The sequence below is a fragment of the Microtus pennsylvanicus genome, chromosome 4, assembly GCF_037038515.1.
Source record: "Microtus pennsylvanicus isolate mMicPen1 chromosome 4, mMicPen1.hap1, whole genome shotgun sequence".
Lineage (NCBI taxonomy): Eukaryota > Metazoa > Chordata > Mammalia > Rodentia > Cricetidae > Microtus > Microtus pennsylvanicus.
Window position 1 is genome coordinate 38,485,410 of NC_134582.1, and position 576,716 is coordinate 39,062,125.

Here is a 576,716-nt window from a genome sequence, read left to right on the forward strand (position 1 = left end):
ATAGAGACACCCTTTAGAAAGATGCTGCTTTTTGTGACGATCGTGATAGAGTCTCCTTACCTACACAGTTTGATCTGAGTGCGAACTAACACTAGACTGTGGGAGCCGCTGAGATTGTTGGGAGTGTTTGTTTATAACACCGCAGTTGTTGCATGAATTACTCCTGATGAATCACACTTCCTTGTGCTCGTATCTTTCTATATTTATACTGACTCTGTTCTTAGACTCTGAACTTACCTTTCACCAGCATGACATCAGTGAACAGAGGTTTGAATGATACTTAGGATTTCGTATTTACCCTCCTTGACTGTGAGGCTTTCTGCTTCCACCAGGTAAAGGAGCCGAGGCTAGCCCACAAAGGCTTACAGACACACCATTAGTCAGCACCAATGACTAGATATGTGGAAGAGAACATATTAGAAAAATAGAGCCTCCAACAAGTTGCAGAGAGGGGAGGAGTCAATGCAGCCACATGTATAATTCAAGGTAAGATCAAAAGGCTCTCCTGGCCACACATCCCAAGTTTTTTTTTTCTCACAGAATACACTGGCAAATAAAATGCATATTACACTGAGTTTAGGTTGGATTCGTTGCATATCAACATGCGATAGCAGAGAACTCTAAAAGTTGGTTCTCTTCTGTCTATGAAATTATCCTGTTAGAGTTAAACTCTTAGGATAGAACCACACTGCTTTTGTTATTTCTGTCACTGTTAGCGTCCTCACATCAGATCACCCCACAAAACAAAGACCACCATCGCCTATGCAACTGGCAAGAACATTGTTTCTTCCAGCATGCAGGGGTCAGCCACACAACAGAATGCTGGCGACCCCAATGGAGCATGCAGGCTTCTTTTATAGGTATCCATGATTGGATTAGTTCATCCTGAACATGATTGGCTGGGGCTCCTCTTCCTGTTTTAACACAGTACAGAAATCAAACTGAGACAGAAACTGAGACCTATCGGTACAGAAACAGAAACTGAAACTTTACTAAAACTCAGGCCTAGTAAGGCTGGGACCAGAAGAAGCCTAGCCGTGGAGCTACTCTCATTACAGATATTTTCTTCCATGCTATGTCCCCTTACCACCCACTTTTTTTTTAAACCCCTCCAACCCCTTCTTGTTTAGGTAGATCATTTGGGGTCTTTTATTTCAAGGATTTGTGTCTTAGGTTGGTGTTGGCTCTCTAAAACTTGAAGGAGAAAAGTCACAAAATAATGGGCAAGTGAGTCACTAAAAAGCACCCTGATCTAGAGTCCCATTAGGAAAAGCAGCAACAAAAATTTTGGAGGGCTCGGGAGGCCAAAAACCAATGTAGAAACTCAGAAGGACTTGCTGCTGTTAGGATTTGGGTGTGTGTCATCACCACTAGAACTCATGATGGAGTTTCATCTTCATTACAAGGTATTAAGACAACAGAAACAAAGTCCAACTGTAACGTTCAGAGGTTGGGCCTTTACAAGTGACTAGGATTTAATAGACGGCCAAGGTTGACTACTGCTGGCTTTAGAAGGGTCGGGAAATGGACATGCTTTAGTTATTTTATTTTTCTGTTGCTGAGATAAAAGTACCACAATCACAAGCAACTCAAGGAAGAGTTTATTTTGCTTTGGAATTCCAGAGGGCTAGATAGCCATAATGGCAGGAGCAGAAAATGGGAGGAGAGAGAGAGAGAGAGAGAGAGAGAGAGAGAGAGAGAGAGAGAGAGAGAAACAGAGTAGGTAGTGAGGCCAATGCTATAAACCCTCAAAGACCACCCTGAATGATACACTTCCTCCAGCAAAGCTGCACCTCATAAAGGGTTGGTAACTTCCCAAGCAACCTGGGGACCAAATGTTCAAATGCGTGAACCTGTGGAGGACATTTTTCATTCTAACCACAACAAGGCAGGAGGAGGATTAAGCATACATGTAGACTCCCTCTTTCTTTCTTTTTTCCTTTTTAGTTTTCTTTTTATTTATTCTTTGTATATTTCACATTCATGCATCTCAATCCCTTTCATTTCCCCATCCCTTCATATCCTCCCTTTGCCCTTACAACTTCCCCCACAAAATAAAATAAAATTTAAGAAAGGAAAAGAAGAAAAGATGTCATAATGAAAGCTGCAGTGTGACACACTGAGTCACACAGTAAGCCCTTTTCTCTGTTTTGCTTTGCTTGCAAATGCTGCAAAGAGACATTGGTCTGGTTCAAGCCTCTGGTTTCTGCTACTTTTTTTTAACCCCTGTTTTTCAAGACAGGGTTTCTCTCTTGCTTTGAAGCCCCTCCTAGAACCAGCTCTTGAAAACCAGGCTGGCCTCGAGCTCACAGAGATCCCCTGCCTCTCTCTCCCAAGTGCTGGGATTAAAGGTGTGCACCACCACCACCCCCCTCGCTTCTGCTATGTTATTGATGCTGAGCCCTCACTGGGAATCCTCTTGGATATCCTTTGTTGCCCTGTGTCATGAAGATCCTGCAGCTTTGGGTCTGCAGGACCAGTCTCTTCATGTGCACCCACAGATCATAGGTGGGGTGGATGCTGGAGTGGGCCAACTCACAACCCAGGTTCTGAACCTGGGTAGTTGCAGGTTGGTTAGCTCGCCAGTTCTCCCCCATCCTCACCACCAGGGTGAGCTCTCCAGCATTTCAAGTTCAGCCCTTGCAGCAATGAGCAAGGGGTGGGGCCGGTTCTCCTGCTTTCAAACCTTCTGGGTTGACTGTCCCAGACTTACACCACAGGGTCAGCTGTACTGTGCTGCCCAGGCAAGGTGCGGGGGCCACTCTTCCAAGTGCAGCCGCTGGTGAGGGGCAGGGGCAGCGCTCCTACTCTTATGACCTCAGGCTAGTTCCCTGACCTGCCTCAGGCCGGGAGGGCCGGACTCCTGTTTCTTGTCATGTGATTCTCTGCATTGCTTTCAGTCATCCACAATCCTATGTAATTTGGCCCCTTGGCTGGAGACCACAACTTTGAGCCGAAAGGAACCTCTTTTCATTATAATGGACCCGGTTTTTCAGTCTTATATTATGAAGAGAAAATGAGCTAAAACAGATGCTGTCCACACTCCTGGAGTAATCACCGCCCCCCAGGAAAGAATAATGGTGGGATATGTGTAGGCAGGTGGGACTCACTGTGATAAGCATCAGTAGAGGGGTCTAGCATTGGCAAAGGCAGATACCAGGGCCTGAAGAAATCTTGTAGTTGGGAATAAGCAATGAGTGACTTGGCACTGATCTGTATAGACAGCAAAGGATCAGACACGCACTGTTTCTGATATGTAACAACTCCTTTAGATGTTAGAGGCAAATCTAAGTATGAACTGAAGGACCCTGAAATACTCTCAGAGAAATTAAGCCCTGCCCTATTTAAATCTGATGCAAATTTTCTTATTTCCCTAGGCTTAAGTAATTGTAAAATCACCTCTAACTCTTTCACGTGATGTATATATAATGATGGACACACCAAAATGTATATGCTGTTGGTTTGCACGAATATTTACAAACTCTTCTATCTTTATAGCAAGTAACCTAAAAATAGGCATTTATAGGTCTACCACAAGGTGGTAGTAGAAAACTATCTTTTGCACTTTGTGTTTCTTTTGCTGGGAAGATGGCCATGGCAACTCTTATAAAGGAAAACATTTAATTGAGGTGGCTCACTCGCAGTTCAGAGGTGTAGTCCATTATCATCATGGTACAACATGGTGGCATCAGCAGACACGGTGCTGGAGCAGTAGCCAAGTGTCCTACATCTTGACTTGCAGGCTGTCTGAGCCCGCTCCTACAAAGTCAGCTAGGGTTCCTGGACAGGAGATCCTCCAGGCCAAAGAAAAGTCAGAAGATACGGAAGACAGGATAGAACCAGGAGGTCTGTCTGGTCATGCCGAAGCAGCCAAACAGCCCCGTGTTTATTTCAGAACTTGCTTATATACAAAAGCAGAACAAAGCATAGCACAGACGGTCAGTATTCCTACCATTCCTACCTAAGTTGCTAATAGCTTTCTGTGTGCATTGCTAGAATAGGGGTGTTGGTTCATAGTACATGAAGGTGATGTTCTAAGGTTTTCAAATGCATTGTTAAAAGGAGGGTGTGTGTATAGCCTGAGCCGAGGGAGTTCTGGTTGCTAAACTATTCCTACCATCCACAGACCATTCCTGTCCTTGAGTGAGCAGCCTCCTCTCCAGCAGGTGCTTACTGCTTGGAAGCAGCCTTACTTTATATCTTGATGTTCCTGAGGTTTGTGTCAGCAGTATACTGTCTACTGGATAGAGTGTTCTTTTCTCTCCGGCTAAATCAGAAGTTTCTCACAGCCCTCAAGGTTATAAGAAAAAGTAGAGCAGGCAAGCTTGAATTCAAATGACTTCTTTAAGTCAGAAATTACTCCAGATAGAAACTGAGTCACACATGGGCTCCCACAGCAGGCAATAGGAAGTAGTCTGAGTGTCACACTGAGCAAAATTTGAACAAATAAGTTCTCAAGGTCCACTTCCCCATGTTGACACACTTCCTCCAACAATGCCACACCAACTCCAGCAAAGTCAAACCTCCTATAGTATCACTCCCTTTAAAGGGCATTTTCTTTCAAACCACCACATAAGACATAATATTTGGCTAGGAATGACTTGAATTTGACTAACATAAACTACCTGCCACAAAGTTCATGGCTGGCCCACCAAACTAGAGAGAGGTGGAGAGGGTTGGAAACCCCATTATCACAGGAGTACGAAGAAAGTGGTAGTGACACATAGCCATGTGCACTCAGTCCAGTCTACCTGTCCCCTGTGCTATTTGCTACAGAAGAAGAAACCACTTTCCTACTTCTGAGCCTAGGAATAAGACGAGAAACCATCAGTGTGGAGACACAGCTCAGCAATTTTCAACGCACTTGTTGCTCTGGCAGAGGACCTGAGTTTGGCTCCCAGCACCCGCATAATGGCTAACAATCATCTGTAACGCCATTCATTTATTTTTGTTAATTTTCTATTGCTTTTATAAAACACCATGAGCAAGGAAACTTACAGAAGAAAGGGTTTATTTGGGCTTATGGTTCCAGAGAGTTAGAGTCCGTGATAGCAGAACAAAGGCACGGTGGGAGGAGCAGGAAGCTGAGGGCTCACAGCTGGTTCTGCAAGGATGAAGCAGACAGTACACACTGGAAATAGTGCTCGGCTTGGAAACCTCAAAGCCTGCCATAATAACACACTTTACAGCAAGGCCACGTCCCTTAAACTTACCCAAATAGTACTACTAATTGGGAACCAAGTGTTTAAATGCTTGAGACTATGGGAACATCTCATTCAAACCACAAAACGCCAGGTCCAGGAAGCACCCTCTTCTGACCTCTAAAGGCATGGCATGCAATGGTGCATAGGCAGACAAACAGGCAAAACACTACACGTGCTAAATTTTAAAAGGATAGAAAATATTTTAAAAGAGAGCACTGATGACAGCTGATTTCAAACAATAAAAGTCATGAAAATGTGACATACAAGCTGATCTAGTTTCAAATAAAACTCATGATATATAAATTCCACTGGGCTCTTTCTAGTGATGCAATGTGGTTTATATGAATAATTTACAAACCCCTTTGAAATAAATGATATTGTAATCTCTGTTTTACAGACATGTACACCAAACCAGTCTAGGCCAGATGTATTTTGAAATATATTTGAATAGAAATTGTCCACCAAGGGGCATTTTTGATGATTATCTCCGGGAAAAGAAACATATTCCATTGTTTGATGTTGAACATACATGCAGCTCAATTTTGTGTGTGGAGTCTTGATTGCTAATAGCTTTCTGTGTGCATTGCTAGAATAGGGGTGTTGGTTCATAGTACATGAAGGTGATGTTCTAAGGTTTTCAAATGCATTGTTAAAAGGAGGGTGTGTGTATAGCCTAAGCCAAGGGAGTTCTGGTTGCTAAAATATTCCCTGTATTTTCCTGCCTTGATACGTGGTGAAGATAAATTATCTTGCAGGACACAGACCATACCACGAACCAAAATCCTTATCTCATGCTATGCTCTCAAAATGAAGCTTGCACTGGTCTGTGATCCAGAAGTTAGAAACAGGAATGGTCACTTTTATCTTAAATTCCCTCTATTCATTTGATAAACTTATGGCTCCTATCACTGAAACTCTGGGTTCAGGATTTGATGCCCTGAGGTCCAAATTACTCACATTCCAGCAAGGAAGGATACAGCAAGAGTTACAGATACTACAGATACCCCTCGAGTGCTTCAGGTTCCTCCATCCAGAAGTCATCAATCGCCTGGTCATGAAGAAGAACAGAGCTACAGGCAAGGGCAAATAGAGTCAAGGAGGACCACATCTAGAGCCCAGGTGATTGATGTGGGTAACTCTTGGTACTCTCTCGTCCAGTTCTCAGAGGAGACGCGCATGTGTGGCAATCCCAGCCTCAGCAGAGATGAACATCTGGGTTGTGCCAATTGTCAAGTAGCCCGAACCAGCTTTCTGAAAGTGAGGTTTGTCAAGACTCACCAATGCTGAAGGAAAACAGTGAGTATCAGTTGGGTCCCCAGTATCTGAAGCAATGACAAAGATATATGAATAATTTGCAAACCCTGTGAAATAAGTGATATTATAGAAGAATATATATTCTTCTCTTACTAAACGTTCTCTTTGAAGATTTTCCAAGAAGGGTGTGGAGTGTGTAGCGTCATGTTAGGTTGAGTACATGCTTAGCATTTATAGAGTCTTGGGTTCACAATTCATTATTTTTTAAAAGTCCTAGGAGCTGGGGAAATGGATCTGTGGTTAAGAGCACTTGTGATTTTTACAGAGAACCTGAATTCGGTTCTCAGAACCCATGTGTCAGCTCACAACTATCTGCAACTTCCGTTTGAGGGGATGTGATTCTCTCTTCTGGTCTCCCTGGAAACCAGGTATGCAGATAGTGCACATACATATGTGGAGATATGCATATACATGAAATAAAAATAAAATTTAAAAATGTTGATAAAAAACATCTCCCCCAGAAAAAAAGTAAGCTCCACAAAAATCTAGGAATAGTTCTGTCCCCGTTTAAGTGGACTGACATGGCTTTGGAGTTGTCATAACTAGGGTTTCTACTTCTGTGAAGAGACACCATGTCCACAGCAGCTCATATAAGGAAACATTTGATTGGAGCTGGCTTAAGGTTTCAGAGGTTTAGTCCATTATCATCATGATGGGAAGCATGGCAACGCACAGCAGTCGTGGTGCTGGAGAAGGGACTGAGAGTTCTACATCTTGACCCTCCAGCAGCAGAAAGAGACTGTGTGCCACACTGGGCATAACTTGAGCATATAACATCTCAAAGTTCACCCCTACTGTGATACACTTCCTCCAAAAAGGCCCTATCCACTCTTAACAAACCACACCTCCTAGTAGTGCTACTTCCTGTGAGCCAAGCATTCAAACACTTGAGTCTATGGGACCATTCTTATTCAAACCACCACAAAATTATATTATGGCAAGATGTACTATTTAGTGCTCTGTGGTGTTATTTTGTTTATGATCTAACAAATAAAGCTTGCCTGAAGATCAGAGTGTGGAGCTAACCACTCTAGTTAGCCATAGAGGCCAGGCAGTGGTGGCACACACCTTTAATCCCAGCACTAGGTGGAGATGGGAAGTGATATGGCTGGGCAGAGAGAGGAATATAAGGCAGGAGGAGACCAGAGCTCAGGACTAAGTCTGAAGATTCTTAGAGACAGAATTGCCCTTTGGTCTGAGGATTTGGTAAAGGTAAGAACTAGTGGCTGGCTGCTCTGCTTCTCTATTCTTTCAGCCTTTACCCTCTAATATCTGACTCTGGGTTTTTTACTATTAAGACCAACTAGAATTTGCGCTACAGCTCTCCCTTCAGGAAAGGACTTGTGCCACAGCTGCTAGGGATGCTGTTAGAAGATCCCTCAGCTGTTAACCCCTTGGGAACCCTGCTTCACCCTCCCCACACTGTAGATCTAGTGTCTCAGGGATCTCTGCCCCGTGATCACTTGATATATACATGTAAAAGCCTAGCCATTCCATGTCAGTGAAGGACAGTTTAGTAGGTTAGGCAGATTGGTGCAGTCTCTGGCATCTCCATCCTAAATCCTGGAATCTATAAGAATAACTATATGGCAAAACTGCAGATAACATTGAAGTTGCTAGTCAGCTGGCCTTAAAGTATACACAATCTCGTTGATTTGGGTGAGAACAGAATTCATGGGGCCCTTTAAGAGGAAGAAAAGTGAATCACATTGAAAAGTCAGTTGTCTTTGAAGATAATAGGCGTCAAGGAAACAAACAGCCTTTAACAGCTGGAAAAGAAAATGGCTGTCTGTGTCAGCTTCCAGAAGGAACATGTCCTGTCAACACTGTGATTTTAGCTCAGTAACACACATTTCAGACTTTTGGCCTCCAGAATTGGAAAACAAGAAACACGCCCATTAAAAAATGATAAAATTTTCTCTGGAAATTTGTTGTGACAGCCATAGAAAACTAATCCAGACTGTCTTGGAATTCTCTCAAAGAGATGGAGAGATGTCTCAGTGGTTAAGAGCCCTTGCTACTCAGTAAAGGCCCAGGCTTTAATTCCTAGCACTCACATGGCGGCTCATAACCATCTGTAATTATAATTCCAGGGGATCCAAAACCCTCTTCTGCCCACTGTGGGAACCACACATAATGTAGAGCACTGTGTGTGTGTGTGTGTGTGTGTGCGAGCGAGCGAGAGAGAGAGAGAGAGAGAGAGGACACCCATACACATAAAATAAGGTAAGTTAATCTAAAATACAGAAGACAATTCTCTGTCGTATCAGATATGGGTGCTCTGAGGTTCAGATCACAGTGCGGCTCCTCCCTTACTCTCATCCCTCTTTCTGTGCCTTGGTTTTGACTGGTGATTATGAGCTCCTCTCCAGATGTGCCTTAACTTGGGCATCTTATTTAGCCTGTTTGGATGGTTTTGCCATTCGGCCACCTCCCACACAACAAGATGGCCAAAGCCTGCATCCACTAGATAGCATTAAGGAAGCTTCAAAGGTTATCAGTAACTGTGATAAGAACTCCATAAAGGTGGATTTAGCTTCCTTAACTTTACTTTAGTGTTTTCTCTCAGAAATTTGCAGCCTCATTTAATAATTGACCCCAAGGGGCAAGAGAGGTGGCGGGGACAACTTAAAATTTCACCATAGGATCCTTCCTTACAAGCTGTGTGCTTAAGCTAAGAAAGCCCTGGAAGAATTAGGTGACTTCTCAAAGGACATGGGGATTTAGTGGGGTTTGTAAGATACACTCTTGAGAGAAGGTGGGTAGACGGCTCCAGGGAGCCCTACTCCAACATTTGCATGTAGTTTTGGTTCATTTAGTTCAGAAGCATAAACAGGAGATAATTAGGTTTGCGAAGTGTTTTGTTTGCTTCCTTTAGCGGGGAACTTTAGATAAATGAGTCACTGTATCTTGCAGTGTGTATAGCAAAACACATTAAAGTGTGCTACATAAATATGAAAGGAAATTATAACCTAGAAGAATCTGAGAAGAAGAACAGGACTAGTGAAGGAAAGGGAAGTTGAGCTATGCACCCATTTCAGATAATACATAGAACCTTTGAAATTATGACATAAACAGCACTGTTAGATTTATGACCGTGGCTATTGCTTTCGTTCCAAGTTTCTACCTGATATTTATCATCTTTATATTCATATGACATCTCTATTTTCAGTATCTTGCAAATATCACCCTCTCTCATAACCTTTTCAGCATAAATTTTGCATGCTTTGTGTCAACTCAAAATGAGCTCTCTGAAAAGTTGAACCTATTTGTTTAACCATTTCTAAGTTATTCAAGCGTGGGAAAATGGTGTTTAGGAAATTTGTCAAACTACTCTTTTAGAGTATTCAGGTTTAATCCAAAATTATTTAGATGTAAACCTCAAGAGCTATTTGTCTAACAAGAAAAGCATTATTTTCTTAGAAATATTGTCATCTTGGAGATATCATATTTTAGAAATAAAGTTGAAACTTAAACGTCCACTCTTTGTAGACATGAAGTTATAGAAACATCCACTCAGATTTTTGGAAAATCCCTGGGTTTCCAGGTTCCTTTGTACATTTTATACATAGGAAGAATGTTTTTAAATCTCAAGTCACAACGTCAAGGTGGATATGAGGGTAAACAACTCCTGTTTTGCTAACAAAGGTTTTATCCCAAGGAAGTGGAAACCTAAAACGTTTAAATTTTATATAATATAAGAATGGACTTGCCATAAGAATATTTATGATGTTGGTAGCACCTTTTAAGCATATTGGGTATATTTGCAAACTTTTTCAGAAGGGATAGTCCATTTGTGGGGAATATTAATCAAATATGTTATTTTTTTTTTAATCAAAGGGCTAAATGAGACACCTTTAAAGATGTCTGTAAAGATGCTATTTGGCAAAAGTCCTCTTCTAGCCAGCATTTCCTAAGATCGAAATATGTGTTCAAGGCTGCCTCCTAGTCTCAAAAATTGTGCTTCAGTTATCAGCTGTGCCAATGTATGAGGCTAAGGTCTGACCACTCACAGTGGTGCAGGACCCCTTTGCAATAAGAATAGAAACCCAGAGGGACCCCTGCTGAGTGCGCCCATATCCTTTTGCAGAGGTAAAACCTTTTAAAAAGGCGTATTTGTTTGTTTCATGTGTTTGAGTATTTGGCTTGTGTGTTATCAATGTGTGCTATGCCATGACTGGTACCCACTGAGGCCAGGAGAGGATGCTAGATTCCCTGGAACTGGAGTCAAGGATGGTTGTAAGCTACCATGTGGGTGCTACTAACCAAACCTGGGTCCTCCAGAACAACAGCACATGTTCTCAACTGCTGATCCATCTCTGCAGTCCAGAAGGAAAACTTTTTCCCTTGCTGAAGGAGTTGGAATTATGTGGTTACTCTCTGAGACCCCAGACCCATTTCTAACACACCCAGTGTCTGATTATAAATTCCGACCCAAACTCTCGAAGTGCTAGGAATTTGTCTAGTTAAAGAGAACCTAAGTAGAACTAGGTAGGTGGGATGGAAAAGAAAGGAAAGTGAGCAGAGACCCTTCCGGCTGACCCTGTAGAAAGTCCCAACATAGACAAACTTGCTCCAGCTACCTACTGCTGAATAAACACATCACCCTAAAATTCAGTGATTTAGCATAATGGTCCTTTTATGGTTATCATAGCTCTGGAGTGTTGGCTGAGTTCTGATGGGCTCTGGTTTTGCTTATGGATTAGCAATCTCTAGAGAAAGCATCATATCTCACTCGTGTCTGGCCCCAGGCCTGAGAAGGCTCAAACATCTGGAGGCCGTTTGACATCTCTTTTGTTTTTACATGGTCTCTTTGCATGGATTCTCCCATACAGCAGCTTATGTGCAGCCAAAATTCTTTCAGAGCAGATTGCAGCATCCGAAAAGAGAGCCAGGTAGAATCTACTGCCATTTCAAAGCTGGCTTCAGAAGTCAAGGCAGTTACTTTGAACCAGACAAGCTCAAGTGACCACATACTCCACCTTCTGATGGGAAGTGCACCAAAGAATCTTTGGGCATGTGTTTAAACCACCACAGGACTTCACAGAACTCTGACAGAAAGCCTGGAACATAATAATGAGTCATTCCCTAAACCACAAATTGTTTCGTTGTGGTTCCTTTGCCTTTTGCTATGATGGGTTAGTCTGTTGTTTGAGGCTCCAGATCTGGAGTTAAGATTGCCTAGGCTTGCTTCTGCTCTGACACAAGGCTTGGAACTTGGAGCAAGCCTTAATACCTCAGCAGTCCTATCTGCAGATAGGATTAGTATCCATTGAGCACGTGGTTGAAGCTAAGTATTGCCCTATTATGCCATATCTCCTTTACCCATAAGATAACCCCATAACCCATGGAGTCCTTACCTACTTCTCCAGCCATAGGAATGGTGAAAAAAAGAGGAATTGTCTAGATCTGTAGAGTGGATCAAGTGCAAGCATCTATTGTGTTCAGTGTTGATATGATTAAAGTGGTGAGGATAAAGGCAAGTGCAGCCAGCCAGCAGAGTACAGCTATTAAAAACCGACCGAAAGAGCAAAAGGTCCTACTGAAAAAGGCAGACTGCCCCAGTGGAACACAAATATGGGCTGAGTCAGGCTGCTTGTCAGGTGTAAAACATAAAAATGCCAGCCTGTCTGGGTCTCATTCCGGTGATGGAGTCAGGAATCCAGCACGTTCTGGAAAGTGGGATCGCACGCAGTTTTGATCCTGCAACAAGAGTCGCGCCCCACCCCACTCCCCAAAAAGGAATCCTCTACTTTCTCTGTTGTGCACTAGTTCCAGGAGAACACCCGGCTTCTGCCTGAACCGTCTCCAAGTATCAGGAGCCGCGGAGCCTTCTCTGACGTCCAGGTAGGCACCCTGGGCTCCCAGATTCCCAGAGCCACCCTCGTTCCGCAGGTGCCAATTGGGTGATTCTGGGGCACCCATCTTCCCAACCCGGGCAAAACCCGGAGAGGTGGAATCGGTCGCCGGGAGCGCCAGGGCGGCCACTGGGCATGCTCTGTCGTCGGGCAGGTTCGGGGCTGCCAGCGGCGGTGCGTTGTGCCGGTCCTACTCTTCCTCCCGAGGGCGGGTGCGCGATGGCGGCTGCGAGCGCCTGCGACAGCAGCGGTGGCAGCAGCGACACGTCCAGCACTGGCGAGGAGGAGCGGATGCGGCGACTCTTCCAGACCTGCGACGGCGACCGCGATGGGTACATCAGCAGGTAGGCGACCCTTGGCCAAATCCTGCTAGTTGTTGGTGAACTCGCAAGGAAAGTTAGTAGGGTTCCGGGAGCTAGTCTCCCGCTGGGCCCCAGGGACCAGGAGCAGCTCTGGCTATTTTCCGGAGATACCTGTAGGAGGCGCTGCTGTCCCGGGACTGCTGAATTATTTCGCGGGCGCCCATTCGCTGTGGTAGTTAGGCAGAGGATTGAGACGGGTGTTATCTGACAGACACCTACGGAAAACAGTTCAGGAAAAGTGTATGAAGTCCAGGGAGAGGGCAGATTTTGTCTCCCAGCATCGATCTAGACACACTACTCTGGAGCACAGGACGCCCCCAGGTGCAAACTGGGTTTTGAATATAAAAACAATAATAATAGTAAAAACATAGTGGGTCTGAACCATCTATTTAAAAATGGTGTGCCTGATATTTTTATTTGTAAGTTCTTTATATTAAAGGGCTAATTAAAATCTGAGCCTGGGGCTGGAGAGATGGCTCAGAGGTTAAGAGCATTGCTTGTCTTCCTAATGGTCCTGAGTTCAATTCCCAGCAACCACATGGTGGCTCACAACCATCTGTAATGGAGTCTGGTGCCCTCTTACATGTGTGTGGTGCAGGCATACACACAGAATATTGTATACATAATAAATAAGTATTTAAAAAAATCCGAGCCTGTAAATGGTCGTTTAAAAAAAGCCAATTAAAGTGATACATATGGGTGGGGAGAAAAGAAAATGAATCTAGAATGTAGACAGTGCTCCCCGGGGCTCCGAGGTGTGTCGCTGCAGGAGCCTGGCACCTCCATTTATCCTTCTGGTGTCTGCTTCCAGATCCCTGTCTGGTGATGTGGCTTTAGCCCATAGCACTGGGCCAAATGATGAGTACTGGCCAAATTTGTGAGCCTGAGAAGCTGAGAATTAAATATGGACACAAAAGTTGCAGGGTGCTTTTATGAAAGGTTGACATCTGCCGAATTTTGAATTGCCTTCAACAAAACCAGCAGCCTAACTTTTGTATACTCTGCTTCCTTAGACTTCGTCTCGGGAATATTCAGTATCCATTCTGAAAAATTGAGGTTGTCTAAGGTTGTCTGCTTGCTGTTTGTCTTTGACTACTTAAAGGAAACAGGAATCGAGGAATATTTTCCCTAAGTTGTTCAAAGGAATCAAGGAATATTTTCCCTAAGTTGTTCAAGAGCTTTCTGTAATAGATCTTTAGCTTGTAACAATTTGGCAGGTTAAAAAAAAATCACCATTTATTTGAGACTTATTTAATTATCAATATTGAGTGAATTTTTATTATATCTCCAAAGTTTCATTGAGAAATACTAGAAAGACCAAAAAAATTATGGAATAATTCTATTCCAAAACGAAAACAGTATGTAATTCTGATAGTTCCCACATAGATTTTTTTTTTAACTTTGAAGTCAATGTTGTGATTTCTAAAAGTGAATTATATAGTTTGCAGTTTAGGGGTTTGTCTAGATGGAAGGCTGTCCTCTCATTGTAATAATAATAAAAGCAATCTATAATTCAAATTGGAATGCAAAAGGAGCTTAATTTCATACAAGCAAGAATGCATATCGGAAATTAACAACATGCTTATCTTTCCCTTCCTAGTTTGGTCATTTAATATGTGGCTTTATCTGAACTACACTGAACTGTATAAATGCTCGTTTTCATTTCACCCTGGAGAGTAATGACTTCACTAAGCAAACTTGAGGACTTTGGGAGACTGAAAGTTTCTCCTTTTATGAAACAAGAGAGTTGGAGTGTCTATATCGAAACTTTAACACTCTCAGGTTTTTCAAAAGACATTAACTTTATGCTCATGCTAGATAGCTGTGTCTCCTAGAAAGCTACACACAGCCAAAAAAAAGGATGGCCTTATCACATTGCAGATGTGTGGTGATGGGCTAGCCAGGCCTGTGTGGCAGTTCCACGGGACCATCAGTGCCCAGCTTCTTTTTTCTCTTCTGCAGCAGAAGACTGCATGTAGATACCCACAATTATCTCACAACACAAGGGTAATTGCCCTAGCCCCCACTTCACCCCCAGGTTCTAGGAGAAGTAAAAGAGAGTTGATTTATGTGGGGCCTGTATCATTATAACAAGATGTACCAAAAGGCCTTATTGTTCAAATTACAGCCTTTTTCACCTCTATTTGCAACAGAGTGTGAGGAAAATTGTAATTCAACTAGGTGTTGTGCTCCCTAAACGATATCTGAGTTCTGCTGCTAAGAGTAAACAACAGCTTTTGGATGAAAAGGTAGCAATCAGTCTACATAAGGAAGTCCCCTCCTCCCCACTCCCTGTGATAATCTTCATTTGACTATATTGGCTCTAGTCCTCTACCTAGCGCTATCTTAAACTGGAGTGAGCTGACAACCTAATGTCTGGAGGAAAGAAAAGCAAGAGTGAAGGAGTTGTGGTGAATGCCAGAGAGATACAAAATGGAACTTCATGCCTCCAGTATTCTCTTGGCTTAGTCTTCCCCTCCAGGAAAAGGATTTGGCTAACCGAAGATTCCTGGATTTGATGATTTTTAACAGAAACCTCTAAACTGTCAAAGGGATGTGAACCATCCCCATTCAGTAACTGAGATGATCCACAAAACTATCATCAAGTTTCCTATCCTTGGACACGGTAGAGTTTGGATTGTGCAATGACACCACAGGAGGCTTTTCTTGTACATTTCATTAACCTTATAATGACTGAACCCCAGATTTCACAATAGTCAATTCTGGACCCATAGATTATATTATAGGAAGTAGTAGGGTTTTTTCACTTCAGTGATAAGCATTGTGAAGCTGCTTCTTTGTGTGTGTGTGTGTGTGTGTGTGTGTCATTTGTAGGTGTTTATGTCATAGTGTGCATATGTGTGTTTGCACATACATGGAAACCAGAGCTTTACATCAGGTATCTTCCTTGATCTCTCTCCACTTATTTTTAAAGCTTTATTATTATTATTATTATTATTATTATTATTATTATTATTGTGTGTGTGTGTGATGTGCACATGAGCTCAGTAGGTATTAGAGCCCTACTGGAGCTGGAGTTACATAATTGTGAGAGCCACCTAACATGGGTGCTGAGAATTGAACTCCAGTCCTTTGGAGCAATATGTGCTCTTAACTACTGAACCTTTCCTCTTTCAGGCCCCTCCTGAGTGTGCGCGTGTGTGTGTGTGTTTGTGTGTGTGTGCGCGCTCGTGCATGCATTTGAAACAGGATCTTTCACTGATTCTGGAGCTCACTGGTTTACTAAAACTGGCAGGACAGTGAGATACAGGGATCCCAGTTTCTCCATCTCCTCCAATCTGGGATTATATATATACTTCTATGACGAGCTATTTAAGTGGGTGCTGTAGACCCAAGCGCAGGCCCTTGTGCTTGCATCATGAACACTCTCCCAACTAAGCCATCTCTACAGCTCATGAAGGTGTGTACTTTGAGTATATCTTTGACAAATATCTAAACCCTAACACTGGCATTTTAGCCTTCACTTTAAATCTCAGCTCAAACTTTGGTGCATTAAAAGCTGGACAAACCAAAACCTGTTCTCTTTGCCTCTCATTTCCCCATGATCCAAAACTTAGCAGCCACTAATCAATTGTGTCTCCATTTGGGATATTTTGTGTAATGGAATTCTATATGGTCTTTTGTGTTTGTACTGCTCCCTTCAGTTAGTTAATGCTTTCAAGGTTCCGCCTATTTTAGTATATACCAACGCTTCCTTCCTTCTTGTGGCGAATCATAGTCTGTTGAAAGGATACAACATATGCTGTTTGTTCATCAGATATGGAACATTTATATGTTTATATCCTTTGCTTACTGTGAGTAATACTGTCCTGAATATTTATGTACAAATTCTTGTGTGCATGTATTCTCTTTTATTCCTAGGTGTATTCCTAGTAGAATTCCTGAGTGTCATGGAAGTTCTATGTTTAAGGCTTTAGAGAACTGTCAGGCTGCTTTTCACGCAGCTGCAGCATCTCACATCACTATAAGCCACTCTGACTCCTCTGCAACTTTACAGATGAATTTTGTCTGCTTTGAACCTGTGGCGGTCTTGTGTGTGCTTCTCAGACTCTGTGAATTCATATGCATGCCAGTCTTGCTGTGTCTGGAAGACCCTGTTTCCTTGGCATCGTCCACTACATCTGCCACTTCATCTGCCTTCACTTCTGCAGAGACCCTGCGCCTTGAAAGGAGGGTTTCGAAAAACACATACTGCTTAGGGCTGAGTGCTCCAAAATCTCTCTGTGTGTGTGCATTTTCCAGTTGTGGGTCTCTGTGTTGTTTTTCATCTACTGCAATTAGAAACTTCTCTAATGAGGGTTGAGTGATGCCCTGATCTATGGCTATCACAATGTCGCTAGGAGTGAGTGACATTGTCACAATTTTATTGCTGTGCTCCTGTAGCAGAATAATAATAGTAAGTTTTCCTCTCGGGCCCATAATTCCTCTAATTTTCAGGCTAAATCCAGTCAGAAAGTGGTTGGGTAGTGTCTGTGTCTTCCCTGCAGCAGAAATTAATCTCTCCTTTTTGAACTGAGCTGCAAAGATAGCTTAAGCTTTTTGAGGGTCTTTTCTATCACACATACTACTACCCAGCGGATAAAAGTGGACTTGTTTTCTTCTAAAACTTTCAAGATCTTTACATTTTAATTACTAACCACCTATGGTAAGGTTGACTCTCAGGTCTAACTGGCTTCTTGGCATCAGCAGGAATGCTATTCACAATCTCGATGCCGGCATTTGCATTCTAAATAAAATTACATAGGGATCTCAGCTGGAGAGAGTCTCTGTTATTTAGGAAATCAAAAATTTCTTCCCAAAGCAGAAGCCATGCCGAGGGGGAAAGGGCATTTCCTTGGAGAACAGTTAATAGAAAGCTTCTCATTGTCATTTCAAAATGTCAGTTTAAATATGTAAATGAGCCAGGCGGTGGTGGCGCACCCCTTTAATCCCAGCACTCGGGAGGCAGAGGCAGGCGGATCTCTGTGAGTTCGAGGCCAGCCTGGTCTACAAGAGCTAGTGCCAGGACAGGCTCCAAAGCCACAGAGAAACCCTGTCTCGAAAAACCAAAATAAATAAATAAATAAATAAGTAAGTAAGTAAGTAAGTAAATGATCCATTACCAAACTCATGCCATTGATTATTGATGACTCTTACTGATGGGAGAAACAGAAAGACAGGTATCTCAACGTGAATTTATTTCATGGCAGATGAAAATTGCTGTAGGAACATTTTTGGTGGGACATTCACTCTTATAAACAATGTGTTGGCGGATCTATAAGCATTATAGGCAAGAGGTAGAAACGATGGGCTTCATCCACATAGTCACGTCCTGGTTTCTTAAACTTTGTCTCTCTAAACAGAACTAAGTGTGCTGCTGTTCTAACCTCCTACTTGCCCCTCCCAGGCCACTCCACTGACACTGGTGTCGTTTTCCTGTAACGTACAACTGAACAGGCATCTCTGAAAATCCTTTAGCCTTTGCCTGTTCTTTGCAGGTAGGTTCAGGCTCCTTGGGGCATTTCATTTAAGTTCTTTGCCTATTGCACAGTGAGTGACTTATCTCCACGCACGTTCCTCTCACACTCCAGCCAGGCTGCTCCAAGCTCCCTGCTCAGCACAGGAGGCCCCTCTGGGAGTGCCCTTCTCCCCACCTGTCTACTCGAGGAGCACTTTCTCATTTTTTCTGGTATATATTGAAATCACAGTATGTTTTAATTCGTTTATTTTTATTTTGTGTACATTGGTATTTTGCCTGTGGGTGTGTATGCATGAGGGCATCAGATCCCCTAGAACAGGAGTTACAGACAGTTGTGAGCTGCCACAAGGGTGCTAGGATTCGAACCCAGGTCCTCTGGAAGAGCAGCGCTGCTCTTAAGCACTGAGCCATCTCTCCAGCCCCTCACAGTACATTTTAAAGTAGCAAGTTAATGTAATTATAGAATAAAGGAACTTGTCCAATATAAATTTGTAGGGTCTCAATCTCTATTTAGCTTTCTTCCCCTACTAGAGTGTATATTCATCAATATAGGAATATAGCAATAGTGTCTTGGTAATTGTCACACCACCTGATGCCATCCCTGTGTATATAGAGATGTTAAGTCAACATTGAATGGACTTACGCTTCAGTTTCTGGAATCTCGGGTGTCCCTACATGGTTGCCGATGACAGGAGAAGCTGGAGTTCTAGTCTGATAATAAAATATTTCAGGATGCACTTAAATCCAAGCTCAAAGGTAATTTTATTAGAGTTTAAAACAAAACAAGAAACACAGGTTGGACTATCTGCGAATCTCAGCAGCTGCTTGCAGGAGGCAAATGGTGGGAAGAAAAAGCTTTGCCATTTGAGTTATTGGTATCAAGGCCCACCCCATAGTGTGTGGGGGGGGTGTTAAAGAATAATACAGCCCAAAGTACTAGAAAAAGCACATTTAGGTTCAGGGCAGTCTCTGAAACAAAGAGATAGAAAGAAAGGAAGGGAGAAAGGTGTACCTTTCTGAAGGGCGAACCGATCCAGTTGCTGTGTGCACTCATGTGCTTTGAAGTCATTGGAGGATGTTATTAGTCTGCAGAGGGTGATTCTGCAGCTTGGGTGTGAGAGCCGGTTCTAGCCCCAGAGCTTTCCTTTTTGTTGAAACTGCTGTCTACAAACTACATGTTTGTATAAATATATACAGGTAAATAAAATAGAAGATAGCAAGCTGCACTTGTCCCAGGAGTTCTGTTGGGATTTGTGGGATCTGACAAGCTCTATAGAAGTTGGGTTTTAATATGACCCACTCCTGTGCAGCCCTGTTGATGCAGTACCAGTGGGGGTGATGAGCATTCTGCAGGCTCACACAGTCCTCCTAACGCTGTAAGTGCAGAGGGGAGGTACTTAGATTTTAGTTCTCTGGTCAGCCTGAGGTGCCTGTGTGTGGTATGAGTGATGGGGCCGCAGTGGGGAGTGGGGAGAACGCTGATAAGAGAAGTCACGGAAAAAGAGATATCAATCCCATTAACCCCAATGTTAGTTAATAAAAGTCATGGCCTTACTTCTGTACATTGTCAGAATTTCCAAAGGCAAGAAAATCTTTTCTTGTAAGATTTTTCCTAAACCACAATGATAGTAAGAAAAAAAGCTAAGTTACAAACACCTGGGGAGTTTTGTTTCCTGAAAACCCAATAATAGTTTGGAGATAGACACTTCGGGTATTTAGGACTCTTCTAAGCAGCTGCTTAGCCTATTGCTTCAGTTACTTCTGTCTTTAGCTTTCCTTGAATATTGTGGGAACAGAGCAAAATACTCCAACTCAGTTTCTTGTGCTAGGCTATGTATTTCTCTTTCCTTCCTTCTCCCTCTCCACCACTCTGTATGTAGGTGTATGTGTGTGTGTTCCATTGTGACTGGGACTCCTTGTAATGGAATATCTGAGTTATCTAGTTTCCTCTAAAGTATTTGTCTGCTTTTTGATTCTCTGACCACCTTGGGGTGGCTAAGGGTAAAATACTTGAGCAGTGATAGATTTCTTAGGTGACGTGTGATTGCCAGGTGCTTCTGTATGGGTTCCTCAGATTAAGATTGCTGTGGCCCCAGCAGCCTGAGTGAAACTATTTTTAGGTCAAATAGAGCCAGTAAACACAGAATTACTTTTCAAAAGATTTATTTTTCCAAGCATTTTTCATATCAGTCATGTTCACTCACATGGGGGGAGGGAGAAAAAGAGGGAGAGGGAGAGGGAGAGAGAGAGAGAGAGAGAGAGAGAGAGAGAGAGAGATCCTGCTCCCCAAAGCCTTCTGAGTTTCCACTGCATACTCAGCCCCAGCCATCATCCTCCTTGGATCTCTCCTCTTGCCCATCTCCTCTCAAGCAAACTGTCTGAGAGAGGCCACTCTGGTAAGCTTGAGGGGGTATCTGATTTCAGGATGAGGGACCATCAATCAGTAACTCTGACACACAACCAGTTGCCCTTTGTTGTGGGAAAACTCTTTCATCTCCCAAGTCTCATCTGGGTGAGTTGAAGACACCTCTGGTCAGTTGGAGACCCCTGGAAGCGAGGTCTTCTTAAACAGGGCAGACGGCTTTGGGTTGTGTCCTTGTAAACATGAAGTTGTCTATAACTTTCCTACCCAGAGTCCTCTGCCCTTTATGTAATCCTTCAAGTTCACATCTGTAATTGTGGCTTGTAACTGGCCCAGTATATCAGCAGCCCTATGCTCCTGTTATACCAGCTTGTACCAGAAGGTACCCCAGTCCAGTCCACCCTTAGACACCATTACACTTTCAGTGGAGTGCCCTCACTTAGAAATCACATCATTTTTCCATCTGGGGCATATAGACCATCATACCTTATCCCATCACTCATCCCTTGATATTATTTAAGGACTTAACTTCCTCTATTTATGGATGAGTTGTGTCGTAACGGTGTGATTTCCTGAGCCTTCTACCAGGAGTCAACCTACAAGACAGGTGTGGTGGCACCCTCTGTCTACAAACCCAGCAATGGGGAAGTTGAAGCAGGAAGATTTTGAATTTGAGGTCAGGTAGATATGTATGTATTGTTTTCTTTCTCTGATAAATATTTTCTAGTATATAACAGTAAAAGAGACACAATGTTTAAGTAACTCCCAAAGCATATGTTTCCATAGATTCTCCCCCACATGCATACTCTGATTTTCATATCTTGTAAAGCAAATATTAAGCGCCCCAGCTTCCGGGTGATGCAAGAACATTTTTGGGATTTCCATGCCCTTCTAATTTTTGCTCTCAGTTTTCCTTTCGAGGTAGGTTCACATGATGAAGCCTTTAAAATTGCTACTTAAGGCTATTTTGGTGAGAATTACGTTGTGATTGTCGTTTAACTGAAAGAGCAGTCTTATCAAGGAAACTACCTCTCTGCCTTAATGTGAAAGCAAAATAAGCAAAGATATTTGTTTTTTAAAAAGTGTTTTTCAGCAGGCAGTGGTGGCACACACCTTTGATCCCAGCACTCGGGAGGCAGGGGCAGAGGCTAGGTGGATCTCTGTGAGTTCAAGGCCAGTATGGGCTGCAGAGAGAAACACTGTTTCAAAACATCACCAAAAAGTGGCTTCTAGATTTACATATTTTATTTGATGTCTACCAGTATTTTGCCTGCATGTATCTGTACATGTGTATCACAAGTGTCAGTCCCGTGGCAGCCAGGAGAGGACATCACATGCTCTGGAACTGTAATTATGGATGTGGGTGCTGCAAACAGAACCTGGGTCCTCAGCAAGAGCAGCAGTGCCCTTCATCACTGAGCCATCTCTTCAGCCCCAGAAATGGGATTTTAATAAGGAGGAATATGGGTGATTTAGCAGTGCTTTAAAATTTTTTAATATATATATGTTTAATATATAAACATATATATATATATATATATATATATATGTATGTTTGGTAATTTTTAAGTTAGATTATTAACAATCATTCAAGTAACCCAGCAAAAAAATCAGTATTTACTTCTAAATAACAAACTGGTCCTAGCCCCTGCTAAGTGCCTCTGAAGTTACTATACCCTCCCTCCAAGGATCTTCTCAGGGACTTTCTTCTGTCATCCAATCAATCTGAACTGGAGAGTGAACACATGGAACAGTGGAAAGGCAGCTGGAAAACCTCTTAAGGCAGGCCTGCTTTCGCTGAGAAGTTAAATGCTTTCCTAGGGGCTGCAAAGCCAGAAGGAATGCTTTTGCTGACCAAGGTCAAAGAGCCCCAGCCACTGCTGTGCACTCCCTGCTGTGAAGTCACAGTGATGACAGCCTGGGCCCAAAGTCCCTTTGTCACGAGAAATGTGTAAAAGAAAAAAAAGTCTCAAATAATTTTCACTTATCAAAATAGCTCTTTTGCAACAATGTTTAATAGCAGAAGTCATGTGTGTACGTGTGTATGCACATGAACATGTGGGGTGTGTGTGTGTGTGTGTGTGTGTGTGTGTGTGTGCTTAGAGGAGTCCTACATACACAAAGTGTCTATATCAAAACTATTAAACTAAGAGTCTCAGTTGTAACAGTGTGTCTGTCTAAAGAGAAAATTTAATTGGGTGCCCACTCAATGTGCCTGCAAGCTGGAAGACTCAATAAAGCTGAGTCAATTTCGTAAACCTTCCTGCGCTTTCTCTGCCAAGTGGCTCCTTGCCATCCGCAGTCATCTAGTAGCCACGTTCAGCCAGCTGTCATTTGCCACACTCCTTGGGGTACACTTTGTCACCTCACACTCTTGTCTTTACTGAGATCATTAGCATTAGGCAGATTATTATGTTAAATTAACAGGTTATACTCACACCCAGCTTTATTGTTGCCTTCCAAATAGAGGACATATAAAGGCAAAGTTGGCAATGAAGATATCGCCTAAGACCTGCAACTGTGTATGCATCTGTAGTGAAGCCACAATTATGGACTTAAAGAATTAGTGACATTGTCCCCCACACAGTCTCAGCTGCGTGATGTGGTGGGTTATCTGCAAATATACTGTCTCCTTCATTTGGTCACTGTTACAAAACGCTATAAACAAGGTGGTTCAAAACAGCAGAAATTGGGCTGGAGCGGTGGTTCAGAGCTTAAGAGCACATATTGCATCTCCAGGGAACACAAGTTCAGTTCATAGCAACCACGTTGAATCTCAAGCTGTAGGGGATCCTGTGCTCTCCTCTGGTTCCCATGGACACCTCCCCACATGCATACATAAATAAAAATCATAAGGAACAGCAGTGCTGGTTACAGGTATACATAGCCATGTCTGGCTTTTAACACGGGTGCTAGGGATTTGAACTCAGGTCTACATGCTTGTAAAATAGACACTCTTACATAAGGACCCATATTCCCAACATTTGAAATTATTTCTCTTGGTTTTTCTCCATCCTCTTTCAACCTTCCTTTTTCCCCGTCAACTTGATATATGGTGTGTATATAACACATAAACATGTATTTGTTTATTTGCAAATATAGAAGTGTTTCACTGTTTCAAAGTGTCTCCTCTAAATTGCTCAATGAAAATCATATAAATAATAACAGGATTTGACAAGGAGTGTGGACTGTTGTTTGTTTTTCACTGCAGATCTCAAAGCTGTGACTGTAAAGCACACAGAATAGTGTGTGGGACACAGTAGTGCAAGTTCTTACTATGATAATACCTCAGTCGTGCCCGCATGTCCTATCTCCCATGTCACCTGAGCTCTCTGCAGAGTCTACTCAGGTACCGCCTGTGAGTTCCCAGGCTTCCAAATGCAATGGGCCTCACCTGAGGGGGCTGAGAAGGGATAAAGGGTAAAACACCCCATCAAGCACGCTTAAAACTATGCCACTGGGCAAGAATTCTTGTTTTTGTTCATGCACTCCTCTTAAGAGGAGCAAGCTGTGATTGCACCTGCCCGCCTATGAATAGGAAAGGGAAATAAACAATCATGGGGAAGGAAGGATTCATGAAAATAAAAGAAGCAGAAAGGATGTGTGGTAAAGAGGACTCCCGAAGGGTGAATGAAGTCGGAAAAGCCCTCTGTTAATGTATTTTGGCAATGAAAGGAGCATCAAGTGTCCTCAGCTGCAGCAATTACACTACGGCATTTTCTGGGGCCCTCAGTGCATGCACACTCTGGAAGAGGCAGCTTGAGAGGAGCGTGTTTTAAAATGCACTCGGGAAGGGATCCTGACTGGGTTCTCGATGGGGCCTGGAAATGCTGAGCTACCTCACCAGCGCTTCCTAGCACAGCATGTGCTGTGCAAACATCTGTGAAACTGCTTCAGAGCCTTCGGGTCCCAGAAGGGTCATGATGAACAAATGGTCCTTGCAAACATGTTTTATCTCCTGGGGTCCTCTTACATTTCCACTCGTGATGCTGCCAGGTTTGTGCGCACCGTATCAGTTGTTGATGGCTCTTTGCAAAAAGAACCATTGGGGTCTACCAGGTCCAAGCCTGAGGCAAAATCCGTAACAGCTGTTGGACTCATCTTTGTCATTTCCCAGGAATCCTCTGCACCCCAAGTCTTTCTGTGGCCTCTTGGGTTGTTAAAGGCAGCTCTTAGGCTCCTATCTATAAGTCAGTTCTCAGTAAGTAGCTTTCAGCAGGGTAGCTTTAGTGTTATTCCGCCTCAACTTCACATTTAATTTTAACTGTGGATTTTGCTGACTCTGGGAAATAATCAACAGGAATTTTGTTCTTAATAACCTAGGGGAGGATGTCCATGTGGATGGACCCTCCACTGTCCATTAAATGTCTCCAGTGTGAGGCAGGGGCTCATTATATAGCCCAGGTTCACCTTGAACTTCCCATCTTCCTCCTGTTGCCTCCCCAGTCCTAAGAGCAAGGTATGCCACTGTGCCTGGCCTTATGAAAAAAATGGCTTTAAAAACCCATAATAATATTGACAGTATATTTTGAAAACTGTGCACGATACAGACATACAAGGGAAAGTAAACTTTTTAGAATACAAAATGTCAAACTTTAAATGGAAACATATATTCTTCTACCTGTATAAGACACTAACTAGTCCTCCCCACCCAAGGAAAATTGCTCTTGTTTTTTTTTTTTCTTCATTCCATAGGACTACAAATTTGACCAAAAAAAAAGGGAAGGATTTTTGATCTGGTATTATACTGTTTTAAAGTCATCTTTTTGCTGTGGTTTGAAGACACTGCAAGGATGAAATTTAGACGCCAGTATCCACAGAAATAAAAATTGTCCCTCTATTTCATTTCCCTTACCTTGGAAACCCATATGTACACTATTCTGGGCTTAGCAACCATAGCACATAAGCAGCCTTACCACAGAGGCTGCTCCATCACTGCTTTCAGTTTAAATACAGCTCTCTGGTTCCACACTGTCCTGTCAAAAAGAGAAGGAAGGATGGATTTCTGATAAGCTGACTTTCTGTGGGTCCTGCTGTCTTTGGAGAAGATCCAACACAAGTCACTCTGGGGAGGTACTTGGCCTCTGCTGAGCGTATACTCTTCGTCTGTATGTTAACGGAGTGAGAGAGCCCCTTTCAGCTCCCCAATACATGCTTGAACCCTTTGTATTACTATGTTTGTCTCATCTTATTATAGTTCTTTTTTCCATGTCCCATTCCTGTTTTTCAAAAACACAGAAATACCATTGTAAGGATATCCTTCAGATTTATTTAGTAATTTCTTCTCAGGCATGGAGCTACTTTCATTGCTAATATTTTGTCAATAGTAGAACCATTGATTAAACATATTTTATTATCTATCAAATGGTCTTTATTCATATTCTGGTTTAGAAATCAAAATTACTTCTCTAGATATTTCCTACAAATTTGACTCCTCTTTAAAATTTGAACTTATGTACCTAAAATTTAATTTTGAGACTTTTGGTATATGAGGAGTTTGAATCCCCAGAGTCCATATCAAAACCCAGATACAGGAACTTGTGCCTGCAATTCTAGCACTGAGAAGTAAAGACAGGAGGATCTTAGGGCTTAGGGCTCATTGGCCAGTCGGTTCAAATGCATCCAACTGATGAACTCCAGGTTTTAGGAAAGACCCTGCCTCAAAAATAAGGCAGAAACTGAGGAGGAAGATACCCAACCGGCCTCCACATTTGCAAACATGGGAGCACATACATGCACACACATTCATGAAATTCCCCAGATAAACACAAAATAAGGTGTCTGAGTGTTCAGTTTATAGACTTGAATGACAGTAAACCAACCTATATATCTATCTCATCCCCTTGCTAAGAAATTTGCAGCTCTTCACTTTGCTCTAAGGAGCTTAACTTCTTTTGCTGTCACTGAGACAGCATGAAAATGGGTTTTGTTACACTATTATCTCACATTTCACAAATATTCCAGTCGTTCAACATCCTACTCTCACTCCCAACTAATACACGTCCATGCTGTGTGTGTGCCTGCCTGTGTGTGTGTGTGCGTGTGTGTGTGTGTGCCTGCGTGTGTGTGTATCCCAATGAGTCCAGTGAATTTCATTAGGGTTATGTATTGGAGCATAAACACCTTACCTATGACTGATCACTAAAGGAAATATCCTCCCCATCAACCACTAGCTGCATATAAACCCTCAGAGAGGGGAAGGATGCATGGCGCCCTTCAACAACTGTTCCCCAGCTTTCAAAATGGGCTGTTCTTCATTTACTTGACTCCTTGATGTTGAAGAATGTTAAATTGGCTTTCAGTTAAGATCTGCCCTGACCTAGGAGTAGTTATGCAATTGATTAGTTTATGGGTCATGTGAGAAATTTCTTTCTCAGTCAGAGGCAAGCTGGTCTTCCTTGCACTTCTGTAGTGAGCAGCTGAAAGTTCATTATAAATCAGACCACAGGACAAACAGGGTTTGCTTATAACTGTTACATCTGCACTCTCTTCATGTCTGTATATAGTACAGCGTAGATTGATTAGACATTGGATATAGGTTACAAGTTTCCACTGAGAGTAACCAATTAAATACAAGGTTGATAAGAGCAGAATCAAATATGCCCTCCTTTGTGAAATTGCTCTGGAGATATCTTGAAGGATCTCTTGATCTTTGGTACTTTCTTTCCCATTGCCATCAAAATCTGAGTGCTTTATAGTACCTGTCTTTTAGGAGGATTATTTTTAGTGCTAGAAAAGAAATCGTGGAGGAGACTATATGGGTGAACAAAACAGGCTGTCTATTCCTACCATCAACACAAGAGCTAAGGCTTAGCTCTAAGAGCAATGACTGAGGTCTGTAAGCATCCCAACCAGGATCAGAGCATCAACTCTGAAGAGTGGAAGACTGCAGGGGTCTTCAGGGCACAGCTGTCTGTCTGTGTCAGGAGGGTCTGTCCGTCTGGGGAAGCATTAACTCGTTCCCTTTCACTTGAGAACATTGCCGCTTTTCTTTGCAATGTTGCCTGAGATCCTGCTGTCTGGTTTTGCTTAAGTTTAATATTTAAACAAAATGTTTACCCTGGAAAGGTTTTTCTGATGTGAAGCCAGTTGTGTCTGCAACCATGATCTTTGTAGAATTTATGTATCCTTCCCAGACTCATAGCTCTTCCCCATATGTTCTCCCTTCAGAGGTTGTGCCCCAGAAGGAGAAGAAAGGAGAAACAACTGACCCCACTGACAGTGTGGCTCCCGCCCACCCCGTGGGCACTCATCTCCTAAAAGGGGACTCAGAGGCTCTTCATAATTAAAAACATTTGGAATCTAGACACATGGCAGAAAAATTCTACTGTGAGATATGTGTGCTGGATTTCGTTTACAGTGACAGTGAACCTGCGCCTCATACTATTGTTCCCACGATAGCTTTCATTCACCTTCCTGTTCTTATTCCTCCTTTTCCAGTCTTTTTCTGTATTACTGTTGGCAGAGGTTTCTGTCCTGCTCGGTCCCACAATAATCACTCAGAAACTATATTATTTGCAATACTGTTTGACCAATAGCTTAAGCATATTGCTAGCTAGCTCTTATATCTTAAATTAACCCCTTTCTATTATTTTATATTTTACCACGAGGCTTGTGGCCTACTGACAAGGTTCTGACTAGCAGTTTGCATCTTTCTCCTCTAGCAGCTAATGGTGTCTCATGACTCCACTTACTTTCTCTCTATATCTTTTCCAGCCTGGCTATATTCTATTAAGTCATTGGCCAAAAGCAGCTTTTTTGTTCATTTAAGGCACCACATATACAGAAGGACTTCCCACACCATTTCACCTCTAATAACGACCATATTCAAGGTTGGTGAACTCCTTTAGGTTGGCAAGAACACAGCTGTTTGTTGCCTTGTTGCTGTTGTTTGGAGGAGTCTTGTTTGTATTATACAGGTTTGTCTCAAACTCCTAGGTCTAAGTGATGCTCCAGTTTCAGCTTCCCAAGTAGATGAGAGTATTAGTCCATAGCTCTCTTCCAGTGACTGCCTAGGGATGGGGCATCTGGCCCCCTAGCTCAAAATGTTCTTCTTCAGCATCAGGCATGAGTAGAGAGGGCTCCTTCTAGAAGGCAGAAGTTACTAAACAAAAGTTCCAGGGCCAGATGCAAGATACCCCCCTTTGAGTTGTTGCTTAGGGCATCCTCAGAGGGTACCAGAACAACCAGGCTTTTGCCATCATGCTTGGGTAGCCCCTGAACTAGATGGGGAGAATGTACTGCTGAAAACCATATCCGCTGGTTGAAAGAAAGAGAGACCAAGAATAGAGCTAGAAGGATCCTCCCTATTGGCAAGTTTTCATAGTACTGGAAGATTTTATTCATCTGAACACAGCCAGTAAGCACTGTTCCTTCACGGTTTCTGCTCCAAGCTCTTGCCTTGAGTTCCTGCCTCAGCTTCTCTTGAGGATGGACTGTGACTTGTGAGTAGAAATGAACTCTTCCCAGCCCAAGCTGTTCTTGGCGATGGTGTTTATCCCAGCAGTAGGGAGCAAAGTAGGGCGTTTGTGGATAGTGGAAGGGCTGATACCCCTTTCTGAGGGACTATTATCCATTAACGATTGCTGGGAGAAGGCTTAGCACTTTGTGCAATGGCGAATCCACTTGTTAATTGTTCGTGCTCCAGAAAACACCCCCCGAATCCTGCTCATTCAAGCAACCCTAATAAACTCAGTGGAAGCTGTCTCCAATTGGTAGCCACTTACAAGTGAAGAGTTAGTTTTCTCCAAGGGAGTCTCTCTAGGGAAAAAAAAACGCACTCTTAAGGATAAGTTCTATGCCTAACGGCAGATGGCTAACAGGAAAGGAACTCAATGGCATTTTTGGAGGGTCTTTGTCTCAGAATGTTGTCATTTTTTTTTTCTTTAACCTTGCAGGTCCTTTGAGTATACATTATGGCTCCTGATTTTACGTTTTTATCAAATTCTTAAATGTGTAAATGTGTCTCTGCATCTATATGTTTTTCTTGTATATTTTCTTTGCCCATTTTTCTTGTTTTGTTGGTTTTTTTATTTATCTTCTTTATTATTTCTTAGATGCCTTTTTTGGTTTTTATTTATTTTTTGTTTTTTAAAAAGTATTTGATCTGTTTATTCTGAAAGCATAGTGTTGTTAAATAAAATCCAAGAGGTATTGGGTTGGTCTTTGGTCTCTTGTGCTTTAGGGGAGCCAGACTGGCCTAGAGGAACATGTGTATGATCTCCCAGATCTAGAAGGTACTGTTCGAAGGCATATTTCCCAAGTGTGGTGGGGCACAGCTCCAGCTCTTTCAGAGAAATGAAAGTTAAATTGTTTTGAGAAGGCAACTGAGCAAGAGGGACAGACATCAGAATGGTAGAAGAACATAGAGGAGGGGAAGGGCAAAAATCTTCTTCCCTTTCTGTGACAATCTACGAGCAGAGACTAGTGACCCCAGCAAGGGACCAGAGTAGACATCTATGCGGCATGTGCTCACGGGGTGGAATACTCTTTGTGAGAATGGAGACAAACTGTTCCAATTTCTGTGTGGCTGCTTTCCCAGCCTCTAAGTCTTCCTTGTGATTGGCCTTCTCCAGGTTTGCCTAATCCATGACGACCTTGTTACTAATGAGTGAGAAACAAAAGACTTGAAGCCCACAATGGCGTGCAACGATAACTTCTGAGACTGCACCTATGCCAACAGCATTTGCTCCCAACATCCCTAGCAGGCAACTCTCTGACAGTCTCAAAGTTGGGGCCTGCCAGCATCACATAGGTGCCTTCCTTTAATTCCCGTTGCTCCCCATTTGTTTCCCGGCACTTAAAGCTTTCTGCCTCATATTCCAGTCAAAAGCGTCAGACATGGCAGGGAAACAAACCCTATACCTTTCATCGTTGGGTTTTTCAGAGAGTGTTTTACCAATGAAGCAGGTAGGTTGCTGTGATCACAGATCATCATGATATCTCCAACTGCAAAACTGGGGTTGAGCCCTGCAATTGCATTGGTGACTACCAAAGTGTCCACACCAAGAAAATGGAAAACCCTCACTGGGAATATCACCTTCGACAGTGAGTAACCTTCATATGTATGGAATTTGCTCTGTATTATCACACAGGCTCTGCCATTCAGGAATCTAAACACTGGGCAGCGAGCATAACCTTACACTGTGCTTTTGGAAAAGTTGGGTATCCTCACTGTACTCAAAGACCTGGACCTGAGTTAATTTAGCAGTCAGACCTCCTAAACCAGAACCACAGATCACTGCCCTTTGAGGTCGCTGCATAGTGTGAGACCCAAGCCACTCAGTGGTGCTCTGATAATCTTCATATGTAAATGTGTTGTTCTCCATGGTGTCACCAACAACTATGCCAAAATCCTGCCCTTTCAGCTCTGCGGGTGACTCGTCTGAGTCTGCTCAACACTGTTCAGATGCCTGTTTTCTAAATAAAGACAGAAAAGGCCTGAATCCAGATGAGAGGGGAGGTGGGGAGAAACTGGGAGAAGTAAGGGGATGGGAAACTGTAATCAGAATATATTGTATGAAAAAGAGATCTATTTTCAATAAAAGAAAAAAGGGAAATTAAAATAGTAGGGACTTGTTGGGAAGAAGAACTTTAGTGGGAGAGGGAGAAAGAGGAGGGGGCAATTGGAGTGAAAAATGACCAAAAGTTTATAAAAGTGTATATATGAAATATATATATTCCACCAAGCGTGTGTGTGTGTGTGTGTGTGTGTGTGTGTGTGTGTGTAATAGTCAAAGAATAAAAATAAACTTAAAACTTTTCTCCTTCAGTGGACCACCATGTGGCCAGACACTGCTGGGTTTCGTATGCTGAGTCTTCTCAGAGACAGAGATATCTGCATCAGTCCCCAGAGTCAGAGCAGATGCAGAAAAACAGGACAGGGAGGATGTGTTTATTTGAATTCTAGCCAATTTAATATTCTCTCTGATTTTTAAAAAAGATACATTTCTTTTAAATTCCTTGTGGAATGAGCCAACTGTAAGAGAATGTCAAGATGTATCCAAACGGAACATGTGGACTTCCTCATCTGTCAAAGGAAGTCATGGTACTGGGTGATTTCTAAGCCTTCTAATTCTAAATTCAACTGTAGAGAATCACAGTGAGATTGTGATACATAGGTACCTTCAAGCCCGCAAGGAGGGAGGTGTAATAGAAGCCAAGACAAAGAGAAGTAGGGAAGGACTGACCCACGTACTAGAAAGTTTATTAAGCTCCCAATCCTTCCTTGGGGCCCCAAAACTCACCATAGGACTCAAACAAGGTTATCTTGGCCTTGGGCATGGAAAAGGGGAGACTATGAGCCTAGGACCACATTCAGTGCTGGAGGGATTTGAAGTAACTGACTATATTTAAGTTACTGGGTTGTGGTCGTGGTGAGATTGTCTTTCAGAGGATGTATTTTGTCATACTTAAGTGAATAGCTCTGCCCTTTGCTAGCTCTGTCCTTGCTAGGTTACTTAAATTGACTTGCAAATTCCCCATTTGTAGGAGTACTTCCTTGGTAGGGTTATTGCACGAGGTAGTTACAAAAAGCAGTGCAAAAGCCACTTTGATTTGTTATTATTATTATTGTTTTTAGGTCATTGGCTCAGGAATTGGCTGAAGGGCTTCAGTGTAGAGAATTACAATACTAAATGAACAGCAATCTATCTATCTATCTATCTATCTATCTATCTATCTATCTATCTATCTATCTATCATCTATCTATCTATCTATGAATGTATTATGAGTTAAGGTGTACCACATGCATACAGAAGCCAGAAAAGGGTATAAGATCCCCTAGAACTGGAGTTACAGGTAGTTGTGAACCACCATGTCGATTCTGGGAACTAAAAATCCTACTCCTCTGCAGGAGTAGCAAGTGCTCTAACCATTGAGAAATCTCTCTAGCTTCCTTCTTCTTCTTTTGATAATCCCTCCCATTTCTAGGGATGGAATTTCATGATCTGTCAGGCAAATTTTGTCTGTAACCAAACTATGCATAGTTTTTATATTTTACTATAGTTTGGGCTTTTTACAAAGAAATGTCTTCCACTATCTTTCCCACATTACAGTTACATCTTGTTCTTTTCCCTCAAATCTGTGCCTTTCTTGGTTTATTATGTTTATCGGCTTTCTATTATTGTAGAGAATAGCTGAGAAAAATATAAAGAGGAAAAGTTTAATTTGAAAACGATATTGGAGGTTTTGGTCCGTGGCCAGTGGGTCTGTTCCTTTTGGGTCTGTGCAGGTGGAACATCATGGGCAGAGTTCTGGGCAGGGGAGGCTGCTCAATTCATGCAGGTGGGAAGCAAAGAGGAAGAGGATTGGGTCTTCATGTCCCACTCAATGGACATCCCATGACCTATCTTCCTCCTACCAGGCCCCACTCTCTAAAGACTTTAGCTTTCAAAAGCACCACAGGCTGGTGACCAAGCCTTCTTTTCAAGCCTTGGGGGGCACTTGCACAAACCACAGCACCTAGGAACACAACCTGACAATATACCCTGATGATAGAGGATAGTAAAGGAAGAGAAAAGCATTCATGTATTAGTAGTGTTTTCTCAAGTTCAGGTAGTATAAGCATTTTTCATTATCAACCATGGTCATCACAATTATTTGCATTGTTAAATCTCTGAACTCATTCTTAGTTTTTTTCTTCTGACCTCTCTTTCCTCTTCCCCCCTTTTCTTTTTTCATTGACCAATCATCCAGTAGACCCCCTGTCTTTTTCTCCCTTGCTCCATCACTCCCCTTTGTTCCCTCTTCACATCTTTCCCTCTGTTTCCTCCTTCCTTGCTTTTCTTACTTACTGTAGGCCCCACTTCTTTTCTTCAAATAAATATTTACTGAGTATCTGCAAAGATTTGTACAGTGACAATTCAGGGGCAAATAATGTGGAAAGAGAGAAGTAAATGAACGACAACACAGAGTAAAATATTGACTAGGGTAAAAGTGAGATCAGGGTGCCATGGTTCCAATGAGGGATGGAATGAGGAGGGAAGCCGGGAGGTTGAAATGAAGACAGGGCCAAGCAGAAAGTGGGGGAAGGCAAGAACAGCAACACATAAAAGGCTCAGGGGTAAGAGTAGTGAGAAGTATAATCAAGATGTCATACTAACAGAGAAAGTACAGGAGAGATTAGCAGGGGCCAAACGCTCCGGGTTCTTAGAGCCTGCAGGAATCCACATTTTTTTAAGAAGTACGGGGATCTCTTTGGAATTTGAAGCATTGGGAAAAGTATCTCGATTTAGCTTTAATGAAGAATACCAAAGCTGCAATGAGGAGGAATACCAGACTGGAAACAGAATCGCAAGGCTTGTCCTAAGAATCAGGGGAGAAAAGGTAAGGGTTTACGCTGAGGTGGCATTGGTGTAAGATGTAAGAGAAAAGGCGTGAGGAAGAGTATGTAGCACTTGGCTAGGAGCTGTAGCATGCTGACTTCTTACTATGCTCTAGCCATAGTGATGCTAGGCTGCCATTGTTTCTTACTTAGCGTTGGAAAAGAAACTACCAAGTACCTTGGAAAGCCCGAAGAGTCACACAAACTCTCTCACTCTCAGGAGGGGAACAGGAAGAGGCAGCCAAATTCTAATCACAACTTTACATGGATCCAAAAAAGGGGGAATCTTGGATTGTCCTGATGGCTCCCGTCATCTGTAGGTGTGTGAGTTCTCCCGCAGACACCGAAATAAACGTGCTAACAATCGTATTCCTGAGCTTCTGAAGAAACAAAGTGGATCGGTAGTGGGGCTTTGGTGTTACAGCCCCACAGGATTACCTCACAGGATAGAGTACTTCGTAGGTTTCTAATTCACTCTCTATCAGTCCTTGGTTCATTTATTTGAAAATATGTTTGCTAATTTAGCTCCCAACCATGTTATCTCCAACTCCTGTGTGTCTCTCACTGTGTGGATCTCTCTCAGAATTTCTCTGGAAAGACTTTAGACACAGCATACTGCGGTTCTGAACAGAATATCCTCTGTAGTCCTATAAGGCATGACAAATAAGTACATATATTACTCTCTGATTAAGAGCATTCCCAAACGAAATAAGAAAAAAAAAAGAAGGAAGAGGAGAAGGACTCAGGAGGTTGAGGGAAAGGAAAGGTGCAGAATTAAAAAGGAAAGCAAGAGATCCGTTTGTGAGTACCATTATGTTTGGGTTACCTCTGTGTTAGTGAGCTCAGGCTACCATGACAAAAGACTGCAGGCTGAGTGCTTTAAACAACAGAAGGTTGGTTTTTTTTCAGAGTGCTGGAGACTGAAGTCCCCCAACAAGGTGCTAGGTGATGTGGTTTCTTGTGAGAGCTCTTTCTTGCTAGCAGGAAGCCAGATCCTTGCCTTGTCCTCACATCACAAAGGAGTGGGGTTTGGGGAAGACAGACAGACAGAGAGCGGGGAGAATGCATCAATCACCTTTCTCACTTCTTTTTTTTAAAAAAAATATAATTTATGTTTTTATTTTATGTTCACTGGTGTTTTGCTTGCATGTATCTTTCTGTGAGGGTGTCAGATTTTAGAGATACAGACAGTTGTGAGCTACCAGATGGGTGCTGGGAATTGAACCGGAATCCTCTGAATGACCAACCAGTTCTCTTATTCACTGAGCCATCTCTCTAGCCCCAGCCTTTATCACTTCTTACAAGATTGCAGTAGTATTTGATTAGGCTTGGTATCTCATTGATCTTAGAAACATCCTAAAGACCCTGTCTCCAGAAACAGGCACACTGGGAACTAAGACTTTAACATATAAATGGGGAGCATAATTCAGTCTGAGACATTTTACTCTCATCTAAATAAAAAAAAAGACCCAAAATTTCCTTTGTTTCCAGTAAGCTTCACTACCCCCAATTGCTTCAATTAAAAAGGGGGGGGCAGTGGAAAAGAGATATCTAGATACAGGTATGTGATTAGAAATAGCACAAGTTCAACTCAGCAGAATTTCCTTAGTATGTCTGAGTTATTATTAGCTAGACTGGGAAGCAGTGTAGCCCAAAACTGTTCGAGGCATCAAAGACAGTTCTTTTTCGGAAGCCTATACTTTATTTGATAATCTATTTTGAACTGAACTGTGAAGAATTGAACCCTAAATTTAGAATGTTCACCTGTGTCTGGTTGGCATTAACTTACTTTTTAAGTAGGACATGAGACAATGCAATGGGGTTCCCCTTAGGTTCCTCCTTAAGACTGGATGCTTCAGCTGAGAGTGTCCTAAAACTGTACTCTCCACATATCTGAATCATGATTGCTTGATAAACCGAGGGGCTGACTCCTATGGTACAGTGTCTGCCGTGCAGGCCAAAGGACCTAAATTCCTCAGAATCCAGGTAAAACTGTGGGAGAGTGAGGTCCTGTGATATCAGCAATGGGGAGGCAGAGACAGACAGATTCCTGAGCCTTGTTTGTTGCCAGCCTAGGCAATTGATGAACTACATGTTCAGTGGGAGACCCTTTCTCAAAAAAAAAAAAAATGAAAGTGGGGAGCAATCAATGGAGACTCTTGATGTAAACCTTGGGCCTCCAGGTACATGTACACCCAAGTGCAGGTGTACCCAAATGTTTTCGTGCACACACCCACACTATCGAGTTCAACAAATGCACACTCACAGGGGTTGGGAGTTCTGTTGAGGAGCACTCTTGGGATGATACCTGTGAAGGAAGTTATAATAGCTCCATGGTGGTGTTGTACTGCAATATGTACACAAACAATATCTCAGCTGATTTTGTAGGAAGCTTTGTGAGAAAGATGGCTCTTCTGCACAACCAGACTTTTGGCAAGAGAGTCGGGTGTTTGTAGCCTAATATCCTCCAGACATTTAATATAGACTACCTCTAGGGATCTTTCCTAATGCCCTAACTTGAAATTATTTAATTTTTATATTTTATATAATTCAAATTTATTTCCCTAATGTCCTAATATGACATTAGGCAAGATGCCTTCCTTATCCCAGCAGTGATACCTAGAAATGAACTCAGTCCTTAAACCTTTGAAGTCAAAGGTTTTTACTATTTGTAAGCGAATAGTCCTGGACTCCGGTACTGCACAACAGTCTCCACTGTAGATGACAGCGTAGGGGCCACAGAGATGCCAGTTCTGCTACAACCTATTGGCATCTTTCCCTTAGGATTGGTTCTTTCAACTGACCCTGGACCTGCTCTGGTTAAAAGGATATCCTGCACTATGAGCCGAGAGGTCCTCAAAGATGTTGCGCTAGCTAAGACTAGTTGTTTCCAGTAAGACTTAAATGCAGGATGGTTCCAGTCATGCCATTACAGGCATAAGGAGAGGAGCTGCTCACAGCAGTTGCAAACCTAATAGAAAATTATCGACAGACGATCTGATGAGGATGGAGGTTTAGACAAGCCTAGGCATTTCTTTTTGAGGGACCTGTTTCCACAGAGGTAAGTGTGGTTTCCATAGCCTTCCTGGATTTTTACCCCTGAGGTTTGGGTTCACTTGGTAGAGTTAGCAGACAGGTGAGGAAGATGAAATGCCCACTATCATACAAGTACTCCTTGATAGTTAGCTGTTAATTGGCGTGGTTAGGTTTAATGAACTCATTTAATAACAATATTCCTGCTGAGGGTTTTATTGAGTGTAAATTCTTCAATTTAATAATGTAAAATGTATCTGTGGAGTGTTAATAATACTTTCAGAGAGTAAAATCCTGGAAGGTTATGTGTAATGGATTAATTAAATAAGAAAGCCCCCAAATACTTTTCAAACTGATTTTGACAGTGATCTCTGCTTCATGTGAATGAATTAAGTAGACTATTCCAAACGGCATTTGTGTATGCTCATTTAAAAGCACCATCTAAAGTTAACAAAATTAGATCCGATGAAGCACAAACACAGCAAAATATTCTGCCTGGCAGGCGAGAGTTTTGTTTTCTGTACTGATCCATTAAGTTGAATAACTTGATTTTCTTACAAGATGTCGACAATATGTTTCCTCCATGTAGAGAAGTCAGCGGGAACTTTCCAATCCACTCCAGACTGCAGCAGCTTGGATCAGCAGTGGTCTTGTATAAGCGTTTGGGAAATGTTTTTAATTGTTTTAATTGCATATTAGCAAAATGACACAAACTTCTTATAGCTTTTTCAAAGTAAGCAATTCATTTAACTTAGCTAAGAATCTTTGAGCTGATTGTGAATGTCCTGTATATGATATATTCAAGAATTTTTTAAAGCACATTTGCAAAAGGTGGTTTATAATTCTTCATCCTGACTAGTTGTCCCAGGGGATGGATAGCCCCCCAATTTTCATGTTTGCACAATAGGGCTAGAAAAAATGCAAATTAGGATGTGGTAAAATGATATGTACTTAAGTATGTAGACTTGAGTTCTCCAGAGTCCTCAAAGGCAGTTTCATCTGAGGCTGAGTTTTGTGATTTTGTTTCCAGAGACATAATTATTCCAAACAGAAGTCCTGAGGGACAGTATTGAGCTCATTTTGCATTCCCTTCGGACTACAGAAGAGTGAGTGTTGAACTTTCTAAATACCACAAAGATTAAAAGTTATAATTTCCAGTGAAGTCCATTTTTATCACAATGAGAAATGTGCTTATTGTATTTGAAGCATCAATAATTCCGGTTGCATTGACATAATACCTAAGCCTGCAGTCCCACAGACTTGGAGGCTAAAGGTGAGGTAGGTGTATCAGGGGCAGTGAGCAGGGATAGGGGATCGAGCATCCCCTTAATAAATCATTTTCCTTCATTTTGTTTTGCAGTGTGGGGAGTCCCTCTCATATCAGACAAACACTCCAGAAAACACTTCAGATCTCCTCCCCTTTCCTGTCTTGAGTCATCCTGAGAATGTCATTCTTGCCCTGTGCTTGTTTCAGTCTGCCTATATGGTACCTTACGACAGGCAGGACATAGTTTCTTAGGGGCCTTGAAGATTTGTTTCATTGTAAATGCACCACCAGTTAACTAGCCCTGAGGATAGATTTTTTTGGGGCTCTATGTCTGGCACCCAGAGAGACCTAACATTTTGAAGGGAACGAATGACCTGGGGCTCTTGGATACAATCCCCACTGCTGACTTGGTATTTGTCAAGCCTCCAGGTTTTCAGTTTGGGTTCCTCTATGGTCCTCATCTGCTAGGTTCAGCCTGGTGCTGATTCTTAGCTCAAGGGGAGTGTAAACAATGAACGTTCTGCCTTCTGGGCCTCAGTGTCAGCTTGTGTTGGCTGCCACACAGGCTCTGACCTCATTTCTGATACCAAGTCCCCCATGGCCTTGTTTCCTGGTCCTAAGTCCCTTCCTTAGAAACCCATTCAGCTCCTCGAGGACTGGCTTGCCTAGTTCTCATTTGCCCTCCTCCCCGAGGCTAACACATGCTGGCTTGGTTTCAGAGTATCACCAACTCTGTGATAGGTGACCTCTGACCTCTAGCTACTCACCTTTCTCCTGTTCCACACCTATATAATATCGAAATTCATAATGAAAACAACACTCTTCTATTCATCCATCCTATGTCTTCATTTCTGTATAATATTAAGCACACTTTTAAGCTGTGCTGTCTCATGTTGGCTCTGATAATCTGTAACATCCTTATATTACTTTCTCTTCTACTTTCCATTAATTATAGGTCAATTGTGTTGGTTTCTACTAAAAAAGGAAATTGAGCATCTTCCTTGAAATATGTACCCTCTTTCTGTTTCTGCATCCTAATCATATCTGTGTGTTATTAGATCAACACTCAGGCTTCTTGTTACATAAGAGAAAACCAGCTGCAGCAAATGCTGAGTAAGTGGCAAACAAGCCATTACTACTGGAGGAGACAGAGGTTCCTGTGAGCTCCTAGTCAAGACATAACTCCTGTTCTATGAATGTCTGTTTAAAGATAGTTTATTTAGTGTATGTTACTGATTTATTGGCATTACACTCATGTCTAATAGCACTACAATTCACTCCTGAAGGATAACTATCTAAGCACACAGCTCTGTAAGCTCAGGAAACCAGACAGTGCTTACGCATGGGGGCTGCTTTAAACTGTGCCATCAACAACAAAATGTATGAAGACGTAAAGACATGCACTCAGTAGACTGTGAAAAGGACGCGGGCTTCCAGGTTAGCAACTGGTCTAGTTTGATTCCTGTTGGTGTGATGAAATACACTTTGGGGAAAGAGGGTTTTTTTTGGCTTACAGGTTATACAGTCCATTATCATGGGAAGCCAAACTAGGAATTCAAAGTAGAAATTGAATTCAAGACTATAAAGGAACATTGTTTACTGCCCTGCTTCCCCTGGTTTGTTCAGATACCTTTCTTATATAGCCCAGGCCCACATTTTCAGGAATGGTACTGCTCACGTGGGCTGAACCCTCCTATAACAAAGAGCAATTGAGAAAATGCCACATGGACATACCCACAGCCTATCTGATAGAAACAATTTTTCAGTTGAGGGGCCCTCTGTCCAGGTGTCTCTGGATTATATAAAGTTGACAGAAACTGACTGTCATATTCAGTGTTGGTGTAAATATGAGATAAAAGAAAGGCTCATATCATCTATAATTGCTAACAGTCAAATCGACTAAGTCTTTCTGTAAGGTGGCTTAGTAGGTGGAAATTCCCAATTTTGATACTTTGGATCACATTAGTTCCATCCCCAGGAAGTTACCCTAAGGGAATTAATCAGAAAAGTTCTTAATGATACCTATCAGAACATTTTCACAAGAGAAAAGTGTTGTAAACAATCAGATGGGTTTCAAATTGTATTGTTATATTTATATAATTTTTGCGACTACAATGATTTAAAACCCAATACAACTATACTTAGTATCTTAAAAAGATGTTTACAATTTTTGCTTCATGGGATGCATGGTCTATAAGACAGTCTTTCAGTATTATTTAATGTAGGGGAATGCTATGTAGGAATAGACACAGAGCTGTATCGTTAGAGAAATAAACACCTGCACATATGCAAATACACACTTAAATGTAAACTTATGTCTATAACTCTCAGTGCATAGATATCTACCCAGAACAACCACTATAAGAATGCATTCATTTTAAAGATGTATCTATTTATTGATTTAGTGTTTGTGTGCGCCTGTATGAGTTTATATGTTTCCAGTGTATGCAGTGCCCATAGAAGCCAGAAGAAAGTGTCTAGTTCCCTGGAACTAGATTTATAGGTGATTCTGAGCCACTGTGTGGGTGCTGGAACCTGAGCCCGTGCCTTCTGCTAGGAAAGCAAGCTGAGCATGACATGGAACGCAAAACCATTAAGCAATGTTCCTGCATGTTTCTTTCATCTCTCCTCCAGCTCCATGCCCCAGGCTCCCACCCCACTTCCCTGATGACAGGCTGTCTTGTAACCTGTAAGGTGAAATAAACCTTTTCCTTTCCATGATGTTTTGATCATGGTATTTTGTCCCAGCAATGGAGAGCAAACTAAGGAATGATTTTGCAGACAGAGTCACAGGGACCCAGAGAGATTCCAAAAAAAAAAAAAAAGGCAACATCTAGAAAGTGTCAGAGGAGGAATTCGTCCTTTCTCAGAACACAGAGAATACTTTCTGCCTGACCCACAGTCATAAGAGTTTCACCTTCCGGCTCCTTGAGCTGAGTTCCTGTTTTAACATTTGCTGTGAGTCCTTGGAGATCTGGTCTGTTCTGGACTAAATCGCAGATGTTTTGTAGCTGACAAGTTGCCCAAACTCCATAATCCTTAATTCCTTTACCAGCAGAAGGGAGGTAATGATAGTCTCCACACATTTATTATAGACATTGTATAAAGTGGCAAACACAAAGTATGTGCTGAATAAATAATAATTATGTTGACTTATTCTGCAGTTTAAATCATGGTATATATAATTTCCAATTCTGCTTTTGCTCTTAAGCAGTTTATTGCAAACATTTATTATGTTGCCCTGGTTCTTCACATTCATGTTTTAGGGTTGTATCTGGTTTCACTGAGTAGATAGTTATTTACCATCTACTGTATGGGTAATATTTAAGCTTTATTACCTATTTTATTACTGTGTGAAAGAGCAGTGATCTTGGGTTAGTTGTTTGAGGTTTCTGTAAATAACAATACTGCTTTTGCAGAGCTGAGCTGAAGGTTAATGAAGACAAACAACAGAACAGTTATAAATCTCCTAACGCTTTGCCAGCTTCTTCATGCATTGTTAAAATGGGTTAGTTCTTTCCCCTCTGCACCAGAAAGGTAACTAACACTCAGTGAAAGGGACTTGACTTTAAGCAGACTTAAAAAGCCTTGCTTCCAAGGCTCCCAAGGCTCCCAAGATCTGGGGAATAAAGGTTTGGTGGTGCCTTTAATCCCAGCAATTGGAAGGCAGAGGCAGGAAGATCTTTATGAGTTCGAGGCCAGCCCGGTCTACAGAGTGAGTTCCAGGACATCCAGAGCTATATAGAGACACCCTGTCTCGAAAAACTAAAAATAAACAAACAAAAGGCCTTGTTCCCACTTTTGAAAGTTCTTGTTGTTTCAAGCATACTTCTCTGAGATTTTCTTGTACATCTTCTGCTTGAGCCTCCTGGAACCCCATCTCAGTGACTCTCACTTAGGAGTCATTCGATGGAGATCTGCTTGTGCCCGCTGGAGCACCACCCTCTCAGTGGCTCTCGCTGAGGAGTCAGTCGATGGAGATCTGCTTGTGCCCCCTGGAGCACCACCTTCTCAGTGGCTCTCGGATAAGAGCCAGTTGTTCCAACAAAAAGCCTTCGACTTTAGTCTTTCCTGTTTTTAAACATTACTCTGAGTGGTCACTTAGCTATATTTACATTGATTTGAAAACACTCCATTACGCTTTCACTTGTGGGACCAATGTCGAGGACAAATAGTGCTATAATGAATTCTTCCTACTGCTAAGTACGTGAGAGGGTAGAACTCTAAAAAGGAGTTTGAGCTGGAGCAATCTACACTGTATTTACACGACTCGATTACGCTGCAATATAATGTGTGTGATTTGGGTCATTTAAGAAAACTTCAAAGGACCTGAATAGGCACTCTGTGGCATAAATGAGCTTGTGATTGCCTGGATTTTTTTTTCAGTTAAAATCAAATCTTCACATTCAGTTGTAAGCTCACAACTCCTAAAGCTGAAAAGAAACGAAAGAGCCTAGAGCTGGGTTCTAAGATGAGAATTGTGGGAAAGATTTGTTTGTAATTAACTGGGAAAGCACTTTTATGTTGAACATCACCATAATCCTTCAGGTGCACAAATTGCACATTAGATCGCATAGAGAAGAAGCAGGGCTTTTAACATGTGGGATGCACCCCCCAACCATCCCCACCACACACACAGACTGTAGTAATTTTGAAGATGAACTTGTGAACTTTTAATTTATACAGTGCTTTGGTGTAATTAGTCCTTGAATTCTCTGGCTGTTGAGGTGTAATTATTTACAAAAGGGATGGAGCCTGGAGAGCATCCTGACTTCCAGGGGGAAAGGATACTGTGCATCCATCATCATCATCATGCTCAGAAAGTGTGGCTGTGTGGACAGACACTAAAGACTTGAAATAACACCAATAAACAGCCTCATCTTGCAAAACCATATTATTTTTTATGAATCTTCCCCTTATCCACCAATCATTTTGCCTAGTAGATTTTGAACACTTTCTGTCTTTACTACATTTAGGAAGTGAAAAACATTCAAATTCTCCCAACCACCAGGTAATTCATGAGATTTTATTTAAATATCATGTAGTGGTAGCTTTATTACATAACTACGTCACCTGTAAAGATTCATTGAAAGTTTTGGATAGTTGTGCACTAGTCTCACGGCAAAGTGTGCATTGCAAGCCACTGAACATTCTGGAAGGAAAAGAACCAGAATAACCGCCTCTGACCATCTTTCCAGAGTCTGCATCTGGGCTTCATCTTGGCAAGACTGGCTGCCAAAACTAATCTCCTGGAATCAGTGTCTCTACCATTGCTCGTTGGTTACCAGGATTCTGACTCTCATTATAGAAATGGCATATAGTGGCTTTTAAAAGTGATGTATGCTTTTGATTGACAGAACACACACACAGACAGAGAGATAGAGAGAGATGCTCAAACTGTATCCTCAAAAGTAGATGGTCAGGGACCAGTGAGATGGCTGGTTCACCAGGGAAAGGTGCTCATATAACAGAAGAAGAGGGTGACCTCCAGAAGCTGGCCTCTGATTGGCACACATGCATGTGTCACATTTGCCCACCCCCACACAGGGACAAACACACACACACATGCACACACGTATGCGCATGCTCATGCACACACACACGGACAAACACACACACATGCACACACGCACACACATGGACAAACACACACACATGCACATGCACACACACATACATGGACAAACACACACACATGCACACACACATGCACACACATGGAAAACACACATGCATGGACACACGCATGCACATGCACACAAACACACACACATGCACACACGCATGCACATGCACATGCACACACACACATGGACAAACACACACGCACATGGACAAACACACACACACACATGCACACACGCATGCACATGCACACACACACATGGACAAACACACACATGCACACACATGGACAAACACACACACATGCACACACACATGCGCACACACACATGGACAAACACACATGCACACACACATGCACACACAGAGACACACACATGCACACATACACACATGGGCAAACACACACACATGCACACACACGGACACACACACATGGACACGCACATGCACACACACACATGCACACACACATGCACACACGCACGCACATGCACCCATACATACACAATGGAAATGTAATAATTTTTGTTGAAAAGGTAGATTGATGAGCAAATTTCTGCTCTGTCCCTATCCCATCGTCAGAGGCAAGCCTCTACTTCCTAGGTACTGCCATTGCCTTATGCCCCAACTGCAGCTTCCTCTTTTAAAACATAACCATTTTTGAAGGCTCTGTTACCATTCTACACTCTGCCGCATTCTGTTAAAGCTTATTCCTTATTCACTGCACCATATGGCTGTGCCGTCTTTTATTTTAGCCCCTTCCCCACTTGTGGAAATTTAGCTGATGTCTAATATTTTGCTTCATTTTGTAGCTGCCCATTTCATTGTTGTGTATATATCAACATCTTAATAGGACACACATTTATAAATGAAATCGATAAATCAAACAAAAGTAGCATGCATTTTTTTATTTCAACAAATGCCACAAACTTTAATTAGTATAATGAGTTGTACTGCCAGCAGCATGGATTGGAGGGGTGTGTGCTCTTCAGGTGCTGAGCTGGCCTTGGACATAACAGGTGTTGGGTGGTGGTGTTTGCTCTCTCTCTCTCTCTCTCTCTCTCTCTCTCTCTCTCTCTCTTTTATCACAGTTGCAGTCCAGAATCGGTGGGCTCTCTTATATAACACTAGTAACGGCTTTATCTGCAACGAGGCCTCATTTTCCAACATCGTATTTGTTTTCAACAATTTGAGGACATTGCTTATGGGAAATAAGCTTACCTCAACTGTGTCGACTCATAGAAGAGGGGATTAAAGGAAGTGCTGATATTTCAGAACCCTGCTTTTTAGCTAATGTCTAATAATAGCTAATATCCATCAATGGGTGGGGGTCAGGGGAGCTAAGGTAAATGATGGCCCAGACACACGATGCAGTGTTTTGACATTTTATGGGCCTAGTTAGTTTTCCTTAGTTAAAAAAATTGTAAGGAGGGTTCCTTCTGTCCTCAAATAAAGATGCGCACTGACAGTTTGGCTTTTAATGATCAAGTGTCCGTGGTAGCCGCCAACACTTCACCTCTGAGCCTTGCTAAGCTGCATCATGTTCTCACCGTGGGCGTGAGCTCCTGGCAGTGATTGATTCCCTGTCTTCCCCTTGCACCACATCTGCTCTTCCTCTCCTTCCTCTCCAAGTGGTCTGACTACTCCTGCTGGAACCTAACCATCTCTGCCTCGGCCCCTGGCCCAGCAGTACAGTTCAGCTATAAGAACCACGGCCCAGCATTCGACTTTTCTATCTGTGGCTCCCCTTCTCCGCCCTTGGTGTCTTATGATCTGTGATAGTGTCTTCATTTCAAATTCCAAAATGAAAAGAACCCTTTTATTCAACCGTACAGTCCTCACTATGTATATGACGTTGTATTTGTTGGGGGATATGGTGCTTTGATAAAGATTTGGACTTTAAGTTTATATGTATTCATACGTAAGGAACGTTGGTGGCATTTTTGTGGGGGTTTGTCCTCTATAAGGGTTTATACACTAGGGTGTCATTGGAGTGTATTCCTACTTTCCTTGGAGAGATAGGTCAAGGTAAACAGAGATGACATGTTACCTTCAATACTGGCATCATGGGTTCCTTAGATTTCTGTTCCTCCCCATGTTTGATACTGGTGTCTGAGATCTGTGGAGGAAGAGATTGTTCTGGCCTGTCTCATGTCATCTAGAATAATGTTACTCAGAGTGGCTCCATCCTAATGCTCTTCTTGCCTGTCTATAACAAGGTAAATACATGAACTGAAAGCCTTTGGAAACTGTTACTGCACTCTGAAAGCATTGAGTCCAGTATTAAAATCTGAATCTGGGGGCTGGAGAAGTGGCTCAGCAGTTAAGGATTACTGGCTAGAGAACCTGGCTGGAGGACCTGTGTTCTATCCCAGCACCCACACAGTGGCTAACAACAGTCTATGACTCTGGTTCCTAAGGATCCAGTGCTCTTCTCTGGTCTCTGCATACACTGGCCTGCACATGGTGCACAAACAGACATATGTAAGCAATATGCCCATACACATAAAAATAAATTAATAAAAAGAGTATATGCATATATATATATATATATATATGGTTTCTCTGTGTGTAGCCCTGACTGTCTTGGAACTTCCTCTGTAGATAAGCTGGCCTCAAACTCACAGAGATCCACCTGCCTCTGCCTCCCAAGTGCTGGAATTAAAAGTATGTACCACCACCATCTGGCCCAAAGTATTTATGTTTTCTATGCATTATAAAATCCTTTTTTTCCTAATAACTTACTTTATTCAACAAAATATCAATTGATCCCAGATTCAGTCTTTGGAATAATTTCAAATTTTTCTTCAAATTTCTGTGATTCCCAAGCTTGTAAGGAAGCTTCGCGGCTGAGTAGAAGCCATTGTCTTTGTTTGCTTTGGCCATCTGACAGGAGTTTCTCCCAGTAACTAGGAAAGGAGGAACAGTGGTTGTCTCTTGCCTGAGGCTGTTGCCTGCCTAGCATTAGCTCGCCTCATTTCTGTCACCAAACTACAGGGTCTCCTCAGCTTTTCATGTTGGGATATTTTAATTATGTTTCTGAGAGATTGAGTGTAACGAGAGAGAAAATTAGGCCCGGTAAGATGAGCGGCCTTCCCCTGCATTACTTTTGCCCTAACGTCATTTTCCCCCCAACAACCAATTATATATTATTTTCCCAAATGTTGATGCTTTAAGTTGATTTACCGAAAATCTAGGGTAGCCTAATGTCATTTTCTAAACCTGGAGCATACCCTGAAGATATCGAGGAAAATTTAATGAACACACACACACACACACACACACACACACACACACAAGCCCAAACCAAAACAAACACACAGACCCAAAGCCCATGTCCTTTCTGTGTGCTGAATGCCTTTTAAAAGTTTTTAAGAGTTTGTGGGTGACACATAATAGGAAATATTAAGGGAGAAATAGGAAAATCTGGGGACATTGACAAGTGTCACAGAGCCAGCAATGGGGAGAAGAGTGTTTCTGTCCAGGCTGTGGTGTGATTGCAGGCACCAACATAATCCAGGGATCATCTATCCATTTAGAACAGAGCTGATAGAGGGAAGGTCAATTACACAGCTCCAAATAGTTTTTGAATTAAGGAAAACACACACACACACACACACACAGAGAGAGAGAGAGAGAGAGAGAGAGAGAGAGAGAGAGAGAGAGAGAGAGAGAGAAGAAATTTAAAAAGTAAGAGAGAAGCTGAGAGCCCCAAGGCTCTGTGGGTGAATCAACTTTCATCTTAAAAAGCCAGGACACCAAGAATGTAGGTCTGTGGTAGGGTGCTTGCCTCGCATTTGCATAGAATCCTGGCCTCCATCCCCAGTGCTGAAGAAACCAAATAAGAATAGGGAGCCAGGGATCCATTGTGTATTTGGAAATGCGCATTAAAATAATGTCTTTGCCTCATCCATTAGATAAAGAGCATTTATAAAAGGCTTCTTTTATTTTGCTGTTCTTCAATATTTTACATTTTTATTCATCATTATTAGTATTAGAGGGAGGGGGCAGTATGTGTTCCGTGGCAAGCGGACAGCTTTCAAGAGTGGGTTCTCTCCTTCCACCATGGGTCCTAGGACCAAACTCAGGTCCTCGGACCAAACTCAGGTCCTCAGGCTTTCCTGGTAAGCCTTTTTACCCACCTTGCTAGCCTTTACCTTATTTAGCTTTTGCCTATCTACAAAAAAAAGTAAATATAATTTCAAGTTTATAATTCCTAGTGGGTTGTAATATTTTGCAGTTTAATAACACATTGTAATTTAAATAAGTTCTTGAAATAAAAAAATAAAAATGACTTCCTGCCTGGATGAAAAAATGAGGGTGTAACTATCTTTTTCATAAAAGATGTGATGTCTGTCTTTTTCCCAGGAAAACAGGACCTAGAATGACCTGAAGGGATAACAAGGTTGGGAGTGTTATTTTAACAGTTCTTAGAAATAAATTTCAAACGTGGGAAGTTTCCAGACACTGAGAGTGACTTACCCATTTGTCATTGACTCCTGTTGCTCATGAATTTAGTGAGTTATTATGTACTGAATGCTCTCTGCAAGGTCTCCATCTGTCACCAGCGTTACCAGATTGATGCCTTTTGTCCATCCTTGCATGCATCAACCCAGTAGACTACTAGAATCTCAAGCATGGTTCCAGGAACTTCCCCAGGTTCCATTTGTAAGCACTAATTGACCCAGAGAAATGCAAATACCACCTAGATCACCGGGAGAAATAGGTGAACTAATATATCTAAAACACCTTTGAAATGCAGGTGTCCCAAGTGAGTGCAACTTCCACCCCACGCACCAGGAAGGTAGAGACTGCTTCTGAGATGGCTTCGCGAGTTATTCATAAAGAGAAGCTGAGTCTTGCTTAACATAGAGTTCCACTTCAGTGATTTAAAGAAATAGTCCAAAGGGGAAACACATTAAAATATTTTCTTCCCCGGGAAGAAATACAACAGGAAATGCCAAATCAAGAGATGCTCAGAGAATGAAGTCAGGGTATTCGAAAACAGGCACAAGAAATAGAATAAATGTGTTTTTAAAAATATGTGAGCATGATTCTTACTTACAGGCTGTCTTCTTGAATCTTGGTTTTACTCCTCCTTGACCTTTCACCTTGAAAGGGGACCCATCATGTCCATGATTGATCTCAGCAGTTCATGACTTTCTGAACTTTCAGAAAGTTCAGGCTAGACATTAAGAGGGATTTGTGTTGCAACAACTCAAATCTATGAAGATAAAGCTGGCGCTTCCTGTAGGAAGTGCACATATTCCCTCCCCCACGTGCCCCCAAGTCGGATAAATCTTTCAGCCTGAGGTTTCTCATCAACAAATGGTGATTTGGAAGTGAATGAATTTAATCCGATAAGATTTCCTTAACTGAAAAAAAGTGACTACTTTATCGTGGCCTACAAGTAGGAGTGAACCAAAACTTAGAAAATCAGTTGCAATAGAAAAATTATGTTTTTGACATTTTCCCTCTGTATTCCAGAAGAAGAGCAGCTCTAGTTTTGTGATGTGTTGGTAGTGGGGTGTTTTGTGTGTTTGTGTGTTTGCAGGTACACGTGGAAGCCGGGGCAGCAGCAGGTGTCTTTCCATAGAGACCTCCACTTGTCTGAGAGAGCAAATCTGTCACTGGCTCAGAGCTCTCAAGTAAGCTAGACTGACTAGCCTGTCCCAAGGATCCCTGTCCCTTCCTCCCTAATTTTGTGATTACAGCACACTCCACTCTGCCTCAAACTCAGTTTTTCGTGCTTGCATTGCTAGCATTTTACTGACTGAGCTCACAGCCTGTGCAATGCTTACTTTCTTTATCTAGAATAACATGCAATTTTTTTTTTAGACCAGTGGTTCTCAACTATGGGCCATAACCCCTTTGACAAACCTGTCTCCAAAAATATTTATATTACAATTCATAACAGTAATGAAATTAGAGTTATGAAGTCACAACAAAAGTAGTTTTATGGAGGGGGTCAGCACAACATGAGGAACTATATTAAAGGGTCACAGCATTAGGAAGTATGACAACCACTGTTTTGTAGAGTTACTTACCTTGCTTGACTGATCTGATTGCCTGAAGCTATCCAAGAATAATATACTCTTCTTTTATTTTCCCAGTGCTAGTCAATGGAACTTTCTATGATATTAAAATGTCCCATAGTAAGAGCAAGACAAGGTAAATTTCTTTTTGAGCCCTGAGTTTCGAGGCTCTGAGTTTGATCCCCATCACTATGGTCACAGGGCAAGCTCAGGGTGGGGGGGGTGGAGTAGGGGGTTTGGGTGGTTCTCTATCCTCGCACTTGAGAGACTCATGTAAGAGGATCTGGACTTTGAGGCCAGCCTAGGCTACATATCGGAAAGCTATGTAAAAAAGAAAGTGTAATCTATATTGTCCAGTGCAGTATCATACCAGAGCTTTTAAAAGATTGAGCTAGCACATCTAAGGAACAGTATTTTTAATGTGTTTAGGTTTAATTAATTTAAATGTAAACTTAAATAGTCACCTGTTGCTAGTGTCTGCCCTATGCAGCAGTGAGCTGTGACAGATACTAATCCACATGGGTTAAACTATCTGTCAGATTAGACCACGCTAAGGAGGTTGGTAACTAGAATTTAGCCGATGTCTCAATATTCCATTAAGTTTGAAATTTCAAAAAGAAAAGACCATTAGACTATAAATCAGTTGACTTAATGTATTTTTTCTTTCAATTTTGACTTCTTGTTTTGTCTTCCTGAGTTTTCTGTATTTTTTTTCAAGTCCTTAGACGTAGCAAAAATTTAGCACTTTTCAAATGTAAGAATTTGATGGGTTGTATCATTGCTTCTGTTATTTCATGGGGAACAGATGTAGACGGGGAAAACAATGAAGCACAGGCCACCCTGAGACAGGCTCACAGGTTGCTCAGCAGACCTGTAAGTACTTGCAGACTGTCCCAGGGAGTCCCAGGTGCTCATTTATTTCCTTAGGGCGCCTTTCAGGCAGTGTGTGGTTTCTTTGTCTAGGCAACGTTACCAATTAGCTTTGCCTGTCATTTATGGCTATTCATGTTCTCATATCATGCATTTTCAGATTACAACTCAGCTTTTAAAATGAAGACTGGCTTTTTAAATGGGACATGGTCTGTTTAGCCATAGCAGTATCTTTTATTTCCCCTTTTTAAAAACACTATTTTTATTTATTCTTTGAGAATTTCATACAGGTACACAATGTATTTTGATCATTCCTCGTCCCCAGCTCCCTCCAACCACTCCCCAACATGATCCTCTCCCACTTTTATAGCCCATTGTGTTCAATTAGTGCTGTCCTATGTTCCTGGGTGTGTGGCCATCTATTGAAGCGTGAGAAACCTACCAATGGCCATACTCACAAGGAGAAATTATCCTCCTTCCCAGTAGCATCAATGACAGCATCTCCTTGCTGAGGGGTAGAGCCTCATGGACCCCTCCCTATCCATGCTGGAATGTTGACTTGTTTGATCTTGTGCAAGTAACCACACCTGCTGACGTCATAAGTGCAATGGCCAGTTCCTTTATGTTGAGAAGACAGCTTTAGTGTATAATGACACATACCAGCAAGCCTAGCCCTAGGGAGCTTGAGTCAGGAGAATGATGTTTGAGGCCAGCCTGGGCTATATTAAAAGAGTCTGTCTCAAACAATATAGTGTTTGTATACTTAAGTTTGTGTGAGCTAACTAAAACCTACACAAAACAATGTGTCTTCAAGCGTAAAATTTCAGACAAATTGAAATATTTGATACCAATAACTTCTGATTCATCAAAAGCAATTTGTTTGCTGGTCACCTATTTATTATATGCTAGGTACCATTATTGGTATTGAGAAAGCAATAGCAAGGACTCAGACAAAATTCTGTGTTCATAGCACATAAATTCCACGGGAATACTTTTAGTTTCTATATCACTTGTTAATTTTCTCAAAATACCAATTTCTTTATGCTTTGTGAGAACATAAATTAGCACAACTAATGTTTTGTTCGTTTGCTTTAGATCACTAAGATTCTTGAGTTGCCTTGGAGTGCCCATTTCTCTGCTGACATAGAATGGTTCTCAGAATCACTTAAGAAGTCCTGACAAAGCCTCAAGCCCTCCCTACTCCATCCTTTGAGTTTTTTGATCAAAAGTCATAAGCATTAGTGCTGATTCACCTTAGTGAATATGATATGCTGTCAGAATTAACACCACTAATGTAGAAAGTTTAAGTTACTGACTTGAAGATCATGGAGTCCAGCATAGAAACTATGAAATATTTTAAAAATATAATGATAAAAACTTACTTTGTTCTTTGTGGTGATATTTTGTATGTGTTGTAATAAATAAAGCTTGCCTGAAGATCAGAGTTCAGAGCTAGCCACAATAGTTATTCATAGAGGTCAGGCAGTAGTGGTGGTGGCATACACCTTTAACCCCAGCACTCAGGAGAGAGAGACAGACGTCTCTCTAAGTTCAAGGCTAACCTGGGCTACACAACATTGATCCAGTCAAAAAGAGAAACAGAAACAGGCGGTGGTGGTTCACACCTTTAATCCCAGTACATGGGAGCCACACGCCTTTAATTTCAGCACTAGGGAGGTGGAGACAGGAAGGGATAAGGCTGGTTGAGGAGAGGAATAAAGCAAGAGGAGACAGGAGCGCATTGCATTCAGTCTGGGCATTCAGTCTGAGGACTTGTAGAGACAGGATCTTGGCCCCTTCAGTTTGAGGGTTGCATAGAAGTAAGAACTAGTGACTGACTCTTTTACTTCTCTGACCTCTCAGCTTTCACCCCCTAACATCTGACTCTGGATTTTTATTTATTAAGATCAATTAGAAATCACACTACAGTTCCTACTTATGACTGTAAATTGGTGTGTTCAAGAAGTAAAGGAGAAAAGGTATTAAAGGTTCTCAACATTCAGGTTATCTCCCAATATTATTGACCTCAAGTCTAATGATTTATTTACATAATCATTTGCTTAGTTTACTGTGTTAATTTAGAACTTAACATATACCAAGTACTAGGGATCTAAAGATGAACAAATAATGTACCATGTCCTCTAGGAATCTATAGCTAGTACAGGCTTACAGGATTGTTTTCCGAATGGTCATATAGTAAACATTTTTGGTTTTATGGGACCTGTCATCTCTGTCACAACTATTCAGATCTGCTATTATACAGAAAGCTGCCGTAGATAACACATAGATCAAGGAATGCTTAGTTCCATATGCTGCACTGCAATAATTAGGCTTATGAAAACTGACTGTACTTGGATAGAATCTTCATTGTTGGTCTCTGATCTATTGGAAGAGGGAGAAGAAAAATCAATAGCTGTTGTAGAGTGTGGTAAGTGAGCAAACTGGATCTAAGGGTTTTCATAAAATAACAAAAGGACATCAAGTTGGACTGGGAATTACATGAGGAACGCGAAGAGGATTTCTGAAGGAAATGTCCATGTGAGCTGTGGAAGAAGGGCGAGAGTTTGGAGAAAGGGAGAGAAGAGGATGTTCCAAGCAGAGGGACAGACGTGCAAGGTGAACACATCTAAAACAATGACGCCTGTTATGTCATCCAGGAGGAATTCACTGAAGCTGCAGGAAATGAGGCCAGTGAGGAAGGCCAGCCGCACTTTGAGGGGCCACAGCAATGAGGCCAGACATGCTGACAGTATGCTGAAATTCTTTGCATCACACGGGAGCACATAAAATATTCTGAGCAGGAAAACAGTTCAGACTTTGTTGTCTGTCAACTGGGAAGAGCATGCCCCACCACCAAAGTGCTATAGTCATCTATGTAGAAAGTGATGCCAGTGCTAATAATGGCCATTGGGAAGTTAAGAGCATTGGCAACTCTTCCAGATGGACCCAGGTTCAATTCCCAGCACCCACATGGCAGGTTACAACTGTCTGTAACAGTTGATTCCATTTTCTGAACTCCACATACACATAGTACACAGACATACATGCAGGCAAAACATTCATAACATAAAATAATTAAATAATAAGAAAAACTGTTTGGCTGGAGGCTTCACCCCAACTCCTGGCACAAACTCCCTCCCCTGGGAGTTGCCTCAGTCCAAAGTCCACCCCTAAGAAAGCCCACCAAACAGTAACCCCCCCCTCCCCAGGGAGGGTCAAGAAACCCCAGGGAAGGTTGGGACCACTCACACAGGCTATTTAAACTGCTCCCAGAGAATGAACACGTGGTCTCCCCTTTTCCCTCTTCCCCTCTTCATGTTTTCCCTGGTGGAATATTGGCATCCATTGCCATTCATTAAACCTGGGCATCTTTTAATTTAGTCTGATTGGGATGATTTGCATCAGCAGAGAGGTTTGTTGGCCTGAAAATACTTAACATTTGGAGCCTTGCTTGTTTTTATATTAGGTGCTAGCCCCAATTTAAAAGGATTTTTGTAAAAGGCAGTTCAAGGGCATTTGGAAATCAGGCTTTGAATCGTAAGAGCCCAATTTTAGAAGTCTATGCCAAATCTTGGGACTCAAGTCTGTCACAATACGTGCATCGTGAAAGGGCTCCTGAGTCAAAAACAGGGCGTTTGTGAGCAATGAGTGGCAGATGTCTCTATCCACGCAGTCCCACCTTAGTGAGAACCGTTTCGCCACTTGCTTCGGGCACCTGGCTGGGACCATGACTCCCACAGGAAAGCCCGAAAATCAACAAACATAAACAAACATAAATGGGTCCCCAGACCCTAGCGGCCTGTATTTGAAAAAGGGGGACTCGCCGAGGTGACGCCGATCTTAGCCTGGCAGAGAGCACACACGAGAAGGGAGTTTCCATGTGGCCCTGAGCCCAAGGGAAAAACAGCCCCCTCCCCGGTGGGACCTCCAACAAACCTCTCCACCAATGCAAATAATCCCAGTCAGACCAAATCAAAAGATGACCATGTTTAATGGATGGTAATACTCCCAGGTGGCCCTGGGAAAACATGGAAAGGGGAAGAGGGAAAAGGGAAGACCATGAGGAACCCAGAGACCACATGTTCATTCTCTGGGGGCAGTTCATTATTTTTTTTCTCTATTTATTTATTTATTTATTTATTTATTTATTTAAGATTTCTGCCTTCCTCCCCGCCACCGCCTCCCATTTCCCTCCCCCTCCCCTGATCTAGTCCCCCTCCCTCGTCAGCCCAAAGAGCAATCAGGGTTCCCTGCCCTGTGGGAAGTCCAAGGACCACCCACCTCCATCCAGGTCTAGTAAGGTGAGCATCCAAACTGCCTAGGCTCCCACAAAGCCAGTACGTGCAGTAGGATCAAAAACCCATTGCCATTGTTCTTGAGTTCTCAGTAGTCCTCATTGTCCTCTATGTTCAGCGAGTCCGGTTTTACCCCGTGATTTTTCAGACCCAGGCCAGCTGGCCTTGGTGAGTTCCCGATTTAAATAGCCTATGGGAGTGGTCCAGACCTTCCCTGGGGAGGGGTTACTGTTTGGCAGGATTTCTTACCCTTCCTGGGGAGAGGTCACCATTTGGTGGGCTTTCTCCGAGGTGGAGTTTGGACTGAGGCAACTCCCAGAGGAGGGAGTTTGTGCAGGAGTTGTGGTGAAGCCCCCAGTCAAACAATCCAGACTTTCTGTATAAAGGGGTACCAGGGAGTTGAGGTGACACTTCCCAACAAACAAAAATCATATTTTTTAAAAAAAGAATGACCAGTAGGGACAATCAAGACAGAGCAGAAATAATAATTTCAGAAATGGAATGACCAGCTTTTGCTGATTGATTGGGTGTGGGAACTCAGAAGGAAGTTTCTATATTTCGAGGCAAGGTAATGAGATGGTACAGTTCATGTAGATAGAAGGATAAACCTGGGGAAGGTATAGGATGAATGCATTAATGTAAGTCCTTGAATTTAACTTAAATACGTGGTTTTGACATGCAATCACCTCGTAGAAATTAGATTGCTTATAACTTTAATATAACCTTACAAATGTGGGCCAGATATGGTAGTACACACTTGCAATACCAGCACTTTGAGGCGGAGGCAGGAGGATCAGGAGTTCATGGTCATTCTCACTTAAATAGGGAGCTCCAGGTCAGCCTGGGATACATGAGGCACTGTCTTAAAAAATTACAAATGCATATTAAACTCTTTTTGTATCCTTAGTTAATACAAATCTTTTATGGAAGATATTTATGTCTAATGACCTTATTTTATTATTTGTCTCTCTATAAATCCACATCTAATGTGTAGTTGTCTGTATGTGATAGAATGGTGTTATGACAGCGGTCCTGACATTCTTCGACTTCACTACTGTTTGGGAAATTTGTGATGATCAATTATAAATGTGTGTCCTTCAAATCTCTATTTTATGTCAGATGCTATCTCAGTTAAACACACACACACACACACTCACACACTCACACACAGAGTGATAGGCATCTATGTTTAGCACACCTCTATTTCTCAGCTTCTTTGCTTGGAAAATAAAGATAACAACAGTACCAACCTCATAGGGTGATTTTCTGTGCATGTGTGTGTTCATATGCATGTGTGTATACTTTTACATACTTACATGTACATACACATTTACATATATTACTAGCTCAGGCCCTGACACATAATGATCATATAATATACGTAAACTATATTTTCAGTATGATTTTTCGTGTTAGGATTAAGTTGCTCCCAGTTCTCTGTTGTTGTGCTGGTCTCCTCTGAGGACACACATGGAACGGGACGTTGATTTCAGATTAGAGAGTATGTTCGTCCCTCTTGTTTCTGTGGCGAAGATACCTGACAAGAAGCGACTTAAGGGAGGATGGGTTTGCTTGGTTTAGAGTTTGAGAGCCCAGTTCATCATGGTAGGGAAGCCTGTTGGCGGGAGCAGGAGGCGATTGTTCAGGCTGCATCTGGAGTCAGGGAGCCGGGAGAGATGGATTAATGTGTTCACCCCATTGTTTCTCCTTTCTAAATTCGGTCCGATACTCCAGTCCATGGATCAGAATCACCCTAAACGTGGGTGGCTCTTCCTCCCTCAGTTATTATAATCTAGCTAATCACCCTAGAAGTGGCCAGAGATTTGTTTCCACGGTGATTCCAAATTTCCCTCAATTTTACAGTCACTATTAGCCATCTGAGACGGGGTGCACGGACATCACCAAACCCCTCTCCAAAGAGGTGATGACAGGTTTTTTTCCTGCCAATGCCAGGTGCCACTGTGCTCCTTTGCCAGCACTGGCAACTGTGAGGCTGCCACCTGGGGAATGCTATGCATATTGAAACAATGCCTGATGCTTCTAAAATTGGTTTAGTTTGCATTTCCCTTACACCTGTGAGATTGATAATATGGTCACATGTTTATTGACCACTCAACTTTTCTTTTAGCTGGGTACCCGTATTGTTTGACCATTTTTCTTTTCTCATTTTTTCTTGTTTTTCCCTTCTTATACTGTAGGTATTCTTTATATACCCAAATAATATTTTTCTTTCATATTACAAATTGTATCTACACATATTTGGCTTGTTTTTAAATGTGAAGCTATTACTTTCACCAAAACCATTCATATAAATGCCTTTTTTACAAAGCAAAATATGATGCAGAAGAGTTTGTGAAAAGCATAAGCCCCTTGCCTCCCCTTTCTGTCCATGCCCACTGGTACACCTCAGAAATAATATGGTTTTCGAGACAGGGTTTCACTACATAGTTCAGGCCGGCCTAAAATTTACTATGTAGACTAAGCTGAGGTCAAACTCATAAAGATCCCTTCTGAGTGCTGGGATTAAAGGCATGCACAACCACACCAGATTTGGAAGTAATTTTTTAAAACTAAGATCCCCATTTCCTTTTCTCCTATAAAATGCTTATATCCCCGAATTCAAGATTTTGAACGGCATCTCTTTCCTCTAGGCTGTGAATGGGAGGCTAGCATCGCTGTTTTAAGGCCCCACTTCAGCCCTCACTGTTGATCGAAGCAGTTCGAATGCACACCCAGCACATGGTGTTTCCGTCCCTCCTCAGAAGCTCCCAACGCCATAGTCTAAGCATGGACGTTCAGAACCTCCATGGTCTGTCGACATGCTCCCATGGCATCTAAATCTTTCTAAAACCTGTTGAAGGCCCTCCTGCTAATGGCCTCTTCTGACTACATGTTGTTTTCACTGTGGTCTGCTCATCTCCCTTCACGTGCACTTCTGCTGAGAAGCAGTGATGAAAGACAAATGCATTTGCTGCACACAGCATCTGTCTATGAATTCACCAATCACAGTCCAGGAACTAGTTTCATTTTTTTTACATTTTGAGAAATCTGTGGCAACAAAGTTAGAGTGATCTCGGTTACATTTTTCTGTCACTTGAATCAAGCAATTAAGGGCACAGTGAGCTCTTGGGGTATTTTGTATTTATTTCATGCACACCTATTTCTGGCCTCCTGACGAAGTCTAAGGATCTCAGTTACTTGAGAAATTTGAACAGGAGCATGTGACCCATTACTCAAATAATCATTGCCTTGGCATAGCCTGAGTTGCAGCTGGTTCTAGGTTTGCCGTCACTGTGGGAAAGAATTGTGCTTTTCCTTCCCCTGAGCCTGAAAGACCAAAGCTCATCTTCTCCATTACATTTTCCTGATGTTAAGCTATAAATTTCCCCGAATGATAAACAGCTTCATTGAATTTCTACTTCCTCCTCCATTTCTCTGTAACTTAAATGAAGAAAAATAGCCCAGAGAAAAAGGACGCAGACACAGAAAAGTAATAGCTGTGCTTTGTGAAACCATGTGGTTTGGAGCTAGAAGCATCGATCTTCAGTCATACTTCAGTTCTATTGCTTGGTGATTGGTGTTCTCCACAGAACCTCAGACACTATGGCCTGGCCAGGGCCTCTGCTCTAAACTTGAGGCCACTCCTTTCTCACTACTTGAAGGCATTGTCTGACGGCAAGGTTCTTACGCCAGAATGTGAGTACAAGTGCCTCTTGCAGAACTGGTCACGGTGGCAGTTTAGTAGAAAACCACTTCACCTAAATTTTAGGACATGTCAAAATGTTCTCTGTGGTTATTGTAGAGTAGAGAGAGTGTACATAACTCTAGATACTTATTCTTGCGCGCACGTGTGTGTGTGTGTGTGTGTGTGTGTGTGTGTGTGTTGGATGCAGTCGTATAGACTATAACAACAGCTCTGTTGACAGTGAACCCTATAGACTCCACGTGAAGCTGTCTTGCTGTGCATCCATACTGTCTACAGTGTTCACTCAAGGGATAAACCATTTACCTATGCACCTCTCGCCATGTGTCCCTCCTTAGACCATGCATTCACGGTGTGTAAATTTTTCACTTTCTCTTTTTAAAGCAGGTGCCTCGTAAGGCTATAGGGCCCTTTGTTGTGTTATGGGACCTATCAGTCTTTCATAGTCGCTGACCTTCTAAGTCAATTGGAACAACAGAAGCAGAATATCTGGAAAAAATTAAAGGGAGACTGTCTTCAGAAGGGTGATCATTTTTAATTTCTGAGGATTTATGCTTCAGTTCATGAAATCAAACATATTGGAGGTGCGCCCTGTGTTCCTTGGCTGAAATCCATGCATCTCAAAAGATATTGATTTAGGGCCAAGACTGGCTTCAACAGTTTGAGATCGGGCTGGGAACTCAAGTCTTGAATATATTAAAGCAATTTCTTAAAAAGAAAATGTTTACTATAACAATCTAACCGATGTTGTCACAAAACTGCACGTAAGCATTGACCAAAGGGTGCAGGCACTGAATGTTACCAGGAAGATGGAGTGGGCCACTGTGCCACACAGAGGTAGGAGGGAGGTAGAACCTACAATGTGTCTTAAAGTCCATTTTGGCAAAGCTGGGCATAGGGGGATGATGGCAAGAGACCAGGAGTTCAAAGCCAGTCTCAGCTACTAAAAGAGTCTGAGGCCAATCTGAACTACATCATGCCCTGTTTCAATAAACAACAACTAAATGAGGTCATGTTTTCAAAATCCTAGAATGTTACACTTATTCCATTGACCAAAGAACATTCCCAGGCTAGCCCAGGTTAGGGCAGAGACAAGTAACCTGCATTTATTAGGAGGGACGAAAGGGAAGCGTTGCGGAGAGGCTTGGGAATGGGCGGCCACAATCCACTGGGAGCAGTTTTCCCTGCCCAGTTTGTGGCTGTGATCCTGCTGTCTAGGTTTCCACTCCATTTAAAAGGAAACTTTTGCAATTTTTTTTCTTACTTGTAACATTTTTTATTCATCATACTGATGACAAAATAGAACTATATTTCCATGGACATTTATTTTGGGCACGGGGGAAGATTCCAGACATGGTTTCTCTGTGTAGCTTTGGAGCCTGTCCTGGACTACTATTCATTCTGTAGTCCAGGCTGGCCTCAAACTCACAGAGATCCCCCTGACTCTGCCTCCCGAGTGCAGGGATTAAAGGTGTGCACCGCCACCACCCAGTTTCCATGAACATTCAAATAGAAGAGTTACACTTCTATGGATGGAAGTAGACCTTCTAGTCTAATAGAAAATATTGCTAATGAATGGTAGTTGGTGATCCAGCTACCCATCCACCGCTCTGGGTGGTAAAATAGAAGGGCGGGAAATTGAGCCTTGGCTTGACTTAGTTTAAATTCCTAGGCTTGTCCCATATCATTCCTATGACTCTTTCAGCCCTCATACCTTTAAGTAGGTACAGTAGTTCCCTTGCATATTCATAATTCTTGTCAGTTCTGTAACTCTATACCGAAAGAATTTCATCTTTAAATGCAAACACTGCTATCTAAAGATGTTCCACCAAAGGAACATGCTTTGACTTTGAAATTTGGTACCAGCCCCTCACTGGCTCACATGACAATTCAGTGTTATGTATTCTGCAGTGAGATGGCATTTCTAGAAAACGGAACTGCTTTTATTAGCACAGGCCTGCTCAAGTCTGAACAGAGCAGAGCTTCCCAGCGTGTGCCTAGCTTCGTGTAATAAGTGGGCCACAGGCATGGGGGGCGGTGATGAAGGCCTCTGTGGACAGATTGTTCCTCTTAGTGAGAAAGTCCATTCAGTTGAGTAGGCTTTCTTTTCCCTTGAGTGGTTCCTGCTTTGTTATATCTGCCTTGACCATGAAACAGAATCATTGAGAAGATCTGCAATCAATAATTGTGAAAGGATCATAATGATGGTTACTATTTACTGGGAGTTTAATATGTGCCGTAAACCAAGCTAAGAGCTTTGCGTGTATTTTCTTGTTTACCATAGAGCAATGCTATGGCATCGATGCTATTAGTATCCCCACTGTAAAAATCCGACTTGACACACTGCTCTCTGACCACCCTGGTCAACTTTAGAATCTTCCTCCATACCTCTGAAATCTAGAGGCCCTTCCCATATATCACCGAGATTAATTTTTTTAATCATTGCCTTAAAAATCTAAGGAGAAAATCCTTATTCTAGAAAATAAAATATGTACCCTGCAACTTTCTGTTTTCATTCTATTTTTGTATAGACTTGATCATCCCCAAATCTTGGGTGAATCCAGATATATATCAGGCAGGTAGTATAAACGAAAGGACAAAACTAAAGCAGGCATATAAAAATATTTTTTAAACATTATTTAAATACAGAACACACATTCTCAGAAAAATGATTACATTTTGTTGTTGTGAACAATAGAGTTTATTCTTAGCATGTGTCTTAGAACTGTTGTAATGACTTTTCCCAGGGTATAAGTCTTGATGAAGGTCAGCTGGGGTGGCTTATCGGGGGCCAAGATAAATGGTTACTGGCTACTGTGATGTCATCTCAATTCCATGGAGAAAGCATAAGCGCAAACCCCACTGTACAAATACAAACTCACTAACACGGCAGCAGACGCACAAGCTAGGTATCAATCCTGAGTTAAGGAAGGGGAGGAACTCACCTACCAGAAGGGTCCTTGGTCTGAGGCTTCAGCAAGGGTATATATGTATATTCTTTATACCACCCACAAATGGGAAGTTCAGAGTAATAACTTAATCTACTGTACCTATACTCATATACATATTTATTTATCAATCTATATTACAAATACATGTCATATATGCACTGTGGCATGCGTACTATATATAATACATGCATATACATACAAAACAAAGTAAAATGTATAGTTGTATGTAAAAATTATAAAGATGAAAATGAGATGCCATGTGGAAGCAGGACAATCAACTAAAAAGCTAGTTACATAAGCCTGGCATAAACTGCAAGATTTTAAGGACCATCATAGAAAAGCACAGTAAATATTAATATTAAATATTAAAGTATTGTAGGGAAGAGAAAAAGTGGCTATTTCTACTACTTTGAATTAAGTGGAAGTGTGTGTGTGCACATGTGTGCATATGTGCTTGCGTGCTAGTGTGTGTGTTTGTGTGTGTGTGTGAGCGTGTGTGTGCGTGTGTGTGTGTGCACGTGAGTGCAGATACCTGTGGAGACCAGAGGTGTCAGATACCTTGCAGCTGCAGTTTCAGGTTGTTGTGAGTGCCTAATGTGGGCACTGGGAATGGGACTCAGGTCCTCCATAGAGCATCTCATGCTCTTAACCACTGAACCACCTCTCTAACCTCTACCCCATTCTTATTCGAGTTCTTGAACTGGATTTCTAGAAAGCCAGTTTAATACAAGAGCTGCTTAACAAGAGAAAAACATGAAACTTTTACTTTCACATTTATTTGGGGATCTTTGCGGGAGAGTAAAGTGCAAAGAAATTACCAGAGTATGCTGGGTCTATGCCTTTTAGGCAAAACCCAATAAACTTGAGCCTGGATAACTGTAAAGTGTTAATAAGATGTACCAGGCAGGGGTGGGATGGAGTACAGAAGCTAGTGAAGGAAGGGTTACTTTAAAGAAGTATTTATCTTTGTTGTAGCCTATATTACTTGTGGTACAGGATCTTTCCCAAGTGGTATAGGAAGGACGCTCCCCTCAAAAGAATGTGTGTGACTTACTATATGTAGGAAAATATGGGCCAGGGACCATTTCTGAAGTTGCAGTTCCTCGGGGGACTTCAGCTTGAAATAATCAATCTGCTCATGTGGGATATTTTGAAATGACATATCTTTAACTCCTTCAATATCTCAGAGACAAGATCAACTGAAATTTGATGTTGTTTGTAGGCTAGGAACTCGGGGAAGGCGGCAGGGAAAAGGGGAAATAAGAGTGGGGGAGAATGGACTGGAAGAATGTTTAAAATGTACATGAGCCTGTGGGTTAGGGAGTTTGAAGAAGTCTTGCTAGCATTGGCCAGATGATGGAACTTGCAAGGGATGGCTTGGGAGAGAGGAGGTGGCAAGTATCAAACAGTAAACATCAGACTGATCTGGTCGTCAAGACAATTGCACTTTAGAGGAATATCAAGTCAGGACATTTATGTGTTGTTTATTGCCACAGACTGGTTTCTAGTTCTTTAAACTCTTAAATTCGATAATCCTTTGACTTTACTGTGACTTATAGTTGAGGCAGTGTTAACAAAATGTTTCCCAAAAGATACTGGTAGAAATAACAGGTCTCCAGTGTCAAGAACCAAACAGGCATCTACCAGATAAGTGTTCTTGGTAGGCATAGTGTTGTTTCTGTTTTTCCTTTAAAAATTATTTTTCTTTCTTTTTTTTTTAAATGTGAAATACTATAGACTAGTCATCCTTTTCCAGTGACACCCGAACACCTTCCTGTCTTAGGTCCACCCACTTAACTTTCTCCTTACATCTAGTTGTGAAAGTTGCCGAGTCTTTTGATGCCTGCTCTCCGTCTTAGGATGAGTAATTAGTGATGGGAAGTGGGAAATTCTCAAAGTCAGAAAAAGTCAGAGGTAAGTGAAAATGACGTCAACATGATTAAGTGGCACTGGACAGAAATACCAAGATGAGCTGTGGCCCAAGAAACTGAAAAGCAAGATTGTTCAAATGTTTGCTGTTCTTTTACAGCTGGACTAGGTATGAGCCAGCCCATCAATGACAGAAACAGTGTGTTTCCTGCATTCTGAACATTGTCTTACAGAGTCACAATGCTACGCTCTACAGGTGCAAAGAAAGCATGTTTAAGTTCTTCAATTTCAAAAGAAATTAAAAGGGAAAGTTCAGAGAGATGGGAAGAAAAAGAGAACAAAAGAATACAAGTTCGTCACCCTTGCGATGATAGAAAATTCCAATGAAACATATTTTGTTTTGATGGAGACAGGGTCATACTATGTAGCTCCAAATGACCTGGAACTCGATGTGTAGATCAGGCTGACCTTGAATTCACAGAGATCCACCTGCCTCTATTTCCCAAGTGTTGTGATTAAAGGTGTGTCACACACACTCAGCCAGATGATTTTGCACACTACCACTTTTCTTGAAGCAATGAGAAAGTTTAAAATATGCAGTATGCACATTTAGGAAACAACATATATATGTGTGTGTGTGTGTTTAATTACATATTATATATGTATATATAATATAATATATGCTTATATTGTATTTATATTATATAAATATATAAATATGTTATATATTTAAAATATATATTTAAGTTAAGTTTATTATAATGTATTATATCTTTTTTCTTAAAATATTTATTTATTATGTATAATTTATTTATTTATTATGTATACAATATTCTGTCTGTATGCCTGAAGGCCAGAAGAGGGCGCCAGACCTCTTTACAGATGGTTGTGAGCCACCATGTGGTTGCTGGGAATTGAACTCAGGACCTTTGGAAGGGCAGGCAATGCTCTTAACCACTGAGCCATCTCTCCAGCCCATAATATAATGTATTATATCTAATATATACTTATTTAAGTCACTACTCTCTGGCCCTCCTGACATGTTTTCTTCTGTCCACCGGCCCCCACCTCCTGCAGGAATGACTTGCTCATGGTCTGCCGACAGCTGAATATGGAAGAGTCGGTGGCTGAGATCATGACCCAACTGGGCACAGACGAAAACGGGAAGGTGTCCTTCCAGGACTTCACAAGGTGCCACCAGCAGCTGCTTCGAGAAATCAGGAAGGAGGAAATGGACCTTTCCCTGAAGTCAGGCAAGTCCAGCCAAAAGAAGCTGAGGGATAGAATCACATCCTGGCCCACAAGCTGTGACAACAGTTTGGGTAGGTGGGACCATGCTCCTCTGTCCCTGCTATATTATGTCCGAGTGGCCTCCCCATCACCCCACCCCACTCACTTGGCACTTCTGTCCTGGGCACAGTTTCTCTACAATGGCCTCATGCTTCTGACTTTTTCATTTCAGTTCAATTCTCACATTTTCTAACTCTAATGATGCTTTTAAATAGCTCTGGAGAGCCAATTGTGGTACCAAGGGTCTGTAATCCCAGTGCTTGTGAGGCAGAGGCAGAAGGATTGTAAGTTTGAGCCCAACTTGTTTGGGTGATATAGTAAGACCTTGTTTGGAGGCAGGTGAAGAATAGACAGTGTAAAACCTTGGGAAGGACTAACGGCGTTGATAGTCCCAGGAACTGTTGAGGACTTCAGTGCTTACTTTAAAGGTTGTTTAAATCTATTTATGTTTTCTATAAACAATTTTCCCTTTCATGAACATTACAATTTCTTCTGGTACAAGACAAGCAATTAAAAAGAAAGTTCTTAATGATTTTGACAGTTACTGAATGTGGCTGATAAAAATATGATTTCTTATACATATCCTAGAGTACCCGCTATGTGTATTTTTTAAATGTTTGAAATTTTGCACAACTAAAAGGATACATCTGAAAAAGAAGATGGAGAGCCAGGCTATGGTGGTGTACACCTTTATTCACAGCACTCAGGAGGCAGAGGCAGATAAATCTCTGTGAGTTTGAGGCCAGCCTGGTCTACAAGGCAAGTTCTAGGACAGCCAGGACCCTTACACAGGGAAATCTTGTTTTGAAAGAAAGAAAGAGAGAGAGAGAGAGAGAGAGAGAGAGAGAGAGAGAGAGAGAGAGAGAAAAAGAAAGGTAGATGGAACAAAGGGACAGAGAATAACACCTAAATTTTCTACTTATACTTTGTTTTAGACCAGGTTGGCCTTGAACTCACAGAAGTCTGTCTTAATGCTTCAGTTAAAAGTGTGTACGGCCATGTCTGACCCATCAGGAATTTGTTTTTTAACCTAGAAACAGTCTTCTAGATGTTTTCTCAGTTTCTTGCTTTGATCTGTATATTGAGTCACAAGAAAATGCCAATTGGTATTGCTTCCCCATCTTTTGTGGTGCCCTCCCACGCAGAGGGTTGGGAGAAAGAGATCCAGATCAATGTTCCTGACAGTGCATCCTGGGAGTTTTGTTTTAAGCAGCTTGACCCTAGCCAGTTATCTGGGAATAGAAACCTCAATCGAGAAAAATGCCTCCATCAAATTGCCTGTGAACAAGTTTGCGGGGGAATTTTTTTGATTAATGTTTGATATGGGAGAGCCAGCTTGGTGGGGCAGTGCGGCCCTTGGGCAGCTGCGCCTAGACTGTGTGAGAAAGCAGATGAGCAAGCCATGGGGAAACAAGCCAATAAGCAGTGTTCCTCCATTCAGTTCCTGCCTCCGGGTTCCTGCCTTGAGTTCCTGCTGTGGTTTTCTTTCATGATGGACTACATGTAAGCTCTAAGACAAAATAAGACCTTCCTCCCCAAATCGCTCTTGGTCATGGTCTTTATCCCAGCAATGGAAACAAAGTAGGGCACAGCGGGATCATTAGAGCTTATTATCGAGTCACTGAGGCAATAAAAATGTCATAATACTGGTAGATCTTACAACTATAATGGATTCCACTGTAGTGCCAAAGGCGATTTTAGTAATGTGTGTGTTCTTAGCAAACTTTGTGGAAATATTTGATTTTTAAATATTTTTCTTAATATTAAAGTAATATATATTCATTATAGAAAATTAGGTGGCAAAAGTAGAAAGAAGAAAATAAAATCCATCTTAATCTCACCATATAGGAATAATAAACACGGATACATTTGGTGTGCGGGCTTCTGAAATCTTACTCGGTTTCTCTCTTTTCAATCTTTGTCTCTGGTCTTCTGTCTCTCAATTACCATCTCTTGCATTGTCTTCTCTACTTTGTCTCTCTGTGTGTGATTCATTTGTTTATTTTGCTTTCCGTCCTTCCTCCATTTCTTCCTTCTTCCCATTTATTTGATACTGAAGACTGAACCCAGAGCTTTGGTTGGTAACCTAAAGATTTTCCTTTCATTTCATCAGACCTTCATGTAGTATTTGAAGGTACGATTTGCAATGACATAAAAGACATTAAATAAATATTAAGTTAAGAAGCATATTTTAGATTTCTTGTATAAATATATAAACACACACTCTGAATGTGTGTGGGAGGGTGGTGGTTAAGTAAGCCATGAAAAAACCCAATAATCAAATGCTATAGAGTCATTAAAACAATGGACAAATTTGTTTTCAATCTGAATATAGACTGTCGAAAGGTCTTTTGTTTTGTCCTGTTCTGTTTTCTGAGACAGGATCTCACTGTGCAGTCCTGGCTGGCCTGGAACTCACTATGCAGACGAAGCTAGCCTTAAACATTTAGTGCTCCCCTGACTCTGTTTGCCTCATGCTGGGGTTATGTGTGCCAGCACAGGAGACCAACATTTATTCCAACCTGCAGGGAGTAGGAGCTTCTGCAAATCCCGAAAGGGAAACTTGAAAGGATTCCTGGTAACATCACACTGGTTTTATCATCTCACTAGATTGGCTCGACCACAGAAAAGGCTGAAAAATACTTTTCCTTCAGCCTTTTGATATAAATTTATATCCTTGAAAGAGAAGAGGTAACCGAAAAGAGATGAATCATAACACATGGCATGAATTGAGAAGGAGCCAAAAGCTGTGAAACCCCCTACCAGTTCGTTCTGGTCGTTGATGCTTGAGAATCCGAGTGTGAATCTTTCTGTCAGTTGTAGTGCCCACGTGACTCTCTGCATATCATCACCTAAACTCTCTTTGTCTCTACGTTCTCAAGTGTAAAATGTCGGGGACAGGAGACAACACACATGTGCAACCACGTGCAGCAATGCAGGTCATACGAAGAAGTGAAGACAAGCCTATCAGGCCATCGGGCATCACAATTGGTGAAATACTGAGAAATGATAGCCTTAAAAAGAAAAGGAACTTTAGTCAGCTCACAGTTCCGACAGTTCAAGTGCCTGCATCATGTTCTTCCCTAGAGGCTTTCATTTGGTCTCATGGCTCAAATCGTGTATATTTTAGTGCCAGTGATTTGTGTATATGTAACCATGGGGTCCAGGATAAGGTAAAAGTCGTATGTATTCCTGCATCATTCATAGACATCCCAACCTTAGTACAATAAAAACTAACTTGATTTCCTTCTACACACCCTTCCACTCTGACCTTCCTGCTGTTCTTCCAACTTAGCAAATTTAACCAGCCTCCCCTGACCTAAAACCATGCTTTCTGCAACTTTCTTATAGCATAATTGGCTTTTTGCTTTTATTTGGACATCAGCTAACTGATGGGTCACCAAGACTGCCTGTCTCCAGCGAAAGCTGCCGCCTTTCATTCATGTTTTCAGTTCTCATGTCCACTAACTGCATATCACACGGCCTTATCTGACATTAGAGAATGCATCTGCTTGAACATGTTGCCTAATTCAATCCAATAAAGCTTCTATTAGACTGCTAATAAACTTGCCTGTCTTTTCTTCTCCAACACTCCATCTCTGTGACAGTTCATACAGGTTGTCAAGTTAATAGGGTCAAGAATCCTTTAGGAGACAGACCTCTGGGTGTGCCTATGGGAGACTTCTAGAAGACTGAAAGTGGTTAGGACCATTCCATGGTTGGAGTCCTGGATTGAATGAGAACGATAAAGTGAGCGGGGCCCCACGGCATCCATCTTTCCCCGCTTCCCGACTGCAAAGGCAGTGTGACCATCTGCCTTAAGCTCCTGCCACACTTTCCTGCCATGCTGGGCTGCATCCTCAAATTGGGACCCCAAAATAAACTCTGCCCTCTGTAATTTTTTAAGGCACTTTGTCATGACAATAAGAAAGACAGCTAATACAGGCCCTTAGGACAGTTCCAGGCACGTGGGGATTGCCTGATGTGGAGATGTTACAAGAAGGAATGTGTGTGGATTGCACTGTGAGCATGCTCCTTCAGGAGGACACGGAAGTGCAATGTACAACTTCAGACCCTTGCAAATTCACAGTTTAACTGTAGAGAAAAAGAAAAGCACAAGAAATCAAATTATAAGGCTGGAGATTGAACCCAGGACCTTACACATCCTGGACAAGTACCCTACCACTGAGCTACATCAATCCTAGCAGTAATGCTCTGATTACAAAGTGTGAGACACTGCACTTATACAGGCTATAACCATGGCTGAAAAATACCGTGAATATCAATCTCAAGAAAATGTAGGGCTCTTACCTGTGGCTATAAAGATGGAGAAAAATAGAAAGAACGTTGGGCTGTCACAAGAAACACCTAAGAAAAACTCTGGTTTCATGATTAACTACCAGAGAAAGTTTATTGTTGGCCCTGACATTTCGCAGCACATCCACGGCAGGGAGTCGAGTTGGCAGAAAAAGAACTGTCAAAACATTACATGCTCAACTTGGAAGAGGAATTACAATAGATTCATTTATCCCAAGTGTTCTCCATGGAATGGCGATTTCAAGGGATGATCATAAATATTATGAGAAGAAAGAATTCCATTGTCGAGGATTTTGAAAAGTTTGGGTTAAAGCAGATTAATAGTTTTCTTTACTGCAAGGTATTTCAGAGCTTTTAATGTGTTAATGCTTCTTGGGACTCTCCAGGAGAGAAATAAAATATATCACAGTTCCCTAGTTTAATTGACCGTAGATTTTTTTTTTATAAAAAATTCACAGAGCATTCTCTGCTCAAATATACTTTGGTGGAAAATTAAAATACCAGAACAACTAGAAATTAATACATTCTTGTATCCATGTAAAGTCATCTTAAAAATAATATTCTAAACTTTTTGACTAGCAGATATCAGCTGTATGGTTATAGCAATGACAATAACAAATGGTTAAGACAACTAATGTTTACTGTTTGTGGCAGATGACTTTTAGGCGATTGACTCATATTATATACTTTAAAGATTTCAGGTTACTACTGAGTTTCTTTGGGAATCAGAGTGGGTGCCTATTTATTCATATATATATATATATAAAAGGTGCATATATAATATATAGTATATATGTGTATATATGTAATGTAGATATATATTCTGATACCTCTATACATGTATGTGCCCATATATGTATATGTACATATATATGTGTGTGCATATGCATACATATCCAAGTATATATCAGAATATATGTATACATTATATATATGTATATATATCTTCCTTCACTTTGAAGTTAGAGCATCAATATGTATATTGTTGTATATTTGGGAAAATGTAGTAAATTACCACCTGTAAAGATCCTATGCACTGCTTACTTACACTAGGCTTTCAGTGTGGGCTCCTATACGAGCGTCACTTTTCTCTCAAGTCACTAACAGGCTCCTCCTTTTGTCAAGAAGGAAAAGGCTCCAAGCCACAGAGTCAAGGTGTGAAGAACACCAACAAGTTATTTGTTGACATAGATGACTCTTTGGGTCCCTGGCAACTTTAGTTCTTCGATAAGAGTCTCACGTAGACCAGGCTATCCTTGCGCTCACCAAGGAGCCTAGGGTAACCTTTTGATCGTCCTGAGTCTGCCTGTGAGTGTTGGTATAAGTATGTACCACCATGCCCAGTTCTCAGTAATTTCAACAGAAGACTTAAGATAACAAAGAGGCAAGTTAGAATGAGGACTGTTGTCTGGGTCCACTTCAAGAAATTACAGGTACATGGCCCCCAGGTCCCCAGGAATTTGAGGAGAACTCATGCTAGTTCAAGCCCATTTATTCAACCGCAAAGTGATGACTAGTTGGCTATGTGAGAAGGGCTGTGGGTTTCCTGCATACCGCCCAGCTTTCCTGCTCCCCAGCATACAGTTAAAGGTTGTTGATCCCTCTGGAGAAAGATTTTTAAAAAGGCTAACAGTAAAAATCTTAGGTATTTGAGTAAGGCCCCTCAGGGGGAGCCCTTCATTCGGAGTTCTGGGCCTGCGAACTGGCTCACTCAAGTCTGGGAATTGATTCATAGGCTAAGATTCTTATTGCTACAATCCAATGTAGCCTTTAAAAAACCATTTACAAACCTTTGTGCTTACACAAATCAAACCAAAAACTTTAGGAGGCTTGTGCCACGAGCTTCACCATGTTGGGCTGCCATAAATTGTGGTGACTTCTGCTGCAATCCTAGTCATGGTGGGATCGTACATTCCAGGGTAAGGGTGTGAGGATTAGAAATGTTAGGTAGGAGGAGCAGAGACAAGGAGAAAACACAGAGACATAGGATGGTATCGGCAGGGCAGCTTAGTGCCTGCTGCATACTGAGTTCCGAGTTCACCCATGTTTAATTTTCCATACACTTTTATACTCCAATACAGAAGGGAAGGGGAAGGCAAAAGACTGCTTTAATATGACCAGAACAGTTACTTGCTCCAGTACTTGAGATATCAAGCCATTAATTCTTGAGAAAAGCATTTTGCTGTTTAGGCAGTGAACCTGCCCTAGACCAAGTATCCTGAAGGCAGCCACTTCCTAGGTCAAACCTCCTATTTCCAAAAACGGAGCAGAAGTATGCTTGAATTCTCTGACCTTTGGTAGGGTGGAGTGGATCTACCTCTGTGGGTCATCTTAATGTCCAAAAAGCCAGGTAACCACACCCTAGGTCAGGGTGTGTAGCCACAGTTGTTGGCAATAACTTTGAGCAAGCTCAAACTCTGACCTTCAGACAAGGTCAGACATAGGCTCACATTTTTGGGCCTCCACATATTCCTCACCTTTTATTAATTTTAATAAGGCCTGCACTTCTGCTACGGGACATGTAGTAATAAGAGCGGTGGGGCTGCATCCCCGGCACCCGGCCGCCCACATGGCTAGCTTATGCCCTGAAATAATTACATGGAAACTGTATTTTTTAAACACTGCCCGGCCCATTAGTTCCAGCCTCTTATTGGCTAGCTCTTACATATTGATCTGACCCATTTCTAATAATCTGTGTAGCCCACGAGGTGGCTTACCAGGGATGATCTTAACCTGCGTCTGTCTGGAGTGGGAGAATCATGGCAACTGCCTGACTCGGCTTCTTTCTCCCAGCATTCTGTTCTGTTTACTCCTCCTACCTAATTTTCTGTCCTATCAGGCCAAGCAGTTTTCTTTATTAGTTAACCAATGAAAGCAACAGATAAGATACAAGACCCACCTCCATCAGGGACAGATGACTCTGCCTATCTTGGGGTTCGTTTTTCCATTTTTTAGATTTACCCATCATCGGTACATACATTCTATCATGTACATCTTGTCTTAGATTGCCTAGGGGACAAAGATCTTGCCCATCTCTGTAAACAAAAGGTTAAAGGAGAAAGCATCTCTCAAAGGTGCCCTGCGCCTTTGAGCCAACTTTTTATCACGAGAGTTTACCAACAATGAGTCAGTCATGTGCAAGTAGATAATGCTTTGTGCTACATATGCTTTTATGACTACAGTAGCTCCTAATTAAAGGAATGGAGGCTCACCAGGGGCGGGAATGTCCTTTTGACTTCGTCTAGGATGTTTCTTCACAGTTTTCATCTGTTTCAAAATTCAAATTGGCTTATTAAACATACCAAATCTAAGGACTGATTGACGATGCCAAAATTCTCTCAGACAAGCTCTTTTTTATAATCAGTAGCTTCTCATAATGAATTAAAGCAGTTACAAACATTAACAGATCAATATCATAATTCTAGCATAGAAATTAACAATGAACATACAATTTGTCAAATCACAATTCTCTTAAATCCATTCTAATCAAAAGACAAGAAGAGGTTTCCGTGATGGGTGAGAGTCCAACTGCATTGCTGCTTCTAAGTAACTGTCCCAGTCTCTGAGCAGCAGCTCGGAGTCTGGGAATTGATTCACAGGCTAAAATTCTTATTGCTACAATCCAAAGTAGCCTTTAAAAAATTATTTATGACTCTTTATGCTTACACAGATCAAACAAAACCTTAGGAGGCTTGTAGTAGTAGTAAGATGTTTTTTACTCTTTTGGCTCTTTGGGAGGGGGCATGTCACCCAGCTCCCAAATAAATAACACAGAGGCTTATTCTTAGTTATAAACATCCGGCCTTAGCTTGGCTTGATTCTTGCCAGCTTTTCTTATCTTATGTTATCCCATCTACCTTTTGCCCCTGGACTTTTCCCGTTCTCTTACTTCTGTAAATGTTACTCTTACTCTGTGGATTGCTGTGTAACTGGGTGGCTGGCCCCTGATGTCCTCCCTCCTCCTTCTCTGGCTAATTCTCTGAACCTTTTTTCTCCCAAATTTCTCCTCACGTTTATTCTCTTTGCCTGCCAGCCCTGCCTATCCTTTCTCCTGCCTTGCTACTGGCCATTCAGCTGTTTATTAGACTATCAGGTGTTCTAGACAGGCAAAAATCACTTCATAGAGTTAACCAAATGCAACATAAACAAAAGTAACACACCTTAACATAATATTCCCCAACAGAAGCTTCTTATCGATTTTATTCCTATAAATATCATGAGTGATTAGCCAACCAAAGGCCCACACAAGTGATACCATCACAAAAATCACTTTGCCTGTGCTGCCTGTAGTGGTAACTACTCTAGCCTTGCCATTGGCTACGCAGTGCTGCCATCTGGCCCCTGCTATTTTGGGGTCTAATTAAACCCTTTCCTCCCCTCCCCCGAGACAAGGTTTCTCTGTAGCTTTCGAGCCTTCCTGGAACTCGCTCTGCAGGCCTTGAATTCACAGAGATCCACCTGTCTCTGCCTCCCAAGTTCTGGGATTAGAGGCGTGAGCCACCACAGCCCAGCAAACCCATTGAATTGAACACATTCAATTGAACAGCAGCATCTCCAACCCTGAGATCTGGCACAAGGGTAAGAGCAACGGCAAAGCACTTCAAATGTGACAGGGTCCTTCTCACCTTTTTCTGTCTACAGCATTAGCGAAGGGCGTGTCCTCTGGGCTTTCCCATTATGGAGGCTTCAGTTCTGCACAGCATACCCACTCTAGCATTATTGAAGTGTTCCTGAATCGTAAGATTCCTTCATGCACACCAAGCTAAGTAATGCCGGGCATCTCCAGCTCCTTTTCAGTAGGCTGTTTTATGACAAATGCTTCAGACAACCAATCAAAAAAAGTTTGATACTTCTTTTATGTGTGAGATTCCATATTAACCCCAGAATTTTCATTCACTGTGCCAATACCAATAAACTCTGTCTGATTCAGTTTTATGTCCCTTCTCATACCCTTAAAGTATATTCCCACACATGTTACCCAGACTTCTGTCTGAATGAACTAGCAAATCCATTAAGCTCCATAGTGGTATAGCATACCTCCTCATAGACTGCACTGTCTATCTACGCTATAGGAGCCAGGTTTGCCTGGTCTAGAGGCAGCTATTCATAGACACTGGGGACATAAATATCATCCTACATGGCATCTCCTTCAGCAAAAATCACTGCCAGTTTGACAGATAATGAAGGATTGATTCCCTCAGCGAAGGCTGAGAGGGCACTATTACAAGGGATGGGAATGGTGATGTATCCTTTGCTAAGGATGGAGAGATAATTCCTCGGGTTATATTCGTCTTCAGAAGATGAGGGTTCCAAGTCCTGAGCTGCAGTAAAGTCCCTCCACTCCTCTCCACAGGAAGCTACAGGGTCCTGCTCCTTCGGAACCCAGTGCTCTTACCTTACCCACCAACACGCTTTATGACTTGGATACTTTTTTCCCCTGGGGTCAACCAGCCTTATCAGCAGGAGTTTCCACAACTTGAGTTCCATAGGTGCTGGGGAGAAGATATTCTTCCAGGGCACACTCAAAAACCCTTAGACTTCGTGCACTCTGGACCTGGTTAGTATTTTCACTGAGTTCTTACTTTTCCTTTGCCATTTTATCCAGAGCTTCTTGCACAATCAGCTAGCTTGTCATTTTTCTTATTTTTTTTTCACAAATTGCCAAAAGTTTTGTATACTGACTCCCTAAATTCCTTGTTCCCCACAATGAGGCCTTCAAACATTTCTGACCATTGACTGTATGTTGTCTCCATGCTACCAGAGGAATCTTCAGTGGCCTGTAGATGTCATCAAACCACCTGTTCCAGATTTAGGCTGGGGCTTCCCACCTAGAAGGATATAATAAAGAAAATCCCTAGTAGGTGTGCCCAGCTGCTTGGATTGTAGTTGACTCTAGATTTTGTAGTCAAACTGCCAACCCAAATTAGCCATCACCCACTCCCCACAAATACCCATCTAGTCTTGACCGGGTTTTCCAGATGAATGTTACTTTTGCATTCATTCTATTTTTTTCTGGGTTCATGAATTATTTTCTAATTCTTAAAACAGTTTAAGACAAGAAGGCATTTCTCACTCTTACTGGATGGGCCTAGAATGCAAATTTCTGGCTACAGATCAGTGTCAAAAGTGATTTAAGGCCCCTCTGAGCCCTGAGCGAGCAATTAGTACTTAGCAGGGAAGTCTGGCAGCTGGACCCCATGTGGCTGCATCCAGAGTCGCACATGCCTTCAGTCCCTCACATTCCTCTTCCCTCAGAACTGACTTTCTTCTTGGGCTCCTTCTTAAGGCCTCTAGCAAGCTCAAGCTTACACTCATTCTGGGGTAACATGAAAAAAAGTGATTTTTCTCTTCTAAACCATTATCATAATAGTACTGGAAATTTGTTTCCTAGCCCTTCTTAGGCCTACCCATATGCTTGAAAATTTTACTCTAGCGAGAAGAATACAGTAAAGTGATTGGTCAGATCCCATGATCAACCTATCACGTTTTCGTGGGGTGATGTCGTGTTGTCTTATGGGTTGAGAATTGCAGAAAGGTGCAAGAAGTCAAGGTCCTGTCACTGTTGAAGGAGGGCGGATGCTGAGCAGGCAGAAATAACAGATGTCCACCATATGGTCTTGCTTTGTAAATCTTGCCTCCTCTCTCCTCTTTGTGTATGTTCTCCCACGAGCTTCAAAAGGTCATAATACTGATGGATGGTGCTGATGTATATGCATATATAATTGGGAACTGGGAGATACCTGTTTTTCATGTCACACAACCTATCACATTACTAAGTGTTCTAACGTCCAAGCAGACATCCTATGGTTTGTGAGCTTTAGTTCTAGCCTGCATTGTAATCTTGGACTGTGTATGTTCAAGTGTTCATTTCTATTTTTTTTATGAATTTATTACGAATTCTGGGCAAAGAGCAAGGAGCCTTGCACACGACAAGGGATCAGTGAATAACTGACCAAAAAATGAGAATATCAGCAGACAAGACTGATGCTCACAACGCTCAGTCTCAGTGCTGGTTTGAATAGGAATGGGCCCCATATGAATGCGTGTTCGTTAGGGAGTGACACTACCGAGAAGGATCAGGAGGTAAGGCAAGGCTTTATTGGAGAAAGTCTGTCTCTGGCCCTGGGCTTTGGGATTTAAAATGCGCAAGCCAGGTCTAGTAGCTTTCTCTTTTCCTGCTGCCCAAGGATCCAGATATAGAACTCCTGGCTCCTTCTCCAACGCCACATCTGCCTGCATGCCAATATGCTTCCTGCCATGCTGATAATAGACTAAACATCTGAAACTGTAAGCAAGCCCAGATTTAAATGCTTTAATTTATAAGAGTTGCCATTGTCATGGTGTCTCTTCACAGCCATAGAAAACTGACTAAGACAATCACCGTTTGTAATTTACTGTCAGTCATTAGGCATAGATTTCTTTGTGGGTTTGGATTTCTCCTTGGATTGTTTGTTTATTGTTTTGAGACAGGATATTGTAGCCCAGACTGGCCTCAAATTCATGACTTTTGACAGCGGATATTATAGCCATGTGCTATCTATCTGGCTGGGCCTCTTTCTTTGAGGCACAGCTATTCTTTCAAAGTGAAAACCTCTATGTTTGGATCTGGGTAACTTCTATAAGAGAAATGAATCTGGTAACAATTTATAGTTCAGTATTAATTTCTTTTCAACTCTATTCTTGCTCTGAGGCTGTACCCTCAGGCTAGAGGAAATCAAGCGTGACAAGACTGATTTCAGCTACTATCTAATAAGTACCTTCATAATGCTTCTTTCTTCTTAGTTGACAAACGCATACTACAGTGTTAAGTGACTAATTGAAAAAAAACACAACCAAAGCATTTACAGCTGTCCTTCAGGGTGATAATCATTTTTCTCCGTCATTGAACCTGGCTTTGTCATTTACTTTTTTTAGGAGAATGTCACAAGTTGTGGGAAATTCTACAAATGCTAGCACTGAGGGTTCAGAACCCTGGCAGTGCTCTCTTCTATATCTTAAAACACTCCTGACGCCATGAAGATTACGTCTAAACTAGACTAGCAGGTGACAGAATGCCACATAGGAAAAGGCCATGCTGACGAGTTTTATGTCAACTTGATAGAAGCTAGAGTCATCAGGGAGCCTCAACTGAGAAAATGCCTCTGTAAGATCAGGCTGTCAGCAATCCTGTAGGGCATTTTCTTAATTAGAGACTGATGGGGAGGGTGCAGTTCATGTGGACGGTGCCACACGAGGAATGGTGGTCCTGAGTGCTATAAGAACTTAGGCTGAACAAGCCACAAGGAGCAAGCCAGTAAGCAGCACCCCTGCCTGACTGCATCAGCTCCCGATTCTAGGTTGTCACTTGGTCTAAGTTCTTGCCTTGGCTTCCTTCACTGGAATGTGACTTGGGATATGTAAGTTATAAACAAATTGGTTTTGGTCATGGTATTTCATCACAGCAATAGTAACCTTAACTAAGTTAGGGGCCCAGCTAACAGGTAGAGCAGTCTCCTAAGCAGTGAGTGCAGATAATTCAATTTCCCTAGCACCAGCCAAACCATTACATGATGTGAGTCATTTCATCTCAGATGGGACTATCCAAAATACCACCCACAAAAGCCTAGTATATATTGTTGGCCTAGAAAGTACACCAAATGATTAATTGTCCTTTTAGGGCACCGAGTTTTATAGTGGCGTGTCATGGAGCAGTAGACATGGTATGAATGAGAATTATCCTTTGGAAGTCTGTGAAACTGGCAGGAATCAAGATGAAAGGTATGCTTATAACTAATAGAGCATTAAAAACCATCAGGTGGAAGGTGGGTGATGCCAAGAAAATGTACTAAAGGAGAAAAGAAAGAATCACTGTTGGAAGCAATGAAGACAACGGGAAGGCCGAAAGCCAAAGTGAACATTCTGGAAGTAACTACAAAGAAACATAAGGATGTAGAGATGAAGGAACATGCCCAGGTTGAAGCAAAGACACAGAAGAATTTGCTAGAAATGTTAACCAGTCATTAAATTAAGTTTCCTGTGCCTCATAAGGCCATCTAAGGACTCTGGGAAGTAGTTAAGGATGAAGGATTCTAAAAGCCCCAAGGTGAAAATGTTCACTTTCTCAGGCATTGAGCTAACTGATGGTTTGGTGGGAAATTGCACACACTGGTATTTTGCTCTCAAAACTGGATTAAAGCAAATGCTGACATATAGAGAGAATTGAGAATTCAAGCGAATTTTAAAGATGACACATGAGACTTCAAAATAAAATACAGTTTGGAGGTGATTGCATCTGTCTCCTAGACATCTTGACTCTCTTTCTGCTTTTAGTGGACTTTAGTGGAAAAGATTAGGATGCACTGTGTTAAAGGATCCCTGGAAATCACAAAGCTTACATCTCTTCTATTTTGGCATCGCTGGCCTTTTAGGGATCTTGACATTAGAGCTTACCATTGCTTTGATACCAAGCAATGACTTATAAGTCCATCTGAGTCAAGGAGGAAAAATAACTTAAGGCTACCCAAATACTGTTAAGATAGCAGGAAAGGCATTCTTTGAATTAGTTGCTGCAGTGCTCTCAAGTCTCATTTGTGATGTGAGTGTGTGTGTGTGGTGTGCATGCACACGCATGTGTGCCCCAACTCAGCATATACAGGGAAGCAATTCTGAAGTGCAAAGGTATTAATACAGGAGAGTCCAGATTATCCAGGGATAGTTTACATGAGTGGCAAACCTTGCTTTCAAATTATGGGTATAATTAAGGATTTAACAACAATATCCTTAGGAAAGTTTAAGTCTTTTGTAACCTGAAAAATCAGTAGCACCCATTAAAAGTGGATATTTTGATATTCATGGCCAATAGAAAATATGGAGCAGTAGACTAGGAAATAAATTCATTGAGGTTTAGCTTTAGTCGTGTTGTTGGGAGAGACTAAGTCATCTTGTGAGGCGAAGCAGGAGACTGATGCCTCCCCCACTCCTGACCCACTGACCTATCTTCATGGATTATTTGAGGTGTTGTGGGTTCTCAGATACTTGAATCCACATACTCAAATATAAGTGCAAAACATCTAGTGCATGTAAGCTAGAAGATTACTTTGACCTCATCAAAGAACAAATAATCAAGAGTCAGATGAGTATTGCTTATCAGAACTAATGAAAAGCTTGTTTTCAGTATATTCAAAGTCCAGCTGTTTATTTTTGAAGACCTTCTCCTAGTGTAAGCTTAGAGTCTGTGTTTATGATGTACACTTCCATTAATGGTATACTGGATAGCTCTTTATTTTGTATCCACTGCAAAAAAAGAGTTATAGGACAATACAAATTAGAAAGAAAAAAACTATATCTCTTTTTTTAAACTTCTGAGTAGGCACGCTAAGATTACGAAGGTCTCAAATATTCCCTGAGATGTCGAATATCTTGCATTTATCCGGCAGGTTACTTTCCTGTGTGATTTGATGTTCTCTGCAGCAGTCTAAATTCTTTTAAGATGTCTCAAGTAGTACAAACTGCTACTACAACTCGTCCCCTTCTGCCTTTTATCTGCCGGTTTCTCACTGCTTTGTGTTTGCTTGCCTTTTGATTCTGTGACTTTAGCAGCTTCCTAGTGGCGTTTGTTTTAGCCAACAGAAGTGAAAAGGCTCATGAGAATCCAGGTGTGTTTATCTCAGATGTGAATCTGGCATGAAGGGGACTGGTGATTAGCTGTGCTGATGAGATCTCTTGAACCACATGGAACACAATAAAACCATTCACCTATTTTCTCTCTCCATCGCGATTTAACCGAAGCAATTCATTCAGTGGCACTGTCTTTATGGGTTGTTGAAGCCATTCCAATTTCAGTGGCAGTGATACAACTTGGCATAATTTTAGATGCTTTTTTTCATGGAAGAAAACTGATTACTGGCCGAGATAAAAGCTGGGTCTGCTCACAGAAACTGTTTGGTTTGGCTAGACTGCTCCATTGTCCATTGTTCATTCTGGAGAATCTGCCAATCACCATATAATCGCTAAGCCTCAGGAGGGTTTATTTTGCTTCCTTCTTATCTCCCATAAGAGGACTGCAGATTCTTTGGAGAACACAGATGAAAGAACATTAGTAAATAACTGTTTAAGTCAGTTAAATTTACATAGCTGTTTTGGAAGAATTCTGTATGGCTTCCAGCTGGTTCATTTTAGCTTGCTGTATACAAGAAAGATGGTTTTTGCTTGTATTTGAAGTGTCACTGACTCTGGTACCTTATGTGCATGTTAAGGTCTCGTCCCGGAGATGCACATCTGTCAGTTCTAGATCATTTTTCCTGAAAAAGTTAGCATGCCAGGTGTCTTGCTTGATATTTATAGGGCCACCTTTGATGTATATGACTTAGAGTACTTTGCTAAACGTTTGCCCTTGATTGCAAGATTGCATTCCAGAGGCTCTGTTAAATGTCTTTGAGTTTCACTCTCTGTGTAGTGTAGTTCAGAAATCCGGAGGACTGAACATCATCTCTTAGGTTATAGCTGAAGGCAGGGACAGAATAGGAATAGGACTCGGGCTCCTAAAGCAAACGTCTTTTAGCACACTGCTGTGTTGTTTGGCCCCGTGCCTTTTGTTATATGACCAAAACCTGAAACCAAGAACTTTAAAATTACTTGATTTGGGGAAGGGAGGGTTATTGTGTGTGTGTGTGTGCTAGGAATTTCTATGTAGCGATTTGTTTGTAGAAATGTTACCTAAGACTCCTAAAGAGCCAATATAGTCACAAGTTTTACTTATTTGCTTTAATAAGAAAATGAGAGGCAAAATGGCAGCCTACAGAATGGGAAAAGACCTTCACCAACCCCACATCAGACAGAGGACTGATCTTCAAAATATACAAAGAACAAAAGAAATTGGTCATTGAAAGAACAAATAATCCAATAAAAAATTGGGTACAGACCTAAATAGAGAACTCTCAACAGAGGAATCTAAAATGGCTGAAAGACACTTAAGGAAATGCTCAACATCCTTAGGCATCAGAGAAATGCAAATCAAAACAACTCTGAGATTCCATCTTACACCTGTAAGAATGGCCAAGATCAAAAACACTGATGACAACTTATGCTGAGAGGATGTGGGACAAAGGGAACACTCCTACATTGCTGATGGGAGTGCAATTTGTATAGCCCTTTTGGATATCTGTATGGCGATTTCTCAGAAAATTAGGAAACAACCTTCCTTAAGACCCAGCAATACTACTTTTGGGTATATTCCCAAAGGATTCTCAATCATACCACAAGGACATGTACTCAACTATGTTCATAGCAGCTTTGTTTGTCATAGCCAGAACCTGGAAATGTCCCTCGACCAAAGAATGGATAAGGAAAATGTGGTACATTTACACAATGGAGTACCACACAACAGAAAAAAAATAATGACATTTTGAAATTTGCAGACAAATGGATAGATCTAGAAAACGTCATATTGAGTGAGATAACCCAGACACAGAAAGACAAACATAATATATACTCACTCATTTGTGGATTTTTAGACATAAAGTAAAGAAAACTAGCCTACAATTCATAATCCCAAAGAACCTAGACAACAAGGAGGACCCTAAGAGAGACATACATGGGAAGTAGAAAAGACAAGGTCCTCTGAGTAAATTGGGAGCATGAGGACCATAGGAGAGGGTTGAAGGGGAGGGGAGAGGAAGGGAGAGGAGCAGAGAAAATGTACAGCTGAATAAAATAAATAAATAAAATGTATATACGATTTAAACATTTTTTTTATATGGAAGCCCTCTGTAACACATGAACTTAGTTAATGTCTACATATCATCAAATTAACCAGAATTTTTGCCTGGTATGTTTGGACACTAGAAACTCTCTATTTTCTTAATGGAAGTATATGACTCCAGTTATATACCCCACAGTAAATGGTTCCCTGGTACTCTTATGGCTGTGGAATAAGAATATCATTTTGGTTTTATCAGTTTGCAATTGTCTACTATATTTTGAGATTTTGTGTTCGAAAATGAAAGTAAGTAATGGCATCCAATAAGATGAATGACTTGCTGATATGCTTCCAAAGCCAAAATGGTGTAGCTTTATTGTTTCTATGAATTCTGCATATCAGTATCTAGAAAAATGAATGGAAAAGTACCCCAAATGACTTGTTGCACAATTGGCTTAAATATAAAATCTGACAAATTTCATTCATTCATTTAATTAACACTCATTGAGTGGAAATCATTATCAGATATACATAAAATGAATAAAATTTGTTAATAATGAAAGTAAAAACTATTAAAACAAAAAAGAAAAGAAATATTTAAAATATTTGTAGTTTTTGAGCACATTCCACTTTCATTTTATTGTTTTTTATTTTGTATTTTGTCATGGTGTGGACTGATATAAAAATGCTACAGCTTGAGTCATTTAGAAACCATTGAAATTTGATTTTTACTCTTCTGGAGGTTAGGGAAGACCAAAGCCAGGATGTTGCCTCTTTATGCTACAGAAGAGATAGCCGCACATCGGTGCTCATGGCTGTTTTAGTCATAATAGCTAAAAATGGAATAGGCCTAGATGGCTTTCAGATAATGAATGGATGATGAGAATGTAATATGTGTATATGTGTATATAAATACATACATATATACATATATACATACACACATACATACATACATATTTCAGCCCTTAAGAAAAATGAAATTTTAGGAAGGTGGGGGGGCATTCTGAAATACTATAGTGAGTGAGATAGCCAGACCCAGAAAGATACATGCTTATATATTCTCTCTTGTATGTGAATCCTAGCTTCAAATTGTTCAATTTCTGTGTTTAAGCTGTCCTGGATATCTGTAGAAGCCAGGAAAGAAGGAAAGACCATGGTAGGTTGAATAAGGAAGAAGAGGCCTTAGGAAGGGAATAGTCAGCTACATGGGATATGAAGAGAGAGTAGGAAAAACACAAAGGATAGTAAGGAAAGGTAAGTTAAGTAAGTATTATTCTCACATTTCCTTACTCTGTTTTATTTCTTAGAAGTCCTGTGTCCTCATTTTAAAACTCAAATACCAGAGGACGGGGAAAGATGGCTCAGGGGTTAAGAGCTGCTCTTGCAGAGGACCTGAGTTTGGCTCTCAGCTCCCAGACAGTGGCTCCAAATTTTCTGTAACCCCACCTCTAGAGGGTCTGAAGCCTTCTCCTGGGTTCTGCACACCAAGCAGACATATAGCACACTTACATACTTGCAAGCAAAATGCTCATACACACATAAGAAATAAAACCAGAGAACACGTCATCTTTATTGGCTCTTCATTCTGTATGCTCAAAAACCGATTCAGTTTTATCACTTGAACTGATTCAGATGAGGATGAGAAAGAAGGGCAAAGGAAGAATCAGAGCAGTGGAAAGGCCAAGGAAAGACTTATGAAAATCTTTTGTTCCTGTTTGCTTTTAACTGAAAAAGAAAAAAAAAATGCCATTAAGGGGCTAGAGAGATAGCTCAGTAGTTAAGAGCACTGGCTGCTTTTCCAGACATCCTGGGTTCAGTTCTCAGCACCCACATTTCAGTTCACACGTATCTGTAACTCTGACTTCAAGGGATCTGATAGCCTCTTCTGACCACCCTCACACAGAGATACATGCAGGCAAAATACCAATACATATAAAATAAATAATTTTTTTAAAAACTCACATTAATTTCATACAAGATTATTATTTCATAACTGGAGCCATATGGACTACCACAATATTAAGTTTTGCAAACTAACTGGGCATAGTGGCACAGGGCTCTCTACTCAGGAAGCTGAGCACGAGAGTTGCACGTTCAAGGCCAGCCTACAACTTAGTGAGACTCTCTATAAATAGAAAGGTAAAAAGAAGGCTGGGGATATAGTTCAGTTGCTGTTTAATCTCCAGTTCCACGCACACACACATATGTACATGTTCCCACACACACATGCTCACATACACATGTGCACACCTATTATCTTAGAGCTGCTGAATTCTTCTAAGAAAAGAAATCAAATGCAGTAGAAAAGAAAGCATGGAGTTGCCCCGCAAGAATGCACAGAACACCCTGACGTAGTATGCACTGAGCAAAATGGCGTCCACAAGAAGAGCGGTGACAAGCACACCACAGAGTGTTCAGGGAAAGGATGGAAATAAACATAAGAATCTCCTCCAGAAGAGAGGCTGGGGGGGAATCAGCAAAATGGCCCTCGATTTCCTTCAAACGGAAAGGCATCCTTCTTGATACGCAGGAAAGACACTTGCTGCCAAGCCTGACGGGCTAAGTTCCATGCCCAGAATCATACACATGGAGGGAGCGGACAACCAATCCCTGCAAAGTTGTCCTCTGACATCCGCACCTGTGTTATGGCATCCCCCTGCCCAAATAAAATTTTAAAATGCTTTTAAAATTCAAAGAAAGAATCCTAGAGTAAAAGACGGAAGCCTGACCCCTGACTCCTACCACAGCAAAAATTGTTGTGAAATTTCGTAATGCTGAAGATGGGGACAAGTGGGAGAAAAATGAATGACCAGTGCAGAGAATTTAGACTCACAGTGGCCCCAGTTCTCACAGACAGGACCAACACAGAGAGTTTAGACTCACAGTGACCCCAATTCTCACAGACAGGACCAACACAGAGAGTTTAGACTCACAGTGACCCCAATTCTCACAGACAGGACCAACACAGAGAGTTTAGACTCACAGTGGCCCCAGTTTTCCCAGACAGGACCAACACAAGAGTTTAGATTCATAGTTGCCCAGTTCTCATAGACAGCCATGACACATACCAGTGAGCCGCGGCTTCCCAACTGGTGAGAAATTATTTGCAATTTAGAATTCCTTCAGTGATTAAGCAAGTATTTAAGGATGCAATGCACATGGTCCGTATATGCAGTGTCTCAAAATATTTACTTCTTGTGCCTTATTTTTTTTTTCTTTTTTGGTTTTTCAAGACATGGTTTTTCCGTGTAACAGTCCTGGCCATCCTGGAACTAGCAAGTATAGACCAGGCTGGCCTCGAACTCACAGACATCCACCTGCCTCTGCCTTCCGAGTAGTGGGATTAAAGCATGTGCCACCACCGCTCTGCTCATGCTTCCTTTCTTAAGAAGCCCTTTGACTTCCAAAGAGAGAGTTAACTCAGAAAAAAAAGAAAAGTAATACTTGAAAATCTAAGAGAAGGAGAAGGAAGGTGGAATGGTATGGGCAGGATTTCAGGGGAAGGCGGTCCAGAAGGGGGTCTGCAGGGTAAATTTGATTAAATAATCTATATATCGTAAATCATTGAGGAATTCTCATAACTGACTGAGAACCAGCAGCTTGGCTCACAAAAGAGAAAATAAACCAATGAAATTAGCAAAAAAATTATTAATTTGATGGAAAATGGGAAGCTACTTTGAAATAATTAAAAAGTTATGGCCCATCTGTGAATATGTAGTTTCAGCACCATTGTTAATGGACTGTAATTTAAATAGCAAGTTCTCATTTCTAAATAAAGGCTTATGGTTAGATTTCAGCAGCTTAAAAAGTTGAGATAAATAGGTGGGCATGTCATACATTGTCTTCAGAATATTCCAAGTGGAACTGTCCTGGAGGTGAGGAGGTAGTTCTCAAAAAACATCCCCATAGAATCTTCTATGGAATATGAGTAACTTAGTATCTCTAACTAATATATATATATATATATATATATATATATATATATATATATATATATGTAATTTCATACCACAAACAAAAATTAGGATTAAAAATTAGAAATCCATGAAGAGTTTATCATTGGTATTAATGGATGAAGAATATTTGTGTTTTCTATATTCAAAAAGAAAGTCCAAGCCATAGCAGCTGGGGGAACCATTCAGTCAGTAAAAGGCTTACCTTGCAAGCACGAGCTCCTCAGTATGACACCAGAATCCACATAAAAGCAAAAACCAAAAAACCAGTGATAGCACACACTTGAAATCTCAGCAGGGAGGAAGTGAAGACAGGTGAATTCCCAGGGCTCACTGTTTAGCCAGCATGGCCTAATCAGTAAGCCCCAGGTTCCAGTGAGAGAAGGTCTTAGGAAACAAAGTGGGCAGTTCATGAGGAAGGATGCCCATGTCTTCCACGCCTACGTGAACATGCCCATATGAATGTACTCTCATACATAAACACACACAAACATAAAAACGTAAGCTAAAAAAAATTAGATCAGAAAGATTTGAAAGAGAACTAAATGAATATCTGCGGGAACGATATAATGAAATAATAATGAATATACAATGATATAATAATAAATATGTTATAATGAAAACGAACCAAGGGCCTGGAGTGATGGCGCAGCTGTTGAGAGAGCCCTACTTCTCTTTAAAGGACTTGAGCTGAGTTCCCAGCACCCAGGAGGCTATAACTGTAGGTTGTGGGGGGGTCCTGACAGCTCGGGCTTGTAGAGCACTGCAGTGACATTCATGATCCCAAACAGACACAAACATAAAATCATTTAAAACCAGAAGATCTTTTAAAATGAAAATGAACAAACTGGAGGTGAAGAGAGAGTTAGTGACCTGGTAAATATAGAGAACACTGTTTAGAAAGTACAGACTGAAAAAAAGACACAAAATATGAAGAAAAAAAACTGGAGCCAGGAGAGTTTAGCACATCACTAAGATAAATTTCCAGAGAGAAACCAAAGAGAAAAGTGAAACAGAGTAGGAAACCCCAAAGACTGTAGATCCTGTGCCAGGAACAGGAAATAAAATCCAAAAGTGTATCACAAAAGCACTATTAGAAATAGGCTAACTTCAAAATGGTAAAGCCATGCATTTATGATAAAAATGTAACAAGTTGAAATTTGTCTGTACCTCAGAGTCCCATAATATGGCACCTGCAACCTGGAGAACCAGGGAAGAAGTCCTGAGAACCAAGGGGTTGCCAATGCAAGACCTTCACCCCGGAGGCCCTAAGCAGGAGAAGATGGGTGTTCCAACCCTAGAGGAGGAGTTCCATCCCCACTCTATCTGGGTCCTCAACTCAGTGGATTGTGCCCACCCGCATTGGGTGATGGGAGAGCTTCCTCACCCCATCTGCTCACTCAAAGGCTAGTTTATTCTGAGCACTCAGTTAGAGACCTGGTAGATGCCTGGATACATCTTAAATCAATCAAGTTGACATCCAGATTTAACTATCATAAATACTCCTACATAGCACATTGATCATAGATGAGAGATGAAATTTCAGAAATGCTTTGAATTGGAAGATTTTGAAAATGGCCTCTGAAATGCCATATAAGCGTTACTGGGGTAAAGGTCTTTCTATCTGTTAGTGTATGTTAGAAAGGAAAAGGAAGTGTTAGTCAAGTATCCATTGCAAAACACGTTAACAGCAGATTGAACACAAAATAGAGGAAAATATATAATAAAGGTAAGAAAAAGCAAGGCACAAAAAATGTGTAAAGATGGTATTTAAGAAATGGATAGACTTGCTAATGCCCTGGAGAAAACACTAGAATTAAAAAAAGACACAAATTCCTTGCCTGCTAAGAGGGGGAAAAAAAATCTCATTCATTGCTCAGGCTGCTCTCCGACTCCCGAATCCTGCTGCCACCGTTTCCCAGGCAGCCGATACTGTAGTTGTATGCCATGCTGCCTAGCACAAATCACTGTTAAAGGCAGGTGGGGTTGGGAAGAACAACCATTAGAAAGCCAATATAATCTAGGAATGTACTCCAGGTCGAAGTTTGCAGGAGAAAACAGGGATCCCACAGTGGCTGTGTCCTATAATAGAACCACAAAGCTCCTGGACACTGCTGTTGGATGTCCGCTGGCTAGGCTAGCCAGTGGTCATCTGACCCATGATGGCACAGACAGAACACGTAGGGGACATCAACACTCCTGCTTCACACAGGTGCAGTCAAGACTGGGCCAGCTAGCCAAGTGTACAGGGATGTTAGCAGGCCACGTGGCAGAGAGGAGTTTCCCTAGCTAGTGTCAGGAGGCAAGGGGAGACGCTGCTGTGTGTGCTAGAGTCGTGAACCAGAAAGGAGATAATGGGAGCAAATTCATGAAAATATTGTTAAAATTTTAGGAGAAATAGGCATCTTCATCAGAAAAAAAACAGTATAGAAGTGATTCATTAAAATCTTGCCACAGGAGCTCCGGTGGTGGCAAAAACTTTAATCACAGCACTCAGGAGGCAGAGGCAGGCAGATCTCTGTGAGTTCAAGGCCAGGCTTGTCTACAAGAGCTAGTTCCAGGACAGGCTCCAAAGCTACAGAGAAACCTTATCTTGAAAACCCAAAAAATAAAAATAAAATAAAGTAAAGTAAAATAAAATCTTCTCACAGGAAACTCTAGGTCCAGACAACTTCAATTCTGATATCTAACTAAAGCCCAGGAAACAAGTAATTCTACTTTATGTGGACACACACACACACACACACACACACCTTAATATCAAAACTTCAGGGCCAGGTACGGTGGTGCACATCTTTAATCCCAGCACTTGGAGGCAGACCCCAACAGATTTCTGTTCAGTTTGAGGCCAGCCCGGTTTATAGAGTAGTTCCAGGAGAGCCAGAGGTACATGACAAGCAAACAAACAAACAAAAAATCAAACTACAAAAGGATTTTATGAGGAAGAAAAATTATAAACCAACTCTACTCAAGTCAGATATAAAATAAATAGACAAATACTAGTGAATCATAAGCAGTAGTGTATAGACAAGATACCACATATTTCTACTGCCAGAAATGTAAAATGGATTAGCATTTACTTTATCATATACTTAAGGAATACAATCCACCCCAATAAGAAGGCAAATAAAAAAACAATCTTCAGGAATAAAGGATAATAGTTTTTTTTTCTATGAAGCTGGAATCAGAATTGCTTTTTTAATTCTATTTACACATTTTCCTCCCTGGCAGTTCCCATTAGGATTAGGCTGAGTTTCAGCCAAGAAGTAGAGCAGGTCCTCCGGGCATGCCAGCCAGTGCTGTGTGGCATGTTTAACTTCCCAGCGAGCAAGTCTGGGTGAGCAATGTCCCCGTTCATACCCTCCCATCAGTGGCAGTTAAAAGCAATCACACCAAGGCTTAGCGGATATGTGGGCCATTCCTATTCCTTGTAAGAGAAAGAGAAATGAATCTAAAATATATCCAATTTAGAAAAAAGTCAAAATTTTCAAAATAAATGAGAAATCTGGAAGTCAGATGCATGTAATCTCCCGAGCCAGTTCAGAAGACTAAGGAACTAAGCCTTCCGTCCTGTTCAAGCAAAACTCAATGAACATTTCTTTGTACTGAAGGCTCTTTATTTCAACTCTCTTTCCCTGAATTTTCCTCTGAATTCTTTAGCCCTGAGTCAGCCCTCTTGTTTGTTTCCTTCATCTAGTTTAGACAAGCCAAGATAATGAGCTGCCAAGTATTATCTTAATTGTTTTGTAGAAGGTTAAAGATGCTAGCCTCAGCTGTGCCTTCATAACTAAATTATTAACTGGCAAGGGGCGCACACTTTGCCTTTTATATTAAAGTCGGTGTAGAAGAGAACAATAGAAGCTGTAGCCGGAGGAGAATTACAAAGTGTTTATTCCAGCTGCCCCTTCAGTCTCTGAAATCCCTGCCGTTAGCATCCCCCAGCCTGCAGAGAGGCACATCAAGGATTGTTGAGCTTGCTTGTGCACAGCAGGGTGTTTAAAAATACCCACTAATGGTGATGGTGCAATACGCACACTTTGATAAGAAAAATGCACTCCCTTGCCAGTCACCCATTAGCAGTATGAGGGAGGGAGGGAGGGAGGGAGGGAGGGAGGGAGGGAGGGAGGGAGGGAGGGAGGGAGGGGGGAGAGAGAGTTGCAGCTCCTAATGATACATCTCCCACTCTATTTCCACGCTTACGTTGGCACCCAGGACATTGCCCGTAGCAAGAATGCATGAGACACATACATGGTCACCAATAAGTGACTATATAAATCTAGCCTAGGGTAAACAAGACTAGCTTATCACCCAAGAAATGAAACTACTAACGGCCCCTTAGCAAAGCAAGTGCTTTAAATTGGTTTGGGGGAAGGGATATATAAGCAATATTTATCTATCTGTCCCCTTGGCCAGGCACAGATGTTCAGACAATTGGCCTACATTTGTAATCAAATCTGAGGCCAGCGAGGCCTGTGTCCATTGTGGGAATCCGAATCCTGAATTTAGTACTAAGCATTGATTGATGTTAATGCATGAGCCATCTCTGTGTTGATCCCATAGTGAACTGAGCATCTTCCTGCTGCTTCTGTTGACCACGGTACTATCTAGACACAGTAAGCGTGCTGGGACAGAGAAGGCCTGACATCTGGAAGCCAGTTTGTCCATGTTCTCCTGTAATTCTTCCTCTTGTGTTAGCCCTGGATTCTGGGGGGTAGCTGTTTCTGGGACTTTGGACGAGGACCTCCTTTACTGCTCCTGAAGGTATTAAATGAAACAATATTTTTTGAACCATTGAAAGATAAACAACCACTATTATAGTCAGATACTGTTAATGGAGGCATAGGGTTCCTCAGACACTGTGCTGTCTTCTTTCTGTGTTGGGAAGAGAGAAGCTGGCCTTCACACACAGATGGAGAGGAAGGAATGGGAGGTAGAAGCAGAAGGGTCTTGGCCACCACACAAGTCCAATATGTCCACCGTATCTACCTTGCTTCTAAACTGTGACCACCATGGGGCTGGGCATGTTTCTCACTGAGCTAGCTTCCAGTTCAGGAAAAGTGAGCTTCCTCTCCAGTAAGAATTACCCAAGTAAAATATTGAAATGAAGTCTATCTGGCCCAGGACCAAAGACTGATTCTTATTTTTATTTATTTATTTATTTATTTATTTATTTATTTATTTATTTATTTATTTATTTATTTTTGTGGATGAGTCTGTGGGAAAGTGTATGAGTCAAGAGGACAACTTGCAGGAGTCAGTTCTTTCTTTCTACCATTTGGGCCCCAGGGATTGAATTTATGTCGTCAGACAGATGCCTGATAAGATTTCTTTTACTGTTTATTGAAAAACAAAACCCATGCACAATATTAAAGAATAAAAAAGGAGGCAAATCCAAGCATCTGCGAAAACACCCACTACCATTGAGCTTGAAAAGGAAGTGTTACCTTCTCGCCCTGTCTTTCTCCTCCAGTCCCCCTTCTTTTCTCTCGGCCCCCTTTCATCCTGGGTCCTCCAAGGCTCATTGATCAATTCCTGCCAGCTGAATGTAAACTCAGCCTCTAAGACTGAATGCTCCTTCCAACTGGGTGACAGACCAGTAAAATAATCTGAATTTCTGTAACATTTTCCGCTTTGGTCTAGTCAAAAAGGAAAAGTTTTAACTCTATGTAATAAAGCTCTATACAATAAAAGTTATTTCCAAGTATTGTCCAAATAGTAAAGAAAGGTAGTAACCTTATCAAAAGTGAAACTACATACAAGAACAATTATCAAATAAGAAGTACATCTGTGATTGGCAAATTTAGAGAGATTACTCTATTAGGTGTCCTCTTTTGAAGACTCCAGCGTTTTGTACTTAATATATCTCTTATCATGATTCAGGAGAACTGTGACTGTGACTGCCTTGTCTTCAACCCCATCGAAGACCTGAGAATGATAGAATATTACTTGAGTAACCAGGAAGTGCACAGCAAGTGACTTCCAAAATTAAGAGAACTAACAGAAACAGCTGGCTGACTGGACAATCACCCAACACTCCTCTGCAATCTTGGGGCATCCATCTTTGGCAGACTTTTCTGTGAAACAGGAAATTTTGAAGGCCTTTCCTTCCCTGTCTTGGTAAAGTTCAGCAGTTATTTTTCTTTGTGTCCTACTTGTTCTGTTTGGACAGCATACCATCGAGGCAAAGGCAGTTTCTTGCCAAAATAGCTAGTTTTTGCCACGAAGAAAGCAAACTCCATATAAAGTTTCTTCAGTGCTCAACATCATTTTTAGAAAGAGATAGGTGCTACCAGGAGCAGACAGGTCTCATGTCAAGAAAATTCTATGTTATTAAAATGTTTCAAATGCTTTCTCTTTGAAGTTTTTGAAGATTACCTATCTATCTAAAATATATCTTGGTATGATGTTGAAAACATAGCTAACATGACTATAAGTTTGACAGTTATGCATGACTACTGACCTGTATTTCTTAATTATGCTAAATACTTTGTAAAAATAGTTTTCAAAAGCTAGAAATTTACATTAAATTGTTATATAAGCCATAAGACCTTAAACAATAGTAGAAATGTATATACAGTATGATCTAACAAAAGTAGCTTTCAACTTGTATCAATATATAAAAATATCTTAAACAAGAGTAAAAACACATATACAGTATAACGAAAATAACCTTAAATTTGTATCAATATAAAACAATTCATATCAATGTAAAATATTTGACTAGTAGTTGCTATTTTAGTTTAAAGTAGATTCAATAATCTACCCTTTTGTCCTTTGATTTCTATATCTCCCCTTTTTTTTCAGAATGAGATTTCTGAATTTAATCTCTTTTGTTCAGTTTTTTTTCCTGACCATACCCAATAACAACTTGTAACCAATTCCCATAAATGATGATAAATATTGATAAGCCAGTGAAAGGCCAAAAACCACCCACCCCACCCCTTGGGAATGTGTGTATCATGTTCATAAAATTACTTTTTGTTTTCTGGGAGTGACACCATTTCTAGGCAACCCTGAAAAAATAGGAAAATGATCAAATCCTCGGAGGGCTAGCTGTATCATTGCTGTTCAGTCTGTGTCTGTGTAATGGGAAACTGCAGGGATTATCACAAGTCCTGCCTAGAGTAGTCTGTGAGGATGGACCATATTAGCTAGCCACCTTGAAACTGTCTTAAGCAGTTTGGAGTCCAAAGCCGATCTTGTTTATTGGTTTAGTGGCATTACCACAATCCAGGTGGATTTGTCGTTGTATTGGAGACTTCTGAGGTCACCGTTAGGAATGTTTAACGTACACTGTGGAAAACTCCAATTCTGTAATCATCATTCCAAGCCAAAAAAAAAAAAGCAATGTACATAAAATTAAGACTATAGAAAAATGTTTTCTAAAAGTGGAAAAATAATTGCTATTCATAGACTATAGACTATAGAAAGATGATATACGTAAGATGTTTAAGGAGTGTGTGGTTCCTCGTGCACTAGGCTTCACATATAATCAGGATTGTTATTACTGTCTTTAAGGTGAGTTTTAGTTCTTTCCAAGGCTTTGTTCTCAAGGAGGTGTGCTGGAAGGTGGCAGAATGCCCTTGGTGAATAAGCACAGTAATTGCAGGCCTTGGAGCCCAACCTGGGTGGCATTTTGAAGATGAGATTAAAGTACTAGCCCATAGCTGCCAAGCACCAACAGTGCACGGGTCTCAATGCTTGGCATTCTTTCTATTCCAGACTTTTCCAAGAGCAGGTCTTTCCCAGAGATGCATTTTATAAACAAGACAAACGGATGCTTGCTGTATTTGCTACTTTTCCTTTTTGAGGGAATGAGGCTTTGGAGATTGAACCCCAGATTCAATTGCTAAGCTCACACTCTGACACTGAGCTACATATCCATTCTCATGCTCTTCTAATTAATAAGCTGTTTACACTTTCTATTTATTTATAGTTTATTTAGCTTTAACACTAAATATTCAATTTTACTGTTGTTGTAAAGAATACACATAGCACTAACCTCATAGAACCCTGTAGAGTTGCAGTGGCAGATAAGATGGCTTCCTTTGGTTTTGCATACACAAGGATGGCACTGGATCTCAATCTAGGGATACCATTCAGTCAGATTCCTGGTTTGAGAGCAGCCGCTCAGTGATTGTTATTGACTGAACATTTGGGGTGTACCCTCCCACCCCCATTTGTCCAATGAAGCACTGTCCCCACCCTTCCAATGTACTATTAGGAGATGAGATCTTTGCGGGGGGGGGGGGCGGTAAATAGAGTTTAGATGGTGTCATGAATATGGAGTCATTACTTTGGTATAGTGTCCCTCAGAAGAGATTCCAAAAAGCTGGTTCTTGTCCTCTCCCAGCTATGTAAGGACATGACACAAAGGCAGTCATCTGTAAAACAAGACACTCTCATCAGAAGGCAGCCATATTGGCACGAAGTCTAGAACTACGAACCTCTAGAAGAGTGAAGAAATTGATATCCGTTTAAGCTACCCAGGCTATGCTATGTATTTGTCTGTATTTTGATAATGACAACCACACACAATATAGTAGTTATTGCCCCACTGGGTCTATCAACTAATTCTGATAGTTATCACTCCACTGGATAATAACTGGAAATAATAGCCTGGAAAAAAATAAGAACAGCACAGCACAATGGTCCACGTGGCCTCTGCTGATCTCTTACTCCTCTGTCAACCACTTTACTTCTGCAGGAGACAGCGTGGGAAGTATCAAGATAGGAGGAATATTGACTTACAGTTTTATAATATGTACGTATTAAAAAAAATTCTACAAATGAACAAATGACGGTTGCCCCATTTCTGTTTTAACAAACCAAGGATAATGTCTATCAACTAATTCTGGATGTTGACTTGCAATAATATAAGGTTTTTATTATTAGTCTTGATATAATAAAATGTTAAAATAAAAGCAGAAGGAGAACTTGGTGTGCAGTTCAGTGTGAGAGCACTTGTTTAGCAAGTGCAAGGCCCTGGAAGAAAAATAATCAGAATTTTAAGATGCTATCACGCTTGAGAAAATACAGGAAAGCTAACCAATATTAAATGTTGACACTTCGTACTTAAATTCATTAAATATTTTTGGTTCTTCCCTTCTGGGCACATAGTAAAGCTGAATGATATGGATCTCATCAGGGGTGAGTGGGTCCATTTAACTCTATCCGGCTGATGGGCTGTGAATCATTTTATGCAGCATTGCTTGCTTGTCCATGTATCATTCTCTTCCGGAGTAAGACTGTTGACCTGATGTGCACAATCCACATCATATTAAATCACACTCTTTCCCTCCCGTTTAGTGCAAATAGATTCTTTTCCCATACAATATATTTTATTACTGTTTCTCTTCTTTCTACTTCTACCAGTTCCTCCCCACCTCCCTAACATAGGATATCCTTCTATATATGTGTTGCTTCTATTGGTTAATGATAAATCTGCTTTGGCCTATGTCAGGGCAGAATATAGCTAGGCAGGAAGGGATATAGAAAGAGAGTAGGTGGAGAGGTGGAGTCAGGAAGATGCCATGTAGCTGCTGAAGGAGGCAGACACCCCGGAACCTTACCAGTAGGCCACAGCCTCGTGGTGATACACAGATTAATAGAAATGGGTTAATTTAAGATGTAATAGTTAGTTATTAAGAAGCCTGAGGTAATAGGCCAAACAGTGTTGCAATTAATATAGTTTCAATGTGATTATTCAGGTCTGGGCAGCCAGGAAACAAACAAGCAATCTCCGTTTACACCTCACTTCCAACCCAGATCCGTTTCCTCTGTCTCTCATTAGAAAAGAAAAGACTTCTTAGAAATAACAATAAAGTATAACAAAATAAAATATAAAAATATTAAAAAATCACATCAAAGTTGGAGAAGGCAAAACAATAAAAAGAAAGGATTCCAAGAAAAAGCACAAGGATCAGAAACTCACTTGTACTTGGTTGGGAGTCCCATAAAAATACTAATTGAAAGCCATAGTACATATGCATATGACCTGGTGCAGACCTGTGCAGGACCTGGACTTGCTGCTTCAGTCTCTGAAAATTCCCATGAGCTTTGCTTTGTTGATTAGAGGGCCTGTATCCTGGAAGCCCTCCTTCAGCAGCTATCTTCTCTTTCTGCCTCCCCTTCCTTAGAGTTCCAAGGGTAGGGATTTGATGGGGACATCCCATTTAGAGCTGTGTGTTCCGAACTCTCTCTCTCTCTCTCTTTATGTGTGTGTAAGAGAGAGACAGAGACAGAGACAGAGGGAGACACTGGGAGAATAATGCTTGGCTGTGGATCTCTATATATGTTCCTATCCACTGCAGGAGGAAGGTTCTTTGGATGATGGCTCAGTAAGGCACTGCTCTATGAGTGACCAGAATATCAGTAGGAATCATTCTATCATCGCTTTTCTTTCTGGGACCCATAGTGTTTGGTTTTACCCTAGGTACTTTTCTATCTAGTCTCTGGTCCTTGGTCACCCAAGCAGTGTCAAGTATGGGTTCCATCTTGTGGAGTAGGCCTTTAAGTCAAATCAGATGTTGGTTGGATACTTCTACAAGCTTTGTGCCACCATTGCCCTAGTATATTTTGTAGGCAGGACAGCATTGGAGATCAAAACATTTGTAGCTGGGTTGGTGTTTACACTTTTCTTTTGGTTGCCTGCAGAGTACCTTCCCATCCCAAAGACACTAGAACATAGGAATGAAGGTTCTATGTAGTCATCAGCTTGACCTCAATGAGTTGTGTGAGTGTTGCCTTCAGCAATGGGGCCTTACAGTCTGTTTGGAGAGAGCAACCTATTGTCTTGGCAACAGCCTAATTTGTTTGGATATTTCCATGGGACCGATTGGGCCAACAGTTCAATTGGCTGTAACCTAGTCTAAAATCACTGTTAATATTTCTTTAACTTAACAGTTCTGACAAATATTAAAATAGTAAGAGCTTGGAGAGTTGTGACCTGATGGTACATTTACCAAATTCTTTCTCATGAGGAGCAATGTGACTCTTGTGGGGGAAAAGCATTTGTGGCAATGCATGAACACAAATTCTGGAGAGGAGTGATTCTATCTTCACTTGGCACCACAGGATGAATGACAAGGCGATGTGAAATGGTGGACTAACAAACCTCCTTCCTTTATGCTGCTGTGGAGAAAGAAGGGAGTATGCCCAATGCCCTAGACATGCCTTAGAACCCATCCCAGCCTTCCACAAAAATCAAGCTTTTTAAAATGAAGGCTTTTGTTTTGAACTGCATTAGTGTTTTAGCATCTCATATCTGTTAGGGTCAGGCAAGCAGAAAGGATGGGAGGAAGAGAGAATGACCATATGGGGAGGGTGTCTTCAGTCTTTTCTTTCTTGATGCACAGTGTCTTAGTTAGGGTTTCTCAAGGAAAACATTTAATTGGGTTCACTTACAGTTCAGAGGTTTAGTCGATTATGGTCATGGCAGGAAGCAAGGCAGCATCTGGACAGACTTGGTGCTAGAGAAGGAGCTGAAAGTTTTTACATCTTGACTCTTAGGCAACAGGAAGTGGGCTGAGACACTTGCTGTGGCTTGAGCATATATGAGACCTCAAAGCCTGCCTCCACAATGACACACTTCCTCTAGCAAGGCTACACCCACTCCCGCAAAGCCACACCTCCTTATAGTGACACTCTCTTTGGGAGCCATTTTCTTTCAAACCACCACACACAGGAAACAAGAGAAGTTAGAAAGGAGCTGAATGGATGCTGGCAAGGGTCTCAAGTCATCAGGAACCACCATGCATATGCGAAGGTCTAAGAGAGGGTCGCCATATTTCTTCTTTTGAAGTTTTTCAGTGGAATCGGCCCAACTATATGATAGTTTTTGTCTTGAAAATGGTGGTTCTTCCCTAAAAAAAAAGTCTAATATAAAAAGAGGACAGCTGAAAAGAGCGTAATTGGAGTCATCTGCTATATTTCAAGTGAACTTCCTTTTTATGCTGTGTGGATGCATTATGACTGACTTGCTCCTAAGTAGGTCTGAGTTACACAACATCACATCAGCAGCAGTGATTATAGAACAATGATTAAGGTCTTTTGATCTGATGTTGAATATGAAGCATAGTTAGGCAATTAGACCTGCTAGTAACTGGGCTGGGACCTATCAGCATGACATAATTAATGTTTGCTAGCTAGACTGTTGTGGCACATACCTTTAATCCCAGCAATCAGAGGGTAGAGGCAGGGGATCTCTGAGTTCGAGGCCAGCCTGGTCTACAGAGTGAGTTTTGGAACAGACAGGGCTACACAGAGAAACCCTATCACAAAAGAAAAAAAAAACCAAGAAATAAAATAGTTAAAGTTTTCTTTGACCAGCTCATTCTAGTACTACCATATTTTATTGTAAAGTGAGTCTTCTGCAGTTGTCATAAAGAAAAAAAATGTGTGTGTGGTTTATTTTGATATTTTTAAGTAATACACATTTGCTTTTCCTGATTAAATAATGAAACCCTGGGGCAATACAACCATGCATCATTCAGCAATCTGTTCATTAAATGTTTATTAAAAGTCTGATATATCACAGGCTTGTGTACAGTACTAAGGGTAATGTGGATATAAAAGGAAGTCCAGCTCTATGTGTATTGCTGCCTGTGTGAAGACCACCTGAGATTCAGTTGTGTAGAAGAAATCCACTTTTCAACTCTGATTTCTTCCTGCAACTTAATGCTGGAACTGGGGCAAAAACCCTGAGGTAATCAGGCAACTAGCAGAGCACTGAGAAGAACAGGGAAAGACAAAAGGACAGACACTTTGAAGCCTGTATTGAAGCAAAGCCCCCCTTGCAAAGTAACTTAGGGGTGGGGAGCTAGAGAGATAACTCAGTGACTAAGAGCACTGTTACTCTGGCAGAGGAGAAAACTGGAGCTTGGTTCCCAGCACTCCTATCCTGAGGCTTACAACTGCCAGTAACTCTAGCCCCAGGGGATCTGCTGCCTTCTCCTGGCCTCTGCAAGTACCTGCAGGCATGTACACAGGCAAATACACACACCTGAATAACAAAATAAAATCTTTAAAAATAATAAATCATATGCTGTGTATTAAAATAGACACCGAGGGCTGGAGATGTAGCTCAGGGCTGGATTGCTTGCCAAGTACCTGTGAGGCTCTAGGTTCAGTCCCAGCATCATCACCTATAATGTTCCGCTCTGTCCCTTTAAGAGACAAGCCATGCCTATTCCCTCCTACATCTGCAAAGGCAAGCTGATCTTCAGCTTCCAGTTTTAGTCTTTCCTCTTTTCCAGCTCCCTCTCGAAGAGGCAGCTTCTGTCTCTCCCTTCTCCCCACTTCTCCCCTTCCTCCCTTCTGTTTCTCTCTCTCCCCCTCTCTCTCCCTGCTTCTCTCTCTGCTCTCCCCTTTCCCCTTCATAACCAACTAAATAAATATCCAACCTCACTCTGCATGGTGTGCCTATCTGTCTGTCTCTTGCCCACCGTGTAGCTCACTGCCAGAGACCAGCTGCCTTCAGAGACCTGCGGCATGGTCTTGTGGTGTGCCCACCTGTCTGTCTCTCCCAGTGAGACTGGCTGCCCCATCGAGGTCTTTCACCCACTAGGCAGCTCCCTGCCTGGGACTCATGGCCCACTGCAGCCACTGGCTGCAGCCACTGGGGGAACTGCGCCTGCCTGGGACTGGCTGCTCTCGGGATCCACTGCCTGCTGCGGCCACTAGGGGACCTGCAGCATTTTACTTCTAACATAATGCCATCATCTAAATGGCAGGCTAGTTTGTTCAGGCTGTGAACAAACACAGAGACAGTATTGTGAGCTTTGATTCAGAGTGGCTGGTATATCTAGTCACACAGCCCCGCATGAGACTTTTGGATCAAACTGACTTAAGATAAGCAGAGCATAGTAAGTGATAAATCGTAGGAAGATAGTTTTCGAAATCACACTGATTAACTTCACCAATAATCCACAAAAGGCTGATTGTCTACTCATGTCAGAATCCCCGGTACACACTTTGTAGTTTGCTACACATTCTTATACTCAGATTGCAGAACAGTCTGTTTATACTCTCATTTCACAATACAAGTGTGGATCCTTCTTTGTTATGGTTGAAAGCTGCATATTAAAGGTTACAGTACTCCACAATCAGGAGCTACACTTTATCATGCTTCCTACTGAATCCCCAGTACCCAGCACTATGCCTATATCAACCTCTTGCGGGTCCCCTGACCCCAGCTGGCCATTGCACACTGGAGACACAGGATGGGGAGTAGCTGGGGAGCAGGATCTCCTGTTTCCTGTGGGTTGAAATGACCAGGGAGACTGTTTCAGAGGCCAACTTGTATTGAAATGGTAGGGATAGCATATATAGCTCAAGTCAGGGGGAAGGAAGGGGAAGAAAGGGGTCAAGGGAGGAAGTCCTGCAGCGGGGTGAGGGTGGGGGGGTTCCAGTTTATCAGTCAGATTAGCAGACTGTCTGCCGGTCACATGATTTCTGAGAAGCCAGCTCCTTGGGTTGCGGGACAGAAGCTTAACTGACTTTATCATGGCACGGCCTTTGGCTCTATGGGGTTAGTAGGTCCAAGCCTGATTGGGTAGGGAGCAACCCACTCTTTCCATGCTCTCTGAGAGATGCTTGGGGTATGGGCTCCATTCTACTATCCCTCATCTGACTTGGGAATGCACAATCTTTGTCACATGTCTGCCATTCAACCTTTTTGAACACCCCTCCTCTGACTGTTTAAAAATGGCCTACCTCCCTGTAAAATGCCCCCAGCCTTCCTTATAGCTAAGATAGAAGCATGTGACTCAGGCACATGTACCGGAGAGAGACATGAGTTCTGAAGCGGACAATGAAAAAAAGCAGGTTTTCTCCAAGTCTTATTTCCCTAGCAAAGGCAGCAATGGAAGCCTCCAGCTTTATCTCCTCCTCTAGGTCAACTTTTCATTACACTTTTGCATCATATTACCATCGTTAGTACTAACAGATTTTTCTGTCCCCACCCTCAGGAAAATAAGTCTCTCCACCTAGGCTGTAAGTCAGATCAAGCCCAATTGAAAAATGTAATAACATAACAATAGGTATATTAAGCAAAACAACTCTCAGGAGGGTTCTCTGAGGCCAGAGAAGTCACATGCCCAGGCCAGGTCAGGAAAGTTTTATAGATTGTAGGCAAGGGATAATGATGTGTTTGTTCATCACAAGCTGGGTTTATGCCCAAGGATGGTCAAAAGCTGAGCGCTTAGGTGGGGACCTGGGTGGCTGGAAGCGTCAGGGGAGGAAGTTGCAATAATCACCAAGAATGCAGAACTGGGCTTTTTGGCATGTTTTCTTAGTTTGGAGACTCTCTGAGCAGGTGGGATTTGGAGCGAGACAGAGAGATTGGAATAGGGCTTTCTGGACTGTACAGGGGCAAGCTGGAGGCCCCAGCCAAACAAATACCATTAGATTCTACTCTGTTGTAATAGGGTAATACTAACATGTGTGCCACAACTTCTTTGGGTGTCGAACAACCCTTTCACAAGGGTCACCTAAGATCATCAAAAAACATAGATATTTACATTATGATTAAAAACAGTAGCAAAATTACCATTATGAAATAACAACAAAATAATTTTACGGTTTGGGGTCACCATACATGAGGAACTGTATTAAAGAGTCACAGCATTAGGAAGGTTGAGAACCACTGCAAGAGAAGCTCCATTCCTATTCATATAAAGTAAAAACACGGGGCATTTAGGGTAAGCCGACTATTCTTCCATAAGAGGTTATTCTGGGAGCGAGGCATCTTTCATCTTGTGGCTGTGCCATCTGCACTACATGGCTTCCCAAGCGCTGATCCACTTGAACCTTACCAGAAGGCAAAGGGCACGGGGAAGCACACACTGAGGGGCTTGTGAGAAGCCTGGGAAGTGAGGCTGTCACTTTGTCCACAGTCTGTTGCCCTGAACTCAGCTGTGCAGTTTCCTCCAGGTGAGATGCCATGAGCATGAGGAAGTCATGGTTAAATCGACACCATCTGTTGTCTCTCTTGCTTCCTTCTTCCCTAGGATCACCAGCAAGCACTAAGATCAACATAAAAACCAAGTGCAAATCACAGACGGATGCGGCTCCCATCTGAATTGGCTCTCCTGTGCTTGCTTTTCTTCTTCTTCTTCTTCTTCTTCTTCTTCTTCTTCTTCTTCTTCTTCTTCTTCTTCTTCTTCTTCTCCTTCTCCTTCTCCTTCTCCTTCTCCTTCTCCTTCTTCCTGTCCTTCTCCTCCTCCCTCTCTCTCTCCTTCCTCCTACCCCCTCCTTCTTTTGTCATCTCTTCTGCTCTCTGTCTCTCTCTTTCCCCCCCCCCCCGCCAAGTTTTCATGTTGGAGAGGGTGTTCATATTCATTGGACATTATTTCCAAATTCTTTACTTGAAATTGCTTTTATCTCCAAACTTCCTGCATGTCAATTTGAAAGGAAAAGTACTTAGCAGGCAGCCTGGGAGCCACATGTGTTCTGGGGACGCTGGCACGGGGAAGACTCAGAGACTTCGAATCCTTGCTTGCTGACCACCCACAGACTAACGAAAGAAATGTCTTTTATTTTCCTCGCATCTCTTGGACTAGGTGCTTTGTCAGCAGCCAGAGACAACTGGGAGTATGATTCCACTGCCAGGGACCTCCAGAGCCCAGACTTGCAGAGCCGGCTGCCCTTCCAGAAGCTGCTGGAGTGTGGCGGAAGCTCTTTGCCTCAGCCAGCTGTCCTCCACAAGCTTCTCACACAATCCCTGCATGTTGGCACCGCTACAGGCGGAAGCTATCTTGAGCTGGCCCGCACCGTGAGTACCTCTGTTCACAGAACACGTCTTCTGTCTATATTCCAATAACAATATTTTAATTTTGAGCTCCAAAGGGAATATTGATTATTGCCTTTTCTTATTGCACTAAATAGTTTACCATTTCCTTGGGGCCAGTAGGGTGGAGCATTCCAAAGTCGCTAGCACTAAAGGGCTTTGGAACTTCGTTCTCACTGCTAACAATAACGTAGAACTCTAAAGGGTGTTTGACTAACTCTGTAGCCTGTGCAGTCTGATTTACTGAAGTCCACGATAGTTCTTATATAACAAGAACGCTCTCGCAGCACCAGAGTTTACAAAGCTATAGAATACACTTCCTTCTATTTGGACTTCATGCCTTTGAAAAGCAAAGAGAAAAAGATTCACTGAAAGTCTGATTATGTTCTGGTTTATACCTTTGAGATTATTTCTGTGGAAACTATGGGGAAGCTTAGCATTAATCTATGCCCTATTTAGTTTAGCTTTATTATTTTTTTTCTTATTGGTGCTGAGGACTGAACCACAGCCTCACACATGGGCAAATGCTACTTCTGAGCTACCCAGTCACTTAAGCTCCCCTTTTCTGTTCACATGAGCCATGACAGTGACTGTCTGGGGTCAAGAACTATTGGCTTCCTTTAGTCAGAGATGGGACATGAGGGTGTATGAGTGATGGCTGGCTCTTTTCAGTACCTTGCAGTTTACAGACTGAGATTGCTATCTGCACTCTGTGGGAGTTCTTCCCTCCTTTCAGCTCCCCTCCCTCCTTCACTCCCCCTACCTGGCTTCTTGAAATTCAGGTTTGAATGGGGAAATGGCAAGTTTGCAGCCAGGACGTATGATTCATGGTTTGTTTGATAAAGACTGCAGGTTTATAAACACATGTTATGACATATCTTCTATTCATATATTTTGGAGGGAGATGTTTGAAAAAGCTAACAATCATAAATCTCTAGCAATAATTAAAATGCCAAGAAAAATCACCCAAGCCCCAATGACATTCTGTAAGATTCCTGACCAGTTCTTGTCAAAACTGCTAAGCCTATTCAAACCAAGGAAAGTCTGGGAAGAAAAACGCCTGCTTACAACCATCCTAAAATGTAACACCATCCCCTTGGTGGGATCCTAGATAAGAAAAAGCCAAAGAGACCTGGGGAAATGTGGGTTCTAGCTGAATGAACAGTGTTGTTTCATGAACTGTGACAAGGCTCACATAATAATATAACATGTTAATAAATGAGAAATTGGTCATGGAACTCTCTATCCTGTCTTTGTAACTTTTCTGTAAGTCTGAACTGTTATCACTTAAAATGCTTTTAAATTTTAAAATATTAAGAGCACCTATATTGCAATCTCTTCCTGGGTATGATTACATCACCCAAGGCCTGTCCAATCACCCATGGTTATTGCACTGTTCCTTATTGACCACCCTTCAAGGACAACTTTGCACAGCTTGACTAGAATTATAACTATAGTACCTACTTTCTGTATGCTCAGTAGACCAGGAAATTGCCAGTAAATATGTCTGCCACTAGTCTGGATTATATATAACCGTTATGTATGCCTGTTACATATCCTCTCCAGCAGACTGGACCTTCCTTATGCTACACCAGCTGAGCTTTGGAGCTCACCAACAATCTTTGTAGCTCAAGGATCATCCTTTACTTCTTAATCCTCCTGCCTCCACCCCTGAATTCTAAGACTGTTGGCATGGACCACCGTTTCTGGTGTATGCATTGCTGAGAATTGAACCCACTACAGCATGTGGACTAAGCAAGCACTCTGGCGATGGAGCTACAGTCACCAGCCCCTGACCCTGCTTTCGCGATAGTCAGTGCCATAGCAGCACAGGAGCCAGGAAAAACCAGCATTACACATTGATCAATGTTTGGTTGGCATCTTCTCTGAAGGGTTCAAGGTTCATGGCCCCAGATGTCCAGCAGACCCACTGTGGGAAGTTCTAGGAGCTGTCAGCTTCCTACCACTAAGTGAATCTGTGGTCCTGAGTGGAGTCCTGCTGTCCTATCTTTCCTTGGCAGACATAGGTACATTCCCCAGGTTGCATCTGGCTGGGTCCTCTGAGTTGGGGGATCAAAGGGATTAAGGCATAGCGTTCTCATATGTCTCCGTACATATTCCCTCCCTGCTGGTTACTCAAGCACTGGGTGGATGATGCTTGAGATGGCCTTGGCAGATACTAGCTAGATAACAGCTCCCTTAAACACAAGGTTTGTGTGATGCCCTTCCCACATTCCTAGAGACATGTGAACAAATGGTTCATGCTGATAATAGATCAAAGAATGGATGCCACCAAAGGCCAACCCAGTGGATTTAATGTGGGTTACTTATAGGGATATAAGTGAGGGGTTACTTATAAGAGCACAAATGATTCAAAAACAGTTTCATCACCAAAATCCCACACCAGAAACCAGAAACCTCCATTACGCTGTCCAGCCTGCACACAGTTCAGCGGGTTGAAGACTGTTTCTTTCAGGCAGCCCCGACAGCCTGAGTCTCTTCTGGGTCACTCAGCTGATTTCTGCATCTCCCAGGCAGCTCTGCTGGTCTGAGAATGTCTTTCAGCAGTCCTAATAGCTTACATATGCTTGGGGAGAGGAGCCTAGAGAATCTGGTCAGTTTCAGGGACTTCCTGACGCTTTTGCGTTACTTACTTCCTGCGATGTACTAGCTTCCTGGCTAGATAATCTTTCATCTCCTTTAGAAAATTTTGTTTGAATGACCTTTTCTTCAGGGTGGAGGGTTTTACCTCAGAGGAAACTGTTACACAACCCCAGACACGCAGCTCATTTAGCAGTAGTTAGTGCGCTTCAGCTCATAGACTTTTCTGTTTGTCTATGGCTATGAAAACCTATAAAAAATGCCTGTGGTAAGTGATGGCATCTAGTCATTGAAATGCAATGAATAATTAAAAAGGGTTCAAGTCCACAAATGATTAGCAACTACACATGTGACCATATAAATAAACAAAACTGAACATGCTCACATATGGCCTTCCTTCGTGACAACCTGACCATAAATGCAAATATGGGCACTGAAGTCTTAGGATGGCCATATTTTCTCACAGAGTGAAAACCAGAAAATGTTAACTATGGCTTGAATTCAATTATGTGCTTAAACCCTGGGTTAGGGGATTGGGGCTCTCAATTCTCCATTCCCTTCCCATGTCCACACCATTTCTGATGTACCTTTGGAGTCTTCTTGTTACATGAGAAATCATAGTCATTATGTAAACCCTTGTGTTTAGGGAGGTTCATTATAGCCAGCACTGCTTCTGAGTCTCCTCACAGGGATCCGTGATCCCAGCTTGAGAAACAGACCTCGTGTGTGGCCAAAGAAAGCAAACAGTCTCTTGAAATGGCACACTCAGGCAGTCTCTTTATTTACAAAGTCGTATTAAAAGTAATTTATATTCCTTCTAAAACAAAATCTTGAACTAATAAAATTAAGTTCTGTTTAAAAACAAAACAGCTAGAAGCAAAAGCCATTGGTCAACATCCAGCTAGGACACAGAAAGCACATAGTAATTCACACAGGGGAAAGTTAATAGAAGCAATATTAATGAGTAACACAGTATTACCACCAGCGGGTAAAGAAAACTACAGCAAGTTCACACATAACACAGGGAAAGAGCAGCCTCACATCTCAGGCAGAGATGGAGTACCCAGACAAGAAACACATTTAGAAGAGGTATCTTAAATTACCCAGTGCTGATTCTACCTCTGAAGGGGTGATGGTACCCTGCAGGCAACAGAGAAGTTCCTGGTGGTTCTTCATGCCAGGGATGACAAATAGACACCAGCTCCCTAGAGTATTGGCCCAACTGGCTGGATTCCATCAGAAAGACTTGATGAACATCACAAAGAAAGTGACTTCAGAATGCCAGTGAAATTCTCTAGAAAGCCTTCTGCAATGGCAAAACACTAAATCTTTCCAGGAGTGAGCAAGCTGGATGTCCTGCCCTGTCTCTGTCTGGGAGAGCACAGCCAGATTGGGGATTTCTGGCTTCCTTCAGTGTCCCTTAGCTTCCTCTGTTAACAGAGAAACAGTGTTTACAGAGTCCCCTCCATACAATGAAACAGGAGAAAGAAGGGTAGATTGGAGGCAAGAGGAAGAAACCCGTAAGGGACATAGGTCTCCCCTCATCACCCACTGAGAAGCATTTTACTTTCTAAGCCCCTGCCACCACCACCACCACCCTCTCAATATTGTTACAATGGCCATTGAGTTTCAGCAGGAAGTTTGAAGGAGACATTCAAACCAAAGCAGGTGCCAAGTACAGAACAAGATGATGCTGTAAATAAGCAGACACTTGAATGGAAGAGACAGGATGGCACATGTGATTTAGGGCACAAGTGATCAATCAGAAGAGACATATCCTCTCACACACATGTAGGAGCTGTGGCGCAGTCTGTTGACTCTGCAGCTTGGTGTTCAGCTTTAAGCTATTCTGGGGCTTTCAGGTGAACACAGGAGAGCAAGGCCACTCTGCAGTCTCCTTCACACTCTTACTATGACCAGTCTGGGTGCTGCTGGTGACCTGCAGGAGAAGTTAGTTGTGACCCGCAGGAGAAGCTGGCCAAAGATTTGGAAAAGCTGAAGGCAGAGATTTGGTAGGTCTGTAGTGTAAGCCTGGTATACTAAGTTGTTAAGTGGAGGACTAGCAACAGTCCATGTAAATTGCCACTGTGCTTGGTACCTGATTTAGTGTGAATGTTTTCTCCAAAACTCATGCTGAAATTTGATCACCATGATAACCATACTAAGAGGGAGGAGCTTTAAGTGGTAACTGGGCTCCAAGGTTTACACCTTTGTGAGCAGGATCGATGTCATTATAAAGAAAGCATAAGAATGCCAAGCATGGTAGTTTATTCCTTTAATCTCAGAGTGCAGGAAACAGAGGCAGGTGGATATCTAGGATTTTCAGGCCAGTTAGGTCTACATAGCGAGCTCGGGACCAGCCAAGGCTACATTTTGCAACAACAAAAAAAGGAAAATTGATGAGGATGGTGATGATGGTAGTGGCGGTGATGATGGTGATAAAATGAGAGTTTGCCTACCCCTTGCAAATAAAACACCCATTGTCAAATGCTGGCACTTTGGTTTTGGATTTCCCAGCCTTGAAAGCTATGAGTTCCCAAGTGTCTGTTCATATAAGTTGCCAAGCTTGTGATCACAGTACAAAACAGACTAAGACAGTGTCCCACCCTAACTTTCAGAAGGTGTCAAGGGTGACTTCTTCACCTCTAACTTGCTGATTTCACATGGGATATTCCTCATGTACGACCAGGCAGAGCCATACAGGAAAGAAAGCTCCAGGAAGTTGGTTTCAGCTTAGTTGAACTGACTTCATTCTGAGCCACCATGGAACGATGGTAAAACTGCCAGCAAAGCCCAAGCTCTCTTTGTAAAGCAAAGCCACACAAAACAGTGAGAGTTTGGTAGAGAGACTGCAACAAGAAAAATGCCTGTTGTCTGAAAATATTTCTCTGAAGATCCGTATGACTCAGAGAGTAATGTTAGAGCTTCTAAATATTGACACGCTGGAGCACTCTGATGCCTAAAACATAAACACTTTGATTAATAGATACACCACTGATAAATTCTTGAACAAAATATAAATTTTTTGGCACATTCTTTCAACTGTACAATCATTTTAAATGACCTTAGCTTTGGCATTTTTATTAATAATAGAACTAATTGATATAAATCAAATCTGCTCTTTAAAAGAAACCGTGCACACGATATGAGGTGTTCAATGGGAAGTAACAGCCACGATTCGTCTCCTCATCTTTTCTCACTTAAATGGCTTCCCAAATTGTTTATGTCCTTAAATCGTTTCTAACACAGGGGAATTTTCACTTCTCCTTCTGTTATTTTAAGATCTTCTGATCACTAAGGAGTTGCCAACTTTAGGGCTAACATCTGGAAACCTTTGCTCCAAAGGACATACCCCAGCGTTGTGGCCACAGCACCCTCTTCTGGGCACTGTTCAGCGGCAAACAAGAAATTCCTCAGCATAGCTTCAACCAATCCTTCAGAGTTTTAGGGAATCAGGACAATACAAAATGAACAAAGAATAAATATAGAGATTTGTTTTCTTCTGAGAACATGGCCAAGGAACAATCTAGAAGCTTCAAAAATTTTCTTTCATTTAGAAGTTTAGAAAGCTTCTAAATGGCTGTAGGATTTGCTTCCATAACAACAAAGGCTTTTGGCTTTGAGCTGTCATTTATCTGACACAGCAGCTAGCAATGAAGAAGTATTATCACTTTGTGTTTCCCCACCGTTTCAAATCATGGCTCAGAGCGCAGGAAAGCACAGTTGGCCTCTTTTCTTTGCAGATTAAAAAAGCTAAGTTTTACCGAACTGTCCAAGCCTGTCTTCCTCTGTCTTGCACAATTAGGTTTCTATTTTGTCTACTTCCTTTTAATTTTTTCTGCATTTCTACATGTGTTTGCATGTATGAACATGAACATGACAAGGCACACATATAACCTTGAGTAACTTTTGAGTCAGTTCTCTCCTTCCACCATGTGAGTCCCAGGGCTTGAACCTTGGTCCTTCGGCTTGTCAGAAAGCACCTTTAGAGCCATCTCATCAGCGCAAGTTTACTACTTTAGCACTTCATTTTGTACTTTTTAAACAAAAGGCATTTATATTTTCTTAACGAAGACAACAAGGTGGTGCAGATGAAGTTATATAAATGTAAAAGCCAACAGAGGCTGAAGAGCTAGCTCAGCACTTAAGAGAACACACTGCTCTTGCAGAGGACCCAAGTTCAGTTCCCAGCACTCTTATTGAACAGCTCACATTTGCCTATAATTCTAGCTTAAGGGGATCTGACATTCTGTTCCTGCTTCAGAGGGGACTGCACACAAGTGTGTATGCGTGCACACATGTACGTGTGTGCACACACACATACTTAAGAATAAAATAAGCAGGAAAAATGGTTCAGCAGTTAAGAGCACTCATCCAGAGGACCTGGGTTCAATTCCTAGCATCCATAGGGTGACTCACAACTGTCTATAAGTACAGTCCAAGGGGACAGACACCCTCACATAGAAATACATGCAGGCAAAACACCCATGCACATAAAATAAATAAATTATTAAAAAGTGAAAGCATTTTCATAGCATGCTGTACTAAACAAATGAGAGACCTAGTGAGTTTTGATGTTCTGTGACTCCAACAGTCAGAAACCCTATGGAGCCTTTTCTTTTCTGCTGATAATAAAATCAACCATGCTCCAGGGGATAGCCTGACGTCTAGGAGCATATGGGCAAAACAAATTGAGCTTGGAGGGTTATTAAAAACAAAGCAGATACAAAGTTGAGAGGGAGTAGGAACTTGGGGAGTGGATCTGGGTGGAATATGATCAAAATACATTATAGGCATATCTTAAATTCTCAAGTAATATAAAAATCTTATATTTAAAAATAAACAAACGAGACCTGTGTTGTAATAATCTATCACATGCTTCTAAGTACTGATAAGTCGATTATTAGCTGAGCTTTTCTTAATCTAACATCCAGGCTTCTGTCACTTTGGCGAGCACTGTGAATCTTCATACTTCAGAGTGAGAAACACCTTTCCAATGCTTGTGATGAGGCTCTAGTTTTGCCTCGGGCATTTGATGAACTTTATGTGCTTTTTTATTTGTTTTCCCTTTTCTCCCTTTTATCCACTCCACTTGTAGGATAATGAGGGCTTTTCAGTTACCATTCGTTTTTACTATTTTCTCTTTAATTTGAACCTACTACCTAGATGTTCTATAATCAAGGGCTAAACATATTTGAAATAAAATAAATATAACAGGGGGCAGCGCTTTCTAAGTCGTGCTTGAGCTCTGAAGAGTCATCTGATGATAGCTTGGTTTTACCTCGCTGTAGACAGAAGTTTCTGTCCCGAACAGTACCACAGCCATTCAGTCCCAAATAAACACACAGAGGCTTATATTAATTATAAACTGTTTGGCCTACTAGCTCAGGCTTATTATTAACTAGATATCTTACAACTTAAATTAGCCCATAATTCTTATCTATGTTTAGCCACGTGGCTTGGTACCTTTTCTTGGCGCAGCATTTTCATCTTGCTTCCTCTGCATCTGGGTGGTGACTGTACACTCAGCCTTTTCTCTTTCCAGAATTCTCCTAATCTGGTTACCCTGTCTATACTTCCTTCCTGGCTACTGGATAATCAGCATTTTATTAAACCAATACAAGTGACAAACCTTTACAGTGTACAAGAGCATTATCCCACAGCACCTAGTGTTCACTGCTTACAAGGATACAGACTGTGAATTTGCATGTTCATGTGCTTTGTATTGGTATATCATGAATTACTTGGAAATGATTGGGGTGTCAAATAGTTTGTCCTGCAGGAATTTTAAATCCTAATAATCTAGCATCTATTTGATAACCAAGTCTGCAGCCTACAATTTTAACTTTTTAAATTAAGTTTAAGTATATAGTCATTGCCACCTTCCAAAAGCAGCCACATGAGAAATGAAGTTACTTATTTGGATACTTTGTGCCCATTTGTGAATGTACAGGGATGATTTACTAAGGTACATTCAGTTCTTCATTCTGATTGAATTAGTAAAATCTTCAGGGGCACTTTTATGCTCTAAAATGGTCTACAGATCCTCTTACCATCTCTCTGCTCAGATTCATACTCTCTTATCCTTCATACCCCCAGACCTCCAGTGCCAACCCAGCCCTCTTCCTTCACGTCTGATTCAAAGAGCCTGGCTTTCTCTCTTCCTCTTACTCAACTCCCTCTTCCTGGCCGTGGCTTAGATTTATTTACAGCTTCCTGTCCTGTTGGTTTTCTCTCAAACTCCAGTAAAAATGCTCTTAGGTTTAAAAGAAATACATTGCAAGCATAAATTTGACATTTTATGCTCCAACATCCTGTGAACATTGTAATACTCTGAGGGAAGAATATTAAAGTTAGGAAAAAGCATTCTTTTTTCCTTTTTACTTTTTTTTGCTTTTGTTTCTTTTCTTCCTTTTACTGAGGGGGATTTGCAAGGCCTTTCATGGTGCATTTATGATCACAGAGATATTCTTGAAGGATTGGTGCTGTGTATTATTTGCATAAATCTAAAGTCCAGGCACTGACTATTTTTCCTGGACATGTTCTCTATTCCTGCTTAGCCAGTTGAATTTGTTTTGGCCTTATCCCCTTTGCCATGACTCAACTTGTTTCTTCTTTGTAACAAATGAAGGAGTGACTGGGTGACAGGGTGGCCCAAGTCAGGCTGTAAAGAGAACATGGCTGTCCTCGACTGGCAACAAATGCACAGAGGGCAGCCATTCCTTGCTGTCACAGAACACCAGTGTGGCCATTTCCTGCTTCTGGGGAGCAGTGACTCTTAGATATCTTGGGAGTTTGTTCTCTCCTTCCATGTGGACTCAGGGATCAAACTCAGGTTGTTAGGCTTGGCAACAAGAGTCTGAGCTATCTTACTGGCCCTCAAATGTATTCTTCCCTCAGTCCACATGTAATCCCACAAAATATGATCTTGTGGGCCAGTGATATTGTCTCAGTTAGGGTTTCTATTGCTGTAAAGAGACAATATGACTATGGGAATTTTTTTTTCTTTTTTCTTTTCTTTTTTTTTTTTTTTTTTTTGATTTTCGAGACAGGGTTTCTCCGTAGCTTTTTGGTTCCTGTCCTGGAACTAGCTCTTGTAGACCAGGCTGGCCTCGAACTCACAGAGATCCGCCTGCCTCTGCCTCTCAAGTGCTGGGATGAAAGGCGTGCGCCACCACCGCTCGGCTCTATGGGAATTTTTATAAAGGGAAACATTTAGCTGGGACTGGCTTACAGTTCAGAGATTTGGTCCATTATTATTGCCATGGTTGGAAGCAAGGCAGCGCCATGCAGGCAGACATGATGCTACAGAAGGAACTGATCGTTTTTACATCTTAACTTACCGGCAACAGGAAATTGCCTGTCTCACTGGGGGTGGCTTGAGCATATATGAGACCTCAAAGCTCGCCTCCACAGTGACACACTTCCTCCAACAAGGCTACACCTACTCCAAAAAGGCCACACTTCTAAATAGTGCCACTCCTTTGGGGAGACATTTCAAACTTCCACCAACATTTTGAAAAATCGAAATCTTACAACTCTCTCTATGGCCAAGACTCAAGAGCCGATCTCCAAACCTCCCAGTATCACCAGTATTTCATCAAGGGAAGGTACTTGCTAGCACCACAGGTAGGTAACGTACACTACTACTAACCGTGTGTGTGTGTGTGTGTGTGTGTGTGTGTGTGTGTGTGTGTGTGAAGGAAGGAAAAATTAAATTTAATTTCATTGGCAACTCAGCTCTTCTTGCTTTTCACATTTCCTATTAGTTGAAAGAAGAGCTGCCATGAGTAACCAGGAGGTGAGCTTCTATGACATATATTCTACGTTTCCAGCAGACTGCAGAAAATGAATTTTACTTCTTTTGGCTAAACCTTGTGTTCTGAAAATGTAAGAGTGATAATATTTTCCCCATAATCATGAAGAGGATTAAACTGAACAATGCACAGAAAGCGCTCAATATAATCCTTTGTGAAAGAAAGTGCCCAATCAACAATTATGGTTGCTATTGCTGTTTTCCTATCTTATTAGGAAAAAATCATAAAGTTTTTGAGTAGATAACGATGGAGCAACCTTTGAAGACAGAAATCAGGAAGTTACTGAAGTAAGCTGTAAAGATTTTCATAATGCCTACAAGACAGTTTTTTTAGAGGTTGCCATTAAAAATTACACTCAATTGTTTTGTGTGTAAAATTCACTTAGAAATACCAGTCATGAAAGAAGACAATTGCCTTAGCTAATAGAGTCTGCGATACATATTTTGTTGGTAAGTTGTTGTGTGTTGTTTGCACTCACTTAGAAGAAACTGGCCCTGAAAGTGCCATTGCCTCTCCCCCAACTTCAGACCCAAGCATATTTGTCTCAAAGTGTCCTCCAAGTGCCCTCGTTTGGGGACAGGCTGTACCCTCTGACTCTATGACAGGGAAGGAAGAAAATATCCAAACAGTCCAAAAGTAAGGCATTGTGTCTTTGAAGATGGCTAGGAAGTAAGCCATTTTCTAAAGAGGTCACTGTTACTTTTTTCATGACACAGAAGTGTCTACTATGGGGATGAGAATCAGGAAGTTCAGCCATGGGAAGTTCAGTTGTGGAGAGAAAGCTCAATTAGGAACTCCAACTGACTGCCTCAACTTCCCTAATTGGCTTCTGCTGGATGTTGTTATTTGTTCTTTTACTTGGATGCTTCACCCCAGGGGAGCTTGCCCAAGACTCTCTCTATCAAGATCCATCTTCAGTTGACTGCCTCAGTGGGATGTCTGCTGAGGATGCTGGGCACCCAATGTGATGATGTTCTACTCTCTCTCTACTGCTCCTACCTGCCACTCACTAGTTATGCTTTTACTTTGACCTTTATCATATACTCAATAAACTCACTCATTCGGAACTGAAAGTACAACGGCCATAGATCGTTGCCCACCTGGTTCAGAACAGGGGCATTGGGGGTGAGGGTGGGGTTCTGTCTAAGCCTGCCATTTCAATAGCAGGATTATGGGGGCCCAGATTGAACCCCTCACTGAAATTTGCTTAGGCAGTAGAAGAACCTAGACTAGGGCAGGTTTCGTGATGACCACTATCCTGGCACACATTAGTTATGAAATATAGTATTTGTTACCTTTTGCAAATTAGTGTGGGGGAAAAAAGAAGCGTAAAGAGTAAGGGTGCTTGTCACCAAGCCTGACAACCTGAGTTTGATATCTGAACCCATACAGTTGGAGAGAACCAACTCCTACAATTTGTCCTCCCCACACACCATGGGGCACACACTGACAATAACTAAATAAGCAAATAAGTGTTGAGGGTTTTAATTTTAAAGTCCATTTTGAAGACCTCATAGGAGTGTTAGCACCACAGTTAGTGAGGCGGTGGGCAGTCCCCAGATGTCCTTCTTCTTATGATGCTGTGCATTAGTTTTGAAGTCGTCCTGCTGGGCAGCTCAACAGAGCATCATCTTTCCTGTCTTTGGAATAACCATCTCTGACTGAAGGACACTGAGTGTTTGAATACACACTAGAGGGCAGTGGTCCTATGTCTAGACACCGGATAGTTCCCTGGTCTCTTTGCATTTCTCTGTCTTTCATTTTGTGCGGGTCAGAGGAAAAGGAGTTTCCTCCACATAAAACAAATGATGCTTGTTTCTAGAGTGCAGCTTGGCAGCATCCTGGCTCTCATTGCTATGGTGGTTTCTTCTCCATCCTTCTTCCAATAACTTATCCCAGAGGATCTTTAACCATGGGAATAGTATTAGCTCTTTTTTTTTAAAAGCTAAAGTCTATGTAATCCGGGTTAGCCTGAAACTTGATATAGAGACCAGGCTGGGCCTCCAGCTCACAGAGCTCTGTCTACCTTTGACTCCAAAGTGCTGAGATTAAAGGCATGTATCAACAACATTATTAACATTTTAATGGCATATTTTTCTTTAAAAAATATAGAGAGGCGAGAGGATGCATGCGTTCTCAACATTGTAGTGTTTGCTATCTTTGCATTTTGGTATTGAGAATATATTTGTGGATTAAGTATGAGGGGGGAGAAAGCGAGGTCTTCTTGTGTTTCTGTGTTTCTGTGAGCTTCTGAGAGTTGGCAGACCTGTCCCTTCTCCGCGATCACCCAGGAGAGTCACGATTCTGCGCACTACTTCACCACTCCTGTCCTACTGTAAGTAGCAGGGGGTGCAGCTTACTGAGGCAGAACTAGCCTGTTCTGCTGCTACAGAAAAAGGCGGGGAAGGAAGGTGTGGCTAGGGACCGTTAAACTCCCAGCCCACGTGTTTACACAGAGAGAGAGAGTAGTCCCAGGACAAAGGGGTGGTATCACAGAATTCAAGAGCAAAGCAGGGAATGGTAGGACAGCAACGGATTACTTATGAGTCAGCCTCTGCTGGACACGGGAAGCTAAACAAGGATTTCCTTTGTTTTTACTTACGTTTCATTATTGAAGGGTTTCTTTGAAAGGGATAGCCCCCTGAACTTCTATTGTGTCGGCTCCTGGGTTTGTAAAAGTTATATGTAGAATGAACTTAAAGGATTGTGACTTTTTTAATATACAGATGTTTTGATTTCTGTGTGTGTGTTTTTATGCAAACCCATTAATGGGTTTGTTTGCTGTAATTTTATGCATAGTAATATGTTGTAATAAGAGCGGCGGGGCTGTGTCCCCGCCACCCGGCTGCCTGCCCGGCTAGCTTTACCCGAAATAATTACACAGACACTGTATTCTTTTAAACACTGCTTTGGCTCATTTCTACCTAGCATCTTCTAGGCTAACTCTCCCACCTGGACTAGCCTATTTCTTATCATCTGTGTAGCACCGGTCTTACCGGGAAGATTCTAGCCTAAGTCCATCCTGGGTCGGAGCTTCAGAGCTTCATCGCGTGTGTCTGCCCAGGAGCAGGTAGCATGGCATCTCTCTCTGAGGTGTCTGCTCCGGAGAGGAGAGCTGCGGAGTCTGACCTCACTTCCCCTTCCTCCCAGCGTTTTGTTCTGTTTACTCCTCCCACCTATCTCCTAACCAATGAGATGGGCCAAAGCAGTTTCTTTTAATTTAACCAATGACCTTCCTCCATCATTTCCCCTTTTTCGGTTTAAACAAAAAAAGGCTTTAACTTTAACATAGCAAAATTACATATAACAAAACAGTTATCAAGTAAAAGTTACATCAGAAACATTTATACATATAACAAAATTGACCGTAAATCTCTATCAATAAAGCAAAAATCTATACTAATGCAAATTATTCATGTCTATATCATATCCCCCTTTAAATGTAAAAGAACATTTATAAACCATATTTGGGAACATGGGCGCAGTTTTTTCTCTCCAAACTGCTTCCTGCTGAATGGGGGCATCGTTAATTAGGTCTTTCATGGTATAACCTGTGTGCTAGTTTCATCTCAGTTGGCAGTTGAGCGAAGCAATTTTCTGAAGATGTTCACAGCAACCCTTCAGGAGGACGTGGTCCATCATACCAAATCGGGATAGAAGAAATCCAAAGGGTCTGGTCCTCTGTGAAAACAAAAGAAGACCTTCTCCAAAGCATCATATTCTTAGACCCAAATCCTGAAATCATACCCTCATGATATCCGTTCTGGTTCCACTTGGCAGCCCATATAATGAAATGTCTCTCTGTACTTAGCTCCTTCACAGTCAAAAATTTTAAAGAAAACACAATGTACATGATCCAGACTCTCTGTGAATTTTCCATTTTTTACGTGGCTTAGTTTTACTCTATCACTTTACTTTATTCTGTCTCTTTAAAGACTTTACCTTTTTTTTTAAACCATTAACTTTATTCTCTATATTCTTTTTCTTCTCTCTCCCAAGCCAACGTACATTCATCCAACAGTGTGACTCATTTAGTGGTCTGAATCTGTCCTATTGTGAATCTACAATTTTTTACTATTCAGGAGCACTTTTGATTTGTGCCTTTAAATCAGTAGGCGCTTAAGAATCTAAGCTGTGACATTCCTAGGTTAACTTTTTGCTTTTTGAGCGCACGTCTGTAGACCAGGCTGTCTTTGAACTCTCAGAGATCCGCCTGCCTCTGCCTCCCAGGCATTGGGATTAAAGGTGTTTGCTACTACACCTTGAACTCACAGAGATCTGTTGTCTGTGCCTTCTAGGCACTGGGATTAAAGGCGTGTGCTACCACAGAGGTTTACTTTAAGAATTTTAACTTTTAGTCTGCATATATTTTTAACACACTTTAAACCATTCAGAAATCTCTGTCTTTGAATCTCTCTTTACTGTATATCTCTCTTTTTCTGACCACATGAGTCTTTAATTTACCAAGCAATATCAGTAGGACTAAAGCCGTGGCTTTGCCAGCTAGATCCAGTCCATTTCTTAGCTTTCCAGCCTCATGGCGGATATACAGGCTGCAGCCATGTTTATAGCCATACCTCTATGGCGTTTCAAGGTCCCTGCCAGCCAGCAAGCTACAACAGACAACACTCAAGTCCTCTCTCAGTAGCCGGCCCTCCTGCCTCAAACAGTCAGAGTTTGCCCTGGCAGGATGGCCCAGAAAGCCGACATTTTAAAACAACACAGGGTTGTTCCTGCTGCTGAGTCAGGAAAATTTCAAAATGGAGGACGTACCATTTTGTGCTAGCTCTGGGGCCACCAGGTAGGAGAGGCACTCAGCACTTTAATTCTGAGACTGAGCGTGCAGCACAGAAATTCTTTTCATCCAAGTTACATCCAAATCTGACACGCAGAGCACTGCGCAGTCTAAAAACACGTCTCTGTATGGCGGCAGGAATCCGCCATGCTCTTCCGCCTGCCTAAGCCTGATTCTGCCTTCTGCCCAGGAGCAGGCAGGGAGCTCTGAGTCATCGTCAGGGTCTCAGAGCACTCTCCTTCCGATCTCAAGTGGGAACACAAACATAAAGCCAGAGTTTGCACTGGTGGCACAGCCCCAGGAAGCCACGCTTTGAAATGACACAGCGTTTTTTCTGCTGCTGTTGCCGAATCAGGAAATCTCTCTACAGCACGCCACCAACAAACAGCAAAAATCTATGTTAAACTCTCTCTCCATTATTTTTAAGCCTTCTCAGGTTTTTTTAAAGTGGGTTTAGTCCATCACGTGGGCGCCATTTGTTGTAATAAGGAGCAGCGGAGGGGCTGCGTCCACAACATCCAGCCGCCTGCCCGGCTAGCTTTCCCCGAAATAATTACACAGACACTGTATTCTTTTAAACACTGCTTTGGCTCATTTCTACCTAGCATCTTCTAGGCTAACTCTCCCACCTGGACTAGCCCATTTCTTATCATCTGTGTAGCACCGGTCTTACTGGGAAGATTCTAGCCTAAGTCCATCCTGGGTCGGAGCTTCAGAGCTTCATCGCATGTGTCTGCCCAGGAGCAGGTAGCATGGCGTCTCTCTCTGAGGTGTCTGCTCCGGAGAGGAGAGCTGCGGAGTCTGACCTCACTTCCTCTTCCTCCCAGCGTTTTGTTCTGTTTACTCCTCCCACCTATCTCCTAACCAATGAGATGGGCCAAAGCAGTTTCTTTTAATTTAACCAATGACCTTCCTCCATCAGTAATAGCTAGGAGAGAAAACCTTCTTTGGCCTCATCTAACCAGAGGCCTACGTGAGAGGAAGAACATCTGGACCCTTGTAGCAACCTGTGTTCTGTGATGCAGGGATAGGTTTGCCTGCTCTATTTCTTTCTCTTTTTTTATTGATTTTTATTGAGCTCTACATTTTTCTCTGCTCCCCTCCCTGCCTCTCCCCTTTTCTTCAAGCCTCTCCCAAGGTCCCCATGCTCCCAATTTACTTAGGAGATCTTATCTTTTTTCTACTACCCATGTAGATTAGATCTATGTATGTCTCTTTTAGGATCCTCATTGTTGTCTAGGTTCTCTGGGATTGTGATTTGTAGAGTGTTTTTTTTTTGTTTGTTTTTTTCTTTCGCTTTATGTTTAAAAACCACTTATGAGGGAGTACATGTGATAATGGCCTTTCTGTGTCTGGGTTACCTCACTTAAAATGATGTTTCCTAGCTCCATCCATTTGCCTGCCTGCTGTATTTCTTCCCATGTTGTTGATAGCTCATAGACACTTGTTCTATATCATATAATGTGCAAGCTAATTGAGAGCAATACAAACTATCTCACTCAATCCTCACAACCTTATACCATGAATATGTATATATAGTTGATGATCCGTGTACAGATGAGGAACTTGAGGGTTAGAGAGATTACATGGGATGCGATCAACAAAGATGTGAACCCAACTTCATTAGACCCCATGGTTTGATCTTGTAGCCACTCATTTATATAACAGAGGATGCTTCAGCAATACTATGGAAGAAATCACCCTTTCTCCTGACCCGCCCTACAGAACCAGTGCTGTGTCTCTCATATCCTGTATACTCCTTTATAGGAGTACAAATGATGCTCCAACTTTTCTAAAGATAGCCTTGGTTCACAGCCCACAAACATACATATGGACATGTGCGTGGATGCGCGCGTGCACACACACACACACACATACACACACACAAAATACTAACAAGATTTTCATTTTTTTTCTGATTTTGTATAAGACAGTGTTACTACAGCATAATTGAATCCCTTGGTGCTTTTATGCTGGGGCCTCCTGACACAACTGTGTAATTATTTATCCATAGATGATAGTGAGGATTAGCATTAAATGCCAGAAAAAATGTACCTGCAATTTTGATGCACTTAGAGGCATCTATCAAAGATGTATTTGGAACATAGAGGCCTCAGTCTAATTGCCAGCAATGGTAGAGGCTTTCTTAAGTAGCTTTAAAAGCTGAGAGAGAATGGGTCTCTCATGAGAAAGGATGGCCTCATCTTATCTTCTCAGTAGAGTTCTTTTTTAGGCACAGAGAAATAGAGTCCTCTCTCCAGACTTGTCTCCTTATCGTTTATCTTTTAGGTATAGTCTTGTGCTATGGAAAGGGAAAAGGTATTGCTTTTATTTTTGGTTGTGAGCCCACCCTTTAATGGCTGAGTCATCTCTCCATCCTGAAAAAAGTATTTCTAAGAAACAGATTTTAGCAAAAAAACAGGTGCCCCTACTATAATCCCATGAGTAACTGGTCATATTTGTTATGTGTTTGGTACATGTAGGATATTTAATCATTTCATTTAATTGATGCATGACCAGCACCTCTTCAAACCTGTCTCTTCCTATCACTTGCTTGTTGTCACTTGCTCTTCCTGAGGGAGAGAAAATGTGCTATCTTTACATGAGTCCAAGAAGTAAACATATTGGGGCTGAGGAGATGGTTCTGTTAGTAAAGTACTTGCCACATAAGTGTGACTGCTGTGGGACAATGGCCTTGTACCCTGTAAAGATTTGTTACTTGTATTTTAATAAAATGCTGATTGGCCAATAGCCAGGCAGGAAGTATAGGTGGGGCAGCCAGAACAGGAGAATTCTGGGAAGAGGAAGGCTCAATTTACAGCTGTCTCAGAGGAAGCCAGACACAGAGAAAGCAAGATGAGAATGCCTCTCTGATAAAATGTACCAAGCCACGTGGCTAATATAGACGAGAATAATGGGCTAATTTAAGGTGTAAGAATTAGTTAATAAGAAGCCTGAGCTAACAGGCCAACCCGTTTATAGTTAATGTAGATCTTTGTGTGATTCTTTGGGAAAGAATGACTGCAGGACCGGGCAGGACAGAAATCTCTGTCAACACATGAGGACCAGAGATTTATTCCCTAGGACCCATATAAAATAACTAGGCACAGTGGTGTAACCTGTCATCCAGTGTTGGGGAGTTAGGGGCAATGAGATTCCTGGAACTTGTTGGCCAGCCAATCAAGCTAAGTCATCTAGTGTTGGAGACCAGCTTCGACAAAAATATCTCTTACCAGGGTAGGGGCATGGGGATTAGAAGAGTTAGTAAAGGGTACAAAGATATGAGTGAAATAATAATACAGAACATAGAATAATACTGGAAGGGAGTTCCAGTGAATACTGATATCCCCCATGTTTAATTTTCCATACACTTTTATACCCAAATACAACAGGGGGAAGAAGGCAAAAGACAGCTTTAACATGATACAAAGAACAGTTACTTGCTTTAGTACTGAGAGACATCAAGTCATAGCATTCTGTTGTTTGGGCAAGGTACCCACCCTAGACCAAATATCCTGAAGGTAGCTACTCCTAAGGTCAAACCTCCTATTTCAAAAAGAAGTATGCTTGAATATCCTGATCATTGGTCAGGGTGGAGTGAATCCAACTGTATGGACCATCTTAATGTCAAAAGAACCAAGTAACCATACCCTAGGTCAGGATGTGTAGCCCTGGTTTGTTGTCAACAATGCTGAACAACTTCATATCTCTGACCTTCAGACAAGGTGGAAATAGGCCCACATTTTTGGGCCTCCACAATCAATCCTGATTCAGTGAAAAAGCCTGTCTTTAAAAGTAAGATGTATTTCTGGCTCCCTTATCAAAAATCAGGAGTCTATAGGTATGCAGATTAACAATTGGGTCTTCAATTCGATTCCATTGATCCACTGTTTCTATGCTGATACCATACAGTTTTTGTTACTATAGCTCTGTAGTAGAGCTTGAAATCAGGGATAGTGATTTCTCCAGAAGTTCCTTTATTGAACAGGACTGTTTTGGCTATCTTGGGTTTTTTGTTTTCTGTATGAAGTTGAGCATTGTTCTTTCAAGGTAAAAAAATTGTGCTGGGATTTTGATGTAGGTTGCTTTTGGTAAGATTGCCATTTTTACTATGTTAATCCTACCCTTTCATGAGAATGGGAGAACTTTCTGTCTTCTGGTATCTTCAATTTCTTTCTTCAAAGGTTGAAGTGTTTTTTTATACAGTTCTCTCAGTTGCTTGGTTACAGCTTCACCAAGATATTGTATGTTATTTGTCACTATTGTGAGTGTGTTGTTTCCCGATTTCTTTCTCAACCTGTTTGTCATTTGTATATAGGAGGACTACTGATTTTTTGAGCTAATCTTACATCCAACCACTTCACTGAAAGTATCTATCAACTGTAGGAGTTCCCTGGTAGAATTTTTGGGGTCATTTATTTATTCTATTCTATTATCTGCAAATAGCAACAAAGTAAGAGAATTAAAGACCAATTTCCCTCATGAGCATTGATGGAAAAATACTCAATAAAATACTCATAAATTGATTCCAAGAACACATCAAAAAGGTCATCTACCATAATCTAGTAGGTTTCATCCCAAAGATGCAGGGATGGTTCAACATATGAAAATCTATCAATGTAATACACCATCTAAACAAACTGAAAGAAAAACTACATCCCATCTCTGGTATGAAACCTTCTTAATGATGGTGGATGATTTGATGATTTTTTTATGTGTTTTTGGATTCAGTTTTTAAATGTTTTATTAAATGTTTTTACATCAATGTTCATGAAGGCAATTGCTCTGTAATTCTCTTTCTTGGTTGAATCTTTGTGTCAATGGGGACTCATAGACTGAACTAACAACCAGGGAACCTGCATGGGTCTGACCTAGGCCCCCTACATATATATTCTGATTGTGTATCTTGGTCTTCTTGTGGGACCCCTAAGAGTGGGACCAGGAGCTGTCTTTGACTCATAGGCCTGCCTGCTCTTGGGACCCTTTTCCTTCCACTTGGTTGGTTCATCCAATCTTAATTCAAGGATAAGCACCTAATCTTATTGCAACATGGTATGCCATGTTTAGCTGATATCCCTGGGAGGGATTTTGTATTTGTTTTCACTTTTCTGAAGGGAAATGGAGGAGGAATGGATAGGGGAGAGAAAGGTGTGAGGGCAGGAAAGAGAGGAGAGGAGGGACGGTAACTACAGTCAGGATGTAATATAGCAGAGATAAATAAATAGGTAGATAGATAGATAGATAGATAGATAGATAGATAGATAGATAGAGATAGATAGATAGATAGATAGATAGATAGATAGATAGATAGTAAAGAACAATTGAGGAGGATACCCAACATTGACCTCTGGCCTCCACACTAGCATGCGCACATATACATGCACCCCCACATACACGTGTACATACAACAACAGAATGTAAGCCTTGTCAAGTACAAAGGCAGAAAAAAAATGACAATCTTCAAATTCTGGCATCAATCCTTCTTATTTTGGAAAGAGCAGTCACTTGTCAGCTATTAGATTTTATTTCATATTTGTAGATGTCAGTATATGTGTCATATCAAGGAAAATTCTTAAAAAAGTGTCAACAGCCCCTTTGTCTTCCATTTCAGTTTCTGGTAGCCCACCTTTATTATGATAAATGGAATTTGCTGTCCTAGAAACATGGAGAAATCAGATGAGAGCAGGTGAGCGAGGAGAGAAAAGCCTCCAATCTGGGATTTTGGAGTGCCTCCAGAAAGCAAAAGTGTCCAAAATGAGCTCGGGAGTGCCTTGCTTAGAAGGCACTGTAGGTTTGTGTCAGGGGGCGGGAGGCTCAGGTCACATGTAATGTGACTCTTTGTCTATGCCTTAATCTTATTAAAATCTAGTTTGTTCAAACAATTTTTGGTGATCACAGAGTCCAAATCTGGGCTACAATAGGGCAAAAACCAGAAAGGTCTTTCTGAATTTGGAAAACCTAATTCCAAGCCTTTCTGGATTCTAAAGTTTCTGTTGAGCATCTGACGGTACCCTGATGGGCTGGCCTTTATAAGTGTTTTCACATCTTCCCACTCTCAGTAAGAAAGTTGATGTAATAGATGAAAGGGGAATTCAATAAAGAGATAGGAAGACCAGCGGAAACCAAACTGAATTATTGGAAATGAAAAGACAAACCAAGTCAAATCAGAACTCTGTGGAAAATTTCTCAATAGAACAGATCAAAGAAAGTACATAATATCTGAAGCTGAAGACAAAGTAGAGGACAAAAGTAAATTAGTAAGATGTCTGAGCTGTGTTTCAAGATGCTCATGAGACAAAATGTAAAGGCCAAACCTAAGTATCATAAGTATAGTGGAGATGAAGAAAAACCCCATTCTAAAGGCCTAGAAAACTAGACTGAAGAGGTGCCCCGTACACACTGGAGGCCGGACCAAAGGAGCAGAGGCATTCTGTGCGCTCACCAGGTAGGCAGGGCTGAACAGATATTTTGTTATAGTGACATAAACTGAAAAAGTACCCCAAAATAGCACACTAATAATACGAAGTCATTTCTATGCTCTATTTTAACTTTTCTTTTGCTCCATATCCAGAAATAATCTTTAACTGTATTGTCCTGGTGCCTTCTGGGGTTTTCCATGTGCATCATATTTTTCTGTCTTGATTCATGGCATCTGATGTGATAAATTCAAGTATATCACATTCATTCACATGGTATCATATGTATGGCATCAATCTAGACAAAGCAAATAATGTAAAACTAAAAGTATAAATGAAAGTTTCATGTATTTGCGTCTGCCTCTTCATCCTACTTCCCAACCCAAGGGGCATTTCAGGTTATTTTTTGGTTTTGTTTTTTTTTGTTCTTGTTTTTGTTTTTGTTGTTGTTGTTTTGAGACTGGATCTCACTATGCAGTCCTGGATGACCGGGAACTCAGTATGTAAACCAGACAGGCCCCAAAGAGATCTGCCTGACTCTGCCTCCTAGGTGCTGGTATTAAAGATGTAGGCCACTGTGCCAGCTCAAGTTACCTTTTACTAGCATGAATCCAGTTCCTTGCTTGCAGTTTTTCCAGAATTCAGCAGCATTAAGGTTGCGACTGTCTTAGATTTTGCTGGCCAAAAGTAGTTTCCAAAGAATCCAAAAAGGTCAGAGCGATATCAGAAGAGTAAAATATTACCAATGTTGGCTATAAAATAATGATTCAAAATTCCTGTGAAATTCATCTGTGGAGTGATTCCTTTTATAAGAAAAAACTGGCTTATGTTCTTAAAGTTCCGCCTTCAACTAGATTGAACCTGTATTAGAACATGGTCATGTGCTGTAATGTTTTCCATTAAGCAAATGATTTTAATTGTTCAATTACGGTGTTCAAAATTATCTGTAAGATTTGTTGTTGTTATTGTTGTTTCCTGGGCCAGCAACAGTTACAGATTTTGAACTCTTAAAAAAGCCTGGGAGCCATATGTCATTAAGAATGGCTGGTGGCCATGAGAAACATCATTTTTCCCAAGTCAGGTCTAGGTTGGTAGAAACAGAAACTTGGCTGGCTCAAACAAGCAAGATTTTTTTTTAATATCACATTATTTTTTATTTAAGAGAAACATTGCATTTTATGAACATGGTAACAAAAGTCAAACTTCAAGTACAGTCCGGAGTGATGATTTTCTTCCAGGGGCATCACAGATATAATACTTACGTATAGCCACAGAACAGCAACATACTACCGTGGAGGAACACACTACATACCACCTACCAGGACGATCACAGACACAGTACTTAAAGCAAGCAGAATTTAATTCACTTCTCCAGACAGAGCTTGCTTTGATTTTGTAAATTCGACTTGCACATTCTTATTGTATGAATTACTAGAACTTTCTCTATCTCTTCAATTGGTACAACAATGGCAAAGGGCAGTTGTCTGTAAAGATTTTTAACAGAAAAAAACACTCAAAAGTCTCTCCCAGTGTAGTAAAAAAAAACCAGTTCTTTTTCCTTGCTCCTTTAATTTATTTATCTCATTGTGAGATCTAAAAACAGTACCCATGAGCCTGAGGTGTGACTCAGTGTTACTAACTAGCATATACACAGTTCCAGCTACAGCCTATAAAAAGTCAGTAGTCCTCCACACATTGAACAGCCCTCTAGTCTGATTTTCCTGTTCTAATGAAGTGAGGATGTAGGCTGAAATTAAGGAAATGAGCATTTCCAATGTGGCGGTTCAGAGTGACAGCTGTAGGCTTAAATGGATTGCCAGCTGCCTTTCCATGCTCAGAAAGAGATGGAGGTACTGCTATGGCTGCCTTGCATTTGCTTCTTTATGTTTTCTACATACTCAAATTAACTAAAATCAGAATCTATGATTTTGATAACCAAAGAAAGAAAAGAAAAATTTGAAAGACTTAGTTTCAATCAGCACATACTAATTGGGCATAGGAACCCCGGGAATACAATCAACGAAGAAATACGCCCCCATCCCGCCCTGCAGTGTGTGGGCAATTGAGATGTTTTGTACATTTAAATTTCTTATCTTCTTTGCAGTGTATATCACATGCCCAATAAATGACCATTACACAATGCACAGTATCTACATAATAAAATGTTGAAGTTCATATTTTTATAGGTCACATGTACATCAAGGAGGAAATGTTTGTACTATAAATTTATTCTTGTCTCAAATCAGCATTTTAGGTTATGGAAATGGATGACTCCCATCCGCATTTGGAACTGGGTCTGGTGAAGTTCAAAGTTGCCTTGGGACAGGCTCCCGGGGCCTGCATGGGTCCAGAGAAATGTTTGTGGACCTTTCCATTTGTTTCTTCTATCTAAACATTTCAGGCCAGTCCCTAAAATAATAGGCTTACTCGTGATTCTAAGGGCTTCCAGACTTGCCTGGATGTTGCTCTGTGAGCCTCTGAGAAACTGAAGAGTAGGTGGTAGGTCACACACACATCCACGTTCCCTCTCTACACCAAAGCCACGTGAGGTTTGTAACCAGCAAGGCTCACAGTTGTTTGCTGCTAAAGTCTCAGCAAAGGTCCCGACGATTACTTGAAGTCTTTATAGGTGGCCCCACCTAATAGGACTAAGGACACCTCTGTGACTTCATCGTTCCCACTCCCATAAACGGCCATCCTATTTTGTAAGTGAAGTCTGTCCTTTGGAGCCTTGTTTGGGAATGCTCTTCCTATTCCTGCCAGCACTGCCACCACCCTGTAATCCTGAACCCCCTCTATGTCATCTAGTATCAGCTGAAATGTCTCCCTAAAGACACTTTTCCTGACCATAGGTATGCTCTCACCTTCCCCTCCGTATTACTTGGCTAATGCTGCCTGGCTCCTCTTAAATTGTAGTGCCTTCAATTAACACACATCTTATCGACTCATACATATTTTAGATTTATGTGAGTGAGTGTTTTGTCTTCATGTATGGATATGAGCCACATGCATGTCTAGTGGCTGTGGATATCAGAAGAGAGCATCAGAACCATACAACTGAAGTTATAGGTGGATATAAATCACCGTGTGGGTGCTGGGAAGTGAACCCATGTCCTCTGTAAGAATACTAAGTAATCTTAACTACTGAGCCAAATCCACTCCCCTCCAGATCTCTTACATGTTTTAAGGTGGGCACTGATGGCTATAGATTCGGCTCTGAGGACTGCTTTCATTGTATCGCATTGGTTTTTACATGTTATGTTTTCTATTTTCAACCTTTCTTTTAAGTTTTAACTTCTTTCTTATTTCTTCAGTGACCCATTCATCATTCAATAGTGTGCTGTTTAATCTCCATGAATTTATATTTTTCTACAGTTTCTCTTGAGTTCTAACTTTGTTCTACTATTATCAGATAGAACCCAAGAAATTATTTCAATTTTTCTATATTTCTTAAAGCCTTGTTTTGTGTCCAAATATATAACCTGCTATAGAGAAAGGCCTGTGGGTTTCTCAAAAGATGTACAGCGTTCAGTGTCTGGTTAGAATGTTCTGTAGAAGTCTAATAGGTCAATTTGCTCTATGTTGTCAGTCGGCTCTAATTATCTCTCTGTCTTTTTGTGGTGATGACGTGTCTCTTTGTGAGGGCGGAGTTCCGAGGTCACTCACTGTTGTGTCAGGTGTCATCTATGACTTTATATACAGTAGCGTTCCCAGCTATTGAGTACAACTGTATACAGTGTGTACAACTGTCTTCTTGATGGCTTGTTCTCTTCATTGATATAAAATAACCCATTTTTCTCTTGAGACTAGTTTTAGTTTGAAATAATTTTATCAGCTATCAGACTAGGGATATCTGTTTGTTTCCTTGTTTATTTTGTCAGAATATAACTTTTCATCCTTCCACTCTTAGGTAATATCTATCATTGATCGTGAGTTTTGTTTCTTGGAGGCAACAAATAAAGGGACATTGTATACATGCAAGGTATTGTCAAATAATTTTTAAAATAAGAATAAATTCCACTTGTTTATTTGCTTGGCTTTAGCACTTGGGAGGTCAGCCTGGACTGTGTATGCCTAGTGACCGCAGAAACCAGAAGAGACATCCGATTCCCTGGATCTAGAGTTACAGATGAGTGTGAGCCACGATATGAATGCTGGGAATTGAACCCAGGTCCTCTGGGAAAACATCAGCTGATCATAACCATTAAAGCGTCTCTCCAGTTCCAATATGTTCTTTAAAAAATCTTTTGTTGTGCTTAACCGGGTGCACTTAGTCTGTAGGCCTTGGCATTCCGGCCTCCCTGTGGTCCATCCTATTTATGAGGCTTCCCAATGAGCTGCTTTTTTCCTTATTGAAATTACAAAATTTCAGTTTGTTTTTTTTTTCTTAGCCTTTTCATTTCTTTATTGAACTCCACTTTCATGTCCTGTACTGATGTACTTATCTCATTCAGCTGTTTGTTTGCATTCTGCTATTTATTCTGGAGTCTGGGTGCCCTTTGATTTCTTTGAACATATTTTTAATCATTCTTTGTGTTCCTTGTCTAAAATGTCATTTACATCAGTCTCACCGGGGCCATTACTGTGAGCTTGGCAATGGTTTTCTGAGGATATAGGTTGTCCTGTTTTGTGAGTGTGTGATTTGTGTTTTCGTGTTGGCGTTTGTGCATGTGCACGTGGATTGCTGGTCTCATGCTTTGTTTGTTTCCTTTCTTTCATTGGACCTGTCTGCAATGCTTGGTGGGGTCTAAATTATAACAGAGTAAAGGTTTCTGGTGTTCAACTGTTAAGCTGCTGTTTATAGCACCAGCCTCTACGCCAGTCCTCGTTGAGAGTAGAATAATAATCATTACTCAGGGAAGGACCCACTATGAAAGTAGAGCGTTAGTCAATTATGAGACATATACCTTTAGGCACTGATAATTGTAGAAAGCAGAGGGGCAGTTATAGTATTAGGTATAGTGATATATTATTGTGGGTATCGGTAAAAAAGAAAAAAGTAAGACTAATTCATGTTGGGTTGATAGAGTACAAAGTGAGGGGTAAACAGATCACAACTGCTGTATGGGGAAAGTATCTGGGGTGAGATGGAAGGCTTTCTGCTAAAAGTAGACTGAAAAAAAAAGTGACAAATCCCATAAATATTAATCCCAGGATTAGGAGGTGGAAACGGGCAAATTTCCGTGAGTTCTAGGCCAGCCTGGTCTACACAGTGAATTCCGGGACAGCCACGGCTACATTGTGAGAACTTGTCTACCAAAAAACCTAAAAACCAAACCAAAACAAAAACAAACAAAAACTGTCAGATAATGCAGAACAAGAGGTAGGCTGTCTTCACGCACTTTCCTGTCCTCCAGCCCTGTAACAGTCCACCTGCTGGGGCCTCCTCTTCCTCTTCTCTGGCCCCATTCCCAGGGGACTCTGCAGACTTTCTATGCAGATTCCTTCCTCCCTCACCCCGTGACTTTGTATCAGCCACCAACACCAGGTGCTAGCTACACTCTGCCTGGAACCCCACCGACCAGGCCAGGGAACCAGGTAAGCGATCTTCACCATCCCTTCCTGCCTCCAATTCCAGTTCCTCAGTCTCATCTACAGCTCTGTAGCAAACTGTTCTCCCTCTCTGACTACTCCTAGGGGACTCCACTAAGCCTCGGGGAAGACCCAGCTCTCTTCGATCCTGTGAACCTTTGCATCCACCTCCCACCTCCTGCCCTGACCATCTACATTATTCCTTTGTGTCAGTCTCCCACACATAGACATACATTCTACCAGGAACACCCAGTGGCCACATCTGGCAGGGATTCAGAAGCACTCCTTGCCCACCGCAATCATGTTTTTCTAAACTCCAAAGAGGGCAAAAGAAACCAAGGAATGGAATACTTACCCAAACAAAGACCAGATATCAACACCTAGAATCACCATCATCTCAAACCTGAGATGAGACTGAGGAACTGGAATTGGAGGCAGGAAGGGATGGTGAAGATCGCTTACCTGGTTCCCTGGCCTGGTCGGTGGGGTTCCAGGCAGAGAGTGGCTGGCACCTGGTGTTGGTCGTATCCAGATGCCTAGATACCAGTGTGAAAGCACAGTAAAACCCAGAGCAACGTCTCCAGGAGAACCTGCATCTACCACAGTAGTCCCTGAGCTACTATGAGGAATGCAGCAAAGCCGAAACACAAGACCTTCAAATAGCTCTTAGTGATGCTCTCAGGGCCTTAAAGACGAAATCAACACACCCACTAACGAATCTATGAGAACACAATAAATAGTGAAATGCAAAGAAGAAAACAGTTCAAGACATGAAACTAGAAAAGGAATCACTAAGGAAAAGTCAAACCGAGGGAAAACTGGAAAGGAAACATTTACGATGTAAAAGAAAAGCCTCAGACATAAGCCTTAACAACAGAATACAAGAGATGGAAGAGGGGATCTCAGGCACTGAAGTCAAGATAGAAGAAATAGGTACCACAGTTCAAATAGAGAAAGGAAAAAAAACTCAGGTCAATGGCACAGAAAAAATTTTCAACAGACTCATAGAAGCAAGTTTACCTAACCAAAAGAAGGAAGTGTCTGCTAAGGTACAAGAAGCATACAGAACACTAAATAGACCTGAAAAGAAATTCCCCATGACACACAATAATCAAAACATTAAATGTACAGAGCAATGAAAAAATAGTAAAATTCTCAAGGAAAAATAACAAATGATATATAAAAGTAAACCTATTAGAATAATACCTTGTATTTTGATGGTGACTGAAAGCCAGAAGGGGCCAAACAGATATTCTGCCAAGTCTAAAGACCATAGATGCCAGCCCAGACTACTATTCCTAGCAAAACTTTCAATCACAATAGATGAAGAAAGAAAAGCATTCCTTGATAAAACCAAATTTAAATCAGTATTTATTTACAAATCCAAATATCTAAAAAGCGTTAGAAGGAAAAATTCAGCCTGAAAAAGTTAACCACACCAAAAAAAAAAAAAACACAAGGAATAAATTATTTCAGGCCAGCAAATCCAGCAGGGGAGTACACCATAGCACCACAACAAAATAATAGAAATTAACGCCCACTGCTCATTGACAGCACTTAACATCAATGGTTTCAATTCCCCAATAAAAAGACACAGAGTGACTTATTGGATTAAAAAACAGGACCCATTCTTCTACTGTATCCAAGAAACACACCTTAACATCAGTGATAGACATCCCCTCAGGGTAAAAGGATAGGAAAAAAAAGATTTCCCAAGCAAATAGAGCCAAGAAACAAGCCAGTGCAGCTATTTTGATATCAGACAAAATAGACTTCAAACCAAAAGGAGATTAGATACCAATGGCTGAGAAGCACATGAAGAAATATTTAAATCTCCTTAGCCAGCAGGGAAATGAAAATCAAAACTACTTTGGAAATTTCATCTTACACCAGTAGAACTGTCAAAGATCAATAAAACAAATGACAACCCATGCTGACAAGGATGTGGAGTAACACTCATTGGTAGTGAGAATACAAACTTGTACAGCCTCTATGGAAATCAATGAGATGTTTCCTGAGGAAGCTGGGAATCAATCTACCTCAAGATCCAGTTACACCACTCTTAGACATATACCCAAAGGACACTACATCTTACTACAGAGACACTTGCTCAGACATGTTCATTGCTGCTGTATCCATAATAGTCATAATTTGGAAATGGCCTACATGTCCATCAACAGAAGAATGGATAAAGAAAATGTGATACGTTTGCACAATGGGATATTAGCTGCTAAAAAATGAAACCATGATGTTCACAGGTAAATGGATGGAGCTAGAAAACAAATCACCTGGAGAGAAGTAACCCAGATCTGAGAAGTACAAATGTGGTTTTCTATGATTGTTAGTGGTTAAATCTTCAATAAGCAGGCTACAGTTCATTTAATCACAGAGGTTGGGTTTAGAATGAGGAACTAGTGAGGAGGAATGAATCTTCCTAGAAAGGGGAAATAGAATAGTTATTGGATAGATAGCTGGAACAGCAAAATCAAATGGAAAGGGGAAGGGAAAAGGGATAAGTGAGGGAATACTGGGAGCAACAACTAATATTAAGGGCCATTAGAAGGGTCATGTGGAAACCTAATATAGTAGAATTTCTTAAATATATATGTTATATATATTTCACTTTTATACAATTCATATATATATATATATGAAATATTAATGGAATTATAAAATAACAAAGGAGACAAAGTCCCAACTAGACATCTCTCCTCAGCAAATAGAACCTTCAGCACAGGGAGTGGGTTATAAGCTGTTGGCAAAAGAACCTCCATGGATAGCCCCAGACAACACAAGCTATTGCCAAGGCTGTTGGTTGCTCGCCACAAACTTGATGGTAAGGCCTTATTACTGGAGACAACCCCCTGCACAACTCATTGAACACAGAGACGTTGAGCTGGTGTCTACCAAGAGCTTTTACCCCTGTGAGTCAGTGTCCATTGCACCGGAAGGTACTCTGTATGCTACCGGAAGAGAAAGGGAAACAGCCACCCATTGTAAACCCTGAGCTCTACAATAGTGTCCTGCCTGTAAGATACACTTGTGCAATAGTGGCTCAAAGCCTGTGGGAGTAACCAGCCAATATCTAATTGGATTGAAGACCTGCTCAATAAGATAGAACCCATGCCCAATACTGCTTGGGTGGCCAAGAACCTGAGATTTGATAGCCCAGGGACTTAGGGGAAAACCAAATACTACTGTTCTGCTAAAGGAGCATAGCAGTAAGATGACTCCTAACGACATTCTGCTATGCTCATAGGTGAGTGTCCTGCTCAGCCCTCATCAGGTGGGTTTTCTCCTCTAGTAGATGGGAACCAAATGGGGCAATGTACAGCTGAGAAACCTTGGAACCCTCAATCCTAAATGAGATGTCTCCATCAAATTCCCCTTCAGAGTTCAGGGGACCCTGCGAAGGAGAAGCAGAAGGGTTTTAAGAGCCAGATGATAGGGAGGACATCAAGGAATCAAGGTCTTCCAAACTCAGCGGGGCTGATGCAAATATGAAGTCCCAGAGACTGTGGCAGCATGCACAGGGCCTTCAAGGGGCCATGCCAGATGGGCTCCCAGCACTGAGAGGGGAAGTGGATACACACACCCGTCCCTCAGCCAAAAGCTATCTCTAATTGAAAACTGCTCACAAATGAAAACTTAGTTTTCTCCAATGGAGTCTCACTGGGTATACAAACCACTCTTAAGCACAGGTTGCATGCTAGCCATAGAAGTCCAACATAAAATCAACACAATGGCATTTTTGGAGGTCCCTTGTCTGATAAAACTTTGGGTCATTTTTTTTCTTTTCTTTACAGACCTTTAGAAAATAATTTATTTATTTATGTATATGTGTGCTTGCATGTATGCCTGCATGGCAGAAGATCCTGTTATACATGGTTGTATAACATGTGGTTGCTGGGAATTGAACTCATGACCTCTGGAAAAGCAGCCAGGGCTGTTAACTACTGAGCCATCTCTCCAGCCTCTTTACAGACCTTTTATATATATGTTATGGTTTCCAATGTTGCTTTTATGGAATTTATGTGTGTGCAAATGTGTGTATCTCTATGTCTATTTGGGCTTTTTGTCCCTTTTCTTTGACTCTTTTTCTTATTAGCTTGTTTGTTACCTCTTGTTCCAGATTGTTTGATATTATCTTATTTTATTATTGTATCTTAGTTTTTAGATGCTTGTTATATTCTAAGGAGAGAGAGGAAGAGTGTGGATTTGGGCAGGTGGGAGGATCTGGGAGGAGTTGGGGAAGAAGAAGCTATAATCATAATATATTGTATGAAAAAATCTATTTTCAAGGTTTACAAAAGATAATGCAGAACAGCCCCAGCAATCAAGGCCAGTCTGCTTTATTTGGGAGGAGAAAGAAAAAGGAAAGCGTAAGAAGAGGAAGGGAAAGAGAAAAGGGGGAATGGGTCTGAGCTGGCCTGCTCACTGGCACTGGGTATTAAGTAAAGGAGGAATGGATGTAGAAGGAGAAAGAGCTGGTTAGGGATCGAGGGTATGAAACCTGGCTGGCATGATTGCTGGATCCCATCGATTGTCTCTCAGCAACCCTTCATTCACTGAAGAGGCTTCCTCGCCAATGCCTGGTCTACATCCATTTGTTTATTTAATTTTATGTGTGTGGGTGTTTTGCCTGCATACATATTCATGCATGACTTGCTTGCCTGGTGTCCACAGAGTCCAGAAGAGGGCCCCAAGTTCTCTGGAACTGGAGTTAGTGACAGCTGTAAGCCCCCTTGTGGGTGATGGGAATCAAGCCCCCATCCTCAGAAGGAGCAATGGGTGTTTGACCACTGAACCATCTCACTCCAGACTCCCGGGTCTTCACCTTTTATATCACTACCATATACAAGTGAAACCTATTCAGAAATGTTTGGCAAACTCTTAGCAATTGGATTTTTCCTTACCATTTGCCTCTCTAACTCATTTTCTCTGTCTTTTCTACCCAACTAATACCTAATGCCCTGTTGATGCTGAATTAATATTTATGGAACAAAGAAGAAACATTATCTTCTAAGTTAGTCAACTGTTTAATGTAGGAGTTAGGTAAACAGATAGGAAATGAGTGGCTCTGATTGTCTACTTTATTTAGCAAATTTTAATTGAATAATTGAATTGGAGTAAGGGGAATAGATTCCCTCTTGTTTACTGAAATGCTTGCATCTATTTCAGCTACAAAGCCTAAAATTTTTGTTTTCTCATAATTTCTTGACTCATTTTAAAACAAAATTATTCATATTCACCTTAAAAGGATTTTTCTATTGAGTAATTTTATATAATAATGTCTTTCAATAACTTCAAATAAATTTATAAAAGAAGCTTAAATGCAGAAATAATTAAAATGAACTTTATCACTCCCACGCTATCTAGATATTCAGTAGGTAGAAACAATTTGAGAACACACTGTAAAGCTTCCATATTACATATACGGGTTTTTCTTCTGGGTGGTAAAACAAAGGAAGACACAGATTTTTATTTAGTGTGGTCCAAAATGTTGGACTCACCCCAGAGCTAGCTTTCTGATGACTCACAGGCATGGTGCTTAAACCCTGGTTTTACCTTTAAAAACATTTTTAATTGAACTAAAATTTAATTCCATTACTATTCCCCTCTTTGTCCAACCTCTCTCATCCTCCCTTTCAAATTTGCACCCTCTTAGTCCTTATTATTATGGACATTATTACATATATGTTATTAAATATATAAAAGCAAACTGCTGAGCTCATTAGTGTTGTTTGCATATGTATTTTTACATGTATGTTTTAGGGCTGACTTCTTGGGTTGGATAACCATTAAGAGACTCATCTCTGGAGAAGACTAATTCCTCTCCCATCAGGTTTTAATTGCCTATAGCTAGCTCTTCATCCAGTGCTTTGCCTTAGAGGATGCTGTTTGGCCTCCAGAAAAAGGGAACATTGTCCTTCTAGAGCCAAATTCAGATCGAATGACGGTATCTTCTTACAGTGGGTGTGTTTCTGAGGGAGAAAGTGCTGCCATATGTTTTAAATATTGACTATATCTGAACCCCCTCCTTCCTGGGAGTTTCCTTCTGGCTCCCATGCTTGCCTGGTGAGTTCTTTAGAACCCAGAAGTTCCTCCTTCCAAATAGCTCCCCCACCCATCCCCCCAAAATAACAAAGAATTATAGACTCCAAAACGAACTTGTGAAAATTGGGGTCAAATTTTTTAAAATGCTATGATTCGGGGAAGAAAACTTCTCTTAATTTTTTAAAGCATTTTTATTAAAAAAAATTTTAGCTTTGCTACAGAAAATACATCTTTTAAGTCTTATTTCTCAACTTTAAGTAGGAATTCTGTTTTTACAAACTTGAGCAGATTGCATAGAAATGGCTCATGGCTCCGATGTCTGCGTTCTCGGCAGTACCCATTCTGTCACTGTGGGAGTTGTTCTCTCGCTCAGAGCATGCGTCATTCCACGCCTCTGTGTTACCTTTCAAATAAAGTTGTGGCTTTCGGAAACTGGACTAGTTAACTCCTCTAAAGCTATGTATGTACTCCGTCAGTGAGGAAATGCAGGACAGCCTATTGGAAACACTTAGGAAAATGTCAGTAGCGTTAGGTAGACTGTCTCCTAGAAAGACATTCAGGTCAGCTCTGTCCAAGCTGCCAAAATCACCCAAATTATATTTGAGAGCAGCTAATTGATTTTAAATGATATCACCTATACACAGATTTATCCACCGTGTTTTTTGCTCAACAGTGCTTTTTTTTTTTCTTGGCCAGGGAACTCTGGTAGTAATTAAACTGGGTTCTGGTTCCTGAAAATTCTAAAGACTAAGCACTATGCTTTCCTTATTCTAAAATAAACACGTGCTTCCTGAGACACGTAAATATTTTGCAGAAATAGAAGGCTTATAGGTAGACAGACTCCGCTGCCAGTTAAAGGTCTGCTCCACCCAGGGTGACAGTGACATGTTTTGTATACGCTTGTGTCTCTCGCAGTGACTCTGGTGCATTCCCTCTAGCAAAATTGTCTTGTCGAGAGCTCCACCACTGTCTGGAAAGTTTGTTTCTCGGCATGACTAGTTGTATTTCTTTGACTTCCGCAGTATTTCTCACTTACAGTCCGTTTTTCTGTCTGCCAATTTTTACAAGCAGCAGTGTCTGTATGAGCGTCTTTCAGTCATTTGGTGACGCATGCAGTTGGCTTTTCTAGGTTTTTGAGGCGATGATCTTGGTATTTTAATGACTGTGCTTTCAGAAATGAAAGCATACTTTCTTTAAAAGTCAGAAGAAGCCCACAGTGAAATTATGCTGAAAAACAGCTCTCAGATCCTCGAGCGCAAAAAGTCTCTAATGCTTCCTCAGCCCTCAGAGCCTTTCTAAGGTAAGGCAGGAGTCAGGCATGACGGTGGACACTTGTGATCTTCGTTGAGGGGAGGGGAATCCTGATGTCATATGAGGATCGTGAGACTTAGTTTAAAAAGAAACTACAACAAATTTCCGTTAATGATAGATAGCATCATATCAGGACTGGTGAGATGGCTCAGTTGGTAAAGTGCCTGGCCTGTCTCATAAGCGCACAGACCTGAGTTTGGATTCCTAGTACCCATGTAAATATAAGCCTGGTGATGTGGTACACATCTGGAATTCCAGTGCTGGGGGAGTGGGCGACAGACACAGGATGCTCTGGAGATCATAGGCCAGTCAGTCCGGCCAAATCGATGAGCTGTAGATTCAGTGCGAAACCTTAGATCAAAAAGATGGGATGCAGCATTGATGAGAAAGCTCAGGAGGCGAAGCTGCTTTTGCCATTCAAGCTTGGCGATTTGAGTTTGACCCTCAGAACCCACCTGAAGACGTAAGTCACAAACAATGCCATACCAGTTTGGAATTATGATTAATAGGGTGGTATTTATTTAAAGGGGAAAAAACTTACAGATCACCGTCCCAGACAACAGCCCTCTGCGCAACCAGGAAGGAAGTCTAGTGGCAGGAGGTGCAGGAAGTGAAGAGAGAGAAGAGGGAAGTGGCCGCTTTTTTAAAGGGGGAGAGACCACGCCCCAATGGGCTGGTATCTCAGCGGCTATAGGCTGTAGGAGCGGAAGGACCTCCCGCAACACCCACCAAAAGGAAGAAAGACAGAACTTACTCCCTTGAGTAGTTCCGACCTCCACACACCAGGGCCATGACACGAGTCTCTCCCTCACAACATACACACAATAATGCATAAACAAATACAATTTAAAAATAGGATACAGTGAAGAAAAAAAGGGCACGGAGATGAGCTTCTAGTACATATGTGCACACTCATAACACTTAGATGCACACATCAACGATTGTGTTTAAAATGTTTTCCTCTTAAATTGGTATTTTGAAGTATCAACAGATTGTCTTAAGAAATAAGCTTCATGGTTGAGAACAGGCTTTGGACTTAGACGTGAAATTTGCATCTTTGTTAGGCATTTCTCAGCTTTGCGATTTGAGGAAATGTTTCACCTCTCTGGAATTTAGTTGTCTTCATCTGAAAATAAGACTCACGGTGATCCCCGTGTGGAAAGTCTGCAGCACTGTGCTCTAAAAATGGATATGCTCAAACTGAGGCTCCCCGGAGCTTCCAACCCCTTCAAGACTTACTCAAATATAGCTAGCTCCTACAGTGAAATATCAATAATTGAAATCATCTGACCTTCACCTCTTTATAATTGATTTGCTGCTCTTTCTCCTTAGGATTCATACGGCTCTTCAGCCTTCCTAGACGTCTTCTGATATGCAAATTGTGTGAATTCTTCACTTTGGAAGACTGTTAAATATGAAGGCTGTAATTATACATGGATAGTATCTTTCCTTTTGATGTTTAGAAAACGACTATGGACTCTGGGCATTCTGAATGGTGTACCTTTCCTGATTCTGTATCTTCATTAGCTCCCACGCTGGCATTGCTGGACACATGTGGATCGTGTTTGCACATTTCATGGCCATATGCTACAGTCCTATCTATAAATTCTATTTGTGGAATGAAGGTTTTCGTGGGAAACATTGTGCTCTAGAGTTGTGAATGTGCTTAGGGCAATTCACACTAAGCATGGGAACACCTCTGTCCCTGTCCCCACCACATGTCTGTGCCTTGTTTGCAGTGCAGTCTTCAACATCTGGCCATAAACAACCTGGGGTTTTTTAGTATTATTAGTCATGAACACAACTGCTGGTACACCTGTGTGTGTTTGCATCATGGCACATTTGATTAAACAGACATGGCCATTAGAGTGTGAGGTGCTGAAATAAATCTGCCCGTATCTATTTTAATACAATATAATGCAATAAAAGGCATTCTCCCAATGAACTCAGAAATCGCAGCTAAGCCCACGTGGACCCATGAATCTATTCGTTCCACATATGGCCTCTTCCCTGAAGGGACATGTTTGAGTTGAACATTTTTTTTAAGTGTGTTTGCTAAGAGAAAATTTAATTCATATGCTAAAGTTATGTCAGGCATCCAAGTTCCAGCACTCAGCTAATCATTATCTTGAATTGGGCGCTTCATCAAGTTCCTTCATTTAATCTGAGTTATTTCTCTCAAAACTTAGTATCCTTCTTTAAGGAAAACCATCGCCTCATATTTCTGTTGGTTAGTACCTAGTTCTGTTAGATCTGATGGAGATAGTCAGTGAAGTGAATCTAATTTGGGCAGTTGAATAGTAGGAAGAATCAGGAAGACTGCATAGACTGTTGCCTTCATTTACATAGCTTTGTCTAAGAGATATTTTCACTATCCTTTTGCATCTGTTCTGTGTTATTTTCATTTTGCTTTGCTTAAATTAAAAAGGAATGAATGATATTAAATGAAATGAAATTGTGCACGCACATGCACACACACACACACACACACAATCAAATCAGTGCACCACATCGAATGTATTGGACAGATTTTGCATGTCTGTCTGATAGGGGAAGAAAAGTTTCCCATCCTCTCTTGATACAGAGCCAGCACATATAATAGAGTTTATTTGTTCAGAACTGGGCATCAGGTGCAATACAATCATGCATTATGTTTGTTTGACCCTAGCTTTTATAGCCCCATAGTTGCTCATTCATTCTTGTTGCAGATATAAATTAAAAGTGGAGATGGAAGATTAGATTTGCTGGGCTACATGGGATATGAGAAATACAGTTTCTCTCACTATTAGAACTTAGTGAATCATGACAGAAATAGAAATGACCTGTAGCTAAATATTCAACTCTTGTGAAATTTCAGTTCTGTAGTTGACTTTGCTAGCAGAGGAGGCTTGCAAACTGACTTCCCTCTTTTTCTCATTGTCTGTTATTTGTGGGTTTAAATTAGTTAGCAATGCAAAGCTTTCAAAGTAACATTATCAAACAATGTTTATAGTCTTTCACTTGTGAGTATGGCTAATATTAAGTAGATTTTCCTACTTAATATAATAAATATCTCTTAAGGGCTTCTTTTTCCTTTTCTGTCTAAGAGATGATACAAAATTCCATTTTTTCCCTGCCACTGGAGGAAACTGAATAAAAAGCATTTGACTGTCTGGATGCCCCAGAGCTTTGTGATATGGCATAATTCTTGGCGTTCTGAATCTGTTGTGTGCTGCATAATTTAGGTTGAAGCTGAACCATTAAAATTGATCACTATTTTTGTATTCATTCTATTCAAAGTTGAAGTCTCCTATGTCTTAGTTTAATATCCATAATTTGTTAAACACTGGATCCACAGCGGCATTCAGTGCATGAAGGGTATCCAAGCTCTTATAATGAAAGCAGCTGCTGAAGAAAAGCTCATTGGCACGGATGTTGTTAGGAGCTTGGATGTTTCCAGCAAGGATGACAGGTAAAGGCAATTGAGAGCCAGTGGTAAGTTGTGGATTTGTGTTTATCTTCCCAGCATCTTAAAGCTCTTTGATCAATAAGGATCACAAATTTTATTTGCATAGAATATGAATACTGAGAACTTATAGTGTGTTTTATTAGAAGATAGTTCCTTGAGTATTGATAGCAAGCGAAGCTCAATTGCCTGGTTAACGCCACAAACCAAGAGAAGATGAGTGGCTTTGATTGCTTTCTTTGGCTGTGATAAAACACCATGACCAAAAGCAACTTGGGGAGGAAAGGGTTTATTTCATCTTATGGCTTACAATCCATTATGATGGAAAGTCGGGGCAAGAATTCAAGGCAGGAACCTGGAAGCAGAAGCTAATGCAGAAGCTATGGATGAACACTACTTACTGGCTTGCTCGCATGGCCCCTGCTCAGCCTTTTTTCTTATATAACCAGAACCACCTGCCCAGAGTGGCACCGGCCACAATGAACTGGGTCGTCCCTCATCAATCATTAATCAAAAGTGCTCCACAGACCTGCTACAGGCCAATTTCTTGATTGTAATTCCCTCTTCTATATATGTCTACATTTATGTCAAGTTGACAAAAACCAACCAGCACAGTAGGAATTCAAGAAAGATGAGTGAAACTCTTAGATAACACTGTGACCAATCATAGTCCAGGCTGACTTCTCAGAGGGTCTGATCTGGTGTAGCCAAAGGCGGTGAGATACGAGTCCCACTGCAACTCCTCTTCTCCCTTTTGTTTGTGTGTGTGTTGTTTGTGAGCTGGGGGGGTGGTGGCGCACGCCTTTAATCTCAGGACTCAGGAGGCAGAGGCAGTCGGATCTCTGTGAGTTTGAGGTCAGCCTAGTCTTCAGAGCAAGTTTCAGGGAAGCCAGGGCTGTTACACAAAGAAACCCTATCTCAAAACAAAACAAACAAAACCTTTAGTTGGACATAGTGGTACATGCTTTTGATCCCAACATCCAGCATACCACTTAGGAGGCATAGGCAGGTAGATCTCTGTGAGTTCAAAGCCAGCCTAGTCTACTTAGAGAGTTCCAGGACTGCCAAGGCTACATTGTGGGAGCCTGCCTTGAAAAAAAAAACAAAACAACAACAAAATGAAAAAAAATGCTTTCATTAATATATTTTCTTTGTGCATGGTATTGGGTTCCATAACCACATTTTCATGCAAGTATATAATATGCTTTAAGCATAGGCTCTCCCATAATCCCCTCCTCCCCATCTTCCTTCTCCTGCTTCCTGTTTCTCTTTGTTCTTACTAAGTTTTCTATAACACAGTAATAGGTTTCTCCACCGACTCAGTAAGCCCCATGAAACTGAATTGAAAAAGCCAAAGAACAGGTTTATTTGAGCAAAGCAACTCCCAGGTGAGCTCTCCAGTCCCAGAGATGGGGGCCAGAGAAGTCACATGAATGAACTTATATACCCATTCAGGATGAATAATCTATCAAGCAACTTGGACCCTCCACTCTCTGGTTTTCCAGAATGTTCCAATGAGAGACTGGGATGGTCAAGCCTATCTGCTTTTATATCTGGCCCATTCACCTTTGTCTCTTTTGTCTCCTGGACTAAATTTTTCCCCTCAAAACACGTTTTAATCCAAAGCCATACCTTTGCTATGACACCAAGGTGTAAATCTGTTCAGTTGTTTTACATCTTCTTTATCCATCCTTCTGTTGATGAACAGAGTTTGGGTCTTCATAACTTAGCCATGATGTATATTGGTGCAATGAGCTTTGCTCAACAAGTGTCTCTTGGATACTTGGAGGCCTTTGCATCAAAACCCAGGAATGATATAACTGGATCATATGATAGATGTATTTTTTCTTTTAGAGCAATGGTTCTCAACCTTCCTAGTTCTTCAACCCTTTAATACAGTTCTTTGTGTTGTGGTAACTCCCAGCCAGAAAATTATTTCTTTGCTACCTAATAATTGCAATTTTGCTACTGTTAAGATTTATGATGTAGTTGAGTGGTGGTGGCACACACCTTCAATCCTAGCACTTGGGAGACAGAGGCAGGCGGATTTCTGTGAGTTCGAGGCCAGCCTGGTCTACAAGAGCTAGTTCCAGTACAGCTAGGACTGTTAAGCAGAGAAACCCTGTCTCAAACAACAACAACAACAACAAGAGTTATAATAATATGCTGGACATCTTATGTGCAAAGCCCAAGGGGTCTGGATATATAGGCTAAGAACTGCTCTTGTAGAGCTTCATCCCTCCTGTTTCTCATTCTGTCTAGACACGGTTATAGCTCTTTTTGTTCACATCCTTGCCAACACTCACTGCTATTTGGTCTCGTTTTGTTTTGAGACAGGGTCTCTCTCTGTAGCCTTAGTTGTCAGAACTCATTATGCAGATCAGGCTGGCCTCAAACTCAAAGAGACCCATACCAATCTCAGTTGCTACTTATTTGTTAATGACTGACATTCTTATGGGGTGGGATGGAACCTCAGTGTGGTTCTATTTACATTTTGATGATAACTAGTAAAGTTGACTATTTCCACATATGTTTATCAGCCATATGTGCTTCAGCTTTTGAGAATTGTCTTTTCATCTCATTAACCTACTTATTGATTGGATGAGTTGTCTTGTTTCTTTCTTAGTTATTTAAAGCACATCCTTTGTATCTATCTGGGCTAAAAACGAGGTCTCTATTTTCTGTGTTAAGTGATAGGAGTAAACTCCTCCTAGGTTGCAAGCAGGTCAAGAATGGGTGTACTGTCTTTGCTTCTCTCCAGGGTCTACCAGATGGCTCGTCCCAGTCTCATCTAATCGCTCAACCATTTACTTATTCTAATCTGGATCCTCTCAATGAATGTATATTGAATAAATGGGTAGATAACCTTGTTTGGGAGGCTGTGAACATCATGGGAAATTGTCAAGTTATCTAATGAGAAATTCCCTGTGCACCTTACAACAAAATAATCGTGCTTTCATTGTGCGTGGTATAGGGTTCCATAAAGGATGTTTTCATCAAAGTATATAGTGTGGTTTGAGCATATTCTCCCCTATAACTTCCCTCCTACCTTGTCTTCCTCTTTTTGCCTTCTGTTAGCTCTCTTTATGAGAGGAACCATGGTTATGACCCATCTGAAGCCAGCATTTTGCACAGTTCTTCGGATCAAGTCTCAGATCCTTCACGTGGTCTATGAGGCTTTCTGCTTATTTATTGTTGATCATCCCACACATCCCTCAACCCCCATACTGTATGCATGGCCATAGAAACCAGAAGAAAGTGTCAGATCCTTTGAGACTGGAATTACAGATGGATATGAGCCCAGCATGGGCCATCTCTCCAGCCCTATAAGCCTCTTTCTTAAAGGTGTGTTCCTGGTTTTCCTTATCTACCCAGCTAGGTTAACTCTGTGCTTCATGATCTTATTTCTCTGTTACTAATCTTGGGAGGTCACGCTGTCATTGCCATCTAATGTTTATTTTTATGATTAAGTGATGTGTCAGTCATCTCTTGCTACAATAATAGAAGGTGATAAAACACCAATACGAACCTGAGTGACATTCAACAGTAGGTGTTTGCTGCTGACCTTTCTGGGATCAGCTATAGGCTATCAAGGCAACTATTATTCTTGGCTCTCATGGGTGGACTCGCTCACACACCTGAGGATAAACTGGCTGATGGCTGAGTTGGTCTAACAGGGAGAGTGGAGCAACTGCAGCACAAGCCTCATGCTTCAGAAGATTAGATCAGGCATATTCTAACGGCAGAGGCAGTGTGTAAGGAGAAACATGGGAAGCTCTTGAAGGAGGCAAACCATACTTACATTATGCAATGAAGTTAGGTATACTCTGTGTGCTAAGCAAAAAATCTTTACAGGGAATGGAGATTGGGGCCATCCTTGTATATTATTAGACTGCAAGCTCACTTGAAGGCTATGATGGTATATTTCCTTGAAATTGCTATTATATATCTAGTACTCAGGAAAACTGTAGGGGAATGTGGCGCGGTAGTGGTGCTGAGGTATCCTGACTTATCAGGAAGCCAGGGTATACTCAGAGCTGTAATACGACAGCTCTGCAGAGGCTTACATAGGGCTTCTTAGGGTAGCTGTAATCCGACAGCTCTGCAGAGGCTTACATAGGGCTTCTTAGGGTGGCTGTAATCCGACAGCTCTGGAGAGGCTTACATAGGGCTTCTTAGGGTGGCTGTAATCCGACAGCTCTGGAGAGGCTTACATAGGGCTTCTTAGGGTGGCTGTAATCTGACAGCTCTGGAGAGGCTTACATAGGGCTTCTTAGGGTGGCTGTAATCCGACAGCTCTGCAGAGGCTTACATAGGGCTTCTTAGGGTGGCTGTAATCCGACAGCTCTGCAGAGGCTTACATAGGGCTTCTTAGGGTGGCTGTAATCCGACAGCTCTGGAGAGGCTTACATAGGGCTTCTTAGGGTGGCTGTAATCCGACAGCTCTGGAGAGGCTTACATAGGGCTTCTTAGGGTGGCTGTAATACGACAGCTCTGGAGAGGCTTACATAGGGCTTCTTAGGGTGGCGGTTTCCCAGGGAGAAGGTGTAGAAGGGTGCTTAAAAGAAATCCCGCACTAGCCCAGAATTGAGAAATAGACAGTTATTTATTTAGGGGTAGTCTCACAAATCACAATCCTCTGCTGAAACAGAGATCAGAAACGGAATCCTGTAGCTGGAAAAGAGGCCGGATGCATGCTCTATATCGGCATAAATAGTATAAGAGGCCATACCTCAGTGGGCAGGTAACCACTGCAGGTAAGACTTTCAACAGCAAGAAGGCAGATTGGTAAGTTTTTGCTGCTCAGGGATTTGTCAGTTTAGCCGGTCAGGGGCAGAGATGGCTCTGACTTCATGGCCAAACTGTTTCTTTCACTGGTCCTTTTTAGCTTTTTTACTCTATTCTGAGGACCAGGGCATATTTCCTTCACTGGCGCTGATTCTAGGAAGAAAGTGTGATTCTTTGACACTAGTTTCAGAGCCAAGGCACATGTCTTTAGTCCTGGGTTCAGGGATAAAGATGTTTCTCTCCCTGGCCCAGGTCTCAAATACAAGGTGTGTTTCTTTCACTGGCTCGGGGCTCAGAGTCAGGGTACTTAGTGATTGGTTGGCTTTCTGCCCCAGTTGTCACTTTTACACTACAAAGACACTTGACATATAGTGAGTAATAACTATTTCCTGGGCAAATAAGGATATAATATAAAATAACATTAATTTATCCAGGTAGTGGCGGAGCATGCCTTTAATCCCAGCACTCAGGAGGCAGAGGCAAGTGGATCTCTGTGAATACGAGGCCAGCCTGGTCTACAAAGTGAGTTCCAGGACAGCCAGGTGTGGATGGAAGTTTCTGTCCCACCTGCTCCCATAGCTGTTCAGTCCCATAGAAACATACAAAGGTTTATATTAATTCTAAACTGTTTGGCCTATTAGCTCAGGCTTATTATTAGCTAACTCTTACAACTTAAATTAGCACATAATTCTTATCTATGTTTAACCATATGGCTTGATACCTATTCTCAGTACGGCACTCTCCTCTTGCTTCCTCTGTGTCTGGCTGACAACTCTGTCTCTGCCTTTCCTCTTCCCAGAATTTTCCTAGTCTGGTTGCCCCGCCTATCCCCCCACCTGACTACTGGCCAATCAGCATTTTATTAAACTGGTACAAGTGACAAATCTTTACAGTACACAAGAGCATTATCCCACAGCAACCAGGGCTGTTACACAGAGAAACCCTGCCTTAAAGAGAGAGAGAGAGAGAGAGAGAGAGAGAGAGAGAGAGAGAGAGAAAGAAGAAGAAGAAGAAGAAGAAGAAGAAGAAGAAGAAGAAGAAGAAGAAGAAGAAGAAGAAGAAGAAGAAGAAGAAAAAGTTTGTAAAATAACATAAATTTGATACTGTTGTCTCAATCATCTAAAAGAAATGGCCAATTTCAAAGAAGTTTCTTTATTAGGAAGGTAGTTCAGAATTGTCATTTCTCATTTGTTTGATTGCTTTTCTGACTTCTTAAATTTCCCAATTCCTCCAAGTAATACCTGTTTGTGAGTTAGGATTAGGTTTTATTCCCACATGATACAGCTCTGCTGCGGCACCAATCACTTTTGTGTCATGGCAAAAATATCTTTTTTAAAAAGTGATGGATTTATTGTGGCTAATGGGGCTGAGCCTGTGTACAGCAGTTCAGATCACAGCAGAGGGAGCATGTGGCAGAGGCTGCATCAGAGCAGAGTAGGAAGCAGAAAGGAACAAGCCCCAGGGGTTGGCTGTAATCTTCAGTGCCACCAGCCAGGGAAGAGACAATCACGATGTGAGCCAGTAGGGTACACATAAGATCCAAACCAGAATACCCTACTACCACCCGTGCTGGCAATGTGAAAAATAATATAAGATGAGCTGTTTGAGTAAGGGGACAATATTTAATATTTTGGAAGAGAGGAAAAAATAAACAAAGGGAATAAAATAAAAAATAAAGTTTTCAAAAGTTTAGACTGTTGCAGGAGGGGCCTCTTGTTCGTTCCCTTCTGCTCAGCCCTGAAATAATCACATAGAAACTTGTATTAATTAAATCACTGCTTGGCCCATTGGCTCTAGCTTCTTATTGGCTAACTCTTGTATTAATTTAACCCATTTCTATTAATCTGTGTAGTGCCATGTGGCAGTGGCTTACTGGCAAAGTTTTAGCATGTCTGATTCTGGCAGCTCCATGGTATCTCTCTGACTCCACCCTCCTCCTCCCAGCATTCCCCGGCAATCTAAGTTCTGTCCTATCAACAGGCCAAGGCAGTTTCTTTATTTATTAACCAATAAAAGCAATACATAGAAGGACCTCCCACACCATTAGACAAAGTCTATTATAAGGCCCTACCACCATCACTAACACTCATGTGCTGGAGATTTAGTCCCTATAGGGTATATCCAGTCATTGAAAAATGAGCCAACTATGCAGCCCTAGATTAATCCACTGACCAACAGCATGATTGTGAAGTTATAGGAGTGTGCACACGAGCATGTGTCTGTCTGTCTGTCCTTGTTGGAGGACATCAGTCACGTCACTGGGAGCATGCCTTTGAATGGAATAACTGGCCTGGGAACTCACTCTTCCTTTCTCTCAGCTTCTTGGTTGCAATAGTATGAGCAGTCCCTGCAATGCTGTCTGTTGCCATGGTTTTCTTGACCATGAGCCCGATACCTGGAATCACTATACTTGTACTAGACCATGGAGACCAGGAACCAAAGCAAGTCTCCCCTCCTCTGGATTCTTCCTCTGGCATCTTTCACAGCAATGGTAATCTAACCTGCACACAAATCCCTGCAGGCCTTCCCCTGTGCTGAAGGTGCTGTCTTTAGATGTTTGCACTGCCGCCACAGAACGCCACAGATGGGGAAACTCTTAAAGAACAGACATTTACTTCTCAGAATTCCGAAGACTTGGAAGTACAAGACCAAGGCGCCAGTAGGAGTGGTGCCTGGTGAAGATCACCATGTTAGCACATCCTCTGAAAAGGAGGAGTGCTGTATCCACAGAACGGAAAAGCACACAAACAGACAGAGAGTTTCCCTTTAATTCCAAGCTCTCTCGTATAGGAAATAATCCCCCTCTGTTATGAGGGCAGAGCTCTCCCGAAGCCATCCTGTTTAATACTGTTGCACAGGGGATTAAGTTTCCCCATGAGCTTTTGAGGGAACTCCATCACGCACACCGTGGCGACCTCCATCTAGGAGGACTGAAAGGAGACTGGGGGGGTTTCTAAAGAGTTCTTTGTCTCTTAATCGAGGAAATACGTTAAGTATTTTAGAACATTGCTAATTTCTGGATCATGAGTGCCTAAAGGTCAATAAGAATATGAAACATAACAGGCAGGAAGAAAAGAACAAATGAAGAAAAGGGGGCTGTAACACGAATTCTAATTGTTCTTAATAATAAATATCCAGAGTCAAATATTAGGTAGTAAAAGTTGAGAGATCAGAGAAGCAGCCAGCCACTAGAGAGACCTTTTACCTCTACCAATGCTCAGACCACAGTTCTTTTCCTCACACTGCCTCCTCGGACTGCAACTGTCTCCACCAAACTTCAGACTGCATCCAAGCTCCTGTCTCCTCTGACTTTATATTCCTCTCTCTGCCCATCCATATCCCTTCCTGTCTCCAGCTCCATAGTTCTGGGATTAAAGGCATGAGAATCCCAAATCCTGGGATTAAAGGTGTGATCCACCACCACCTGGCCCCTAGTGGCTTAGCTCTGCACTCTAATCTTTAGGCAAGCTTTGTTTGTTAAAACACAAACCAAATATCATTACATGGGGAAGAAGGGAGGGAAGAATGAAGGAAAGGAGAGAGGGAAGAAGGAAGGAGACAAAAGGCATCTCCTAGAACATGGCAGTAAATGAGTTGTATGTCCGGAGAACTATAAAGAAGCTGAAAGATGCTAATTCAAATACCAATAGGAAGTTCTAGGAGAATATCATATAACTAAATTAGAATATGTTCTCCAGTGTTTTTGGTAAAAAAAAATTATTCTTTAAATGTGCCTTAATTTAAGAAAAATAGGGACTGGGCATTGTGGCACACTCCTTTAATCCTAGTACTCTGGGAGGCAGAGGCAAATAGGCTTTTGAGTTTGAGGCCCACCTTGTTTACAAAAGAAGTTCCAGGACAGCCAGGGCTACATAGAGAAACTCTGTCTCAAAAAGAGACAGAGAGAAAGAGAGAGAGAGAGAGAGAGAGAGAGAGAGAGAGAGAGAGAGAGAGAGAAGAAGAAGAAGAAGAAGAAGAAGAAGAAGAAGAAGAAGAAGAAGAAGAAGAAGAAGAAGAAAAAAGAAAAGAAAGAAAGAAAATAAGAAAGAAAGAAAGAAAGGAAGGAAGGAAGGAAGGAAGGAAGGAAGGAAGGAAGGAAGGAAGGGCCCTTTGGGGGGTCAGGACTAATATCCTCAATATTTGACAATGGGATTAACTGTATATAGAGGAACATTCTTCAGACCTCAGTTATAGAAAAATGTTAGTCCTATGGCTGTTTAACTCCAGAAAAATCTGGAGGTTTCTAGGGATGGGATTGAGCAAAATGGGCAGGGGAGACCATTATCTTTGGTGTTTTTTGTTGTTTTTGTTTTTTGGTTTTTTGAGACAGGGTTTCTCTGTAGCTTTGGAGCCTCTTTTGGCACTAGCTCTCATATGGGAGAGCATTGTCAAAGTGAGACTGTAGCTATATACCAACTGGGTAATAATACTTTCCATTTTCTAATCCTGGTACAGCCATACCAGCTCTGCTTTCTGCTTTGTTCCTTCACTTAATGGAGTCTTAATTGACACCTGTGAAGGGAGCTGATAAGGCCAGAAGTGATGATTCAGAGATGATAAGGACCAAAGTCAGGACAGGAGTTAGGAAGTAAGTCTTAAGAGAAGCAAATGGCTAAAACTCCAATTAGAAGAAGGAGCAAGGGAAAAGGTGTGGGAATGAGCTTGGCAGCTGTAAGAATAATAGGAAATCATGGGACTGCGTAGAAGTTTTACAATGAACTAGTGAGAGATAAAACTGATTGGAGAATAAGGAGCACAAATGAAGGTTTTCCATGAAGATTAACAACAAGGCGAACAAGTGTCCTATGTTCGCTTCATTATACTTGCACTGCTAGCCAGAGCAAGTAGATAAGAAAAGGAAATAGAAGACATATGTGTAAAGAAGTAAAATTACATCTCTTTAGGCAGAAGATAAATCCTCCCACATGTAGAAAATTCTATGTAGTCTACTCAACACAAGAAATGTTAAGCCAGACAATATTTCAGGGCATAAGATTAATATGCTAACAATCAGTTCATTTTTAAATGCTGGCAATGGATTATCTGAAAAATTAAATTAAATCAAGCCCATTTACACTAGATTAAATTTTTAAAGAAAAAACAGGCAGTTTTAATCCCAACCTTTAATCTCAATAATTGGTAGGCAGAGGCAGGTAGCTCTCTGAACTTGAGGCCAGCGTGTTCTACAGAATGAGTTCCAGGACAGCCACAGCTACTCAAAAGGCAAACAAAAAAGGCAAACAAAAAAACAACAAAAAGAATAAGATATTTAGTAATAAATTTAATGAGAGAAGTGTAAAATTTATACACTGAAAACAGTTTCGTGAAATCAACAAGCTAAGTGAATGAGAAGACAGTCTCCATATGTGGATTGCAGGCTTATTAAGATGTCAATGTCTCTAAATTGCTATAACAATTCAGTGTACTACTTCTGGCTTCTTTAGATGCCGGTATGTTGATTCCAAAATTCCTGTTGAAACACAAGATGCCAAGAAGAGCCAAGACAACCTTGAAACCCAACAAAGTCGGATAACACTTTTTCTGTTTTGAAAACAGAAAGCAACAACAAAAACACCCCAGAATAATTAAGATCATGAAGTCCTGGCACAAAGACAGACATACAGACATATGGAATAGATTTGAGTTTCTATAAATAAGTCCACTTATGGTCAATTGATTTTGACAGGGGTGCCAAAACAATTAAGTGTGAGAAAAGGATAATCTTTTCAAAAAATAGTGCTAGAATAACTGGATATCAAAAAAAAAAAGAAGAAGAAGAAGAAGAAGTAGTTTGGGAGCTGAGACTAAATCTCAATGATAGAGCACAGGCTACCACGCACAAAGCACTGAATGTATATGTGTGTGTTTGCGCCTGCGCACATGCATGCGCATACATATACACATATTAAATTGGGGCCCTTACATTACACATAATGTAATTCAACATGGATTCTATTCTCAATGTAAGGGCTAAAAGTATGTTTTATTATTAAGAGGAAAAATAAGACAACATGATCTTGCATTAGGCAATAGTTTATTAACTGTTAAACAAAAGCATAAGTTATTATGTCTATCACCTTTCTTTTACCTATGACAAAGCATCTGGCAGCAAAGGCTATGGAAGAAAGGGCTCAGTCGGCTTCATGGTTTTAGAGATCCCAGTCCATATCATTGGCTCTGCTGACTCTGGGTCCGTGGGAAGGCAAAAGACTACAACAGCAGAAGTCTGTGTGGGAAAAGGAGGAGGCTGATCACTACATATTAGACAGGAAGCAGGGAGAGAAGTGAGAAGTGAAAAGAAAGAAGGAAACTGAGGCAAGATATAGTTTTCAAAGGGTTGTACCAGTGACTTCTTTCCTCCCAATTGGTATGCCTTCTCTAGTTCTCCACCCCCAAATATCTATTCCTCTTTCAAAACCATCAATGGATTAAACATTAGGTCGGAACCCTTATGATCTAACCCTCTCTGGAAACACCTTCACAGACAGGCATAGTGGCTGTGCTGCACTTTAATATCTAGGTGTCTCTCAACCCAGTCAAGTTGATGAGCAAAAATACTTGTGATAATAAGAACATTTAGGTAAGCTGAGCTTCATTGAAGTCAAACTTTTTCTGTCCTGCTTGCCAGCTCCCAAATAACCACATGGAGACATTTTATTAATTATGAAATCTTGGCCATAAACTTAGGATTGTTCCTGAATAGCTCTTATAACTTAAATTAAACCATTTCTATTAATTTACTTTCTGCCTCTTGGCTTTATTACCTTTTCTGCTTCCTCCATGTCTGGCAGACGACTCTGCCCTTCCTCTTCCCAGCATCTTCTCTATCTCCCCAAATCCTGCCTGCCTATTGGCTGTTCAGCTTTTTATTAAGCTAATCTGAGTGACACTTCTTCACAGTGTACAGAAAGATTGTTTCACAATACTGTAGATGAAATTTTCTTTCCTACCTGCCAGTTCCCGAATAATTGACATGGAGACTTAATATTACTTATAAATGCTCAGTCAATAGCTCAGGCTTATTACTAACTAGCTCTTACAACTTAAATTAACCAATTTCTATTAATCTACATTCTGCCATAAGGCTCATGGCATTTGCCTCTCTGGTATGTTTTTCTTCCTCTCCATCTTGCTGGCGACTCCTCTGACTCTGCCCTTCTTCATACAAGCATTCTCCTAGTCTGGCTGTCCTGCCCAATCTCTTTCTGTCCAACTATTGGCCAGTCTGCTTCTTTATTAAACCAATCACACAGACATATATTCATACGGTGTAAAGGAATATTCCACACAACATTTCATCAACATTTAAACATATTTAAACTTCAAAGATCTCTGTGAAGTGAGGATAAAGACAACCTATGGAAGAGGGAAAAAAATGAAAGTTTGTAACTGATAAAGGTCCAGTCTTCATAACACAACAAAAACAAACAAACAAGCCTCTTAAAACAGAATGATAAAAAAAGCAACTCAATTTAAAAACATTTTGTGCTTGAGATGTAGTTCACTGATAAAGTAATTCACAATCATGCATGAGGCCCTGGATTCTATTCCCAGTATCACAGAATAAAAAGGTCTAGAGATTTCTCTAGAGAAGACATAAATGGCCAATAAGCACATGATGTTCAATATTATCAGTCTTTAAAGTAAAACAAAACCATTAGGCTACAATTTTTAAAAAATTGACAATTATATCAAAGAAATTAAAATACCTACATTTGGTGGGAATTTTAAAAAGGGCAGCCACTTTGGAAAACAGTTTGTTTCTCAACATATGAAACAGAGTTGTCCCATTGCCAGGCAATTCTACTTCCAGGTGCATACACACCCAAGAGAACTGAAAACATAGATCCACAGGAAAACTTCCTAACCTGTATTCCCAGAAGTGTTGTTAGAATTGCCAGCAAGTAGAGGTTCCTCAAATGTGCATGAACTGGTAAGTGGATAAAGAAAATGTGACATCCACAGAATATTATGGCAAGGAAAAGGAACTGAGTGTGAATAGACAGAGCATGGGTGAGCCTCTAAAACATGCCGAGAGGAGGAAGCCTGATATAAGGCTCCACATATCGTTCTCTTTACATGACATGTCCCAAATGGGTAAATTCATAAACACAATTGTACATGTTCATTCTATATCTCCCTCCTTGTTGGAACATGGTGCACAGATGGAGCCATGTAAGGAGACTCTAACTGCTTGTGGAAACACTCCAAGAACTCGTGACCCCAGTTTCTCCCAAACATGGAATCGTTCTCAGAATGTGTTCTTGTCCCACGTGTAGTGAATAGGAGTGAATTGACCTCAGATTACTCCCTATTGCTTGCTGCTGGTATTCAATTACATGTTTAAACTATTCTCTAGTTGCCTTTATGGAAAAACATGTTTTTGCCACATATATCTTGTCTTTGTGATTGTACACAGCTTGAACTCGTGAGAACTTTATTCATGGGACCTCTCTTAACTTTCAGATTATAAATTGTCCAAGGCTCTGAATAAAGCAGACTATCGCCCGAGACTTTAGTCTACCTCCTCCATTGGCTCCATTCTCCCAGGCCCCACTACCTCTAGAGCCATGTCACCTCTTCTCGGTATGCCCTCCCTCCCTTGTATTTTCTTCTTCTCCAGTGTTGGGGATAGGACTCTGGGCGGCCACTTTTAAGCAAGTGCTGTACTTTTGAGTTATGCTTATGCTTTAAATTACATGTGTTAAAATGTAATCTTTTTATGGATGAGTTATATTTTGATAAAACTGATTAAAATATAACTTGCAGCATAGCATGATACAAAGCTATATATGTTGGAGAAAAATCCCTAGGCTGGGGTACATGAGGTGATTTAGACCTAAATCTGAATATCCTTAAATTATAGGAACAGTGCTGGGGAGAGGCTGCTTAAAGCAGAGGAAGAGGGAAGGACTAAATGGCTAAACGAGAAGGGAAAGAACTGGACATTTCTACAATTATTAGACCAGAAACTATTATTCCTATTATGGAAACTTGTAAACTGTAATTGAAGTTGGTTTTTTTTGTTTAAGATTTCATTATATTTCCTTATTTTATTTGTGCATATATGGCGAGGGGGCACGTCCATACTATGAAACACATGTGGAAGTTGGAACTTATAGGAGTCAGTTCTTTCTCCCGACTCTGTGGACCTGAGGAAGGAGCTTGTCTTGGTGGTAGCTACATTTCCCAGATGAGCTCTCTTGCCCTCCTTAAAGTTGGATTTTGGTAGAAATCAACAAATTTAATTTAGATATGGTTTGTTTTTATTTTTTTGAGACAGGGTTTCTCTATGTAACAGTTCTGGCCGTCCTGGAACTGGTTTTGTAGGCCAGGCTGGCCACGAACGCACAGAGATCCACCTGTCTCTGCCTCTAAGTGCTGAAATTAAAGGTGTGTGCCACCACCACCTGGACAGACATGATTTTTATGGAAATGACATAAAAAAACTGTTCAGTAGCTGCATAAAAAGATATTTACTTAAAATACAATGAAACAACAAAAACATAGCACAAAGGCACAGGGAAGGTTAATGGTAGACAATTCCAAATTCAGAGCATTTGTTTAGAATGGCAAGTTTGATCTCTTGACAGCTGTGCAAACCAATTACGGATACCTTGGAGAAGACAGGGGCCCATTCCTCATGTCTCAGGACATCCCAATAAGAAGCCCCCACCACTTCAGTCTAGTTCTAAACATTCAAAGCCTGGAAAAGTGGCTTCCTTGGCTTCAGACCCTCCATCTTCATCTCAGCTTGGTGCAAGTTCAGGTTAACGGCACCTTTTGTCATTAGTTTTGTAAGGTGCACAGCTTACTTCTCTGTCCTTATCTCTTTATGGTTCTAGGGATCAGAACCAGTACACTGATCATTCCGGGTAAGCCCTCTATCACTCATTTACACCCCAGCTCCTGCCTGCCTATCTATGCTCCTTCTCAGCCATTGCTATAATGGCATTCTAGCTAAAGGAGCAATGGATGATTCTGTTTTAGCCTAAGGGCTCCAGAAATAACAGTGGCAGGCATTTGGAACTCATTTAGTTTCAGCATAATCTCCGAATTTTTACTAGATCTATCTTTACACAGCCGTTTAATACATCTTTCTGTTTTCCATTGGCATATGCAGGTACTCCTATGATGACTTAAAGCTCTCCTTTTTAAAAAAATCTCCCTGGGATTTCCAAATCTCCACTCTCCACGGATCAGTTTTCTATGGAGAAGAATCTGATGCACTTTAAAGCGATTTGGAGTACAAATGAGTAAATGAAAGATTCTCAGGATGTTGATAATGAAGGGGATAACTATCCAGTCTCCAAATGATCTCATCAGACACTGGGGTAAATTTCAAAACATCCCATAAAGAGGGAGCAAGCCTCTAATCGGAATTCCCCACTGATAATGGCGGGGATGTTGTTGGAAAATGACTCTAGGTTATTGGAATGTGTGGGCTGGGTGTGAGGTGGCCCACGAATGCCATCAGTGAGCACAGGAGTGTGCTTTCTTCGCTTGGGTTTGTTTGCAGTTGGGAAAAGAAAGATTTTTGTTTGTTTATTCTGTGAGGGAGATTTAATCTGGAAATTGTTTTCAAATACTGGTTTTCTTAGACATTTTAAACACAGACCAACCTAATTACGTACTGCATTCCAGCTATGTCTCAGCTTTAAATCACGGAGCCTTGGGCTGCGTACTTCTCCAAGTTACCTCCAAATGTTCTCAGCCTTTTCGCTTTCCCGAGCTTCCATCTACCTCTGCCACTTTACAAGACTGCTCTTCTGGAGGTCACCTGTAATCTACCAAACCAAACAACACTTCACTATCAATCTCCTGGTCCCTTAGCAGCCTCCTCCACGGGCTGCCGCTCGTTCACAAGCCTCCTTTCTACTTCAGGGCAGTCCCATCTGCAGCTGCTATGTCCTTCTCTGGATTTCTGTCTTGATCTTCTTGTTGGATCCTTGCTCTGCTTAACCTGAAAATGAGGCGGCATCTCAGTGCCAAGTCTCGGGACTATGTCTTTGCACCCATTACTTTCTCCCTAGGTGACTTCATACATTCTCATGGCCGTTAGCATCAGCTCTAATCATGCTGGACATAGCTAAATCCCCACTCTTCCCTCAACCCAAGACTCAGATGTCTTAACTGTTGTGTTAACTCTTTATGTGCCGAATAGGAAGCTCCGTTTTCCTTATTTATTTACTTAATTTTTGTCATTATCAGAGCTGAACCCACCCTCTCCCATATGCTAGGCAAATGCACTACCACTGAGCTACCGCCCCCCATCCCCAGAAACTTAAATTTAATACATCTAAAACAGAGCCCCTGGTTCCTTAAAATCTGGTCCTTTTCCTTGGCTGGCAGTCATCTATGACTCCCCCCCCCCCCATCTCATGACCGGTATCTAATCATTCATTAAAGTCTGGCCAGTTTCACCTAAACACTACATATTAAATCCACCCATTTCTTACCATCTTGATTGATTTTTCCTCAACCCAAAAGCATCCCTGATCTGCAACAGCCTTTCCTGGCTTCTTGTTCTGCCTTTTGGTCACTAGAACCCGTTCTTGGCACACAAAGCAGAGGCAGCAGACATGAATGTGTATTAGGAAGACTATCAAAGATGTACAACAGGACAGGGACTATTTACCTGCCATTCAGCCGTAATGGTTATTAGTTAAGTTCTATCAGCTTGTTTCATCGATACCGCATCCATTTCTCTGTCTTCTGTATCAGACAAAAGTCACAACATTTTTCAGCCTTACATATCTCTAAAAGGACACTGTAAAATGTGACCACAATGTCATTAGAATATCTGAAATTAACCATCTTTTTATTAATATTTTATATGTATGTATGTTTTGCCTATCTTATGCCTGTGTAACATGTTCTGTGCCTTGTGCCCATGGTGGCCAGAAGATGGCATTGGATCCTCTGGAATTTAGAGATGTTTTTGAGCTGCCACGTGGGTGCTGGAAATTGAACAGGGGTCCTCTGGAAGAACAGCCGGCGTTCTTCACCACTGAACCATCACTTGCAGGCCCAATAATTTCTTAACACAATTAAGTATATTACAAGTGGGTTTCTGAGTGTAAATATCATCATTTTTATTTTTACTAATTTGAGACCTCTCCTTGTAAAGCTGGCCGTAGACATTCGGTTTTCCTGTGCCAAACTCCAACATTATCGGATTACAGCTGGGTGCTACCAGAACTGACCTAAAGGTCAACCTTTTTGTCATTTATCATTTTCACGGTTTGTTTAAGTAAAGATCCCAAGGAGGTCCACACGCTGCAGCTGACTGGCGTGCTTCTATGCATCCTGGGGTCTCTAGAGTTCTGCCTCTTGTGCGCTCTCACTGGCTCACCTGGTTTCTTCCACCTTGCAGCTTATCTCGTGAAGACGGCGGGGTTGGCTTGGATCCTGCAGAATTCCTGCCTAGTGCATCTCTGTACACAACGCAGTTTCGTTTTGTTTTTCACATAAAACTGCTAACATAGCCTGATGGATGGCAGTGTTTTCTTCCACTCTCGGGGCTTTGTTACACAGAGAAACCCTCTCTCGAAAAGCAAAACAAACAAACAAAAACAAGCCAACAAGGGAAATGGATGAACCACACAGGAAGGGATGGGGAAAAAGACGGGCACGTAAACGTGGCCCCCTGCTCCACCTTAAGGCAAAAGTAAACATCCTATTTGACATTTTAAAAATAGACTTTGGATTGGAACAATACAATGGCTTTTTCATCGAAGGCTTCAGGAAATGTCTGCTTAGAGGTGGAGATACTTTCCTCCCATTGTCTGAAGAGAGACTGATGAGTTTTCTTAAGTGATAATGCAGCCCCCTGTATTAAAGGTTTTCGGAGCATCTCAGATTCACTTTATCACACCAGCCCCCATGCTGCCTTTAATTTATTTTTAAAACAGGGTCTCACTAAGTTTCATAGGCTGGCCTTGAACTCCTCTGTGAAGCTGAGCCACGCTTTGACCACGTGATCCTCCTGCTTTAGAGCTATGATTACACGTTTGGGTCGCTACCAACCAGGCGTGGTGGCCTTTTAACTTTATTTTGATAAAACCCCAGGTAGACCTCAGCCTGTTTCCCATATACACTGAGAGTTTCACCCTAAAGGAACTCAGACTGATTGGCTATCACAGCCTTTTTAAACCTTTCTAATTCATCCTTCAAACTCCAGAAATAACCAGCCCGGCTCTGGCTACATAGCAAAGATCATTCATTCATTCATTCATGACTAGGTCTTACTATTTAGCTCAGGCTAGCCTTGAACTACTAATTCTCTTGCCCCTGCTAGACACTGGGATTACAGACCAACACCACCAAGCTGGGTGGAGGCATATGTTTTTAATGGAGATCGGGAGGTTGGAGAAGACACAAATGCGCGAGTATTTTAAATCTTTCAAGGGTTGGGCATGTTTTATCGTGGTTATGGACGTTCAGAGAATGCACTCTCCTCTAGTCATGTAAATTGGGAGCCTGCCTTTAGACTAATCAGGGAAATGACCGCCCCACACTCTTGTAAAATTTTAATGTACCGTGAGAAACCGCTCAGTGCTGGCCGACTTACCGTGCTCACGTTTGCCCTGACCTTAATGAATCATGGAAAGCGGTTCCTAAGAGGGAAGGTTTTTTTTTTCTTCTTTCTTTCTTTCTTTCTTTCTTTCTTTCTTTCTTTCTTTCTTTCTTTCTTTCTTTCTTTCTTTCTTTCTTTCTTTCTTTCTTTCTTTCTTCTTCTTCTTCTTCTTTTTTTCCAATTTCCTGCACGATTACTCAGGTGGCTTTTCCTGTTTCTTCTCTCCCTTCTGGACTTGGGTCCTGGTAATTACTATTGCAGAGACCTGGAAGGACGCCTGCTCTCTCCTCCGCGCCCTCCCCCCACCCTTTTCTCCTTCTGGCCCCGCCTCCGCCGCACAGCCCTTACTTAGCCAGCAGCTAGACAGCTGTGTTCAATCAGAAACCACTTACAACTCCAGACGATTCAAAGGGGGAAACTTCGGCGTGAAGTGACGCTCGGCTCCGGCTCTCTCCAGCTCTTTCCTGCCGGGAACCGGAGGCACAGACCGTCCTCGCACCACTGCCCGGGCTTCTCCCGGAGGGTGCCCGAGCTCTGCCGGGGGCCGGCGCGAGCCGCCCGCTTGCCGGGTAATGGGGTTCCGCGCGGTACAGTAGGAGAGTCGAGGCGGCGCGGAGGGTGGCATCGCCCCGGGACTCCGCGGTGGGCGCGCGGGCGGGTCCCGGCGCCGGCTCGGCCGCTGCAGCTGCTGCGAGTGTAACCCTCTTGCCCAGCCTCCAGCAGCAATGGTTCGCCGGTGAGATTCCTGCGGGACTTTCCGTGCCGAGCTTCTGCATCCTCCTCGCCGCTGTCCTGGGTGAAAATGGCTGTCTAGACTGAAATGTGCCGGCGGGGAGCAAGCCCAGGCTATCCAGCCTAAGCCAGTCTCCAAGGCTCCGAGGTCTGGGGACGAGCCCGGCTCTGAAAAGTGCAGGCATGAATTCTGGAGTTGCGGTGAAATATGGAAACGACTCCTCAGCCGAGCTGAGTGAGGTAAGAAACTGCTGAGGTCCGGGAGCTCGGTTTCCTTGCCTCGGCTTCCCGCATCACCCTAGTCTTTCCCTACCCCACCCCTCGTGATCCCAGGCTGGAAGCGACGCAACTAAAGATTGATGGATTTTTTTTTTCTGGATCTTGTTTTAACTTGTGCTACTCAGGATCTGACCTGAACTGCCTTGATATTTCACTCTGAACCAAGTGGCTTAGAAAAGAAACAGCTCTCCCGAGCCACCTAGGCGTTTTATTCCCAAGAGTGTGGACCCCAATCCCTTCACTCCCGCCTCCTTTATTATATGCTACATTCCTTGCGGCAGTCGGAACGTTGAGCTTAAAGCCTCAATAACTAGTTTGGTAGGGTCGGGGAGATGGTTGTGCTGGAGACCGGGAAAGGACGGATTATTAAACCTCTCACTTGGCGCCCACGTGTGCTACGTTTGCTAGGGTTCAGGCAAGGTGGTCCCTTCCTGGGTAGAGATGAATGACCTGCACCGGGTGGGGTGGGGGTGGAGGGGCGGGGAGAGGAAGCACATCAAAGCCGCTTGGAACTTTATTTCCTGCCTGGATATGGACTCCTGTGTCTTTGAGACCACATTTGCAATTCCTGGGCTTGCACTGAAGTGTTTGAGACCCGCTTTGAAAATTAATCTGCATCAAACAGTATGCAAAAATATGAGCGGAAAGGTGCTCAAAGCCACGTTTGGGGGAAATAGTTATAGGGATGTCTGATCCAATGAAACATATGAAAAGTAATAGGAAACCTATAAAAACCAGGTGTTCCAGGGAATAGGGGGGGCCTTTTGGGTACCACTTAACACCTTGCCTAGATACTGTGGCCCAGGTCACAGGTCCTCTGTGTCGCTTAAAAATACAACTGAAAAGAGAAAGAGGGACCAGAAGACAGAAATGAGAATGAATGGGAAGTAAGAGTTAGTGATGTCAGAAAATAGAGGGAAAATGAGAGGATGCCACTTTTGCGGAGGGGCTCTGGATGGGGGAAATCCAGAGGTTTTGAAAAAAAAAATAGCCCTGGTTAGTGGCCTGTATCATGCTTCTGTGTGAACCAGAGCTGTATCCTAACTCCCCCTGCTGACCCCTCCCTCGCCGCCCAGTGATGTGCAAGGCTGGAGAGATGCTGAGTGAGGTGGTAATTTTCATATGGAAGTGAGAGCGGAGGCATGAGGAACTAGGTGAGCTTTGCCAATTTTGTACTCAGGGCAAGATCTGAACTCAAACCCAGAGTCATGCTTCATAACTAACTAAGCCATCCTAGAAGCATTTGGTTGCTATTCTAGGACCATTTAATAATCGAAACCCACTAATGGTTATCTCCTGGAAAGTTTGTGACAGGGCCCTTTTGTTCAGCTTCTCTCCGTGGTAACACCTTTAACTCCATCACCTGAAGAAGAACCAGGAGTAGTGCAGGTGGCTGGGATGCAGACTGGAGATGTGGTTTTATTTGAATAGCTGCAGCATCACCAAGGAGTGCATATCAAGAGGAGCGCAGAGAGTGTGCGACACAGGAGCTGGAAGAAAGCTGCCCCTTCCTTGGCCTAACTGCATTAGTTAATCCTTGTTAAAGTTGGTGACCACATGAAAGAATTAGGGTTGCCCTGTGGTCTTGCATTGGCTGGAAAAATCTTATTTTAGATCACATGACAGGTTCTTGTCCCTAGGGAAACCATCAAGGTTCCCTGCTAACACACTCTCCTCCCCAGAGTTCCCGCTCTGGTCCTCAAGACGTGTCCATTCAGTTTTTTCCTTTCTCTAGAACCAGTTCTGCATCCCATGGTTTAGTTCTTCTCTCCCCATCCAGTCCTCTCCTCTCTCTACCATCTGTGTTTGCCTGAAGGTTGTATAGTTAGTTGCACCAGCCAAGCGAGGAGATTGATTATTTTCACTTTTGTATTTATTTAGAGACTTGGTAGTGCAAGAAAAGGGGCGTGGTTCATGTCTATGAACCCTGAATGGCAGTTCAATTGATCTGAATAACGGCTCTGATAGTGATCCTTTCTATAACATCCACAGATCTAAATACTCAGCTATATTTCTCACAGAGTCTTTGGTATAGAGTTTCTCTCTCTCGTATGTGTGAGTGTGTGTGTGCACACGCATGCACACACACATGCATGCACACACATGCATGCACACACACACACGGATGCATACACACACGCATGCACACACACACGCATGCGCACACACACATGCATGCACACACACACACGCGCATGCACACACACACACACACACACACACACACACACACATGCACACGTGCACCGCTTTTCCTTTGATGAACCGCCAGCCAGACGATCCCTTCCCCCTTGGTGGTTGATGTTCCCCTCTCCACCTGGAAGCATGGCTAATAAAACACCCAGGGTCCCTTTTAGTATTCCTTATTGCCCAGGAGCCTGGAAGCTGTCTGGAGGTCACTGGAGGGGTCACGTGCTGGGTGGAATGCCTGCTGTTCACTGGGCATTTCTGAGACAGGAAGGTCCCTGAAAGGACCCACCATTGTCCCAGTGTCATCAATAAGAGGTCTTTTAACGGTATTGACTTGTGAGCTCAGCCCTTCTACAGGAGTCTTCTAGCCTTAGCCGCGGGAGGCACTCTTTGACAATAATGTTGACACTGAACCGGAGGGAGTGACAGTTTCTACACGACGTCTGCTAAGACCCTAGTGGGAGCAGTTTTCCTTTGGTGACCAGTGGACGGACTGGTCTCTGGATGCCACTAGAGACAGACAGCTGTGGGCGTATGGCTGCCAGGGCCAGGAGGTAGGGAGACTTAGGGCTCGATGGTTCACCACTGGTTGTTTTGCAGGTGTAAGAGCTAAGATAAAAACAGGAAATTCCTTAACATGTTCCTTTTGTCTATTTTGTAACCCTTTAGTTTGAAGGATGTGGCATTTCAAGACCCTGTGAGTTGATTACAGGAGGACAAATTGCTTCTTTCTCTGAACATCCCAGTGTATTTTTATTTCCACACCAAAACGCTTGCATCAAGTTTGAACAGATGAGACAGTAGTAGGAATAAATACAGAAAGGGCTGGAAATTTGAGAAGCCTGAACTTCTGATTTGTTTTCTTAGCTGTTCCCTGTCCCTGTCAAAGACTGCAGACTGTTTTTTTAACATGAGGTTAAAGAAGGATTTCATCATCAGCCAAATTAAAAATGCCTTGAGAAATTAAACGATTCATGTTCAGCCTCACTCCCCTCCTGGTCAGGAAACTGAATAGGCCACACTTTCAATAGCATTAAGTCAGATTCAGCCAATGCTCGTCCAGGGAAACCTTGGGTGTCTTCCTCGTTGGCTTCAGTTTTGACCAGCAGTTTATCTCTCTCTGTAGAACGCGTGGGGCCAGTCAGGGGGCGAACTGGACTTCATAGCCAGTCGTTCCACTTGATGCGTAGACCAAGTCAGATTCGGAAAGAGCGTGCCTCGAGGCGCAGCAGCGTCGAGATGCTGCTCAAGTTCATTCATCGTTAGGGAACAGCTGTCTGCATGGGCTGCTCGTCTGGTAGACAGCTACCTATTTATGTGGAAACATCAGGATGTATTTGTAAAGTTTTCCATTTCCTGGGAATCCTTAAAACCTCCGGAGATGAAGAAATGTTATTTTCTTCAGGAAATTTCCGAAGCAATCAACTTTTATTCTTTGCCCTTTTCGCGTTACTTGAACACTGAGTGGGCAGAAATCCTCCCTCCTTGCGCTGCAGAGATTGCCCACTGCTCAAGTGATGCTGTCTTCTGCCTGTTTCTCTGAAGTCTTTTTTATTTGTTCTGTCTACTCCCAAGCAGAGCAGAGGCAATACTGCAGGCCTTCCTCCTTTACTTGCTGCGTGACATCCCCTGTGGCTTTATTGACACTCCAGTTAAGAGGCACGCCTCTGTGGAAGAAAGTTGTTCTTTGCATAGATGATCCTGTGTGTGTGCCACAAATTAATCGCATCAGTATTGCAAGCAGCTTGAAAGATCACCCCGTTTCCCCATGCTCTGTATTTTGTATCTCTCTGTCTTTAAAGAATCACATGGCACTGTAATAAACTGCTTAGTGCTGACTTAGCCAATAAACAACAGAACAAGACACGATGTGGAGTTTGGCACATAGGTAGGTGTCTTACAGATGTTTGGTTTCTGGATGCCTACTGCTTGCTTTCCTTCCTGGAACTGATGTTAAATGCTTAGTTTGAGATGTTTTCCCACCCTTATTCATGTCAATAGTTATCTAACACACTCAAAATTTATGCACTTAAGATGACAATTATGTGTGTGGAAAGATGGTTCAGTGGTTAAGAGTGCTTGGTGTTCTTACAAGGGCCAGAGTCTATGGAAGTCAGGTGGCTCATAACTACCAGAACCTCCAGCTCTAGGGTACCGAATACTCTCTTCTGACCTCTGTGGGCGCGCACACACGTGTACAGATATGTAATTGTAGACACACATATGAATAAAATTAAAATAAACCTTTCAAAAAATAAAAATAAACCTATATTTTCAAGAATAGTAGTCTTGTTCATGGTCTGACCAGAGCTAGGGGCTTAAACACACGTGGCTGAGAGGCTGCTTTTGTCCCTGAGCTGGCAGAGCAGCTCACTTCTCTTCCATATAGCTCGCTCTGTTTGTTGCTCACAGTCGCATGATGTCATGGCAGGATTGGGTTCAAGTTTGCAGGTTAATTTTTTGTGTGTATGGGGGGGGATGTGTATGGCAGGAATGGTTTGAGATAAGCTCTTGTGTAGCCCAGGCTGGTCTTGATTTTGCTTTGTAGCCTCTTGAGCTCACCTGTTGGAATTATAGGCTTGAGCCACCATACCTAATTTGTGTAGTGCTGAGGATCAAAACCCAGGGTTTTGCGTGTGCTGAGAAAGCACCCTGCCCATTAGCCCCAGATCTGCTGGTAGATTTCTTAACATGTAGGACTGGTACTGGCATACGGTCACTTTTGTTGTTTGGAATAGCTGTGTGGCCAGCCCACAGTCCAAGGAGTAAAGAAATGGATCCCGCAGCTCCTAGAGAGAAGTGAGAGAAAACATATTTTATCCACCCCAGAGGCCACAAAATGACATCGCCTGTCTGGGCCCCGGGTCCCATAATCCTGATGTCTCGTAGCAATTGCAATGGTTTTCCGTTTCAGCTCTTCTTTCTGAGACTTGGAGTAACTAGCATTTTTTTAAAACTGCCTGGAAAATTGACATTCTTAACTGTTAAGGAAAAAAAAAAAAACAAATGAACAAACAAACAAACAAAAAACCAGCCCGTGAGAGACATTGTCATACTCATAATACGGATACAGAAAATGAGATACCAAAAGTGAGACATCAGGCTAGTGAGATAGCTTAGTGGACAAAAGTACTTGCCACTCAAAGCCCGATGACCTGAGTTCATGTTCCTCAAGTCACCATGGGAGACTTAACTACTGATAGTTGAAAGGTGTCCTCTATTTTCAACACTTGGTCACATACACATGATCTCTAGTCTGTCGGGGGTGTCAGGTCCCTTGGAACTGGAGTTATAGACAGCTGTGAGCTGCCACGTGAGTTGCGGGAATTGAACCCTGGTCCTCTGGATGAGTAAACGGTGCTCTTAACTGCTGAGTCATCTTTCTAGTCCCAATAACACACCATCTTACCAAGGCTGAGCAGCTTCTACAGGCGCCCAGGCTGGCTTTCTCTACAGCGGCCACATTCTACCCTGCTTCCTTTTATTAGTCTCTGTTACAGCCCTCAGCTTCTGATCACTTGTGCTTAGAAGGGAGCATTTTATTTAATAAACCTGTTTAACTTGGTTTGTATTGTAATCCCTGAGCAATGCTCAGATATGTGTTTTGATAACAATGAAATGGATATGATTAGAATAAAGGGCCCTAGCTGCCGCCATCAGCCTTCCAGGGGCAGAAGAATTCCAGGCATTGAGTTTCCAGGTCCTGAAAGCAGATGAGTTGATAAGAATGGAATGATCCTCGGTCAGCAGGGGAGACAGCACTGCAGCCCTTGGCTTGCTGGCTGTGCACTCGGGCACCTGAGGACTAATGCTTTGAAATTTGAGGTACCAGGATGGGGGGGGGGGGGATAAAGCTTCTCCTGTCTCCAGAACTAGGACTCGGCCCGTCTCTGCAGGCAGAACTCTGGTTCCTATTATAGCTGGCCAAATCACTGTGGGGCAGAGGTTGCTGAGGTTAGCCGCTGAGGCTCTGTGTGGCTAGTGTGTATGCATTGTCACACTGGGGCCAGTGTCAGACCCAGTAGACGAGAAGCAGGCGGAGCCAAAGACAGGTGCCTGTGGCTAGAACCAGGTGGATACCTCAGTAACAGGAAAAGGCGAAGAAGTGTGACATAAGAGCTGGTTGGCTAGGCAGGGATTAGGTTTGTGATAGGGGAGGGGGAGGGGTAGAGGGAGAGTGAACAAAATGAATATAAGAACTCTGGGCTCAGTGTGGGCTTGAAGCTTTTAACTCCTACCCGAGACTGTTTTCTTCTTAAGGAAGTTCATGTTGGTACAGGATTTGAGATGCCAGGGTGAGTGGGCAGACTAACTGGAGTAGAGAATGTCATAATGGGGATGCTTAGGCAATAAAGCCTTCTGTGCCTAGTGGTGATTTCCCCAGGGCGGTTCACAAGGAAGGCTTCCTCTTAGGAGAGGAGGCAACTGGGGGTCTAATCTGCATTCACAGCAAAATGAAGCTGCTGATGAACACATCCCTGAAAGCAGGATTATATGTTAGGTATTACCTGCATTCTGGGAGAGGAGTTTCTGCTGGGAAGAGAGTAGAACGGGACAAGACTAAAATAGGTAAATGAATAAATAAATACAAAAAGGCTCAAAACTTTGTAGCTAGGTTATTTATGTGAGAGAAATATATGGTTATTTTCTTAAACTGTCCCTGTTGAATCAAACTCCTAGCAGTCCTCTTTCATTCTCTAAAGAAAAGTTACCTGCATTACACAGACAAGCTCCATTAGCCCAGCAAATACCGAGCAGCCCTCGGAACTTCTGATTTTCATATGAATGTCCTTTCTCTCTTGTTGACTCCAACCGCTAAAGTTATCACAGGAGACAGAGGAGTCTTTTTAGAAGGCTTGCATTATCATAATGAGTGACTAAGGTGGTTTCTATAACAATCCTTCAAAATAGTGCTTAAGTCAGCAAAGACGTTAAGCCGGGAGAAAGAAAGCCCCTAAGGGAAAAAAATTCCAAAATTAGCTACTATAGATTCATAAAGAAAGCTGTAGGTTTGGCTCATTGACTTTGCAGTAAATGTAGGGTGGTTGAAGCTTGTGTGGGGAAAGACACTCAGTACTTGACTTGGCAGGTATTGTGAGGCAGAGCCCTGGTCATGAGATTTTATGAGAGTTTGGAAGGCATGGTGAGACAAATGGGCTAGAGCCCAAGAGTTCTCGTGTCTGACTCGTGATAAATAGAAACTTGATTGAAGCCTCACGGTGTGTGTGTGTGTGTGTGTGTGTGTTAACCTCAGCTGTGTTTAGGAAATGTACTAGAGTAGTTACCACGGGGGAAGAATGCCAACATGGAAGGAGAGCGCTCCACAATTAGGAAAGCAAGAGCATCTCTGGTTGGTTGACTGGGGAGAGTGGGAGTAATTGCTTGTCATTGCCTTCCTATGAGTTTTATGAACCTGTTTGCAAAATACTTGGTTTCCTTGGAGTCTTTGTTCTCCTCCGTATCCATATCCTTGTGGCCTCTCCAGGCTAGTTCTGTCTCTGTTCATTTGTGTTCTGAACCCACATGTGTGACGGCCTCCTTAGGGACACCCTAGGATCGTTACCAGCCTATCCTAAGCAATACTAATCACTTGTCAGCTTCTTTTTGATGGGGCAGGGGCAGGACACTGGCAGACTTCAAAGCTGCCTGTCTGCGCTGACTTCCAGTAGTTTAGTGTGAGAGGTGAGATGGCCTTGACTGCCTTTCTATTTTGGTTAGGTACATATTTGATGAAATTCATGAATGTGGCTTGCTATCTCTTCCCCACTCATTTAGTCAATAAATGTTGTGTGTCAGAACTATCTTAGGTCTGGGGTACAGCAAACACAACTGATGGAGCCTTTGTTCTAACGGACCTCACCTTCTGATGGGAGCCACACAATGCACATGTGTAAGTGTATGTGCAGTAATGTGTTCTGTGAAGGACAGTGCAAGCACAGAGGAAGAGGGAGGGAGGGGGGTGCATTCTCGTGATCAGGGAAGACCTCTCTGTGGAGTCAGTAGCTAAGATCTACCTAAGAGTCAGGGGTCGAGAGGGAGAAAATGGGAACAGCTCCTTCAGACAGATGCCAGAGTCTGTCTGGTGGGTTTAAGGGGCATCAAGATGGTGGCACATGAAGCAAAGGAGCATGGGAGGAGCTGAGGTCACAGATGGCTCATGGAGCAAAGGAGCATGGGAGGAGCTGAGGTCACAGATGGCTCATGGAGCAAAGGAGCATGGGAGGAGCTGAGGTCACAGATGGCTCATGGAGCAAAGGAGCATGGGAGGAGCTGAGGTCACAGATGGCTCATGGAGCAAAGGAGCATGGGAAGAGCTGAGGTCACAGATGGCTCATGGAGCAAAGGAGCATGGGAGGAGCTGAGGTCACAGATGGCTCATGGAGCAAAGGAGCATGGGAGGAGCTGAGGTCACAGATGGCTCATGGAGCAAAGGAGCATGGGAAGAGCTGAGTTCACAGATGGCTCATGGAGCAAAGGAGCATGGGAAGAGCTGAATTCACAGATGGCTCATGGAGCAAAGGAGCATGGGAAGAGCTCTGAGTTCACAAACAACATATGGAGCAAAGGAGTATGAAAAGAGATGAAACCACAAAATTGGCTCCTATTTTATCACCTAGGGCTTCCTAAACCCTGGGAAAGAATATGGGTCCTTCTGGAGCTTGTTGAACATTGGCCTGAATTTATTTTTTATCTTACACACACACACACACACACACACACACACACACACACACACTTGCATATGTATTTTGTTGGTGCTGTGGACATATGGGTGAGATATGGGAAAGAGAAAGTATTAGCAACAACAAAAGCCCAAAAGCTGGAACTAGAACCTGGGAGGTTGTAACCCAAGGGCAGCACAAGGCAGGAGATGGTCCAATGTCCAGTGCTTATCCTTTTGCTAAACTTTTAAATCGCACCATTTTCTATAACAGAGATAATTGTGCTGTAAAAACTAATTAGTTTTGGATATGATGGGAATATTTGAATTCATTCTTCCCTTACAAGAAATGTTTCCCTTAAAAGGAAATTTCCAAGAGGCATGGACACTGGCCAAGAGAGATTTGAAAGTTGCTGTACCTTGATTGATGGTTCACTTCTGATGGAAGCGAGGTGGATTCTGATCCAGGAAAACTGGGCTCTGCATTTCCTTCAGCGCCTTAGAATCCTTCACCCCCACCGCCTCATCCATTTTATCACCGACCCCAGTACCACTTGAGTGATCTATACCAGATACAGCTTCAGGGAGACCAGAATGCTGGTGCCTTTTTTTGTTTGTTTGTTTTTTGTTGTTGTTGGTTTTTTGTTTGTTTGTTTTTTTGAGCAGTTTGTCAATGAGTTTGCAACCAGGAATTGCCTGGCTGTTTGGTACTGAGATAGATGTAGCCAGACAAGGGAGCGTCGGTTCCGTGGATGCTTCTCTTTGGTACATAGTCTCACCCAAACCTGATGAGGAAACTGAGGCCTGAAGTTAGCTAGCTGGAAGAAGAGGCAGAAATGTGGAAATATTTTTTTCCTTTGTGTGGCAAATATTCGCATTTCTGTCCCTTGTGCCTCACCTTTCTTTATATTGAAGGGCCTTCTCAGTAAAGAGCACATTCTGTATTCTTCGTTTTAAGAGGAGAGAGTATTCAATGAATTTTGCCTATTTATAACAGTTCCATAGCCCACACTATTAAAATGATTAGAATGTATCTTTAGCTCTAACTTGGGTTTGGGGTAAAGTATAATCCGCTCTCAGTAGGTTTTACTAGCACTGATTGTTTGTTGGGTCTTATCAGCTTGAGAACTCCAGAAGAGCAGTGTGTTCTGTTTCGGGAACTAGCAAGGTGGGCTGACTGTTCACTGGCTTACCGTCTGTCTGCCTTCAAGCTTCTTGGCTCTGTGTGTGTGTGTATGTGTGCGCGTGTGTGTGTGCGCTGGTGATGATGATGGTGATAGGAATTCTTTATATACTCCAGATATCAGCTGCTTTTGTTCATGTCTGGTTTTGTCTGCATTGGTCCTTGTACCATGCTTTCTCTTTAGTGAACATAGAACGAGGCTTGCACGGGAATCACTTCCATATAAAGCAAATATTGGTTGCCTACGCCCAGGAGACCCCAAGGTTTTCGGGAGGGAGGGAGTTTTGATTCATCTTGGGGTCAAAAGTACCTTTCACAGATGGACACTCGGCAGTTGTGTTTGGAACAAACAATCTCTAGCCGAGTTAGGCAAACACAGAGTTAAGAATTACAGCCAGGCCATGTGAAGAGCTGTGTTTTCCCACCTCACACTGTGATTTCACAGTTGCTGGAGAGGAATTCTAGGAGAGAGCTTCAGCCAGAGGGGTCTGTGGAGAGTCGCCAGGAAGCCTAGGACTGGTCTGCTAGATTAGATAAAGGTTATTTTTAATTTATTGGTGCTCAGAATCTAATCCTGGCTAAACCAAAATCAAATTTATTTTCACGCTTGGTAGGGAGCACTCCGATTAAGTGTTTGGCTGAGGACACAGTAGGCTAGGAGGGGTTGGGGATGACTGTGCCTTCGCTAAACGGGGTGAAGTGGAACCAGGAAGATTTATTCCCAACATTTGAAAACCTATTTTGGGATTCATTCATTATTTTTCACTCTTTTGTAAGTCTTAATCCCCCACTCTTTGCCTCCTTCTCTCTTCCCTCCCTCCCTCTCCTTCTCTGCCCATCTCTCCCCTGAATGGAGCAGAAGCTCTTATCCACTTTGGTACAACTGATAAGAGTAACTGCAAGCTTGCTTCTCACTTGGGGCCCCTGAGCTGTTGTGAAAATGCTCTCTGCATTCATATGTAATTACTGTGGAGGAAAATGTCTGATGCTGAAAAAGCTACCTTCAACCCCACTAATTCCCTAAGTGTCAAAAGTTGGATGGTTTTCTTATTTGACATTAAAATGTTCCCAATAGCAATGATGACATATTGGGATCAGGATAATATGTCCCATGGCTAGGAAAGGCCTCTGGTTTTTGGCCATCTTTACTGCCTTCTCCAGTGAGTCATTCTTTTGCAGTTTGTCTCTCTGAAATCATATGTTTATAAAGCTGTGGCCCCTGAAATCATAGCCCTGTCAATTCCCAGCTGGGTGATCTGTGAAGTTACCTTTCTGGGCTGCGCATTCCCGTTTATAAAGTAGTGATAATAAGTGTGCTAGCCCCTCCCTACCAGGAAGACTGGGGATACAACCCACTGTTTATCTTTGTGCAGTACGTGGTTTGTGATAGCTCTTTCGGCTGTCGTGGGACTGATAATGCCATAGCTCACTACGGTGCTTGCTCCCACAGTAAGTGTCAAGCGAGCAAGTGCTTTATAAACAGAGGCATTAGAGCTGTAGCTGTGAGCACTGAGGGAACTGAGAAGTCCTTAAAGGTAGGCTAAGTGTCATGAGAACAATGTCCAGGAATCTGAGTGTCTGCCTGCTGACGCTTTTCCTCCCTTGCTATTCATGCTAGAAGTGCAGGACCTGGGGAAAACCTCGATCAAAAACTCAGGCGAGTCTTAGGTTGGTTCATTCTTTTTAAAGGATGGTGATGGGTTTGACTTGTCTTTGGAAATAAAGGATACTTGTCTTAAAGAATGTTAGTGAACTAACAAGTCTCAAAACTAATTGCTTTAGTTTTTTTTCTTTGTGTGTGTGTGTGTAGTTGTTTTTATTTTTTTAATCTTTGGGGGCCCACCACCCACTCCCAAATAAATACACAGAGACATATTCTTACCTATTAATGCCCTGACTTCAGCTTTTCTAACTTAAATTATCTGGTTTCTCTTTAACTACATTTTGCCAGTGGGTTTTTTAAAAAAAAAAAAAAACCTTTCTTTATTCAATTTATCTTTCTTTCCTTCTTACCTTATAGCTGGCTGGGTGGCTGGCCCCTGGCCTCCTCCTCTCCTTCTTTTCTTACTCCTCCCTCTTCCCTATATTTCTCCTTCTATTTATTCTCTCTGCCTGGCAGTCCTGCCGATTTCTCTCTCCTGCCTAGCTTTTAGCTGTTCAGCTCTTTATTAGACCAATCAGGTATTTTAGGTAGGTAAAGTAACACAGCAACATAATGCAACATAAAAATGCAACACATTTAGCATCATTAAACAGAAATTCCACAGCATAAACAAATGCAACACATCCTAAGGTAATTTTCCAAAGTGTGTGTGTGTGTGTGTATGTGTGTGCTTGCGCATGCACATGCATGCTCACTTGCACATTTGCATGTACAGACCAGAGGTTGACATCTGGTGTCTTCTGTCACTCTCTACCATACTTTTGAGACAGGTCTGTCTTTGAACTTGGTGGTCCCAGGTTTGGCTGGACTGGCTAGCCAGCAAGCCCAAGGGGTCCTACTTCCTATGCTTATTCAAGGCTGGGCTCACAGATGTGCCCTGTACCCAGCTCTTTCACATGGACGCTGGGGTTGACTCTGGTTCTTGTGCTGGCATGGCTGGCACTTTACTGGCTGAGTCATCTCTCCAGTCCCTACGTTTTTATTTTGAACTTGTCTAATTTTGCCCCATCTATGGTGTTGTCAATTGCTTTTGTCTGCAGAAACTGAGCTTAGAAGGCACAACACGGGCAAGGAAGAGCACGATACACTAGTAACTGTGACTAAATGAGGCAGCACGGAAGAGGGCCTGACTGCATGGAATTCCCCTCCACATTGCAGGCTGTAGCAGTGTGGGCGGTATAGGAGCTTTGCTTTGGAGCGACCATGGTCTTAGGAGGAAGAGCATCTGGAGGACAGAATAGAGTTAAGGAATTAGAAAGGATTTGGAATGTGCCCCACGGCAATAAAGATCTTCATTTCTCTGGGTTTTGTCTGCCCATCAAAGGGGAAGAGATGCTGAATAGTCAGCTGGTTTTGAAGTTGGTATGGAGTTTACTTTGTTTGCCAAGGGGAAGGAATCTAGAGCCAGCCAGGTGAGAGAGACCGTGAAGGACCTCCTAGCTCTAAGCCTTGGTTGGCTAGCAGTGTCTTCAACCTGGTACTTTTCAGGATGGAGGTTTTGAAACCCTTGACTCTATCTCCTGCTCATCTCTGTGGCCTCCCCCCTTCTGTCAACATTCCATTTCTGTGGCATAAATTATCACCTTGAAACCATGTCCTCCACCTCGGGGTCTGCCTGAGTCACTGTCAGGTAAAAGGAGAAGCCCGGGTCCTGGGTGATGAAGAGTCATTGTATAGTCAGTATTCTTCCTCCGCCTTCCTTCTGTGAAGCTGCTGCCTGTGCCTCTCCCGGCAATGCTCTTCCTCTCATGACTGTAGCTCATTTAGACCAGTAGCGCCGCCATGTCCAAAAGGCTTCTCTCGACTCCCAGTTAATGCCAAATCTGTCGTGGGATCTGACAAAGTGCTTGCGATGCTAGCTTACCTCTTTGCACTCTTTCATACGGTCTCCTTGCGTGTTTCCCCACCTTGGAATTTCTCCCCAGAGCTTCCACTTGGGGATGATCAATGACAGAGAAAATGATTTCTTCTCAGAGCAGTTTCGCGGTCCAACTGGCCAGCTACATAAAGGTTAAGAATGATGAGGAGTGAAAAGTGAGATTAGACTGGGAGCTGGAGCAAAAGGGCTCCTACAGGCAGCTGCTTTCACATCTGCCCATGATGTGGGGCCCATGCTGCGTTCTGGGTTCCCTGTCCCCAAAAGAAGCTCTTAGCTGCCCTTCCTGTCTTTTGCTTCTGAAGGTGAGCCCCAGTCTCCTGCTCACTCTTCTTTGGACTGGGATCCTTGAGCTGTGCTTCCAACTGAACCCCACAGAACTGGGTGTGGCTCTAGGTGTCCTCTCAAGAAGAGAAGACAAGGGGCTAATCCTAGGCTGCAAGAACATCTTTGGAGCTGAAAAGGATGAGAATGCAGACAGCCCCCAATGCTTGAGATCCTTCAACTTTACAGTGGCACAGAAGTGCGTCAGTGGACACCATCCTGCACATTTTTTCTCCTTAGCGGCGTCAAGCCACAGCTTCCGGTCAGCCATGAGACCATGAGGGTAACCAACCAACCCACAGCCTGCAGTGTACTGTGTGCTCTGCTATGGTGTTCCTAAGTTAGATGGACTGAATGCCTTTTAGCTGACGCTATTTCCAACAACGTCAGATGATCAGAATGTAACCTTGTGGAAAGTCAAGGGGTATCTGTACCAACGCTATGCTGGAATCGTGGAGCATTATGAAATTTATTTCTGCTTCATCATCTAGGCATGCTCCTGAAATCCCAGTGCTGGGGAGGTAGAGACTGGGGGCTATTTGAGGCTTCTTAGCCAGCCAATCTAGCCAAATCAGTGAGCTGCTGACACAGTAAAATCACCTGTCTCAAAAAAATCAAATTGGAGAGCAATTGAGGAAAGCCACACCTGACATTGGCTGCTGAACTTCACGTGCCTGAACGTATGTGTACGTGTGCACACACAGCTGAATCTATACCTTTAGAAACACATTATCTTCCATATAACAAAACCTTGGTTGTTTTATGGACCACAACAACAGTTCCGATATCCCAAAGCATCTTATCAATGGTAATAAATGCTTATTTCACATTCCGATTCTTGTTAATGAAAAATAAAATCGTAGAATTCAAGAGAATGGTAACCTAGCACCTTTAATCTTATGAAAGCCTCTTTCTGAATTAGAGAAGACTCTGTGGTGCTTATGATTGGGGTCTCATTTCCAGCTGAAGGTCAAGCAAATTATTCTCCATAACAATATTCTATGTATAATAGTGTCCTGTATGAAAAAAAAAACCTTTCTCATATAGAGGAAACTCCACAATGCAGTTAAAATTCATTTGCAACTGACAGAAATATGTTAATTGCTTTTTTTGGGCAAGCGATTCTTAATCCAATAGGAATGATAGAGTTAAGATTCACTTGACTAATTTGAGTTTTTTTTTAAATGTCAGAGATTCATGGTGCCTTTCTGGAGTTCATAAGGTGTTCCAGTCAAGGTTGGATGACTGGGCATTGTCCCTGTAAAATGTCACACATTCAGATTCCCCAGTAGGAAAAGTAACTCTCTATCCAAGCAACCAGATCATAATGCTTTCAGGATCAGAGTGTCTTGAATCTTGATAATTCTGGGCTGGATGGCAAAACTGCCCAGGCTTTATGTGTGCTTTAGCCACTGAGCTGGTCCTCAAAGTCTCTCCCAAAATTGGATTCTAAACATTTGGACAGCACAGGCTAGCTAACTTCTAAGTAGTGAAAGTGAAGGGAGCAATTGTAATACTCAGGAATACACAGTGTGTGGGTTTGTTTGGCCATATCTCCCTCCCCAGTACCCCTACTCCCACCCCCTCCCACTCTCAAGCTCGTTGAATGTCAATACCCTCAAGGTACCTGATTGTCTTTGGACCTCATTAATATCACATTTACTGCTTTCATTGGTTATCCTATCCATAAGCACAGCCATGGCCTGTCTACCTCCTGTTCTCCTGTATAGCTTAATGTTCAGTACTAGTGTCCTCGACAAAGTTCTTTGATTGGTCCCATCTCACGAAGGCTGTAGCCCCTCTCCTTTGCATCTACTGCCTTAGACATCTCTATTTCTGGCAGTTAATACACTGACCAGGTCTGTGACATCTTATGTCCTGTTGGAGTGGCTGTTAATCGCCAGCGATCTTATTGCACAGTGCCTTCCTGTGAATTTTTATCTTGCTGCTGTCCCATGAGACAGGTCCTATCAGCAGGGACAGGTGGCAGTGGAGGATGGAACATTACAGTAGGGTCTTCCTCAAGGTTCCACATGTAGTAGGTGGCAGGGCCAAGTTTAAACTGGAGCCTTCTTCTCTAAGTCCCTGCTGCCTGTACGATATATATTACTTTCTCGGGTCATTTATAGTCATGGCTTTCAGAGTTTACATCTGTAAGACCTTGTTCGTGGGTTGCGTTAATCCTAAAATTTGCAAGAGGAAGATCAGTTCCACAATTTTGAGCCAAATTTAAAGCAAGCTTTAATTAAATACTGAACAGGATGGGTTCTGGTTAGGTCCAGTTACCAGTACAGAGCCCCAATTCATGTTTTGCAGGGGTTGAAAAAGGCAAGACCCACTGTTCATTGCATTTCCCATCAGGTCCAGTAGGGGCAAGCATACATCCTGACTTATTTCCTGCCTATGTACCTCCCACCTACATTATTTGTGCACATCCTGTGTCGTTGGTGCAAACATACTTGTTTAGGGATGTGAAAACACGTGGCTTTGTTATTTCACTAGAACTACAACTCCCAGCATTCCAGCAAGCTATCCTGTCCTTGGACAAGTGGGGCTTACAGGTTGACTTTGGCTCTTACAGTTGGTAGGCTGAAGTGCATTGTAGACGTTTAAGACTGGAGATCTCATAGTAAAATCCAGTCTATGAAGCATGATTAATAAAAACTCAGAGACAGAAATTGTGGTTCAACCTGAAGGTCAGAAAATCAAAATCGCCAACCACTGGCTCTTACCTCTACCTCAGTCTGAAATGGCGATCCTGTCTCCAGGAATCTCAGAATGAGACTGTGTCTGAGAGCTGTCTCCTCCCGTATTATATTCCTCTCTAGGGCTGGGATTAAAGGTGTGTGCCACAGGGATAAAGGCACGCACTGCTTGTTTTCTATGACAACTAGTGAGGCTACTGGGATTAAAGGTGTGTGTTACCACTGCCTGGTCTGTAAGGCTGACCAGAGGAGCTATTTTACTCTCTGATCTTCAGCAAGCTTTGTTTATTAAAATACAAATGAAATGCGACTACAGTGGAGAACTGAGTCTGGATTTGGGCATGTTGACTTTGAGGTGGCTGGTGGCCATCGAAGAGGAGATGTGCTACGGTATACTGTTGGATATTAGGAAGTTAGGCTAGGATTGGCGAAGCTTTGGTTTCCATCCCTCTTCGTTCACAGTGCAGGTGGCCGATGGATGAGGCTGCTCTGTAGTCTCTCCACTGTGGGGGAGACTTTTGCTTTTGCTTCCTCTATCATATGAAGCAGTATGAAGAAAGCCAAGTAGTAGGTACCAGGTGGACTCAGATGCAGGCCAAGGCACGGTAGCCTTCTCTTATATGTAACAAACATGCTTATGACTCATGCTTTTTTAAGTCATGGTTTTTAATATATTTTGAATAATAATCTGATTAGTATCACATTGTATCAAAAAGTCCTTATGGCTCAAAGAAATGGTGGAAAGGAGTAAGTTAAGCAAGTGTGAATGTAGGCAAATTAACGACATAGCTAATATTAAAATTGAGCCGTATATTGTAATAAGTTATTCATCTTATATTGTTTACTTCTTTAATTTTCCATTCAATATTCTATAACAGTTAAATTTTATTTATTTTGAGTGCACTGTGTTGTGTGCACACATGAAGTCGGAGGACACCCTGCAGGAATCAGCGCTCTTCCTACAGGGGTCCTGGGGATGGAACTAAAGCCCTCGGACTTGGCCACAGGCACCCTACCCACTGACCCATCTCGCTGGGCCTGCCACTTAAGATTTTTGAACTGTGGTCAGATGGAGCCAATAAACTGCAGGGCATAAAGCTGTGGGAAGAGGCAAGCTGTATCTTTAAGAGAAGATAAGAGGAAAGCCTGAGAGAGGCCTGAGGGACGGTCAGGGACTAGGCTGAATTGAGAAAATGTGTTTAAATGGGGCAACTGAGGAGTATATTGTTCAGAGTAAGCCTCTGATCTTACAGAATTCCAAACAAGTTTACCTTGAGGCCCTGGGGTGGTCTTTGTACGGAAATCTAACAACTACAAGGGTCAGTGTTTTTAAAGACTAAACATAGGCTACGTAATAAATTGGAACCATCTGCTGCTCTCCCTGAGCCTGCTTGCTTTAGCTTGGAGCCTGCTTGCTTTAGCTTGGAGCCTGCTGCTGAAGCACGCCTTTCAGATGGTGAGGCAGTTGTACAGGTGAGAGGGAGCAGCTGGGGCAGAGTGCAGAGACTCTTGGCCAGCCAGCTTCAGAGCCAGCTTGGGCTGCAACACCAGCTACTGCCCTGGTTACCCAGAAGGACCCAAGTGACTGCCGCTGCTGTGGCCCTGACATTCTGATCCCCAGGGAGTATGGTGGGGGCGGGGTGGTGGTGGTGGTGGGAGTGAGTTTAAACCACCAAGAGAAACTGATTTTAGATTGATGTTTTGAAATAGTATTTCCCTCGAGCCTAATAATGACTCTCTTCTTAAATACAACTGCCTGAACCAATCTAATTGTGTGTCTGTGTGTCTGTGACCCAATCAAACCTAGGGCCATGAGCATACTAAGTCTGTTAGAAATGAAGATATTCTAAAGACACGCTGTGTCTCTGTCAGTCTCCTGAAACAATGGACCCCAAAGAAAGTGGAATTTCCCCAGGAATCCTGCTGGGAGGAAGGAAAGGTAGCCAGCAAGATTGGGAACTTGTCTCTCAGAGAGAAACTCAGCACAGTTGAAAGAACTCACCAGACCACCTTCCAGGAAGGGCCGGAAGCCCAGGTAATGGTGGGTCAGTGGTGGGCGGGACCATGCCTTGACAGGGGGACTCCTGTTTAACCTTTGATCTCAGTTCAGGACCTCAAAGAAGACTGGGGAAGGAGGGGTATTCAATGGATCTCTTTGTTACTTTTCCCAGTGAGGCCACATTGAATGAATCTCCTATTCCTGTTTTTTTAAAATGGGCTATTGAAGAAGTGTGGCTAGACCTGGCTTGGGGCATAGGTTGTGACCCCCAAGTTTTGCAACAGTACCACTGAGCTCCAACCCCAGCCCTGTGAACCAACCTAAAATCCCTAGAGCACAGTGGGTTCTTTCCTGATCTCAGGAGCTGCTGAGTTTTATGCTAGTTTTGTCCCTGCTTTAGTGGTGACTTCCTGTAAATAACAAGAAGATTATCACTTGGAAGTCCCCGGATGGAACTGTTTGCTGAACACAAGTCTATAGATACAGGCTTGACTTAGTTTTTGTTTAAAGTGGATATTACCAAAATGCTAATCTAAAACATTTAACCCACTGACCTGGCAGACCATGGCATGTAATCAATTGAACTGGAGAATATGAGTAACTATTTTTGAGACAGAATGGAGGAGGGTCCGTTGCAGCCTCCCCTGGGGTCTTTGTCTCACACCACTGCCACCGTTCCTTCACACACACACACACACACACACACACACACACACACACACACACACACCTGTCTGGCCCTGCTCCCTGCCCCCCTAATTCCCTGACCTACTGTGGATGGTCCCCTGGCTGGCCAGTATAGTCTCAGGGATTTGCTGCTTTCCGGAAGTGAGTGAGGGAAAGGCTATGCAAGCTGTGTGAGTGACGCCATCTGCAAGCTGGCCTTGTTTTTCTCTGTTCCCATTTCTCTGGCATGTTGAATGCCAGGCTGGAAACCCAGGCCTGGCTGACTAGCTAGAAATGCCATTCAGCATGAACTTTTCTCATGCAGCAGCTATAGCATTCATTCAGAGTATTTATAAAAGTGGAAAGAGTAGACTGTGGGAACGCGGATGATGAAAGTGCTCTCACTTGATGATTCCAGCCTAGCGTGGAATGAGGCCTGTCAAAGAGGATGGCAGTAGAAACCTGACCGTTTGAATGATGGGAAATAATTTCCAGAGCGCTAGTCTGGCTTCAATTTCATTAGCTTTCGAAGTATTTTTAGTCCAAATTAAATTATCTGAGCTCAATACAGATGCTTCCCTACCCGTTTTTCCTCCTTGCTGGAAACCAAGTTGGCTTGCTAAGAATTAGACCGTTGGTTGCAACATGGAGGAAGGAACAGAGCAGTTTCTAATGCCTATAATCGGAATTTCTGCCTCACTCGCCTGCTGCATGTTGTGGCAGCTCTGAGGCTGAGGAAGTGAGTTCTGTGTCTAGCCTGCCAGAAGAAAACCCCTGTTTTGGCACTCTGCAGCTCTAGGAGGCACCGCCCTGCTTCATGTTGGTGAATATTGTTCAGCGACGTATGAGCAGAGGTAACTTCCCATAGATATCGTTCATATACAGTCATCAGTCCCAAGAGGAGCCGATGATCCAGGTAGACTTAGGATTACAGGGTGACCGGCAGCCCTGGTGACTGGAGGAGATGTTGGGAAAATGTATTTTGGGGCCAGAAGATCTTCTTAGACTATCCTGAGTGATGACAGTCACCACCATTGGCCGTGGTTTAATATGAACAAGGAGATTGTTGCTCTTGGTTGTCAAGGCCATTTGCATAGTGTTATTTATAATATCCATAGTTTAGCCATGGAAATATCCCTTTTTGTCCTCATTCCTTGAAGCTGTTTTACTTGGCACCACCAAGTGTTGACTTTTGCCCATTTTTTTGAAACTCATGTTGGGTTTCCTGTGTGCGCGCTCACTATATATTTATATATGCTGTAATATGGCTGTGTCTTGTTTCTTTTGTTTACCTTTTGCATCCTTTACAATCTTATTTTAAGCAGCTGGCATTGCTGGTACTTTGCGCTCTGCTGTCTCACTGTAATACCTGATATAGTACCAGAAATCGAAGAAAATCCATTTGAGAACGATGCTACCATGCAAGAGGCATGGCAGAATAAAGCAGAGAGTCCCTGACCTCCATTGTCATAGAATGCCCCCTAAGATCATGAATCTCATCTGTGAACACCTGCTCTCTATGTGGCTGCTCAGAAACCCCTGAACAAGAGGGGCTCTGCTGGCTTGTGCTGTGCTGGAGATGATGTGGGACTTTGCCTGGTAGAAGGGGAGAGGGCAAATGTATTCGGTATTCCCACTGTCCATAGGACCCACACAATGATTTTGTAATTAATAATGAGTCATTTCCTACTTTGGAGGAATTCTTCCCCCCGCCCCTTCCCACTCCAAAAGTTCTCTAGTTCCCCTTTCAGCACAGGATGCCACAAGTAAAGTGGATTTGGAGATTGCTTTAAATTCTTCCTAGTCTCTTGGACCTGGTAGCTCTGTCTCTCCACACAGTGAGACAGCCATGAACAGCAACAGCTTCTTCCCAACCTCTTGCCCCATTTTTACAGCTGCTGTGGTTGTGGCCTCAAGCATTGGGCGCCACCTGATTAGTGTCGTGTGTGTGTGTGTGTGTGTGTGTGTGTGTGTGTGTGTGTGTGTGTGAGAGAGAGAGAGAGAGAGAGAGAGAGAGAGAGAGATTGAGAGATTCTGTGCTGCCTTCACACCGAGTGGGTTTATTAGCCTGAAATTGGAAATGCAGATGAAGGAAACCAGTAAAAGCAGCCTCACCAGCTATGATGCAGCAATTCCCCAGGACTGATTCACGGAAGAATCTCTTTGCAATCTGAGCCTTATCGAGCTCATTTTTAAAAGAATCATTACTGTGTCTTGTGGACAGAATCGGCTCATAAATCTCAAAAAAAAAGCTAATTATGTTTTGTTACTGACGTTGCCTGAATCCGCCTGTCTCTAGGTTAACTGTTGGAAAGGGGAGTGCATACCCACACGGACAAGGAGGTCCTGGTAATTGCAAATCACTGAGAAAGGCGTGATGATATTTTGCCATTAAAGGAATTTTCTAGCACTTGGTTATGCTAAACTGAACATGAGAGAGTCCAATTTCAAATCAAAGGAGGTAATTACACTGCTTCTTTATCATTTATGTAAATCTGTTAGGGAAAGAGAAGACCTGAGAACACATTAACCTAGTAGGATGTGAAGCACATTCATATAAGTGTGTGCATGTGTGTGTGTGTGTGTGTGTGTGTGTGTGTGTGTATGTGTGTGTGTTGAGAATAAAAAAAGTAACCACACAGTATTTATATGGATGATGGATATACTTAAAGATCACACACAAAACAAGTAAGACCTTGCCACGGAGTCTCCTGTGTTAGAGACCTCACATTTGAGTGTCTATTGTGTGCCTCGTTTGATAAGGAGCTTGAAACAGAGATGTAAGTAACATGTCCAAAGCCACAGCATAAACAACAGAGCCTCTGATAACTAACTTTGCATCTCCCTTTTGGTACTAACCCAAACAAGAAAACAACAAAAATTAAAAAGCAAATACAAGTAAGTGAAAGAAAAACCTCCAATTTAAAAAAAAAAAGTATTGCATTTATATATGAATGTATATATGCAAATGCCAAGGTGTGTGTGTGTGTGTGTGTGTGAGAGAGAGAGAGAGAGAGAGAGAGAGAGAGAGAGAGAGAGAGAGAGAGGAGAGAGAGGAGAGAGAGAAAGAGAGGAGAGAGAGGAGAGAGAGGAGAGAGAGAGGAGAGAGAGAGGAGAGAGAGAGGAGAGAGGAGAGAGAGAGAAAGAGAGAGAGGAGAGAGGAGAGAGAGAGAGAGAGAGAGAGAGAGAGAGAGAGAGAGAGAGAGAGAGAGAGAGGAGAGAGGAGAGAGGGAGAGAGAGAGAGAGAGAGAGAGAGAGAGAGAGAGAGAGAGAGAGAGAGAGAGAGAGAGAGAGAGAGAGAAGGTCGGAGGACAACTTGGAGTCAGTTGTCTACTCCCATCCTGAGGATCTCTGGGATTGAAATCATGTCCTCAGGATTGGCTGCAAGCCCCTTTACCCACTCAACTACCCTTCAGCCAAACAAACTGACTTTTGATACAAAGAATTGTCTTGAAAGTAACAAAATGGTTACTTTATTAAGTTAATCAGTCACCTTTGATTTTACAAGCATTCCTATTTGAGTTTCTATTGAAGTAACCAACAGTTTTTGCCCCGGGATTTGGGAGTTAAAGGCTGTGGAGCTTGTGAGGATGATCGGATACTAAGTTTGTATCTAAGTTCTCACTTAAAAATCTCTTTCTTCACCAAGGCAGGAAAACTGAAAGTAAGCAATTTTTCTTGGGACTGGAGAGGTGATTTAACTGGTAAGGGTTGCTTGCTCCTCTTCCAGAGATTCTGTCCCCAGTGCTCATACCAGGCAGCTCACAAGTGCGTGTAACAAGGTGTAACAAGTTCTGGGGTCAGACACCCTCTGCCTCCCCTTAGCTCCTATTTGTGCTATAAACGCACACATATGCAAAGTCAATTTTAAAAAAGGAACCTCCCCTCCCCCTTTTAATTTATTGCACTGTTGATTGAAATCTACTACTGAGCTGTATCTCTATCCATTTTTTCCACCCTCTCTTCCTCCCTGCTTTCTTCGAGATCCGACCTAAGTTACCCAATTGGCCTTAAACTCGGCTTCACTGTGTAGGCCTGGTGGTCCCCCTGCTTCTTCCTAGTGCTGGAGTTATAGGAGTGCACCACCATGCCCCACTATTTCTCCGCTTTCAAGCGGAGGCCTTGTAACGAGCCACATTCTTACCTAATCTTGTAAGCTAAAAGGCTTAGAAAGGACCTTGTATCCAAAAACGTGAAGCATTTTTTTTTCATGTGCCGTTGTGTGAAATAAAGGGAGTCAGGCAGGGAAGGGGTGAGTGGGGGTAATAAAAGGTATTTTGAGAGTTTTTTTTTTAATCACAGAAGGCCTTTAGAATTTAGTCTTAGTCCTTTATTTTCTTTATCCTTAATTTTGTATGTTCTCCTTTCTTATACACCCTTGGATGAATTTGGTGTGTGCCCATGTAAGTGTCAAAAAATTTTGCCAGCAAACAGCAAAGGCTAGCCACCCAAATCAGCCCACAGCCCTACCTCCCCATTGTGTTGGGAGGTTAAGTGAACACCTCCTCAGATGGGCTGGCATCGTGATCAAAAGATGAAGTCATTATCCACCAATAACAGTGCCGTGTGTGTATACATGTGTGCATGCGTGTGTTCACGTGTGCATGCACACAACACGCTCATGCAAACGAATGTATGCGCTAGAGGACAGCCTTTGGGGAGTTGATTATCTCCCTCTCCCATGTGGGCTCTAAGGATGAAACTCAGCTCCTCAGACTTGGTGGTAAACATCTTGTCAGCCTATTTAATTTTATTTGAAAATATTTTGTCACAACAGAATCTCACGAACCATTATATCTGAAACCACTATGTCTTGAAGGGTAAGCTGAAATTTTGGAATAAATCTTTTTAAAAATTTATCTCGAATATACCAAAACCAGAATTCTCTAGAATCGAGGTGATTGAAGCATATAGCTTGTTCACTCTTGGGTGCCCTCCGCGCGCTTCTCTTAACATCGACAACCTGTTCTGAAAGGAGGTGAGTTAGCTCCAGTAGCTGAGCTCTTCCATGCCTTCCTGTGGAACACTCTTAGCTCGTTTTCCTTCTTTGGGGAAGTTTACAGTTAGGTTTCCTATGTTTGTTATATGTTTTACAATTTCAGGAATGTAGCTGTCCCTTAGACAGAATGCATGGCGGCACCGTCTGCTCCCTGCCTCCTCTCAGGATGGAATCCTGAACTGTGAACCGAGAGCAGCATGCCAGTGGGGTGTTCTCTCTTCCTTTCCAGCAATCATCTTTATTGCTGTTCACTTCTCCTGATTGCTGCTCTGACATTTCCATGAAAATTACCCAGGGCAGCTGAACTAGATAAATTAGTCCCTTTCTTAACAAATAAAAAAACCATTGACATTTTGGCAGTGCTAAACTCATTAACTGTATTAGCCAGGAGTCCTGCTTTTACTGAAGCAGCATCCTGAGCGTGTGACTGCAGGTTGGGGAAGATAAAGACCGCATAGATCCTAATTAGCAAGTGTAATAAATGGCAAAACAGTTTGTGGGAGTCCCTGAGTAACATTAATCAGGTTTAGAAAGCCACCACAATTTAATCATTTGTTTCAGTGTGACTGGAAAAAGAAAAAAAAACACATTATTTTAGAGATAAAAGTGCACGCTTGATGTGTTCTATAGCAGTAACTAAATTCAAGAGAATAGCTAATCATTCCCTATCATTCAGGATCACATTGGAAATGCTTACAGTGAGGATTTGATTGGTTAGAGCCCCCCACTGGAGAGCCAGTGGGAGTGGAAAGGCCTAGTTCCCACCTGGAGAGAGATCTCTGTGTGCTGGCCCAGGAAAGTGAAACAAACAACCTTGCCTGTTATTTCTGAGGAGAAAGGTCCATACTTGCTGTCTCCTGAGATGGCAAAGCTGCTCTCAGCCCCACCTACTGAGTGCCTGCTATTACCACTGTTGTCTTTCCTGTTTCTAGTTTCTGTGGCTAATTTTCTTTTGTCCCTTTGGTATGTTTTACTTTCAGATAAATGAGTGTGGTCTTTATAGACCACACCAATCTTCATTAATCTTTCTGTCCTCGGTCCTGCGCAGACAATCAGTTGCCATTGAGTAAAAGTTCTGGGTCCTCTACTGTGGTGTCTCTTAAGTACTGATTTTGTTTGCTTCTTAAGCCCAGTGTTTCGATCTTTTAAAAACCAATGAAAACTAGTATCCAGATTGTCAAAGATTTACTAGTAGGTGTTTGAAATGAATCTATACTTCCCAAACTAAAAAAAAAAAGTTGGGGTTTGGCACTAGCTTCTGGGTTGTATTTGTCAGCTCTACTGTGACTATAATTGGATACCCGAGGCAGCTAGCGTTGTTAAAGAAGAAGTGCATTTAATTCATAGATTTGGAAGTTTAAAGTTGAAATGGAACGATGCTGTGGCAGGAGCTTCCTGGTGGTCAGTGGCTGGTGGTAGGAGGATCCAGAGAAGGCTAGGTGAGACTAAGCCTGCCCGTTTTACATCCTTCTTCTCATGAGACCATGCTGTTGATGTGAAGTGGGATAAGTGAACCGGAGGAAGATGGGATGCCCCTAATGGCTCCCCATAGCTGAAAGAAAGCATTGTTGCTGCTGCTGTTGCTGCTGCTGCTGGGTGTGGGTGTGTGAGAGAAGGGAGTGGGGGAGATGTCAGAGAGAGAATGGGAGGCATCAGGCATGACCAGGTAGACTAATAAGTGAAGCCCCCCTGAGGTCCTTGCATCTGTGGATGCTGAGGTGTGCACTGATGCAGCTCCTCTTGAAAAAAAAAATTGTGGTTTTAGCAGGTCAAAGAACATGGTTTATGTGGGAGTTTTAGACCTCATGGGTAGGATTGAAGAAGTAGCGAGGAGGAAAAGGAGGGAAGCCTTGGGGGCCAGAAAAGGCTGGAAAAGTAACCAGAGCAGCTTTGCCTCACTGAGGAGTGAGGGAGCAGTGCAAAGTCGAAAATGGAAACATAGCTGACTTGGATCTTTAATTTTTTTGTTCATGAATCTACTTTATCTCATTTGGCTATTTTCTTGTAAATATATAATGTACTTTTGAACTGCCCCTGCGTCTCCCTATACGCTCTTCTTCCCTCTTGCCCCTCCCAGGAGTCCCTTAGGTCATTCTGTTTCCACTTTGATGTCATCTGTGCACACATGGTTTGTTTGTAGCTGTATAAAATCCAAGAACTACAAATGAGAGAAAACATGTAATATTTGTCTTTCTGGGACTGACTTAATTTGCTTGATGTCACCATTTCCATTTGAGTTAAAGACAGAAGCCATGTTAATGGCTTTATTAAGATCTAGTTCATACACCATGTAGCTTGTCTCTATGCAATGTCCAATTCATTGGTTTCAGCCTATTCCCAGGGCGGTGCAGTCATCATCACAGTCTAGGTTAGAACATTTTGTCATCTCCAAAGAAATCCATTAGCAATCATTCCCTGCCTCAGGGTAAGCATTTATCTGTTTCTGTGACTATGGATTTTCCTAGTCTGAAAACAGTGTATTGTTGGCCCTCTGTATCCATGGATTCTGCATGTGTGGACTCAATTGACCACAGACCAAAAATATTCAGGAAAACAATTGGGCCTGTACAGATTTTCTCTCATTATTCCTGAGACAATTATTTATGTGCATTTATATGGTATTGAATATTATATATAAGCTAGGGAGCATTAAAAGTATATGGGAGAATATGTAGATACTATGTGCAAATTCATTATTTTCTGTACAAATTGTATATAAGCATGCTAGGATTCTCTGCTACAGTTTATAATAATTGGCCTTTTGTTGATGTCCTTTTTCATTTAGCATCTGTATTCGCTACATTTCTTGCTCTTACAATAAGATACCTGACAAAAGCAAGTTAAGGAGGGGTTGTCTGGGCTCCCAGTATGAGGTCAGGGTCTCTCATGGCGGGGAAGGCATAGTGGCAGGAGTGAAAACCAGGTGGTCACTTTGTGTTGGCAGCAGGAAGCAGAGAGGGGGAGGGGATCAGCTGTCTTTCTCCATTTCATTCAGTCCAGGACTACAGCCCATGGAATGGCGCTCCATCCACCACAGTAAGGGTATGTCCTCAGTCAACCTAGTCCCTTAGTTACAAACATGCTCTGAGGGTCGTGTCCACAGTGATTCTAAATCCCATCAAATAGACAATCAAGATTAGCCATTGCGGCGTGTTTTCAAACTAGATCCGTATTATCACATGCCTTAAGTGTGTGGTTTGGTTTTGATTTGGAATCAGATGGCTGGGAGATGGTCATCCAGTGGAGTGGCTGCCCCATACAGTAAATGGGTGCGGCCCTGTTCTCAGTAGCTATTGTGAAGCTCAGCTAAGGTGTATGACTATCAGTTGGCTTATAGGTGAATTTGTGTGTGTGTGTGGGGGGGTGTAACATTTTCCTAAAGAAAAGATAAATTCTTGGGGAGAGGAGGGAGTAAAGTTTGGACTTGGCTATGTTTGGGTTGATGACGACACACGGGTGAGTCAGAGGGCTCTTCGTGAGTCATTTGGTGCGCAGGTAGATAGTGTGAGAGCTGAGGGGTTTCAAAAGGTCAGGAGTGAGGGCTGAGCTCCGCAGAAGGTCTAGTCAGTAGAAACATCGTTGGTGTAGTGTGGTCCTCAACAAAGAAGGGAGGGGGAGGGAGAGAGGAAGAAGGCGAGGGAACAAGAGATCACCCTTGGATGCTGTGGGAGCGTTAAACCTGTTTTGCTGAAATAGTTTAATGATGTGGTCATTGCTAAATTCTCCTAATTAGTGAACTGTTGGCCAAGTCGTGTCTGTGCAGGATCCTCTGACCCAATTTACCGTTGGCCCAAGGCCACCGTGTGCTAACTGGTCAATAATGTAGGCTCTTTATTAAAAAGCAAAATGAAACAGGACCAAGTGTTCTGGCTTTGAAACATGTCCTCTATCCCAGGTTGAGTCTGTGACGCGATCTTTTTCCTGTCCTAGGTTTCTTTGGCTGCACAAGGCAGCTCATTGCTAGAATAATGGGGTGTACTTCTTAGGCAAGAAGGTGTACGACGAGCCCAGGTGTGACGGTGTCTTTAGATGTAAGGAGGTGCTACTGTCTCTTTGTCACCCATCCCTCTCCCAGATAAACAGGAACAAAGCCAGGTGTGAGATACTGGGAATTTCCAGGCACTTGTCTCCAGCCCGGCTGTGTTGTGTCACCTGTGGAGAAGGTGCACCTGACTGTGGTCAGGTGAATGGGAGAGTCGGGTTTTGGGAGTAACTGTCTAGTTACTCTGCATTTAGTTTCTGTGTAGGTTTCTTCCTCAGAATTGACAGCGATCCTTTGGTAGTGGTTGAGGGAGTATGTGTACTTGAGTGTTTTGAGAAGAGAAAGAAAAGCCAGAAACTGTAATATAAACTGGAGGAAGAATATGATCTGGGCTAAGACCGAAAGTGTAGATCCGTCTTAAAGGAGCCAAGAGAAATGAACGTGGTTTTCCCCAGAGTTTGTTGTGGGCCCTTGGGTTTAAGCGAAGCCTGAAACCACTCCTGGCCAAGTTCCTGAAGCAGGGAGTGACAACCCTGCTGGCACATGATCTAGGGAACTTGTTCTACCTCTGGGGAGGAATGAGGTGCGGAGACGGTCCAGTCCAATGAGGTATGGAGTTTCCTGAGTGTCCCCTGAGTTCCCGCTGACCCCTGAACACTGAGATGCAAGGGAGTTCGTTCACTTTTTGCTTAACCATCTCAGTTGGTTTTGGGAACTTGAAACCCGTCATGTCCGATACCCAGGAGAGAAACCTGGGGATTTTGAGAAACCCTGTGGGGACCTAGAACACAGCACATAGGATGTAAATAAGGGGCTGCTTGGCTGACTGTAAGCCCTGAGACACAGCTGCAGACATTTAGATCAGACAGCTCCTGGGATATCTTCACTTGGTTTTCCACTAGAGGAAAAACATATATTAAAGGCGCTAGGCCGGGGGAGGGTACAAAAATATTTTACCTTTGCAGGTCATGTGGTCTGTCACAACTACTGCCCTCTGCTCTCAGAGGTAAGGACAGTCGCATACAACATGTGAATAAATGTACGCACTGTGTTCTCACTTCGCCGACAGTGATATTGAATTTGATGTAATTTTTGTATGGCGTGAAGTTCTTTTGATTTTATAGAAAAATGTATTAAAATGTGAATTCCCTTCTTAGCTTGCTGGCTACACAGATGCGTATGGCGGGCAGGTTTGGCCTGTAGGCTGCAGTCGAGGATCCCTAGGGTATCAGATGGAAGTGAGGTTCTGTGTGATTTTTTTTTTTTTTGTAATGGCAGCTGAGTGAGTGAGAAGAGCTGTCACTTAGTGTACCTACTGAAAGTTCAGCCTTTTAGCGGCACCCAAGCCTGGGTTGAGGCAAAGACCTTAGGTTTGGCGAGCACGTTTTACAAATCAGCAGCTCTGCCTCCGTACCCATCTTAACTGGGCGTTCCAGTCACTGTGTATGGAATCAGTCAGGTGGTGTGGAAGATTTAAACAGAAAAAATTGAGTTAAAAGGAAGCTACTCATATAGTTGACCTTCAGTGAACTGCCCACTCTACATAAGGTGGAGAGTCCTAGAAGTCTGTGGTGCGCACACAGTGAACCATGGCCATGGTCAGGATAACAAGTTATGTTCCCCTCCTGAAACTGTCTCTCCTCATCCCCTTCTGTTTTCTTCTTCAGGTATGGATTTTCCTCTCATTACTATTTTTCAGTGTTTTACATAAATAGAAATTAAGAAGACATGCTTTTATTTCACGTCTGGTTTTTTTCATGCAAGCACAGTGCTAAGACTAACCTCTGTGGCTGCACGGGTCAATAATTTAGCTGGGGTTTTTGTTGTTGTTTTGTTTTGTTTTTCATTGCTGGGTCACACTCCATTGAGTAGATACTCCACAATTTCCTTGTCTGTCTGTCAGCAGGCATTTGAATGGTTCCTTTCTGAGTGGTTTCCAATCTGCAGATCTGACAAGTAAATGTCTTAACAGTTGCCTGTTGTCCCGCTATAGACGCTATAGCGTCCCACTCGCTTCCCCGTAGTAAGTACCTAGGAACAAAGCTACTGTGGAGACAGAGCCATATGGAGCCAGAGTGTGCATTCCCTTTCTTAGAAACCCACACACTCTTTCCCACCACAGCTGTGGAGGAGGGCTCCTTCCTTTCCAGGTCCTTGCCAGCTAAGGACGGCTTCAGGAAGCAGCTTCAAGGGGACCTCACCTTACAAGTTCTGAGACCCCCTCCTCAAAGTCACATGTTTAAAAACGACTTGGTTTTCAAAGAGCCCTGGTATCTAGTGCCTCTTTTGTTTCCAGAAAATTCCTGTAGCGTGATGAATTGGCACCCCAAATGGAGTGTGAGACTGATGGGAAGTGATTGTCCCCCTCTTTCTTTTTCTCCTGAAATGTAAGTCCTCTCATTTTCCCCCCTCCCTTTCCTTACTCCCCTCATTTCTTTTCCTTTCACGGTGATTGAGCGTGAGGTTCCGTCTTGATCTGTGTGGACTCTGAGCGAGGGTCTGCAGTTTCCTTATGCACACTGAATGTCTCTAAAAGATGACATTGCTTCTGGGGACAGCCCCTCTGTAATGGTTGTGATAGTTTTACTTGGGGGACTTGCTTTCTTGCAGTGAAATTGTTGCAACCTTTCTGCCCTGTCCTTGAGACATGAGATAGTGCTGAACACATGAACTTCCCGGGTGGAAAGTTGAGCTTTGCATCAGTGACCAGTTTTGTTGTGTCCTAGGTAGAACCCGATGTCCGTCCTCTGTCCAGGTGAGTCCAGGACGGCACTGGCTTATCAGCCGTTGCACAGCTATGGCCCATTTCTGTGGTAGCTGATATCTGATCCAGAGCGAGTGTTCTGAGATGTCTCTCTTTATACACTCCATTTCCTGTTCTGGTCTCAGCTCCAATCTTTTCCAGCCTCCTTCCAGTTAGTGGGACTCTCCCATCATGAGCCAAGTTGGGGAGTTAGTTGTCCAGTCAGTACTGCTTACCTTTCGGATGATTTGGAGGGGACAGCGTCTTCTCAACTTCCGAAGATCTGTCTGAGGGGCAAAGAACTGGGGACTTTTGTTTCTTTCCAGTGCTTCTCTGCCAGGATGGTAGGGACGCTGGTGGCTACCCTGAGGACTCGCCGTTGGTGTCATGATAGAAAATCAAAGCACAGAATAGAGAATAGAAAACTACACAGGTAGGGAAAAGCATTTCTCACGTTGAGTCTGGGGGAAACGTGTCTTAATTCCAACCTTTTTCTCCATCTGCTCCAGTGATGGTGTTGGCATTCACCCGTATTCTGAGCTCACAGCGAACCCTCTGCAAGGATGAGCTGGTGCATCTGGGTTGGACTGTGGTTCTAAAAGCATACTTCCTCAGAAGTCTCAGCACCACCTGGGGAAATGGTAGAGAGGCACATTACTGGGCCTTGATCCAGACCTACTGAATTGTAAATCAGGGTGTGAGGCTGAGGAATATTCTTAACAGGGCCCCTGGGGTGATTCTGAAATATGCTGCCCTTTGAAAATCGTCAGCTATAGCTCTGTGTTTGGATCCCAGTTATGTGTTTTATAAGCTGGCTAGCACCAGCTACTTTATTGCCATGAGAATAGATCCCAGCACTCAAGAGGCAGAGGCAGGTCTAGCTTTGTGAATTTGGGGCTGGCCTGGTCTACATAGTGAGTTCCTGGCCAGCCAGGGTCCATAGTGAGACTCTGCCTCAAAAACAAAAGAAAAAGAACAAATAGCAAACAACTAATTCCTGTCTTTGAGATCACGACAGAGAATGATAATGGCATGTGTGATGTTTGCACTTAGGACACCGTGAGCAGTAACTGCTACTGCTGAGTATGGATTTTTAAGGCAAGCATTCTTACATTCTCAACCCACTAATAAGGGTTTCAATATTTGTTTTATGTGTATGAATGTTATCTTCTGAGCTATCTTGGTGACCCTTAAAATCTTAAATGGATGGGTTTTGGGAATTGAACCCAGGTTGTTAGGCTTGATATTTGGTGCTATTATCTTCTGAGCTATCTTGCTGACCCTTAAAATCTTAAATGGATAAATACGAGTTAAGTATATATGTTAGTGACTTACCCTGCGATGCTTTGACAGCATCCTTCAATGTTAATATTAATGACTAATGTCATTCATGTTTTCTGAAGAAACATATTAGCATTTGAAGTAGCTACATAGCCCAGTGAAGCAGGATTTTTCCAAAGTTATTCATGGGTAAAAGACTTTTTCAAAGTTTGAGGTGAGTTACTGCATTTAATCTAACAGGTTTCATATTCTATGTTACAGTCTTTAAAAAGCTTCATTTCCATGTGTTTGTCTGAATGTATGTATGTATACTATGTGTATCTGGTGGTCATGGAGCCCAGAGGGGCCATCACATCCCCTGAAAATGGAGGCACAGATATTTGTAGCTTTTTTTTTGAGTGGTGGGGACTGAAACTGAGCTCTCTGCGTGGACGGCCAGGAATGGATTTTTGTTTGTTTGTTTGTTGGATTTTTGTTTTTTTCTGAGACAGGGTTTCTCTGTGTACCAGCCCTGGCTGTCTTGGAACTAGTTCTGTAGACCAGACTGACCTGGAACTTGCTCTATAGACCAGGTTGACCTGCTACTTGCTCTGTAGACCAGGCTGACCTGGAACTCACAGAGATCCACCTACTTCTGCCTCTGGAGTACTGGAATTAAAAGCGTGTGCCACCACTGCCAGGCCAGCAGTAACTGCTGAATCATCTCTTGAGCCTTGTTTTTAAATTATAAACTGGCAATTTATAATTGTATGACTTTGTGGAATATTAAGTGATATTGGGACTTAGAAATACAATATAGAATAATTAAATCAAGCTACTAATGCATCTACTGTCAAATCTTTGTGGTTAGAACATTTGAATTTATTAACTGTATTTAACATGTTGTGCATAGGGCTCAAAAATGAAACATGAATTCTTTCTCAGACTTTGCTTTCTTCGAATGCTGTGTTCCCATCCTCCCGGCCTTCCAGCCTTTGGTAACCACCACTCTAGTCCCTGCTGATGTGCGTCCTATTCTCTTCGGGGCCACAGCCAAATGAAAACATTTCTTATTTTTCTATGTGTGACTTACCTCCCATAGCATAATGTTCTCCAATTCCACCATGCCACAGTGGACCAAGTCTCCTTTTTGAATATACATAGTACTGCTTTGTGTGTTCGTTCCCTGAATTTTCTCCATCTGGTGATGTCCATCCACTTGTGGTCATTTGGGTCTTTTCTGTTTCTTGCCCATTGTGAAGAAAGCTGCAATAACAAGGGTATTCACGTCCCATATTAATGGTAAACACTCAGAACCAGGATAGCTGGGTTGTAGTTAAGTTTTAATAAACCTTCATTTGTTGAATTTGGGTGAAATTAAAAAAAAGACAATATAAAATTACCTGAAAAGACAGTACTTTTCCATATTCTGACACGGTGTATGTGGGGTGAGATGTTTGTCTCGGGCCTCAGCCTAAACACTTCCACAACAGGAGAAAGGCAGGGGTGAGACACTCTTCACACTGAAAAGTTCTAAAAAGTGCACCATGTCCCCATTTTCACTAAACTCGAATATTCTGCAAAATATACATTTCTTTAAACTACCATGTAATTTAACAGTCATTCTAAATGAAGTGTGGGATGCATAGCATCAGAAGTAGTCCACATTAAAATCCCCTTAGGGTCATCAGGAAATTAGGATGTAATGGTTCTAAGACCCAAAGTTTGAGAAACACTGGGTCAGCTGAATGTCTGGGTTTAAAGATTTCTTTTGCTTTTACATTTTCTTTTTAAATCTAAGACATTTTTATTAGTATCATAATTGGGAACTTCTGAAAATGGAAACATATAGTTTGAATGTACTACTTACCCCATCAGAACAAGCAGCCACTGCAGTGTCACCGGCATGGAGTTTACTAACATGGCAGTACCAACTCCAGAGCCCATGTCCAGAAGGGCCTTAAAAAGGCTAGCGCATGGAAGTTAGAATGCGGATTAGCACATCTTAGTTTTCCCGTTACCAAACTTTTAAATTATCAGCAATTCTTAGGGCCAGCCTCCTAAGCATCATTTTGAACTGCATTAATGTGTCATGTTTCTTCTTCCGTGTGTCAGAACTCATCCTGGGCAGCAAGTTCTGGGTTACAGAAGAGGATTTGCTTTGGTACTTTCATTTTATGACTTTGGAATTTTTAATGACTTTAGTGAATATTAGCTTTCCAGATAGCCAATCTATAAATGTATTCATTTTTTTCTTTTTCTAGATTCATTTTATAGTTTTCTTAAACATTTTTCTTGAGACTTGACTTTTTCTAGAAACACATATCTGCTTGAGTAACATATTGTCCTACTGTGGAAGCTAAAGGCCACCCCCTCAAGCTGAGGGCCAGGGAGAAGATACAAAGTGGTATCACATGGTCTTTGCAAGTGCCCTAGGAAGCATATTATGAGCAAAATGCCATCCAATTAATTTTATTTTCCTTTGGTAATAATAACGGGTCTATTACCTGATTTCCTGTGTTTTCAAAAGCTATCTTTAAGCCATGATTTAACTTGTGGGATTAGAAGTCCAGACTGAATAATTTTGAACAATTAGGATCACCGTGTAATCTTCGGTTTCTGGCTAAATGAGGAACATGGCATGTTGGGCAATAACAGCAGGACAACTCAGAAATGACTGAGAACACAAAATAGATGCATGAATGCATTTCTCTATTAATAGAATTACTGATTTCTTTCTTTCTTTCTTTCTTTCTTTCTTTCTTTCTCTCTTTCTTTCTTTGACATTGGAGAAGCCTCTTTCTAGACAATTTTACTGCTGGTGTAAGGTGTGTGGGTGTTTTGGTTTGTTTTTGCGTTGCTTTTAATATTGTAAGTTGTAAGAGTGTGTGGGCAATTTCAGCAGCAAACCCTTTCTGTCTTTTTGCCTACCACCTACCTGGCAGTTAAACATATCACTCAAGATGTTTTGGTCTGAGTAATGAATGGGTAACAGAAACTGTATTTATGTGGTCAAAAACCGAGTAGGACACATCCTAATCTTCCTATATGGTCTCTTAATTTACTGTCAAATTACTTTAAAGGTCTTAATTAGCATAATTAAGCCGAGTAAGTGATAAGATACTCTGTTTTATGTGCTGGATCACAGCATTTAACAGGGGCTTTTAAACTTAATTACCGCCTCAAACCCAGGCCAGGTGTAAGATGCATATCCTAACAATGTAGTTAGTGTTTCCACAGACAAAAATTGTTTCCTGTCTTAGCTGGGTTCTAGAATGCTCTTGTTTCCTTATTTTTATCTTGGTCTGTTGACTTCCAAACACTTTGCTGTCCCCCAAAGTACATTTGACATGTTATTTTATTCCCTAGGTTCATAAAAAAAAACTTTGTAATGATTTTATTTCATGCACCTTGGCCTCTACTGTCTGCAAATACCTTTTTTCTTTTTACTACCACCTCATTTTAAAAATACTAATTCCCAGACCTCCTGCAATAAGCTTTTAGAAAAACAATGCCTTGAAAGGCTGTCATCCACCCAGAGTGATATTTGCTAATTTTGCTCTGGTTAAACTTCATACCTGTTAACTCTAGTACTTTTTCCTCATTGGGTCCTTAGCATCTTGTTCAGAGTGCTGGTCCAAGGAACCTGGAGTTGACCCTCTTCAGTAGAAATGTGTGTTTCTGACCTCATGCTGCCTCCAATATAGGTTCAAGATACAGAACAAAGAAATGTAATGGAGACTCTAAGCAGGAGCCAAATTCAAGTTCCCCGGTTGCCAAAAGATCGATATCTTTTGAAAGGGGTGAAGCTTGAATCTAAATTCGGTGCAGATGAATTGGACAGTGTGTGACCGAGAAGTGGCTCACCTGGATGCCAGTGGGATCAAATATACCCCTAGTCGGGGCCCCTTGGACAAATGGTAGGGATAACATTCATGAAGACATTGGCTGTGCTGCTCCATTGTGAGTCGTGCCCACTAATAAATTCTGCTTCCCATCCAAAAGGAAAACAAACAAACAAACAAACACAAGATAGCAACAGAAACGACTTTATCCCTAATCAGATCTCTCAGTTTCAGGATATGCTCTGGCTGATTGCTTTATGGGAGGACTTTTAAAGCTTGTCACCATACCTGCAAGTTTCTGTACGGGTATCATCCATTTATCCACCCGCCCCACCCACCCCTGCACCACCTTACCCACCCCCTGCACCCGTCTATCCAATCACTTCATCCACCCATCTGTCCCTGTACTCTTTCCACCCATTCCATCCGCCTGCTCACTCATCCACGCATCCCTCTGCCCACTTTTTTATGTATCAACTCACCTACCCATCTAGTCGTCCCGTCCCGTCCCGTCCCGTCCCCGTCCCTGTCCCCCCCCCCCCCAGAATAGAAGAGGTTTCCTTTGTACACATGCATGCCTCGGAGGCTGTTTTGTTGGTTATTACTTCTCTAATGGTCTCTGAGCCTTTCCTTTTTAATGCTGTCTTCATAACAGCATTTAAATGTATCTAAAATGTGTGTGTTTGTGTGTGTGTGCCTGCGTGTGCGTGTTCTAGAAGCAGAAGTTAAGTGTTCTCTCATGCTCCTCTTTATTCTTTTGAGGTTGGGTTTCTCACTGAACCTAGAACTAGAATGGAGTCTAGAAATCCTTGTCAACCTTCTTGTCTCTGCCCTGCACAGTGCCAGGGTATAGGCCCATGTGGCCATGCCCAACATCTTCTTGTTGTTGTTTTCTGTTTGTTTGTTTGTTTATCGAGACGAGATTTTTCTGTGAAGCTTTGGAGCCTTTCCTGGAACACAATCTAGACCCAGGCTGGCTCTGAACTCACAGAGATCCGCCTGCCTCTGCCTCCCGAGTGCTGGGATTAAAGGGGTGCACTGCCACAACCCAGCCACCCAGCATTTTATATGGATGTTAGAGATCTGAATTAAGTCCTCATCCTTGTGAAGTAAGCACTCTTGCACACTGAGCCATCTCTTTCCCTAACCCTAAAACTCCCTCTGTAAGCTTAGTTTTGCGCTCTCTGTGCTCTCCATCCTCCCTGCACTCCTCCCTCTGCCTCTTCTCCGGCTTGCCTCGTGCCCACCTTTCTGGAGGAGTGTCTGGACTCCACTGGTTCCACTTCTCAAATCATTTTTCTCTCCATCATTGTAAGTCCCTGTCCCGTTCTTACTGAATCTACTTTTCACACCTCTTTCATCTAACAGTCTCCCCCCACCCACCACGGGGTTCTGTTGAATGGTTGCTCCCTCCTCTGGCTTTCATTACTGTAGTTGTTTGTCTTTTCCTCTCTTCTCCCCCAGTCTCTTCTCCTTCCTCTGGCTGTCCCATTAATACTGAGGGCTTGAGGTTCTAGCTTTGACTTCTTTTTCTCAACTCCATCCTCTCTGAACGGTGAGTTGGTCACAAACTGCTGCTAAGGTCAAGATTGTCAGCAAGCTGACTCTGCTCCTATATACCAGACTAGAACAGAATGACTGCAAGTGGTCCCGGGAATATCTGTCAAAACCCCACACACTCTGAAATTGAATGTACTTACCTGAAAGTCCCCAGTTACTTTTATACCTTAGAACCAGAATCGAGACCATCTCCATATGCATATGAAGATCCAGATGATTTTAGATTCTGTCAGTGACACTCACATTAACCATGACATGTTCTGAGTTCCTTGGATGTGCCATATTTCTCGTCTTGAAACCTTTGCATGTGTTTTTCTCTATGTCTAGACAATTGCGGGTCATTTCCCCAGGGTCGTTTCTTTGAGGTTTAAGTGCCCACTGTCTATTTCCACAGCAATTTCCCGCTAATAACTGTTGTAATAGTTTGGTAATTCCTTGTGTCCTTGTATATCTTGTGAACCATTTATCACAAGTCTGACCTTGGGAATAGAAGATTTCTGTTTTTCTCTCTGCTTTACTTCTGTGTGTTTTATTTTGTCTTATTTATTTGTTTGTTGAGGCAGGCGCTCACTAGGTAGACCAGGCTGGCCTTGAACTCAGATCTCTGCCTGCCTGTGTCAATGGCACCAGACCCAGCTGATCTCTTACTCTCATCTGACCTCAGCCCTTGGCACCGTGTTTGACATGCTCATTTAATCTGGACAAATGAAGGCACATGCGTGCTGGGGTAAGGACAAGGTTTGTTCACTCAGCAGTGGTATCTGTTGTGCCTGGAAGTGTTGGGAAGCAGGCATCCTTTATTGTAGACACAGGGCCAGCAAGAATTCTCTCTGAATCAGGATCTCCCATTGGATTCAATTTGTTTTGGGTGTGGTGAATTCTCAAAACAACAGACACACCCAACTTAAAATATAAAATTATTCACAGGAATTTATTTAGTTCCTTTCTGCCCTGTTCAGTGAATAATTCAGAAATTACCGGTGGATAACATGTTGGTGTGAGTAAATCAGGCTGAATAAGCACTTTTGAATTTTAAAGTCTGTTAGGTTTCAAAATATTACCAGATTGATCTCAGTCCCGCCCCTTTCTGTGCTTACATAACAGTCCCATATGCTGACAGAAGTTTCTGTTTGGAAACTCTCTGCCTGTTTTTCACCAGGACTATGCAATGTGTTGTCACAATGTGTGTTGTCTTATTGTCCTCATGTTTCATATTCAGCACGGGGATGAGCATGTGGGTAGGTAAAGGGAAGGATGTTGGAGGCTCCATAGGACCCTTACCAACCTCATATTCCTGAGGCTGTGAAGATAGGGTCTCTCTGGAGCTGTGAGTTCCATGTTTCTTACTTACAGGGCTCAGGGAGCCGCTGCAGTGTGAGGCCCACTCAGAGGGGTAAAGAGGCTTCCTCCCCTCAGTGGGCCACACTTGGCAACAACTCCACAGTTCTAGTCAAAATGCTAGGAAAGACCAGGAAGGAAAGGGGCAAAGCCGTCTTAGGCCAGATTTGCCTTCTGATTCTTAAAGAAAAGCCTCCTTAAGAAATGCTGCCAGCTGGGACCATACAGAGCTGAGTGGCCTGTGCTGCTACCTGATACCATAGTGACACCCAAGCCAGAGCTCAGCTGAAGACCACATCTGGATCTATGGTCCCACTGCAGCCAGGGCCGGTGTAGATGTCCATGTTACCATTGGAAACCGTGCCGAAGGTCTGAGCCATGTTAGTATTTGAGGGCCATGGGGTCATGCGGATCTAAGTGGCCTGCGCTGCTACCTGGGCAATGGTGACATCCAGGCGCAGCTGCTGCCGAGGGTCATATCTGGGTCTTTGGTCCAGCTGCTGCTGGGGTCTATGTTGAAGGCTGTGTCCTGTGTCGCCTCAGGGGGCCATAGGAACAGTGCATGATGAAATCGAAGGGCCATACTGAGCTAGCCCTACCCTTTGCTGACCCTGAGAAAGCTGGCCCTGCCTCTTGAGGGCCTCTGCAGCAAGAGAGCTGGTACCTACCCTCACAGGAGAGCTGCTCCTTCTCACTTGGAAGAGATGGTCCTACCTCTCACCACCACAGGCAAGGGAGAACTGACCCTGATGGCGTGGATGTAGGAAGTTGGCTCTACCCCTCGCCTGAGTGGTACAGCCCCAGTAGCCAGGATTGAGCAGCTTAGCTACCACCCAGGCTACAGCCAGGCCTTGAATTGGCCTACCCTAAAATCTACCCCATCTAGGACCTGCTGGAGCGGAACGGGCTCGTCCCGTGGACCAATATCTGGAGGATCTCTATGACTTCAGGGCAGCCATGGGATATAGGAGAGGGATTTTGTTGAGGGGCCAGTGTACCAGAACCAGAGAACTTGAACCAGACCAACAACTCATTGGAATGAACATTTGCAAGTAAAGTTGACTGGACAAAAGGGTGACATATGGAGGCCCCCAATACCACCAGGGTGAATGAAGAGGTACTGGAGAGGCGGGAAAGATGGAAGAGCAAAGAGGGTTTTTTGTTTGTTTTGTTGTTGATTTTTTAAAAATTTTCTTTTGGGGTGTACTTCAGTGATGGGGGGAGGATATGCGGGGACTAGAAGATGAGGGGAATTAGGGTACATGATGTGAAATTCCTAAAGAATCAATAAGAAATTATGTTAAGTTAAAAAAAAAGAGAGAGAGAAACTATCTCATATCCGGATTTTAATCAAGCAGCAGTGGAGGCAGGGGAATCAGCTTGTATATATTTGTAACAAGAAATAGTTGTCTTTCTTTCAAGACCATATCTCCCCCATCCTCTTCTCTTCCCCCTCTCTCTTCCTAGCCCTCTTTCTTCCTTCTCACTCCCCCCTCTTCTCCCCTCCCGTGTCTCTTCTCTGCCCTCTCTTCTCCCCTCCCCTCTCTGTGTGTGCATAACCCTTCCAAATACTGTGTTATGAGTGAACTGTTTCCAGGGCCTGCTGCGAGCTGTCATGCTGAGCTCCTGTTTCCTTTTATTCTTACATTAATCCTGCTCCATTCTGGACCGCTTTCCAGCCTCTGCATTGCTCTGTATTTTCTAGTATCTGATCACAAGAAGGTTTTTTTCCCTCTTCCTACAAATCTCTTCTGTTCATCATTTACTATCTCCATTTCCTCTGAGATTAGTTCTGTTACCTATTTGTCTTTCTCTGTTCCCTGCACTGTGTGTTCTGTGTCTGGAGCTCTTTGGCTAACTCTGCAGATTCCCATGTGAAAGTCAGGTAGCCCGTGGCTTCTTCGCTGTGCTTATGTACTTCCTGGCCTGGCATGAGAAGAGGTGTTCTCGAGTAATGCAATTGAGGAAGCAGTGTGTGTCAAAGAGCTGGTTTTGCATTAGGATGTGCCAAGATGAAGGGAACAGGCCAGGTCGAGGTTCCCACTCAAAAGGTACCAGATCCTCCTGGCAAACTCCTTGTTCCCCATGGACTGCGAGTATCTGAATTCAGAGCAGACGGGGTGAGCAAGAAGGCGAAGCCATGCTGTTGTTTTGGAGTTAGTTCTGTCAGCCATCTTTCAGTCTCAACTCTTGCAGTATCAGATTGTATCTAGATGGTCCGACGCTTTGTTATGGTATATTTTTCAGCAAGCTATCATTTCATTTATGAGACGTTTTAGTGTATTTATACGTGGTGGCAGGTTAAGATGAGATGCTGTTTTGGTTCTTAATCTAGACACCCTAAGATATTACACTTTTGAGATGATGTTATGGTTCTTAATCTAGATACCCTAAGATATTTTACTTTAACTCATTTCTGAGAAAGCAATTTTCATAAAATGTATTAATAAGAATTTCAAAATATGGAAAAACCCATAGACAGAAATAAACTTTCTTCGCGCACACACACAGGCTTTATGTTCTCCTGTCCCCTTCAGTAGACAATCACTGTTAGCCTTTTGCATGCTTTCAGAAAGACTTGTGCTGTGCACATCTGAGGAAAATCACTCTAGTCATACACTTAGCATGGCTTATGCTTGGCGTGCGACGGGATAGGGAAACCAGAGGCTGGGCACCTCTACAGCTGCAGCGGATCTACATGAGGGGTGTGTGACGGGAAAGAAGATTCAGGATACTTGTCTGAGGTGATTTTCCTGCAGAGGTGTTGGCGAGATGTCAGGGCTGAACAGGGAATGGGTTTTGGGTTTCTGAAAAGAGAATAAGCCCCTATTGATGTTCTCAGTGGACATGGGGTGGGACTCTATGCCCATAGCCCACTGACCTCCCAGAGTCTGAATGCTTGGATTGTTTGTAAATCAAGGGAACCTTAGTAACTTGCCCCCTCCGCTCTGGTTCCTGTTCCTTCCCCTGAGGCCACCAGAGTGTTTGTGACACTTGTCCTCTGAAGCACTCTCAGCACTCACTGAACAGAGCTGGTCTGGCTTCCTCCAGCAGACTTCAAGCTCAGCACCCTGCAGGAGCCCATGGGCATAGTTGGTTGGCCACACAGTGTTTTTTTGTTACCAATTTCAATTGACAGTTTTTGAGATTGAGAATTCTGGGGTTGGAGAGATGGCTCAGTGGTTAAAAGCTCTTGGTTGTCTTCTGAAGGCCTCGTTTTAATCCTTAGCTTTGTTTTTAACTCCAGTTCGCCAGGGAACATAAGCCCTCTACGGCTTTGGAAGGCACTGCACACGTAGGGTACACAGACATGCAGTTGAAACACACACACACACACACACACACACACACATACACACACACAAAATATAGGCAATAAGTTAAAATTCCTCCAAAAAAGTACTTAAGCATGAAACTGGATTCATGGCTTCTCTCAAGAAGTTAGAAAGTGTAGCAACATACCAGAGTGTTCCTAGCTATGTTAACAAACTCGGCCTGAGTAGCTGCTGTCCAGGTAGAAGGGATATATATTTTCCACATGGCCCAGATAATACCAGTGACCTTCAGCCTGCTCTCTTGGCTGGCTTAGTTACAACCAGACCAGTGTATTTCCTTTTGTACCCATCACTGTTGAGGTTTGAATATAAAATGTTCTCCATGGATTCCTGCGTTTCGACACTTGATCCCCAGTTCTTGACACGTTGTATTTTATTATTTTTTTTTTTGAGACAGGATATCACTATGTAGCCACAGCTGGTCTGGAATTCTCTGGCCTCAAACTCAGAGATCCACCTGCCTCTATCTCCTTATCGCTGGGATTAAGGACCCTGACTTGTGGTGACACTAGTTTGGAAGGTTGTGGAACCTTTAGGAGGTGGAGCCTCAATGTAGTAAGTGGGTAATGGGGGGTGGACAGGCCGCCTTGATATGTAAGAGCCTCACAGGTGCTCCTGTCTCTCTCTACTTCCTGACTCTGGAAATGATGTGACCAGCCCGTGATGCTCCCACCACCAGCCCCTTCCTGTCCTGATGGACAGTAGCCCTTCTAAAACTGTGCACCAGAATAACCCTTCCTCCCTTGTCAGGTACCTGGTCTCAGCAGTGAATGAGAAAATTAACCAACTTATGGACAGAAGCCACCTGTAGAAGCTTCTCTTGGTTTGCCTTATGGTGCTATTCCGTTTCTAAGCACAAATGAAAATTATAGAGTGAACAAAAACTTGGATTTTCACAGCCGCCACCTCCTCTAAGCAATAATAACTTTTTATGTTTAAGAAGAAGATAGCAGCCGATGCCGACTAAGAGTCGGGAAGACAGTACCTTTGAACTTGTCCAGAGAGTGTGAATTTTTCTGACTTTTGTGGTCAGCATACCAGCCAATCACAAACCTTGGAGCCACAGCGAGGATTCTTGAGTTCCCCCTGTGATATGGGCAGAGGAATTTGTTCAGTCTCAGGAAGCAGGTCTGGGTAAAGTGGCTCTGAGTGCCTTGGATAAATGCTCTGATGTGAAGAACGGCTATAAAGAAATTCTTTGTGCAGGGAACAGCTGGGGAGAACTCTGTCAATGGAGACAGTTTATTGGAACAATGTGCCGGGACACTTACCTGTTTGGGAGCTGTGTTTTTCTAAGACCATCCTCCTAAGTTCCTTTGTGGCTGTAGACTGAACTTGGACTGACCCCAGAATTCCCAGTCTTTGCAGCCTAGGACGTAGAAGGATAGTGTTACCCGAGCTGGGAGCCCAGCCCGTTAGAAAAGGCCACATGGTTTTTTTCCAGCGTTGGCTGCCTTCATCCTCAGTTGTGAGCCTCTGGCTGTTTGTTTGACCTGAATCCCCACACCACTTACGTAAACAGTTCCGTGCACGTCTCAGGAAGTGTGTGACATAACTTTGTGACTGATGCCAAGATCCCAATAGCAAGAGCACAGGATCCTGGAGAACGTCTAGAAACTCACGGAGCTTTAAAGCATGTATGTGTGAAGGCGCCTGTCTTAGTGTATAAAGGAGCAGGCCTGAGGAGGCTGTGGGATGCCACCTCGGGATGCTGCCACAAGATGTTTTACATTCTTGTTTGACCTTGGAGCTCACTGAAGACTGAATCACAGTCCAAAGGGGCAGGTCTTAGGGCAGATCCTAGAATCACAGGACACTTGAGCAGTGGGTGAAACCAAAGGCGTCAAGGCATGTGATGAAAGGAGAGTCCATGCTCCAACTCTGTCTGCTTGGTCCTGGAAGGAGGAGGCTGAGCATGGTAAGGCCAACAGGGTTGCCCTACTTTTGCCCCAACAACAAACGGTGGCAAAAGTGTGTTACACATGCCCTGAACACCCAGGGATGCACAGACAACACGATCTCCCTGAACACATTTTATGGGGTGAGCCAGGAGGGAGAAAAGGTGCTGTAGGGGAAGAAATGATTGAAGGGACAGCTCTAGATGCGCCCAGCAGAGAAAAGACTCTTGTAGGAGTGAGGCTTGGGTTTGGTCAAAGTGTGAGGAAGTCTTATCTCCCCAGAAACCTAGGAAGAGCAAGAAAAACTGGTTCAGACAGCAACATTGGGCCTCAAGGAATTGTGTTTTCCCTCCTGACTTCAGCAAAGCCACAAAGTTACCTTCTGCCTTGTCTGCCTTCCCACTGCCGGGGCTTTCTGTTTTGTTTGGTCCTAAGTGAATCTGGTTTGTGATGAACATCTTTGAAGGGGAATAATTTGCATAGTGTAAACTAATGGGTTTCTGATCCACTCATCAGCTTTCCAATGCCTTTCTGAGTTCACCGAGAGAGAAGGTGGCATTTAATCAACCATTTAGATCAGAGCAAAGGTGTTTGGGTGGGTGGGTGAGGTTAGGTTTAGAAACTGCAGCTCCTGTACCAAGAACCAGAGAACACGGTCCTCTTCTCAAATGAAAAGCTACTGTTAGTGTAGAGGGAAAAAGGCTTTGCTATACAGGGCAAATGCACTGGACAAACCAGACCTAACCTATGGCATCTTTTTGGTGTGTGTGTGTGTGTGTGTGTGTGTGTGTGCGCGCGCACGCGTGTGTGTGTGCGTGTTCAACCAGGGTCCAAAACAAGAAAGTATCAGAAGCAGCCAGATAATTCCTTACACTTTCATCTTGTATCTACTTTGTCTAGATCTAAAGTATGCTTTTATATTTTTGTTTTTAACCGGGCACGAGAACATGATAATTCAAAATCAAAATGGAACGGAGGAGCACCCACTTCCTCCAAGGTCTAATTACCCCCTCCACTGTGTTCACACACTTTGATTCCTTGGGCATTTACTGCTACCGAGCTGTGAATCTCCCTCCTGCCCCTTTCTTACGCTCTCGCCTTCCCTTCAGCCTTTCCTTTTTTAGGTAAGCCCTTCCCGGCTTCTTCTGAGCCTCTGGTTTTGGGTGGTGTGTATGAGGCTGAGTTCATGACTCTGTGTGTCTCACTCATGCTTGGGTCTGGCATTTAGAGTAACACTCCACGCTCTTCTTGGCAGAGCTTTAGCTCAATATCCAGTCTCAGCCTGTGAGATGCATGTTCAAAGCTGACAGCACTGTATCTCTCTAGGGCATCCCTTGCGTGTGTTCTTCCTTCCTGCTTACCTGGCTGCTTCTGGACACACCAGTCTTCACTTCCTTTCCCTGGAGCCGATTCTTCCAGCCTCTTTGGGGCACTTTTGAGCCCTCCTTAAAGTGCTGCTTTTTATTCCCCCCACGACTTTTCTTCCTCCTAAAACTTCTGACTAAGGACTTATCCACCAGTAGACAGCTGAGTGGCTGCTTGGAATTAGCTTGGCAATGAAAGCGTTGCCCTTGCTGTTTCTTTGCTGCCTCCTATTCTGAGTTCACTTTGTCCTCTGTTTGTTGAGTGTATCATGAGGCATTTCAGCAACCATTTTTGTATACACTGCACTCCCATCTCCTCCTGCAGCTTACCAAGCTGATTTTCATCTGCCAACAGCCTCCTAGATTTAGAGAACCTTTGCTGATGGCTCCCTTTTCAGGATACTGTATGAGGACTATTGTGTGATTATGGCCCTGCCTATATAGTATTGCCCCTGCAGCTCTATATTCGCCAGGAGTTGTCAGCTGCTCCAGGGCAGGGAGTGCATCCTAACAGAGTTTTCCAGTGTCCAACACCTTCTTTTCACAAACTGTTGAGGAGAAAAGTAGAAAGAAAGGGCTCTGTATTAGACAGCACATAGGACCAGGTGAAGAAAGCTTACAGGGAACATCACCAAGTTTCTTCTTCCTCCTCCTCCTCTGCCTCAGCTTTTGTGTATCTCAGTGACCTACAAGGTCCCTGAGGACTTGGGGGCCCTGCAGTTACGCCTCTGCCTTCCCATTCAGAGGATGGAGTCAGCGAGATGTCTACAGAGCACCCTGGAACTTAATAAATTCACCCCAGAACTCACAAGCTGTAGCAGGAGGGTGTTTTCCCAGCCGTACCCACAAGAGTGATGAGACCGCTTTACAGAATAAATGAAAAGCTGGCAACTGGAGCCCACAGGCGACATCCCTCCTTAGGATTCATCTGCTTGGCTCACAGCCGCGGCCTGTATCCGTAGAGCCGCCTCCTCTGCACTTTTCAGATGCCTGACTGAGCCACTTACCAGAGGGTTTCTGGGCTTTCCTGATCTCCCTCAAGTCACGTTCATCCCATCCCCAAACTCACTCTCTCTCTCTCTCTCTCTCTCTCTCTCTCTCTCTCTCTCTCTCTCTCTCTCTCTCTGTGTGTGTGTGTGTGTGTGTGTGTGTGTGTGTGTGTGTGTGTGTCTTATCTGGAAACTATTGCTGAATTCCCTTAGGACTCACAAAATCCCATCGCTTCCCCCACTCTACTGGGCAGGGCCAGGGCTTCGCTTTACATCATCCCTTTCCTGCTCATCAAATAGAGACTTCACTTCTCATGAGAGCTTGCTTTTGGAAGAATGTGCTTTTCAATTTACCCATTAAACTAATATGCCAGTGGGTGAGGGTTTGTGTGCAGCAAGTCTGTGTTCTCGGGCCCAGCATGTGACATTGCATTTTAGCTGCCGATGGAGTCTGAAAGCTCCTAGGATCTTGGTTTGCTGACAGTCTGGAAATTCTGGCTGAATATTATTTTCTTTGCATTGTTTATCGAATGTTCTGCCAGTAAACCATCTTCTATTATTAAATTGAAATTTCTGTCTTTTCTACCAAGACTTGGTTCTCTTTTGTTCGGTATCTTTCCCCTGGGAAATGCATGGGATCAGGATCTTATCTCAAAAAGCCTTTTAAACAAGATCTTTCCAAACCTCTGAAGTAACTCCTGTCCTCCTTGGCCTCTGTGTCACATTAAGCCCAAACATCTAGACATTTTCTGATCCCATTAGATGGTGATTACACTGTTGGCCCCTTATTCCTGGTGACACCCCCCCCCCCATTTTCAAGTGACAGTGGCTGTGATTGAATGGGTTTAAATTGCATCTGTAGGAATTCTTTGTGACTTAAATCCCTTTGGATTTTCCTTTATGTGGGGGGGGGGAGGAAGACATAAGGGAGGAAATACAAGGCTGGGGTTTTGTGAGGCATTTTTTCCTATAACCGAGATAAGCTGCATAGACCTGGACAGGCTGCTGAGCAAGAGCATAGCTTCCCAGCCCCTCACTAGGATTCCAAATCTCCCATCACCTGGTGGAACTTTTCTTGTTGCCTCTACACCCTTGATTATTGCAAACAGATTGCCACAGGGGCTCAACTCTAACCCCATCACGCTTTGTGTCTGACCAGTTGGATTGCCGATGTCTTGTGGAGATTTAAGTGTTCAGATGGGTAACAACAATACAGTAGATGACTGGGAGAAAGCAAAGATGAGGCTTCTTTGGTTTGTTCCTCAAGGGTGGGGTTGAGTTGAGCCTCCACTGGGATGGGGGTACTACTTTATATGAGGATTGAAGAAGAACGAGCTATGCAGAGTGTTTTCTTTAGGTTTGGGTGTGTGTTTCAGACTTACATTGACTTATCAATTTTAATTTGTTTGTATTTGTGGCCAGCATTTGGTGGGCAAAGAACAGAGCCGGGGTTTTCTGACAGATTTATTATTTTAGTGATTGTCTTTCAAGTGTATTTGAGTGTGTGTCTCTGCTGATGGGAATCTAGAGATGCGGACTTTGTGGAGGGTACTGGAGAACAACGTGGCTGTCCTAACCTTAGGGATCTTCTTAATGTTAGCTGTCTTTACTTCCAGCATCCATGGGGAGACGTCGGTAGCCCAGCTGAGTAAAATCTCTTCTCTATGAGGAGAGGAAAAGTGAATTCACGCTAGTTGTGTTTCCTTTTAGAGTCTGACATTTTCTCTCGCAGACTACGTAAATTCTCAGTCACAAGAGATATTCCGAGTAACCAAATGTCATATTTAGAAATGTTATTTAAAGGTTTTCTTTTTAAGCTGGGACTTCTGAAGTTTTGAGATATATAAGTTGAACTTCACAGCACATGCTAAACACATTCTTGTTCTAATTCCAGAGATTCGTATCAAGTATTAGATAATCCAGAGTATTTCCTTCAGTTGTTCAAAGGGAAACAACAGAAAGACCAAAACAGATTGTATTTATTCCTGCTGGCTTTAGTGTGTAGGTCTATGAGTAAATTATACTCAACTATTTAGAATATATGTACGTGTGTGTATTTCTTGAAAGTGTAGATGACCGCCCCATGTTTCACGTGTATTACTAATTAAGACCAGCCTTGTATTTCCATTACGTAGTTGTTTGAGGGTGAGAAAAGCATGTTCCCACTAAGAAATTAATTTACTAGGTAAGCCATATCTATTAGAACCAATCATTTAGATTTAGATAAGTTGAGCATTTCCATATGTTCTTTCCAGTGCAATACTTAATCACGTATTTGCAAGCTGTTTCTGCTTGTACTGGAGAAGCAACCCTGGCACTGGGTACCGTTGCCAGGTAGGTGTTGACTTGCAATGGATTCTGATCACTGCATGGCACCATGGACAAAGTCCCCAGCACACCAGCTCGGAGCTGGGTGGATGGGAGAAACAGAAAAGCTCCAGTTAAAGCCGAAGCCAGCAAGAGTGGAACAAAGTGTCAAAGGTTGTCGTGCATGTTGGGGGATCAGTCCCAGAAAAGGGTAATAAACAGGGAAAAGAAAAAGGCATTAGGTGTAGTTTATCAGGGGAAACTTTCATTTTCCAGTTACTCGATTTGTTTTCTTTCCTGTGGAGGAATTCATGGGTATGGTATTGAGTCGTTTCCTTCCACCTAAAGCACCAGTCTACAGGTGGGCTTGGGAGCCGAGCTTCTGGCCATTCCACATCCACACAGTAATGGGGGATGTTTTCTGCTTTCAAGTGTTCTCAAATATCCCTCTCTGAAGGTGTCTGCTCTCTTAGGCACTGAGGGCAACAACAGTTTGGAGGGGGAAAAGAGCCACAGGTCCTGTTGTGGTTGGGATATTTTGTTCCTAAGGGTAAGGTGTTAAAAGATTTGGTCCTCAGTGTGTCAGGGTCAAGATGGGATGGACCTTTAAGATATAGGAGCTGGTGGGGCTCGATGAGCAGGCCTTTGGTGATATGAAGTTCACACAGGACCTTGAGTTAGTTTCCAGGAAAAGGTCATTACACAGAGAAAGGCTGACTGTTCTGGAGCCACCAGAGATTTCTCTCTGGCACTGTGCTGACCCCTCCCCCCCCCCACGCATTTCTGCTGTTACGGCGTCATCGCCATGACATCGGCACTGACTTGGTTGCGTGCTTTGAACCTGCAGAACCAGAAGTTTTAAACAAGCCTTTTAAAAATGATTACCTAGCTTCAGGTATTTTGTTTCAGTAACAGAAAACCAACTAATAAAAACATTGTGATTCAGAGTTCATATTTTGTCTAATGCGTCCTGTCCCATCCCAATTCAAAGCTTCCGGTGTCCATAGTTTTCAAACTCACTGTGTCCGTGCTTCTCTGGGATTTAGGGAAGGTGGTTACCTTGATAGGATGATAATCTTTTGTTGTTGTTGTTTGTTTATTTTGTTTTTTTGAGACAGGATCTTTGTAGTTTTGGAGTCTGTCCTGGAACTTGCTCTGTAGACCAGGTTGGCCTCAAACTCAGAGATCCACCTGGCTCTGCCTCCTGAGTGCTAGAATTAAAGGCGTGTGCCACCACCACCTGAGAGTGTGCCACCACTGTCCGGCAAGGATGATACTCTTAATGTATGTCAAGAATTAAAAGAGAGACCAGGAACCTCGGTGTCTTTTTCTCACTAAATGTCAATTTCCCCTTGTCCCTCTATGTTGGGGCACACAATCTCTATAATATGAACTTTTTGTGCTTCTGTGAGATTAGGTTGTTTTTCTTGGTATCTCCTCTGCAGTTCTTTGTCAGAACTGAATACGTTAGACCAAGAATCATTGTGTCTACTTTATCTTTCCAAAACTTCTTGAAATAAGTCCTTAACTGTCTTTCCCCCCATTCTCTTGCTCTTACCTATTCCTGCCACCCCACCACTCTTGGAAAGGGGAAGTGGTTATGTGGTCAACTGCCATGTTTAGTCATAGCCCAGCATTTTCACACTCAGGAAAAAGTCTACAAGTACTTGAGTTTTCCTACAGTATTTTCTATAATGGAAATTCTGTTATTGCTATGCCAGAAAAGCTATTTCTAAATAATTTCTGAACAATACATAGATCAACAAAGTAGGGCACACCCCCAAAAAGAGGCAGAGTGGTGTTCTGGAGGAGCAGTGCAGTAGGGTAGAACAAGGGTGTCCTGTTACCTAACCCCCATGCTCTGAGTCAAATTAACCCCCCTCAAGACCCGATGTCTTATTCTGTGAGTTCGAATCAGTCTGTCTTCTTTCTCCTTCCCTCCATCTCTCTCTCTCTCTCTCTCTCTCTCTCTCTCTCTCTCTCTCTCTCTCTCTTAAAAGAAGAAATGATTATTATGTAGTCAATTCTGGTATCAAATTTAGTCACATACCAGTAGGTTCTTCTTGGGTTTATATTCTAGTGTCATGACCGAGTGTACAAAACGCAGGTTATTGCTGCACACAACTGAAGGACGAGAGCTTGTGTAAAATCTGCATACGTATTGCTCCAGAATCTTGAGTCTGGACCTGGACATTTTCAGTCCTGTAGAAGAGGTGTTTTTTACCACATTTGTGGAACAGAACATGGTGTGCACTCGGTTGTCAGCCCTCTGGCCATGAAGCTTTGGTTCTGGGCTTGCGTTCTAGTCAATTCTCGTGTTTTATATACTTTTCTCCAGTAATTAGTGTGAAGTCAGTGGATTAAAGTGTCCAGATCTCTGTCAGACAGTTTGGAAGCCTAGCAGTTCTTGGCACTCGACCCTGGAGGAAAGGGAATTGTGATGTCTGTGCGCTCTCCGTCAAACCATCCTCACTGCTGGTAGTCCCGCTGATCTAACAAGTAAAACTAGAGGGCGTGTGTTGTTTGGTGTGACTAAACTGTATAAATGAGAGAGCAGAAATGATGGCCATTGTGATATGTACATCCCGTTGACTTGAGAAGTCTGGACTAGTTCAGCCCTCACGCATAGCCTTATATACAAATTCCACACCCCTCATAGGATGCTCTGTCTAATACAGGGTGAATCCTGTTAGTTGAAAGTGTAGAAACATTCTTCAAAGAAGTTTTCAAAACAAACAAGGAGGTCAGCCTATAGAAGTCTAGGGGTGATCTTCATGGACTGGGTATAGTATTGAGGCCGCCTTGTTCTCTTTTTCTATGTGTTAGTCCCATTAAGTTCCCAATGCCAAGCCACTCAGTCTCCTGGGAGTAGGGGGATTGTGACTGTCTTGAGAGGCAGGAAACATCAGTCATTAGAAAGATGGAGCAGACTAATTACCGGAAGGAACATAGGAGCATTCTGCCACCTGCGTTGTGACCAAGTGAAGATTCAACTTAGGAATTGAGAGATGTGGGAACTTGAAAAGTAGGCAGGGAGGGGCCTTGGAGGGATAATATGTAAGTGACCAGGTGAGATTTGTCTGGAGTCTCAATCTGCGCTCTACATAGAGAACCAGTCATGCACAACTGCATTGGAGCTCAGGAACCAGGCAGGACCCGGGGGGACATTGTCTTCCCAGATCCTTGGATTCCACCAGAGAGAACTTGCCTGTTGGCCGACCGTGCTGACTGAGCACCTCAGGCTTAGCGTCCATCTCCACCAGCCGTTTTCCTGAGGTGTTTGCCACAGATGTGTTACGTTTTCATGTATCAGACTGTAAGTCCCATCAGGGCTTTATTACCCAGGTACCTTTATAGTCATGACTGAGTCCACATCCTGCGTCCAGAGCTCATGGTCCCACGAATCCAGGAGCTGGTGCAGGTAGGTCTGTAAGTCAGGGATCTTGAACTGAGGACACCTATGAAGAAGAGAACGTCCATTGCACTCCCCAGACAAGAGGGGCTATAGCACAGGACTCTGAAGTTTTCCCTTTGCTATCTGGGGGTTCTACAACTCCCCCTAACCAGCTGGCCTCTGAAATGCCTCGTAGTCTTCACAGCAGTCCCATAACAGACTTTTTCCTGGGGCTACAAAACACATTTTTATAAAAATCTCTCTCTCTCTCTTTTTTTTTTTTACGTTAGTTATAAACTGACTGGCCCATTAGCTTACATTAGCCCATAATTCTTGTCTGAGTTAGCCACGTGGCAAGGTACCTTTTTCGGCAAGGCAGTTACATCTTGCTTCCTCTGCTGCTGGGTCACGATTGCAGACTGAGCTTTCCTATTCCCAGAATTCTCGTGTTCTCATCACCTTGCCTCTACTTCCTGCCTGGTTATCCCGCCTATACTTCCTGTTTCTTGTTCTTAACATAGAAACAAATAATGCTGGTGTTGCTGCTTAAGCTAATAGTCTATGAGTGGAGCATCTTGGTTAAAAACAAAAATTAAAGACCCAGATGTGGGAGCATGCCTGTAATCTCAGCCTTTGGGAGGTAGAAGGGGGATCATGAGCTGGAGGCCAGCCTGGGCTCCATAGCAAGACTGTTCGCAGCGATAAAGAAACTCTCACCTTGCTCTGATTTATAAATATCAATATGTTGTATCGATGTTGCTTATCCTATAAGACAGAACCAAACTAGATGGTAAAGGGCAAGACGAGAAAGGAACAGGTAGATACGTAGTCATTTACACTTCCACAAAGGAGTACGATTACCTCAGCTCCAAAACGCTTGGTTTAAATTGCTTGGATGTTACTGAGTAAATTGGAAACATTCCTCTCCCTCATGCTATTTCCTCAGAGAGTGTTTTAAGTTCTAAACAAACGTTTCACAAACATGTAGAAATAGACTGTTGTTACATGGCAGCCATTGGCCTTCGTCCTCCATGCCCCGTCACTGCGAGGCTGGGACCAAGGCCTTGCACCTGCCGAGATGAGGTTGCCTGCTCCTTGCTTGCAGCTCCACACTGGGAACACAGCATCCAGGTTGGCTCTTTGGCTCCACTTAGAGCTCAGTGTTAATAACGGTGGCTTTGAAGATTTAAAACAAACAATGGCAAAATCATGAGGCAGCTTCATGAGCAATATTTTTGTTTGTTTGGTTTGGTTTTGTTCTTTTTTTTTTTGATGGGGGCGGTTCAAGACAGGGACTTGTGTAACTATGGCTGTCCTAGAACTTATTATATAGACCAGGTTGTCCTCAGAGATCTGCCTGCCTCTGCCTCCAGAGTGCTGGGATTTTAAAGGCGTGTGCATCATGTCTGGCCCCAAGACTTGCTTTAAGGTTTGCAGATTTTATTTATTTAGCAGCTATCCTAGAATTCTTTGAAGTATGAAGATGGCTTCTCATGATATATGTTTAATTCCTGAATAGGAAATAGGGGCAAAGACTGGAGTGAAATATGCAAAAATGCTAAGAATCTGTACATGGCTTTTCGCTACTTAATGGTTTTTTCATGATGGAAGCAGAAGAATTAAATTTTCCACAAACATTGCTGTCATCCAAAAAGGAAAAAGAAAGAAAAAGAGAAAAAGGAAAAAAGTTTGAAAAACCCTGCAGTGTGATTTGGGAATGTCTGTGTCTTTAGACGGCAAGAGGCATTGAAACCTAAGCTGGCATTTTACTGTATATTTTGTTCTTAATAACCCGGTGCCTGTGACCCAACTTCCTCAACCACGCAGCACCTGTTTTCTGAGTTTGTGAGGCTGAGTGTGCTATCCTGATGGCTGCTGTCACATAGACTGAGTTCCTCAAGTGGTTCTCAGTTTTATCTGTCAGTGTGTATGTGAAGGTTATGTGGGAGCTAGCATGGCTTCAGCGTGTGCGTGGAGGTCAGAGCCAACTTCGTCAGTGTGTCAGCTGTGATTCTGAGCGAAGGGATGGCCCCTCTGAGTGGTCTGATTTCAAAAGGCAAGTGGCAAAAGTCGTTTTACCATGTCGTCTCTCTGGAGGAGCAGTCAGACCCAGCTGCAGTGAAGACAAGCTTCTGCAGGCTCTGCGTCTCCTCATGTATTCCCATCATGCAAAGGGTGAGCAGCGAGGGAGACACCAGTGTGCTGTGCTGTTAGAGGACACCCGCCTTCGCCAGCTCATTTACCCTTCCTCCTTTGGTACCTATAGGTACTACTGAATATTTGAAGTTCTCAAGAGCTAAATTCCATTCAAGTATATACCGCTCATTCGCTTTTAGATGTTCCTATTACTTCAGCAGAAGAAACTAAGTCCCTTGCATGGCCAAGTCAGATTTAATTCTCAAGTAAAATGATATCCCTCCATGTGTTTGGTTATTGGAATCTAAGTAACAGGAGGCAGGTAATTCATTTAGAGGTGGATACTTCTTTGATTTATTGCCGCGGGTACTGTAATTATACCTTTTAAAGAACCCACGAAATGGGTGGGAGGATGAGGAGAGCATGGGTTGTTCTCTGGGTTGGTTTCCTTTCTCAGTGGAGTCCATTTTTGCTTCGAATGTTATATGGCACCTTTTACAGTGGGAGGAGACTCATCTGCTCCTGAACATTCCAGAAGTGTGGAGCAGAGCCTACGAGCAGGACAGGAGTTAAGTTGGGCTTTTTTAGGAAGCTCTGTGGTATCCAGCCCAGTACAGTGTAACTGTACCAACCTTTGTTCTGCCTCCTCTCACAGGGAATTTCTGTCTTCTTCATGTATCTTCAGTCAGTCAACTTTGTTCATCGTTTGCTCTAGACCTGCAGCTATATTTAGTGCCTGGTGTTTTCTTGCATATCCCAGAATCCACGCACAAGTACCTTGTTATGAACAAGGCTGGGTGTGGCCTCGTGTTTCCTTGAGGAAATGGGCAGGAAGAAGGAGTCCTGTTTTAACTCAGCGTGTTTTCTATATTTAATACCTGCACTCAATATGGCTTTCTGGTGCGCTCTTCTACTGGAAGTTGGAAACTTGGAGGATCTTGGTTGTGTCAGAGGCCGATCTAGGGGAGCCTATCTTGGCGCCCTAACATGTCCTTCAACTCTGATCTGATGCAGACTTGCTCCATCCAGGAGCATCTTGCAAAGGAAGGCACGGTAAGCTGGACCTTTTGCTGCTATAGCAGTGCCGCACGGACATCCGCCTTCTTGACTGGATGGTCGCATTTGATGTCATTCAAATGTATTCTTAGGAGATTTCAGACTTAGCAATGTAAGTCAGTGTGGAGGAGTCCTTCCAAAGCTGAATGTTCAAAGCGACTGTGGTCAAAGTAGAGCTTTATTTAGAGATCGTTTTTTGTTTGTTTGTTTATTTGTCATTTTTGTTTGTTTCCATTGGAACAGTCTACTCTATAGTACAATTTGAGTATCTTGTGTCCTTAAAGGAACAATTAGACCATTTAGGTATCTCTTAAGTGTGCGTGTACATGTGCAAGCCTGTGTGTGCACGTGTGTGTATACATGTCTCATTTGTCTGGAGCCTGCTGATTGGGCTGGGCTATCTGGCCACAGAGTCCATGGATCTGCCTGTCTTTGCCTCCCAAATGTGTACCACGATGCCTGGTATGGAAAGCACTTTATCCTGGTCCCCATATGTTATTTTTCCTGAACTGTCTGGCACAAAATTTCTGAAAGTGGAGAAGTACCATTACATTCAGTGAGTCAAATATTTAGCTCCAGATTCTTTCCGGTGTCAATTAAAATGACGTTTAGTTTTAACTGCATTAATGACAAATGGTTCAGAATATCACCCCCCACACACACACACTCACAGTGCCAGAGAGCAGTTTGTGTCTCCCCACCTCTCTCTCCCCCCTCTGTAGCAGGTTTCTATATGAGGCCTCACGCCTAGTAAGCAAACATACCGACCTCACCAAGCGCCATCCCTAGCCTGAGAACTTCTAATCTTGCATGTACATTTAGGTTTCCTCTCTCCATCCTGTGAATTCTTTCCTGTTTCACAGCAGCGGGTGTTTAGATGAGGAGAATTGGTTCTGACGGTCAGAGCCCTGCTAGGCCATCTCTGAGAGTAACAGAATTTTACGATGGTTAAAATTGGATTTGTAATCTAGGGATTTGGAGCAGCCAAATATAACATAGATGATTGGGGATGGATTTGGCACTAATTTTCAAATAAATATTACTTCAAAAATACATGTGCCTTTCCATCCAAAAGTAGCAGACCCTGCTTCTGACATCCGTCTGGATGAGGGTGGTGGTGGAAGGAGACAGGAGACTGAAAGAGGAAAGGAAGGTGGAAGGCTAGCTGGCATCTTCTCAACTTAGATGTCACAGAGAAATGTCCATTTCATTCCTCGCATCAGTTCCTGGGTTCTCCCTTAGGATAATTTAGAACTTAAAACAGGATTTCAGAGGATCTGACAATGATGGAGAGAGATGGCCATTGCTTTCACACTTGTGACAGATGCAGGTAGCATGATGGTCTCATTCTTCTCTTCGCAATGCGCCGTGCATCCTAGCCTAAGAGAGACACCTGAGGGCATTTTGGGTGTGTGGCTAGTTATTGAAAATGATTATAGGAAGACATGAACGTATCTCAGTAGTTTCCCCCAATGTGGATGTCTTCAGCATTCGCTCCTCATACAGTGTTACATGTATGTACCAACCAGTACAACTTACCAGGTCCCCAAATAATGTGTTTCAAAGAAGCCTGTTTGCTCTGCTCTGCTGCTCTCCATAAAGTAGAGGGATCAGGACCACTCATTTCCCCCCTCCGAGGCAAACCCTACCCAGCAATGTTACAGATACTTTTCATAAAATCAGTGTTTAGGCCAATCAATAACAATACAGAAGCTTTCTAATCGCTCTCTTGTACGGGCTGTTAGAAGCAGAAAGCCACTATGAATCCAATCACTGTTTAGAGTGAGGGCTGTTTCACATAGAGCATATACAGCATGCTGTTTGACAGCCTTTTACAAACTGATCATGACCCTTTCTTTTTTTAATTCTTCGAGACAGGGTTTATTTATTTATTTTTGTAGTTCTGGCTCTCTGAGAACTCACTATGTATATCAGGCTGGCACAGGTAGATCTCAGAGATCCATCTACCTGTGCCTCCTGAGTGCTGGAATTAAAGGAGTGCGTGACCACCGCCTCCCAGCTGGATTCAGACTATCAAAAACGAAATGAAATTGACAGAATTATCAGTCTGAAGATGCATAGTCTCCCACAAGAACCACTGCTCTTCTGAGGAACATCGTCTCATGGCATTACTGCAGAGTTCAGATTGCCTTGCACACTGACAAAATTAATGTTAGAGGGGCAGATCCTGCCAGCTCTCACATCCCGGCACCCTTCCAGTGCCTGCAGGTCTCAGGTCCTGGCAGGTCTCCGGTGTCAAGGGAGTTAGGTCTGTATTGGTGATGGAGGAAGAGGAAGACTTAGAAATGAATGTGGGGTTTCCCACACCTCTGGCACTTGTGCCAAGGTGACCACCACTGAGAATATCAGGGAGCCCTTCAGCCCTGGAGTCAAGAGGAAGTCTCAAGACCACCAGGGAAGGACTTTTTCCACAAATTGGTGGAAGTGGAGAGACACTGTGGTAGTGACGCATGCTCTGCCCACAACCACCATGGAGAGTCCCCTGTGCTTTGAAAAGGAGCACAAAATTCTGCCTCTTGTACAACTTGCCGAGAAACTGTTTCAAGGTGTGCAGGCACAAGAAGTACAGTCGTGGAACACTCACACACTCCCGTGGGCATCTCCAGGTTCTGCAGGTTTGTCTGGTCTGTGCTAGCTCCAACTCTCCCCTTTTCTCTTTAGGCTCCTCCTCTCCCTTCTCTGCAGGAGAGTTCTTAGGCTCTGGTTCTGGAATAGTGGGTTTGGCAAACAACATTGTAGATCTGTTTGTTCTGTGGCTCTTCCTGACCTAATTTTTATGACTTTTCATGTTTCTTTCAGCCCTTCTTTTGGGCAGTGATGGCCTTGGTGGTGTGTTTAGCCACAGGAATGTGGCTGCGTGAGGCTTTGATCTGTTCAGCCTGGTTCGTGGTCTCACACTCTTCCTATATTACTCGCCAACTCTAGCATAAGGTTGTCTCCTTAATTTTAGCAGTAAGTTTACTGAGTACCTACTGTGTGCTGGATGCCATAGGCTTTACATTCCTCATTTTGTTTAATCTCCTTGCCAACTGTCTCTGGTGGACATGGAAATGGATTTACTGCATTGCAGCCGAAACTCTCTGCCTGGCGATTTTCCTCTTCTGTGGCCACTTCTAAGGATTTGAATATGCCAAACTAGCTACATACAGTCTAAGCCCAAAAATAGAGGCTCACTTTGTAAGCTTTAGCTACCCCAAGTTCTGCCTCCCCTCCTTGCTGGATACTTTAATACTATCTATTTTATAGCTGTGAAGTTAAGAAATTTACCGAGGTCACCTAGGGGAATGGTAGAGCTTGGCTTTGAGCCCAGAGCATCTGGCTCCAGGCCCGACTTGGAGTTTTGGGGGGTTTGTTTTGTTTTTCCCTGAAGATCTGTATGGATGTTTTCCCTTACAAAAATGTTACTTATATTTAATTTATAATTCTATAGTCTTTAGCTCACAAATCAGTCCCTCCTTGCTTTAATAGCATTTCAAAGTATCTTCCATTCGAGTTAAAGGGTTTTTAAGTATTGATACCTTGAACATGTGTATATACCCGTGCATGAATCTGAAGTTGAATGCTGATGTACGGACCCTCTGGATAAGCGGACAGACCCTGCAGCCTCTCCTGTAGGGAGTTTATGGAAATGGAATGCTCCGTTTGGAGGTACCTGGAAGCTGACTGACTTGGTCGAGTGTATGGCACGTTTGTCCAACCTTGGTTGTTGTGTGCTAGTATCTGCCCATCTAGTTCTGGAACATGGATCCTAAAGTCAGTTCTGTAGGCTCCATGATCCTAACACTGGAGGACATAATGCAGTCATATAAAGTTAACTGGATTGAATAAAACGTACTAATACAAGTCAGCAAAAGATTCTGGGTCACCCCATCACTTCTAGTATATGGAAATGTCTTTCGGTTTTTTTAATATTTTATTATTTGTAATTGTGTGTGTGTGTGTGTGTGGCTGTAAATGGATATGTTCATGTGATTGCAGGTGCCTCGGAGGCCAGAGGCTGGATCACCTAGGGCTTGAGTTCCAGGCAGTTGTGTGCTGCCTGACATGGGTCCTCGGCTGCACTTGCTCTTAACTTCTAAGCCATTTCTCTGATCCTATGTCTTTTATTCTTGGGTTTTGTTTGTTTGTTTCTGCTTTTTCCCCCTCAGAGTTTGGAAAGTTTAATGCTGGAAGTGATGCTTTTTATTTTTGCTTGTTAGAATCCCATTAAGGCGAAAGCTAGCAAATCATATAAACGTTCTGTGCTTGAAGTTGTGATATGCCAGTGAGGTAACAGCATTATGTAACTTAGGAATTCACTCGATAGGTCCTGTAGAACTTAGTTAATAAGTTATTAGTGATAATAGAAAGAAGATGTAGGCGAAATAGGCTTGAAATCATCAAAACTATGGTATTCTATACTGTCTCAAAATCCAGTATATTTTATCTCATGTACATTGGCAACTCGGTAACTGTAACTTTCATAGAGATATTACTTGTAACTTTCATAGCAGCTAAGGAATTCTGTCAACATTCTTTTCTAGAGGAAATTCCAGTTCACAGATGATATCTAGGAGCTCAGAGAGTAATAAAAAGCTCATTAGCACGTTTGACATAGGAACAAAGCACCCATGGAGGGGGGCCATGACTGATGCGGAAATGCCAGAACCCAAGTCGTGTTGTCCTAAGAGTATTCTGACAAGTTTCCTCCTTTGAGTGAGCTTGGTGGGAATACCTACCTTGTAAGACACAGGCTACCACTTTCTCAAGGCTTTGCATCCTATGACCATTTGGGGAGATGACAGCGTGTTTTTTGAGATATCATGAGAATGGGATACAGAAGCTGAACTACTGAATTCAGTTAGTTGGAAGTGTGATAGTTGGGGTCTCTGCAATGGGGAAGTTGATGGGGGATGAGAAGCATTAAAATAAGGAGAATGTCTCCGTCTGTTAAGGCTCGATATAGAAAATGTCTGTCTTCTCTTCTCACTGATGATTGGCAGTCAAGCCTCTTGGTGCTTTGCTCTCACAGGGAACCGTTTCAGGAATGTGGAATTTTGAAAAATAGAGTTTGCATTAGCACGAGGAATTCAAAACAATCGACTGCTCTATGTGAATTCTGTAGCTTGGGAAAATCTGATAGGTGGGGAGATGTTTGTTGGGTTCATCTCTTTCAAATCAGAAGCCTTCACTAGCTTTGTCCATGGTGTGGGCATCTGATGGAATATATTCTGCAAGCTTACATATTTCATCTCAGTGCCTAGAAGAAAAACAGCAATCTGTGGCCATGAAGTCATGCAACGTGCTTGTAGATAGAGTAGAGGTCAAGCTAGATACTAGGTTTCTGTCTAGAGCTATGTTGGGGTTCTATGCTAGGATTCTAACTAGTGCATCAAGTATTCACCTCCTATCTTCAAAGAGGAAAGCCACCCTTTTCTCTAATTGCCCTGCATTAGTCTACTCCTTCTGCTCTTGAGGGATAAAACTTTTCACTCATTAGATCAGAATTGTAATATTGCTGAATTGAAAAATCCAAGTGAAATACTTTCTCCCCTAAAGAGGGGGAAAAGGTCAAGATTTTGCTTTCAGCTCACTGTGCTGAATGGTAAGATTGGGAGTGTGTAGGACTTGATTGGAGGCTCTTAGTAATTTTGATGATGTCACATGAACTTGTTTCTGAAGATGCCACAGTATTCCTTGTTAATGCGTGAGATGAGACATGAGTCCTCCCACCGTGTCACCTAAAACCACACCACCTGAGAGTTTTATTTCAAGGGCATTGATATATTTATTAGCTCTCTAAAGAGTCTGTACATTGAATTTTTAATAGAGATATTTTTAAATGTTTTTTTAAATTTTAAAGTCCAACAAGAATTTAACAAAGGTTAGACAGTTCATGTATAAAGTGCCTGGGCATTGAACTCAAGTCATCAGGGTTGGCAGCAAGACCCTTCACCTGCAAAGCCATCTTCAGGTTTGACAACCAGATAGATTCTCAGCAGGTAGTTAACCAAATGAATGGACTTTAGGTCCCCTCTCTTCTGGAGAGGATACAAGAATATATTATTTTGCCTGATGGTGGTGGCGCATGCCTTTAATCCAAGCACTTGGGAGGCAGAGACAGGTGGATTTCTGTGAGTTTGAGGCCTGCCTGGTCTACAGAGTGAGTTTCAGGACAGGTTCCAATGCTACAGAGAAGCCTTGTCTATCCCCCACCCCCCAAAATACATTGGTGATTCTCAGTAATTTTCTATACCCTTCTAGACAATTTTATTTATATTCTTCATCTAAAAGCCTTGGCTATTAATGTTAATGTTCCCCCTAAGTCTAAAAATTTCAGTCACAGTTCAGACAGCTACAGGATAATGGCCAGTGACATTCACTTCACTGATCCTAACATTCTGCTACACTGGTCTTGTTTCTATCCTTACTTTCCCTCTCAATGTTTTAAAGGAGCCTGCTATTATTTGGAAGATATATTTCCATTGGTAACCTGGGTATTTTCAGGAGAAATGTGTGTGTGTGTGTGTGTGTGTACACACACATTGACAGGAATATAGATTAGTAGGTACATGGCATCCTGTATCCTGATTCCCAATGTTGCTCTGAATCACCAAGTTCTGGTGGTACCCACCAGATTTCCCTATTGTAAGTAGGCATAACTAGTTAATTTCCAACAAATTGTTCAGAAATTTTAGTCTCTGCCAGTAATTCTTTTTAAAAGTTTAAAAAAATTGTTTTATTTTATGTGTATGGGTGTTTTGCCTGCATGGTATGTGAGTATACCATGTGTCTGCTTGGGATGTTTCTGAGCTACCATGTGGGTACTGGAAATAGAACCCTGGTCTTTTGGAAGAACAGTGAGTGCTCTTAACCACTGAACTGTCTTCCCAGCCCCTCTGTCCATGATTCTTGACAGAATCAATTGCTTTGGTGTTTATTAAATTGTCAGTTTTTTTCTATCATTAAAATGATATTGGCATTCATCACTATAAGACTTCTGCTGCCTTCTGCTTCAAAATCTTTTTAGTATCAATAAAATTGACAATTTAAAAAATATTTACAGTGTTATAATCATCACTGTCATTCATTTTGAGTTTCAAGTTGTCTTTATTTGGCTAAGGGAGGGGTGTACTCTAGTTTTTTAAAAAAATCAGTTACTTTTGTTTTAATTGTGTGTGTGCATGTGTGTGTGTACGCACACATGTGCCTGTGTAGGCCAAAGGTGTCAGATCCCTCCAAAGCTGGAGTTACAGGAATGGGAGCCTCCTGATTCGAGTGCTGGGATCCAAACTCAGGCCATCTGCAAGGACAGTATGCACTCTTAACCACTGAGCCATCTCTCCAGCCCTCAAATTTCTTCTAGGCCTGCCTTTAGCCTACTGCCAGAGGAAAAATAGGAAAGAAATAAAGAAAAAAATAAGTGAGTGAGCTGGCTTTTGTTTAAGGATGCAGACATATAGAAGAGAAGCTGTTCAGGAAACTATATTGATTTAAAGTGTAGAGGTTAGTTACATCAGTGAGTAAGCCCCGCAGCTGTAGGACAGGAGTTGAAGTCACCTCTTTAGCCTGCGTCACCATCAGGGAGGAATTACTTCCGGATCGGACTGCTTGGAAGTGGCTACGTGAATTACCCCAGGTACTGCTGCTACACAGAGAGTTACACAGAGTGTATGGTATTGTTTGGCCAAGTCTCAGATTTTGCTTTCTTTGGGGTTTTATAAGTATCTGTTCTTTGTGAGGTGCCCTGGGAATTGTGGAATTTTATCTGTAGGAGAAGTGATTGAGATACTACAAGTGGTGAGCGCTCTCGAGGAAAGGAGATAGTTGGAGGCCATTAAAGAAGGCTGCAGTTGGGCTCAGAGAAATTTGATGGGGTAATTTTTATTAACTCGGTGTTTGGTAAGGCTCAAATGGAAAAACAAAATCACTTAATTAGGCCCTTTTAGAAATAAGTTGTTATATCACTTTGAATAAAAAAGGAAGTAGAAAATTAAGACTGAATAGTACTGCTACTGATAATTTTTCTAACCCATTTGGTTATTAACATGTTTGCATTGCTTATCTTTAGCAAATAACAAAACGTGCATTCTTTGAAAAAATATACATTTTTTTGCAATGTATATCTAGTCATACCATTTTCTGATGTAAAACCAGTCATTAAGACAATTAAAATAACCAAGTTGGAGTGACTTAGCTGGTTACTAGCAGATAGCCATCTGAGGATGAGGTCTTTTTGAAAATTATTTGATTGGTGTGTGTGTGTGTGTGTGCGCGCGCGCGCGCGCACGCGCGTGCACTCTGTGAAGGCCAGAAAGCAGTCCTAACAATCTTTTTCAGTTGCTTCTCCACCTTTTTTGTAACAAGACTTCTTTTAAATTAGACTTCTCTTTCGAATACCACAAAAATAAAATGTTGCAAAGTTAAGATTACGAAAAATAAAATCTATAAACACCCATCCCAGTCACAGACATTTCTGGCATTTGAGGGAGTATTGTCCATTTCTGTTGTAGGGCAGACACTGTGCACCTAGCTTTAATGGAAAGCTGGTTGGTGGAAGGGCATATGGGAATTTAAATCGCAACATCTTTTCTCTTCAAGTGGAACTTTAATAGCCACAGACCCTTTATCAAATCCTACTTACAAAGGCTGCAGCATTTCGGACACACAGTTTGATTTAGAAATGAAAGCCGTGACTTCACAGCCCGGTGCTGCGTTCAGGTAAGTGCCAGGACACTCTGATCGCCACTATCCCTCATCTGGGTGCAGGCTGTATGTGGATTTCCTGTTGCAAGTAATCTAAAATCTGAGGACATCTTCTTTCCTCCATGACTTTTACCCTTCTGGTTACATTATGAGGGTCTCAGAGAAACTGGTATGTTCTATCTGTCCTTCTATTCTGTTCTGTTAGGCAGCTCACTAAGCCCTTTTTCCTAGAAGGTCTCTTACAAGAACAGATTCTGAGCACTTCAGCTATATTTTTTTACTTCTATCCTTGAGTCATTAAGTGAGTTAACTTGTATCCTTCCGAGCTTTGACATTCCCCAATTCTCTCTGGTTCCCGGATGCCAGCAAACATCTGTCTGTGACTGTTCAGAACAAATCAATGCAGCAGGCACAGGGGAGGTGCCTGGAGTGGGTTTCCCAATTCAATGTTCCATCTTCATTGAGGCTGCACCAGCTGATCCAGCAGGCGACATCCCCACGGGGTTGTAGCACAAAGTGCCTTTTGCAGTAGAGGTAGATGAAGGTGCGTCTGTTTATAGGGAACATTCCGGAAAAACGTCCAGTTTCCATTAGTATTCGGTGAGTGCCAGGAGATAAGTGGTGAGATCCAAGGAAAGAGCACCGAGAATGAGAAACACACACACTTCCACGCTTAAAGATAATTAGGGAGATTGCATCTGAGGTCTTTAGATTGATGGCGTTCAGAATACCTGAGTGGCAGAGCTTTAGAAAGAGGTTTGTTAATATCAGTTCACATGTGATAGCCTGCCACGCTGGAGTCCATTCGGCTTCGTGATCCTGCCTTGGATCTGGAAGCAGCTACTCCAGTGGTTTACTTCAAGTAAGCCATTGTATATGAGATTGTCAGGGACTCCACCAAGTGTCATGTGGATTATCAGGAGTTGTTTCATCCTTCAGCTTCTCCTTTCATTTCTATGGAGTGCGTCTGAGGCAGGAGCAGGGCCCGCAGTCCTACATCTCCTGGACCAACTTGAGTATTTTAAGCAAAGGACTGTTAAGCCCTTTGTTCAGTTTTCAGGCAAAACCTTTTCCTCCATTCCCTGGCTGGGTTTTTCCTCGGTGAAGGGGAGAGTGAACTTGGATCATCTTGCTGTACTTATAAAAGATTTGAAGGTAGTAGCGACCATTTGGACTTTAGGCAAGTCCTTCTGACCTTTCGTCTGAGGTTTCTCTGGCATCGCTGCCATTTGAAGAGCTATTGTTTGGATTAATGATGCTGCATTTGGAATTTACACAGAAGAAAACATACTGTTGACAGAGTCTGGGCGTCTTAAGAGGCTTCTGATCCGCTGGCAATTCGGTTTTAAAAATTCAGTGGTTTTTGCCTCCAATAGATGCTTAAAGATAAGGACAGGTGCTTCAAGGGTCCATCCAGTTCGGAGCTGAGTAAGGAAACAGTTTGCATCCTCTGTATAAACTGTTTTAAGATTTTCGAGCAAAGTCTGGATCACTGTTTGAACTAGATTGGAAAAAGTGCCAAGTGGAGTGTGTTCTCAGGAGTGTTGAATGGTGGAGTGTGTTTTCAGGAGTTGTACCTGGTGGAGTGTGTTCTCAGGAGTGCTGAGTGATGGAGTGTGTTCTCAGGAGTGTTACCTGGTGGAGTGTGTTCTCAGGAGTGCTGAGTGATGGAGTGTGTTCTCAGGAGTGTTACCTGGTGGAGTGTGTTCTCAGGAGTGTTACCTGGTGGAGTGTGTTCTCAGGAGTGTTACCTGGTGGAGTGTGTTCTCAGGAGTGTTACCTGGTGGAGTGTGTTCTCAGGAGTGCTGAGTGATGGAGTGTGTTCTCAGGAGTGTTACCTGGTGGAGTGTGTTCTCAGGAGTGTTACCTGGTGGAGTGTGTTCTCAGAAGTGGTACCTGGTGGAGTGTGTTCTCAGGAGTGTTACCTGGTGGAGTGTGTTCTCAGAAGTGGTACCTGGTGGAGTGTGTTCTCAGGAGTGCTGAGTGATGGAGTGTGTTCTCAGGAGTGTTACCTGGTGGAGTGTGTTCTCAGGAGTGCTGAGTGATGGAGTGTGTTCTCAGGAGTGTTACCTGGTGGAGTGTGTTCTCAGGAGTGTTACCTGGTGGAGTGTGTTCTCAGGAGTGTTACCTGGTGGAGTGTGTTCTCAGGAGTGTTACCTGGTGGAGTGTGTTCTCAGGAGTGTTACCTGGTGGAGTGTGTTCTCAGGAGTGTTACCTGGTGGAGTGTGTTCTCAGGAGTGTTACCTGGTGGAGTGTGTTCTCAGGAGTGTTACCTGGTGGAGTGTGTTCTCAGGAGTGTTACCTGGTGGAGTGTGTTCTCAGGAGTGTTACCTGGTGGAGTGTGTTCTCAGGAGTGTTACCTGGTGGAGTGTGTTCTCAGGAGTGTTACCTGGTAGAGTGTGTTCTCAGGAGTGTTACCTGGTAGAGTGTGTTCTCAGGAGTGTTATCTGGTGGAGTGTGTTCTCAGAAGTGGTACCTGGTGGAGTGTGTTCTCAGGAGTGCTGAGTGATGGAGTGTGTTCTCAGGAGTGTTACCTGGTGGAGTGTGTTCTCAGGAGTGTTACCTGGTGGAGTGCATTCTCAGGAGTGGTACTGGAGGATGGAGTGTCTTCTCAGAAGTGGTACTGGCAGGGTATTAGGATTCCTATGGGGAACGTTCCAGCAGTCGTTGGTCAGGAGGCATCAAGGATGTGTCTGAATGTTTGAGGGATGTTCCCCTTATCAAAGTGATGTACTGAAAGGAAGTATGTGTTTATTGGTGAGGTGGCAATCTTAAACCAGGTGATGGAAACAAAGCTGTGATAGAACAATGTGTCTTCTTTGCCTTCCACCCAACTCCTTCAGCCCAGCCAGTTTACCGACTGCAGTCAAGGTTCTATGATGTGGGCAAGGAGCCTTCACTTTGCCTAGAATGTGCTTGCCTACAATAGGTGCTTTATAGGAATTTCCTTCGGTGAGTTACTGTTCAAAATAAAATCCAGAGAAGAACAAATACGCTAGGAAAATGTTAGGAATCTCCACAGGTTCTGTATACCCTGGGCTTTATTTAGAGTCAGACCTTGCTTCTAGAAGGAGAGATTGAAGCAGGGGAAGTCTGTTCTGATAGCAGCTTAGGCTGGTGCGAGTCCGTACTGGAGTCACTAAGAGCCACCTGCGCGGTTCACACCTGCGCAGTTCACACCCGCGCAGTTCACAGGCGAACAGACTGGGCCACTCAGGGTTCTAGAGCCCTGGCTGTTGCTCCAGTCTTGGCCTCAACCAAAATGGTTTCACGCTTATTAGCTTCCCTGTTAGTTAATTAATTCTCTCTGGCAGATGCTTCTCTGAATCACACTGCCCCTCTGGTTTTCTTGCCTGAGTCAGAGAAGAGAATATAGTTTTGTTTTAAGGAACCCTGACTAAATAGAGACCCAAGCATTTAAGCTGAGAATCTGGTTAATAATGTGTGTCTATTTGTCTGCGGGAAGTCTACACTTGCTATTTTCAGAGTCCCCATGGGAAATGAAATGTTGAGAAGGGCTGTGTTTTGCTTTTTTTGTCTTATGTTTTGTTCAGGGACTGGCTCTTTGCGTCACCAGCCCAGGACATGTGAACAGCCACCTTAATTTGCACCTACTGCTTACAGAGCACACTGGGCTAGGAAAAGCATCCATAGGAATTTCCCTGCTGGAAAAGGGCTCAGTGCCCCCTTCAGAGGAGCCCCTAACTTTGGGGATTTCTGGTTGGGGACTTTAAGTTGTACCTTATCATAATTTGTGGTCTATTGGAACCAAAAGCAAACATCTACCCCCACCCAAAAAAACCCACCTCCATTTAGTGGAATTTTTCTTCCATGTGCAGTGAGAATAAGCATAAGGAAATTCAATAAACCCCAACTGGGACTCAACATTAAAAATTTAAAACCACAATTTTCAGTAAATATTTTATTACTGATAAAATGCAATGTGATCTACAAGGTGCTGTTTTTAACCTCGTATTTTATTTCTTTAAGTAATTTTTTTTTCCTGCCGAGATGTAGATGAAACCTAGGGCCTGCTTATGGCTAGCCTACCGTTAGATCACTGAGATACACCCCAGACTTCTTCAAACAGTGAAAACAACTGCTTAGAACCATTACTAGACACACTTATGGAGAGGATATAGCATTTGGGCATTGACTGTGACTTGGGGGTGTTAATGAGTGACTATGGGAATTCAGAATAGCAGTTTGGGGGCCCCAAGGCAAGCGCTCTGCCTGCTGCCAAAGACTGCTTCCTCTAACCTTCCTGTGTACGCAGACAGCCAGGCACCTCCCCAACAATAGCTCCCAAGCTTACTTGGCAACAACTGTGTTCAATGAAATTCTGGCACCCCAACATCTAAACAATCAAATGGATAAAAGCAATGAATGCGTTACAAATGAGATGGACGGCAAAGAGGTTGTTGCCAACAATCTGGAAACATCTTCTCGAGATAGGAGTCAGTTGAAAAGTGCCTAGAGGTTTCGTTAGCTTTTCTTTTTAGACTCTTTACCCTTCCTCCATAAGAAATAGAAACTTGTAGAATTATCTACAATGACCAGGTGGTGGTGGTGCACGCCCTTAATCCCAACACTTGGGAAGCAGAGGCAGGCAGATCTCTGTGCGTTAGAGACCAACCTGGTCTACAAGAGTTAGTTCCAGGACAGGCTCCACAGGACAGAGAAACCCTGTCTCCAGCCGCCCCAAATCTACAGTGTGTTGAACGTTTCTGTAGTATAGGTCATTCACATGCTGCTTTTAAATCCTCCCTGCTTCTATTTTGAAGAACAGTTAGTACTTTAAATTTCGTATTTCTTAAGCAGTAAAAAACCTAAAAGTGATCAGTTTTTGCCCCTCAAGTCTTGAGTGGATTTTGTGTACACAAAAGAGATTACTGAGCATATGGTATGCAACTTAAAGGTCTGTGAAGAACTGAAATGTCTGAGAGAACCTTCATTTTCTAAAAGATGGTAGATCCATTGTCTAATGTGGGGGGAAATCATAGTTAATTTATTTGGGTGCTCGGTTTTTAGACTAGGATTGGTGGGAGTGCACCCATATTGGTGATGAGGGAGTTCATTTCTGCTTTGGCACTGGCTTCCAGAAGGGGTAAGTTGAACCCACTTAACTAATCCCTCAGCCCCACCAGAAGATTGGCTTCGATGCAGTAATCAGGAGAAAGCAGAGGCACTCGGCAGAGCAGGCCTTGCCCTTTGCCCTTGTCTGACATTCAGCTGGGCTCCTGGAACACTGCTATACCCCACCCTCAATTCTCCAGCCCAGCGACAAAAACACAAACCAATCTCAGGAAGATAAACTGTATTTAAGGTACTAAAGAATACAATGAATAAGTCGAGCGAGGGCTCCACTTCTCCGCAGTGTGCATTTGGAGGTTTTTGTCATGTTTCAGAGCCAGTATCACTTAGGCTGATTAGAAGTTAGGTGGAGGGACACGCTCACGCTCCCCTCCCCACAGCTTTTTCCCCTTCTGGCTTCTTCTGAGGAACCAGATGCTAAATCTTCCATTACAACTCCTTTCTAAACTAGACCACTGCAGTGGGGCAGATTAAGTTGCAGAGAATGTGGGAAGACTGTTTGACAGGCGTCTTTTCCCCTTCTCTGGCCTCCCAGGGTATGTTGAGTTGGACAAGGAGAACAGTGCTGAGGCATCCTCCACAAACATGGGCTCATCCTGTCTGACTCTCCGTCTCTCCTGGGGATGGACAGGATAGGAGTTCCACGTTCAGTGCTCGGTAGTCTGTGCCCAAGGTCTCTGCTTTCCCTCTCAAAGAAAATGAGAAGCAGAGCTTGGTGGAGCATCCTTTAATTCCGGAACTGGGGAGGCAAAGGCAAAGGAATCTTTGTGAGTTTGAAGCTAGCTTGGTCTGCATAGCAAGTTCCAGGTCAGCCAGGGCTACGCAAGTGAGACTCCCCCCTCCCCCCCCCCCCCACAAAAGATAAATGAAATAGCTTTGCTGTTCATCATAGAGACACAGTCACATCATAATTTAGGGACTCAGGCAGAGGGCAGAGTTCATCCCCTAATTAAAGATTGTACTCTATGACTTCCAGACCCTTCTAACATTTTATTCCACAGATGAGGTGTGTGTGTGTGTGTGTGTTTGTTTCTTTCATTTTTCTGTGCTGCCATGTAGAATGACTGTCTTTCTTTCTTGGTGTGATAACCTCCACCTTAAAGAAAGAAGAGATCGTGAATATACCTTAGTGTAAGAAAAAGACATTGTAACAATGTAGCCTGAGGAATAACTTTAATTAATTGTCATTTTGGTTACCAAAATGTCCTCATTAAAGTTTTTTGACTAAATTCCAAGATATGTGGTGTATGTAGCTAGTGTGTCACACACCACATACACACCCTACTGTGGTCAATTTCATTGAGAAAAGTACTTATAGGACCCCCCTCCCCATTTTTGGATGCTTTTTGGATGCCAACTTTCATTTATTTCATGTAAAAAATGAATTTATACATACACACAATTAAATATCATATATGACCCTCATTCCCACCCCCAGCTCCTCCCATACACCAGCTCATAACTTCGTGTCTTTTTTTTTTAATGATCCACTAAGTCCAGTTAGTGATGCCTATACCTGCATGGATGCGGGGCACCTGCTGAAGCATGGGAAATCTACCAGGGTCTATGTCCTCAGTAAACAGTGATTCTCCTCTCCCAGCAACTGTTCACAGCCCGTGGCTTGAGATCAGCTGTGCTGGGGTTTAAACCAATGAAGTATCCCCCGCCACCCCGTGTGTGTGTGTGTGTGTGTGTGTGTGTGTGTTGGGGAAGGTCTGTTTCTTCCTCTAGATTTTGAGATTTTTAATTTGATTCTAGAGATAATGTCTCACTACATAGCCTAGGTTGGCTTTGAACTCATGATCCTGCCCAGCCTCCCTTGGGTTCGTACTGTAATGAGTATCACTACAGCTGGATCTGGGGTTTTATTTTTAATGGCTGCTTGTTACTATAATTGAAAATAAGAAACTCCCACCTGAACCTGGGCTCTGGCTGTAAAAGCTAAATTGTGATGCTGTGCTATTGGTAGGACTAACTCAGCCATGTGATTGCCAATATCTTTAGAGCCTTTTACAGCAAGATCACTTGTCCATAAAAATAACAGCCCCTACTTACTGAACATTGCGTTTCTCGGCTGGGCAGGAGAAAGGTTACACGTATTCCTGGTGTCACCACTGCCCTTTAAGACACCGGTGTTAGCTTATAACCTGATCTTATAGCCGGAATAATTGCGCTCTGAGAACTCACACACTGATGCCATCCACATTGAGACAGACTTGGAGCCCTTACCTAGATGGGCAATCCCCTGTCCAGAGCTTCTGCCTTTTTACCCTTGCTGCTTACAGACCGCTGGACAAAACAGGAGAGAATGGAAACATAATAACCTAAATGGGAGGTTTTTCCCGAGGAACCTTGAGCTTCCACAGCCTTTAAATGTAGTCACCTTCATATTGCCCTGTGAACTCCCCAATCTCATTGGCGTTTTCTGAATGGCTGCTCTTCACCTGATGATGTACTTGCTTTCTGGTGTTAGATTTGGGCCTTGTCCTCAAGAGCCTCAGTCATTGGGTGAGCCCAGGAAGGCTTATGAATAATCATACCGTAAGTGACTATTGGAGGATTAGTGCCCATGAAGCTGTCTTGGAGAAAGGGAGAATTGTGTAATCCAGGGAGATGTCTGACAGACTCCTAGAGAACTCCAGGTAGCACTTTTAGGGAACACTGTGATAACAAGAGCCTATCTATATAGGGAGAGTGACAGAGATAGGAAGACACCAAGTTATAGAGAGGACAAGAGTTGGCGATCCTTCCCTGTAAAGGGCCCAGTGAGAAAATACTACACGTTTGGGTAAATTTGGGGTCCATGTTATTTCTACTGAAACTGAGTACCTTGTGGCTGGTGGCCAAGTGCTGCACTCTCCTCAGCTCAGCCCTGCCATCCTTGGGGAGCTCTGAAGCAGGCCCGAGGGCGTGAGCCTGCTAAGCAGAGGGCACACCATACCCTGGCTGCAGCCCAGGCTGGTTGTCAGGGCTGAAGCTGGAGCCTCTTGGGTTTTATGCATTCCCAGCATTGTGCATAGTCACACATTTCAAGTCTGGAACAGGGATTTGGGAGGGAGGAGGGTACAGGAAAGACAACACAAGCGCAGGAAACACACATCCTATACACAGTGACTCGGACACTGATTGGGTCCCTTGTGCGTGTTGGGTCCCTTGAGTTGTGTATTTGGCCTCAGGAATGAGAGGGCTCAGGAATGAGAGGGCTCAGGAAGCTGAGAGAAAAAATAAAACGTTGCACCCTACAGGGAAATTCTTTAGCCCTCAAAGGATTTGGGGGCCAGCCAGTGTGTCCTCTTCCGGACACTCTGGCTTCTGTTAAGTGAGTTGGAGAGTCCTGAGTGACAGTGGTGACAAAGGAGAGTTGGTGGTCCGCTGGGAGTGCTTGGGAAGGACCGCACGTGCCAGGAATAAGAAACTCAGAACCCGGAAGAGTTGTATTTCCACCCCCTCTCTGCCTGTGCAGAGAGAACCGTGAGATCTGGAACTTGTGTTCTCTTTCTTAGGGACTCTGCTTTGACACATAGCTAAAAAGCCATGGGCAACTCTCCAGTGTTACTGTCTGCTGTCTAGCATCAAGGGTTCTTCAGGCTGTTAGTATGCTCTTTTTGCTAGGTGTATTTGTTTATTGTTTTTTTAGTTTTTTTTTCCTATATTTATTTTTATTTTATGTGCATTGGTGTTTTGCCTGCATGTATGTGAAGGTGCCAGATCTCCTGGAATTGGAGTTACATACATTGTGAACTGCCATGTAGGTGCTGGGAATTGAACCTGGGTCCTCTAGAAGAAGAATCAGTGCTCTTAACCACTGAGCCATTGCTCCAGCCCATGTTTATTTCTTCTTACAGTGCATGCACATGAGTAAGTCCCTGTGAGCCTGTGGATGTGGAGGACCCCCTTCAGGGCTTGGTTTTCTCCTTTTGGCTTTACATGGATTCCAGGGTTAAACGTGGGTCTTCGGGGGGCAAGCCCTCAGCTCTCTCATCAGCCCTGGTCTCTTTTTCTCGACCTAGTCTTTCCACAGACACTGTCATGGTGGCTATGAGCAGTTACCGAAAGCCATGAGTCACGTGAGCTGTCATGCCTTGCATTCGAAACAGCTTCTGCTCCCCGGGTTTTATCACCTACCCCTTCCTTTTCATGTCTCTTTGGCCCCTTAATTCTTAGGACTGCGCTCATGTTCGGTTTAGTACTTGAACACCTTGTGGTTACATGTAGCTGATTTCCCAGGCTTACCTCTTGGGGGTTTCTAGTTGTTTTCCTGTCTATTACTCCTTCCGTGGGAATAACTTCTCTGTGGCAGATCAGGGGGACGTCAGGGTGGGAGTGAGGTTCATGGATGCCAGGGAAGAGTGGCAATGGCAGTACATCATAGAAGTGATTCTACTTTGCATAATCGTGAGAAAGGGTCTTGGTTAGCTCATCCTAAAATACAGGTCCGTGGCCATTCTGCTGCGAAAACAAGCTTTGCAGGGTAATGGGTATTTATAACAGAAAACCCAGCACACTTCAAAAGGAAGAAAGAACACTCCAAACAAGGAAGTGTGTGTGTGAGGTGGGGTGTGTTAAAAGAATAAAGCTAGAAAAGTGCATGAAAGGAACAGAAAGGTTAGAATTGAGTGGGGCAGAGCTGTAGGAGCAGGAGGAATGGTAGACGGAAGGGTTAAATAACGTACTATTTGCTTTTAAGTTTCTTCATTTTTCCTCCTTTTTACTTTGCTGGTTATGGAAGGGGACTGAGATGATTGTTACTCCAGAATGTATGTTTGCTTTGCTGCCCCAGTGTGGGGAGAAGCTAGTCTTGTCGGGCTATATACTAGCTGCGCCTAGCATCTGGCATGGCTTAGCTCAGGGCCGGGAGTGACCCACGGGAAGAGCACTTTCTCCTCTCTTTGGAGGAAGAGTTGGGAGTTGGAAGAACGAAACTGCAGCAATGGCAGCTGCTGTAGGAAGTGGGAGGTGGGCTTGCATTTGGATATTGGCCTTGTAAGAGAAGGCAGCTGTTCTCTCTCCTCTCTCTCTCTCTCTCTCTCTCTCTCTCTCTCTCTCTCTCTGTGTGTGTGTGTGTGTGTGTTCTCTCTCTCTCTCTCTCTCTCTCTCTCTCTCTCTCTCTGTGTGTGTGTGTGTGTGTGTGTGTGTGTGTGTGTGTGTGTGTGTGTGTGTGTAAAACAAGCAAGACTGTTAGTGTTATAGCCAAGCTGTCTGCAGTGTAGTGTGCCGTGCGAGGTGGGGAAGTTTTAGGAGATCAGGCTGCATGTGGGACTTGAATCCTTTCCAAGAATGTCCTGCAGCGCTTTCTGTGGCTTTGTCTGGAGTGGAGCCAGGTCATAAAGCTCTGTTTGATGGCGGTTGTCAGCAACAAATGTCCACGCTCAGACATGGGGATCACGCTGCTTGGTAGAGAAAGGGGAGCTGGTTTTCTGTTGTTTGTTTTGCCTTTCAGCCCACGGTGGTTCTACGTTATGAACCCGTAACCTGGTAAGACACATAATTTACCTAACAGCATCATTGTGTCTACTGTGTGATTATTGAGAATCTAGTGGGATGCTAGTTATTAAATACCCCTTTACTGTTATTGCATGCAACATTTCAGCTGCGAATGTGTAGCATGTCTGGCATGGGCTGTACTGCAGCATCTCAGAGGCATTCTCATAGGGAAGCCGTGTACTGGGTGAGTTTGGGGTGCGGCATTTTTGTACATCAGTGTTCAGGTTCAGTATACTTTGCGATTTCAATTCTCAGGTATGCGCCACATAAAACTGTTCTCATTTTCTGTGCTTCTACAAAAGGGACTGTGTGCTGTGTTTGTCTCTTTGATATCCATTTATTTACTTATTTGTGCATTCATTGTGTGTGTGTGCATGTGCGCTCGTGCCACCTTGTACCTCTGGAGGCCAGCGGACACGCTGCAGGAGTTGACGCCCAGAGAATGCCTTTATACTGTGTGTGGTGTGCCTTGTTAGGATGGATCTCTGTCCCTGGAGGTTGTATGAAAACTGAAAGATCCATATCTGGTCATCTGTACTACACTATGTTAAAGTGCTATTCAAATCTTTATTGATGATCGCTCCATTAGAGCGCATCTCTGGAAACATCAATCTTGATTTCTCACTTTTCCCATGATCCCTTAGGCAGACCCTTCTGTTTGCCATGTTCGACTTGTGCTTCCCCAGAAGTGCTTGCTCTTTGCACCTAAGCAAATTCTTTCAGATCTCTTACCACTGTAACCAGATGTTTCTCTCCCATCTGCCAGTTCCCAAATAACCACTCAGAGGCTTCATATTACTTATAAATGCTTGGCTGATGGCTCAGGCTTATTATTAACTAGCTCTTACATTTGAATTAACCCATATTTCTTAACTATTTTTTGCCATGTGGTTTGTGGCATGTTACTTCAATTTTTGCATGCCTTGCCTCCTCAGGAGCAGGCTGGCATCTCCCAGACTCCTGCTCCTTTTTTTCCTATATCTCTTAGATTTCCCTCCTACCTCTATCCTGCCTTGCTATAGGCCAAAGCAGCTTTATTTACCAACCAATGAGAACGATACATACACACAGTGTACAGAAAGACCATCCCATGGCACCACCACGTTCACATTGGATAATTTCAAGCTCCTTGCTGAATCCTAGTCACACAAAAGCTAGGATGAATACCCACTTCTTGGATGTTCTCTGAGCATACACTCACTAGTTCCTTGGAATGTACTTTTATTTAGTATGTGTGTTGGGGCAAGTGGTTGTTAGTCTTATATTTTTATACTTTAGACTAAAGTAGAAGTTTAAAATAAAAACCTCATGTACGTTTAAAAAAACTATCTCCTATTATAACAGAACACAAAGCTAATAATAAACACTGAATAAATATTTAAGAAATAGGAGGAGGGGAAGAATGTTAAGAAAGTATAGGGAGATGCCTTCTAAGTCTTATTATTTTTTCATTTCATATGGAGGGGTATTTTGCCTGTATATGTCTGTGCATTCTATACGTGCAGTTCCCCTAGAGGCCAGTGGAGGGCATCAGATTCCCTGGGCCTAGAGTTACAGACTTGAACTGCTATGTGGGTGCTGGGAATTGAACCCAGGTCTTCTAGAAGAACAACCAGTGCCCACCATGATGACAATAGATGGAACCTTTGAAACTGCCAGCTGCCACCTGAATTAAATGTTTTCCTTTATATGAGTTGCCAGTCATTCTATGCTGTCTCTTCACAGCAATAGAAACCATAACGAAAATAGCAGGTATAGACTGTCTTAGAACTCTTGCCTCTCTGACAGAGACGGCTATAAACAGGGATACCATTTTTTAAAGGACAAGCAATATAACATTCAGGACAGACCGTTTATAAATTTCCCAAATGTTATCAACCACCCCTGTAATTTTGCCTATGCTGGATATTTATGTTGAATGTGATGAGACCCAGACCCAAGTGTGAAATCATAGACAGTAGATTCCGTCAAAATAAACATGGAAGAATAGTGCCTGCAGGCCAGGTAACACCAGGCACGACAGTCTAAAGTTAGAAAAGAAATACTTTCCTGCTCCGTACTGATTGTTCTCCTTGAATGAAACACCCAACCGCCCACAGCCGCAGCTTCCTTTTTGCTCGAAACTTAACATAAAATACTTTCTCAGAAGACAATTTTATATCATGCTGTCACAAAACAATTATGGTAGCTATAAAGATAGCCATGTGCACGAAACCTAGAGGAACTCAGGATGGGTCTGCCATGGAGTGTGTATATTCTGGTCTGTTCTGTGGTTTACCTGTTTCCTTTGCGTTCCTCTGCCTCTGTTTAGAGAAACCCAGTGAACTTGCATAGTCTAGCCAGTTGACCTAGACAGAGACCTGTGTTTTGTTTTTTCTTGGGCTCTGCTCAACTAATTTGGGCAGCTATAGGTATATTTATTTGGGACAATACAATTTTGGGGAATGAAAATTATATTTAGAGCCTTCTACTTTGGAGGAATTTTAATAAGTCTGTTTTTTATAACTTTAGGTAAACATGTCAAGTGTTCCTTAAAGACCAGAATGAGGTTTGCATGTGTGAATTAATGAATTACCTATAGTGCCAATCTTGGATGATAAGGAGCTGTCAGGAGAACACACACACTTGACACAGAACATGAGCTTATGCTATTTGATTGATATACAACTTCTATTAAAACCGTAGTTGTGAAAGATGGTATTCCAGGAAGATTATTTAAAGGGCCCTCTCTCCCCACCCACTTTTTGAAGTAATGTATGGTAGAAATAGAATACTATATGACATTACTTTGCCTGTTAACCCTTGACAGAACAATCCCAGGATGCATGGTGTCAATGTGGGGCCCTGAGATTTGTGGTGCATTGTAGTTTATAAAGGCACTAAGCAACCTAATTTGCCTTGGGGTGGGGCACTGGGGGTCTCTGTAGTTCCTCGGGTAAGGACTATCTTTTAGTGAACAGAGATGCTGTCTCCTCTAGGATACTTCCGACCTGACTTTTCTGTTTATCTCCCTTTGTCCAGAGTCTAGTGAGTCTACAGCCTGGTGCCATCTTTCAACCTCAGAGCATCTGCATGGTCTCTTGGGGTCAAAAGTCTTCTTTGATCATTTTCTATTCATTCACATTAAAGGTGAAAATTAAAGGTCCACCCCATCTCAAACAACCTGGTGCAGAAAGGTTTAGGCTTTTGTTTCTTTTAGTCAAAGTTGTCATTCTAAGCAGGGGAGAACCATCAAGGAGACAAACTGTAAATAACTTCCCAGTTCTCCCAAAGAGGGTCACAGAGGTTCCTCAGAAAATGAGAAATAGAACCACACCATGTAGTCCAGATTGACCTGCCCAAAGAAGTCTAAGTGGCACACCACAGAGAGGCTTGCGCATCAGTGCTTGCTGGGCTGTGTACAGTAGCTGAGTCACGGAACCAGCTGACATGGTTGAATACGTGTGTAGGTACCACATGGGTTTTTTTTGCGTATATCTGATACACATATATTCGGCCGTAAAGAATGAAATTACGACATTCATAGAGGATAGATGTAACTAGAGATGTTAAACAAAGAAGTTTCAGGCAAATATCACATTTCCTGTCATGTGAAATCAAGATTTAGATTTGTCTCCTCCAACCCAACATCCCCCCCACCCCCGTGTGTGTGTGGGGTGTAGGACATGGAAGTAGAGATGGTCGTATGAGAGGGACAGAGAAGCTCAAAGAATATATCAAAGAAGCAGAAGCAGACTACATGGGGGAAGGACGGGGACCAGCAAATGTGTGGAAAAGGCTGCCAGGGAGATAAATAAAACCTAGGCATAATAATGTGGATCTATGCACGGTCAACCAGAAAACATGTCTTAACCAAAAAGTGAAAACAATACATTTTTCTTTTCCCCAAGAAAGTCCTCAGTCTTGTCCAGTTTGGCTACATCTCTGCTTTGTCCCGATGACTTCACTTGGCCTATGCCTGAAAGGAAGTAGAAAGCCCAGCCTGAGTGGGGAGGCGTGATTCTCGTGTGTGCTGCCTTTGACAGGCAGATGTTGCCGCTGACAAGACACAAGACTTGGTAGATTCTCTCTGTCTGATGAGGTTACAGAGAAGCACTGCGGAAAATTCAAAGCCCTTAGACTGGGAATCTGAGCTGGGAAGTTGGGAATGCGGCCCGTGAGAAGGGGAGTGTCTGTTTTGTCAGTACAGGGCAGTTTGCTGAGGTTCCTTTCGGACATCAGGTTCCGCCATCTTAACCTTTAGCTGGACGCATAGTGAAGACCGATAGGTCTCCTTTCATGTTGTTGATTTGTATCTGAACTTCTATGAGTGGACTTTAGGTGAGTGAGCTCACATTTAAGTGCTCTGGAAACTGCTTTATTCAAGAGAGCCTTGCCGAGAGACAGTGTATATAGTGCTATGCTCACGGCACCCACTGAATGACTCCACGGACAGACAGTGGAAAGAGGAGATCATCTTATTTCCTCAGAGCAAATCTCACTCTCTGTTCCTCTAGAGCGGTGGTTCCCAACCTTCCCAATGTTGCTATGCTTTAATACAGTGCCTCATGCTGTGCTCACCCCCAACCATAACGTTATTCCATTGTTACTCCAGAGCTGTAATTTTGCCATTGTTATGAATTATAATGAAAACATCTGATATGCGACCCCCGTGAAAGGGTTGTTTGAGCCCCTAAAGGGGTCACAGCCCACAGGTTGAGAACCTTATTCTACCTCCTCTTTTCTGGAATAGACGATTCCTGCCCTTGCCTGCTCCACCACGATTATACTCTGTCCTTGTTAATGGGACAGCAAATACCCACTGCTCATTGTGAACCAGACCCCGTGTCACACACCTCTGCTGTTGCTTCTGTTACTCATAGCAGACCTGTGATTTGAATATAGAGTAGCCGGGGTTTGAAGAGGCACACTGACTTGCTCTCCTGATCTAACCACAGCCAAGTGGTAGCTCTGATTTCAAATGCAGATCCAATTCCAATGTTTCTAACCCTGGAATTCATGTCTTCCAAAAATAGAAGTCTGCTGTGTCCGAGGGTCTCACTGAGGAAAATGACAGTTGAAGGAGGGGTAAAGAGAAATAGGGAAATGGTAAGTAGACTGTGGTTGGCATTCCCTTGCCTGCCTCCTTAAGGGAAAGGGAGACGCCACCTGTGGTGATGGAATCCTCAGGAGGTTTGGCTGTAAAACACACCCCTGTTTGACAGCCTGCTGTGTGGGAAGGGGTTACTAGGTGAATCGAATCCCTTTTTCATTTTAAGATTTCAGTAGCTTCTCTGTATTGTATGCTTGAATGTATCAGTTGAATTTAAAATGAAGATTTCATAATGGTTCAATTAATTTGCCAAATTAATTTGCCTTGAATTTAAGAGTTTGTTTCTCTCCTCCCCTCACCCCCCAAGACAGTTTTCTCTGTGTAGCCCTGGCTGTCATGGAATTTGCTCTATAAAGCAGGCTGGCTTCAAACTTAAGAGATTTGCTTGCTCTTCCCCACAATCCTGGGATTAAAGGTGCGTGCCACCATTACTGAGCTGAATTTGAGGTTTTTTGTTTTGCTTTGTTTTGTTTTCACTGACCAACTTCAAGAAGTATAATGATCAGAAAATAGTTGGAATTTTCATGTCCTCTTCTACCCAGAATCGTAAGACAAACAACAACAACAAACCAGCCTGAGAATGGACTTTCTTTGCTTTCTCCCAGATTCTGGTCAGCCCTGAGCTTCCCATGTGTAAATAGTCTTCCTGGCATTTCTCCTGTTATCTTCTGTATCTCCCTCCTCTCTGACTAGTGTGAGCGTTGCATTTTAATTTTAGATGTTAATCTTTGTTTGAGTGCATTTAAAAGAATCAATTCATTTGTGAGAAAAAGAGGGTACGGTTGAATAACATCGAAACTTTAGAACTAAAAAGCATCATGTTTGAGAAAGATAAATAGAGCTTTTCTAAGGATAGCTCTGGGAGCTTCATTGGTCACAGTGACTTTAAAATTTCCTGTTTCAGTTGTGGATAAGTCCTCAAACACATACATACATATATATGAAGGCTATACACACATATGCATATGTATATATACATATATATGCACATCAATATACATGCATGTATATGTGTGTATCCTTGTTTTTACCCATAATGCCACTTAAACATCCTTACACATCCTCAATATGATCTCTCCAGACATCTCTGCGAATATTCCCATTATCTCCTTGACAGTGTTTCCTTGCAGATACCATGCTTCTTCTCCTTCTGGCATGGTCAGAAAGCCTGCCAATAAAGACTGGTATTCCCTGCTAGGTGTGTTAGCACACACCTTCAACCAAGTCAGAGGCAGGAGGATCTCTAGGCCAGCCTGGTCTACAGAGCAAGTTCCAGGACAGCCAGGGCCACACAGTGAGACTCTGTCTCAGGGAGGAGAAAGACTGGTGATCCCTTACACCAGGCATCATACTTTAGAAAGGCGGTGAGAATTGCAGGAGCAGAGCTAGACAGGTTGTGAGAGTTAGCCAGTTAGTCAGTGTAGGGATGGCCAGCAAGTTCAGCTTTAGGAACCAATCTCAGTGATTTGGAGGTTTTTGGTGTTTTGTTTTGTTTTGTTTGTTTTTGGTCTTCTTTTGGGATATATCCCATTCTATCCATATTTCTCTGAGGATAATTTTCCATGTTGCTGTGTCCTGTGTCTATGCTAGAGAACTCTAACAGTAGACTACATACTTTAGGTATTTAAGAGCTCATCCTGGCCTGTTATTTAGCATGCAGGCTGTGTTTGCATCTTGTGCTCAGGTCCTGGCCTATGCTGTGTAGTAATTCTCCACTCTGGTGCCTGTGTTCTCAATGACATGCGTGTGAAATACGGCCATGTCGCATCCTGGTAGCGCACACTGCGCCTGGCTGAGTGGTGGTTGAACGTTAGTTAGCCAACTTGCTTTGTTAAAACCACAAACTTTTGCAAGGAAAATCATCACGTGGGGGTGACTCTGTGTATGTGGAGCCTTCTGTAAGTAGTACGCAGTTGGGGAGTATTCTGTGGTCCCCGGGTAGGTCAGCAAAGTGGATGGGAGACAGAGCGTTCTGGTCCCAGTTGCCCTGAAAGCTCTTATTGATAGGGGATTAGTCTCGGTGGAGACAACGGTGCTGTCACATGGCCATCAGGGCGATTGAGAGGAGTCACTAGAGGCCTGTGGGGGGAAGGGGCTGGCGCTGAGTCACTGAGTTCATTAAAAGGCTATAGAACAGGAATGGAACTGAGTGTGGCAGGAGAGACCCGCCTCTGCCTCTGGATGGTTCAGCCACCTCCTCTGCACCCACACTTCGGGTAAGCAGACATCCAGTTCACGTTGGGCAAAGGGAGACCGGAACCTTCAGGTACAAGCGGAGTTAGGGGCTCGCTCTCCACCCCACACCCCATCTTCTTACCGGTTCAGAGGCGCTGCGTAGGATGGACATGAGGATCTTAGATGGTCCTAGAGACCAGCCTCTGGTCCTGAAGACTGCCTCTCAATACAGATTTCCTGACTTGGTGGCTTAAATATTCCAAAAGGTAAAGTTGCATGCTTTTTATTAGCAGCCAGCAAATTATATTTTGCTAGATTGGGATAATTTAAGGTTGTACTGAAACTTGGCAGTGAGCTGCCTTGTTGACGTGGGTGAGAAAATCTGGGTTGAGAATACGCTGTCATGTTCTTGTATGACACTGTCGAGGTAAAAGTGTGAAGCTTCTCTGTAACTAGATAAAAAGTCCCAGAAAAGGGGGAGAACTGCTAACTTCACAGTACTGAAAGGCAAGGGATGGAAAGAAGCATTTGAGGGGTGGGCAGTGTGGGCCAAAGTCAGAAACTCATGAGTTTGTCTTTCCTTTATAGACAAAGTAGGGAATTACATGGCCTTTGCCTTTTTAGTGTAGGCGCATGCCCATACCTTTAGATGTCCAGGGCACCTGGGGTGTACAGCCTTGGGTTAGTGCTGGATGGAGCTAGTATGTGTGAGTCTGGGTCCCTTCCATATAGACTGTAAGCATATCTGAGTGTTGGTTAATAAACACACATGTCTTAAAGGCGACTACAAAGGTAAGCCTATAGACTAATGTTCTGTATAGTCTACCATCAAAAAAAAGATCAGAAGCTGGTGGTAGCTGGAGAAAACCTTTCAGAGTCAGCCCTAAATGTAGGAGCTGCTATGGCTGTCTATTGATTAGTCTTAAGATTTAAAAAGCAGCTTCCTGGCTCGGGCACACTTTTTTCTCCTCTTATAAAAGAAACCAGTGAAAAGCGTTTTCCCTTTAAGCTGCCTGTGTGCTCAAGCGGAGGACAGTGGCTCTTTATTTTCCAGCTTCCTCCCCTATCCTTCCTTTATTTGTTTTGCAAAGCTGCACATTGAACTCAATTCCTCACGGTCAGTTTGTAACTGTCCCGGGCAAGGAAAGCAGCTGACTGCGGGCTTCTGCTAAGGAGGAAAGGAGTGGAGTGTGGAGGGGCGGAGGTCACTTGCTTATGCCCGGCAGCCATCAAGGACTGGGAAGGAATGGAGGGGGAGGAAGAGAGCAGGATTGTGGTTCCCCCTTGATGCTGTTTGTCACCCCATTTTAACTGAAAGCAGTAAGCATGGACCCTCTGATGGGTCTTGGATGGCCTGTCAGAAGACCATTTTATTCCCCAGTCCCCAGATCTCACTTAGCTTAAGTGTAAAGCTTACTTTTAAATTTGCTTTATCCCTCTCGCAGAACAAGATTTTCCCTCCAAAACGGGGGCTGGGGAGATATGTGTTCCAGACATAAATGAAACAAGCCTGACTTAATCTTCCTTCTTGCACAATTGAATTCTTGCTTTCTGTATAATAACATCTAAACATTCAGATTTGAAGGATGAACCAGAATGCATTTTTAGCATTTCTTTCACATTTTCATCAAGATGAAAATATCAAAAGCGGCAGCTATGCAATTCCAGAAATTTGTTTAAGAGAACTCATAGGTTTGGAGAAAAAATAAAAGATAACCGAAGTCACCGGTAAAGACCCGTGGATTTAGGGTGTCATGCACGTTTGGGTCTTTGGCCTGTGGGGAAGCTGGGAGGCAGATGGAAATGGTGCACTAATGTCTGCTGCTAGAGTCACACACCCAGAGATGTCAGGAACTCTTCCCCTGTGTGCAAGGGGTTTTTCATTTTAGAGCCTAACTTACATGTTTCACCTCAACTGTTATGTTCCAGTTAACTTGTAGATGACCCCAACAGTATATCAACTCATTGTGCACTGGCTGGCAAAGCCAATTTCCCTGCTGGAGACTTGCAAGCACACACACAGTTTTAACCTTCCCTTGGCTCCATGTGTGGAGGACCCTGCCAGTTCTGGTTTTACCTAGGCAGCTCTGGGAGTCCTTGCTAGCATACCCCGATACCTTTGAAGATTCTGTTTGTTTATGAGAAATGGTTGTTCTGAGTAGGTTTCTGTTTGTTTGGCCTTTTATTTTTTGATGATAGTCAAACTCAGCACCTTGCACATGCAAGACAGGCGTTGTACCACTGAGCTGCAGCCCTAGACACTTTTGCTTGCTTTTTAATTCTGTAATTTTTATTCTGCACATCTGTGTGCGGCTTGGGGGAAGGGACTTCCTGCATTAGCTCAGTGTGCTCTATGAACCTAAGGTCTCACCTTGCTAAGTGGAGCTGGAACATTAGATCCGGGAGAAGACTTCTCTGTATTGATCCAAACTGTCTTGGTGCTGGAAGAAATCTTTTCATCTTCTGCACTGCTGCGGGGTGAGAGCCCTCTTCCCGGGGAGCCAGGCAGGCAGTGACACCACAGGTGAGTCTCCTATGCAGCTGCTGTCTTCACACAGATGCTCTTCTCCTTCTGGATGGCTCTCATGGACAAAGTACAGCTTCCTATGACTGCACCCCCCCCCCCCAGGTGCTATTGGATGAGATCACCTTTCCATTATGACCAGGGTCCCAATATTTATCACTTGTTGATGATGCGTTTAATCCCGATGATAATACAGCTTCACTTAACTTCTTCCTGTCAGGATTGAAGTCCCTTTCTGTCCGTGGTGACCTGTCCTAACATAGCAAGGTCTTCGGTTTGCCCTGAGTGTTTCCCTCCATTTTCAAAACCTCACAGTAAAATGAATTTACTTTTTCAGTTTGTCTATTACAAAACTCTTTCCACCCCTGCGTGTGAGGTGCCCTTTCTCCTCAGTTGGGAGCCAACCCTAGTGCCTCATATACATGGTACCTCCTTTATGTTGGCTTACATAGCTGTTATCCGTGTGCTTTTTTGTCTTCTCAGTCAATCAGCTTCACCTGAAAGAAGCCAGGACCATGTCTCTCTTGGGTTGCAGAGCTAGCCTCAGAAAGTCCTAGGATGTTTTCATTGTGGTGCCCCTGTGAAAGCCAGACAAGGCAGGCAGAGAAGGTGAAGTTTGCCCGGAGGTCTTCCATGTTATTCCTACCTGTGGGAGTTGCTGTCTCAGGGTAGGTGGGGTTAGCCTGTTGACCACTGTCCCAGTTGTCAGGAGGTCACCCAACCTTGAAGTCTCATCCCCCTGGGAGCCCCAGCAGCTTTCTCAGTACTCACAGTATCCTAGCAACACCTGCAAGCTTGTCGGGATGCTAGGTGCCTGCTGCAGGGTGTCTGCTTTGAGTGCACCCACTTCCCCAGCCCTCTTTCTACCTGCTTTAGATAAACAGCCTCTCCTGGATCTACCCATGGCAAATGGTGAAAAACATCCCCATGTACAATTATGTGTTTAGTTTCTTGGGACTCGACACACTTTGTCTATTCAAGGTGCCAGTGGCTTTGTGATATAGGAGTTTATCTGACTAGAACATATATTTATTGTGTGGGAAGGGACCCACCTCTATTAATGTGGCTTGTAGTAGTTTCTTTTGTAACTTTTGGACCTCTGGCATGCAGAGCGAGGGTAATTATGGTCTTTGTTCGTATCTCACTCACCACTAGTTTGTACAGAGTTCTCTATGTTCTAATCTCTATGACAGATGACTGTTGAAAGTCTCCCTCCAACACCGAAACCATGGAGTCACTACACTTTGCCTCTGTGACCCTGGCTTTCAGCATAGCCCCGTTGTGGCCGCTCCACAACCCCTGTGCCATTTGTATGTCCCGTCCCCGTGAATAGCTGTGTCACCTCAGTGCCTTTCTAGAAGGCTAACTGGGAAGTTAGCTTCTCCCCGGCTTCCCTCTGTTAGTGTGCAAATTCTCTGAAGTTTGCTTTTATCGTGTTTGAACACGTACCCCACGTTAAGTGCTGAGTTGGCCCTTGCTGTCCTGCAGCCCTGGAGGAAAGATCAAAACCCCTCATCTTCAGAAGAGGGGATATCTAGCCTTATGCAGATAACAGTGTCAGACTTCCGGAACGTGATGAGAAAGAAAACCACTGTTCTTGTCTCCCTGTCCTTTCAAGGGTATCTACTGCTGCAGAGAAGACCCCCTTTATTTCTCAGGCATAGAGACCCATGGCTCTGCCAGGTTAGCAGAACCCAAGATATCTCAGGCGCACAGCCCAGACACATACACAGTGGCCAATCACTTTCACATGCAACTGAGCATGATGACAGTTAGGAAGGAGTTGAAGTTGCCTGTGGCAGCTTTATTGGCCATCCTAAGTAAGCAACTTGTATCTGATTGAGACCAGGAGTGAGTTGAATTCCGCAGGGGCTTCTGGTTGTTATAACTTGATGTCCATCCTTGAGCACTGGCAGAGGGTGTTTGTGTTACTAGTTGAATTCCCTTCTTAGCACTATCTGCTGAGAATGCTGCTGTAGTCAAGAACCCATGGAGATGCTCTCCTGAGGTCTGCCACCATCCTCCCAACAAAAATGAGCTAGAAGCCATCTAGGTGCTGAGCTCTTTTGCTGGTCCCTTCAACAAATTTTTGGATGTATTTAGTCCACACGACATAACTGGGAAAGCCTATGGCACAACCACCATGTAGAATGGGTGTGGCTGCTGCTCAGCTTGGTCACCTGATTGCACGCATAACTCATGGTTATGATGTTACTTGTAAATTCAGAGAAGGCCTCTCCCCGTTCTTCTAGGGGTTAGTGCTGGACATCTATCTCATCATCATCTATTCAACAGTTAACTTCTCAAAAAATGTTTTACGTGAAGTCTTGTGCAAGCCTTTGGTAAATTAGCACCATGTTGTCCCACTGGATGCCCTGGATTCTTAGATCCCTGGCACATTCAAGACATTCTCAGTCATTTGTCAAACCTAACTAGTTTGCTGTTGCTCCCCACTGAGAAAACCAGAAGGATGATGTTTATTTTTCTTTGTGGGCTTGAGATCGCAGAACAAGTTCTTTGGAGGCAGGGTAACCTTACCCAAGTCCAATTTCTGTAATTGTGTCACCGCTATTAGTGGCATTCTGTAAACAATGATCCCCGGCTACAGATGACTGGGAAAAGCAAGACTACTCTCAAAACATGCATTTAAAGCAAAGTAATAAGTGCTACCTAAGCTGCATTCGGTTAACCCTTCTTTACAAGGAAACCCACAAGAGGACAAACTCCTGAGTGTATAACATTCATTAAAACAGATCCATGTTGAATCCCAGACCTGGGGGTACTGCATGGCCCCATAAATAGAAACATACATGTGTATGAAGAGCATAAACCAAAAAGAATGTAATAGAGGCAAAATTAAAAGTAGAAAATGGGTTTTAAATATGCCATGATTCTATATGACTTGGATTATGGCAGTGTATAAAATGCGTGTGCACACATGATTCTATATGACTTGAATGTATGGCATAAATGTGTGCACACATGATTCTATATGACTTGAATGTATGGCATAAATGTGTGCACACATGATTCTATATGACTTGGATTATGGCAGTGTATAAAATGCGTGTGCACACATGATTCTATATGACTTGAATGTATGGCAGTGTATAAAATGCGTGTGCACACATGATTCTATAGGACTTGAATGTATGGCAGTGTATAAAATGCGTGTGCACACATGATTCTATAGGACTTGAATGTATGGCAGTGTATAAAATGCGTGTGCACACGTGATTCTATATGACTTGAATGTATGGCAGTGTATAAGATGCGTGTGCACACATGATTCTATATGACTTGAATGTATGGCAGTGTATAAAATGCGTGTGCACACGTGATTCTATATGACTTGAATGTATGGCAGTGTATAAGATGCATGTGCGCACATGATTCTATAGGACTTGGATTATGGCAGTGTATAAAATGCGTGTGCACACATGATTCTATATGACTTGAATGTATGGCAGTGTATAAAATGCGTGTGCACACATGACTCTATATGACTTGAATGTATGGCAGTGTATAAAATGTGTGTGCACACATGACTCTATATGACTTGAATGTATGGCAGTGTATAAGATGCGTGTGCACACATGACTCTATATGACTTGAATGTATGGCAGTGTATAAAATGCGTGTGCACACATGACTCTATATGACTTGAATGTATGGCAGTGTATAAAATGTGTGTGCACACATGACTCTATATGACTTGAATGTATGGCAGTGTATAAGATGCGTGTGCACACATGACTCTATATGACTTGAATGTATGGCAGTGTATAAAATGTGTGTGCACACATGATTCTATAGGACTTGGATGTATGGCAGTGTATAAAATGCGTGTGCACACATGACTCTATATGACTTGAATGTATGGCAGTGTATAAAATGTGTGTGCACACATGATTCTATAGGACTTGGATTATGGCAGTGTATAAAATGCGTGTGCACACATGACTCTATATGACTTGGATGTATGGCAGTGTATAAAATGTGTGTGCACACATGATTCTATAGGACTTGGATTATGGCAGTGTATAAAATGCGTGTGCACACATGATTCTATATGACTTGAATGTATGGCAGTGTATAAAATGTGTGTGCACACATGATTCTATAGGACTTGGATTATGGCAGTGTATAAGATGCGTGTGCACACATGATTCTATATGACTTGGATGTATGGCATAAATGTGTGCACACGTGATTCTATAGGACTTGGATGTATGGCAGTGTATAAAATGCGTGTGCACACGTGATTCTATAGGACTTGGATGTATGGCAGTGTATAAGATGCGTGTGCACACATGATTCTATAGGACTTGGATGTATGGCAGTGTATAAGATGCGTGTGCACACATGATTCTATAGGACTTGGATGTATGGCAGTGTATAAGATGCGTGTGCACACATGATTCTATAGGACTTGGATGTATGGCAGTGTATAAAATGCGTGTGCACACGTGATTCTATATGACTTGAATGTATGGCAGTGTATAAAATGCGTGTGCACACATGATTCTATAGGACTTGGATGTATGGCAGTGTATAAGATGCGTGTGCACACATGATTCTATAGGACTTGGATGTATGGCAGTGTATAAGATGCGTGTGCACACATGATTCTATAGGACTTGGATGTATGGCAGTGTATAAGATGCGTGTGCACGTGCACTCAGCACTAACCTGGTGAGACACAAAGGTTTTTCTGAAAAGAGCAGACGAGTGGGCCGTGACAGCAAAGCTGTTGATTTTATAAGAATGTGGGCGCATGGAGAGACCATTTTCAAGAAATCCCCGTTCCTGTCCCTAAAGAGCATGGTATTGTCAGCGCATCCGCTGGCCCGAGTGATGATCCTCCCAAAGATGTCCACAGCTTAATCTCCAGACACGATTAAGACCCTTAAGATGGCAGATTAGGTTGGGTTGTCTAGGTGGGGCTTAATAAAAAGGTAAGAGGGAGTCTGGAAAGTCATTGTTAAAGGAAAGAGATGCGATGGTGGAGATTTGAAGATGCTGTGCTTCTGGCCATGAAAGTAGAAGAGGTTGCAAACAAAGAATGCTGGCAGCCACCCGAAGCTAGAAGACATAAGGAAACAAATTCTTCCTTGGAGCCTCCCTTGGGAGCCCTGCCTGCTCGTTCCTCCGTTAGGCCCAAGGGAAGGCATTTCCAGGCCCCCGACCCCCAGAGCTGTAAGGTAACAAGCACATGTTGCTCGAAGTCATCAGGGCTTTAGCCACTGATACACAGCAGTTAGACACTGACATGGAGCCTGCACAATTCCCCTACTTGCAGACTGTGTTCGGCTCCCACCAAACAATGTGTCCTTGTCTGACTGCATTGTGTGCTTTAGATATCATCTCTGGTGTTCTTAGCGACTGCGAGAAAAGATGGGAGAATTCCCATTTTTAGAGACAAAGTGCAAATTGTTAAAGTCGCACACAGCACAGTGTTAGAGGTAGGGTTCCATCTGGCTAGCATAATTCTGAAGTGCTCCCCCTTGCATGTATGTGCATATGTGTATGTGTGTGTGTGTACATGCATTTGACCCATACAAAAGGCATATGCTGAATTTTAAATGATTTAAGATATAAGTGATATTTCTGTTACTCTCCCCCTCAAAAAAAATCCTAGATTTCCTACTGCAAATAGAGCCTTATGTTCAGGAACAGGAAAAACCAGCCTTAGTGAAACACTAGTATCTGGATTATCATTTTCTCCTCATTGCCAGTGGAGTCGTCAGAGGGTCTGTGTGCCTTTGTGACTGCCGTTCATTCTTGGAGGTGTGGTGTGACCCTGGATTGGTATAGTAGGTCTTGCCTGTAATCTCAGCATTTGGGGCTCTGAAGCAGAAAGAAGGCAACTTTGAGCTACGGCAAGACCTGTGTCACTGTCCAAGAGACATGTCAGAACATCTTAAAACACTGTTTGGATTCTCATCCCGTGAGAATACCTTTTTAGGACCTGCAGGGAAATGGCCAGGTTGAACGTGGAGGTATGTGGAACTGGAAGCCTTCCCACGTGGAAAGTGCTGCTTAGACCTTCTTCCCGTAAGGAGACTGATGTCCATGCCTTGACTGCCTGGTAAATACGTTCTGTGCCGTCTGTCTGCATCCTTCTCACCCATACTCAGCCTTGTGCCCTCGTTTCTTATGTGTTCACGTCCTGATATGTACACGGATGCGGCTCATGTCAGGGAGGGGCTCTGCCGTCATGGCTGGGACACTGGAGAGCCCTCGCAATCGTCATCCTCACTAGCTTTGGACTGCCACAGAGAGGGGATGGGACCCATTGGGAAGGCCTTCTAGGTGCCTGTGAATTCAGTGTTGTCAGTCCAGCAACCGGCCTCCATGATGTTGTCTACCCCATGGCTAGAGAGAGAGAGAGATGCACAGCAGGGAAGGAGAGCAGACAGACTGAGCCCGGACATTCAGAAGAAGGGTCAGAAACATGGCACGCTGATGTGGGGGCTAGTGGGGGTGAGCCCAGCTGTCTTCTCTTGACAGGTGTCAGTCATGTATAGAAAGAAACCACGAGCAAGGCAGCTAAACAGCCCCTCCCCCCTTCTTCCCAGTGACGTTGGGGATGTAAATGCCCAGGCAGGTGATTGTCATTTTTGCATTTGCTGGTTTCTGGTCATTTCACAGTCTTCACACCATCTGTAGAGGACAGGCCCTGCTTCCTCTGTAGACACCTGGCTATGCTGTGCCTACCTTATAATCTGTCACTCATATCGAAGGCCCTTGGCCTGACCCTGAAGATGGTATTTGTATGGTCATCGGTCTGTGTTCAAAGACATTTCTCTGCCCTGAAAACTGGGGGCCTCTTAACTATTATTCTTTGCCTCTGCGAGCCAGGCAGGCACCCTTCTAAAAGACCAGCTCGGAGCCCGTTATCACACACTGCTGCTGGCCTCTGGTCACAGCTATTTCTCAGCTCCGGATGCTGTGATCTCACATTGTTGGATAACTTTGTAAGACCGAGCCAACTTCAGCTACTTACTGCACCTGAAGCAAAGAAGTCAGGTGTAAGTCTGCTTCTTGAATATTCAAAGGCCAGCTGACCTGGGTCTGAAAAAGCATGGGATAAAACCGGACTCGCTGAACATAGCAGACAATGAGGAATACTGAGATCTTAAGAACAATGGCAATGGGTTTTTGATCCTACTGCATGTACTGGATTTGTGGGAGCCTAGGCAGTTTGGATGCTCACCTTACCAGACCTGGATGGAGGTGGGTGGTCCTTGGACTTCCCACAGGGCAGGGAACCCTGATTGCTCTTTGGGCTGGAGAGGGAGGGGGACTAGATCGGGGGAGGGGGAGGGAAATGGGAGGCGGTGGCGGGGAGGAGGCAGAAATCTTTAATTAATAAATAAATAAATAAATAAATTTTTTAAAAAAAGAGAAGCAGACAAGTGTATAGCTTTTCACTCTTAGCCTGTAGTTCAGAAACATTTCCCCCATGGGTTGGGATTTTTTAATGTGTCATAATCTCTACCCATTTCTCCATGGTATTCCAACACTAAGTCCTGTAGCCTTATGGGCTTTCCTTTTCTATGTGATCTTTTCTTCCCTCCTGGCTGGCCAAAGATCCTGATCAAGAAAAACAATTGCTTGTCATCACTCCCCCCCCCCCCCCCCCCCCGCACACACATTTGCTTTCATCCTTCCCTTTAGGCCCATTAGCTCCTAACAGAAACAGAGTAAGAGAATAAGTGACTTGTCAAAGCCGTCCTGACTTGGAGCAGCCTTGTGTGATCGATCAAGCAGAAGTTTCTGTCACCAAGTCTGAATATGGTGGCTAGTTCATCTTACACCCTCAATTTGACTAACACTGTTACAGCAGCTCCAGGCTTAATATGTTAGGACCTTGTAGACACCTTAGCGCCTGATCGGTAAAGACTCAAGGTTGAGGGGTGGTAGGCTGGCGGTGATGAGGCTGGGTCCGGTAGGCTGCTGAAGTTTCCTGAGTGGTCTTTTAGACAGTGTAGCTACTTAGATAACCTGTGTCAATCCTGAGGCCTGGTCTCCTGCAGGAGCCTAACAGTGGTGATGTGCCCGGACTGCCGCTTTGGGTGTGACAGTAAATTAAGGCCATAGCTAATAAGAAAGGAGTTACCGGTCTTCTGATAGTAAATTTGGCACCTATCCATGTCCTGAACACATAGTGTTTCCATTTTCAAGTTGTGAAAGATAACCCCACCAAACTGGAATCCCTCTGTGTTAGTCAGTTTTCCATTATTGGGACTGTACCCAAGAGTCAGGTACAGTTCAGGAGTGCTTGTCCTGGCTCACCACTTCAGAGGTTAGCCAGCCCCCATTGTTACCAAGGAGAGACTTGTACCTCATTGACAGCTAAGAAACAGAGAAACAGGAAAGGACCAGGCTGATATCCAGCCCCTCAAAGGCATGTCCACAGTTATTTCCCCTGAACAGTGCCTACTTCCTGATGTCACGTTTATCTATGAACTCATCATTGGATCCATTGGTAAAGTTAGATCCGGTCACCTCTCAAAACACAGCTGGATTTTGACACAATGTGAGCTTTTAACACACTGGTTGTCAACCTTCCTAATGCTGAGGCCCTTTAATATAGTTCCTCCTGTCATGGAGACCCCAACCATAAGATTATTTTTATTGTTACTTCATAGCTATAATTTTTCTACTGCTATGAATTATGATGTAAAATCTGTGTTTTCTGATGGTCTTGGGTGACCCCTGTGAAAGGGTCGTTCAACCCTCAAAGGGTTTGCTACCTACAGGTTAAGAACTATTGCTTTAACATAAGCTTTTTGGGGGTACATTTTTAGATTTAAATTACAGGACACTCCCTCAGCGTCTGGAACTAGATGCCTGTTTGCTCACTTGGTTCCCTCCCATTTATTCTCTGCATATCTGAGAAGCGACTTAGGAATTCAAAGGCAGTATAGCATAGTAACTTGATGTGGGGTTCAGAATTACCCGCCTGTAAGTCAGTCAAAGGGATCTCAGATGATCGGTGTAGTTAACTTCTCAGACTGGTTGTCCCAGCTTCAGTAGTAAAGAGAGGGCATTTACAGACGCGGATGGCCATCGCTGCCAAGCATCTGATCCTTCAGGCCAATTCAACAGCTTTTACTTCAAGTCAAGGAGGTGGTCTCCAGGTAGTCTTTAACCGACCACAACCAAAGGCCTCTGAGGAGTTGTAACAAGGTGTGAGGTCACATACAGTTCCTGGAAGGATGTTGCTTTGTTGCACGAACACTGGTTTGAAGTCTCTTGAAACAATGGAAGAGCAAGAAGTTCTGGCACTTTGAGTCTGTCTTTTGACCTGCTGGATGCTTTGGCAGCTCTTTATGCAACACACCCATTCCATCTCACAGCCTAGCGGACAGCCTTGGAAGGGAAACTCTCTCAAGGTCTTGCATTAAAAAAAAAAAAAGTGTTGCATGGAGTTCATCTTTGTCCCGTGAACAATGTGGCTTTCCTTCCTCGCATTTATTTTTCTGTTATGTATCCATTGCTCATCTGCTTAAACACCTGTACTATTCTTCAGTCTGTTTTTACTATGAAATGAGCTCAGAATTGGTCTTTAGAGGTGGTAGTGTTGATTCCTGTCCCTTCCACTGTCCAATCCGACTGCCCTGGTCATGTGGACTCAGCTTTTGACTCGGCCACCTTGTACTTACAAGATGGGGGTAATCGATGGCACCTGCTTCAAAGGGTCGGCCTGATGATCAGGAGGAATGTGTGAACAGTATGTGTCCCATTGCAATTAAGGTCAGGTGACTTTTCATACCATAACCCTCTGTAAAACATTCACTGCCTCCATCCTAATTTCCTCCCACCCACCTCCCCACTTTGGTGTTGTTTGCAATGCATTTATCGTGTATGAAAATGTAAATCCTGTGTCTTCTTGAAAGTTACTTAATACACAGCGTCAACTCTACAGCCATGCCCCTGTCACCTGTGGCCGTCCTTAGTAACTGAGTCTAACTGCATGCCATTGTCTGGTGAAGTACGCAACTGTGGTTCCAGCTTCCTGTTTCCTATAGTACTATAGCCATCAGAATCAGTTTCTCTTTTGTTAAACAGAAGAACTTAGTTGGCCCCTTAGTCTTTGTCCTATAAATCTTGACCATGCTTGGTTGTGGCTACCAGGAGTGTGTAATGGATATGGGAAGGCTTGCAGAGAATGTGGACAAGCTGGCACCGATTCAGACTCTCTTTGTTCCCATCTGAGCCCAGGCCTCTTTGGCTCTAAATAATGTATGGCCCCTTTTATAACCCATTCCCAAAGCTGGGGTGGGGGAAGCTCACTGATGGCTGGCTTTACTCGCTCCTGCTTTCTCATTCTGTAGATGAGAGCGGAGCACGGCCACACACCAGATCTGTTAACTTCCTAGTACGCATGGAAACTTTGACAGGCCTGGAGCACATGGCACGAGTCACTTAACTTAATGGCTCACACGTAACAATAATGTCCTTTTCAGAAAGAGCTCTTTCTTTTTTTTGTGGCTTGGTCATATGTGTACATGTATGCTTTTGTTAGTGTATTTTATTACTGTCTTCTCTACCAGACAACTTTGGGAAGCCCCAGGCCATGGAAGTCTCCCTTGGCTGACCTCTGAAATATACTGGGGTTTTTTTGTTTGTTTGTTTGTTTTTGTTTGTTTGTTTTTTATCTTCAAAACAGCTAGTGACTAATGCATTTTTTCTAATCCCCACTGGCAAAACCCTAAACAAAGAGGAGTTTCCAGGGTCCCAGAGTGAAAAGTGACCCAGTGGTTAGTTCTGACTTGTGTGCATCCAGAAGCCAGCTTTGACCATCTCACGGTGTACGCCTTCTAATTTGTGGTATTATCAGAGTTTGAGTTTTTACTTTGCTTTTTAAGTTTTCAAATATGGGGACTTATGGCTGGGGAGATGACTAGGTGGTTAAAAACATGCCCTGTTCTTCTAAAGGACCTGAGAAGATATTCTCAGCCCCCATGTTTGCAGGTCACAACTGCCTGTATCTTTATCTTCAGGGGATCTGACACCCTCTTTTGGCTTCTGATGGTACCTGCATTCATGTGTGCACACCCCCACACAAATACACGTAATATAAAAAGGATGAAAAAAAATCAATCCTTAAATACAGGAGTTCAAGAAGGGGTCATCTAATTTCGGTATGGAGACTTCACAGTCAGCTTTGAGATGGAGACAATCTGGCTGCTAACTTTGAAAGATAAGCAGGGATAGAAGGGTTTGGCTGGGCTACAGGCAGGGATAGATGCAGCTGGATAACCATGCTTGAAAGGCAGAAGCAAGACTGGCAGTGGTGGGGCAGGTGAAAGATGGCTTGGAAAACGCAGGCAATAAATGTGAAGGTGAGTTCAAGACAGTTGATTGGGACGAGATGTTGAGGGACCACTACCATCCTTTCTGGGTACCAGTGCCTCTCAGGATTCCCCTAAAGCAGGGCTTCTACCAGAATGCCACCATGAGGCTGTCCTATGTCCTCACCATCGGGTGCCAAGCAGCAAGCATCCCAAGTACCCTTTCCCCCCTTTTTTTTATATTGAAACCAAGAAAGTTTCCAGACATTACCAAATGGCCCCTAGGAACGAATGGACTCTTGGTTGAGGACTACTGCCCCCCAAGAATAACATGATTAGAACCTTTATCCTTGCAACAAGTAGTGATGCCCATGGCGACCCTCCAAAATGTTCGTAACCACGTCCCAGAGTTTTTCTTCTGAAAACTGTATACTTTCTTCTCCAGTTTGTTGGTCTTAAATATTAAATATTCATTTGCGTCAAGTAAAGGAAGACTGGGGACCTAGCTTCTTGCCTCGAGTGCCTGATTTCACAGAGTCCATCCCCAGCCCTAAAAACAATAAAAAAAAATCAGGTAAAGGTGTTGCTCTAGGGCAAGCTTTTTATGCCTGCAAAGGCCACATCACATACCAGGCTTTTGTTCTTGTTTAGAAGAACATGGTGCTAATTGAGGAGGGGTGAGGGCAGTGACCAAAGAAGAAAGCCACTTTTGATTCTAATTCCAGTCACCATGCCTGATAAAGGCTTTGGGATGCCAGAGTTCAAGTTGCTTAAAGACACTGGGGAACAGTTTTATGTTAAATCCATTCATATTTAACACAGGCTCCAGGCAGTGGACAAGGGAGCTTGGGCAAACAAAACAAAATTGGTCAGCAGCCCCCCTGAGCCTCATTAGTCATGGTTTTTGAGTGTTCTGTTGGTACATGCCCTGCAATCCACACTCTAGACTGCTCCTATTTAAGAACCATGACTGAGGAGTCAAGCTACAGAAACTGAACCAGATAAACTAAGATATAGTCAGGTCACTTGGAGGAAGGGTCGCTTGTTCTTCCCGGCCGCCCTGTTATCTTAGACCCAAAATAATCACACAGAAACTGTATTAATTAAATCACTGCTTGGCCCATTAGCTTTAGCTTCTTATTGGCTAACTCTTATATATTAGTTTAACCCATTTCTATTAAACCACAAGCTCTTGGCCTACCAACAAAGTTTCAGCATGTCTATCTCCGTGGCTCCATGGCGTCTCTCTTACTCTGCCTTCCTCCTCCCATGCTATAGGCTAAGCCAGTTTGTTTATTCATTTACCAATAAAAGCAACACATAGACAGAAGGACCTACCACACCAGTCACTAGTCACACGGTTACAAGAATCTATTCTTGGGGACCCCTACAAGATCTCCCAGGGAATCTCCACCCTCACCCCACCTGAGTAGCTGCAGCTCCCATCAGGTCTATTCCTGGGTTTACAGATTGTTGGCTGCTCTGTCCGCTCTCCTCTACAGAAAAATAAATCTATTCCTTGTTTTTTATTCTCCTCTGGGCCCTGGTTGCTTGATTTGGGTGTGCACTTCGTTTGTCCATTTGTCCTTTTTCAAAATAGGGGACTTCCCAGCCTTCAAGCTGTCCCTATTTGAAAGAGCCCAGACAGCAAAGCCCCGCCCCCGTCACTAGTCAGGACTTAATTCACAATGAACTTAGCGTGAACTGCAATTCTTAAATCTTGTTAATATGTTTTGCTGTTGAGCCATATTTCTCTCTTGAACTCGTAGTAAATTGTTTTAGCATGTTTGGGGATGGCAGTGGCTCCCGAGCAATTGAATTTGGTAAACTGTTTCTCTACGTGCTCCTCGAGTTGTAAAATTTTGGAATCCTATAACCAGGCCATTCAGGATGTCAAGCAAAATAGATGGTCTCTTTGTGGAGACCTTTCTTTGGGGGTCAAGTCTGTGGACACAGGAAGGTCCTTGCTGCCTGCTGCGCTGACAGAGCCATTTGTTATTTCCTGCAGGTCCTCAGAGTTATTTTCTCCAGCCTTCCCTTTTACACAGCTGCCCCAGCATCCCCGATACCCCGAGAACTAAAATCTCACCTTAGAGACAGCTTAGAGTCTAGGGTTCAGAGTGGATGAACCCAGCCCCGTTTTGCTTCCTCCTCTTAAAGGTGAAGTCTCAGCTACATGGGGAGATCGAGGGTGTCAGGACTGGGATTTGATTCAGGCTGGGGTGTGGTAGGTAATGTGCCTGGTCACTGGTTCCTTCCTGGCTCTTGTCTGTTTCATTCAGTACAGAGAGTGGAGTCTGGGTTTGCATATGGGTAGAGATTCTGACAGAGGTGCCTTCTTGTTTCATTGTCAGTGTCAGAAGAATATTGATTCCTTTATATAAAACTAAAATTATTTGACGATAGGTACTTCTAGAATGGATGGTGAAGTTGAAACTATTAGTTGTCTATTCTGTCAGTGTTATCTAAATGTTCCTTACGAAAAAACGTCTTCTATGTTTGTATGTACTGGGCTTAGGCCTGGACATCTCTTCTTCTGCTAGTTTTCATTAAAAGCCATGTTACTGTTTATCTCTAAGGGATTATAGAAACCCAACAGTTACAAAAGCCACACGCCACCACACTAATTACCAGAGTAAAGTTTTATAAGTTGGCGTAATTTTTCTTTCATACTCTTTTGAACCAATCCAGGAAGAAAAAAGCATGCTTCCCTGTTAGGAAAGGAAACAATTGAATTTGAGAACAGAGTGGGGAGAATTTAAAAGGTTATACCACAGTTTTTTTTGGGGGGGGGGCAGATCTTAAATGGAAGCGTAGCCGTGCACTAAGAACCTGAATTACCCCCATCATAGTTGAGTAAATTACTGATAGTGTCCAGATCTATCTCCGCAAATGCATGGTGCGAATCAGTGGAGAAATGCTATGCTAAAGCAAACTGTAGCATTATGAGATTGCAGGTCTTCGTTTGGATGCCCAGTCTGAAATCTGACAGCCAGCAGTCTCCTCTCAGGGGCTCTGAGGGGGTACCAATGGGTTTTGACACTGCTGGAGACGAGGTGAAAATTGTGTAGATGGAATCAGGACAGGGAGTGAGGTTGTAGACCTGTAGAGACAGCTGGATTAGTCTTCCCATTTCCTTCTCCAGACACTTCCCAGGCACAACATAGATCCCCGACCACCTTTGCTCTTAGTTCTGGCCTCCTGATCGTTCTGTCTGCCTGGATTCATTCTGGCCCCCCTGCCATGTGCTCTCCAGGTAGGGATTTTGAGTCTCCGCTCTTCTCCAGGGCTAGCTCTGGGGATGGTCAGACTCTGGCCCTTTTGTGCTGGAGGCAGCATTCCTACCCACATGGCTGAGACTGGATTCTCATTTGTCATAGTATTCATTAGCCCAGGCCCCTCCCAAGGAAGGAGGAAGGCTTTTACAGAATGATGCTGACATTTTCTGAGGAATATAAGATAGATTCTACCCTTCTTTTTTTTTTGAGATGGGAAATAATTTTCTTAGGAAAGGTTTGACACTCTCTCTGACCTGGCACCCAAAAGAAGAAAGGAAGACTTGCAATAAGAAAATAGTCAGAATGTAGAGAGTTTCATTAGGAAAGAAAATTTTCTCTGCCCCATTCTCCAGCTTCAATGTTTCCAAGTCTGTGAATTAGCGCTCTTCTCTCAGGATGTGAGCGAGAACCTGCACTCTGGCTAACCTTTTAAATAAATAATAGTAAGAAGCAGATGGGCTCCCGAGACGCCCAGAGGACCAGCTGCAAAGACCCATCACCCGGCAGCCATATTCTCTGGGTTACTCATACAGTGTTTCCATGTACCCTGGGTAACTCATACAGGGCTTCCGTGTGCCCTGGGTAACTTCTGTGTGCCCTGGGTAACTCATACAGGGCTTCCGTGTGCCCTGGGTAACTTCTGTGTGCCCTGGGTAACTCATACAGTGTTTCCACATACCCTGGGTAACTCATACAGTGCTTCCGTGCGCCCTGGGTAACTCATACAGTGCTTCCGTGCACCCTGGGTAACTCATACAGGGCTTCCATGTGCCCTGGGTAACTCTTATAGAGCTTCTGTGTGCCCAGGGTAACTAACTCATGCAGTGTTTCCACGTACCCTGGGTAACTCATACAGTGCTTCCGTGCGCCCTGGGTAACTCATACAGTGCTTCCATGTGCCCTGGGTAACTCTTATAGAGCTTCTGTGTGCCCAGAGTAACTAACTCATGCAGTGTTTCCATGTACCCTGGGTAACTCTTACAGAGCTTCCGTGTGCCCTGGGTAACTCATACAGAGCTTCCGTGCGCCCTGGGTAACTCATACAGCGTTTCCGTTCAGGCTCTTCTGCCCACGTGGATCCTCTTCCCCATCTCTCATTCTTTATACCTGTTGAAATCCCTCTTCCAAGCTCAGCTCTAAGAAAGCCTTCGTAAATCATCTCCAGTGGGCACTGTATCCACCTTTCCTGTGCCTCCCTTGGTGGCTGTTGAGCCTTTTCTGTGACTCTCATCCCAAGCGACCGTGTGATTAGCAGACATGCTTTCTGCCGTCTAAGAGCTGGATAGATGTGTATCATGTGTTGACTATGTACTGTCAACTGGAAGTAGGAAACCTAGGAGTTCCCCTTCGGCGGTGGGAATTGCCATGTGTCTTAGTTAGGGTTTCTATTGCAACGAAATACCAGGAACGAAAAGCAAGTTGGGGAGGAAAGGGTTTATCCTGCTTACACTTCCTTATCACTGTGCATCACAGAAGGAAGTCAGAACAGGAGCTCAAGCAGGGCAGGAAATTGGAGGCCGGAGCTGATGCAGAGGCCAAGGAGGAGTGCTTCTTACTGGCTTCCTCCTTCTGGCTTGTTCAGCCCACATTGTTATAGAACCCAGAACCACCAGCTCAGGGATGGCACCACCCACAATGGGCTGGGCCCTCCCCATCAGTCACTAATTAAGAAAATGTCTTACAGCCAGATCTTATGGAGGCCTTTTCTCAATTGAGGTTCCCTTCTTTTCGATAACTCTAGCTTGTGTCAAGTTGACACAAGACTAGCCAGCGTAGGTGTGAATAGGAACTCACCATTATATTGGTTGACACAAGACTAGCCAGCATAGGTGTGAATAGGAACTCACCATTATATTGGTTGACACAAGACTAGCCAGCATAGGTGTGAATAGGAACTCACCATTATATTGGTTGACACAAGACTAGCCAGCATAGGTGTGAATAGGAACTCACCATTATATTGGTTGACACAAGACTAGCCAGCATAGGTGTGAATAGGAACTCACCATTATATTGGTTGCACAGTGAAGGGAACTACAATTGCTTCAATATTCCATGTGAGTGTTTTATATAGTTTTTGAGGTCTTGTTTGAAATTGGAGACTATCTTAGGGGTTTTTATTTTTTAACCTCTGCCACAGAATGCCCATCCCACTGTAGATATCTGCTATGTATATTTGGAATTAGTCACTTATCAAATTAGCAAAAAAGATGTGTATCATTCATCACACTGTGATCTTAGGCCCTGCTCAAGTGTTCTCAAGCTTACAGAGGCCACCCTGTGAGTTCTTGAAGAGAAGACAGCATTGTGTTTACAATGTAGTTCAGGCCTTTCTCTCTTGGAAAACCCCACTTAAGACCCGTTCCCTTCCCCAGAGCCTAAGCTCGCAGGGAAGGACTAACCCACAGGGAGCACGAATAAGTTCTCAGCAGCCCACTGAGCTGACAGGAGCAGGGGGCATTGCTGCCTGTCTCTTCCACGGAGCCTTCTTCCCCTGCTGCTGAGCCAGTGGCACAGTGACAAGTAGCCTGGGACTTTCCACGGGGCCACTGTCATGGGTATGGAGTTCTAGTGTCTTTCATTATGATGGGGGACCTTGACTTTTACATCTGAAGAAGGGGAGCTACCCAGGCCAATGGGTCATAACTGTGATTTGCCTTTTGAGAGTCAATACTGCCAGCCCAGCACCATGTGTTTGTGCTGTATTAACTGTTTGCGTTGCTTCAGACACATTGATGGAATTCATCAAGTTCCCCTGGGCTCCTTTCATGTTATATCTCAGAAAAATGAGGCTGAAGAAGTGCGGTTGGTTTAGATCCCACTCTGATCACAGCAGTAGCCGAGGCTGCTATACCTTCTCTAATTCTTGATGCAGTTTACAGATGTCAGCCAGCCCCAGGAAGGATGAACCGGCCAGGTATGAGAATGTGGCTCTTTAAGGCACTGAGGCATTCATGTAATCAGTTTGGCAAGTCAAAGCTTTAGTTGTACACAATTGTACATGGCTCTTCTAACTGAATTTAACTTAAATTGTAAGCAGTATAAATGAAGACTTACCAAGCAGGCCTCTGAATGGGAGGTGATCAAGGAGGGCATTAAATGACTCTCCATACTTATAATTTAGTTTTTCTCATGAAAATGTAATTTGTAGCTATCATGTTTTATTAGTCACGGTTCTCTGAAGGAACAGAATGGACAGAATGGACATACCCTGGGAATTTACTAGGCTGTCTCACATGATGGGTCCAGAGAGCTCAACAATGGCCATCTCTCACTGGTTTTGCCGAGAATCCAGGAGTTGCTCAGTCCACAAGACTGGGTGCTGAAGCAGTCCCAATCTGAAACTGATGTCCTAGAGGATTCCTGGAACCTCTGTTTGGAGCCTGAAGAAGCTGGTTGCAATATCAGTGAAGAAATGCAGTAGCTGCAGGACACAGGGACTTGCCAACAAAAGCAAAAGCAAACAAAACCCAAAAGGGTTTTTCCTAAACTGGGCCTGCTGGCTCATGGCTTTAATTCCAGCACTTGGGAGGCAGAGGCAGGAAGATCTCTGGTTTATAAAGAGTTCCAGGACAGCCAGGAAACATTGTGTCAAAAAACAGAGAGAGAGAGAGAGAGAGAGAGAGAGAGAGAGAGAGAGAGAGAGAGAGAGAGAGAGAGAGAGAGCCATCCATCTATGTCTAGAGTGGGTCTCACCTCTTCAAATAATTTAATCAAATCCCTCACAGGAATACCCAGTGACTTGCATTTTGGTAGATCCAAGATCTAGTTAAGCTGGCCATCAGGATAACAATTTATATATGTACACACACACACACACACACACACACACACATAAAATTTGGAAAGTCATAAACTTAAAAGAAAAATTACCTGGAATTTCTCATTCCCATATACTTAATGCTTTAACAGTTTGTTGTATAGAGAAAACTGCTCCTCTTACATTACTGAATCCTAATGCGTAAGCATCTGCAAATTCTTTTCCTGCAAGGAAAGCTGCAAGTGTTGCATGAGAGCTTCTTCCACGGGTGATGGGGGAGCTTGCCGCTTAGCTCCACTGCTCATCTCTGTAGCTGAAAGTTGAAGAAGAGAGAGATTAAAGACTAGAATGTTCTTCTCACCACCTACTTCTGTCTCACCAAAGAAGCAGGGTTGAAAATGGAGGTGCTGGGAGGAGGAGAGAGACCAAAGTGAGCTGGCAAACCAGTGTTCGGCAAGTGAGTTCTCTTGGCAACATATTCCACTCGTTTGAACCAAGTTGTGTTGGTTTCGCTTCGTTGGATCCTGAGCTGGAAGAACCACATTGAAAACTTGAAATATGTGACCTTGTGAACTAGGAAGCACTGGAGACAGAAGAACGTTGACCACAGCCGGTCCTGGGGGTGCAGTTGCAGGAGCTAGGATCTGAGCCTCGTGTGTGTTTGTTGAAGTCCTACTCCTTATCAAGCGGCCAGGCCTCTGGGTTCATGCTCTCCAACGTCTCACCCTCCAAATGCACACAGTTCCTAAGAGAGGTGTTGATGTTTGTAGACAAATCCTGAATTGGAGTGCATGTATTTGTCACTTAGAGAATGGTGTGTGTGATTGGTAAATGAGAAGACACATTATAAGTCAGTACAAACTGACTGAACACATCGTAACTTTATAAAACATCACTATCTATACCATTTTTTTTTCAAGAAAAAAAAATCAGCGCATAACCACAAAGACAACCAAAGATCTTTGAAGGAGGTTGGAGCAGAATTTCCTTTGATTTTCCTCTTTAGAAAAGGAAGCCAGGCGCTTCTGAGCACCAGCCCTGCCCTGGAATGGCTCCCCTGTCCCCCATAGCCGGCATACTTGCCTCTAACAGCCTCTGAGAAGACAAATGCTCCCGTGCTAGGCTGCAAATGGATTAAAGCCGTGCTGATCCTCATCTGTCAGAACAATTAACATGGGGAAAACACTTGCCCTACTTACAGCAGATGGAGGGGGGGGCGGGCCGGGGAGTTCTGTGGTGTCGCTCATAAGATTAATGTGGCTCTATGGGCAGCAGAGAGCATTGGATTTATTTTCTGAACATTACATGGATTTACGGGGATGACAGCGTCGGCTAAAAGCAACAGACTGTGTTCCTAAAGGGTTTCTGTAGGGTACTGAGACATGTAAGAAGCTTGACTTGGGAGTGGGGTGGGGTGCGTTGTGAGAGAGAAAGCTAGATTTCTAACTGCAAAGCAGGACTTATGCCTATTTTGTGTTCTCCTTACATTGAAGCTCTGTTGAATTCGAGGCTTAACAGGAACCTGGGTTTCCTAGAGGTTGTATAAATATTATTTTAGGACCTTCATGAACTAAGTGGGAAAGATAGAAGTGGCTTCGATCACTTGGAAACCACAGGTCTGTTTGAAGAAAGGCTTCAGACCATTAGAGATGGCTTTGTGCTATGGGCTATAAAGAAAGAAACACACAATGCAGCAATTAAGAAGGAGATTTCTAGAAGGGTTTTAGTGTCCCCTGATAGAAGTGGCTTGGGAAAACATGGAAGTTAACACAGCAGAATAGAAGACAGCAGACCGAAAGACACGATTTACTCAAGTGCTGGATCAAATTTTAATTATAAGGAGCTTACAGAGCAACAGTTCCCAGCCTTCCTGATGCTGTGACCCTTTAATACAGTTCCTCATGGTGTGGTGACCCCAACCATAAGATGATTCTCATTGCTACTATAACTGCAATGTTGCTACTGTCATTAATTGTAAATATCTGTGTTTTCTGATGGTCTTAAGTGACCCCTGTGAAAGGCTCATTCAACCCCTCGAGGGGTAAGGACCTACAGGTTGAGAACCATTACTATGGAGGGAGGAAGCCAGCGGTTGGTAGAGGTATAGCCTTCACTGCAAGGGACAGACCTGGGAACATTCGTGACTGCTGTTATTGGTGGGGTGGTTTGTGAAATTCTCTCTTTTCAGATGCCCTTCCCAAAGAGCCTCATGGGTAAATTTTCTACAGGGAGGGGGGTGTTTCTCTCTCTGTTTGCTGTCTTTTAGTTTCTAAAGTTTCCATTGCCCCTATCATGACTTTGTGTTGAAGGAGACATTTAGCCACTTTGCTGGAAAATCCTCTGCTCTCCAAAATCCTGTGACGAAGATTCCTTGTTTCTGAACCAAACCAACAGACATGAAGAGTCGCAGTTAAACGTTTGAGTATCAAGAACAAACAGACCCAGAGGGGGTTTTTCCAGTGTGGCCCCATGGGCTTTCTGTCTCACCAGCCTCTTTTTCCCCCCTCGGTCCCCCCTCACTACTCATAGCCCATTTCCTGCTTGGCTCCCCTTGTCTCCCAGGTGTGTGCTTTGGTTTGGAAGCCCCACTTCTGTCTCTTTCTATAATGGCAATTGTTGGGACAATTGTTCATCTGGATGGTGTCCCCGGTCTGGTTTTGTTGTTTTTTTGTCTGTTGTTTTTTCAAATTCTTTCACATGCTGAAGAAATCTTAGGTGTGGGATTTGGAGGGGCGGGGCTTCCGTCCCTCTTTCTGTTTGAAAAACAAGGGAACATTTTAATGTTACAGCATATTTTAAGTTAATGGAGATAAGAAGCAACATAAATGTGATTAAGGACACTAGTATATAAACTTGATTGCATTTGTTCAGCCATTAGGACAATAATAGGAAGTCTGTGTGCTCACTTGGGACAATTCAGTCAAAACCCTACTAACTTAATAATACATACATATTATGCTAATAGCTTTTTAAAGAGTAAACATATAAGCTAAACACATTGAAAAGGTCCTGGAGACATCTAGTAATTATTACAATCTTGATTTCGTTTTCTTGTGTGATCTCCATAATGAATGAATGAATGATTTTAATTGAGATGGTGGCTTACCATTAATGCTGCTTGCAATTGTCTACAGAGCCGAACCTTTGGCTTCAACATTGCCAGTTGTTTTTGGAGTCAGTGGCTGAGGTCAGTGGGTAAGCAGCAAGCCCTAGGTTTTCTTGGTGGGATAATTTCCTAACCATCGCTCCAAGTCCATATTGTGTAATTGTGCAAACAGCAAGGCGACCTCTGGGATGCTTGGTTTAGCGTTCCCATAGTGAACCACTGCAGAGGGATTGATTAATGCTAATCTTTAACATGGGTCTATCGAGTACCTGCTTCCTGCCAGGCACAGTGCTGGGTGCCCTAGAAGCAGTCAAACACAATCTCCACTCCTCGGGCACTCACAGACCAAGGCGAGAAGCAAGACCACAGAGAACCTGTGAGTTGTGACATGATGAAACCAGAAGGGTTCTGGGAGTGACGCTGGAGCTGTCGGGCTGGGGAAGGAATCTGCTTTCCGACCCTGTTGGGGAATGTGGTAGCCTGAGGGTAGCCACTGGAAAGTGGTAGATGTTTTTCTTTTAGTGGGAGGGCATACATTCGTATCTCAGAGTGTTCAGTCTGCTCTGGAGAGCAGTTGGCAGAGAAAGAAGGCTGGAGGCTGGTAGCCAGTTCAGAACCCGGTTGCCTTGATCCAGGTGTGTAGTGGTCCCTGACTTAGGTAGGCAGATGATCCTGTCCAACCTGGCTCCTGGTCTTATTTGTTCATTTAGTTAAACAGGATGATTGACAGGCAGTCTGCTGCATGTGTCGAGCAGGTAGGCTTGAAGGCAAGCTGAGTTTAGGGGTATAGAGTCTGCTCTTCTGGGGAAGCAGCTGGACATACAGGCCTGGAGCTTAGGGAGTTGTTGACCATTGTACCTGTTGGTTTTGGAGATGAGTGTTTCTATTCTTGTGTGTTGGGGAATATTCTAGAGCCGAAATAGTAACTGTCCTTGGCTCTAAGAACTACGCTGGTAAAAGGGCCTTTGAATTCCCAGGTGCTGGCCTTCTGACTACAGAAGGAAGTCTTCCAAGTGAGGCTTAAGTGGTGGCTGCAGCCTGGTGTGATCGTCCTGATCCTTTTGTTCTTAGCAGGTGTTTACATTTTCAGGCAAAGAGCATTTGGGGATGATTTCTCGGGGAGAAATGTAAATGCAAAACGACTTACTTACCCAATATAACATACCTTTCTGAGAGAGAGATGGGGTGGAGGGCAGGCACTATCTCTTGAATCTTCTAGTGGATCAATAAATTTCACTTTTCTTTTAATGATTAGCTTGTTGAAAATTAGCACAGGATGTGGCTCTCAAGACTTAGTGAAAGTGAGTTTGTTCCTGATGGTTGAGATCAGGGCCAGTAAAGTCGGGCTTGTTTAAAGCAATAGTTTTCAGACTGTTTTCTTCCTTTTGAAACACTTATTTTATTTTTAATTATGTGTATATGTGTTTGGGGGGTGGTATGTGAGAGCAGGAGCCCTCGGAGGCCAGAGACACTGACTGGATCTCCCTGGAGCTGGAGTTACAGGCAGTTATGAGCCACTTGATGTGGAAGATGGGAACTAAACACGAGTCCTCTGGGAAAGCAGTACACACTCTTAATCGCTGACCCATCTATCCAGCTCCTCAGACTTTCTTCTTAAGTCTAGACCCATGCTGACCACACACTAAGGTGATATCGAGATCTATCCGTGGCCTGTGACCTATGGGTTGAAAACATTCATGAAGACCACTCGAGGGGACAGAGTAGTTGGAATATCATTACCTCTTCCTTAAAGGAAAATAAAGTTTTAAGTGTATTTTAAAAAGTGCCATGTGCATGATCTTTAACTAATCTCCTTCCAGCAAATTTACAGCCTCCCACAAATCTCACACAGGCTCCTGCATGCGTTTGGAACAGGTTAAACAAGGCTTTCGAAAGGAAGCCCAGTGGCTTGTCCCCTCTGTAAAGTCGTCTTAACTCCTATGTCACCATGATCCCTCCAGTTTGAGTGGCTAATCGCAGACTTACCACAGTGATCTCATTTGCATTATCCCTGTCAAACGTGTCACTCTGTGAATAGCTAAATGAACTTAGTCTTCCTGGAATGTACCCAAATGCTGAGAACCATTTAGGACCTTTCAAACCGATCTGGTCTATTAGCTCTGTCTTGAGATAAGCAGAATAAATAAGTCCCAGCAATCAAAGGGAAGCTAATTGTAGCACCTCTCCCTGGCTCTGTGTCATCAAAGCCTGGCGGCTGTCTCAAGCGTGCCCTAATGGGGATCATGATTTTGTTTGTTCTGCGTCTCATAATTCTTGGTTCAGTTTACATTTGCACTGTTAATATTCATTTTCCAAAATTTGTTGACATGGCTATTCATTTTCAGGAATATTAATTCATTAGCGTTTCCTTTCAAGGACAGATCTGTGCATGTCCACTGTAAGGCAAACAGCACAGGAGCCAGGGGCCAAGGCAGTGCAGTCACCTTTCCCATGCGTGTTCATCCCCCTCCTTAACCAGGGTTGACAACCTAGTTGCTATGGGCTGGTGGTTTTCCGGTACCCATCTGTGCTCACACAAAATGCATACTTATTTATGTGGTGAACATTTTTATGGAAATTAAAGCTGTAAATTTCAAACTTAAAAAGCAAAAATCAGGGGTTGGAGAGATGGCTCAGCGGTTAAGAACATTACCTGCTCTTCCAAAGGTCCTGAGTTCAATTCCCAGCAACCACATATTGGCTCACAACCATCTCTAATGAGGTCTGGTGCCCTCTTTCTGGCCTGTAGGCATACACGCAGACAAAATATTGTATACATAATAAGTAAATTTTAAAAAATTAAAACTAACAGGCTTTCTCTCAAGTTTCAGGAAGATTTTTTTAGTTATGAAATGTAAATATACCAATGTAGTCATTTAGTCTATTGTAGGTGGACTTTAGTGAATTTCATTTTTAGGGTTTTGTTTTGTTTCATTAGTCGAGTGCTATGATAAACACTTTTGCAAATGTGTCCTAGAACAAGGAAAGTGGTAGATTTAAGGTAGAGCTACGTAGTTGTCAAATACTAGTGATCTGTACCAACAATCTGGGCACAACTCACTACGATTCCTCCCAAGCTTCACCCACAGGCTGGGATTTATTAGTCACACCCAGTCAAAAAGAGACTGGGGAACAGGCTCAGAGTATCAATCCCGGTCATCATTTTTATATTATCCTCTTCCTATACCCCCGCCCCAACCTGAGCCAATTTATGTTAAATGCTCTCACTCTGTCTTAGCATGTGCACACACACATACAGGCTCATATATGTGTACTTGCTCGCCAAGCAGGCTAGACTGGGCACACAGTAGCTTCGGCGTTTCTCTTGCAGACTGAGCATCCAGCAAGCTTCCGTGTTTCACTTGCATCTGCTTCTCTTGACCATCACTAAGAATTCAAGTACTTGCCACTCTACCTGGCTCTTTACAAGTGAGTCAGGGGAACTTTATCCTCTGAGCCAGCTCCCACCCCCCACCCCCATCTTTTTCTTACCATTTTGAAAAGCAGCCAGCTGAACCAGATTCTCCTTCATGGCAGTGGCGAATGCTCTGGACGCATTTTGCGGTTTTCATGGATTTCTGCAGCGTTGCTTTAGCTCATCCTCACGCTCTGCGTGTTAGCCTACACCTTCTTTTGCCCTCCATTTGCTATTATCACCACCTAGGAAGGCTGGGAGGGTTGGTTATGCCGCCAAAGTTGGCTGCTGAGGTCCTCCTGCTCCTTTCTCCCAGCCTTGCTCAATTCACACACACCAAGGGCACTCAGGGTAGCAGTTGAGACGATTATAGCTATTTGGGGATAGTCATATGAAATAAGACAAATGTTCTAGATCCTTGACTTCCATCATTCAGTGATGTTCACTCAATAATTAGACCAACAGACCAGCTGCTAGGAAAGGAATATGCTGAGGAGCAGAGGGGACATCATGTTGTCCTCGAGAATTTGCTTTTGGATTAAGAAGAGCCTCTACTCTGCAAAGAAGATACTAGTAGTAAAGGAAGTGTCTGCATTATTACTTGGTATTTGGTCTTCCTCGGGAGCACATTGATTGAGGCAGTAAGTATAGACATTTTGTGATACTTCTATCCAAAGCCTTACAGAATTAGAAAACCTTCGTGACGATTTTATGTTTATCTGAAAGAACAGATAAATAGTTATTATTGGAAAACAAAGGTAAGATTTTTTTATGTGCCAGTAGACATTATAATACTGTTACCTAAAGTCATGTTAAAGCTGAGCATGGTAGCTTACAGCTATAATCTCAGCATTTGGGAGACTTAGGCAGAAAGATAGTCATGTATTTAAAGCCAGCCTGGGCTGTGGATTGAGACCCTGTCTTGGACAAACCAAGATAGATGGGGATAGGGATGCATAATACAATGCGTTTAGCTCTAATTATTCAGTAGTACTAGGATAAGCATTAAATAAACTACAAAGTGAAGAGTATAATTAATATATGTAATGCAATTCTAGGTAACTAAAAGCTTTAAAAATTGACTGTATTAAAAAAAACACACACTAAAGAAAATCTAACTATTGATTTGACCTAAGCATGTAACAACTTCCTAAACAAAAAAGCAGAGGAAAATGTGCACATTTAAGGGTTTGTGAAGTAAATGTAAAAAGATGAAACAGTGTTGCTAAGAATGCTGCATAAATGGAGAAGGACATTTGTATGTACAGTGGTCAGTGAACACGTGTATCAAGTACTGAAAATTAGCACCCTATCAACATGGGCAGAGACCACAAAGAGATAAATAACTCCGCATGTTCATCAGATTCATATACCCTCTTGTAATCAAGGAAATTAAGACGAACTATCATTTTGAAATCAAAGCCCTCCCCCCCATGAACCTCACCACACTTGGCTTTATGTGGGGCTGGGTATTGACCTTGGTGTTGTGCACACAGGGCAAGCCCTCTACCATCTGAACTACAACCCCAGCCCTAAAACTTCCTGACTATAGTATTATACAGGGAGGAAATTTGTCCACTTGTTTAGTAATTGTCTAAATTGGTGATTGGCCAAGTTGTAGCACATCAGATACATTGAATTAAGAGGAGCGTTTAGACATAACTGGTTTTTGTGTGTGTGTGTGTCAGGGGGGAGTTTATAGTCTAATTCGTTCTAGGCTTATGTTAGTTTCAGAAGTAGAAAAACATTATTTCTCCCTACCATTATAGGGGAACAAGCCTGCTTCAAAGTGGAGGTCATGTATAAGACAAAGAAAAAATTTCCTAGTTATATAGCTACAGGAAATAGCAACTTGCAGCAAGCCCAAGGAAAGGGAGGATGAAACATACCAGAGTCTAAACCTTCAAGTTACATTCAGTTACTTACATGACTTTGTGGTCACAGATGCAGAAGCTGGCCAATCACTCTGAATGTTGTCTCAAGTGGTCAAAGGGTCAGTGTCTTATTGCTGTGAAGAGACACCATGATCACAGCAAGTCTTATGTAGGAAAACATTTAATTGGGGCTGATTTACTGTTTCAGAGGGCTGGCTACTCCATTATTGTCACGGCGGGAAGCATGGCAGCATGTAGGAGGCATGGTGCTGGAGAAGTAGCTGTATCGGAATTCTTTATCGAATTTGCAGGTACAAAGCCTTGGCCTGGCTTGAGCATTTGAAACCTCCAAGCTCACCCCTAGTGACATACTTCCTCCAGCAAGGCCACACCTCTTAGTGTGCTACTCCCTTGGGTCTATGGGTCCCATTTTCATTCAAACCACCACAGTCAGTGTTAAGGCAGGGGCCTGCTTGTGTGAACTGAGCAATGCTCACTTGGTATGAACTGTCTATTAATTGGCACATTTCTATTCTCTTCTATTCTTGAACTTAGAGAACTGCGATTAGATAGTCTTATGATATTTTTTCTTAGATTATAATTCTTTTCCTTCCTGAGACTCCATAGTACCAAAGGCCATCACTCAGCTTTCAGATCGCTTCCCATCTTACGTTTTTCTAGGTCCTGCATCGATGACTGGACAAAAACTGAAAGATGGGTCATGGCATCCTTGACCCAGAAGGGGCATTCCTTCTGTGTAGGTTCCTGTCATAGAGTAAGCACTCAAGCTTCAGGGCTCATGGTGTGAAAAGTAGGTCAGATATCTTTGAAGCTCTTGGTTCCTAGAACCCACACAGTTTCCAGAGTTCCTTACTTAGTCTTGGGAGCTGCCCAATTACTACCTGTGCAGTGATACGTGACACAGAGCCTCCAATTTGGTTTTTTGGCTTAAAGAGGTTTCTACCTTCTGCTTCTACATGCATTGTTGGTCTTTGTTTGTTGGCTGATTGCTTGACCAAAGCTTAATACATGTTGTGATAGAGATGCAAGCTAATGAGTACAGAGTGATAAAACCTCTTCTTTCTTTAGTCATTCGGTTCTAGGCTCTTTGTCTGATGGGAAATCAGCTTCAACCACGTGGTAATCATGCTTTGAAAACCTTGTCTCTGGAGTTTTCTTGTGGACGTAGCAGTTGTGATTAGAACTAACTGTTCAGGACATGGTCAGGCTCCCACCACAAACCGGAAATGGTTCAGGCATGCATCCAGCATATTTGACATCAAAGTCTGGGCGATGCATTTACCCAGTACTTCAGTGGAGTCCCAGGTCATGATACAGAAAACTCAGTAGAAGAGCCAAGCATCCACTCTTTAGGTGACCCTCCCAAGCTTAGAGTTCTTGATAGCACTTGGTCTAAAACTCCCTGGATCTGGTCATTGGGATCCAAATGCACTTAAATGTCAGCATCGCTGAAGGCTCTTGTGGAGTGGAGCACACTAGCTATGACGGCTTACACTCTAAATAAAAACTTTCATAGAGGGACTGCAGTCTCTAACAAGACTTCTTTCATTTTTGTGTAAGACAAGACCTCACTGTGTAACCCTGGTGACCTGAAACTCGCCAGGTAGACCAGGCTGGCCTTGAACTCACAGAGATTCCCTCTGCCTCTGAGGGTGCTAAGATTAAATGTGTGTACCACCGTGCCCAGCACTAACATGGTTTTCGGTCAGACTTTATAAACAGAGGTGGGCCAATAAAGTGTGATCAGGGTAACTTGAAGGCGTCAAGAAGGGAATAACCTGAAATGAGTCATGTAACATTTTTAACAAGGTCATAACATACAATACAATAAGCCTCCTCATGCTCCCATGTCCCAAAGTAGTGGGGTAGAGTCAATATTAGCACCCACAGGACAGGTGAGGAAATAGGTGTGTGGCGAGAGACTGGGCACTCAGGTAGTTTAGTGACTGATACCAAAACAGCCGTCAAGCTTCCTTTCATTTGTGCAGAGCAGTTTTTACAGAAGTGTGGCTTCTTGGCCTAAAAAAAATAGAAAATGATCTACTGCCTCATTATACAAGAAAAGTGGGGTTCTACCATGGAGCAGAAAGTCCAATCAAAGACAAGAAGGAAGATGAAATCTTGAATAAAAGAACCAATTCTATCTCATGATTGTTCTTTTTTAAAAGAAGTGGATGCCATAATGATAGGAAATAATTAAGGTGCCACATTAATTCTCTTTTTAGAAATTGTTGTGTTCGTGTGTATGTATGTGAATGATGTGTTCTATGCAGGTGCCTATGTGCATAGTATATGTGGAAGTCAAAAGACAGCCTTATAAAGTTGGTCTCTTCGTCCATCTGAGAAGACGTTACCCACCTTGATCGCTCAGACTCCTCATGCTGACTACTCTGCCCATGAAGATCCGGGCCTGCCTCATAAAACAAATAACAACAAAACCCTTTGTGCATCTTGCTGAAAATCCTATGACATTTGCTGCAGAGTTTGGGGATTGTGGTTCATCTGTGTAATCCTATCGTTGTAGCTGTAGCCAAAGTACCAGAGACTTATCATCCCAGAAGAAATTACTCTGTTTAGCCAAAGTGAAGCTGGGCAATGCGTAATCGCTGGAAGAGAGTGTAAGCGGCATCATTTGTGCCAATCTTGCGCACTTTGCTGGCTAGTCTCTAAACTGCCTCTTGTTGTCCGGAGAGCTACGATTAAAGAAATGAGGCGTTTTCTTTCCTAGACAGCCCTTCGGTTGTTCCTGCAAACACTCGCGTAGGAAAACCTGGTTGCAAAACTTTTTATTTTTCTTCTAGGGCAACTCACCTCAGAAGGCAACTGAAGCCTGTCCTTGTGTCTCCCCATGGGCACTGAGATCTTTTGATCTTGTGTACTAAAGCCCTTAACTCTATACCTGAGCAGTCTAAAGGGGTTGGAATGAGAATATTCTTTTCTAGAAGCAGCCTTCATCTCTCCCCATCCATCTAAGCCGGACTGTTCCTAGGCTTGCCATTGCCTCTTCCAGGTGGGGGAATGACAACCAAGGTTTTGGAACAACTGGGCATTGGAAAGGACCTGTAAGGAAATGTGTTTCAAAGAGGCAGTTTTATTTTTTAGACCTTATTCTGTTCATTGCTTTTTTTCCTTGTTTTTCATTCTCCTTCTGGGTTTCTTGGCTTCCTGAAGAATGGCTGTCGGTGTGGTATGTATGGTGTTGCCATCTGCTCTGTTCTTCCCCTCTCCTTTGGGTTTATTTCCTTCCCTCTTCCTCTCTTCCTCCTCTCTTCTCACCCATGAAAGTCAGTCATAACACAAATCAGTGTCTCTTCTTCCTCTGGCTCTGAGACAGAGGGTGGTGACTCTGGGGTGGGGATATTTCCAAAGTTTCTGTTACACAGGTACTGAGAGGCTCTGGAGCTGGGGATGTGGGTGAGGGGGCAAAGGAGCTTGTCTTCAAGCCTTGTTCGCCCAGCTTACTGTGTCTACTGAGTCTCCTGCAGAATGTCACAGACGCTGTCGCAGCCCGGGCAGATGCTTCCTCCTGACCCAGTCTGCATTCAGCTTTGCACACTGTAAGGCATACAGTGCAGGCCAGGAAAGGAGCTTTGTGGGCAAGGTCATTGTAGCTCCAAGTTCTTCTGTCCTCAAATCCAGATCCATTTGCTCCGCCTCTACCCATTAGGAGGGCTAGCACTACAGACAGATTTGCAACTATGTATTTGCTGTTAGTTGTGCCTCAGTTCAGACTTGGACGGTTTTGCATACAGTGTATTGTAGAATTTCAACCTGCCACAGGTCAAGGCTTGATGTGTCTTATGATTTACACCACAGGCTTGTTATCGCCTTTGCTGTGAGGCAGGACCTCACTATGGAGCTCAGACTTGCTTCAAACTCAAAATCCCCCTCATCCTCCTGGGTGATGGGATTATAGACGTGCACCACCATGCCTGGTTTATACTTATCTTCCAGCATATTTCAATGAAATATAGCTTATTTTTTTTAAAACAAGCTTTTTAAGTGTGTGTATTTTTTAAAATCATTTTTCATTGGTTATCATAGGGAACAAGTTCAGGTGTTTTGTTTTTGTTTCTAGTCTCCCCGCCCCCAGAAAGTGTCAAGGAACAGGGTACATGATGCAGTGGAATGAAATGAAATGGATGTGAAAATTCGCTTAGCATCTGGATTTATCTGGAAAAGGCACATTTTCAGCTAATTTTTTAGGTTTCTCTTGTAGGTATGAATACCTTAGAACTTCCTAGTTGCCATGGTGATAAACATGTACAGTATAAATAAGCTAGAAATAGGCTTGACTGGGCTAGCCGTTGGCTTACTTTTGCACCAGGTGTGTGAAGTGCGTCACAAGAAAACTTGGTGGCGGCTTTTCCTGGAAATGACGTGATAATCTTTGTACACTTTTGGTGAACATAAATTTGCCCCAAAGAATGTAATTCCTATAATAAGTCAGGTTCGTTAATTTTAAAAATATTGGGTCCATGGGAAATTTTGCATGATTTGAGGTTCTCTAAGATGACCATTGAGAGACAGGAGTTGGTAGTAATAGATCCAGTTTCTCTGTCCCAAGAGAGGGGAAATAGACTCCAAAGAGTCCAGATATTTGATCCAGACATTCAGATTTAAGGTGTAGGTTCTCTTTATTTCTCTACACAAGCCGATTGGCCTAGGGAAAGGGATATTATGAGGTTGGCCTAGGGGAAGGGATGTTATGGCTTCTGGGCTCCGTTGGCTCAGAGTCTACGCCCAGCTCCATGACTCTCCTTCTCTGAGCCATCAGCCCCTGGCCCTGCAGGTGTGTCACTGCCTCTGTTCTTGGCTGCCGCACACTGGGCAATAAAGTGGGATTTCTGTGCTCTGTTGCTGTTAGGAGTCAGTCCCAGGACTGAATGAAAAGCGGTGGGACGGGTGCTGGTGTTGTATGGCCTCTGGTCGTCGTCGTCGTTCTCACACACAGAGAAATGCCCTCTCCTCTGGTCGCCCCCCACCTTTTGCCCCAGTGCATGCTGGCGTAAAATGAGAGACCATCACACTGCAATGGATTCTGACAGGCTACACTCTGATCTCCCAGGCAAGACCACACTCGCGTGAACTCAGGGAAAGGAGAGTCCCCCCTGTCTAGAATGGTCTCCCAGGAGAGTGATTCCAGAGCTCTGCCCACCTTCTGAGATGTAGCGAGCTTCCCTGTTGGGAAAGGCGTTTACAGTAAGCCTGAAACCTTCACGCTGAAATGTAAACCCATTATCAGATGCCGCATAGGCTGCTAGGACTTGGAGTCCACTCTGTGCTCGTCAGCTGGGGTGACTAATTTGTCCTCCCTTCCCCCACTTGAAGTAGAATAATCTCTTTCAGCTTTGGTATGCTTTCCCGGGAGCCCAAGATGAAGCTTGGTGTCATGTACGTGCTCCCTCTGCGTTGAGGGGGATGAGCAGACTCACCGAGTGGCTTCACATCCCTAATCCCATGTATCAGTCTCAGCATGAGCTTTGCATGTAAGCCGTAATTTCACTAATGCTACCTCATAATCTGTGTCTCAGAACTTTGTCTCATGGTAACTCTTTGGGCCAGAAAAGACTTCTCCGGAATAGCAGACAAAAATTCTCCAAAGTCCTCTCAAGCTGCTGTGTTGAGTCCTCTATCAAGTGATGGACAGTGTGAATCTCTTCAGAGGGAGGCTCGGTTTGAACAGTATGAGCCCTTCTTTAATTGTTGTGACTGCAGTATCTCCTCTCTGCTACCCTGAGACTCTCATTTGCTATCTTTATCGAGGTTGGAAGCATCCTATTTCTAAACAGTCTAGAATCATCTAGATGCTTTAATATTTTCCTGCTCTCAGTAAATCAACTAAAGCAGCTTTAGGGGCCCCTTGCATTTGCATTCTAGTGCTGTGTCTACGAGGAGGTCAGAGTGGGCAGAAAATCAAGGACCTCTTTCCTTGTGGTATGTTTTATCTGATGGTCAGGCTGGGGTTTGTGAGCTTCAGAAGATACACAGACTCCCCTCGCCCCATCCTCTGCTTTATTATTATTATTATTTAAGAACTACAGGAGAATTAAGATTGCAGATGATCCTATGTGACTGGAGGACAGCCATGCCATTTCCAACGCTGTGTGAAGGACAAGTATCTTGTACGAGGCTCTGTCACCATGGTGGGCATGGATCTGGGAGAAGCTTGCAGTGTTTGCCGACTGCTGCTGTTCTTGGCTCAAATTCAGGGCTTTGCCTTACTCAGGGAAAGTCACAAACAACCCATGCATCTGTGTGTGCGAAGGAATGGTCCTTTCCCCGAATGGGTCCCCCCTCCCCCCGCTACCACAGTGGGTGCTTACTAGGCTGTTTCTTCTCAGGGTATTGGGTAGTGCCTTTCCCCGAATGGGTACACCACCACACCACCCCCCCACCCCCCCCACCCCACCCCACACCCCGCTACCACAGTGGGCGCTTACTAGGCTGTTTCTTCTCAGGGTGTTGGGGAGTGCTGTCACAGTAGAAGGGCAGAGGTTCAGGAGACCTTCCTGTGTCTTCTGTTGCCTTGCCTGTAGTCAGTGAGTTCTGCTACTATGCCTACTATACTCTATTAACTTCAGAGTTGGCCTGGGAACTCAGAAGAAGCTGGGGGGGGGGTGATTTTATAAGAACGCACACTGGCAAGACTTAAATGATAAAAATGTAAGTAAAGGGAAAGGGAGGCTCCATGCTGCCAGTTAAAATAATGCTGAGCTGTTGCAAGCCTGTCCAAATTGCCATTATGTTGCGGTTTCTAGATACAAAGTAGGAGGACAGGCTGGCTTCATGGGAGCCGGGAGACGCAGTCCTTACAGGAAAGGGCCTGGAATGCTGTCTAGCCAGACGCCAACCACAGGCTTCTGTGGCTCACTTGCCCTGTGTTGCAGCTCTGGCAGCTTTGTCATTTGGCAAGTGATGGAGAAACACATAGGCCCTGGGCAGACTAGTGTTGGCAGATGGTGGTGGAGGGCAGGGGGGGGGGTGTACCTGATTCGTTGGGTGTGTGGCTCACTTGCGAGAACAAATGAATTCCAGGTAGAACAGCCCTTGTTTGGTTGTAGCATTTAGGCTGTCTTTACCCACATTACATAGAGCCCCCCTCACCCTCTTCAGGCACCATTGAAGCAAGACCAGTGAAGCTTGCTAGAGGAGTTTTATCTCCCTGGGTATACTGTATAGAGATTACATATAGGCTTATTTATATTCTCTAGAATGCTTTCTAAACAGGGACAAGAAAACAAAATATGTTCATGAGGGGTGAGGGGAACATGAAAAAGCTACCTGAACGCCACACGGAATAACCTGGGAATGTGGCTTACATTTCAGGACCTTTTATCCCAGAATTACAAGTAGATATTTTAAGCAAAAAGTGTTCTTCATTAAACATATTATTTCACATAAACTACATTAAGTATATTTGTTCATAGAAAGAACCTGCCAGCTATGTGCAGCAGATGTGATCTGTAGGTAGTGTAGGTAAGGAGAATGCATGTTCTTTCCTTTGAATTTTAATTTTTTTCTTTATTTATTGAATAAATATTATCCTCCTCATCCACTGGATATTTTCCAGATTCCCGATGTTTCTGCCACCACAGAACCCTCATGGCAAAATCACTCACCCAAAACAGAAACGAGACCAAATTCATGATGTTAGGTACTATCAAGTTATGGTAAAAAATAATAATAATAGTAATAAATAAATAATAAAAGAATAGAAAATTGTGTGACAGAGAAAACTCATCCCTGGTGGTCAGCGGTGGATAAGTGGAGATAAAAGAATCAAAGGAATATATTAATCCTATAGGAAATAGTAACCTCCAAGTTATGGGGTTTGTGTGTTCCTACTAGAGCAGGAGTATGTCAGTGTGCGCACACATGGGCATGTGTCTGTCTGTCTGTCTGGCAGCCTGGTGCCCCATGCCTGTCACACTGTCATCTGTGCCGCTCATCCCTTTTGTCTTTACTGTCACGAGCAGACGTCCGTGTCCTAGGTTACAATACAGTCGCGGTTTCCTTTTTTCGTTGTTGAGACACTGTCCGTGAAGCTCATTTTGAGGTTACTAGGTATGTTTTGAGCATCCCTCCCCCTCTAAAAGACGGGGGGGGGGCGCAGGAAGTAGGGTGTGGACTGGGCGTGGTAGGGTGACTCCTCTTCCCAGGTTCTGAAGGATTATTGTGCTTTGCTGTGCCTTCCTGCCTACCCGCTGGCCCAGTCACGACAGGGAGCTGCTCATTGAATCCCATGTGTTGAAAGGCAAAGTATAGATTACTGGGACTGGTGTGAGCTAGGCACCTGTGTGGAGACTCACTTTGATTGCTTAATCGGGGATTGTGTAAACTTAGAGACAGCAGAGTGACCTTCCAAATTCAATTTTATCTTGACACCTCTTAGGGATTTTTTTTTTAAAAAAGAAGTCATGTGACCATGATGACCTTAGTGGTCCAGCAACGCTGCTAACTCATTGGCAGCTAGTTTTGTGGTCAAGAATCTCACCTGCAGCATTTTGTTCAACCCTCAGAGCTCTGTATGCATGAACATTGTCCCCATTTTACAGGTGAGTAAAGTGAGGCTTCAAAAAGTAAAAGGTTCCGCAAGGATGGGGCTTTTGTGTGACCTCATCTGTTCTTCTGCTTTTCCCATCATCTGTCCATACTCTGCTCTTCCCACTCTTCTTCCTGTTGCGAGGTCAAGGTGACCTCGGTGGGCTGATACTGAACCCCGAGCCTTTCCCCTTTTCTATCTGCTTGCTGTCACTGAGGCTGTCGGCACAGCTCCTTCGAGACAGGAGCTGAAAGTCTGTCTCCTCTCCCCTGGCCAACAGCTTTGGATTAGCTGTACCAGAGAGCTGGGAAGTGGCCTATCAGTCAGCATGCCTGGGGGAGGTCAAGCCAGCCAGGGCTTGCCTGTGCCCTGACTGGAATAGGAGCATGTCCTGGCAGCAAGCCCTTGACAAGTATTTTATTCAAATGAAATAATGCACATTAAGAGAGCTTTAAGAAGCTGGGAATACATTTGCAATAATTGTCCTGAATCCTCGAGGAGTCACCATTGTAGCTGTGCCTGTGCTTTGAAAGTCTGGGAGCATATACCGCGAGCTGCACATGAAGCACACACAAACCCTGCGCTGCGTGCGAAGCCCCGTGTGTGTGTGTGTGTGTGTGTGTGTGTGTGTGTGTGTGTGTGTGTGCGTGTGTACGTGTGCAGATGTGCAAACACATGCTCTCCAGATCTTCACCTGCTTTTCCCAAGAAAAGTCATTGTTCTCCTCCCACATCACCAGGGTCCTTCCGAGTGCTTCAGCCATCACTGTAAGCCTACATTGGCCCATTCAGATCTGTGGTGTTTATTGACTGTTGCACCATTAAAAGTACTTGGTTTTCTCTAGAATGGGGAATTCAATACCTGCTAAATTGGATCAATATAAAAATTTATGAACAATGCAGTCCTTGTTGAGGAACTTGTTACTCACATCCATGTGATTCTCTGTGGGGGTTTCTGCTCCAGGGATCACATCCGTATTTAGTGTGTGCTGAAATATTCATGTTCCCTGATTAGCTGGGCTTAATTGCTGGATCCTCGTCCCCTCCATGATGTGTCATTAGGGCGCAGCCACCTTGAAATGTTAGCAGGGACAGCCAGTCTATTGCGGTATTTTTATTTTGTATGAATGTGTTTCCAAAACTCTTTGTACATCACTTAATTTTGTGTTGTCATAAAAATTAAACAAGTCAAAATTTGTGTAGTGGAAAACATTGTTGCTAATATTTAATAGTTATAGTTAGAATATTACATAGTACATTTAAAGAATATATATATTCCACTGTTCAGATTTTTTTATATTTCAATATCAAATGGTGAAAATAATCATTATTCACAGGAAGTATTTAAGAAGAACAATTGTTTGTAAGGATGTGGTTTTACAGGGATCTGGGGACACTGGTATGGATGCCTGCCTTCACAGGTGGTACCCAGACCTTGGACTGGTGACTTGGCACCACCAGCTGTGTAATACACCCTTACCTAATGGTGTCCTGGTGCTTCCATGATGAAGGGGCTTTCCAAAAACTGAATTTCAGCTGAGGGTCGGAAAGTAACTCAGAGGCCATTGGCCTGTCAAGGGAATTGGCAGGAAAATTGAAAAGAGAAAAAGCTACTGCATTCGGAGTTGACTAAGGGCAGCAGAAAGTGATTTGCTTGCAGTGTGCAATCTTGTAGATGATGCTTAATGAGTTTTAAGTTTCAAGACTGAACAGCCTTTCTCAGACTCCGACCCAGCAGGTGCCCCTAGCTGGAATCCTAGCAGCAAATAGGAAGCCACCGAATGGGCCTGATTGTATCCATCTGGCAGAGAGCGCTGCCCTTGTGCCAGGGATTTTGTTCTTTGTGTGTCTGAATCAGAGCTCCTGCTGCGTGGAGGGTCTAGGAGGGGTAGCTGAATGAGGCTGCTTTCCGGAGCACTTTGTCCCTGCCCCTTGCAAGGACAGCTGGGACATATGCGATCATTCACTACCCACAGAGATATGACATACAAGCGATGTGCTGCCAGGTTAAAGCCTGGAGGAGTCTCAGAGACATGGCACTATAAACCCATCCTCAAAGCCTTAGAACAAGAGTATTAGAAGGCAGGGAGAGATGCAGATCCACATCACCTAAGTGTTCCATCAGCACCACAGAAAGGCTCACCTTTACCTCCCTGCCCTGCCTGAGGGTACCACAGATCTTGGCACTACACCACCAGTACAGATATTTCTTCTCTACCCAACCACATGCATGTACAAGAACATTAATGTTTAGGTGTTCTAAAGGCAAGAGTGCAATGACACACCAAGTCTGGAGCTTCCATGAGGCACACAGTGGAGTAGATATGAAGCTAGCTTATCTATCTAGCTTAGCTATCTGCCCTTGGGCCGTCTTCCTACCCAGCCTCCACACTTTAATTTCCTCAGTGTCTGAAGAAGGGATAATGTCTGCCACTGAGCATCACCATGTGGGGATTAAATGAGATGCTGTATGCAGTGTGTTTGGTAGAATACAATGACGTGTGGAAAGAGAACATTCTGCCAACAGTGTGTGTTTGGCCAATGTTGCACTTGTTTTTTACCCTTGAATGAAGAGGTCACTGTGTAAAAGAAAGAGTTGGCATTATCTATCATCTTCCATAAAATGTAAGACCAAAGTGTGTCATTATATGGAGGACTGAGGAAGAATGAGGACAGTATAGAATTTATATATGGAAGTTTCCCTGTCCCAGCTGCCTGCTCCCAAATAACTGACACAGAGACTTAATATAAATTATAAACGCTTGGCCAATAGCTCAGGCTTATTACTAACTAGCTCTTACATTTTAAGTTAACCCGTATTTTTTATCTATACTCTGCCATGTAGCAGTACCTTTATTAATATCATTTCCTGCTCTCTCTCTGTGTCATCTGGCGACTCCAGATTCTGCCCTTTTTCCTCCCAGCATTCCCCTAGTCTGTCTCTCCTGCCTAACCTTGTTCTATCCAACTATTGGCCAGTCAGCTTCTTTATTAAACCAATCACAGTAACATATATAGTCACACATTGTAAAGGAATAGTCCACAGCAGAGATTCCCTTATCGCACAGTAGAACAGAAGCAGAGGCATCCTGGGAATGAATGACACAGCTTATACAAACACCTCCTGAGACAAATAGGCACAGGAGGAAGGACAGCACCCTCAAAGTGCCCTCTGGATGAGGTCACCCACACAGGGCAGGAAGACCAGCACAGCCTATGGTAGGGAGTGCCTAGTGGTACCCATACTGAAAAGAGATGCTTCACATGACACAGTCCTCTATCCCTGCCATGTTGCTGGAGCCTTTGATCCTTCGAAGACTGGGCTGTTCAAAGGCCTACGTCCCAGGTAGTGACAGAGGTAGAGTTTAACAGCCCAGACACAAGCACTGGATGATGGTGATGATGATGATGATGATGATGATGGTGGTGGTGGTGGTGGTGGTGGTGGTGGTGGTGGTGGTGGTGGTGGTGGTCATATTGTGTTGTATCAGAGAATACCTGCTTAGCTCAACAGAGCGGGCTTTAGTTTGCCCCTTATTGTTAGTAAAAGCAGAATGGAGGCAAGTGCTTCCAGAGGCCACTCATCGCCTTGTAGGGCTGATGGATTCTAAGGGCATTTTAGAGAGCATGACGCCCTTTGTCTCCTGCCGATAATATACGGGGCTGCTTATCTGCTTAGCATGGAAAAACCTCCAGGAGAGTCGGTCTGCTTGGTCCTCACTTGTGTCCTGGAGCTGGACACCTTAGCTGCCTCATCCTTAAGACTATTTCCACAGTTCGGGTTTACTCAAGGAACAGACTGTCCAAAAGTACCAACTGCCTAGCTTGACTATGATAAGATAATAATAATCAATTAAATAAAAATGTTTAAAAATTCACAGAGATCTAAGAGACAACATTCAAAGCCTTGGGACTTGGTGGAATTCAGGACTAGGCTGCCTGTGCCAGCATTGAGCACGTAGAAGCTTCTCTTTCCCTGCTAACTTTAAACTTGACAGGCAAACAGGCGTGCACATGTGTTGAGAGCTCCCCATGACTGTGGGGGGCAGGCAGGGGACCGCCTGTTGGCAGTGCTGCCTCTGCGCTCTTGTTGAGAAATGGTCAACAGTGAACTCATTTTATTCTGTCTTCTTTCCATCAAAAGGGCCAAAGGACCGAGACAATAAAGAAACAGCCTGTTTCAGTTATTATTCTCTTTCCGGGCTTTTTATTGTCTTCTTAATACAAAAATAACTCCCTTTAAAAAATATCCACTGAATTAAAAATACTGAAAACAATTTCGAGCCACCCAGAGCCCGCTGGGTGTCCATTAGAATGCCTTTTCCAATTTATTGTTCGAGTTGCATTTCGTTTCTCTCATCATCATGCATGTAAACTTCTTTTAAGCAAAGTTTTTATCCATGGAAAACCCATGCAGATTACTGTCATGCAGTCTAGGGTACGGCAGTATGCTGGGCCATGCTTTGCGGTGCCAGGAGCTCTGTGGAGCCTTTAGAAAGTGATTCAGGCTTGCAGTTGCCCCAGCTGAGCACTGTGGTCCTTGCCTCGCTCTCAGACATCCCGTCCTCATGGCACACCAGTGTGTGACATTCCATGGGGTCACAGAGCTAATATCCATCACAGATGTTCGTTAACTTGGAGGCACATAGATTTTATCATGCTGAACACATTCTTATGTACACACCTTTTCATATTTGTCTGTAGAAACCATCCTGAAATTCAGGAGACTCTTTGGGACCTGTCTGCCCCCTTCATTGAGAAGCATCTTCCATCTGGAGAAGCACAGAGCTGCCCTGTGCACAGGCTATGGTCCAGCAGTCCCGCCGAGAGTGTGATCCCATTATGGACCCTTCTGGTGTGGCTGTGGTGGAAGTAGCCACTCTGTCTCCTCCTATGGCATAGTTCGTAATGTTGGGTCTGCAATATTCTATGCCAGCTTTGCCCTTCCATCCTGCCAAGTCCTGCAGACAACCCAAGATGTAAGCCCCAGTGAGCTAGGAAGAAGCTGACCAGGCTCTCGGAATTGACCCTTGTGTCTGTACCTGGGTCTTTTAAAGCGTGTGTCAGGTCCTGATGTGTTTCATGATCCCCACCAGGCATTAGGTGGTGTATGTTCTCCTAGGACCAACCGATCAGGAGGCATGCTAGTGCCAGTGCTGTAGAACTAAGGCAACAGCCCCAGCCATGGAAGGGACTGAACCTTTCTCTTCACCAAACTGTAAACAAAACAAATCTCAGAAAGATTGTACAGCGGGAGCACAGTGGTATTTGTACTGAGAAAGCGTCACATAAACCTTGTATCTCAACAGCAGAGTGACCTTTTCTGAGGGGCCCTAGCCCTACTGCAGACGCAAATACCACCAGATTGCTTGGCATTTCCTTTTTAAATTTCAAGTGTTCCTGGTCTCAAATCAGCGATTGATCTGTTGGTTTGTAGCCTGTGTACAATTAAGTTAGTCACACTGCTGTTGGAGTCTAAGGAACCCCAGTGCTTTGAAGCCACTACCCACCTCCAACACATCAAGCAGGGGGCAGGGAGAGTGGTCTCTCAGCGCTAAAACGCTAGTGATCTTGTGCTTTGAATTGTGCACTGCCGTGCCAGGCCATCCTCCAGGAACACATCTGTTTCCTTCTCAGCTCACATTAAGTCCGCGGGGAAGCTACAAAGCGGCTATGCGAGGGAGCATCTGTTATGATTCCATTTCTAGGGTGCAGCACACTGCAGGGTGCAGAGGTGAGCAGCCTGAGTTACCTACTAGGCTGCAATAGGAAGGCGGGTATCTGCAGTTCCTGGGCAGGCAAAGGCTCCCGAGGTGGGTGTAGAGCAGGTGTGGTGAATGTGTTTTGTAGTCTTCATATCTCTGGCCTGGAGAGTCACAGAAGCCCCGACTGGGGCAGGAGCCAAATTCTGTATTCAGAATGCAAAGTTGTTCAGATTCTGGTCATAATACCTAGCTCTCCACTATTAAAATCTACTGAGGAACTTTCTTTCCAGCTTCTATTAACCTGAGCAAGATGGTTGGAGAATGGTGTCTGGGTGGATGGAGGTTTGCTCTTTAGAGCACAACGTAGCATCAGGATTCTGATTGTGTTTATCAGTCTATTAGTTTAGAAAGAATCTACCCAGTCAATCAAGGCTATCTGGCAGGCGATGAGGAAGGAGTTAATAGCAAGAAAATTAACAACTGGAAGAAGAGCTAACTCATAAAACCAGCTCTTCCTTTCTTTGAACTGATGGGAAATCAAGCTGCCTACATGCCAAGCAAGTGCTCCACCACCGAGCTATGTGCTCCACCACTGAGCTATATCCTCCCCCAGTCGTCATCTGTCCCTCCCTTCCCCCAGCTCTTCTCTGTGTCTTTTGTGTCCTTCCTTCCTTCCTTCCTTCCTTCCTTCCTTCCTTCCTTCCTTCCTTCCTTCCTTCCCTCCCTCCCTCCCTCCCTCCCTCCCTCCCTCCCTCCTTCCTTCCTTCCTCTCTTTTTTCTTCCTACCCCTCTCTTTCTCTTATCCTTTTTTGGGGGGCGGGGGGGGTTTGTTTAGTTTTGTTCCAGACAGGATTTCCTAAGGTAGTCCAGGCTGGCTTCCAACTTCAGATCCTCCTGCTTCAGCCTCTGCTCAGGCTGCAGACCTTGTGCTTTAGAGTTAGGCGGCCCCTTCATGCTGTCACTATCACACTTACTCAGGAAAAGCCTTTCGAATAAAGAGCTGTGCTCTCTACCCAAAATTTACCATCTAATTGCGGGTCTACCCCACACAGGAATGACTTTCCCCGCTATATCTACAGTGGCTATATAACCAGCTCACCTAAGACCCTGACTTATGTGTGTTGTTCCTGAGATTAATGCATTCCCATTTTCAGACGAGTCCCCTTTAGGGTAATAGATTTTTTTTTCCTACATAGCTATGCTAATTGGAGGAAGGGAAGGAAATGAGCTTGTCTAACCATGGGTCCTTTCCTTCTGCCACTACAGCTCCACTTGGCAGCCCTGGCATCACTCAAGGGAGACATAGTAGAGCTGAATAAACGTCTGCAGCAAACAGAGCGGGAACGAGATCTGCTGGAAAAGAAGTTGGCCAAGGCACAGGTAAGGGACCTGGATGGGTGTGTGTTTGTCTAACTTCTTTGTTTAACAGTAAGTGTGTGTGTGTGTGTGTGTGTAAATTTCAACAAAACAAATGTGAATTTAGTGAGCACAGGTTCTAGGTGGGCTGCTAAAAACAAAAGAAAGAAAAACAAACCCCAGTATAGACTAGATGGCTTAACTAGCTAACATATCTCTGTGTTATGGGTGCTGGACATCATGGTACCTGGCAGTTTGGTTCGTAGTGAGGCTAGCTCCCCCAGTAGGTCCACAGACGGTGGAGAGAATGAAGCTATCTCTCATTTCTCTGTATATCAGGGCACTAATCCTGTGCTTAGGGCTACACCCTCTTTAATCATTTCCCCTAAGCCCCACCTCCTCCTATGGTCACATTGGAAGCCTAGTAGAATTCAGCACTTGAGGGTTGAACACAAGTGTTGTTGGTTATTTTTGCTCTTACTCTCTTGCCTTTTGGGGAAGGGGAAAGACCCAGCTCCCAAATAAATCACACGTGGAGGCTTATTCTTAGTTAGGAATGCCTGGCCTTAACTTGGCTTGTTTCTAGCCAGTTTTTCTTAACTTAAATTATCCCAACTACCTTTTGCCTCTGGATTTTTTCCTTTTCTTACTTCTGTGTATCTTTTACTCTTACTCCATGGCTGGCTGGGTGGCTGGCCCCTGACATCCTTCTCCCCTTGTTTTCTCATTGTGCCTTCTTCCTCCTCATTTCTCTTCTTTATCCTTTCCACCTGCCAGCCCCACCAATTCTTGCTCCTGCCTCGCTATTGGCCATTCAGCTCTTTCTTAGGACCCTCAGGTGTCTTAGACAGGCAAAGAATTTCAGCTTCACAGAGTCAAGCAAAGCAATATAAACAAAAGTACCACACCTTAAAATAATATTCCCCAACACACAAACGCACTTCATAGTATCCTTACCCCCACTGCAGACACAAGTCAGGAAACTCAACACCTCCTTCTGTCCCTCTCTAATCGCTCCGCTCCCCTAACTGTAAACCTCACCTCTGTAATGACTTTTCTACTAAAATTAATTTCTGCTACTTTAAAGTGTATCACTCACACTTGCATCCAGAGATGGAGGGTTTAATCTTTAAAAAAAATAAAAATAATTTTGTTCTATGAATTCATATAAAATCAGGATACAGTTGGTATAAGGCAGCCATTCAAACTCCATCCCAGACTCCAGTGAAATTCTATCTAGCTAGGCTGGTGCTTTTAAAACCTAAGATTTTACTCCTCCAATATTAATTATGCTTTTATTCACTTATCCAGTACATGAAAAATCTACATGAGGCTGAAACTAGAAAGCAATCCCTTTATATCTTTCCTCATGATTGATGTGCCTTTTGCCTGCATTTTGTCCTTCCTTACTACATTGTATTACCTCTGTTCTGTTTCCTTTCTGAATGTCCACACACACGCACGTCCCTGCTTACCTATATTCCTGTGTTCTAGGCTAGGCTCTGCATTTGAGGGACAACATGTGGATTTTTTTTCTTTCTACATTTGGGTGAGCTTGATTAATATAATTTTTCAGTTCATCCATTTTCCTACGAATTTCATTTTTCCTTACAGCCGAATACTATCATGTTTTGTCGGGTTTGATCTCACTCATTTACAAAGTAGGCATTCCCTTTAAATACTTAGGCTAGAAAGCCTTATTCTCCATGCCTTGTTTGCTTTTGAATAATGATTTTTTAAGCGTGGGCTTTGCGCTTGGCTAACCACACCTGTTTGTGACTGCACCACTCAGGGTATAGTTCAGCCCATCCTGCCTCTCCTGCCGTCCAGAGTTGAGGTCAGATTCCTATCCATCAGCCTTGGCAAAGCTGAGAAATCTATCCTTTCACCAGCAAACAGGCAGTGTCCTGCCCCCTACTGATCTTTCTTAGATGTTAGCAACTGTTGATATGTAATATCTAGGCCAGTGGTTCTCAACCTTTCTAATGTTATGACCTTTTAGCACGGTTCCTCATGTAGTGGTGACCTCCCAACCATAAAATTATTTTGCTGCTACTTCAAAACTGTAATTTTGCTAGTTATGAATCCTCATATAAACAATCTGATATGCAGAATACCTGACATGCAACCCCTATGAAAAGGTTATTCAATCCTGCAATCATGACCCACAGGTTGACAATCACCGGCCTAGGTGTATTACTTCATTAGTACTTGAAATGTGTGACATTCTAGTTCAGTTATCCCAAGGTTACTGCTGGGGGTGCTTTTACTGGGAAATTTCCCACCTGCTGTTTGTTCAAACATGGTGCACCTCAAAGGGGAAACATAAAACAAGCCCCCTGAACCCTGTCATTTGTTTAACCTTTGTCAGGATGACACATTGATTTCATCGTGATGCTCTGAAAACGCTCTCATTTTTAATATTGTTAGGAATTTGTGCATTTGAATATATTTGAATTTCAATCTGCTGTAATTATTTTCCTTATGAAAGCTCCAGCGGCACTATTTTTAGCCAGGTAGAGCCCCAGGTTCCTTATGAGTCTTATGCATGTGCTGAATAGCCAGGCCAGACAGCCAGAGTACATTTTATGTTCCCAAAACAAGAAGTGGCCGTTCTCAAAGCAGCCACAGTTTTTCCAAGCAGACAGTATTTCCAGACCATTGTCTGGGAACTTGGGATGCTTGATGCTTTTCGGTTGCTCATTGTATTGTGCCTCTTTTGTGGGTAGAATCGGGAAAGTATTTTTATTAACCAATGTGCATATGAATGTGTTAAATGGACCTTGTATTTGTCCCTCCATTGCAAATTCAGACTGTGCCGGGTGCTTGCTTGAGCCCTGTTTTACAATCCCCCTTATTTCACCTATGGGGATGTTAGAATATTCCATAACCATTCATCTGCTTTATTCCCCACTACATACAAACAGTCCTGGAATAGCGATCCCACTATAGCTAACAATTATTGAGAAATTCTTCAAATACTTTCTCTTTAAGTCATTTAGGCATTTGAAACTAATATTCCCTGGTTTTTTTTTAATATTAGTGTCTTCCAATTTATAGTTAGACCCCTCTGACCACTCATAGAAATAGTCCCCCTCAAAGTTCTTGAGTGCCGATAACAGTGTGTCTGTACCTGTCCTTCTGGGAGTCAGCTTGCTGGGCTCAAGGCCCATAGCTCATCTGTTCCTCCTTGAAGGTGCTGATGTCTTGCTTTCTCAGGCACAGGAAGCTGCTGTGGCATGTGACGACGACACAGCTTCCTCGTGTTCTCAAAGTTCTTTATCTAGATGAGTGATTCTCAATCTGGGGGTTGTGATTCCCCCACCCCCGAAGGTCACATATCAGATATCCTGCATATCAGATATTTACATCGTCATGGTATCAAAATTACAGTTATGAAGTAGCAACAAAAATAATTTTGTGGTCGGGGGTCCCACAACATGAGGAATGGTCGCAGCATTAGGAAGGCTGGGAACCGCTGCTCTAGATATTCACAGGGTTCTTTCATCTTCTTTCCTTCCTTTTAATCAATTCTTTTTCCTTCTCCCTTTGCAGAATTTTTACCAGATTTAGTCTTCATCCTTTTGTTTGATAATCACGTTTGCTCTGTATTCTTTTGATTATATTTGATTTTTTTTTATTTCAAGGAAGTAATGGCTTTAGATTGTGTGTGTGGATATTTTGCCTGCATGTAGGTATGTGCACCAACTCCAGGCCCAGCTCCCAAGGTGGTCATCAGAGAGCGCTGGAGGCCCTGGGACTAGAATTACACATGGTCGTGAGCTGCTGTGTGGTGCTAGGAATAGAACCTATCTCTAGTGGTCGGTGATCTTAACACCTGAGCCATCTCTCCAGTTCCTATTTTGGGGAAGTTTTTAATAATCTCGCTCTGGCTTTTTCTGATTGTGAATTGTATGCATTTATGCCTCACACCTGTTTCTTAGATCTTTCATTGAATTTAAAACTGGCTATTGTTTGGGTTTTCTCTGTGTGGGGAACATTAATTCATTGTGTAGAGTATTTTTTACAATTAATGGAAAGAATATTGGGCTGTTTTTTTTTTCTTGTATGGAATTTGACCTCAATATTTTGCTAGGTTTTGCTTTGATGTGATGTGAAAGGCCTGCTCCTTGGTCTTTTCTTTATTTACGTACTTCTAAAGACTTTTTAAAACATTTTTTAATTGAATGTGTGTGTGCGTGCGTAGATGTACATGCATAGGCCAGCGGAGGGTGTCAGATCTTTTGAGGCTGGAGTTACAGGCTCTTCCAAGCTTCCTGATGTAGGTCCTGGGAAGCAAACTAGGCTCTTTCGCAGGAGCCATCCACACCTGTAACTGCGGAGTCATCAGCTGGAACTTTTAGGAATGGGGGAGGGGTTATGAAGGTGGTTTAAGATCAGAGCACGTGTACAGCCCCTTCCTTCTCCACCTTCCTGTGCCTCCGTTTCATTATGTCTGGAACTTTTCTTTTCCTCCATCATCTCCATCCTGATCTATTGGGGGCTGCCCTGAGGTTTTTCTTGCTCTAGAGGGGAACTCTGGGAACCAGTCTTTACAGTTCACAGGGACTAGACCGCCTTGGCCTTCCCTCGTGGCAGGCTTCTCCTACCTCGCACCCTGGCATCAACCGGCACAGCCCTCCTGGGTTTACCTGTTTCCTTAGGCTTTTCCTGTGAACCCCTATTGGAATTTTCCGCTTATTAGACTCACTCTTGAGTCTGATTTTATCAACACGGGCACCATCAGATCGAGCAGTGATGTTGGTCCATTCCTATCTGCTTGGATCTTGTTTTTTAAAGGGACACTAAGTCAAAGTTTTTAAGCTGCTGTGTAAGTAAATACATGCTCAGTTTATTTTTTTTAAGTGTGGTAATTCAAAGCATTAAAAAAAATGAAATAAAAACCCACCAAGCTTATTTTTAAAAAGCCATTTTAAACATTCAGCTTGCCAGGCTTGGGGTGGTACAGACTTCTAATCCTAGCTACTTGGGAGGGTGAGGTAGGAGAATTACAAGTTCAGTGTCTGCTTGAGATACAGGGAGAGCTCAAGGCCAGCCTGGACAACTTAATGATCCTTTGTCTCAAAAGGTTAAAAAAGGTCTGTGTTGAACCTCGCAGTAGCTTAGCACACACAAGCCCCAGCTTCGTTTCAGTGGCAGACTATTTATGATGGGGGGACTAGTTTTCTCTTTAAGACAGAAGGTACCCTATAGCCCAGGTGGGTCTCCATCCTGAGGCAATCCTCCTGCCTCTGTGTCTCAAGTCCTGGGATTACAGGCCTTTGCTACCACACCTGGCTATTTTTCAAGTGTGTCCTATTACTATTAAATCACTTTTGTAGTCAGAAAGGAAACACTAGAAGAGAACTTTACAGCTAGGGAAAACGAAAACAGTTTTTGGTTTTGTCTTAGTCACCATTCTGGAAGGCCTTGGAAAGTTTTAGGGAAGTCTCACGTCTTAGGATCACAAGTGGTTTGACCCTGGTGGAGGGCGAAAGAGGAAGACTGGTTGGTCTTCAGGTTGATCTTAGGCTTGGTCAGCAACCTTTGTGCTAAAGTGAAGACAGCCAGGCAGACAAACCTGCTCCATACCCAAAGTCAGATGAGCGTTGAGCAAGGCCAGTAGTGCTGCTTTCTCGTTCCACGATTCTCTGCGTGACGTTTTTTTGGTTTTGGTTTTTGCACGTAAATAAAAATTTTACATAAAGTACTACCCCTTTGGTTGCAAAAGAATAGCAACATTAGGGTATTTCCAGTGATCTCTAGTGAATTGAAACTTTCTAAATGCCTCGTCAGAGCAAGTTCTTTGAAACCCAAAGTGCTACTTTTGTGTTAAATAACAGTAAAATGGTATTAAATAACTGTGGTTTCTAACTTGTACTTATCCAAAGCCCTTCACTTTGACGGTTATTACTGGTGAGAATTCACTCCCCATTTTCCTTCCTCCCTCCCTCTCTCCTTCCCTCCCTCCCTCCCTCCCTCCTTTTCTTTCTTCTGTTCTTCTCCCCCCCACACTTTCACTCTCACACTCTTGCTCTGTCCCTGTGTGTGCATGTGTGCACGTCTGTGTGTGTGCGCGTGTCTGTGTGCGCGTCTGTGTGTGTGCATGTGTGCGCGTCTGTGTGTGTGTGCGTCTGTGTGTGTGCATGTGTGCGCGTCTGTGTGTGTGTGCATGTGTGTGCATCTGTGTGTGTGCGTCTGTGTGTGTGCGCGTTTGTGTGTGTGCATGTCTGTGTGTGTGCATGTGTGCGCGTCTGTGTGTGCATGTGTGCGCATCTGTGTGTGTGCATATCTGTATGTGTGCATGCAAGCAGGAGCTTTTAACCACTCTTCTGCCTCTCTAGCCTTTTTTTTCCCCCAAAGAAAAACAGTACATGATTTCAACTTACAGCTCATAAGCCCTACAGTCTTGGGCCTTAAAGCATGACCATTATGATATTTATTAGAATTTATGTTTGAAAAGACAAAGCTGTTTGTTCAGAGCATTGTAAAAAGACAGTAGAAAACTTTCCAGTGCTTTATCCGGGTGGCTCAGCTTATTTGTGTTTAAGCATTCTCACACAATAGCTCTTGGTGGCAGTTTTTACCCCCATGATACTATCCATGTCCTAAGGTCAGTTTGTATTTGCGTTTGTACATCAGTCTTAAAAGTCACCTAGTGCACACTTTACTAGAGAGGAGCCTTCCAAAATATAACAATAAACAAACAAACAAAGCAAATAAAGAAAACCCCTAAGATCTAGAAAGGAGAATGTAAGCAAATGTCAGCCTAGCTATCCTGATCTTCTTACAGAGATGGATTGATCTAGAAAAGCTGAATACAATGAGCTGGCAGTGCTCTCCTCTCATGATGCACGCCTGGGTAAATGATGCAGGTTAAAAAAAGAGTCTTCTCAGCCTCTTGAAGAGCACATGCGCATGCAACTTGTTCTGGGCCTGGAGGAAGTTTTACCATTTCCAAATATTATCGTTCCATGATCAAACAAAATTATAAACAATAAGTGATGTTTACATTCGTTGGGGATCACCTGAAGAGATCCAGTATCTGTCCAATCATTACTGATAACACTGGAATTGATTGAATAAAATTAGGTTTCGTGAATTAGGACTGTGCGATCGATCCTAAATGGAATTTTAGAAATAGTCCTCAGATGAAAGAGAAATGCTGAGTCAGGAGACAACACCATAAAGATAGGGAAGACAATACTTGTATTAATTTTCCGCTGCTATATAACAGACTACTGCAAGCATAGTACAAGGGCCACATCCCTGCTCTTCCAAACTGCGCAGGTGCACATACCGGCACGTACTCAGGTACCCACGTTCCCATCAGCAGGGGATGAGGCACTTCCGGTCTCCGAGTTCTCTGTCTTTGGAAAGCCACACTGGCTTTCAGGAGAGAAAACACACAGTTCCAATGAACTGGAGTCGAGAGAGTGTTTCCTTTCATGAGCTTTCATTTATTTATTTTCCTGAGTTGAAGATGTAGTTGTGGGCGTCTTCTTTGTTAGCCCCCGTCTTTCTTCTTCGGGAATAGCATTCTGTGGTGGTCTGATGACTGCCGCAGCGCCCGCTCTGGCTCCTCCGTGGCATTTGATTCGTCTCCCCTTTGCCGACTTGCCCTCCCCACCCCTTCTTCTAAGGAGAGCTGTGGCAGAGCTTAGGATCGGAATTGGAATGCCCTGAGTGCTATTAGTTGTGACCAGCCTAGTGTGACCCTGAGAAGGTAACATCACATCTTGCCGTATTTTAAGCGGGAGAGGTGCTGACCCCCTCTCCAGGATGGCGAATAGGGTTAACACATTAATGACGGCATTGCGTTTCTCAAGAAGCCGGTTCATAAGTCTCTCAGGTCTGACAGCAGAGACGAATTCGATGATTAAACCTCAGTGGCCTTTGTGGAGTAAGCTAAAACCCGGGAAGAACGTTAGCCAAATCATAAAGCCCCTCTGTGCCACCACACTGCGCCGGCATTTCCCACAAGCCTCACAGTCCCAGACAGGTCTCGACGCTTTATTTGAAGCTGTACCGCTAGCAGAGATGTGCCTAAAGGATTTTGTTCTCAGCAGTTGAATTGATGCTTTTGCTTGTTTTTATTTCATTTTTACCATGTTTTGTTTGTGTATGTTTTTGTATACACGCATGCCACCGTGTACGTGTGGAGGCCAGAGGAAGCCTTGCAGGACTTGGTTCTCTCCTTCCATCCATGGCTCCCAGGGATGGAGTGCCAATACTCAGGTTTAGCCACAAACACCTTTCCTCTTTGGACCACCTCGATGTCCCTGGTGTTTGTTTATATTAAACGTTATTTTACGTAAGCAGCTTCAGCAGTTTGTATGGCTAGATACAGGGGTTTACAGGGGGTTCCATTCTCCCACATCACAACAGTGTTAAGGCCTTGGAAACAGGATATGTATTAAGTGTCAGGTTAAAAAAAAAGTCTAGAAAAAACAAAACACTCTGATTTTACCATACACAGAAAGCCTGTAGCTACAGGGAAAAGCTGGACTCCCAGGAATATTGACCTCTAGAAACGTGCGGGCCAGGCGCCACAGCCATAGGCTTTCTGGCTTTGCTACGCTGGTCACATCAGTCAGAAATTGAATTTAGAAATAGGAGGGAGAGCCCGAGATGCAATTACTGCAATAAAGGAGAAAAAGCAGAGGCATGCTGTTTCAAGCTTATTCCTTGCCTTTTTCATTGAGAACGTAACAGGCATTTGTGTACAGTGAAGCAAAGAAAACAATAATAACCAGAAGGTAGAGGTGCCATGAGAAACTCTGGTCACGCCTAGCTCCGCCTAAATAAGTAATCACTGAATGATTGACAGGTAGCTGGAGCTGCTGGCGTTCCCCGGTTTCACACACTGTGCACACTTGGGTGCTTTTGTCCTCTTTAGGGTGAGGATGGAGATGTCTTGGTTTTCTAGCTCTTGTTTGGCACAGTCAGACATAGCATTTCCTGGTATTTGTTGGTGACCATAAGAAGCTTGGAGAGGAAGAAGGACGAAGGTTTTGGATATCATCAGGTGACTCAAACAGAATTAGAAGTTTGTTTGTTTGTTTTAACGGTTTTTAATGTTACCTAGGTTACAGTAAATAGAACAGTCATTTCATATTGAGTCTGTTTTCCCATGTACAAAATGATTTGATCAGTTAGGGTATGTAGTAATCGCAAGCAATTCCAGATGTCAAATACCTTACTGGGAGCTCATGGAGGTGTGTGTGTGTGTGTGTGTGTGTGTGTGTGTGTGTGTGTGTGTGTGTGTGTGCGCGCGCGCGCGCGCGCGTGCATGTGTGTGCACTTCCTACCTAGACCCAAGTTGTTTATCTCATCTGGAATGTCGCTATCTAGTCACCATGACCCAGAGAAGGACATGTGGTAAATCCTGCAAGAGTTCTTAATGACAAAACGGCATGTAATCACTCATCGCATTGGCTAAAACGAGTTACAGGGCATCTCTTAGCTTCAAGGAGGAGAAGTACAGCCGCACTCTGCAGGGGAGGCAACAATACACAGAGTGTTGGCGAAGGCCCTGCTGGCCGCCTCTGTAGGGTTGCCAATGTTTATCTTCCAGGTGGAGTCCCTCGTACACTAACTGTGAGAGAGACAGAGACACTGTATGAAAGAGGATTGTGTGAACCGATTTATGAAGATCTGAGTGGATCTTTCAGCATTCTAAAAATAGTTAAATGAATAACTGAAACATTTAAAAAATAAGTTTGAAACTTGTTTTTCAAACAAATAAAAATGAATGTACAATGTAACAAAGCTTGTTGGGGCATAGCAAAAAAACAATGTTAAAAGGACCGCTTATGACAATTTAAAAAGAGAAATCTCAAACCTCTCACTGTATCTCAGGATGCTCTAAAAGCCAGAACAAACTAAACCTAAAATTAGTGGAAGGGAAGAAAGGAAGATCAAACCAGAAAGAAATGAAACCGAACCCAAGAAGACACCAAGGACCCTAGAAACAAAGAGTTGGCTCTCGATGGCTAAAGCAGACCCTTGGCTAGACTAAGAAATAAAAAGGAAAACAAAATCAGAAATAAAACAGAGACTGCATCTCTGTGTTTTTGCTGGTAATCAATTACTGTAGATTATCGTGAACAACTGAGTCATTTAACACCTAGAAGATTCCCCAATGCCAGCGCTGCACAGGGACTGAAGCACCAGGCTCCCCCCTTTTCTCCCCACCTGCTTGAGTTGTGTTTCTTATTCTCCAAAACACCCCAGGATTCCTTGGGTCCACCTGACTATAGTGGTCACAGTTCTCTTCAAAGTGCCTGTCCCAGTTCCTTCCCTCGTGGCCCCAGGTTGTCGCTTAGACATTTGGGGCAACCCAGAGATGTCTCATACCTGTGAAAGGAAGCGCTAAATTGAAGACGCTTCCTAGTGCTTTAGAAAAAGCATACTTAGGGGGAAAATGGAGGGAAGCAAGCCAAGCTTCTTTGCCCTCAGCTAAAAGGGTTGTTTCCCCTGCCTGTGCTCCCTTTAGCTGCAGGTGCTGTCCCTGACTGAGATCAAGCTTCCTGTAGTTTCTCACTCCTGCGCACCCCTCCAGGCAGATTCTTCAGCTGGAACCAGGGCAAAGGTGCCTCAGCACCACGTGTCCTGCTCTCCCTCTCCATCTGGTGTCTCCTAAACCCAGCCATCCCCGCAGGACCTTTGTATAGGGTGGGCCAGAACAGACTGCAGGGACGCCTGTGCCGGCTTTGAACCCACCTTTCTGCCCTTTCCTCATCTAAACACCGAATCTCCCTTAAGTGTGGATGGGGTGCTGCGGTCCCTGGACGGGCTGGGTGGTGGGAGTGGCCTGTCCTTCTGAAGAAGAGAAGCAAGAACGAGGGAGGGAAGATGGGAGCGTGGAAGCTCATTGTGTGTGTGTGTGTGTGTGTGTGTGTGTGTGTGTGTGCGCGTGTGTGTGTGTGTGAAGCACCACACAGACCTGTGTCTAGCGGACTGAGTGTTAAAAGCCAGCGCAGCCATGGCAGAGTCCAGAGCACAGACTGGCATTGTCGTTATTTTCAGTTTGATCTTCACAGGAGTGTGTAGTCTGTAGGCGCGTGAAGACTACACACTCTGCTTGGGGGTGGGAATAAAGAGCAGTCGCAAGAGGTCGCGATGCCCCTTGGGAATGGGGCGGGGGACAGTAGTCTACATGTAGATGCCTCAGAGAAAGACAGAGGCTGCTGATTTAGTCACCAAAGCTCGTGACGTACTATTTTGTGGACTCCTCTTACCTCTAAAGAGTAATGAATTGTGGATGAACAAGTCCTAAAATGCACCGAAGGAGGCTGGAAAGCTCCCGCTTAGGCGTGGCTCTCTCAGGTGCCAAGGATTAAGGCCAGGGCCTCATCTTTACTAAACAGTGTGCTGCACCAATGAACCTTGTCTCCAGCCCCTTAGAAGTGGCCTTGCTCTTACCTCTGGACCCGCTGGCTCCAGAGGCTTCACTGTGCGTGGAGGTTATTTGGTGTGGAGGTTAGCACCGGGCACAGCAGTTGGCATCAGTGTTCTTCTGCAGGCAGCTCTCCTAAGAAGGTTGTTTATAGAGCATTCAGAAATCTTGCTTGCCTGATACTTGTTTCCAGAGTCCAGCAGGTCCCCAGGTGCCCGCCCTGGGTGATGCCATTGGAAAGGTGGCAGGTTGAGGGAAGGGGAGAACGCCCGTCCACGGTAGTGGGAAAGAAGCCTCCTTACCCCTTCCCTGTCCCAGGCCTGAAAAGGCACACCTGCAGAGCTGGCTGGGGAGCACACATGGCTGTGGGCATTCGGAAAACCTGGTTGAAAGTGAAATTAAAATTTCCCTGCTGGACAGGAAATTAATAACCGCCGAGTGTAGCAGACAAGGCCAGAGCTAGGCCACTTGTTCCATCACCTCCTATGTTCCGTTGTTATGTAAATGAGATCAGCTGCCACTGCCTAGAGGGAATTGAGGAGGGTAGAGAGAAATCGTGGGGGACGGGTTCCTTATGGTTTAAATTCCCTCTGCAAAAGTGTTTCCAATAGCACGCACTTCTTCACTCCAGCAGTGCCTAGGCACAGGGAAGCTTCCAAGCCTCTCTGGTCATTATTTTTATAAAGTAGCCTTTGTGGCTGTGAAGCATCACCACTGACTCATTTCACAACACTTGCAGATCACCCACAGTGAGCTGGGCCATATGCCACCAGGGTGGGGGAGGGGGCGAGGGCTGAATAATGGAATATCTAGTGTCTGCCTTCTGGGAGTTTACAGTTTGGAAGAGGAGGATATTGGATATGATAGCATAAATGAGTCCCCCACCCCCACCAAAACACCCTTTATACCACCGAGTGTTTGGGGTAGGAAAGTAGCTGAAGCTCACTATGGGAAAGGAAGCAGATTGGTGGAAGGAACTGGTTGGAGGTTGTGGATGAACCAGCTCTGCCAATGTAGGTGTGTTACTTAGGAGCATTTACTCAAGATTCAGAATCTGGTGGCCTCGTGTCTTTTTCTTGGTGAGGAGCCAGCAGGGACTCTGAAGAGGGAGAGGCAGAATGAAAGAGTATTAGAAACGCAAGATCCTCCATCTCCTCCCGGAGGTATTGTAAATTTTAACTGGGGCTACAAGAGTTAATTTGGGGCTGGAGCAGGTGAGTGTCTTATTTGGGGAATACCAGTCTTGAAAGCAATGGCTCGAAGCTATGAAATCATTCTGCAAAAGGTACATCAACACATCCACATGTCCGTCTTCTGTCCTGTGTTCTCGGTCCTAGTGCGAGCAGTCCCACCTCATGAGAGAGCATGAAGACGTCCAGGAGCGCACAACCCTTCGCTATGAGGAGCGTATCACGGAACTGCACAGCATCATTGCAGAGCTCAACAAGAAGATAGACCGTCTGCAAGGCACCACCATCAGGTAGAGCTGCTCCGTCTAGCCTGTGTCCTTGGCGTGCTGGAGCTGAAGCAGCCCGAGTCGCCAGCCAGTTATCTTCATCCCTGTTGTCCCCTGCTGATTCCGATCCGCACAACCATCCCAGTCAGTAGACGGTGTGGGTTGTGACTCTCAGTTTACGGCTAAGGGTATAGAATCAGCAAGCGAGTAAAACGCTTTATTAATGAGTCCTAGGTGGTGCCACCCTGTCCTGAAAGAACAGTCTGATGTCCTACTGCCTCCCTTGTTTACCAGGTCTCCCCCGACTTCCTGCCTCCTTTAGTGCTGCTGAGACTCATGGGTGTGGCTTACAGCTAAGGTCATGTGGTATTCTAGATAATCTGTTAATATTCTGAGATTGTCCCAAATTGTGTATCAGTGGGAACACATCATCTTAGCAGATTTCTAAGGCAAGGCTTGACAGATCGCTTCCCTGGGAAGAGAAACAAGACCTATCAGTTTACTGGTGAGAAAGTCAGGTGCAAAAAGATTGCCGCCGGAGAGCAGTTATGTTCAGTAGAGAGCAGAGGCGGAGTTGGAGCCCAGAGACTCAGTTTTGGTTAGTTTTCTTTCCCTGAAGATGCCCATCAGGGACTCTGCCTCTCTGGCTTACCGTTCCATTTGGCTTCTGAGTCTGCAGCACACAATGCTCATTTTCCTGCATCTGCCCTCTGGTTCAGGGAGACTTGTGGAGGAGCTCACTGGGGTGGGCAGGGAGCATCCCTGTGCAGAGAGGGAAGCCCTCGGTACCTACGTTTCTGGACAAAGGCTGCTTTGTTCACAGCATTTGCAGAAGCCATAATTGAAAGAATCTCAGAGGCAGCTGCTCTGAATTCTCCCTGGAGAAGTTCTGGCTCATAAGAGACTTTGGACGGATTTTGTTCCAACTCTGAGAGTTGCCGTAATGATGGGGCTTCTTGATGAGGGTGCCGGTGGGCATCTGTTTTCTGGGCAAAATCATGGAAATTTTTACACTGACTTGGAACCACACAATAAATTTCATATTCTAATTTAGAACCTTAAGGTTTTAAAATTGTATCCTGGTCTACAGAGTGATTGTGGGTTGGAAATGCATGAGCAAAGAGAAGAGTTTTAGCCCGAAGATGTGATTATAGTAGATTTCGAAGCGCCTGAGAGACAACACTGGCAAATTAGTGATTTCCATTAAAAATGAGTTACACTTTTTAAAACTTGAGAAGGTGAATGGGTGTGGTAAGTTCTGAAATAAGTACAACACATAGCAAGGGGACAACCCAGTCTTAAGATGTTTAAATTGGATATAATGGCCTGACTGTTTTGCTTGAATATTCTGTGAGCTACTTTGACCCATAAACATGTATTTGTGCCTCTGATTTAAAGGGAGATTGCATCTGTGCAGATGGCACGATTACCCACTACCTGTATTTGTTATATAAATAAACTAGCTCCTCCTTGAAGGGACTCCCAGCCGGGTTGTCACGTGTGCTATGTGGGCCAGGGAGCCAAGATTCTTCCTGGCCTCTGAACTCCAGAGGCCAAGGTGTGGCCCCAGCCTCCGGCACTCCAGAAATTATATCTGTCCTCTACCCCTGACACGCTGTGGCAACCCCAGCTCAGGAACAAAACACTGTGGATGGCTTTCTAACTGCTGTGACATATCCCAGGTTCTGTTTGTATCCTTTTCTGATATTCAAGGTTAAAGAGGCAAAGTACAAGTAGTGGAGGACTGGAGAGATGGCTCAGAGGTTAAGAGCACTGGCTGCTCTTCCAAAGGTCCTGAGTTCAATTCCCAGCAACCATAGTTGCTCACAATCATCTATAGTGGGATCTAGTGTCCCCCTTCTGGCTTAAAGTCATACATACATGCAGATAGAGTATTCATACATAAAATAAATTTTAAAAATAACTAAAAAATGGTAGTGAAAGGATTGTATATGTCTTCATCCTCATATGACTTTGAATTCTCTCCCTAGTTATGCACCTAAAAACCCACACCAGAAATGTTTGCTTTTCCTCCTTGCAGCACCGAGCTCTCCTAGCTGACAAGTGTTTAGGGAGCGTGAATCTACTAAAGAATACGATAGCGGGGCCACATTTAGCCATGTGGCCCTTTTCAGTACCCATGCTCTTAGAAGCAGAGAATAGTCTTGGTGTCTGTGTCTCACAAAGGAACACGTGAACAAAGCAAAAGCAGCTGAGGGAGGCAGCTATTTTCACAAAAAGATGCATTATAACCCAAGCAGGGTGGGCAAGCATGTGGGGCATGAAATGCACTTGAGTTTTCTCCCAGTGCACGTGCTAGCTGTCTTCTCCCCATTGTCTGAGATCTGACCTCACGCTCTTTCAATATTGCCCAGTTTTACGGTATTCAAAGCGAAGCAGGTGAAGGAAGGGAGGAAGCAGTAGGTACACAGGTTTTACTGAGTGATGGTATTGAAACATTTGCATAAGCGCCTATAAGGGAAGAGATACAAAGATTTGCATACAAATCTTACAAGGTAGGAGACATAGGAAAAGTTGAATCCCTTGCAGTAGACAGGCTTTATGCTGTTTGACAGAAAAGACTAGCTGTTCCTTAGAATGCCTTTGAACTACAAAGAAAATAGCTATCGTACTGGCTGGAGTGACGGGAGACATGGGCGTCCGCAATGCCATATAAGGTAGTAAGGACTGCATTTGAAACCTGGAACCCGCTAGACTACTGCCTAGAGATTGTGAGAAGTTAGAGTTAATAGATCAGAGAGAGCTAATACAGGGGTAGACCTTTTAAGAATAAGGGGTTTTGAACTACTTTTTTAGGTAAAACACTAATTCTGGGCTGGAGAGGGGACTTGGTGGTTAAAGGCACTTTTGCTCTTGCAGAGCGAATGAGTCTAATCCCTAGAATCTATCTGGTTGTTCAGAGCCCCAGTAACTCTGGTTTGGGGAGTCTGGTACCTGTTTTTGGTCTCCTTGGGCACCAGGCACGTACCACATGGTACATGTACATACAGGGGAAACACTCGTGCACATAAAATAAATATTCTAAAAAAAGAAAGAACTAAATCTCACTAAGAGAGGTGTTGCCCAAACCAGAAGAAACATATTTCAAAGTAGAAAAAAAAAGAAGTTTTAATAATGACAACTCCAGCCTTATAACCAGTAGAGAAGACAGCTAAAGTTGATGTATTTTTCTAGTTCTGTGTAGTAACATTTTGTTTCTCCTCTTGGTTTCCTTCTACTTGTATGCAGTGAATTGGTGAAGCTTGTAGTGTGATTATTAGGTTTCATAATGTTTAGTCAGGTTTGCCATTGACTCCAGGAGGTCTCCCGACAGAAGTTGCTGTAGCTGATAATGTCGTAGGTCTCCCAGATTAAGGAGCAGCTGAACTCATTCTATTGACCAGAGGAACAAGTGCAGAAGGTTGAAGCTTTTGCTGTTGTGGTCTAAAAGTTTAACTGATCAGGAAGACTCATTGGATGGTTACTGAGCAGTCATTGGGTGTAGACGGTTAATGGCTGTCTTCTGGGCCAAGTACTACCTTCTGTTCTTCCCTTATTTCCACAAATCAAAGGCATTCTGAGCCCCGGTGTGACTCCAGCCCCCCTCCCTGCTGTGTTCTGGATAATTTCAGTCTGGTGACAAAAGGGTCTGGGAGGAAGTAGAGGCCTTAGCCATTCCCACGAGGCCGTGAGAGTGGCAGCAGGCATGCAGTGTAGATGCAAGGGTCTGCCTTGACTGGCCAGACACACAGTTCTGGGCCAGTATGGAGCAGCAGCAATGGGTGCCTGATTTCTTGGGGCCCAGAGCTGGGGTGACAAACTCGACAGCTCCTAGTGGCCTCCACTCACCCACCTCTGTCTTCTCCATTCTTCCACCAGCTTCGCAAGCACAGACCTGCCTGGGTGCGATGCTGCCTGTTTGAACCTTTTAATACGGGGTGTTTTCCTAACCGATCCCTGCCAAATGCACCCGAAATCTCATCTCCCAGAGACGAACCCTGAACGTTTTGTGTATATGTCCTTAAAATTTTCCTATGGACTCTCTTAAATATATTGGATCACGCACCACACCACACAAATGGCTTTGTAATAATATTTGCCTTTTCACTTCACAGTATATTATGTGGGCCTTTTTAAAGATGTTTGACTTGTGGAGATTTTATAATGGGATCGAAAATATGAAAACGAAAACATGACCATAGAGGACTTTGGATCCAAAAAGAAAAGGAATGATGTCTAAGCAAACTGAATGTGAGATCTTTTCTTTCCCAAAAGCAACTCTTGTAGTACCAACCTTTTGCTGCTGACTCTCACAGTTCATCCATGTTCTCTGCCTCCCATTAGCTCTAAGCTTCCTGCTTTCTGCCTACATGCCCCAGCAGTTTTACCCAAGCCCTGTTTTCTATAGACTGAAGTTGCCTTCTCTCATCATTGTCACTAGAGTGATATGTGGAGAGGGGCCTGTGGGAGCTGATTGGGGTCAGATAAACTCATGAGGGTAGGGCTGTCATGGCGGGCTCTTCATGAAAAGAGAGGCCGGAGAGCTGCTATGTGTGACCGGGCCCCTCCTTTGCTGCCATGTGATGATACAACTAGAAAGCCACCATCTGCAAGCCAGGCAGAGGACCCTTTCGGAAATGGATCGTGCTAACAATGCTTTTAGGCTTTCCAGCCTTCAGAACCATGAGAAAACACATTTCTGTTGTTTAAGCCACCCAGTCTGTGGTATTCTGTTTTGGCAGCTTGAGTAGCATAAACTGCTAATGATTTCTCTTTGTCCCAAATCTCCTCCCCTCCCCTTCCTTCTCTTTCCCCTTCCCTCCAACCATTTTCTCTTTTGCCATGCTGGAGATAGAACCCAAAGCCCCGTACATGCTATGCACATGGCTTTCCATGCCAGTCCACCAATATTTATTTGCTGATTTGCTCACTTATTTTGACATAGCATCTAGATGGCTGTAGAGCCAAGCTGGTAATCCTAGTTTGCTTTCTGTTGCTGTGATAAACATCAGAAGCAACTCACAGAAGAAAGGTTTCATTTCATCTTACAATTTTGCCATCGAGGAGAACCCAAGGGAGGCACTCAAGGCAGGAGCTTGAGGCCGAAACCACAGAACGCTGCTGACTGGCTTGGTCATCCACCTGCCTTCTCCAGGCCCAGGCACACTGACCTTGACAGTCACAGCTTGCCTTCAGCTTACGATTCTGCTGTTTTGGCCTCTCCTGGATAGGTGGCTCACCACGCTCAGCCACTAATGACTTTCTAAGTGAAAAATCTAAATCTCCTGTCTTGCTTAGGGTCCCTTTCTATAGCATGAGCCCCAAAGTCTCTTCCTTCTGGATGGTCTCCTTTATCATAGAAAACCTTGCATGTCCTGAACCTTGTCCTCCTCTGGGAGTTATATCTTGAACCTTGTCCTCCTCTGGGAGTTCTGTCCTGAGCCTTGGATCACATGATGGATCTCTCCAGCTGGCATCTTTCATCTTGAATGGCCGCACCCCAATTTACTCCCCATCTCTGTGATCTTTGCATCTGCTCTGAACGTTTCTACAGGAGGCCCCTCCCTTGGGAGCAGGGCAGTGTGTGATGGACCTGTCCCCTGCGATGCCATCTACCGTCTAGGATTTCAGGGCCGAGTCAGGATCCTGCCATTCTTCCTGAGATCAGCCTACATGGCAACCTTGTGCTGCATCTCAAACAGGGACCAAGGCCTCTCCATCTCCTGACAAAGTGTGTTGTTCTGATTAACTAAGGGCCTAGAAAGTTATATAAAACCCAGAGAGATCCTATTTCTTTCTCCCGTCTTCCTGTGTGGTGTACATACGCCCTGATGAGTACTTGTAAGTCCTTCTCTGTGGCTCTTACATCAAATCTTAAGATAAGAATGGGGTATTTTTTTTTCTGGGCAGTGGTGGCGCACACCCTCAGAGATACGTGGATCTCTGTGAGTTCAAGGCCAGCCTGGTCTACGGAGCTGATTACAGGAGGACAGCCAGCGCTACACAGAGAAACCCTGTCCCAAAAAAAAACACCCCCCCCCAAAGGAATATTGTATCTATGGAAGAACATTTCTTTTGTTCAGTTGCTCACCTGAAAGCTCATAGACAAGCTTTGTTTTCCTCCCTGCTGTATGGGAAATAGGAGACAAATGTCGAGAAAGCCAGCTCCTACCTCCTGCAATGGATTCTTTAAAGAGAATTCGGAGGGATACGTTTCTTTCTTATATCAGCCATTTCAGGAAGGTCTGCCTGTCACTGTAGAAAGACAGAATGTGAAGCACCCAACGAACTGGAACACCTGTCGGCTCACGTGGGATGGGTCTAATGACTACAACTGCATGGCAGCCACCAAAGCCCATGAGTGACCACCCAGGCCATCTTCCGATTTGTTTCAGCCTCAAGGCAATGACGGATGTGCATGAAGATTGTTTGTGATGTCACATTTTACAGCATTCCTGAGTGCACAGAAACTCTAGCTCCTAGTCTAGTGCACATGAGAACTAGACTTTTGTCAGTGCTTCCCTTTTAAAACTAATTTTACACTGAAGCAAGATGATGCTTTAAGAGCAAGGAAAAGCAAGTCCTTAGGCCACAGTGTAAGATGTTTTCACTGGAGCTAAACTGAAGATTTAGGCTGCACTATAAAGCAGTTGCAGAATGTGTAAGTCACACCATGTATTCAAGCTGTGGATATCCTATTTTTAAAATACCAACTGTGGCTCTTCTGGCCTTTAGGAGTCTTCCATAGTGATTTTTCCATCACTGCTGGTCTTCATGTGTGTCTGCACATCCTGGAGCCGACCTCCCTAGGAGACTTTGTTTTAGTTAATGTTACAGCTGGGAGTAAGTGTTAACGATTACAAGTCTAAACAAAGTCCCTCGAAGCACGTCTCAGATGCTTCTGAGTGCACAGAGCTGAGGGCATTTAGACTCCTGGGACATGCTCCTTCACAGCCCAAGGACAAACACTTGAGACTTGGTAATTCCATTTTAGGAACCATCCACTCCACAGATGGTTTATCTAAACTTTTATTTTTGTGGCTAAACACAGTCACTTTTATTTTATCCATAGAATTAACAGTAGGTTTGGGAGAGGAGACATCTCTGCCTCAAAGAAATAATCTGTGACAAGATTAGGAGTTACTGTTGAGGGAACTAGAAGGTGACTTGGTAAGTAAAAGCACTTACTGCATAAGCTGAAGACTGGGGTTTGAATCCCAGCACCAATTAGAAAACAAACAAACAAAAAACAAAAAAATCCTGGATGTGATCACTAATGGACCTGATTGCTGGGGCTTGTTGGTGAGTCCGGATTCATTGAGAGACTATGTGTCTAGACAGTAGGGTAAAGGATGCTCCTGGACTCCACATACCCATAAAGCAGACACCGCTTACACATTACTATACACAGCAAAAACAAGAGGCCAGGGAAGGTACTTGGAGAGGCCCCTGATGGGTCCTTTGTGAGACACCTTCACTGGCAGTGACTCGAGGCTGCCCAGCAGCTTCCCCTGCACAACGCGTGATCTAGTCTTGGGGAAGTTGCCCTGGACCAGCAGTCTTCAGACTCAGTCCGTTCTCTTGATGGACCTGGGGGCAGAGAAACTCCATCATCAGTCTGCACATACTACATGGCATCTGGCCAAAGGATCATGACGGAGTTTTTTCTTTCTTTTCTGATCAAGGTTCAAGCTTCCTTTCAGAACCTATGCCGGTGGGGTTGACGATGTCCTGTAAATCAGTAATTCGGCCTGGGGCTGCCTGTATCTTCTGTTGTTCAGGCTGAGTTTAACCTATTTTAGATCTCACAGCGTCACTAAACCTATCCTGATCTCTATCCTATCCCACCTCTAGTCATTACTGTTTATGCATGTTGTTTCACTCTAGAATTCTTCAGATTCCTACTGGAGAGACTTCACCAGGATTCAGGCGTTCTCACCTTAGACCCTTCCTGTCAGGACGTTCCAGCTGTTATGTTTCTACGCAAGATGGTGGTAGTATTCACTCCTACGCCACGCCTCTCCAAACTTCCTTTGTCATATTTTATTTCTACCTCCTATGTTTTTTTTTCCTCCTCTAATATCATAAATTCTCTTTGGTGACAGACAGCTCTACTAAAATCCTTGCTCTTCGCCGTGCTCCACGCCTCGCAGCTCGGAGTTTGTGCACATGCTCTTTCTGTCTCACAACCTGGAGACAGCCCTCCCGTGACCGCTCCTATGTCACTCACAGCACTTTCCCGGTTAGAATTGGTTGAGGATATGTTTGTCTCCCGAAAGATGGAATCTGCCCAGTCATTGCTTTCCTGTGTTCTTCTGGGTGCTCCAATGCCTTGAATGGGATCTTTAGTCTGCCGTTCATGACATGAAAACCCTCCAGCCCCTGGCGACATTACGAGTGTGATCTCATTCTCCTCCCCACTCACTCCAGAGGGGGTATTTCCCGCATCATATTTTCCTCCTCACACCCTCTCCCTATTCAGTCCTTTATAAAGTTATTCCTGCTAATCCCTGGAAGTCATTCAGTGTAAAGCAGACTTGGCAGGGACTATGTGTTCAGGCTCTGCCAGGCCAGTTTTCAATGCTGACGAAAGGAAGAGCTGATGTATCAGCTCACTACCAATTAACCTCCAGACCAAAGGTGACTAATAAGATGGGTGCCCTTAATTGTTTTCTTGCCTAAAACTAATTATTGGTGACTCCTGTAGATGTCTAACTAATTAGCATTCATAGCTTATTAACCCGTGTTTATTTTCACTTTCGCTCCATTCTAATCCATATTTTATAAAGCTGGGGGCTTTGTAACTCATGAAAGTCTTTCTAGTTTTCTGAGTGGTTTTCATAAACCCCTTATATAGCAGAGGTCATTTAGGAAACAGATAAATTCCTTAAGAGAAAATTGCTTTTTTTGAGAGAGAGAACCAAGACCTTTAGAGAGATATTCGCATTTATCTATATATAGATGTATCTCCCCAGTTGCCTCCTCCCCAAGCTACTCACCATCTTGGTCTACACAAAACCCACAGCTATAGACTTTGTTCCCTCCATTGCCTCACCGATTGCTGGCAGCTTCAAATAAGTGTTAGCCTGGGGAATTTCTTCTCTGCTCAGCTTTCTTCATTGATGACGTCTCCCTCAGACTAGAATGACAATAGTAAGCTCTCTGTGCCCACAGTGAAATCCCCGACGATGTAGTTTTGGGGATCACTTATAAAAATAGATGCTTCCGAGAGAGTTATGTTCTTTTCTTTCTGTCTGTGTGTGCCGCATGCGGCATGTGTGACGGTGGTCACCGGAGGAGCCACGGAGGCAGGCACGTTGAGATGCATATTCTAGGTAGACGCTTTCCTGCTTGTTAATATCGTAACCCAGAGGTTAACTAACCACAAAGGGCTGGGCGAGATCGGGGGAACACATGGGAATGAAGCAGTTGTGTTTCTGTGTTGTTCTCCATCTGTAAATGCAAGTCAGAAATCTAGGAAACCTGCTGTGGGGCAGTGCTCTTGTACACTGGAAAGATTTGTCACTCGTGTTACTTTAATGAAACACTGATTGGCCAGTAGCCAGGCAGGAAGTATAGGCAAGGTGACCAGACTAGGAGAATTCTGGGATGAGGAAAGGTAAAGAGTCAGTTGCCACCCAGACGCTGAGGAAGTAAGATGAGAATGCCTTACTGAGAAAAGGTAGCAAGCCACATGGCTAAACATAGACAAGAATTAAGGGTTAATTAAAACTGTAAGAGCTAGTTAAGAATAAGCCTGAGCTAACAGGCCAAACAGTCTATAATTAATATAAGTCTCTGTGTGTTTATTTGGGACTGAATGGCTATGGAATAGGGCAGGACAGAAACTTCCATCTACAGAAACAGGGCACTGGATGGAATTTCTTCTTCAATACATCCCTCTCACCCTTTTCTTTTGGGGAATGTAACTGTGGCACTTCTTAAATATGCTCGTCTGTCCACCCAGAGATCTAGGTGAACTGGAGGTAGAAGTTTCTCAATAGCTCCAACTTATCAAGTTCTTGGAAGGACGTTCCCATTGGGACCCCCAGATGAAGGTGTGGAATTCGCAGTTTCTCATCTTCCTCATTGTTTTGTTCAGTGTAGCCTCAATGTTAGTAAACTTTGTTCTTTCTTACCTCATAATTTGAGTGGGATGAAGAAGTCTAACCTCTTCAGGAAATCTTTCAAGGGAAATACTTCTCATAGACTGATGCGTAAATCTTGTTGAGAACATAACTGTGGATGCACAAGGAACATTGAAGTTTCACGCACTACATAATTTTAGATATGACCAGCTGTGAGGCCTGAAAGGAATCCCAGTACCTGCAGTCTGGATAAGTCAACTGTTTTCTTTTGAAGTGTCTTTGTTTCTTCCTTACAATATCTTTCTCCAAGGACTCACTGGACATCTTTTATCATTGGTGCCTGACTCTCCTTTCTTGCAGGGAGGAAGATGAATACTCAGAACTGCGGTCAGAGCTCAGCCAGAGTCAACAAGAGGTCAATGAGGATTCCAGAAGTATGGACCAAGACCAGACCTCTGTGTCCATCCCTGAAAACCAGTCCACTATGGTCACTGCTGACATGGGTGAGTCTTCCCAAGCCACATGTCAGCAGGACTTTGGCTTCTGGGTTGCAAGAAGAACATTAGAAACACAAGGCAGCCCGAGTTAATATTTCATTACTCAAGGAGTTTGGGGAATGGATGAAAACCCATTCATTTTAATCCTGTGTTCACTGCCTTATTGGCCACAGTGAACTAGAGAGCTGAGTTAGCATTCTTTCTGATGGGAATGTGATTCAAATGTGTGTCATTTTTGGTTGAAAATTCTAGAAGTGGGAACTGTGTTAAAAGACTGTTGCAGTATTCCTAGTCACAGTTCCTTCAGAGCTGCGAGAGCGGGAGTAGAAAGGATGGAACAGGCGGCGGAGCTTTGCAGAAGAAGAAGCCAAGAGGGTTTCAGCAACTGTGGTGTAAGGAGGAGGATCTATAATGTCTTCAACACACTGATCCAAATGACTAAGAGAATGAGTGTGTTTCTTGGTGAGAAATTTGATTGAGAAACAAATTGAGAAATAGTTAATAATTATATTTGTACTCATAGAGAAATAGCCTAGTAGAGATGCACAGTATTTTAAACTGAAGGTCATGACCTATTACTGGGTTTGGGGATTAGATTTCTAAAGTCTTTCAGAAATGAAAGCAAGTAGGAAAGCAGTAGAGTTAGGTATTGTTGTTTCATGAACTTTGTTTACTGTATGCCAAATAGCATGAAAATCAGAGCTGGAATGTTGTAAGCCGGTGGTTTGCTTTTTGCTTTGGAATGCCTGTTGGATTCTTGAGACAGACTGAGGTTGAGTATTTGCCATTGTCTGAGCCAAAGTGAGCTCTGTGATTGAATGGGTGCAAGGTCAGAAGAGTGAAACAGTCCATGTCTTTGGAAATAGATGTTCACGTGTAGTAAGAGGTGGAGGAAGAGCCAGAAGAAGGATGAAAGTATACTGTGTTTTCATGGAACTGGAAATTGAGTTGGAAAGCAATCAACTGTTTTTAATTGACTATTGCACATGTTTAATTATACATTCATATAAGTGTTATAACATCATGAATCATGGTACCATGAGAATATCCAAGAAATTTGATTCAGTCTAAGGTTCTAGGAAGTTCTGGATCTTGGAAGTAGCATGTGTACTAAGGTCCAGAGAATCCGTGTCAATTAAGCAGCTCAAGGAAGAGGTGAGGCAGTTTGGTGAGGATGGGGAATATATCCAGGAAGGGAAGCATCATCGTGATGTGAAGATGAGGGCTGGAGAAGTAGGGAGGGGCCAGGTCATTCAGAATCTTGTGGAACATGTTGGAGTCTATACTTAAAAGCATAAGAAGCTGCTAAAAGATTTAACAGTGTGGGGAGGCATGAGATTATCAGTTACACTGTAAATCACACCATAATGTGGAAAGCAAATCCATAGATTGAGTGTGTTGGGGAAACTAGTTAAGAAACCATTAGAAAAGTCTAGGCAGGCCAGATTGTTGCTAGAAATTGGATAATAACAGTTGAGATACAGAAAAGAAGATGGGTACAGAAAAATCGGGAAAGATTTGCTTAAAAACTGTGTTTTAGTTAGGGTTTCTATTGCTATGAAGATACCATGACCACAGCAATTCTTTTTTAAAAACTTTTATTAATGTGTATTAGTGTTTTGCCTGCACATATATCTATATGAGGGTGTTGGGTATTCTAGAACTAGCGTTACAGACAGTTGCGAGCTGCCATGTGGGTGCTGGGAATTGAACCCTGTCCTCTGGAGAACACTCAGTGCTCTTAACTACTGAGCCACCTTTCCAACCCCTTAAAGATTTGTTTGTTTGTTTATTATGTATACAGTGTTCTGTTTGCATGCATGCCTGCAGGCCAGGAAAGAGTGCCAGATTTCATTATAGATGGTTGTGAGCCTCAGTGTGGTTACAGGAATTAAACTCAGGACCTCTGGGAGAACAGCCAGTGCTCTTAACTACTGAGCCACCTCTCCAGTCATGGCAGTTCTTATAAAGGAAAACATTTAATTGGGGTGGCTTGCTTACAGTTTAGAGGTCCAATCCATTTCCATCATGGTGGTGTGCAGGCAGCCATGGTACCAGGAGAAGTAACCAAGTAGCCTATATCTTGACTTGCAGGCAACAGAAAGTGGACTGACTGACTGGGCATGGCTTGAGCATATATGTGACCTTAAAGCCATCCTCCACAGTGACACATTTTCTCCAACAAGACCATACCTATTCCAATAACACCACACCTCCTAATAGTGCCGTTCCCTTTGGGGGCCATTTTCTCTCGATCTACCACCAACTGGAAGCAGAATAAACACAGATATGAACGTGAATGTATTCTAAGATTCTGGTGTGCACAGTGCATGCATGTTGAGGCCATTCATCAGTGTTGGAACATGGTGGGAAGGACGAGGTGATTTACCCTCAGATTTTTTTTTTTAATTATTTTGTAGAGAGAAGAGAGGCCAGTGGAGTCCATCTGCCTTTTGTGGGACATAAGTTGGGGTGTCTTGAGATACATGGGCTACAGATATTTAAGAACACAGTAGATATTGAGATTAAGAAGTCAAGCAGAGTGTCTGGGATACAGAAAACTCTTGGGGAGACATCAAGTTGTGACCGACACAGCAGAAGTTGATGTTCAGATAAGTGAAGTCAGCTGGAGACTGAGCCTCTGGGGCCACAGCTGCTAGCGGCACGCAGCAGGAGTCTGAGGCAGGGGTGCTCCTCTCCATTAGTTTTGGGGTAAATGATCATTCTTAGAATCCCCCAGAGTGTGAGTGCCATGCTGACTCTGTTGATGCAGTATTTTATTCCTTCTGATAAAACATTGAAATTGTAGATCATGTTGCTATCTGCCTGACTCGCCCATTAAACTCTGTTAGGCAGTGGTGTGGTGTTTCATCTCCTAGTCTAGGGCCTGGTTTGTGGCATATATTCAAAGATCCTATTGGAAAGAATGAATGATGCTATGGCCTGTTTGTCTGAAGATGCTGGAAGAAATCGAGGGCAGGTGCATCATGGTGTTAAGATCTGATGGGGAATTAGTGTTAAGCAGTCTGAAACGCTGAGAGGGCCGTATAATGGATTTAGCTGCATCCGTCACTGAGAGGTGTGCTTAAATGGGACCAGCTTACACTACACAACAGTGTGCACACGAGTGAAGATACAGCTTCAGGCTTAGCAGTTGGAAGATAAAATCTGAGGTCTGTGTTCAGCTCTTTGCTTTGTGCCTCGGCTCTCTTCCTCCCATGCATCTGAACCCAGGGTTCAGACTTGATGTTGTCACACACAGAGCCATCTGCCACCAGTCAACCCATCAGGCAAAAGCCTCACAGGGCCAAGTTCAGATGAGCACTGTAATTGTCTCCACTCGCAGCCTCTTACTGTGCATTCCGGCTACAGCCACAGGCAGTCAAGCCAATTCAAACAGCCAGCGGTGTCTCCATCACTGCAGAGGACCAGCCCTGCACTCACCCTGCATTGGCTTCTCTCAGATTGTATTTGATGGATTTAGTAGGTGACCCATCATCTGACAAAGTCACATAATTAAGTTTGGGAAATGCAGGCACAAACCTACTTCAACGGGCCTCTCTCCTGGGGCACGTCACGGAGCGCCTGACATGACATGGCATCTGTCGCACTGATTCCCCAAGGCGGGAGCTCACAGCTGTCCGTCCACATGGGGAGGCATCTCCATTTTCCCTCATCATTCATCTCGAATTCTTCCTCCCATCCTGTGCCTCGCTTGGAAATGTGTGTGAATTGTACTGGCAGAGCCTTTCCTGGCAGTCCTGTGCTCTGCGGGAGTATGGCCTCTGCCAAGGACAGCGTGCATTCCCTGCTTGCGCAGAGGAATCTTTGGTCATCTTACAAACTCACTGTGTGCTCTGTTAGGTACCGGGGCAGAAAGGCAGAAGCTGCCATCCGATGGCTGCACTCCCACGTTCAAACCTCTTAAACCTGGGCCGACCTCCAGACTCCTCACCACAGGGTCCCACGAAACCCGGAGCTCCTGCCACCACACTCCGTGTCTGCTCCTCTCTGTTTGCCCCCCAGGCCTCATCACACTCCTGGTCTCCTACAGTCCCTTCAAGATGACCAGATTCTGCCCTCCGGGGTGTGCGTGAACGGTCTCTTCTGGAGTGCCCCTTGCTACAGCACACATGTAGCGTTCTCCTTCGCTCCGGTTCCCTTCTCATGTCTGCAGAATCACTCCTCATGCCATCTCTCCCTTCCTAGCAGCTGGCACTGTCTGAGGAAAGGCCATGTTTGCTTTTATGTCCTTGCATCTTGCCAGTCGCTGTCTCACATGAGAAAGCAGGCTCTATGGAGCAGGCATTTTGACGACCTTGTATGCCAATCTCATGATGCCCAAGGACTCATCAAATATCCAAGTAGCAATGAATGCAATCCCTTGTCACAAGTCTTTGGAGGATGTGGATAGTTCGATAGAAAAGACCCACAGTCAGGGCAGGATCTGCAAGATGGGAGCCTGGGAGGAAACGTCACAGAAGCCTCGGCTGAGTGGATACTTTAGGATTAGATGGGAGTGGTGAGGTTGAGGAGGAGTCCGGTATGAGAGGCAGGCACTTCTGGGACAGACAACTTGGCAGAGCTCATTTATCTGCAGTGTAGAATATAGTCAGCGTGTTTGTTGATTGGACCTGGCTGCCTGCCTCTTATTCCTTTGCCATTTTCCAATTAAATTGCTTCAATAGGGTAAAAAGCTTCCATATATAAACACCATTATAGGAAATCATTAAAAAGCATCCATTTCATTATGGTTGCTATATTTGTGAGCCTGCATTAGGAACTCAGAGGCTTCTTCAAGCTGGATTTTAGATGCACTTTGCTGCAGTGGTTTTTTTTTTTTTCTTTCTGGTTTACCAAAACAATAGCAGTAAGTCATCTGCTTGCTTCATCAAAAACCCATTTTCTTTTCTTTGCAATTGACACCTGTCAGAGCCTTGCCACCCCTCCTGGACAGTGACTGTTGAGCACTGTCCTAGGACCGGACGACTAAACAAGCAGCTTAGGCCTGGGCTCACCCCAGTCATCAAACGAAGGAAAAAGTTCCCAGCACATGCACTTGGAAATGAGTTCTCTTACTTCTTTCCAAATCTTGTCACACAGCTGTTTTGAAACTAACAGTGACTAAACAGAACCAAGGTGGGAATCGTCATTTACATTTTTTTATTTTCTGTATCTAGTGACACGTTGGAATTTGCAGATGAATTTAGTAGCTTACACGCTGTAGTAATAGGAGCGGCGGGTCTGTGTCCCCAGCACCCCGGCCACCTGGCTAGCTTATGTCCTAAATAACAACATACAAACTGTATTCATTTAATCATTGCTTGGCCCATTTCTATCTAGCCTCTTCTAGGCTAATTCTCACATATTAATTTAGCCCATTTCTAATCATCTGTGTAGCGCCCCTAGGTGCACTTACCGGGAAGATTCTAGCCTATGTCCATCCTGGGTCGGAGCTTCATCGCGTGCGTCTGCCTGGGAGCTGGGAGCATGGTGTCTCTCTGAGGCATCTGCTCCCGAGAGGAGAGCTGTGGAGTCTGAGCTCACTTCCTCTTCCTCCCAGCGTTCTGTTCTGTTTACTCCTCCCACCTATCTTCTAACCAATGAGGGCCAAGCAGTTTCTTTTTATTTAACCAATGACCTTCCTCCATCATTTCCCCTTTTTCGGTTTAAACAAAAAAAAAAGGCTTTAACTTTAACATAGCAAAATTACATATAACAAAACAGTTATCAAGTAAAAGTTACAATAATCTTTATCATAACTAAGGAAAACTATAACTATAACTAACTATTCTTAACTCCATCAAAGACTCCAGAAAGATACAATACTACCTAAGCAAACAAGAAAAAAAGCAACTTTTAAAACTTGAGAAATGACAGAGACATCTTGCTGCCTGGACAGTCACCCAAAGTTCCTCTGTACCGCCAATGACCTTCCTCCATCAACACGCTTTGATATAGGCTCTGGGTCAGGTATCCATTCCTTGTGATTGGTACTCGCTTTGGAAGGAGACCCAAGTATAGATGAGTTCGAGGAAGGCAAGCCACTTTTCCAAGCTAAGAGGTGGTTTTGTTGGTGCCATGTCTCTATAGACGGCCCTGCTCCTGCGTGCCTTGGACTGTTCGATGCCCACAATTGCTGTTACAGCCTCAGTCCTTTGAGGTCTCAGCGCTGATGGGGGAATTACAGAAGCAGCTGCTTAATCACAGCACCTGGCCTGTGTTACGTTTGTAATTGAATGAGATTTTGCTGATCTCAGGATGGAAAGCAGCGCTCACAAGCCAGATCACGCCGCTGTGGCCACAGGAAGGAGCCCGTGTATGCAGGGATGGGCGCGCGCATGCGCACGCTCATAGCATTACACGTGTCTGAGTGGTGTTCTCTGCAGAAGCCTCTTCTACTCGCTTCAGTAATAGAACTACTGAGCCTTGCCGGAGCCATTGCTTGAAAGGTCAGTCTCCGACCGGACTGACCTTGTGTGAGGGCGCTTCTGGGTTAGGATCTGGAGGGCTCTTTTGAGTTCTAGTGAGAGACGGGTACATCGCTGGAACACATCGCAGCTCACGTTGGAATCCTTGCTTGTTGCTGTGATCAATCAGTGGTAGTTTCCCTTAGGAGGAGTCATTTTGGGAAGCCAGCCAAGGAGGAATTTGCACATAAAACCTGACTTTTTGGCACGGCTGTGACCGTGAAATATGTTGAATGTGAAAGTCAGATTTTCCTGGCTGGCTGCTGATGAGGTCTAATGGCTTCAGAAAGAAAAAAAAATGTTTAAACGTGTCAAGTGCAGGGGCCAGCACAAGGTCTTTTCCCAAGGCAGCCTTTATAACTATAAGGCAGCTCTGGAGAACCTTGCTTCCTGGGGTAGCTGGTCTCCTGCCTTTTCCTTCACGGTAGAGACAGACAGTCTGTAATGTGCTTGGAAGCTTTGAGAAGTCAGCTCCCAGAACGGCAGTGCTAGGCTGGTCTGCAATTGCAGTCTGATTAGTTGATATGACAAGGTTGAATCTTGCCTACCACATCTTCTTTTCAATTATTATTTTGGGCAACTTAATTTCTCCCAGGAGGCTCGCTGCGAGTATCACCCCGAGGTCTGGGTTCTAAGTGTGGCTTTAAACACCAATTCAGTGGAAGCCTTACCAAGGTGACCTTTTCCCTGGAGGCTAGAACCTGGTCAGTTAAAAACTGTGTTTAAGAGTTATCTCAGTGGTTAGGAACACTTTTTGTTCTTCTAGAGGACCCGTGCTCGATTTTCACCCACATGGTGGCTTACGACCATCTGTAAATCCATTTCTAAGGGGTCCAACACCCTCCTCTGACCTCTGCAGACACCAGGCATGCACTGTGGTACAGACGTACATGCAAACCAAGACACCCATACACATACAATAAGAATAAACTAAAATAAAACTGTGTATAAACGTTAGCAGGGCTGAGTAACTGAAGTGGCCACCAGAAATCTTTCTAGACTTTTCCTTGAAGTAAATACAATTGAAAGCGGGAAAGACTGTGACTCTGTTTTAGTGTGCTGTATTTCTCTCACATGCTACTGGTCAGTAAATTTTCAGCCTCCAGAAGAGACCTGGCTGTGGAATGGAAAGGTACTGATCTTCAAGGTTAACTCGGGACCGGCTCCCAGTGCTGTTGGGGTTATGAATTCCTCTTTTATTATAATAAGCATTCCTTGTTTTCTAAACACACCACATCTCCAAAGGTCGATTTATGTTTCCCTTCGTTGGAACTCATGACATATTTTGCCTTAAAACCAGACCAGGCTCTGAAAGCCTGTTTAGTCTATACTGGAAACAAAATCCAGGCCCTCACTAGTATTCCCACCCCTTGAGCCATGGTGGGAAGATGATTGCTCTAAGAAAGTATTTTATATTGCTGATGCTTGATGGCTAGAGCATGTGTGTGTATAGCACACACACACACACACACACACACACACACACACACACACACTGAGCAGGGCGCTGGAGCTGCCATGGGTGACCAGTGTTGAGAAAGCACCCTTTGGACTGTCTTGGCATGGGAGTAGGTGGTTGGGATTATAGAACTGCGTGGGGACCTGTGACCGTGGCAGAGGGCCTCGCAGGCATAGTGAGGGGGTGTAGTTCATGTTTGATGTAGCTGACGTTTGATGATCTTTATGCCTTCATATTTACAACCACACTTGCTGTTTCACAGAAACAAACTGTCAGAAATCTAAAGACAGCAGCAAATATGCAAAAGAATTTCAGGCTGATAAAATATTGCTGAATTGGAGTGAAGATATAGCCTCCTTCTCACTGAGAAATGAAACACAGAATTGAGATGTTGAGGGGATGGGAGTGGCTTGCTGTCCTCAGGACCCCCAGCCTGAATGTGCCTGCATCATGCCCCTTTGTCTGTGTCAGAGACACTTACTGGGGCCTTGCCCTACATCGAAGGGGGATCTTTGTGGCGGTATCTGTATGAAATCAAGACCTTTGAGTAGCTACACTATTTCAGCTTTCTTGTTTAGGATGCTGCCATACCCCAACCTCTTCCCAACATTTTATTTTGAGAGACTTCAGATCTCATAAAAATGGTCCAGCGAACGCCCATGAACTCTTGGTCTAGATTAACTATAGAGGATTGTTAGTACTTGTTTAGATCGCCCCAGCTGTCACACGAAGGCCTTTCGTTGTTTAATCCAGGTCCAGTCAAGGCTCACAGGCTGTGTTTGCTGATCGTGTCTCTCACCACTCCCTCCTGGACTCTGGAACAAGTTGCTGATATTTTGGAAACTAGTGCGATGCTATCTTATTCTGGGCGGGGCGATTGCTTTCTAATTAGATTAGAAGTTAGGGTTTTGTTGTTGTTTTGCTGTTATTGCAAGAACATATGTGGGTGATGGTTGTGTCTCCATCATCTTTATGAAGTCCCAAGAAGTCCCTAGTGTCAGCTCCATTTGTTGGTGGTGTCTTGATGTTTTAAGACTATGTTGATGTGCTTCTTGTAAGTCCTCTTATCTTCAGTTGGCACAGGCAGTGCATGCTAACGTAGATAATGCAGATGCTTCCTCCTTCCCCCTCAGACACTTTTCCTGGCCATTCAGACTTGAAAGTCTATTGAATAATTTTTATGTTGTATGTTTTTTCTGTGGATCAATATCAAGAAAACAAGGCTTTAGCTTTGGATCTATGGAAGGGTCGGACTGTTACATCCCCAGGATGGAGCATCACAGCTCTTCACACAAATTTGTATTCATGCTCAGAAAATGTTTGGTGTGATATATATATATATATATATATATATATATATATATATATATTCACATATATGTTCTGTTATGTTTTCTGTAGTGCTAAGGATTGAACCCGTGTCCTTTCACATTTTTAAGCTGTATTCCTAGTCCCATTTCATGCACTTAAATTGCTCTACACCAGGCATGATGTGTGGCCAGTCAGTACAGAGATGTGGGCAACATGCTGACTCCTAGGAGGGGTCCCCACATTCTAGCCTAGCATACCTGCACCCGCTTCTGTTAAGTTTACTGTAGCTAATAATCTCTCACCTCGCTGGATGTCTTCACCTCAGAGAGCCTAATTGAGGGCCCTTTCCCATTTGTAACAGGTCACTTGTTCTTAAATTTGATGATACCTGATTAACAAGTAGGTAAAAAAAAAAAGGCTATGCTTTTGACTCATGACCTTAAACAAGTCTTTCCTTTATTCCACACTTGGAACCCATCTGCTGTTTATCAACTGCCTCCTCTGTACCCAGTATTGTGAGCATCTAGGAGCACATTGAGTGAGGGCTGTCTCTGCTCCAGGGGCACAAGGGATTGTGGGAGATTGGTTGCCTCCATTAGGTGCCTCTTAGAAAATGGGATTTCAAGGCAAAACTTAAATAAAAGACCAAAAGTAAAGAGAAACAAGGTACTTCTAAACTAAATAACTACCTGGACCCTTCCTGTGAGACAAAAATATAGAACCTCAGTAATATATACATTTCTAGTCAGGAATCGTGTTTTGAAAACAGATCCTTGATTAAAAAAAGAAAGGCTCCTCAGAACCTGGAAGACCCCGGATGTGTTTTAACACTGAACCCATTTATGTGGGTTAGGATTTTCCCGGTGGTTTAAAAATCAGCAGCATTTTTTAACCTTGTTGAAAAGGAGCCAGTTCTGGTCTGTAGTTTCTGCTGTCAGTTCTGGATATAAACTTACTTGGTTCTGAGAGAGAACTAAGCAAGCCATAGTCGCACACCAAGAAGTGTCTAATCGGGCGAGAAGGCTGGTGGGGGTGAATAGCGTCTTACATCCTTGTCAGATCTCTAAGTTATATGGCCCTTCACTTAAACAGTGACAACACAATCTAAGACTCTAAATCAGTGATAATCAATTAACTTTTCTAATACTAGACTCTAACACAGTTCCTCACGTGGTAGTGATTCCCCAAGCATAAAACTGTTTTTGCTGCTACCTCATTACTGTAATGTTGCTCCTGTTATGAATCATAATGTAAATATCTATGTTTTCTAACGGTCTTAGGCAACCCCTATAAGAGGCCATTTAGATCCCAAGGGGTAGGGACCCTCAGGTTGATCCTCAGGAAAATAGAACCTGACTGTCGACTCTCCAGTTCCTACCAGACTCTGTCTAGGGAAAGTTACATTTAGAAATGATAGCAAAATATAGGAGGAGCTTCAGACCCGAACAGAGGGGGACAGCCATGCATGTTCATCCCAGCCCTGGTGCATCGTGGAGGCCCCAAGTCTGAGGGGTCAGCCGCGTACTGCTCTAAAGGCTGCCATGCCGGGTCTTGCAATTACAGACCCAGTATTCCAAGAATAAATTGTATAAATCCAAGTATAAATTGTAATGAACTTTGGATGATAACCATGAATCAAAACCCACTTTTAAATTTAAAACAAGGGAAGTTCCAGACACACTGAAGCTTGCCAGGTCTCTAGACACATCACTGGCCACTACAGGCAGGTTTGCATCTTCTAGTCCAAAGAAAGGTCTGTTCTGTTTATCCCTCCATGTCCTGTCTCACTGTTATAGAAAATTAAATATCAGAGGCCAAATGCTTAGGCTATCTGAACTTAGCTCCTCCGAGATGCTCCCCACTGAAAGTTTGCATAAAAAGAAACTTTGAGACCTGCATACCCGTGACACAGGTGGAGAGACACAGTCACATCACGTCGCGATACAGATGAAGTCCATGTACCCAAGTTCTTGCAGATCTATAGCCAAGCACACAGTCTCTCTTATGAAGCTGGAATACTTCCTCCCTACTGACAGGAGATAATTCACTCTTCTTCTGGCGGCCAGAAAACTCGGGGCTCAACAGACAAAATCAGCCCCTGCAGCTGTGCTTTGTGGGTTCGCTTCCAAAGGTTCCCCTCGTCCTGCTGGCTGCTCTTGGCTGTTATTTGTAGCGGCTTGTCAAAAGCTACTTCTAGTTTTTTTTCCTTCATTATTATTTGCAGTTACTTGTCAGAAACTACCTCTAGTTTTTACTTGAAGGAATGATATAAACAAGCCATGTTAAAGATATTGTCTTTGATACAGAGGGTGTCCCGTCTCGCAGAGGTAGAGCAGGCCATCACTTCACCTTCTCTATAGGAAGCTTAGCGTGGCTGAAGTCCCCACCATGCCGCCCTTGGCCGGAGGTGCTACATGTGTGGCTTGTAGTATTAACAAGTCAGTAACTCTCCTCAGTTGCTGAGCTTTCCTGGATCTTTTTTTTCTTCTGTTCCTTCACCTCAACCCAGACAGTTTTAATGAACAGCCCCTCAGCTTCCTTCTGAACCAAGCATAAACTTGAAGGTGATGTTTTCTATTTCCTGCACACTTGTTAGCTTTTATGTTCCAAGTTTATATACTGAAATATATTTATTATTTTGTCATTTATATATTTATATATGTGTGTGTGTATATATAATGTAAACACACACATGCATCATGGTAAACATTTTTAAGTGAACAGTTCAGACGTTTTAAGTGCACCCATAGTTTTATGACCATCACCATTATCTTCTTTTATTTCCTAAACCCTGCACACACGGAACAGTAACTGCCTAATATATCCTTCCCAGGCTCTCTCGGTCTCTACGCATTTGCTTCTTCTAAACATCTCACAAAAGCAGAATCGTTGTCCCTGGCTTATTTCATGTGACATGATGTTTTTAAGGTTCATTCACATTCTAGTCCCGGAATTAGCATGCCAACCCTTTACTTTCTCAGAGTAATTTCACAGCTAATATTCCCCATGCATTTGCCCTCTGTTGGCTCTTCTGGCTCTTAACTAAGAAACCAGTGTGCAGGCTTGTGGTTGGATGCCCAAAGAGCCCTATTCTGGTTGCAGTAGCAGTTGGTGACGTGGCCCTGACCATAGGAAGTTTCTGTCATGGTTCCTGCGTGGGTGACTGAGCTAAAGTCGTCAAGTCTCGATGACTCCTGTGAGCTGATGAGACTGGAGCTTTGCCCTAGTGACCTGAGCATTGGACGCCTTGCTGAGCTGTGAAGGGTGCTGACTTTGTTCTGTGAATACCACCTCGCTGAGGGACCTTCTCTGTCTGTAACCTCTTCATGTTACCGTTGATGTCTTTGCATGAAGATGGAAGGTCCAGTTTCTTCCTGGAGTGAGAGTGTGCCAAAAGATGAAGTTTGTGGTTATTATAGGTGACTATTTGGAAGGATATGCTACCAGCTCCCATTGGTCCTGTCTGGAGCAGTACCGATAAATGAGTGAAAGCACAGGGGTCGATGTTTGGTGATGGTGCCTCACCCCCAGCACCCCGCATCTGTTCCTGCTAGCCAACCCACCTTGCCTTCCCTGCGTCTCCAGATGGGGCACAGTGGCAGAGTTCAGTGGCATGTCTGTAGATAACTGGTGGGGTGCGTATAAATAACAGACTGGGGTGGGGTTGGGGGGCTCCTCATCTAGCAGGTACACAACTTTGTAATTCTCCTTTCAGAACAGAGGGACACAGACTATTTTAACTATATTCATTTAAATGTGAGGTCTCATGTCCTCTAGACTGCCTCAAACACACAACATAGCTGAAGATGGCTTCCCATCTCACCCTCTCCAGGGCTGGGTTTACCAGTAGACACCAGTATATCAAGTTCTGTATGTTCACTTAAATGTCGCTCTCCCATTATTCTTCTGACTGTCCTGTGTGACACTGTGCTCTCTTGGGGACATTTCCAGGCTCCTGGCAGGTCCCTGAGAGAAGGACTTTAGTATGTAGTCATCGTACATTTGTGAGCCTATCAGAATCGAGGACAGTCTCTTGTTCCTCTAGGAACTGTGCTTCCAGACTGTGGTCAGGGCTCAGCCACTGTCCAACAGCAGAATGAAAAATGCTGCCCAAACCCTGCTCCTGCTCTTCCTTCTGTTCCTCGAGGCCTGGATGCCACCTTGTAGCTCTACTCTGGAGAACCGTTTAGAAGACACATCGAGCATGACTCACACACCGTCGGTGGACCTGTGTGATCACAGTGTGGAGTGGCTGAATATAAGCTCCTTTTTCTCTTCATCGCGCACACACAGATCTGGGAATGCGTGTTCACCCAGCTCTGGATACCAGGGAACCTGCACCTGAGCGGGAACAGTCTTTCATAGACTGGTCTGTGTGTTGGCAGCCATGCTTGGACCCCTTTGCCTCAATTTGGGGCTAAGCCCCTGTTTGTCCTGTCCAGGTGAACTGGTGTGATGTGTATCTCCCCTCCCCACTGTCAGCATCTCCCGTGCATAACGAAGAAGAGCTTAAGGCCTATGTAAAGTATCCTGGTGCTGACTGTCTTGTTTCTCTGTGGTGCTGACTCAACTGTGTAGCGCTGATTTTTTACTCTTTTAAATTGCTTTTGATTGCCTACGCTGTTCTATTCTGAGATGCCGTGATGAGGAAGATCAAAGTCCCTTCTTTCATAGAAGCATGTGTTTTTAGAAGGGAAAGATAATGAACATACATGTTAGATCAGATAGTGATGCTTCCTGCAAACACAGCAGGACAATGGCAAGGGGACCAGGCAGAATTGGGAAATGGAATCCCCGTGCTCCAGATAGGAGGACCTTGGTGGGGAAACTGCATGGTAAGTGGAAAGGAGCATAGGTAGAGGAACATCTGGGAGAGATCAGAGCTGGACATCTCCTCGGGATAGAGAGAAGCCAGGCAGTAGGAAAGAGCAACGGGACAGAGGAGCAGAGGGCCAATCTCGGGATTCTACCAGCCTGCACATTAGAACCATCTGAGGAACTGAAAACATTTCCGGCATCTAGGCCCCACCCCAGAGATTGTGGTTTAATTGGTCTGGGGTGGGGCCCTGGCATTGGCATTTTATAAATGCTCCCCAAGGAATTCCATGGTGCAGCCTGGGCTGAGGACATGAGTCTCCAATATGCAGAGCTTTTAATGACCATGGTAAGGAGTCTGATCTTAGGTTTATGGTAAGGGGTAGGGGGAGCCATTGAACAGTTTGGCCTAGGAAGGTACCATCGCCTGCCTTTAAAAAGAGTCTCACTGTAGCTAGTGTAGCAGGTGGGTGGAGTTATTAGAACAACCAGCTTGAGAAGGAATGGCGCTTTGGGGAACAGTGATGTCAGCAGAGAGTAAGAACAGTTGCTCAGTTCAAGGATGAGTTTCAGAGGTTATAGTGACAAGGTGGATTGGAATTAGATGTGACACAAAAGGGCATCAAGGTTGCCTCAGAGTTGACCTGAGTAACTGGCTCGTTGGCGGGCTCCATTCACAGAGGTGGGAGAGATAGGAAGAAGCTACTTTGAGAGGATGGAACCTTCGTTAGAGTAAAAGCCTCCTGCTGGATTGTTCTCTAGGTTCTGGAAACTAATAGATGTGGGTAGTCAAATGAGGTAGGTTAAAAGGTCCTGAGAAATCTACTTTCTATAATGTTGAACATTTTCTCCAAGTGCTCCAAAGCTTAGCAATAAAAGCAGTTGTCTTGTTAGTGCATTGAGCCTGTAACCAGAAGGGAGATTGGGAAGATACCAGCTTCTTGCATTCAGGACACAGGCTGGATTTAGGAGAAGGATTCGCTTGGGAAGACTGTAGTATCCTTCATGCAGAACTTGCTACAATAATTGGAGGTTATGGTAATATACAGGATTTGGAACAACAGGTAGAAGAATGGTTTTTGATTTTTAGAGGGATTTTTGTTCACAAAAAAAACTATTTTATAATATGTATCTAACTCATATTATAATTTTCTTTCCCTGACCAGACTCTAGAATCCAGAAGTTTAATAGTAACCCAGATTGTTAAAATAAAATTATAAGAATTGTTTACATTTATATGGATAACTTGTTAGAAGTTGGTTATTCCCCAGTGGAGGAAATGGATTAAATTGTATAGGTGGAGCATTGTCAGGTGATGTATGGGGGCAGGAGCAGGGGGGACTTGAAGCTTTTTGAAGACAGGAATAGTTCTTACAGTTTTTGTTTTTTTTAATATCTATTAGCGATGCTCGTTCTGAGTTTTTGTTGTTGTTCGGTGAAGTTATGAGACCTTTATTGAACTTCTGGAATCGGTGTTGGTCTGAATGGCTGAGCAAGAGGGTTTGACTAGAGTTTGAAGTCCCTTCTGGGGCACTTTGCTCTTACTAGCAAAACTCAATGTGGTTGCCTTTGATTGAAAGGCAAGAGAATTCTGAGTGGCACAGGTATTTAGAAAATGGCCAAAGTCTAAAGGTTTGTATTGGCCGCAAGCCTCGGGCAGCAGCCAGTGGGATGGGGCTGGAGGATGCTGACATTGGGAATGCCGTACTTCATTGTTCTTCCGTTGCTCCCAGATGGTCCCCTTCTGGTAGAAGAAACTGGGAACATTCATTGCCAGTCTGCCTGTTTAATGGATTTTCTCCTCATCCCCTCTCAGATAACTGCAGTGACCTGAACTCGGAGCTGCAGAGGGTCCTGACGGGGCTGGAGAGTGTTGTCTGCGGCAGGAAGAAGAGCAGCTGTAATCTCTCTGTAGCTGAGGTGGACAGGCACATTGAGCAGCTCACCACAGCCAGCGAGCACTGTGACTTGGCCATTAAGGTGGGCCTCCCTCCCCCTTCGCTTGGTTTTCTGAGGTTAGGGAGGAGAGAGGGCAGACAGCTTTCCTGGTGTTAGGCTTTCTTGAACACCTATCAGTCCCTGAAAGTCATACAAGCATATTGAGCCATCAGCTAGAAGCAGGAGCTCTATAAATATTTGTTGGGCTAAATTATGTGGGGGGGCATATCAACAATGATCAACATTGACTTTTCACTAAAAAGGGTGATTTACTTGGAAACCGTCACATTAGTAGCATTAAACTACATCACTTCAGTGTGATGCACCATACTATTTTTCTTTCCTTTTCTTTTTGAGACAGGGTCTCATTATGTAGCCCCAGCTCACCTGGAACTGTAGACCAAGAAGACTTAAATTCATAGAAATCTACCTGCCTCTGCCTCCCAAGGGCTGGATTATGCACCATCACACCCAGCTGCTATATAGTATTCTTGTGTTGCAAGATGCCCTTAGATGCTTTCTTGCAGATTTAAGGTTTCTAGAACCCATCTTTGTGAGCTCACAGTCTGTGCTGCTGGAGGAGGGAGGGATAAGGGTCTGGCTGAGTCACCCCATTCCCAGCCAGTGTATCTGGATCTTGACCATGCCTTTGACATATGTTCCACTTTCTTCTGAGAAAAGATTGAGTGAGAAAAAGAATTCATAGCATGTGCACCGCCTCTCCTCTTTCGGAATATTGGGAAAGGCAGGCCCTTCTTGATCCTGGGCCTCAGGTGTCTTTCTTTTACATTGTTGTGGCTTAGTGACCTAGCCACCATCACTGGCATGTCTTACGGGAACCTATATGAAGGGACAGTCCAGCCCCCAGTTTCTGTTGGGAAGAATTCCGGATTGCCCAAGAGGGTGGTAGTGCCTGTGGGTGAGTCATAAAGTGCATGTCTGGTTCAGCTGCCTTTCTTTCCACTTTTCTTCATCTTTGTGGCAGTGGATGGGTGTTAGGATTTGCCATGAGGGGAAGCAGTCACTAACTGGTGCTTCTTTCTCTGGAGTCTCCCAAATTCCAGATTTGATTGTCTTGACATCTAGGGGGCTAGCTTTGGCCTCAGCATCTGGGACGGACAAAGATTTCTGGTAACTAGTTATAGAGAAAGCAGAGCCGAATAGACTGTCCTGGATTTGAAAGGAAGGACAAGGCACCACATGGGGACAGAGGCAACAAGGTTTGGGTGCCTGTCTTCCTCAGGGACCTGGCGTGGGTGACCCGCTGCTGTGTCTAAAGCAGTGTTGGGAATCTTCCATTTCTCATCACTATGTGTTCCCTCTGCTCAGCCTTTCCCCTTCTGTTTAAAAGCCAGCCGGGCCATGCTCTTTGTAAAGGACAATATGAACATGTAGTTCCCAGAGCAAGCAGAGAATGGTCTTCCTAATTGTATGTGTCTTCCCGATCCTTCAGTCATGTGTCTAAAATGGAAATTTTGAAAGAACTTTCCAAATACTATTAAGATTTTCTTCTACTTGGTTCACATCCATTTCATTAGCTAAATGCATCTCTGCTGTCTGAGGAGCCTCCGCCAAGGGCCCACGCTTTTCCTGTGTCACCAAAGCTTTACTTTTGTCCTTGCCGTCCTGGGGCTGCACCACATTCACACTATCCAAATGCCCGTGTGACATCCGGAGCGCGAACTGGTGATATGACCTGCCTCCTTGCTGAGCTGGCTCACGGAAGGCCTGTAATTTAGGAAACTTGCAATTAGACTTTGTGCACATCCTGCAACCTCGTGTTAGTCACTGCATTATCGGGATCCCTCCCTGGCCTGCTGCCTCTATGCAAATTGACCAGCTCTGGAGCTCCTACAGGAAAATCAACATTGTGTGGGTACCACGCACAGATTCAGCACCAAGAGGGGATCTTGTTGTCCTTAACTCTGGGGACTGCTGAGTAGTACAAACTACGATGCAGGCATGTGACAGCATCCTCTGAATCTGAGCAGAGAATGACCAAGTGGTGTCACTGTGTACATGGGGCTCTCTACCCCACTCCTGGGTTCACAAGCTCTTTCCTGTCCCCCTTCTGCAAGAGCGCTAGCGTGGCTTTGATATTTGACTCTGTTTTTCAGACAGTGGAGGAGATTGAGGGAGTTCTTGGTCGGGACCTGTATCCCAACCTGGCTGAGGAGCGGTCCCGGTGGGAGAAAGAGCTGGCTGGGTTGCGGGAAGAGAATGAAAGCCTGACGGCCATGCTGTGCAGCAAAGAAGAGGAGCTGAACCGGACCAAGGCCACCATGAACGCCATCCGCGAGGAGCGGGACAGGCTCCGGAGAAGGGTGAGTGTTCAGACAGTCCTGGCTTCTGCCTGGGCGTGGGGAGGTGGGCAGGTGTGCAGGCAGAGCCAAGGGCATCTGAGGCAAAGATTCTAGAACCTGGAATCGTAAGGAATCTCGGTCTTGGTAATCACTAGGTCATTCCAATTCTGAAATCATTCATCAAGGATCCTTAGGGTAGAACTAAGATGATAAAAACACTCTTCTCAGGAATCCTAAACGCATAGATGGCAGAATTATGTCAGGGCTGCAGGTCTCAGTCTCCTCCGGGATGTGCATCTTCCGCTAGCTCAATTAAATATTTTTTAAGACAGTCTGACGAAGGTGGTGGTGGTGCACACTTTTAATCCCAACGCTTGGAAGGCAAAGGCAGGTGGATTTCTGTGAGTTCAAGGCCAGCCTGGTCTACAAGAGCTAGTTCTGGGACATACTCCAAAGCTACAGAGAAACCCTGTCTTGTGGGGCTTCTACAAGAAACCCTGTCTTGAAAAAAGAAAAACTTTAAAAAAATAATTTTTAAAAAAAATACAGTCTGATATTTTCATAATTGGAAAACATAGACATTTCCTTTTAATTTTTTCCACATTTTTTTTCTTTAACTGTATAGTAGTTTCTCTCATTTATATTGAATAATATAAAAATCTCTTCTTGTTGGGTAGTGGTGGTGCACACCTTTAATCTCAGCACTTGGAAGGCAGAGGTAGGCAGATCTCTATGAATTTGAGGCCAGCCTGGTCTACAGCACTAGTTCCAGAACAGCTAGGGCTACACAGAGAAACTGTCTCCAAAAACAAGCAAACAAAGAAGCTATTATAACTGCATGCATCTACGGGTGGCTGTGTACTTGCGTGTATGCAGGGATGCACATGCATTTTTGTAGTGTGCACATGTGTGGGTGTGTACAGGTGTATGAGAGAGAGGGGCAGGGGTGCCCTGGTCTCCCCAAGAGGACCCACACTGGTTTGAAAACTACAGTGACAGGACGTGTTTCTGCCACTGAAGATGCTGGTGTTCCAACAGCGAAGCACTGGACCAACTTTTCCAAAGATGCTCGTTCACCTGGCAGGGCCTGTGAGTTCTCCTTTGTCCGGCTATGGCTGTCAACTGTGATTGGACTAAGGATGGAAGAATTAATTCTTCTATCAGAAACCATCCTTTCTCAACTGCACTTTGAATCGCGAAGCTTGCTTTCCTTTCAGTCTCAACTGAGGCAGTACAGGAGGTGGCTCCCCAGCTGTCCTCTGCCTGGTGATTCAGCACATGGAGTTCAATGAGGGGCTTGTAGGAGGCTAATGGACCATTAACATTGCTGTGTCTCCTTAACCTGGGAAGTAACTTGTTCTTCATTAAGGTTGGCGTGTGTAAATCATTGTGGTTTTTAAAGATGTTTTTATTATTTTAATTATGTAGGTGTGTGTGTGTGTATATGCGTACTCATATGTGAGTATTTGCCCTTGAGAGAGTACAGATGCCTGTATTGTCAGCCAGAAGAGTTGGGATTACAACCATGGGTGCTGGGAGCTGAACTCTGGTCCTCTGGAAGAGCAGTAAGCCAGCAGTAACTGCTGAGCTATCTCTACTTCCGATCATTCTGTTTATACTCTATCTGTAAATATTCTTAATTTTCACTGGGTGGAGATATGGAATAAATTACTGGCTTTGAAGGTTGTCAGCTCTATCCCTCGTTGTGGGTGATGTCATAATTAAGGAGCTACTCTCCTGCCTCTATCTAGACAACATCTCTCTGAACTCAGAGAAGCATGTTTCTAGAACCCAGCGGTATCTGATACTCCCTACGCGCGTGGGGGCTCTAAACCCAGTCAGGAGAGGCTGTGTCTGGGGATCCTGACGAAGTTGACTTAGCATGGAGGCCTACCCCACCTATAATTTCCTGGGTCACACTCCCGATCTCTATGACTGATAGTCTAATAATAAGTGTGTGCTGATGGTGCATGTTTTGCAAGGGAAATGTTGGCCTTCACTGTAACCATATATTGTGATTTTTCCCTCTAACATGGGTTAGTGAAGCATAAAGAGCCCTTGGTTGTAACTAACAAGGAAAAAAAAGTCAGTCTCCCCTCCATCCAGAGTTTTTTTTTTTTTCTGGCTCTAGAGGCCACCACTAAGAGCCCCAGAAGCAGACTGCTTGGAATCACAGTCTGACCTACAAAGGTGCTTGTGAGTCTTTGGCAAGATCCCTGACCTGTCAGGGCCTGTTTGCTTCATCATGAAGATGATGATGATACGGGTGCAGGGTGATTAAATACCACTCCCGGAGTAAACTACACTGTGGTCAGCATGCACTAAACGTTTGAAAACGAGCGGCAGGTGTTTTAAATGAAATCGAGATTGAGTGATATGGAAGGTTTTCCTTTACATCTTCTCTTTATCATAAGACGCCTTCGGTGTTTGAATATCTCTAACCCTGACAATGACAATTCAGGGTAAATATCTGCACATTTCAGTCAAAATTTGTATCAGTTTTTACCCTTTTGTTTGTGCCTTTGTCATAATTTATATAACGTGCACCTCATTTATCTCCAAACAGCAAAGTTTGAAGGATTATTTCTTCAAACGTATTTACCCTGGAATTGGGTTAACTTCACCTCTAGACAATTGTGAATCTTAAATAATTTTCTAAATGCTTTTGAATGTTAGGGTTTTTTTTTTTTTGAGACTTTAAATACTGGAAGACGTCCAGCCCACATCACCCAGCGCATGTCATTTTCCCAAAGAGGGGTCTGTCTCTTGTGGTCTAATGTTTGCCTGGCCTTAGTCTTTGAGAGGGAATAAGGTTTAATTTCCTTCTGGTCTCTTTGAGTGTGCATAATCTATGGCTGTTTTGCCTTTCTGTCTCTGTTGCAGCTCTGAGCTCACAATTCATCAATGTTGCCTGGAAAGCAATTCGGACCATATATTTTCCCTTTGCTCATCTTCATTGCTTAGACATTGACGAGATCAATGAAACTTGTGCTTGTCCCCTGCCTGCAATTAAACCAAGTGCCCTCCATAGGTCTTCTGAGCCTTGCTCAAGATTTAATTAAATTAAGGTCTTTAATGGAGTCAGTTAGCAAATTGGGCGACTTGGCAGAACAATAACTAAGGGACAGCAGGGCAATATTAGTATTGGTCTCTGTTCATTCTTAAATGAGATAATCATTTGTTTCTGAGTGCACTGTAATATAGCCCCTTATTTCCTCATACTTACAAAAGCAGATCCAAACTCCTCAAGCTAGAATTAGAAAGAAAATGTCTTGTTCTTTCATTCATTTGTACTCTATATAAATGATTAGTCTTCCCTGGCCAGGCAGGGGTCACAGTGATAAACTGGATACAACCCCTGGCTTCAGGGCTATTGAGAGTCATTGCAGTGTTAATAGGTGGTGGGCATAGAAGAACGACCATGGGCATAGAAGTGCACACAGAGAGACATGTGCTGGCAAGATACAGATTCTCCATACTGTTTGCTCCTTTGACCTAAATTGCTTCGGTCAGCTGCCATGCAGCCAAAATGATCAATTCTTTTCCCAGTCTGTTTGGCAGAACAAGACTTCTGGAATCACAGTGTCAGGGAATCCATGTGCAGTTGAATCAAATAATCTTGAAATAAACAGACCTCAGCAGTACCTTTTGGAAGTCTTATATTCTTTAGAAAGCTGTGCATATCTGTGGCATAAGGTCATGGTAACAATTTCTCCCTTCCCCTGCCTTCTACCTAGGTTCCCTGTGTGTCCTGAAGTGAGTTCCACCTCCCTCTCCACGGGGTCCCCCTTGTGTGTGGCCTCTCTGGTCAGCTCCATGGGTGATGTTAGCTAATAGCCCCACAAGGAGCCTCATTTCTGGATGCACTTTCCCCTGATTTCTTCCTCAAACTGTTTTCTCGTGTCCCCTCTCCACCCTGTTCTCCATTCTGTTTCTTCCTCCAGCACAGACTGGCAGTTAGTGACTACTCTGTTAATAGTGACACAGCTGTCAGCTCCCACAGGTCTCAACAAATCTCTTCTGGCATCCTAAGACGGCACTGAGAGAAAACAAAATGCTCTTAGGAGAAGACTCTTTGTGGGTGTCACTCTGGGTGACGTGAGCCTGGTGGGACATTGCTGATGAAGCACACTTCCTCCCTGTTGTGAGAAGCTGTATGTGGGACCTCAGGCAGAGACTGCTCAGAGCTCTGATTCGGTCACCTCTTTGGGAGTGGTCCCAAGGAAGGCTTTGCTCACGCATGCTGAGGAGACACTGAGGTAATACCTCTGTGTTTGACCCTCCATCCCTGCCCTTGCTGTACCTGTGCAGTTGCCCAGGGCTAGCTCTTAACTATAAAGGAAAGAACTGTCAGAGGATTAGAAATCTGGGAAGAAATCGACCAGAGCACTTCCCTTTTCTCCTAAGTAGTCAGATCTGAATACTTTCCTGGGCTAAAGAACAAAGAAGATCATACCTGCCAGACCCCAGAGCTATGGAAGCAGCTTATGTTTTCCTTTCCTAGTTTGTGGTCTGTTTTAACCACCTCCAATTTCTATCAAAGATAACACAGCACTTGCTTAAATTATCGTGTAAATTCACTTCCTAAGAATAAATCTGTATTTTCGACACTTGGATTCTCATTTCTCATTTGAAGGCTCCATGAAGAGTCTTCTAAAATCTCCATTTAGAAAGTGGTTCGCTGCCAAATTGAACACCCTGGACTCAAAGAAGGCAGCCTTGCACATGAGGATAGACTGCCCCAAATGTTATGTAGGACTCTTCTGACCTACTGGGTCTTGTCCTTCTGTAGCTTAGGAATTGTCTCTCCCACACCAGTTTCAATATAGCAAAACCATGCATTGCAACCTAATTGCCTGAGGTTGTAGCAACCTGTGAGCACGGCCACATGGAACCTCAAAGCAAGCTCTTCTGTTGATGGCTAATGATGTTCCTTATCTGACTTGGGACCCTGGTGCCAATCTTAATTCTTGCATGCCATTCAACCACGACCCACACTCGTAGTTGATAGAAGCCACTGATGCATTTGTCTTACCCACACAGTTGCCTGTGCTATCCTCGTTCCAGCATCACACTTTCTGGGCCTCCTGTCTGAGGAGCTGTTTCTGGGTATACCCATGGGATATTTGTGAAGTCTGTGGCAACTTCAACATTGGTTCCCTAATCTCCAACATCTCGATTTCTGTTTGTGCTCTGGGCTCCAGTCTTTATAAGATTAACTTTCTTGCATGTTTTTGTTTTAATTTGTTCCTGGACCCTGAGTTAAATCAACAGATTGTATTGTCCTGGCTGGTCTCTGCGAGCTTCTCTTTCAGTTGATTTCTTCCTCTGATAGCCTCATCTCTGTGTATCTATTCAGTCTGTCTGTGCATTATTTTATTTCACACACATGTGTCTTTTCTTGCTGCCCCCACCATGCTCCCCTGTTTCCTCCTTGCACAGACTGAGATCTATTCATATGGCTTTGCATACCTCTGCTCTGATGTGTCTGTGAGCTTTTAGGTTCTATGTGACCAGCTATGACCCTGACTGCATGGCCACCAAACCCCCCAGGCTTTCTGCTTCCCGAAAATACACACTAGAGGCCCAGTGCCTTGGACAGATCAGTGCTTTGGGGATTTCTCTGGAGTCTACATGCTGAGTCCTTGGGTAGATAAGTTCTCTCTTTGATCAGGTCTGCCGGCGGCCTTCTTGACTGCTTTGCCAGTCTGTCTGCTCTGCAGAAACACAGAGGATGTCTGTCTGTCCCACATCACTGCTCATCCTTGCCCCTCCCTCTTGCTCTCTTCCCCACTGTCTCCTGCTTTAATTGTCTGAGCCTGTGTCTTAGGAAACTCTGTTAGCGAAGATCTGCAAGCAGTCAATATATCATCTTGAGAGTGCCCTTATTTTTGCCCAAAACTTTAAAAAGTTTTTTTAAATCATTCAATTTACTTTGTAACTAACACATAAAAATGTTAATAAATTATAACCATGGCTGGGATTCTATGTAATATTTTGAAACATGTAACATTGGGTAATGATTAAATCCATTTAAATCTTATTTATTCCCTCAAGAGATTATGATTTCTTAATGGTAGAAGTACTCAAAATTCTTTCTTCTAGCTCTTTGAAGTGCACAGTATACAACCATCACCAGCAGTGGCCATACACCATAAGAGCATGCCAGAACCTCTGACTCCTCACTGTACCTTAGTATTCGCTTTATTAATCCAAACCCAACCCTACTGGGTCCCACTCCTACTGGGTCCCATTCCAGCCTCTGGTGAGCACCGTTCTACACACAGCTTTATTTATTTGTCTATTTTTTACTCGTGTGTATGTGTGTGCATGCATGTGTGTGTGAATGTGTGTGAGCACATGTGTGTATAGTGTGGAGGCCTGAAGTGGATGTCAGCAAACATCTTTGGTTACCCTTACTCAATCAAACCCAGAACTTGCCTATATGACTATCTATCTATCTTGCTTGCCAGCTTGCTCTGGGATCCTCTTTCTGCACCTTACAAAGCTGGAATTCCAGGCAGGCCACTGTTCTACTCTGAATCTAGTGGGTTATGGGCACCCAAACCCCTGTCCTCTTGCTTGAGTGATAAGTACTTTAGCTGCTGAACCATCTGCAGCCCTACTTTTAAAAATATGTTTTTATTATTTGCCAATTTTTTGGCACATTAAACTTTGCAAAATGTATTTACGGTAATGTGGTGCTTCAATGCATACACATTGAGTAACGTGGAGTCAGGTTAGACATGTCTGCTCAGGGATTTTTAGCAATTTTTTAATGAAAAATTAAAAATCCTTCTTCAAGCTTTTTGAAATGTAGGGAGCATAATCATTACCTGTGTGGTGGCTTGAATGAGAACAACCTCCATAGGCTCCTACCTTTGAATACTTGGCTCTCAGTGGATGGAACTATTTGGGAAGGATTAGGAGGTGTGGCCTTGTTGAAAGAGGCATGTCACTGGGGCTGAGCTTTGAGGTTGTGAAGAAACTCTCACCATTCTCAGTCTCTCTTTCTCTGAGATGTGAGATCTCAGCTGCTATGACTTTGATCTACCATCATGGACTCTCTCTGGCTGAAACTGTAAGCCCCAAATTAAACTCTTTCTTTTTTATAAGTTGTATTGGTCATAGTGTCTTATCACATAAATAGAAAAGTGACTCAGACAATCACCTTCCATGCAGTACACACCAGAACTTCTTTTCCCTAACAACAAATGATCTTCATCACCCAACCCCACTAACCTCCAGGCTTTCTAACCTCAAGTAGAATGACAACTTTTATTCTACTCCCAACTTCTAAGAAGTCAACTTTTTTTTTAACAACCGAGTGTTACTCAGTGTCAATACTTAGATTATTCCCTATGGATGATATAACAATTTACCATCAACACAGTAGCTTAAAAAATAAAGATTAATCAGGCATGGTAGCCCATGTCATTGATCCCAGTAACTGAGTTAGAGAGGCAGGCTGAACTCTGTAAGTTTGAAGCTAGCCTGGCCGTGTTAGTTCCAGGCTAGGCAGAAATAAACAAGACTGGGTTGCAACAAAACACCCTACACCTCAAATTTATTAACATCCAGCTCTGGTGGTCAAAAATCTAAAATGTGTTACTTTCACTAACATTCAAATGTCAGCAGGAGTGTGGACTTCTGAAAGCCTGAGGGAAGAGTGAACCCCCTAACTATACAGCAGAGGAAAGAGTGAACCCCCTAACTATACAGCAGAGGAAAGAGTGAACCCCCTAACTATACAGCAGCCATGGGCATCTGCCCTCTGTAGTCTTGCCCCTCCCTCCAGCTTCCAGACAAGACACACAGCATCTTCAGGACTACCTGACAGTTCTGTTTCCTTTCTCCCATGGCCCAGATGACCCAGGACCTCCTTCCTCTCTCAACTTCTGTTTGTTTTATACAGGGAATGAGGATGTAGACCACAGACTGCCAAGTGTTAGGTTTTATGTGCATTAGATTTCTAGCTGCATTTGGATGGATGTTCTCAAGACTGTCGGTAACGCTAAGCACTGCAGTAGTGAATGAAACAGACCAATACTCTTGGCCTCAGAGTCCATCTTAAGGGACAGTCTTTTAAAATTTGACATCAGCCTTGATGTATGTGGTAGTCCACATGTGTCATCCCAAGGCTCATGAGGCAGAGTTTCAGACTTGAGACCAGTAGGGGCAACATACTGAGACTTGAGTGTGAGAAAAGAAAAAAAGAAGGCAACACTTGGTCCTTTGGGGGGTATTACTTCTTACTGTACATAAAAATTCCTCCTTTTATTTTATCTTTTTTTTTGGACTTATCTATTGTAATACAGTCTGGTGTTCATCTTCTTATCCGAGGCAGATTCTTCTGGGTTCGCTAGTTCCTCTCTCCTTCCCTCCTCCCTACAACTGTCACTCCACATCTGGAGCTTCCTGGTCACAAGCGCCAGTCTTCTGATGTCTAGTGACACGAGATTGGGTGAGTTACAAGTTTGGTGTCCTAAGAGGAGGAGGAGGCTTGGCAATACACACCAGTGTTAGATGATAATGTGTTTGAGGTCCTGCAGTGTACAGGATAGATGGTACAGCTTTGCAACCCATGTGTTGGAACCCACCTGTGCCCTGTCTTTGGAGGTTTTGATACATTAATTTAGAGGTAGGGCCTCACTATAGAGAGCAAGGTCAGCTTGAAGACAATCTCTCCAGCCTTTGTAATGCTGGAGTTACTGACATGTGCCACCACACCTAGCCTGGTGCTTTGATTTCTTATAGATTCCCCTTTATAGCTCCAGAGGAGTCTTTGGGATTGTAGAGCAGCGTGCTGTGTTCACTTTCCACAGACAGGGGTGGTAGGAAACCTTCAGGCTTTGCTGGACAGAGAACTGTGTGGCTCAAGAACCTACTCCCTGTCTCTTGCCCTCCCGACTGTCCTCCTTCCTGTCCTCTTGTGTCCAGCACCTAGAGAGTCTGCTGTTTCCCTTGACTTTGGCAATGAGTCCCTCTCTCATGGTACCTTTTCCATGCAGCATTTCCATGCCTTGTTAATAGCAGCGTCTGTTGGTTTTAGCCAAGGCCATCTCATGGTGTTGTCCGGTGCACTGTTACTGGAACAGCAGCCTTTGGACAGCTGGTTTCAGCCCTGCTTCTCATAGTTGTCCCTGGGGGAGTCTGCCAACATGAATCTAATCCCTGCTGCTCATCTTGTGGAAATAGTGGCCACCTCCCTTCAGATGCACCACACAGTGTTCTGCTTCTTCTTTCAGTGGCTTCGTCTTCCTTCCTATGAATGCCCCACGCATATTATTTTCTTTTCTACCCTTTCCTATTATTTTGATAAGATGTCCAGAGTTTGAAGAAAGCATCTCCCCATTCTTGACTTGAATTGAGCCCCTAAGTGCTATGGTGTAAGCTTGCTCACCCTGCCTCTTTCCTTACTTCATTATCCTAGGTCACACCCCTTCCTCACATCAGGCATCTGTTAATTCAGTCCACTATACCTAGCAGAGAAAATGCACCACGAGATGAGAGTTCTGCAGGTCCCACCACCCCTCCCTCTTCTTTCTGCAAAGTCTCCCTTCCTTCTGCCTGCCATGCCCTCTTCCCCTGTTCCCAGCTGAGCAGGCCCTGCACTGCCTATCCTCTACTGACCCTTTGACCATGTCCTCTAGAGATGACCCTTGTCTCCATGTCCACTCCTCTTTAGACCTTAGCCAGCCACGAATCCCTTATTGTATGCCTTTATCTCTGATCGGCTTCCTTCAGTTTGATTTCTTTATTTATCTCCTTACTTATTTACATAACCCTGACTGATCTCCCTGGGAGTGGGGGTAGGAAGGAACCGTGTGTGTATGTAGTGTGTGTGTCCACTGCACTGAGAAATGCCATGATCTATGATGCTACCCAGCTTCAAGAGTGGACAGCTGTTTAATTTCCTTGAATATTTATACAGCTGTTTTGACCAATACAATACCAACTAGCCAATACAACTATTCAAGTTTGAATTTCAATAAATTCCAATCAAGCACAATATAAAATTCATCTCCTTGAGTAAGCTAGGCACACTGCAAGTGACTGCAGAGTCACCCTATGCTTCTGGTGCCACCGTGGTAGACATGGCTGCTGCGGAACACTACGGTCTCTCCAGGAAATTCTGTCAGAAGATAATCTTCCCTTCATACTCCACCAGGGTATCCACATGTGAAGGGACGAAATTCCCATGCGTCTGGGTGAGCGCTGGAGCACATCTCACTGTCTTAGTCCTCTTCATTGTTGGGAACCTCATTGCTTCTCATCCACATCATCAATAGCCTTCTTACCTCTTCCTCCCCCTTACTCTGGTCCTTTCTCTTCTGTTACTCCAGTCAACATAAAACAAGCCCCAAACCCTTAAATAAGAACCGGAGTCCACTGTCTTTTCAGCCGACACTATGAAGGAGGGATGCAGCCTCCGTCTGCAGGCGATGCTCTCTGCAGACACCTCTTCATAGTGGAGTTCCCATCAGGTTTCGCTAGGTTTCTGAGCCCTTGAGAGACCTTACCTTATCGCTAACCGAGTTCCAATCTTTAGAGCAGATCAACTTCCCTAAATCTGCATGGGTATTAGCTAGGTACTGAGGATTGAGAAAATCGCCTCTCAGGGTCAGGGGCTGGGCCTGAGGGACCCAGTTCAGAAAGGTTGTCAGGGTGATAAATGATTTTCCTAGATATGCCAGTTTTCCATCAGATACACTTTGATTCTTGGCTGTCCCAATTTTAAAAAAAAAATGCACCCTGTTATATAGAGAAAAGCATATTTCCTTTAATAAAAACATTTTAACAGAAGATGGGTTTATCAGGTAATTACTAAAAATATAGTGTCTTGAAAAATGATTGATTGATTTTTATTTTAGGTGTATATGTATTTTGCCGGCATGTATATCTGTGTGAGAGTGTCAGATCCATTGGAGGTAGAGTTACCAGCAGTTTAACCTGCCAAGTGGGTCCTGGGAATAGAACCCAGGTCTCCGGGAAGAGAGCAGCCAGTGCTCTTAATCCCTGAGTCATATCTCCAGCCCCGAAAAAAGTTATTCTTAATATTTCCAGGGTTCCAAAGTTCCAAATCAAGATGTGGGCAGCAAGGCTGTGCCCACTCTACAGATTGGAAAGGAGCTACCTAAGTTGCCTCCTTGAACTCCTGATGCTCAGAGCTCTTGATTAGCAGCCTTCTCTGTGTTTATGTCGCTCCATGTGGCCTTCATGGGTCCCATGAGTCTGGCTCTGCCTCAGCCCCCTGCCCCCCAATGGTTCTCTTTAAGATGCAGGTCATTGAGTGGAGCCCACTCTAAGCTAAGTCCAGGTTGATCTCAGGGAGCCATAGTGTCATCCAGTCTCTTCTGAGATAAAGCCACGTGCACAGGTATGATGTAGAATTTGGACGTCAGTTTTGTGGGATCCCTGATCCAACGGTTTCCCAAGGGAGGAGTAAATAGGAGATGTCTGATAGCTGGCTACCTCCCTCCTCTTCCCAGTCCTTGCCTAAGCTAACTTGATTTATTGGGTAGCCTTCAGTTCTGGGTATTGGGTCATTTAATTTCACCCCAAATGTGTAAGAGAAGGCCACATATTCCCGCCAACTGCCCTTCTTTCTGTACAGCTGACTAGACTCCCGTCAGCAGGGTTTTCACCTGCTGATGAACACTGTCATTAAGCTATACAGCATGGCCCCAAAGGAAGGTGTTTGTCATCCTTTAGTTTCCACAGGGCCCCTAGCTTTTAAGATAAAAAGGTATAGATTTAGAAATTATTTAAAGGCATGAATACATATGGGAAATAACTAGAAGCATTGTCTGAGAGCAATCTGAAGGGGCGTACGAACCTTTTCTGTTTTAACTTGCAGTGCTATGTAGCTTTTCCACTTTCAACATTCAGTACCTTTGTGATTAGAAAAGCAAAGATTTATAAAACCCAGGTCATTTTTTATTGGTGTTAATTTATTTTTTATTTGTTTTAACATATTTGCTAGGACTGTTTGTGTTTCTCAAAGGCAAACCATGGTGACTCATGCGTGAATCCTTGCACTGGAGAAACAGAGGCAGGGCAATTGCTGTAAGATCCAAGGCTGGTTTGGGTGAAAAGAATAAGATTCTGACTCAAAAAAACTGAACTAAGCAAGCAAACAAACAAGCCACGATGAGTGGGCTGATTGGTGCTCTAGGAGCAGGCCATTGATGATTTTCTGCTCAGTGTAGATTGGATGTAGGTTTTAGAGTGACGTTAACTCTGTTCATTATTCAGGACCTTACAGACTCCACTAGAGAAGCTGCCTGGGCACATGAGCTTGGGTGCTCCCGCTCTGCCGAGGGGCCTGAAGAGCCTCCGCACAGACACTGCCTTTGGTTTGTTAGGGACTGTTGTAAAGAATCTCCCGTCAAGAATTGTGTTTGACTCTGGCAGGCATGTGTCTTTCCGGTCTGTACCCTGTTTTGATGTGGCCCAGTCTGCAACATTTTGAGGTGGCCCAGTCTGTACCCTGTTTTGGCCCCTCTGTCTGCTGTATTGTGAGGACACTGCACATTTCCAGCAAGTCTGAGCTCCTGGAAGCCACAACAAAGCATTAGGCTCCTTTTGATCGGCTTCACTATTGAATACAATTTGCTCCAAGGGAATTTCCTTATTTTGGCTTATAATATGTTGATGAATTATTGAAATTTCAATTACTTTTGGCTCCCAAGATAGCAGAGTAGATATAGCCCAGACATTCAATATGAAAGCTTTCTCTGAGAAGCTCTTAGAGAGGGCGGCTGGGTTTCTACTCTCTGTCCTTGCCTGGAAGGGCTGTGGCCGGCAACAAGCACTGGGGTTGGGCTCTGCTCTGTCTGTGAGACTATAATGCTTTGTAGCCTTGAGTCAGCCACTCAAGGTATGCTTCCCTGACATTCAGCATTCACATTTGTGGGGAGCTCATTGGATGTACAGATTCCTGGCTTCATGTAGCACTGATAACTCTGAACCATGGGATGGGGCTCTGCCACCTAGGTGTCTGACTAGCCCTGTAAGGGGGATTTGGTGTACCATAAAGGTTGGAAAACCCTATTCTAAGTGTCCAAGTGTGTGACTTCTTGGTGACTGAGTTTGATGGTGCTGCAGTCAACCCAAAGTGTAATAAACCAGGCTTGGTAGTGCTCTCCTGTAATTCTAGTGCTTGAGGGGAAAAGACAGGCGGATCAGCAGTTCAAGATCCTCTTGGCTGCATAAGCAAATTTGATAATAGTCCTTGTACTCTGATGATAAAGGTGTGCCCATAGTTATCAGAAAGGTAGCAATTTTCCCGTTTACTGGGGTATTTCTCACCTTAGTGGTCACAGAGCAGTATCCACGGATGAGTGAGAGTTAGATATCCATTGTGGTATTAGTGTGCCATATTTTGTGTATATTTTTTATTTTATGTGTATGGATGCTTTGCATGTGTGGCTGTGTATCACATGTGTGAGTGGTGCCTCTGTAGGCTAGAACAGGGTATCTGGTCCCCAGAGACTGTATAGTTACAAGCCTCCATGTGGGTGCTTCAAATTGACCCCTAGTCTTCTGGAAGAGCAATCAGTGCTCTTCTCCACCGAGATTTTATGCTTCGGCTACTTAGATGTTCCTTCCCACTATACTAGGGATGCTCCGAGCCTTGGCTATCTGGTGGAAAGCTGCTGGTAGCTTCACTGCCACTCCATCCTGGCCTCACCACTCCCAAAGGCCCTGTCTCTAATAACAGTTTGTCCAGAACTGCATATCTTGCAGACACAGTGCATGTAATTCTATTCCCCGACCCCACACTACCCCAGCCATGCCTCCGCTAAGCCCACCCCTGACATGCTCTCCTGTGGGGCCCAGTGGAGCCCAGCTCTCCTATCACAAACATACCCTCTGGAGTAACTTTAGGTGGAAGCACAGTCGTTCCAAGTTCCGCTGCCTCAGAGCACTTGAGGGTAATGTTTCCAGCGTTTGTGTGTATGTATTAAGATTCTTATTCTCTATCGATATGTGAGCTCTGAGTTTCCTAAGACTGGAAATCACGTCCTCATTTGCACCGCCCACCGCAGCAGGAGGAACTTCTCTGCTATGCTATCTGAGCAAATGCTCCTTTAACGGTGCGCCTCCTCCTGGACTGGAGCATCCTTCACTTAGTTTGCATATTCTTCCTGCCTGTGAGTAGCAGATGACTGGCCAGCTCCACTTAGTGATGCAGTGGCTTCAGTGGACTTGACCGCTGAGCATCACATTAGTTTGCATATTCTTCCTGCCTGTGAGTAGCAGATGACTGGCCAGCTCCACTTAGTGATACAGTGGCTTCAGTGGACTTGACCACTGAGCATCACAGTTGGAAACTTTGCCCTTGACTCTCCGGCTCTTTTGCCCTTTAACCTGGGAAACCACCAACTCGGTCTAAAGGGGTTCTGGTTTCAGGTCCGAGAGCTCCAAACTCGACTGCAGAGTGTCCAGGCCACTGGACCTTCTAGCCCTGGTCGCCTCACTTCTGCCAATCGCCCAATCAACCCCAGCACCGGAGAGCTCAGCACCAGCAGTAGCAGCAATGACATCCCCATCGCCAAGGTGAGCTCCTGGGGATGAGTCTGGTGGGTTGGAAGACTTCTCATCTGGAAATCCCAGCTGTGGCTGAGCCCACCGTTTTGCAGACAGATCAGTGTACATACCCTAGGGGCTTCCCCTGGGACTGAGTGTCAAGTCTCCCAAGCCAAGCTGTAGGGCAAGATAACCCACTAATAGGTTTAAGTCTCTCAGCAGCAACCTGTATAGCAACTCTCATTAATCAGCCTGCTGGAAAATGTCAGAGCTGACAAGCCTTTGTGGAGAGTTTTGTCCAGTGCGACCCCACAGTGATGGGTACTTGCCTTCAAGGAGCTAAGGTTCAGCCCTTAGGGGACCCTGGGTGATAAAGCAGTAATTTCCCCCCTCAGAAGACTGATAGCCATGCCAGAAAAAGAAATACATTACAGAGCTAAGTGTGAAATTGCATGCCTATAATTCCAGCCAGGAGGCAGAGGCAGGAGGATCACTGAGTTCTAGGCTGTCCAGGGATACATAGTGAGACACTGTCACAAAAAATGAAAAGAGAAAAGAAATACATTTTTTTAAACACTTGTTCTTCGTCAAAGCACACAATGCTTTTGTACAGTCTTCTAAATAGAACCTGTCACATGGTATACATGGCAGATGTCTTCCTGCCTGACAGCCATGATAGTCTCCTTAGTGAAGCGGTTTCTCATCCTTTGAGTTAAGTAAGTTAGGTGAAGCCAGTGTTTCTCAACCACAAGTGATTTTTGCCCCCTAAGGAACACTTTGAACGGTTACAACTTGGGTGCTCCTGGCATCTTGTGGCTGGAGTCTAGAGATGCTGCACAGTAGCCTACACTGGGCAGAACGGTCTCCCGTCCCCAGGTTGTCCAGCCCCAAATGTGCTGAGCTTGAGAAGAAACCCCATTTTAAGTTTATGGTTGCAAGGTTGAACTAATGAATTGTTTTGAAGTGTTTTGCTGAATTATTGTAGTTGACATGGTAACAATTGTGTAAGCATAGACTGAACTTATGTGGGGGAGTGATGTGGACTTTCCGATATTTTTTTTTTTAAGATTGCCGAGAGAGTGAAGCTATCAAAGACAAGATCTGAATCGTCGTCATCTGATCGGCCAGTCCTGGGGTCAGAAATCAGTAGCATTGGGGTGAGTGTTGGCAAGGGGTAAAGAAAGAAAGAACCCAATACAGCCACGTAGACCATGGCTCCTAGAGGATAGAAATACTGTTTTTCACTTCCAATTTATCAGTTAATTATATAATAAATCGGGGCACAGTGAAATGTGGTAAGTCTCTAAATGGTGAATTGCTACTTCAGTTTTAAGGGAGATAATCTCTTCCTATTCCCCACCCGCCAACTCCCACACATGTGAAATCTTCCAAAAAAGAGATAACATGCATTTAGTTGCTGATGATGCCAGTGAACGTCTTGAAGTATCTGCTTCTTATCACCTTGCCCCACAGAGACCCAGGGAGTTGCAAGACTCCCAAAGAACTGTGTCTCTGCACATACTTCTGGAAGGGAACACACTGTCCAGGGAGGGCGGAAGCTGTCTTTGAAGTGTGATCCAAAGCTAGCAGAGAACGGACAGGACCTGCCTGCCCAGTATGCGAGTCTTGATGGGTAGAGCCTGTATCCTCCAGGGAGTAAGACGGATGGCTGGGGCGCTGACAAGGGAAGAGTTCCAGCTCTTTAAGGAGTATAGTTTCTGATGTGGTGAAGCTGGGAGGGCTAGCTGTTTGATCCTAGGCCAAGAGGAGATAACAGAAAACAAAACAAAAAACCCAAACACTCATTTTTATTTCCTAACTTGAAGTTTTACATGGATCAAAAATCACGTGCAATCAGATTTGTGTCAAAACCAAACTGTGAGGATAAAGGGAAGAGCCTCTCTTTCAGCCCATAGTCACCAGAGACTGTTGTGTGTGAGGAGTCTAGGGTAAGAGAAGGAAGCCCAGACTGTATCTAACTTCCATGCTTGTTGGTTCCCAGTGTCACTTACTGAGGAGGTGCAGCTCTGAGCCCATTGTTTCCTATAATCCATTCACACCCGTTTTTTTTATGCTCAAATTATACCAGCCAGACTCAGAAGAGTACTAGTGCCAAATTCTTCAAGACTCTTGCCTTTATGTTGTTGAATGTGTAAGTTGTGCCTGGGGACCAGTGTTTCTGACCTGGCATCTCTGTAGGCAGCTATGTTCATTTGCACAGGTTTCCAGCAGCGTGGCAGAACACCTGGCCCACTCTCTTCAGGACTGCTCCAACATCCAGGAAATTTTCCAAACACTCTACTCACACGGATCTGCCATCTCCGAAAGCAAGATTCGAGAGTTTGAGGTGGAGACAGAACGGCTGAATAGGTGAGAGCAATCTGATGTGTTTCACTGGGGGTGGGGTGGGGTGGGAGCTGTCGTCATCCCCCCAACCCCGCCGCCACTTTGTTTATAAAAGTTCATCCACATTGTCTTGTGAACTGTGACCTGCAGTGAGATGGCAAGGCTGGTGGGACTGAGATGGAGGTGTGCTCATGGCAGTCAGGGTCAGCTTCACAGTGCTGGGGCCTCGTGTATCTGTGGAACAGATACATCCTGCCTGACTCTGCTGTTACTATTCTTAATCTTTAATAATTTAGGAACAAGAGGCGCCACCTTCTCATTTCACTCTGGACCTTGTGAAGTGCTTAGTGAGTCCTGGGCGCAATCCATAGGGAATGTCCAGTAGGTCGTAGATGGCTGCCCAGTGTAGGGGCCGGTGCTGCAGAGAGTCTCAGCGGGAAGTCCTGGAATGTTGAGTCAGGGTCTGGGGCTGCTTGTGTTTGCCAGAAGGAGCAAAGGCAGTGTGCTGGAACCATTTTTGGCATTGGCCCCACATGTTCGTCTAATTCTTTGCTTTCTCTGAGCAATTCTCTGCTGATTTTCTTTATGCTCAAGCATACATAGGATGTCCCTACATCCTATCATAACTGGATTTGGAGTTTACCATATAATAGCTTCCTAGATTCTTCCCGATTCTCTTGCTATAGACAGTTGTAGTGTGCATTCCTGCCTCTTGGCAAAGACAAACTTAAGTGTCATCTCAGAAATGAGGCAGCTACTTCAAAGGCTAAACCCGCGAACCTCCCTGGCTCAGACTCTATGCCATGATAAAGGAATGGCCTGTTGAACAGTCTCCAAGAGTGATGTGGCTGCCTTGACTTAGCAGTCTTTAGTGAGCACAGGAAGAGCTCGGAAGGCGCATGAGCTAATCAAGAGGGAATGTGGACATTAATTCCCATCTACCATTGCTGAATTCCATCCCTCTTGTGTGTGGCAGAATAGAATAACTCAAACTAGCTTGTTATTCCTCCCTGATATGAAGCTGTTTTAGTTCTGGAGAACAAAGGAAATGTGGTGATGTAGGTCATTTTAAAGATTATTTTATTGAATTAATGTACACGTGTTCGTGTCTGTGTGCATATGAGCACGTGAAGACAAGGGACCCGTGGAGGTCAGAGGCATCAGATCTTCCTGTGGAGCAAGTTACAGGTGCTGGGAGTCAGTCAAACTTGGATCCTCTGTTAGATCAGTATGTGCTCTTAACTGCTGAACATCTCTTTAGCCCCATCAATTTTATATCTTGAAATTAAAAGATGTCCATATTAAATCCAAAGTCCTTTACAATGGCAATCCTGATGGTCATCTAGAAACAAGGCAGAAGCTCTTTCCTCCACTGGCCTGGAAATGCTTAGACCTGAAGGAGATTTGCCCTTTGTGACTGAACGAAGCCATATGCCTTCGGGGCGATGCCCACAAGCCTTCAGGGGGCCCTGTGCCCACAAGCCTTCAGCCTTCACAAGCCTTCAGCCTTGGCTGAAGATCTCTGCTCTGGGATTTCAAAGGTCTGCTTTGTTGCTGAACTTGGGAGAGGCACCTTTCTTCTCAGTGACACACTCCCAGGAGAGAACAAAGAATTGGTACTATTTAGTCCTTGAAGCTCAGGTTAGGTGTTCAGCAGCACAATGGGTGCTCACAGAAAACCCCTTAATATTCAACTTGTGAGGATAAGGTTAGTCTCTTGCAAATGAAGAAAATGAAGGCTTTGAAGTTGAAAGTGAAGCGATGAAATTCAGAGCAGTTACTTAACAAAGGCAGCATTCCAGACCCTGCCCTTTGCCCTCGCCCTGTTGTCCTGGAACCTGGAGCTTCCTAGAAATACTGTCCTAATGACTGTTATTTGATTGTCTCAACATTAAAGGCTTAATACTATTTTTTAAAAAAATGCTAGCCTTTGATTCAGATTTCATTGGAGTAGGGGAACATACTTACTCAAACCTGTGCTTACACATGTCACACATCCGTGTTAAGCACCTCCTATGTACTAGAGTATTTGTGACATGAAAAGCAAATCAAAACAGAGAAGGCCCCTAATGTCATGAGGCTTATATTCTGTTAGGAAATATAGATGCAACACAGCAGAAGAGCCCCCCCCCCCGAAAAGACGTCTCCAGGACCCCAAAAGAATCAAGAGTTATTTCTTTGTTACTCTTGTCACTTTGGGTGCTGGAGGTTAAAGCCTGGATCTTGTACAAGTTTTCCAACCATTTTACCGCTGAGCTATGTCCCTTATCTGAGGTTGGTCCTTTTCATGTGGTCTGGTAAGGTGTCTTTAAAGGTGTCTTGAGGTTTTAAGGACAAAAGAGCAATGATGCCAGTGGAAGAGTCATAACCTCCTGGCTGGACAAAGGGGATGTAAAGGAGGAACCCTACAAAGAGTGGGATTGACGTAGACCAGGGGTTTGCAGGAAACAAGGGGGCACCAGACAGCGCCTGGCACATATGCAGATTCAGATTCCATAGCAGATTTTACTCTTTAGCCTAAATATAGTTGGAAAGCGTTCTTTTTAACAGGAAGATCACAATTCTGGAGCTTAGAGGTAAAGGATGGCAAGAGTAGGAATAGAGAGAGATGGTTAGGATGGGCCAGGAGGCAGAGAACACAATGGGGTCAGAATATGAGAAGCCTCAGCCCCACATCAGGTCTGGTTGGAAGGAAGAGGCTCAGGGATGCTTTCGTACTAGCTCGTGATAGTAGATGAATAGCTGTGGTGACTTCCAATATGGGGAAGGTGAAGGAGAGAAGGTCGAAGAAAAATAAGCAACCCCTTCAGTGTTAAATTGGAGGCAGTGTGACCCTCCCCCCAAATGAAAATGCCAGGAGGTAACTGATGTGTGGCACTGGCACTCAGAGGGAGGTGTGTGCTAGAAAAGATGGGACGCCATGGAAACAGAAATGCCTCTTGGAGTCACAGATTTGGCTAGAACCACCCCTAAGTGGAGTGTTGGCAGAAGATGGGATTCCCCAAGCCTCAGCCCCAAGGAAACACCAACCCTCACAGCCATTACATTCAGATACCAGCAGGGTGTTCTGACCTGAGCAAGGGAGGCATTTCAGGCAGGGACGGTTTCCTCTCAGTCACACGGAGGTCAGCATTGGAGTAAAGGGCTTCTAATTAGCAGGGACCACGACACTTTCTAAATTGTAAATGAGAGAGTGGGGACCACTGAAAGAGGCCAAACGAAGAAGAGTGGAAAGGCGTGTGTTTTGTTTTGTGTTAGTTAATATTTGCGAAAATGCCCAGCAATGCCATGTCACCTTTGCGTGTGTGTACTGTGTGTGCTGTGTATATAAGTTTATGCACATGTGTGTCTGTGGAGGAAAAGATAAACACCCAAGCATCTTTCTCAATCACTCTTCCACCTTCTCTTCATGAGGCAGCGTCTCTTACGTGAATCTGGAGCGAGCTTGCCAATTCGGTTAGGCTGTCTGGTGAGCAAACTCCATAGAGCCCCGTCTTCACCTCCCCAGGGCTGGTGTTACAGACCACGCCACTTTGCCTGGCTTTTAAGTGGGTGCTGGGGCGTGAACTCAGCTCTTCATGCTTTCACCACAAGCGTTTCACCTGACTGAGCTGTGTCTCCAGCCTCCCACATCACCCGTGTGTTTTATATCCATATATATGCCTCTGTGTGTGTTTGTCTGTGTTATGTGTATGCGTTCGTGTGTGTACTCACCTGCGCATGTGTGTAGAAGCCAGAGGATGTTCGGTATCTTCCTTTATTCTTCACCTGACTTTTTGAGATGGGGGCCTCTCAGCAAACCCCAAGTTCACCAGTTGGCTAGGCTGGCAAACCAGCAGTCTCTGGGAAGCTGCTTGACTCTGCTCCCCTCATCCCGCCATCACTAGACTTCCTGACGCACACTGCCATGCCTGTGCGGGGTCTACACAGGCCCTCATGCTCGCATGGCAAGCACTGTATCTGCTGACCCTCCCCTGCCATGTCTTCTCCACATGACTGTCTGGCCTCCTTGCCCGTGGAACAAGGAACAAGTCCCATCTCAGGCCTGCTGCGTGAAACCAATGTCTTTTTCATTGTAGCCGCATTGAGCACCTCAAATCCCAAAATGATCTCCTCACCATAACCCTGGAGGAATGCAAAAGCAATGCTGAGAGGATGAGCATGTTGGTGGGAAAATACGAATCCAACGCCACAGCGCTGAGGCTGGCCTTGCAGTACAGGTAGGGAAGCCAGAGCGGGTGGTCTTTGGTTTGTTCTTTAAACATGTATTTGTTTATTAATTATTTCTTGATTTACTGTGTGCATGCATGTGTGAGTAACATACATGCCACAGTGCATGTATAAAAGTCAGAAGAGAGCATGTGAATCTGTCTTCTCTTTCCACCATGTGGGTTCCAGGTTTTGAACCCGGGACACCAGGCTTGGCCAAAGTGCTTTCATATGCCAAGCCATCTTACTATTCTTGCAGCTACTTGGTCTTATACACATCTGTAGCAAACGTGAGCATAAAAGTACAAGACAACTTTTTAAAGCCATAAGTAGAGGCTTGGACCTGCAAATATTAACAAATTAAACAGATGGTGCCCCAGCTGAATGGAGATAAAGCATTATTTCCCTTGTTCAGCTTGGAGAAACTCATCAAGAAGCCTTGTTATGACCAGCCTCTTGTCTTGACCACATGAATGTCAGGTCTGTCTGCCTCCTGTCTAGACATAGGTCTGTGTGTATTGCAGCACAGTGGAAAGGGACCACTGTGTGTGTGTGTGTGTGTGTGTCTGTGAGAGAGAGAGAGAGAGAGAGAGAGAGAGAGAGAGAGAGAGAGAGAGAGAGAGAGAGAGAGACAGTATCTCTGCCTCACTGATGATTGTGCCCTGTCATGCCCAGCAGAGAGGCTGTTCACGTATACTCAGTGGATGATGGGCATGGAGAAGGATGACTTTTCCTTCTCTTGAACATCTAAGCTCAGACTCTATATGCAACCTAACAGCATTTCATGACGCTTTTGTAGAAATCTGTATCTGTACTTTTTGGGGTGATAGCCATTTTCTGTTTGTGCTCAGTACCGTGGTAACTGGCAACCACATGATGACCGTACAGGTAAAATATAGCCACTGAAAGGTTGTTGGGATCTTTCCCTTTGATTTAACTTAAAATAGCTACATATAATTGTTGTCTGAGGCTGCTCATTTATTTCCCAGCCACCTAGACCTGAAATAGCCACACATAAACTGTATTAATTAAAACACAGCTTGGCCAATCACTTAAGCATATTTCTAGCTAGCACTCACAACTTAAATTAACCCATTTCTATTGTTTAATATTTTACCATTAGGCTTGTGGCATGCTGGCAAGGTTCCGGCTACCAGCTAGCATCTTTCTCCTCTGGCAACTACATGGTGTCTCCCTGACACTGCCTACTCTCTCTCCATCTCTGTTGGATTTTCTGCCTGGCTTTACTCTGTTAAGCTATTGGCTGAAAGCAGCTTCTTTATTAACCAATGGCAGTAAAACATTCATGGCATACAAAGGGGAATCCCACATCATATAGCCATTGTCTACTGTTCAGTACACATATAGGTAAAAATGATCATCTCTGTAAGGGGAGTTTTAATAACTACTGAGGGTTGCATGACAGTTATTAGGGTCAGGCATCTGTGAGTGACTTGGCTAGCTGTGCCAAGCCTTTGGCCTCCTGGCCAGTACTGAAGGTCATGTGACCACAAGGGCTACGATTTCTGAAAGTTTGGCTGGGGTGCTAGGACCTCCTTTCAAGCCGACTCGGTCTGTTCAGAGGCCTCAGTTACCCGCTGGCTGCAGGCTACAAGTCTTACTTCCCCTCTGCCTGACGCTCTCCATTGGGAGACCCAATATAGGGCCCCCACTGGCCATCAGAGAAAATACCCGAGAGAGAAAGGGAAGTGGGACAATTTGATCAAGATGGAAGTCATAGTGCTTCGAGAGTCTAGGGCTGGGTACGGCATACCATCATTTCCATAAGTTACAGAGACCAACCCTGCTAGAGTCCAGGGGCCAGAAGGAGAATATGCATTCTGGGATGCAGGCTCAAGAGAGGCTGCTGTGGAGACGAAGTACCGTAGGTGTGTCATGTGTTTCTTTCGAGTGGTCATCTAAAGGACAACCGGTTTGACCCTGCCTTTTATTGCTTTTTATGATTTTTCTAGAACATAGGGTTTTTTTTTCTGTTTTTATTTTTTCTTAAAGGGATTGACAGAACAGCAAGCGACTAGTATATCCAGGGAGCACTTCTATGTGGAATAGTCCTCACTTTGTGGGTGGGAGGCTGAGGCAGGCACCCGGCTGCAATGGCGCAGTGATGGAGACGGTCGCCATTCCTTGTCAGGGCTGATGCCATGCTGTGCTTCCATTGCAGTGAACAGTGCATAGAAGCCTATGAACTCCTACTGGCACTGGCTGAGAGCGAGCAGAGCCTCATCCTGGGGCAATTCCGGGCAGCTGGCGTGGGCTCCTCCCCCGGTAAGTGTCCTCCGGGTTCCCTCTCTGCTACTTCCCATCTTGTCTGCATGGCTGCTGGCATTGTCTCCCAGGAACACGAAATCTGCCTGTCAAGTGTGTTTTCCATTTTCCCTCATGACTGAGTGGGTAAATTGTTTACGTTGAATGGAGCAAGAACTGGAGTGGAAAGAGGATCACAGACAAGTTAAAACAAACAAGCTCTCTTAGGAAATGGATTCTCCTGGGCTGACGGTAGAAGCGGAGGGAGTGGGGATCACAGTGCTGTTAAAAGGACCCACACATGCTGTAAGGAGAATGGGCACGCAGGCTTCTTCACGATGTCACTAAAGCTCAGCCAGTGACAGCGCAGGGCCTGCCCTGGAGTGAGGGGAGCATACAGTACAATGCTGGAGAGGAAGGGAAGCTTGCCGTACCCTTAGTGTGCCCTGGGCACAAGCTCACCTATGCTTTGTAGGAGTGGCCTTCTGGGAGACATAATGACAAGACAATAAACTCAAATGAGCCAGTGTTCCCCAAATCTTCCAAGGCAGGCTATAAGGGCAGGCCAGGTGTCTCCATGTATGGCCCCCAGGCTGTCAGGAAGTTGCTCTGAGCTGTAATCTAGAAGAGGGGGGAGGGAAATAGATGAATAGCTGTTAATGGCCGTGCGCTTCCTGTTGGCCTTCTCTCTCCAGGACACACTACCACAGAGGCTACTCCCCAGACTCCTTCTGAGTGAACCCCCATCCCTGCCACCTCTCTATTGCCATATTTATAAGGACAGTTGGGATTTTCCTCCCTTGGTTTTGATGCCCGCGGGAATCAGCATCAAACCTGAAGATGAGAAGAAGCTGAGCAGTACTGTCCTTTCTTATACCCAGGCTTTCTAACAAGAAAGCATTCATCCTTGGGATTGGTGGCCACCCTTCATTCCTCCGCTCCACCCTCTGGTCCCATCCCCACTGCCTGGCCCAGCCCAGAAGCAGAAACTCTGCCAACATTTCCATTAGAAACCTCATTTTTTTTCAGGGTCTTTTAACTGAACCATAAAATTTTACTCCTCATATGAAACAGATCCTAAAATGATCTTGGCTTGATGTCAAGTTTTTTTTTTAATATGTATTAAGAAAACCATCAATTAAGGGAGAGAAAAAAATCAACCATGTTCTAGTTTGTATCACAAGATGTCTTAACCTATTCCATGAGCAAAAAGCATCTTTATTAGGCCTACACAGTTCGGTTACTTGGTAGGAGTTGAAAGGGCTTAAACAAATCAACATTTAAACCATTTGCAATGATAATGAAGTGTTCATGCCTCCCTTATCCCAGGTAACTCCTGTATGCATTTAGACGATGACACCATGCCTACTTTAGAACCGAGTACAGAGAACAGTTCAGCTGGTGAGGTGTATGTAAAATTCCGAGTGGAAAAAAGAAACGTGGCGAAAATGGCTGAAAATCAGCGTGTGGGATCTATTCTCAGTGCGGGAACCACACCATACTGAAGAGTGTTCTCCCTATTATTATCCGCATTATTCTCCATCGTGGCAAGCAGTGCCTAATTTTCATAGCTGCTGACAGCGGCAGTTGGGCCGTCCCTCTCCCATCGTGCTGCATAAGCAAGAGCTAGCTGGTGACATTTTACTCACAGTGTCAATTACTGTGGTTGTCTTTGTTTGTTATTGATCGCACAGGCACTCATTATGTTCATTCCAGAAGGTTTAGCCCCGTGGTTCTCAAACTGAGCCTTGGGAAACCGAAGGGGTGTCTCTGGGGCCTCAGCAGTGGGCATGAAGGGTAAAGGAGCCGAATGGAGTCCAGCCTCTACCACTTCACCCAACCACAGTTATGTTTCTGATGTTCACGATCCAGAGTTTCATGAGAAAGGCACAGATCTGTGTTGGATGGATAGCAAGCCAGCGGTTTGTCTGGCAGCCACAGTTTTTGTATTGTTTTGAAGCCTTTATTCTTTAGAGTAATGTCTCAGTCACTGTTCTGTTGCTGTGAAGAGATACCATAACCAAGGCAACTCTGAGGAAAGATAGCATTTGATTTGGGGCTGTCTTTACAGTTTCAGAGCTTTAGTCATTGTCATCGTGGTGGGGAGCGTGGTGGCACTGGAGCAGTAGCTGAGAGATACATCCTGATCCAACAGAGACAGGGGTGTAGGGGGAGGGAAGGAAGGAGAGAAGGAGAGAGAGACTGTGGACACTGGGCCTGGCTTGGATCTTTAAAGCCTCAAAGTCCCCGCCCCCCTCCACACACACACACACACACACACACACACACACACACAGTAGCAACAAGGTCAAGCTTTTTAATCTTTTTAATGCTTTCAAGTAATGCCACTCCCATTTAAATGCATGCACCTATGGGTGCCATTCTTATTCAGACGACCGGCAAGTAAATTTCAGTTCCCAGGAAAGCTGAGAGGAAGTGCATAGATGTCCCATGCATGCATATGCTTAGCCTTCTCCATTATAAATGACATACACCAGACATCATTGTTGTTGAAGTCGAGGTTCCTGGTCTCTATTAGAATTTCCTCCCTGTTGGAAACTCCCTGGGTGTGGCAAGTGGACAGTGACGAGGACCCACCACCACAGCATCATACCTAGTAGTCTGTGCTTGAAGTTGCCATCTTGTGAAGACTCTTAGCTGTGCCTTCTCATTCCTTTCTTACTCTTCTCTCCCAATCCTTAAGAGCCACTGTTTTTGTTTCTTTTTCGTTTCCATTCATCCACCTCTCCCTCCCTCCGTCCCTCCCTCCGTCCCTCCCTCCCTCCTTCACTTCCTTCCAAGTTCTAAGAGTCAAACCACAGTATCTTTTACCAAACAGACAAGTGATCTGCCTTTGAACTTTTTTGTGTGTGCTTGTGGAAAGTATATGTACATGTTCCTATGAGTGGGTACATGCACTTGCATGGATGGGCATGCATGCATTTGTGTGTGTGCATGTGGAAACCAGAATGTCGAGGTCAGAGTTGAGTGTCACCACCTAACATGTTCTCCCGATTAATGAATTTTTCAGACAGGATGGTGGAATGGCACTTGCTATGTAGACCAGGCTAGCCTTGAACTCACAAAGAGATTGGCCTTTCTCTGCCTCTGCCTCCCTAGTTTTAGACTTAAAGGCACATATCACCACCTCATATTTGGGGGGGGGGGCATAGTCTGACTGTCCATCAACCACCAGGAATCCGCCTCTTTCCTCCCCAGCTCCCCTCTGGTGCTGGAATTACAGACGTGCGCCACTACGCCCAGCTCTTACAAGGTCACCGATTATTTAAAGTCATGTCCTCATGCTTGCATGGCAGGTACTTGACTGATAAGATCATCTTCGAAACCCCACTGAGCTTTTTTAATATCCCCATAGTTCTATCTTTTCCATCCCAGTTTTAAAAGCCACATCGAGAACGTGACTATCTTGAGCAGGAACCAACTTCATTATCTTGGCTTTATGCTTCCTGTACTCCTGTGTCCTGACCTAACCCTGTCACTCAGCTCCTGGAGTCAGCCCCCTTGACCAGGCCAAGACGAATAGTACTGATACAGAAAATGCTCTAATTTCAGCTCCAACTACTTGTGTGTCCCTGCTGCCCTGCATGTGAGTCTGACAGTGTTGTTGGTAGGTGGCAATGTGGCATTGTGTCCCAGTTCCCTCTGCCCTCACTCCTAAAGCCCCCCTGCACAGGAGACATGTGCCTGAGCAGGAAGAGACGCAGCAGCCTAGAAATGTGGGAAGTTAACTCGATGCTGATGGTGAAGATCATACTGTGTAGCATAATTAAGGAGGTCCACAAGGGCCCAGAATAAAAGAAAGCAAGTATATATTTATTTAGGGAAAAAACTCACAATAAGGGTAGAGAGCTGTGGGCCTCTGTGGGCAATGGTAGCTGTGAACCGAATTCCAACCACCAGCCAAGAGGAAGCAAGGTGCCAGCAGGCTTCCTGTCTGTGCTTATAGTACTCAGACCACGCCCTTGAGGACAGGTATCCAAGAGGCTATTGGCTGAATGAATTCCCACAATACCACTGTCCATGAGGACTATGGCACCCATTCAGAAAAACACCTTCCCACCCCTCTCAGTTCCCACACTAGCCCAGCCTGCAGGCCTCCTCGGCCCTCCCTCCACATCCCATCCTCAGTAACTGAGAGCCAATTACAGGAGCATAACCTGGGCCTTCCTGACTCCTTCCTGCATCCATTAACCCATTGGCTTCTCTGTGCTGTAGGAGATCAGTCAGGGGATGAGAATATCACGCAGATGCTCAAGCGGGCTCACGACTGCCGGAAGACAGCGGAGAATGCCGCCAAAGCCCTGCTGATGAAACTGGATGGCAGCTGCGGGGGAGCCTTCGCTGTGGCCGGCTGCAGCGTCCAGCCCTGGGAGAGCCTGTCCTCCAACAGCCATACCAGGTACTACTAGGTGCTCTTCCCTGGGACTCCTCTGCCTGGGGTAGGCTTCTCACGGGTCCACACTAGGGGAACTGTGCGGCTTGGATAAGGCAGGGTTGCTTCATGCTCACAGTCTGTTCTATCCTAGGAGGCAGAGCTGTGAGGAGGGCTGGAAGGTTATTATGCCCATGTGGAAAGAACAGTCCCGGGAGACAGGGCTGTAGAATGTCGAATGTGCATGGGCATGTTGTGAATGATAGAGAGGGCAAATGAGCCTACTCTCGCCTGGTGCTCGTCTCTCTGTCCTGTTCTATCCTATTTCTTTAGTATTCTCTGTTTCCAGGAATTACCTGGAGGGGCCACGGCCCACTGCTTATACCCAGTCTACCTGGGTCTCGTTTCAGATCCCACTCTCTTTCCTTGCACCCCTGTCCTTGAAAAGCTCTTCTATGGCAAGAGACTGGCCTCTCATCTCATTCCTCAAGTGCAGATGTATTTACCGCACCTCCTAGGCAGGCACTTGATCGTGAACCTGAGGTCAGATCTACCATCTCTGAATAAGTGGGCTCTTAGCAGCAATGAAGAAGGCAGCAAAGAGAGCAGTAGGGACTCTAAGCAATGTCACTGGTGCAGCTGATCTTCCTGGGTGGGGCAGGACACCAGAATGAAGCCCCTGGTAGCTTGTTTATCATTTCTTGTCACCAAACTCTAGCGGCTGTAATATACTCCTTCCCCTTATGTGCCAGTTCTCAGACTGGAATGCGGTTGTTAGATTCTTATTGGACTTTCAGATCTGGAAATCCAAGGGTGATTTACCCTGTTTTCACAGGTGAGAACACTTTGACTTAGAGATGTATAAGTGACTTGCCTGCTAAGAGGGAAATCTAGAACTTCAGCAGCAAACACGGTATTCCTCCTACTCCGCAACATTAGATCTCATTCATTATAAGACAGTCTGCTTACATGCAAGTGGCAAGCACATCATACAGATCAGTGGGATGTCCAATGCCAAAGCAAAAGGACCGATGTTCTCCTGATGTCCAAAAGCAACTTGATATTTCTCTCTCCTCCTGTAGGGAGCCAACCATTTGCTTCAATTTATCTATATCCATAGACTGGACCCCATGTCCCTGGAGAAAAATACAGTCTCAATCCCACACTTGGTCAGCTACCTACAAACACAAGGGGCTTATTTCTTCCGCACTTAAGCAGCAATTGTCTTATTTGGCAGCACATAGATTATAATTTTTTCCTTTCAAACCATATTCTTCTGTTTAAATAAGGAGTCTGTGCCCCTTTCCATGATATTCACAGGTACTTATAATCTATAAGTTCCATGTTTGAGTAGATATTCAGTGTTCAGCTTGTCAGTGAGAGTCTTCTGTTGAATTAATGAATGTTAAGAGTTGGGTTAACAGGAAATGTCTTGTTTAATTGTCTGCATACATCTGTCCTGCATGTAGCTCTGGAGTAGGTCGAAAGTGAGGACAATTCTCTAGCCTTCTACTGGGGGAGAACTGATCTTGAATACTTGTTACAGGAGATGTTTAAAGTATAGGTAAGCTTGATTGTTAGACCATTTTCTTGAGAAATTGAATTGTTGGTCCTGTAATTCTATAGGTTCAGAGAAATTCAGACACAGACTCAGCTTTCAAGAACGAGCTCACTAAAGACTGGCCATGTAGGGCCATGAACAGGCTCAGTAGCTAAAACCCTACATAAGCATGAGGACCCAGGTTCACGTCAGAGTTCATGTCCCAGCAGCCATACAGATGCTGAGCAAGCGTGATGCCTGCCTAGGATCCTAGTGCTCTGGAGATAGGGACAGGTCAAGGAAGATGCCCACACATGTGCAGACATGCTCATCCCCACAGGTGCATGTGAGGAGGACAGAGGGGTTCTTTAACAAACTTTAGTTTCAAATGAATCTTCCATCGAACACAGGTTTTTAACTCTGATTCCGCTGAAATGTCACTTCCCCTCCTGCCCTTGCGACAGCAGTTCAGAACCTGTACGGAAGAACACACAGGGCATTCGTGTGGCTCTCCGTAACCATAAAACAAAAACAGTTGGATTATCTTATGATAAATGTAGGTTTGGAACAAAGCTCCTAGCCATCAGCTTACAATAGTCTCAGTAGTTTTATTTATAGGTGTTGGAATTCTGCCTCAAGCACTGTCCTAGGAAAATGGAGCTTTCTGAGCCAGGGCTTTGCGTGGCCCAGGACACCCCCTTCTCTCTCACTGTGACCACCTGGCCAGATGAGCAGTCAGTGTGTCCATCAGTGCTACCCAAGGGCTCAGGAAAGGAATGCTCAGGTCAGGTCCCCCGAGGTGTCTGACAGCTCCCGAGGACAAGAGGGTTAATGGCTTTAGGAGGGAGCAGCAGGGGGCTAGTTACCCAGCAAAAAGGATCTGTATGATATCACCTCTCAGCTGATGTCCTTGGCAGAACCCCAGCATGAAAGAAAAAAAAAACATCTCACGTTTGAAAATTACAGCTACAGATCCATTGGAAAGCCCAGTTGTCTTGATTGAAAGCCGGGCAATGCTGATTGCATCTATAGCAACGCATAGCACACGGAGAGGCAAACAGACTCGATTGCCAGTGAGTAGAGCTAGGCATTAGCAAGCAGCCTAGCCTTTGTGCCAAGCACTGTGTTTTCTGCTCATTCTGTGGATGTATACTCACGGGTACAAATCCACAAAAGCACAGAAAAGCCGTAGCAAGTGCGCCCTCCTAGAAATTGGAATGGAGGCTCTTTCGTTTCGGTGTAAAATGCGCACAGTCATGTGCAATCAGTGAAGGGTGATTCAGCCTTGCTGTGAAGCTGCTTCCTGCTTTGGGTACCTAGGATGCTGGCTGGCCAGCATGCTATCTGGGGCATGATGCCCAAATTGCAGTGGAAGGCAGTAGAGGACCAGAAGGGTCCCAGTTAAGATAAAGTTTCATGGGGAAGAATGGATTAGACCAGTGGCACACTGTCTGATGTAAAGGTAATGGCCTGGAATCCAGTTAGGACAGGTCTCTGCGACCCTCAGCAGCAAGTTTCAAGGAACACAGGACTGGTTATTATAGTGCCATCTTTCAGAAAAAGAGAGGCTCTTCTGCCCAGGAATAGGGAGAGTGTTCTAAGTGCGGGAGATTGATGCTTGCTAGTGTTAGTGAGCACCAGCACCCAGCTGAGACACACTGATCCAGTCCTAGTCTCTTTCCTTCTTCCAGTCATGTGACTAGAGTAGCAACAGGAAGTGCTTCCTGTACTTTTCTCCTTCTTCTTAAGCCCTAACTTTAGGAACCAGTCGGAGCCGCTCACCCATTTTAAAAGACAACAGTTGACATCCTAACATTACAAAATGCACAGTACACAATCTCGTAGTTTCCCATGCTAGAATCCCCACCGGGACGCCGGGTAATACTTCGGGATAGAATTCCATAATATCACTGGTGCTGATAAATTATGATTTGGGGCTGCAAAGGATAGAAATACATAAAACAGCTTAAGTGGGGTTCTGATTGAAAGGCTAGCATAAGATAAATGCCAGCTGAAGGCACAGGGCTGCCATACCCCTGGTGACAAGTCCTGCAGGTGAGCAGCCACACCCGAGGCTCTGCGTCCCACCTTTGTGGCTCTGTGATGGCTGACATTTTCCTCTTGTTGCAGCAGCCTTTTCTAGATGGCAGAAAATCGGCAGACAGCCTGCATTTATATCCATGGCTAACTGGTTCATTAGTGCCATAAGAAAAGCCCATCTGGGGGCGGGGCCATCTGGTTCTTTTGGTGACCAGGATGGGTCATTTCGGAGTCAGAGATGGCACCTGGTGCAGAGGAACAGAAAAAATGGCATTTGGTGTCTAGAGCTAATTTGAATGGTTGTGATGGACAGCAGACCAGGTAGAGGCAAGGGTTTATGGGTAGGCAGATCGAATATGTTTGATTGTGTGTGTGTGTGTGTGTGTATGTGTGTGTTTTGAGACAGGGTTTCCCTGTAGCTTTGGAGCCTGTCCCGGAACTAGCTCCTATAGACCAGTCTGGCCCCGAACTCAGAGATCCTCCTGCCTCTGCCTCCCAAGTGCTGGGATTAAAGGCGTGTGCCACCACCACCCAGCTTTGTTTTTGAGCCTGGCAGTCATGTACCCCTCCAGCCAGCAGCTTGAGCAGTGAATTTGTGGTAGAATGTTCTGGCAATTAGCTGCTGCAGACTAAGGTATCTTGATTGGTGCTGTATCAGAGCAGAGGATCACCAAAAGAAGCCCGTGGCTCTTGTCTGGCTCCTCAGAAAACTAGAGCTAAACACAGGCAAATGTGCTGAGCATGCCCAGGCTCTTCATCTTCAGATTTGCCTTCCATCCTGCTCTCAGAGCACCTCCAGCCTCTAGAAAGTGATTTATTCCCCTTGACAGCTGAGCTCATCCTGCATTCCAGGCGGGGAGAGGTAATGGATGACTTAGCCCTCGCCCAGCGGCCCACAGCAGCCCCCGGGAGGCCAGAGGAAGGGCCAGTGGCTTCTCCTTCTTTACCATTATCATAATCAAATTGGGCTGTGGAACATTAAGGGCATGAAGCAGAGTTGTAATTACCTTCGCCTGATCTGCTCCCTGCTGGTGTCCTAGAAGGGAGGAAAGAGAGCTGGGCTGTCCTGGCGTGGGCTGTGGTGCTTGCCTTGAAATTCAGCTTTCTCTGAGGAAGAGCAGGGCAAGCTCCTAGCTTCCAATAGGGTAGGATGTGTGGACTGGGATATTCTGTACTTGTTTATTCTTCATGTATAGCAAAGACAGTAGAAACCAAAACTGTCCTTTTTGGCCAGTGACCAACCGTAAGCCTCAGGTGACAATGAAACCGATACTCTCTGCCCACTAATGTTCTTCCAGATTTCTGAGGCCATGGAGAACCAACTTCTTGTCTTTTCCTCCTCCACTGCAGCTTTTCTGCATGGTGGCAGGTGTCTGACCTTTAGGGGACACTGGGGCTAGTGGTGGGTATCTTCACGCAGCTGCCAGCAGAGTGTCTCTTGTCCTTGTTCCTCACCCAGAATGCGTACTGGGTAGGTACCACCAGCTGGTCCTTCCCTCACTCTGGGAGGTAGGAGCTGCCAGTGTTCCTGTTGAGTACAACCAGATAAGTTAGGCGATTCCCTTTGGGCTGTGAGGCTGGGGCGTGCCAAAAGAAGGCTGTGCAGGTGTGACTGGCTCCAGAGACCTGCCAGCAATCGTGAACATCCACCTGAGCAGCTCAGTACACAGCAGCCCCACCCCCAGGAAAATGTGAGGCCAGCCAGTTAGTTGTCTGCTGATTTTCCATTTGTTGCCCTTCTGGTGGCAGAACAGCATGGAGTCTGTCTTAAGGACCAGAGTGTTGTCATCCCTTAGCCACTCCCAGATGTCTTGGCACTGTGGGTGTTGGGCGAAGGGAGTGACACCCTAAAACAAGCCTAGTGAGACTGAAGTCACTACCTCAGTGACTGTCTGAGAGCTGGTGGGGCAGTCTAGCCCCCCAGGATAGAAATTCTTCCATACTTCCCTTTAGACAGAAAAGCCAGAGAGCCCTAACTTGGAACTCTTTGAATTTTGCAGTTTCTATTTGAAAATAGAAGTTAGCAAGGTTGTTTTAGCTATCAATGTCTTAGTTCCAAAACTAGCAGTCTGGAGATAAGATGCCCCAGTGGGTGGCTGGCACATGGAGTTGGTGATTCTCCATATTTGATTTGATAAATAACTTTTTACTGAAAGGACTGGCTTGTACACACCTGAGTTAAGGTGGTATTGTGGGGAGAGATTTCATTGCTGACGCTGAGGCTGCCTCCCAGCTGTCTGGCAGAGAGAGGCCCTGTTGTTTCTCTTGCCTCATTGTGTATAAACCCGGGATCCAGGGAGCAATCTCCACACTCCACCCTGTGGAATGTCTAGTGAACAATGCTGCCGCCTGAGCTGACTTGGATTCTGTTGCTCTTTACCTGGGGAACAGTCACCTTCTGTCCCTTTGCCACTGCTGAGTACAAGGTGGTGAGCCCTGCCTGAAGGGGTCAATACATGTGGCATGTCTACCACTGAACTGTTTGCAGACAGGCAAGTGGCGTATTCTGCAGGACTTGCTCTACCATACCATGTTGCAGGTCTGCCTGGCCCTGCCCTGATTCTTTCAGCAGCATGCATGGTTGTTAGGGGTTCTTAGGGATTGCCAGGGGTTGTTAGGGAAGTGGTATTACTTCCTTCTCATCCTTTCTAAAGCACAGCACATGGTGAGCCCTTATTCTTATCTTTCCCCCATTCTTTCTGCTCTCATTTACTCCAAGTTTCTGCCATCTCCCCCACGATTGTTGGAGTGGCCCCTCCAGGGACCTCGCTGCCTTTCCCTTGCCCACTTCATCTTTCCTCAGCATAGAGACAGACCAGAGAGACCTGAACATGCATATCTGACCAGGGTCTCCTCTCACAAGCACCTAACATCCATTCTAACCCTAGAGAAGATAGGGACTGTCCTTATAAACCTTCGTGTTGTGACACCCGGCTGCAGACACCCTGGTCCATCCTCCTGTTGATGGCAGCTGGTTGTCTCTGCACTGGCCATAACTCCTTGCTGGCCAAGCTTGCTGTTTGGGAGTTCTGTGTTTTCTCCTTGCTCAGTCCTGATCAGCCTCCCTCCAAATATCCACGCGGCTCTTCTTCTTGCCTCCTTTAGGTCTAGCGGGTTGTAACATTATCACACAGGCCTTCCCGTTTGCTATTTCAGATAATAAACCCAGCTTTGGATTCCCCAAGTCTCGCATTTCACTTTTTGTCGTGGTGTATGTCATGTCGGCTGTCCTATATAATGCCATTTGCTTATCTCTGCTACTAGAACATGAGTCCCATAAAGGTACCCGATGGTAAGCACCCTGATATTTCTGAAATAAATAATAGCTATGTTTATTGAGTGCTTACGATATGCTGATTTAAGTACCTTACATTTCACTTTGTTTGTTATCGTAACTCTTCAAAGAAAGCATTAATGCTGTGTCCCAGTCAGGAAACATGAAGTCTACAATGTGCAAGATGCTCGGGTCCCCTGTGAGTGCAGCACTCCTGTGTGTAAGATGCTCGGGTCCCGAGTGAGTATGGCACTCCAGTATGCGATTTCTGCAAAGGAAAAGAGCCAATAGGAGATGCATGTAGATAAGACCTATAGATGTGGCTACATGTGTCCTTTTAAATACAGCAGTATAGCTGGGCAGTGGTGGCACACGCCTTTAATCCCAGCACTCAGGAGGTAGAGGCAGGCGGATCTCTGTGAGTTCAAGACCAGCCTGGTCTACAGAGCTAGTTCCAGGACAGGCTCCAAAGCCACAGAGAAACCCTGTCTCGAAAAACAAAAAAAAAAAAAAAATAAAAAAAAAATACAGCAGTATAGTATATATGTCCAGACATACACACATGCAGTGAGCTTTAGGGATTTGAATACAGAGGCTGGAGTGTCAGGATATTCAGAGTCCCAAAGGAAGAAGTTTTGTTGAATCCTTTGTCCAGGGCTCTCTAGAGACAGAATTTTTTCCTTTCCAGGCTCTCAATGGACATAAATGTTGACTACGCTCCTCTACCAACATAACTGTCTAACATCTAAAATCGCCCCTCGCAGTGTCAGCTCGACAAGTGTCTTAAAAGTGCTTGAGTACTGTAGCCCAACTAGATGGCGTAGTAAACTCCCTACACAGTACCTGAGAGTGTTCAGTCTGACAGCCAGGCTCGTCTTGTTCATGAAGCAACGGTACCTTATCCAAGGCGCACAGTCTCTTAGAATGGGCCAGTGAGAAGCCCTCCAGGGACAAACCAAGTAGAGACACCCCCAGTAGCTTCCCATCCTAGAAGTTTTTCCCAGACTTAAGACCACCCAACCTTCCTGGGTGGCCTCCACCCGTGTGGACAGTATAGCTCCAGCCTCTCCCCTACTCACTCTGGAAGCCTTGTTTTCTCTTATATCATCTTTTCTTGAGACAGTCTTACTATCTTGTGTAAACTGGCTTTCAGCTCCTAGAATCTAGAGATCTTCCTGCCTCTGTCTCCAGAGTAGCTGAGACTATAAACCTGAGCTTCTACAGTTGGCTTTGGCTTTTTCGACTTAGGTGTTCGAGTGCTGTGCCTGCATGTATGTATGTGCACCACATGCATGCTTGCTGCCCACAGATGTTAGTTCTGATCCCCTGCCGCTAAAGTTACAGATGGTTCTGAAGCACCGTGTAGGTGCTAGGGATCAAACTCAGGTTCTTTACGAGAGCAACAAATGTTCCTCATGCCAGAGCCTACTCTCCAGCCAGCTTTGCCTTTTCAGTGGCGTATCATATGCTGAGAACTGCACTGGCTGCTTTCATCTTCTGAAAGTAAGGGAAGAGTTGAAGGGTACCCATCAAGGCTTGCTCTCCTTAGGGGCAGACATTAGTCACTGTGCTCAGTGACCTCTCAAAACAGGCTGAACCCACTTTACTATGATGATCAGACATAGCCAGAATGGAAGGGGGTTTCGTATGGGAAGCCTTCTCATCTGAAGGCTATGGCCACTGTGTATGCTGAGCTCATGTGACAGTCACTCTCAGAACACACACACAGAGCAAGCTTACAGGAAGGAAAGCACGGAGTTGTGGAATGAGATGGCGCTGTAGAAGGCTCTTAGCACTACTTTACAGCCACACGAGTCAACCAGGCCCTCACTGTCTCTTCACTTGAGCATCTAGTTTATAACAGCAGGCGATGCCGCCAAATCAGATTGTCTTGTTGAGGGCTGCACAGGCCCTGCTTGCTCTCTGTCATGAGTCCCAAGCAAGTTGCAGGAGTGATCTCTCGCTAGGAAGGAATAGCAAAAGCAGAGAAACCTGTGGGCCTTCTCCTGCATCAGTAGGCACAGCAGGCTACAGCTGTCTCAGTCTCCCTTTCATGGTGATTTCGTTTCTCAGAAACGGCCTGGGCCACCACAGGACCATGTTAAGGTGGGCATGCCTTATGTCTGGCATCATCTGCCAAGTCATCATGCAGCATAGGCTGCCAGTGGCCCTCAGAATCAGCCTGAGTCCTCGAGATGGAGCTGCGGCAGTCCAGAGACATCTATTGTCAACATGCTACCATGCTATACACACTTGCTTTTCTTTTACCTTTTTTAAGATTTATTATTTATTATGTATACAGTGTTCTTTCTGCCCATATGTCTACCTGCAGGCCAGAAGAGGGCACCCGATCTCCTTACAGATGACTGTGAGCCACCATGTAGTTGCTGGGAATTGAACTCAGGACCTCTGGAAGAGCAGCCAGTGCTCTTAACCTCTGAGCCATATCTCCCACCCCACACTGGTTTTTCATTGCATCCTAAGCACCAAGCATTGCCAGTCTACCACATTCCTTCCAGGTCATTCCTTCCCACTTCCACCCCTGCAGGGATTCTGTCACTCCCTGGGGTTTCTGTATGCCAAGAGTACACCCAATTTATAGGTCATGGACATAGGTTCTATAGCTCCCGTTTTTAAGCCCTGTCCCCATGTGTATGTACACACACACACACCATTGTTTATCTCTTTCCTCACTTAAGCTATCTCTCTTATCATCACAATTATCTATAACATTCACATTGTTTGCTCTTTTTGATGCATTCCGTCATATGATAACTTTACCTTATATCACATTATTATAGGAAACAGTTTTGTATACATGTCTTTACTTCTGGGGAATTAGTATCTTAGGATTCAGTTTCAGGGTCTACATCATGATCTAAAATGTACTTTCAGTATCCATCCATCTATATCTATCTATCTATCTATCTATCTATCTATCTATCTATCTATCTATCTATCTAGTTTGTATGTGTGTGGTCTTTTTATGGATTGCCCCCTAAATAAAGTTGCAGAGAGGAGATGAAGCCTAGTGGTGATGACTCTGAAATGTGGGCTTTCTCTCTGTCCCTCAGCACCACCAGCTCTACAGCCAGCAGCTGTGACACGGAGTTCACTAAAGAAGACGAGCAGAGGCTGAAGGATTATATCCAGCAGCTCAAGAACGACAGAGCTGCCGTCAAGCTGACCATGCTGGAGCTGGAGAGCATCCACATCGACCCGCTCAGCTATGATGTCAAGCCCAGGGGCGACAGCCAGAGGCTGGACCTGGAGAATGCTGTGCTGATGCAGGAGCTGATGGCCATGAAGGTGTGCCGCAGGTGTTATTTGTGGGCCCACGTAGAGGGCTACCTCACAGGGACCTGAGAACATGGCAGCAGAGTTCAGTTAGTAATTGCCTCTGTCTGGATGATAGACAGCCAGTCTCTGCGGAGAATGGTGGCTTTCGTTTGTGTAGAAGTCCTGTGGGCTGGACTCTATTGGAAAGGCAGTTGAACCCTAGAGGAGTTAGAGGTCTAGGTTAACCTTCCCGAGTTAACCTACACCTGCAGCCTTTATCAGTACATGATGATCCCTGATCTCAAGAGCGGTAGAAGTCCTTATTGGGTTACCCATGCTGGTGGGAGCTGGAACAGGTGACCATGGCAAAGCCATCTTAGGCTCTGGCAAAAAGCTCTGGTCACCCTGGGCCATTAGGAGCTCTAAGTCTGTTTAGTACTGGTGCCCTCCAAGGAGAGTTGGCAGGACGGTTCTGGCCAGGGTTCTACCAAGGTCTTGGGCTCTTTACCCATGGGCTGAGCTACTTGTTACTATTTATAGAGAAAGAATCCATTGCCCTTCGTTGGAAGTTAGTTACACTGCCATCCCTTTGGCTCAGGACACCCTGCCTCTCAACCGAGCCACAGCAGTGGGGGGAGCTGATTGGAGCAGCTGGTGCAGGTCCTCACCTCTGGATTGGGCTGCCAGGCTGTGGTCATCACCTCTCTAAGATGCCGGTGTTTAAATCAGGGAAGATGCGGGGCAGCAGGAAGAGATGTGGGAATCCAGGCATCCCTCCTTGGTACTAACCCATGTCCTGCTCTTCTCCATCCAGCCACTCAGCTCAGAGTGCTCACATTTCTCCAGCTGAGTTTGTAGGACTCCTGTGAGCCTGGCCCTGAGGACATTAGCATAGCGACTGTGTCCCAGTCAGGAGCTTCTTCCGCAGACTCTTGTACCATGTGACATGAGCTATTAACTTGTTCTTCTATTTTTCACTCCGAACATCATGTTTTCTTTTATCCATAGACTAAGCATTTCCTTTTTATAGTCCAGTCAATATGTGGTGTGACAGATTTACTGTTAATTTGGCCATAAAAGATGTGTGTGTGTGTGTGTGTGTGTGCAAGTGTGTGTGCGTGAATGCTCTAATATTGCCTTTGCCACTTGAATTAAACCGCACTCACCTTGGACGTTTTTTGAAGGTGTAAAAGTAGTGAGCAGCTGGGAGAAACCATACCGTGGACCTCAGGACCCAGAGCAGCGGTTGTCCGTGTTCAGGCTTGGTTTTCCTTCTGAGTACTCAGAAAACTGACAACCAGCCCCATCTCCTTTTCTCTAATGTGTCCAGTGGTGTACGCTGACCCACACATTCCCTAGCCAGTGGACTATGTTGGAATTCACCATTTTGTTTCAACATAAAAATGGTTTTGAGTAAACCCCACTCCTCTCTGGATGATCTACCTGGTTCTTTTATAATTCCCTCTTATTTAATCCCAGCACTCAGGAGAGACAGAAGGATCTCTATGAGTTCAAGGCCAACCTGGTCTACAAGGAGAGTTCTAGAACTGCCAGGACTGTTACACAGAGAAATCTTGTCTCAGAAAACATACACAAAAAGCATATGCTAACCATGAGTCCCTTCGAGTGGCTCATCTCCATCTCTTCTGGGGGTGGAATGTACATGTCTTCCTTGGAGAACATGTCTCCGTGGTCTCTGTGGGGTCTCACAGCACAGAACTCTGGCTGTCCTGATCCCTGTGACCTCTGGATTGCAGAGTTCACGTATTCATTTTAATATGTTTTGGCATGAGGATTCTTGCATCATCCATATACAAGCTTGAATTTTGATTTTTCAAAAGAGCTTATTTCTTTCCTCACCCATAGCCCAAGAGATGACAAGTTGCCTTCCCACAGTCCCAGAAAAGCCATTTCCTAGTGTTTTATTCAGGCAGTACTTCAAGAGTCCTTGCCGACATAGGTGGTATCATCATGGCTGTCTGCCTCACAGAGGCCACGGCCAGCTCTTTCATGGACCTAATACCACAGATACCAGGAAATCAGAGCAAACTGTTGCCTCAAGCCGCCTTGTGAGTCTCAACTGCAGACTGATGCCCGTATTTCTGGCACTCCACAGACATTCTCCTTTCCTTCCTGCAAGCTTGCTGTGTGTGTGTGTGTGTGTGTGTGTGTGTGTGTGTGTGTGTGTGTGTGTGTGTTCTGAGAGTGACCGTCATATGAACTCAGCATACACAGTTGCCATGGCCTTTGGATGAGAAGGCTTCCTGTGACTTCCTGTGTCTGATCATTATAGTAAAGCGGGTTTGGCCTGTTCTGAGAGGTCACTGAGCACAGTGACTAATGTCTGCCCCTAAGGAGGACAAGCCTTGATGGGTACCCTTCAACTCTACCTTACTTTCAGAAGATGAAATGTTTTACTTTCTGTGGACTCTTTAAACAATGCTATGTGCCCAGGGAAGACTGGTGGGCGCCAGTTTTCTGGATCCTGGTCCAGGCTAGTACTTTCCTATTTTGAATTCACGTCTTAACTTCAAAGAAAACGACCAGTTAAACATTTTAGATTTTCAGAAGTTACCTCTCTGTGGGTCGGCTCAGCATGCACATGCCCTTAGGTTCAATTCCCAGCACAGAGAAAACAAAAGGACCTTATCTGATGGGTAATTTCCAGTGGGGGACCACTCCTGCTAATTTCATTAGGCCCCTCTGAAGCAGATGCAATTCTAATTAGCATTCTTTGACCCTCCTGGCTCAGCTGCAGGGTGACAAGAGTGACCTGAAATATGGTGTCACGGGAGTGAAAGGGGAGTGGGAAGGAGCCCAGGCAGATCTCTCGCATGGATATTTCCCCCACAACCCTAGCCTTCCATGCCAGGGAACTGACTCTCTCCAAAGCAACTGTGTCCATTTGGGGTCCTCTAGCATCTTAAAAGATTTTCCCTTACACCAAAGCAAAGTCTGCTTGCTTGTGATTTCTACCCATATGAAAATTCTAGCCTACAGGATGACAAAGCAGCTGGCTTGTCTACCTATCAGCCCTTCAGACAGACACGGGGAGACGGTTTGTCCCTAGCTTTGGGAGTGATATCTGGACTGTGCAACCATGGCTTATAGCCAGGCCTTCCTATGCGCTCATTTGGCATGGCAGCCCTGTGGGAGTACCGGGAAAGCTTTTCATGGCTTGATGTGCCTTGTCCCACAGGAAGAGATGGCTGAGCTGAAAGCACAGCTCTACCTGCTGGAGAAAGAGAAGAAGGCCCTGGAGCTGAAGCTGAGCACAAGGGAAGCCCAGGAGCAGGCCTATCTAGTGCACATCGAGCACCTCAAGTCTGAGGTGGAGGAGCAGAAAGAGCAGAGGATGCGGTCTCTGAGCTCCACGAGCAGCAGCGGCAAAGAGAAGCCTGGCAAGGTAGGGCCAGGATGGCGTGCGGCTACCCTGAGTGTGTGCATTATCTTCTGCCTTTACCAAGACGGCATGAGTACCCTCAGTGTGTGCATTATCTTCTGCCTTTACCTTGGTCCATCTCTCATGCTGGTGCCTCAGTTTCCTCGTTTACACAGGCACCAGAGGTTATGAGGTATTTGTAAAGAAACCAAATCCCCATTAAAAAGCAACATCTCACATTTTATCAAAGTTTGGGCATTTTTGCACATCACTGTCTTATCAGAGAAGTGGCCTGTGCAATGGGGTCCCACCCGGCTTCTAGCTGTGCCCCACGACAGCCATCGCTGGGTTGAGGTGCTGGCACTTGCATGTTGTTATCTGTGCTTATCTCCCTTAAATGTCTGAGCAAGGAATGCCAGTCTGCATTTACACGAGGAACATAAGATTCCAGAGGTGAGAGGCGCTGCTACCATAAACAATGGCATAGGGCTTAAATTACACCTGGCTGCCTTCCCCACCACCTAGCTCCCGGTGCCTTAGGAAGCAGGAAGGGTAGGTGTGAGGGAAGGCTTGGATTAACCTATATATGAACAGAGACCGGGCTTCAAGTAAAAACATTCACAGACTCTCGTATTCACATCAGCCCCTCTCCCACGCCCCAGGGGTCTTTGCGAGAATCCGAGATCATCCCGTCATTTTGTATTTCCCTTCGACAGCTGCACTCGAAAGAAAGAAACCAAAATGGTTCAGAGCCTAATGGATTCTCTCCGTCCCTCACTCAGGGAACTGCCTGTTCAGCACATCCATTCAATATTCCTAATATCAAACTTCCCCTGACACCAGTGTGCTCAGATGCAGGACTTGCAGGCATATGCTGACTGGCTGGCTGTGGAAACAGTTTCTCACAGTGCAGTTGTAGTTACTGCAGGGTGTCTCCAGCGAAGTGGGGTACTTGGAGGGAGGGAGGAAGGGAGGGCGGGCAGAAGGGCAGGCACTGGTATTGTACCAGTGCTGCTTCCTAAGTAGCTATGAAATCTGAAGCACACCGCACAAACAGCTGGCAGCGGCAGCGTCCCTACCTCGCTCTGCAAATGAGCCCACGACACTCGCATGAGGCCCTCACGCACCCCACACACCTATTCTCTTGCGTGCTATGACTAGATGCCACGGCAGCCAGACCAAGGGGAACTGCTGTTGTCCAGGAGTGTCTGCTGGAGCCCATGGACAACCGTGTTCACAGTACAGTCAGAGGGTGTCCAAATGCAGGTTTCAACTGCCAGTACCCTGTGAGGTCATGGTCAGGTCCCCCAGATTAGAGGTTTAAGAGGAGAGGGCCCCAGTAGGGGTGGGAGCTAGTCTTTTGAAGTGGATTGAGTGGCGAGGCCTGAGATGGAAGGGTATCAATGTGTTGGCCTGAAGGCTCAGTTTGCAGTGTTATCCCAAGGACAGTGGGCAATCAGGGAAGGGCTGGAATGGGATTGGCATGGCTCAGGATCTGGAAGCTGCTCTGCCAAGTGCAGTAACACTCAGGCGGAGGCCGTGTGGTGGCGCTTCCTGTAATCGTAATCGTATCCAGGCTTAAGGAGACATTTTCTGTTACATTCACCTTCAGAAGCTTCGCATGGCCTTTTAAGTTTGCTGGTCAGTTCGGGACAGAACCTTCAACAGAGCGCCAGTCTGTCTATGTATGTTCTTCGGGTGTGGTAAAATGGACTTAGTGGGTTCTTGCCGAAGGCCCATGAATGAACATTTCCTCACAGTTCTTGGTATTTATTTTGACTAAGAGTGCCGTGCTCTGCAGTGGCTTCAACACACAGACATTTCTCGGCCAGGCCAGGCCAGGCCAGGCGGCTTTAGAAAGCATCTCTGAAAGAAGTGAAGTAACTGAGGTACTCAGTGCCCTCAATGTGTAATTCAGTAGAGTCAGATGGTTATTCTGACTCTCAGATATTAGCTCTCTGTATTATTTCAGTAAAGTCTTCCACTTTAGAGTCTAGGCTATTCATTGGTGTTATTTGCTAGGGATGAAGGAACCAGTACAGAGAAAACAGCCAAGCTTTTGGGAGCAGGGTAGAAAGAAAATTCTTGGGAGTTTGTCCATCAAACCAGCTTCAGCCGCCCAAGGGAAACAAGTGTTTCCTGCATACCCAAACTGCAAAAGCCTCAGGCAACTTGGATGAGACAGGGAGCCCTGTCTGTTGATGAGTCTTTGATAGGCATTGCAATTTGAGTGTCCTATCAATTGCTTGTGGCAAAATAGTCTTCTTTGAACTTTTTTTTCTTTCAAAATGAACAAACCATTGCTAGCCCATGGACTGTATGTATCCAGGTGGCAGGTCACAGATGAGCCTGCAGCATCAGTTCTGTCCTGGAGTAGGTGATCCCGCCTATCTTCGAAGGTTCTCTCCAGCTCATGTAGCTGGTTCTTAGTTCCTATCCACATTGCGTTAGGCTTTCTGCTGTTCTTGTCTATATGAAACAGACATTGTCATATATCAAAAGGCCCTGTGGGTGAGGCAGGGAGTCTTACATCAACCATGGATGCATTAAAAGTAAAGGAGCTTCTAGAATTGGACTGATTTCCCAGACAGTCTTGGGCCTCTGAGGGCGTTATTTGGAGAGGTACAACCCAGGTGAATGGCACAGGAGAGGGGATGCGTTGGCCAGCTACACTCAGGCACCCCCTGGAAGAGGGCCACAGTCTTTTAGAGTAGACTAAGGAGCAGATGTGTCTCCTGCCATCAGGACTTTAGTGCCATTGTGATATATCTCTCTTCACAGTCTGTCTTCTGTTACATAGAATAAGCTTCCTATTCTCAGGCCTGGAACACAACATCATCAGTGTTTATCCCTGGTCTGCAGCCCCTAGCGCCAGCCACCTCATTTTGCAGGATACCCACTGCTTAGCATATCTGCAGAGAAAAATCGCTTTCTTGTTTAGACATGGCTAATGCTTGCTTGTCACTTCAAGAGTTCTGATCTTACAACCCTTGTCTGTTAAGGCATGACACAAAGTCTCTGTGTGCTGCTGCTGCATGGGGCTCCTAGGAGAGGGAAGGGGGGCTTGTTTTTCTGTTGCTCACCTGAGTTTTATGATTCCATGGAACATAACAGAGCTCCCCCATCTAGAGAAAGCGAGCTAGTATGTGTCTGCAAGGACACTTATGTGTATTTGCCTTCTGAAGAGATTCACATGGGGCCTGGCTTTGAGTTCTGGATTTGCTAGCTTCTAGCTAGTAACTGGGCAGGGTAACCCCAGTGCCTGGGTTTCTTCCGTGGTGGATGAAGACAATGGTAGATAGTATAGCTGCCTTGGAGGGTCCCTAGTGACAAGGGAGTAGTGGCAAACTAACTTAGACCTGTGCAGTAAGTGTCCCTCAGGGGTTTTCCTCATTCAGGGCAGCACATGATGGTAACAGGAAATCGGGGAACAGAGGAGATGAAAAGATTTGCTGCCTGGCTTTCCACCAGTTGGCCCATGGGTCCCACAGGCATGGCACTGCTGTCTTGTGCCCCACAGTGGTGATGGCTGTTGAAGTGCCCCTGGGCTTTGCTTCTCATCTGACAGTGACTGTTTGCTCTTCTCAGGAGTGTGCTGATGCTGCCTCCCCAGCTTTGTCGTTGGCTGAACTAAGGACAAACAGTGACAGTGACCTGGCCACAGAGTTTGCCAGTGCCATCCGACGGTAAGCAACCCTCAAGCCCCCATGTTGCTCCTTTCAGCTGTGAGGGCTTCTTGGCACACTGATGGCAACTGCTCATCCCAGCCCTTCCAGGGTCATACTGGTCTTCCTGGATAGAAGAAGGCACTAATTCCTTACTTGTGCCCCAACACTGCAGGCTAGAAATGGAAAGACATGCTGTTTTGAAAAGTGATTGCTGGATGTTGGCAAATAGACAGTCATTCCATTTGCATGTAAAAAAATTTTATTGGTTTGCATGTTGCCTAGACTCTTCCAGATTTGGTAATTGGTGATAACGAAAGCCAGCATCCTCCCCTTTCTAGACATCTTTAGTGGGACTGCATTCTTCAGCATCAGGAGCCCTTGCCACTGGGAGGGAGGCCTTGTGTCTTTCCTCAGTTCTTAGACATTTTCCTCTGATATTTCAGTGTTTCTTCTCCCACATTTGACTTCTTTTCCAAAGAGAAAGAGATGCCAATGCACTTAGACTTCACAACCTAACGTCCCCTGCTGCGTTGGAGCCCAGAGTATGTCTGTCCAACAGAGTAGTATCTTCACGTTTTCTAGTAATTACATGAAAAAAGCCAATTAAATATCTTATTTAACCCACTATACCCCAAATACCACTTCAATCTGATATGTATTTTATACCTACATTACTTCCCAAGACCAAACCAATCAAAACTCAAGTTCTCAGTAGTTGCATGTATCTGTTGCACCCCATGTCTGTATGTAGTATGTGAAACACACGGTAGCATGTCATAAAGAGCTGGGCTTCGCAGCTCACTTCATCTTTGGTTGTAGTTGCTGTGGTGGGTCAGTTTATTCAGTTTGTGTTTATTAATTTTGGTGCTGAAATCATCTTTATAAATTAAGTGATGTCCTCTTGTATCTTTATGAGGATATTTATTGTATTTATTCTTCAATTTCATCTTGTCCCTAGCCACCTATTCCCTCGGAATTGAGCTGTGCCCAAACGTTTACTTGCTGTTTCTGGTTTGTGGACTTGTATTTCTTTCTTTTCATTTGCTTTGTTTATTCAAAACACGGTTTCTCTGTATAGCCTTGGCTGTCCTGGAACTCACTCTGTAGGCCAGGCTGGCCTCCAACTCCAAGATCTGTCTTTCTCCGCCTCCCAAGTGCTGGGATTAAAGGCCTGCGCCACTGCTGCCCAGCTTGTATTTCGAAGTATTGCCATCATTGAGCTCCACCTCTCTCTCCCCGCATGTTTCCATGGGGTTCTGTATACCACGTGTGTCAGTTCATCAACGGCGCTGTTTGTCTCTGCTGGTCTGTGAATCAGTCTAGCTGACCCAGCCTGGGCCTGTCTTGTTGAACCAGCTGGCACTCTGATTCCATTCAGATCCCTCTGACTCTCCTTCCCACTGCAGGGGCTTTTTCTCAGTGAAGGTTTCCTCTTTTAGGAAATTGTCTGCCTTTCCCTTTTCCTGGTCACTCCTGGTTTCTGATACAAAGGGGCGTTAGCTGCTTTCGAAAATGTTAAGCAGTTTTACAGAATTCTTTCCCTATTACTTCTTAGGGATTTGCTGTGGGAAATCCTGACAGTGGACTCTCAGCTAGCTTGATCCCACTATGATCCCTCTGTGTGTCTTATACCAAGGACTCCCAGTTGACTGAAGGTGACCTTGTGGGGCCTTTCCTACCTTCCTGGCTCTCTCAGTCTCTCAGTCTTTCTAAGTTAGAACAGCCCTGCATTTACTTTGCAAGTACCTCCTGGGCTGTTGCTCCATTGAGATTGCTCTGCCTGGGGCAGAAGATGGGCACATGTCTGAACAAATGCACTAACTTCCTTGTGCCAAAGACTGGGATGAAAATCCACTCTCTGGGTCCAGTGGGGAAGCCAGTGGGAGAGCCATGTAGATACTGTATTTGTTAACTGGGCTCGTACATTTTTCAAATTCCCAAAGCCCCAGAGGGTTTTGCTGGCACCAGAAGGATGCAGGTTATGCTGACTAAGCATAAAGAGGTTTCATTTATCCCGTCGAGATAGATTCCCAACAGCCAGCCGTAAATCGGTTAGCATGGATTTCTAATCAAGAGCCAGATCTATGGAGCCAAGAAAGAACCAGAGAAGCCAGAGGAAAAAGGAAAATAACACAATTAGACCGTAAATACAGCTTTGAAATGGGAATTGTCATTTCATGAGGGAGCACAGTCCAGACACCGGAAGAGGTTAGGGGACATTTCTAACTTTAAAGCTGGAATGAAAACAAACACCTTTCAGAAGGTGTCCGTCTGGTCCCTAGCAGGCTGAGTGGGGGTGTACTGCTGGTGTTTTCAGTTCTCTTTCCTGGGAGAAGAGCTCCACGGGCCATGCTTCCTGCAAAGTAGAACAGTGGGGCTCGGGGTGGAGGGAGGAGCGCTGATCCCTTTGCAGAGAGAGCCAGGCATCTTTAACACCAGGTACTCCACCTGTCTTACTGCCCATTCCCACCCGGTTTTGGTTTCTGTTAGGCTTTCACCCTTGAGCCTCTTGGCATGTCCTTGTTCTTCCTTTGGATACAAAACATTTCTTTTATTTGCTTCTTTTTTCTTTTTAAAGATTTACTTATTATGTATACAATGTTCTGCCTGCATGTATGTCTGCAAGCCAGAAGAGGGCACCAGATCTCATTATAGATGGCTGTGAGCCACCATGTGGTTGCTGACCTCTGGAAGAGCAGCCAGTGCTCTTAACCTCTGAGTCATCTCTCTAACCCTAGAGTCCCATGCTTCTTATATGACTTCCATCTGGCCTGGTTTTGTGCCCTTTGTTTACACAAACATCTGGTATGCTGTATGGCTGCTGTTGTGGCCCTGAAATCCCCCCTGGCTGGGGCAGGAAAGATGCTTTCTAGTCAGGGTGATGTGACTTGTACTGGGAACTATGAATATTTCTCCGCCTGAAATCTCTCTTACTAGGATCCAGCAGACCCTCATAAAAATTGGCAGAGTGATCTTTCTACCAAAGTGAATTGGAAAATGGCAGCCACAAGAAGGGGCTTTTCAGAGATGGCTCTTCCCTGTGCAGATGTGCCTAGGCTGCCCTCAAAGACCTAGCACAGCTGACCAGAGTAGCTGGCTGTTTTCCCATCTGAGTCATGGAAGCTGAAGCAGGTGCTCTGTGTGATTGGGGGCAGGACTGGTCCAGCAAAGCTGAGTGACCTCCAAGGTCACCCAGTAAGACTAGGGAAATGCTAGGTGCCTTTTTAGAGAGAGAGAGAGAGAGAGAGAGAGAGAGAGAGAGAGAGAGAGAGAGAGAGAGAGAAGGGGAGAGGGGAGAGAGCCAGCCTCAAGGCACACAAAAAGGCAGATGCTACCTCCTCAGGTCAGATGTGTGAGGTGGCAGCCTGTGCTGATGAGGTCTTGCTGATTCACATGAACGAAGCTCTTCATCCTCCACACTGGGAAGCAGTGTCCACTACTGTCACCAAAGTACCTTCAAGTTCACGTCTGACGAGGGTGTGCCAACAGTGCTGGATCACCAGGGCAGGAGCCATAGCAGTCAGGGTCATCACTACACCTCAAGTCACGTGTTTCTCAACCCAGTTTATAATCCAGCCATTCCAGATAAATAGTCTTTCTGAGCCCGGGGCCCAGTCCCCTCCTATTCAACCTCTGGAAACCCACATCTCTCAGTCATCACCCTGGGTATCTTCTCTGCGTCCACAATGGTGCTAAGGGCCCATCAGTGTCCTTGGAGCACTTGGCTGTTAGTAAGATGCTCAAAATTCAGAGTCTCAGTTGCAACATGATGAACATACTTGTGGAATCTTCGCCAAGAGGGAGAAAAAGATGCTATTTGTTTCGGTAGCTATGCATGAATACTCTCCTAACCCATATACCTAAGGGGATGGGTGAGGAGAAACGTGGGCAATCCGGGCGTAAGGCTTCTCAGCAGCAGCACCCCTGAGCCAAGAGCAGCAGGATCTGCACTTGTTAGTGGGAGCATGACTTCGAAAGATGCCTTTTAAAAAATTTACACTAGCTGGTTCCTCACACTCAGCTGATTTATAGTAGCAATCAAGCGCTAGGAGTGGCGCCAAAATATTCCATAAATGCAACATGGGTCTGCAGGATGCTAATGAAATACAGAGTGGGCCTGTGGATTCATTAGCATGGAAATAAATTGCTGAGGCCCAGAGCCAGGGGAGGTAAAGACTGACACCCACCCAGGGGTTTGAAGTGGTTGTTCCTTGAGTCATTGAGATGTCCTTTGTCATTGTCTAGTATTTCAAAAGCCCAGAGTTGGCAGCCTCACCAGGAACAGCAGAAAGGCAGAGTGGTGAGGAGCGCCCTGGTACATGGCAGTCATGGACAAGGTAGCACTGTGCCCGTGATCTTGCCAAGTTCATCTCTTGAACACTAAAAACATGTTCCTCAGAGAATCTGGGCAAAAGGACTGCTGCTTTTCTCCTCCTGCTCTACCTCTTGGTAACTCCAGCTCAGCTCAGACAGAACTGGAGAACCTCGTTATCTGGGGACACATAATCCTGACCCCACACACCCGAGCTCTTAAGCAGAGTCCTGTTTATTGTTCATCCTACTTATCTCCTATATGACTCACAAGCTTCTTTAGCAAGGTGCTTAAGTACCCGGGCTCTGCTGGTAGATCCCAGGGTGTGGACGCCAGCCAGCGCTGCAGCACCCAGACCGGGCCTCGGATCACTCACTTGGCTAGTGAGCACAAGAGTCATGCTGATGTCAAAGGCTTCTGTGAGAAGTGATTTTATCGTGGAAAAGGACTTAAGGATAGCTGTTATCTGCTGCCTGCATAGTCTAAATGCAAGCAGTTAAGAGAATAAGGTGGTGGACATGAAGGAGAAAGAGATCAGAGGGATCTTAGCAAACCATGGTACATCTAGCTGGCAGTGACTAACAGGAAGAGGCAAAGTGCTATCGCGTCCTGTCTCTGGGCCACTTGTCCACTGCTGACGGTGGCCTCAGAGTGATATTTAAACTGAAGAACGAGCAGAGGATTGGGAGACCATCCCAGGGCAGAGCCTTGAAAGTAGAGATGAGTCCACATACATCCTTCCAAGTTTCAGTAGAAGGCACCAGACGGAAGTATTCTGACCTGGTTTTCCACACTGAGAGAGAGACCTGGTTGCTGTGTGAAAGCCAGATCAGTAGGAGGTCCGAGCAGAAGCAGAGAAGGCTGCTGTGCTTATCTAGGTGGGATAGAATGGCAGTTTGGACCTGGTGGTGGCGGCGGGAGAAGGGGGCATTAAGACAAGACTTGTGATACATTGGATGATGAATGTAGGTAGGTTGTGATGAAGGTTTGATCTGGTTATGACTGTACACATGGTAAATAACGGTGTTGCCATTTGTCAACATGAGAAGCGTGACTTAGTGTAGAATGTCAAAAGTTCTCCTCTGGAAATTAAGCTAATGATGAGATGTAAAGCCTAGAGATCCGAGGAAAAGCCCGGAGGTCAAGATTTGGCCATATAGTTTTAAGGAAAATAAATGGCAGTGGACAAAAAGAAAGGGTAAGAGACAAAATCTAATCCGACCAAAGTACTGAGTGATTCCCAGTGTCCAGAAGTGGAGCTGAGAGGGAAAACAGGGAAACGAAGATGCAGATGGACTCTGGGCGCTGCACTGTCCAACGGCCCTGAGGGTCACGATACAGTAATTAATACTGTAAATAATACTGACTGTTGTACCTGGCTCGGCGAGTCATTCCTGTGGCGTGGATGCTGACTGGAACTGAGTACTTGGCAGGCGAGGAAGACAGGCGTGACCTGAGCAGACAGTTCCCGGAGGAACCCGGCCTGTAGGTGCACGGCTATGACTCCTTGCTGTCTGATCTGGATTCAGTTCTTGTGAATGGCTCTGTGGCCTGCTGTCAAGCCACGCAGGACAGGATATATGCTCACCGGAGACTTAGCTGAGTCACAAATCACTTCTCCTGGCCTCAGAGGACACTCAGTTCTCCCGCTTGTGTAGAGCTGCGATTCTGGCTGCCAGTCCCTGGGCTAGTCTTACCTCAGAGGCCTGCTTACCAGCCCCTCCCCTCCCTTACAGGCAGCTGACTTGGCTTCCCTTAGTATTGATAACCCCACCTCATAAATGCTTTGTGGGGACTCCTCTGCTTGGAACTGTGACAGCGCACACTGAACCACCTCCTACCTCCTTTGTGGTAAGACACCACCTTTTATGACCATAAATACTCCATTTTCTGATGAGGTGCTGATACTGGACTCATAAACCTGAACTAAACCGTTGGTCTTCGAGTCCTATTCCACATATAAAGTTATTCTGTTTTCACCTGATGGTATTCACAGCAAAAGAAAACAAAAACCCCAAGAGATTGTGCAATTCTGGGTAATCCCTGGAACACTGTGAACGCATCCGTACTGAGGTAGCAATTTGTATTTAATTTTCTCATGTGTGAAGCCAAAGAAAATGCTTGCATTGGCATTCTGTTCTACATACAGAAACCACGTAAATTCTTCCCGTTCTGATAGCCAAGCACATCAAGTTGGAAACTGGAAGGAACAGGAAGTTAGAGGTGGGGAGTTCAAAATGACTGAGACAGGCAAGTGGATTCTTAGATTTTTCAAGTCATCTTGTGAGTGGGGAAAGAGCCAGAAGTCCTTAGTTTCCGAGGGATCTCAACTGGGGCCAGGCCCAGATCCCTGGCTGCGGCCCAGGAACCTCAGGACTGGCTGCCATGCAGCGGAGTTCAGAACTAACTCTACCTGCACCTAGACAGAAAGACATAGCCAGGTCTAGGGTGCGCTCATCAAGGACGAGCAGCGGAGTGCTAGACACGCTCAGGGGGGTGGGGCAGAGGAGTCACAGCTGTCTCAAGATTAATCATCCCTGCTGGTTTCTCTCAAATCCACCCCACTCCCATTTATCACTTCGATAAGCGATAGGGCGACTCCAGCTACTTTAGGCTTACAGACTGATAATGTGAAACACAGTCACGTGGTCTGCACAAGGGGTTGGTAAATGTTCTTTCCTTGTCTGCGGCTGGGAAGGGAGAGAAGTGCTGAGCTGAGTTCTTGATTCATCAACAAGAGGCTTCAAGCAGTTGGGGGAGGGGTTCCCTTCCTTCTATGTCCCCATAATTCTTTTTCTACTATCGTCTGAGCTACAAGTCGCATACATCATTTTACATTTCCTAGATTCCATTAAAGATGCAAAACATGTGAAATTAATTTTAACAGCACAGAGTGTAGATACCACTTGCTCAATTCCTAGCATTGTTCCCTTAAATATGACTGAATAGCACTATTATATTTAACTCAATATAGCATTATTTTGGCTTGTTGTCAGGATTTTAAAAATTGAGATATTTAACTTTATTATTGAAGTTTCAAACTGCAGTCTCCATTTTACACTTACATGGTATCTCTTGCCTTCCACACTAGATTCGCAGTTACTTCAACATGGCATTGTTGGGATCCTGGCAACTGATCTACACCCTCTTACTATAGGTCTGTCCCTCTCAAAACAGCCAAAAGGGCCCAAGTTTGAGGTGTGGCCGATTTTTGGATCTTCAAATAAGTGCCCTAGTTTCCTGGTGTCTAGTCTTCTCTCATGGAGATGTCTGAGTGGTCCTAGAGGGGCACTTCTGAGCTGGCCACACTCTTGTTGCCTTGGGCAGCTCCCCCTGCCTCCTTCCCTCCATCACCACTGCCTACTGATGGCTGCTGCTGTCTCTCTGATACAGGGAGAAAAAACTGAAGGCCAGAGTTCAAGAGCTGGTCAGCGCCTTGGAGAGACTCACCAAAAGCAGTGAGATCAGACACCAGCAGTCAGCAGAGTTTGTTAATGACCTGAAGCGGGCCAACAGGTAAAAACAAAACAAAACCCTCCTGTGGGGCCCAGAGGCTGGGAATAGGGAGATCTTTCCCTGTCTCCTGGGAAGTGAGTAGGGTCTGCAATACAGTTGACCAGAAACTAGGGAAGTAAAGGTGTACACCATTTCCGCTGAGATGGGCTTATGAAAATGAAGTCTATTGTGTTTTCTTCTTGATGTTTTCTATGATAAAGATTCTGAGAATTCAGGAAAAAAAAAATTCTGCGTTTGAGCCAGTGTTTTCAGTTGGCAATCAAACCATCCATTAGAACAATACCTCATCTAGTGGGACAGTTTAAGGTTCTCAAGACTCTTAAGAGCTCAAACCTTTGGGGTACATGATCTTTATATATTTTAAAAAATGGGGACTCCAGAACCTTTGTGCCTATAAGATACTTATATCAGGAACTAAAACTGAGGCAGACTTTTAAAAGTATTCATTTGCAAAATTCAAGCTTAGTAGACACCGTACTATTACGAAAACTGCTTTTCAAATTGTAATTAGAATGGCACATTTGAATTTTGTAAAAATGCCCACCTTAATAGGTCACCTGGATTTCCGTCTGCTTTGCCATCAAGAGTTTTAGGATCCCGAAAGGGTGCGTGTGTCCTCAAGTCACACTTTAGGGGCTCCAACTAGGGTAACACAGTGTACCTGAAGGGAGCTTCTGTTCTATTTTGGAGCAGAGAGACTATGTAGAGACACCTGGGCTTGTTTTCAGTCTTGCTACAATGGGCAGCGGTCCAGGGCCAGTCCACAGGTCTATGTTCCTTAGCGGACATCATTTCCGTACAGTCCAAAGCACTGCAAAGTTGCTGCCCTTCTTTCTCCTGGGTGAGAGAACACTTTCTGTCACTTATACTTGACCATCTGCAGCTAGCAACCATGAAACAAGTACCTAAATCTTTATTTGATTTTCTAGAACTCAGCACCCTCATTCTTACCTGTTTTGGAGTGATGGCCAGTTTGGCCTGCTGGTTGGCCCCTCTAGGCTAACACAGCATACAGCCTGGGCCTCGATTAGTATGCCTACGCCAGAATCCTAGTACTGTACAGTTTCTAATCTCTGGGCTTTGGATCCCTACGGAAGAGGCCTCTGTGCTCCCCAGCACCACACGGGAGAGGGTGTCAGTCATTCCTTAGTATGAATCTACTCACTTCCCTCTGTTCCCACACAGTAACCTGGTGGCTGCCTATGAGAAAGCAAAGAAGAAGCATCAAAACAAGCTGAAGAAGTTGGAATCTCAGATGATGGCTATGGTGGAGCGACACGAGACCCAAGTGAGAATGCTCAAGCAAAGAATAGCTCTGCTGGAGGAAGAGAATTCCAGGCCACACACCAACGAAACCTCGCTTTAACAGGCACTCAGGCCCCGAAGTCCTGCCCTGTGGGGCAAAACTCCAGGAGCTCCAAAGTCCTCTGCAGAGAAAGGGCCCAAGGAAGGGGAAGACTGCATAGAGGTCACGGGCTCCACTCCTGGCCTGAGTGGTCATGATAGCGCTGTGGATAGAGGGACAGAGTAGGAAACCTCTCAGCCCTTCCTTCGCCCAGTCTCCAGATGCTCCAGGACTGGCCACAAAGGGCATCAGCAATGGCTCCAGCTAAGTGCGTAGCCATGTCGTTTCTGTTCTTACCGTTCACGCTCTCCCTTGCTCCGTAGCATTTCGGTTTATGTGGATTTCCAAGCCTTTTTTTATTTTTTTGCTTTTCATAGACTGGACTTTTTTTTTTCCTTCCTTGTCCAAGGGGAAGGTGGCAAGTGTTTTGTGTCTCCAGCATCTAGGGCTGGCAGCCCATTGTAGCAAGGCTCTGGCTTCCAGGTCCTAGGGTACCAGATTCCTGAGATACAGTCAAATAGACAGATTAGTTGGGAGTTACAGATCACAGGATGGCAGTGTCACTGGTCATCCCAGACACACCGGTTTCAAGTAGAACATCGTCAAGGCTGTGTGTAGACAGTTCTGCACTGGACAAAAACCAGCTCATTTTTATTTTACAGTGAGGGCTAGGGCTGAAGCCGTTTTAATTTTTGTCTAATACTCTTGATGTTTGTAGTGAAGCCAAGATTTTGCCAGGGGTTTCTTCCAGAACAGAGAAAAAAGCTCTATTAGCGCTTTCCCAGCCCCAGGGCACTGCAGTTCCTATTCTGAATCAAAACCTAGAGTACCTGACTCTCTTAAAGGCAAGAGGCTTTGCATTGTTGGACACCGAGGAAACCCTTAATGTTGTACAAGATGGTTCCTACCTATTTAATAGAGTGCCACAGAACCTATAGTTCCCAACAATCAGGATGCTTAACTAGAAGGGGAAGCTGAAGCAGGGATGACAGTCACCCTGCTGAGAACCTATGCTTCTAGATCCATAGTTCCTACACACAAAAACAGACCCCAAAGCAACAATCCTACCAGGCCTTAGTCTGAGTTTCTAAGTGAATAAATATATGGTGACTTATAAAAACCATGTGCCAGGCTAAAATGCCACATTTTTAAGTAAGTGATAGGGGCTATACAATCTTTTCCTTGTAATTTTCAATCTTTGAGGGTTGACACAGCAGACATTTGATTGTGTGAATTGTTGCACTGATTAAATACATGATAGCAGGTGCCTGAGTAATTTTTCTTTTTGTTTAACCTGGCTCTTCCAAACCTACTTTTAAATAGGAAATGGTTTCCATTAACATGTCTATTATGGTGAACAAAATTATCTTTATTTTAATTTCTATGAGGCTTAAAGCCTTCAGAATTTTCTATTTTTGAAATGCCACCACCAAAGTCTTTAGTGTTTCTCTCTTTAGGTAGTCACTTTTGCTAAAGCCACTTTCGGCTCATAAGAAAATAAGCAAACAGGTCCACGAGGAACCATCTGAAAGTTCCCAGGTAGGGCAGCAGTCCCAGGAGACATCTGTCCGTGGCTGACTCTGGTCTGCAGCCACGACCCCATGTGCACCAGCCACACTTGCCCTGCGACAGGAAGAGACTCCACAGTGGACTCGCAGCTAAGACTGTCATGGGATCAGACAGTTGAGGTCTATTTTATCCTTGTCTCTGTAGCATACACACTCGAGCGTCACGTGACCCATGCTCATCTGCTGACGTGGCACATTTCTGAATGTGTGTGTGTAGCCTGACACTTAAGGTTTTGCTAGCCAAGGTGCTTAGTCCTCCTTTCAAATGTGTGTACTTACAAGGACTTCCTGAGTCTGCAGCAAACCTTGCAAGGGCTTTGGAAAACTCTGAAATGGAGCTTTGGCGTGACTCTATAAAGAACAGTCTAAGGCATAGCCATAGGCTTTTATTTATCCCAAAAACTGTTTAGGAAGGGGTCGAGTAACCTTACCACCATAAGGGAAACAGACTAGTAGATGTCTTCTCATTCCTACAGACATTACCTGAACAGGGGGGAAAATACCTTAGTTTGCTGCAGGGTTGGAATGCCTGAGAACCGAGAACCACCAGGCTCCTGTATATCTGTATCCCCCCATGCCCTGTGCCCCCAATCCCCAAATTCTGCACAATGATTTAAGTTCTGTGAACTACTTCAGAGCTGCCAGGAGTCCGGGTTATCACTTCATGCTTTAAATGAAAGGCAGAGAAAAGCATCAAGATAGTAACAAAAACACCACTATTTGTCAAAAGACTTCCTCCCATAAATGCTTTCAATTATGACTGTTTAACTCAGAGTATGTCCCAGTCATTATACGAACACAGTGCCCAAGTAAAGCAAACAACACCAGTGTTCCCTCAGCGTACAGTGTCACCTACTGAATTACACTTATTTTTCTTAGAGGCCAACAGAATAAACTCACTGATAGCTAGAATTTCGGTCCTCGTCTTCATTAGGATTTGGTCCTAGGGAGGGAGTGGGGTACAAAAGCTTAAGTAACGTTAGTATTTTCTATTTTACGCTGCAGCTTCTAGAACAAGATCTAACTGTGGTAAAAAAAAAAAAGCAATTTTGTGTTCAGCAATAGAACAATTTGCAAACTCTGTAGAGCAGGCATGGCTTGCTATAAAAACATTTCCACCTTTGACATGTGTGCACAAATGAACCTGTGTTTATACATAGGTCAGGTTGAAGTCCATGAACCCGTGGCCTCCTACTTCACCTAGCTTTATTTTCTAACACCTCTGCACTGCTGCCAACAGCCCATCTGACCTGAGATGCTCTGACCCTGCCGTACCTGAGCACTCTTCTACAGAGGAAGACATTTTCATATACGGGCAAGTGCTACAATTTTGGTCATCCAGTATACATAACACATCATCTGATATTTCACACATGTGTACAAAGAAAAAAAAAGCCGGGTCCCAGAATCAAGAACCATGGTTGGATAATGACACCCATGAGTTAGCATTTGATCTTCCCAATCTCTCATCTGAAAATTACTGACTAGGCATGCTCACCAACAGCACATAAGTCCTGTAGAGAACTCCACACCCATACAGACGCTCTGGTTAGATAATGTTTCTGCTCTATCATTCACCTTTTGAAAAATGTTGTTTGTCGAGTCTGTAGCGTTCCTTTGCGGTGCTCCGGTCAGGACACCCCCCTTAAGAGCTCTGAGAGCCTAACTTTGTCAGGACCTGATGCAAAAGACTACAAAACGTGTTCACTTCTATTTCTAATCTGCTTTTAGACATATTATAAACTTACTTTGCATGAAATTTAACTTTTTTATTAGTTGAAAATGTGTTTTTATACCACCTGAACGTACTGCTGTTAAAGCACATGTGACTGTCTGCATCTGTCAGGCCTATTCTGCTTGTACCGGAAGTTTCACTTGGAAGTGGCCACTAAACACACTGTACTATACCTTGTAATTTTTTAGGCTCACTTGTAGCTTTAAATGTTTCCAGATGCCTTTAGTTTTAGCTGCTGTAAAATAGCTACTTTGTGTTATTTGATATAGAATTGTTTAAAAAAAAACTCCATTTATTTATACAGAGACATTTATAATATTTTACAAACGTTCTTATATTCTGAATAAATATTTCTAATTCCATGTGGTACTTTGTTTAAATTGAAGAGTGAAGACGTTCCGTAGGGTATTTACCAGTCATACATGTAAATACAAACCAGAGATTGCTTACACTGAATCAGGGGCCCTGATGGAAACAGGGGCTCGATGGAAAACTATTTCAGATCAGATCAAAAGAACAACAAAACAAGAACAACAAAATTCTCATTTATCATCAATTTTTATTTGGCTGTCTCCACAAACAGCATGAACAGGAGGTTCTCTATTGAATGATCTTTTTAAAAACTAATCAGAACATCAAATGTAAATTATGAGACAGCAGCTTCCTAGCATGGCGGAAGTGCTAAAACACTGGCTTTGCTACATGGAGAGAACTTTTGATAACAACAGTTACATAGCTGAGAACTCTAAAAGAATAATCAATGTATTTCTCCTGCCTAAGACCCAAGGACATCAGGACATTCTGGTGGAAAGCCTGGTTCTTACCTAAGTTTAAGAATTACTGCCATTTTCCATGTTTGATTTATACTGTTAAGAGTCAGACTGTGAATGAAGATAAGACATCCCACTGCCCACTCATTTCTGAGTGGATTCTACATTTTGAATTTCTATTAATGCAAACGGAACTTCATAACTTTTTTGGTCCAGAGAGATGACAGCCAAGAGTAACACAGTCATGCCTTAAAATTACAGTAAGGAGTAACAGGAACAGAACCAATGGTAAATAGCAACCAAATCGGAGCCAATTTTATTGGTAATGTATTATAAATAGTCAGAATTAGACCAAATTTAACACAATATCTTACAGAAAGCCAATGTGAGCAACCTTGTATCATTGTAAAGATACGGTTTTAGTTTTTGAACTAGTGTGGATTCCATACAACATACTTACTGTTAAAGACAGCACTGCATTTCTCGGTGGAGAACACAGGCGGCAACCTCCGTGTCCTATTCCCAGATCCCAGTCACTGGACGACAGTCACAGCAATGTGAGTGAAAGTCAGCACAGCCACTTCACGGATGCTGAACTTGAGGGAGGCGGGGGGTAGAGGAGTCACTGAATAAATCCAGCTCTAGAGGCTGTTGTCACACCACAACAAACCCAACAGGCTACTTTAGGGGTTCCTTTTTGGTTTCCCTAAATGTGTGGCTATTAACCACAAAATAACTTTCATACTGCCACAGACATAATCATGTAGGAGTTTACACCATCTTTCCCGTATGAAAGCACCCTAATGTCAAGCAATAAAATACAGCTGTAAGTTAGCCAAGATTAAATGTTAAATCATTTAACATAAGACAAAACCAATTCATGAAGAAACCGAATTTACAAATTATTTATTCTAAAGCCCAGGTTTTCTAGTGAACATTACACCCTCAATGAGGTAAAGCTTGTGTGCCAGCTTCTGTGACCCAGCATGTCATTCACTTTTTCCAGACAAACTCACACACAAGCGGACTGTTCCGAGCCCGCACTGTCCAGGAACACCAGGTCTTCACAGCATGGTATAAACAGTGCTGAAGCTACACAACTAGGATTCACCTTTGGGCCCAAACTCAACTATATACTTCATTTTTGTTAGATTTAAGATTATCTTGTATTTAAAGATTTATTTATTTTTGAGACAGGGTTTCTTTGTATAGCTCGGCTTCTCTGGAACTTGATTTGTAGACCAGGGTGGTCTCTGCCTCACAAGTGCTGGGATTACAAGTATGCACCACCACACCTGGCCTGATTTAGGACCATCTTAATTAAGAGAAAATCACTTAAAATAGCTAAAGACATTAAGATTCATTATGGTTTCATTGAAGCCAACAGACATAGGTCTAGTAAGTCAACATTCATTTTAAAACTATTGTAAGATTTAAAACTAACTGGCAAACATAAAAAAAATAGCTCTTAAAGGTTAAAGCAAAGTTAAAGGTTTTACTATTATTTCCTATTTGTTAAACTGAAAAAAATTTATATTTATACAATGGTACTTAGCTGTCTACTGTCCTCATTTGAAACAAAATGCAGAAATGAAAGGCTCATTCCCTTGGATACTAGCATTTACAGTTACTTGTCCGACATTCAAACAAAGCGGAATGGGCTACAGGAACAGCAGTGAACATTCCTGCACGCCGGTGCGCGTGTCCAGGCACACCACTGCGCATGCTCCAGACGCATGACTGCAACTCTGCCAGCTCTCTAAATCTCCCAGTTGGCAACCTCTGTGCTAATGTCTTAAAGCTTGAGAAATGGCTTTAAAATGTACAGTTGTATCCCAATCCAGTCTAGAGTTATTGTTTTAGACACTTGGATCAAATAATTACAAGCAGAAAGTATATGACCTTCTGTAAAAGCTCACTAAGAACTAAGGACTAGGAAATGTTGCCCATTTCATCCTAGAACTACACTGAAGTGTTTTCTTTGCTCCCACACAACTTCACAGTTATATACATTGACAAGAGGGAGCAGAGCCCTTCTAGCTGCTTGAGGCTCAAGAGTTAAAGTTATGGCAAAATCTCATGGTGTCAGAGGCAGTAAGAGATACAGCCCAAACAAAAGACTGATTACCGAACAGATGCTCAAAAAATGGCACTCAACAAACGAGCTAGTAACAAGTCAAGGAAAACTACCCTGCAGCAAACACTGGGGGTCTTATCTCCCACTGAGAAACCCATGTCCACTAAGACCAAGTCACACCCTGAAGCTGACTTCTGTCATTTCTTTCCCCAGAACCCTTGACCCAAAACTGCCCAAATCACTATGTTGAGGTGAATTCCTTTTAGACTGTGCTTTCATGCAGCTACCAGAGACAGAACCCATGCTTCTGCCACACTAAGACAAGATAAATGTAATCTCTCTATTGCTGACTTCAAATTAGATATTCTGTTGTGAAAATTCCAAAAATAAAGCCTTAAAGCTTTAACCAAATACAAAGTACACAGGAAACCCACACAAACAAGAGCCCTCTCAGCACCAAGTTAATAGAAATGCCTTTACAGCCAGTTCTATGCATGAGTAGACGGAGGCTTCCACTTCCCTCAGCTATGAAGTACCTCAGTAACGACCGCTGTTTGTCACAGGAAACTGCTGGCAGCACACCCATGTGCAGTGACTGTGCCACACTCTGGGCTATCTTGTTATCAAAAAGACCTGGTTCCATTTCCAACAACACAGCAACTCCAGTTCCAGGAGGATCCGACACTCTTTTTCTGGCCTCCTTGGGCACCAGGCACATGTGTGGTACACATACATACGCAGGTGAAACATTAAAAGACATTAAAAAATTAAATAAAAAATTAAAAATAAAATCCAGAATGCCTGCAGCTCTGCAGAATCAACAGAAAGGACCCAAACACTAGTCCTTAAAGTGAGAAAAATTATATTAGAATCAATGGATTGCTTGGCAATCATACTTACAACACTTGACTGCGGAGTAGAAAATGTCTGGGAAGGTCAGTACTTTTTGACTGTTGGGGCTGGGCACCGGCCACACTTCTCACCTGGAACATCATGAAAACACTCAACTGCTAGCGATGCTCAGTAGTTTTCCCTTTGGGCTCTGCAGAGCATCTGTTGGAAATGGCAACCTACTTCTGACAAATCTCAGATTACTGATCTCAATCTGCTACCTTCTGACACAGGCTTCGGGAATAACCCAATTCTATATATTGAGAGAAAAAGATGTGGAGGACATTTCTAGATTTTTAGGAAACCATACAAATGTATTTTATAGTGTTAAGACACCGCTCTGACCCAGCTTCAGCAAACTGTAAAGATAACACCAGATACACAATAGTGGTCTGTGGTCTCCTTTGCTGAGGGTCACTTCGAGTCACAACACATTCGCACTTCTCTCAAGCTACACAATCATCCAACTTAAAGCCAGGAGGAAGTGTTAATGAATACAACACAAAGAAAATACTGCCTCAGAGAACACAGACACAACTGCTGTCATTAAAGTCCCCAAGAAGGGAAGTTCACAGCTAGGGAAGGTCAGGGTGACCACAGGAAGAAAACCTGCCCAGCAAATGATCATGTCTAGGTCCCTCCCTCTCCTTCTTATTTAACTAATGTTAGAAGATCAGACTGCTAGGTGAGGGACTTGATGATAAAACATTTTTAAATGCACACAGGTACCAGTTCTTGACATTTTTAGAAAACACGGTGCTCGATAAAGGAACTGGATTCCTACAGCCATTTTCTAAGATCTGCAGTTTTTTTATTGACAGTACGTGTAAATTACTAGAACCGCCAAAAGAAATAGCACAGCCAAGTCTTACAGCATAATATTAATCTGCTATATAGCTCCATAATATGTAATTACTAATTAATATTTAATATAAAAATAATGATATTCAAAGGTCAGAACAGCAAGTAGTGACCACAATTCCTGACAGTGCTGGGAGACCATTTTTTTGTGTATTGGTACAAAAAGCTAATTAGATCTTTCAACGTGTTTAATCAATTTCACCCATGTTACCAGGTCTGCTAGGTTTTTCAGGTCCCTCATGTCTCAGGACGGAATCACTGTTTAAAATACTAGAGTCGTTCATTCACTGTCTCTAAACAAAACTTACAGAAAGCATGTAAACTGTCTTCTTTGTCTCTTGGAGTAAAATGGTTCAGGACAAAGTTATTTAACATTCTTCAAATCACTGAAGTTAGACATAAAAGCACCTACAAACTTAGACTTAAAAAGATTCACAGTGCACTGCACCTTGGAACACATGCGGTTGGGTCCTAAGGATGTTTACAAAGCAATTTCAAAGTCTCACCCACGAAATACACAAAACATAATAAGGCTGACATATCTACTGTTCCATCTAGCGTCGTACATCATTGCATATTTGGCATCTTCATCACCAGATTCTATGAAGAAATGTTAACACAGCTCAGAGAAGAAATCCAGTCCTGTGCTAAACTCGGTCTCTCAGATAACCTAAACAGGGAAGGAGTAAGCATAGCAGACGTACACTAACAAGGTAAAACAACTTAACATCTTCTGCATAGCTGAGCCACACTAGACATACAAACCTTAATTCTTCTTCCAGCATGTTTTTAACAGACTGCTGTGAGAGGCAAAGCCCGAAGTTATTCGAATTGCGTCCCAGCCAGCCCCTTGCTTTGCCCCACAGGGCAGGAAATGAATGAAGCAGTGCAGCATTTCTTGGTTCTTACAGCTGGCCACTTTAGAGGCCATACTTCTGCTAACTAGTCACTTCTGCTTTAGTACAGAGAGCTGAAAAATCCAACCTCTACAGGCACTGGAGGGACTGACCAAAATACTCATTTAAGAATAAGACACTCTCTCTCTGAAACACACACACACACACACACACACACACACACACACACACACACACACACACGGTTTCCAGGCGACAGTGCATGAGTGGAAATGACTCACCTGCTGAGCAAACTAAGTTTCCACCCCTTAACCACTTAACAGAAATCTGGAATGCTGGGACAACTATAAATATGGCTCAAGAAGACCCAACCAAAGCAGCCGTATTTCTGACAAGAATAGTAAGGGCTTCCAAACACAATCATATAATGCATTAAACAGCAAAGGTCACAGAAGGATTCACAAAGTAGTAGCATAGAAGATTCTAGACACACTGTATCATTGTGAAGTCTCCTGCTTAGCACCGAGAGAGTGACACTTTCATTAATAAACAGAATTTCTTCTTTAAAACCAGCCATTTAAAAGCTAAAGCAATGTAGTAATACCAAGTGAATTTCTTACATTAATAGCCCTTCCTCTCAAAGTTCTGAGGGGCTAAGGAGAAGCCCTATTAAATAGGCTACATATACAGAATAAAGATTTCTATAGTAATATTTATAAGCAGAGATATACTTTGTGGATACCACTTGTAAAAAAAACAACTTTAAAAAACCCACAAGACAGATGCACGGGCACACATGCACTCAAACACCCCACCCCCACCCCCAGGAAATATTCTCAGCGAGGTCAGATGCAGCCAAAATGCTATTGCCTCCTTAAAGCTCTGGTGATTGTCCTCAGTTACAGGCGACCCTTTGTAAAATGGGCATTGTCATCCTTGTTTGGATTTAAGAATCCTGAAGGAGCAAAATACAAAATACATTCCTAGGTGTGAGCTAAGTACATTACTTAAAGGGTCCCCCAGCAACATGCTTTATTTATTTGTACTGAGTAAATTGCATAACCCCTTCTTTTCTCACTTTATAACCCAGGGGCTTCAAGATATTAATAAAAAAGCATGTCACTCTGCTATTACAGCAAACTGGAACCTAATATAACATCAGTTTTCACAGCTCAACACTGAGATGCAAGATAAAACTAAGATGTAGTTTTCCACACATAATCACTCTAGAGTATGTATAGATACTTCACATGAGCAGAATCATTGCACAATACTGAACAGCTGGAGGCATGATGGTCAAGGCATGACCCAAAGTAACTGCCAGGTACTGGCTTCCATGCTCTCTGCTCCAGCAGGCATAGGTTTTCTGACAGCATACATCAGAGCTCAGAATTACAGCATCAACTCTCATCGACTCAATTTCTCTTCAGGCTGTGGACTTTGTCCTGATGAAGTGCTCAAGAGTTCACTGTGCAAAATAGTATCGTTTTGAAGATGCTGGTTCTAAATAAACTGACAAATTCCAAATAGAAGGATTAGATTCTCAGAAGCAGAGAAATGGAGCAAATGCCTGCAATCCTCATGTCACGATTCAGCTCTTACTGCTCATTAATAACTGGGGATTTACGTTTCTTTTAAAATTTTCAAGAAGAAAACTCAATGCAATCACTAAGATGGGGAGATGAATACTCCTACTAACGTACTAGTTGATGAGTTAATCAACAACTCCTTTCTTGATCAGAAGACAAAATAAATGCCCTCAAAAGGAAAAGACAAAAAGCAAAGGCCACTAAAACTTGGTTGCAAACACTGAAACGGTAAATCCATGTAAAAAAGTCCTAACTTCATTTACAGTGCAAACTGGTGTTTCTTTATAGTTTCTCTTCTGTGCAGAAAATCTCTTTAGAAACTGCCTCCCTGCATTTCTTTCAGATACCTGAGAAAGGTAAGGCTTGAGGAGACACGCAAACGTAACAGGTCTCTGACCACGGGCTTCTGCAATACACTTGCTGCTATCAAAGGTCCAAGGTTTTCATTATAGCATTTTGGTCAAACTTGAAACTCAGAAAGGTTCTGGATGAAAATGGGAACTTGCAATGTCCATTACACGCCACAGAGTGTCCCTCAACAGGCTCTACCGAGGGGTCTTCACCAGAACAAGGCAACTCAAATGCTCCATCTGATCAGGAAACAAAATTAGTAGTCAGTAACTCTGAAAGTTTACCAAGCACCTGCTCTCCACCTACTCACAGAGGGCAATTCAGGCACACCTATGTTTACCTTTCTAACAGCTGACTCAATCCAAAGTACCCCACTCAGTATTCAATGGAGTCTCTTATCCACCACGCTTATTTCTACTAATTCAGATTCTTAACCTCTGTGCTCTAAGACCCTTGATATCCCCTTGCTTTCAAATCGGGCAGATTGTTAGCAGTATTTGTACTAGTGCCGGAGTAATCAGAGTTTCTTGACAAAGGCCAATATGAAAATACCATGAAAATTACAATTACAATGGGAGAGGGGCTGTAAAGATTAGGAAAATACGGTTGTAGTTTACCAAGTCATCAACAGACCAAAAGAAAACCTCAAAAGCTTTTTGGCAATCAGTCTCAACAATGCCTTTCTTTTAAATACAGTACCAAAAGCCAAAGGGTGGGTGAGGGGTTTACACACTAATTAAAACAGTAACTTTCATTTGGGAGCACGGGCACAGACAGGCCGTGGCGCACACGTGGAAGTCAGATGACAGCTCCGGTATCAGTCCATGCCTTCCACTTTGAGATGGGGCCTCTTGTTTATGCAACAGCCACGGCCAGGCTAACTGACCACAGACTTCTGGGAATCCAGTCCCTGCTTCCCATCTTGCTACAGGGACACTGGGATTATATCTGCACTACCAATGTCTGGATACACATGGGTTTTATGGATCAGAACCTGGGTCTTTCTACCCACTGAGCTATCTTCCCAGACACAGAACATCTCCTTTAAGTATTTTTTTTTAATGATTAGTTAAGTCAAGATACTAAAAAGTCAACTCTGGCAGCTGCAGAGGTGATTTTGAACTCCATTCCTGGCTCGGCACAGATGGAGTAAACAGCTTAGCCATCTCAGGACTGCCGTCAATGAGTCACTGGTGGATTTGCATCTGAAAACTGTCCTATGGTATTTAAATAAATATATAATACTTAAAGTAAAGAAAACAATGCTCTTCATTTCTTTTTCTCGTTTTGGTTTAAGACAGGGTTTCTCTCTGTAGCCCCAGCTGTTCCGGCTCAAACTCCGACAGATGCACCTGCCTCCCAAGTGCTGGAATTAAAAGCGTGCACCACCATCCAGTGTTCATTTCTTCCGAGTTTTCAGTATAAAAGCCATCAATTTAGATGAATATGTAACAGTGACACAAAGAAATTTCTTACTATTCAAATTGAGACTGATAGTGTACTATACTTTAAAATGACATCTATTAATCAAATGTCATTAGCATTAAAATTACTTTCTGTATCTGTTGTAAGTTTCTGTGGAGGTCTGAATGAGAATGACATCCACAGGCTCACATATTTCCATGCTTGGTCCCCAGATGGAGAAGTGTTTGCAAGGATCAGGAGATGTGTGGCCTGTGAGGGTGGGCTCTGAGGTTTCAAAAGTTCACTTCAGTCCAAAGTCTTTCTCGGGCTGCTGTTTGTAGATCAGAATGTAAAGCTCTCAGCCACTTCTCCAGCATCCTGTCTGCCTGCCAGCGGCCATGCAAGCAAGTCCCCCAATTAAAAGCTTCCTTTTAAGAGAGCTGCTTTGGTCATGGTGTCTCATCATAGCAATAGAACAGTGACTAACACAGTTTCCAAACCAGACACACTGCATCCCTTCCTGAAGGAGAAACAGCATCATTTAGGTAAGAGGTGTGCACTTAGGAGCACTTTACAAAGTTGAGCCCACTACAAGAGCAGGGTGAGAATGAGGCAGCCTCCTTATCACACCGTTTCCCATAGCCCACAGGCCAGCGTTCACAGCACACACTCAAGTGGACTTGAGTATTTACAAAAGAACAGTATGTTCAACAGTGAGTAACGTCCTTCCATCCAGTGTCTACTGAGAATACCACACTTGACATCTCTGTAGTATACAGGCAGCTCTTCCTGTGTAACTACCATTACCATAAAGCACACTGATGTCACAGCTCCAAAAGTCAAACCTAGCCCCCCACATGACAATTAACAAAAAAGAAAGAAAGAAGGAAAGAAAGAGAGAGAGAGAGAGAGAGAGAGAGAGAGAGAGAGAGAGAAAGAAAGAAAGAGGAAAAGGCTTGCCTGTTTCAAAGTTGTCCTGAAGTTTCCGTGGATGTAGCCTCTTTTCACATTTCTATTGAAAACAGACACACAGCACAGACTTTTGTTATTTTTACATATTAAAACTCAAGAGATACACGATCAAACATCTCAAGAAGAAAATTAAACCAGGAATCTAATCATCTCCCCAGTGGGTTTCCTTAAAGCTCAGCTTCTGAAGAGTTTGGAATATATACCAACTTCCTTACCTATCATGACCCAGAAGTAAGGGCTATAAACAACACTCAGCGTACAGCCTTTTCACCTTCAAAGGCAGAGCACTGCTCCACAGCTTCTCCCGTTATCCTAGTGATAGCAACCAAACCCAGGGCCTGCCGTATGCAAGGCACAAAGAGCTCTGCTAGTAAACTACATTCCCCAGAGTTCTAACCTTTTAAGTGTAACTGGATGCAAGCAACATTCCTTTCCAACAAGCACAGGCCTTAACTCTCTGCTGAGTTAATTTGGAACCATGAGTGAAATAAATAAACCCTTTCCTTCCCATGTTGCTTTGGTCATGGTGTTTTATTACAGCAACAGTAACCCTAACTAGTCTCCCACCCCCTTTAAGTCTAAAGTTACTAACTTAACTCACTTATCTTGTTTTGTTTTTTGATTTTTCAAGATAGGGTTTCTCTGTATATCCCTGGCTGTCCTGGAATTCACAGACATCCACCTGCCTCTGCCTCCCGAGTGCTGGGATTAAAGGCGTGTGCCATAACTCACTTTCTTAAAGATAGAGCAAACAAATGAAATAGAAAAATCCAACATACACTAACAGAAAAGTCAAAGACACTCAACTCTCTTGTTGAGAAAACTTCTAAATTTGTAACTGCATTGCAACAATGAATGACAGCACCAGAGGATCTCATGGAAAGAAATGGAGTAGAATGGTGGATACAAAGCTGAGGGCAGGGAAGACTGAAGGACAGGAAGAGGCTGCTCAATGACTAAGTTACAGCTAGACGGGTTAAAGCTTGATGTGCTACACAGTAGCACAACTATGAACACCACTGCAGACTATACTTCAAAAAGCTAGGAGTGTCAACCACTGTTTCCTTCTGCCCCAGGTTGGCCTCAGAGTTATTATGTATCCCAGGCTTGTCTTAAGCTTGAGTTCCTCAGGCCTAAGCCTCCTAAGCACTCTGCCTGCACATCAGGCTAAATTTTTTCACCATAAACATTATACAGTGTACTCATATATTGAAACATATGGCACCCCCTAAATATCTATATTCTTATGAATCCAGTAAAATACACAAAATTAATATCCCTTAAAAGACGTACATGTGTGTGTGCGTGTGGTGTGTATGTTTGTGTATGGTGTGTGAATTCCGGAAGCCAGGACATTGCATGAGATCTTTGGGAGCTAGAGATCAAATCTAGGTCAGGGAACTGACTTGCAGCCTCTGAAGAATAGCAGATGTCCTTAGCCACAGACCCATTCCTTCAGGCCCCTGAACAATGGGTTTTCAGAAAAAAAGAATTGCTTGTTTTTTTACTATATAGTGTTTTTAAGGCTTTAAAGTAAATGTAAAAAACCACACAAAGCAAAAAGTAGAAGTGTACCCAATTATTCTAGGCCTGTAGTTAAGAATGGCCAAAGGGAGATTTACGTTTTAGTTCACGAAGGCAATAGAGAACTCAATTTTTTAAAAATTCTATCATTAAAATTTATCAAATAAAAACAAGAACTAAGCCAACATTATTGTGTCTGCGACACCCGGTCCATTCTCAAGGAGAGCAGTCCCTTAGGCACCTCACCCGGAACTTACCATCACGGGATTCTGTTGCTTTGCTGGTTGACTGTGAACTCCATTTGTTCTTTTCTTCTGATTAGGTGAATCTTGATACTGTTTTCTGCCATTCCCTCTCATATTTTGATTCTATTTTTCCAGTAAAAAGAACATGTAAATTCACGGTACAACAACACAAATATACCTCTATGAATGTTTATCTCAATTGAATAGAGTTCATAAAATATCACCTAAATGTTTACACATTTGCTTTATCAATGTACTTTCTTAGACGACTGCTTTGCAAAGGAACAGCTGAAACAGGGAGCAGCAAAGCACCATTCCCTAGGTCCTTTCCACACCTCTTGCTGTATCCATGCTTATAAACTGTTTACAATGCACAAACATGGCAAGGTAGAAGCCCAGGTAAAGCTCACACAGAGCACAAGGTCCCAGAGTCAAGCTCCAGCACAAAGATAAAGGAATGGGAGCAGAGGCAGAAACTGCGCTGGGAAGGCAGCTAGGGCACCCGAGCAGCCTGCTTTTCTCCTTTAAGCTTATTTGACATTGTGCATGTGTACGGGGCTGTGAGTCAACGTGGGTGCCAGTCAGAGACACTGTGCAGACCAGGTTCTCTCCTTTCACCTTTACACAGGTTTCAGGATCACACTTGGGCCATGAGGCCACTGCAGGGAGTGTCATCTTGCTGGCCCCTACAGCTCTTAATAGTATAAATTATGCAGTAGGGACCATCAGATATCAGAAAATTAAAATAAACAGATGTTTCACAAAATAATGAAGATCAGTGTTTTAGAAACTTGGGCCTTTTAGTCTTAAATTTAGGCACAACCTTTTCAAATACCAATTTCTCCTTCAGACCTTGAAAAACAGCTATTTGAGAGAACTGTGACTAATGAATGTAACTATTACTTAAAAAAAAAAATGCTAGTCTTCATTCCACCTACTCAGCCACAGAGAACAGGAGGTCGTTGCTGAAATAACTGGCCAACAGTAACCTAGCTGAAAAGGACAGACGGTGGAGCTCACGCACCACACTCTCAACTTAAGCTCCATTTGTCTCTTGGCAGTATTTCCTTTCCTGCTGCCATTCTGATGTGCACCTCAGTGGCAGAGACGGGATGTTTGTCAACACTAGCAATACTCACTTTAGCCCACACCAGTAGCTTTTCTGCTGCTGTTTTTCTCCCGCTCTCCAAACATTTTAAACCCTCAAAAGAGAAACTCTGTTGCCAATAAAAAGGAACAATTCTTTTGTTGTTGTTTGTTTTTCGAGACAAGGTTTCTTTGTGTAATAGCTCTCTCTTGGAACTCCCTTTGTAGACCAGGCTGGTCTTGAACTCACTGAGATGCACCTGCCTGCCTCTGCCTCCCAAGTGCTGGGATTAAGGGTGTGTGCTGCTCTAGTTCCAGCCATAATCACTACTTAGCACACACACCTTGTGTGCGTATGGATTTGCCTATGCTTAGGGACACGTCACAGAACTACAGTTTCTGCCTCTGATTTATTTCACTTAGCCATTGTCTTCAAGGATCACGAATACTGTAGATGTCTCAGAATTTACTTATTAATGACTGAAAACAGTCCAGGGCACGAACATGACACCTTTATTCATCCATCTATGTGCTGTGACTATATGCAGCTGTGATTAGCCCTAGGATGACATTATCCTTTAAGGCCATTCTCGGTTCATTTGCTTATATATGTAGGAGTGGGGGTGTGGACTCGTGATAATCTTCCGTCTAACTGGTGGGAGATCACCGATCCTTCTCCCAGCAGCCACCTCTCCTTACACTTCGAAGAGCACAGCGCAGGGGTTCTAGTTCTCTGCACCCTCACCAACACTGATGGATTTCTGTTCTGTTGGGTTTATTACCACAGCCATCCTGAGGTATAACTGATCCCTATTTCCCAATGACAAACACTGCTGAGTCTTTCCATACTTAATAGCCATCTGAACTTCTTGAGAAAAGGGTTTGGTCAAGTGTTTTAGAACGAGGCTGGGATTTATAGAACTTTTGAGTGGCTATTGTTCTTGAGGCAACAATTTGGAAACCAATAAAATGTTCATTAAGTGAACAATAAGAAACTGAGGTATAATCACCTACCATATGATATGACAGTAAAACTATGTAATACACGTTGCTTTTTTCTATAACAATAGATCCTATCAACCTTAACTCAGAAATTGTCTGCTTTCAAGTCTCTCACTGGCAGCAAGCATAAAGAGGCTCAAGAGGAACATCCCATTATTTACCACATTGGATTTATTCCAAGACTATGAAGGATAATGAGTCTCAGGTCTGTTCAAGTCACAAGCTGGGACCATGGGCAACTCCTCAACAATTCAGAATTCTTCTAAACAGTACACATAATTCCTCTGCTGAAAATGATTTCGAAGTGGAATAATCAAAGCATGTGGAAGGATTCAGTGACGCCCTCACCTTTGTTTTGAAAGGGTCCGACGCCCCTTCTGCGTGGTTACCATGTGGCTTCTGCGGCAGCGGCTGCCTGTGCTTTACCCACTGGTCACTAGGAGAACCTTCAGGAAACAGCTGCTGGCTGTGGCGGAATTTTGTTCGACTACACCAAAGTTTAAAAAATAAGAAGAGATTTTCACTTGCAGCTCTTTAAAAGTCGTCAGTTTAACCAACCTAACAACTATATATTTTACTTTTTAAAAAATCATTTACCTTTTCCCACAATTCCTTAAGTTATAAAGGCAGGAAAAAACCCGTTTTTTTTTTTTTTAAACAGTATCTCTGTGTAGTCCTGGCTGTCTTGGAACTCGCTCTGTAGGCCAGGCCACCGTTAAACTCAGAAATTCTCCTACCTCTGCCTTCTGAGTGCTGGTATTAAAGTTATGTGCCTAAATGTCCAGGTAAAGCAGAGATCCTGATCAGCTTTGCCAGCTATATTTTATATTGGTGCTAATGAATTTTTCTTACATTAACAACCTATCCTTTCTGAATTATTCAAACCATACCATCCCTATAAGTAATTATATTCTTTAAATCAAAAGGCCGTTCTTTGTAAATTTAGTTGAAGCAGTGAAATGATGTGTGTGAGTTTTCTTTTTAATGGGACAGTGCATTCTTTCCAGATGGCTCAGTAAGGGATCTGACAAATAGGTTGGTTACAGCCCCTACCAATGTTATATGTAAATTAGGTTACTTTCCAGAGCACAGCTGCTTAAACCACAGGAGATACAAAATACTGCAATGGTAAAGACTTCTGAATGTGTAGAACCAGGAGCTACCTCAAAGCCCCATGTGCAAGAAGTCTGAGGTATCTGTGGCCTGTTCATTACCCAACCGCTACACAGCCTTGGTTCTGAACACACAACACACACAACATGCCATCAAACCAGGAACACCATGGAAGATCTCTGCTTAGAAGTGAGATTAATATGTTGTAGGCTTATAATATACACAATATAGCTTTGACTCTTACAGAAAGAAAATGGCATAGTTATTGAATGAAAAGACTGTCAGTGTTTTCTACCATCCCAGCACGTATGCATCAAATCAGCCCATCTTTGGACTGTCTGTCCTCTGTTAGAACACTTGATCTGGGGACTGACTAGGAGCTGGTTCAGCAGGTAGAATCACACCCTGTGCAGGCCGAAGGAGAGAACTGACTCCAAAAGGTTGTCTTCTGACCGCTGCAGGCCTACAAGCGCGCACACACAGACACACGCACACACAGCCTTCCAACGAAGAATGTTTCATTTTGAAGACTGCTGCTGCACATACACACTACTCTAGAGAATTTCACCCTGGAGCATCCCACCCCACACCTGCACATACGCAGTACCCTAAAGAACAGAAGATTATCAGACTCCTGTCAGAATTCCTTTTTCCATGTAAAACTTAGAGAGCTGGATCTGATGGCTCCAGACTATAATTAGAACACTCGAGAGGCTGAAGCAGGAGGACTGCTGGTTTGAGGCCAGTAGTGTCTATATGCTGAGTTCTGGACCAGTCTGGACTACAGGTGAGACCCTGTCTCCAAGTATTTTTAAAAGTCAAACTAGGATATGTTTCCGTAATTCTAACTTTTCAAAAGGCAAAACAGTGGCATTTCCTCCAACAGAACCGACAGTAGGACTGAAAAGAATGCTGCCTCTAAAGGAACAGAACCGACAGTAGGACTGAAAAGAATGCTGCCTCTAAAGGAAGGATAAAAAGTAGCTAAAGCCTGCACAATCACCTCTGCTCCTAACAAGAGCAGACACTCGAGCACAGGCTGCTGGAGACTTCCCCAGCCATGCACAGCCACCACTTACGACTTCTTGGGAATAGCTGCTTTTATACTCTGGGCTATAGTCTCGTCTTCCTGACTTCTGCCATACTGTTCACTTATTTCTATTAGTGTGTCTTTATAATTATAATAATTATTATAAATTCTGAAAGACAGAATGATTCCTGAGATATTTAATCCAATGTCTTTTCCTTGTAAAACCAACACAAATAGGATAGCACCTATTTAAAATTTATAACCATAAATGTGATATAGTCTTATTGCTTTTTTTAAAGATTAAAATCCTAGACTAAAAAGATCACCAAATTAGAAAAAAAAGTAAAACAAGAAGCAAAGTAAAACCACAACTCTGGCAAAAAAAAAAAAAAAACCACAAAAAACTTACAGCAAGCTGCTTATGAGATCATATACCAAGTCTAATGAGAAAACATACGTTAAGGTCCTTGCTGCCAAGGCTTATTATGACTAACTTCGATCCCAGGGACCCAACATGGTAGAAAAGAACTATTTGCAAATTGTCTTCTACACACACACACACAAACATGCACACACCGTGTTATGTACACACCTACACAAAATAAACTTAATAAAATTATATTATACACACTTAACGAAGTTACTTTCCAAGTCTGTACCGAGTTCCAAACCAGTAAATGTCAATGACAGTCCACACCATGTAATTAATAGACCCTCTTCATAACACAGCTGAGAGCAAGCTGGGGAGATGCCTTACTCGGTAAAGTACTTGCTGTACAAACACGAGAACCTCAGTTAGATCCCAGAACCCACAGACAAAAGCCAAGTTTGGTGATGTGTGCTTGTAATCCCACAGCTGGGGAGGCAAGACAGGCATAATCCTGAGAACTCCAGGCCAGCGAGAGGCCATGAATCAACACACCAAAGGCCAATCTTAGACCTCCTCATGTGCACACGCGGCCATACACCTACATGAACATACACATTCATTTGCATGCAAAATTCTGTGAAAAGTCCAAACAGCTGTCACTGACTCTAACAAATTACTCAGCAGCATCTCCTGCCTCCTGTGCAGCAGAGACCTCAACGCACCCCATTCAATCGCCTCCAGAAACTCAAATCTTCAACACACACTCTTTTCCTTTTCCTGCTATTCTCAAGTTGATGTCCTCTTGAGTGGACTATTTTAAAACGTGCCTGAAGTGTCTTTCCACGAATTACCCCCTTTCGTCTTAGCAGAAACCTCTAAAGACTATCTTACGACAGAAACTGAGACACAACAGAGCTTCTAGGGCTCTCAAGCTGCTCTGACTCAAGAAGCAAACAGTGTTAGACTGAAAACCCCAGAAAGCCACCATCTCACAAGGACATCTCTGTACCTCAACTTTTCCACAGTGGGTTTAGATGGTGTGCTGCCAACTGAAGAAAAACCATTGTCACTGTCCGAGGAATCTCCAAATCTTCGAGACAGCCAGTCCCTTAGTGGTCTATGGAAACATGAACAATTCATTAAACACAAACAAACAAACCTGGAATAAAGAGCAGCACCAAGGACAGTTTTACAGTTGAAGAAATAAACATACCTGATAAAGGGAATGGCCATAAAAAACTTATTAGGTGCCAAGCCTAGCTTGGACTTGGGCGTCATGTCATTTCTGTGACAAGGCAACTTCTCAATGGAGAACCACTCAATGTTCTGAAACAAGACAATCGCATCTAGCTGATTACCATCAAGAAGTAGCTAAAACCATCCCCGCGCCTTTCAATCGGGATTCTGTTTAGCAACCCACAAATATTCTTAACTCTTACATACCCTAATTTCTCTTCTGGTTTTGGGGTTAAATTTTGTGTCTTTTGGAACTCCTGGAATGATGTACAAGCGAGCAAGCTGGTCATTGATTCGAAGTTCGATGTAATCATCCTTACAAATATAGTCTTTTATATCAAAACCAGTTTCTTCGAAGACCTGGAAATAAATGTGGACAAAATATTGGATTTTAAACATTTGAGAGTAAGGCAGGAAGATGAGTTCAAGGGGAGCTAGTTACATGATTGAGATGGTGTCAAAACAAAACAGAAGAAGACATCATCCTAAATCTAACCCGTAGCTAGAAAATTAGGATAAAGCCCCCCCCCCCAATGTAATGCTAAGACAAGTAAAAACTGAACAGATTAAACAGGGATAAACTATAGACAAAGGACTGCTAACAATGTGGCTACCTATCAGCCAGGACTTCTCGGCTGCTTTCAGACAGTGCTGCCTGCATTACACTGTAGCGCCACCAAGTGGCAGAAGGACTGACTGCAACTCTAGTACTCCTAGGTGAAACACTCAAAAAAAAAAAAAAAAGGCAACTGCATGAATACAACCTTAAAAATTCCTAGGCTGATGGCCAGGTAGTGCTGGCAAAAGCCCTTATCCCAGTACTTGGAGGTAGAGGCAGGCGAATCTCTGGTCTGAGGCCAGCCTGGTCTATAGAGTGAAGAGCTAGAGAAACCCTGTCTCAAAACAAACAAACAAGCAAATTCTAGGTTGTAACCGTTGTGACTATATAGAGGAGGGGCTATTGGAGGTAATAAGGGTTAAATGAGGTTCTTAACCATATGACCCCAATTTTGGTTAAGAAAAGACCACAACAGTTCTCTGGACAATACCCAAACATACCCAGGAAAGCCCACGTGGACACACCACTGGAAATTAGATTCCTACAAGCAAGCAAGAAGGTCTGCAATGAAATCCAACTAGCTGGAGCTCTAATCTTGGATCTCTAGTCTCCAGATCTGCAAGGAAATAAATTCTGCAATTTAAACTACCCTGTCAGTTGTAAGTCAACTCAAGCAAAGTAAACAGTACCTTTACTTTTTTTTAAACCTTCCAGCCAACTCCCTAAGCTTTTAGGCAAAGGCAATCATTTAAAATTCAGGATTAAAAAACAAGGCTTGCCTTTAAAAAAATCTACCAAAGGGAAGGCCACCTGCTCCGTGAGCCTGTGATCCCATCTCTCCCATTTTTCATGGGTGCTGAAGATGTAAACTTGGACCGTAGGCTTGAGCGTAAGTGCTCTTACCTACAGAGCCCTCTCTTCCCAGCATGCTTCCTTCCCATGGCGGTTTTCTGAAAGGCATTCTATGCAAGTGTTCTCTGACCACACTCATAACCTCAATCTTCCTTCTTCTCCCCGAGCCCCTTCAGCATTTCCAATCATTCCCCAAACTCACTCTGTTCATATCCTGCCTATGTACACATGATTGAATGTACCAATATAATGTCTAGGGTTCCGAAAGGAGAGAGAATGTATTTATCTTTCTGGGTCTGACTTAATATGGTTAAGCTCTGGCTACGTCTTTTTTCTGCAGATGACAAGAATTTGTTGCTTGAACTGACATTGCTGGCACACACATAAAAACTGGTGTATACTAGCAATCCAAACTAAGCTTTCCTGCTTGGGCAGCAGGCTCTCTGCACACTGAGCTACACCTCAGACCCTACACCAGTGCCTTTTAAGAGCTGTAACTTTTTTTCTTCACTAATAAGCTACATCCAAACTAAAACAAGGTAGTAAACACCACTGCATCAAACACACCAGCTCAAAAACACCTCAAAATCAAATTTCTGCTGCTTTCCCAAACTCTAAGATGTTGCTTCTGGCTATGAAGTTCTTCAAAGTGACTGTCTTTAATACATGTGAGTGGTTAAATGGCTTTTCTGAAGTAGCTAGGCTTTTACATAAATACAGCCTAAACTGGAACAAATCTCAAAGGTTGGGTAAAATATGGGGCAGGATAAAAAGCTAACGGCAGACTTTCCATACATTAAAGGCAAAATGGTAAACAATAGTTGCTGTTTAGGTTCAGGGATCATTAAAGAGCTAACCAGAAAAAGAGAATTTTACATAAGGATGAATGGAGATTCACCCATTTGGAATTTCCCTTTTACAGAGCCACTCCCCCCTTCGAGGCTGTGTGGCAACAGAACTACAGAGGGAAAGGAACCCGAACCAGGTTCAGATGCTGCTGCGGTTTACATCTGGGATGTCCTCAACAGGCTGATGCTGGCACTTGGCCTCCATCTCATGGTGCTATGTGAGAGGCTGTGGAGCCTGCAGGAGGTAGAGCTGGACGGTGGGAACAGGTGAGAAGATCTTGGAAGCCTAAACCAGTGTGGTACCAACCACGCTCTGAGCCTCTAGGTTCAGCACATAGACAGGCACCAGATGAGATGCCCAGAACCACAATGATGCCTTCTCCACGATTAACCAAGGCTCTGACAGTGAACACCAAAGTCAATTCTTCCTCCACCAACTGGTTTTGACACATACTTTGTCTCATCAAACAAAAGTAACTAATCTAGAGATGCACCGAGCTGGGGTCTCAATTGGCAGGGAGAGAAGAGGCTGTTTGGGTAGGCAGAATTTCACTCAAACTTTAGAAACAATCAAATTCAGAGGATAAGGAATGACTCTTTTAAATGGCTAAGCTGGGGGTGGAGCAAGATTGGAACTTTATCTTACAACTCAGGTAAAAGGCTAGATTGAGTTTTGAGAAGAAACATGTAAATGTTTAGAAAAATCCAGACCCTACATTTTTCTGGATAATGAAAAAGAAATAAAAGAACAAAGAATACAGTTAGAGGTTGAAATGTTCTGTCAAACAAAACATTCAATTTTCAAGCAAAAGTAGAAAAGACACCATTATTATAAAGAACAGAGCCAGAGATATGCTTTAAAAGTAGACAGAACAAATGAAGGTAGATATGACCCCAAAAAGCAAGGTGGGAAGGGGGGAGAAAGACAGTATCTTATTTTTTTAATGTATTATTTTTATTATTATTTTTTTTGGGGGGGTGTCTAATAGCCCTAGCACTCCTGGAACTAGCTCTGTAGACCAGTCTGGCCTCGAACTCAGAGAGATCCACCTGCCTTTGCTTCCCAAGTGCTAGGATTAAAGGTATGTACCATCATTGTCTGGCCCTTACTATTTTTTAGTTATAAACTGATTAGCCCATTAGCTCAGACTTCTTATTAACTCTTATAACTTATATTAACCCACGTGGCTGGGTACCTTATTGCTGTTTCCAGATCAGGAAAGCAGACCAAGCTTTTCTCTTCCCAGAATTCTCCTGTTCTTGTTGCCCTGCCTCTACTTCCTGCCTGGCTACTGGCCAATCAGCATTTTATTAAAATACAATTGACAGGGTACAAGCCATTGTCCCACAGCACTTACCCCCTTTAAAAAAAAACAAAACCAAAGTAAAAACTCTGAATCTAATATCCTTTGTTTGTGGCACACACATTTAATCCTAACGCTTAGGAGGCAGACAGATCTCTGTGAATTCAAGGTGTGGTGGCACCTTTAATATGAGCAGTTGGGAGGCAGAGGCAGGCAGATCTCTGTGAGTTCAAAGACAGCCTGGTCTATAGAGGGAGTTCCAGGACAAAGATACACAGGAAAACCCTGTCTCAAAAAGCCAGAAATTACACAATAAAAATAAGAAATACAGGTTAATACAAAGCCACGTAAAGATGAAAATACAGAGTCGGGATACTGTATGTTATGTTCTCTTTGAATTGTCTGAATGCTGAGGAAGGAGCAACAGCTGCCAAAAGATATTTGTTTATAAATGCTGCTGAATTAGTCCAAGATAGATACTTTGAAAATACCTTGACTTCAAAATTGAAGTCAAAAGGTATGTTACTTTGGAGAAGAGGTTTTGCTTTTGTTTCCACAGAAAATGAGAGGTTATGCATTCATTCTGAGTTAAGAAAAATCCAGGTTTGATCAAGAAGACCACTTGACAAAGATCCAGTAGGTACAGGTGACCCAGATGTTACAGTTCTACATCCAGAACGGATTCAAGACTGCTGCCTCAGATGACCAAGCCTTACAGGATACTTATTCCAGTCATGACTTGATCATAATTTTAAATTTTCTTTAGGTCCCCAACCGGCAGGAAGTAGCCTGCCTGGTACTCAAGAAGACCAGCAGAGGGCATCAGATCCGTTGCGACTGGAGTTAGAGATAGCTGTGAGGTAGCATGTCAGTGGTAGGAATCAAACACGGGTCCTTGCTCTTAACCGTCTCTCCTGTAGTCCAAATGGCTGTCTCTAGTTAAACCATGCATTCACGTTTCAGAAAAAGACTAAGCTTTCTCCAGAGCTTAAAAGAGACTTGAGACTCCACAAGCCACACTCACCGCCAACTGAAGGCACTCACCTCTCTGGCAGCGCAGTCGTGGGGTGCTTCCTCTTTATTCACTTTTCCTTTTGGAAACCCCCAGCCTGATTTTGCCAGGTATCCCTGAACCAGCAGCACCTACAAACAAGCAGGAAGTCAAAAACAAACCCCAAAGAAATCCAGTTTCCTTTCCCATTTTCCATCCCCAAAGATACTTTTCTCTGTACTTCAGGTAATTATTTACCAACAAACTACACACAGCATTTGGCCCAAGCATCTTCTGAGACTTTAAATATGCTAGCATGAAGAGACACACGTTTTCTACTTAAACTGTCTCAATAACAAACTCACAGCTTTTTACACTAAGCCATAGCAAGCACAACAGAATGCAGGTAAGACATCCAAAGTTTAGTTCTTTAACATTAAGAATCCAAGGATGTTGGAACACCTCAGTCAATGGCTGACAAGCAGTTGGTCAGCATTTCACTGACGTCTTCAGATCAGTGCACTCACATTCTCGAGCGTCTCATCAAGGATGATCGCACCATAGGTTGGCACTCCCATTTTATATTCCTTCCATTCATCCAAAATCTTTTCCACATCTTCACCTTGCGGCAGCAGAAAGGGACAATGACTGAAGAGTATAGAGAATGTTAAGGAAACTGCCTTTCCCTTAGTCCAGCCTAAGAAGCTACAACAAGGGAATGGCTGGAGCGATGCTCAGTGCTCACGAGCGCTACCCGGCCTCCGGAGTCCAGCTCCCAGTGCCCACATCTGGGGCTCATAGCCACACAGCTCAACTCCAAGGGGGTCTTCTGGTCTCCACAGACACCCGTACACACAAACACTCACACGGAGTCAGAAGTTAAAATAAAACTTCACAAAATTACACACAGAAACAAACTTATTTAAATTGACTATATTTTGCATAAAATTATTCAAGTTTGCAAGTTAGACTGAGCCCAGCACACTCGTTTTCCTTAACAATTCATTAGCTTTTGTATTTAATCTAGACACAATCCAAATTATGCTTCTAATAGTCAGCACTAGACTCCCAAGTTAACGAATACAAAGGCAGAAATCGTGACTGTCTCAGATGCTCACTGTTGAGTCAAATCCATGCCAGAGTCAGCACACCAAAAACGATAGCATTAGAGAAAGGCCTCATAATAGTTCATGCTAAGTTAACAGTTTACTATAGTTTATAAAGGAAAATGAGGGTCTCAGTTTCAGAAGAAATTTACGTATATATCTAAGAAGTAGCACAGTGTAAAATACTAGAGAAATTAACAACAAAACAATCTCTAAAATTGTACACTTGGTCTATTGATGCCCTAAGCATCAAAGGCACCATCACTAAAACAGGATGAAGGTTGTGCAGAAAATCACAATTCAGGACAGTTTCTTAATCTGAGGATCTATTTGTAATGGTCTTCAAGCCCCTAAAAGCTTATATATCCCATTTTTATTTAGATGTTAACTCTAAAACATGAGTCATGAATATGTTTTCAATTACGTATGATGACTACAAATATGAAAACTACCACTTATTTCTGAGGCCAGACACTTAAGCTATTTTGATTCCTATGGGCTAGTAGGAACAATTGAAATTTTAGAGTCAAATGATAAGAGAAAAAGGAATATTTTATAGCAAATGGAGCAGAAACTCAAGAGAACCTTTAAATGAGCACTATTAATTATAGTGATGTTTGGGCAAAATGAAAGCATATTTAGTTTCTATCATAAACACAATTTCATGAGCTATAATATATTTTGAAGTTTTAGTTTTATGGTTGTACTAAGAACTAAAATGGCTCTCTACAAATCCAAAGAGGTCAACCACGTATGACATCATAACTAAAAGACAAACACAGTCAATCTCCATGTAACTGTTTTGTGCTTTCAAGGCTTACTCCAGATACATTAACCATCCTATGAACCTGTGATCCCTCAGAGACCAAAATACTGAAATCACTTCCCAATAAAAGTCTGGCTTAGGGGCTGGAGAGATGGCTCAGTGGTTAAGAACACATACTGCTCTTCCGGAGGACCTGAGTCCGATTCCCAGCACCTATGTACGGAACTCACAACCACCTGTAATTCCAGCTTCAGGGAATCTGATGCTTCTGGCCTCCCTAAACACCTGCACCCAATGCATATCCTAACACACATATACACATAATTAGAAAGTAAATAAATATATTTGTAAAGGTCTGGTTCTATATTCACTAAAAATTCTTGGCTGGGTGATGGTGGTGCATGCTTTTAGTCCCAACACTAAAAAGGCAGAGGCAGAGGCTGGCGGATCTCGATTTCTTTGAGTTCAAGGCCAGCCTGGTATACAGACCAAATTTCAAGACAGCAAGGGCTACACAAAGAAAAAAAGCCAAAAAGAAAAAAAAAATCTGAATTGTAAAGTCACTGATTTACCACAAAAACAAAACACACATACACAAACATTCTTTCACTTTCTCTGTAAGTTGACTCTGCCTCTCCCAAAATAGTTTAACAAAAACAAAACCAACACAAATGAAACAAAACCTCCCAACAAACCTATAGTTGTTTTCAGACACACCCAAGCCCCTGCATACTGCATTGGAGTCTTTCCAGCATCACCTCTCTCCCATTTACTCGAAAACATCTCACTTTTCACTTCATGATGCTTTTCTTTCAAAATGACTCACCTTCCTCATCTAACCTTGAAATATTTTTCTTCACAATCCTTAACACATATTGGTTCTTTCCTAGATGGCAGGCCTATCCTTCATGATTTCCAAATTTATTCTTTGATTAGGCAACATTCACATATTATTTATTAGGTTAAGAAAGGAACTGGGAACCAAAGAAATCCAATGACTTCATGATCTAGGGGTCACTCTCAGGATCTGGTATGGTTCCTCTCTGTCCTCTGAACGCTCTTCTACTTCTTATGCGTTTTGCGAGCATCTTCGTTTCTCTCGTGACCCTAATGGCAAGCCTGCCTGGTTCACTGCAAATCGCCCGGCACATAGATACCATTCAGTTATTTAACAAAGCTGAGTTCCTTCTCAAAAGCTTCCTCCCCCATATAACTAAGTAAAAAGAAAAAGTCTGTATCACGTTTTGGATGTCTGTAACACTAGGATTAAGTATAAAACTTACAAGTACACTCATGAGCGAATTCCTATTCAGAAACCCAAGACAACAGCTGTTTTGGAAAAACCTGAAGTCTATATAAGAGGACCAAAACAAAGGGTTTTGTTATTAATAATTTTCCCACAGCTCGGTTATAACTCTTACAAGCAAGGTCTTCTGCCTGTACAGACTAGTTGCCAAGCCTTCAGCTAAAGTGGTACTCAACATAATCCCATTTCTCTTTGACGCATCACCAACCTCTACACAACAACTCGATCAAGTATTTAAGCACTTGTTCTGACAGTGTTCTTCTGGAGCCCTAGCACCACGGCCTGGATCCCTATCCTCTCTTAAGTACCAGTGCTTGCCTATGGCTCAGGTCACCAACCAACCACATCCTGGATTTCATTTTCACACGATGAGCTTACTCAAATACTTGCCATGTTAACATCTCTAAATCACTGCTATCTATTTTCTATAGAGCCCCAGGAAGCCCTAATTTTATGGATCTGGGAAGTGACTGGAAGCTTAGTTTGGTATTTTGGGTCATTTGTACCTGCTCTAAGGCTAGCTCAAACACACTGATCTAGTGGAGACATATTCACTGCAACACACACTGAATGGCTAAGAACTGTATACACTAAATAACTCAAATCACCCTGCTCAAGATTTAAGAGGCTCTCTAGAATTTTCCAACTCTGCAAGTCTGTTTAGTCCTTGCTTGTGTCTACAGAGGAAACTCTGGTATCTCCTTTAAAAATGTGTTGTCTAAAATCTTTCTACCCCATTTCTAAAGTCTGAGAACATTTAATACAACAACCTATCATTTTTTTGACTACGTAGAAAAGTTTTTGTTTTGTCTTGTGTTTTGGTTTTTTGAGACAGAATTTCACTGTAGCTTTGGAGCTTGTCCTGGAACTAGCTTTTGTAGACCAGGTTGGCCTTGAATTCACAGAAATCCAAATCCACCTGCCTCTGCCTCCTGAGTGCTGGGATTAAAGGCGAGCACCACCATCGTCTGGCTAATTTATAATCTTAAACATTCAGGTAAACCTCTTATAACTACTACATTAAAACAAACTGTTATTATTTTTTTTATCTGTTTTTCAAGACAGGGTTTCTTTGTAGCTTTGGCTGGCCTTGAACTCAGAGATTAGCCTGCCTCTGTCTACCTACCAAGTGCTGGGATTAATGGCATGCACCACTACATCTGACTAAGCTGTGTCTTATCAAGGAAGAACAGCTTCTTTGATCTGATCACCTGGTTAAACAGCACACCAAGAGTAAGAACCAGAACTGTCTCATAAATAGGCTAGTTATTTCTAAAATTCACTCCTAATCAGTGCACGTTTCGGTATTGTAAGAAATAAGAACAAACAAAAGTGCATCACACACCTATTTTTGTTATGTTTTCTCTAGAGGTTAAAAAACTATAAGAAAGGCAAATGGAAATTTGTGCTAAAATATTTTATTAGAGAGAATGAGAGATGATCATTATAGCAACAGAAAGGATATCAGCTTTGGCAAAGTCTCTTATCCCACACTGAGGTAATCCTGGTGTGTTCTGCATGTAGAAATCCAAGTAAAACCAATGGGCGAGTTCAATCTGGAAGCAAACTCGGATTGCATTATCTCGTTCCTCGCTAGGAATATGCAAAATAAATCGGCTGTAAAAAGAAAACACACCCAGAAGTTATGCTCACAGACTACTACAGTTGATTTTAATATATCTACTCCCTTACCCTGCCCACCAACTTAGAAAGGAGAGCAGTATCTGATAGGAAATGCCCTGGGAAGAGTATTAAGAGTTGGGTGTGGTGGTGCAATGCCTGCAATCTACCACTAGAGGGACTGAGGGAGGAGGGTTGTGAGGATAAAAGTGGTTTGAAAGAGATTTGTAAAAGAATTTTTTGAAGAGTTGTATAGCTATTGTTCACAAATACAGAAATTAACTTTACGGCTTCCTAGCCAATTAGAGCACACGAGGAAACCACAGAATACAAGATTACACACCAATGTCTTTGTAATTCAGCAAAAGTGCCTGACATCCACTGAGTCCCCACACATAAACAACACAAGAAACAACTGCAGACAGAAGAAATGGGCACTTCTGTTTCTCTTTAACATACTGGACTTCCCAAGAACACACCCGCAGAGTCTAGATCCAAATGGATTTATTTTTTAAAATCCCAAAGTGCTTTTTCCGGAAACACACAGCAGACATACAGATGTGATGAGGATAACCGTTGTCTTACTTTACAGGTTAGAACGGCAGTAGCTGTGCTTCTTTCAGGGTTGAGCATTTGGGAACTCCTTTTTTCTTCAAGCATTAGAAGCAAATTCAACTAAATGAAATAAATACTAGCCTTTTGGATCACTTTAATTAAAAGAGCTACCACTTAACTAATTAGTCGTAGAGAGTTATTTATTTGCTATGATATGATGCCAAGTGTTTTTTATTTCAGTTCTCAAATTTCAAATCAAATAAAAAAGATTTAAAATTACAACACCAGTATCACATTCAAATAATCAACCAACAGTACACGCAAGCATGCACACACACATACACACAGCGCACTGTATATTCTTTCTCCCCTCTTAGGTCTACCTCACGAGCTCCTAACTCATCGTCAGGACCTCACAAACACTACCTCCACTATGCAAGTCCACCAGACTACTCTGAATACATTTACACTTGAACAGGGCCCCAGACCTTAGCACAACTGACTCCATAATGGAGGCACCATTCAGGCTGTAAAACTCAGCACGTAGACAACATCACCAGCCAAAATGAAAACAAAGACCCAATCCATCAAAGTTCACACAGTTCTGGGAAAGTCTCTAAATTACCAATCTTGCTTTATAGCTTCTGTAGTTTTGTTTCTGGCTGTTCTTCTTAACTGAAGTACATCAACCCAGAACATGTGTTTTGTGCTTAAAAACTCCCGAGAAAGGCTCAGTGCTACACTGGGGTCCTGAACACCTAGCCGGCTGGCTAATACGGACTTCCTATTGACTTAAATCCATGTCCGAGCAGTCTTCTCTGGTGAGTACCCCACAACAATGCTCTCCTAGACTCATGAAACGTCAAATTTGTTCACTGGCGGCAAATGATATCTTTGTAGATTTTCATTAGCAGTCTAGAAAAATGTTTTACATATACTGATAGCTGTAATGTACCTTTTAAATGTTTCTACCGACTCGTATTCCTGCCAAGAAATAAGTATTCCTCTGGCCCTGCCACAGGGCGTGGCTTATTTTCTGAAAATTAAATACATTGGGAAAAGAAAGCTTGGGAAACAAAATGAAATAACATTTCCCCCACTCTTCAGTATACCCTACTGCAACTGGGGGCTCACACATGCAGGCAACATCAGCAGGGGCAAAGAATTCCAAAGGTCCACCAGGACCAAGTCCTTCCAATGTTCAACAGGCAGGACCACCGCCCAGGGATTCAGAAGTACTAGAAAGAGAACTCCAGGGAAACGGCCCCCAAAACTGTGTATAAGCACTGAGGTTTATTCTGCACATGCTCAGATCAGACTCTAAATTGACTGTTACAATCTTTGAATGAACTGAGAAAAATCACTGGCCAAACCCCACATCCCCAGTGGGTGATACACAGAGGAAAGAATCCCACTGAAACTAGTCCTCTTGCTGGGTAATTCACCTCCACTCCTCAATAAACCCAACCTTCACTTCCTGTCTAGGTTTGGGGTCTTTTCAATACAGCTTCTGAAATGGAAAACGAATAACTCACAACTCCGTGCTCCCAGTCCTTGCTGTTTCCTTCTTTGCATTCTCTCAACAAAACACTGTCTGGTTTTGTAGCTTTGCCTTTTTGTTTGTTTTCATACAGGGTCTCACCATGTAGCCCAGGTTGGCCTGGGGCTTGCTTTGTAGACCAATCTGACCTCAAACTCAGAGCTCCACCTGCTTGTCTCTGCTAACACAGTGCTGGGATTAAAGGCATGCGCCACCACAGCTGGATCATGGCACTGCTGACCTTTCAAAGCAGGTGATGTTAGCAAAAGGGGCCACTCTGCACACTGAAGGATGTTCAGCACCATCCAAAGACTCCATCTGGGTAAACTACCTGTCAAGCTGCCACAACCAAACCATCTCCAGATAGTTGCAAATGTCCCCTAAATGGGGGAACATTATTCGCAGTAGAGATTTTCTGGATTAGATGTGACAGCTTATAGGAGACTACTGTTTGGCACTAAACTTTTTTACTAGGTCCCAACTAACAAGCCAGAACAGATCAAATGGAAGCACCAAATCTATACAGCATTGTTTTCTGACCTTCCTAGAAGTCAGGAAACAGGTAGTAGCCAAACTGCCAAAGGCTACTTCCGGTGATAAGGAACAGAGAAGATACCCAAGACTCTCCTTATATGTAAACCAAAATCATCAGTTAAATAATTTGTGTTCTGGAACTTTCTCCGTGGTCATGCCTGATAAGAGAACCTCAAAACAGAATGGCCACTCTTCATTCTTTCTGCAGCAATTTTTTTTGACTATAAATCCAGTTCCCTACTTGATGCTACTTGAATTTGTTCAGCAAATTCTACCACACCAACTAAAGGCAATAGGATCTTTAGAAGACTGTCATGGTCTGACAGATCACTAGGCCGTCTTCACACTACAGCCAGCAAATGCAATTCAGAGCCACACCAAGGTGGCCTGAATTATTTCCTGTGCTGTCTTTTGACCCACAATTAACAATTACAATCACCACTCTTGTCTCATTCTTTCTACACAGTTCCCATCACTTCAACTGTTGAAGGGCTGAAGGCAGACACTACCTTGAGCCTGAACCCTGAGGATGAGCCCCCCCCCCCCAATTCAGAGAGTTGGGATGGGGGGTGAGATGCATGATTACCAGAGTAAGGCAGTTAGTGAACTTATTAGTCAGAAGTAATGGATAGTATATTCTTAGATGTGAGTACAGGGGTGTAGGGTAGAGATTGCAACTGAACAGGACAGCAGACGTGCAAGGTAGGGCACAGGGTTCTCAGGAGGGTGCCACTGTAAGTGCCAAGAAACATCTGGTGTGGGAAGTCCTTCTGTATATGTGTTGCTTTTATTGGTGAATAAATAAGCTGCTTTCAGCCAATGGCTTATCAGAATATAGACAAGCTGGAAGAGATATAGAGAGAGTAGGCGGAGTAGAGAGATGCCATGGAGCCACCAGATAGGAAAGACTCAAGCTGCCAGCTGGAACCTTGTCAGTAGGCCACGAACCTCGTGGTAAAATATAAAATAATGGAAATGGGTTAATTCTAGATATAAGAGCTAGCTAGAAATGTGCTTAAGTGATTGGCCAAGCAGTGATTTAATTAATACAGTTTCTGTGTGGTTATTTTGAGTCTGAGCTGCCGGGAACAAACAAGCAGTCTCCAGCCAACTGACATCTGTATGACCAGGGCTGGGAGCTGGGTGAAGCATTTGCCCTTCACATCAGAACAGAAACACTCAAGTTTACTGCACTCACAAGACAAAGGGACTCAAGCACTGTTTTAGAACTATCTTCTTTTAGTTAGGGTGGTGGTGAGAGTTATTACTGAGAATTAACTTGATTCTAGGTTAAGTGAGGTGGGCTGTCCCAGAATGAATAAAAGAGAAAGCAAGATGGGCACCAGCATTCAGCACTCTTTCTGACTGCAGGTGCAACACAACGGCCTCATGCTGCCCTACTATGTTGGAACATGACCGGCCTCATGCTGCCCTACTATGTTGGAACATGACCGGTCTCATGCTGCCCTACTATGTTGGAACATGACCGGCCTCATGCTACCCTACTATGTTGGAACATGACCGGCCTCATGCTGCCCTACTATGTTGGAACACAACAGCCTCATTCTTCCCTACTATGTTGGAACATGACCGGCCCCATGCTGCCCTACTATGTTGGAACACAACAGCCTCATTCTTCCCTACTATGTTGGAACATGACCAGCCTCATGCTGCCCTACTATGTTGGAACACAACAGCCTCATTCTTCCCTACTATGTTGGAACATGACCAGCCTCATGCTGCCCTACTATGTTGGAACACAACCGGCCTCATGCTGCCCTACTATGTTGGAACATGACCGGCCTCATGCTGCCCTACTATGTTGGAACACAACCAGCCTCATGCTGCCCTACTATGTTGGAACATGACCGGCCTCATGCTGCCCTACTATGTTGGAACATGACCGGCCTCATGCTGCCCTACTATGTTGGAACACGACCAGCCCCATGCTGCCCTACTATGTTGGAACACGACCGGCCTCATGCTGCCCTACTATGTTGGAACACAACCAGCCTCATGCTGCCCTACTATGTTGGAACACAGCCAGCCTCATGCTGCCCTACTATGTGGGAACACAGCCAGCCTCATGCTGCCACCCAAGCTGGAACATGACACAAAACAGAAACACCTGGGAAGAGCCTCAGCTGATGAAATATCTAGATTAAGTTGGCCTATAAACATATCTGTGGGAGACTAACTTGATTATTAGCTGACCCAGCCCACCAGAAGTGACAATATTCCCTAGCCTGGCCTGGACTAGGTAAAAATGAAGAAAGCAAACTGAGAAAAAGCAAGCAAGAATGTGTTTATTCTCTTTGCTCTTGTCTGTTGATATGACTAGCTGCTTGAGTTCTTGCCTCAACTTCCCCAAAATGATAGACTGTAACTCTGCATTGTATGTCAAATAACCCTTTCCTCCCATTTGATATTTTTCAACAAGATATTTTATCACAGCAACAAAATTCAAATTAGAGCACCCTTAATAACCTGTCCTTTGCACCAAGCCCTGCTCAGCCCCCCCCCCCCCCCCGCTTCGGTGCTCACAGCCATTTCTCCATCGATTCCCTCCACTCCCCCTTCCTCTCCACCAGCTGAGTGGTTTCCAACGGCGTCTCCTTGCCCAGATCTACCCTCACGTTTGTTCAGGAACTTCAGGTAGTGACTAACAAATATTTAAAAGTCATTCCCTCATCCTCAGAGAACATCCTTTCCCTTTACAAGGTAGCTAATAAGAACTTTGCCATTATTTGGGTACACGCCCCTTTCCGATGTCTGCCCTGTTTCCAACACAATCCAAACTAGGCCAGTCTAGTCAGGGTACCTCTTCTCGCCCAGCTTCATCGGAGACACTGAAGGGTTCACAGCTTCTGACCTTCTACATTATCATAACCATAGCTACACACACCGGAAGTCCTATACCTGGACTTATCTGAGCTAAAGAGGCTCACACCTCCATTACTGTGTCTGATACAGTGTTCCATTAGTTACACTGAGCTACAAGATGAAGCAGTGAGTCACTAAGATGATATGATGAGAAAGGAAATGGCGGTTATCACATGTGTTAACTCCAGCTGACTGCGGGGGGGCAACAATGAAGCTCCTGAGACTAGCACTCTTCGGTATTGTAGGTTGGCTGAAACCATGCAGATATCTGGACCTCTGATTAGGAGGCCAAGTCATGTGGGCTCTACATTTTATACACCACGCCTCTTTAGATATCAGACAAAAGCTTCATAAACTAGACCAGGGCGTGAGTCTTCTTTTTCATTTTAAACATGGCCATCGAGGGCTGAAGCAACGGGAATACCCACAGAGCCAGCAAGACCAAAGTGGGAGGCACACCAAGACAAGAATCAAGTAAAGGGAGAACAGAAGCAACTGCACCTTTCCTGCCATTCTCACGAAATCCTAGAGCCCCACCTAGCAGCTGGGTAAGGGAACTAAGAGCTTCAGATCAAAGTTCTTTCTTTCCTGCTACTGCAGAGGTCAGGCAGGGCAGTTCAGGCAGGAGTGCTCGATGCTGCTGAGGTCTAAGTTTTCCCTGGGGCGATACCCAATGGGCAGAGTGGAACCATTAGAATTGAGACTAGCTAGCCCTCTTTCCTCAGGGAAGAAGGCCAGCGCCATCCAAGGACCTCATGCTACACTACAGTCAAACCAGAAAATGGACAGGAAGCCTCCAACTTTATTCCTGGACTGTGAGGAGGCCAATTCAAAATGAGGTCTATGTCTTTTGAGGACTGGAGGGACCCTGAGGCTACACAGGCTCTTGAGTCCATCTCTGCAGAGGAGCCAGAGTAACCCTAAAGGGGGGACTGATGGGTACCTAAGTGACTTCTTAGTTCTGACCACCTTCCCTGGTTCAATCTTCTGGTCCCCAGTCATCCTCACTGGCACTGATGGCAAGTCCCAGCCAGTCTGCTCACTTACCTGTAGGAAAACCCCATGTTTTCACTTCATCCTGCAGGTACTGGCCCACTTCCACCTAGGTAGACACAACGTCTAAAGCTCAGGTCCTCTTAAGGCTTGAGCCCCTAGAGGCTCTTGTGGCACTTCCAATACATAGTCAGTCCTACAACTCAAGAGCTGTATAACCGAATACCCTGACTATAGTTTCTAATACAGACTCTGCCTCATCCAACAAGTTCCCTCCCTGGACTGGGATTCTTCTGTCCCTGCACACTCAGTAACAGCCACCCCCACCAAAACTGCCCTTAAGGAAAGAACCCTAAATCTCCCTGAAGGCCCCAATATCCTTAGTGTCTGAGATACAGAGACACCCCCAGCATCTCATGGATAGATTCCTGTCTCTGAACACCACACCCATATTAATGTTCCACATAACACTTCTATTTCTGTAGCATAGCCAGACAGCCCTCAGAGAATGGTCTAGGACCCAAGGGCCACCAATGTGACTCTGCTCCTATCCTAATCCACAGTAGCTTTCATTCCTCACTCCCTATGAGACTGCCCTCCTACACCTCCTGGCTCAAGCCAGACTTTAAGGAGGTTCCCCTTGTATTCTCAGACCTAGTTCATGGCTCCCTCCAAATCTCAGGACCACTCCACTCAGGTTTCTTGGCAGCACATTAAGGCTTTAGCTTTGGGGACAGCCCCCACCTTCCGGACAGTCACTAGCCAAAGATCTGTCTGTCCCTCCAATTTTAATGGCGTCTCTCCTCACTGGTACATCCTGCATACTCTGAGGTCCATCTCTAAACCTTGTCTTACCTTCGTCAGGTCAGTCTCTCTTCTGCTCTTCCCCCTCCTACTGCTTATCTAGCGCAGATGTTGGGGGGACTAGCAAAGGAATCCCACTCACTTGCCTGCATGCAAGGGACTCAGTACCTCCTGGTTCTGTGATGTGCCACCACTAGACGGGCAGAGATGTGTGCAATAAACAACAGCTACCACTGTCCTAAGGGAACACGTCATTCCTTGCTCTGGGCTTCCCAGATCTCTACAGTCTAGCAGGAGTTCGTCTTTCATGTTCATTTGACTCAGGAATGAATGAAGCTCAGAGCACTATCATCTCCAGGCCCAGCATTCTTGATCTGCTGGCAACATTAGGGGGCTGCCCTGAATCCTAGGTGACCTATCGCTAAATCTCCCCCCTCCCCCCAGAGACTCAACAGCCTTAGTCCACTCTTCTCAGATAGCACATTACTGCCATGTCCACAACCCACTCTGACCCTTCAAAATCCTTCCCAGTGGGCTTTCCTTGGGACAGAACCACCAGCTCATACTTCAGTATGCTTTGTCACAGGCTGTCAAGGCCATCACTGACTACCAGGATATATACTGACCCAAAACTGACTTCGCCTTTGGGAGTCTGTGGTCTCATATTAACATGGAGAATTCGTTTAAGATGATAAAACCTTTCTGTAAGGAAAAAACCCACTAGAACCTGTACACACTGGACTTCATCAAGTCCTGCTCACACGTCCAACTGTAGGCAAGCACAGAACCCACCAGCATCTTTCACCCCCAGATGTTCACCAACTGCCAGCTTGTAGGAGCCCTTGGAGATCTCGACTTCTCTTCCAGCCAGCCCCTGGTACACCTGCAGCTTCAATCAACTCTAGACCACAATGGGTGACTAGGATCCATGCTCCCATCTTTCTGAATTCTGTGGTCTGAATTCTTTGGTATAATTTTAGATCCTCTCACCTCTCATTCCCCAGACATTCTGGGAATCCATCTTCAGCATGTTCCTCCAGAAGCGTTAGACTGTTCTGAAGTAGGTTCTCACTTCCCTCACACCTGCGCATACTCCCTACCTGCGGTCCAGACACCATCTTACATACTCTGTGGATGTGTAACGGTGCTATGTGGGACAGAGGCTGACATTCTCCATCTTCTTTCTGTTTTGTATTTTGAGAGGGTCTCACCATGTAGCCCTGGCTGGCCTCTGCCTCCCGAATGCTGGGATTAGAGGTGTCAACCACCATGCCCCACTTCTGCCTCATTTCTAGGTACAGAGTCTCTTACTGAGGTTAGGCAATGACCTCTAGGAGCTTTTACTTTATGTGAACAAGTGCTTTGCCTACGCTACATTCACACAGTGCTCACAGATGCCAGAAGATGGCATCAGAGTCTCTGGAGATTGTTGTAATATGAGCGGCGCGGCTGCGTCCCCAGCACCCCGGCAGCCTGGCTAGCTTATGCCCCGAAATAATTACATGGAAACTGTATTCATTTAAACACTGCTTGGCCCATTTCTATCTAGCCTCTTCTAGGCTAATTCTCACATATTAATTTAGCCCATTTCTAATCATCTGTGTGTAGCACCCCAAGGTGCGCTTACCGGGAAGATTCTAGCCTACGTCCATCCTGGGTCGGAGCTTCATCGCGTGTGTCGGCCCAGGAGAGGAGAGGATGGCGTCTCTGAGCTCACTTCCCCTTCCTCCCAGCATTCTGTTCTGTTTACTCCACCCACCTATGTTTTAACCTATGAGGCCAAGCAGTTTCTTTATTACTTAACCAATGACCTTCCTCCATCAGGAGATGAAGTTATGGACAGTTGTTAGTGGTCACTTGTGTGCTGAGAACTGAAACAAGCCCTCTTAACCACTGAGCCATCACTCCAGGTCCTCCCTAGCCCACTTTTGTCATTATGCCTATCTTTATGGACTGTTCTCATAAAGAACTCCTACTCCCAATCCATGCAGCTACCTCCCTTACGTCATCTCCAAACATTCCATAATCTCCTCAAATAACGGCTCAACTCTTGTAGACGACTGCTAGCTCTGCCCGGCTTGAACTACCAGAGCTCATCCAGCCACTCCACTAAAATCTAAGTAACAACTCTCTCATACAGTTCCTGTAAGCCTGGACCTGTCAGCCCTCAGACGCGATTGAGAGCGCAGTCTGTCAGATGGTGGCCTCCCAAGCCAGGCTCTTGTGCCCTTCCTGCGGGCACTCTTTGATCACACAACTTCACCCTCCTGTTAGACAAAACAAAGCATCCTCAATTCTAAAAATGTACAAAGACTTCACAGACATGTGCTTTACAAGGGTGACAATAACAACTAAATAAAAATTCTCAATTCCATCCAGTCAGACCGCCTATCTGTCCTGACATGTCTCCTTGACAAAAAAAATGTAAAAGGTAAAAAATAAAAAAAAAAAAAATCAGTCCTTGACTACCTGGAGCCTGACTTGTGATGGCCAAAAAACCACCTGAAGCCTAACTCCTTATGACCCTTGGTGCCTCATCCCAGATAGCCAGTCACAAGAAAGGATTTTCCACTTAATAAATGAGGCAGGGTGGCGCACACGCCTATGAGGTGCAGAGGCAGCAGGATGAGGAGTGCAAGCCCATCCCTAGCTACATAAAGTCTGAGGCCAGCCTAACACACGACAGCCTATCTCGAAATCCTGTGCTAACTCTCAATAAGATAGTAAAATATCCACTTATCCATCAGATATGGACACCACACAAATAGAACAGTTAGTTGCTATAGAAGAATTCTAATTCCCTATCAGGAGGGATTCCTCTAAGAACCTGTCTACTCGATTTCTGTTTTTGCAGATTTTCTTAAATAAATCTCTGTCTGTTCTGGGCTGAACTTTATCCTCACACCTCTGGCCTACTATCCTTCCCCAGCAGAGCAAAAAAGTCTACAGGAAAAGCCGATCTACAGAGCACACAGTACAACAGAGGTTTACACAAGGATATACTAAAGAAACAAACGGGGAGTGGGTTGGGTGGGGATACGCACCTATTAGAAGAGTCCTGTGCTAGCCACTAGTTCTCAGCCTGTAGGTCGTGACCTCTTTGGGGTCGATTATCAGGTAGCCACATTAGGACTCACAAAGAGTAGCAAATTTACAGTTACTAGGTAGCAATGAAATAATTTTATGGTTGGGGTCACCATGAGGAACTGTATGAAAGGGTCGAAGTTAGGAAGGTTGAGAACCACTGCGCTAGAGAATCGCAAGCCACCAAAAGGCTAGAGAGACAGCTAGGCTTGCATGGTACAAGCCTGGAGACCTGAGTTAGATCCCTGGAACCCGCGCAAAAGTGGGAGGGTGGCAGCAACTTCACAATGCTGTCCTCCACACATGCACAGCGACAAGCAGCCAACGCTCCCAATAATAATTTTTTCTAAAGCTCGAGCTTTACACGTGAGCTTGAATTTTTAATATAAAACTACAAACAAACCAATCAAAAGAGACAGATGCTAACTTGAAAACTGTTAATTTCAAAACCTGTAGTTTAAAGAAATGGTCAGCTGGCTTACTCAGTAGTTCACTCAGCATCTAGCCCTAACAGCTGAACACATAACATTCTGTTAGAAAGCTCAGTGTATAACACGATTTACGGAAGAAAGCAGCCTAAACACCCACTGGAACCCAGCACCTTTAATACTAACAGTTGCCTATCACCCAGAATGCAATTACTCTGCGAGCAGTGCCACGTTACAACCACGACAGCTGATTATCACTTCTTCAAATGATGCAATCCCAGGTAACGTTAGTCCACATATTCCTAGCAAGGTGAAGGTGTAGTGACTATGTCAACTTTCATCCTTATTAGCCCACACAGTATCACTCACTATCCCAAACTCTTTTAAATTTTTTTAACTATAAAATGTGCATCTGTGAAAACAACAACAAGCCTTGGAAACATAGAGAAAATGAAGATCACACCCTGTAATCCCAATTTAGACTCAAAATCTTTGTTGATTTTTTCACACAATATACACATTATATTTTCTTACCAAGTTTGGGAATACAGAAAATAAATTCCTTGTAACTTTTATGAATTCTACCATAAACCAAAAATTGTAATTCTTCCAACATCAAAGAATTACAAAAACATTCTCTAAAAAAAAAATCAGATTATCAATGAATGCATGTGTTTTGCTTGCGCATATGTATTGTGTGTACCCTGTGCATGCCTGGTGCCGAGTTCAGAAGAGGGAGTCAGATACCTTCCCCGAACTGGAGTTTTGGACGGTTGTGAACCATCATGTAGGTGCTGGGATTGCAGTGAATGCTAAGAGCCAATCAACTATACAATCAATCTATATATTCTCTTATGTACTCTTGCAACGTTTAAAAAGATTGACTTTGCATCACATTCACGTGGTGTAGAAGATTTCAAATCTTGACTTTAAAAATGAGGATAAATGTGTCTCTGTAAAAATTAATCCTCAAATCTGTCTATCCAGATGAAAATGGAAATCACTGCATCTATTAAAGAGTTGTTTCAATAAACCAGGACACACCAGCGAACACTTCACAAGCGCATTTCTTTTCTTAAAATTAAATATGTGTGGAGGGCTAGAGAGATGACTCAGAGAGCCTACTGCTCTAGCAGAGGATGCTGGTTTAGCTTCCAGCACCCACTACCAGTTGCTCACAATGGCCTTTAACCCCAACTTCAGGTATCAGGCACCCTCTTCTGGCCTACGCAGACACCTACATACATGTGCCCCTTCCCCCTTCAGACACGTAATTATAAATAAAACAAATCTTTAAAAATGTTTTTTAAAGCAAACAGCTAGAATGTGGCACAAACACCGAATTTCACTTTAAAGCACAGATACAGCGACCAGAAGTGAGCCAGCATTCACATCTAAACTATTCCACAGTTCAAAACCACAGCGGCGGCTTGGTAACAGTGTACCAGGTACTTTACTTCGACAAAGAAGGAAGTACTGGGAACACGGTTTGGGCTGGGTGCAAGAACTGCTGGCAAGAACACAGACACGCAGGGGGTGAGAATGTCCTTATATTTAGAAGAAGCAAGAGATCAAAGAGGAGAGACTCTTGGATTTCCCCCTTTCGTTCTCAACGATAAATCCGGGGAAATTCTTGAAAAGAATAATTCTCTACAGAAATTGTCAAGGGTGCCGGGCGATGGTGGCGCACGCCTTTAATCCCAGCACTTGGGAGGCAGAGGCAGGCGGATCTCTGTGAGTTCGAGACCAGCCTGGTCTACAGAGCTAGTTCCAGGACAGGCTCCAAAGCCACAGAGAAACCCTGTCTCGAAAAACAAAAAAACAAAACAAAACAAAAAAAAGAGCTAGTTCCGGGACAGGCACCAAAGCTACAGAGAAACCCTGTCTCGAAAAACCAAAAAAAAAAAAAAAAAAAAAAATTGTCACGGGCAAGCATGCAGAGGAGAAAGTTTAAGTTCGGAAATAGCTCCCTGTGTAGATCCAGGTACCTGAGATCATAAAACTGGAATTTAAACAGTGGGCTATACCTCCAGAATCAGAGAAAAGAAGTGAGGGGGGAAAAGCCCACAGGTCAAAGTCAGTGGAAGAAAAAACAAAACAAAACAGAACAACAGCAACAACAAAATCCCCACACAGTTCCAAGAAGGAATTGGGCCGAAAACCGCTAGGGATTCAGATTTGGGCTAAGGAGATTCACCTGCAGGAAAAAGCACACTAGTACAAGCAGCAATGAGGGATTCCAGTGCCTCAGGGTGGAGGGACTGAGAGAAAGAGAAACAGAAAGAGTTCGGGAACAGAAGGGGCGTCAGACACCAGCAAGCTGGGCGGGAGTGTAAAGAGGGACCCAGGAACGGAGGGGAGAGCAGGGGCCGGGACAGCAAAGGACCCGGGGGCAGAAGAGAGCGAGGTCCGGGTCACGAAGCGGGACCCAGTGTGGGGGACAGAATCGAGGCGGGGGTGCAAAGGACCCGGGGACTGAGGAAGAGCTGAGACCGGGGGAGCAAAGCAGGACCCGGTAACAGGGGAGAACCAAGGACGGGGTCAACGAGGGGCCCGGGGCCAAGGAGGGAGAGCCGAGGCCCGGGCTCAGTGCTGAGACCTGGGACTGGTGGAGTGCAGAGGCTGGGGCGCAAAGTGGGACTCGGGAATGAGGAGAGGAAAGGAGGACCCAGGCCGGGGCCGCTGCTAGGCTGAGGGCAAGCGGAGGCGGAGGTGAGCCGCCGGTACCTGCAGAGATCGTCCAGGACGCTGCCGGGAATCTCCAGGCGTTTGGTCTCCATGATGAGGACCCGCAGCAGGCGCAGCGCATCCCGGCTCCGCGCAGCCTGCACGGTAGAGCGGCACACAGACCCGGGCCCGAGGACACTGGAACCCTCCGCCCGGACCCCGAGGCTGGGCCGAGGCGAGGGGCGGAACCCTGGGGCCACGCCCCCTCCGCGGGAACGGCCCAGTGGGAAGCTGGGGAACGCGCGCCTGCGCGCGCCTCACCAATGAGACGTTTGTTTATTGGTCCGTGGGCTCCAATCAAGCTTCAGGCTGCTCAGTTCCTGCTCAGAAGACCAACTTCCCGCCGCCTTTGACTGAGCGCACGAGGGTGTGTTTGCGCCTGCGTGTCCTGGGCGCCTTCTACTGTGCTCGGGAGGTTTCGAGTTCCTGTTCTTAGACACCTCCGCTCCACAAATGCCCCAGCCGCTCGGGCTTGGTCACAGTGGCTCCAACCTTATCAGAACCGACTGAACAGGCACTCGTTTCTATGGCGACGAATCCTAGAACACCCTGAAAGACCCTACAGACCCCCTCCTCAAAATCCGCAGCTAGCATGCTCCCGGGGGAACGTCCTGTTTGTTTTAAACAAATCTCCGGATCAGCAGCCAGCCTGCTCCCGTAAGAACATCCCAGGTGCCTGAGAGAACAGGAGATAGAGATAGGAAGACTGCAAGGCAAGATGTCAATAAGATAGGATGTCAACAAAGCAGGTTAGTTATAAGATAGGAACAGGATGACTGTTGCCAGGCATCCATGCTGAGAGAGGAAACCTTTCATGCCCCCCGCCGCATTCCGATAACCACGCTTTTGCTTCTGTAAACTTGCTTCTTGCTGACACCCATGCTAAGAGGGGAAACCATTCATGCCCCCGCCTCATTCCGGTCGATCGATAACCACGCTTTTGCTTCTGTAAACTTGCTTTTTGCTCTTCCCTATAAAAAGCCCGTCCTCCAGTTGGCAGGTGCGCAAGTCCTCCGAAAGACTTGCTGCCCGCAGGTACCTGTGTTTACTCAATAAACCTCTTGCTAATTGCATCCTGTGGCCTGGTCTCGGAGTGTCCTGGTTCTGGGGTCTTCATCAGAGAGGAAAGGTCCTCTCTGAGGGTCTTTCATTTGGTGCATTGGCCGGGAATTGAAGACCTTCACCCAGGAGCTACCGACCCACCACCGGGAGGTAAGCTGGCCAGCACCCATTCGTTAGTCTGTGTCTGTGTCATTTGTGTTCTTTGTTAAGCTCTGTACGCTCAGATCTGAGTGCTCTGAATCTGGCGAGGTAGAAAGGAACTGACGAGTTCGGACTTTCCCTCGCAGCCTTTTGGAAGACGTTCCAGGGGCGTCTGGAGCCTTCGGGGCTCAACCCGTGTCGGAAAGATACGGATCTGGTTGGAGAAGGGAGGTCTGGACTCCCATTGTCTCCGTCTGAAATTCTGCTTTCGGCATTACGCCGAATCCGAGCCGGCGCATCTGTATTGTCTGTGTATTTTTGTGCTTAATATGTTCTTTGTTTTGTATATCTGTTTGTACTCGAGTCTAAATCTGGTACCATGGGGCAGTAAATAACCACCTCTTTGACCCCAACTCTATGAAAATCCAAAAGGAACGCTGACAGTCTGCCCCTCCTTTACTTCTCTAGGCTGTGCTGCTGAACTGCCCTGCTTGCTGTTGCAAGGGGGGAGGGAGCAGGGCTGTGATCTCCTGGACACAGCCTGGAGCCAGGCCTAGGAGGGGGCAACCAGCCTCTGAGCAAACTTCTCCGCAGGACGCAGGGCAGGGCATGGCAGCAACCCTGGCCCAAGTCAGAGAAGGGGGCAGCTGTGGGCACCCCCTGAAATCCTTGTGCTGAGAGTGACGTCCTCTCTTGCTGACCTGAAGTCCACCAGCACCGCAGGGGAGGACTGGGGGAGGAGGGCTGCCTTAGACAGTCCAAGGTGTTCCCTCCCCCTACAGCCAGTGCAAAGGTCTTCACAGCTGCTACTGGCAGTGTGAGGGCTAAAGAGGAACTGAGTTGAGGCTTCCAGACGGTGGACCAATCCTGACCTCACAAGTTCCCTGGAGGGAATTCCTCCTGGGGCCTCTGGAATCCCATTCAGAGAAAAGCTGCTAGATTGCTGTGAGTACTGAGGTGGGGTATGGGAAGCTTGTGCTATACAACTAGGAGCTCACTATGGACAGAGCTGAGACTGAAGCCAGGTCCTGGGAGGATCCCCAGTGGGGTTCCCTGTGGAGAAGGCTTGTTTTCCCTGGAAAATAAGGTGCTAGAGATTGAATGGCAGCCCCCATCTGCAAATGCCATGTAAAACCTTGTGCCAAAGATCTGTGGCCCTTGCCCAGGGGAAGTAGCTGGTGCTAACGCCAGGGTCACAGAACTAAGGCCTCCTGTGGAGACACATGCCAGCCAGTTGGGTCCAAGCTGGTGCTAATTCCTCCCCACAGGACCCAGTAAGCCTGGGAACCTACAGTAGGTTATTTCTCTGGGGTCGGATACCCTATTAAAAAGCAAAGGTCCCCTAAAGAACCTGGACCTTTCCATTTTGGCAGTAGGGCAAGAGATTGCAAGTAAATATCCCTGTGGCTGTTGGTAAATGGTGAATGTGGATTCAGGAGTGGCAGGTAATGGAGTAAGCTGACATTAAAAGGGCCTACCAGCCCTGATAACATCTGTCTTCTGGGGATGCTCTATACCAGTCATCATGTGCTGCATCCAGGTAAAAGCCTCTGGTTTAAAAATTGGGAAAATTAAATTAAGTCACTTTAAAATAATATGCTTATAAAAAAACCTACAGATTGTTGGTTTCTATATTTCTTACTATGCAGTGTGTCCAGAGGAAGTAAATTCCCAGCTCTGTTTAGATGGATGCAGGACTACACTGTCCTCAAGAACTATTGCTGTAAAAGGCCTGGCACAGGGCCAGGGCCATATGAACAGCCCAGCTGAGCTTCTAAGCCAGCCCATGTTTAGATCTGAATTTAACACTTGTTTGCTCACAATGCTTGTGATAAGGTGGGGGCCCCGAGTTGCCCCACAAGGCAAAGATCTGCTAAAGCCTCTCACCCCACTACGATGGCAAAGGGGGTGTTACTGAATGATGAGGTTGAGTTAAAATGGCCCTTTTGACTCTTTATAATGTTTATGGCTATTTAAAAAAAAACATGGCAAAGATTCTCATTTATTATTAATATAAAAAAGGTGCATTTTGGGTTGTTTTCAGATTCTGTCAATGATAATATAAAGGATGTCGCTAAGTTTTTAAGGTAATATGTTATCTAATTCTGAAAATCCACCATGCTAATGTTCAAAGTAGCTGTAAGCATAAATTGTCAAATGATATTTTTAATCTTGGTCAGTTTTACAGGAATAAGATAAAATCTCAGAATTGTTTAATTTGCAAATTTTAAATATCTTTCAGTCATTTCAAGTTCATTTGTTGAGAATTTACAGTTTTGGTCTGTGACATAATTGTACTGAAATATTTGTTTTTATGAGGATTAAGTTCCTAAGTTCCTTATATGCCTCATGATACCTCCCCATTCTACAGGTTGATATTACATTCCGTTGATTATATCCTTTACTATACAAAAAGCGTCTCAGTTTTAAAAATCTTATTTATTGATTGTTTCTCTCAACGTCTATGCCACTGAGGCTGTGTTTGAAAATGAATTTTAAACATTTTTTCCTTCTATAAAAAGTTCAATATTGTTGGTTTTATGTTAAGGTCTTTAATTTGTTTGGATTTCAGTTTTGTGCATAGAGATAAATATGGATCTATCTTCATTCTTCTACATGATAATGTCTAATTAATTCTTAAAGGGAGAAACTGACAGTCAAAATGCTGGGCTCATGGCAAATCTCAGGGGGGGGCTGCAAGGCACCCCACTAATTCGGCCAAGGTAAGAGAGGTTCTCCAGGGACCAGTTACAATCTATGCTCCTTAAATGATTAATAAAAGTTTACAGGCATTTTACCCAACCTCTGAAGGTCAGCAGACAGCAGTAGCCATGGCCTACATAGGACAGGCAACATCAGATATAAGAAAAAGTTACAGCAAGTAGATAGGTCACAAGATTATACCTAGTAAAATTTGGAGAGACCAAAAAAAAAAAATGTTAAACGAGGGACAGAGAAAGGGAAGCAAAAGAGAGAGAGGCGGAAAGCAAAAGAAAGATAGGACTCAGACAGATTAGGAGCCTGGGCAACAGAAGATCAAAGACAAATGAAGAGGGACACTGGAACTGAGTAAAAAAATACAAACTGGACACCCTACGAACTAGAAATTTGGGAAAAAGACAAATAAATGACTCGTTCCTCCCTGGTCACTTCTGAATGTATGACCAAAGCCTTTTGTTGACCAAACGAGGGACTTTTGCTTTCGCTGCTGTTTTCAGTTCTGCAGGAGACGCAGGCTGCTTGTCTGCCTCTGCCTCTACCACGCCCTCCTCATCAGGATGACCACCTCTCCCTGCCATCACCGCTGAAGAAATCCTCACCTCCTAGCAACTGCCTTGGTGCTGTGCTTGCTCTAAAGCCTGCATGAGCCCTGACTGCTCACTCTACAATCTTGCTCCCCTCACCCATGTCAGACTGTGATACAGCAGTCACCATGCTACCACAGGTGCCCTCCTGTGCCAGACTACTGTTCCTGTGCTGGGCTGACGTCGATGGACTAAGGATCCTACCAGCATCTGCATAAAGGACAGGCGAATGGCAAAATGGCAGGCTAAGCTGTGCCAGGCAGAGCCGAAAATGAGGGCGAAGCTTGCCAGGGGCACAAGGCTGGCGGTCCGAGCTAAGCAGGTACACAAGACTGAAGGTAAGCGGAAGGCGGGGGCAACATTGGTGGACAGGAAGCAAATGATCTGGGCCAGTAACCTCCCTTCAGGGATGGCGGCACGACCGGAACGCTGAACTTGTGGCTTTGATACAAGCTCTACAGATGGCAGAGGGAACGTCTATACTAACAGCAGGTATGCTTCAAAGCAATATACAGACAAAAAGGACTGTTGACATCTGCTGAAATTTTGAGCCTCCAGGAGGCCACACATTTGCCAAAGAAGACAGCCATCATACATTGACCAAGATTGAGACATCCAATGTAATGGCTAAGAAGATCATAAAAAAAAAAAAAATCATCCTAAGGTTTGGGATGCCCAAGATAATCATGTCCCATAATAGACCTGCCTTTGTTGCCCAGGTAAGTTAGGGTGTGGCCAAGACATTGGGGATCAATTGGAACTTAAGCTTACCAACCCCAAAGCTCAGGTCAGATAGATAGGATAAATAAGATTCTGAAAGAACAAATTGACATAATTGGCCTTGGAGACCAGCAAAAATGACTGGACAGACCTCCCTCCCTCCTGTCCTGTCCTGGGTTCAAAACACCCCGGCAATCGCTGCCACTAGTTCTGTTGCCTGGCTAGTTAGCTGCTGCTCATGTATCCACTGACAGTGGCTGACCCTGGAGATGAAATCCTGAGCTCAAGGCTTACACAGGGCAGGCACATCCGCTATAAGGTGGGCTTACATCACCTTTAAGGCTCTTCTTTCCTAGAGTCAGAAACCCACAGGGCTCTGCTCATTTTTTTTAGGGTCTTTTGAAGCACAATATCAGACAGCAGAAGCAAAAGGCAATTCTGTTCTGTTCCTCCACTGTGTGTCTGGGACCTATTGACAGGAATTATTTTTTTACAGTTTGAGATTTTTCCGGATCAGACCGTTTTGTGCAGATAACTTCAGAGAAAAAGCAAACACACCTAAAGCTTCCTTACCTCTTGACAGGTTTTGTTTTTCTACAGGAAAATCTTGTTTTAATCTGTGGGGTTATGAAATGATATGGCTTTCAAAAGATAAACAGATATGGTTTAATATATGATAAAATAGATGTCAATGGGATGTTAAAACTTTTTTTAATGCTGTACTTACAAATGTAAAGCCTGAGTAAGTCAGTCTCAAAAAGATATTTATGTCCTCATTCGCTGTCCTCTGGTTTTAGGGCTTTTTGTTTTGTTTTAAACATTTGTCATCCTGTATTGTATTTTCTCTCATTGTTTGTTAAAGTTCTCACAATGGACACAACCCTGTACATTTGGATAAAGCTGATGCTACAGGATGCAATGGAAACCTGTAGATGCCATGTGGTGCCAGCTGGACCGAAACTGACTTCTCCGGCACATTCTCTGGAGTTGAGGAACAACACTCCCGGTGTCTACAGCAAAAGAGATTTGTATTCATAATACTGAACTTGCCTCTTATGAGAAGGCATCCATGTGTTTCTTAGGGCTGAGTTAAGCTCTTTGTAGTCAATAGACTATTATTGCCACAGTGTTGGGTGCTATTCTCGGGTCTACAGTGGTTCACAATGTCTACCATGTAGTTACTTTCAAGCCTCATTCAGATAATTTTGTTAAGAGCTATGTACACCCTAGAGATGTTCTACTATCTTCTCCCAATACTGCTCTGTAAAGTATAAGTTATTTTGTCCCATCAGTTGTACTAGTTTTCATATGGCTATTGTCTGAGCAAATCTTTCAGAGGTGGTGCTCCATAACAGGAGGGGCCTGGACCTGTTGCTTTTAAAGAAAGGGAGTCTTTGTGCTACACTCAGGGGAAAATGTTACTTTTATGCTGACCATACTGGATTGGTTAGAAGATCCATGACCAAGCTTAGAGAGAGGTTAAGACAGAGACAAAGCTGTTCGAATCACAACAAGGATGGTTCGACGGATGGGTTAATAAGTCTCCCTGGTTTACAACTCTATTGTCTTCTTTGATGGGTCCCTTGATTATCCTCCTTCTGCTACTCCTGTTTGGGCCTTGCATCTTAAACCGCCTGGTCCAGTTTATAAAAGATAGGCTGTCAGTCATTCAGGCCCTAGTACTGACCCATCAGTATCACATGTTACCACAACAAGATACCGAGGTTCTGTAATTGCTTTGAGTAAAAGATTTAACTCATTAACAAAAGAAAAAGGGGGAAATGAAAGACCCTACAGACCCCCTCCTCAAAATCCGCAGCTAGCATGCTCCCGGGGGAACGTCCTGTTTGTTTTAAACAAATCTCCGGATCAGCAGCCAGCCTGCTCCCGTAAGAACATCCCAGGTGCCTGAGAGAACAGGAGATAGAGATAGGAAGACTGCAAGGCAAGATGTCAATAAGATAGGATGTCAACAAAGCAGGTTAGTTATAAGATAGGAACAGGATGACTGTTGCCAGGCATCCATGCTGAGAGAGGAAACCTTTCATGCCCCCCGCCGCATTCCGATAACCACGCTTTTGCTTCTGTAAACTTGCTTCTTGCTGACACCCATGCTAAGAGGGGAAACCATTCATGCCCCCGCCTCATTCCGGTCGATCGATAACCACGCTTTTGCTTCTGTAAACTTGCTTTTTGCTCTTCCCTATAAAAAGCCCGTCCTCCAGTTGGCAGGTGCGCAAGTCCTCCGAAAGACTTGCTGCCCGCAGGTACCTGTGTTTACTCAATAAACCTCTTGCTAATTGCATCCTGTGGCCTGGTCTCGGAGTGTCCTGGTTCTGGGGTCTTCATCAGAGAGGAAAGGTCCTCTCTGAGGGTCTTTCACACCCATTCATTAAACAAGCGATTTCCCGCGATTGCGGTCACCAAGTACTCTCCACACATGCTCTCCACAGGTTTCATTACTTCTAGGCCAAATGCCGTGCCCCTCATTTGTTCTCCCAAGTGCCCCTTTCCTGTGATGCTTTACTTTTGTGTCATCGATGGGACACTTTCCCATCCTTCAGAGTCAAGAAAGAATATATTTCTAAAGTTTTCCTTCTCCTACTCTATTATCCCTTTCAGCTGCCTTTGGTATTACATTGGTTTCTGGTTACCATATTAGTTACCTTGATTATATACTCACACACTTAAGAGTAAAGTCAGAGTCTAGTGCTATAAAAGCTCTTAGCACAAGGGGAATTGTTTTCTAACAGATTGATCTAGATAGTAATTGACTTTGTTGTGTGTTTGTGTGCCCGCGCGTGTGCTTGCGTTTTCAGATAAATTTTATTGAGAATTTTACTAATGTATATACTGTATTCCAGCCAAATCCACCTCCCATTTTGTCTCTTCCAAATTAACCCCCTACATTTCCTTTCCAACTTCTCTGGTCCTCTTTCGCCTCCACACATTCACTGAGTCCATTTAATGCTGCCTGTATGGGCACGAACTGGAGCGTGTGTATTCTTTTCCGGGCGGCATCCCTGGAGGAAACTTACTCTCCCTTCCTTCTACAGCCCTCCATTGTCAATGGCTTCTTATCTAAGGGTGGGGTTTTCTAACCCCCTACCCAAGCTGTGATTTCAGCCAACTCTATCTTGTGAATCAAGTCATAGTCACAGCGAGTCCACGTGTCCAATTTCCCTGATCTATCCAGAAAATAGTGTTTCACTGCAAACAGTCACTACTTCCAGCTCTTCCTGACCCTTGATTTTTGGTTTTTAGACCTAATTGGTAAGCACGAGCGAATAGTTAAGGATCATAGAAATCTAGCACAACAGACGGGAACCTATTTAACAGGAAAGTGGAGCCTAGAGCAATCAGGAAGCAGCAAAGAAATGTTCAAAGCATATTATTCCTTCCTTCTGACTGAACAAATTCCCCAAGGGGAAAAATGCTGCCAGGCTCAAAATAATTCTGAGAATAAAGGGGGGAAAGATGGACTGGAATAGTCTGTTCTCTTTTTTCAGTCCTCTCCTAGGACCTCACAAGTCTTAGATGTCATAGGAAGCAGGCCTTGGGAAAGGAGTTGAGTTCAGGCAGTGTGATGGCAGCAAGCGTAGGAAACAGGTAACAGAACAAGGAGGCAAGTGAAGGATGCTAACACAGGCATGAAAGGTTGATCATCCAGAAAAGGATGAGGGTGACTGGAACTTGATCTTTTTACTGAGAAACTCTGGAAACCAGTGTAAACTCAGAGTTATTCCACTGAAGAAAGATATAGTGGTCTGAATGAGAATGGCCTCCATAGGCTCATATATTTTAATGCTCAGTCCTCTTTGGGAAGGATTAGGATGTGTAGCCTTGGTGGAAGAGGTGTGTCAATGGAGATGGACTTTGAACTTTCAATAGTCCTCACCATTCCCAGTTGGTTCTCTCTCTCTCTCTCTCTCTCTCTCTCTCTCTCTCTCTCTCTCTCTCTCTGCATTGTGGTTGTTGTCTCCACATGTAAGCTCTGCTTTATGGCCCCAATGACATGACTTCCTGCCTGCTGCCATGCACCAGGAAGATCATGGATTTGCCCTCTGAAACTGTAAGCCCAATACACATTCTTCCATAAGTAGTCTTGGTCACAGTGTCTCTTCACAGAAATAGAAAAGTAATCAAGACATGGAATTTTATATACAAAACTGCATTGTCAGTAGAGTGTTGCTCCTTGACCTGTGACCTGCCTGCCACATAGCAAGGTGTGCTCTGGTGGCCAAAAGGAGCCCCCAGGCAAAGGAATGCAGGCGCTACCATTAGGAAATCCGACCAATAGAGCATATAGATGGTAAAGACCGAGGTGACACCCTTCAGTTGGGCTATTTTCCTGTAAGCACATTCTGTTTGTCTTGACTGTCATTGCAAGGACTAAGGAAAAACCTTAGCGGGTTTTTTTCCCTCAGTTATCCCATTTTAGACTTCAAATCTAGTTTTAGAGCACCCTAAATCATGGCAATGAACAGGATTATAAAGCCAAATGATGTTGATCCTTGTGGACCAGTGGTATAGGAACAAAGAACTTAGCACCCCCTGCTGGAACACTGAAGGAAGTCTTCCTACAGTATTTTTGTAGGGCCTAGGAAGACCCTAACTCTCACACAGTGTGAATCTTATCTTCCTCAATAAAGTCCTGAGGATGTTTGTTCTCACGCATCTTGGTAGGCATTTTTCTGTCTTTTTATGTCTGTGCTCTGCCTTCTCACCCACAGGTCTCTCAGAGCTAGACTGGTGCATAGTAGACAGTTCTCTGAGCTATAAATCCCAAGAACTCAAAGCCTCACTCTGTTCTTCATGGCACCTGGATTGACGAATACAAATGAGCTGAAACATGGTGCTGAGGGAAAAGGGGATGCTGCGATTCTTAAATTGTAATACTAATTTGTTTTTATTTAATTTGGCTGGTGAAAACCTTTACAGTTTTAAAATTCACTATTTAATTGAATCTTTATAACTACAAGAATAGGTGGATCAGAAGTAAGCTTGTAAAAATTAAAAGACATGAAGTGGATAAGGGCACTTGTTACTCTTGCAGTAGGACCAGAGTTTGTCCCAGACAGGTGTTGGACAGTTCACAACTTCCTGTACCTATAGCTCTAGGCAATCTGAGTGCCTCCTTTGGCCTCTGCAGGCCCCTTTCTGTTGGGACCATTTGGAGTCCTGGCCTCCAGCTGCTCTTCCTTGCTAGTGAGCTTCACTTTCCTTCTGATTCGAGTTACTGAAAGCTGTGTCAAAGTTGTTTACCAGCTCTGCTTCACCAGCACGTGTTTCCTTGGCCTTGAGGATCAGAGGATAAGGTTTTCACCTGTTGGCCCACGTGACTGTGTTGGATATATAAGCCTCGTGGTGCTATTGAATAAAGGGCTTCTTACCAGTGACTAGAGGTCCATGTCTCTGTCTCTGTGTGTGTGTGTGTTTGTTTCAACCTCCAGCCCCTTGCCTGAAGCTTGTGAACTGTATGGTAGCGCATAGAGCACAGACAGGTGTTGTGCATTGCACTGCACACACGTGTACATGCATGCACACACACACAAATAAAAAGCAACTAAATGCTAAATGACATATATTTTAGAGTTTGACAAGATCTTGTTTTGTTGTGAGCTAGGTTTTAAAAGAAGGTTTTGCTATAAGTTACTGTACAGGCATTAAAAATTATTGTGTGTCATTCTCCCTATAACAGAATTTCTGCTGCGAATTTAGGAAAACTGGATTCTAGTCCTATTTAGCTACCAGGCTCTCACAGTCTCCCTGAGGGCATTTCCCTAACAACCTTTAATACCTCCTAATAGGACACCTTCTTAAAGGTTCCCCTATTTCCTAGTAGTGCCATTTTGGAGACCAAGTCTTTAGCAGATGACTTTTGAAGAGACACTCCATACTTGAACTATAATATAAAAGTAACATATAAATTGTAAAATTACCAGGCTGAGGTTGTTTATGGCACTGTCGTAGAATACTTGCCTAGTACTGAAAGTTCCTGGTGTTGATTCTTAGAATGCAATACAGTGAAATGTAAAATAAATACCCGTGTTAAATAAAGGCATATGCATAAGCATGTTTTCATAAACAAATATAAGACTCTCTCATGTTCATTCATCTGTCCCTTCTTCCTCCTAGCCCTCTTACCCCCAGGCATTGATGTGTGGCTCAGAATGAAAGCAGTCAATGGGACAAATGCAAAAGCAGGAAAGTGCTTAGCTACTCATAAAACAAAAACAAAACAAAAAATTCTTCTTTTTTGTGAAGGAAAAACATCAGGAAAAATTATATTTAAGGATTTTTTTAAAGTGACAATGCCATTTGTTTCAGTTTTTTAAAAAAGAAAACAAACTAGCTTTTTTCATTTTACATACCAATTCCAGTTTCCACTCCCTTCCCTTTTTTTGCCCCTTCCCATCCACTCCTCTGAGAGGGTAAGGCACATTGCTTTGGGGAAGGTCCAAGGCCCTCCCTACTATATCATGGCTGAGCAAGGAGAATGGGTTCCCCAAAAGCCAGCACAAGCAATAGGAATAATTCTACTGTCACCCACATTCAGAGGGTCTAGTTTGGACCAATGCTGGTTCCTTCCCTGTCCAGCTGGAGTTGGTGAGCTCCCATTAGCTCAGGTAGACTGTTTTAGTGGGTGAACCCATCATGGTCTTGACCTCTTTGCTCATTTTCTCACTCCTCTCACTCTGGACTTTGGGAACTCAGCCCAGTGATCTGCTGCAGGTCTCTGCCTCTGTTTCCATCAGTTAGTGGATGAAGGTTCTATGGTGACATTTAAGATATTCATCAGTCTGAAAACAGGGCAAGGCCAGTTTGGGCACCCTCTCCTCTGTTGCTTAGGGTCTTAGCTGGGATCATCCTTGTGGATTCCTGGGAATTTCTCTACTGCCAGGTTTCTTGCCAGCCCCATAATGGCTCCCTCAATCAAGATATCTCTTTCCTTGCTCTCCATCTCTGTCCTTCCTCCATCTGGACTATCCCGTTCCCTCAAATTCTCCTCCCCTTTCCCCTTCTCCTCTCCTCTTTCTCTTCAGCTTCCACCCTCCTTTCTCTCCCACCCCCATGGTCCCAATTTTGTCAGGTGATCTTGTCAATTTCTCCTTCCCTGGGGGATCTATATATGTTTCTCTTAGGGTTCACCTTGTTACTTACCACACTTGGTCATATACCCAAAGGATGCTCAATCATACTACAAGGACATTTGTTCAACTATGTTCATAGCAGCATTATTTGTAATAGCCAGAACCTGGAAACTACCTATATGTCCCTCACCCAAAGAATAGATACAGAAAATGTGGTACCTTACACAATGGAGTACTACTCAACAGTAAAAAACAATGACAGCTTGAAATTTGCTTACAAATAGAAGGAACTAGACAAAAACCATCCTGAGAAAGGTAACTCAGAAAGATGAACATGGTATGTACTCACTCATAAGTGGATATGAGCTTTAAGGAAAAGAATAACAAGCCTAGAGTCCACGGCCCTAGAGAAGCTAAGTAACAAGGTGAACCCTAAGACAATACCATTTTAAAACTGGAAATCCAATCTCTATGACAGTTCTTATTCTCTTATCAGTGTCTTCTTATTGACTGTGTAAAGCCTCAGAAACCAAGTTACTTACACTATTATATTAAATCTCTGAGTGAATTTTGTTGTTGACTTAGGATCCTAGATATAATTTGTTTTGTCCTTAACCATTAGCTTTTTAACTAGGAAAAGAGGTTGTCATATTGTACCTCATAGTGAAGTCTTTAGAAGAATTCCCACTTAATAACAGCAAAAAAAAAAAGCCAATAAATACTCTTCAAACCACTGAGTGCTGAGATAATCAGCCGGGTTTGCCGTAACTGAGCATGGCTGATACTTCTCCATGCAGAGGCCTCTCCTGCATAGATAGCTACCAAAGGAAACGGAGTTTTTTTCAGCTGGTACCAGCAGAGGGCGCTTGGTCTGTTTTACATTTCCAAACTAGACACTTTTCTTGATGATTCTAATGCTACAAACATTTGATCAGGATACAAGACTTAACAAGTCAATATATTTATTAAAAATTTACCGTTTAAAAATTAAAAATTTACTGGCTCAGGAGCCAATCCAAAATGTACACTGCCCACATTGTCTTATCTTGTTTAATTAAACATTTTTATGTGTTTGGGTGTTTTGCCTTCATGTGTGTCTAGTACATGCGTGGTGCCCACTTAGGCCAGGAGAGGGCGTCAGATCCCCTGGAACTGGAGATACAGAGGATTGTGAACCACGATGTGGGTTCTGGGAATTGAACCTGGGTCCTCTACAAGAACAGCCAGTGCTCTTAACTGCTGAGTTGCCTCTCCAGCTTTTATTTGTTATGTTTTATTTGTCTCATCTAATCTGCAAGAACTGAAAGAGTTTCTCTGCATTTTCTACTCTATAGTGTTTTTTTAAATCACCAAAATAATTTTATAAATGGTTATTAATGTCCCGTTTTCAACTAATATATTCTAGATATTGTAATTTGAACACACACCTATCTACTTATCTCATTTTTTATTGGATGGGTATCAAAACAGTGACCTAATACAAAATAAGATCACTTTTTGTGCCGGTGAACTACATTGTACTCCATGTGGTGTCTGAGTGGTTAGGTTGCCCGCATCTCATTATCCTTCTGTTCTGATATGTTTCTACAAACGCTGAAGTAGAAGAGAGACTCTATATGGGCTCCTAAAATGCTTCCTAAATTTCCAGAGCAAATTGTAATTGTATTGACATTACAAACACATGTCGTGTGTGTGTATGTGTGTATGTGTGTGTATGATGTATATGTATGTGTATATGTGTGTATATATATCATGCTCAGAAGAAAAGGAAAAGCCAGTGGTTGGCTGAGGCAAGAGAATCTTTTAACTATGGAAGCCTGGACCGCACAGTAAAGCCTTGTTTTAGAAAGTCAGCAGTTTGCAAGGATGGAACTCAGAGTCACACACATGCCAGGCAAGTGCTTTGTCCTTGAACTACATCCCTAGCTGTTTACAAGTGTGTACTTACTGATTGGATCTCATTGTGCTGCTCAGGTTTTTTTCTGAATCCTGGGCTGAAACTACCCTCTTGTCAAGTAGTTGATGTAAGGGGATGGAAGGAGTGGGCCGGTGGCTGTCCAGGGCATTGCCAGGTGCCCTCGTTGGCAGGAACAACAGAAACAAAATGGACATCCGGGAAATACAGCAGTTCAAACCCCAGGGAAAGGAAAAGTAGTAAGTTTATACATTCAGGAGGGAGAAACCCTAAGGCCGGAAGTCCTGGGTATTTTACAATGCTACTGGGTCCTCCCCCTTTTCCTATTTTTCCTGTCTAGACACCTGGCCCTGTGTCTTCTTGCCAGTTTCATCTCACAGAATCTTCTATGAGAAGTGACCATCTTAGAAAGCTTGCCTTTACCTCCTGCTTTACCTGTTTCTCTAACTCTGTCTCACTGAGACTACAGGAGCAGGCTAGTGATCATTTGAATTGTTTGTGTGTGTGTGTGTGCGTGTGTGTTTGTGTGTGTGCACGAGTGTGTCTGTATACTTAATTTTTGCTCATGTGTCTGTGTGTGTCCTTACAGTGTAAATTTCAAGAAACGGATTGTAAACTCGAAAGGCAAATATACCCACAGTTTTGATGGATATTAATCTTAGTTAGTGTGAGAACCTTCAGTTCATTGGCCAAATGATTCATAAATTAAGTAGCTGTAAAACCCAGTGCTGAAGCTTCATAGAAGCTTATCTTTCTCAGACTGGAACAACAGTGCAGCATGAGTAAAACCTTACTTTTAAATATTTAAAATTTTTATTTTACTTTATGAGTGTGACTGTTTTGCCTGCACGTGTGGACATGTGTCAAGTGCATGCAGTGCCCGGAGAGGACAGAAGAGGGCGTCAGATCCCCTGAAACTGGAGTTACAGACAGTTTTGAGCTGCCATGTGGGTACTGGGAACCGAACCCAGGTCAGCTGCAATTGCTGCAAGCACTCGAAACAGTTGAGCTAGCTCTTCAGCTTCAAGCATGAAGAAAGTCTTGCTTTCAAATTTCGCTGGTACAGCATAGCACAGTCTCCTCATTTTACAACCCTAGCACCTCACGATGCTTTGCCAAGCGCTGCTACGGCCTGCCCCGATCTGCATGTTTCCAAGCCCTTGTGATTTAAACACACAAGTTTGTCCCGACTGTTCTTCCCTAGTGGTCCATTCATAAATTAGATTTTAAGTCCTTTGAAAGTACAGAAGATGCTTTCAGTTCATTTCACACATTTTACGGGAACTTGCAAACACAACATTCAGCAATGTACAACAGTTGATTGATTAATTCTAGCCATGCAAACTTGACCTGGGTCTTCTTAGATACAAGGACAAAGAATATCCAGAGAAAGCAGCATGTGATTCCCAGCTGCCAGCTTTCTTAGATGATAAAGATCATTGCTTTGTTGATAGACCTGTCCCATCCTAACAATAAAACTAATAGCATTCATCTATGCATGCAGTTCTAGGGACTTCAGATTATTTTCATAGAACTTCATGCATTTAGCTTTACATTTATAGAATATGCTTCCCACTTTATAAGAATGCTATAATGTGCATTTAAAAATATTAGAGTCCAGCCGGGCGGTGGTGGCACTTGCCTTTAATCCCAGCACTTGGGAGGCAGAGGCAGGTGGATCTCTGTGAGTTCAAGACCAGCCTGGTCTATAGAGCTAGTTCCAGGACAGGCTCCAAAGCCGCAGAGAAACCTTGTCTCGAAAAAACAAAAACAAAAGAAAAAACAAAAACAAAAAATATTAGAGTCCATTCCTCCATCTCTTGGTCAATCATTCTATATATGTAATCCTCAAGTACTTTTTTCAGATTTTTACCACATTAGTATATAGCTTAATTGTCAGAAATATGTATAAAATTCATTGTTTGCATATGTATGTGTGTGCTATATGTGTACATGTGTTCAGATGTGTGGGTACAAGTTCACCTCTGTGTATAAGGAGGCCAGAGGTTGTTGTTAGGTATCTTCCTTGATCGCTCTCCACCTCATATCGAGGCAGGGTCTCCAAATGCTACTCCGGTGACCCAGCTTGCTCCAGGGGTCCTTTGTTTCAGGCTCCCAAGTGCTGGCATTCCAGGTGGGTTTCCAAGCTGGTGTTTAGCTTGTTCCTCTGAATGGCAACACTTTTTACCATATTGAAACATTTTCTCTAAGAGGGAAGGAGAGGCTACAAAAGGTTACATGTGCAGAGAATAAAAAACTTAGAACAGTTCTGGTTTTCTCAGTTGTTGCTGGGGCAGTAAGGTGGCTCAGCAGGTTAAGGCACTTGCCACTAAGTCTGACAACCTGAGTTCCATTCCTGGGACCTACATAAGAGAAGGAGAGAATGAGCTCGTGTACGTTGTCCTCTGACATCCACGTGTGTGCTCCTGTCAATAAACACACTTAGAATCGTCAGTGATTATATGGCAGGAATTGACAGAAGTCTTGGGAGCCCAGACCCATGTCTTACCCAGGAGCTGTGTAAAGATGAGAAGAATCATAAACAAATTATAGAAAAGGAAAAAAAATGGTCTGTCAATGAAGGAAGCTCAAACCCACCAGGGTGGAGGACAGAAAATATTTTTATGGCTGTAAAAGAAGAAACTACAGTGGCGCTCCATAGCAGCCTACAGAGAACACCACTGCACTGTTTTGAAGGCAAAAGATAAAGCCCTCTTTGTTATTGCCCTGAGGGAAGTGGAGAGGGATGTTGGTAGATCATGTTTAAGTGTAGACATAAAGCAAAACTAGGCCACATAGCAGTGAGGGTCAAAACCTACCTTTCATTGAAGGAACAGAAGAGACCATGCCAAGGTCACAGCCAGAGGCTTGAGGCAAAGAACGAAGCCATTGTTCTAGTTTAAGACACTTTCATGAAAGGAGTTATAGCTTTCTGTGCTTCTGCTCTCAGGGGCTCACAAATTTTTCAATTTGGAAAACGTAGGAGGCGAAGCACCCAGACTTGGAATTTACATTCAATATACAAAATGTAGAGATGACCTTTAGATGGCTCTTGTTCCACTGTCAGTTACTCTGGTGAGCATAAAGTCACAAACTGAGGACTGTGGTTGGCATCGCTGTGGCTGCCTTTGACGTGTAAGTCATGGAAAGCATTTTCAGATGGAATGGCCTATGACATGAGCTTCACGTTCTTCTCGGGAATGGCACTTCTGTGTTTTGGAATTTTGTTATTCACAGGTTTTGCTGTGTGTTCTTTCACTTACAAAATCCAGACGTTTGGCCTGGAGGTGCTGGCGCACACCTTTAATCTCAGCACTCTGAGAGGCAAAGGCAGGCAGATCTCTGTGAGCTCAAAGTCAGCCTGATCTACAGAGGAGTTCCAGGATGGCCAGAGCTGTCACACAGAGAAACCATGTCTTAATAAAAACAAAACAAAAACAGAAACAAGAAACAAACCCCTCCCAAAACAAAAACCTCAGAAGTTCAGAAGTTTGATTGTGAATATCATTCCAGACTTCCGTAAAGTTGAGACAAGTCTGTTTTAACTATTTGAATTTTATTCTTTTGACATGAAATTGTGGAACACTCAAATAATCTATATCATGTTAGTATTCCTACAAGAGAAAACAGGTAAACCGGTGTGTGTTAAGCAATACCCATACACTTTACTGCAAGTATTAGCAATTTTAAAAAGGTTTTGATTCATAACACATAGCTGTTAAAAGTGTAGGACTCAAGCTCTAAGAAACTGTAACTCAAGACAGTCTCTTACAATATAAACCCATAAACTCAGTTTACTGTTGGCTTCACAGGTCAGAGGAGTAGACAGGCTACGCCAGAGTCAGAGGATAAATAATGTTTTAAATGCGTGTTAGTTATACGACCTAAGTAAAGCCGTAAGCTGTTAATACAGCCATGGAGTTTTTTTTTCCTAAAAGTCATCAGCTATATTGCTAATAGTGAGGCTGTGTTTTCCACTGTGGGCAAAGTTATTAAAGTTCTTCACTTTCGTAGAGTCCCGATTGAGCCGCTAGGCGCTGAAACTCTCCTTCTGGGTTAAAAGCTTGTTTCACATCCAAACCTCTCCCGTTAAGCGCTAAATATTTGCTGAAAGTTGGTCGAACACGCAGCTGCTTGGGAGCTGGGGGCGTTTGGTTTGGACGGGCTGAAACAAACAGAAATTTAGAAGAGCAGTTTAAAATTCGTAGTTGAACTTCGTAGTCAGCGGCAGATAGGACGGGAAAATGATTATGAGGAAACCCCCCCGTGTTGAGCTGTGTGTTTCTCGGCTCCCTGGCTAAGCTGAGCTGCTCTGTGACATACCTGTGACATCAAGTCTTGTGTTACACGTGGTCACGCCAGCCTCATTGACTGCGGACACTGTGTACCAGCCAGCATCCTTCTTGGTTACATCCTTTATCAGTAAAGTCACTCTTCCGACATTATCGTGGTATAGGCTGGAAAGGAACAAACAAAAACTAAGGTGTGGGAATTAAAATTCTTTTCTTTCAGGTAAAGTTTAAGTGATATGGCTGCCTTATAGAACTTAATTAGTAATAAAAGGCTGTTGAAAACTCCAAGACTAACTCTAATCAATGCCAAAACTTAGATACCCCACCTATGAGCAGAGGTATCTCTTTGTAGTAGAGTATTTATCTAACAAGCATAAGACCCTAGGCTGGATCTCTAGAAACTCATATACATACTCTCTCTTCCCCCAAATAATTTCCTTTTAATCTTTTCATATAATTTATTTCCTGTAGCCATGCTTCTTTGTTGTCAAAAAAGATGAACTCTAGGCTCTGTGATGCCTTATTTTTAGGATTACTTCAATCTGACTTAAATATTTATTTTTAAGAATAGACAACCCAAGGCCATAATTTCATAATTTATAATATGTATAAGAAGTATAACCATATTCGCCCAACCAATGTATATGCCAATGAGGAGAGTCTGGTCTCACCTTATCCGATCGGTGTTGAAGTGGACCATTTCGTTGTTTCTTTTCCAGAAGAGCTTCGGTGGAGGGATAGCTGAGATCTGGCATTCTAGTTTTACTGACTCTCCCTCAAAAACTTTTTTACTCTGTGGTTTGTAGATAAACATTGGCGCTCTTTTATGCTCTTTTGCTGGATAGTGGTAGGAAATCAATACAGAAAATATTAAACCAAATTAAAATATTATGAAGTTTGTATGCTGACATTGAAGCTTTAAAAAGCAACGTCAGGATTGGGAACCTTTTTACTTTTAGGTAAAAGACCATAACATACATTATTATTTTATTATATTCAGAGTTCTTAAAATGGAATGCAATGATCTATTGAAGTTTTAACCATGTTTTATTAAAAGAAGTAAGTCACTTGGTCTACAGGGAGGCATAATGGGAAAAGTAGCAGACATCTGCAGTTCAGATCCTGGTTGGGGATGCAACTTGGCTGTCGAGTGTTTGTCCTGCCTGTGCAGGGCTGTAGCCTTGATCCTCAACCCCACAAAACCAAGTCTCTGTTGGCTCCTCCAGCCTTGTAAAACTGGAAAATTTTTGTTTAGTTTCTCTGAGCCTCAGTTTTATCTATCGCTCACTACACCTTCAAAACAAACAAAGGAACAAACAAAAAACCAAAACCAAACAAATTCATAAGATGGATCTGTATGAATATGAAAGAAAAGAGGCTTTGTAAACTGCTAGTATGCAGATGTCAGTCGTCACAACCACCTCCAAGGAGAAGCAGTGGGAAGTGGTGAGCTCACACTGAAGGTGGATTTCCTAAAGGAGAAGGGAAGAGACTGGATGGGTTCCAGCCAAGCTCTCTTTCAGTAGGAATAGGACATTGTTTATGAAGCTACTGGCACAAATATGATTTACCCAGAGCTGAAGAGCGGGAAGTGTATTACTGGGCGAGCATGCATGTATGTGTCTTATTCCCTGCTCACTCCTTTTATTCCCCCTTTGGCTGAGGTCCCTCAGTCCTAAAGGTCTTTCATTGATCTAGGTAGAGTATAAGCTCAAGGACATTGCTCATCTTTTAACCTTAGCAGATTTTTATATAACCGACAATGATGCATTAAATATTTCCTGTGAGGTAATAATACCATAGCTTAAAGCATTATGTAGGATATATTTAAAGTCCTTAGATGGTAAAATTTCAAAACTGGGCATGGGTTTTTATAGAGCTATGATGCCACAGTGTGAAGTGAGAGTTTTGTCAGAACCTGCTTTTCTAAGAAATATGATTTTTTTTGGTTATGGTTAGACACCATTTTCATAGTAAATATAACATAGGGCAGAGCTAAAAATTAACAGCCGGTGTCCATTTTTCAAGTAGGGATTTACATTATGACAGCCTATGGCAATTTTGTATCATCCTGAGTCAGGATGGCTATATTTCCTACTATAGGGAAGATAATTATCAGGCTAAAGTTTCTACTAGAAATCCTCTTCTAGTTTTATCAACAAAAGCTTATACTATTTCATTTACTTCATCCAAAATTATATAATATTCTCTCTGCCAATTGTTGATCAGCCATGTGAATTGTTATTCTGTTCACCATAGCTAGGGAAATGGAAACAACCTAAATGTCCTTCAGTTGACCAGTGACTGATGAAAATGTGTACCTATATACTATGAAATAGTATCCAGCTGGAAGTGAAATAAAATAGTGACATTTGCAGGTAAATGGATGAAATTAAAAAAATATATTGTGTGGGATAACCCAGACACATAAAAAAATATTATGTTCTCTCTCATATGTGATTCCTAGATCCAAATTCTAAGACATGAGCATATGATTTGTATTAACTGTAGAAACCGTAGGAAAGTAAAAAAGGGCCATGTGAGGGTAGGGGGCTAGAGAGGGGAAGCAGCAGGATTCAAGTGATGAAAAGTCTCCTTCCAAGGACTAGCTTTCATAATACCAAAGGGATGAAGCAATCAATAGTCCTGCCTAGCTCTGATGAACTAGCATTGCCAGATATACCTAAGGGTGCAGTGCTGACACCCATATGTTGGCAGTAACCAGCAGCTCTCTAACTGGAATTACAGCTGCCTCAACAGGAGGGAAACCATGCCTGTCACTGGAAGGCTAGCCAGCTACCTAGGAGTAGTGAGGTCATGAATATTAGAAGAGAACTTATTACTATCGCTCTCCTAGACCAGTAGAGCTAAAGACTCCCTGCATTCTAAATACGTATCTTTATACTCACAGCTAAGGGGTGTAATGCTCACCCCTCTTTAAAGAAGCTTCTCGTTACAGTAGGTGGAGACCACAACAGAAACCCCAAGTCTGCTCAAAGTACAGAGAACAACTAACTATGGGGTAGGGTACTCAATGGATACATCTGCAACACAACTCTTGCACCAAAAGCTCAGAGAACATTTCAGAAGAGGGGGCAGAAAGGCTGCAAGAGCAGTAGGAACAAGAAGTCTGACCATAGACTATTAATGACAGAAAGCCTTCACCCATGACATGGTAACACATAGTTGCCTAAACAAGACCTGAACAAGGAGGGCACCAATACATGTGCTAATATGGAAGGGTGAAACGTCACAAGGCTCCACTCTTAGATGAAAAGCTACAGGCAACTAATGCTTGCTGAGAGTGGGAGAACTGGTCTTCCCCAGGGATGCAATTCCTAATTAGTTATAAAATACCAAGGGGGTATCTATTCTTTGTCTGTCTGTCTATCCATCAATATCATCTATTTATCTAAAATCCTCATAGAAAAAGAGGTCATAAATTTGATAGTATAAAGGGAGGGGCACAAGAGGGGCTGGAAAGGGAGATTTAGGAGGAGATGGAAGGAAGAAAGGGAAGAGGAAATGATGTAATTATATTTTAACTAAAGTTTTTTTTTTTTAAAGAAAAAGCAGGTTGAACAAGCCCTGGGAAGCAGTAGCTTTGTCCATGACTTCTGCTTCAGTTCCTGCCTCCAGGTTCCTGACTTGAGTTCCTGCCTCTAGGTTCCTGACTTCAGTTCCTGCTTCCAGGTTCCTGACTTCAGTTCCACTTCCAGGTTCCTGACTTCATTTCCTGCCTCCAGTTCCCTTCAAGGGACTGTGACTTGGGATTTGTAAAACGAACCCCTTCTTCACCCCTCCCCCAGTAATTAAAATAAAATTACAAATCTCCTTATTACCTTTCTAGAAAAGAGCTGGTGGTAGATCTGGCACTGTAATTTTACTGTTTCCTCCTAAGATGTCTTTTTGCTGTTTTAAGTATAAACTGGCATTGCTCTAGATTCTGTAGATGTTAGCTTTAAGTTTGAAGTTCACTGGACTTATCTTTGAAATATTTTCTTTTATAATACTCTTTCATTTTCAGTCAGGCTGTCTACGAAGGATCTCTTTGGAGGCTTACCAAGGACGTCCAGCTGCACGGTGAAAGTGGCTTCTCCGGCTCTGTTCCTGGCCACACAGGCATACGACCCTGCATCTGATGCTCTGACCACTTCAAAGATGAGCGAGTGAAAACCCTTCTCAGACACTATCATTTTGTGCAACTCATCTGATTGAACTGGACTCCCGTTTAGATACCACGACACATCAGGGGCCGGCAGTCCACTCACCTACAAATAAAATACAGCAGTTTTCCATTTATGATTTTAACAATTTTGTCATCTGGGTTTGGGATCAAAAGTGGAAAGGAGGAGTTCAAAATACATTTATTGTAAATTTTTACTGTGAAATCAAAAACTTGAAATTACTGTATTGTTTTTAGATTATTTCAAACAACACCTAATTCCTTTCGAATACAGCCTCAAACTCTTTAAGACGCCTTTGGTTACTTTCTCTAGAACATTAATTTATGTTTTATGTTCCACAAGATATATGGACACCACAATTTTGTCCATTAATATTAGTTATTTAAATGTTTTTGTATAAAGACATTCAACATAAACAGTAACTCTCATTGATAGGGAATCTGGAAAAATATTTTGCAAGGAAAACTTCTTAGAATGAGGATAATCAAAATGTGACGAGGTTTCTGCTAGAGCGCTATTCTAGTCTGAAAATCCAGGAAAGAAGAAAGCAGAGCAGCTTGAAGGGATGATAGACAACTACAGGTGTTTGAGTCAGCCGGGGGTGCGTGCGTGCGTGCGTGCGTGTATCCAGGACATCTGTTTACTAAGCTCATCTTCCTAGTTTATCAGGTAAGTAGTATTTGTTATTCCCATTTCACAGAAGAGGCAACAAAATGTAGAGAGGATAAACTTGTCCAGGTTTATTTAACTTGTCTAAGTTTACACAGCTGGAAGGTGGCACAACCAGCATATAACTTGTGTCAGCCCAGATTCAGAATTGGTGCAAAAGTTTGGGAAGAGGGACAAGTCCCCAAACGTGATGTCCCATCGCTAATGCATCCTTGACATGTTTAAAAACACTTACTTTAAAATCCATTCTGCAGAATCGTCCTTCTTCAATCGACATGTTTTCTGGCACTTGGATGAAGCGTGGTGGGTAAAATTTCTCCTGGATGGCATCCTGGTCATTTGCCTCTGCTCTTGAGGACGATCTACTTCTACAACAATATTTTAATAATGACTGTGCAGAAATGTCCTTGCTTGTTCCATTCGCACAGTGCAATTAGCCATCACGCTAGAGAGTCCAGACTCTCTGCTTTGGTTTGATGGCATGGTGACAATGGGGACAGACACAAAGGGCTTATTTAATGACTGTCAGAAACACAACAATTTAGAAACATCTGGTTCAAACTGAATATTGAATAACCCTCTCCTTTTAAAGGAGTTCCGTAAGTTGATCAATGTACGCCTCGTAGTTAGTACTGCACTTCCCTTGTTCTGACAAGTTATTTAACATGGAAGCATGGTCCTGACTATTTGACCAAAATGTTTAAAAAACACCCTTTAAGGTAGCTCTAATAATACAAGTTTTCAGCATCACCCTTGACATTTGAAAATTCACACTGTGTTTTAAAAGAATATAGTAAACTTGAGGGCTATGTATACTACATATAATATTTGTAGTGGAAAACATTTTAGGTAGCAAAATACATCTCTCTTTACAAACTAAACGGAATTACCTTACTTGTGATGTGGGAACCTGCAGCCTTGCATGCTCCGGGTTGTGCTGCTTGAGATGAAAACAAATGGAGAAATTTAACATGCAGTTGGTCCTTTCAAATGAAGGTAAGCAAGTGTAGTTAAGAGGAACGTTTGTGCTACTTCAGTTGTGACTGGCTTTTGTATGACTCCATTTTAGACACAGCAAAGGACCCGACCATTTCCTTAGTAAGGACTCCGAAGAATTAACAGGATAGTCTCACAGGTGCGATTTATAAAAGTCAGCTGAACCCAACACTGATGGTCGCTTACTTCTCAGAGAGTGGTTTTGTGATAGAAGGGTGATGTGTTCCCCTGGCGTGTTTGACTTGGGGACACAGTGCAGGTTGTACTTTAGCGAAGCAGGAATAGATATGAGGTCACTTATGCTGGCACTGGGCAGCAGGTGTCAGGCTACTGCTGAGCAGTACCACCAACAACAGTAAACACGTATTAGACTGGAAAATACTTCTCCTTTTAGCTCATGGAAAAAACATCCTGTTGGACACCATTAGAAATATGGCTAAAACTATAAAAAAAGACTTGAAACATGAATTAGCTCCTGCCAAATAAAGAAATATTTATTTACCTTTTATGATTTATATTGAGTGCCAAAAAATTGTTTCTACTCGAGAATAAAGTCAAGAATTGATGAACATTATAACCGAATTAACTGATTAATACTTCGTGCCTGTTGTGTAGAAATGTTGCTGTTCTTGGCACAGTGGAAGAATGAAAAGAAGTAGAAAATATACTCTCAGTCCAAATATCTCTGAAGTATTTGAATAGGAACACAGAAAATCTGAGTCCAAACATTTATTTTGGGATGAATCTTTTCAGCCAATGCATTTTAGCATTTCAAAAGAATCTAAAAAAATTTGTCTAGTCTAAGATTTCTTAAAAAAAAAGTCAAAACAGTTTACCAATTCAGCAATCATTCTATTTCTTTAGGAAAAATAAACAAAAACGAAAATCAAACCTAATAATCTAATAAAACTCAAAATCTTCAAAATAAGTTTTTGTTTTTTGTTTGTTTTGTTAATTTTTATTTTTACTTTTATTTATTTATGTGTTTATTATTTATTTATTTTACAAGATAGGGCTTCTAGTGTAGTTCTGGCTGTCCTGGAACTCACTCTGTAGACCAGGATGACCTTGAACCAACAGATTTCCCTGCCTCTCTTTCCCAAGTGCCCAGCTAAAAATAAGATTTAAAAAAATCTTTTGGTTTTACCATGTTATTTTCAGAAGTAGAGTATTTCAATTACAGCAGAGATATACTTTTGCTTATAGTTACTGTAATTGGACATGTCTTATTACTTAGGATTAATGTTTGGGTGTATAAAATAATAAGGTTTGTGTTTTCTCCCTTTGTTGTGTTTCTGCTGCTATCTTTTTGTGCCGGTGCTGCCACCTTCCTTTCAAACACTGTCATAAATATTAGGTAAATGTTTTGAGTAATTCTACTAGAAGAGATGGAGTTGTCTGATCCTGGCTATGACTGCCTATGCTGTGGCCTGAGTTCAATGCAGTAGACGCTCCATGTAAACTGGCTGAATGAATGAACTGCTCAGTGTCTGAGATCTACTTCTTACCCATTAGACTGTCATCCATCCTTTCTAGTTGGTCTAATTGCCTTTAATATAAACAAAAGTCTTCGTTCTTATCTCATATCTATTTTCTTAATGAGTTCCCAGCTCCATCTCTGTTGCTCACAGTCTTGCAGACTATTTAAGAGGCTATAGCAGGCAGCTTGAAGGGTAATCACCCTTCAGTTTGTCTTTCCCACCTGTTATAATTAATTTGGTCAGGTGCAAGTCTGTGTGTATTCACTCTATTTTGAAGTTAATCTTTTTCTGGAAAATGAGCTTTTATTAATTTTAATTTTAATTGCCCTCAATAGAGTTATCTTATTGTTTGTTCAATAAAAGGCGTGTTTAAACTTGGGAGCATGGCAGAAGCAGGTAGATGTGTCACAAACATGCCTGAAAACATCAAACAACTTAAACATTGCAACAAAAAAATATGTTGCCTGAAGCTGGCCAGAGTTGTGTGCCTCTGTGGTCCCAGATACATAGCAAGCTGTGGAAGGAGGATCGATTTGGCCAGATTTGGGGTCAAAGATCCTATGTCAAAAAGAAAAACAAAGGTCACAGTTACACATCAGTCATTTTAATTTACCTGTGAAGAATCTTGGACATCATTGTTTGGAGCTTGAAACACAGCAGCAGCATTCTGGGGACCTAGCAACCTGCGAGCCATCTTCTCCTCATAGGTCAGCCTCTAGAGAGCGGTGATGAGATTTGGTAAGAGGTGTGTGAATTGCTATACCTGGACAACCATTACTCTTAAGAGTCAGAACTTCAAACTGTGCTCCCATGTTTTGAATTATAGTTTCTATGTTTCCTAAGGAGCCTTGTCTTCAAAGATGAGCAACTAATTCAATTGTATATTAAGATCTATATAAGAATTACACCTGTTAAGGTACAAAAAGTTGAGTTGATAACATTTTCCATTAGTTACTTGGCAGACAGACATTTTGTGAGAAGGTGATGGTTATTTTATTTTATTTTTTGAGAGAAGATTTCATGGGTCACAGACTTGCTTTGAACTCATCTAGTCAAAGCTGACTTTGAACTCCTGATCCTCTCGTCTCTACTTTTCCAAAACCCTAGGACAGGGTGAGTAGAAATGTGCCAATATATTGAGTTTTTGAGAAAATAATGTATAAGGCAAAAGTTTCCTTGTATTATCTAGGTTTTTTTTAAAAATACTTCATCCATTTATTACTGAAACCCAAATGGTGGACGTCATGTTAGAGTAATAATGAGTTCAAACAAGCAAATGTTCCTCTTTAAAAGGGTGAATCCTATTTCTTGCTGCCTCTATGGCCATAGATCTGTGAGAGACAGAAGTAGTGTGTGTGTGTGTGTGTGTGTGTGTGTGTAGTGGTACTGGGTATCAACCTGATGTTAGGTAAGTGTCCTACCAGTGAGCTATATTCTCAGCCTCAGAATTTTCACATTGGAATTAGATCTTTAATAGTGTAATTGGCCTTCTGTATGAAACAACAGATAGCTTGCCCACTTGATTTCCATTATGAAGAAGGGTGTCCTTGCATTTCAGCTTTCTCTCCAAATCTTGAATCAACGCTTCTTTTGATCCTTGGATTTCATGGTCAGGAGTTCTTGGAGTGGGCTTAGCATTTGCAGTTTGGGATGGCATGGCATTTACTGGTTGGTTAACCGAGGATTGTTGATAGCTTTAAAAAAGGGGAAAAAAAAACCATGAAAATGATAGAATTGAATTCATTCTGTAAGCCATGTTTAGAAACATTGAGATTACCACTTAGAATTTCTAGTGTTGTCAAGAACACCAATGACCCTGATAACTGTCAAGAAGGATGCTGTAAGAATGGCTACTTTATCTTTTCTTTTGGCAGGAGAAAACTAATACAGTGGGGGGTGGGGATTTACTCATAAAGAGGACATCTAGAAGATCCTCCCTAAAGAATGTGATGGTTACAGGGAGCTTTCAGGTTCTTTCAGTCTGATTGTTGAATTTCTTGTCTGATGGAGAGATGGACATCAGGCAGTAGTGTGCTTCAGCTGCCTCTCCTGGGCTCAAGAGGGCTGATTTTTTTTTTAGCATCTCTTTCTAGTAACGTGTGATCCCAGTAGGGCTTGAAATTGATGTTGTCAAAGTCTTTATACCAGGGATTTTGGTAAATACTGCCAATCATGGCTCTTTCTTTTAGAGCTGAATTGACCAGCACATCACCTGTATCTTATAGTTCTCCTGCTCCTCAATGGGATCTCTGGCTTTCCTATTAATTTCCAATTCCAGTTAATTTTATACCCCAAATGATCCAAACCACTGCATAGAAATAGGGGAGGAAGGAAGAGGAGTGGGAATCCAAAAAAAAAAAAAACCAAACCAATGAATAATATAAACATAACTTTTAAAGTAGTGATGATTTCTTTTGCATTGCTAAGCTGATTAGTTTTTGGTAGCGAAAGAAAAGGATAATTAGAGGAAGATAGAACATGAAACATAACTTTAAAAAAAGGATTTGGAAAAAATTCACTAATCTGAAAATAATTTGAAGAGTTTAATTCTTATATCATATGCGGTGCCTAAATGTTTATTTAAGCTATCCCGAGCCCTTTTAAATTTCCATACTGACATTGGTAGAGAGCAAGGACAGCAATGAGAAAATCCGGTATGGTTAGCTGTTTGGTGAATCAAACTTTTCCTAGTGTTTTGATGAATTAGAACCCTACGCGAGCAAACTTGTATCCTTCTAGTTGATGGGGGAAACTGACCACTGCTCTAAGGAAGACTTTACGATGCTCATGATAAATATTCCCTAGTCATCCAGATCCAAAGGAGATCAAGATTCCTAAAAGGACTTGTGATGCAGAGGAAATAAAGACTGAGTGGAACCAGAGCCTTCCCTTTGTGGACTGGGGCCACTCTGTGACCTGGTGGTTATCCCAAGGGTCCAATGTAAACAGACTGGGGAGTAACAGGTGCCACCACTAGTCACCTGCCACTCCATGCCCACCACTGTAAAGCACAGCTGTGGGAGATACTGCCAGCTGAGCCAAGATAGACTATCTTGAACCTGATGGTGCCCGTTCTCCCTTTACAATCTAGATATTTGAGCTTTCCAGTTGTCTGATTTGTCCAATAAAGTAAATAGTCAAATCAATCAAATAGAAGTAAATAGTGAAGCCCTCTCCCTTGATTAAATTCCTAGGCCAAAGCGCTGGCCTTTTTTTTCCTTGAAGCTCACAATTATTAATATGTTTATATTCACAATGATTAATTTCTTGTTCACAATTAAAAAATATTATAGCCCCTTAATAGTCCCGTAGTGTTTGCACTGATAAATACTTATAATGTCTTTCAGTTCTAGAGTCCCATCTGTTTGAGAGCCACAAGTGCTTGATAAAGTGAATCAGACTCAGACAATTCTGTTCTCATCATTATATTTTATAGAAAGCCCGAAAGACTGTTAATGACAGCTAAGCCTGAGAATTACAAGATATCTATCCTTAGTTAGTTGATTGACTACACAACCTCACTGTCTGCACATTTGGTGGCATATGCGCTAGACTTATATGTTCTTACTTATAAACTTTTATTATAGTTTATAATATTTTTGTATAAACTTATATTACTTTTACACTGCTTTAGAGGTCTTTTTTTTTCCTCACCACTAATCCTGATCATTAAATATGATATAGCTCAGAAAACTGGATCACCAAGCAGGCTATTTGCGGAATGCCTCATGGCAAGCTCTTTGGAAGGAATAATTAGAATGAAAGAATGCCACTCACTTTTCACTGTGCTCTTTGAACAACTGCTAAAACCATTGCCTAAGAACTTCCTATCATTGAGAAGCGAGGTAAGGTTTTCAAGAGTCTTTAGGTCAGAAATCAAGGGATTGCTTTAGAAGGTGGAGCAATCCTGAGCCCTTCATGACAATGAGAGGTCTGTGCACAAATGTTCAAGGGCCAGGGCTTTCCACCCCATACAGCTGGACTCAGAATGGGTATCAAGTAGCGATGGCAAGATTAGAAGAGTTATCTACAGTTGCTGAAAATGGAACAGCTAAAGCTGGACCTTTGATCTCTGGTCTGGAGACCTCCTAGGCTTGCTTTCTTCGTCTCTATTTTTGCCTCTTTTTAGTTTTGCGCAAAGCTAGGTATGTGGTTGAGACTCTGTGAATGTTCGTTTGATAACATTTTTTTTTTAGCAGAATTGGAATAGGATTGAAAGACTTTAATAGGGAAATACTACAATCAGAGTAGGTTATATATTTAAAATTCCGGTATAAGAAACTTAGAAATACCAAGAAACTATGTGGAGAATTATCATATTAATAATTGTGAACAAGAAAGAAGTAGGAAATGAATTCAATGGGATTTTGTGGGGAGCTGGGGAGGAAGGCGACCTTTTAAAATACTAAGTCAAAACTATGAGAATATTATATTCCAAAGCAGGAACTATTAGTCATCAGCCATTATATATAATTCAATTTAATAACTATAGAATACCAATCTGTTTGTGAGTGTCCTAATTTTTATTTTTAAAAGTACAAAATAGGTTTCACTACAAGCTGAACTGCTATGGTCAATTTAGCTGCTTTTCTGGAATTTCAATGAATAATATACTTTTTAGAAAAACTAGCTCAGTCATCTTATTTGGTGAACACTCTAATAATTCATACAAGTAAACTGCATGAGTATCAGCTTATTTTTGGATAGGAAAGCCTTCCACTTCTATGCTGATTTATGGTTCTTTCTCTGTACAACATTAAACAAATCTAGAGACACCAGCAAGTATTCCACTGAGACTCCAACAAGACATGGTCCACCAGACAATGTTTGAGATGCCTCTCGTTTAATCACTGATATTCTCGCCAGCCAAGAAATATGAAAACTGATAGCCCTAACTTTAAATAAGTACAAAGTATTCTGTTCATGTTTTAAAAAAAGCTCAACTCCACATGGTGTCCCTTCCTCGGGCTGAGTTCCTTCAGGACAGTCTCTGGCTATGGAAATACAGCGCATGCTTGCATAAGGCTGTAGGTATTTGCTCCTAGATTTAGACCTTCCGACAAAATTCAACAAGTTACAGCTTCTCCTACCAACACAAACCTTAAAACCACGATCCTTCTTCTGCTCCAGCCTCCCTGCTGATGCCAGTAAGGACCATTTATGCAAGTGGCCAACTGACTGAGTTCCAGACTTTTTAAAAAGTGTTAATTTTAAATTATATTAGCCAAGTGGATAGTCAGGATTAGAGGGAGAAGAGGGTAGGAAGAGAAGACTACGAGAAGAAACTTAATAGCCTTTGCTCATAACAGAGGAAATCCTAGACACAGAGGAACAGACAGGTGCTCTGCAACCCAGCCAAGCCAGACCTCAGAGGAATTAAATTTGCAGTGAGAGGAACTTAGCTTAGAGCTAAGCAGAAAGCTCACCCTTCCCTGGTGTGTTAGAAATCTGCTCTTTTTTCTTTCTGAAGATGCTAAACAATAAGGATATACTTGTGTGCGATAGTAGGTAATTTGAGTCCCGCTCCGTCTGGACACTGGAGAAAGCTTAGATGACCTCTTACTGCCAGTTTCCTGGCTCAGTGAGAATGAAGCTCGCACTACCGATTTGCACTCTAAAGAATAACAGCAGCTCACCCTGAGATCTCCCCGGATAAAGCTCATGGCGCACGCAGTGTACACAGGTTCACTTACTTGGAGTCCACAGCAGATGGGATCTTACTGTTACTGTAATCAGGTTGAGATGGTAAAATAGAGCTGAGGAAGCTGGCTGGAGACTGGCTAAAGGTGGCAGTAACCTTTTGGGCTGGGCTGGGGCCAGCAAGCTGCTGGGAAGCAGGATAAGCCGAGGAAGACATGGTGATGTGAGAACTCACTGTGGACGAGGCAGAAAACCTCTGCTCCGTGCACTGGCGGGGCTGGATGACGATGGAGGACTGTTTGGTCTGGCTAGGGAAGCTGGGGGCTTCCTGTCCTGGAGGCTGCAGTCTGGAGCCACATGGATTTTGGGACTGGATGAAGTGTTTTGGACGTTCGTAGTTGAACATGCTTAGCTGGTATGTGCAAGATGGGTTTGTTCCCCGACGGGTAGAGTCCTGACGGTGAGGCTGAGAGAGGGGAATACAGAAGGCTGCAGCAAGTCAGAAGCAACTGTAGTGCGGCCCCGCTTGCTGAGATCTGGAGAACACTGTACTCCTGGCTTCGGCAGGTTTTTCTTGAAGAATAATGTTTCTGAAAAGGGGGTGGGGGAGTTACAAGATTAGTCTAAACCATATTGTTTACTTGACACTATCAGCAAAAGCTTTTAGGGGCTGCCTCATGGTGGAGTTTTCCAACCTTCTATCCTTTCTCTCTACCTCCGTCGTTGCCCAGGTGACATTCCTACTTGGAATAAGTAAAACGACTCAGTGTGCTTGCCCGTCTCTAGGTGAAGGCTTATGTAGAGGTTTCAAGAATATACACCACAATTTTTTTTTCCACAAAGCATTTTCTGCTAAGCAATTCTTTTGTTGTCACGCCGGGTGATAGTTCTGGAGCCTCGTGATTGGCTCTCATCGAGACACTGTAGATTCCTAGCCCTCAAAGATGTAAAGATTGAAAATCAACAGCAGTCAGTGTATGCCAGCCTTCATCAAGACAAATTCTTCCCCTTTCTCATCAGAGTGCAGCAGTGCCCCTTTGATCCAGCAATTAACATTTGCCTTTTCCCAATTTCAAAAAGTAGAATAAACATTTAATTTATTATGGTCAATTTGGAATTAACTTTTCCCATTATACCTCACTGCTTCTTTTTCTGCCCTTGATTCAGTATTGAGCACACTACCAAAGGACAAGGAGACTAAGGACTGACTGTGTGCTCGCTTGTCTCTATATGTATAACAGTTACTACAGACCGTAAGTGCAAAGTCAAATGTCATTTTTCTTGTTATGTTTAAATTATACTTTCTTGTTATTGACCTCAATGGTTTCTTAATTATCTAGTTTATTTGTTTAATATGTAATTTAGGCTAGCATTGGAATCATTCTAGTTCCTCTTGTTATTTTCAATGGCGATCCGTAAGTATAGTCATAACTAAAACATGACAATATGCCATGAAACTAGCCTGTCAATAAAGGAATGAAGGATGCAGTGGTTCTCTCTCACTGCTGGAGTGAGTGGCCTTTCTGTCTTCCCACACCAGATCTTTGTTTTTCCTCATTTGCTGTTAAAGTCCATCCTGAGGGTTATTGTTGCCTCTGATTTTTCCTGCTGCTATGTTAAATAAGGGCCAGAGCAAATGTTCCTGAAAGTTACTGCGATACCCACTGTTTTTATTCAAAATATCAGATGATTTAATTTAAAATATATTACTTTGCTTCACGTAAGATAGAGAAACTCTGAAATTTTGATGAACCAAATATTTAGCTGTAAAGTTTTCCCGAATTGTTTACCCATCAAATCTGGGTGCTGTATAATGATTTGCATATCAGTCTGGAGGGAAATACTGTTCAGGATTCATCCAGACCAAGTCACCTCATGCTAGAGATTTGCTCAGCAGGCTAGAGTTAAGTTATCACTAGCAGGGGCAAAGGTGCAAGGGAAAAGGCTCTGTGGAAGAGAGAAAGCTTCAAAATTTATGAATTCCCTAATTTCAAATTTCTGAACCCAAATGCTAGCAACCAGAATGCACTGTAGAAATGACCTACGTGAAGCCTTTTAATCGTCAGGGAGAAAGATGCCGAGGGTGGGGCAGTTTAATAGAAACCTTTGTTTCCTGAAATAAAACGGCTTTATTTCAAGACAACTGGTTTTATAGCAGCGGGTCTCTTTGATGACTCTAGAGTTTGGTTCTTAATTTTCTTCCCGGACAGGACAGTTATTCAGGCTTGTGACTAACTGTCTAAGACTTAGGCTGGAGATATTTTCCAGCAAGAGTTTTCAATTTTTTTATACATATTTTCTGAATATTGACTGTCCTAAGCATGTTGGTACCAGTTTCCTTAGGTAATAATATTGTATTATTAAAGCTCAGGTAAATATATACTGTTTCAAAAATTTTACCCATGTCACTACAATATTTCATCAGATGTTCACAAAATGTTGATGGAACAATGTATTTCCCAGACAACTTCACTTCTTGTTTGTCGTGATTGTTCCACAGTTCAGTTCTCTATTAGATTCTGACAGTGCTTTTCTTTTTCTATTAATGATATTTCAGTTTTAAGGACTGTAAACAAAGTATTCTGCTATTTCATATTATAAAAATACTTTAGAAATTCTTAATTTATTAGGTAATATTTGCTAATCTTAACCATTAAAAATTCCCTCTAGCATAACATAGACTTTCACAAAAGACTGGACTGAGGACACAGTACAGGGACATAATTCCAGTCAGATCAAACAAATCTTTCCTAGGAAAAGTAAGCTTTAGAATAAGGATGCAAATTCTCTTTGCTTGTGTCCTCTGCACAAGCCTCCCTGTTTCAGTGGACTGAACAGGCTCCTTTATCTTTAAGATTCTGTACAGTACCATTTAATTTTGTAACTCCCAGCTAGCTTTCTTTCTCTCTCTCTTTATAAATCCGAAGATCCCCTTTGCACCTATGCCTCTGATCGAAATGAAGAAAAACAAACAAACAAACAAAACTCAAACCATAGGACAAATAAGGCAGACACTTACCCTGAGCTCAGAAGATGCCAGCTCAGCTCAGCCCACTACTGAAGAGAAGGGAGAAGCATCTCCTTCCCTCAGGCTAATGTGACTCTGGGCTTAGTATTGCAGCACCCTGACTTTTATCAGCTGCCAGACAGTGACATCTGATGTGCTTCCTGTCCATCTACCTATGCTGGCATGCCAAAGTAAGAGTCCACAATCTAAACAATATCTCAGATGACTTGGTGATATTTCAGGAGTGGGATTACATGAGCTTCTCTCACAGGCTTCTTTATTTTAGACACGAATTTTGACTATAAGCTGGCCAGCTTAAATGGGAAGATAGTGAAAAGAGGAAAAGTGGAAGAAAACCTGATTTGCTCATGTGTCGACGTGGGGTCGGGGTCTTTGAATCTTCCCCATTGGTGAGACAAGGATGGAATGGGAGAGAAGATTGAGGATGAGTTTTTCTTCTCAAGTGAGAGGACCAGTAGGGGAAAGACTACAAATTGATCTTTGCATCACTCTGGTACTGAAACCTTCTCTTTTTTCACTTGCTTAATAAGTATGGGGGTGGAGTCTGATTCAAACAGTGCATTTCAGGAGGAGGAGTGGTCAGGGCGGGTGCCAGACAGCAGAGTCATGGGCACATCTGACCCGAAGGCTGGCAAGTGGAAAGTGTCATTTAGTTTAGCAAGTTTTCTGACTCTGCCTGGCATATGTCTCTAAGAACTAACATTTTTATTATCAGAGTTTTAATACTCCCAAGCAGTCAACAAATAAGATTAAGTCTGTCAATGCATTTTTTGCCCCATCTCATTTTACATTGAACATAGAGTTCTCTTTCTTTCTTTCTTTCTTTCTTTCTTTCTTTCTTTCTTTCTTTCTTTCTTTCTTGTCTTGGAGACCATTGTGATTTTTTTGGTTTCCATTTTTGTGTATGCATGTAAATATCTACAGAAGAACCAGTTTTCAAATCAATAGAGCTGGTAAATGAGGTACGTGGCCTGAGGATCAGGTCAATCAACTAGGATTATTGCCCTTCAATGGCTTCAATTCTCCTGCCTCACAGGTGGGCACTCAAATCTTGTTTTAATTAACATGTGTATTAGGGTTAAAAATATATGTTTGAACACATGTGAGTAATATAAAATTCTTCCTCATAGCCAGGCTTGATGTTCTGTACCTGTAGTCCCAGCTACTCCAAAGGATGAGAAGATTGCTGAGGTCACTTCTGAAGCAAAGTGAGAAATGGCCTAAAAAATCTCTCCACAACTGACCATGTCCATATGCCTTGTATTGCTATTCAGGGAAAACTGGGTAGCTGCTGTCTTAGGACATGGCTATTGCTTAGTAGAAAAGTATGCTGGTCTTAATGTGTAGGTGGTTGCCAACAAAGTCTTATTTTAGGAATCTCCCAAAATATTTTAGCACACCTGCTCTCTGATATCTCAAATTCTTCCAAGAGGGACAAATCCTTCCAATCCACAGTATCAAGACATAAAAACAAGAGGAGCCAGAATATACAGTATTATCTGCAAGAGATCAGTTGTCAGTGGTTGACATTTGACTTTGCCTGAGGAAAAATTGATTTGGACAAGGAAGGGGAGCCATTAGATCTGAGGTGTCACAGAGTTAAAGTCTGAGATATATCTTACCAGATAATTACAGAAAATGGCAAGGAGAGACCCTCTATATACCTAGTTTCGACAGAGTAGCTTATAGTTGAGTATTATAGTTGAGAAAGAATTTTAGTTCTATGTATCCTCTGTTCATTGAGCTTCACCTGTTGTTGTGGCTAGGTAGTTGTAAGATGAGCTACATGTAATAACATCTATGACTTAAGGCAAAAAAATTCATCCTACACTAGAGGATCAAGGGATAATTTAGAAAGGGTAAATATATTGACTAGTTTTATGCCAACTCGACACAAGCTAGAGTCATCTGAGAGGAGGGAACCTCAACTGAGAAAATGCCTCTGTAAGATCTGTCTGCAAGCAAGCACGTGGGGGTATTTTATAAATTAGTGATGGATGGGACAGTGCCCAGAGCACTGTGGGTAGTGCCATTCTTAGGCTGGTGGTCCTGGATGTAAAAATAAATCAGGCTGAGCAAGACATAGGAGCAAGTCAGTAAGTGGTATTGCTCCAAGATTCTTGCATCAGCACCTACTTCTGAGTTCCTCCCTGTGTGAATTCCTGCTCTGACTGCCTTCAGTGCTGAGCTGTGATATGGAAGAGTAAGCAAAACCAACCCTTTATTTCCCAATTTGCTTTTGGTCATGGTGTTTCGTTACAGCAATAGAAACCCTGACTAAGATAGTAAGTCAGTCTTCCTTTCTGATACCATCTGCAGGAGTTAAGGATTTTATTAATAATAACCAATTATGAACTTGTTTTCCTGCCTCTAACCAAAGGTTTACTCTTTTGAGTGTTTTCAGCCTCCTCACATTTGTATCTATTTGAAGGGTGGCTTGTTTGACAAGAATGTTGGAATTTTTATACCAAAAAAATCATTAAGATGCCAGGGGTGGGGGGTGAACCTTATTTCAGCTGATCTACAAAAAAGGGTTTTTCACATGTCTTTCCCCACACAATCATCCTTGTGCCTCACAAAATGTACTTACATCCCAGTATCTCACTTAAATTTGCCTGCCACAGGTTAGGGAAATTCCTTGTCCTATCATTCCTAGAGGAAGAATAGCTATTTAACTATCCCTTGCCTCCCCCCTTGTCATATATAGGCATAGTTGATTTTGAAATGGAAAGAAGCTAAAAATGGTCCTGAGAGTTCCTTCTAATGGCTGAACTGAGTGTCTGATGAGCTCACTCCTGTTCTATCAACTAAGAAAAAAAAAAAGGTCACATTGAGGATAAAAGGAGAAAGGAGAGTAAGGGTCAAAGAAAATAGTATCAGGTCACATGTCACGATGGTTATTGAAGTTCTTTGTGGATATATAGTGAGAAGGAATATATAAATAACACTTGTGACTTGAGCTGTCAACTCTGGCATTCTTCAGTTCCATCTTATATTCTCAAGTAGGAAGGAATTATGGGTCCTATGAGCGTGTAATTAATGAGTAATAATGACAGCATGAATTTGTAATGCTCAATAACTTTGTAGACACATTAATCTTTTTTTAAACCACATATTTTGGAGACCTGAATGGGAATCCACTCTACCGCGCACTTGTAGCACAGCCTTAGACAGGATGCTTACACTCTAAGCTTTGATAATGGCAGCATGTAAACAATACCTGGGTTACCAGCTTAAACCAAATAGCTGCTCATAGACTCAATATGGGGAATAACATAACAGACTGTACTGTGGGTGTCAAACTAGATTTGAATATTTATGAGGAAAGAACAGGAAAACTCATCGAAAAATGTATTAGCTTTTCAAGAATTTTACCCAGTAGCTTTTTTTCAACAAATGATTTTATTGTTAAGGATGGCACATTCTCATGAAAGATATTATAATTTCGAGATTCTTAAAACACAAAAGGTTTACATTAAAGATGTATACCCATGAAGAAAAGCTTTAAAAACCAGTATTGATAATCATCCCAGAAAGTCTAGTAGAGAAACAAGGATATAGAATATAAGTAAATTTTTGTTTATTAAAAACATCAGCATCAGTTATGCCCCACACATCCATTCATCGATGACTCTATGAGGCACGTTTATTCATAGAGGAAGGTACTCTTTGCCTACTTGGAGATCTCAGAAACTAGCTGAGCCCTAGAGACCAACCTAGAAATATAGATGAAGGTTCTTTCTGGAGATTTATATATCCTCATTAAAACAGCAGTTAGAACTGATTTACAGAATATACAGACATTTTTAGGCACATACAGTGCCAGGTCCATTAATCTCTGGCTCTTAAAATCCTTAGACAATCTCTTTAGTGATTCCCCCCAGAGCCTTAGGTATAGGAGTTATGCTATACATGTGTATGTATGTAAGTCTCCATGTAAATATGTACATGTAAGTTCAGGTGCTTGCAGAGGTCAGAGTCACCAGATTCCCCTGGAGCTGGAGTTACAGGTGGTTGTAAATTGCCTATCATAAATGCCTGGAACCAAACTTGGTTCTTCTACAAGATTGCATGTTCTCTTAACCACTGGCCCATTTCTCAAGATTCTCAAACACATTTTTAAAAATAAATAGCATATCCTTTGTGTAAGAGACATTACTGCCTAAATGTGGTGTGGAAATATTCTACTAACTCTGTTACCTTGAACAAGGCTTTTGCATTTTTGAGTTAGAAAATAAGAATAGTAGGGGCTAGGGCTCAGCAGACTACAGTAAAGTGTTTTAGCAATATGTGGAAGCCCTGGGTTAAATTCTGTAAATTGAGTGTGGTGTTACACGTCTGTAATTATAGCTCTTGGGAAGTGGAGAGTAGGATCACCAGTTCAACTGTGTATGAATTGGAGGACAGCCTCGGCTTCATGAGATTTTGTCTCAAAGTAGAATAGAGTGAAACAATAGACTCGAACAGAATAGAAGAGAGATTATAGCACCATCAGAAAAATCAAGATTAAATGAAGAACTGTTTAAAAAGTGTAAAGTTTCACATAAGGTAGATCTTAGATCATATGTGTTACCCTCTCACAGTTATTACCTTACAGGAAAATTATTTAAGAAAATATTAAAAAAGTTATGCTTCCAATTTATTTTTTATTTACTCCTAAGAAGTAAGTTTATTTCATATTTCTTTTTGTTGATACGTGAAACACCCATTAAAACTAATTTGGATAATTAAATTAATAAAAATAAACTTTTCTTTTCACAGTTACTAAATGTCCACTTAGCTCAGTGCCATGGAATGTTCCTGCAATTTAAGTCACTTGAGTGATTGAGGCATGAAGATTATTTGAGTGAGGCAATAAGCAAGACCTGTTAAAACACACACACACACACACACACACACACACACACACACACACACACACGAGAGTCACATGTTTGTTCCTGGCTCCTGGCTCCTCAGGCCCGAAATAATTACACAGAAACTGTATTGATTAAATGACTGCTTGGCCTATTAGCTGTAGCTTCTTATGGGCTAGCACTCACATCTTTATTTAACCCATTTCCATTATTTTATATTTTACTATGAGGCTTGTGGCCTAACGGCAAGGTTCCAGCTGACAGCTTGTGTCTTTCTCCTCTGGCAGCTCCATGGTGTCTTGCTAACTCTCCCTTCTTTCTCCCAGTTTTCAGTTTAGTTTTCCCTGCCTAGCTCTATTTTATCCTATCACAGGCCAAGGCAGATTCTTTATTCATTAACCAATCATATTCACAGCATACAGAGGGAATCCCACATTACCTCCTCTTTTCTGTTTAAATAAAAAGGAAGGTTTCAACTTTAACATAGTAAAATAACATATGACATGACAAGTATCAAGCAAGAATTACAGTTACAATATTTATTTCTATGTTATCTATTATCATAGCTAACGAAAACTATAATTATAACTATTTTTTCTTAACTCCATGAAAGACTCCAGGAAGATATAATATTACCTAAGTAAGCAGGAAGTGCATTGTAAGCAACTTCCAAAACTCTAGAATTGACAGAGATATCTTACTGCCTGGACAGTCACTCAAAGTTCTTTTGTATCATTGAAGCATCCATCTTCAGCTTACAGGGCCATAGTATCCAGCAGATTTTCCACGAAGCAGGAATTTCAAAGACGGTTTCACCTATATTGGCAGTTTGTCAGTCACATTTTTCCATGTCCTGCAGAATATCTAGCAGAGCCTTTCATGAAGCAGGAACCCCAAAGGATTGTCTCACCTTTAGGCAAGTTCAGCAGTCATTTGTCTGTGGGTTCTGCATGTCCAGTTCATCACGCAGTCCAGGCAAAAGCAGTTTCTTTACCAAATGGCTAACCAACACTATAAGGAGCTTCTTTGGTGCCCATCATCCTCTTGAAATAGATTGGTGCTGCCAGGAGCAGATATGTCTCATTGTCATGAAAAGTCCCAAGTTCTTAAAATATTTTAAGTGCCATATTCTGTAGTCTTTGAAAGGTTTGAAGAATAACTATTCATCTGAACTATATCTCTGTACATCTAGAAAACCTGTCTAACATGACCACAAGTTTGACTATTATAGATAATTATTAATCTATATTTCTTAATTATACATTACATTTTAAAATAAGCTGTGTAAACATCAATCAAGAGCAGAAATATATATATATATATGTCTCACAAAATTGATCTTAAATTTGTATCAATAAACCAAGATCCATGCCAATGCAAATCTCTATAGCATATTCTCCTTTAAATGTAAACAAACATTTATAAACAATCATTTAGGGAACTTGGCTATAGTTCTCTCCAAACTTCTTCCTGCTTTTTTTTGGGCAAAGTAATTTTTTGGGGGGTGTTCATGGTAACTTTTCAGGGGTTCTTGGTTCATCAAACCACATTAGTCTGGAAGCAATCCACAGGTTCTCATCCTCATACTCCAGCAGATGGTCCTATCTCCATATCCATACAGGCAGTACTGAGTGGATGCAGTGGGCTTTTAAAAAGGGATAGTATATGAATTTGGGAAGGGAGTAGGATAGGACTTGAGAGAGAAGGAGCAGTGGATCTGATAAAGGAACCATAGGACCCTGTGACTGCCTGAGATGTGCTGCTCATATGTGCATTTTACAGGAATGAAATGCAGTAGAAGGAACTTGTGGGAGACTAGACAAGGGTGCCAGATAGCATCTGCTGAAATCAAGCTTCCAGAAGCAGTAGCAATGTCCCTTATGCTAATGACATGACTTCTTTTGGCTGTGGTTCTACTTCCATTGAGTCTGACAACCAGGAGGTAAAATCCAGAGAAGGTTCAGCTCAAGCGGTGTGTGACCAAAATGATTGTATCCAACTCTTTCCAGTAGGTTGCTAGGGAGGTGTCCATCTCTGGTTGTTACGTAAGCCTATACATACACAATTGCCTACAGACAGAAGAAGCTGATGGAATTTTGAGTGCAAGTTAAATACTGTTTGCCAGAGGTGGAGGATGGCCACAGAAATTCATGTGAAGAAAATAATAACCAAGAGTTGCTTTGCAACACTGAGCAAACCCTTCACCTTTTCTTAGCTTGGTTTTCACATGGATCAATTGGTAGCACTCTTCGGAGGACTTTCTTTCTTCCCAGTTCCTTCTACACACTCTTTTATAAAGTCTATGTTTCAATTTATAAAACCCAACCTCTATGGTGCAGTGTGAATAGGCTACCTTGGTGAATCCAGGGGCTGTTATGCATGTGCATCGCAGCAAGCTACAGCAGGGATTCTGCATTTGATTAAAGAATAAAAGAATACGAGGTACTACTATCTATGTTATTAATACCTACACTCAGGTACTGGTAAGTATTTAAAGACTACATAGTTCGCCAGACAGTCTTTAATTAGTTAGTATAGGCCTTTAATCCCAGAACTCAGGAGGCAGAGGCAGAGTCAGGCAGATGTATGTGAGTGCAAGACCAGCCTGGTCTACAGAGCAAGTTCCAGGACAGGCTCCAAAGCTACACAGAGAAACCCTGTCTTCAAAAATCAAAAACCAAAAAAAAAAAAAAAAAAAAAAAGACTACATAGTCAAAGTTTAAAAAGCTTCTTAATTTTCCTGAATAAAACATTGTCTTTCCCTATACAGTTGTTCTCGTTGGATTATTAAGTTTCCAAAAATAGAAGACTTCCTGCCTTTTGGAATTAAAAGTGAGTTCATTCTTTGGATAGTTGGAATATTCTTTCTGTCCTGGTATGGCACACATTCTAGCCACAGAGCTACCATGCAGTTATTTATTCCAGAGACCAATGGAATTTCTTTCAAATGATATGCAGTGGGAGGCTTTTCTCAGGCACATTTTCCTGTGGTATTTATTTTTCCTTATCAGGGCCTAAGTCTCCATTACTGTGACCCTCCCAGAGGACTTAACAATGAAACCTTTCCATTGGAGTCAATGCTCAGTGGTTGAACAAATGTAGAACAACTTGGTCAGCTGATGACAGTCTTTTCACTAGCTGGGGAGTTGACAGAAAGAGAGACTTTAGTAATTTTCTTCTTTATCTTGTGCAGGAAACAGAATCAAACTGTGCTTGGTTTTATTTGGAGGCAGGTTGAAGGTGGATTGAAAAACCCTCACTGTGTCCATCTGAATGCAGAATGCTTTCTCATCTTTAAACTTTTACTCTAGATTTGGGCAGCAATTCTTTTGCCTTCCTCTACCTTTTAAAACAATTATTGATATATTGTGTCTTCTAGTGGCTTCACTTAAATTTCCCTTTTTCTCTAGTTGCTTAAATTGTCCAGAGGAAATAATTTACAAGCTAAACAATTGCTTCAAAAGTTCCTCTAAGAACTCTTGGGATTTTTTCCTCTGTTAGTTTGTTTCTTAGGTGGAGTTTCTCCTGTATCTTGTGATAAATAGACACCCACATGTGATCCTGTGTATACCGTGACATTACTGGAGCACATCCCAAGTCTAAAACTTGCTCTACTTACCTTCCCTGGGAACCCACGAGAAAGAAAACCAAAATATTTTTGTGTCAGTATGATGGAGATTTAATGAAATTTAATTCAAGTGTATTTATTGTGCGACCAACCAGTTAGTTACATACAGCTTGTTAGTCTAGAACAGTTGGTTTCTTCACTTAGAGTGAAACACTTTCAGTATTTTAAATCCAGATGCTTGCATTTACACAGTCATAGCACTCGTACCTAGAAGATGTTGAGATTCATTTCTCCAAAACAACGCTTTAGAAAAATTTGAATAGAACACAAAGCCCAAGTTGGAATTTGTTCACTAGTGTGGTGGGGATAAAAGGTGGGTCTCTAAGAGGGATGAATGCCTTTCTCACAGGGCTAGATCAATTTCTACAGGATTAGACTAATTACTGCAAACTTCCACAAAGGAAGACTGCCTTTGGATTTTTGTCTCTCTTGCACGTCCTTAATTTCCCCTCTAACATATTCCAAGCTGTGTAGCAGCATGAGGTCTTTGCCATAAGTAGCCACTCCAGTCTTGAACTTCTAGCTTCCCAAACTCTGGGCCTAAATAAACCTCCTTTCTTTATAAATTACCCATGCTCGTGTATTATTTCATAGCAACAGATTTAGACAGATGGCATAGATTAGTGTCTGTGAATGTATGTTTTGGTCTCCAGCCTTTATTATAATTATAATAGGAAACTTACTGAAGCGCGTTGCTTTGCCTGCTTTGAGGAAGGGTGCTGTTTTAACCAGTTGGGCTTACTATGATAATGTACTGTAGGCTTTGTACTTCATAAATGATAGGATTTAATTGCTCACAATTCTGGCAGCTGAGAGGTTAAAGATCAAGATATCGTGAGACTTGGAGCATGGTAAAGGTTCCTGGGTAGATAAATGATGCCTTTTAGATGCTGCGTCTTCACTTGGCAGTTGGCTGAGGACCCTCTCTTGAGTCTCTTCTATATGGACACTGTCTTAGACAGTGATGCTGTTGGCAGATGGATGAGGGCACTCTCTTGAGTCTCTTTTGTAAGGACACTGTCTCAGACAGTGATGCTCTGATGAAACACCATGACCAAAGCAACTCAGGGAGGGAAGGGTTTATTTGGCTTACACCTCCACATCACTGTTCATCACTGAAGGAAGTCAGGACAAGAAGTAAAACAGAGCAGGAACCTGGAGGCAGGAGCTGATACAGAGGCCTTGGACAGATACTGCTTACTGGCTTGCTGCTCATGGCTTCCTCAGCCTGCTTTCTTATAGAGCCCAGGACCACCATCCCACAGATGACTTCACCCACAATGGGTTGGGTCCTTCCCTATCAATCACTAATTAAGAAAATGTCCTCCAGTCTTACCTACAGCCTGATCTCATGGAAGGAAGACTTTTTCAGTTGCCCTCCCCCACACCCACCCCTGCCCCACCGATAATTCTATCTTGTGTCAGGTTGACGCAAGACTAGCCAGTACTGCCAGTAATCCCATTCATGAGGGAGTCTCATGACTTAATAACTCCTCAAAGGCCATACCTCTTTATATCATTATGCTGAGTATGAGGTTCCAACATATAAATTCTAGGGAGATCACGAACTTTAGAGCATAGACGACAACAGTGTTCATATTATCTCAATGATGATTCCAGAGAAATGTATCTCAGTCATCAAGGCAAGGAATCATTGGGCTTCTATGATCAAAGATCAAACTTTTGCACAGACACTGGGGATTTTAACAGTGGCCACATTTCCCTCTGTGTTGGATGCTTGATAGTTTAGAACTCATTTTAAAGCCAGCAGTTTCACAGAGATTAGAGTTAGGCTCTCCCCAAACTGGAACCCGATCCTTAAAAATAACTAAACCAAAACAACTACAATAAAACCACAATTGTATCTGTGGTGGTTTATGTCCCCAAAGCAACACTTGGGTCCCATGGTCTCATGCAGATCTTATGTTATTCAGGTAGAATAGTTACACAGAAAGATGTAAATTAGCCCGAATAATAATAAATTGTCATTTCTAAGAAGCCATTGGTTTATAAAACAGAGATTTTGAAAATTTAACTACTCTAGAAAATTCTAAGCCTGAAAAATTACTTAATACTACAATGCCTGAATGAAAAAAATTAGTTCCCACTCGAAAACCTTTTATGTTAGTGTTTCATCATTAGTATTAAATGTATGTAAGAGTCTCCCAATCCCACCATCCAATGCCTTCATGTAATTTGTGGATTTTTTTTGTTTTGTTTTGTTTGTTTTTCTTGAAAAGCCTTCAAGGTGCACATTGGAAGAGTTGAGGTTAGAATTCAGATCTGTCTTTAAGTGCCATTCCTGCAGGTCTGCATCAAATGGTATGCATAAACCATTCGAATTCGATATGCGGGTACCTTCCCTCTTTGGCCAGGATAAAGACTATTGGTGTTTCTGAATTCCCTGGCTCATAGAATGACCCGTTTATGGTGTCCTAAGGAGCAGGAGATCAGAGTGCTCGTTTGCATTATTCTGTGCTGTACCCCTTGTTCCTAGGGTTGTGGCAGGCACACAGGGGTTAATAATAAATAGCACCAAGGACACGACTTTGCCTGGTTAATTAATCAGCTGAGAACCTTTGGAGCTGCCAGAGTCTTGCCTCTAAGGGGTGAACTCTGGAGAGAAACCCTGTAAACATTAGAGAAACTGGTGATGGCAGGAAGATAGAAAAGCTGTGCTTCCCCTCGTGGGAAGAGGAGGATTAAGGGGAAGGGTGTGTAGGAAAATTCTGGAACGTTTTGGAAGAAACACACCTTCTAAATAAATAGAAGGTCAGCTAGTGTAAGAGGCTAAAATTTCCTCCACACTCCCTGGTGTACCTCAAAGCAGAAGTTGGAAAATTCCAGCAAAACAAGTGTTAGTGCTGAGTGGGATTCAGGTTTTGTCTGTGATCATTTTCCATGAGAAAAAGGAAAAGAATAGAAAAAAATATAATCTTCATAAAGGGTGGTCAAACAGGGGTTCCCTAACATTCCAGATGCTAACTGTTCTGAGAAAGAGCAATCAGAATTAAATCACAAGGCACCAAGTGGCAGATGCTATCATCTAATCCATGGTGTGAAGACCAGGCAGTACTTCCTGTACTGTGCCCAGTCACCAAATCATTGACAAGAGATGGTGATAGCTGATACCATCAATATCTGAGACTTACTTATGTCTGCTGCTCAGTTAAACTGTATCTGAAGAGCATGTGGAAATGGATAAGATACTGTCCAAGTTAGGGTTTCTATTGCTGTGATAAAACACCATGACCAAAAGCAACTTTATATTAGCTTAAAACTGAGGGTAGTTATGGAAAGAACTTAAGGCAGAAACTTGGAAGCAGGAACTGAAGCAGAGGCCACAGAGGAATGCTGCTTACTGGCTTGGTCCTCATGGATGGCTCAGCCTGTTTTTTTGTTTGTTTGTTTGTTTATAGCATGCAGGACCACAAGTTGAGGGGCAGCTCACCCATGGTGAGCTTGTCCCACATCAACCATCAATCAGGGAAGTGCACAACAGGCTTGCCGGCAGACCAAGCAGGCGAAGGCATTTCTCAGTTGAGGTTCCATCTTTCCAAAGGAGCTTGGATTGTGTTGATATACACAAAGTCACCCAGCACAGGTAGGGGGAGACAAGTAGTATAGGAAGTATATCATTTATTTTTCTATTGCTATGGTAAAGCACCTTGACCATGACAGCTTATAGAAGAATGAGTTTATTTCAGTTTACCATTCTGCAGGGGCAAGAGTCCGTAATGGCAGGAAATTGTAGCAACCAAGTCATGGTACCAGGAGTAGCTAAGGTCTCACATCTTGAACCACAAGGAGAATGCAAAGAAAGCAAATTCAGAATGGCGTCTCCCTTTAAAATCTCAAAGTCCACTTCTAGTGACATACTTCATTTTAACATGACTACTCTTCCTAAACCTCCAAAAGTGGTGCCACCAACTGGGGACCAAGAATTTGTCTGGGACTACTGGGGACATCTTATTCAGGCCACCACAGATAGAGACCACTCACTCAACTCGAAGGCTATCTAAATTATTGTATTAGGTCTGCCATGTAGTAGGATTTTGGGGGCTCAATTTCCTCATGTCCCATAACAAGTAGGAATGAAATTCTTCCTAAGGTTTCTTCTAGGCCCCACATTTTTTCTTTTAAAACACTTTATTTTCTTTATAGAGTCAGGTCTGGTGGTGCAAATCTGTAATACCAATTTCTTGGAAAGCTGAGGACCACAAGTTCAAGACCAGCCTGGGCTAAACAGTGATTTCGAGGTCATCCCGTGCAGCTTAGAGAGACCCTGGGTGAAAACAAAGAGCAGCGGAAGGTGGTCTGAGGCCAAATTTCAGCAGTAAAATGTTTATCCAGTATGACGGAGGCTCTGAGTTCAATTCTCAGGGCTGCCAATACCAAACAAGATCAATAAATAACATGGAGACCGTTTTTAGGGTCTGGGGATATTTTCTCTCATCCTTAGAATTATTACGTCTGTTGAAACTTGACAGAGAATTAAGAAAAAAAGATGTTTGGTGGCCAAAGCAGAAAGAATCAGCCTTGAGTACCACCCATAATGCAGAAGTCTGGAAGATAAGGAGCTTATGTAAGCATTTAAAATGTTACTTGTTTACAGTAATGGCTCTTTCAGTGCTCACTTGAGTGAGTGACAGAACAAAACTGAGCATGCAAATGAGTCATTTCTAAAGGAATGCTCCCCTTATTAGAGCATTAGTCTCTCTCTGTTGGCTATTTTATTGGATTCCCATGGATTTTTCTTTGGGAATAGAAAAGGGGAGTTTTGAATGGAAAGAAAATAATTCTCTACAATATCAAAACAAAAATGTGGATTGAGAGGTTAAATGGGCAATACATGTAACCAGCCTTGAAATGTGGCTCTGATTCTAGATAGCACTAGGGATGTCCTTGAGAGAATAAATAGCCAGGAATTTTACCTCAGCGATGAGTTATGACAGCAGGCTTCATGTCTCACGTAAATGGTAACCTTTGCTTAGTGTAATCCTAGCTCTTTATAAAGAGAACAAAATTAGACTCCACCAAATGAAGAGCCAACATCTTGGCAGTCTTACCCTGGAACGATGAAAAGATAGATGGACATAATACAAATGAACAATGCTGATGCCCTTACGTATTGTCTGAGTGGCTAGGATGCCTGCTGACACTAGCTTCATGGATAATGTATAGGTTCAGGGTTTTGAAAAAAATACAACATGATATCTACTTAGAAGTAAGTAGTGGAAGAAGCTGATAAAAGCTCCACCAGGGAAAAATAAGAGAAAGAGAAGTAGAGTTAGTGAGGTATAATATTTTATGTTTTAAAATGTCAGATGACTAGGAACACTTTGAGTTTATACAATAAACTAAGGTTTGTATATTATTTTTATGTCTTGTTCATTTAATTTGATGGCGAAATTTAGCATGCTATTCTAATTTGTTCTCTATGACTTTTTCAGATAATTAATTTGAAGTGTCCATAAAGAAATAATACTTTGATAAATATGTTTTGAAAAATGATGTCATATATGCTTTTGTTTTTTAATTTATTTATGTGCTTATTTTCTTTTTTCCCTTTTTTCTTTTCTCTCTTCCCCCACCTGTGTGTGTGTGCATTTGTATGTGCATGTGTGTGTGCATGTGTGTGCGTGTGTGCGTGTGTGTGTGTGCATGTGTATGTGTTACTTTGGGTTGAATCCAGGACTTTAAGGATGAAGTGCTCTACCATTGAACCACACTCTTAGCTCAAGTTGAATATTTTAATGACAACGCTTAAAAAAAAAGACTGATATTTTGATACACAAGAATCCTCAAAGTACATCCTTCTCTTTTTCCTGTTAGTAAGATGATTTTCTAGGAACAATAGATTTAATTTTTATTCTTCAGATCTCTTGCTTCTTTAGCTCGTGGCCTTTATGTCCACCTCTGCCTCTTTCCTCCATCATTCTCTTTTCAGAAAGAGAAATAATTTAAAACAATTTAACATAGCAATCTACATTCAAGACTGAAACACTGTTTGGTAGATTATTCAAAAGTTTATTTCCACCGGTACAGTGGATTTTGAATTCAATTCAAAGACAACTTTTTTGGAATAGAATGGCAAACAGTTTCTCACTTTGTTTTGCTAGGGAACTTTCAAATACAGCTAAGACTAGGACTGAGGATGTATATCACCACTGCTGCTGCAGCCCTTCTCCTCTGTTTTGACTATCTTTCTATGTTGCTGTGATCAAACAAGATCCAAAGAAACTTATGGAAGGAAGTATTTATATTTGTTTATGGTTCCAGAGGGAGACTCCCCCACAGTGGTGGGGGACGCCTGGCTGCAGGTGGCTATAGTTGAAAGTTGAATGATCACAGTATCAACTGCAAAGAGAAAGCAGAGACAGCAACATGGAAGTAGGGCAAGGGTATGAACTCTCAAAACCCACTCCCAGACATGTACTTCCTTCAAGAAGGTTGCAATGTCTCTGTGAATAATCCCTCCACCTGGGAACCAGATGTTCAAAGACAAGAGACAGTTTTCATTCAAACCACCACCTCCTCTCACCTCCTCCTTTTCCTTCAAAGTTTTATTGTATAGGTCAAGTTGGCTTCAAACTTGTAGCTACCCTCTTCTCTCAGCTTCCTCAAAGATCAGATCATGGACATGAGCCACTTCACCTAATGGAATACTTTTTTTGAGAATAAAGGGGGTGTGGCTGTGGTGGTGGTGATGATGGCAGAGGCCCAGGCTTCAGGAAAGTGTTGAGCAGTATTTTCAGAGTTTCAGTGTCCAGTGCCTGAAATGACCGAGCCCCTGAGAAGTGTCAGGAGCAAGGCTGCTGAGAGGCAAAAGCCTAACTGTCCTTGAAATAATAAAGACATTATTTTTTTAAAAATTAAAATTTTTTTATTACTTTCATTTATTTATTTTATTCCCCCCACTCTGTGTGTATTGATACAGATATGTGGGGATGTGAGCACTTGTACCTGTGGGTACCTGTTTATGTTGTACCTGGGCAGGATATTGCCTGTCTCCTTCTATCTCTATCCCTTTATGTTTTTTGAGTCATGCTTTCTCACTGAACCCAGAGATTATGTTTTTGGCTAGATTGGATGGCTAGCAAGCCCCTGGGATTCATCTGTCACTGTCTCCTGATACTGGGGTTATGGATATCTGCTGTCTTGTTCATTTTTTAAGTGGGTATGCACAGTTTGAAATCAGGCTCATTGAGCCATTCTCTTAGCCTCCAAAACCACCTAACTTTGTGTCTTGTACGCTTACCTGTACCTTGGTCTGCTTTCTTCATGGAATTCCCTACTCCCCACAGGATTCTAATTCTTTAAATATATGACTCTAAACCAACACTTGCTCATGGTCACCTTAAAACTTATTTGCTTGTTCTAATATGCTGGTTGAATTTTATCTTCAAATAAAAATGTGAGTTCCTTCATGATTGTGGCTTGTCTCTCCACTTCTATTTAAAGGGGAATGGCTATATAACTCAGATGACATCACTCTGTGGTAGTATCCAGAAGTGGAAAAGCTGCCTCTGACTATGGGAGGGGTAAATAATACTAGACCCTCTAGAAAACCATATGGAACCTACTAACTATAGAAGCTTCCAAAAGTATACATATATGAAAAGAAATTAAATGAGTAACCATATAATGAGAGAGAAAATCCCAACTACACATCTTACGCCATCAACTACAACCTCATACTTAGCTCCAGTACTCATGATGGTAACATGATACCCTAATAAGACTTGTGTAGTCTTAGCTGTCCCTGAGGACATAGTATTCATCTTGACAATACCTGCAAACACTGGTATGTGAGTGCCAGTGTCCAGGACCAGGTAATGGGAATGGGCCACATTTTGTTGAGTTGTTAGCCAAAGAGGTCCCCTAGATAACCTCCTTGCAAACATCACAGGAAATTAATTACCCTCTACAACCAACCTGAGGGTAAAGGCATATTGCTGAAGTCCCCACTTATTTATGCCACCAAGCATGGAAACACCAAGTTCATGATCAGCTAGAAGCTTTATCCTTACTAGCTAGCATTCACTGTTCTAGAATGTACTTCATATGCTATGCTGTAGTAATGAGGAGTGAGGGCCTCTTGTTCCAACCCGCCAGGCTAGTTTACACCCGAAATAATTACGCAGAAACTGTATTCATTTAAACACTGCCTGACCTATTATTGGCTAACTCTCACATATTAGTTTAACCCATTTCTAATAATCTGTATCGCCACTTGACTGTGGCTTACCGGCATGAGTGTAACCAGTGTCTGTCTCAGAGAGGAGAGCCATGGCATCTGCCAGACTGCCTTCTTCCTCCCGAAATCCTGTTCTGTCTACTCCACCCACCTAATTTTCTGCCCGATCAAAAGTCCAAGGCAGTCTCTTTATTTAACCAATGAAAGCAACACATAGAAAGAAGACCTGCCAACAACACTATGTAGAAGAAGATTCATCATCATTCAAATGAGCTACAAACTCGGCTACCTACAAGACATACAAGAGCAATAGTGGCACAATTATTATGGGGATAACAACCATTTTTTTTCTTTAAAAATTGGTTTTTGGCCAGCTCATGAGATGGAACCTACCCCTGACACCACTAAAGTGACCAAGAGCTTGTGATGGGATAGGTCATGGGCACTCACTATTATTATTCTACTAAAGAACATAGCAATGAAATGACCATCACTCAGCTCTCAGCAGAGATGCTGCCTCCTGCAGTAGATGGTGATTAGCACAGAGAACCACAACTGGACAATGTGCAGAGAGTGAGAAATTTTGGAGCGCTCAGTCTTAAATGATGTCTTCATCAAACCCCTCCCATCAAAGCTCATAGATCTATGCAGAAGAGGAGGCAGAGAGATTCTAAGAGCGAGAGATGGTGGGTGAGCCTAAAATAAAACCAGCCTCTTTCAGATACAACAGGACAGATGTACATATGAACTCTCAGAAACCATTATAGTACACAAGACCTGCATAAGTTCAAGCCAGGAAAGATGCCCACGTGGAGAAGTGAAAATAGACACAAAGTCCCACCCCTAACCAAAAAGCTATTCATGAGTGATACCTGCTAGGAAAGGGAAGATCAGTTTTCTTCAGTGTAGTAACATTGGGTATACCAATGACATTTCAGGACAAAGTGCATGTCTAAGAGCAATGGGCCAACACAAAAGGGATTTTGTGTTACTTAGTGTGCTTTTTAAAAATACCCGTTTTAGTATTTTTTTGTCTTTTGCTGTTTTTTCTTTTTTCTGTACTGAGGGAGGAAGGGAAAGAGAAAGAGCACGGACTTGGTGGGGTAGGGAGGTGAGGAAGAGCTAGGAGTTACTGGGGAGGAGTGATGTGGGCTTCCCCTCTGTATGCTGTGAATATGTTTTATTTTCATTAGTTAATACAGAAGCTGCTTTCGGCTAATGGCTTAACAGAGTAAAGCCAGTCAGGATATCTGAACAGAGATGTAGAGAGAGAGAGTAGGTGGAGTCAGGGAGATGCCATGTAGCTACCAAGGAGACAGATACACCCTGGAACTTTACTGGTAAAATAGAAAATAATAAGAATGGGTTAATTCAAGATGTAAGAGTTAGTTAATAAGAAGCCTGAGCTAAGAGGACAAGCAGTGTTGTAATTAATATAGTTTCTGTGTGATTATTTTGGTTCTGGGCAGCTGGGAACGAGCAAGCAACTGTCATCTACAGAGGGGAAAGATTATACTCAAAACATAACATATGAAAAAATTAAATCATAGTAAAAGGATTTTAAAAAATCTCTCTCTAAAATGGGGAAGTAAGATCCCTTTTAATGTCTTTACATCTTATAGAAGACACTTTGATATTTAAAATTTCTATGTCCTTTGATTTTATCTATAACTAAAAGAGAATGACGTTTTGTAACTCAGAAAATAATATTTTTAGTTTCTCAATCTTTGTAAAAAGTCTATATCAGTAAAAAACTATTATTATCAGTTTCATTCTATGGACTAGAATTCAGAAGACAAGAGAAGTTGGAAAACTCACCTATGCTCACATGTCCTTCTAGAGAGATTGACTTTCTAAAAGAAATGCTATTGATTTCAGTATGTAAGTTTTCATATTATAAAGTCATGTTCAGTTTTTAACAGGCTGTTCCATTTCTGTTTGCCCTAAGGATAGACAGGTAGACAGACAGACAGACAGGACACACACACATACAACATACCCATTCATACACCACACACACACACCACATACACACCACATACGCACACCGCACACACCTCACACACAGATATACACACACCCTACACACATACATATACACCACACCACACACACACACACACACACCACATACACACCACATACGCACACCACACACACCTCACACACACATACATACACACACACCACACCACACACACACACACACACACGATGAATACTCTGTGCACAGGGACAGCTAAGACCACGTAGTCTCATTAGGGTGTCATGTTACTGTCGTGAGTGCCAGAGCGGTGTAACTGCAGATTACTAGAGAGGTGAAGCCATGGCATTAAACAGGCTTTGCAAATTAAAGAAAAAGACCATGCCCAATGCTCCTTTTCAAGTTTGATGTTTAATAGCTGTAAAAGGATGTGAATCATCAAGACATTGCTCTAACCACCTTATATACACAATGTCCTTCACCACAGAGGTATGACTATTATTCTTATTTAACAAATAAGCAAACAAGCTTAGAGAGGTTAAAATAATTTCCTAAAGCCACACTGTGTATGGCAAAGACATCAATAAAGTCATCACCATCTACTTTTAGAGCAGCGAGCTCTTACCATTTGCTCCCTGGGAGACCCTCTTTGTTCCTGTAGCAAATCTTCTTAGTTACTCCCTGCAGGTGGGAAAATAGGCCTTGAAAGAAGCCCAAAGTTTTTAATTACCTTTGCATGTAGAAGCTACCTCATAGGGTTCCACATGGATATGCCTACCAATAGCCTTTACATACATAAGGGAAGATGAGAAACTTTCCTCTGACTGGGTTATCTGATTATTGCATAGATATGGAATTGATGTGGTGTTGAGATGAACTGAAGCGGCAGTGTGTAAAAAGCTCTTTGTCAAATATGGTGGAGACACATGAGGAGATTTTTGACTCTAGGTTTTGGATATGAAATAGCTGTGGGTCAGAGTCTCGACGAACCACAGACAAGGCCTGGAGAGGCAGCACTGAGAAGGTAATAAGGAAATCAAGAGGTTTATGCAAGCCAGAGAATCAATTATGCCTGGATCCAGTCCTCACACTACAGAATGTGAGGATAGCTGACCATGCTCTCAGGAAAGCCCTGGGGCCTAGTGTGCAGAGAGGAGGAACTGGCTGAGAGGATACGAGGCACTGTAGCCTTCCCTAACTCTCTCCTATTAGCACAATCCGGTTTAGCTCAGTGCCACCTCGGCAGTGCTGAACGGCTGAGAGGCTGAGGGACCGAGGTACAGGGTAGGGTAGTGAAATAGGACAATGACATGCTTGTAGGTCACTTGTGGGTTCAAGAGCATCTCAGAATACCAGGAAATTAGGGCAGAAGACTTATGCAAAGACCTATGTGGAACAGGAGTGTCTGGGAAATTTGATGGGGAAGTAAATAGTAAAGTCAAAATCACTGCTTTATACTGTTATACTAAGCCTCAAAATTGAACAGCTATGTGAACATGAAAGTCTTGTTAAAATGCAGACTCAAAATACATCTGGGGTGGGTACTGAGGTCTTCACCATTTCTCAAAACTGGAGTAGAAGCTGTTCTGCTGGTCTATAGACCACACTTTGAAAAATAGCATGAACAAAGTCTTAAATTTGGAAAAAAATGTGAGGTAGGAAGCTAGGTGTGGTGTGGTTTATTAACCCAGTTTTATTAATCCAGACCTTGTAAGCTCATGGACAGCTTGAGCCACAAGTTTGAGATACTGGTGTGTGTGTGTGTGTGTGTGTGTGTGAGTGTGTGTGTGTGTGTGTGTGTGTATCTGACAATATGTATTGAATTTCCAGAGCTCAAGAAACCACATGGTGGTAAATGGTTTAACAGGAAGGGTTGGCTAGGATAAACTCTCAAAGAGTCTTGAATGCCAAGGTAAGGATTTAAATGGCATCACTAGTTAAAGAATCATTGCAGATTTCTGTATTGGGTAGAGTATGAAAGCACCTGTACTTAGGTGATATTTATCTCATCATGCATAGGGCAGATGGATTAAAAGTTTCAGATTAGGTACCAAGTGAGTGTCTGCCTAGGCTACAGAGTGAGTTCAATGCTTGCCCAAGAAAGTGAGTGGGTAGTAAGATTGCTCAGTGAGTGAGGACCCTTGCTGCCAAGTCTGACACCTGAGCTGAATCCATAGAGACCACAAGTTGTCCTCTGAACTCTCCGTGCGCGTGCGCACACACACACACACACACACGCACACACAATCAGTAAATATATGTGAAAATTGAATATATTTAAATAGTGACTTATATTACATTGCTAATTATTAATATAGTGTATAAAGATACTGTATTATTAATTAGTATACACATTACCTACTGTATAGTAACTACTGTGTCGTGACTATGCCATGTTGAAGAAGGAGTCTGACTCTTGGAGTCATCTAAACCATCAGCAAACTGATCTGATCTGCCCACTTCTCGCTTGTTTATGTGGACAGAAGGCCACCCTCATGATCGAACAGGATTAGAAGCTGTTTAGACAAGGAATGCAGAAGTTCTTGTCTTCAAGAATCTTTGACCGGGGGCTTAAGAGATGACTGTCGGTTAAGAGCACTGACTGTTCTTCCAGGGGACCCAGGGGAAATTCCGAGCACCTGCATGACAGCTAACAACTGTCTGTAACTTTAAGATCTGACACCCTGACACGGACATATGTACAAGCAAAACACCAGTGTACGCAAAATAAAAAAATAAATCAACATTATAAAAACTTTTATCAGAGTTTTACAAGGGAGGCAGTTACTTTTTTGACCCTATACTGACCCAGAATAGCACTTAAAGCCATAAACAGATGTTAGCAACCTTTATCCACGTGTTGCTTCTACCATTTATTATGGGTATTTCTTCGTTCCAAGGCCGTTTTCAACCTGCTGCTTTCAAAGAATAATATTAGACCTTCCCTCCCTCTTCCTCTCCCTCCCTCTGTCCTCTCTGGCCCAGGGCATAAAAGGATCATGAGAGAAAAAGGGGTCATAGTTTAAGATTAAAGCTTTAAATTCAATCCAACTTCTAAAAGCTGATTACATGGGAAGTTCATAGCATAGTAAGGCTGGCCACATGGCTTTCTTAAAGGCATGATAAATTTAAACAAGCGGTACACAGCACAAAAACAGATTGAGTACATGGTTGCAAATAGTCTCAAAGCATATTATTCACTTAGTTGCAAAGATGAACAAACCTTTAGCTTCTGAAGGCAATTTTGCAAGAGATAGAAAAGTCATCCCCACACTGTATTCTATCTGTATCAAAACCTTGAAAATAAATTACTGGAGACATTTCAGAAAATTGAACTCTAACAAAATTCAATCAATGCTAAAAGCACTTTGAAATGAATAAAGACGTTTTTATGGACTTCGGTATTACACATACAATGACAAATTTTCCAGAGAACTGGAATCAATTTATTAGTGTTGAAACAACCTTTAAAAAAATAAGAGTTGTCAGAATCTTAGTGTAAAACCTCTAGAAATTCAGAATCTAAAGGTATAAAAAGAAAGGAAATTTGATTCATTTTAACCCCCAAGTTCCTGCATATATTTCTGGAAAATATATCTGCACAAGTAGTTGTGTATATAAAATTATTTTTTTCTATAAGTGGGATATATGTATATATCTCTACATATCTGTACTTTGGATTTTTCAATTTATATGACAGTTCATATGCGATCATTTGAAAACAGTACAAGAAGGTCTCAGCAAATCTCAACTGCATAGAATGTTCACATGACTTATACTAGTTGACTTAGTCTGTTACCCATTGAAACATTGGTGGGATTTTAGAAACAAACCTAATCAGGAAAGCTTTGATACACCCTTGTATGATTTATTATTAAGTGTTATCTATAATAATGGATATAACAGGAAAATAAACACATTTTCCATTTCAGTAGTTACGGCCAACTGCCCTTTCCTCAATTGTTACATTCTCAGCATCTACTCGACTATACGTTTTCTTACTTTTGGTTGGGGTGCATGCTTTGTCCTCGCGGAGGAGGCTGCTCATCTCTTCTGTATTCACTTATGCTTCCCTGTCTTGGACCATAACCAACATAGAACATTAACAATGCATCTTTACAGCTATGATTTTATAGAGTACATTAAACTAGGTACTTAAATCAAAATTTGAGATTAAATTCCCTTTTTTTCTTCCTTTAAATGGGCAATAAACTATCACACCTTCTAAAAATCAGCAAGATCTTTTGATCTTTGATCTTTACTGTCTGAAACTAATAAACAGTTGCATTTTATTCATACCCAATCTATTTTGCTTTCAGGAAATTTGAGAAAATTCCTGAAGTGGAAAACACCTTCCCAAAGTGGTAGCATTTATTGTATAGTTGACTTTACTCTCTCCCAATTCTGTTAAAACGTTACTCTTCCCCCTACCTTGATGAGAATAACTTTGGAAATAAGTTTATATCCATAGCTTTAAATCTGTGTGTATGCGCTGAAGGCCCATGCATCTTTTGGTGATATGATCAGTTTCTAAACTATATATATTTAGGAAGTCCTAGTAAAAAACAACAGTAATGCTGGTATTTGGTTTGACAGTTGTGGCTCAGGGCAGCAGCGGGACATAGAGCAGAATTCTTGCTGAGGAATATGATCCTCTCTTGATTCTAATTTTATCTGTGTGCTACAGCTTTTAAATGTGTGGACAGTTGGTGTGGGATAAATCTGTCCTTGCAAGCTGGATGCAGTTGACATAAAATTAAATATCTGACGTTAAATCCAAATGCGAAGATATGAAAATGGTTGATTCCTCTTTTGCTATTTCACCTTCTATCCACCATGAACTTCTAGCAAACAACAACAGGAGGCTTACCATTAGCAGGATGTGGGCCTGATATTGTTAAAGCCCAATACTTCAGAAAACGCAGAATAAGTTCTGGCTTTTTAACCCGTCCTCCACCCTGATGGTAAAATGATAAATTGTACATACCTGATTTGATCGCACCCTTTTCTTTATCTGTCTCCCTTGAATATAAGATTGCTACCAACGGTGAAGCCCACGCTTTCACCTTGGCTGGTATAACAAGCCCCTGTGACCTCTGAGAGTTTGAAAATGGGGGAGCCCCAGCCCCCTTCTAGATTCTTCCCAGGTGACTAAATAACTCGCTAGTTGTTAAGGAATAAATCTGAGGAGTGAGGTCACAGCACAGTCGGGCCGTTGGCTCTTCTTCAGATGACTGGATTAACAAAGTAGAAAAGCACTAAAAATACATCAGAGCACAGGTTCTCCTGCCAGGGGTAGAGTGCTGAGATAACCAGTCTGCTGGGAAGTCTGTTGACATCATCTGGCCCCCTGATGCACTATTCAAATGGGAGCCTAGGTGAGAGACAGATTTGGTTATCATCTAATTGCCAGTAAAACCCTCAGTTCTTGTTCTGGTGACCTATTGTTACTCTTTGCCTGATTTGCTTAATTAGCTTTCTCTTTTTTTATAGTTTCCTTCACCCAGTGGATCTTCATAGAAGAGGTGTTTTTTTAATGTTTGATTTGTGTATGTGTGTGTGTGTGCAAGTTTGTGGATTTGTGTGGTGGCCAGAAATTAGTCCTCAATGTTCTTCCTCAGGATCCATCCGCTCTGTCTTTAGAGACAGGACTTCTCATCACTAAGATCTAGGACTTGATGGTTATGCTAGGCTGAGCCAGTAATCCCAGAAATCCACCTGAATCTGCCTCCCCAACTCTGGAATTACAGGTACATGGCTTTTGACGTGGGTCTGGGCTTGAACTAGGCTGAGCCAGGAATCCCAGAAATCCACCTGAATCTGCCTCCCCAACTCTGGAATTACAGGTACATGGCTTTTGACGTGGGTCTGGGCTTGAACTAGGCTGAGCCAGGAATCCCAGAAATCCACCTGAATCTGCCTCCCCAACTCTGGAATTACAGGTACATGGCTTTTGACGTGGTCTGGGCTTGAACTAGGCTGAGCCAGGAATCCCAGAAATCCACCTGAATCTGCCTCCCCAACTCTGGGATTACAGGTACATGGCTTTTGACGTGGGTCTGGGCTTGAACTAGGCTGAGCCAGGAATCCCAGAAATCCACCTGAATCTGCCTCCCCAACTCTGGGATTACAGGTACATGGCTTTTGACGTGGTCTGGGCTTGAACTCATGTCATCACGCTAATGTGGCAAGCACTGTGCCAAGTTAACTCTTCCCCAGCATCAGATTAGCAACTTCTCAGCTGCTAATAGGGATAAGGTCTTCTAGATATGAGCTTTTAGGGAGGCAACCCGCTGCTCGATGTGCATTTGAAATCAAAAAGATGCAGGTTTAATACATTCACAAAGTTCCTATTATCCTATTATCATCTTATTTTAATTTTGAAATAGGGTCATATTCTGAAGCCATGTCTGTCCTAGAACTCACTAGTAGACCAGGCTGGCCACATACTTCCAGAAATCGTCATGTTTCTGCTTCATGAGCTTGCTCAGCATGCCTGCTGTGGCGGATTTTATTTTTAGTTGATAAATACTTGCACATGACAGCAGGATTGGTGGTACATTCTTATACTCTTATGCTTAGGAAATGGAGGCACGGTCATTGTGGATTCAAGGCCAGACTCAACTATGCAGGTGAAAGAAAACATAGAGCCTCGCTTTATGAATAAATAAGAACATTGGAGACTCAGTGTAGTGAACACGAGGTAGTTTATTTGACAGCCTTGCAAAACTGGATGTCAGCCTAGAATGGCAGGCACACTGACTGAGCACAGAGAACAGTTCTCAGAGCCCTAATACAAGCCTCTTCCTCTCTCTTTCTCTGAGTAATCAGGAGAGTGCCATATTACCGGGCATCGAGGTCTTCTTTTCCTCTCTGCCGCTCAGGCTGCATGCTGCATGTGTTCATCTCTGTTTTACATCCTGCTTCTTTTAAAGCTTCCCAGGTCCATGGCCTTGCCACATCTGCAGGTTGTCAGGCAAGTTCAGCTGTTAGCAATTTTCTTCTCGAAGTTCTATTTGGATGGGTGGAGGGTAGTTAAATGAACAGAGACAGTGTGGTCTCCTCATCTTTAGCTGAACGTAAGATGACTCAAAAGACTTTGAATTTAAACATAAACCATCAGATTATATTTGATACAGTTGTCAGCTGAGGCCAGCCTGGGCTACATGAGCTGCTATCTTGATCGTGGGGTTGGCTAGATGGCTCAGCAGGTGGAGGTGCTTGATGCCAAGGCGATCTCTAGAACTCACATGGCAGAAAGAGAGAAGCCACGCCCACACGTTAGCCTTTGGTCATCACGTGCACTCTGTGGCACACGTGTGTGTTCCCCAACCAATGACTAAATAAAAGCAAAATTTAAAACAAATAAAATCAATGAATAAGTTAACAAGGCACAGTGTGATGTTTTAATACATCTAGCGTAGGAAATATTTATAGTTTCTTTGTGTTAAGAATAGGTAAGAACCTCCCTCTTAGCCATTTTGTTTTTTTAATTTTGTTTCTGGTTTTGTTATTTTGTTGTTGTTGTTTTTAGACAGGGTCCCTCTACATAGTCGTGGCTGTCCTGAAATTCACTAGGGAGACCAGGCTCACTTTGAACTCACAGCCAATCGCATGTTTTTGCTTCCCAAGTGCTGTGATGGAAGGGATTTGCCACCATGCCTGGTTGGTTTGTTTTCTTTCAGACAGGGTCTTGTGAAGTCCAGGCTGGCTATGAACTCACTATGTATCTGAGGACGATTTTGAACTCCTGGTCCTTCTACCTCCTTCCAAGTGCTGGGATTTTGGGCATATGCTACTATACCTAGCTTTTTTGAAATATACACTACATCATTATTATCTATAGTCACTTCCCTGTATATTAGAACAGGAGAATTTAAACCCTTTGTATCTCTTACGGAATAATCTTTTTGTACACTTTGAAGGTGTATCTTTGCCAAGGTGCCTTCTGATTGGTTTAATAAAGAGGTAAATGGCCAATAGTTAGGCAGGAAGAGGTTAGGTGGGACTTCTGGGAAGAGAGAGAGAAGAAGAGATCAATCTAGGCTTGGGAGAGTTGCCAGAGGAAACAGGAGGTGTAAGATGAAAGAGAGGTAAAATCCATGAGACAATAGATTAATATAAACGGGTTAATTTAAGTTATAATAGCCAGTGGGACAAACCAAAGCTATAGGCTGAGCTTTCACAATTAATAATAAATCTCTGTGTCAATTTTTTGTGAGCTGCTGGCCCAAAGAAAAATCCATCTACATAAAGCCATCTACAGATCAATGTTTTGACTTTCCCTGTGCACTCTCTTCTTCCAGCTCAGCCTGAGATGAAAAGACACATTTTGACACCCAGTTCACAATCCTCTGTCTTTATTGCTATGGACTCAAGATGTTGAGGTGGAATACCATGACAGGAGGGCATGATGGAGAAGAGCTGCTTACCATGACAGGGTTGGCGATAAGGCACATTCTTCAGAGACACTGCTTCAAATAGACTCTACTTCCCTCTAGTCCATTCACCTAAATATTGATCAGTAGACTTGTCCATCATGAAGTTAGCATCATCAAGACCCATCATCACCAAAGCAACCATCAGTTGCTACCAAAGGGATCAGGTCTTCAACACAGATGAGCTTTTGGGGATACAGCCCATTGGTAGATATGCATTTGAAATAAGAAGAATGCCAGGTTTAATATATTCACAAAGTTCCTAATAGCCCACACAAGCTGGATTTTTCTGTGAAAGTTGAAGCTTCTACTCCCTGGAGTTTACAGGATTAAATGCAAGCTCTGGAGAAGGACGCACCACGTAGCCAGCATTCAGCAGATGGAGAGTGTGATGACAGATCAGATCAAAGGAAAAATTCTAACTTCTCTTTCTGTAAACTCAGTAGAGTAGAATATGGTGGAAATATTTCAACAGCCGTCTGTCTCAGCTGGTGGTTTTGGACATCTCATTTAGACCACTTTTGCTTCATAACCTCAAATTATACTTCTTTCTAGTTTTGAAGTCAATTGTTTATGCCCCTTTCCTCTTTAACAAGTGCTGGTAAGGATACAGAGAAAAAAGAACCCAAGTTTGTATCCTATTGGTGGGAAGGAAGAACGGAAGGAGCTCTCCAAACAGGAACACTAGAACTACCATATAGTCTGTCCTACTTCTAGGAATATATCTGGAGGAAGCAAATTCATCAGATAGAATGGATATTTGTATGCCCAGATTTGCTTCACCTCTATTCACATTAGCTAAGGTATGAAATCAGCCTGGGTATATGTGGAAATATGAATGAACAACACACATATATACACACACACATTTTATTTAGCTCCAAAGGAATATGAAATAATGCCATTTGTGTTGGCTATTCCTGGTTGTCAACTTGACTCTATCTGGAATGAACTACAAGCCGGAAATGGAGGGTACACTTGTGATCTTGATCTTGAATCAGTGACCAGGATTTTGATTTGGATCTTGAGGTGGAGTGACACACCTTGAATCTGAGCCACACCTTCTGTTGGAACCCTATATGAGGACAATGGAAGATGGGAGGGCTAGTTCTTTGCCTGCTTTTCCTTGCTTTGTGAGCACATCCATTTCTTCACTGGCATTGGAGCCTACTTCAGGACTCCAGCATAGACAGAAGACCAGCTGAGATACCCAACCTCGTGGGACTGAGCAACTACTAGATTCTTGGACTTTCCGTTCACAGCTAACCATTGTTGACTGTAGCCTGTAAGTCATTCCAATAAATTCCTATATATATATATATATATATATATATATATATATATATATATATATATATATATTCATTCCATAAGTTCTGTGATTCCAGAGAACCCTGACTAATAAACCATTTGAAGGGAAATAGATGGAATTAGGGGACAGCATGGTTAACAAAATAAAGCAAACACAAAAAGACAAGTGTTGAGTGTTTTTGCACATATGTAGAAACTTAAAATGTATATAAGAAGAGGAACTGGAGAGATAGCGCAAAGGCTAAGCAGAAGACCTGGCTTCAGTTCCCAGAACCCACATAGTGGCTCACAACTATCTGAAACTCCAGTTTGAGGGGATCTGATGTCCTGCTCTTACTTCTTTGGGCAGCAGGCAGACATGTGGTGCACACATTCATGAGGCAAGATACTTATATACATAAAATAAATAAGTCTTGAATCTTTTGCATGTTTGTGGGACCCTTTCCCTCCTACTGGGTCACCTCATCCAGCCTTCATTTGATGATATGTGCCTGGTTTTATTGTAGCGTATTATGCCCTGTTTGGTTGATGTCCCTGGGAGACCTGCTCTTTTCTGAGGGAGATGGAAGTGAGTGGATTTGGGGAGAGACTGGGGGGAGAGAAGGGGGAAAATATAAGAGAGAATGTAATATATGAGAGAATTAAAAATCAAAACAAACTTCAAGTGGTGCTGGGCCTTTAATCCCACCCCTCAGGAGGCAGAGGCAGGCAGGTCTCTGTGACCTGGAGGCTAGCCTGGTCTATATTAGTGGTTCTCAACCTTCCTGATGCTGCAACCCTTTAATACAGTTCCTCACATTGTGGTGACCCCACCCTTAAAATTATTTCATTGCTACTTCATAACTGTAATTTTGCTTCTGTTATGAATCCTAATGTAAATATCTGATCTGCAGGATATCTGATATGTGACCACTGTGAAGCGTTGTTTGATCCCCAAAGGGGTAGCAACATACAGGGTTGAGAACTGCTAGTCCACATCGTGGGTTCCAGGGCAGCCAGAACTACACTGAGAGGCACAGCCTCAAAAATAATAAAATAAAATAAAATGAGACTAACTATTAGGGAAGAGAGAACGGGAGGAGAGCAAGGAAAGGAGTGGGAAGGGTGTATATAAAATAAAATAAAATGAGACTAACTATTAGGGAAGAGAGAACGGGAGGAGAGCAAGGAAAGGAGTGGGAAGGGTGTATATAAAATAAAATAAAATGAGACTAACTATTAGGGAAGAGAGAACGGGAGGAGAGCAAGGAAAGGAGTGGGAAGGGTGTATATAAAATAAAATAAAATGAGACTAACTATTAGGGAAGAGAGAACGGGAGGAGAGCAAGGAAAGGAGTGGGAAGGGTGTATATAAAATAAAATAAAATGAGACTAACTATTAGGGAAGAGAGAACGGGAGGAGAGCAAGGAAAGGAGTGGGAAGGGTGTTATGATTGTGTGTGGATGGAACTGTTACCGTGAAACTTTTTAAGACAATTCTTAATTAAAAGTGAAATCTTTTAACTAAGATAATTTTTATGCACTAGTTCTAATTTTAAAAATAATGAAAGAATTAAACACTTTTTTTTTTTTTTTGGTCATGATAGAAGCTGGAACGATTCAGTGTTACACCATTTTCCATGGTAACACAGAGAAACCAAACCTTCCTGGAATGACTTGAGACCCTGCGGCTCCCCCATGGGGAGTATGGCTCGTCCTAGCGCAAGGGCAGGGGTTTATGCAACGGATCCCGAGTGCCAACAGTGTACAGAGATCTGCTACCTGCAGGAATGTGTGACTCAGCATCTGGAAGCGGGCTCTCCACAGGCTGTCCGAGCTCAAGGAGACCTTCAGGTCACCCAGCCCGACACCTCCTTCAAGCTCTTGCTCCCTCTGGAGCACAGTCCAGGTCTCCAACTGGCACTGTGTCTCCTGTCACGGTCGCCTCAGTGGTGGCCTTACAGGCTTGAGTCACTGCACCCGCTTCCATAAACTTTAAAAAACAAACCAATAAGACATTGAAGTTAGAGAATAGAAGCTTTTTGCCATGGTGTGAGACGTTGCTGAGTGCCTTGAACTGGGCATCAACGAGCAGAAAATCGTGTGGACCACCCTTAAAGTGGTGGTAAGGCTGAAATAATAATAAGGCTGAAAGCAGAAATAACAGGGATGCTGTCCTGAGTAGAACTGGGTTCCATCTGGACACACAAGAAGCTTGTTTCATGTCTGTTAAATCGATTTCAGCCTTTCTAGTTGCCTCCTAACCATTTTTTGACATCACAGGCTTTCGTTGTGACCTTCTAGGGTCCAGTGCTGAGGAACTGAAGTAGAATTTGAGATTTGACAGAACCAGGGAACTCTAGGCCATACTGCCCAAGAGCCCTTTACTGGGCTCCTCCGAGTAGGAAAGTCTATTTATTGTATATGGGTTATAGTCCTTTTGTTAATTAAATGAGTTAAATACAACTTTTGATATGACTTTCTTTACACTTGTCTGTATGGTAGTCATAATTTAACTTCAAAGATTATCCTGTAGCAGAAAGAAGACAAGATTTGAATGAGTATTCTTTCTATTGAAAACCAAAATTTCTGGCAGGCAAGCTGGCTCAGGTTTTAAAGGTCATTGCCAGGAAACCTCAGTTTGCTCTCAGGAACTCACACGGTAGGAGGAGAGAACTGATTTTTCTCAGGTTGATCTTTGTCCTCCACACTTGTGCAGTGGCAGGTGTGTGCCCATGCACACTTATGCACACTAAATATAAAAAGAGTTGAAACAAAATTTCAACAAATTTAAGGATCTGATTGGTGATCATCAGAGAGTCATGATGAGAGAGTGTGTCATTCTATAAAATGGTGACTCCATGGACAGGCTAGAACAGTGTGTGTGTGTGTGTGTGTGTGTCCGTCCGTGTGTGTGCATGCACATGTGCATATGTTAGTCACTGTCTCTTGCTTTGAACAGACACCATTACAAAGGCATCTCTTATGAAAGAAAGTAATGGGGGCTTGCTTACAGCTGCAGAGGCTTAGTCCATTATCATCATGCCGGGAGCACAGTGGAATGTAGCCAGGTGCTGCATAGTAGCTGAGAGAGGAGAGTTACATCCTGATCCATAGGGGAAAAGAGAGAGAAAGAAAGAGAGACAAGGTGGGGGGTGGGGTGAGGAGTCTGGGAGGTCTGTGAGAGTCTGGGATTGGAACCGGTTATTGAAACCTCAAAGCCTACCTCCAGGGATACACGTCCTCCAACAAGGTCACACCTCACGATCTTTCCCTAATAGTGCCGCTCCCTGATGACTAGGCATTCAAATATGTGAGCCTATAGAACCCTCTCTTACTTAAACCATCAGAATGTGTCTGTGTCTGCGTGTGTACATGTGTGTAGAGTGCACATGTATGTTGGGTACACATACAGCGGGCAGAAGTAGATTTCAGTTGTCTTCTCTCCTTGCCCTCTACTTTCTTTCTCGGAGACATCTTTTCCTTTCCAGGAGCTCTGTTCTTTGTTTCTGGCTAGTCTAAGCAGTCAAGCTCCAGCAACCTCACCCGCTCCTCCCCGGATCTCCTCTCCCAAAGCCTTACCTCACCCTTCATCTCTCTGATTACAGGGGTGCTGGGGATCCAAAGTCAGGACCTTAGGTCTGTGTAGCAAGTGCTCTTAACCTTCTTTATCTTATTTGGTTTTGTGGGAACAGGAACCTGGGGGGGGGGGTCAAATGAGAAACTAATATAATCACATTTTGTTGAATACATGTTTGAAATTCTCAAAAATTGAAAGTTAAATAGAATGAAAACTGCACACTGGTCATTGTAGTCTGATGGCTACTTTCTCACTTTCATTTGAGACAGGCCCAGGACGACATCAGACTGTGAGTGATCCTCCGGCCTCAGCCTCCCAAGTGCTAGGATTACAAGTGTGTGCCACAATTTCTTGCAGGAAACTTTTCTTATCATAGTTAAGCCTGAGATTTCCCACCCAGCTGGCTCACGCTCCTCACTCTTGGTCCTTCGTATATAGTTAGCTTGCATCTTGTTTTCAGGACAAAATGATTTGTGGTTCTATTTAAAAAAATCTTAGTCTGATCACACAAAGCATAAGCTGCTCCATCTTGATTTTGTCTTTTTATCCAACGCAAAAGCTTCCTATATGTTCTATTGGGCATCCCTACCTGAGAAAAGGTTTGTATACCATTTACATAGGTTTCTGTAATGCCTAAGCCTTGTAATTCACACACCCCTACATTTCCCCATTTATTGGCTGTATAGGGAAGAAATAGCTTTGAAAATATAACTTATTCTGATGCATTTCGTGTAATATAGAACAGAATTAACTGTAACGCCTGCGTCTGTGGTTACCCTCTCCGTACAGTTCGCATGCCACTGTGCCGTACATGAGCCGGGCAAAGATCTGGAGATTGAAAGAACACACAAGAGACCTGGGTCATTCGAAAGGAGATCAGCTGAATGTCATTTATTCAAACTTAGGGAAAGCCTTATATACCTAGGTGCTGCACAAGGAATTCCCCAGGCAGATGGGAAATGGCCACACCCAAGATGGAGTAGACATTGCCCTACAGCTAATCACCAGGCAGGGCAGAGGGAGCACAGGAACAAACAGGCTGTTTTAGCTGGCTGACCAAAAATTGTCCTCAAGATGAACCCCAGGAGCAGGGGTAGACCCATGGGCCCTACAATTAACCATCCAAAAAAAAAAAACGTTTAGTAGCATTTAATAATCCATCATGTCGTAAAAAGACACCACCTAGTTCCAAAACATTTTGTTCCTCCAAAGTAAATCCCCTTGGCCCATTAAGAAGTTTCTCCTCATCCTTCTTCCTCTTGTTCCTTAGCAACCACCAGTCTGTTCGCCTCTGTGGGATTTTTCCATCCTGCATATTACATATAATGTAATCTGAAATCGTGCAATATGTCTGACTTTTCATGTCTGGATGCTTTTGCTTAGGAGATCTATTCACACTGAGACAAATATCAGTACTTCTTCCTTTTTAGGGCTATCTGACACCCCACTGGGTATATATACTACAATTAGTTTCTACATTCAACCACCCACAGGCATCTGGGCTGCTTCTAGCCTTTGGCTATTGTGGATGGTATTGTTCTCAGGTGTGTGTGTGTGTTTGTGTGTGTGTGTGTGTTTGTGTGTGTGTGTGTTTGTGTGTGTATGCATGTTTACACACCCATTTTTATTCTTATGAGTATATCACTAGTGATGTTTTTGTTTTGATACCTTATGTTAATTCTATTTTAACTTTAGAGGAACTGCCAAACTGCTTTTGCAGAAGCTGGCCTGCTTTACGTCCCCACTAATCATGAATGAAGGCTGAAGTTTTGCCAATCCCTATTTTCTGCTTTTCCAATTATAGCCATCTAGTGTGAAGAAACACCTATTTGTGGTTCTGATTTGCATTTCTTCAATGACTAACAATGCTGTTCTTCATGTTCTTGGTAAGCACGAGAAATTGAACGGTGAATTTTATTTTGAATATTTAAGCTAGTTTTTTGAAAAGAAATCTTGGATGGCATTATGAATGTCATGCAATTCACATATTTTTAACAATACATTTTAAGGCAGCAGGCAGGCATGGGGTTGGAACTGTAGGTGGGAGTTTAAATCTTATCTGAAAGTTGGAGAAAGAAACTGTGCCTGGGTTGAACTTTTGAAATCTCAAAGCTCAGCCCCAGAAGAATGCCTCCTTCAACAAGGCCACAACTCTTAATTCTTCTCCCAACAGTTCCACCAACCGGAAAATAAGTATTCAAATATATGTGAGCCTGTGGGGCCATTCCCATTCAAACTACCACGAGCAGTTTGAGTTCTTAACTGTGAAACCATCTCTCTAATCCTGTAATTTATTTATATACTCAAATAGTTTTTATATTAAAGTGTATTAGAGTGATCGCCATAGAAAGAGTTATGATTATTATCATCATCATTGTTACTTCTGGAGATAGAATGAAAGGGCTTTTCCCACTCCTTTCTTGTCATTCTTTACATGACATTTTCACAGACAATACTTGGGTCTTCCACCATCACCAGCAAGTATTGTGAAAGAGGTGAGCGAAATGTTGCCATGGCAATAATAACATGGGATGAGTTACTTTATGCTTTGCAGTCTTGTTTTTGTAAGATTCATTTGCTGGTTTAAAAATTTACTTTATATTTGTGTTTTGTTTCGCTGGGCAACCATTCTACCTAGATCCCACTCCTGCCTTCAAGAAATGAAATTTACTTCTGTCTTAGTCCTTTCCTATGAGAGACAAGAAATGTGAAGTACTTAATTTTTTTGTGTGGCTTTTCGGCTTCTCACGGAGTCCACGATTCTGCTAAGAAACCATTTGGGAAAGATAGCATTGGGAGACTAAGTATTGGTGGTGAATGCTGTCCAGCTGTTTGGTGATTCTCCATCTTGCTTATTTAGAGCTCCTGCTTGTACAGAATTTGAGGAAAATATTAAACTATTATCACTAATGTTGAGAGTTATTTTTTAAACTAATTTAGTTATAGAGTGATGGAGATCTGTTGCTGTATACTGGTAGTCTATTCTCTCTCTCTTGGTTTTTTTCAAGACAGGGTTTCTTGGTGTAGCCCTGGCTATCCCGGAACTAGCTCTGTAGACCAGGCTTGCCTCAATATCATAGATCTGCCTCCCTTGCCTCCGAGTGCTGGGATTAAAGACGAGTGTCACTATTCTTGGCCTGATGGTACATCATAATCTTAATCCTAGCACTCTAGAGGCCGAGGCAGGGGAATTATGAGTTTAAGCCACTGTAGGTTTCAGAGCCAGTATTAGATCAATAAATGATACATTGGAAGATACTGTCTAAAAACTTAAAATACCCCCCCTGCCAATCCAAGATAAACAAAATAAATGCATGCCTCAGGCAGTTTTCATTTATTTATTTGTTGGCAGAAAATGTTGCACACTGAAAGAAAGAAGAAGCAAAAAGGTCTTAAAAATAAAACACCAATCACCAGTCTTAAGAGAGGACAGGGTACCCTGCCCTGTGGGAAGTCCAAAGCCCTCCCTCCTCTCCATCCAGGACTAGAACGGTGTGCATCCAAATAGACTAGAATCCCAAAAAAGCCAGTACATGCAGTAGAAACAAATCTCAGTGCCATTATCATGGGCTTCTCAGTCAGCCCCCATTGTCGGCCACATTCATAAGACTGGAGGGGGAGGGAGAAGGGAGAGGGTGGGAGCGGGAGGGGAATGGGAGGAGGGGAGGAAGTGGAAATTTTTGAGTGGAAAAATAAAAAAAGAAAACACCAGTTTTTCAGGCTCACCCATTTTAGACTTTAGACTAGCTTCAGTGTTCCATATTTCCACCTTTTTTTTTTTTTAAGATTTATCCTATTACTGCCTCCAGTACTTATAGATATCTGGTGGGAATCAAATACTGTGTTGGATACTCTCAGTCTGTTAAAAATTGTGAAACCCAAACAAACTAACCAAGCACGTGGCAGACTATTGTAATTACCTGAAGCCAAATTCACAGTTATGGAGCTGAGACTTGAAGTGTGTGTTGTGTGTGTGTGATAAAAACTTTAAGGAACTCTACTCCCGTAGACATATAGACCTGGGCCATCTGGAAAAATTCTGTTTCTTATCTGGGAGCCCGGTTAGACTCTTCAGCTGAGGTTGTTCTTCAGAGCCAAAAAGTCTGGACTTCCTCCTCGTGAAGGTCTCTATATAGCACTGGGAGAAATGTTTTGCTTCTATGCTAAACAGCAAAGAGTAATTGCAGAAAGTTTTACCATGGTTAGAAATAATCTTCAGGAAAGAGAAAAGAACTACCAAGAGTCTAAGAACTGGTGTCAGTCCTTGTTATCCTGGTCTCCCTGGTTAACTACTCTATTTACAGCCAAGGTCGGACCATTAATTCTTTTGCTTCTAGCCCTTGTTGTAGAAGTCTGATTGCTCAGCTATCTACTCAACTATGTAAAACAGAAAGTAAACTCTGTTAACTTATTAGTGCTAAGGGGGTGGTAGAACCCCATGACCATAACGAGTCCATTTGACTCATGCCTATAGAACCAGAGATTGATGTAACAGACTCCCAGACCTTAACACAACTGGTGCCATATTGGATGTATCATGCTAAGGTACCATACTTTGAAGCCCAGCACATAGGCCCCAACATCTGCTAAAACAGAAATGCAGACCCAATCCATCAAAGTCCTGGTCCATACTTCCAGGATCTTGAAAAGTCTCTAAACGTGCTAGCCTTGCTTTTTGGCTTCTGTATTTCTGCCTCTTGCTAACTGTTCTTATTAACTGAAGTGTGTCAACCAAAATGTTGTATTTGTGCATAAAAGACCAAGAACTGTGAGGATCATGATTGGGGTTAGTTCCCTGTGCAGCCTCCAGCTGGCACTAAAGACCTTCTTTCCTGTCAATAAAAACAATAAAAAGATAATTAAATTAAAAACAAGTGGGGTGCTAAGGTGAAGATGTATAATCCTAGTGCTCAGTGGATTGAGGCAGAGAGGTCAAGTTCAAAGCCTGCTTAGGCTACATAGTGAATTCAAGCCAACATAACATAGTGAGTCCCTGTCTCAAAAGGTAGGGGGGAATGGGGGGATCTAAAACTGCAGCTGCCTTGCTCAGTAGCTGTAAAACCCTGGGACTGATGCCCAGCATGGCCAAAACCAAAGTCCCCTCTTATTCCTGGTCGAAACAAGCATCCTGAGTACTTTGCTAGGAGCATAAGCTATGAAGACAACTCTGCCTTGCCCTGAAAGAGCCCCGGGGCCTGATGGGAAGACTAACTCTTGGTCTAAAAAGAGCTGCATACAGAGTGCCCATTTTATTCGCAGTGAGGCCACCTTGGAAAAGAGCAAACTTGGCTGAGCTGTTTTTAGCCCTTGGGAGCAACTTCAGGATGTGTGGCATTCCAGGAGAGCAGCTGCATACTATACTCTGAAAATGACGCAAGAGGCGCCTCTGTTTTTCCAGCCCACAGTGGTGACTCTCTCCGGGAAGGGGAGCCAAGCCTTTTCTCCTTGCCTTGTGCTTCAGGCATGTTGGCCCATAGAGTTTTGGAGGGGAAGTTTCAGATTTTATTGACTTTGTTAAAAAAAAAAAAAGGACGAATGTGATAGGAAAGGACGACAGACAGCATCGCACACTATAGAGGCCTCTCAATTGCAGCGCGAACACAGAATCCATGTACTGGCATTTCTTAGATGCAGCCAGACATAAGAATAATGGTGATAGAAATGTTTATTGAGCACTTTGTGCAACACACCATGTAGAAGGTTTCAACATACAACTAACTTGACCCACACGGCAATCTTAAAACTGCCAGTTCCAGCTCCTTTTACAGATAAAGCAAAAGAAGCTTCAAGGGTTTGGTTATGCCAAGCGTGGTGGTATGGACCTGTAATCCCATCACTCAGGAGATTGAGGAAGGAAAATTGTGCATTCGAGACCAGCCTGGATGAAAGTAAAAATCTGAAAATAAATAGATGAGATTAGTTAACTATCCTGTGTTATGTGGCTCCTAAGTAGATACAGTGAAACTGGAAAGGTATTGGAATCTCTTTGATATTTTGCCGGTGGCCATGTCAGAGGAGCAGTGGATGGCAATTGAAGTTCAAGATGTCAGCCCGTCAAGAGGTGAATCTCAGATGGGTGAGTCTTGGATAGGAAAGGCCATGAGACCCCAACCCCAGAATGTCTTTTGCTTCTGCTGTGCCTTTACATGCTGCTACCATCTTTCTCTGATGTCTGGCATGGCGTGAATGGGTGTGGGGAGATCCCCACCGCCTGTAATATAGTGTGTTTATATCATGAATACATCCTGTTCTACTGGGCATTTTTACCTGTGGATTATTATGAAGATAATTTCTTCCTAAGCTATACTGTCTAATTGATAATGATAATAATAATGTTAGTTTAAATAGAGTTTTGATGATTAAAATATAAAAAAAAGGATCACACAACTAGAACACATGTGTTTCTATTGAGGAAGAGTATAGACCACTTGTTTGGTTAGAATTACCCAAGATATTTTATGCTATTTGTGGCTATTGTGAAGGATGCTGTTTCTCTGATTTCTTTTTCAGCCCATTTATCATCCGTGTAAATGAGGGCTACTTATTTTTTCAAGTTAATCTTGTATTCTGCTACATTACTGAAGTTGTAATAATGAGTTGTAGAAGTTACTTGGTAGAATTTTTGGGGTCATTTATGTAAACTATCATATTATTAGCAAGTAGTGAGAATTTGACTTCTTTTCCGATTTATATTCCCTTGATCTCCTTTTGTTGTCTTATTGCTCTAGCTAGAATCTCAAGAACTATATTGAACAGATATGGAGGGAGTGGACAACCTTGTCTAGTTCCTGATTTCAGTGGGATTGCTTTGAGTTTCTCTCCATTTAGTTTGATGTTGGCTCTTGGCTTTCTGTATGTTGCCTTTATTATGTTTAGGTATGTTCCTTGTATCCCTGATCTTTCGAAGACCTTTATCATAAAAGGGTATTGTATTTTGTCAAAGACTTTTTCAGCATCTAATGAGATGATCATTTTTTTAAGTTTGTTTATATGCTGAAGTACGTTGACAGATTTTCATATGTTGAACCATCCCTGCATTTCTGGGATGAAGCCTACTTGGTCATGGTTGATGATTTTTCTGATGTGTTCTTGGATTTGGTTTGCCAGTATTTTATTGAGTATTTTTGCATCATGTTCATGAGTGAGATTGGTTTGTAATTCTTTTTCTTAGTAATGTCGTTGTGTGGTTTAGGTATCAAGGTAATTTTAACCTCATAAAAAGAGTTTGGCAATGTTTCTTCTGTTTCTATTGTGTGGAACAATTTTTATTTATTTATTTATTTATTTATTTATTTATTTATTTATTTATTTATTTATTTATTTATTAAGGATTTCTGCCTCCTCCCCTCAACCGCCTCCCATTTTCCTCCCCTGTGTGGAACAATTTGAGGAGCATTGGTATTAGTTCTTCTTTGAAAATCTTGTAGAATTCTGAGCTGAAACCATCTGTTCCTGGAATTTTTTTGGTTGAGAGATTTTTGATAACTGTTTCTATTTCTTAGGAGTTATAGAGCTATTTGATTTGCTTAGCTGGCCTTGATTTAATTTTAGTAAGTGAAACTTATGCAGAAAATTGTCCATTTTCTTTAAGTTTTCCAATTTTGTGGAATACAGGTTTTTGAAATATGATGATTATCTGGATTCCCTCCATGTCTTTTGTTATATCTCCCTTTTTGTTTCTGATTTTATTAATTTAGATATTCTCTTTCTGCCTTTTGGCTAATTTGGATAAAGATTTGTATATTGTGTTGATCTTCTTGAAGAACCAACTCTTTGTCTCATTGTTTCTTTATATTATTTTCTTTGCTTCTGTTTTGTTGATTTCAGCTCTCAATTTGATTATTTCCTCCTGTCTAGTCCTCCTGGGTGAGTTTGTTTCTTTTTTTTTCTAGAGTTTTTAAATGTTCTGTTAACTCACTAGTGTGGGAATTTTCTAGCTTCTTTATGTAGGCATTTAGTGCTATGAACTTTCTGCTTAACACTGTTTTCATTGTGTCCCATAAATTTGGCTATGTTGTGTGGTCATTTTCGTTGAATTTTAGGAAGTCATTTTTTCCTTCATTTCTTCCTTGACCCACTGGTGATGAGGTGAGCATTGTTTGGTCTTTTCATGGTGTCCCATATTTCTTGGATATTGTGTACTAAGATTTTGTTAGATTTAACGTTTTCTTTGACTGATGAGTCTATTTCCTCTATTGTATCTTCAGTGCTTGAGATTTTTCTCTTCTATCTCTTGTATTCTGCTGTTTATGCTTGCATTTGTGGTTCCTGATAATTTTCCTATATTTTCTGCTTCCAGAATTACCTTGGTTTGTGTTTTTTTTTTGTTTTTAAAATTGTCTCTATTTTGGTTTTCAAGCCTTAAATCATTTCTTTCACCTGTTTGATTATTTTTTCTTGGTTTTCTTTAAGGAATTTGCTGATTTCTTCCAATTTTTTTTTATCTTTTCCTCCATTTCTTTGAGGATTTTTTTGTTTTCTATTTAAGGGTTTCAATTATTCTCCTAAAGTTATTTTTTAGGTAATTTTCTTATGTTTTATCTGTATCGAGGTGTTCAAGTTTTGCTCTTGTAGAGCCACTGGTTTTCGGTGGTGTGGTGTTGTGTTGTTCTTTGTGGTGTTGAGTGTGTTCTTACCTTGTTGTCTACCCATCTTTTCCTCTGATTGGTGTAGTTGGGGTCATGTCTCTGATGATCATTCTTCCAGGTGCTAGTGGATCCAAGGCTCAAATGGTTACTCCTTGTGGTGTAGTTGGGGCCATGGTTCCGGTCACCCTTGCTTGGCTTTCCTGGAGGTTGCTTGGAACTCCTGGAGGTCACTCTACAGTCACAGAGGTTGTTCAGGCCTGCTCCCACAGAGGTCACTTGCTCAGGCCTATTCCCAAGGTCGCTGACTCAGACCTGCTTGCTCAGAGGTAGCTCATTAGCCTCTGCTCCCATGGAGGTCACTGGCTTGGCTGCTCTTGCTGAGGTTGTTGGTTCAGGCCTGGTTCTGTAGAGGTCACTGGCTCAGGTCTAGTCCCATGGTGGAGGTTGCTGTCTTGGGGCCTGCTCCCCTAAATTAATTAATTAATTAATTAATCCTTCTCTCTCTTCTTTCTTTCTTTCTTTCTTTCTTTCTTTCTTTCTTTCTTTTTTTCTTTTTTGGGGGGAGGGGCAGTCTTTGGTTTTTTCTGTAGCTTTGGAGCCCGTCCTGGAACAAGCTCTTGTAAACCAGGCTGGCCTTGAACTCACAGAGATCCATCTGCCTCTGCCTCCTGAGTACTAAGATTAAAGGCATGCACCACCAATAACCACCTGGCTAGCTTAAATTATTTTAAGCTTAATGTTAGGGTGTGTTTTAACAGGTTTTGGAGTGCATTATAGCTGAAACAAAGCTTTGAAAATAAGTTCAAGTTAGACTAACTTGTTTTTGTCAGATAGCTTTGAGGTTAAAAAAAAAGAGGAAGACAATCTCAAGTTTTAGAAAGGTACATAGTTTAGTGAGGAACTCGTAAGGTCAGGAAACAATAACAAAGCAGCCCAATTATTATTAGCTGATGTGCCTTTCTTGCTAGGATGGGAGTACTACACCTTGCAAGCAACTAGAAGTCGACCCAAAGTCACAATGAGGGAAGATTGAGCAAAAGAGACCTTAAAGCCTGCCCCAAAAGTGACGCACTTCCTCCAACAAGGCCACACCTCCTAATAGTGCCACTCTCTTTGGGGGCCATTTTCTTTCAAGCCATCACATACTCCCACATTTTTTTCTCCCAATATACTATTCTGAAGCAAACAATAAACACTATTTTTCTAACCTATGCCAGTATGTTTCTCTAGGAAAAATTTAACAACAACAGAAGAATGTAATAATAATGGTAATACTGATATTTCATCTAAACCAGATAACTTCTTACCACCATCATAAAATCTGAGTTGATATCTCTAGCTATCTCATTAATATCATATTTTTGTCTTACATTTTGTTTGAATCAGGGATCCAAGAAAGGTCCATATGTTTCAATAGATTTGCATGTATTGCTATAGATTTGCATATCATTTAACCCTCTTAATCTGTAGCCTTCTTTCTGTCATCTTGCTGCCTTCAATTTAATTGTTGAAGAAACTGGTTGTTTATTACATAGAATTTGATGCATTATTGATTATGTTGATCGCATCTTGTGGTGTAATCTGAGATAGTCCCATATGTTGGTCACTGGGTTTAGTGCATGGATTAGATTAAAATTTGACTTTCTGTTTCCCTTTGGCAAGACTGACTCCACAGGCGATATGATGATTTCCCACTAGGTGGCACATGGTGTCTGTTTTGTTTGTGATGGCAATAATTGCTATATAACAACCAAGTGGATGCTCTGAGTGGCAGGGCCTTCCATTACTTGCTTCTTTCTGTTTTCCTCTTCTGTTTGTCTTTAAATTGTTGTCCGTTCTTCTTTAAGGAAAAGATTTATTTATTTTTATGCTATATTTTGGGTGTTTTGTCTGCATGCATGTCTACACCATGTGTGGACAGGACCTGTGGAATCAAGAAGAGGGATCCCCTGGAACTGTATGTAGTCAGAGGCAGTTGTGAGCTGCCATGGGGTTATTAAGGATGGAACCTGGGAACTCTTCAAGAGCATCCACTGCTCTTAACATCTGAGCCAACTTTCTAGCCCCCTGTTGACCATTCTTAAAGTGAATACATTCCTTCACACTAATTATGTTCAACATGCTCCTGGTTGCCGGAGGAAGTCCTATAGCCATTTCTGACCTGTCTCTGGGCTCCAGGCTCCTTCTACTCATATGTACATTGGCCCCCAGCTTCTCCTATAGGAGCTTTTGAGTCACTGTGGTTTTGTCAGTCCATTCATCTTTATAATCAATTCTACAGGAGCTGAGGGATCAATGAACAATAGTATCAGATTAATGTTTATGTTTAAAGGTGTTCAGAAATATGTTGTGACTCTTATTTATTTTCCCAATGTCCAATTACAATATTATTCTTTCAACAACTACATCTTTATTGGTGCCTTGAGTCATCCTGGGCTGAGTACTAGGGCAGAATGAAAAATCTCTTGCCGCCTGTAGTACCGCAGACCAGAAAGAGACTGACAGAGAAATACAAGTTGCTATCATACAGGGTAGCATAGGAGATGTGATCAGAAGAGATGATGCTCAGTGAGGGGCTTTGCAGGAGGTGGGATAGAAATTTAGGAGTGGAACAGTGGGAAGGTGAAGGAGATGGCAGGCATTTGGAGAATGATCAAAGACACATAGCTAACAAGATAAGGTGTTGTTTGATCATCTTTGGTATCTTTAGACAGGCACACAACTCTGTGCATCCTATATTACTTGATTCACATATAAGCACAAACTTTTTGACATGAGTGCTTCAAAGTCTTTTGCTATGTTTTATTCATGTGGCTACAGAACAACTCATGGGAGTTGGGTCCTGGGGATCGAACTCAGGTCTTTAGGTTTGGCAACAATCACCTGTAACCACTTAGAAGTCTCATGGGTTCTAAATGCGTAGTTTTATGCTGCCTACTTTATAGATCTAGGATCTGAGGCTGGGGGAATGTGTGTCCATACCTTTTCCATATTCTCTAAAATGGTGGAACTTGGATTAGGAGCAAGGTCTACACATTCAAGGCCTATACTCTCATTCCCTAAATAACCAAAAAATATATAACTCATGTTCTCAGTGTGATAGGGTGAGATCAAGATGGAAATGGAGGCAGGTCTGAAAAGGCTTGGCTTGGGAAGGGATTTATGTGCAGAATGTTCGGGGGATCATCCTTATCCACTTCCAAGACCTGAGCCCTAACCACCAAACCAGAAGGACCCTTACTACTCTTCTAAGCCACCAAGCACCTAACTTACATTTCACATGTGTTTATAATTTGTGTTTCGCTTAATCAAAGGATTTTTTTTTAAAAAAAGTATCTATTGTTTTTAAGGTCTACAACCTGATGGTTTGGTATGCATGGACATTGTGAAATAGTCACCACAATCAAGATAACAATGTATTTGGCCTCTTTTGATGATAATAGACCATTATGTGGAAGTTTAAGCTGAAATTAACCCTTCCTCCCCAAATTAATTTGGTCATGGTGTTTTATTGCAGCAATAGAAACCAAAACTCACATAGCAGATTAAAGCAAAGCAGGAAGTCTTTGCTATTGGCCTTGGATGCTCCCTGGTGACACTCTTAGCTACGTGGTTTGTGGAGGCTAGGTTTTTGTTTGTACATTTCAAAGGCTTTACCTAATAGTCACAAAGATGTTAGTTTATACACAAAGGAGGGCGATAACTGGTATTAACAGGGATTGAAATGATCCAAGCTAATTTGACTCTGGACTTAAACCATTCCCAACTCTCCACAGTCACAGAGGTTTTGATTAACTAACCAGCCTTTCAGAAGGTTCAGTGGAAAGTACAGTTATTTTTAGAGACCTTTGGTTCACAGTTGTCTCTCTGAGCTTTGATTTCTTCTACAACAGATGGGAACTGTACCACTGGCCCTGCCACCACACAGAATTGGTCGGAAGTGAAATGAAAGAATGTAGTAAAAGTGCGCTATGAATTATGGAGCCTTACACAAGCGTGGAAGGAAGAGTTTCATTTCCTGTAGACTGTCAGTCAAGGCAATTCTTTGAGTGCCTCTCAATTCTGTCACAAGGTGGCAGCAGAGTTCCATCTTTGCTCTTGTCTTTGGCGGTTGTTAGAGTAGGGAAGACTTTGGAAAAAGGGTTGTAGATGCCTTAACCATCCTTGATTTAGATTCAGAGACCTTTCTCTAAAATGTACAAAGTAAGGAAATAATTTGTCCAAGATGAACTAGTCAGCTCATGCCTTCATTAAAGCTTCACTGGGCATGCCAGCCCATTCCACACTGAAGGCTGAGACTACACCTCCATGTCCTAAGCCTTCTGGGCGGCACAGTGAGCACAGGGTCAACTCAGGGCATAGAGCACTATTTAGTTTTAAGCAAACAAGCTAGTGAACTAACAAATCTAAGATTTTTAATCAGCTTTCTTCCTTGAGGAACTCCCCATTTGAATTACGTTTTCAAGGTGGTTTGGGAGAGGGTGCATTCAATCACTTCTGATTCTTCCAGGGGAGAGAATTTTGAAGATGTGAGCTATAGGAAAACAGGAGAAGTCTGTAGTAAGCACTGGAAAGACCTGAAGGGTCGTGGCTAGAACCTAGGTGAGGAACCACTACATGTCTGAGAGGCAATTTCGGAATGGTTAGGCAGGCTACTTCAGTGAGAAGATGACCGTAGCTGCCCCAGGAAAGGGTGTGCTGCTTCAGAACCCCAGGTGTCTGCATTTGGCTCTCCCTCCCCATGGCATTCCCCTAGGAAGCACCTGTTCAGATATAGCCATTATCAGAACACAAAAGGGGGCAAACATATAGGAAGCAACTGTGAACATATGCCACTGGCACTTCTTGCCAAGACAGAATGGGAGTCAAATAAGAGAACGTGGGCTTGAGAAACCAACAGACGCTGGCTTAGAGTCAGCCCCTATCTAGTTTTCATGATCTGATCTGTATAATGATGATCACAAAATCTATCTTTTATTTAGAAATCTCTGACAAGGTAGCTAACCTTTCTGGACCTCATTTATACTGTCTGTATAATGAAAGTAATAATAAATAAAAGGTATGGTGTCATAGAGTTTTATGAACATGAATATGAAATTGCTAACTAGAGCCCTGCATGACATGAAAACCCACTCTGTATTAGCTTTTGGCATTTTTGTCCACTATAGAATGTTTTGGGAATTAAGTGATATTTGTCTGTAAGCTGTGGCTCATCTAAGGCAAAGAAAACAAAACAAAAAAACCAAAACCACCAGATGCACAGAGATCATCAGTCTAAGACCCACCCATTCTCCTTCTGAGTATTCACCTAACAGAAATCAAATAATATAGCCATGTATAAATGTATCTATATGTATTCATAGCAACTCTGTATGTAATGACCCCAAATCATATACAAACTGATGTCCACCAACAGGTAAATGGACTACAGATGTATTGTATATTCAAGAACAAAAATGAATGAGCTTCTGCTACAGGATACAACATGGATGAATGTATTTTCAACAAAACTATGCTGCGTGGAGAAGTTAGATAGGAAATGGAAAGTAAAAAGGAGCAAAGAGATATCAAAATGAAAAAGTACTAGGGCAGTGACTAAGATAGACATAAATGTCCATCTTCTTCTCTAATCTTTCTATGATCAAGATGTGTTGTTTGTTCTTGTGCCATCGGAGATTTCATGAGTGCTGATGCCTCAGTAGCTGTTTGGCATCTACCTCCTCCGACACAGAGTCTAGGGAGGTGTAGACCCTCCTTTACATTCAGGCCCATACACCACTTTCAAGCAAAGGCTTCTTATTCCCTGTTATTCTATATCTGTAGTCTATGTTTATTTGCTGAACACTTTGTGGCAGATGCCACTATAGTTGGCTTTGGAGACACCAAAGTGGAGTAAGATATACATTCCTGTATTCAAGGAACACACATACACAGGCATGCACATACATGCACACATAAACACACTCATATATTTATGTATTTATAAATGTAATCATAAAAGGGGACTTATTATTATTTTGAAAAAATCTTTTTCAGTTTCCAAAGCACTTTTTCTTTGCCTATTTCTAGGACATCCATGGGTAGGGGTGATGAGAAACGGGTATAGAAAGAATAAATATGTAGGGCAAGGTCTCCAAAGTTGATAAGCAAGCCCCAAAGAACAGATTCAGCTACATAACTGGAGAAAAACAGGGACTCATCAACCCCCAGTTTCAAGAGGTCCTACTACTACTCCGTGCCTCTCCTCTCTTGGGAGAAACATCTCAACCTCAACTATGTGTTTGATTTGGGCACATAGATGGGGGCAAAGAGACCTTCTTCACCTCACAAGGAGCACTTACCTTCTCTTCTTTATTGCCAGAGCTTGAGTGAACCAAGGTTTCCCCGGTCAAACTCTCAGCCCTTTGAAAAACGGAAGAGTTTGGTGTGGTGGTTCAGGATATAACTGAGGCAGGTCTGTTGCCCTTAGAGGACAGCTTGGTTACAGGGTAAGATCCTGTCTTTCAAACTTTCTTTTCCTTCACTACCTTTCAAAGTTAAAAACAAACACAGGACAATCATCCTGTTACAGCGTTAGTCACTTCTGTTTTATGAGCTTAAGAAGCATTTAAAAAACAAGTAAAAGAAGCAGAATAGAAGAAAGCCACTCTTAGTGTTGAACCAGGATGAGTTCGGTAGAGGAGACGGTGTAAGAGTGTGGGTCAGGAAAGGGAGCCATATTAGTGTTTGTTTAGTGCTTTCCCGACTTTTTAGCAATTTAAGCAGTGTTGTTTTAGCAATGAAACTAGGGTCAGTATTTATTTACTAAGTAAGGGAGTGATTGCATTGAATATTGATTGCAGAACTTCCTCTATAAGAAAATATAGACAAACTGGGACAAACAATGGTTAAGGAGGGAGACTCATAGTTTAGCTCACTTGGGTGTTTTTGTGGTTCATTTATCTTCAAATGGCAGAGAGAAGAAATTCTGATAATAACAGGGAAATGATGGAAGCAAGGAGAAAGGGGCAAGGCAGGGATAGTTTCCAAAAAACTGGAACAAATAATCACAGGTATTAAGAGAATACTTACTCAAGCCAGGTGGTGGCGGCACACGCCTTTAATCCCAGTTCTTGGGAGGCAGAGGCAGGAGGATCTTTGTGAGTTCAAGACCATCCTGGTCTAGAAGAGCTAGTTCCAGGACAGGCTCCAAAGTTACAGAGAAACCCTGTCTCGAAAAAAACCAAACAAGAAAACAAGGACAACAACAACAGAACAACCAAAAACAAAAGCAAAAAACCAAAAATAAAGCAAAATCCCCAAAAGAGAATATTTATTTAAAATAAAACAATTTACACTTATTTACAGTACAAATGGGCTGCAGTTCAAATGTAATAAGCATCAGGAAGGTCTAACCAAGGAAAGAGCAAAGCTTCTGTGATTTAGTCAAAGTCTCTGAGCTAACAGCTGTTGAAACAATAGGTCAATTATCTTGTTCTAATCTTGCTGATGCTCCTATGCAATGTGGATCCTTTCATAATGTTTAAGCAATGAGATGATAATTTTTTGACATGCTGTAGTTAATTATATCGTTGCTGTTGTTAAAAATCTCCCTTTATAAAGTTATGATGACTCGTACTTAATATACACAAAGACATTAGGATAAAAGGTCATTTTTGTAATGAAATCTCTATCGATACAGGTCATTCATTAGTTAAAAATGATACCTGGGAAAACTGGAGTGCTAATTAGTCAGTGACTAGTTTTCCTAGTCTTAATAGCATTGGTGGTAAAGAGAAAGGCAGTGTTATCACAAGTTAAGGATCTGATTCAGACAGGGAAATTAATTATGACCACAATGTTCAGTCTAAATATTAAGACACATTTTCAACTTTAATCCAGATATAATTAACTAATGAATTATCATACTGTATTTTCACACTTATCCAATTAATTGAATAGTTATGCGATTGAAAGGTCCAGATTCATCCGGAAGTGGAACTGCTCTGATATGAAGAAGGCACAGCAAGGGTTTTTCCTGACCGTAGCACAGCAGACACCTTTCTGGCTATTCCAGTGGATAGCAGGAACATTGTGGCCCAGCCATCTCTGCTGTCCTTATCATCTGCTTCCTCATCTTTACTCTTTCCACAGCGATGGTGGCTAGGTTAAAAAAGAAAGAAAGAAAGGGTGGGGCTACATCTTTGTGTGTTCTGTGGATGGATGGGATAGACATGCTTAACTTGAATCAAAACTGGGCCTAAAGATGTTATGTGTTTAACTCTGACTTTCTCTGCATCACACCCTATTCCATGCTGTTCCTTTTCCTTCATCCATTTCAGAAAGACTGTGTTTTTGGTTACTGATTTCTACACCCCTGCTGTTGTGCGAGCCAGTCTTAATGATCCCTTGGATTCATCCGTGTGTACAGTGGACAAGGCGATATTTTTGTATCTTTCTTGGGGTGCAAGGCACCAACAGTGGTGAAGGAGCAGCATTAGGTCCTTCTGGAAATTCTTGTTGAGAAAGCCATAAAAGAGAGGGTTTATGCACGTAGAAACCATAGCAATCAAGTGACAAACTACAAATACCAGGTCATGGTGGCAGCTCATTAGCATCTCATGATACCAGTCAAAGATGACATTGAAGATGTTCAAGGGCAGCCAGCAGGCACCGAAAGTCACTACAATGGAAATCAGCATGACATTGACCCTCTTGTTCTCATTGAGGCGGGTCTCGTTTCCCCTCCTCTTGCCCACCTTCTTAGTTCTTCTTTGGAGGCAGATAACAATCCTCAGGTAGCAGATCAGAATGAAACCCAGAGGGACAAAATACTGGAGCATAAACAGCGATGTGGAAAAGAGGAGTTGGTTCAGTTTGGAAGGCCAGATCTCCACACAGGCTACCCGGTGGGTGTAGATATCATCAGGGAGAGAGAGATTGTGGAAGGGCTCGTTGGTGAGGTGGTAGGACAGGAATAAGGGAATAGACAATGAAAGGGAAATGAGCCAAATCAAGACGATGCCCCAATAGGCATGAAATACCCTGGGCTTCCAGCCACGGGGGTTCACAATCAGCTGATATCGTTCAATAGCGATCAATACAAGGGAGAATATGGATACAGAGATGGACACACTTTGCACATAAGAAGTGAGTTTACACATGGTGCTCCCGAACACCCAGTGGTCCATCAGAGTGTAGATGACTGTAAAGGGGATGCACATGACACACACTAAGATGTCAGAGAGGGACAGATTGGCGATCAGTACGTTGGTGACGTTTTGAACTTCTCTCTGCTTCTTAAAGATGATGACGATAAGAGACAGGTTTCCAAATACGCCCATGATTAGGACCACAGTGTATGCTATGAGCAGCAAGAGTATGGCGAGGAAAGGGGGTTGACAGGACTCGAAGTAGAAAAATGCAGAGTTGTTGCTCTTGGTACTAGTTTTATTAGGTGCTGGTTGGTTTGGGGGCACTTCCATTACGTCAGGGTTGCAATAAGAGATTTTCTAAGCTTGCTTGTATCATCAATGGGCGTTTGGTCATCAGTTCTTGAGGGAACACAGGATCTGAAACTCTCAAAAGAGTGTCAATGGGTTTAATCTTCCTGATCTCTGTCTGTGTTTGGTGGAAACAAAATGACATCAGCATGCTCTTGAGATCCTAAAATCAATCAGAACCCAGAATGTTAATGTAACTTCCTGTTTTTCAAGAGTCCCGTGTAGCTTAGGCTTTCCTCAAACTCGCTATGCATGAAAGGATGACTTTGAACTTCTGATCCCTGGCTTTTACCTCCTGCGTGCAGATTACAGGCATTCATTCCCATACATGTAGTGTGGGACTAGAACTTAGTACCTCAGTCATGTTAGGCAAGCACATTATCAAGGGAGCTACATCTCCAGCTCACAAAATCTTAGCAATATAGATACTATGGTTAACAGTATAGATAATTCTGTTAACAGGACAGTGTTACTGAGGTTATGGATATGAGTTAAGCAGATCTCTGTTTAGCTATGTTCTCTTCATGCTATTTTATTAGTCTTATCAGTAAGTAGTAAGATGATGTGGGAGGCTCCTCTGTGTGCTGTCATTATCATTAATGAATCTAAGTTCTGGCCTGTTGATAGGGCAGAACTTAGGTAGGCAGGGAAAACGAAATGGAATGATGGGAGAAGAAGGGTGGAGTCAGAGAGAGACGCCATGGACCTGCTGCTGCAAGAGATAGACATGCTGAAACTTTGCTGGTAGGCCACGATTAATGGTGGCCAGTGATGCACAGATTAATGGAGATGAGTTAAATTAAAATGTAAGAATTAGCCAATAAGAAGCTAGAGCTAATGGGCCAAGCAGTGATTTAATGAATACGGTTTCTCTGTGATTATTTTTGTTCTGGGCAGCTGGGACAAACAAGCAGCCTTCCTGCTGCAGTAAGTCAAGAATGTGACAACATCCAGGTAACTACGTAAGGCAGTGCATACACACACACACACACACACACACACACACACACACACACACACACACACATTTCCATTCCCTTCATCTTGTCCTATTTTTTTAGTATCACATGAATGCACACCCTTTTCATCTAAAAGACTGTACAAATCCTCGAGGTAGAGATTGTATTGCGGAGCCTAGAAGACTATGTTTGGATTTGTATCTGTCATAGTGTGCTTGTGTTCACTCCAAAACTCATAGCTAATATTTATGGTAACAGTATTAAGAGGTGGAACTGTTAGGAGATAAGTAGGCCAAATGTTTTTTCTCATCATGGATTAGAGCCATATAAGACAGGATGAGTGCTAAGGATGCAGCTTAGTAGTAGAGTGTTTACTTAACATGTACAAAACTGTATGTTCCATCTGCTCCAAATAATCCATCCACCCATGCACTCATGCATGCGTGCATATACACCTGAATGCATCCATCTATCACGAGCTTGCTGCTTCTGTCTCTCTACATGTAAGGACTCAATACTTTTACCTTCTACAAAAACATCATCCTGGGAGGACGGCAGTGGTAGTCACCATACCTGAACTTGCTGATACATTGATCCTGAACCTACTAGGGACCAGAACTATGAGAAACAAGTTTCTATTGCCTATAAATTATATAACTTTTTGTATCTCCTACAGCAGCACAAAGGAACTGTAGGACAAGTTCCAGGCAGAAGTGTCCACACTTTTGACACTGGCACACAACGTGGTCATCTACAAAGTTCATGCTTGAGAACTGTTGGGAGCTGTGAACCCCCGGATCCTGAATTTCTCGTAAACACCTCGTTTCCCCCTGATCTGAGTGCCTACAGCTGCTCTGAGCACGAGACCCTCAGGAGTTTCTGATTGCAGGGGAGTGGTTTCTGGTGTGTTTGTCTGGGGCATGGCTATCCCTATATAAGCTGCCCCTCGGCACAATAAAGGAGGCATTCCTGGAGCATTTTGGCATCAAGGATGACCTGTGTCTCTGTCTGTGAGTCTTTGTGTGTTTTAATCTCCAGCCCCTTGCCCGGTTTCTGAACTGCATGATGGCGCATAGAGCCCAGACAGGTGTCGTGTGCCGCAGAGAACAAAGTGATTAAGTTACCAAAAAGTTGGGAAAAAGTCTTACAATTTTAAAAGCATGTTTATAATTTTGTGTTGTGCCACTCTCTTAGCTTCCATCAGGCACTTGTAGCCTGCAGGCCACAGGTTGGACATACCTTGGAGAATTACTGGATATGATTTACATCGGATTCCAATCTGAAAAATGGGAGTAAATAATGCCTATCTATCTGAGTTGTGTGAAGATTAAATAACATTGTGCAGCTCAACTAGGTTTGGTACTCTGCTTAGATTTTGAGAATTAGAAAAGGAATTCAATGCATAGACATCTACTACTTATAATTAATTTTGTTTAGAACTCATTTCATCCATTCTTTCTTTCTCCAGATTTCATCTAATGTCCAGTGGATAAGGAACCATGGTTCAACGGCTCAGTGGTCGTATCCAGTGGAATTATTCACATCGTGAGACATCACAAGCTTAAAACTAAAACTAAGAACTGAGATTTCTGTTCCAAAGAGGAAACATGGAAGCAGGGTAGAGGGGAGGGATGGAAAACCTCCTCATACTGGTTTATTCTTTAGGAATCTGGGGAAAAGAAACATAAATAAAATTGATAAGGGAAACTGAACACTAAGGATGGGAGGAAATGAACTTTTCTTTGCTGTGTGAAATTACTTTGGCCTGCTCTTCCCCTAGTTCAAAGGCTTAGAAGATTGTTACTGGAAAGAAAGCACCTCAAGAATACTTTTGTCTGTACAATAAACACCGTAAAAATACCAGAGATGAATAGGAGCCACTGATAAACACAGCGTCCTTTGTAAAGAAAGCCTCAAGGGACTTGTCGATGATGTGGTGACAGGAGAAATAGCAATGTTTAAAAACATTAAGAAAGGTTTAGGGCTTGGACGATTCAGGGTTTCTGCAGACCTGAAGTTAACAGACATTGACTGAAGGGCAATTTCAAACCATGTTTAAACTCTTCACATCTGTTGATAGACTTGCACTATAGGTTAGAAATGGAAGGCTTTGATTGCTAACTAGAGGCTTCCCACCAAGCAAAATTCACTTGGAGGGGAAAAGGAATGAAAGGGAGATGGTAACTACACATTTAGTCTGGTGTGCTAGCATGTAGTTCCTCAAAGAGGACGTATCTGCTGCCAGCTAGCAGCTGCCACTCCCCTAGGGCTCAATTTCGTCGTCAGTCAAATTGAAATAAAAAAACGGCCTCTTCATTTCACATCTTTGCATGAGGGTCAATGAAGTGATACCTTGAAGACATTCCATAAACTGTGAAACACGCTCATTATTGTGTTGTTGCCTGTGTCAGTACCTGGGCAGAACCCATCTGGCCTCTATACTCCAGACACTGGAGTGCTCTGACGTCTACTATATGGTTTGTATCTACAGCATCACCTTTTGTGGGAAGGGATGGGAATGTTCTAGTTCTTTCTAATTTATGGAAAAACTAAGTCTCAAAAGGTCCAAGAAATTAGCTGGAGCAAAACATGCTCATCAAAGTCGTGTGTGTGTGTGTGTGTGTGATTTTTCTCTATAGTTATTATTGTCTGTAAGAAAAACACACTTCTTATGATTCCTGTGAAGACAGCTCTGATAACAGCTTATCTCTTTACAGATGTGAAAATCCACAGACTTTACAGAGGCCCTTGTACGTGGACAACAGAGAAAGGAGTAAACAACAGCAGCCTTTATTTTTGTCCTTTCTTACAGATGTCTTCACAGTGGACTGGGGAACTCATTATACGCAATAGCAGGTGCAAGGTTGTGTAAAACCTACCCACTCCCTTGTATGTTGATTATTATTCAAGGGAAAAGAACTGCTTTCAAGACTTTAAATTCCCAGAGAAGCTTAGAACTCAAAAAAGTTAAAAAAGCTCTGGATGGGCTTCATCTGGGAGGGACTCAGAGATGACTGCAGGAGCTGTATTGCCCAACGCCTGCTGCACAGCTCAAAGATTAGTCGTGAAATCCCTAAATATGGACTTCAAATTGCACCCTGGGTTTGGCCCTGTACATAATTGGTAACTCTAAAGTTTAAATGTGTAAATCCTGCTTATCTGGGAGTAAAGTAATGCCAAACTCAAGTTCATAAAAAAATTCTTAGGATGCAATTCTATTTTAGGAATGTTCATCTTGGACTGCTTAGTTGGAAAGGGGCTAGAGATGCGAGATCTCAGAGGAACAAGTGACATTTTGCTCAGATCTATGGGTAATTCAGAACAGAGGTATTTTTTTAATCTTCGGCTTGATTATATCTTGCTCATGAAGTGCCTATCTTGACTTCTTTCGTTTATTTCTTGTGGTGCAATAATTTCACATTAAATTAATTTTAAAACATTATTTGGGTTTATATTTTCAAGATGAACAAAGTGAGAGCATTACTCTGTGAAAATCTCCATGAACAATTAAATTTCCATACCTGGATGTCTATTTTGTTGGGTCTTTTATTATTAACACAATTCTTCTGATAGGGAAGGTAGGAGAAATTGGGCATAGGATTTATGTGTTTGCTTTGATCGCTCTGTTCTTTTCTTGTCATTAACTTCCTCTTTTCTTAACTATGAAACGCAGTTAAGCAAAAAAGCATATTTTAAATTATTTAGAACCATATTTTTGGCTTGGACAAAACTCTAAACTCTTTACTTGAAAGTGATTCTTCTGCAATCCTCTCATTTGGCAGATGCTACTGTGACCATAGCTCAAATCTCCTGGCTGCCAGAGTTCCATGTCCTTGCCAGTATTTTCTGTTGCTTCATGCTATACATTTCTTTTACAGTTCTACATTTTTACTATTAGTTGTGCAAAACAGGTCAAGAGCATTCTGTTACACACACACACACACACACACACACACACACACACACACACACACTTTTACTCCCTCCTGAATTTGCTTTACCCTCTTAAGTTCTAAGAACACAAATTCTATGGTTGTGTTACTGCAAATAGGATCCTCAGTGGTTAGAGAATCAATGATTTTAAAAGTATTGCACACTCTTTTGTTCATTCACCAAGCATACATGTGCCGAAAAATAGGCTGTCTTAACCTGATCAATATACAGTCTTGTGCTTTAATAGGTATGACACTTCTATTTTGACTGACGAACATGGAAACCAGGACCCACTAACTTGTTCATGATCAACTAGAATTGTGTATTCGAAACTGTTACCAATATATATTTTTGTGTATTTAGTCATTTAATTTGTTTAAAAAATTAGTCACACAAATTTTTCCATGAAGAGAACTGGAACTAGAACCTATACATCCCTAAGAATGCAGATCCACAGTGAGTACCCACAATTAGCATCAAGAAACTCTCTTATAGTCTTATTAAAAAGTGCAGTTGTCCTGATCATTCAGAACGTTATGCAACCCTTTTTATTCTGTTCAATTACCTGCCCATTAAAAGCTCAAATTTATATTTACCTTCTGTAGAAGTGTGTTACATTTTATAATTTGAAAACTGCATTTGACCAATGCATTCATTTATTACACACACTTCATTATTTTTTTCTTCTGAAAATAGTTTATATCTTTTTTTCTTTTGAACTTGACAAGTGCCTCAGCTCATGTCAGGTGTTAGAAGAAAACACACATTTGATCACTCAGAGCTGCTCTTCAAATCAAGCCGCACACGCTGTTTGGCTTTACTTTCTGTTTTAGGAATATTATGATCTTCAGTTCTTAAAACAGCACCACATCATATGTGTCACAGAATTTAGGCTTAGGTTTGCCAATAAAAATAAGTTTCCTGGAATTTAAAGTTTACTTACTAGCAGATAAACAAAAGTAATTAAGTCTTCATTGTGTAAATAGCAGCTCTGGGAACTTGATACTTTCCCTACAAAGCTGTGGATTTGCTTTTTCAGATCACAAAACGAGAAGACAAATGATACAGATAACATTGAAATCATGAAAATTCCAATTTTTAATGATCTTGTACTCTAAAATTAAAATATCTTAGCACAAAATGCATATCTGAAAACGATATTTACATGAGTAAAAACATTTCCTACAAGTACGCTTCCCAATTTCTTACCTGTTAGAAATTTTCAGCTCTATTACTGTCTTTTCATCTTCCTCCCGCATTCTTTCTTTGGGCTCGGTATTTTTAAAGTTTATTTCTCTACAGAAGGATGCCACGTTAGCCATCTCTTGAAGTGCCAACACTTCCTTCTCCCCTCCTGATGCATCTCTGTAAGATCTGCAGCTTCCCCTCAGGAGCTACTCCCTGTATTTGGAGTCAGTGCACTGGCAGGGAAGATGGAGTTCTGCCATCCAGTGGGTGCTTCAGGCCCCTGAGGAAGAGGCAGGGAGGAGTCAGGAACCTTGGCAGCAGTCAAGGCTAGCTGCAGCTGCTCAAGGGATGCTGTGAAAACGTCACAAATGTCCCTCTCTAGCATCTGCAGATGTGTTTATAAGAGTGCATCTTGAAAACCTATGCCACTTTCTGGCACGTATAGTTATACTTTTCAAAAGAGACTGGCTTTGTAAAAATCTGAAAATTAATTTAAATGTCCCTGGAAAATGATTAGCAAATATTAGTAGTGGTAGAAAATTTACTTCTACCTAATAGATGGAATTCATTCTACATTAGTGTGATAATTTGTTAATTGGGCTGATATACGTCTACACTTGTGTTATCCAAATTTGATAATACAAATTATCATACAATGTAGAATGAAATCATCTACATTTGTTTTATCAAGTTATTAGCATTAATAAAATCCTTTTAATATTGAAATTAATGCTGAATTTCTTAGAAAGAGATTAAATAAAAAATAATTTCAGACAGAGAATCAAGTAGCCTGGACTGGCTTTGAACTTATTATATAGTTGAGGTTGACTCTGGGATTCTGATTTTCCTGACTGCCCCTGCCAAGTGCTGAGATCACAGTAGTCAAGCCGTACTGTATTTCTGAACTGCCTGAATTAGGAAGTAATTTTAAGCAAAAGAGAAAGTATCCATGGCCTGGATTGTGAGCCTAGTGGATATGGAAGAAAAATAGAATCAGCCTGAACTTTGTGGAAGCTGAGGAACTAAATAATGCAACTACTCACCTTTTCTTAAGACAAAGACTCAAAAATCTGACCAGATAGGCAAGAAGCTATTTTCCTTCGCAACTGACTATTTCGTTGTGCAAAGGCACCTCATCCCATTATCCATTTATCAGGTGACAGACATCTAGGTTGTTTCCATGTCTTGCCTATTATGAATAGAGAAGCACTGAGCATGGCCGAGCAAATCTCTCTGTAGTAGGATGTAGAGTCCTTTGCCTGAAAGCTGTATAGTTGAACCTTGTCATAGATTGATTTTTAACCTTTTTTTTTTGAGGAACCCCCACCCTCATTTCCCTAGTGGCTGTACAAGTCTGTCTTCCCACCAGCCATAGATAAGTATTCCTTTTTCCCCATATCTTCACCAGCACAAGTTACTGTCTGTTTTACTGTTCTGGGCCGTTATGATTGAGATAAGATGGAATCTCAGAGCAATATTAATTTGAATTTATCTGATGGCTGAGAATAGTGAACATTTTCAAAAGTATTTTTCAGTTAGTGGTATTCAGTCTTTTGGGAATTCTCTGTTTAGTCTTGTGCCACATTTTAAAATTGAGTTATTTCTCTTCATGATGTTCATTTTTGAGATTTTTTTGTGCATTTAAGATACTAACTTACTGTTAGATGTATAATTGGTAAATATTTCCCCATTCTGTTGGCTGCTTGCTTTGCAGTTAGTTTCATGAGGTCTCATTTATTAATTATTGGTCTTAGTGACTGTGATGTTAAAGTCCTGTTCAGAAAATCCTTTCCTGTGTCAATGAGTTTAAGCCCATTCCCTACTCTTTCTTCCACTAGTATCAGCGTATCAGGCCTTACATCAAGGTCCTTAATTCATGTGGAGCTGAGTTTTCTTTAGTCTGAGAGATAAGGATCTATTTGAATTTTTTTTTTTTTTTACTTTCCCCATCTAGCTTGACCAGAACCATTTGTTGATGATGCTGTCTTTTCTCCAGTGTCTATTTTTGGCTTCTTTGTACAAAACCAGGTGTCTGTAGGTGTGTTTAATTGCATTATGGACCTCCAATTCTATTTCATTGATCAGTGTGCCTATTTTATGGCAATGCCATTCTGTTTTTATTACTATAGCTCTGCAATGCAATCAAAATCTAGGATGGTGATACTTCCAACAGTTCCTTCATTATTCATGATTGTTTTAGATGTCCTGATTTTGTGTGGAGCTAGAAACAATCACGCTGAGTGGTGTAGCCCAGATCACAAAGGACAGTATGGTCCCTACAGGCTCCTAGTGAGTGGCACTATTAGGAAGTATGGCCTTGTTGGACCAGATGTGGCTTGGTTGGAAAAAGTGTGTCACTAGGGGTGTGCTCAGTGTGTCTTGATTCTCTTCCTGCTGCCCGTGGATCCGGTTATAGAACTCTCAGCTACTTCTCCAGCAGCATTTCTCTCTGCACGCTGCTATGCTTCCTGCCATGAAGGAAACAGACTAAATTTCTGAACTTCTAAATTAAACTAAACTGAAATTCTGTAAACTAGTCCCAAATAAATGTTTTCCTTTGTAAGAATTGTCATGGTCACAGTGTTTCTCCAAAGCTCTAGAAACCCTAAGTAAAACAACTGAAAAAAAGGTAGAAGAATTTTAATGGTGTTTTAAATATGACATTCTAGTAATAAAATATAATTTAAGTAGAAAACCTGATACTTTATTGTCTTTAAAAATTCTCTTACTGTGGGAAATTTTAATAATCAAAGTTCAAGTTTTGTTACAGTATAAATGAATTTTGAGAAAAAAACTACAGAAAAATCAATCACTACAACTTAACATTAGGATCTTTGCATAACTGAAAAAAGATCTGATGTTCTAGGAGGAAAATTAATGGTTTACATAGAACTAGCAAACAGATTTCTAATGCAACTGTATTAACCAGGGTTCCATTTGTTCTAGGATATGAGGCCCAAATTGTCCCAAATTGTCATAGATGAGTGGATGTTCCCTTATCTGTGATCAGCTGTTGATCTTACTTCTAACCAAGTTTCTGACCCAAAGGCCAACACAATGTTCAGAGCTAGACCCGGTGACTGAGAAGATAAGACATGCATAATCAAGATCACATTAAGATCTTTTGGTGTGTTTCCATTCCCTGGTTAGTTTTCAAGTATACACAGAAGAGACATTCTCCTGTATTTTGATTCTGTAAGAACTTGTACAGTTTTTTAAAGTAACTATTCTAATTTATTTTTTAAAAGAGAAACAGAGATCTGGGTGTGGATATTTCCTTCATATTAGCCATGTTTGGTCAGGATAAGAAAAGCTTGGAAAGGAAGATTATTTTAAATGTGTATAGAGGGACATTTCAAGTATCCAGAAGGCTGTCTGTGCCCACGTTGTTCCTTATCTATTCTAAGGCTAAAGGGAGAAGAAAGTTCATCATTGGGAATCTGGAGAAAGGATGTGGGGTAGTTCCTTCCTTGGTCTTAGTATAAAAAGTTTGCATTTGGAAATATGTGATCAACTCTATTAAATATTTCTTCCACAGACTTGGTAAGAAGTCTTCCTCTTTTTTTTTTGTGCTACCTCCTCTGATGGCTAATACCTGTACTGTTTCATCCCAGGGCCATGAATCTACTAAATGGTGTACAGTGTTGGTCTAAAATAAGCTCTTTATGCATCCCTATGTGCCCTGATCTTGGCTCTATTGAATGTTGAATAGGAAGGCTCAATTCCTGGACTTTACCAGCAGAACACTTGGACATTCCTTCTACAAAGCCTCAGGGACAGCATTTACCCTTGGTCTAGCATGTTAGTAAAAGGTCTTAGGGAATTAGTTTTCAGGACAATCCATTCTATAATATTTAGAAGATATTTCAAAATGTAATACTACCTTGGAAAGCACAGACCAAGATATTGTCAAAGTTCTGAACTTTCAAGCCTCTTGAAGCCTTCTGAGTCTCCCAGAAAAAGCCCACATGATTTAGAATTGTAGGATGTAGCAGGACTAGTGGGTTATTGATAAATTCAAGGTCCACCACCTTGTGGTTTTTCTCCATTTGGTGAGGCTATTAGGACAACTTGTAGTCTTATAAGGATGCTGACAATGGACCAGTAGATCATACTTTAGAGGAAATGTCAATGGCAAATGGCTATCCTAATTAAGAGTCCTTTTTCTTTTTTATATTTTTTGATTTATTTATTTATTATGGATTTCTGCCTCCTCCCCGCCACCGCCTCCCATTTCCCTCCCCCTCCCCCGATCAAGTCACCCTCCCTCATCTGCTCTAAGAGCAATCAGGGTTCCCTGACCTGTGGGAAGCCCAAGGACCGCCCACCTCTATCCAGGTCTCTTAAGGTGAGCATCCAAACTGCCTAGGCTCCCCCAAAGCCAGTACATGCAGTAGGATCAAAAACCCACTGCGATTGTTCTTTTTTTTTTTTTGATTATTTTTTTTATTGATAAAAGAATAAAGGAAAAAAAAACAAATTTCCACCTCCTCCCAGCCTCCCCTTTCCCTCCCCCTCCTCCCACTCTTCTCCCCCTCCTCCCACTCTTCTCCCCCTCCTCCCACCCCTCTCCCCTTCCCCCCACTCCTCTCCCCCTCCCTCTCCAGTCCAAAGAGCAGTCAGGGTTCCCTGCCCTGTGGTAAGTCCTAGGTCCTCCCCCCTCCGTCCATATCTAGGAAGGTGAACATCCAAACTGGCTAGGCTCCCACCAAGCCAGCAGATTGCGTAGGATCAAAACTGCGTGCCATTGTCCTTGGCGTCTCATCAGCCCTCATTGTTCGTCATGATCAGAGAGTTCAGTTTTATCCCATGCTTTTTCTTGGTAATAGTTCAGCTGGCCTTGGTGAGCTCCCAGTAGATCAGCTCCACTGTCTCAGTGGGTGGGTGCACCCCTCGTGGTCCCGACTTCTTTGCTCATGTTCTCCCTCCTTCTGCTCCTCATTGGGACCTTGGGAGCTCAGTCCAGTGCTCCAGTGTGGGTCTCTGTCTCTATCTCCATCCATCACCAGATGAAAGTTCTAAGATGATATGCAAGATATTCGTCAGTATTGCGCTAGGATGGGGTCATTTCAGGTTCCCTATCCTCAGCTGCCCAAGGAACTAACTGGGGACCTCAGCTTGGGCACCTGGGAGCCCCTCTAGGGTCAATTCTCCTGCCCACCCTAAAGTGGGTCCCTTAACTAAGAATTGTGGTTCCGTGCTCCCCTATCCAACCTTCCTTTATCCCGATCCTCCTATTTCCCCAAGTCCCCCCTCCTTCCCTTCTACCTTTTCTCTCCCCATCTCCCCTTACCCCCTTCCCACCCCACCCCCAAGATCCCACTTTTCTCCCCGGCAATTTTGTCTACTTCCCTTATCCAAGAGGATAACGATATGTTTTTCCTTGTGTTCACCTTCTTACTTAGCTTCTTTAGGTTCGCCAATTGTAGATTCTGTGACCCCTATTTATGGCTAGAAACCAATTATGAGTGAGTACATCCCATGTTCTTCTTTTTGGGTTTGGGATACCTCACTCATCATTGTCCACTATGTTCAGCTAGTCCAAATTTATCCCATGCTTTTTCAGACCCAGGCCAGCTGGCCTTGGTGAGTTCCCCATAGAACATCCCCATTGTTTCAGTGTGTGGGTGCACCCCTCGCGGTCCTGAGTTCCTTGCTTGTGCTTTGTCTCCTTCTGCTCCTGATTTGGACCTTGAGATTTCTGTCTGGTGCTCCAATGTGGGTCTCTGTCTCTGTCTCCTTTCATCACCTGATGAAGGTTAATATTCAGGAGGATGCCTATGTGTTTGTCTTTGGATTCACCTTCTTATTTAGCTTCTCTAGGAACATGAATTATAAGCTCAATGTCCTTTATTTATGGCTAGAAACCAAATATGAGTGAGTACATCCCATGTTCCTCTTTTTGGGTCTGGCTTACCTCACTCAGGATAGTGTTTTCTATTTCCATCCATTTGTATGCAAAATTCAAGAAGTCCTTGTTTTTTACTGATGAGTAATACTCTAATATGTATATATTCCATACTTTCTTCATCCATTCTTCCGTTGAAGGGCATCTAGGTTGTTTCCAGGTTCTGGCTATTACAAACAATGCTGCTATGAACATAGTTGAGCATATACTTTTGTCGTATGATAGGGCCTCTCTTGGGTATATTCCCTAGAGTGGTATTGCTGGATCCAGGGGTAGGTTGATCCCGAATTTCCTGAGAAACCGAAACACTGCTTTCCAGAGTGGTTGCACAAGTTTGCATTCCCACCAGCAATGGGTGAGTGTACCCCTTTCTCCACAACCTCTCCAGCAAAGGCTATCATTGGTGTTTTTTATTTTAGCCATTCTGAGATTCAATGCAATCCCCATCAAAATCCCATCAAAATTCTTCACAGATCTGGAGAAGACAATAATCAACTTTATATGGAAAAACAAAAAACCCAGGATAGCCAAAGCAATCTTATACAATAAAGGATTGTCTGGAGGCATTACCATCCCTGACTTCAAACTCTATTACAGAGCTACAGTATTGAAAACAGCTTGGTATTGGCATAAAAACAGAGAAGTCGACCAATGGAATCGAATAGAAGACTCTGACTTTAACCCACAAACCTATGAACACCTGATTTTCGATAAAGGAGCTAAAAGTATACAATGGAAAAAAGAGAGCATCTTCAACAAATTGTGCTGGCAAAACTGGATGTCAATCTGTAGAAGAAAGAAAATAGATCCATATCTATCACCATGCACAAAACTCAAGTCCAAATGGATTAAAGACCTCAATATCAGTCTGAACACACTGAACCTGATAGAAGAGAAAGTGGGAAGTACTCTACAGCACATGGGCACAGGAGACCACTTCCTATGTATAACCCCAGCAGTACAGACACTAAGGGCATCATTGAATAAATGGGACCTCCTGAGACTGAGAAGCTTCTGTAAAGCAAAGGACACTGTCACTAAGACAAAAAGGCAACCCACTTACTGGGAGAAGATTTTCACCAACCCCGCAACTGACAAAGGTCTGATCTCCAAAATACATAAAGAACTCAAGAAACTAGACCGTAAAAGGCTAATCAACCCAATTATAAAATGGGGCACTGAGCTGAACAGAGAATTCTCAGCAGAAGAACTTCAAATGGCCAAAAGACACTTAGGGTCATGCTCAACTTCCTTAGCAATCAAGAGTCCTTTTTCTAAACAAATTCATTGCCTTTGTAGGATTGTGTATGTAAGTGGGTGGGCATATGGCGTGTTGCATGTCTGGAAGCTGCTTTGTTTGTGGGATTGTGTATGTAAATGGGTGTGCATATTGCATGGTACATGTGTGGAAATGAGAAGACAAGCTTGGTGTCAGGTTCCCTTTCTCCCAGTTTGGGTTCCAAAGATTAAACTCTGGTTCTCAGTCTTAGCAATAGGTGTTTCTACTGGCTAAAATGTTGAAAAAGTAATAAACTTATTTTTTTTTCAAATTTCTGTTATTGATTCTTGGTGAAATTCATACAATGTGTTTTGATTACATCGACCCCAACCCTAACTATTCCCAGTTTTCTCTCCTCCCTACTCACCTGACTTTCTCCCTCTCTTTCTCTCTCTCTGACAAACTCATTGTGACTGATAACTCCCAGGCTCATGGTCTGCTCTGCAGTATGGTTGATATACTAGCTGCCACACTCTTTTTTATATTTTTGAAGGTGTAAGTTATTTTGATTTATTGTGCTCTTTTATCTGGATATAAAACTTTTAAAGCTTTTTCAATAAAAGTCATTCTTATGCAATACATAAGTTATCGATCCACTGAATTTCTGAGCCAGCTTTTTTTTTTCTGTGAGCTTCTGCTGAACGTTGTTATACAAATGGCACACGTCTCTAGGATCACAAATTATAGGCTCAGTGTCCTTTATTTATGGCTAGGTTGCTTTCAGGTTCTGGCTATGACAAATAATGCTGCCATGAACACAGGTGAGCAAATACCTTGTGGTATGAGTGTACATTGAATAGCACATGACTATACAGCAGACACTCATTCAGTACTGATTAACCTAGGGAGTAAGGTAAAGGGACCCTGATGGTACTGTGTACAGTGATAAATTAGTTAGTTATGAATGGACAGGAAAATAAAGAAAAAGAAGCAGTCTCAGTGAGACTATTAATTAGTATTAGCTGCTGGGTGAGGAGTGAGAATTACTGAGGCAAAGGAAAGAACAGGTGGGTAGAATTTGTGGGAGTGGAATTTTGGTTAGTGGAATACTAAAAAGATAGGGTACAGATGTGTACCCAGATATCTTAACCAGGCCAGCCTTGGCCTCTGAGAGGTGTAACAGTAAGAGGAGTGCATACAGAAAAAGAAGGAAAACAAGAAAAAATGAGAGAAACATGTAAAAGGTATGAGCAGTAGGGGGCAGTATTGGTCTGCTACATTGGCCCCATGATACTATGACTATGCTTAATAAATACTTGTTTTGGGGAGGAAGAGAGCAGGATGAAGGTGTAAGGCAATGAAATCACTGGCAGATAACTCATAGCTGCAGTGAGGAAAGAGAAGTGGGGATATAAGGAAATGTGATCATTTGAACGTTACTTTGTCTCTTTGGTCTGTCGCTTCTTTTCTCCTGTCCTGGTTTGACTATACTCTGTATTGACTTTCCCAGGTCACGTTTCTCTCCTATGAATGCCCAGCTTCCCCCGCATGTAGTCTTAACTTGACTCTGTTCTGTAAGCTGTAGACAGCCAATACAAACTCTGTCTTACTGCAGACTCTGCATTTCCATGGGGTTGGCAGGTGTGGGTGGTTGAGTGGTGCCCAAACCACAGTTTATTGTTATTTTTGTTGTTAAATTTCCTTTTTTTTTAAAAGAAAAAAACCTATCTTTTTTTTTTCATTTTGCATACCAATCCCTGTTCCCACTCCCCTCCTCCCATCCCTCTACCTATCCCTCACCCAAAGCCCCATCCACTCTTCAGAGAGGGTGAGGCACATTGCTTTGGGGAAGGCCCAAGGCCCTCCCTACCATATATAGGCCGAGCAAAGTATCCATCCAAAGAAAATAGGATCCCCCAAAGCCAGTACAAACAGTAGAGATAAATCCTGGTACCACTGCCAATGGCCTCTCAGTCTGCCCCAGCCATGCAACTGTCAATCACATTCAGAGGAACTAGTTTGGACCGATGCTGGTTCTTTCCCTGTCCAGCTGGAGTTGGTGAGCTCCCTTTAGCTCTGGTAAACTATTTTAGTGGGTGTCCTCATCATGATCTTGACCTCTTTGCTCGTATTCTCACTCCTCCCACTCTTCAACTGGACTTTGGGAGTTCAGCCCAGTGCTTCGCTACAGGTCTCTGCCTCTGTTTCCATAAGTTACTGAATGTAGGTTCTATGGTGACATTTAAGATATTCATCAGTCTGACCACAGGGCAAGGTGAGTTCAGGCATCCTCTCCTCTATTGCTTAGGGTTTTAGCTGGGGTCATCCTTGTGGATTCCTGGTAATTTCTCTAATGCCACATTTCTTGCTAGCCCCATAATGTCTCCCTCAATCAAAATATCTCTTTCCTTGCTCTCATCTCTGTCCTTTCTCCATCTTGACTATCCCGTTCCCTTGAGTTCTTCTCCCCCCATCCTCCCCTCCTCTTTATCTTCCACTCTCCCTTTTCTCTCTGCCCCCATGCTTCCAATTTTGTCAGGAAATCTTGCCTGTTTCTCCTTTCCAGATGGATCTATATATGTTTTTCTTAGGGTTCACCTTGTTACTTAGCTTCTGTAGGACCATGAACTATAGGCTCAATATCCTTTGCTTTACAACTAGTATCCACTTATGAGTGACTACATACCATGTTCATCTTTCTGGGTCTGGGTTACCTCACTCAGGATGTTTTTTCTAGTACCACCTATTTGCCTACAAATTTCAACATGTCATTGCTTTTTACCGCTGAGTGTAAATATGTATACATATGCCACATTTTCTATATTCATTATTCAGGTCAGGGCGATCTAGGTTGTTTCCAGGTTCTGGTTATTGCAAATAATGCTGCTATAAGCATAGCTGAACAAATGTCCTTTTAGTATGATTGAGCATATTTTGGGTATATGCCCAAGAGTGGTATTGCTGGGTCCTGAGGTAGGTTGAGTCCCAGTTTTCTAAGAAAGCGCCACACTGATTTCCAGAGAAGTTGTACACATTGCACTCCCAACCAGCAATGGAGGAGTGTTCCCCTTACTCCACATCCAAACTAGTTTAGAGCTCCTGCTTAGCTTATACAGTGTTGCCTTTCTCCACTGGGGTGCTGAGGGTGGTCCTGACTGCTGTCTCTGGGAAGTCCTTCTGTCATATTCCTTCTGGACCAGCTATTACAGATATTCCTGGTAAGAAATGCCTAGAGGTTACAGCTGTGGTAGAGGCTGCTTTGGATGTATTTGCAGTAGAAAGTCCAGTCTCATGATAGAGGAAGTTCATTGTGTCTAATGGCAGAGGAGGTTTGTTGGGTTCTTGATCAAGTCAATTTGGAGACTGAAGAAGTGGCTGTGATAGCGATGGAATATTCTTTATAAAATTAATTTTAGTTCTTTGAGAATTCCATGCAATGTGTTTTGAATATATTTACCCCCAGTTTCTCCTAGATCCCCCACCTCTCTACTCAGCTTAATTTTTCTTCCTTCCTCTCTCATTCACTCCCTCCATCCCTCCTTTCATTTCTTTCCTCCTCTCTTCCTTCCTCCCTCCCTCCCTCCCTCCCTCCCTCCCTCCCTCCCTTCCTTCCTTCCTTCCTTCCTTCTTTTTTCTCTTTTCCTCTCTCTTCTTTTTTCTTTACCTCATCAAGTCTGCAAGTCTGGGTTGTGTTGGATAAAACACTTAGGTATGGGTCCTGCCCTGGTGTGTGCTCTGTATAACAGAAGATAAGTAATCCCTTTTTGCAGACGACATGGTAGTAGTCATAAGATATCTCAAAACTTCCACCAGAAAATTTCTAGAAACAAACATTTCATCAAAATGTCAGGATACAAAATCAATTGTAAAAATCAGCAGCTTTTCTACACACCACCAACAAATATGCTGAGAAAGAGATCATGAATACAAATGCTTCTTCTATATTTTAAGTAAACCTTACTTTGAAAATTAATTTTATATCATAATGCTCTTTCAGGGCTTTATTTTTTACTTTAAACCTACACATCTTTTTTCTACGTATTGTAGTTTCCAGTTTTGTTTTTTTACGGTATTTCTGTGCATGCAAATGTTATGTTTTTGTCTACATGTTTTTGAAGCTCTTTCTTTGTTTCTTTTTTTAAAAATATTTTTCATTTGTTTAGTCCTATTCTGTTTTTTGTTTCATTTTATCTAATTTTATTTTATGAAGATTGTTTTTTAAATGGCTACTTGTAGCCTAATGAGAGAAAAATAGAGTGTGTGGATTCTGGTGAGTGGGTAAGTTTGGGAGGATCTAGTATTAAGGGAAACTATAATTAGGATATATTGTATAAAAAATTTATTTTCAATTTAAAAATCTTCCGTTTGAGATTTCCCTTAACCTAAGAAATAGAAATAAAAGTCTCTATCTTATACTTTCATATACATTAAAGCAATGGTCTATTTTCAGTATTCTAAATTTAATGAAGTATAGACTATCAGTAAATGTTTCTTTGTTATTTTTATATATATCCCTATGTACTCTAGGATAAAGAAGCACAATAGTAGGAAAGGGTGCCTCAGGCTAGGCAATGAAAGAATCCATTCCTAGTGTGCATAGCTGCAGAAAGGTTGGAGAGAAACAATTATCAAACCCTGACAGAGCAGCTTTCCTCTCAGCCTGTGCTCTCTTCTGCTCTGTTCTTTTGAATTCTGTTTTTGGGGAGTGTCCTTGAACTAAGCTATAGCTGAGACTCCCAGGGGAGCATTTGGCCCTGTGATGTTCAGGCCTTTTCTGCTAACCATCAGTTCACTGCTTTGACAGACATCAGAGCAATGTTGTCACCATTGTTAGAAGGTTGCCATGATGCTTGCATACGTTTATTTAAAAAAAAATTAATAGCTTAGGTCCCTGCCTTCATGTTATTGTTCAACTTATTTTCCTCATTGATTTTTTTTAATCTTACAACTCATTGATTTGGAAAAGATTTATACATCTTCCCTTTCCTAGAGTAATTGAACACTTCATTCCTTTAGCACTTATGAGTTCATGAGGCCAAACTGTCCGTGAGTCTCCAACCAAGGAAAGATCTACAGAGAAGTATTTGACAGGCTTCACTCATGACCTGCTTTATGACCTCCGGAGAGAGTACATCATGTCTCTGTGTCTTATCTTCCCTGTGCAGTCCTCTCAGCACAGAGAGATCATCGCTCGTAGATAAACTGGAGACTTCTGGAGGACTAGGCTTGAGGACATAAAAGTGAACATTGGAACGAACAAATTCACCAGTGTCTGAACTGTTGTCCTTAAACCCAGTATCTTTCTATGTGAGGTAGGTCACATGACTCTCCCAGAGACATAGCCTTGTTGAGGGCTTCTCTAGGTTAGTGCCTTTTCTAAAACAATGACAATGGAGTCTTTTTTTTAAAAAAGAAAATATAGATTTAAATGTATCTTTTTTCTCTCCTGCTCTGTTTTTTCTCTCACACCCACACCCACACACAGAGTAATAGATTTACACTGTTAGTATTTTCCCATTCTGATTTGGTATCTATCTATCTATCTATCTATCTATCTATCTATCTATCTATCTATCTATCTATCTATCTATTATCTACCTATAAATTTAATCTCTGGTTGTTCTCTGATTATATTTTTATACTTTTAGAGTTATATTTTAGGAAAAGATAAAAGGGAATATTATCTTAATTAGGAATCTGGGTGGATGGAAATGTTTGCTCAGAATCAAGCATCTCTGTCAACGGATCTCTGGTTGTTTTATTTATTTGTTGTCAAAGGTACCGTGTTTACCGACATTCCAAGGTTTGTTGTGTATCTTCATAAAATGTTGGTCTTCTCAGGAGTTCAAGTTATGTGCATCACCTTGTCCTTTCTTCTTTGTTCTGGTGAGTACATTTTGCTGTACTAGATGAGAACCTTAAACATAATCTAAAAAAAACTCAGGGGGGGGGGGAACCTCGGAAACACCAGAAATAACTGAATGAGCTTGTCTCACTGGGGTTGTAGTCTTAACCTGGTCATGTTAGGAATGTCTCTAAAGTGGCAGCAGCGGATTGTTCTAACTAGTCCACTTGGAGAAGTGAGAAGAGAGCAGTGGGTTAGGACAGGCTGGGCAGGCTTTCAGTCTCTGCTCATTTGTCCTCCAGATTTCTCACTAAATCCTGCTGTCAAATGCAAAGTTGAGGATAGACTAATGTCTTTAAATACGCCATTCTTTGAAGATGCAATTTATTTCACAGCTTTAGGCTGTCTTAGTTATGGCCAATTTAGAGTGTGTTTTATCAACTATCAGAGTTCAAGATTGGTTGTGAATTTCAAAATGAGGCTATTGTGAAACATTGTCTGGAATGTTGAAATTACGCCTGATGTAATTTTTTCAAGTTAAATGAATAGGTGAAAGATATTTTGAATTCTGAGGTCACTGTATTTCAATTAATAATTGTATAAAGTTAATATATCGAGGTCTATTAACAAATGGAAGATGACACTTTTATACAAGAGAGCAGTATAAAATGCTATTTTTCCAGGTATGTCTATATATCTGGGAATTGGAGTTGTCTAGATTTGTGTGTATTTTTCAGTTAACTTTTTGCCACTGACACAAAATTCTCATTTATTACTTATAGCATTGGCAATTTACATCAATGTGTGCTAAACATAAATATAGGCACTGCACACCAAAAAACAATATGAACAAGATTGTTTTTACATATTTTATCTGCCTTCTCTGCTTTGTTTTCAGAAAGTTCCCATATAAAAAGAGCATTTTACAGACCAGTAAGTAGCTATCATTTCATCTGGAAATTTAAAAATTAAAATTTTCTTTTTTATAAACTGAGTAATTTAATGTAAAATTTACCAAAGAAAATAAACTCTTCAAAAGTTAAAAAATGATATATTTTGTTACAATAAGTTCAAAACATCAATCCTGAACTTAAAGACAGTTTATTATTGATACAAGATGTGAGAATGAGTAATTTTTTTTTTAAATTTAGTTTGCAAACAATGGCAATGGGTTTCTGATCCAGCTGCACGTACTGGCTTTGTGGGAGCCTAGGCAGTTTGCATGCTCACCTTACAAGACCTGGATGGAGGTGGGGGTTCCTTGGACTTCCCACAGGGCAGGGAACCCTGAGTGCTCTTTGGCTGATGAGGGAGGGGGACTTGCTTGGGGGAGGGGGAGGGAAATGGGAGGCGGTGGCGGGGAAGAGACAGAAATCTTTAATAAATAAATAAATTAAAAAAAAGAATACTAAAAAAAGATTTAGTTTGCATACCAACCACAGTTTCCCCTCCCTTTTCTCCTTTAATTCCCTTCCCCCACCGCCTTTTCACACCTCCCCTTCAACCACTCCTCCTCATTCTCCTTTCAAAAGGGGTAAAGCCTCCCATAGGAGTCAGCAAAGCATGGCATAACAGGTCAAAGAAGGACCAACTATCTCCCTCTCCCATCAAGGCTGGGCAACACATTCCACTCTAGGGACCAGGGTTCAAAAGAGCCAACATCAAGGACAGTTACACAACTGTCACCCACAGAGGGCCTAGGTTGGTCCCATGCTGACTCCCTAGCTGTTGACCCAGAGTCCATGAACTATGAAAAACTCAGGTCAGATGTCTCTTTGGGTTTCCCTGTCATGATCTTGAGCCAGCTTGCTCATATAATCCTTCGTCACTCTCTTCAACTGGATTCCCAGAGATCTGGTCAACGTATTATTGACACAAGATTCAACAATGAGTATCTTAACCCCAAAATCCAACCTTTGGTAATTAGATATATAAGTCTATATCTGTACAACCCAGTGAAAGACATTTCAATGGTTAACTTAATGTAAAAAATAATGACTTCCATATACTCACATAGAAGAATGTTACATTTGAAAATAAATAAATTCTCACTCTAAATATTAATATATGTCACAAGGATGTATATAAAGTCAGTCACATGTATATAACATATATAGCCTTAATTTCTTTGCATAAATGATCAAAGTAACTAATATTGAAGATGTGTATTGATGAACATGCACAAAAATGAGATATATTGACATGTAAATATGTGCATTGAATTGCAGAAAAAATACAGAGTATTAAGAGAATACTCAATAAAAAGTTTAATTCGGTGATAGGGGTGTGAAGGAAATGTCTGGAGGGGAAACAGAGATGTGACAATATGCACTGGCTGCCTTACAAGATTATGTTACCCCAGCTGTGTTGTGTTCTACTTAGTAGAGGTGTAAAACTATAAATGTACAAATGTAGTAATTATGTTCTCATCTTTTGTTGTGTTATATGTCCTTTACATGTTGTGTAGATGATATTTAAACCTTTATGTATGACATTACACGCAAACTGTAAGAACAATTTGTTCAACAGCCTATGGTCTAATTTGTTTATGTTATCTTTTTGTGTTGTAGGAACATTGTGCTCTGTATAGTCCTAATAGAATGTGTACCAGAGAGTATTTTCCAGTCTGTGGAACTGATAACCATACTTACGGCAACAAATGCACTTACTGTATTGCACACAAGTAAGAATACCATTCTCAATATAAGTTCTTCCTCAGTAATGAAAATCTAGTAGCAATATCTTAGATTTGTGTTATTGATCTTGTTCATAATACGCAGGAAAAAATGACTGTAACAAACCAATGTGCTATGAAAGGCAGAGTAACACGTGTTCCTCCCTTTAATATTATAATTTCTGAAAGTAGTTTTTGCATTTGGAACATAATGGTAGAGTCATCCAAACAAAAAATCAATTTACTTAATTATTATGAATTTCTAATATCAGATATACAAACATGAAATAATTCCAAAGCTGATGCTCAATAGATCTCTGTTACAGTCCGTAATCTATCAGGCTAGCAAGAAACTCCCTGGGAGCATCCTCTTATCCCCTGAACTCCATGGAAGATTCTACACCACAGGATACCCTAGGATCCCTCTGCCTAATATCCCTGTCCTTTTTACTCTGTGGTTAGATTGCTGTGTCTCATGTGTATGTAGTTCCTCTGCTGTTTTATCTCACTTGAGCTAAGTGTCTTTTCCACTTCACAATCTTCTAATTGCCATGTCATTCTCAAGGCCTACTAACAATCCCTCATGTGTGCAAGCTCCACGACTAAGGCAGAGCTGAGGCAATAGAAATGGTCCAGCACACCCACAGCAGGACGTGTGCAGATGCCGGGAGCAGTCAGGGTTTAGCCGTTCGCAAAAGGAGAAATTAATGTTTTCAATTGAATTTTTCCCCTTTGAAAATTTTATGGAACACTTCTTAAGGAGCTTGAAGTAATATTTCAATATTTTCTTTAAACATTTATTGACTTCTTTTACTTTTTTTGCAGAGAAAGTCATGGTGCCATTACTATAGCACATTTTGGTGAATGCTGAGTTTTAATGGAGCTACGTATTCCTGGGGATCTTATAATGATCACAGTTTTGTCCAGAAGTCTACACTGGATTGGTGATTGTGTCATCAGGTTCCCATAGCCCTAGAAGATTGGGTGAATCTCTGTGTAGGATCCACATAGAAGACTAGACTGTCATTGTTCTTTTCATTTCTCAGATCCTCTGATCTCAAGGTTTTACTTTAAAGGATAAACTACTTATTGACACTTAAATTTCTAAATCTTAATTTTACATTCTGTAAAGTGATAGCTTAAAACCATCAATGCCCTAGTTATGATTCTTAAAAAATTCTTAAAGTCCACTCTTTATCAAGGCGATTAGAAAGATTGTACAGGTGTTAGGAAAGCTTGATGATCTTGGTGAGAACCCAAGTTTGTTCTTCAGTGCCCATATCAGGTGTTTTATAACCTGCATCTTCAGGCAGATCTCATACAATCTTCTGTCTGCCGTGGACACCTGCATAGACATGTTATACATGCACACAAATAAACTTAAAAATAAATAAATATTAATCTTCAAAAAATCATGCTTTTTGCTTATTTGAATAATAAGACAACCCAACACATGCTTTTGACAACTACATATGGCAAACTTTGAAGCAGAGTGCTGATTTTTGAATAATTTCTGTGGGAATGATATCTTCTGGAAATAACTCTTGCCTCAGGAGTTGAACTTTTGTGTCTTGACCTTGCAAGGAAACTGACCATATACATCAAGACTATTTAATCTTAAACCGTATTATTCTCTCTCTCTATTTTGTGATGCTTTTATGTCCCTGAGTGAGAACTATGATTGAGTGTATTGTTGGAACAGTTCACCTGAAGCAGCAGGCTCCAAAACTGTGGGGCATCCATCAATGAAGACTCCTGGCACATGCATTGAAGGCAACAGAAAGTCTTCATTAGCTAGCAGACAACTACACTGGGTATTCCTGCTCCTGGTGTATCCCTGAACCTTTTTCAGGGTGAGCTTTTAAGAATGAAACTCTAGTTCTGAGTTGGCATACTTCAGTTAAGAAGAGCAGTTAGCCTATAGCAGAATGTCAGAAGCCAAAAAGCAACATGACTACATTTAGTGGCTTTTGCAGATCCATGGACTAGGATGGATTAGGTCTTCATTTTAGTCCTGCTAGGTGGTGCTGTGTATGTGCTGAGCGTTACAGTCTGAAGAGTCCTGCCACATTAAGTCAGTTGTGCTAAGGTCTGGGTCCTTGTTACACCATCCCATCTATGAGCAAGGGATCTGCAGCATCATTTGTACAAGGCTTCCTGCGTCCAATCACAACTAGAGTGCCCCTCTCTGATGTCTGTCGTAAGGACAAAGTTTCTGTTTGACAGTTTTAAATTCGAAATTCTGATATGTAGATTAAATCTTGAAGTTCATTCATGGTTATTCCAATATTGGAAGCTTGGTATGTAGCCCATAACTTAAGAATGTTTGCATTTACTGGGGCCATCTCTTTCTCTTTTTGACATGAAGAGTGTAAATTTTGTAGAATATTACTTTAACTAGGCAAAGATGTGTTACATTTGTTTATGCTGCAGAATATTACTCTAAATATGTAAAGGTATCTTACATTTGTTTATGCTACCATTTTTAACATATAGAATGTTTCCTTTGGTTCATGTTGCATTTGTTTAATTATGTAAAGATGTGTTAAGTTTGTTTCACCTTGCCTGCCTAAGGCACCTGAATTGTCTAATACAGAGCTGAAGTCAAGAGCTAGGCAGAGGAGAGATAGGTTGGGCTGGTGGGCAGAGAGAATAAATCGGAGAAGAAATCTGGGCTAGAGATGAAGGAGAAGAAAACACTGAAGGCGAAAGAGAGGGACAGTTCTGGGGTAGAAGCCAGGCAGCTTCCAGCAAGATATGGAGTTAGCAGGAAAGTAAGACATACAGAAAGAAAGGTAAACAGCTCCAAGACAAAACATTGATGAAGAGAAACAGGGTAAAATAACTTATAAGAGCTAGCCAGAAATGAGTAAAAGCTTAGGCAAAGCATTCCTAACTAATAATTCTCCATGTCATGATTTGGGAGCTCCATGGTGGCCTTAAAGAAAGTCTGCTACAATATTTCATATTAGTAATATAGCCACAAACTTAGAAATTCTTTTTGGCATACTTAGAAGATTTAAGAGGTAGACACAATACTATACTGATTTGTTGATTTCTGGAGCAGAACAGATAATACTGTCTTCCACATAAGGAGAAGTCTACAGAGTCTTGTAGGTTTACAGCAGTATTTCAGCCCCTGGACATTTATACTCAGAAGAGATTTCTCTGGAACCATTCTGAGGTGACATGGAGAAGTCTCATGTTTTAGAGGGTCCCAAAGAAAATGGGCAGCTTCAAAACAATTTATGACCAATGCATACTGGAGAGGTAGTGTTACTGGTGACGAACCGGAGCCTCTTTGTAGGCGATATAAGTAAGAAGATTTAATTGTGTTAAAGTGGTTTGAGTAGCTTTTGCTGTGATCTTATGACAGAAATGACAATTATCCTGAAAGAGATGTGCAAAAACTTTTCTTTCTGGTACTACTGGATAATGATGGTTACTAAGGGAACAGTTAGGTTAACAATACAGAGCGCAGGAGTCCCAGGGAGCATCCTTATGAAAGGTTAGTTTCTCAGCAGTGAGATAAATTTCCACTCACTTTTTCTTCTAACTAAATTTATAGTGCCCTTGTGATCAAATCGATCACCTGAAGGAAAACCATGGCATCTGGGTAATTACATCTTGGGCTTTTCCTAGCCTTTCTCTTAATATTTTTCTTGTGAAGATTTTCCTGAAGTCTCGGTATAAGTTCACAGCTAGGGTCAATTTCTCTATATTTGTTAAGGGTCCTCTAAGGGATGAGTGTTCCCAGTGAAGGTTTCTTTCCTTAGAACAAGACTGAAGCTCAGAGGTATTAGTGGAACCATCTACTGTGTTTTACCTAATAAACCGTGGTTGTCTCATTTCAAAAGAAAGGAGAAGGAAAAACAAAATCTGGAGAATTGATTATTTCTTCAGTGAATGATAAAGCACATGAGCTTCCATGGTTCTCAGACAGAAGGCAACCCTCACGATGTAGCCCGTGATTTGTATAAAAAAATATGTTAAGACCTCCATTCTGTCCCTACTCTTGAGTTCATATACGAAAGTCAAATGCTTGTATATTTAATACAAACGAATCAAAGGGCTTTTGGGGATTGTGCTCCAATTTTTGTTCCTTTCTTGAGACCCTGATGCATTTGCCTGAAGGATTGCTTTATTTTTATTTTTTTATTGATTTTTATTGAGCTCTACATTTTTCTCAGCTCCCCTCCCTGCCTCTTCCCTGCTTCAACCCTCTCCCAAGGTCCCCATGCTCCCAATTTACTCAGGAGATCTTGTCTTATTCTACTTCCCATGTAGATTAGGTCTATGGGTGTCACTCCAGGAGTCCTCATTCTTGTCTAGGTTCTCTTGCATTGTGATTTGTGGGCTGGTTTTCTTTGCTTTATGTTTAATAACCACCTATTAGGGAGTACATGTGACAATTGTCTTTCTGGGTCTGGGTTACCTCACTCAATATGATGTTTTCCAGCTCTATCCATTTGCCTGCAAAACTCAAGATGTCATTAGTTTTTTCTGCTGTGTAGTACTCCATTGTGTAAATGTACCACATTTTCCTTATCCATTCTTCAGTGGAGGAGCATTTAGGTTGTTTCCAGGTTCTGGCTATGACAAACAAAGCTGCTTTGAACATTGTCGAGCATGTGTCGTTGTTGCACGATTGAGCATCCTTTAGATATATACCCAAAAGTAGTATTACTGAGTCTTCAGGAAGGTTGTTTCCTAATTTTATGAGAAATCACCACACTGACATCCAGAGGGGCTGTACCAGCTTACATTCCCACCAGCAATGCAGAAGTGTTCCCTTTACCCCACATCCTCTCCAGCCTAAGTTGTCATTAGTGTTTTTGATCTTGGCCATTCTTACAGGTGTAAGATGGAATCTCAGAGTTGTTTTGATTTGCTTTTCTCTGATGACTAAGGATGTTGAACATTTCCTTAAGTGTCTTTCAGCCATTTTAGACTCCTCTGTTGAGAGTTCTCTGTTTAGGTCTGTATTCCATTTTTTTATTGGATTGTTTGTTCTTTTGATAAACCAATTTCTTGAGTTCTTTGTATAGTTTGAAGATCAGACCTCTGTCTTATGTGGGATTAGTGAAGATCTTTTCCCATTCTGTTGGTTGTCATTTTGTTTTGTTGACTGTGTCCTATGCTTTAGAGAAGCTTTTCAGTTTCTGGGGGCCCCATTTATTAATTGTTTTTCTCAGTGTAATGCTACTGAGGTAACATTTAGGAAGTGGTCTCCTGTGCCAACGCATTCAAATGTACTTCCCACTTTCTCTTCTATGAGGTGGCTGGCTTCATGTTGAGGTCTTTGATCCATTTGGATTAGAGTTTTGTGCATGGTGATAAATATGGACCTATTTTCATTTTTCTACATGTTGATATCCAGTTATGCCAGTACCATTTGTGAAATATTCTTTATTTTTTCAATTTATTATTTTTTGCTTCTTTATCAAAAATCAGGTGTTCAAATCCAGGTCTTTGATTTGGTTCCATTAATACTCCTGTCTGTTTTTTTTTTTCTGCCAATACCAGGCTGTTTTCAGAACTGTAGCTTTGTAGTAGAGTTTGAATTCAGGGATTGTGATGCCTCCAGAAGTTCTTTTATTGTACAGGATTGTTTTGGCTATTCTGGTGATTTTTTTTTTCCACATGAAGTTGAGTACCGTTCTTTCGAGGTCTGTGAAAAATTTTTCAGCTTTACATCTTTGATGACTGACTGCTCTATCAGATCAGGAAGGCTCATATTATCGTACAGCACATCCATATTTTCAGAAGTCACTGGTGTGGAAGGAGAAAAGGAACATGAAGAACAAGTACACTGGTAGAATTGCTATAACCAGAATCATTTGTAACATTGCCAAATGCATATGCACACGCCATAGATGCAGTCCTCGGGGCACATAGGTGTTTCCTCCTTGGCCCTCAAGTAACATGTTCATTTAGCTGCCACTGGGTTGCCTGGAGAGAATTGCTTCCTGCATCTCAGGAACCACACTTGGAGGGGGGCTAGGCTTTGCAGTCTCTGGCACCACAGTTTGGATTCCAGGGATTAAACTCAGGTTCTCAGACTTACCAGTAGGTGCCTCTACCTGCTAAAAAGTTGGAAAAGTAATAGACTTAATTTTTCAATTTTTTTTGTTATCAGTTCTTGGTGAAATTATCTCAATATGTTTTTATCACAACCACCCTGTCTCTAACTATTCCCAGTTCTCACCTGACTTCATTCCCACTCTTTCTCTTTCTGCCAAACTCATTGCATTGGCTGATTACCCCAGGCCTTGTGCTCTGCTCTGCAGTGTCGTTGATATTCTAGGTGCCACACTCTTAAGGGAAGCTGACTTTCCCGCTCAGCAGCGATTGTAAGCCAGTAGCTTTTTGATTAGTGGTGGGACATCTTGCCCACCTCATGTTTTTTTTTTCCAGATTGAACTTCTTCAGGTCTTATATGTTTTCACAATTATTTCGAACTCATATGAGCATCTTACCTATTGCCTTCAGAAAACATTGTTTCTTCAAGTTACCAACTACCTATGATTTTTGCAATCTTTCCTCTTTCTCTTTTACATAGACCCCTGGGTGTTCAAGAGTGTTGTATGGTACAGCCATCTTATTTAGGGTGAGGACTCTCTGAAGTCTTCTGTTTTGTCCATGGTGTTCAGTTGTAATTTGCTTTTCTACTGCAAGAGTTATTATTTTGAGAAGGGTTGTGTGATGTGATTTTTCTCTTATCTTTCCACCATGAGGTAGCACCTGTGATTGATGGTGAGATGTGCTGTTTTGGAGGCCACCTAACGGTGGAGCCTGTTTTTAAATCCAATCTATTACTTAGACTCATTTTAAAGAGATAACATATACAGCTGTTATATGGGAGTTTATTGGTCAAGTAGCTAAAACTTTATTGGGAACCCAAATACTCCACACTGTTGAGTCTGCTCTTGAATTTGTTGGGGCACTTTAGATGTCAGTCTCTCAATACTCCAGAGACATTGAAGATTGCAAGTTTACCTCCAGATATCTCAATAACTCTCTTCTCAACAGGATTGAGAAAGGTTCCTACAGACAGCCTATGACTATATGGTTCCAAACCTGATCTTCAAATTTAAAGAATTCTGTGAGAACAGTATAGTTTTTGGTGTTTTTCCTAGCCCTACTGAATCAAGAAGAAAGCATTCCAGGAAAGATAATAATAACAAATATATTATTATTGTTACTATTTTACTTTCCTGTGTTTTGTAACCTGGGATACTTCACTGCAGATCAAGATATGAGGATGTGGAGCCAGCCTGTGTCCCAGGAAACCTCAGCTCTGAATTTTGACTTTGATGAAGGTTTAAGCCTTTTCCTATTTGGAGAAAAAGTTCAATTCACTTCCTTTTGCCAGGCTTGTGAGTCCTGACATATGGGAAATGACCATGAGGGATCTAGGGTTCATTCATATGCTAATATCTTGTGCAAATGTACCTGAAGCAGGCCTAAGTTTGCTCTTGTTATCCCTGTGGCTAATTAGAGAGGGATGTAAGGCTTTGAATCATTTGAGCACACTTATAAACCTTCTTTTGATTTTTGCACAAGTCATTCCATTGAAGTGTTTCCCACCAGCAGCCTTGCTATAGCGTTGGTAAGTTTGGAAGGAGAAAATCCATTTTGTCTTTTTCATGTTGTGTTATTTCATTGAGATCTGCCCATCAGGCTTTAAATTGCCAGTTAAATTTCTGTTGTTAGTCTTGTTCCTTAAGTTCAGGTTGCCTCCGTTTTGTCCAGCGTATGTATTTGCAGTGTTCACGAGGCAGACTAAGTTGTAGTACAATTGTGGTCAGGCTTTCATCTATTAAACTGGTGTTCAAGGCACCAGACTCCGAATCAAGTCCGCTCTGAGCACCGTTGGCAGCAAGAGTCCCCATCCAGCAGTTAACCCACTCTCATAACTGCAAAGCACATGACTGTACAGCAGACCCTCGTGCAGTACTGATTAGCCTAGGGAGTATGGTAAAGGGACCCTGATGGTATTGTGTACAGTGATATATTAGTTATTTTGTCATGAAAATAAAGAAAATGAAGCAGTCTCAGTGAGACTACTTACTAGTATTAGCTGCTGGGTGAGAAGAGGAATGAGAATTACTGAGGCCAAGCACAAAATGGGGGTGAATGGAATTTGTGGGAGTTTGGTTAGTGGAATAGTAAGAAGAGAGGGTACAGATATTTACCCAGATATCTTAACCAGCCAGCCTTGGTCTCTGAGAGGTGTAACAGTAAGAGGAGTGCATGTAGAAAAAGAGACAAGAAAGAAAACAAGAAAAAATGAGAGAAACATGTAAAAGGTATGAGCAGTAGGGGGCAGTATTGGTCTGCTACATTGGCCCCATGATACTATGACTCTAGGGATAAGAAATATTTGTTTTGGGAACCTGGGAGCCCCTCTAGGTCCAAGTCTCTTGCCAACCCTAAGATGGCTCCCTTAATTAAGATATGTGCTTCCCTGCTCCCCATCCAACCTTCTTTTATCCCCATCATCCCGTTTCCCCAAGTTCTCCCCATCTTACCCTTCTCACTTTTCTCTCCCCCTCTCCCCTTACCCCCCTCCCACCCCACCCCCAAGATCCCGATTTTTTGCCTGGCAATCTTGTCTACTTCCCATACCCAGGAGGACAGCTATATGTTTTTCTTTGGGTTCACCTTCTTATCTAGCTTCTTTGGGATAACAAATTATAGACTCACTGACCTTTATTTATGGCTAGAACCCAATTATGAGTGAGTACATTCCTTGTTCATCTTTTTGGGTCTGGGTTACCTCACTCAGGATACTATTTTCTATTTCCATCCATTTGCATGCAAAATTCGAGGTCCCCAGTTAGTTCCCTGGGCAGCTGAGGATAGGGAACCTGAAATGATCCTATTCTACAGCCATACTGATGAATATCTTGCATATCACCATAGAACCGTCATCTGGCGATGGATGGAGATAGAGACAGAGACCCACACTGGAGCACTGGACTGAGCTCCCAAGGTCCCAATGAGGAGCAGAAGGAGGGAGAACATGAGCAAAGAAGTCAGGACCACAAGGGGTGCACCCACCCACTGAGACAGTGGGGCTGATCTATTGGGAGCTCACCAAGGCCAGCTGGACTGTGACTGAAAAAGCATGGGATAAAACCGGACTCTCTGAATATGGCGGACAATGAGGGCTGCTGAGAATCCAAGGACAATGGCACGGGGTTTTGATCCTACTTCATGTTTTGGCTTTGTGGGAGCCTAGCCAGTTTGGATGTTCACCTTCCTAGACCAGGATGGAGGGGGGAGGACTTTGGACTTTCCACAGGGCAGGGAACCCTGATTGCTCTTCAGACTGGAGAGGGAGGGGGAGAGGAGTGGGGGGAGGGGAGAGTAGTGGGGGGAGGGGGAGAGGAGTGGGAGGAGGGGGAGAGGAGTGGGAGGAGGGGGAGAGGAGTGGGAGGAGGGGGAGAGGAGTGGGGGGAGGGGGAGGGAAAGAGGAGTGGGAGGCTGGGAGGAGGCGGAAATTTTTTTTTCAATAAAAAAAAATAAATAGATAAATTTAAACAAAAAAAAAAAGAAATATTTGTTTTGGTGAGAAAGAGAGCAGGGTGAGGTGTGAGGCAATGAAATCACTGGCAGATAACTAATAGCTGCAGTGGGGAGAGAGAAGTGGGGATATAAGGAAATGTGATCATTTGAGTGTTACCTCGTCTCTTCCGTCTGTTGCTTCAGTTGTCCTGTCCTGGTTTGACTATACTCTGTATTGACTTTCCCAGGTCACGTTTCTCTCCTATGAATGCCCAGCTTCCCCTGCATGTAAACTTTCCCTGGCTCTGCTCTGTAAGCTGTAGGCAGCCAATAAAATCTCTGTCTTCCTACACTCCGCATTCCCACAGGGTTGGCAGGAGTGGGGTTCGTGGGGTGCACAAATCACAGTTAAGAGCGCCTGCTTAGTTTATGCCGTGTTGCCTTTCTCCACTGGGGTGCTGAGGGTGGCCCTGACTGCTGTCTCTGGGTGCCCTTCTGTCAAATTCCTCCTGGACCAGCTATTACAGATATTTCTTGCAAGAGTTGTTCAGAGGCTGCAGCTGCGATAGTCGTTGCTTTGGTGTACTTTCAGTGGGAAGTTCAGTCTCATGATAGAGGAAGTTCATGTGTCTGCTTGCAGAAAGGTTTGTCCAGCCTTTGATCAAGTCAATTTGGAGACTTTGGAAGTAGCTGCGGGAGTGATGAGATATACTTTTATAAAGTTAATATCCTTAAGGCTTTGAGAATTTCTTTGTTTTTTGTTTGTTTGTTTGTTTTTTGTTTTTGGTTTTTCGAGACAGGGTTTCTCTGTGGTTTTGGAGCCTGTCCTGGAACTAGCTCTTGTAGACCAGGCTGGTCTTGAACTCACAGAGATCCGCCTGCCTCTGCCTCCCGAGTGCTGGGATTAAAGGCGTGCACCACCACTGCCCGGCAGGCTTTGAGAATTTCATGCAATGTGTTTTGAACATATTTGTCTCCCAGCACCTTCTAGATTCCCCACCTCCCTACTCACTCAGTTTCATTTTCCTTTTCTCCTTCGCTCCCTTCCGCCCTTCCACCCTTATTTCTTTCCTTTGCATCTTTTCCCCCTCCTTCCCTCTCCCTCTCTCTCCTTCCTTCTTTACCTCATCATGTCTGCAAGTCTGGGTTGTGTTGGATAAACCTCTTAGGTGTGGGTCCTGCCCTGGTGTGTGGTCTGTAATAAAAGGAGACAAGTAATTCCTATGTGCAGATGGCATGGTAGTATTCATAAGAAATCCCAACCTTCCACCAGGAAATTCTTAGAAACCATCATTTCATCAAAGTATCAGAATACAAAATCCACTTGGAAAAATCAGTAGCTTTTCTATACACCAGCAACTAACACGCTGAGAAAGAGATCATGGAGCCAAGCCCATCTTTTATATTTCAAACAACCCTTCTATTGAAAATCAATTTTAAATCATAATGCTCTTTCAGGGCTTTGTTTTTCTTTAACTTTACATGTTCCTTGTCTATATATTATGGTTTCTAGTTTTGTATTTTATAGTATTTCTGTGTGTCTGATTGTGTATGTGTGGCTATATGTTCCTTGAGCTTTTTCTTTGCTTCTCTTTTTCTGTTTCTTCATTTGTTTCTTCCTATTTTGTTTTTCATTTTATCTAATTTTATTTTATTAACATTCTTTCTAAGATTGAGAGAAAGAAGGGGTTTGGATCAGGTAAGTGGGTAAGTTGAGGAGGATCCAGTAGGAAGGGAAACCATAATCAGGATATAGTGTATGAAAATTTTACTTTTGGTTTAAAAAGCTTCAGTTTGAGATTTCCCTCAACCTAAGAGATAGAAATAAAAGTCTCTGTCTTATACTTTCATATACATTAAAGCAATGGTCTATTTTCAGTGTTCTAAATTTAATGAGGTATAGACTATCAGTAAGTGCTTCTTTGTTATGTTTGCATATATCTTTATGTACCCTAGGATAAAGAAGCACAGAAGTAGGAAAGGGTGCCTCAGGCCAGGCACAGAGAGAATCCATTCCTAGTGCGCATAGCTGCAGAAAATTTTGAGAGAAGCAATTAGCAAAGATGACAGGGAAGCTTTCCCTCAGCCCATGCTCTTTCCTGCCCTGTACTTTTGAAATTTTGGGGAATGTCCTTAAACCAGATGAGACTCCCAGAGGAGCATTTGGCCCTGTGATGTTCAGGCCTTTTCTCCTAACCATCAGCTCACTGCTTTGACAGACAGCAGAGCAATGTTGTCACCCTTGTTAGAAGGTTGCCATGATTTTAGCATTAATTTATTTAAAAAGTTAATAACCTATGCCCATGTCTAAATGTCATTGTCAACCTCATTTTTTCCTTTATTGATTCTCTTTTCTTCTTATGACTCATTCATTTGAAAAAGATTTATATTTCTCCCCTTTTCCAGATTAAATGAGCTCTTCATTCTTTTAGCACTTATGAGTTCTTGAGGCCAAACTGTCTCTGAGTCTCCAGCCGAGGAACGATCTACAGAGAAGTATTTGACAGGCTTCACTCATGACCTGCTTTATGACCTCCGGAGAGAGTACACCATGTCTCTGTGTTTTATCTTCCCTGTGCAATCCTCTCAGCACATAGAGCCCATCACTCATAGATGAACTGGAGACTTCTCTGGAAGACTCTGAGTGAGGAAATAAAAGTGAACACTGGAACGAATAAAATAGCCACAACCTCTGAACTGTTTTCCTTACACCAAATATCTCTGTATGAGGTAGGTCATGTGGGTCTTCCAGAGACATAGCCTTGTTGAGGACTTCTCCAGTTTAGTGCCCTTCCTAAAATAATGACAACGGAGCTTTCTTTTTTTAAGAAAAGAAAATATTGATTTAAATGACTCCTTTTCCTCCCTTGCTCTCTCTTTCACACACACACACACACACACACACACACACACACACACACACACACACACACACTAGCAAATATTCTCTGTTAGTATTTTTCCACTTTGACTTGATATTCATTTATTTATTATCTACCTATAACTTTTAATCTCTATCTGTTCTTTGATTATATTTTTAGACCTTGTTGAATTATGTTTTCAAAACAGAGAAAGGGAACGTATGTTAATTAGGAATCTGGGTGGTTGGAAATGCTTCCTCAGAATCAAGCATCTCTGTCAGCGGATCTCTGGTTGTTATCTTTTTTTTTTTGTTTGCTGTCAAAGGTACGGTGTTTACTGACATTCCAAGGTTTGTTGTGTATCTTCATAAAATGTTGGTCTTCTCAGGAGTTCAAGTTATGTGCATCACCTTGTCCTTTCTTCTTTGTTCTGGTGAGTACATTTTGCTGTACTAGATGTGAACCTTAAACATAATCTAAAAAAACTCAGGGGGAAAACCTCAGAAACACCAGAAATGACTGAATGAGCTTGTCTCACAGAGATTGTAGTCCTTGAACTGGTCATGTCAGGAATGTCTCTAAAGTGGCAGCAGCGGATTGTTCTAACTAGTCCACTTGGAGAAGTGAGAAGAGAGCAGTGGGTTAGGACAGGCTGGGCAGGCTTTCAGTGTCTGCTCATTTGTCCTCCAGATTGCTAAGAAAATGCTCTTTTCAAATGCAAAGTTGAGGACAGACTAATATCTTTAAATACGCCATTCTTTGAAGCACAGTTTATTTGACAGCTTTTGGCTGTCTTAGTTAAGGCCAATTTAGAGAGTGTTTTATCAACTATCAGTTCAAGATTGGTTGTAAATTTCAAAATGAGGCATTTGTGAAAGATTGCCTAGAACATTGAAATTACAGCTGATTAAATTTTTTTTTTAGGTTCAGTGAATATGTGAAAGATATTTTGAATTCTGAGGTCAGGGTATTTCACTTAATAATTATATAAAATTAATATATCCAGGTCTATTAACAAATGGAAGATGATACTTTTGTATATGAGAACAGTATAAAAAGACTGCTTTTCCAAATAAACATATATATCTGTGAATTAGAATTTTCTGGGCTTGTATGTATTTTTAGTTATTTTAGTTATGACACAAAATTCTCATCTATTCCTTATAGAGTTGGCAATTCACATGGATGTGTGCTACATGTAAATGTAGGGACTGCCCACAAAAAACAATAGGAACAAGGTTGTGTTTATACATTTTATCTGTCTTCTCTGTTTTGTTTTTAGAAAGTGCCCTTGTAAGAAGAGGAATTTATAGAGAAGTAAGTTACTATCATTTCATGTGGAAATTTAAAAATTAAAATTTTTGTTTTTATAAACTGAGTAATTTAATGTAAAATTTACCAAAGAAAATATACTCTTCAAAAGTTAAAAGATAATATATTTTTTTACAGTAAGTTCAAAACATCCACCCTGAACTTCAAGACAATTTATTATTGATACAAGATGTGGAAAGAGTATCTTTTTTAAAATTTATTTTGTCTACCAACCACAGTTTCTCCTCCCCTTTTTTCTCTGCTTGCCTGCCCCACCTCCTTTCCACCCCTCCCCACAACCACTCCTCCTCATTCTCCTTTCAAAAGGGGTAAAGCCTCCCATGGGAGTCAGCAAAGCAGGCTTATCAGGTCAAGGCAGGACCAACCTCTTCCCTCTCCCATCAAGGCTGGGCAACACATTCCACTCTAGGGACCAGGTTTCAAAAGAGCCAACATCAGGCTCATGGTCCCACTGTAGGGCCCCCAGGAAAGAACAAGCTACACAACTGTTACTCACATGCAGAGGGACTAGGTTGGTCCCATGCTGACTCCCTCGCTGTTGATCCAGAGTCCATGAACTTCTACAAGTCCAGGTCAGCTGTCTCCTTGGGTTTCCCTGCCTTGATCTTGACCCAACTTGCTCATATAATCCGTCCTCCTCCTTTTCAACTGGACTCCTAGTGCTCAGAATGACTTATTATTGATTCAAGATTCAACAGTGAGTATCTTAATCCCAAAGCCAGCCATTGAAAATCAGATACGAATTCAATATCTTTACAGCCCAGTGGGGGACAGTTCAGTGCTTAAGGTAACATTAAAAAGAGTGCCTTTCACATACTCACATAGTAGAATGTTATTCTGAAAATAAATGTTAAATTTGAAAATAAATATATTGTCCTTCTAAATATCAATTTATCTGTGAAATATATGTCACAAGAATGTATGAAAAGTAAGTCACATGTATGTAACATATATAGCATTGCTTTCTTTGAATGAATTCCCGAAGTATCTAAAACTGAACATGTGTGTTTATGACCATGAGCATTAATGAGATGTATTGCCATGTAAATATGCAGTAAAGATGTGCATTGAATTGCAAAGAAATTACAGAGGAATGAGAAAATAATCAATAAAAGTTAAATTTGAGGACTGGGAATGATGGAAATGTCTGGTGGGGAAACACAGATATTACAATATGCGTTGGCTGCCTTACAATATCATGTTACACCAGCTGTGTTGTGTTCTAATTAGTAGTGGCATAAAACTATAAATGTATATTGTAATAATTATTTTCTCATGTTTCATATATTTTATATGTCCTTTATATGTATGTGTAGATGATATATAAACCTTTTTGCGTGTGTTCTTACTCTTACATACTAAGAGTAAAAACAGTTTATTCAACAGCCTATGCTCCAATACGTTTGTTATCTTTGTGTGTTATAGATACAGTGTACTAAGTATAGACCTGTAGAAAAGTGTGACGGACAATATTACCCAGTCTGTGGATCCACTGGCTGGACTTATGCCAACATGTGCGTTTACTGTTTGGCATTCAAGTAAGAATACCATTCTCTATATAAGTTATTCCTAAGTAATGGAGACTTAGTAGCAAAATCTTAGATTTGTGTGATTGATATTCCATGCTCATAATACACAGAAAAAAATGACCCTACCAAACCAATGTCTAATGAAAGGCATAGAAACATGTGTACCTCGCTTTAATATTGTGAATTCTGAAAGTGGCTTTTGCATATGTCTTAAGAATAAAATTGTGTTGATCATTGTGCAAACAAACAAATCCATTAACCTAATTATTAGGAATTCCTAATTTCAGATATACAAACATTATGAAATAATTCCAAAGCTGATGCTCAATAGATCTCTGTTACAATCTGCAATCTATCAAGCTAGAAAGAGACTCCCTGGGAGTCTCTTATCCCCTGAACTCCATGGAAGAATCTACACCACAGGATGCTCTCGGATCCCTCGGTCTAATATCCCTGTCCTTTGTGCTCTGTGATCAGATAGCTGTGTCTCATGTATAACTAGTTCTTCTGTTAATTTATTTCATATGGTCTCAATGGCTTTTCCACTTCACAATCCTCTAATTACCATGTCTTTCTCAAGGCCTACTAACAATCCCTCATCTGGGCAAGTTCCACGACTAAGGCAGAGCTGAGGCAGTAGAAATGGTCCAGTACACCCACAGCAGGATGTGTGCAGATGAGGGAGCAGTCAGAGTTCAGTTGCTCATAAAAGGAGAAATTAATGTTTCCAATTCCTTTTTTCCTTTGAAATTTCATTTCACAATTCTCTAAAAGTTTGAAGTAATCTTTCTATAATTTCTTCCTACATTTTTTGACCTCTTTTATTTTTTCTTGCAGATATAGCCGTGGTTCTATTGATGTGGCACATTATGGTAAATGTTGAGTTTTAATGGAGCTATGTATCCCTGGGGATCTTATTATGATCACAGTTTTGCTCTGAAGTCTATCGTGGATTGGTGATTTTGTCATCAGGTTCCCATAGCCCTAGAAGATTGAGTGAATCTCTGTGTAGGACATACAGGCAAGACTAGACTGTCATTGTTCTTTTCATTTCTCAAGTCCTCAGATCTCAAGGTTTTACTTCATATGATGAACAACTTAATGGCACTTAAATTCTTAAATCTTAATTTTACATTTTGTAAACTGTAAAACCATCAATACCCAATTTTTGTTCTTAATAAAATCTTAAAGTCTACTCCTTTTCAAGAAAATCTTTTGGGGGTTGGAAGAATTGCACAGTGGTTAGGGAAGTTTGGTGAGTTGGGAGAGAACCCAAGTTTAGTTTCCAGCACCCATGTCAGCTATCTTTTAACATCTGTCTTCAAGGGGATCTCACACTATCTTCTGTCTGCTGTGGATACCTGCATAGACATGTTATACACACATATATCCTTAAATATGAATAAAAATAAATCTTTTACAATCAATGTTCATTGCTTCTTTCGATAATAAGGAACCCAAACACATGCTTTTGACAAATACATATGGCAAACTTTGAAGCACAGTGCTGATTTTTGAATAGTTTCTGTGGGAATGATATTTTCTGGAAATAACTCTTGCCTCAGAAGTTGAACTTTTGTGTTTTGACCTTGCAAGAAAACTGACCATATACATCAAGACTATTTAATCTTAAACTGTATTATTCTCCCTCTCTATTTTGTGATGCTTCCATGTCCCGGACTCAGAACTATGATGCATGTATGGAGGGAACAGGTCACCTGAAGCAGGAGACTCCAAAATTGTTGGGCATCCATCAATGAAGACTCCTGGCACATGCATTGAATCCAACTTCTTCATTAGCAGGCAGACGACTACACTGGGTATTCCTGCTCCCGGTGTAGCCCTGAACCTTTTTCAGGGTGAGCTTTTAAGCATGAAACTCTAGTTCTGAGTTGGCATACTTCAGTGAAGAAGAGCAGTTAGCCTAAAGCAGAGAACTACAGAAGCCAAAAAGCAACATGACTACATTTAGTGGCTTTTGCAGATCCATGGACTAGGAAGGATTAGGTCTTCATTTTAGTCCTGCTAGGTGGTGCTGTGTATGTGCTGAGTGTTACAGTCTGAAGAGTCCTGCCACATTAAGTCTGATGTGGGAGTGTCATATATCAATCTGTTGATTTCATTGGTTAAGTAATAAACAAACTGCTTGGGCTCATAGCTTAGAACATAGGTGGGTGTAGTAAACAGAACAGAATGCTGGGAGGAAGAGGAAGTGAGGTAAGATGCCTCAGACAGAGACGCCATGCTCCCCTCTCCCTGGCAGACCTGAGAGCTCTGCTCTCTGATGCACATGTGATGAAGCTCCGACCCAGGATGGACGTAGGCTAGAATCTTTCTTGGTAAGACTGATGCCACACGGATTATTAGAGATGGGTTGATCGGCATATGAGAATTAGCCTGTAAGGGCTAGAGTTAATGGGCCAAGCAGTGTTTAAATGAATACAGTTTGTGTGTTGTTATTTCGGGCATAAGCTAGCCAGGCAGCCAGGGTGCTGGGGATGCAGCCCTGCTGCTCTTATCACTACATAAGTCAGTTGTGCTAAGGTCTGGGTCCTTGTTACAACACCCTATCTAAGAGCAAGGGATCTGCAGCATCATTTGTACAAGGCTTCCTGCGTCCAATCACAACTAGAGTGCCCCTCTCTGATGTCTGTTGTAAGGACAAAGTTTCTGTTTGACAGTTTTAAATTCGAAGTTTCCATATGTAGATTAAAGCTTGAAGTTCATTCATGATTATTCCAATACTGGAAGCTTGGTGTGTAGTCCATGACTTAAGAATGTTTGGATGTACTGGGGCCATCTCTTTCTCTTTTGGACAGGATGATGGAATATTACAATTACTAGGCAAAGATGTGTTACATCTGTTTATGCTGCAGAATATTACTCTAAATATGTAAAGGTATCTTACATTTGTTTATGCTACCATTTTTAACATATAGAATGTTTTCCTTTGTTCATGTTGCATTTGTTTAATTATGTAAAGATGTGTTAAGTTTGTTTCACCTTGCCTGCCTAAGGCACCTGAATGGTCTAATACAGAGCTGAAGGTCAAGAGCTAGGTAGAGAGACACAGGTGGGGCTGGTGGGCAGAGAGAATACATTGAAGGAGAAATCTAGTCTTGAGATGAAGGAGAAAAAAATACTGAAGGCGAAAGAGAGGGACAGTTCTGGGATAGAAGCCAGGCAGCTGCCAGCCAGATATGCAGATAGCAGGAAATTAAGACATACAGAAAGAAAGGTAAACAGCTCCGAGATAAAACATAGATGAAGAAGCCGGGCAGTGGTGGTTCATGCCTTTAATCCCAGCACTCGAAAGGCAGAGGCAGGTGGATCTCTGGGAGTTCAAGGGCAGCCTGGTCTACAAGAGCTAGTTCCGGGACAGGCACCAAGCAACAGAGAAACCCTGTCTCCAAAAACCAAAAAGGAGAGAGAGAGAGAGAGAGAGAGAGAGAGAGAGAGAGAGAGAGAGAGAGAGAAATAGGGTAAAATAAGTTGTAAGAGCTAGCCAGAAATGAGTAAAAGCTATGGTCAAGCATTTCTAACTAATAATTCTCCATGTCATGATTTGAGAGTTTCTTGGTGGCCCTAAAGAAAGTCTGCTACAATACGTCACATTAGTAATATAACCAGAAACTTAGAAATTCTCTCTGGCCTACTTAGAAGATTTAGGAGGTAGACACAATACTATACTGACTTGTTGATCTCTGGGGCAGTACAGATAATACTGTCTTCCACATAAGGAGAAGTCTACAGGGTCCTATAGGTTTACAGCAGTATTTCAGCCCCTGGATAATTATACTCATAAGAGATTTCTCTGAAACAGTTCTGAGGTGACATGGAGAAGTCTCATGTTTTAGAGTGTCCCTAAGAGAATGTGCAGATACAAAGCAGTTTATGATCAACGCATACTGGATGAAAGAGTGTATTTGTGGAGGAACTGGAGCCATTCTATAGGTGATTTAAGTAAGATTTAATTGTGTGAAACTGGCTTGAGTAGCTTTTGCTGTGATTTTATGACAGAAACAGCAATTATCCTGAAACAGATGGACAGAAGCTTTTCTTTCTGGTACTACTGGATAATGATGGTTACTAAGGGAACAGTTAGGTTAACAATACACAGCGTGGGAGTCCCAGGGAGCATCCTTATGGATGGTTAGTCTCTCAGCAATGGGATAAACTTCCACTCTCTTTTTCTCCTAACTAAATTTATATTGCCCTTGATCAAATCGATGACCTGAAGGAAAATGTGGCATTGGGTAATTACATCTTGGACTTTTCTTCGCCTGTCTTTTAATATTTTTCTTGTGAAAAGTATACCTGAAGCGTGGGTATAAGTTCACAGCTAGGGCCAATTCCTCCATATAGGTTAAGGGTCCTCTAAGGGATGAGTGTTCACGGTAAAGGTTTGCTCTTAGAGCAAGACTGTAAATCAGAGATATTACTGGAACCATCTACTCCGTTTCACCTAGGAAACAGTGGCTGCTTCATTTCAAAAGAAAGAGGAGGGGAGAAGAGAATCTGGAGAACTGATTATTTTTCCAGTGAATGTTGGCGTGCATATGCTGTCATGGTTCCCAGACAGGAGGCCACCCTCAAGATGCAGCCTGCGATTTCTATGAAAAATATGCCAAAATTTCATTCTGTTCCTACTCATGAATTCATACACAAAAGTCAAACCCTTGCTTTTCTAAAACAAACAAATCAAAGGGTTTTGGAGGATTGTTCCTTTCTTGAGACTCTGATTCATTTTCCTAAAGATTGTTTTAATTGACCATCATCCCATTAGTGTTTCAGGGCCTGCGACATGAGATAGTCACATAGGATGATTGAGCCTACTCTGAGCTGAGTGTCTGTTGTGACATGATTCAGCCATCCATACAATTGATCAAGGCTGTCCCCCCTTTTTAGATCAGCTACAGGAGTCAAGATATTTTACTAACACTTCTGGATTACGTGGTCTTTGTCTGGAGGACTCAACATCTTTGAAGGCTAGAGAGTTCAAGATTGTGACAATATTGTGATCTGTACTTTCCATGATAGGATTACATGTCAACATATTTTCTATATATTGTAGAATGTCTTTCCCTGAAGTTAATTCCCAAAGATCTTTTACTAGTGCTAAACCAAAAGTGAGTGCTGTTCCTGAGGCTTTGAATAAGGAATGCCCAAGTGTGCTGCTTGTGAAGTCCAGGAATTAAGGACCTAGTCTACATTCAACAAGTGTGAAGATCATGGCACAAAGGAGTTAGAAAAGAACATATTGAGATCAACACTGTATACCATTTAGTAAACTCAAGGTCCTGGGAAGGAAGAGTCCAAGTATTAGCCATTAGAGGATGTAGAAGGATCACGAGGTTATTGACAAATTCAAGTCCAGCACCTTGTGGCTCTCTTTCATTTGCTGAGTTTATTGGCATGACTTTTTAGTGTTGCAAGGATACTCATTATGGACCAGTAGGCCATACTTAAGAAAGAATTCAATGACAAGTGACTTCCTAATTATGAGTCCTTTTTCTAAAAATATTCATTGCCTTTGACTGTGGAATTACATATGTAAGTGGGTGCACATATCGCGTGTTGCATGTGTGAAGTTGCCTTTGATTGTATGATTGTGCATGTATGTGGGTGTGCATCTGGTGTGGTGCATGTGTGGAAATGAGAAGATAAGTTTTGAGTCATTTCTCTTTTCTCACCATTTGGGTTCCAGGGATTAAACTCAGATTCTCAGGCTTAGCAGTAAGTGCCTCTACCTGCTAAAACGTTGGAAAAGTAATAGACTTAGTTTTTTAATTTTGTTTTGTTATCAACTTTTGGTGATACTCATACACTATGTTTTGATCACATCAACCCCTTCCCTAACACTCCAAGTTTTCTCCTCTCCCTACTCACCTGACTTCATTCCATTTCTCTTTTTTTTTTTCAAATTCATTGTGTTGTGGATTACTCTCGGGCTCATGCAGTGTAGTAGTTTTTTTTTTTTTTTTTTTTTTTTTACTTTTGGCTTGACTTGTTTAGGTCTTTTGTGTTTTCGCAATTGCTTTGAAATTATATGAGCATCTTACCTGTTGCCTTCAGAAAATATTGTTTCTTCAAGTTACCAACTACTTCTGACTTTGGCAATCTTTCCTCTTTCTCTTTCACGTCTACCCCTGGGTGTTCAGGAGTATTGTATGGTACAAACATACCATTTAGGGTAAGGGCTCTCTGAAGTCTTCCATATTCTTCATGGTGGGTGTTCAGTTGTTATTTGTTTTTCTACTGTAAGAGATACCGCTCTGAGAGGAGTTATGTGATATGATTTTTCTCTCATCTTTCCACCAGTAGGTAGCATCTGTGGTTTTTTGTGAGAAGTGTTATTTTGGGCTTCACCAAATGCTGGAGCCTGTTTTCTAATCTTATCTATTACTTAGACTCATTTTAAAAGAGACACTTTATACAGCTGTTAGGTGGCATTCTATTGGGCAAGGAGGTTTAGCTTTCCTGGGAATGCAAACACTCCACACTGTTGAGTCTGCTTTGAATTTTCTGGGATACTTTAGATATTAGTCTCTCATGACTCCAGATATATTGATGATTGCAAGTTTACCTCCAGATATCTCAATAATTCTCTTTTCAACAGAATTGAGAAAGGTTCCTACAGGTAACCTCTGAATGTATGGTTCCAAACATGATCTTTAATTATAAAGGAAACTTTGAGAACAATTATTGTTTTTGGGTTTTTTCCTTGGCCCTACTGACTCAAGAAGAAAACATTCCAGGAAAGTTTATAATAACAAACATATTATTATTGTTACTATTATACTTTTCTGTTTATGGTAACCTGGGATACTTCACCGTAGTTTAAGATATGAGCATCCTGAGTCAGCCTGTTTCCCTGGAACCCTCAGTTCTGAAAGTTGGCTTTGGTGAAGGATTTAGCCCTTTCCTATTCTGAGTAATAGTTTAATTCACTGCCTTTTGCCAGGCTTGTGAGTCCTGACATAGTGGAAATGACTATGAGGGACGTATGGTCATTCATATGGCACTATCCTGTGCATAGCACCTAAAGCAGGTCTAAGTTTGCCCTTGTTATTTCTGTGTCTTATTAGGAGGGAAGTGAGTCTTTTTGTCTGGCCAGTAGCACATGCAGGGTCAAGGACAATTATTTGGGCCCCTTCTCTCCTCTATTCCTTCCAATCTTCTTCCTGATTCTGGTTATTGAACACTGGAAAGGCAATTCTCAACAGCTGTCTCCGTGGGGTCGGATACTGCACCCACAGGTTCTGAGGAATCCTTTGAAGGCTGAGGCATGTGTGACCTTTAGGGAATTTTGAGCATCTGTTGTTTAATTTGCTGAAGGCCTCTGTTAGTCTGTTGAGAAAGAAGGCAGAGTTTTCTTCCTTCAGCGACATCTTTGATTTTGTTGTTGTGAAGAGGTCTCTTATTTCAACTGTTCACTCCTTTGTAATAAAGTTTACTAATAATGTCCATGCCTGGGTCCCTACTAGGGTATAATTCCCTTTGGTATGTTCTTTATCTGGGCAGACGTGCCCTTGGCTTATACACATTAGCACACAGATGGAATCTCCTTTGCTTGATATTTAGCTTCCTCCCATGTACTGTGTTTTTCAGAGGTACCATAAAGGAAGAAGACTAAAGTCATAGGACTTGTCAAGTAAGTTAATGGGCTGAAGTAAGGGTCCTAGAGTGACTTCTGGTCCTTGAGATATGGGAAGTCCTCAATGAAGAAAGTGTCATGTGCTTGTATTGTTTCCACAGAGCCAGTAACTAACTAACTTCTTCTCTTTTTTCTTTTCTTTTCCTTCCTTCTTTTCTTCCTTCCTTTCTTCCTTCCTTCCTTCCTTTCTTTTTTCTTTGTTTTACCTTTTCTTTCTTAACCAAGATTTAATGTATATTTATTGTTAACATGTAGAACATATACTATGAAGATTTCACACTGAATAAATAATATTCAGTAATCTAAGAAGAAAAGGGAGGTATTTACATCAAGTTTTTAGCTACATTGACAAAATTCAAAGATGCAGATTTTATCACTGAAAAAAAATCTCAATGTATTTCTTCATCAGGTACATCAACTGGACTTAGAACATTTTTTTTTTCAGTTTGATATTTCCCTCAAATAAGAGATAGAAATACAAGTACATGTCTTATACTTTTAATGTTCTAGATTTAATGACATATAGACTATAAGCAAGTGTTTCTTTATTATTTTGACTTGTATCCTTATGTACCCTAAGATAAAGAAGCATAGCAGTAGGAAAGGGTACCTCAGGCCATTTCTAGTGTGCATAGCTGCAGAAAAGATGGAGAGAAGCAATTAACAAAGATGACAGGGAAACTTTCCCTCACCCTGTGCTCTCTTCTGCTCTGTTCTTTTGAATTCTGTTTTGGGGGAGTGTCCTTGAACTAAGCCATAGCTGAGACTCCCAGGCATTTGGCCCTGTGATATTCAGGCCTTTTCTCCTAATCATCAATTCACTGCTTTGACAGACAGCAGAGCAATGTAGTCACCAGAGTCAGAAGGTTGCTGTGATTGTAGCACATATTAATTTAAAAGGTTAATAACCAATGCCCATGTCTAAATGTCATTGTCAACCTCATTTTTTCTTATTGATTCTCTTTTCTTCATACAACTCATTTCTTTGGAAAAGATTGATATTCTTCCCTTTCCTAGATTAAATGAACACTTCATTCATTTGGTACTTATGAGTTCATGGGGCCAAACTGTTCCTGAATATCTGGCCAAGAAAAGATCTGTTGAACACAGGCTTCACTCATGACCTGTTTTATGACCTCCGGAGAGAGTACACCATGTCTCCGTGTCTTATCTTCCCAGTGCAATCCTCTCAGCACATAGAGCCCATCACTCGTAGATGAACTGGAGACTTCTCTCGAAGACTCTGAGTGAGGAAATAAAAGTGAACATTGGAATGAACAAAATAGTCACAGTCTCTGAACTGTTGTCCTTAAATCAAATATCTCTGTATGAGGTAGGTCACGTGGGTCTCCCAGGGACAAAGCCTTGTTGAAGACTTCTCTAGGTTAGTGCCCTTCCTAAAATAATAACAATAGAGCCTTTTTTAAAAGAAAATATTGATTTAAATGACTCATTTTCCTAGCCTTCTCTGTCTTTCACACAGACACACACACACACACACACACACACACACACACACACACACACACAAATTAGCCGATATTCTCTGTTAATATTTTTCCACTTTGATTTGATAATTATTTCTTTACCTATTTATCTATATTATCTCTCTGTAACTTTTAATTTCTGGTTGTTCTCTGATTATATTTTTAGAACTTGTTGAATTATATTTTAGAAACAGAGACAGGGAACTTTCCCTTAATTAGGAATCTGGGTGGATGGAAATGCTTCCTCAGAATCAAGCATCTCTGTCAACACATCTCTGGTTGTTGTTGTCTTTTTTTTTAATTTGCTGTCAAAGGTATCATATTTACCGACATTCCAAGGTTTGTTGTGTATCTTCATAAAATGTTGGTCTTCTCAGGAGTTCAAGTTATGTACATCACCTTGTCCTTTCTTCTTTGTTCTGGTGAGTACATTTTGCTGTACTAGATGTGAACCTTAATCATAATCTAAAAAAACTCAGGGGGAAAACCTCAGAAACACCAGAAATGACTGAATGAGCTTGTCTCACAGAGATTGTAGTCCTTGAACTGGTCATGTTAGGAATGTCTCTAAAGTGGCAGCAGCGGATTGTTCTAACTAGTCCACTTGGAGAAGTGAGAAGAGAGCAGTGGGTTAGGATGGGCTGGGCAGGCTTTCAGTGTCTGCTCATTTGTCCTCCAGATTTCTAAGAAAATGCTGTTATCAATGCAAAGTTGACGACAGACTAATATCTTTAAATACGCCATTTTTTGAAGATTCAATTTATTTGACAGCTTTTGGTATGGCCCACTTTAGCAGGTGTTTGATCAACTATCAAGGTCAAGATTGGCTGTGAAATTCAAAATGAGGAATTTGTGAAACATTGCTTAGAACATTGAATTACAGCTGATTACAATTTTTTTTTCAGATCAAGTGACTACTCAAAAGATATTTTGAACTCTGAGGTCAGAGTATTTCACTTAATAATTGTATAAAAATAATATATCCAGGTCTATTAACAAATGGAAGATGATACTTTTGTATATGAGAGCAGTATAAAATACCGCTTTTCCTGGTATACATATATATCTGTGAACTAGAATTTTCTGAGCTTGCATGTATTTTTAGTTATTTTTTATTAATGACACAAAATTCTCATCTATTCCTTATAATGTTGACAATTCACATAGACGTGTGCTACATGTAAATGTAGGGACAGTTCAGGAAATATAATAGGAACAAGGTTGTGTTTATACATTTTATCTGTCTTCTCTGTTTTGTTTTCAGAAAGTGCCCTTATAAAATCAGCAGCTTATAGACCAGTAAGTTACTATCATTTCATCTGGAAAATTAAAATATAAAATGTTCTTTTGTATAAACTGAGTAATTTAATGTAAAATTTACCAAAGAAAATACACTCTTCAAAAATGATATATTTTAGTACAATAAATTCGAAACATCAATCCTGAACTGTGAGACATGTTATTATTGATATAAGATGTGTGATTGAGTATCTTTTTAAAAATTTAGTTTGTAATGGAGGCTAAGGAGAGCGAACTGGCTGTCTTTTGTATCAGGCAAGGCTTCCTCTTTACCTAACCTCTCTGGGTCTGTGAATTGTATCTTGATTATCATTTTACTTAACAGCTATAATTGAATATCCACTTATAATTGAATACATACCGTATTTGTCTTTCCGGGTCTAGATTACCTCACTCAGGATGATTTTTTTCTAGTTCCATCCATTTGACTGCAAATTTGATGATATTACTTTTTAAAAAATAGCTGAGCTCCCTAGGGTCATCCTAATGGATTCCAGAAGTTTCCACTGTGCTAGGTTTCCACACCACCCCCCAAGTGCCCCCAATTCCAGCTGTCTCTCCCTCCACTCTCTCCCTCCATCCCTCCCCCTACATCTGATCTCCCCAATTTCCATCCCCACCCTTCCTCAGTTCACCCAAAAGACTGATTCAGCTAAGCAGGGCTCACATGGACTCACAGAGACTGAAACAGCAAGCAAGGGGCCCAGATGGGTCTGCACCCGGTCCTCTGCATATGTTATGGCTGCTAGCTTGGCGTACTTGTGAAACTCCTGACAGTGGGAGCCAGTGTTTCTCTGACTCTTTTGACTGCTCTGGAGACTCTTTTCCTTCCCATTTGGTTGCCTCATCCAGCTTAGATATGAAGGCTTTTGCCTTGTTTTATTTTTTTTCCTGTCTTGTCTGGCTGTCTTCTCTTGGAGGCCTGCTCTTTTCTGAAGAGGAAATGGAGGGTGAGCGGATCTGGGGCAGAGGGGAGGAGTGGACATGGAGGAAACTGTGGGCTGAGATGTAGTGTATGAGAAATGAATCTATTTTCAATTAAATATTTTTTTTAAAAAAGTTTAGTTTGTATACCAACCACAGTTTCCCCTCCCTTTTCTCCTCTACTTCCCTACCCCACCTCCTTTTCACCCCTATCCCCAACAACTCCTCCTCATTCTTCTTTCAAAAAGGGTAAAGCCTCCATGGGAGTAAGCAAAGCAGGCTTATCAGGTCAAGGCAGGACCAACCTCATCCTTGTCCCATCAAGGCTGGGCAATGTATTCCACTATAGGGACCTAGTTTCAAAAGAGCCAGTATCAGGAACAGGTCCTGGTCTCACTGTAGGGAACCCAGGAAAGAACAAGCTACACAACTGTCACCCATATGCAGAGGGCCTAGGCTGGTCCCATGCTAACTCCCTAGCTGTTGATCCAGAGTCCATAAACTTCCACAAGTCCAGGTCAGCTGTCTCTGCGGGTTTCCCTGTCTTGATCTTGACCCAGCCTGCTCATATAATCTGTCCTCCTTCTTTTCAACTGGACTCCCAGTGCTCAGAACAACTTATTATTCAGTCAAGATTCAACAATGAGTATCTTAACTCCAAAATCCAGCCATTGAAAATCAGATATGAATTCAATATCTTTACAGCCCAGTGGGGAACAGTTCAGTGCTTAACTTAACATTAAGTACAGTGACTTCCATATACTTACAAAATAGAATGGTATTTTGAAAGTAAATGTTAAATTTGAAAATTAATACATTGTTTTTCTAAATATCAATATATCTGTCACAAGAATGTATGAAAAGTAAGTCACATGTATGTAACAAATATAGCATTGTTTTCTTTCAATAAATTACAAAAGGGTTTCAAACTGAACATGTGTTTTTATGACATGAGCCTCAATGAGATGGATTGCCATATAAATGCGCAGTAAAGATGTGCATTGAATTGCAGAGAAATTAGGGAGGAATTAGAGAATAATCAATAATAGTTAAATTTGGGGACTGGGCTATGAAGGAAATGTCTGGTAGGGAAGCACAGATGTTACAATGTGCGTTGGCTGCCTTACAAGATCATGTTACACCGGCTGTGTTGTGTTCTAATTAGTAGTGGCATAAAACTATAAATGTATATTGTAATAATTATTTTCCTATGTTTTATATATGTTATGTGTCCTTTATTTCTATGTGTAGAAAATATTAAAAATTGATGTAATGTGTGATATTACATACTAAGAGTAAAAACAGTTTATTCAACAGCCTATGCTCTAATACGTTCATGATATCTTTGTGTGTTGTAGGCAGCGTGTCGTATGTATAGTCCTCTAGGAATTTGTACCAGAGAGTATTTTCCAGTCTGTGGAACCAATGGCCGTACTTATGTCAACAAATGCCTTTTCTGTATTGCATACAAGTAAGAATACCATTCTCAAAATAAGTTCTTCCTAAGTAATGGAGACTTAATAGCAAAATCTTAGATTTATGTTATTTATATTTCATGCTCATAATACACAGAAAAAAATGACCCTACCATCCAATGTGCTATGAAATGCATAGAAACATGTTTTCCTTGCCTTAATATTATGATTTCTGAAATTGGCTTTTCATTTGGGACTTAAGGGTAGAGTCATGCAAACAAAAAAATCAATTAATTTAATTATTAGGAATTCCTAATTTAAGATGTACAAACATGAAATAATTCCAAAGCTGATGCTCAATAGATCTCTGTTATAGTCTGCAATCTATCAGGCTAGCAAGAAACTCTCTGGGAGCATCCTCTTATCCCCTGAACTCCATGGAAGATTCTATACCACAGGATACCCTTGGATCCCATCTGTTCAATATCCTTGTCCTTTTCACTCTGGGATTAGATTGCTGTGTCTCATGTGTATGTAGTTCCTCTGCTGTTTTATCTAACATGAGCTAAGTGTCTTCCACTTCACAATCTTCCACTTACCATGTCTTTTTCAAGGCCTACTAACAATCCCCCATCTGGGCAAGCTCCACGACTAAGGCAGAGCTGAGGCAGTAGAAAGGGTCCAGTACACCCACAGCAAGACGTGTGCAGATGCCGGGAGCAGTCAGGGTTTAGTTGCTCATAAAAGGGGAAATTAATGTGTCTAATTAAGTTTTTCCTTTGGAAATATCATGTCACACTTCTTAAGGAGTTCGAAGTAATCTTTCTATAATTTCTTCAGAAATTTTTTGATCTCTTTTTTTTTCTTTGCAGAAAAACCAGTGGTTCCATTAATTTGGCACATTATGGTAAATGCTGAATTTTAATGGACCTATGTCTTCCTAAGGATCTTATTATGCTCTCAGTTTTGCCCTGAAGTCTACACTGGATTGGTGATTTTGTTATCAGGTTCCCATAGCCATAGAAGATTGGGTGAATCTCTGTGTAGGATCCACAAAAGAAGACTAGACTGTCATTGTTCTTTTAATTTCTCAGGTTCTCTGGTCTCAAGGTTTTGTTGCAAATGATGAACTACTTGATGGCACTTAAATTCCTAAATCTTAATTTTACATTCTGTAAACTGACAACTTAAAGCCGTCAAGACCCAATTTATAGTTCTTAATAAAATCTTAAAGTCTACTCTTTTTCACGAAAATCTTTTCGGTTTTGGAAGAAATGCCCAGTGGTTAGGGAAGTTTGGTGAGTTTGGAGAGAACCCAAGTTTAGTTTCCAGCACCCATGTCAGCTATCTTTTAACATCTGTCTTCAAGGGGATCTCACACTATCTTCTGTCTGCTGTGGACACCTGCATAGACATGTTAAACATACACACATATAATCTAATAAATAAATAAAAGTAAATGTTTTACCAATCATGTTCACTTCTTCTTTGGATGATAAGGAACCCAAACATATGGTTTTGACAAATACATATGACAAACTTTGAAGCAGAGTGCTGATTTTTGAATAGTTTCTGTGGGAATGATATTTTCTGGAAATAACTCTTGCCTCAGAAGTTGAACTTTTGTGTCTTGACCTTGCAAGGAAACTGAATATACAACAAGGCTATTTAATCTTAAACTGTATTATTCTCCCTCTTTATTTTCTGATGCTTCCTTGTCCCTGACTCAAGTCAGTGTATGCATGTATGGTGAGAACTGGCCACCCGAAGTAGTAGACTCCAAAATTGTGGGGCATCCATCAATGAATACTCCTGGCACATGCATTGAAGCCAAAAGAAAGTCTTCATTAGCTGGCAGACGACTACACTGCATATTCCTGCTCTCAGTGCAGCACTAAACCTTTTTCAGGGTGAGCTGTTAAGCAGGAAACTCTAGTTCTGTGTTTGCATACTTCAGTTAAGGAGAGCAGTTAGCCTAAAGCAGAGAACTACAGAAGCCAAAAAGCAACATGACTACATTTAGTTGCTTTCCCAGATCCATGGACTAGGATGGATTCGGTCTTCATTTTAGTCCTGCTAGGTGATGCTGTGTATGTGCTGAGCGTTACAATCCTGAAGAGTCCTGTCACATTAAGTCAGTTGTGCTAAGGTCTGGGTCCTTGTTACACCATCCCATCTATGAGCAAGGGACTCTGCAGCATCATTTGTACAAGGCTTCCTGCGTCCAATCACAACTAGAGTGCCCCTCTCTGATGTCTGTTGTAAGGACAAGGTTTCTGTTTGACAGTTTTAAATTCGAAATTCTGATATGTAGATTAAATCTTGAAGTTCATTCATGGTTATTCCAATATTGGAAGCTTGGTATGTAGTCCATAACTTAAGAATGTTTGCATTTACTGGGGCCATCTCTTTCTCTTTTTGACAGGAAGAGTGTACCTTTTGTGGAATATTACTTTATCTAGGCAAAGATGTGTTACATTTGTTTATGCCGCAGAATATTACTCTAAATATGTAAAGGTATCTTACATTTGTTTATGCTACCATTTTTAACATATAGAATGTTTCCTTTGGTTTATGTTGCATTTGTTTAATTATGTAAAGATGTGTTAAATTTGTTTCACCTTGCCTGCCTAAGGCACCTGAATGGTCTAATACAGAGCTGCAGTCAAGAGCTATCAGAGGAGGGGATAGGTGGGGGTGGTGGGCAGAGAGAATAAATCGGAGAAGAAATCTAGGCTCTAGATGAAGGAGAAGAAAACACTGACGGAGAAGTGAGGGACAGTTCTGGGGTAGAAGCCAGGCAGCTGCCAGGCAGATATGGAGATGGCAGGAAAGTAAGACATACAGAAAGAAAGGTAAAAACTTCAATACAAAACATAAATGAAGAGAAACAGGGTAAAATAACGTATAAGAGCTAGCCAGAAATGAGCAAAAGGTAAGCCCAAGCATTCCTAACTAATAATTCTCCATGTCATGATTTAAGAGCTTCTTGGTGGCCCTAAAGAAAGTCTGCTACAATACGTCACATTAGTAATATAACCAGAAACTTAGAAATTCTCTCTGGCCTACTTAGAAGATTTAGGAGGTAGACACAATACTATACTGACTTGTTGATCTCTGGGGCAGTACAGATAATACTGTCTGCCACATAAGGAGAAGTCTACAGTGTGCTGTGGGTTTACAGAAGTATTTCAGCCCCTGGATAATTATACTCATAAGAGATTTCTCTGAAAGAGGTCTAGGAGACACAAGAAGTTCATGTTTTAGAGCGTCCCTATGAAAATGTGCAGATACAAAACAGTTTATGATCAATGCATACTAGATGAAGGAGTGTTTTTGTGGAGGAACTGGAGCCATTTTATAGGTGATGCAAGTAAGATTTAATTGTGTGAAACTGGCTTGAGTCGCCTTTGCTGTGATTTTATGACAGAAACATCAATTCTCCTGAAAGAGATGGACAGAAACTTTTTTTTCAGTTACTACTGGATAATGATGGTTACTAAGGGAACAGTTAGGTGCCCAATAATATAGCACGAGAGTCACAGGAGCATCCTTATGAAAGGTTAGTCTCAGAGCAATGAGATAAATTTCTACTCAATTTTTCTCCTAACTAAATTTATAATGCCCTTGTGATCAAATTGATGACTTGAAGGAAAACTGTGGCTGTTGGGTAATTACATCTTGGGCTCTTCCTAGCCTGACTTTTTATTATTATTATTATTTATTTTATTTTATTGAGAAAAGGAAAAAAAAGTTTCCCCCTCCTCCCAGCCTCCCATTTCCCTCCCCCTCCTCCCACCTTTTCCCCCTCCCCCCACTACTCTCCCCCTCCCTCTCCAGTCTGAAGAGCAATCAGGGTTCCCTGCCCTGTAGAAAGTCCAAGGTCCTCCCCCCTCCGTCCATGTCTAGGAAGGTGAGCATCCAAACTGGCTAGGCTCCCAGAAAGCCAGCACATTGCGTAGGATCAAAACCCCGTGCCATTGTCCCTGGCTTCTCAGCAGCCCTCATTGTTCGCCATATTCAGAGAGTCTGGATTTGTCCCATGCTTTTTCAGTCACAGTCCAGCTGGCCTTGGTGAGCTCCCAATAGATCAACCCCACTGTCTCAGTGGGTGGGTGCACCCCTCGTGGTCCTGACTTCCTTGCTCATCTTCTTCCTCCTAACGCTCCTCATTGGGACCTTGGGAGCTCAGTCCAGTGCTCCAGTGTGGGTCTCTGTCTCTATCTCCATACATCGCCAGATGAGGGTTCCCGAAGTGTGGCCCTAGTTCACAGCTAGGGCCAATTCCTCCATATAGGTTACCTGTCCTCTAAGGGATGAGTGTTCACGGTGAAGGTTTGCTCTTAGAACAAGACTGAAACTCAGAGGTATTACTGGAACCATCTACTCCGTTTCACCTAGGAAACAGTGGCTGCCTCATTTCAAAAGAAAGAGGAGAGGAAAAGAGAATCTGGAGAACTGATTATTTTTCCAGTGAATGTTGGCGTGCATATGCTGTCATGGTTCCCAAACAGGAGGCCACCCTCAAGATGCAGCCTGCGATTTCTATGAAAAATATGCCAAGACCTCATTCTGTTGCTACTCATGAATTCATACACAAAAGTCAAACCCTTGCTTTTTTAAAACAAATGAATCAAAGGGTTTTGGAGGATTGTTCCTTTCTTGAGACTCTGATGCATTTTCCTAAAGATTGTTTTAATTGACCATCATCCCATTAGTGTTTCATGGCCTGGGACATGAGAAAGTCTCATAGGATGATTGAGCCTACTCTGAGCTGAGTCTCTGTTGTAACATGATTCAGCCATTTATACAAGTGATCAAAGCCATCCCCTTTTCTTTGGTGGAATTATCGTAATTATGGTTATAAATTGGTATGGGGATAATAGTTCTGCTACAGGAGTCAAGGAGGTTCACAAGCAATTCTGGATTATGTAGCTATTGTCTGGGAGACTCAACATCTTCAAGAGGTTAGAGAGTTCAGAATTGTAACAATATTGTGATCTGTACTTTCCATGATAGGATTACATGTCAACATATCTTCTATATGTTGTAGAATATCTCCCCCTGAAGATAATTCCCAAAGATCTTTTACCAATGTGCTAAACCAAAGCTGAGTGCTGTCCCTGAGGCTTTGAATAGGAACGCCCAAGTGTACTGCTTGTGAAGTCCAGGAATTGAGCCTTCCTATTCTACATTCAATAAGTGTGAAGATCATGGCACAAAGGAATTAGAAAAGAACATATTGAGATCAACACTGTATACCATTTAGTAGACTCAAGGTCCTGGGAAGGAAGAGTCCAAGTATTAGCCATTAGAGGATGTAGAAGGATCACGAGGTTATTGACAAATTCAAAGTCCAGCATCTTGTGGCTTTTTTCATTTGATGAGGCCATTGGCATGACTTTTTAGTGTTGCAAGGACACTGATTATGGACCAGTAGGCCATACTTAAGAAAGAATTCAATGACAAGTGACTTCCTAATTAAGAGTCTTTTTTCTAAAAATATTCATTGCCTTTGACTATGGAATTACATATGTAAGTGGGTGCACAAATCCCGTGTTGCATGTGTGAAGTTGCCTTTGATTGTATGATTGTGCATGTACATGGGTGTGCATCTGGTGTGGTGCATGTGTGGAAATGAGAAGATAAGTTTTGAGTCATTTCTCTTTTCCCACCATTTGTGTTCCAGGGATTAAACTCAGGTTCTCAGGCTTAGCAGCAGGTGCCTCTACCTGCTAAAAAGTTGGAAAAGTAATAGACATAGTTTTTCAATTTTGTTTTGTTATCAACTCTTGGTGATACTCATACACTATGTTTTGATCACATCAACCCCTTCCCTAACACTCCAAGTTTTCTCCTCTCCCTACTCACCTGACTTCATTCCATTTCTCTTTTTTTTTTTTTTCCAAATTCATTGTGTTGTGGATTACTCTCGGGCTCATGCAGTGTAGTAGTTTTTTTTTTTTTTTTTGGCTTGACTTGTTTAGGTCTTATGCGTTTTCGCAATTGCTTTGAAATTATATGAGCATCTTACCTGTTGCCTTCAGAAAATATTGTTTCTTCAAGTTACCAACTACTTCTGACTTTGGCAATCTTTCCTCTTTCTCTTTCACATCTACCCCTGGGTGTTCAGGAGTATTGTATGGTACAAACATACCATTTAGGGTAAGGGCTTTCTGAAGTCTTCCATATTCTTCATGGTGGGTGTTCAGTTGTTATTTGTTTTTCTACTGTAAGAGATACCGCTCTGAGAGGAGTTATGTGATATGATTTTTCTCTCATCTTTCCACCAGTAGGTAGCATCTGTGGTTTTTTGTGAGAAGTGTTATTTTGGACTTCACCAAAGGCTGGAGCCTGTTTTCTAATCCTATCTATTACTTAGACTCATTTTAAAAGAGACACTTTATACAGCTGTTAGGTGGCATTCTATTGGGCAAGGAGGTTTAGCTTTCCTGGGAATGCAAACACTCCACACTGTTAAGTCTGCTGTTGAATTTTCTGGGATACTTTAGATATTAGTCTCTCATGACTCCAGACACATTGGTGATTGCAAGTTTACCTCCAGATATCTCAATAATTCTCCTTTCAACAGAATTGAGAAAGGTTCCTACAGGCAACCTCTGAATGTATGGTTCCAAACCTGATCTTCAAATATAAAGGAAACTTTGAGAACAATTATTGTTTGGGTATTTTCCTTGGCCCTACTGACTCAAGAAGAAAACATTCCAGGAAAGTTTATAATAACAAGCATATTATTAAATTATTATTGTTACTATTTTATTTTTCTGTTTATGATAACCTGGGATACTTCACCATAGATCAAGATATGAGCATCTTAAGCCAGCCTGTATCCCAGGAACCCTCAGTTCTGAAAGTTGACTTTGATGAAGGCTTTAGCCCTTTCCTATTCTGAGAAATAGTCTAATTCACTTCCTTTTGCCAGGCTTGTGAGTCCTGACATATTGGAAATGACCATGAGGGATGTATGGTCATTCATATGGCACTATCCTGTGCATAGCACCTAAAGCAGGTCTAAGTTTGCCCTTGTTATTTCTGTGTCTTAGTAGGAGGGAAGTGAGTCTATATTTCTGGCCGGTGGCACATACAGGGTCAAGGACAGTTCTTTGGGCCCCTTCTCTCCTCTCTATTCCTTCCAATCTTCTTCCTGATTCTGGTTATTGAACACTGGAAAGGCAATTCTCAACAGCTGTCTCCGTGGGGTCGGATACTGCACCCACAGGTTCTGAGGAATCCTTTTAAGGCAGAGGCATGTGTGACCTTTAGGGAATTTTGAACCTCTGTTGTTAAATTTGCTGAAGGCCTCTGTTAGTTTGTTGAGAAAGAAGGCAGAGTTTTCTTCCTTCAGCGACATCTTTGATTTTGTTGTAGTGAAGAGGTCTCTTATTTCAACTGCTCATTTCTTTTTTAATAAAGTTTACTACTAATATCTATGCATTGGTCCCTACTAGGGTATAATTTTATTTGGTATCTTCTTTATCTGGGCAGACTTGCACTTGGCTGATACACATTAGCACACAAATGGAATCTTTTTTGCTTGAGATTTAGCTTCTTCCCATGTACTGTGTTTTTAAGAGGTGCCATAGAGGAAGAACACTAAAGTTAGGACTTCTCAAGTAAGTTAATGGGCTGAATTAAAGGTCTTGGAGTGACTGCTGGTTGTTGAGATGTGGGGAGTCTCTTGCTGAAGAAAGTTTCATGGGCTTGGACTATTTCCACAGAGCTGGTAACTAACTTCCTTCTCTTTTCTTTACTTTTTTTCTCTTCCTACTTTTCTTTTCTTTTCATTCCATCTTTTTTCTTTTTTTCTTTGTTTCTCATTTTCTTTCTTAACCAAGATTTAATGTATATATCTTTTTAACATGTAGAACATATACTATACAGATTTCACACTGAATAAATAATATTCAGTAAGCCAAAAAGAGAAAAGGAGGCGTTTGCATCAAGTTTTTAACTACATTGATGAAATACAAAGATGCACATTTTATCACTTAAAAAAAACTCAATGTATTTCCTCATCAGGAACATCACCTGGACCTAGAACATTTTCACACCCCAGTTAGAAAGGAAACAAAACAAAACAAAAACCCAGAAAAAAAAATAAAGTATAAATTGGCTGTCGAGACAGCAAGGACTTTTTACAGAGACCAGTACAACATCTCACCAAGGCCGGGGGTTTGGGGATGTCTGGGGAGAGATTAAATAGCTGCATCCGGCTTTGTGCAGTTCACCAACTTGTTAACTCATCATACTAGAAAGGGGTAGCCAGGAGGAAGGGGACCGAACTGTGGCAGTTCGAGGGGATGTGCAGTGAACAACATCATATATACACACACGTGGCAGCGTAGCCGTTGCAGCTAAAGGTTAAAAGCAGCTCTAAGAGCTGGCCTCAGGGTTATTCACACAACCAAGGCGGAGAGAAAGAGGTCAGGGTGTTGTATGTTCACATGTGACACTTTGGAGGGGGGAAGCCTTTTATTTTTTTCCCCCTCAACATTTAACTAAAAACAGTTTTTAAAAACCACAGCTTGATGCTGACCCAGCGTCTTCTCTCATTCCAGGTGAGACATTATTATTAAAGGATGTTTACAGTATCAGGTGTGCAGAGCAGTTCATGAAAGGGTCTACACTCTACTGCACAGGCCTTTCCAGTGAATAGGGTCTCCTCACAACTATGACCTTTTCGGCTCCTGTGAGATTGTGAACAGACAGCAATAAACCGCATAGTTCAGCAGTCTCCATTTCTTTTTCAGTTTTTTTTTAATTTTTTACTTATTTTTAACCATTAAGAACAGTTATGAAATGTGGCATCCTGTGATTCAAGAACCAGGAAAGTCATTCCCCCCCCCCAAAGTCACTGTAAACAACAGTTACTTTGTTTAAATAAAAAAGTCTATGTAGGCAGAGATTTATCTTTTCTAATAGAGTGGGGATCTGAGCGAAGCAGGTGAAGATGAGGAACAAAAAGGTGTGTGTGAGGGCGTGGGGGTGGGGAGTGATCTTCCCAAGGAAGAAGATGGACAGCACAGGGTTAACTGGATTCTGAGGTGGCTTTGCATAAATAAAGGGCAGCAGCCAGTTTTTAATTCTCCACACATTCACACACACACAGGAAGGGAGATACCCCACGGCCCGTCATGACTGACCAATCAAACTCAGTACATGACGAATGACTTGAGAAATCAATGAGTTCATCAATGGTGATACCAAGATGTCCAGCTTTCCTTGAATGGAGTTCTGTCGGCCCAAGAAAAGGCTGTTGGTAGGAGGATCTACTGCTGTGGGATCCATTCCTGTAGGGTTGTACTCCTTTTGTTCTGCAGACTTGGGGGAAATGGGAGAGCATGGTGGTGTGTGCAACACTGTGGGATGAGGACAGATACTTCAATGTAGTCTAGTTCAGGGATCGTCTCGAATGTGGAGCTCTATGGGATGAGAACATACTTCAGTGTATTCTAGTTCAGGGATCATCTTGAATGTGGAGCTCTGTGGGATGAAGACAGATACTTCAATGTGGTCTAGTTCAGAGATAGTCTCGAATGTGGAGCTCTGTGGGATGAGAACATACTTCAGTGTATTCTAGTTCAGGGATCGTCTCGAATGTGGAGCTCTATGGGATGAGAACATACTTCAGTGTATTCTAGTTCAGGGATCGTCTCGAATGTGGAGCTCTATTGGATGAGGACAGATACTTTATCATAGTCTAATTGAGGGACCATCTAGAATATTGCAGAGTTCCCTCTTTCTTTTCTCTTCGCCTAGTCTCCTCACTTGGTAAGTACTTCCAAGGACCCTGAATAGAAGGCTCTTCAAATAATTTCTCTTGGCTCACACAAAATGCACCCAGCTGTAAGATGGTAGTACAATGTGAGCTCTCACCTTTTAATCAGATTTTCCCAGTGCCACTTTATAGATGCTAGAACTTTCCGTTTTAAGAAAGATATTTCTATTTATCCGTAATCTCTCTTTTTTGTTTATGTTCTCAGTAACAATATTATCCCTACTCTTTTGGTTACAACATAATGACTCATAAAGTGAGGCCGAACTGGAGGTTTCCAGAATGCAAAAGCGCATCTTTTCTCTGTCTCCTCCAGGCCCTCAGACACACCAGTCTATCTTCGTCCCTGTCTCAGGACCCATTGCCTGAAGGGCATCAAACGTATCCGCACTGAAGCACTGGCTTGTGATCTAAGATTTTTAGACTCAGCTAATGTTTAAACTAACGCCTCCACTACAAGTCTGCTGCTCACAGAGGTACAGGAGCAAGCACACTGGGGCAGGAAGTATACTGTCTCTGATCCTTGCTGAGGTAGTGACTGTGACTCTTTCCTTGTCATCTGTGGTGGGTCTCCCCTTTATCTGAAACAAACTAAATGGAAAAGAATGTGTGCAAAGGAGATGAAGGAAAGTAGGAAATGGGCTACCATTTAAGCCACGCAATAAAATTAGGTACAAGTCCTCATATGAGGGTTGGGGGAGGCAACCTAATATAGGAGGAAACGGTTCCCAAGAACAGAAGAGTTGGAGAACCACTCCCTCCCTTTATTCTCAGTCCCCTTCCCTGGGTGATCCATGGGACTCTCTTAGAGTTCTCCTTGTGACCAGCTCCTCTGGAACTGTGATTTGTTGCTTGGTTATTCTTTACATCTAATATCCACTTATGAGTGAGTAAATACCATATTTGTCTTTCTGAGTTTGGGTAACCTGACTCAGGATGATTTTTTAAAATTTTTATCTGATTATATTTTATTAACATTCCTTTTTAGATAGAGAGAAAATAGGCATGTGGATTCTGGTGGGGTAACTTGAGGAGGATCTAGGAGGAAGGGAAACCGCAATCAGGATATATTGTATTAAAATTTTACTTTCAGTTTAAAAAAACCTTCAGTGTGAGATTTCCTTCAAATAAGAGGTAGAAATACAAGTCCATGTCTTATACTTTTAATGTTCTAGATTTAATGACATACAGACTGTAAGTAAGCGTTTCTTCATAATTTTGATATGTTTCCCTATGTACTCCAGGATAAAGAAGCACAGCAATAGGAAAGGGTGCCTCAGACCAGGCACAGAGAGAATCTATTCCTAGTGTGCATAGCTGCAGAAAAGATGGAGAGAAGCAACTAACAAAGATGACAAGGTCGCTTTCCCTCAGCCCACACTCTTTCCTGCTCTGTTCTTTTGAATTCCCTTTTGGGGGAGTGTCCTTGAGCTAAGCTATAGCTGAGACTCCCAGGGGAGCATTTGGCCTGTGATGTTCAGGCCTCTTCTCCTAACCAACAGTTCACTGCTTTGACAGACAACAGAGCAATGTAGTCACCAGAGTTAGAAGATTGCTGTGATTGTAGCACATATTAATTTAAAAGGTTAACAACCTATGCCCATGTCTGAAATGTCATTGTCAACCTCATTGTTTCTCATTCATTCTCTTTTCTTCTTACAACTCATTTATTTGGAAAAGATTGATATTTCTTCCCTTTCCTAGATTAATTGAGCACTTCATTCATTCATGAGTACTTATGAGTTCATGAGGACAAACTGTCCCTGAATATCTGGCCAAGAAAAGATCTGTTGAACACAGGCTTCACTCATGACCTGCTTTACGACCTCCAGAGAGAGTACACTAAGTCTCCGTGTCTTATCTTCCCAGTGCAATCCTCTCAGCCCATAGAGCCCATCACTCGTAGATGAACTGGAGACTTCTCTCGAAGACTCCGAGTGAGGAAATAAAAGTGAACATTGGAATGAACAAAATAGTCACAGTCTCTGAACTGTTGTCCTTAAAACAAATATCTCTGTGTGTGAGGTAGGTCATGTGGGTCTCCCAGAGACAAAGCCTTGTTGAGGACTTCTCCAGGTTAGTGCCCTTCCTAAAATAATGACAATGGAGCCTTTTTTTAAAAAGAAAATATTGATTTAAATGACTCCTTTTCTTCCCCTGCTCTGTCTTTCTCACACACACACACAAATTAGCAGATATTCTGTTACTATTTTTCTATTTTGATAATTGTTTCTTTACCTATTTATCTATTTATTATCTCTCTATAACTTTTAATTTCCGGTTGTTCTCTGATTATAGTTTTAGACCTTGTTGAATTATATTTTAGAAACAGAGAAAGGGAACTTTCCCTTAATTAGGAATCTGGGTGGATGGAAATGTGTCCTCAAAATCAAGCATCTCTGTCAGCGGATCTCTGGTTGTTGTCTTTTTTTTTTTTTATTTGCTGTCAAAGGTACCGTGTTTACCGACATTCCAAGGTTTGTTACGTATCTTCATAAAATGCTGGTCTTCTCAGGAGTTCAAGTTATGTACATCACCTTGTCCTTTCTTCTTTGTTCTGGTGAGTACATTTTGCTGTACTAGATGTGAACCTTAAACATAATCTACAAAAACTCAGGGGGGGAGGCGAAACCTCGGAAACACCAGAAATAACTGAATGAGCTTGTCTCACTGGGATCGTAGTCTTTGAACTGGTCATGTTAGGAATATCTCTAAAATGACAGCAGTGGATTGTTCTTCTAACTAGTCCTCTTGGAGAAGTTTGAAGAGAGCAGTGGGTTAGGACAGGCTGGGCAGGCTTTCAGTGTCTGCTCATTTGTCCTCCAGATTTCTAACAAAATGCTGTTATCAAATGCGAAGTTGAGGACAGACTAATATCTTTAAATACGCCATTCTTTGAAGATTCAATTTATTTTACAGCTTTTGGCTGTCTTAGATAAGTCCCATTTTAGCAGTTGTTTGATCAAATATCAAGGTCAAGATTGGCTGTGGATTTCAAAGTGAGGCATTTGTTAAACATTGCTTAGAACATTGAAATTACTGCTGATTACAGTTTTTTTTTCAAGTCAAGTGAAAACTCAAAAGATATTTTGAACTCTGAGGTCAGGGTGTTTCACTTAATAATTGTATAAAATTAATATTTCCAGGTCTATTAACAAATGGAAGATGATACTTTTGTATATGAGAGCAGTATAAAAGACCACTTTTCCTGGTATACATATATATCTGTGAATCAGAATTTTCTGAGCTTGCATGTATTTTTAGTTATTTTTTTACTAATGACACAAAATTCTCATCTATTCCTTATAATGTTGACAATTCAAATAGACGTGTGCTACATGTAAATTTAGGTACTGCTTACAAAGACAATATGAACAAGGTTTTTTTATACATTTTATCTGTTTTCTCTATTTTGTTTTCAGAAAGTGCCATTATAAAAAGAGCATTTCAGATACACGTAAGTTACTATCATTTCATCCAGAAATTGAAAATGTAAAATGTTCTTTTTTTATAACTGAGTAATTTAATGTAGAATTTATCCAAGAAAATAAACTGTTCAAAACTTAAAACATGATATATTTTGTTACAATAAGTTCAAAACAGCAATCCTGAACTGCAAGATAGTTTATTATTGATGCAAGATGTGAGAGTATCTTTTTTTAAAATTTAGTTTGCATACCAACCACAGTTTCCCCTCCCTTTTCTCCTCTACTTCCCTACCCCACCTCCTTTTCACTGCTCCCCTCAACCACTCCTCCTCATTCTCCTTTCAAAAGGGGTAAAGCCTCCCATCGGAGTCAGCAAAGCATGGCATATCAGGTCAAGGCAGGACCAACCTCCTCCCTCTCCATCAAGGCTGGGCAATGCATCTCACTCTAGGGACCAGGTTTCAATAGAGCCAACATCAGGGACAGGTCCTGATCCCACTGTAGTGCCCCCAGGAAAGAACAAGCTACACAACTGTCACCCACATGCAGAGGGCCTAGGTTGGTCCCATGCTGACTCCCTAGCTGTTGATCCAGAGTCCATGAACTACCACAAGTCCAGGTCAGCTGTCTCTGTGGGTTTCCCTGTCTTGATCTTAACCCAGATTGCTCAAATTATCCCTCCTCCTTCTTTTCAACTGGACTCCCAGAGCTCTGGGCAACTTATTATTGATACAAAGTTTAACAGTTAGTATCCTAATTCCAAATTTCAGCCATTGATAGTCAGATATATAATTCAATATCTATACAACCCAGTGGGGTATAGTTCAGTGCTTAACTTAACATTAAAAACAGTGCCTTCCATAATCTCACATAGCAGAATGTTATTTTGAAAATAAATATTAAATTTGAAAATAAATATATTGTCCTTCTAAATATCTATATATCTGTGACATATATGTCACAAGAATGTATGAAAGTCACATGTATATAACATGTATAGCATTGATTTCTTTGTATAAATTACCAAAGTATCTAAAATTAATCATGAGATGTATTGCCATGTAAATATACAGTAAATATGTGCATTGAATTGCAGAGAAATTACAAAGAATGAGAGAATAATCAATAAAAAGTTAAATTTGGTGATGGGCTGTGAAGGAAATGTCTGGTGGGGAAGCACAGATGTTACAATGTGTGTTGGCTGCCTTACAAGATCAGGTTACACCAGCTGTGTGGTGTTCTATTTAGCAGAGGCATAAAACTATAAATGTAATAATTACATGTTTTATATATGCTATATGTCGTTTATATATATGTGTAGATGATATTTAAACCTTTTTGTGTGACATTACATACTAATAGTAAAAACAGTTTATTCAACAGCCTATGCTCTAACACGTTTATGATATCCTTGTGTGTTGTAGCGACAGTGTGAAACGTATCTTCCTTTTGGATATTGTAGCAAAGAGTATCTTCCAGTCTGTGCAACCAATCGCCGGACTTATGGCAACATATGCCTTTTCTGTATTGCATACAAGTAAGAATACCATTCTCAAAATAAGTTATTCTTAAGTAATGAAGACTTAGTAGCAAAATCTTAGATTTGTGTGATTGATATTCCATGCTCATAATACTCAGAAAAAAATGACCCTACCAAACCAATGTGCTATGAAAGGCATAAAAACATGTGTTCCTTGCTTTAATATCGTGATTTCTGAAAGTGGCTTTTCTTTTTGGGACTTAGAATAGAATTGTGTTGAATATTGTGCAAACAAACAAATCCATTAACTTAATTATTAGGAATTCCTAATTTCAGATATACAAACATTATGAAATAATTCCAAAGCTGATGCTCAATAGATCTCTGTCATAGTCTGCAATCTATCAGGCTAAGAAACTCTCTGGGAGCATCCTCTTATCCCCTGAATTCCATGGAAGATTCTACACCACAGGATACCCTAGGATTCCTCTGCCTAAAATATCCCTGTCCTTTCTACTCTGTGGTTAGATTGCTGTGTCTCATGTGTATGTAGTTCCTCTGCTGTTTTATCTTACATGAGCTAAGTGTCTTTTCCACTTCACAATCTTCTACTTACCATGTCTTTCTCAAGGCCTACTAACAATCCCTCATCTGGGCAAGCTCCACGACTAAGGCAGAGCTGAGGCAGTATAAATGGTCCAGTACACCCACAGCAGGATGTGTGCAGATGCCGGGAGCAGTCAGGGAGCAGTCAGTTGCTCATAAAATGATGGAGGAAGGTCATTGGTTAAAAAAAATAAAGAAACTGCTTGGGTGGCCCTCATAGGTTAGAACACAGGTAGGTGGAGAAAACAGAACAGAATGCTGGGAGGCAGAGGAAGTGAGCTCAGACTCGACAACTCTCCTCTCGGGAGCAGACGCCTCAGAGAGACGCCATGATCCGCTCTCCTGTGCAGACGCACACAATGAAGCAAGCCGCCAGGTCAGACATGCTGAATCTTTCCCAGTAAGACTGGAGCTACACAGTTTATTAGATATGGGTTGATCAGGATATCAGAATTAGCCAGTAAGGGCTAGAGCTAATGGGCCAAGCAGAATGGGCCAAGCAGTGTTTAAAAGAATACAGTTTCTGTGTAGTTATTTCGGGCATAAGCTAGCAGGCAGCCGGGGTGCTGGGGACGCAGCCCTGCCGCTCTTATTACTACAATAAAAAAAGAAATTAATGTTTTCAATTCAGTTTTTCCCGTTTGAAAATTTCATGGCACACTTCTCAAGGAGTTTGAAGTAATCTTTCTGTAATTTCTTCAGACATTTTTGACCTCCTTTATTTTTTTCTTTTCAGAAGACACCGTGGTGCAATTATGGTGACACGTTTTGAAGCATGCTGAGTTTTAATGGAGCTACTGGGGATATTATTATGAT

At 42.7% G+C, this 576,716-nt stretch overlaps 5 protein-coding genes, 3 long non-coding RNA genes and 1 pseudogene across 16 annotated transcripts; 5 read left to right on the forward strand and 4 right to left on the reverse strand.

Annotated features, from left to right (window-relative positions):
- Positions 1-12,194: 12,194 nt before the first annotated feature.
- Mcc (MCC regulator of Wnt signaling pathway) lies at positions 12,195-390,895 on the forward strand. Of its 6 annotated transcripts, XM_075968726.1 has the most exons (19): positions 12,195-12,720; positions 64,633-64,877; positions 102,357-102,568; positions 286,759-286,872; positions 299,587-299,729; positions 310,154-310,296; positions 326,162-326,325; positions 328,401-328,607; positions 343,005-343,151; positions 344,189-344,278; positions 345,343-345,491; positions 349,547-349,687; positions 351,859-351,962; positions 356,178-356,361; positions 366,263-366,497; positions 369,667-369,873; positions 373,438-373,535; positions 381,223-381,345; positions 382,531-390,895. In XM_075968726.1, exons 1-19 carry the CDS (start codon positions 12,512-12,514, stop codon positions 382,709-382,711), a joined length of 3,096 nt encoding a protein of 1,031 aa, XP_075824841.1. In that variant the 5' UTR covers positions 12,195-12,511; the 3' UTR covers positions 382,712-390,895. The 6 variants fall into 6 exon arrangements, with proteins under 6 accessions (XP_075824841.1, XP_075824843.1, XP_075824842.1 ...); XM_075968728.1 differs by lacking the exons at positions 12,195-12,720; positions 64,633-64,877; positions 102,357-102,568 and adding an exon at positions 159,708-159,896; XM_075968727.1 differs by lacking the exons at positions 12,195-12,720; positions 64,633-64,877; positions 102,357-102,568 and adding an exon at positions 215,252-215,405.
- Positions 29,990-30,907, reverse strand: LOC142848524 (purine nucleoside phosphorylase pseudogene; annotated as a pseudogene).
- Positions 390,521-426,486, reverse strand: Dcp2 (decapping mRNA 2). The gene is made up of 11 exons (XM_075968733.1): positions 426,272-426,486; positions 412,569-412,720; positions 408,453-408,580; positions 407,979-408,077; positions 403,579-403,731; positions 403,349-403,461; positions 403,145-403,252; positions 399,971-400,109; positions 397,547-397,657; positions 395,754-395,805; positions 390,521-393,628 (listed from the first exon to the last, which is right to left on the reverse strand). Exons 1-11 carry the CDS (start codon positions 426,322-426,324, stop codon positions 393,465-393,467), a joined length of 1,272 nt encoding a protein of 423 aa, XP_075824848.1. The 5' UTR covers positions 426,325-426,486; the 3' UTR covers positions 390,521-393,464.
- Positions 426,487-444,045: 17,559 nt separating this feature from the next.
- Myot (myotilin) lies at positions 444,046-484,621 on the reverse strand. 4 transcript variants are annotated; one of them, XM_075968735.1, is made up of 10 exons: positions 484,457-484,621; positions 457,827-458,363; positions 453,653-453,827; positions 452,747-452,848; positions 450,547-450,596; positions 449,892-450,024; positions 448,864-449,071; positions 445,472-445,637; positions 444,832-444,965; positions 444,046-444,673 (listed from the first exon to the last, which is right to left on the reverse strand). In XM_075968735.1, exons 2-10 carry the CDS (start codon positions 458,177-458,179, stop codon positions 444,501-444,503), a joined length of 1,494 nt encoding a protein of 497 aa, XP_075824850.1. In that variant the 5' UTR covers positions 458,180-458,363; positions 484,457-484,621; the 3' UTR covers positions 444,046-444,500. The 4 variants fall into 4 exon arrangements, with proteins under 4 accessions (XP_075824850.1, XP_075824851.1, XP_075824849.1 ...); XM_075968736.1 differs by lacking the exon at positions 484,457-484,621 and adding an exon at positions 460,793-460,910 and having other exon boundaries at positions 450,547-450,593; XM_075968734.1 differs by lacking the exon at positions 484,457-484,621 and adding an exon at positions 460,793-460,910.
- On the forward strand, positions 458,952-515,358 carry LOC142847743 (uncharacterized). The gene is made up of 4 exons (XR_012910294.1): positions 458,952-459,026; positions 512,483-512,816; positions 513,275-514,283; positions 514,524-515,358. It is a non-coding gene; the product is annotated as an uncharacterized LOC142847743 (long non-coding RNA).
- Positions 509,714-510,829, reverse strand: LOC142848525 (neuropeptide Y receptor type 6). The gene has a single exon (XM_075970774.1). The coding sequence runs from the start codon at positions 510,827-510,829 to the stop codon at positions 509,714-509,716; it is 1,116 nt and encodes a 371-aa protein (XP_075826889.1).
- Positions 515,359-544,760: 29,402 nt separating the features above from the next.
- On the forward strand, positions 544,761-546,258 carry LOC142848658 (uncharacterized). Its single transcript, XR_012910444.1, has 3 exons — positions 544,761-544,816; positions 545,273-545,380; positions 546,230-546,258. It is a non-coding gene; the product is annotated as an uncharacterized LOC142848658 (long non-coding RNA).
- Positions 546,259-557,313: 11,055 nt separating this feature from the next.
- LOC142848973 (ovomucoid-like) lies at positions 557,314-561,508 on the forward strand. Its single transcript, XM_075971122.1, has 4 exons — positions 557,314-557,374; positions 558,217-558,251; positions 560,534-560,646; positions 561,463-561,508. Exons 1-4 carry the CDS (start codon positions 557,314-557,316, stop codon positions 561,506-561,508), a joined length of 255 nt encoding a protein of 84 aa, XP_075827237.1.
- Positions 561,509-563,946: 2,438 nt separating this feature from the next.
- LOC142848659 (uncharacterized) lies at positions 563,947-576,657 on the forward strand. The gene is made up of 4 exons (XR_012910445.1): positions 563,947-563,963; positions 572,839-572,946; positions 573,809-573,843; positions 576,637-576,657. It is a non-coding gene; the product is annotated as an uncharacterized LOC142848659 (long non-coding RNA).
- Positions 576,658-576,716: the final 59 nt, after the last annotated feature.

Excerpts from the sequence above, each read along its gene's own strand:
- Mcc (XM_075968726.1), top strand. The coding sequence starts at position 12,512 with ATGCTCTGTCGTCGGGCAGGTTCGGGGCTGCCAGCGGCGGTGCGTTGT. Across the intron at positions 310,297-326,161 it reads TATGGTCACTGCTGACATGG|ATAACTGCAGTGACCTGAAC; the intron begins GTGAGTCTTCCC and ends ATCCCCTCTCAG. Across the intron at positions 351,963-356,177 it reads TGGCGTGGGCTCCTCCCCCG|GAGATCAGTCAGGGGATGAG; the intron begins GTAAGTGTCCTC and ends TCTGTGCTGTAG.
- Dcp2 (XM_075968733.1), bottom strand. The coding sequence starts at position 426,324 with ATGGAGACCAAACGCCTGGAGATTCCCGGCAGCGTCCTGGACGATCTC. Across the intron at positions 403,732-407,978 it reads ACGACTGCGCTGCCAGAGAG|GTCTTCGAAGAAACTGGTTT; the intron begins GTGAGTGCCTTC and ends ATTTATTTCCAG. Across the intron at positions 393,629-395,753 it reads TCAGGACAACTTTGAAACAG|ATGGAGCATTTGAGTTGCCT; the intron begins GCAAGCCTTTTC and ends TTTCCTGATCAG.
- Myot (XM_075968735.1), bottom strand. The coding sequence starts at position 458,179 with ATGTTCAACTACGAACGTCCAAAACACTTCATCCAGTCCCAAAATCCA. Across the intron at positions 453,828-457,826 it reads CCATCTGCTGTGGACTCCAA|CTATCAACAATCCTCGGTTA; the intron begins GTAAGTGAACCT and ends CCTTTTTTAAAG. Across the intron at positions 449,072-449,891 it reads TCTGCAGAATGGATTTTAAA|GTGAGTGGACTGCCGGCCCC; the intron begins GTAAGTGTTTTT and ends TTTTATTTGTAG.
- LOC142848525 (XM_075970774.1), bottom strand. The coding sequence starts at position 510,829 with ATGGAAGTGCCCCCAAACCAACCAGCACCTAATAAAACTAGTACCAAG.
- LOC142848973 (XM_075971122.1), top strand. The coding sequence starts at position 557,314 with ATGTTGGTCTTCTCAGGAGTTCAAGTTATGTACATCACCTTGTCCTTT. Across the intron at positions 558,252-560,533 it reads AATCAGCAGCTTATAGACCA|GCAGCGTGTCGTATGTATAG; the intron begins GTAAGTTACTAT and ends TGTGTGTTGTAG. Across the intron at positions 560,647-561,462 it reads CTTTTCTGTATTGCATACAA|AAAAACCAGTGGTTCCATTA; the intron begins GTAAGAATACCA and ends TTTTCTTTGCAG.